The sequence below is a fragment of the Lissotriton vulgaris genome, chromosome 1_1 (genome assembly GCF_964263255.1).
Source record: "Lissotriton vulgaris chromosome 1_1, aLisVul1.2, whole genome shotgun sequence".
NCBI classification, from domain to species: Eukaryota; Metazoa; Chordata; class Amphibia; order Caudata; family Salamandridae; genus Lissotriton; species Lissotriton vulgaris.
The window spans coordinates 2,138,241,346-2,138,791,226 of NC_141685.1; the positions used below are offsets into that span (position 1 = coordinate 2,138,241,346).

At 46.0% G+C, this 549,881-nt stretch overlaps 1 protein-coding gene across 3 annotated transcripts; it reads right to left on the reverse strand.

The window, feature by feature from the left end:
- Nucleotides 1–74,095: 74,095 nt before the first annotated feature.
- TTLL1 (TTL family tubulin polyglutamylase complex subunit L1) lies at nucleotides 74,096–455,317 on the reverse strand. 3 transcript variants are annotated; one of them, XR_015295929.1, is made up of 11 exons: nucleotides 455,216–455,311; nucleotides 379,607–379,723; nucleotides 305,470–305,678; nucleotides 271,322–271,502; nucleotides 247,340–247,474; nucleotides 187,177–187,285; nucleotides 186,110–186,253; nucleotides 134,970–135,056; nucleotides 119,579–119,742; nucleotides 78,387–78,774; nucleotides 74,096–76,397 (listed from the first exon to the last, which is right to left on the reverse strand). XR_015295929.1 is itself a non-coding variant. In XM_086922194.1 (10 exons), the coding sequence occupies exons 2-10, from the start codon at nucleotides 379,717–379,719 to the stop codon at nucleotides 78,645–78,647; spliced, it is 1,272 nt and encodes a 423-aa protein (XP_086778320.1). In that variant the 5' UTR covers nucleotides 379,720–379,723; nucleotides 455,201–455,317; the 3' UTR covers nucleotides 74,096–78,644. The 3 variants fall into 3 exon arrangements, 2 of the variants coding, with proteins under 2 accessions (XP_086778320.1, XP_086778313.1); XM_086922194.1 differs by having other exon boundaries at nucleotides 74,096–78,774; nucleotides 455,201–455,317; XM_086922187.1 differs by having other exon boundaries at nucleotides 74,096–78,774.
- Nucleotides 455,318–549,881: the final 94,564 nt, after the last annotated feature.

The window sequence follows — 549,881 nt, forward strand, 5'->3', positions numbered from 1 at the left end:
CAGACTCCCACCCTTCCTATCTGAACCCACGGAGATTAACTACGAAGTACCCCAAGGATCGTCTCAAAGCCACACACTCTTCAACATCTACATGGCCCCCCTCAACAGCATGGACTCAGCATAGTATCCTACGCTGACGACACTCCGCTCATCCTCTCCCTCACAAAGGAACAGAACACCACCAGACTCAGCTTCCAGGAAGGAATGAAAGACGTTGCATCCTGGATGAGCAGCAGCGGTCTGAAGCTCAACTCGTAGAAGACAGAAGTTCTCGTCCTCAGACCCACGCCCTCAGCATGGGACAACAGCTGGTGGCCCACCGCCCTCGGCAACGCCCCCACTCCCATGGACCACGCCCGGAACCTCGGCATCATACTCTACTCCTCCCTCACCATGACCCGACAGATAAACGCCGTCTCCTCCACGTGCTTCAACACCCTCCGCATCCTTCGCAAGACATTCAAATGGATCCCCCCTAAATCCAGAAAGACCATCACCCACGCACTCATTAGAAGCAGACTGGACTATGGAAACCTAAGGGAGACCTCCACTCTGCCGACCTTGCCCTGTCCGAAGCCCCGCACATCTGCAGAGCCAGAGTAGGGGGAAGAGCCTACTCCTACATGGTGGAAAGACCGGGAACAAACTCCTGCTCAACATCAGACGTTCCCCCACTCTGCACACTTTCATGAAGAGCCTCAAGACCTGACTCTTCAACTGATGATTCAGAGCTGCACACCCACCCACCCCCAGCGCCTTGAGAACCTCACGGGTGAGTAGCGCCCTTCACAAATCCCTGATTGATGGATTGAGTGCTGTTCAAAGAACAGTAGAGATGCCGTTATGTTGTTGCTATGGAATGTAAATCTCTCAATGGCATATCCTTCTAGATCATTCTCTATGTGCCTTTTGTACAATCTCTAATAACTCTGTGTAGTATGCTTGTAGTTGAAATCAGAGAGGAGATCCGAGGTGTTGGTTAACCATAGGAGGTTTATTAGAAAGGAGTAAATCAACCCACGACCAGTAAAATTGAGTATCAGGCTTGCAATGGTCATGACACAATATCATAGCATTCTAAGAACATGGAATAAGAACTTAAGAACAACATTCCTTAAAGAGCAAGTATAACAATGTGCAATACATACTACACATCCTTCCCCTAATAAATAAAGAAGAATTGCAGATAAAAGAAAACACAGTAATATAAAAACACATACATGAAAAAAAAAACATTAATTCAAAACATAATCATGGAGTCTCACAGGAACAGATCTGATTCTGCGACTGAGATCCCTACCATCCCCCGCACCAATGGAATTGGAAAGAGGTTGTAAAGTGGGCAGAGGCGTAAAATTATTTGAATCACCATGTGCTAAAAGTGAAGAATCAAGGCCAGGACGATTGACAGGAACAGATGGAACAGATGGAGACATTGAGGATTCTCCAACCCCAAACCAATCAGAACTACGATCATCGGATAAACCCGAGGTTTGCTTGTTAGAAGAAATAATCTTTGCTTGTTGATCAGAAATCTTAATGAGAGCATTCTTGTTCCACCAACCCCTTTCAAATAAAAGAGCTGCAGAACGAGAGACTTTTAAGACTTTAACAGGAGCAGAAAATTTGGATTGCCCCTTAGTTATTTTAACAGGTTTCTTAATGATGACCCAATCACCAGAAATAAGAGGTTTTTCTGTGACATGCATGCGTTTGTCATAATTACCTTTGTAACTCTCCTGTTTGTTCTTAACATGTTCACGAATCTTAGTTAAATCCACATTGACAAGAGAACTCTTCATCAACCAAGAAGGGTTCAATCTAGAAGTAGGAATTCTACCCCGAAGTAAAACAAAAGGGGACACTCCTGTGGTACTGTGCGGGGTACAATTATAGTTCCAGATTTTCTCGCTAAGAAATTCAGCAATATCAAGTTTATTAGCACAAGCTGTTTGAACAGCTGCCTTCAATAAACGGTTTGCTCTCTCTACAAGACCATTAGAAGCAGGACTGTAAAGAGGAACTAAAATGTGCTTAATATCTAAATTATTTAAAAACATATCCATCTCTTGTGAAACAAAGTGCGAACCGTTATCGGAAACAATTTCATGTGGAGTACCATCGATAACAAACAAACTCTTTAAAAATGAAACAACAGCAACAGAATTAGGATTCTTAACTAAAGAAAAATAGATCCATTTAGAAAAGTAATCAATGGCCACAATTAAGAATTTGAAGTCATCATTAAAAACAGAAAATGGGCCAGAAAAATCTATGGCAATTTTTTGCCAAGGAGACTCAGGCCATTCTACTGGAACAAGTGGTGAATTGGATAACTTCCAATGTTTATCAGAGCATAGACACTGTGGACATTGGTTGACAAAGGATCTAACCTGATTATCAATACCAGGCCACCAATAAGTGGTTTTAATCTTGTTGGTGGTACCAGTGATCCCAGGATGAGTTTCATGCGCTACAGAAATAATGGATTGTCTGATGCCAACCGGTGGGACAAATTTGTCTTGCCTAAACAAAATGTCACCTGACACCGACAATTCAGATGCAACTTGTGCATAATGTTTCTCCTCCATTGAAATGCTTCTATCCCTGGGCCAACCTTTAATCAAAAATCTCTTAACAATGAGTAAGCAAGAATCGTTTTCCATGCCATTTAACCAATCTTGTTTAGTAATTTTTGTACCTTGAAGAGCATCATCAACGGCAAAAACACATTCTAAGTCAGAATTGACTAAGTTACATGTGGATAAAGGAATGCGTGATAAACAATCCGCACGAATGTTTTTGCCACCAGGTAAATATTTTATCTCAAAATTGAATTCTTGGAGACGTGCCAATAATCTAACTAAGCGAGAAGAAGCTCTATTGGAGGAACTCTCGCCAAGCATATAAATTAAAGGCTTGTGGTCTGTGTATAAAAGAAATCTGGTTCCCCAAATGTACATTTTACATTTTTCGACAGACCATGAACAAGCTAAAGCTTCTCGCTCTATAGTACTGTAATTTACTTCAGCTGAAGTCAAAGAACGAGAAGCAAATGCAATGGTGCATTCCTCACCCTTAATCATTTGACTAAGAACAGCTCCTAGACCGCGGGAGCTAGCATCAACAGTAATGATGCTTTGAACACCATGGGAAAAGGGCTTGATGGCAGGAGCAGAGAGAATCATATCTTTGACAGAGTCAAAAGCAGATTGAGATTCAGAGGACCACACAAATTTAGCATGTTTTTTTAACAGATCTCTAAGTGGTTGAACTACAAGTGCATAGCTCCTAACAAAACGAGCGTAATATTCACTCAACCCCAAGAATGCTCTCAGCGAGTCTTTATCTAAAGGAGAAGGAGCATTTTTGATAGCTTCCAACAAAGAAGATTTGGGTTTGATGCCATCTTTTGAGAGGTTGTGGCCTAAATAATCAACCTCATTAGCTAAAAATTTACATTTCTTCTTGTTGATGGTAAGACCATGACTTTGTAGAGATTTTAAAACATACTCCATCAATATGTAATGTTGATCCAGGGATTCAGAATGAACCAAAATGTCATCCTGGAATGCTTGAATTCCTGGACAATTATAAAAAATGGAGTCCATTAATCTTTGAAATATACTGGCTGCAGAAGCAAGCCCAAATGGTAACCTTTTATACATATACACACCAAAAGGTGTAACAAACGTTGTGAGAGGTTGAGATTCTAAAGATAATGGAATTTGGTGGTACGCTGAGCGCAAATCAATAGTGGAAAAATATTTGCTACTACCGATATTGGCCAGCATATCATGGATTTTAGGCAAGGGATGCACATCAATGACAATGTTGCGATTGAGCACACGCAGGTCTGCACATAAACGAATTTCCCCAGAAGGTTTTCGTGCTACGACGGCAGCAGAAACCCATTCTGAAGATTCAACTGGACAAATAATGTCTTGAGCAATAAGGGATTCAATGTGCTTTCTTAAGTCCTCTCTAACAGATAGAGGAACAGGACGTACCTTTTGGATAACAGGACAAGCGTTGTCTTTTAACTTAATACTATGCTCGAAATTCTTTACCAAACCAATCCTGTCTTCAAAAACAACCTTGTATTTTTCTAAAACATTGCAAAGAATGGGGTCATTACAATAATCAAAAACAGACAGTATAGGTAGATCACCCAAAGCAACAGGTTCAGGATGACCAGGCTTTAAAATAATGCCAAGTCTGGCCTGATCTTGCCAGCCTATAATATCCCGGCCATTCTGTGCAACGTAAATTTTAGTATAAATAACACGACCTTTAAAATCAATGTTATCAGGAAAATATCCACGCATGGTTATATCAAAACCCCCAAAAGCTTTAGGATTAACATCAGTAGTAAGTAATTCTTTGTTATTCCAAGAGCACTGAAAAGTAGTTTCATCCAAAATGGTAACAGGGGATCCTGAGTCAGCCATAACCTGTATGGTCTGAATGCCAATTGAAATGGTGCAAATAGGACCCTTAATACTGAAATCACATAAAGCATTAACCTGAATGAATGAAATGGAAGAAAGATTTAACGCATCGCAAATTTCTTCTTCAGAATAAACCATATTAACTTTAGACTTATCTTTAGGTAAACGACACGATGCAGCAAAATGACCTATACGTTTACAATTAGAACACCTTTTACCTTGTGCTGGACACTTAGGGTTATTTCCAACATGAAACTTTGAACCGCACCTGTAACAAAATACATTAGATTTTGGTTCATAAACTTTTTTGCCAGTATTGCGGTTAGAAACAACATTAACATTACAATTATCACCAGATGCCTGCGAAATATTGCAAACACTTGAAGAAGCGGCATGTTCAGCTAAAATTTTTGAGGAAACAACGGAACACTCAATGCTTTTCGCAATTACAATAACTTCATCTAATGTTGGATTTTTACATGTCAAAATCCGCTCCTGGATTTTCTTATTGAAGCAATTAAAGACTAACTGATCACGTAGAGCAGTTTCCAGATAGGTACCAAATTCGCATTTTGATGCAAGAACTCGTAGAGTTGCCACATAGTCTTCTATAGACTCTTCTTGTAACTGTTTCCTTTTGAAGAACATACCATGACCGATGGATCATCTTTAAATTGTTTGCCCAGACGTGTTAATGCCTCGGTATACACATTCCATGAGTCATCATCAGCAGGAGCTTGAACAACTGCTAAATTGTCAAATAATTGTTGGCCAGCATCTCCTAAATGATTGAAAAGGATAGCTCTTTTTCTGGATGCAGGGTAATCTAAAGCATCTATAGCTTCCAAATAGTTTGTAAACACACGTAGCCATTTGTGCCACGGTGTAGGAGGCTTGCCAGGAACAATTAAAAACGACGGAGGTGCTACAATCCCATTGTTGTTATTACCTGAAGTAGCCATATTAAATTAAAAAAAAAGAAAAATAATAATATTTTAATAATATTTTAATAAAATTCTTACTTGTCAGCCTTTAAGAGTGAATTGTCCGGTAAAACGATCTTTTAAACCAGACAGGAAGCGACTATAATCTTAATAATAGCGTCGCGTTGACAAGAAGTTCAGTTGAGCAATGCCTGTCAGCGTTTTGTAGAGTTGACGCTGAGCGCTGAAAGCGACGTTTTTGTCGAGTTGACGTTGAGCGCTGAAAACGTAAACAAAGCAGGAGCGCATTCAGATTACGGAATACGCTGGGCGCATTCCAGAGTGACGTCGTTGACGTGCTGCGCGTGTACCAGAAGCGCGTGAGGAAACAACTCTTCAACTTGCTTCACGAGCGTAGAACGCTTCTCGCATTTGAAAACAAACGGTATGATCCAGGCAGCGTTTCAAGATAGCTTTCAGGTAATTTTAGGAATAAAATAACTCACAGTTTTTGTAGAAGTGGTCTCAATGAATGAGAACGAAATTTCGAAGGCAAAAATCCGATTTTGCTTGAAACGGTGGAGCCAGTGACCTTAAAGTTCATGGGTCGAACTGCTCACGTCGGTGGGTTTGACTCTTACAAGCTTCAAATCGTCGCCAATAAATGTAGTATGCTTGTAGTTGAAATCAGAGAGGAGATCCGAGGTGTTGGTTAACCATAGGAGGTTTATTAGAAAGGAGTAAATCAACCCACGACCAGTAAAGTTGAGTATCAGGCTTGCAATGGTCATGACACAATATCATAGCATTCTAAGAACATGGAATAAGAACTTAAGAACAACATTCCTTAAAGAGCAAGTATAACAATGTGCAATACATACTACACTCTGGCATCTATTTATGCATAATTTTATTTTGATATGAGGCCTGTATTTCAGCTCAATATTGAAAGACATCTTTGGTTACTATGTGGGTTTCTAATAGCTTTAATACGGTAATGTGTGTCTGTTTTTATTCTAATGTGGAATATGGTAATTTTAGTTGACTGCTACTGAAAATCTGTTGCCCGAGTGACACGTTAGTATGACGTCTACTCTACTTATGATGATACAAGTCTCCACTTATGACTGTACTAGAAATGATGTCACAAACCAGCCCTAGAGAGAGAATGTATTTACTGCACAAACAACATATGGGGAACTTTAACATGGAGCTCAGGCCACCCAAACATACAGATACCAAGTGTTACAGTTCTAGCCAACATAGCCAGTGACAGACCATCGACTTAACGATGCAGCACAACATGACTCTTTCAAAATAGCACCAATGCTAGACAACGCTCTAGTTGATTGACCGCCAGGCTGCAACATGTAGTGATTGCGGTTGACTTTTATTATGAACTGACCACTATGGCGCCCAGTCGCACAGATTACAAAAATATTGTGCCACCCTGCTGGCTCCACACTACACAGACTGAAAACAGTACACCTTTCTGTTGTTAAATGAGTGTACATATTTACATGAGTTTGTTCCCCTCATCTGAGCACATGGCTTACTTTTCATTTAAAAAGACTTTCCTATTGTGACTTAAGCTTTTATTTGTGTGATAAATTCAACAGATGCCTGGTACCATTGCATGTGACACCCCATGTGTTCCACAGAATGTAAGGCTAAGAGCACACACTTAGTTTTAATATAGTCATAATATTGCCGAATTTCCAACTAACAGCTATTTGAGATGTTTGATTTTCTTAGAAGATAGATGCGAGTCTAGTGCCCAACAGCCCATGTACAGGTGAATGGAGTGATCTCTGATGAGTTTCCTATCCATCAGGGAACTAGACAGCTTTGCCCTCTTTTCACCCCTACTTTTTGGGTTAGCTATTAAACCCCTAGCTAGACTCTTATAATGTGATGCCCAGATTTGGGGTGGAAATGGGAAGTCCACATTGCACGCTACACCGATGATGTGGTGTTGTACCTCTTGCACCCGGCAGACAGTGGCCCTCTATTCCTTTGGTTCTTGCAATTGTTCGCAAGGCTTCCAGCTTGGTTGTTAACTCCGCCAAGTCAGTTTTGGTGCTGCTGGCGCCCACACAAGATTGCTTTGATTAGCCAACTAACATCCAAATACGCCACCTCCGTTATAGTTATCTGGGCATACAGGTGACACTCATTCCCAAATTGAATTGGTCTCTAAACATTACCCCTCTAACTCGCAAAATCACAGTTGATCTTAAGAAGTGGCTGGCATTGCCACTGAATGCCACGGGGAGGATCGCCATATATAAATGGATGGCTTCACCAAGATTCCTATATCTTCTACAAAAGTTTCTAAATGCATCCCTCGGCATTGGTTCAAAGTGATGGACTCGCTAGCCATCTCCTTTTTTTTGGGACAACACTAGGGCTCGCTCGGCCTTTTCCATTTGTAAGTGTGCTCCGTATGAAGGGGGGCTGGATATGGTTAATTTATATTTCAACTACATAGCCACACATCTTCTAGTCATTAACAATTGACTTACCGGGGCCTGGTAGGATCCAGCATACAGGCATGAGCTCAAAACACTGGGTCTCTCCTGCATTATGACGTTGCTCTATGGTACTACCATACCGAATACAATGCTGGAGGTGACCTGCCTGGTATTTGCTGGATTGAGGGCAGCCCAGAAACATGTAGGGTAGTGGAAGAAACTCACTCAACAAACACCGTTATGGCAGGGCACATGGTTGGGGGAGGTGGAAACACTTGAGGGATTTGCTCATTTTCCTTCAGAGTTTTATGTAGCGCGAACTTGACCCGAATCAGGTATCAGAGCGCTTTACATAGCACCAGTTGCATTACATGAGGACACATTCATTTTTGTTAGGCACGGGGAGATTAAGTGATTTGCTCAGAATCACAGGATGTTCAGCGTTCTCGAGACTCAAACCCAGTTCCCCAGATTCGAGGTCGACCGCCCTAGCCGAAAGACCAACTCCTATCCCCATTGGGACACCATTGGTATCACACTTCTAGGTTATGTGAGGGAAGGCTCACATAAGGTCTCCTTCCAAGATCTCCAACAAACCTATTGACTCTCCAATACACAATTTCATAAATTTCTACAGCTGCGCCACACACTACAAACTCACATCCCCTCGGACACGACCATCTCAGAGTTTAGCCCAGTAGAAGCAAAGATACTCAAGGGGGCCCTATTGGGGGACAGCGGGGGGTGTCCCAGTCTATTGCACCCTGATCCTTAATGGCCCTGGGTCATTGGACACCAAGACGACCAGTTGTGAGGCATGGATAGGGCCCTTAGAAGATGCTGGCTGGCGCGACGCGCTGATGGCCCCTAGACTACTCACAATTTCATCTAAAATTCATTTGGTTCAAACCTATTACCTGTCCTACACTGTGCCTACCCTACTCCAGTCAGGATGATTAATGCTGGCCTGGTGATGGACCCTAATTGCTCCCACTGTTCCCACAGGCCTGCAGACTTCTTTTGCATGGTGTGGTCCTGTCCTGTCATAACCCGTTACTGGGAAGCGATTATGGCTAAACTATTGGACGCCTTGGATCTGACGTTGGAACTCTCACCTTTGCTGATCCTCTTGGAGGTGGATGGCGGTGTGGGAGGCTCTAGGGTGGACAGGGCTTTGTTGGGAACTGCTCTCTTAGTGGCTAAGAGAGATAATGCTGCACATTGGAAGGGCACTATCGCTGACATTGTGGAGGCGTGTAGTAGATTGGTGCGCGCAACAGGAAAAGCCTGTGTATGAGGCCAGGGGATACTCAGCGAAATATTGAAGAATTCGATGTAAATGGCTTGGGGCTTCGGTAGTGGACGCTGGAGTAGAATGAAAATGCAACAACCTATATGTCTCTTTCTTCATGTGTGCGCTGGTTTGATCAAGCTGCTGGGCTTGCTACTAACTGTACTTAAATAAAAATAAAATGTGTTTATCAACAAAAAGTAGATGTGTGCCAAACAATACTTGATAAAAAAGGTCGTACGGTCAATTGATTACCTTGGAGAACTTCTCTTCACCAGTTTGCAAATGGAATCACTTCACACTATGGGCCCTAAGTATGTATTTTTTTGGGCAAAAATTGATTTAATGAATTAATTCCAAGGTCACAAAACTTTTGTTAATTGCTTCACCTCTTTAAAAAATCTCAGACCTATTAGCCATGTAGGCGAAACATGCGTGAGCAAAAAAAAAAAAAAAGACCTAACAACTAACAGATCTATGTAAACTGAGCTAACATTTTGTGTTGATTTGTGAAGATAGGAAGGCAACCAAAATTAGCAGCTGATCACCAAAAAGGCTAAAAAAACAAAGGGTAATAACTACTTGATCTATTCACATTGAACTAAAATGGGTTGTTGAATTATAAAACAAACCACCAAAATGACTGCAGGCCTGCTGTAGAAAATAATGTTTCCCATTCTGTGTCTACGGGACACAGCTTTAGTACATATGGGTGTAAGATATTTGGATAAAGTTTTCTTTTTCTCTTGGTGTTAGTTTCCTGAAGGTGACATTGTATTCTTTGAACTGAGGTGTAAACTGCTCAAACATAATTATCAGCGTTCTGTCTGAATAGAAGAGTCAACCCCAAGTTGGCAGTACATGATCAAAATCAGTCAATACCCTCTAGAGAAATGGTGCTGCAACAAATTCACATCTCCCCAGAGACCCTCGATACAGTTATTCTCTAAAAGATAGCGAAGGTAGCATAATGTTTCCTGACTATCAATACTATTATAAAGTAATTTGGCAACTAAAGACGAGGTACAGTAAGTGATATGGACGGGTGCAATGCGTATACATAGTTGGCAGTAGCTGCAATCATTCAGAGAACGATTCAGAGCTTTAAAGAATTTCAGACTACGTAAAAAATATCTTGGAGGGAGGATCTCATGAAGGAGCCTCGTTACGCTTTATAGTCTAATGTTAGGGTGGGATAGTTGGAAGTCTTGGTCAAGAAAGCATTACCTTCTTATTTATTTTATCTGCTCTTGAAGCAACTCAGAACTTGAATCTGCTTCCTTGAGGAAGCTTCAATGGTGATGAATCAGGGAGTAGGTCCGAGAGATAGATTAAGGTGACCTTTTTAGGAGATGGTTGATGTCACTCAAACTCACAATTATACACAGATTACCAGTTTGCAATTCGGGATGCCCATTGCAAAACAATGCCAAATAGTGTGGATGATGGATCCACCAGAAGACATCTTAAGTGAAGGCGTTTGACTCCGCTTCCCAAATGATAACTTCAGGGTGAGGTTTGTCCCCTACAAACTAGTAGCTTCAGGATCACAGTGTATTGTAAGATCTGGTTTACAATAGCCGTGGTCAGTATGCAGAGCGTACCCAGGGACAGGAGTGCCCAGGGACAGTGAATGGGCATGGCCACAGTACACTTTTGAATTTGATGTAAGATGAATGTTCTCCATACTTTTTTCAAATTAATGTGGATGCCTTTCTTAGTGGGAGTGCCTCTAAAGCTACAAATGCTCCCTGAACTGCATATTTGCGCATTCCACTTTGTTCTTCACGAATAACCAAATATGCCATAAAATTGTGTAATGAGGTATTACTATACATTTTAAAAATTGCAAATGTAGAAAGCATTTTGTTTGCATAACTTTTTGTGAGGCATTCATTAGGTAAAGCTTACAGAAACAAGCAAATATTGAGCAGTTGTGAAGAGCGGAACTAAAGTAGCTACAAACTTTATTCCTCTCCAGTTGCTGTGCCTTCACACATATCAAGAGTCCTTCCACTTGAGTGAAATGTTGTTTTTGTAGCATTCCTTTTAGCTAGATTCTCCTACATTAACCACCGCATTCCCAGCAATGCTCGACTTCAAATCTGCCTCTTAAAGGCAATTTTTGTTAAACAGATTATTTTGATACAGATTTTCCATTCATAAACGTTCAATTTTCCAGTCCTCGCTATGCAAAAAGTGTAGGTCTAGCCTGTTCTACCAGTCGCACGAGCCAAGTTAAAGAACATTTATTATTCCTTCATCCGTCTTTAATGACAGGATGTTTGTTCTATCTTACTACACTTTCATAAGCCTGGGAACCTCGTGCCAAATCCAGGTTAAAGATGTGCATTCGTTTCCAACCTTTATATGCAACACAATACATTTTCAACTGCAGAATGAACAATATTTATATACAATTGGATTTAATTTGTTTATTTAAAATATTTGATATAAAGGAGCTACTTACCTAAGTAAACATTTTTTTTAAATTTATTTGCTCATATTCTGTTGTAAGATCAGAGGCGAAGATATTGCTTGATTTTCCTTTACTCTAAGATAACAGCCAAAACATTAACCGAGATATGCATCTTTAATTCTACTTCAGCTGGAAAACATGAACTCTGCAGCACCCTTTGTGGGTTTGCTGGAAGTACCTTACAGTTGGGCATGGTCTCAACATTATTCTGGAGAGGGCTTGCGTGCCATTCCAAGGCCTTTGGTGGTCAATCATAGCAATCAGGTCCAAGGGAAGCAAAGAGTGTGTAACAAGTCTCTGTTTGCTCTGCTCTAGCACACTGTGGTGCAGCACCCATATTTAGTCAAAATGCGTCTTCTGAGGAAGACTCTCATAGAGTTGGAGCCCCCTATTCTCAGGCATCACTGAAGTTCTCTCATCCGCCATCTGTTGAGTGGCACTAACAGATGTATAAAGTTATTAGACTCAGGAGGCGTAAGAAATGCAGAAGTTGGAATTACATCAGAGTTATAAACGACAGCATCATTTTGAAAATATCCACAAGTCCTTTGATGGGAAGGAAAGGACTTCATGGAGGTCGTGTCCAGCACCACCGCATGACGACCAGGATCTGCACTGGAGCAAGATAAGATATCTAGACATTCATCGTAAAGGCCAAGTTGTGGAGGAAGGTCCAGTTCACTGAATATGTTCCTTGACTAGCACTGCAGACCCCGCTTTCCCAAGTCATTTGTCTATGTAGAGAAATGCATGGACTTCTGACCTAAGTAGTGACCCCGCAACAGCTGGGGATACAACGTCCTTATATAAAATATCATTAGCTTTAAACATTGGGAGAGACATGGGAAAGGGTATTGGATCCATTAGAGGGCATAGGTTGAGACTGGTCCAGCTCAAGGTATTGCTCAGAGCATACTAGATCAGGAGCATGTTATTTAAAGGTCAAGATCGAAACACCTACATGTATGAGATGCAACAGAGAGGGCACAGTCCTGTCTACTATTTGGACTCATTGTAGGATCCAAACGTACTGGAGTGAGATAATAACCAAATGATCCACTATCCAAGAGTCCAAAGTCACAAGGACGCCTTCATTTGTAATGCTAGTATCCCCAATGATACAGATATGCCTAGGGACAAACTCCTGTTCTGGCCACCGTATTTTATTGTATTAAAAAGGGATATAGTCAGGAAATGGAGCAACAACAACTACTGACAAGCTGGCAAAGATGGAAATGTACCAGGAAGTTTATAAAGTGGTATATGAGTGTAGACGTTGTCTGCAAAAGTTTAAGAAAGTGTGGGGCAGATGGAGAGCCCATTATGCAATGGAAAAAGAGCACCAAATGCAGAAGGGAGCGAGATTGAAGAACCTGCCCAGACTGATTAGACGAGGAGCATGTAGGACACTTATATTAGCTTAACTTATCTTAAATATTAAATATGTAAGGAAAGGGAACTAGCACATTTGAACCCTCCTGGAGCACTGCAAGAATGTAGTATACATTAATTGTATTGTTGTATTGATTACATTATTTACTGTTTTACCTAAAGATCTGTGTGAGAGGAGCTTTTGGGAATGAGTCTGCTCAATTCAAACATTTGATAAGGTTTACCTCTGGCTGTATTGGGTGCAATGGCCTTTTCACTTGTTTTTATCAGTTTCATCATGATAACCCTGTGGCCAATATTTTAAAAGATGGGACTGTTGTCATCTTCCCTGCAGATTTCTAGAAATACGTGCCAGGATGCCTGTGTTCACTCACTATTATTTGCCCGTTATTTAGAGCTGTACTTCCACTGGTTGATAACATATAGGAATATTATATTGGTTACCACTACTAGGTATTTAACTTAAGTGATCTCATATGTAGATGACATGGCAACTGTTACATTTTAAGTCAATTCTAACATAAAAGCTGTTGAGCATGAGATTTGATTTTCAATTTTGAAAGCTCTCAGGATATCATTTCAGTAAATGTAAAATACAGATTATATAGAATAAGTATTGTCATACGAAATAGTACCATCATAATTGTATTTACTGGTAACTATAATGTTAGATTTGAATAAATTAAGAGCGGTTATTTTAGAAAACTAAGACAAAACTCCTAATTTGACACTGTATACCAGTTGGTCTTATTGGGAGATATAATATAATAAAGATGTTCATATTGCCAACATATTTTATATCTTCGACAAGCAATTACTTTGGGTTGAATTTGGCCCTCTCTGAATGATCACCCCCCCAAACTTTTTGCCTTCTACTCTCATGTTTTGCTGAATTTGTTTTTTTTGGCCTTAGGACTCTGCGCCCTTAACCACTGCTAACCAGTGCTAAAGTGCTTGTGTTCACTCCCTAAAACAGGGTAACATTGGCATACACCTGATGAGCACATTTAATTTACTGATAGGACCCTAGTAAATTGGTATACCATATACTCAGCAATTATTGGACCACCCATTTAAGCTTAGGCCTGCCATTGCACCTTGTATACAGTTTTAAACTGCCAGTTCGACTTGTCAGAATAAAGCTTTCGCCAAGCCTAAAACTCAATTTCTAATACATATAAGTCACCTCTAGGGTAAGCCTCAAGAACTCATAGGCCAAGGTGCATTATATTTAAACCGATGGACATGTACTTTTAAGTTTTACATGTCCTGGTAGTGAGAAATTCACACAATCGTTTTTTAGTACTGGGAGGCCGGTCTTTCCCGTAGGATAACATTGGGTTACCTTATTACATTTAATAAGTGATAACTTTTGTTTGGGAGCAGGAATAAATATCAAATCTGGTGTCTAAGGAATTGCAATTTAAAACCCTCTTTAGTGGTAAAGTCGGATTTTAAGTCACAGTTCTGCTCCCCTCAACCCAGGCTTTCTGAGTGACTCCAATGGCTAGTTAGCTGGTCTCCTGAGCTACAGGGACACAACAAGCTCCAGAGGCCTTTCTGCAACTGCCCAGTTGACCTGCTGCACTGGACCTGACTGAGCCCTGCTGGAGTGAGTTCCTGTTCCCGAATGGTGCCTCCCAGGTCTGGGATACTTGGTGTTTCCAAATCAAGTTGTTTTGTGATAAATAATTTTGATGTCTCCACAGTACATTTTGGAGGTTTGGCTGTCACAGGTACTTGGCCCACCCACACAAGTGTTGTACCATTTTTATCGCGAGACCTGGGGAAACACTGGGTGTTAGGACAGTTGTGTCAACCCGGTGATCCACCACTTTCCCACACAGAAATTTGTTTTTTTTCACTAAATTTGAGGTTTGCAGGGGATTCTGAATTGGAAAACGTTGGGGGAATCTACGCGAGTCACACCTCCCTGTACTCCCCGAGTATCTAGTTTTCAGAAATGTCTGGGATTGGTAGGTTTCCCTAGATGGCCACCGAGCCCGGGTTCTAAAACACAGGTAACTTCCTCACAAATCAACTTCTTTTTGTTATCGATAATTTTGAAGTCTCCGCAGTTTCTTTTGGGCTCTTTCCTGTTGCGGGCACTAGGCCTACCCACACAAGTGAGGTACCATTTTTATCTGGAGACTTGAGGGAAAGCTGGGTAGGTGGAAGTTTATTTTATTTATTTTGAAAGTTTTATATAGCGCGGACAAGATCTTTGCAGATATCAGAGCGCTTTACATAGAAGGGGTACATGAGGGAGCATAGTCAGACAGATAAATCAATAGATCTAACAGTACAAATAGGTGGCTGCAAAGCCAATCATGTGAGTAATAAGACAACTAATACAAATAAGCAAAGGGGTCAAACATGTAGTACAGATCGGTGCAGAGTATTAACAGAGTTCGAGATAATAGTTCAAGTGTATTTAGCCATGAGGATAGCTTTTACTTCATTTGTGGCTAGCTGTTGATTCCAGAACTTTCTATCACAGAATTGAGAGAAAAATTTGTTTTTTTTTAACTACGTTAGAGGTTTGCAAGGGATTTTGGGTAACAGAACCTAGTGAAAGGCATACATGTCACCCCATCCTGGATTCCCCTGTGTTTCTAGTTTTCAAAAATGTACAGGTTGCTAGGTTTCCCGAGGTGCCGGGTGAGCTAGGGTCCCAAATCCACAACTAGGCACATTGCAAAAAAAGATCAGTTTTCTGTAGAAAAATGTAATGTGTGCACGTTGCGTTTTGGGCCGTTTGCTGTCATGGGCACTAGGCCGACACACACGTGAGGTACCATGTTTATCAGGAGACTTGGGGGAATGCTAGGTGGGCAGAAGTTTGTGACTCCACACAGATTACAAAACTTTGCATCAGAGAAATGTGAGTAAGAGTTGTTTGTTTTTACAAATAATGTATAGGTTTGCTAGGTTCCCTTAGGTGCCGCCCGAGCTAGGGTCTGAAATCCACAGCTAGGCACATTGCGAAAAAAGGATCAGTTTTCACTAGGAAAATGTGATGTTTCCACATTGTGTTTTGGGATGTTTCCAGTTGCAGGTACTAGGCTTACCCACACAAGTGAGGCACTATTTTTATTGGAAGACTTGGTGGAATGCTGGGTGGGTGGAAGTTTGTGGCTACCTGCAGATTACAGAAATTTCCATCACAGAAATCTGAGGAATTTTTTTTTTGACAAAGTTTGAGGTTTGTACGGGCTTCTGGGTAACAGAACCTGGTGAGAGGCACACGGGTCACCCTATCCTGAATCCCCACGGTTGTCTAGTTTTAAAAATGTATAGGTTTGCTAGATTTCCGACAGAGCTAGAGTCCAAAATCCACAGCTACCTTTTAGCAGGAAAAAAACCAGACGCTTTCTTCTGCAGCTCTTGTTTCCTATTTTTCTGAAAAAATAACAAAAATTAGCTGTATTTTGGCCAATTTCTCGGTTCAATTTCTCGGTTCCTTCCAGGGGAATCCAGAAACCCTGGGTATCCTTAGAATCCTCAAGATGTTGGAAGAAAAAGACGCAAATTTGGCATAGATACCTTTGTCGACAAAAAGTTAGAGGGGCTGAACCCGAACTACCCCAAATAGGCAAAAAAGGCTTAGCAGGTGGTAGGCCCAGCAGCAAAGAGGTTAATACCATCATCTAGTTAAGTCTTGGTGCCGATTGTACATGGAGTCTGTTGTGCTTCAATGAGGTAAATTAGTAAAGTCTATTTTAAAACAGTGGCAACGGCATTTAGTGTTTGGCAAGCATAGCAAATACATTTCAAAATCAAAGCTAAATAGATATACTGCCGTTTGGTGATCTCGCATTGCGCCTGATGATTTTCGAGATGATAATTGTTATTATAATCGCTAGAGAGCTGGGATCATTCCGCTTGGGCAACTCTGACAAGATCACTCAATGTTATCTTTCTTGAAACTAATGAGAACTTTCCAAATACCTGCAGTTTCAGGGTTACTTTGGGTATGTTGGCTGGCTAAATATTAACCTTGGGAAGTCAACTGCAGGTCACACGAGCAATTTAAAGATCCGCAGAGGGTGTAATATATTTAGTGAGGAGAGGCTAAACGATTTGGTAAGCCATGCTTTTTACTCGAATCAGAAAATCGAAATGAGAGTGACAGAGAACTTTATAAGAAATCTTTGGATTGGGTCAATTACTAATATTTGCGAACCTTTAAGTACAGCATGGTAATGTTATGTTATGTTATGGATTTTTTATATAGCGCATGACTCACCCGTGGGCATCTCAGCGCTTTACCAATGGGAATCCAGAGACGGGGAAACATTGAAAAGCTTTATTATGAAGAAGCAGGCTTAATAAGACTCGATTTCGTGTCTATTAGACGCCAGCTGGGCTATACAAACGAGGGCGCCACAGGGATTCCCAATGCCCTAAATGCCAAAGCAATGACGCAGATCAGTTACACAGGTCTGCTTTAACAGAGGTTAGTGGAAAAGTGCAAGAAATCTAAATGAACTCTGTCACACTCAAGGCCAGTTTAATTTTCCAGCCACGTTATAGTGCTAGGTTTGGACCAGTCCGTCTCTGCCAGATATGCTCAATTGTTTCTGTTCTGGGAATGATTGGAAGGTTATGCACTGACACTGAGTGGGCGAGCCCGCAGCCCCCGACCTATGGCTCTGGTGTGCTAAATCTGTGAAATGTTATCAGCTTAATGTCCCTTTGTACAAAGATGAAGGGGAGACACAAACGGAATAAGGTTTTTTTAAGATCTGGGGCCACTGTATGGTTAGATAGACTTTACTCTTGAAAAATAATAAATTCGATAGGTATATACATAATGGTATCTTATTGTTGACAGCAATCACAACAAATGCTGTTGCTTTAATGGCTAGCACATTTTATTAAGGACGCACTTTGGTGTCTCTTGTATGAAGGGATGTTGCTTTTTCACTTTCAAATAAAAAAACATTTAAAAAATCACCTCAAGAATCTGCTAGGCAGCTCAACTGAACCGAAATCTAAAAAGAAATATATGTCCTTGTTTATCACATACTGCAAATGTCATTGCATCAAGCTGCATTTGGGCACAGCATGACTGGATGAAGGTTTTTCTTCTTAAGCAAACGTATAAGGCATTACCTGAAACACTTCAAAGTCAGAGTGTGCAGACGGGTCAGTTGATGCATTACGCACTTTAGTCACGTATGTGCTAATGATTAAGCCAAGTGCCTTTCTGCCTGATGTATGTTATCTTCTATTTACATTATGAGGCCCCACTCCTCTTTCGTGGCTATGGCACTTCTTCCGGTCTTGCCCTAGTTCTGTGAAGCCTCCATTGTCCTTGTGGACATCAAATTCTTCCTGTCAAATAGAAATATTTTCTATAATGAACACAACAAAATGCTTTTGCATACGATTGAACTCTGCTTGACTAGCAACTTCTTTATTTTCAACAAGGAACTGTTTCAACAACTCAGGGGTGTAGCAATGGGGGCGTGTTTCTCTCCCAGCTATGCGTGCTTGCACGTTGGCTGGTGGGAGAAGCACGTCCTCATGCAAACCCACATGGTTGACTTTTCACAACACGTCATCAAATGGTGGCGATTTATAGATGATGTGTTTGTTATATGGAAGGGCACTAAAGAATCAGCTCTGGACTTTGTCAGCAAGATCAACAGAAATGCCCTGAACTTGGAATTTACAGCTCAAGTCAGTGATTCAAAGGTAGAATTTTTAGATGTTGAGGTCTTTATTGATGGTATGACTATTTGCACTAAACTACACCGCAAAGTAACTGCTGGAAATTCCATCCTTCATGCCAGTAGTGCTCACCCAAGGCACCTCATAAAAAGTATTCCTTACGGTGAGTTCTTACGTATAAAGAGAATTTGTAGTAGGAAAGAGGATTTAGACATATGCCTGAATGAGTCTAGGATTAGATTCTTAAATAGAGGATATAAAATCAAAGATCTACAATGGGCTCTTGATAAACTAAATAGGGTTGTTTCAGTAGAGGAAACAGAAGTAACTGACGTGAGTCCTGCTTCAACAAATGTTTCTCCATCCATAAGGATAATTACTACTTTCAGTAATCAGGAGCAGGCTGTCAGAAAAATTATCAGTAAGCATTGGTCTATCTTGCACACTGATATTACTCTATCTCCTGAACTTCAAAATCAACCTACCATCACTTTCAGACGTGCTCCATCTATGCGAGATGCATTATTTAAAACTAATCCTGAAGTGGTGGACAAAACAAATTGGTTGACTGACAAGAGGGTATTTTTTAAATGCTTCTCTTGTCGTGCATGTAAGTTCGGTATAAATAAACAATCTTTCACGGATCCTTTTTCAGGAGCTCTAAATAGGATTAATGGATACTATAATTGTAAAACTGACTGTGAGGTATATATTTTAGAATGTACTTGTCATCTTCAATACATTGGCAGTACCAAACTCCCTGAATGACAAGCTGCACCAGCCGGGTAAGTTTCAAAGGTTTTCTTTATTTGGGCACAAAGAAGACGCGTTTCGAGCACACAGGCTCTTGGTGTGTGTGTATATATATATATCTGATCTATAAAAAATACCATAATTAAATGTTTTCTCTAAATTTCCCAGCAGTAATCTGGTGTCCGACTATTACTCCACCTTCTCGATTATCTAAAATGTACTTGCTTGTCATAACTTAATTTACATCATAACAGCGTCACTTCATCCATAACATCAAGAAGATGACTTTTAAGTATAATCTAACACACTTATGAAAATATCACTGCTGTACTCTTTAATTATTTAAGTAATGTACTTTTGGTAACTTAGGGCTACGTGTGGTACTAAGGATCTGGCTGGAAATTAACGTATGTAAATAATTGGGTGCTTGGTTTAGTGTATAACGCTAGTATTTATTATTTTAATTACAATTTATTTATTTTAATTAAATGGCATTTAGAGGTATGGCGAAAATTGGTACCCACTGAAATGAAAATATTACATAAAAAATATGGTTCCACAGTCCGGAAAGGGGGTGGGGGGGCTAGGGGGCTATAAGAATTGTCAAATAAAAAAAAAGTCGTCCTCAAGTCTCCTTGCATGTGCTGCATCCTCCTTACTGGTGGCTCCTGCAATGGAATTGCAATTGGTAGAACGGTGGCCGTGGGGGCCCCTATTACCTGAACTTGAAGGTTCTGATTGTTCTTTTTAATGTTTATGGTCCCGACGCTCCTAATAGTCAGTTTTGGTCCTACATCACTTAGAAACTCCTACAACACCCTGACGATAACCTAGTTTTAGTGGGTGATTGTAATAACTTTGTTGATCCCTTTCTGGACAGGCATTCATCATCTCACTACATCCCAAACAAAGCATAAACAAATATTTGTACATGCTATTCAGCAATGTCATTTGACAGAGGCTTGCTGATTTTGCAACCCCACTCAAAGTGAGTATACATATTATTTTCCAGTACACCACACACAATCTCGGATAGACCATCTTTTCATTTCACATTCTCTCAATCTTTAAACACAGCAGATATTGCTTCCATTCTAATCTATGATCATGCTTCGGTCTCTGTTCATCTAGAGCTTCTCCCTAGACACGTCCCAAAAGGTGGAGGTTTAATAACTCCTTGTTGTTAGACACCGCTTTTACTTATTGCTTTCACAAATACTTTCATTTTAATCATACAGAGAATATCCTTTTTATATGGGATGCTTTCAAGGCATCTGCTTGTGATTTTATCATTAATTTTGTATCTAAGAAACAGACACTTTCTCAGGCCCAATCTAAACAAGTCTTTCGGGAGATCAAGGGCCTCGACATTTCATATTACACCTCTTGTACACAACACTCATTACAATAACTCATCAATGCTAAGCTACATTTCAACAAAGTCTCCAATGAAAAAGCAGGCATTAACCCTTTGGATGCGTGCAAAATTTTCCCGAAGTAGGTGAAAATTACGTGCGCTCACAATTCGGACGGCTTCCGGCCGTCCGACGCACACGCCACCCGTAGCGTCAGGCGGTCGGGATGTCCGACGCATCCTAAGGGTAAAAGAAAGCAATGATGTGTAGTTTGTAAATGACCATTTTTAATCACTTGATCAGACCTAGGTGTTTCTCTGTCCCTACTGTAGGATATTTTTCCCTAATAATACAATTAAGTAGAAGAGATGGAAATAAGGAAAAAGAACCATCAACTGTAGGTTATTAGAATACTGCTAATCAACAAGGAGGTGGCTGTCACCGGCACTCATTTTTTGGGGGGGACTGGGGCTTATTTTTCCATCATCAAAGTTAGAATCAGAGCAAGAGAAAGAAAGGCAGAAAGGAGAGAATGAAGGAAGAAAAAAGAAAGATGCAAAGATATGAAACAGTGACAAAGGGAGGAAGCAGAGATGAAAATGAACCTGCAAGAATGAGGTAGACACATGAAATGTATGGTGGTGGAAGAAAGAGGCATGAGTTGGAATCAAGAATAGCCAACCATGATATATGGTAGCCCAGGCATTCAGCAGCACTGGCAGTGGACTCTTAAGAAAAACTTTGGGCCCTTGCGATTATGTTTCGCCTCATTCGCACTGCGAGAAATATTACTCGCTGAGAGTGCATATATTGTGTCCGACCGTAATTCTGCTACTGTTTGGGAGTTACATACAGCATGTAGAAAACGCTGCTGGGTTATGAACATGGGGTCAGCGATTTATAAAGAGGTACGTACATGCGCGTGAGTCAGTTGACGATCAATTAAGAGGTAGATATGTCTGTGTATGTCAGAAAATTGTGATGATCAGCCACCACAATCATATATGATCTAGTGCAAATGTGCACTGCTTTCCCCAGTAAAGCCTGCCAATGCAAGAAGGAGTCATAAGAAAAAAAATAGGACCATATTTTTCATCCTCTTCCTGGGGGCTGGAGACATCTGTCCAGGAAGCATGGTGACACGAGACCTGCAAACAACCTCAGCAAGGTTATTTAACTGAAAATGATTAGTTGTCACCCGCACACCTATATCCTGGAAAAAAACTGACAATCAATTTTTATGTTGAACTGATGGCATGATGGGCTGCCCCAAACACCTGTAATGCATCTAACATACTTACCAGTGATACATTCCATGGGAGAAGTTCTTGCAGGTAGAATAATCTCTCACTGAACTCAGGGTACAGGCTCGGGTGAAGGAAATACAAGGCAGAGTTAGAGTTAGGAGGCCGGTGCTCGTTTCAAGAAGCACACATCATTTAAAACAGTATAATAAAACATGGAAATACCATTCTTGGGTTACCAGCTGTCTTGTCCAAACGCGCCTATTTCTTTTATTCGATTGGGTAAATGTGATTTAGGATACCATCATACTAGAAATAATCCCATTTAGCAGTTTAATGGCAAATCTGTGTTTTCATTAGTGTATGCAAATGGCATTCCCTGATGTAAAACAATATTAATATAGGTTAGCCATATTTTGTGACTTTGGTCAAACTTCTACCACTGTTACCTGCAACCATCATCATTGCGCCCATAAGAAGCTGCGTAACATTATGTAATTGATTATATGACTCTAGTAAATGTACTGTGATTACTCCTTTTAAACTTGCACCCTCTTCTAATGTACTGTTCTTCATAAAGGAGAACAGGCCTGGGGTGCTTACATGTGCGTCTGGAACGATGCTTTATTTGAGCCAGTGGTTGCAGGTGGGGCCAACTGGCACTCATTTTTTGGGACCAGCACTTATTTTTAATCAACAGGTTTTGATTCCTTGCAAGAGAGTGAAAAAGACGGTTATCACGGTGACAAAGAGAGAATTCACTGATGAAAAAGAACCTGCAAGAATAAAATAGACAGTGAGTAGTGGTAGATAAAAGAGGTTATGAGTTCAAATCAAGACTACGCAGCCTTGGTATTTAACACCCCATACCTTCCATGGCACCTGCCGCAGGGCTCTGAGCAAATCTTTGGGTCCCAGCACTTATTCTTTTAAAAGATAAGCCCTGATCTGGTGTGCTGCTGACAGACATGACCCTGCAGCTCCTACTGTAGACTGGTGTAGCTGCAGAAAGGACTCTGCTTAAAGAAGGTATGAAGCCCTACATATCCACTGCGTAGAAAATGAGTCAAAAAGGCTACATCTGGAGAGCTTGGGTCCCTCCTCTTCCAATCCAGGAATCTGCAACACTTTATTTTACTTGAAACTGGTTAAGTAGTCCACAGAAAGATAAGTTGTAAGCAAAACAGAGAATGGTCCTGAGCAATATTTCATTCTTCTGGGTGTTACACGAATCCTGGTGACTTGTGTAGCACTCCTTGTGAGGGGAGGCTGCCCATGCACGATTCAAATAGGGCACAATCAAAAGGCAGATTTGGTACAAAGTGGAGAGCATTTTTCCTAGTTGCTAGATGCAGTGGAGGTTAAAATAGATTTCAAGACCATTTCTCCGAAAGCCTAAATACTCCAAGCTGAAACTGTCCCTAGATGTAATGATCTCTGGTCCATTTTACCGGACTTAACACAACTGGCCATCAGTAGTGCAATATGAAGGTGTCATGATGGATCATTGTCCTGAGAGCAGCTATATATGAAGCCCACTAACTTGTGTGGATAAACCAACTGCTGCACTCAGTAAGTAGTGCTGTGTTCTGGATCCCACCACTTTTACATCGATCACCAGGTTTAAAAGTGTTTGATATACACTAATCGTTTTCTGAACAGACTGCTATTATTTTCATATGGTGTAGATCCGCGGTTTTTAACCTTTTGACTTCTGTGTAACCTCAATTAACCTTTATAGGAACCCGGGGTGCCCAAAATGCATCATTTTTGGAATCCTTATCAAGGCAGTCCTGGTCAAAGGGTCAACTTCCCTCTCAGTGCTGGTAAAAGTCCAGTGAGCACTGGGTTACCAGTCGCCTGGTATTGTGGTCACAGCCAAATCCTTCCCTGGATAATAACTCGACTTTTGGGCAACCAAGTTGTACTACGATGACTCTCCTGGGCTCAGCGAACTCGGAAGCAAATTTGACCACTGTGTTCTGTTCTCTGGTGCTGCACGGCAGGCGCTGACGGCGATCAGAAGATACTGGGCTACCAACTTGTCCGAGCCGGCTTCTCAGCTGTTGTAGCCCTGCGCTGTGAACAGGTGGTCAGCCAACTGCTCCTTGGTGTCTCTTTGCTTTGGCTGGATTCTGGAGATGACTTGTCCACGAGCAGGACATAGCAGGTACTATCGCTCTCCTTTGCTAGCCTCCAGGTTCAGCAGGTGAAGACTCTCTGTGCCAGTTTCAGGGTGCAACAGGGCAGTCCTTATTAGGTTCTTTTTCCAGTTCAGACGAGATCTAAGTGCTGGGTTTAAGGGGTGCTCTATTTATACTTAGAAAACGTCCTCAGAGTGGGATGCGGTTGGTAGCCAATGGGATACCATGTTTCCTCCCATCTGATGACCACTTCCTAGGAAGGCTGGCATCTGGCTATCCCAGGATGAACCATTCTGCCCACTCCCAACATGCCAACACCCCACTCTTGGCGCCCATGGCTCCCTAGCCCAACCCAGAAGAGTGGCTACCAAGGGGGCTAAACTTCCCTGGAATCCCTGTTTGACAACTGGATTCCTCTTCCCTGTCCCCAGTGCCAGCCTACCAGTCTAAACAATAGGGCAGCCTCCCTCTCAAGTGTTTCCCATTTGCCCTTAAAAGGTGGCTTCTCCTTTGAAGCTTGCCTTTTGGGTCAACACTTGTGTGTTTTCCTGCACACAAATGTTTCACCTATCTCCTGAACAGGACCCCATTGTCTCCTGTCCTAGGAGTTGTTAGCACGTCTCCCTAGGAGGGCAGAAAGCTGTCTGCAGGACAGACCCCGTATACAACATTAAACAGGCACTGGAAATCTTGGCCAACTTTAATTGGCAACTTCTAAAGTTGTGCTTTGTCCGCAAGTGACATTAATTTTGACTTAACTACTAAACAGATTTAATGCACTGATTCATTTCATACCGTCCAGTACTAACTTTAGTAGTCCCATTCAAAGGTTAGCAAGGCTGAGATGTCCGCCTGTAACTCGACTTGACAATGGGGCTTCTAGCCTTTCCACAGTAAAAATTACAATTTAGGGTTTCTACTGCTGGGACATGTAAAAGTACATTTTCCACTCTTTAATATACAGCACCTTGCCTTAGGGCTCTTTAGCCCTACCTTAGGGGGTGATTTCTATAAATTAAAAAGGGAGGTTTGGGCTTTGCCATTACCTTAAAGGGCAAAGTCGAGTTAGGAGTTTTGACTGCCCTTCCAGTCTGCACTGGCAGCATGGGATCCATGCTATACTTGTCGCACTCGTAGTGGCAAAACTAGTGCTGCAGTCCATGAGAGACACCTCAACTTACAGTCCCTAGGTAAAACTGGCATAATATACCAGGCACATACAAGTTGGGCTATGCCAATTGGGGACAAGCTAATTAGAAATGCACCATTTTAAGGGTCAGAGCACATGCACAGAGTCTGTTTTGCAGGGCTCAAGGCTTTTCAGAGCCATTACACCAGTACATAGTAGTCAAAATGGGAGCAAAAAGTTGGGGTGAACCTGCAAAAAGTCGGTTTCCTTATAGTCTACAAATATGATGTCTACCAATGGTACACAAATTTCGATAACTGGGATGTGCCTTACATTTGTCTACCTCCAAATATTTTGTGTCAGCCATTAGTGGAGGTAGGATATTGTGCCCTTACTTGCTCAGATTAAACCTTGTAGCTGTGTTGTCTTTTTAAACTTTTACTTTGTTCTTGTAAATCTAACCATAGGTCCAGAAAGATTTCTTCGCTAGAAAAATAGTTCTGAGTCCTAGATACTTTGTATTACAGTGCCTTCTACGAGGTCCACAGCCCCTTTATCTTCAGTTGTCCCATGAGTGCACTCAATCCTGCTTGGGGGGCATCTGTTATGATGCTTTGTGGGGCTGGTGTCTTGAAAAATCTTCCTTCTCCCTTTGTTTTTTTCTACCATTTTGTTTCCGTGAATCAAATGAATGCGTAATACCATCACCCCCAACAGTTTCATTACAGTACTCACTAAAATTTGGTGAAGGAGATTTGGTAAAGCAGAATCTGTTACTGCAGTGCTTACACCCTTATAAGTACTGGGTAGGCAACTGCTCTCTTTGGGCTCCATGCATCAAACCAAAAACCTGTCGCAAACGGGCAGATTTGCAGAATCTGCCCCTTTGCGACCTGTATTTTTGCATTTGGAATGTATCATCCCAAAAAATCGCAACTTAAGGAATCGCTAAACTTGCAATTACTTAAATTGCGATTGCATTTAAAGAATCGCAAATTGAGATTCCTTAAATGCAATGCATTAAGCAAAAAATTATTGCGATTTCGCAATTAGGAATCGCAAATTACCATCAAACTAAAGTTGATGGTAATTTGCGATTGCTTTGAAAAATGCACCAAAGTGCATTTTTCAAAGTCACCTTTTACACACATTTCAAAGCCACATTTTACACACACACACATGCCCTTAGGGCATGTGTGTACGCAACATGTGGAAAAAAGGGAATTTCAGGGGTGCAACAGGGTATCCTTTTTTAACCCTTGCAATCGGGTGCGCAATTTGGGAGTACTTCTGGAATACACACAAATTGTGCATGCAATTCCCATTGATTCCTATGGGCCTCTAGGCCCATGGGAATTAATTCCTTAATTGCGACTCGTAATTTGCGAGTTGCAATCAAGGAATTTTGAAGAATCACATTTTTTTGCGCATACTTAATGCTTTGCATTTTGCGATTTCTAAATAGCGAATCGGTAAAATTTGCTATTTAGAAATCACAAAATGTGGGCTTGTTGCATGTGCCCCTTTGTGTCTATTTTCCGACCCCTCAAGATTATTTTCTTTTTTGATGAAAGTCATCATGAAGAGGAGGTATTTCTAGGGTTCTGGGTTCATCAGGATACAAAAAAATAGGCATCTTTGAGATCTATTGTCACCAAGTAGCTGTTATCCTTCTATAAAGATACCACTTTATTTTGTATTTTTTTTTATAAATCTTTTCATTAACTTTACTCAAGTAAACATCAAGTACAATCAATATTTCCAACGGTATACAGTGAGGCATAAACAATACTAAGATAATATTACATGCACGTCAGGATGTAAGGCATATAGAACCCCCCGTGGAATTCAGCTTCCCATATTCATCCCTCTGTACTTTCGACCGGGGCGCCCATATTTTTTCCCATTTCTTAACATCCCCCCTACTTTTGTAGACCGTTTCCTCAGCACGCTGGCACCAATCAAGATCTCGTCTCCACTCCTCCAGCGTCGGAAGCAGAGGCGCCCCCCACACCCTGGCAATGTTCCGCTTCGCGATCCCTGCTGCATGGCCAACCATATTCCCTCATATCTGGGCCAGTCTGAGTCACCTTTAATCATTAGTAGCAACCACTTCGCATCCAGGGGAACTGTCACTGCCACCACCCTGGACATAGTATCAGTGACTTTTTGCCATTATCTAGCAATCTCTGGGCATTCCCATAGGATGCACAGGAAGGTTCCCTCCCCCCCGACATCCCCTGGCACACAACGCTGTAGGAATACTGCCCCAGGTATAGAGGTGAGTATGAGGGTAGTAGGCTAGGCTCGATGTGATATCTTGAGTTGTATCAACCTAAATCTGGAGCAAACTGTGATTTCTCCTGGGCTCTGGATCGCCTCCTGCCACTCCTCATCGTCTATGGTTCCCAATTCTTTAACCCATGATTCCCGGAGGGTCCTTAACCCCTTCGATGCTCATGACGAGCTCAGCTCGTCATGAGGCACGGTTGAGCTGTGCTCATGACGAGCTTAGCTCGTCATGAACAATGGGAATGAAGGGAATGCAGCACAGGAGGAAAATATCTCAAGCACCCAAGGTGTTAAGGAGTCCGGCACATTGTTTATCAACTTACGATAGATGGTGGAGGTCAGTTTCTCAAAAATTGGGTCTAGTAGCACCCTGTCTTCCAGTGGGAGTATTCTGGAATAGAAGTGTCACTATGACTGTGGGTGCGCAGCGCGTGCAGGCACCTCAGATGTTGGTATCTCTGAGTCTGATTTAAGGTGCATTCCTGCTGAAGTACCTTAAAGGTGAGGGGAGAGTCTCCTTTCCATACGACTCCCAGATACTCGATGCCTATCAATTTCCATCCTTTGAAGCCAGTTAGTGCCGCTACATGCCACAAAGGATCCCCCACCCACAACTGGTTTCTTCCAGTCAGTTTCTCTGTCCAGGCCAGTGATTTGTTAGCCTTCCTCCAGCATTGCATCACCACTTTGGTGTGCCCTGGCCACTCAGGTAGAGTCTTTCGGGAGTAGAGGAGGGGCTCACAGTTTCTTCCCGGCATGACAGCTCTATCTGCTCTATAGGCCAGTTCCTCCATATCCGCTTACACCAAGGCGTTGATAACCTGCAAATGCGATGCTCAGTAATAGAGCCTGATGTCGGGGATTGCCAGGCCCCCATCATAGACTTCCCTCTGTAGCTTGTGCAGTGCGATTCTTGGTGAACCCCCCTGCCACAAAAGCGTTCTAACTTCCTGCGCTACCTGTTTGAAAACTGTCAAAGGGGTGTTCTGGAGGACATAAAGTAGTGCAAAATTATCAAAAGAGAGAATGGACACTTGTAACTACGTGACCGTAGGTTAAATTAAATCACCCTCATAAACGCTATGTTAATTGTGCAGTGTATATCGTTTCTCCGCCCCACATACGCGTTACGGCATTGTCATTGGGTGTCCAAAAACGTGCTGTATGCCAGCCTCAACCTGAGGCAACCTCTGGCTTGAGTAGTAGTGTCCAGAGATAGTGGGAGACCCCCAAAGAAAGTGAAAAGGAATTGGGAGGTAGTGTTTAAAAAGCAAAGCTCCACCGTAAGTACATTTTAATGTAAAAGGGTAGAGTTTTGTTATTAAAAATGGTGGGTATAATTTGAAATCGTGTTACTGAATCTCATTATAACACGTGGTTCACAAGGTCAACATGTTTCTGCTCCATTCCGCCCAGCCGCGTCTACGGAGCATTCGTCAGGACAGACACAACAAACAACAAATGTGTTACTTACACAACTTGTGAAGTATTCCAATAGTGTTAGGCTCAACACTTAGTTTCTAACTTGTTTAGATTTCCTACAATAAAACCAAAAGAAACATAACATACAGATATGGGGGTGCAGGTTCAGCACTATGTGTAAAAACTTCAATTTGAGATTATTAGAAAAAACGTGCTAATATTAAACACTATATTCAGAAGGATAATCCCACTGAGGACCGCTAACGTCTGTGCCACACTCAAAGGCGAAATCTTTTCAATGCAAATATACACACGGATCTCAGGGTCTCACTGTGTGTTATATGGTTTTGATCTGTATGGAAATTACCCCTCTGTTAAGATCTATGCTTTCGTCAAGTTGGTATAGCAAACTGGGGTAAAGAAATTCACGATTATATTTAAATTAATGGCCAAGGGCTCTATATAGTGTGACCAGGTGTCTGATGGTTATGTCGCACTAGTTCTGAGGTTGCAGAAGGTATGCGATTTTAGCCCTCGAATGTATTCAGATAAATGGCCACGGGCTGTATATTGTGCAACCAAGAGCGTGATGGTTATATCGCGCTAGTACTGTGGTTGCAGAAAGTATATTGTTTACGCCCACTCATGCAGAGTAAGTAATTATGTAGTCTCATACAGAGGTATCTTAGTCTCATCATGAATTACTTTTAGCCCACAGTTATAGTGCGTCGTGGAGCGCTCACTGTAAAGGTGTATTTTAAACAGTGTGTGAAGCGTTCAGAGAAACGCGGTATTAGTTGCGTTATCTGGTGCGTAATGCATAAATCCCTGTTTAAATGGTGGAACGTTAATTGTGAGACGCATATTGTATTACCTTATTGTTGGAAACCTCTTGCTTCAGCAGGGAGCGTGGGATTCTCTGGTCCCGAGCTGGGGAGAAAACCGCAGTTGTAAGAGGCATAAATCTTACCCTTCGGTGAATTGCAGACGCCGTCGGCGCCATTCTCAACCGCATGGAGAACAGTTTTCCGTCTTTTGCTGACTCTGCCCCTGGTCAGTGGAGACCAGTTTTCTCTTCCTATTTGAAGCGTCTTCATAGAAAGGGGACTATGTTACTTACTTCCTTCTTGGAAATCGAAAACTTTATTGTACTTCGAAGCGGCTCTGTGTTTCACAATATAAAGCATTTAAACCCCACGTTTATGACAGATATTTTTCTTATGATGTATAACAGTAAAGGAAGGGAGGGAAAACCTCATTTAGTGCTCATTAGATTATAATTTTATTGCCGCGATATTAATATTAATATCGCTTTGTTAGGAGAGTCATGTACGGAGTTAGGGTTGCAATGTTACGCATTGAGGATCAGTATATAAAGAGGCAAAATAATCTTCTGGATGGTACACTAGAGTTTGTTTAACTGTGGTATCGATGTTTATAGTCGCTTAGATGTTAACAGGAAAAGCGTCTCTTAACGGTGTTGGTTCTATATTCCAGATGTTCTCCGAATTTTTTATGCAAATTTATGCAAATTGATGCCACAGTATATTATCATTTAGTCCTGTCAAATGTGTCTGTAGGCGGTTCACCCATCTCTGCTCTTTCTCAAACAGTAGCTTCTCTGCATTCATGGTCTTGTCCGTAAGCATTTCCAATACAGTCCACCTCAATTCTTCAGCATTATGCCCTGCTTCAATGAAGTGTGAACATAATTTTGTGGTGTTTTTCTTTAGCTTGATATTGCTCTTATGTTCTCTGTTCCTCGTTTTTATTTTCCTGCAGGTCATGCCTATGTACTTTTTGTCACATGCGCAACATATCCTATAAACTATATGAGTAGAATTACAATTTGTATGTTGCTGTTGTGTCCAGTTTAAGGACTCTGTTAGTTGTAATGATTTTGACGTTTTCGTAAGTTTACAAACTAGGCAGGTACCACACGGATAGTGGCCGGTGACCGGAATCATGTTAGCATTCCTTGTTTGTGTTGGTTTCTTTGTCTTGAGTGGTCGTGTATGGACCAGCCAGTCCTTGAGGTTTTTTTGTCTGTCTGTTTGCAAATCTGGGTTTGGGCCAGTTGTGTTTGCCTGTAGCGAGAATTCACCAATTCTTATTGACTAGTTTCTGTATGTCATATGTGGCTGGACAGAACGCAGTGACACATGTCACTAGATCAGGGATGGGCTCTTTTACATTTGATTGTAGGAGACACTCTCTCGGCTGGTTTTTTGCTCTTTTGTGACATTTGGATATTGTTGTTGGTGTATAGTCTCTTTCAGTTTTCGACTTAATTCTTGTGCTAGTACCTTGTAGTCACTTTCTTTACTACAATTTCTCTTAAGCCTCAAAAATTGGCTTTATTGCAAGTTGTCCCGTAGGGGTTTTGGATGATAGCTTTTATAGGACAAGAGGCTATTTTTCGCCGTTGGTTTGGTATATGTTTTTGTTTCCATTCTGCCTGCTTCTAGGAAGATTGTTAGGTCAAGGAAGTCCAGCTGTCTATTGTTTGATGTGAATGTGAACTTTAGCCATTGGTCTCTGCCATTGAGCCAATCCATAAATAAATTGAGGTCTTTTCCAATGTGCCAGATCATTAAGATGTCGTCTATGTACCGTTTCCAGTATAAAATACTGGAAACGAAAGGATTGGTGTTATTAAGTACAAAACGACTTTCAAACTGGCTCACGTAGAGGCCCGCTACTGAAGGGGCAAATGCACTGCCCATGGAGGTACCATGGCATTGCAAGAACAGGTCCCCATGGTATTCGAAGTAGTTTTCCATCAAGGCTAGACGGCAGCATTCTAGCACAAAATGTCTTGGTGTATGGTGAGTCCAGTCCTCCATAAATAATAGATCTTCTAACATTTGTAGAGTTTCCTCTTGTGGGAGACTAGTGTAGAGGGACTCTACTTCTAGACCCGCCAGTAACATGGTGTCAGGGTCAAACCTTTTTCCGGATATTTGAATTAAAAAGTCGTGGGTGTCCTTCAAATAAGTAGGGGTCTTCTGTACCAGTGGTTTAGATATTCATCAGCAAATTTGGACAACGGCTCCAATATCGAACCAATTCCCGAGACTATCGGGCGTCCCGGGGATGGGGATTTGTTCTTATGGGTCTTTGGGAGCGAATAAAAGAAAGGTATTCTAGGTTCTTTAGTTGTTAAATAATCCGCCTCTTTCTTGGAGATTCAAGTGTTCATCTCTGCTTCATTGACCATGATGGAAATGGTGTTTTTAAGCCTAGGCGTTGGGTCAATCAGGATCTTCCTGTAGAATTTGGTGTCAGACAGGAGAGCGAGGCACTGTTGGTCATATCCTTCCTTCTCCAGGATTACTATGCCTCCCCCCTTGTCCGCGGGCTAAATTATTATTCTGTCATTTTGTTGCAACTCCTCCAGAGCTAGGCGTTCCTTCTTACTTAGGTTTTGGAATGATCGTTTGTTCTTGTTGTCCAATGTGTCTACTCATTTTAGTAAGGCCTGCTCAAAGGTCTTTATTTCAATTGGGATTGCACTATTCGGAGGGTTAAAGGTAGAGTTTTGTCTTAAAGATGTATCGCCTTCGTTTTGTGTTGTTTCTACACCTGAAAAGTAGGCTTTCAGTTTCAAAGTTCTACAGAATTCTGATAGTTCACATTTCAATTTGAAGGTGTCAAGAGGGGGAGTTGGAACGAATCCCAAGCCTTTGTTTAGCACTCTAGTCTGGTCTTCAGACAGGGTCATGTCTGTCAAATTCACGATTAATGATGGTTCTTGCTCGTGCTCGGTTTGTCGGAGGACATGCTCCGTGTGAACATGTTGCACTGCTGATCTTGCCAGGTCAGGTTTTTTCTTCGTCCACGTGGTTGGGTTTGGCCTCTTACTAAAAAAGGCTGTTGTTGATGTGGGTTTTCTGAACCTGGTAAATGTTGGTTTACCATCTGTGGCATTTGATGCATACCTTGATTATAAGGGTTCATCCACCCGGCATACTGGGGTAGGTATGGTTGGAAAAATGGCATCTGATTCCCATGTAGGTATGGTCTCTGCCACCTATTGCCTCTCCGCGGCCGTTGGTAACGGTAATTATTGCGGCCTCTTGTGGGGGTTGAGTCTTCTGAGCTCCCTACTGAGATATCTGAAGAGTTCCACCCTGTAGAATCATTGTCTGAGCCTGGGTCTTGTGCTGTATACTCTTCTTTGGAGTACGGATTCATCTGTTCTTGGCTAAATCTTTTAAAATCTTTTCCCAGTTTCTGTAATTTATTCTGCATGATGTACTCTTCTGTATCATTCATTTCTTTTGTGATATCTTCTAGCTTCTTCTTATATACTGAGGGGTTTATACCTTTTTTAAGTTCGTTCTCACATGTTTGGATTTGGACTAACAGTGCTTCGGATAGTCTCTTGGCTGTTTTCACAATTAGGACTAAGTAGTCCAATGTGCACTTCCATGAGATTGAGGACCAATCTCGGCGAAATGCTAAGTCTTGCAAAAAAATTCTGGGAGCATTGTTGACCCATAATCCTCTGGGTTCTGATTTGGATCTTAGATATTCAGTCATAATAATGCCATGGATGGCTGTTCATATTTGTTCCAAAAGCCATCCATGGCATTATTATGACTGAATATCTGAGAACATGTGAGAACGAACTTAAAAAAGATATAAACCCCTCAGTATATAAGAAGAAGCTAGAAGAAATCACAAAAGAAATGAATGATACACAAGAGTACATCATGCAGAATAAATTACAGAAACTGGGAAAAGATTTAAAAAGATTTAGCCAAGAACGGATGCATCCGTACTCCAAAGAAGAGTATACAGCACCAGACCCAGGCTCAGACAATGATTCTACAGGGTGGAACTCTTCAGATATCTCAGTAGGGAGGGAGCTCAGAAGACTCGACCCCCAAAAGAGGCCGCAATAATTACCGTTACCAGCGGCCGCGGAGAGGCAATAGGTGGCAGAGACCATACTTACATGGGAATCAGATGCCATTTTTCCAACCATACCTACCCCAGTATGCCGGGTGGATGAACCATTATAATCAAGGTATGCACCAAATGCCACAGATGGTAAACCAACATTTACCAGGTTCAGATAACCCACATCAACAACAGCCTTTTTTAGTAAGAGGCCAAACCCAACCACTTGGACGAAGAAAAAACCTGACCTGGCAAGATCAGCAACGCAACATGTTGACACGGAGCATGTCCTCCGACAAACCGAGCACGAGCAAGAACAATCATTAATCGTGAATTTGACGGACATGACCCTGCTTGAAGACCAGCCTAGAGTGCTAAACAAAGGCTTGGGATTTGTTCCAACTCCCCCTCTTGACACCTTCAAATTGAAATGTGAACTATCAGAATTCTGTAGAACTTTGAAACTGAAAGCCTACTTTTCAGGTGTAGAAACAACACGAAACGAAGGAGATACATCTTTAAGAAAAAAATCTACCTTTAACCCTCCGAATAGTGCAATCCCAATTGAAATACAGACCTTTGAGCAGGCCTTACTAAAAGGAGTAGATACATTGGACAATAAGAACAAACAACCATTCCAAAACCTAAGTAAGAAGGAACGCCTAGCTCTGGAGGTGTTACAACAACATGACAGAATAATAATTAAGCCCGCGGACAAGGGGGGAGGCATAGTAATCCTGGAGAAGGAAGGATATGACCAACACTGCCTCGCTCTCCTGTCTGACACCAAATTCTACAGGAAGATCCTGATTGACCCAACACCAAGGCTGCAAAACACCATTTCCATCATGGTCCATGAAGCAGAGATGAACACGTGGATCTCCAAGAAAGAAGCAGATTATTTAACAACTAAAGAACCTAGAATACCTTTCTTTTATTCGCTCACAACGACCCATAAGAACAAATTCCCACCCCCGGGACGCCCGATAGTCTCGGGAATTGGTTCGATATTGGAGCCGTTGTCCAAATTTGCTGATGAATATCTAAAACTACTGGTACAGAAGACCCCTACTTATTTGAAGGACACCCGCGATATTTTAATTCAAATATCCGGAAAAAGTTTTGACCCCGACACCATGTTACTGGTGGGTCTAGATGTAGAGTCCCTCTACACTAATCTCCCACAAGAGGAAACTCTACAAATGTTAGAAGATCTATTATTTATGGACGACTGGACTCACCATACATCAAGACATTTTGTGCTAGAATGCTGCAGTCTAGCCCTGATAGAAAACGACTTCGAATACAATGGGGACCTGTTCTTGCAATGCCATGGTACCTCCATGGGCAGTGCATTTGCCCCTTCAGTAGCGGGCCTCTACGTGAGCCAGTTTGAAAGTCGTTTTGTACTTAATAACACCAATCCTTTTGTTTTCAGTATTTTATACTGGAAATGATACATAGACGACATCTTAATGATCTGGCACATTGGAAAAGACCTCAATTTATTTATGGATTGGCTCAATGGCAGAGACCAATGGCTAAAGTTCACATTCACATCAAACAATAGACAGCTGGACTAACTTAACCTAACAATCTTCATAGAAGCAAGCAAAATCGAAACAAAAACATATACCAAACCAACGGCGAAAAATAGCCTCTTGTCCTATAAAAGCTATCATCCAAAACCCCTTCGGGACAACTTGCCATACAGCCAATTTTTTGAGGCTTAAGAGAAATTGTAGTAAAGAAAGTGACTACAAGGTACAAGCACAAGAATTGAGTCGAAAACTGAAAGAAAGAGACTATACACCAACAACAATATCCAAATGTCACAAAAGAGCAAAAAACCAGCCGAGAGAGTGTCTCCTACAATCAAATGTAAAAGAGCCCATCCCTGATCTAGTGACATGTGTCACTGCGTTCTGTCCAGCCACATATGACATACAGAAACTAGTCAATAAGAATTGGTGAATTCTCGCTACACATCTTTGGATTTGGACTAACAGTGCTTCGGATAGTCTCTTCGCTGTTTTCACAATTAGGACTAAGTAGTCCAATGTGCACTTCCATGAGATTGAGGACCAATCTCGGCGAAATGCTAAGTCTGCAAAAAAAATTCTGGGAGCATTGTTGACCCATAATCCTCTGGGTTCTGATTTGGATCTTAGATATTCAGTCATAATAATGCCATGGATGGCTGTTCATATTTGTTCCAAAAGCCATTCATGGCATTATTATGACTGAATATCTGAGAACATGTGAGAACGAACTTAAAAAAGGTATAAACCCCTCAGTATATAAGAAGAAGCTAGAAGAAATCACAAACGAAATGAATGATACACAAGAGTACATCATGCAGAATAAATTACAGAAACTGGGAAAAGATTTAAAAAGATTTAGCCAAGAACGGATGCATCCGTACTCCAAAGAAGAGTATACAGCACCAGACCCAGGCTCAGACAATGATTATACAGGGTGGAACTCTTCAGATATCTCAGTAGGGAGGGAGCTCAGAAGACTCGACCCCCAAAAGAGGCCGCAATAATTACCGTTACCAGCGGCCGCGGAGAGGCAATAGGTGGCAGAGACCATACTTACATGGGAATCAGATGCCATTTTTCCAACCATACCTACCCCAGTATGCCGGGTGGATGAACCATTATAATCAAGGTATGCACCAAATGCCACAGATGGTAAACCAACATTTACCAGGTTCAGATAACCCACATCAACAACAGCCTTTTTTAGTAAGAGGCCAAACCCAACCACTTGAACGAAGAAAAAACCTGACCTGGCAAGATCAGCAACGCAACATGTTGACACTGAGCATGTCCTCTGACAAACCGAGCACGAGCAAGAACAATCATTAATCGTGAATTTGACGGACATGACCCTGCTTGAAGACCAGCCTAGAGTGCTAAACAAAGGCTTGGGATTTGTTTCAACTCCCCTCTTGACACCTTCAAATTGAAATGTGAACTATCAGAATTCTGTAGAACTTTAAAACTGAAAGCCTACTTTTCAGGTGTAGAAACAACACGAAACGAAGGCGATACATCTTTAAGACAAAAATCTACCTTTAACCCTCCGAATAGTGCAATCCCAATTGAAATACAGACCTTTGAGCAGGCCTTACTAAAAGGAGTAGATACATTGGACAATAAGAACAAACGACCATTCCAAAACCTAAGTAAGAAGGAACGCCTAGCTCTGGAGGTGTTACAACAACATGACAGAATAATAATTAAGCCCGCGGACAAGGGGGGAGGCATAGTAATCCTGGAGAAGGAAGGATATGACCAACAGTGCCTCGCTCTCCTGTCTGACACCAAATTCTACAGGAAGATCCTGATTGACCCAAAGCCAAGGCTGCAAAACACCATTTCCATCATGGTCCATGAAGCAGAGATGAACACTTGAATCTCCAAGAAAGAGGCGGATTATTTAACAACTAAAGAACCTAGAATACCTTTCTTTTATTCGCTCCCAAAGACCCATAAGAACAAATCCCCATCCCCGGGATGCCCGATAGTCTCGGGAATTGGTTCGATATTGGAGCCGTTGTCCAAATTTGCTGATGAATATCTAAAACCACTGGTACAGAAGACCCCTACTTATTTGAAGGACACCCGCGACTTTTTAATTCAAATATCCGGAAAAAGGTTTGACCCTGACACCATGTTACTGGCGGGTCTAGATGTAGAGTCCCTCTACACTAATCTCCCACAAGAGGAAACTCTACAAATGTTAGAAGATCTATTATTTATGGACGACTGGACTCACCATACATCAAGACATTTTGTGCTAGAATGCTGCCGTCTAGCCTTGATGGAAAACTACTTTGAATACAATGGGGACCTGTTCTTGCAATGCCATGGTACCTCCATAGGCAGTGCATTTGCCCCTTCAGTAGCGGGCCTCTACGTGAGCCAGTTTGAAAGTCGTTTTGTACTTAATAACACCAATCCTTTTGTTTTCAGTATTTTATACTGGAAACGGTACATAGACGACATCTTAATGATCTGGCACATTGGAAAAGACCTCAATTTATTTATGGATTGGCTCAATGGCAGAGACCAATGGCTAAAGTTCACATTCACATCAAACAATAGACAGCTGGACTTCCTTGACCTAACAATCTTCCTAGAAGCAGGCAGAATGGAAACAAAAACATATACCAAACCAACGGCGAAAAATAGCCTCTTGTCCTATAAAAGCTATCATCCAAAACTCCTACGGGACAACTTGCCATACAGCCAATTTTTTGAGGCTTAAGAGAAATTGTAGTAAAGAAAGTGACTACAAGGTACAAGCACAAGAATTGAGTCGAAAACTGAAAGAAAGAGACTATACACCAACAACAATATCCAAATGTCACAAAAGAGAAAAAAACCAGCAGAGAGAGTGTCTCCTACAATCAAATGTAAAAGAGCCCATCCCTGATCTAGTGACATGTGTCACTGCGTTCTGTCCAGCCACATATGACATACAGAAACTAGTCAATAAGAATTGGTGAATTCTCGCTACAGGCAAACACAACTGGCCCAAACCCAGATTTGCAAACAGACAGACAAAAAAACCTCAAGGACTTGCTGGTCCATACACGACCACTCAAGACAAAGAAACTAACACAAACAAGGAATGCTAACATGATTCCGGTCACCGGCCACTATCCGTGTGGTACCTGCCTAGTTTGTAAACTTACGAAAACGTCAAAATCATTACAACTAACAGAGTCCTCAAACTGGACACAACAGCAACATACAAATTGTAATTCTACTCATGTAGTTCATAGGATATGTTGCCCATGTGACAAAAAATACATAGGCATGACCTGCAGGAAAATAAAAACGAGGATCGGAGAACATAAGAGCAATATCAAGCTAAAGAAAACCACCACAAAATTATGTTCACACTTCATTGAAGCAGCCAATAATGCTGAAGAATTGAGATGGACTGTATTAGAAATGCTTACGGACAAGACCATGAATGCAGAGAAGCTACTGTTTGAGAAAGAGCAGAGATGGGTGAACCGCCTACAGACACATTTGACAGGACTAAATGATAATATACCGTGGCATCAATTTGCATAAAAAATTCTGAGAACATCTGGAATATAGAACCAACACTATTAAGAGACGCTTTTCCTATTAACATCTAAGGGAGAATAAACATCGATACCGCAGTTAAACAAACTCTAGTTTACCATCCAGGCGATTATTTTGCCTCTTTATATACTGATCCTCAATGCGTAACATTGCAACCCTAACTCCGTACATGACTCTCCTAACAAAGCGACATTAATTTTAATATCACGGCAATAAAATTATAATCTAATGAGCACTAAATGAGGTTTTCCCTCCCTTCCTTTACTGTTATACATCATGAGAAAAGATATCTCAGTCACAAACGTGGGGTTTAAATGCTTTATATTGTGAAACACACAGCCGCTTGGAAGTACAATAAAGTTTTCGATTTCCAAGAAGGAAGTAAGTAACATAGTCCCCTTTCTATGAAGACGCTTCAAATAGGAATAGGAAACTGGTCTCCACTGACCAGGGGCAGAGTCAGCACAAGACGGAATGCTGTTCTCCATGCGGGTGAGAATGGCGCCGACGGTGTCTGCAATTGACTGAAGGGTAAGATTTATGCCTCTTACAACTGCAGTTTTCTCCCCAGCTCGGGACCAGAGAATCCCACGCTCCCTGCTGAAGCGAGAGGTTTCCAACAATAAGGTAATACAATATGCGTCTCACAATTAACGTTCCACCATTTAAACAGGGATTGATGCATTACGCACCAGATAACGCAACTAATACCGCGTTTCTCTGAACACTTGACCCACTGTTTAAAATACACCTTTACAGTGAGCGCTCCATGACGCACTATAACTGTGGGCTAAAAGTAATTCATGATGAGACTAAGATACCTCTATATGAGACTACATAATTACTTACTCTGCATGAGTGGGCGTAAACAATATACTTTCTGCAACCACAGTACTAGCGCAATATAACCATCACGCACTTGGTCGCACAATATACAGCCCGTGGCCATTTATCGGAATACATTTGAGGGCTAAAATCGCATACCTTCTGCAACCTCAGAACTAGTGCGACATAACCGTCAGACACCTGGTCACACTATATAGAGCCCGTGGCCATTAATTTAAATATAATCGTGAATTTCTTTACCCCAGTTTGCTATACCAACTTGAAGAAAGCATAGATCTTAACAGAGGGGTAATTTCCATACAGATAAAAACCATATAACACACAGTGAGACCCTGAGATCCATGTGTACATTCGCATTGAAAAGATTTCGCCTTTGAGTGTGGCACAGACGTTAGCGGTCCTCAGTGGGACTATCCTTCTGAATATAGTGTTTAATATTAGCACGTTTTTTCTAAAAATCTCAAATTGAAGTTTTTACACATAGTGCTGAACCTGCAACCCCATATCTGTATGTTATGTTTCTTTTGTTTTAATTGTAGGAAATCTAAACAAGTTAGAAACTAAGTGTTGAGCCTAACACTACTGAAATACTTCACAAGTTGTGTAAGTAACACATTTGTTGTTTGTTGTGTCTGTCCTGACGAATGCTCCGTAGACCCAGCTGGGCGGAATGGAGCAGAAACATGTTGACCTTGTGAACCACGTGTTATAATGAGATTCAGTAACACGATTTCAAATTATACCCACCATTTTTAATAACAAAACTCTACCCTTTTACATTCAAATTTACTTACGGTGGAGCTTTGCTTTTTAAACACTACCTCCCAATTCTTTTTCACTTTCTTTGGGTGTCTCCCACTATCTCTGGACACTACTACTCAAGCCAGAGGTTGCCTCAGGTTGAGGCTGGCATACAGCACGTTTTTGGACACCCAATGACAATGCCGTAATGCGTATGTGGGGCGGAGAAATGATATACACCGCACAATTACCATAGCGTTTATGAGGGTGATTCAATTTAAACTACGGTCACTTAGTTACACATGTCCATTCTCTCTTTTGATAATTTTGCATATTGAGTCTGGGGAAATGAATGGACCAGAAATCCTCCTCTCTATCTGTTGATTACAAATGATATAAAGTAGTGTCATCATTTTGAATAAGGCCGCCCTGCCCATGAGTGAGAGCGGAAGGGTGCACCAATGTCTGACATCAGCGCTAAGGTATCTCATCTGGGGCCCAAGGTTCCTGTCTAGGAACGCTTTCTGATCCCGCCTAACATGGATACCCAAGTATTTGAAGCCCCCTGACACCACCAGGGCTGCACACGGGACCAGTACCCTAGGGGGGCGGGGAGGGGGGGGGGGGTTACCCGATAGAGGGAAGATCACAGACTTGGACCAGTTGATATTATAGCCCGAGCAGCTGCCAAATAGTTTGAAGATATGTAGTACTAGTACCATCGAGTGGTATGGTCGTGCAAGGTACAAGACAATATCATCATCATATAGCTAGATTTGCTCCCCCCCTCCCCCCCGAGACAATAGGCCCCCCTGTCTGGTGCCCCTTCGCAGTTGGAAGGATCTTGATACCGCTCCGTTCACCCACACCCTAGCCGTGGGTGCCTTTTACAGTAGTCTCACCCAACCACAAAAATTGGGACCGAAGCCCAGCCTGTGGAGGACCATAAATAAATAGAGGCATTCAATGCTATTTAACGCCATTGACGCGTCCAGCGCCATCAGTGCTGTCTGTTGGGCCTCAGGAATACTAGTCATGTGAGTATGCCATATTGTCTCCGCAGATTGTGCCGAGTGCTTCTACAGGGCATAAATCCGGATAGGTCCACATGGACCAAATCCGTTATGACAGTCACCAGACTGTCTGCCAGGGCTTTGGACAGAACCTTGGCCTCCACATTGATGAAGGAGATAGGACGGTAGAAACTACACTGGTCAGGCGGCTTTCCGGCTTTATAGATTACCACTATCGTGGCCGCCCACTGGTCCGACGTGAGTTGACCCAGTTCTCGCTCCTCAACCAGCATGTTTCGGAGTGGGGGTATTATTACCAAGGCCTGACCTTTGTAAATCTCAACGGGGAGCCCTTTAGGACCCGGTACTTTTCTGAATTTCAGGGAATCCATGGCGCTACCCAGTTCCTCGTCCATGAGGTCTGTCTCGAGCACTTCAGGTGCCTCTTCCGACAATGTAGGCAGGGCAAAGTCTCTTAGAAATTCTGCACAGTCGCTCTCCGACCTGGTGCACACTGGCGCATAGACCCTCTCAAAATGCTTGGCGAAAGCTTCTGCTAAGTCGTTGCTTGTAGTTTGTAGTGACCTAGTTGCAACGCATACCCCAGTCCCCCACGATCTCTCCCTATCCCGTCGCTCCATCCACGCCAGGAGTTTCAAAGCTTTATCCCCAACATCGTATAGACGGTTTTGTATCGCTAACGCGTATGCCTGTGCTTCGCCATCCGCCAGGGCCCGCAGGTGCCGCGGCCTCAGGGCCAGCTCATGTCTCAGGTCAACACCGGTAGGGGTTGCCTCGTCACCCTCCATCTGACTAATTTCGTGCTCAAGCCACCTCATCTGCAGGGATTCCTCTTTTTTTTGTGCCCCTATCAGTGCCTGAGCCTGTCCCCGCAGCACCGTCTTGTACGCCTCCTATAGGGTAGTGTGAGAGTCTACTGACCCCGTATTTTCTTTAAAATAGAGCTTTGAGCCCTCTCGGAGTTTGCTCCTAAGCGTTGGGTCCCGCAGGCGCCAAGGATCAATTCTTAAAAAGTAGCCTTATTTAGGGATGGGCCCTTAAGAGACACTAACCGGAGAGTGGTTTAAGATACCCCTCGCCATGTGTGTAGGATTAAGGAAGTCCCCTACTCTGTCACTGCTCCTGTAGAGGTTGTCTATTCTAGAGAAGGAGCTGTGGTGTGCTGAATAGTATGTGTAATGCATCGATAGAGGGTCGTGCGCCCGTCACAAGTCCATCAATCCCATGCCCATGGCAAAATCCGCTAGGCCGCGTTCCCCTTGCCGACCCACATGGGAGCCAGACCGGTCCAGTTCTGGGTTCATGACTGCATTCATGTCCCCACCTACCAGGAGCGTGCCCAGGGGAACGTCAGTCACAGCGTCAAAACCCGGAGGTACATAGCAAGTGCACAATATTATCAGGCGCACGTCCCATTTACTGGCCGCCGCAAGAAAGCAGCAGTCTTCGTCCATCCAGGTGCCTGTAATAACATGGGATAGCGCGTTTTGTGTCACAAAGTCTAAACACTTTTTGGAATCAGAAGGTGGCCTGAATATAATCCCGCGTCTATTTCTGTAGAGGGAATCTTTCTATAGCATTATTTTACAATAGCTCTTGGACTACTTGTTAAAGGATTTAAACTTGGTCTTTTTTTGTAGAACAAAGCAAGACGATGGGGGTCAAACCCTGTGCGCACTGGAGAGTTAGTCCTTTAAATTATTTTCCTCTTATTATTATTTCATGCTCTACTTCTCGTGGTCCACCGTCACAACCACGATTTTACACAATCATTAAAAATACTCTAGAAGGAGCGTTGGTATATATCATCCAACTTGAAATTAATTAATATTTTACACAGCCGCTGTGTAAAATATTAATTAATTTCAAGTTGGATGATATTGATGACATGATCTGATGCAAAATAAAGAACACATTATGAAGCAGACATCATAAGGATCTTCTTTGTTTTTTTGCACTTTTGATTCTATGATTTTGCTGTTTGATGGTTTTCGTACAAACTCTGAACAAGAACCCTATTTAATTAGATTTAGCACCCATATGCCTCTTATTGGGGACTCCTTGGCGTTGAGGTAGTCCACTGCTTTGCCCACTACCGGTGTTAGATGTTGATGGGGAGGGAGGAAGTCATTTTGCATGTGGCAGCTGCTCTAGAGGCCTGTCTTCTGGGATTGCCTCTTCCTCCAAAATTGTTTTATGCCTCTTAGGGTGGCTGCCAATGAGCTGATTGCGAGAACCCGCCACCAACCGATTGCCTTTGAAACTAGGGGTTTAAAAAGTTGGCTATCCTGGCATCCGTTCCTGAGAAGCCACTTCTAAAAGCTCCTCTCATATTCTGCAATGCCTCCATTGCTTTATCTCTTTCATTTGCTTTTGTCATGGCTACCTGTGAATGGTCAACTTCTGGACCAAATAAATGCCTGCCTTTGAAATGACTATTGATTACATTGAACTGCACTTAAGATTTGAAGCCTGAGATGCATAAGCATGCATTTCTATGCAATAAAGTTTCAGCAGTGTGCTCTCTAATAGTTATGTCTACAGAATTTAGTGCTGACATCATGCAAAGGGGTTGATATAATGCTCCCTTCATCTATTATGGATTTTGCTCTATTTTTAAGTTTTATTGTCCATGCCGTCCCATTGTTGCTGTACATATCCACTGAAAAACGCACTGGAGTTTACTATACGCCACAGCTCTCTTCATTTTATTTCTCTTCATTTTACTACCCACAAATTTCAATCTTTTGCTATCTATATCTCATGGTGGACCTTGAGAATCAGGCGGATTGTGCTCTTTTTCTTTTGCTATTGCTACTGTAAGTGAGCCAGGCTCTACTTGTGTTCTTATGTATTGTCAGTCCTGTGGTGAGTGAGTAAATAATTCCTAAAGCGCACGATCACCAAAGTATATTGGTGCTAGCGGTGCTCTGAAACTACAGTTACCCAGCGGAGACTAGATGGAGGAAGAGGAAATAAGGACGTCATGGTTCACCGTATCAAATGAAGCTGTGAGGACAAGGAGGATCAAGACTGCCCTCCCTCCCTCACCCACAAGCCTATGGTTCTCCTCTCAGGCCATCACCAAAGCCGATTCTGCACTATGATTTGGTCTGAACCCATATTGCGTTGGATTCAGTAGGTGGAGGTGTCGACATAGTTGGTAAGTTCCTCATTCAAGGCTTTCTCCAATACCTCAGCAGGCAAAGGTAGGCGTGATATTGGGAGGTCATTTTTGGTCAAAGTAGGGTCTAAAGATGATTTCTTTAGTATTGGAAGGACAGAGGTCTTCTGGATAGTGGCCTTCCCATATATTCATGTTTAGTAGCAGAGTCAGATGTGTTGCTACCACTTCGGGAGACAATTTTAGGACAAAAGGTGGGCAAGCGTCTAAGGAGAAAAGTGATATTATGATCTCCATAAGTCTTGTCACTTTCTCCACTGATAGAGGTGGAAAGCTATTAAAGTTTTTTGAGGGGCACTTCGCTTCCCTTAAAGCATGTGATACCAGCCATGAGACCATTGGAGGGATCTGTGCTACACTTGCACCAGTTGATGCTGCAAATTGTTTAAAGATGCAGTTGGCTTTCTCTTGAAAGAAGACTGCCAAGTCATTGCAAACATTTTGATCCGTGATAAAGACGTTACCATGATCACAGTTGTATAATTTAACCACTGTTTTAAACAGCTCTGGTGGGGAATTCTTTGCTGCCCTGATTTTATTAGAAACGTATTGAGTTTTTACGGACAATGTGAGTTCTTTATAATCTTTGCACAAGAGGATATATTTGTTTTTCTCCTTTAGGTTTTACTCTTTCCTCTAGGTTAGTTCAGCTGCTCTACATTTTTGTTTCAGTTTCCTCAACTCCGGGGTATACCATGGGCCTTAGGGATAGTTCCTAAAGCTCTTTACAGATTTAGCTTGTGCTCGTGGTTTTAGCACAGAATCAATCAAACCCATAAAGTTGGAGGTGGCTGAATCAACATCTGTCGTAAAATTTGGACTTGGGATGCCCAGGGGGCTTGAAAGCTGCATTGCCTCAACTTTGTGCCAAGACTGAATCATGATGCCTTAACTTTCCGCCCAGACCGAACCATGATGCCTTATATTTCTTATCTAAGCACGGTGTCACTGCCTTTGAGGTAGATGATTTAGAGAATATAACTCTACTATGCGGTAGAATGCTTGGTACCATAGGAAGCTATTGATGTTTTTCTATGCAAAGGGCTTACTGCTTCTGACCTGAAACCTGAGCTTTTTGATGAGAAAGGTCTTGTTCTACCTCCATGTGGACAGCCAATGCATCAGCTACTCTTTTAACTACCCCATGATATGTAGAAATTATACATCAGTGGGTCTAGGTTTTCCATTTGCTTTGTGTGTTCTAACTTCTCTTGGTCTTTTGATGCCTACACCTCTGGGGGTTTATATGCAACAACGGCCTTCTCCAAAGACCTTTTTAATGAGGTTGTCTGTCTTCGTGTTTAAAGCCCTCTTTTTCATCTAACGATAAGTGATATCGGAAGACTTTTTATGTGCTGCCCGTTTATCCTGCAGGGTTGAGGGCCTATCATTCCTGGTTTGTGCTTGATCATCCTCTGAAGTCGACCTGATACCTTTCAGCAACTCCCTCAAGGTGGTATTGTCTTTGGACCCAGTAGGAAGAGCTACATCAACAATTTCAGCGACTAATGCTTTCTTCATCACTGTTTGTCTTCATGTTCGCTTGAAGATCTTGGCAATTTTGTTACAGACTTGAATATTTTGCCTTTTGATGGTTCTTATAGCCTTATGTTGTGGGGCACTATAGACTTAAGGTCTAGTATCTTTTTGTGAGTTGATCCATGTGCCTTGACACTGTAAAACAAAACTTCTTTAAGGTCTATATCAGAGTGGGGCTCCCCATCAGTCCATCAGTGAGGTGCTATCTCCTTCTCCTCCTTTGAAAACAATTTCCTCCGAAAAAACCCTAAACTGTAGCTGGCACTGGGGATTTATGGGCAACGTCATAGTGAGTGATACTGACTGCACTTTGGTCAATGCCCACTAGGAATAAATCTGCAAATAAAAAACTCCAGGACCTAACTACTACATACCTAAGTAATGCACAGCATGTGACTCTAGGAGAGATTTACGCTGCAGACATTTTAAGACCCAATGGTAGCGGAGGTCCTTTAACAGGGTATGCACAATAAATATGTTAAAATCAGTACTTTAAGTATAGCATTTTTGTCAAGGGAACTCTTTAATCTCAGGAATTACTATTTGCACTCATATAAAAATCTCCAAATTAAGCAAACAGTAGAAATATACTTTTCCAACCAATGCTCAGAAAAACAGAGGCATTTACCCTTGTATATATTCACTGTAGAGTCTAATACAAAACTGTAAGTAGCTCAATGGCATAGGCCAATTGTTTACCCCAGCCTGAATAGGAAAGCACTAAAAGCCTGATTGGTTCCATTGAACCTCAGGGTGTTAACCACCTAAGACTTCTCACTCAAGTTCCTATTCCTAACTTCTAGAATACTTGAAGAGGCCATGTAAGGTATCCCGTGAAGTCTACAACACCTAAATATGTTGTAGACAAAAAGAAAATTCTATTAGGTGAGAGAAACCCAAAGACTGGACTGACTGACATGTTTTCTATAATGAGAACTAAATTGTTTTTCTCTCATCTTTTCACTTTCTCTGCTTGTAGTGCTTCATTGTTTTTTTCTTACCCACGCACTCGCTCCTTAAAACAATGGACAGCATTTAGGCTTACTCGCACTGGTTTATAGCCACTGAACCAGGAAACTTTCAAAACTGACATTAATTTCTGGTCCAGGCAATTATATACTTCCAGTACTGCACCACGTTGGCCACTGGAAGGATGTCTGATTATATTTGTCTATAAGACTATCATAATGCAATACTAGAGTAAGTATGCATTATTTTACCATTCGAAGTGTGTATTTCATACTGGAATTTGCAGACCCAAAAGAAGTATGTGCATGGCAGTTTTCTTTTTTGTAGCCTGTGTTCATATGCTATCATCAAAAATGGTTTATTACCGGGGTGTGGTCTAGCAGTGCATGGAGTAGGTCGTGCTCCGGAGGCTCTCCGTGCCGCAGCTGCCTTTCAAAGCTAATATCACGGGACAGAGGCATCAAGGAGCCCGCTCAGAAGGCATATTGGGCACCAGAAGGGCTAGCGAGTAGGTTGGTTGTGTGTCTTGCTTGCATGGACTAGTTTGCCTATAATAACACTCGGGGAGAGTGAAAGTTGCGGTGGAAGCCCCCATCTTGAGCTACACAGAGAAGCCCTGGGACGGAGAAATTTCGAGCGGTCCTCCCCTTGAAAACTGTGGGCTGCTCAGACGAGGGGAGCGCTGAGGACAGGCACGACTGCAGAGGAGTCGCTGAGGGCGATGTGGTGACCTGAAGTTGCCTCTCAGCTGCACAGACTACGCGGTGGCCTGCCTGGGGTGGACCCGGAGGCCACCATATCAAAATGCATGACAAAGTGGTCAGTAAGTGAGATGTTGCGTAGCCAAAACACGCAGAAACAGTGGATCACATGAGGCGGACCCTTAGCTATAAAGTGCCACATCGCAGCGGCCTGCATGGGGTAGGCGAGAGGAGGAGAGATACACGCCTGCAGTAAGTGAGGCTTGATCCCTGGCAGAGCAGTCATTGGAGGCCGCTATCTTGGCAGACGCAGATACGGGGCCGAAGGGATCGCATATAGAGACCTATTTGCCCTAATACAGCAGACAACCGCACTACGACAGAACCTCGGAAGAAAGATAGTGATTCAATGCAGCAAACGGAGGCGAGTAAGTAAATACCTGGCGTTTCGACAGTCTGCAGAGCGGGTTCCCTCGCACCCGCGGGGACCGGGTCATCAGCGAACACAGAGGCCGGAATACCTGTTTGTACAGGACAGCAGGGAAGGTGACACAGCCAGAAGAAGCTGTGCTGCCTTAGGAGGCAAGCTTTATGGAAATAGGGTGACTGTTGAGAGGGGAACTGAGAGGAACGACGCCTTTGACTAGGTGGAAAGACAGCGAGATAGCAGTCTGATATGTAGACCCTCTTTGGATGATGGAGAGTCCTGGGGGACTCCCCCCTTGCACTTACACAGGAGTGGGCAATGGTGTGACATGGGACCAATGGCTAAAGGGAGCCACATCTATTGAGACACCCAATAATACGTCCACGGAGGCCCTGCTGGGAGTCGGTAGATTCGCAAGGGAGTCACATTGTATGGGACGGCAGGGAGAGGTATGAGACTCAAGACTTGTAAGTTAATAGGCCTTGATTGGGCTCACAGCGCAAATATGCAGACTCGCCCACACTTCGCTAAGAAGGCATTGACAGAAGACTTGGGAGTGTATGTCCTCTCCTCCCTGTGGTGACTCCACATAGCACTCCAACTACACTCCCGGAGAACTCGCAGACCCTATATCGCTAATGACACCGGGCCTGACCAAGATGTCCACATAGGAACAGCACTTAAGTCGTGCAGAAAAGCATTGGAGGCCCCTTACCAGCAAAATTGAACGGGACAGCGGTTTCCCACATACTGAACTACTGCACAGCCCTCGATCACGGTTGCAACCCTGCCAGGAATAGACTATACTGCATGTGAAGGCAGTGACTGTTGCCTCACAAACTCTGTTGCCCACACTTCAGTTGACTCTGTACTACTTCACAGAACATCTATACCACCTTAAATCACCAACATTATCCAGCTAGACGTGCGACCCTGCTGACCTCTAAGGGAGATACCACTGGTATTGACTATGCCACGGTACAAGGCAGGTAAAGACACCACCACAAGCCTCAGTGAAGACAACCCTGTGGCAAAGGGCTGGCTCTCCAATCCTCACTCCCATGGTATCCTCCTTAGAAGGGGCAACAGAGCTGCTCGCCCATGCCTTCATTAACAATTTCCTCCATGAAATTAAAACAGAAATTGGCTCCCTGAAAACTGAATTCACATCATGCCTTAAAGAGCTGAAGAACGATATCACTTACATTTGTGAGAGAGTTGATGATCATGAAAGAACAATAGACAATCACATGGAGGACTAGGAAACTCTAAGGTAAACAAGCCTCTGCACTCTAGGAACAACACATTTAACTCCAGATAAAGCAGGAGGATTTGGAAAACAGAAGTCGAAGGAAAAATTTCAGAATTGGAGGCATTCCTAATGGGACAGATGTTTCAGCATCATGGCTTTCGTAGGAGAGTTGCTCCACGACATCAGAGGAGATGATGACGCATCCAAACTGGCTCTAGACCGATACCATCGAGTAGCTGCTCCCCTGAGCCACCCTGATCTGGTACCAGATATCCTCACCAGAATTCAGTTTTTTACATAAAAAGAAGCAATACGCCAGGCGTCACGAAATAAAACTGAACTGACATACAAGGGTCATACAATTCAACTTTTCCAAGATATTTCTCCAGTGACACTCCGAAGTCGGGGAAACTTCAAGCCAATAACAGATAAACTCTGTGAACTGGACACTAAATACCAATGGGAACATCTCTTCGACTTAATCTTCATCTGGGAGGGCAGTCGCCAGGTGTTGCTCTCTGGTCAGGAGGCTAAGCAACTTCTGCAACTCCCTAAGTCCCCCAGAGCAGCCAGCCCCTTCCTCTCTGGCCCCCAGCGTACAGGGAACCTGTGCGCCCTCAATGGGATAAAGTACTTCGAATACGACTGGGACCAGACACAAAGAATGATCCTTTGCTCAGGCTAAACAGGATATTATACAACATTTCCAAACCATGGAGGGTGAGAAGTCGCCCACGCCCTCCTCGGCAGCCTCAGAATAACACTATCATCTCGCTGGGCCTAACGTGCCAAACCAAACCTGAAGTAACTATCCAAAAGATGGTGAGACACATTATACAATGAAGATTCACTCCACCTGCCTGTACTAGGCCAGGTAGTGGGACAGGTGGACCCCCAACCAGAGATGTATCTGTGAAAAAGCCACTTCTAAGCTGTTTGTAGATGTTGAAGTCTTCTTTATTAGGATAGATTATTACAGCGTCCTATCCACAGAGAACTCAGCAACAACTGCCTCAAAGCTAGGCAACATGTCATCACATTCTAGATTACATAGCCAACAAGGTTCTCTTATGTACAGGCATTACTACAGGCATTACTACAGTATCCTTTTCTCTAGACCTGCGATCACCGATCCTATTCCTGAGAGAGGGACATCTCTGAAATGGACCATGCACTGGCACTGTGTTCATTCTTGGACTGGAATGGAACTTGTTGGCCCAGTTGGCCGCTCAATGTTATTGATACTTTTCATCTTTCTATCCTCTAACCCGCCCCTCAATCCAATGAAGGATGGGAGGGACCCTGTACCTTAGGGTGGCAGACACACGTCGCGACTACCAGGGATGTGGGACATATCGGTGTATTTCCCCCCGGGCATAGGCATTACACCGATCGATATAACTCTCGATAGAGCCTTCGAGGGGAATGGAAATGGATACCAATCCAGGATTACCACCCATATAACCCAGTGCAGTTTCACTAGAAAACACGCTCTCCATCCAACAATGACCACTGCTCCCCATTTAAAGATTATCTCCCTTAATGTAAAGGGCCTTAACTCCCCCAATAAACGACATCAGATTTGGCGCTATATCTTACATCAATCACAATGGGCTTCATGACTCAGCTGCAGCGTGAAGGACGTATTGCCTTTACGCCAAAGTGAAGAACACACAGGATTTGACACAATCTGCTTAAAGTAATATATGCAGCCATGAAGGAGATGCTTTGAGCGATACAATTCATATGCGCTGCAACTTCGTGTTGAGAATTAACTGGCGTGGTACAATAATACAAATTTCTGTATGCATCAATCGGATATATGGCATTCCTCCCATTTAAAAAAAAAAAAACATGAATCCTTTGGCCGTCTGGTATAATATAGTATACCCCCGGAACCTGTCAAATCATCTGGGACCTTGTACCCCTTCTAAATAGATTGTTTGGACGCTCAGTTTGAAAATTAATTAGTCCAGATGATGAACTTGTAATTAGAAAATCGTCGAAACGCCGTAGACGCACATGTGGCCATAACTAAGGAAAGACGCACCGTCTTGCTTGTTGTTGTTTCAGTTTTGTCCTGAACTCCCCCTGCTGTGTAATTCCTTCTGTTCGCTACTTGTCTGGTTCTGTATTGTATATTAATTTCTTTTGTTGTAATACTTTATTCGATACATGCATCATAAAAGTACAAACATAGAAAATACATTAAAAAATGTATTGAGGGGGGAGGAGCCTAGTCTGCGACCAAGATGGCCGCCTGATCCTTCGGCTCCGCCGACCCTCTCGCTTCCCTCTCGTCCCGTGGCTTATCCTGGCATCAATCCTGTTCCCGAGTTGCGTTTTCGGGTCTGGGAGGTGACCCCGACTTCAATGGTGTGTCTCCCCAAGCGCTCCCTGCGGTGGACACGGAGGGACGTCCTTACCTTCTCCCGGACGCTACCCGGCGCTGAAAGGTCTTTGTTCTTCGAGATCGGCTGACCTCACCCACAACAACAGCGGCCACAGTAGACGGAGCTGAACGCCGACGGAGCGCAAGGCTGAATTGTGTCTTCCCGCTGCTGCATCGTATTCTGCCTCGCTCTTCTCCTCTCTACGCGAAGGGCATGAAGGCTGAGATCGCAACATTGTATCACCGCCCAGGCTTGTGAGTGCTTTGTTTGCTTCTTGTCTCGCTCTTTGATGCGGCGGGAGCCATTTTAAACACCGCTCATCTGCTACTTGTTTCTCACAATCCCGGGCTGTGATTGGCGACACGGTCACTGCTGACGCTGCGTTTCTACCTGCACAGTGCACAATGGCTTGTGTTCCCCGTATGCCCCTGGCCCGTCGATGCTATGCGGTGCGCCGGCGAGGTGAACAGTCTTGCGATGGAGACGTGGATGACCAGTCTTGTGGGTTGCTACGAGCTTCAGAGCCCCGTGAACAGAGGTCCGCTGCATCCTTCCCTCCCGAGGCACCAGTGCGGATCGCGGACATCCTGAGAGCCCTGGATGCTTTTCGAACTGCTCTATGTGACACTGCCTGCGACCTAGGGCACCACCTGTATGCTGCTCTCCCAGTTGTGCCCTTGCCTGACCGAACGCATTCACAGTTGCAGGACACTGCGCCACATCTTGTGTCCGACTTCTGCGGACCACGTACCCAGGCGCACTCGGATGAGTTGGAGGTATGTGATCCCGATATCCCCGAGCTGCTGTCTGTGATGGAGATGCAGTGGTCGGATGCCTGTGTGCTTGCTCAGGAGGTGGGTTCTCGTCTTCAGACGCCATGTTTGGATACTCCTTGCTGGCCTGTTGGAGACGCTTCCTACGTTCTTCTGCAGCTGATGCTAATGCCCAGGCCGGGTGGACTGTTAAAGTATGATATCCCCCTCTATATCATTGGAGCACGCATGGCATTGATATGGACAGACTTTGTTGGACAGCGTCACGCTCTGCTGGGGTCGCTTTGTTTGTTCGTCCCGTTCAAGATGGCTACCGTGCAGCTGGACCACGTTGATACTCCTGATCGCAGGGGCCAGGGTTGACCTTGGGAGGCAGGGTTGAGGGTGCCCCCTCTCAAGTCAGGACTGTTCTCCTTGTACTGCTGATATGCTGACGGACTGCTGGGGATATTGCACATTGATATGGTATTGGTAGCGGGGGTCGGGGTAATGGCGGCCAGAGTAATACGTGCTGACAGTTTTGGGTATAATCGTATGGCCCTCCTCCGGTCTTATGTGAACTGTGCTCTTGCTTTTTCTTTCTTCTTCTCTTCTCTTGTTCTAAATTTCGGGTTCTTATGGGCGACAGGCACACTGCTAGGGGGGGGGTTGGCCATAGCCTCCGCATGCGTGCAGGGTGGGGGGTGGGAGGTGGGGATCTTGTTCCGTTTCAGTTTCTATGGGCCTTCTTTCTCTTCTTCTTTCTGTTATGCTTCATTTTTCTTCCTTTTGGGTCAGTAGGATTCTTGGGTGTAGAGCTGCCTCTTCTTTCCGCTGACGGTCTTGTGCCTTTGTGGCGTTAGATTTTACATTCGTGGGGAGAGCAATGGCCAGTATGTTCTGTTGGACTGTGCTATCATCCTGATTAGTGTTATTGTATGCTTCTTGCCAATTGTCATCCTTCGTTTTGTAGTTCAACTTACTGGGTCCATTGCCTGTGATGTACTTTCGGTGGATTGTATGCATCTGATCCTTCATATTTAAAAAACCTTAAAAATTAACCTAATTTCTCCTTTACCTGGCAGTCCCCCCTTCATATGTCGTGTTTTGGACACTTGTTGCCTTTTGTCTCTAGGACTGCTGGGCCGACCTATCCTTACTTTTTGTGCTTCCAATTGCTTTCGAGGCCGGCCTGCATGGTTGTAGGCCCGTATTTGTATGCTTCTGTTGCACAATAAAGGTTTCAAAAATTTAAGAAAAAAAAAAATGTATTGAGTATTACAATTCCTCCTAAAAACATGGCATCATTACAAACAATTAAGAGCTGAAGGGAAAATATCATGATTAAAATTCATACTAAGAGGTGATCTGTGCAAGGATGGGACAACAACTTTGACCGAATAATCCAGGCGCTAGCCAAAAACTTAGCAACCCCGCAGACAATAAACATACAAGTAGTGTTAGTTGAAATAATGCGGAGAGCTGATCTATGGTCCCTAACTCCTAGCGTTCTACAGACTGGCTTCAACCATTTAACTCTAGCCTGCTTGTATGCTTTACATGCAAAGAAAAAGTGGCCTAGAGATTCTTCCGGACATGGGCAACCTGGGCATTTTAAATCCTCTTCCCTCCTATCCTTCCACCCCTCCATAAACTTTTTGAGAGGAAGGATGCCATATCTTAATTTCAGAAACAAGGTTCTGTCTCGAGGAGTCTGTATAAAATTCAGAAATGGCTCTAACTTTACAAGGAGCTTGTGTTAAAAAAAATTGTTAGTTATGGGACCCCAGTTTGGGTTATGCAAAACATTGGCCTCTACCTAGTCCCAATATAATTTTTTTACTGTTTGTTTGGGTGGGGGGGATTGGGAGGACCAGGAGTCACTCAAGCCTATAGATACCACAAGCTTCTTTAAATTGTTTAGCCACTTTATTTTGTTTGAAACATTCAGACTAATTAGCTCGTCCAACACTAAGGCATATTTTGCTAGTTCCGGGGTCCTTCTAAGGCGCACCCAGAATAGCAATGGTCGGAGTTGAACTATTTCAGAGATCGATCTTTTGCCCATGTCAAAAAATAATGGTTTCAGAGGGGTCGAGAGAGGGAGCGAGACTATGTCTCTCAAACTTATTCTCTGTCCCTACCAGTGCTTTGGTGTTCTCACCGCCCCATAATTCGGATCCGTAGACTGCAGAGGCTAACGCTTTCCCCTCATAGGCTGCTAGGGCAGGGCCTATTGGTCTACTGATTGAAAGTCGCTGATTCTTTAGTATTGCACCAGAGACCCTTTTAAGATTTAAAACCATTTTACACAAATGGGATTCCCAGCTCATGTTGTTACTGAGCCTAACCCCAAGATAATCAAATTCATCCACTACCTCTAGAGGGGACCCATTCAAAGAGAGATAAGCCTTCCTATGATTTCTTTTGGCAGACATAACCATCAGCTTCGTTTTCGCAGTGTTCACCGTTGACCCACGGTCTTTGCAAAAGACATTAAAACGATCAAGCAGTTTTTGCAGGCCCTTGGGGGTTTTGGACATCAGGAGGGTGTCGTCAGCAAAGAGGAGTGTGGGTGTTTTCTGCCCGGCAAGGACAGGGGCATCCGCTGGGTCTTCCCTCAAGTAATTCACCACCCCGTTTATAAAGAGGGAGAACAAGGTCGGGGCCATCACACATCCCTGCCGCACCCCTCTACTGACTGGGACCCTCCTGGTCAATTGGCCCTGATTCCCCCATCGAATCCTTGCATAGTTTTCTTCATGGAGTTTAATAATAAACTGCAACAGATAACTAGGGAACCCCATATCCAAGAGGACCTCCCAGAGTTTAACACGTGGGATGACGTCGAAAGCGGTTTTCAAGTCTATGAAAGCCAGGTATAAACTACCCCTGGTAATAGACACTGACTTCCAATAGACTGCACATAACCGAAAAACCTGGTCCATGGCGCCTACATTACGCCTAAACCCCGCCTGGAAGTGGGTCAAGATGTCATCTTCCATTAGCCATATCTCTGTCTGGTTTATGATGACCCTGCCAACTACTTTTTGGATGGTATCAATTAGACTTATTGGTCTGTAGTTGGCAGGGTCCTCCCTATCACCTTTGGTAATACCTTTGGTAATGACCTCTGCACCTTTCCAGGATTCAGGTACAGGGTTCAGGTTCAGGTACAGGGTGACAGGACTGAATTAGATTCATTAGACTGCCTATGAGGTCAGCCCATAATTTGGGGTCATGCAATAGTAGGTCCCCCGGCAGGCCATCTGGGCCAGCCGCCTTTCCCGGGATTATTTTAAGGATGGCGTCCTGAACTTCTCGAGGTGAAAAAGACTCTTCATTAGTACCGAGCTCTATGCTGGGCTCGCTCTCGATAGCCGTGACTGGGGATTTTGGCTGGCCCTCAACACTAACCTCGCAATACAAATTTAAAAAGTGGGAGTACCATTGGTGCTCGGTTATGTGATTTAAAATCTGCTCTGCCCCTCTTCTATCAAGAGTGTTAATCAATTTCCAAAAAAGAATGGAATTTTTTCCACAGGCTGCAACCTTAAGTTCCTGCCAATGCTCCTCCTCCCAATCCTTCTTAGCTGCTGTTATGCTTTTATGATAGTCTTGTCTAGCTATTCTCACTGCTATGAGGCCCTTACTTTTTATGGCCAGCGTGATAGCTTTCCTCTTTATGTAGCAGTATATGTTCCTGAGCGCACTACTTCAGATTGTTTTAAACTATGTATTGAATAAAATGTATATATTTTTCAAACATTTTCTATAGCAGTTTCCTGTTTTTTCTTTTTTCCCCCTCCCCCTCCTCTTTTTCGTTCTTCTTTTTTCTGGTTCATTAATACATTGTTATTGAATATTTGTGAAAGTTGATACTGATCACTTGAACTGTTGTTAGGATTAATTATATCTTACATCAAGACCATGATATCATCTTCTTATAGGAGACACATCACCTACAATCCGACACTCACCGTATGGCCCATCCGAAATACCCAATTCAATACTGGGCAACCTCTGCAACAAAGACTGCTGGAGTTGCAATATTCTGTAAGTTAGGAATCGGCCGAAGTAAAACATAAGTAATAAGATGCAAGGAGGGCATTAAAATTGATATTCAACTGGCGGTGTGCTTCTTACTCTTCTCAATGTGTATGCACCTAATCACACACAGGAACTCTTTCATAGGGATCTATTGAGAGAACAGGTGACGTGTGAGAACCAACTCATCTTTGGGGGCGACCTAAACTTGATGTGGTAGCACTAATTCCTTTCAAGGAACTGGGGCCAAGTCTGCAACTCTACACACCTAGGGCTCATAGATGCCTGGCGCTACTACTCCCCAGATCTACAGGATTACTCTTACTACTCACATGTGCATCGCTCCTATTCCCGCATAGACTACTTGTTTCTCTCCTATGCACTAGTGCAGGATGTAATCTATGCCTCCATGTCGGATATTTCTGTCTCAGATCAAGCGCGCGTGGAACTACTGTTGCAAAAACACACTAACTCCCCACAACATATTTCTTGCTGGTACCTTCCCCTGCGACCCAGTAGATGTAGCAGAGATCAGGAAGGAAATTTCAGCATATTTCATATCCAATGACTTTCCTGAAACACCATATCCAGTAGTATGGGACGCTTTTAAAGCATCCATTAGAGGAGTAATCACCTCCAAAGCGATAGCCCGTAGCAGAGAAGCTCGACTGGTAGAGACCAAATTGGCCAGCGACATAAAAGCTTTGGAGAAGCTATACTATTTGACGCCCTCACAATCGAATAAACAACGCCTGGCAATACTCCGAGGCCAACCCAGAACACAGAACGGAAAGGGTGGAACGTGCATTGCTGGCGTTAAAACAAAAAAATTATGATGGGGAGATAAAGTGGGCTCAATCCAGGCACGTCAATTAAGACAAAGGGCAGCAAAGGCTTATATTGCTAAAATCAAAACTGCAGAGAATACGTGGGCCACATCTGAAAGGGATGAACTGGCAGCCTTCCGCACATACTACTCTGTTCTCTGTGCCCAAGATACTCCCCATTTGAACACAACACATGTAATACTCACTAATTGCACATGGACCCCTTTAGACAAACAACACACACAGCTTCTTGAGGTACCAATCACGCTAGATGAGCTTAGGATGGCACTGAAGGACTTGCCGGGCCCGGATGGTCTGCCGGTACACTTCTACCACATTTTCCTTCCACAAATCCAAGATCACTTACTACGCCTACTTAACTCATTCACAGACATTACAGGCCAGACAGACACTATGGCTATGGCAAAAATAGCACTTATCCCTAAACTGGGTAAGGAACACACTTTATGCTCCTCCTATAGCCTCATTGTACTTCTCAACACAGATCTCAATATCTACACAAAAATACTAGCCAATCGCTTAGACCCATACCTTCCGGGACATATTAACCAAGATCAAGTTGGGTTTATAAGGCACCGTCAGGGAGCAGACAATGTGCAGCAGATAGCTCACTTGGTAGAAAAGGCGCACAACTGGAACATCCCTGCCTGCTTGTTATAGTTAGACACAGAGAAAGCCTTTGGTCGGAGCATAAGAAAGCCGTCTTTGAGGACCTCCATACGTGGAAATCTTTACCAATTATCATGGCTAGAGTGCCTTAATGCAGTTAAAATGTCTGTTTTGCCAAATGTCTATTTCAAACACTACCCACACCAATACCACAGCCTCATATTCTACACCTACAACGAGACCTAACCACTTTCATATGGGGGAAAACAATCACGTTTCCCTAAAAAAACTCCTTATGCTACCTCGAGATAGAAGTGGATTTGCGTGCCCCAAAATCCTAGAATACTATTGGGCATCAAATTTACGCTACATTTGTGAATGGGTGGTTCGTGAGAGTGAAAAACATTGGATAAACATGGATAGGGTGGTAGCCTGCAAACCCCTATGGGACTTAGCGTGGCGTGATCTCGGCCACAACCACAAAAACGGTATTGAAATTTGGGACAAGATTGCAACTTTCAAGGGCCTAACTTCTTTTGCATCCTCTAGTACTCCACTGGCACGCAATCCACACTTTCCACCAGCACTGCAACCGCATTCCTTCCCAACATGAACAGAGAGGGAATGCCGAACAATCTGGGACCTTTTTGAGGGGGATCAATTTAAAACCTTTAACCAGTGTAAAAAGGGATTCCATCTGCTGGAGGAAGTAAGGTTACAATACTACCAGAACAGACATTGGCTATACACACCATCGAACATACAGGGGGCGACCCAGCCCCCCACCGCATACTAGACAATGGTTCGCTCATATGACGGGTACCGGGGTCTGATCTTGCGAACCTACCAAGTACTGCAGCACTCTACTACAATTCAACCCCACACATATCCGACGTACTGGCAATCGGTCAGCACGGAAAAAGCTTACTCCTAAGCAAGGGGAACAACTTTGGCGGGATATACCGAAAACATTCAGAAGCATACCACAGCGGGAGACCGCATATAAACTTATGACAACATGGTTTACACCCTCCAATGGCTGCACAAAATGTTTCCCAATACCCTGGCCATCTGCTGGCGCTGTCAGAACGCGATTTGAAACTTTCAGCACATATGGTGGCACTCCGTTACTGACCACTTATTGGAAAGAAGTCCTCAGTCATATTAAGGATTTAATTGGTTATCCCATTCCTTCAACATCAATAGGGAGTATTCTGGGAATTAGGACTTCAATCCTCCTTGCTATGACTCATGAAGAGTGAAGTATAATATTCCAAATGCTTGGAGCAGCTAAACAAATAATAGCGGTATACTGGCGAAAGACAGACACAGGGCCTATTCACACTATGGTTTACTCGCCTCTGGCATACTATGGCGATGTAACTTCTCACGACTCACTTATCCAACAACACAACTAGGTTTACAAACACATGGCAACCTCTGTTGGATTATTTTTCCAAATTAGAATACACCTGCTTTACTCCACCAAAACTTCGAGCCCTGCAACTGTTTGAAGACGACCTCAGCATACCAATATACTACAAGAAACAGGTTGGACGGCCTCCCCAAGGAGCCCATTACATAGTCCATAGCCTGCCAAACATAGGCAGTCCCTCCCTCCCAATTCTCTTCCTCCCATCTATGGGATTCCCCTCCTATCTGATGATAAGTTTCTGATTTATTAGTGTTAAACTCAGGACCATGATTATATATTGAATGCCAAATAGAACTAAGTATTATTGCACCAGATATAAGTAATTTGATTTTGAATGTAGAACCAGAAACAGGTTTGATGTACCTGTACACAACCAGTGCTCAAGACACTCAGTGGTCTTTGTTTAACTGTCTCTTTTGTTTTCCATTTACTAAACTAAAAAAGAATTTCCCCCCACAATATTTTAAAAAATGGTTTATTGCTTTCAGTGGCAGATAGTATTACACAGCAAACATGGTCAAATCCTATGAATGTAACACGCAAATAACTCCTCCCAAGAACACATCATTACCTTCTCTGCAAGCAAGGCAAAACATTTTCAAGAGAGGTGCAGGTGCCGCCAGGTTACTCATTTATTTATTTATTTTATTTGCAAAGTTTTATATAGCGCTGGCTAGACTAGGAGGTATCAGAGCGCTTTACATGAGGATCAGAGCGTTACAGGTTGCATAATTACATCAATTACAAACTTCAAGTAAAGACATAGGAGAAAACAGAAACATGAGATGCTGGGGATGGAAGGAAACACAACGGGGTGACGAGAAAAACAATGTCAGATGTTTGGCTGGGTAGGTGACGTCTGAGGGGGTGAACCAGAGCCAAACTCCTCTATAGCTGCATAGGACAGCTCCTAGGGGCATGGGTCAAGTTTGCTCGGGCTCCGCGGTAAGTACAAAACAGTTATGGTATCCGCCCAGGGAGCATCGTCAAAGTTCCATTTAAAGGCACCGGTCCTGGTGTTACCAGGAAGTGCTGTCCACTACGTTCTCCAGCTCGCAACCAGGACAAAAGTGGTGACAGGAGTGAAGCTGGAGAGTGAAGCTGGAGAGGAGTTGAGCATATAGACCTGTTCCTCATCAGCACACGATAGCCCCCACAGCGATTTTAAAGATTTGATTCTGGACACCACTTTAGAGTCAGGCAAACCGGGACCTGACCTTTCTTTGAATAAGCAGGACTCACTATGTACCCAGTATGGAGTGCTGATAATAGGGAGCACCTGGTAGTGTCCCAGCTGACCTGGTGAGGCGCGCCTCAATGCCTCGCTCACCTTCTAAGCTCGTATGGGCGTTGGGACGGTCCCACTCGGCGGCACTAGATACCATGACTGTTCTTATCTCCCCTTCCCTGGCCCTTGGTAAAGGCGCCAGGAGCTGGTGCAGTATCTCCACAGGCTGGGGTCCACCCGCTGCCTCTGATATCGCCACCACCAATGCTGCCGTCGCGGGGTTCAGTGGCGCTGGGATCGTGCTTGAGGTGCGGTTCTGCTGAGCTGTTTCCGGGGGCAGCATGCACAGCCAGTCAGCCTGTCGCGCTGGAGAAGCTCACGGGGAAAGCGTCTACGGCCTGCAGGGGAAATTGTTTTAATGTTTCTCCATGAATCCCAAGTTTACCCTGTAAGCATTTGTTTGTAGTGTGTACTGCTGTAGATTCACATGCTTTGCATACTCCTGCCAACTAGCGTTGGGCTCGGATTTTTGCAAGTTTTTTTTCTTTGAAGCAGTCTTTCGAGTCACGAGGTATAGGGTGACTCCTCACTTAGGGCTTGATTAATTTATTGATGGGAAGGGAACTTCATTACGGTGATGATGGAGTTCCGTCCCTGCCAACATTGCGGTCTGTCCGCCCCCCTGATTTAATGTTGGATGGACCTTAAATTTGCACATGGTGGAGCGTACTCTGTGAACATCATAGCCAAGCTTCTCTGATGGCCCCGGGAAGTAAGAGCAGTCGGAGAAATGGCTACATATCCACCCATCCAATTTAGATGAGTGGACATGTAGCTATTGTTTACTGTTCCTTACAGCCATGCACAACCTGGCTGTACCGGAGAGTAGAATTGATAACATGCTCCCCCTGCCATTGGAAAAAGATTCCATGGTGGGAGGAGCATTATATTTTCTCTTTTACACAAAGAAAATCACATTTTGTGATTTTCTTTTGTAAACAAATAACAAATACTCAGTGCTACATGGCTGCATTCTGCTGGTGCAGCCCTGAACACAGAGGTAAAGGGAACAGGAACAGCCATTTAGGAATTAGGTGGGCAGTCCCTCCATCATGGGGATGGAGTAATTTCTTCCATCCCCATAGAGGAAAGGCAGGCAGTCCGTCTAAATGTAAATCAGGCCCTTACTAGGCAATACTCTATGTCATATTGTTTTACACACAGTGGGTTAGAGCAGTATGTAGTGGTGAGTAAATGCAGCATGGGCACATGAGAATTGCAAAAAGAAATAGTTAATAAGGAAAGAGATCTGTGATAAGAGTGTCACTTCTGACATCTATGGTACATAGGGTTCTCTCTGCTACAGAGTCTGGTTGAGGGAAGATAACGGGTAGCTCTATGGTTTGGTTAAGATGAAAAGGAGAAACCACCTTAGGGAGGAACGTATGGTTAGTTTAGAGTACAACCCTATTTTTGTGAACTTGAATGAAGGATTCTAGGTGGGTGAGGGCCTGACTCTTAATAGGCTTAGGTGAGGTTATGGCCACAAGAAAGGCTATGTTCCAGGAAAGGTACTGGTGAAGACAAGAGTGTAGGGGCTCAAAGAGGGGTCTCATAAGTCTGATAAGGACTATGTTAAGATTCCATGCTGGAGGGATGACTGTTTTAAGGCCATCCATGAATGCTTTAACTGGTATGCAGAACAGGGAGGATTGTTCTCTATTTTTCATGTATGCAGCCATAGACACTAAATGTAGCTATACTGAAGTGTAGGCCAAGCCTAACTTTTGGATATGAAGCAAGTAGAATGCGATATACTGGACTGCAGATTTTGCAAGTGCCCAGTTGTTTTGAGATGCAGCAATTGACACATTTCTTCCATTTGGCTGAATAGAAGGCTTGTGTGGAATGCTTGCAAGACTCTAATAAGATGTACAAGCTGTCCTGTGGAAGACACAGCTAGCTAAACTTTAGGAACTCAGGCACCAAATTGCTGGATTGAGCTGCTTGGGGTCAGGATGCATGAACTGACCTTGGCTCCTGGTGTGAAGGTCCAGCCTACTGGGGAGCTTCTTGTGGTGACTTATTGACATTTCGAGGAGTCTGGAGTGCCAGGGCTGTCTTCCCAGAAAAGGCCTAAATGGAGGATAGCCGGAGAGGTTTGCCGCTTCTTCAGAGGAAAGAAGTGGAAGAGGCGGAAACAAATATCCCTGACCTGTTCATCCATAGTGCATTGCCCCTGGACTTTTGAGTGTGGGCATTTGTTTGGGGGGTGGAAGGACTCGCAGGTTTATAAAGTGCGCTACTCACCTGTGAGGGTCTCAAGGCACTAGGGGGGGGGAAGAGGCGGAGGGGGGAGGGGGAAGGAGGGTGGCCGTAGGCAGCTTCGGATCAGTCGAAGAGCAAGGTCTTGAGGTCCTTCCTGAAGATGTGCATGTTGGGGGATTGTCTGATGTTGACCAGGAGTTCGTTCCAGGTTTTGGCAGTGCTGTAGGAGAAGGCCCTTCCTCCTGTTCTGCTTCTGCGGATGCGGTGTGTCTCTGCTAGGGCGAGGTCTGCCGATCGGAGAATTCTTTTTGGTGCGTGGAAACTGGCTTTATCGTTGCGGTATTTGAGTCTGATGTTGTGGAGGGATTTGTAGGTGTGGGTGAGAAGCTTGCAGGTTATTCTCTTCTCGACCGTGAGCCAGTGAAGGTCTCGACTTTGTTGAGTCATGGGTTTGTGTCGTGGGTTCCCGAGACGAGCCTGCCGGGTGCATTTGGATGGTTTGGAGCTTGTGTATCAGGGTCCTGTTGATGTCAGCGTAGCGGGCGTTACCGCAGTCTGCTGGTTATGTGTGCGTGGGTGACGGTTTTTCTGTGTTCAGGGGGAGCCATTTGAAGGTCTTTCGGAGGATGCGGAGGCAGTTGAAGCTGGTGGATGTGACAGCGTTGATCTGGCATGTCATTGTGAGGGAGGAGTCAAGGATGATGCCAAGGTTCTGGGCATGGTCTGTTTGGGTGGAAGGATCCCCGAGGGTGGAGGGCCACCCCATGTCGTCCCAGGCGGAGGTCGAGGGTCCCAGGATGAGGACTTCAGTCTACTCCATGTTCTTCGGTCAGCTTTCCTTCATCCATGTCGCGCCGTCCTTCATTCCTTCCTGAAAGCTGAGCCTGGTATCTTTGGGATCCTTCATGAGGGAGAGGATGAGTTGGGTGTCATCGGCGTAAGATACTATGTTGAGCCCATGTTGTCTGATGATGGCGGCGAGGGGGGCTATGTAGATGTTGGAGAGCGTGGGGCTGAGCGATGATCCCTGTTGTACTCCGCAGTTGATCTCTGTGGGTTGGGAGATGAAAGGGGGGGGAGGGGTGAGTCTGATCTTCTGGGTTCAGTTGAGGGAGGTTCCTTGTATCCCGGCGTCATGCAGTCTGGCTGCAAGGGTGTGGCGTGAGAGGGTGTTGAAAGCAGTTGAGAGGTCTAGTAGGATGAGTGCTGCGGTGTGTCCCTGGTCGAGTAGCATGCGGATGTCGTCAGTGGCTGCGAGGAGGGCGATCTCGGTGCTGTGGTTGCTACGAAATCCGGACTGGGAGGCGTCAAGGATGGAGTGCTCTTCGATTCATGCGGTCAGCTGTGTATTTACGACTCTTTCAGTGACTTTGGCAGCAAACGGGAGCAGGAAGATTGGCCGGTAGTTCTCCAGGTCTGTGGGGTCGGCCGTGGGCTTCTTGAGGAGGGACTTGACTTCTGCCTTATTCCAATCATCAGGGACTGTGCCGGCTTGGAGGGATGCGTTGATGGTCCATCCTAGTTTGGGGGCGATGGAGGTGGGGGCCCTCTGGTAGATGTGAGGTAGGCAGGGGTCCGTGGGTGCTCCAGATCTGCTTTTCATCATGGTCGTGGTAATGAGATCCACCGTTGCGGGGGTCTAGGTGGTGATGGTAGGCTGGTGGTCATCGAGGGGAACGGGGTGGTGAATGGTGTCTGGTCGCTGAACTGGTCATAGAGGGTCTTGATCTTCTGATGGAAGTAGGAGCTGAGTTTTTTTCAAAGTTCCTGGGATGGTGCGACGTCAGTGACCTCGCTCGGCAGTTTGATGAATTTCTGTATCATGTTGAAGAGTTCTCTGGCGTTCGTTGGGTTGGTGTTGAGTTTGTTCTTGATGAAGGTCCGTTTGGTGTCCCTTTAGGGCACTCCTATGGTTGTTTCGTTCTTCTGTGGCTTTCCGGTTATGCCATATTTTCTCGAGGCGTCTGTGGGTGCGCCTGGCGACTTGGAGTTCAGGGGGCGATGTTTGGCAGGGTTGCAGAGGGGGGCGATCTTGTCGGCGCATCTGGCGATCCATCGATGGAGTTCTTTGGCTGCAGAATTAGCGTTGGTCGTGGTAGGGGGTGTCTAGGAGGAGGGTGGAGTTGAGGTGCTCCTCTGTGATTTTGCTCCAGTTCCTTCGTGGCGGGCGTGGTGCTGGTTTGGGTGCAGTGGTGGTGCTGAAGGTGAAGTGTACGTAGTGGTGGTCTGTCCAGGGGGGCTGGGTGGTGTGGCTGAAACCGACGTTCGACCCTCCTGCGAAGATGGGGTTGAGGGTGTGTCCTGCTCTGTGCGTGGAGGTGTTGACAAGTTGTTTCAGTCCGAGGTTGGATAGGTTGTCGAGGAGGGTGGTGGAGTCGGGTTCGTTGTGGTTGTCGAGGTGGTAAGTAAGGTCTCCGAGTAGGATGTAGCCTGTGGAGGTGATGGCGTGGCGTTCGATGAGGTCGGGGATGCCCATTGTGGCAGATATTTCACCATCAGGTGGATGTGGTGGTGAAGCAACCAATGCCAAGTGGTCTGTACCAGGAGGGAGGGAGGCAGGGAGTGAATGCAGCCCTGTTTCAGTAGGTAATGCATAGCAGTCATGTTGTATGTCCTGATGATGACTACCTTCCCCTGAATTAGAGGAAGGAAGGCTTTGAGGACGAGGAGTATGGCCAGGAGCTCAAAATAGTTGATGGGGTCCCTTTGGCGATGAGAGGCCCATATAACTTAGTTTTTGGCATGGCTAGGAACCCAGCGACTCCCCCCCTGCAGACTACTTAACCCTTTGTGTGCTTGTGACGGAACCGTTCCGACACGAACCTCGGGTGGGCTGTGCTGGTGACAGAACGGTTCTGTCACGGCCCGCTCGCCGCGCCTGCGTGGCGCGAATTCTGCACCTGCGCTGACGTTCTAAAGAGCGGGCGGGGCCATGGCGGAATCGTTCCGTCACAAGCACAGCCCACCCGAGGGCCATGACGGAGCAGTTCCGTCATTAGTACGTGAGCGCCGCGCGGCCCCGCCTCCCTCTTAGCGCTGCGGCGGAATAGCCGCCGCAGCTAAGGGGTTAAGGGGAGTACATGGTAGAAGGTTGAGATGATCCCTGCTGAGAGTATGTTTGTGGGGTGGGATGTTAGGAGGGGGTGTCAGAAGTTCTAGACAGCAGCACTGGCAAAGACCCACTTGCTTGATGGGATTTAATGCCAAAGAGAACGGAAATCTAGATATTCTGCCCACAAAAGATGTTGTGTGATCGGGGGGAAATGGTGAGTCTGTTTTTGATGGTGGAGTCCCCTTTGCCAAATCTTCCCTTGCCCCTGTCCATGTTATTGCCCCTGTAAGCACCCCTGGTCTAACCGGTCTGTGTCTGCTGATGGCAGGACCATTGCTGCCTCTGGTAGGAGGGGGAGCATCTAGGCAGGGGGTCTTGGAACCGGACCTATACTGGTGTCTCCGAAACGAACTACTTGCTGGTTAGTTTAGGGGAGGGCTTAAAATGTCTCCCCTAAGAAGTCATCCCCTTCATTGAAGAGATGCATGTCCACCTTGTGGGAGATCTCAGCCTTTGAATCACCTCATAATAAGCTGTTGGGTCAGTTAGGGGTCATGCCCTTATTGGATAGTGATCCAGATCAGGATCTCCTGGGAGACTGATATCATAGTCATCCCACGGGTCATCGGTGGACAACGGATTGAATGGTGTATCACAAGGGTCTGTGGGCTGGAAGGGGCTACCTTCACTGTGAGAAGAGTTTGGAGAGCCCTCTGGGGAATATGGAGGTGGTGATAAAGGAGGTGGAGCTGGAGGCGGAAGAGGTGGTGGTGATGGTAGAGAAGAAGAATGAGGAGGAAGAGGGGCAGGAGGTACATGTGGTAAAGATTGGTATACTCTTATGCTTGGGAGCTGGGGGAGGCTCCAAAGCAAGCTCTTCCTTGAAGGTCAGCTTTCTCCTCCAGGATAAAGTCTCTGAGGGCTTGGGATTAAGTTTTGTGCACATCTTCCCTGTCAGGGGATGGATGAAGAGACATTTCTGCCTCACATCTAGCTCCATCGGAAGCCACTGGAGGATCGGTTGCTCTGAGTCATCGGAGGATACCATTAAATTGTGCCTTGATGCCGACGAGGTCTTCAACACGGATGGAGTCTCTGGACTCAAAGAGGTTTCTGACACCAATGGTGTTTTCGGCACTGAAGGTGGCTTTGAAGCTGGGTATGGTCTTTGACCTTGAAGGGCTGTGAAGTATTTCTGGACTCGACTGCAGAGAAGAAGTCAGTGCTGGTGTATGGGAGCACAGTAGTCTCCGAGGTCTCTCCTTCTTAGAGAGGTTAGGCAGAGCACTGAATGCCAGCAGGGTGATGGTTTGGGCGATGTGGAACAGCTTCACAACTTTCAAGAAGGATGCTTGTGTCTACAGAACCAGCTTGTCAGAAAGAAGATGGTATAAGGCAGGTTAACCCACACATAGCTTGAAGCTCACTCACTCACCGAAGCGTTGGTAACGAGGAACACCATCTGTAGGGTGAGGAGCCATAAAGCACAGATGTGAAGTAGCTCAAATGAGTGCACATCAAATATGTGAGGACCAAGTTAAGGTTCCATTGTGGCATGAGAAAAGAGGAGGGAAAGAAGTGTTACAGGCTTTTCAAACAAGGCATCACAACAAGGCATTTAAACAAAGACAGCTGGTCTAGCAGGCGTAAAAAGGCTGAAAGAGGCGAACGGTAGCCTTTAAAACTGTGGCCAAAGCAAAGCCTTACCAAAATGGAGACAAAACAAACAGAACTTTTGATAATCTAGCCTGAAAAGGGTGAATCTAGCGTGCACCGAATCAAACCACAAATCTGTCCCAATGACAAGCGTATACAGTTTTTGTCGAGAGACATCTGGCTGCCGGGATATCAACCACCCCGGGAGGAAGGTCAAAGCTGTTCAGCTGTTGGCGCTCAATATATAGGCATGAAGGTGGAGATTGTGGAAACCTGGGAACAGAAACCTGCCTTGTTGCTGGAACAGCAGGTCCTTCGGGAGGAGAATCCTGATCGGAGGACATATGCTCAAGCCCAGGAGCTCTGGATACCATACTCTCTGTACCCAATCTGGGGCCACTAGGATGACTTGGACCCAGCCGGCCCTGATCTTCTTCATCACTTTGGGCAGAAGAGGTATTGGCCGGAAGGCATACAGGAGTCCCAAGTACCACTCTGAGTGGAATGCGTCTTCAAGCAGAACACCTTGGAAACTCCAATGTGCAGAACTGCTGACATTGTGTATTCTTGGTGGTGGCGAATAGATTGAGCCAAGGTTATCCCCATTAGCAGAAGAAACCTTACACCACCTCTGGGTGTAACTGCCACTCGTAATCTTTTAGGAGTCGATGGCTGAGTTTGTCCGCTCCGGCATTCAACGATCCTGCCAGGTGATTCACTACCAGAAAATCCCCATGGCAGTGGTGTTAATCGTGAGCACCTGTACTAGCCTCCCCTTGATAAATGAAAGGAAGGCTTTCAATGTCAAGAAGATGGCCCGGAGCTTCAGAAGGTTGTTAAGGAGCCAGGCCTCTGCCTGAGATCAGAAACCACTGATCTATATCTCTCTCAAGTGTCCGCCCCAAACCAGAAGTGATGCATTGGTCATCCTATCAGGTCTAGGTGGTGTAGGGAAAGGGGTCTACCGCTGACCAAACAGCAGTCCAATAACCACCAATTTAGATCTTTTGAAGTCTCCTTGCAATATGGACATGGTCAGAGCTGTCCCTTTGATGATGGGCCCACTAAGATTTCAGATCCCATTGTAGTGTCCCCATATGCCACCTGGCATGCTTGACTAGCAGGATACAGGAGGCCATCAGTCTGAACAGCCTCAGAATTGACCTCCCTGAGACTCCGGACAGAGGCTGAAATGATCCTCTCCTGAATGTCCTAGACTCTTCTTTTTGGCGTAAAGGCATGAAACTGAACCGAGTCCAAAATGGATCTGATGAAGCAGGCCATCCCGGAAGGAGTCAGGTGTGACTTTGGCACGTTGATAGTGAACCCTGAAGATGACAGGATGGTCGCCGCAGTCTGGAGGTGATGTAAAGCTTTATGGTTAGACTCCATTTTTGATTAGGCCCAGAGTCCATCTTAGGTACCGTAAGTCGCCATCTTTCCTGAATTATTCAGGATCAAGGTCATGTCTGCCAGTGATGCAGAAGTCGTCTGACCTTCTCTTTCTAGGAACCTTGGAAGTGTCAAGGCATTTGACTAATGACTTGGATATAACACCTGATGTGACATCAGTCTGGAACAAGTGTATACGTATCACTGTGTCAAGTTCAAATAAGGACAAATACAGACATATAGCCAAGATAGTGTAGCGTGAATTGATGTCCTTTCATCTCATATGCTCATAAGGAAACATCTGGGACGCACACCTTGATGTACATAATCTATGTCAGACATTCCTAAACATGTCAGAAATTCCAATCCCTTGTCAGGAGAAGCCCTTTGCCTAGAGTCATTATCACCCACTGCCAGCGCACTTTGAAGGTAAAAACAGAGTCCCAGAGGAAGGCCACTACAGTAGCGTGCTTGCCCTTTGCAGGGAACACTGCCATCACACCTCTGCTGATAACATCTATTGCTGTCAAGAAGGTATGCAGTGTCTATCTTCTCCCTAAAAAACTATAGACAGCAATTTGCTCTACTCTCTATGCTCTCTTCATGTAGTGCATAGAAATAGGTTTTAGGGTGATAGGTTCCAAATGACATTTTAATCAAGTTAGAAATGTCCATTTAATTCTTGTTCAAAACGTGCCTAATTGCTTTTTTCATGATATCCTGTGCAGCTACTTTAGATGTGCTGAGAAATAGATGCGCCCTGTTGTAATAAATGCTTTTAGTCAAACGGGTCTATTCTTCTTAGTGCAGTGTGTGTGTGATATGGTGAGTAACAAAATAGGTTTGTTTCTAAAACTACTGCGCCCCTGTTCCAGTGATTGTAAGTAACCTAAAAGCAACAACTCTACTTCAACATTGTATTGGGTGGGGGTCTGCGGGTCTGCAATAACCTGTCTTTCACAGTCAGCGCTGGTGCATTAAACTGAGTTTATCTGTGTCACCCTTGGGTGGAAAAGTAAACCACCAAAGTCGCAGTTTGCGCAACACAGGTTGTTGATGTCTGCCCGGGGCAAGCTTGCCTTCAACTTACAGTCACTGAGGTAGGGGGAAGACTGGGACTCCTGGCTTCTGAAGGAGTAATGCAACCCCTACCATCAGATTTATATGCACCCGAAATGTGCTGGTAAGACCAAAGTACTATACAGCAAACTAAAAATGATTTTGTCACACCACAAGCCACATTTTCGAGCCAATGAGCCTGCAGGATATGTATATGGACAAGACCTGGGCCAGTGTGAGCATCTTGAATTTATGAGAGGGCACAGTTTAAAACAGGACAAATGCTACTGTTCTTCTTTGGCACCGTACAATAGCAGGAAAAACAACAACAACCTACTCTGGCACAGGCATCGTCTCAATAGTGCCTTTGGCCAAAAGGGATTCCACTTTCGGCCATAAAATGGACAGATGGTCTTTTGTGAGTTGTTCTCACAGTGGTGGGTGCACCGCATTGACAATGAAGAGTGAGGTGTACCCCTTTCGGACTACTGGAAGGACCCACCTGTCCAGTGTTATTGTCAATCGATCCAGGAAGAATCACTGGATCCTTCTTCCTACCAGGCGGCTGTGCTCCACTAATGGCATGCTTAAGAGGTTTTGAATGTGGGGCTGTTGGGGGCAGAGGTGTCAGTGGACTGAATGGCTCTACAAGGGTGGTTGCCGTCGCAGCTGTGAAACTGCTGGGCAACTTGCTGAGACTGAATTGGGTATGGGCTACCTCTGCCGAAGCCACGAAAGGAACGATAAGGCTGATGGGCTGGTGTAGCTGGGCAGATACGCCCAGGGAGCATGCTGTGGTCCTGCTCTCTTTGAACTGATCCAGAGTGGAATCTGCCTTGCTCCCAAATAGAAGAGTCCCATCACAGGACATGTCCATGAGGGACGATTGGTCATCACCTGAAAAAACCCACTGACAGCAGCCAGGCATGGCAGTGAATGGTGATATTGGTGCCAACAGTTCACCCGATGGAATAGGTGGTGTCCAAGCCACAGCGGACTGTAAACCTGGCCATATCAGCACTGTCCTGTATGGCTTTTGTTAGGACATCCCTGAGTCACAGAATCCCAAAGAGCGTGAGAATAGCGACCCAGCAGGCAACTGACATTCACGGACCTGAAGGCCAAACTCGTGGAAGAAAATACCCTCTTTTCAAAGGTGTCGTCTTTTTTGGACTCCTGGTTGGAGGGTGGGTGAGGGAAGGGGGGGAGGGGGGAGTAGTTCAAAAGATATCCGTGTTAGTCTGACTGGTCTTGCACCACGAAGCTTTCATGGGTAGGGCACACAGACAAAATTGCAGGTCCACTGGGGCAGTGCCGTGGCGTCTCACCATTTGGCGATTGACTGGGTGGCCAGAGCAAGGTTTGGTCCGGACCACTCAGAGAGTATCTTTAAGTCCCTCATTCAAGGGAAAGAGGGGCTCAGTGGATGTTTGCCCCAAGCTGCAGCACATCCATCAAGACATTAGTTTAAATCTCTAAAGTGGGTTGCTGCCTTATGCATGACCACTGTGTGAGATGCACAATCCACTCTCCTCTGTGGCTGGCCTGGGGGTGAGAGAAGACCCAACTCGGGGTAAGTGTCAAGGCCCCTAGCTTCTTGAAGGTCATCATACCAATTTTCTTTGAGGTATGGTGGCCCTATCTCATCACCCACATCATAATCATTGTCCAATTCCGTACCAAATAGGGAATGCAAAGTATGTGTTTACCCATGTCGAGGTAATAAATCAAGTGATGGAGGTTGATCTTTGACAGAACTCAAGTGCGGCCTCAGTCAGAGTCGTACCGGTGCCGATACGGAGTCAGAGAGCCCAATGGGTACCATGTCCTCTGGCATTGATAAGAGTTGGCATTGGTGTTGAACGTGGCTCCAACGGCGCCGTCGTGCAGGTTCCAAGAAGGACAAGGCCCAGTGGAGGATTCAGAGGATCCAACTGGTGCCGAGAGCAAAGCCACTGGTGGTATCCCAGATGAAGGATCTCTTCGTTCCTTGGTGCCCGTAGGAGTGCCAGAGGGAGTTGTTAAGGTTCAGAAGCATGATCTTATGGAACTCTTTGATGCATCGGTGTCGCAGAGGCCCCAGAAACTTGGATTGTACCAGGACAAGTTGTGGAATGGGCTAAGAGGTCAACCAGCTTTGGAAGCCATATCAAGCGGCAAGGTGAGGCCCTTGTGCCTTCTCATTGTAATGTGAGTGGTGGGAAAGGGCTGAGTCCTGCTTGGATTTTTCATGTTTTTTTTTCTTCGATTTACTCAAAGACTTGGAACGCGACAAAGACCTCGGGAATGACTCCTGCAATTTCTGGACCAGGACTGATCCTTCAACTTCAACTGGTCTCGCTAGGAAATATTATGATGCTAGGCGATATAGAATTTCGCCTAGTGGTTGTGTATGATTATCAGGTTCATTCACGCACAATCACTGCAATGCCTTGGAGTCATGGCTTGAACCTGGGCATCACAGGCAAACCTGATGCGGATCTGTTACAGACATTTGTTTGCAACAGTCCTTAACGGACTTGAAACCTGCTGTTTTCAGAGGTGACATTTCCCTTGCACACAGAAACATTTTGAAGTAAAGTATCTCAAAGAGACGAGAGGTTGCTATAGATCTAGGTCTGATGGCATGGAAAGAGCAGAATTGATATCAATGTGTGAGTGGGGCCTAAGTAGGCTGCACATGTCAACGGGTCCGGAGCAGAATGACATCACTGCAACAGCTACACAGCACCACCTACTGGCATGCAGAGGTACTGCTGAAAAAGTTTCCATATCCAATCTGATGCCTGGGAAATTTTCAAACGTTGAGGACTCTGTGGGTAGAAGTCTCTATCAGAAGGCTTTGCTTTAGTTGATGGGCTCGATGCCCGACAACTTAAAGGGCGGTGTTGGTGTCCCAGGCCTTTTTTGAAGGCCTGGTTTGCGTTTTAATTCCTACCATACCCACAGTCCTGCTTGCGAGTGAGGCACCCATGCCCAAAGAGGGCCTGAGAGCCTGATGGTCAGTCTCCAGGAAAAAGATGCGGAGGAAAGCAGACAAGAAAGGCTGTTTCCCCTCTAGTATCTGAGTTGAACTGACTGATTGGGCCAGCACAAGAGTGTGAGGAACGTAGCGAACCTCGAGCGCCAGTAATACGCATCAGAACCTGATAGCGGGAAAAACATCTAACATGTATTTGGATGTCCATGCCCATTGCCAACTAAGGGAGGATTCACCATATATCTCATGACTCGAAAGACTTCATATGCAAAACAACTTGTAAATGTGCAATCTCAACACTAAAGTCAGGAGTATGCAGAGCATGTGTACACATGACACAAACATAACTATCTTCCATTCTTCAGAGTATAGCTTACTCTGACTTGCTTTTGTGTCTGTTTTGTGACTAATATCTAATATTTAACTGAGACAAAATGTTGACAAGCTACTGTGTAGGTGTGGCCACGCTGAAATAGAGCTATTTGTTTAGTTGTTGCTGATGAGAGAGGTTGGTGGAGTAGGACTGAATTGTCAAGGATAGATCTAACTTCTAAGACCAAGCTCCTCCATAGCAACTCTCATTTGAAAATCGGCAGTAATGTCTTCTATGTCTTCTACAATAAAATACAAATCATAATTGTGGTATCACTTTTATTGAAATAAATAGAACCTGTACAGTACATGCACAATGTCATAGATACCATAGATGTGCAGTGCTGCTGTTGTAGCAGCAGCCTGACCACAAACATTACTGATGATGTTAAGGATTGCAGACATTTTTCTCACCACAATAAGGAGTCCACAGCCACAATTTGGAACTGCTGTTTGGGGTGTTCTAGGATCGTATTATCACATTTAATCATTTAGAAGTATACACAGGACGGTTCATTTGTACTCAGATAATCTTTTTAAGAATTCAGTGCAAACAAGCCTGATGCAGAAAATATATGCTGGGAACAAAAGAATGGCAAGATTCAACATCAAGTGACTCCATGTAGGAAACGCATCACTTCAATCTAGAAAGACGCTTACAGGGATGTTTCGAAGGCAAAATATAGGATGGGCAAAATCCCCTTTGACATGCACCATTGCATGGAGTGATATAAAGCCAGCATTAGTGGCAACCAATAAATACAGTAATTTATCTGCTAAGCAGAAATAGGAGTTCACCATTACAACCAGTTTCTACTGCATCCACTTGTGGCACATGGGTATTTTTTTTATATTTGACAATTATAGGCCAGAATCCCAATAAATAATGCATGTTTACACTACTTTATTCCATTTCAACATTCACAAAAACATCTAGTAGTATTCCTCTCTAACTACAAAAATTGTAGATTTCCAAGGTACATTTGTTGGAAGATAATCTGTGGTTGCATTCTTTCTGCAGGTCGACAATGTACATGGTTATATACATAAAGAAACAATGGTGGCTATGCCATCCAACCCCGCACATAGATAGTAGCACATTAATAGCACTGCAATGTTGTTGAGGAGTACAAAAAAAAAAATCTTTTCATGGTGCTTTTCCAATAATGGATCTAATCACCTGGAGTGGTTTGGCTAGAACACAGAAATCCTGGTTGGCAATACTCAATAAGAAAACCGAAGCACACACATGCAGTCCATGGTTGAAGTATCCATTTGATTTATTAATCTTCCGGTTTCAGAATTTGTAGTATTAAAGATGCTTTCTTCTCTGCACAGACATGTGGTGGTTCAGTAGCACAGACATGTGGTGGTTCAGTAGAAGCACATTCTTCATTACAGATAGGCAGCTGACATGTTTTTCGGGCAAAGACTTCCTCAAGGCTCCAGGTACAGACTTCAGGATGCTGCGTTCTGACTACCAGACTTATCAAGGTCTTGCGCTGCACACAACCTTCCTGCATGATGCTGATTTGGATATTACTATTTAACCTAACGACTGAGTGAAACCCTTCTTGATTTTGCTGAAATTTACGCTTTACTGGCCTAATATTATCTCCACTATACAGCCTTGAGGAAGTCTTCGGAAGAAACACGTCGGCTGCCTATCTGTAATGAAGAATGTACTTCTACTGAACCACCACATGTCTGTACAGAGAAGAAAGCATATTTGGCACTACAAATTCGGAAACAAGAAGATTATTATATTGAATTTATACTTCAACCATGGACTGTATGTGTGCGCTTCGGTTTTATTATTGAGTGCACATGATTATGGTTATTGAAAGTATGCATTTTAACTTTATTTCGCGTCATTGTTTTGCAACATATCTTCTGCACACACCGCACACTCCACACCCCATATGCCCACTTATTCGAACCCGTTTGCTAATTATTTTCATTGCCAGAAATGCCTATATTATAACTCCTGTTATACACTTAAGGCTGCAGAATATAAGGTCATCTGGTGGATTTTCAACAGTTGTAATTTCCATCAATAGTCAAAGCGGTCTGCAAATCTTGAATGCAAGAATGAGACTCGCCATTTTTGCCTCAAAAGAAATTGTATGCACCTAGATGAAATGTAGTTAAGCAAAACGTTCTGTGGATATAGGCTCTAGATACTGAGCAGACAATTGCAAGGGAAACACTACTGCATTATTAAAAAGCAGCAGTTTATTAGATATGCAAGAACCCACATATTCACAAGTGAACCAAGCAAAAACAATTCCTATCTGGTATTTGCACTGAATCTAATGGAGAGAATATTACTTAATATTCCATCATTTTGCTTAACTATTAGAACCCATCACAATCAACAGCAATTCATACTACACAAACATTACCACATGTTAACACCAAAAATACAGAGCCTACAATGAATCGAAAATTAGAAACCCCATGAACTCAGGTTCAGAAACCAAAATGCACTAAAACGCATTTTTCCCAAAGAAAGAATAGTGTACCTTAATCATTCCAGCCTCTTTCGTAATCAACAACAGGAAAACTGGAAGAGAAGAGCAGAGATGACTGAGAAGATGTAACGATGGGGATGTATCTCATGAGAAAGGAAAACCATGAGAAAAAGAGGGTGTTGGAAATGAAGGAGGCATCGAAACAGTGTAAAGACAAGTTCAAATGCAAATATTCAAAAACATGTATCATTAATGATTCCATTCCCAAAATGGTTCTAGTGACCCAATGAAGGTTTCAAGTGGAACACCCCACAAGTCACATGTTTGATATCAGGTCCTTCATTTTGCACTCACATGTTTTGAGGCACTATTGACATCCTTAAAAAATGACTGGGGAACTTCCACTTATGTAAAAAGAAGGCTTTACTCTCCTTAATGGTCCTGAGTCGGTGCAGGATACCAATTGAAGCCGATATGCCTAAGACCTTCAACTCCGGCCTCCCCACTTGAAACTCTCTAGTTTTAATTTGTGGGAAAATATCTGGGAAATTCAGAATCTGTTTGACCTCGAGCTGCAAATCCGGTTTTAAAAATGTCTGCATTTCTTAAAATGGGATATCGCAAGTCAGGGTCCTGAAGCAAGATTATCACCATGACAGCCACCAAGCATTATTGAGAAAGCACCTTTCTATAAGGATGTTGGAAAGTCCTGAGCAAGCATTTCTATGAGATCCTTATGCGGATAAGTTACCATAGTTTCTCCAGAGTCTCCGCTCTGATGTCAAGGGATAAGACTGCTTTGGACTGGATTGGATGTCCCTTCCATGTGGCTCACTTAACCAAACCACAGCATCGAGCCCTGTTACCGTTTAGCCTACCTCCGTCATTCAGGCTTCCACCAGGGCAGACGCCTTCTCCACTGTATCTGGGTTTTCAGTACTGAATCAAATGCTAATCATGATTTTCTGTCCTCCTGCCTAGTCATCAATTGATTACTTTGTGCCTTCTTCTCCATCAGCGTTTGCTTCCGCTGCTGTTAGAGCTGGAACAAAGTCATGGTTATCTCTCCCTGAGTACTTTAGTGCCAATATGTAAGTTCAGGAATGCCACTCTGTCAATTTACATCTGGATCTCACTTGGATAGGCTTTGTCTGGCAGCTCCTCAAAAGGTGTGCCTCCTGACATACTCCCACCCCAGATGTTGATCAGCCACGATCACTACACTTCAGCTCAGGTTCAGCAGGCATCTCCTGCTTAAAAGCATCCACCCTGCTGATCGCTTCGAAAGGGCACTCTACCAAGGCAAACAGTGGTACGCATGGGCTGCTGGCAACTTGCTACTCAGTCTCTGTCACTTGCAGTATCAAGGGGAGATGCACCCAGCACCACATTTATCATTACCAAAGGGCATTCTAAGCCCAGTTCACTGCTTGAGGCCTGGAGTGGGGTAAGAAGCTGGCAAAAAAGTGCTCATTGCCGCTGATTGCCAAGCTCCACTCCCAAGGTTATTATTTAATAGGTCTGATGCAACTACTAACCACCCTCCCTAGCTGTTAATTATTGAGGCATTCGGAGTCAATACTTTCTTTTACTCATCTCGCCATACCTGAAGGCACAAACAGGTTTTTGTAAACACCATGTAAACAGAAGTTCTTTGTGTTGCACCATTATTTTGTCAGGGATAAAAACTACATTTCACAAATGAAAGATTCTATGTGAAGCTGGCTTGATACCGAGTATACTACATGTTCCTCTAGGCCTGACACTTCACTGTCTTCCATCAAATCCTTTAAATACCTATCAACAGTATACTTAATCTCCATGCAGCATTAAATGGATTACACAAAGGTTATTCACTACGCACTCCTATGAATACTCTGATCAATTGTGCATATGAACGAAACATTTTTAAATAGTTTATGCATATATAATTAGAAGCGACAGTTGGATAAAAAAGTATGACCTTTCAGGGGGGTGTGTTAAGCACTGCATACTATCATGCAAAGGGATAAAAAAAAGACAGTTGCTTATGTTATGAACAGATGTACAATTTCTTAAACAAAAATGTACCTATTACATACCTAATTTTATATTCCTGAATTCACATGGCAAAAGAGGTAGCAAAGTTTACAGAAGGGTCCAAGGTGCCATTTCAAAATAACTTGCAAGTAGTCCTGATTCATTTCTGGGAAAGTAAATGGGTTAATTTCATAACCACCTATATACCCCAGTCACTGGTGCTGGAAGTCACGGACCTGAGCCACTGGAGCACTGTACAGGGCTCAGCTTCAAAAGTCTTTCAGGAAATGTCCTTCTTGAATGTGGCTTCATCTCGGAGGCTATTTCCAGGTTGTTATTCCTGACCTTCCAGAATCTCTTGCTCTGCTTCCTTTTAGTCCAATTGACTGTCCCGAACGACTTCTTATATCACGTTCTGATGCTTCACTCTGGGCCAACTCTTCATCATACCTAAAATCAGTAATTATTTTATAGTGTTATAGCCATTGGGCATCACAAAAATTATAAATATAAATTGAGAAGAAATAATGAAAACATAGTTTATGTGGACAGCATTAATTTTACAAATTATTGTACTCTGATTTTAAAGCAACGAATACACAAACTTATTAACTAAAAAGCGCATATAGAGCCCCAGAATTTCTTAACACACAGTTTTAGAGGTGGCCTCAAACCATCAGTTTCAGGGCACAAGGAGAGAAGAAAGGTGGGGGGGACACAGGTAACACAATAGCGTGTTAACATGCAGGTGGAGCATAACAACATAGCAAAGGATCAGTCCTGTATAGGAAGACTCAGGAGCTGGGAATGCCCGGACGATGATGACAGTCTTATGCATCTGGATGGCTGTAGATGTAGATGTTTGGTACTGAATCAGGTAGCATACTTTGATCTTTTATTGAAAGCAAGCAAAACAAGGATCATAGACTATAAAAGTTGAATGTTAAATGTTTCAAGGAGTGTTTATTTAAATCTAGGAAGATACCTGTTAACATTTGACCTTATTGGTAGAATAATTTAATAACAAGAGGAACGGTGCAGTAATCCGAAATCCCCTGCCAATATAACAGACATGTAGGAGACATAAGTAGAAGTCGAGGGTTTGGACAAGGTTGGAACCTTTATAATCTTGATCTTTAGACTAAGAAAAGTGTGACCTTTTTATCAGTCTAGTTGCTTGCTTACTATGAACAGCATGCATAAATGGAGAGTGCTTCTGAAAAGGTGTCACCTTAGGAACTCCAAAAGACATACAAATGATGGACGGAATTCGCATCAAATCAAACATTCACCCCCAGTCAAGAGATCTGGGTTAAATTCATTGTTCTTTTGCTCACCATGCCACCCCAGTTTAGACCCAGCCATATGCAAATCAGTCTTGACCCTGCACCTCATGGAAACAGTCCAGCCCGAACCACCAAGCCAGGTCCTCCCTGGACCAGAAACAATTATCCTGGGACCTATTTCAGGGTATCACCCCCTCATCAGCCAGGCTCACTTGAATCCAGTGGCACAGTGAGCTCGGTACCCACCTTTGGGCAGACCTGGCGCACATTCACCCCCAGCCAAGAGGTCTGGGATGGTATGATGATTGGATTTTCAAAATTATTTATTTCGAAAAGACAAATAGAAATGCTAGAATCTACTCTATTGCTCTGTCTTTTTGCTCCTAATGCATACTTAGACTATATTGTCTTAGGTTTAAACCTAGAATAACCGATAACACCCCACTGAAAGGGAAATAGCCCTCACCAGTGTAAACCTATAAACACTGGAAAAAACACCTGCAACCACAAACTAAATGCCATTAAAAGAAAGGAAAAGGAGAGTGAAAAAGTCATTTTTATTTCTGCCTAAAGGGGTTAATACAATGTAACTTTGTTATATAAGGTAGCAGCAAGAAAGTCTGGATTAACATTATTCTGCTTGAGTTTTGCACTTTAGGAGTCATTAAAATATGGTTTCCTCTTCCTTTTGCTTTTTTTGCGGGCTTTGTTCTAAGATGCAGGGGTTAGAAGCATTTTGTAGGTCTTATTTGATTATTTTATAAACTGTAGAGAATCAGGAAATATAAAACTCATATTTGATATTTTAGCTATGTTTGATACTTTCACTGAGAGGTAAAATAGCTGGTTTCATAAGAATCTTTCCCAATATGTACCATCACAATTATCCACAGACAGAGAATGGATTAAACCCTCTGATACATCAACCCAATTTTCTATCTAGACAGTACTGATAGTAGGTGAATTGTCAAACCAACCAGGCTTTAAACATTCAATGCAAGGTGTAGTGACAGGTATGTGTGAAAAAGTATTGTCACAAAGTATTTGGGATAGAGGTAAAAAAATTATACCAGACATTTAGAAAACATGTAACACAGTGTCACTTGGAATGCTGCTGCAAAAAGTTATTACCAAGTTCAACAAAGATTGAAGTTTGTATTTTCAGTGATCCAGCTACGTATATGAAACATTTGTGTGATGACCTGTCAAAATCGACACCTGAACCGAAGTGCTTTGCCACTTGCTAGATGGTATACTGAAAACATCTTAACAATCTTCAGAGTTAATGAAGAATGCTATTGACTTTGTAGTCCATTCCGGAGCAAATATTTCTCATTTTGTGCTTTGTGTGGCATCAAAGAAAGAGTTATCCCAACTGTGTCATTTAGCCGGTGGTTCTCAGTCTTAGAGGCCGTGAATGCTATATTATCCACGTGGCGACAGTTTACAGAATTTTTGCTTAGTGATAAAATGAGAAATGTGAGGATCTTCGGTCGCTTATTGATAGTGATGTGAAAAAAAGTACACTATTGCATTCTTAGATTTTCATAGAAAATTATGACTGTAGTGGACATACCAAAAAACTAGAGCCTCAAAACACCCTTTTCTACCAAGTGTTCAGTGTAATGGGTATAGATATGAAACATCTCCTTGAGAGTAGGCTGGGAGACACTTTAAGTGAATTTGAGACTGCAATATGAACCATGTTAGAATGCTTGTCATCAACTCTGAGGGAATATGCGCCCATTTCAAAGCATATGTTACAGAACCTGTCTCAGACAATCGCAATCTTCAGGTGCACCAGTATTGGCATGGAAAGCTATGCCAGTGGCCAGAGTTATCAAATTGTGTACTGAATGTTTTGACATTGCAGGTCTCAAGTGCCAATGTTGAGAGGGCTTTTATACTGATAACGTTTTACGTGGGAAGGAAAGAGTGAGCGCGCATGACCAAAGACTCCCTGAAGAAGTATTGTATGGGGTACTACAATAACTTTGATTTGTAAGAATGCATTTGTACCTCATATACAATGTACATACACTGTCTATATACCATGCACTATCAGTGCAGGAAGCATGCAATAATAAAATCAAAACTTTCCATAAACACCGGAAAACACGGTCTCTGTTGTTTTTATGGCGAGAAAAATTGTAACCACTAATAACCACAGTTTTTTAAGGTATTGAAATCACTGGAAAACAATGAAAAAATCCCACCAGAATTCACCAAAATTAAAAACCTGATAACAGGAAAGCCTATGCATACTCTTTTTATCAGCCCATTGCAGTGCCTCATTTGAAGCCACTAATCATGGATACCAGATACTGTTTACTGTACTCGCACTGCTCGTACAAATGAAGATGACACCAACTTAATTGTTAGTCTCAAATTTCAAATTCCTTTACATTTACCATTTACAGAGCCTTTTCAAATGTTTCCATACATGTTATATATATATAAAATGTATTATTGCTGAGTTGTTTAAAATAATTACAATTATTCTAATACACAATTTGAAGACTAATAGTGTATAATAAATAATTGTATAGAGTAAAATACCAACCAATGAGTGTGTGTACTGATTTCAGGGTGTGGGGTGGGGGTATGTTGATACCACTTGCAGATGAGATTCTCTGACAGGTTTGTTGGACTCCAAACACTCCTGCCTACCCAAAACCCCTCAATTGGAGAAGAGTGAGAGATACCTTTGAGTTGTTCTCTTCTTCAAAAAGGTCCGTTTCCTTTTGGGGATTAGGAAGTCCATCAGGTGTGACTCTATTAATTTGGTGGTAAGGTACCAAGAAAAGTCTGGCAACTGGTCCCGGGGTGAATTCAATAGTAGATTCTTTTTATATTATACATGCAGATGTCAACAGTCACCTGACACAGAACAATAAGAATGGCAAAACTTGCAACTTACTGAAATTAGAAGAATAGCCTGTTTTTCATTTAATAAATAATATAATGTAATATGGTATGCTATGGTATGCCATTATGCTATGTTATAGGAACTTATAAAGGCATCCTGGCGCTATGAATACAACGCACAGAGGGACCAAGGCAAGAAAAAGATAAAGTAAATATCCACGTCTTTAGCTCCTAATTAAATTGCAAAATATTGAATTCCTTATGGAGAACCAGAGGCAACTCATTCCATTTCTTCGAAACAAGAGAAGAGAAAGCTCGACCTCCTCATCTACTCTGATGTATACAAGGAATGAAAAGAAGACAAGCAGAGGCCTGGCTGGGTGTTGGAATTGAACTCTGTCAGAAAAACATTTAGGACCATTCCCATAAAGGTAGACACATGGGCCGAACTGGGAAAGGTAAAAAAAAAAATTGGAGTTGAACAAGCACTTTAGATGGGATTCCATGGTACAGAGAATGGTCATAGTGCAGCTTAAATAACACAAGTGCATGCGTTATACTTTTTCTCACCTTCAGAGGAAGAACTATAAAAAATAATTCTGAGCATTTTTATCGTTTGAAAGCAGGAGGTGTCTCACCTGCAAAGCCATCAACAGATGTCTGTCTAACACAGACCCAAAATTTGTAATCGATGTGGCCACTATAGGGAGAGAGCCAAAGTTGGAGGCCCCCCAGGTATTCGTCCATGGATGATGAAATCAGTTTTGTCAGAGTTAAGCCTCAAACAGCTGGAAAACAACCAGCTGGAGACTGCTCAGAAGCATTCTTGGATTTTAATTTTGGTGGTCAAACAATTTACTGAATGGAAACAACAATTTGTGTGCTATCAGAGCAAGTGAGGACATTGAAGCCAAACTAGTTAAATAAATTAACATACGGTATAATGTAGGACTTAGAGAGGATCCCTGAGGCACTCCATTGTCCAAGATTGCCCATGGCAGCGACAGGAATGGTTTCCATACTGTGGTTTGCACAGAACCCGAACTGCAAGTCCTTTTTTCCATGACTTTGGCCGACAATGGTAGGGGGGATATTGGGTGATAATTAGCAGAGATTAAGGGATCTGAGTAGAGCTTTTTAAATAAAGAAATGACATGCTCATATTAACAACTAGCTGGGACAATGGCAGTTTTAATAGAAACATTACATAATGCAGTGAGGGGGGCCGGAGTACAGAAGCTACCTGGACAGGGTGGGAGAAACTTTTAAAGATTAGAAACAATTATCTGGATGAATTATTTGTTGACGGAATTATGTGGGTAAAAAAAGACAGGGAGCCGTACTCGCTTACAATACTACCTGATGGCAAATTTATATCGAACTTTCCTTTCAGTTCAATAATAGACATGCAACTTCCGCTTCAATTCTTTGCAATGAGAGTTCAGAGCACACAGCTCATGAGTGAACTAAGGTGCGGAGGATAACAAAGATTGTTGCAGTAGCAGCCAATGATGGATTTAATCCAGTTATCATAATTAGATGCCACGGTATTACCATTTTCAGTGATGTCAGTAGGAGAGGCGACTAGAGCATACCTAAAAGTGGATCACTCAAGCGACATTTCAGCCTGGGTAGAAGACAACAGCTGGGAATTGTTATGGTTATCCTGAAAGGTAGTGCATAGTGATGCATCCAGATAATGGGAGAAGTATGTCGGTCTGTAAATTCGCAATACTGTTGAAAAGTGGGTCAGGTAGGTGACCCTCAACTTGTGTGGAAAGAGTAAGGCCCGATAAAGCTAAATCTTGAATAAGAGGAAACATGTGAAGATAGTGTGCCTCATTAAGATGGTGGTTAAGATTGCCCAAGAGTATGAAATTAGAATCCTTTACAATCTAGAGTGCTATATGGTCTGTCATAGAGGCACTGAAACTAGACTTAATGGTGAGCAGTTTGTAAATTAGAGAACTGGTCAGTGTAAATAAAGACTTGGTTTGTAATTCAAATAATACAGTCAGCATCATCCAGAAAGGCTACATATCATGCCTAAATCCCCTACACGTTTTGTGGAGTGGCTAGGTTGGATCATAGAGAAACTGGGTGCTGGGGTATGGCCAGTGTGATATTAGGGTTGGTAGTGGGTTGAGGTCACTTCTCAGAGAGAAACAGAGCATTTAATTTAAAGATTTTGTACGAAATCCCAGATGTAAAGATGATGTTTAGGTAGGAATCTTACATGTGTAGAAAAACTTTTAAGTTAGGAGTGGAAAGCAGGGATATGAAATGAAGAATTGAATGGCAAATTATTAAACTTAGTAAGGGAAGAATTAAAAAAGGTTAATTTATATGGATAGCAAGTAAAGAAACCTAAAGGTACAGTTCTTACCAGTAGGATTGAGTGCCAAAAGGTATAGTGCACAGTACTTGAGATGTTAAGGTGGTTACTTTGAGAAAGAATAAAGGTTCTGTGGTACAAGGCACAGACAGGCTTGCTCTTGGAGTTGGAGCCTGTTAAATAAGGCGCTATGCTAAAGTAGCAGGAAATACCAGGTGAGGAAACTAAAATAGTTAACAGGAGACTGGCTGCCCTGCAGGCGCTAGTACTAGAAAACAACCAAACTAAAATAACAGTGGGAAATATGAGCATAAACATTAACATTGTAAAACAGCAGTCAATATCCAGCAATCAAGGGTGAAGCCAGGCACCTCCAAACTACAAGGTAATGGAAGGACTACAAATCTCAGCAGTCAGTGACAAAGAGGAGCCAATACACATAACCTCTAGTGGCTCTGCACGTTCCAGTCTCCAATACTCAAGAGTAAATACGAAATACTATCCGATCAAAGGCAAGTAAAGCCCTGTGTCTATTAAAAGCTATGGGTTAAAAGCTTGCTTGTGCCCTAATGGGACCAGAAGCCAGCAGCATTCCAACATCATCTTGCAGGACCTCAGAAGTTTGCTAGGGCATCCTTGTTACATGTCCATTGGTTGTCTACGTACGGTGCCAAATGTGGGCCGAAAAGTTGAACAGGATGAGTGCCTCTGTGCCTCCTCTGTCCATCATCAGGCAGATGTCATCAATGGCAGTGATGAGCGAGGTCTCCGTGCTATAATTCTGCCTTAATCCGGATTGAATGGGGTTCAGGAATTGGTTGTAATTGAGGTACTTTTCCAGTCGTTTGTTGATGAGTTTTTTCCAGGACTTTGAAAGGATAAGGAAAAAAAGAGATCGGTCTGTTGACCCGATTCTTCGGGTCTGCTGAGGATTTCTTTAGAAGGGGTAGTATGTTGTGTTTCCAGGTGTCCAGGAAGGTGGCTGCGGTGAAGGAGTTGTTGAGTATCAGGGTGAGTGCAAAGGAGATGGGGTAGAGTCCTTTGGTGAAGATGAAGTGTGGGCATGGGTCCGATGGTGCTCCCAAGTGAATTGAGCGCATGGAGGTGGCAGTTTCCAATGAGGAAATGGGGGGTCAGGTCATTGTGGTTTTGAGAGTGTTAGTCTTCTTAAGTTGGAGGGTGGTGAGTGTGGATAGGTCTGGTTGAAGAGTAAAGTTGTTGTATATGGTTCTGATTTTAATCGCTAAAGCAGTGGAATAGCTAGAAGAAGAGATTCTGTGATGGGGTGACATTTGTGGAGCTGGTGGCGGGGAAGTTAAGTCCTTCACTATAGCGAAAATGTATTTGGTGACACTGGAGATGTTCTCAATTTGTTTAGTCAGCGCTGCTAAGTTACTCATGGTAGAACCATAGGACTGCTTTGAAGGTGCTACCGTCATTTTTGTCATGGGTGTGTTTCCACTGGTGGTGTAGTTGCTTGCAATGTTGTTTGGATAGACCTAGTTCTTCCGGGTACCAGCTAGCTTGATGCCTGGTCCTAGGGTGGTGATGGTCTTCAGCAGAGCCATGAATTCTGTGCAGGAGGTGATCTAGTCTTTAAATTGGTGTTGAATCGGGAGAGGCCCTCTAGGTGTAGCGGGTAGTATGTTTGGAACTCTGTGGCCTGGGTTTCCTTGGGATCGTGTTTCAGTTGTGTCTGGTGGCTTTTGAGAGTTCGGTTCTGCGTAGGTGGGAGAGGAGCAAGTTCAAGCGGATTAGGGAGTATTTGGTCCAGGTGACAGTGTGGGCTTGTCCACTATAAGGACGGACAAGTTGCTAAAAAGAGGGTTGAGGAAATATCCAGCAGTGTGGATGGGTCAGAGTGTGTGCAGGGTATTCCAGTGGAATGTTGGTGTTCAGGTTGTTGTGGTCTTCCAGGTGGAAATTGATTTTACCTAGGAGGATGAAGGAGCTTGAGTTAAGAGCCAGTGGGGTGACGGAGTCAGACCAGGAGTTTCCAAATTTGGATCTTGGTCCAGGAGGTCAGTACAGTAGGGCCCCTCTCAGGGTGGTGTTGCTAGTGATGTGGAGCCTAAAGTCTAGTTATTCCAGGTGGTAATAGTTGTTCACAATGTGATGGGGCAGTGGATATTTTCTTTCTAAATGATGGCTAGTCTTCGTTCGTGTTTTTAGCTTTTGTCTTGCCTTATGATCTCAAAGCTGTGGCATGGCCACGGTAATGTCAGAGGCCGAACCTGGAGTGAGACAGGTATCAGGCAGGAAGCAAAGGTTTGGGAAGAGGTCATGCAGGAGGCCTCAAAATTGTTGGCATGTCTGATGAGAGAGTGAGTGTTGAGGAGGAGGCAAGCCAGGGTGGGGGGTGGCATGCAAGGTAAAGTTATGTGCATGCAGTGAGGAGGAGGGGTGGGGGATGCAGGCAGGGAGACTGGCAGGAGAAGTGGAAAACAGCTTAGGAGAATGTACCTCCAGTGCTGGTGGGGAGGCTTGGATGCAGTGCCTGGAGGATCAGGTGGTGGTCAGGACACAGATGTCTGTGGCTGCGATTGGTGGATGTAAGGTATGAGGTTCTACTGCTGGGGACAGGTGCGCTTATCTTTGCTGTGCCTTCAGCACACCCGCTGCATGTTTGTGCTGCGGCTGCCATTAACGTGATCCGGGAAAGGGGAGGCGATACAGGGGGTGAAGGATGGGGCTGGACAGGACCAAATGGGAAAGCACAAGAGCAGGAAAAGCAGCAGGTAGGTTGGGAAGGCCACAGCGGAGGCCAAGGGCCAGAAAGGGGGTGAGACAACCATGATGGAGACGGATACAGAGTGCAGAGAAGAACAGGTAAAAGGAATGTTGAAATGCTGAAACATAGTCAAGAGGTGCAGAAGTGAAGATGAAAATAGAGGCAAAAAATGCAAAGGAGAAGATGGAGATGAAATAGCAGCAAAAGAAATGGTGAAAGAGAGGCTGGAAGGAGCACAAGAGGTGGTGCAAAAAAAGCAGAAAGAGGCAAAAGAGAAAGAAAAAAGTGGCAAATAAATGCAAAAGAGATAGGGGAAAAGAGACAAAAAGAGGCAGGAAGAATCAGATGCCATAAGGGGCAAGAAGATACAGGAGAGGTGGTGGTAAAAATAGGCAGAGGTGAGACAGGAAAGGCAGGCAGGTAGGTAGGAGTGTGCAGTGGTGAGGCAAAGTAGGTAAGGCAGGCCAGGAGGCACCTTCCTAATTTTAAGGTGATGTTGCACACAACATGTTAACTGTTCTATCCATTTACAGACTCCTTGTAAAGTGTACACACTCCACAGGTTGAATTGACAGAGCGGTGTTTAAAGAGAAACGTACAGAAAGATATCCAAGAACTGTTGATAAACTTCATATAACACCTCCCCTTCACAACATTTTAATGGTGTGGTCCATGGAAGGAGTGGGTTTGTTAAGTAGCTAACCAATTACATTACACCTTTGAGGTGCTCTTGGGAAAGTGGATCAGATGGAATGCAAAATGTACCAGTTGAGCCTCATCAAGCTCTTTTAGCTGGGTAGGTTCACCATTAAACGGAAGAGTACCTACAGGAACAGTTAGAACATCAAAGAAGACTCTTGTGGTTATGGTTTGTCATTAAAAATATCAGTTTCTTAAGCTCTGGCTAAGTTCAGTTACATTTACGATAAAACATATGCACACATACTCAAGCTACACCAGCTCACTAAACACCAACTTTTTGTTAAGTGATGGATTTACCAAATTAATAACAAAACCAGCGGCGGCCGCTGTGCAACAAAAATGGTGAGGTAGCGTAGGAGGAAGCGGGGCCCGGCACAGGGGGGAGAAAAATAAAAGTAAAAAAACTCTTACCTGCCAGCAGCCGCCTCAAAGCTTTTCTGAATCTTTCCGATTGACTCCAGGTAGTCCATGCAAGGCTCCCTGCCCCCTACGCCAATCCAGACGCTGCTCTCATGCTGGTAATACAAGTATGAGAGCAGCGCTATGATTATCCTGAGTGGGCTGGTTTGACGCTCAGTTAGGGCCTGGGAGCCTGGGAGCCTGTGCTTGGCCTCCACCAGGCTGTGCAGCACAGCTTGGGTGAAGAGATCTAAGTGTGATTGTCGATTTGGCTGTCCTATGATAGCTGGCCAAGCCAACACAAGCACTTGAAGCAGTGCCCACCACTCTTCCCTCTGCTGCTGTCCATCAGGAATGCCCGGCCACGCCGTTAAATCGACTCAGCAAGGAAAAATAAAATGATAATAACTTGTGTTATTATTAATTTATTTTTCACGTTTTCACTGCTGAGAGAGCAACGGGGCAATGGTCCTCTGCATAACGGCGCCTAAAACACTGTGCCTCGCAACAAGCCTAGAAATGAAAGGAAGGGAGAAGGATGCGAGACATAACATCAGAAAAAAATGGGTAGGTTTTTTTTAAGGTTGCAACTTTTTTCCAAAATTGCGAGAGCAGTATTTTGTTGCTGGGTGGTATTTATGAAGGATACAGTACATAAAAGAAGTTATCATAGTAACATATTAATATTTGCTTTGAATAGCCACTCCTTTACAATCTTTGTTACACCAAGAACTGGTTACTCCTTTACAGCCACTTAGCTAGTTCACCATGAGCAGGAAGTATAGCTTGAAAGAGTCACGGACAGGCTATCATGTTCTCAGAAGGGAATCCCCAGGACTGAGAGTGTAAAGTATCCAAGGATCACAGTAAAGCGTTAACCTAGACACAAATTCTGGGCTGGACCAAAGTGTGGTAGCACTGGCTAAAGCCTGAGAACGAATTAATAAAGAGCTAATAGTAAAAACAGCAAAATACTGGAACAAAAAGTGCTGAAAAAAACAAAAAACTAGGAAGCAAACTCTACAACTACAACTCTATGAAGCATGCAGCAAAACTGTCACAATGAGGCACCTCTTTTGGTGCCTTACCTCAAATAAAGGTCTGAGGACGTCCAGCTAACTACACAGGTTACAAGATGGAAACTAGTGCAAAGGGCATGCAAAAGGACCTGCACACACCAAATGCCTTGAAGCATGGCAGTGTGTAATAAAAACAATCAAAGTCATCATTCCCAACTTTATAATTTTTCAACTCACCCAAATGGCGATTTTGGTACTCCGGTGCCAGACCGCAAATTGACAGTACTCACGCCTCGCCAAACCTGCAATTCCCTGCCTTATTTACAGGTTGTGAAACTAGTAAATATCCTATGGCAAAGACTCAGCTGGGTTGTGTCAGAAACCTACGACCAACACACCATCGCCACAGGGCTAAAACTATACTAAAACATAGCAATGAACAATGTTGAATAATGTTGCTTCCCAGTAAACCCAGGCACACAAAAGGATCCATAGCCCTCAAGTGCAAAGAACGCCATGAGGGCCATTTCTTATTTTTAGAAACGAACTCCGACATTGCATGCTTATTTCTGAAATACAAAAAATAAAGTAGTGACCAGCTGTAATGAAATGACATTACAGTTTTGATGAAAGTCTAGCCTAGTCAGCAAGAGTACTTTCGTCAATATGATCCCTGTCAAAATGAGGGGCAATCTTTAAATGCAGGTGGTTCTCTGCCCGAAAGGAAGAGTTAGGGCACTTGCTGCACTGCTGAGCCACAGATTGGGGTCTAAATTATTATTATTATTATTAATGACATTTGTTAAGCGCATGGTTGCACAAGGAACAGTGCGTCCCCGCGCTGAAAATCCCACTAATCATCGTATCAGCTTAGCTCAGGGAGGAGGAGCAATAGGGCCGGGAGGGAAACTAAACTAATTATGCCTTGGGGAAGAGATGGGTTTTCAACCTCTGTCTGAACCTTGCTTCAGACGGTTCCATCCTCCATTCGATGGGCAGGTCATTCCAATCTTTGCTGGCCAGGAGTCTAAAGGACCGTCCTCCCATCCTTGCTCTGTGGATCCGGGGAACCACTAATAGCATGCTGCCCATCGACCTGAGAAGGCGCGAAGGACGATAGATTGGAAGCAAAACCTGGAGATATGAAGATGCCTTTTTGTGAGCTATGCGATGGGTAATGCACATAGTTTTAAATTTAATGCGTTCCTTAATTGGAAGCCAATGCAGGGAACGCAATGCATTATTCCCAGAGGCCCTCCTAGGGAGGTTCAGGACAAGCCTGGCAGCTGCGTTCTGGACGCGTTGCAACTGCATTAGGCCTTTTTTACTGAGTCCACATAGGAGGGAGTTCCCATAATCCAAATGGGAGGTGACCAAGGCATGTACCATTGTTTTTCTGGTGCTGGGAGGCAGTAGGTCAAGGATTTTCCTCAGGACCTTCAAAATGCCATAGCATTTGCCGGCAACATTACCAACATGATTAGTGTAGGCAAGGTTAGAATCCAGAAGTATGCCAAGGTTTTTGACTGTGTCCACCGGGGCAGGGACAGAGCCCAGTTCTACGGGCCACCAAGCGGATGTCCAGATGGAAGGACAGGGACCAACGATAAGAACTTCCGTCTTAATACCATTGAGGCGGAGATAGTTCTGCTTCATCCACCCACCAAGCAGGCCGAGAATTTCTCAGCATCCACAACTGGATCACGAGACAGATTGATCACCAGTTGTGTATCGTCTGCATAAGAGACTATGGCAACACCATATGACTCCACCAGTTTGACAAGGGGTTCCATGTACAGATTGAATAACGTGGGGCTCAGAATCGAGCCCTGTGGAACCCCTTGTCTAAGACATCTTATACTGGATTTGCATGGTGGGCAGTGCACTTGAAATCTCCTGTTCTTGAGGAAGGAGACCAACCACTCATGAGCAGGACCGGTTATTCCCTTCTCACTCAGACGGTCCAGTAATACGGAGTGCGATACGGTGTCGAACGCCGCACTTAAGTCCAATAGGACTCAGTTAGTCCTTATTTCTGATTTGTGGAATACTTCAAGACTCATCTCCGAGCCCGGCTCTATTTGAACTGAGCCTCACACCTCTTGCAGACCTGATTTGTCTTTTGGGTTCTTTCTCCATGATGTCTTAGGTGGATGACATTCAAATCATCATTCCTTTCAGAGATAATCTGGGTCTCCTTGAGGAAACGTTCTGGTCCTGTATGTCAGCTATCGCTTCATGGATGAAGGAGCACTCTCTAAAGTTAAACAGTCACAAAATGCGGGTACAGGTGCTTCATTGTTATGGTCTTCAAATTTAATTCCAATCTGAATTTGGAGCATTCCCCACTCCTGTTCAATCTGCCAAAACCTTGTGTTTCATATTTGATAGGAAATTTGTATTTTATAGGTCAAATAACAGAATTTCACCTTCCTGTTTTTACAATATCTGGATGCAGTGAAATGTCATCCATTGTTTGCTTCTGAACTTGCAAAAGACTGTGGTGCAAGCGTCTATATTCTTGCCCGCATCGATGCTTGAATCTTCCTGCATTTAGGAAGGCCTAAGTATCTGAAGGCAAAATTACAAATTATTCAAAATATGGTTCCTAGGTTAATATTGATGTTGGCTTCCTGATCTTCCATCTCACTTCGTTTGCAGACACTGCACCTTTTGCTGTGATCAAAAGATTTGTTTTTAAGGCACTTTATAAGTGGTATGCACCTTGCACAATAAAGAAACTCTTTTTCTACAGAGGCGCATTGTGCTCTATGTTCCTGAACACATGCTCTATTGTTACATGGTTTAGCTTGCTCAAGTGCTCATGAAGAAAGCAGGTTATGGAGTGACTCCCTTGTCACCATTCCAACAGAAGCATATTGCTTTTCCTTTCAGAACAGCTGAAGACCTAGCTTATTTTCCTTTCATGTTTTTTTTCTTACATCTCACAGTGTGATTCTCAGCACCAGAGCATTCTGGTAGGATGAAAGGGTGCAGTCCCTATCTAGGGGTTGTCCCCCAGTGCACAGCGTTAGAAAACAAATGAATGTTTAAATCCAAATTCCAAGTAAGTCAAAAGTTTAACGCAAAAGGTCCGATTTCAAACAGTTTTTAATGACCACTTCAATTCAATGATCAATTGTCTTGTGAATACTGAGCTTTTCACAAAGTTATATTTCAAATGTCTCTCAATTAAATCTCCAGGTTACATCCGGAATCCGAATGCATTTCGGGCCTTATCGTTGCCCTTCATCAGGGTATAAAATCTACAAACAGAAAAGATAATTGTAGGGTCTTAGTGGGAAGCATCTCGGTCTACCTGCTAGGTGCGTTAGAGTGACTTGTCAAGCTCTATGGTGACTGTGGTGAAGTTAAAACACGCGACGGTGATCAGCTTTATTAGTGCGAGTGATGAAAAATAACTGCAAGAACAAGGGGGAACTGGTGGTGCTGTGAATAGTGACAGTCTTCCGGCATGGGTGGAGGATGGTTATCGGGTGTAAAATACGTGCGAGAAACGGAATAGTGTAGAAGAGCATTAAAACATACGTGCCAAGTCAAATTCGCTGATAGTAAACATATAGGGCGGGCTGTTGATAGCTCAAACGGTGAATATAGTGCCAAGAACAGGTACCACGAACGCTGAAAAGGTGCGCGTGTCATGCACAAGGTGAAAAAAGTACACTGTGGTGTGGCTGATGGGAAAATAACAAAAAGATTCTCACGTGGCGGCGGGTCACACGGAAAGGAAAATCCGCACTCGAATATTGGAACATAAGAGCAACATCCGCACCAAAAATTTGAGATCGACTGTTGCCACCCATTTTGTTGAAAAGAGACATAACATCGCTCAACTGAAGTTCCTCATCTTTGAGATCATTAAACCAAGCGAGGGCACACACAACAAAAACAAACTATTACAAAGAGAGAACTACTGGATCCGTTATTTATGCACGATGCAGCCTCACGGGCTGAATGATTTGTAATTTGTAATTTGTAATTTATATTTATATAGCGCGTTATCACCAACGGTCTCTAAGCGCTTTGATAGAGGGGCCTGCTTAGGGTAGGGGGGAGGAGAGAAGGTACTTTAGTGCGCGCCCCAGGCTTCTTTAAACAGGAGGGTTTTGAGATGTTTCCTGAAAGGTAAAAGGAAGTGTTCCTTACGGAGGTTGTCAGGCAGTCTATTCCAGATCTGTGGAATGATAGACGAGAAGGCTCTGCCTCCCATGGAGGACAGGCGAGTACGGGGGCAGACTAGCATCCTGGCTTCCGAGGATCGAAGTGCTCTAGTTGGGGCGTAATTCGTAAGGCTATTCTTTATGTAAGTTGGTGCATTGCCGTAGATGGCTTTGTGTGCAATGCACATGCCCTTGAACTTGATCCTCTGTCTGAATGGGAGCCAGTGCATTGTGCGCTCAATTCCGATTTTGCTAACGTGCACCTCGGCATTTTAACATCGATTGTCAGCCAGCGCTCAGACTCACTTTTCTAACTCTACGTAGCACCGGTGCCACTGCCCTCAGCGTCTCTCCTATCATCCACCCCAACCTCGCCCAGGCTGTATTTCGATCCCCCCACCATTTTGATTGTTGTGCCTAACCAGCACCTAGAGCCCACCTCCCGCCTCCCAGCTGCCCCTCCCCCGCACGGACTCAGAAGGCTTGCCCTGCCTGCTGGTCCTCTGTGACCTCTCCTACCTCGTAGGAAGCGGCCGCTCCCCGTGCATCCTGCCTGACTGCCACAGCGCTTCACAGAGACTGGTATTGTAGCGCTATACACCTGCCTGCCATAGTTTTGCCTGCCACTGCTGCCGCCTTGTATACCTGCACTTTATGTTTAAAAATTGCATCCACCCCAACCTCGCCCAGGCTGTATTTCGATCCCCCCACCATTTTGATTGTTGTGCCTAACCAGCACCTAGAGCCCACCTCCCGCCTCCCAGCTACCCCTCCCCCGCTCCGCCCCCTCCACTATCCATTAATGTCAGATGTCCCACGCGCAGCGTCCACACGCTACGGCCGCGCCGAAGGTGCGCCAAAGGTAAGCCTGTCTACGCCCGTCCGCGCCTGGACCGCGCCCAGCGCCAGTCCCCCTGGCCCCCGTCCCACCCACCCCACCCACATTACTTACGCCGCCTCCACCCTCCTAGCCCTTAACCCCGGCCGACTCTTCAACTGCGCCCAAGCCGCCCCTGGCCACACCCATGGACCCTTCTCTTGCAATTCCTGCAAGTTCGACGGCACCAACTCCTCATCCACGAACACCAAACAGCGCTCCGACGCTAACCACCTTAAATGCATCCTGCTCAACACCCGATCGGTCCACAGGCACGCCATCGACCTCTGGAATCTACTAGACACCATCTCTCCGGACGTAGCCTTCCTAACAGAAACATGGATGAACGCCTCCTCAGCCCCAGACATCCCCATTGCCATCCCGGAAGGATACAAGATCATCCGTAAGGACCGCACCGACCAAACAGGAGGAGGCATCGCTATCGTCCACAAGAATTCCATCCGCATCTCAACAAGCTCAGACGTCAACCTTGCCAGCGCCGAACACCTTCACTTCCAGATCCACACTGACCCCAAGACAACACTCAGAGGCACTCTCCTCTACCGGCCTCCAAGGCCCCGTGCACAATTCAGTGACGACATCACTGACTTTATCACCCCACACGCCATCCCCTCCGAGGAATACATTCTATTGGGTGATTTCAACTTTCACCTGGAAAAGAGCAACGACAGTAACACTACCACCCTCCTGGACAACCTCGCCAACCTCGGACTCAAACAACTTGTCACCACCCCCACCCACATTGCAGGTCACACACTCGACCCTATCTTCACTTCCAGCAAACATGTCTCCTTCAGTCACACCACAGCTCTCCATTGGACGGACCACAGCTGCGTTCACTTTATCTACAATAAGACCACAACCATCCTCATCCTACCCTGCGAAGAAACTGGAACAAAATCACCATCGACCAGATCTCCTCTGTGCTTCTTCAAAACCCCCCTGCACACCCCTCAAACCCCGACCAAGCAGCCATTAACCTCACCCAATGGCTATCCAACAGCGCCGACATCCTAGCACCGCTGAAAAGACGTCAAACCAAACTAGGCAGCAAAAACGCCTCCTGGTTCAACGATGATCTTAAGAAATCGAAGAAACTGTGTCGCTCCCTCGAGAAGGCCTGGAAAAAAGACCCAAACACCAGCACCAGGGACGCCTTCAAAAACGCCACCCGCATACACCACCAACTAATCCGGTCTGCCAAGAAAGCCGCATTCAAAGACCGACTAGATAACAACGCCCACAACAGCAAGGAATTATTCAACATCGTCAAAGAATTCACCAACCCATCAGAACTCCAACACCATCACCCCCTCCCAAGCCCTATGCGACTCACTAGCTTCCTTCTTCCACAAAAAAATCGCAGACATCCACAACAGCTTCGACAACCGACCCGGAGACCAACCCACCCAACCTTCTGCCGTACCTTCACCCCCCTTGAACATCCTTAATGACTGGAACCCAATCTCCACTGAGGACACCATCCGCCTGATGAACTCCATCCACTCAGGATCCCCAACAGACCCATGCCCTCACCACATCTTCAACAAAGCAGACTCCTTCATAGCTCCACACCTCCGTGACGTCATCAACTGCTCCCTCAACTTCGCCACCTTCCCGGAAAGCTGGAAACACGCCGAACTCAGCGCCCTTCTGAAAAAACCCACAGCTGACCCCACCGAACTCAAAAACTACCGCCCCATCTCGCTCCTTCCTTTCCCGGCCAAGGTCCTCGAGAAAGCTGTCAACAACCAGCTCGCCGCCTTCCTCGAAACCAACAAATCCCTCGACTCCTCACAGTCCGGCTTCCGAGCCAAACACAGCACTGAGACCGCCCTCATCGCAGCAACAGACGACATTCGAACTCTACTGGACAATGGAGACACAGTCGCCCTCATCCTCCTCGACCTCTCCGCAGCCTTCGACACAGTCTGCCATAGCACCCTTCTACAGCGCCTCAGAAACATCGGAATCCAAGGAAAAGCACTGGAATGGATCACCTCGTTCCTCACCGGAAGAACCCAGAGAGTCCGCATTCCACCATTCAAGTCTGAGGCCACTGAAGTCATCTGCGGTGTACCACAAGGATCTTCTCTCAGCCCCACCCTCTTCAACGTATACATGAGCCCCCTCGCGGCCATTGCACGCCAACACAACCTCAACATCATCTCCTACGCTGACGACACTCAACTGATCCTCTCACTCACCAAAGACCCTAACACCGCCAAAACCAACCTACATGTAGGAATGAAAGAAGTAGCCGAGTGGATGAAGCACAGCCGTCTGAAACTGAATTCAGACAAAACAGAAGTCCTTATCTTAGGTACCTCCCCCTCCACCTGGGATGACTCTTGGTGGCCAGAGGCCCTTGGAAAAGCACCCATCCCGACGGACCACGCACGGAACCTGGGCGTCATCCTGGACTCCTCGCTCTCCATGAACAGACAAGTCAACGCCGTTTCTTCATCCTGCTTCAACATTCTTCGCATGCTCAAAAAAACATTTCGCTGGATCCCCACCGAAACTAGAAAAACAGTCACCCACGCACTGGTCACGAGCCGCCTGGACTACGGAAACACCCTATATGCCGGTACCACCGCAAAAATCCAGAAAAAACTCCAACGCATCCAGAACGCTTCAGCCAGACTCATACTAGACATCCAGCGTAAAGACCACATCTCTGGTCACCTGAAAAACCTCCACTGGCTCCCCGTCAATAAGAGGATCACTTTCCGCCTCCTAACCCACGCACACAAAGCACTTTACGAGGGGGGGCGTGGCCAACAGCCGAACATGGAGGACGTGAGTTAGACGAGCTCCGTCCTAGCTTCCCCTGTAATCCTGGCAATTATCCTCTGATAGTGGGGTCTGGCCCCTAACCCCCTCGCCTGATCCTTGCAGAGCCTGATATACGCTGCCGAAGCCTGGCTGACGGGACTGGGAACCCTGGTGGAGAGCTACTGCCTGAGGACGCTGCGCGCAGGAAGAGGGGCCTAATTCTGCCCAGGAGACCGCGGCCCACAGTGTGCTGACGAGCGGACCGGAAGTGCGCCGCGCACGGCTGTGTGAGATCGCCGGATACGGCGGAGCGGACCCGGGGGCACTGGACACACCGGAGCAATCCCGCCGATCCCACTGCGGCGGAGACACCTGCGGATTACCCGGAGGAGGTCGGGGCGTGCTGGGAGGCCGCCGGCGCCAAGGGGAGCCTGCAATTCTGCCCGGAGCACGGAGGGGCGTGCGGCGCTCGGGCTGTGGCCGGTGCCTGACCCACGGTGCCGTACACTGCTGAGGGCCACAATCAGAAGATAGCCGGTAGTTGGCCCGAGGGAGGTGAGCAGGGATCCTGCTGGTCGGATCGGGCAGGGCTGCGGACCACGACGCAGACGAGGCCTGGCACCCTGAGGAGTACTGCGAGACCCCCCACACGAAGGGAGACGATCAGAGCCACTAGCGGGGGTCAGGCGCCTGCTGCTGAGGCGGGTAAATCCTTGCTTGCCGGGCCTGCATGATAGCCTTTGAGGTGCGCAGTCTGCCACCCACCTGAGGGACAGGCTTCTTGCACGACCGGATCCGGTGATAGCGCCGTGTGGACTACAGCGGCGGTGGCCTCTCCCTGAGGGCACCGGGAGTCCCATTCAGTCGTCAATAAAGGCGGAAAAGTCACGCTACTTCCCGGGGCTGAAGGGGGCTGATCACCGATCAGTTACTGGAGCTATACAATTGATATGTGGACTGGCCCGGACCTACAGCGATCTGATCACCCCTGACTCAGAGGGCTTGTCACCTTGCGCTCTGTGCCACTGGTGCACTGCACAGGACGCACACCACGGATCCACCCATTGGCTGGGGTGCTCAGGTTCCGACACTGCAACTGGCTTGGCTGAGAGGAGAGGCCGAGACACTGGACCTGACCACGGGCGCGCCTAGCACCATTGGCCGCACGGTAAGCTGGGCATCGGACTATCCCCTGCGGTACGCAATCACACGGCGCTCCCCACACCTGGTCCGGCCCGGCGGTGCGAGACCGGAAATAGCAAGGGAAAGAAGACAGGGCGACGACATACCGCCCGCGGTGAACGTAGTGGAGGTGCAAGATGGGGCGTCACAGAATCCCTCGTGGTGGCGCGCAGGCATCTGGCTCAGAGGATCCGCTGGCCTCTTCGAATGAAGACGCGATCCCACCCACGGGTGCTACCTCCCAAAATGCTAAGCTGGACCTTATACTGTCAGAGATCCGGGCATCCAGGGAGGCACTTGAAACTTGAATGGATACGATGTCAACCGGCCTGTCGCTACTTAAGGATGACCACAAGAAGCTGGCGGAGAAAGTGTCGGAGCAGAAACTGGCGCTTGCCGATTTGATACCCCAGCAAACGGAACACTCCACGCGATTGGAAAATCTCGAGAAGCAAATGCAGCACCTGAGGGAAAGAGTTGACGATGCGGAAGGGAGCTCGAGACGCAACAATGTACGCATTTTGGGCGTGCCGGAACGGAGTGAGGGGACAAACCCGACCCGTTTTGTGGAGGAATGGCTAAAGACTGTAGCAGAACCGGCGGACCTCACCCAGATGTACAGCGTGGAAAGGGCACACAGAGTCCCTCCCAGACCACCGAAGCCGGGGGCTTCCCCTCGCCCCTTGATAGCACGCCTGCTCCATTTTAAGGACAGAGACGTCATCCTGAAGGCCGCAAGGGAGAAAGGCCCCATAAAATTTGAGAACCACTCAGTATCTATCTACCCAGACTTCACGCAGGCAGTGCAAAGGGCCAGAGCTTCTTTCTGGGGAGTGAAGAAATCATTGAGGGAGCGAAATATAAAATACGCCTTGTTCTACCCGGCACGCCTCAGGGTCATTCACGATCACAGAACCTATTTCTTCGACAATCCGGAAGAGGCTTCAGAGTGGCTGGAGGTTACACTCACTCCGATGCACCCCTTGCATGAAGACCAGGAGGTGCCGGAAACACAGAGGACGGACAGCCGGACGGAGTCTCAAGGTCGCCCTAATCACCCGGGCACGGAGGGGGCCAACATGGAACGTCAAGGCCGGGAGGAAGAAGACGACGGCTCGGCAGCGGTGGCGCGACTAACCACCAACGCACTGGCGGAACATGACGCACACACCGGATCTCCATCAGAAAGTCGGACGAGTTCCCACACAGCGGCCTCGGACACGGAAGGAAGCATTCAGTTGTTTCCCGAAATCACAGCACAGTTGGCGGCAGACATGTGATCGTAGAGCCTGCAGCGACGGACTGGTAATGTAGCAGATGTTCTCATCTACCAGAGGGGGTGGGGGGGGGGGGGGGGGGAACCAGGACCCTGGGACAACTTTGAACGTAGGGGACAATGGTTACGGGACTTTTAGACGTACTTTGTTGTAAGAGTTTGTCTGGGCTCACACCTCCAAGCCTAGGCACGGTTCCAAGATTTCTATACCCATGTTGGGTGTTACAGTTTGGTCCTCTGAGGTTGTAGAGGGGGACCTACGAGTTGGGGTAATGTTTGCAAACGTGGCACTGAAAATTTCCATTTTGTGGTCAATGATGGTATGGACAATGGTTTTGGAACATTTTGAGGACATCCGGGGTAATGACGTCCCCTAATGATTATGTGGTCTGCACTTGGAATGTACGGGGATTGGGCTCAGTACACAAAAGACATAGAGTTCTGGCACAACTGCGTAGGCGGCGGGTGCACATAGCATGCCTGCAAGAGACACACCTGAATGAATCAGAGGGGGCCAAAATGTTGGGGAAATGGAAGGGCCAGCTCCTCGCCACTAAGTACTCGGCATTTTCCCGGGGGGCAGCCATTTGGATTAACAACTCGGTCCCGTTTAAACTCATTGAGTCCAAGATGTCCAGGGAAGGCCGCTACGTGCTAGCTAAGGGATTGCTGAATGGTGTGTGTGTAGTGCTCGGCTGCCTGTATGCCCCGAATGTGGAGCAATCGCAGTTCCTTGCGGAATTCGGTAGAGCGCTATCGGATTGGGTGGAGTATGATTGGATTATAGGTGGAGACTGCAATGCGGTACTAGATCTCACACTCGACAGATCTCATCCCCCTCTGCACGCAGCTGAGAGTAGAAGGCAGGCGGAGGCATTGGCACGCTGGGCCGAGGGGTGGGACCTGGTGGACACATGGCGGGCACTTCATACATCGCACAGGGAGAACACGTTTTACTCCCCACCACATAACCTCCACACCAGGATAGATCGCATCTTTTGCTCCAAGACACTTACGCCATCCATTGTGCAAGTAGGGCATATGGGGAAGACACTCTCGGACCACAACCCGGTGGAATTGTCCCTGACATGGGGAAGAATACCTACCCCCATACCGACATGGCGATTGTCCTCTAGCCTCCTCGAAGACTCGATTTTTAAGTCCACCCTGTCGGATGCTACCGCACACTACTTCTCAGAAAACACGGGTACAGCAAGCTCCAGGAAGGTCGAGTGGGACGCTTTCAAGGCGACCATTCGCGGGGTGGCCATGGGCACCAAAGTAGGCATCAAACACCAGGTACTGAGGAGACTGCGAGAGATAGAGAGCAGTCTAGCGGCACTGGAAATTGAGGCCGCAGGCACGGGCGGCGCCCTCACACAACTACAGGATGCTAATATACAGTATGCGGAACTTCTAGAAGAGTTGAGGGTCCTCGACTATAGGGAATACACCACACGACATCACGCACAGGCGGACAGGGCGGGTGCGCTGTTGGCGCGCCTGACCAGGGACGCACCGGCAGCTACCCCTATCATGGAGATCCAGGATCCCGCAGGGGAATTGGTGCAAGGGCAGCGGGATATCAACACGACGTTCCGGCGTTACTACGCTGAACTATACGGCCCGCACCCTCCACTCTCAGAACCGGCTTTGGAGGATTTCTTCTCCGATGTATGCGTTCCTCAACTGAGCGCGGCGCATAGCAAGGAGCTGGCCAAACCCATTACGGTAGCGGAAATTAGAATGGCAATCAGGGCTCTGCCTAGAAACAAGGCACCCGGGACAGATGGACTCCCGGCGGAGCTTATTTAACGTACATAGACCTGCTGGCCCCCCGCCTTCATGAGGTATATAACGAGGCACTGAAGAGCGGTGGTCTGCCCGACACGACACTGCAAGCCCTAATCGTCTCCCTTCAGAAACCGGGGAGGGATGCTTTGCGGCTTGACAACTACAGACCACTGTCGCTTTTGAACACGGACTCCAAAATACTCAGTAAAGTATTGGCGATGCGCCTGTCTCAACACATCCCAGACATGATCCACCCCGATCAATGCGGGTTTGTCCCGAACAGGAGCACGGCGCTAAATCTGCGGAGGCTTCACCAACTCATGTCTCCGACCGCAGGGGGAAGTGCCACTGAGGGTTGTATCTCGCTAGACCTACGGCAGGCCTTTGATACACTCAGATGGGACTACATGTTCGCGGCCATGTCCAAATTTGGGTTACCCGCCGGATTTATAGCCTGGGTATCTCTGTTGTACCGGAAACCTACGGCACGGGTTCGGACCAACAACTGTATCTCTGATCGGATAGACATTGCGAGAGGCACGAGGCAGGGGTGCCCTCTCTCGCCATTGCTGTTTGTAATCGCCCTGGAGCCCCTACTGCTGAAGGTCCGGACTATGGCGGCTGTGGTGGGGATTACTAGGCTCAACACTCATCATGTCATATCGGCGTATGCCGACGACATATTACTTTTCCTTAGAGACATAAATGACCCGGAGACACCACTGCCACAGATATTTGAGGTTTTCCGCGAGTTATCGGGCCTCGCCATCAGCGAGACAAAGTCATATGGATTTGGCTTTCGGGGCCCGGTGGCGGGGACACAAGTCCAGTTTCCGCCGCACTGTTTTCAGGTGGCGCCTGTAACATTTAAGTACTTAGGTCTCCAGATATACCGCCAACCACAGGACCTGCTGGACGGGAACCTGGGGCGAGCACTGACTAACCTAACCGCTCGGGTACAATTCTGGACTACTTTACCGTTATCGGTGGCAGGGAGGGTGGCTATATCAAAAATGGTGGTGCTGCCGCGTCTCCTGTACTTCTTTACGAATCTACCAGTCTCTATCCCTATGCCATATTTTAGGAAACTCAACACTTTACTACTTGACCTAATTTGGGGAAAGGGCAGGAGACGCATAAGCATGACCCGACTGCAACTACCCACGGATAGGGGCGGCTTGGGAGTGCCTGATCTGTTCGCTTACAGCTGTGCGTGCCAACTGCAATGGCTAGCTTACTGGTTGGCTGGCCGCAATTTACACGAACTGAACATGATAGAGGACGACAGACTCCGGGGGGGTCATACATCGGCTGTTACTGCCAGGGGCCAAGGCACCGGCGACGACTCCACCCCTACTCAAACTGGCCCTCATGTACTGGAAGAGGGCGGTCAGGTATGCAAATGGACGGTCAAATTATGCGCCCTCGATACCACTGTTGGGCGTCCCGCTGGGGACAGGTCCGATGACGGAAAGAAGACTACGGGTGTGGCAGGAGGCGGGGATAACACAAATAGGGGATTTCTTCTCGGATAACAGGCTACTGCCGTTTGAGGAGTTCGCCAGGCTTCACCAGGCGCCAAGGACGCTCTTTCTGCAGCATGCACAACTGAAACACTACATAGGCACCCATTGGGCGGGAGATGGGATGGAGCCCGCCACCAACTCACTGGTCACTATGCAGTACCTCATGGGGGCGGGCGGACACTTGACAAAATGGCTGACTGCTGGGATACGGGAGGGCAGGGCTGACCCCCTACCACCCCTGAAATTGAGATGGGAGGAGGATCTAGGGGCGGCGTTGAGCGTCAAAGAATGGGACCTGGTATTGAAATTGCCGAAGAAAGTGTCTCGGAACCCCAGGTTTAAATTTATACAATTGATGATTATACACAGGGCATACTTGACTCCCCGCAGACTTCACATGATGTTCCCGGCTACGCCCGATACTTGCCCCAGATGCCGGCGGGAAGATGCAGGCATGTTACACATGTTCTGGGAATGCCCTACGCTGGGACACTACTGGGGTACGATACATCACATACTGAATGATATAATACCGGATAGACCCTACACATCCACCTCTTACTGCATGCTGGGGATAGGACACAAAGAGAAGAAGAGGAGTGTGGAATCCAGATTTGTGGATCTGGCATTGCTGATAGCGAAGAGGTCAGTGGCGATGAGATGGAAATCAGCAAGGCCGCCAGACATAGGGACCTGGAGCGGGGAGGTGATCAGGTGGGGCAAGGCAGAGGGACAGGAACTAGGCAGGGAGGAGAGTAGAGGCCTTAGGAAACATCCCATCTCAATGGAATGGAATGCCCTGCTTATAGCATTCGAGCAAGGCATGCTAGACCAAGAGGACTAGCCTGTACCTGTCATGTCTCACAGGGGAATACTACGCCCGTGACCGGAGTACACGGGAACTGAGCTGCAGACACACTGGGAATGATCTGATATGCATATATGATGTAACCGGGGACCGGTACCCCTGCTGGATACAGATTGTACTGTACATATTGATGCAAAACCAACGTATTGCTGTTAAATGGAATGATAAGTGCCGGGGGGGGGGGGGGGGGGGGGGAGGGTACAGGGAGGGAATGGGGGAGTTGGGACGTTCTTGAAAGCAGAAAACGGAAAATGTAAATGATTGAAATGTATACTGAAATATATGTCACGATGTGGAGAACTACTGTGTACATGTCTATGTTATATGCAGTGACCTAACTTGCAAATAAAGAAATTTTCAACAAAAAAAAAGCACTTTACGAACTGGGACCTGAATGCCTCAACGCACGACTCTCCTTCTACACCCCCTCTCGCCAGCTACGATCCTCCAATCAAGCCCTTGCTACTGTACCTCACATCAACAAAACAACCATGGGAGGTAGATCCTTCTCCTACCTAGCAGCTAAGACCTGGAACTCCCTCCCTACCCACCTTCGCCTCACTCAGAACCACCTAGCATTCAGAAAGCAACTTAAAACATGGATATTTGACAAGTAATTCCCCACCCTTCTTCAAGCGCCTTGAGACCCTCTGGGTATGTAGCGTGCTATATAAATCTTTTGACTTGACTTAGAAGGGGGGAGGCATGAGTGCGGCGTGGGACTTTAAACACAAGCCGAGCCGCGTCGTTCATGGTGGTCTGGAGTCTGGTCAGTTGGTAGTCTGGGAGTCCTAGGTAAAGTGAGTTACCGTAGTCCAGACGGGATAGGATGAGTGCTACTACCACACGTTTGAGGGTCTCAAAGGTGAGTAGCTGGGCCAGTTTTCTCAGCTGCCTGATTATGTAGTGTAGTTCCTAGTTTCCCACTAGGCCCTGCGCATTGGAATAACATAAACAGTAGTATCGACGTGGAACTGCGGATATTCCAGGCCTCCACTGACTATGCTAAACTTAATTGGGTTGTGTTACCAACTAGCTCAGAGGTCACTGGAAACTTTCTTCTCTGCATAGGAAGTGATCAGCTTCCTTGGCACAGACAAGAAGGGATTCAGCTTTCCAACAACCGTGCAACATGACAACTTTGCTCCTCAGATCAAGAGTCAATCTCTAGGGTCGTGTGAAACAATAGACATGTATTTCACTCAGTCAGTCTAGTGCAGTTTACTTTCACGAGATGTAGAGAATAGAGAGACGGGCGTTTGTCAATAAAGGGTTAACATTTATTGAACAGTCTTTCTTCTCGTACAAGAGAAATGTATTGCCACAATTGCAAGACTTGTTATTATAAAAAGTACGTACAGTAAGATAAGGATTGCGAAATAAAACTGTAAAAGCATTGATATGGTTTCTTAGCCATACAATGGTTTAAAAGTAATTAAACATATATACAGTCATATATACATTAGGCTAAAATACTCAACTGGTGCTTCTAACTAAGCCTACCCCAGTGTGCCTGACCTAAGCCTAACACGTGGAAGGGGAGTAAGTAAGTAGCTTTAAGTTAAGTTGGTTTTGCCAAGGTTTGTTTCAAGAATTCTCGTCTAAGGGTTTAGTCAACACCATACCTCTGAATAGAATGATGGAGGATTGGTATCTCCTTCAGGGGTCACTCTCGATATCCCAGTCACCCGCGAGGGCAGACCGGAAACGCCGGAGCTGGATTTCTCTGCACGAGAAAGGCAGCGGCTCTTCTTCAGCGCGTCGAGGAAGGAGGGGGGACAGCGTCCGCGGGCAGCTGGATTCTGCTGGATGTCTTCGCAGAGGGACGGCTGTTCAGCTCCTAAGCGTACTGCACCATCGTTCGCGCTTTAGCAGCGATAATGGTATCAGCAGCTTCACCACCAAGGGACAGCAGGCTGCAGCGACAGAGTGCTAGAGTCACCAACACGGGGTCTTGCAGACAGCTAACAACAGGCAACGAGCAACGAGCTATTGCTTAAGGCAACGTTGGTAATATTTATACCTGACAGGTGCCGGGTTTGACGCAAGTTTGCTGGACATAAGACGTCAATTAAAGATGTCACTAGGAAGTGATAGTTATCAGTTGCTCATTAGAGTTCCATTACTAATCAAAACACAGCAAGCGGGGATTTCCAGGTTTGCTGAGTTTTTATCTTGTTGAAGAACTCGGAGTGTTAATCTAGGAATATCAGATAGTGGCTCCTGCCCTGTCATTGCACTAATTGGTCGCAAAGGAAGTGGCAGAGAGCTATGCTGGAATGTGGCTCTGTTCGTGTGAGGCCAGAGATGACTTTTCTGAAAATCGCACTTGAACGGTTATGCCAATATAGGGAATAAATGGATTTATAGCCGAATAGGGGCATAAGGTCACAGTATCTATCAGGAACCTAGATAAACACATAACAATTATGTTGGAGCAGACCCCGACTGTGGTGGATACCTGTGGAGCTAAGATAAGTTTGCTGTCAATTTTTATTCCCAGGCTTTTGACTGCTGTGGCTGGCTCAGGGTGGCCAAAAGAGACAGTTCCAGGGGTTGGCGTCATTCGTGACTGCCAACACCTCCGTCTTGTCTGGGTTGATCTTAAGATGATTGGCCGACATCCAGTTTATTGTAAATTTTAGGATGTTCTGAACTTTCTGGTGCGCTGGTAAGGAGTTGTCTATCCGAATGATAATTTGAGTGTCATCTGCGTAGTTGTATATCTGGCACTCCAACTGATTGAGCGCAGCTATCAGGGGCTGAAGGTAGGCATTAAATAAGAGGGGAGACAGTGCGGATCCCTGAGGGACTTCGCATGGAAGAGTACCTGACCTGGATACGGCTTCCCCCAACTGTACTCTCTGGGAGCGATCTTTTAGGAAGGATGTGAGCCATGTCATTGCAATGCCCTGCACCCCGAAATCGGGCATCCGCGACAGAAGTAACTCGTGGTTCACGGTATCAAAGGCCGCGGATAGGTCTAACAAAATCAGGGCGCAGGGGTCCTTCGAATCAGCTCTCAGTCTCAGATCATCTAGGACTGCCAGCATCACTAATTCGGTACTGTGATGGGGTCGGAAGCCCGCCTGGTTGAATTGCAGGAGGTCGTTGGCCTCTAGATGGTGCGCGAGGGAGGAGAGCACGTGTTGCTCAAGGACTTTGGCGAGGAAAGGAAGCTGGGATATGGGCCGGTAATTTTTCAAGATTTTAGTGTCCGCCCCAGGTTTTTTCTGAAGAGGGATCACGCGCGCCTCCTTAAAATCGCTCGGGACCACTCCTGTTTCCAAAGACATGTTCAGGAGTGAGAGAGTCTCGCTTTCGATTTCGGGGAGGGCCATCTTGTAGATCCTGGGTGGGCAGGGGTCAGCTGGGGAACCTGATTTCACACATCCGAAGAGTGGCCCCAAGGCCTCGTGTGTGAGCAGAGGGAAGGACGTGAGGGAGAGTTCTAGGGAGTGGCTAATGGGGGCTGGGTTGAGCGGGCATGTCAGCTTAGGGGTATTCTCGATGGTAATCAAGAGGTCTGCCACTTTGGAGGTGAAGAAGGTTTGGAACTTCTCACAATCCTCTTTGTTAAAGGCAGGTTGCTGTTCTTTGATCAGTCGGAGTTCTTTTAGAACTTTAAACGTTTCTTTCTGAGTGTTGGGGGCAGACACAATCTTGTTTTCATAATAGGCCGCCTTCTCAGTCAGTATTGCTTGTTTATATGCTGAGAAGGTTTCAAGATAGTGTGAGAGGGTGAGAGGGTGAGAGGGTCGTAAGCTTTCCGCCAGGCTCTTTCCCCTTGGCGAAGCTGTTGTTTCAGAGTGCGTAGTTTGTCGTTAAACCACGGGGCTCCTTTCCCCTTGTCTTTAATCCTTTCCCTACGAGCGGGTGCGAGGCTATTAATGGCCTTGGTAATTATTTTTGCCAGTGCATAGTTTTTTGCATTGATATCTCCAGAGGGATGGTCTGGCGGGCCGGACAGTCTGAGGGCGGGGGCGAGGTTGACTGCACTAATTTTGTTCCAGCTTCTGATTACCCTCCATCTAGGAGGAGGTTGGGGTCCTAGTTTGGGGGGTTGAATGGTGCCGTAGATGATTGAGTGATCAGACCAGGCACAGGGATGGATGACAGGAGGGCCGGTGAGAGGCAGTGAGGTCCAGACTAGGTCCAAAGTGTGACCTTTAGCATGAATGGGGCCAGTGACAGATTGGCTCAGTCCAAGAGCGGTCAGAGTTTCATATAGGAGGGTGGCTTGGTTCTCCTTGGGGAATGCTTCCCAATGGAGGTTAAAATCGCCCAATATAATTAGGCATTGGTAACGGGAGCATAGATCGTGTGCCAGTTCCACCAACCACTTAACAAACTTGGGTGGTGTTTTAGGGGGACGGTACATGGCTATGACGATGATACACTGTGAGGGAGAGTGGAGTTTGACCCCAAATACTTCCGCCCCTTCGATGCTTTCCGCGAGCAGAGTCTCGGCTTTCAAGGTATTTTTATATAGCATGGCCACCCCACCGCCGCGTGTGCTGCCTGGCCTGTTATGATAGACGGCCGTGTAGTGAGGCGGGATGGCGGCTGCCAGGTCGGGGGTGGATGCGTCTTCCAGCCAGGTCTCAGAGAGACCCAGGAGGTCGATTGTTTCATCTTGTAGCAGGGTGAAAACCTCTAGATGATGTTTTTGGAGTGAGCGGGTGTTTAGGGAGGCAAAGGTGAGGGTCGGGGGGGGATTTTGGGGGTTGGCGGCCCTCCACGATCGATTAGAGGCCTTCTCAGGGGGTGGCCTTAGTAGACCCTCAGCTTTGAGGAGGATGGCGGCATTGTTATCAAGAGGTGCCGGAGGACTTTTGAGTTGGTGCAGGTCAGAAAAACTGTACCGTATGCCATGGGCAGGGGGTATGGCCCCTGGGCCCGGAAGGGCGCGAACGGGCGCAGACGGGCTTGCCTTTGGCGCGCAGACGGGCTTGCCTTTGGCGCGCCGCCGGCTCGCGCGCTGCGCGCTTGATCCAGTGTGAAAGATATAGGCTGAGCCAGCCCCCACCCACCAATCAGCCCTGCTGTGCAGCAGCTGTCAATCCCCAGCACTAGACCGGTAACCGACCGGAAGTGCACCTATTGGGGTGCGTCGTGAGGTGGGGAGATTCTACCAAAGTTCAACAATGTAAGGGAATACTTTACTTTTAATGACTATTCAATCAGTTTAAAAGCAGTAAAACACATTGTGCAAAAGTGGCAGTAGCAGCGATTTCTTTTAAAAACTATTAACTCAGTTTTAAAAGCAATTAACACACTGTGCAAAGTAACAATAGCAGCGATTTGTGAAATCGGTAATTCTTTCTTTGTTAAAAAAGAGGCAGCGAGCGTAGCAGCAAGACAGTCAGCCCACCTGCGCCTATGCAGGGCTCTATCGTCAGTGCGCCAGGTCCCACTGTGAATAATATAAGCTGAGTCAGCCCCCACCCACCAATCAGCCCTGCTGTGCAGCGGCTGTCAATGATAGGATGGAATATCTGCGTTATCTCTAATGTTTACTTTATTGAGCCTACCTACATACCATATTCGCATCTCTATGCACCTTTGTTGTTTTTTAACCTGTTTGCACCAATTGTTACCCTTCTCCTGGGTACCATATCATTGGTTTATCATCTGTTGATTTTCTTTCCTTTATCCTTTGCTTATCACTATTTTGAAATGTATTATCTTCACGATTTATTGATTGATTGCCCAGCATTCATAATATTATTTTACACCTCGAGCACCTATCATGCCAGTATTTGCCCGAAGCTTCACTCCCTACCCATTCCAAGATGGCGTCTACGCTTTTACGAGCGGACTAAGTCCATCTTCTATTCTCCCATACTGTTTACTAATCCCACCTCGCCACGCGAGCGCCACTCGTTCACTATCCTCAACGCTCAGCACACAGCCATACTACAATGCGGAGCACCGGCCGAATTTGACACACCTTGTCCTTCAATTTTGCCTCGGCGGACTTTAACTTTCGCGTACCCCTATACGCTACGAATAACTCCAATAACCACTTGTTCTGTATCTGATTCGTTTCACAGTTCGTTGTATCTCTGTTGACCCGCCGATCACGTGAGAATCTTTTTGTTATTTTCCCATCAACCACACCACAGTGTACGTTTTTCACCTTGTGCATGACAGGCGCACCTTTTCAGCGTTCGTGGTACATATTCGTGGCACTATATTCACCGTTTGAGCTATCAACAGCCCACCCTATATATTTACTATCAGCCAATTTGACTTGGCACGTATGTTTTAATGCTCTTTTACACTATTCCGTTTCGCGCACGTATTTTACACCCGATAACCATCCTTCACCCACGCCAGAAGACTATCACTATTCACAGCACCACCAGTTCCCCCTGTTCTTGCAGTTATTTTTCATCACTCGCACTAATAAAGCCGATCACGTCGAGTGTTTTAACTTCACCATAGAGCTTGACCAGTCACTCTAACACACCTAGCAGGTAGACCGACATGCTTCCCACTAAGACCCTACAATTATCTTTTCTGTTTGTAGATTACGATAAGGCCCGAATGCATTGGGATTAAGGATGTAACCTGGAGATTTAATTGAGAGACATTTGAAATATAACTTTGTGAAAAGCTCAGTATTCACAAGACAATTGATCATTCAATTGAAGTGGTCATTAAAAACTGTTTGAAATCGGACCTTTTGCTTTAAACTTTTGACTTACTTGGAATTTGGATTTAAACATTCATTTGTTTTCTAACGCTGTGCACCGGGGGACAACCCCTACATAGGGGCTGCATCCGTTAGTTCTTGTTCATAAAACTGTTCGGCCCAGACAGTGAAGCCCTGATTGCACGCGACACCGAATCAACCTATCAATTCTCCACGAACACAGGCAGTGCGTGTCCACCTTCTTATGTTACATTCTGGTAGGATAGCAGAATGCTTTAGAAGTATGTGTCATACAGTCAGATGTCAGAGTCTTGCATCACAGTAAAGTTACAATTGAATAGTACAGTTCGATACCAGACATCCACCTAATACTGCCAGGGTTTGTGTCTCCTTCCTGGTTCCTCTTCTTGCAAGGTGAATGCAGTGAAAAGCATTTTCACTGTTGGTTTATGCAGGCAGAAGCACTGCATTGTGTCGGACTAGATTGGCTGCTCTCCCTTCTGCTGGAGTTGATTGGCTTCAGGGTGTGGCAGACACCATTCTTCAGTAGCCTTGAACGCTCAAAACTCTCGGGACTACAACTCCATCAACCCTATGCTGGTGGCCAACCTGGATTGAAGGGTACAAATAAGGGCCAGACCTAGCTCTGCCCCATCAGTATCCAGATGATCATCCTGTGCTGGGTCCACTGACTGGTGGCCTGAGGGCTTGGGCACTTCCCCATCCATGTTACATACGCATGGAACCCCAACAACATCTTTGACAACAAACTGGCATTTGACTCTCATATTGACAAACTCACTTCTACTCGTGCGTTCTTTTTTTTTTTTCTCACAACAATTTTATTGATAAAGATGAGCACATGAAATAGAGTGGCACCCCACATTCAGGATGGTACCACCAAACATTTTGATACAATCACAACATAGGACTGAGTGTCCGATCGAGGAACCAATGAGACTCAAGGATACAAGGAAACATTTACCCCACCTTCATTCTTGTCAGTTATCCACCCACCCAACTCCCAGAACCCTCCCTGGAACCCGCCCTAACCCCATGCATGTGTGTACAAACTATGTCGATGTAAGTTCTTGACGTGGCAATCGTATGTGCGGGAAATGGGTTTCGCCGGACCATATGGGGCTAAAGGTCCTCCTCCTGTTCCGCCGGGGGATCGAGTGTTAAGCCCCTGTAGTCCGCCCACCTCTTCCATACCTTAAAGTGCTTGCGGGGGCATCCCCGTGCTTCAAAGATCGGTCTCTCCAGACCCATACAGAGGTCCATGCCAGCCTTCCATGCACTCAGGGGGGGGGTCTCACGTCCTTCCACGCTCGGGCTAGGTCTCTTTTGGCTACCACTAGCCCCAGGAGGAGCAGGTGTCGCTTATAGATATTGCCACCAACCCCCTCCAGGATGTGCAACAGACCCAGACGGTGAGTACGGGGAGGGTCCAGCCCAGCACCTCCGACAGGCATCCCCATACACCCCTCCAGAAGCCAACCAGTCTGGAGCACGACCATACTGTGTGGAGCAATGTACCCACCTCCACTCCACATCGCAGACACTCCGGGGACCCAATCAGGCCCGCCTTCCACAGACGCTCACGGGTATAGTAGGCTCTATGAAGAATCTTGAATTGTATGAGTCGAAACCGTATTGCGATAGCCGCCCCCCTCGGGGATTCTAAGGCCTCCCGCCAATCATCTTCATCTAACGGACCTATATCCGCCTCCCAGGTTGTCTTCAGTGGGAGAAGGGTGGAGGAGCAGTGGGTGACCATTGTCTGGTAAATGCGTGAAACTTTTTTATCCCCAAGGTCACCCATGAAGACCTTCGCTTCAATCGGGCTAAATTCAGGGAGTGAGTCAAGGTTGGTAATACTGGGCGTCAGTGCATGCCGGAATTGTAGGTATCGAAAAAATTGAGATTGGGGCATATCGAATTCGGTACTAAGGGCCTGGATGGACTTGAGCGTCGTCCCGGACATCACATGGCCGAGCTGCGAGATACCTATTGCGTCCCAGCCATCGAAGTCTGATAGCTTAGACAGTTCGGGTAGTATGCCGTTAAGCCACAGTGGCGTTTCCGCGGTCAGTCTGCCCCACCAGCCCATGCGACGCAAGGCCTGTCGCCATACAGCGAAGACAAGTTTAGTAACCCTCGGCAACGAACGACGCAGTCGGGGTGAGTAGAGGATGGTGTGGAGCAAGTTATCGCCCATCAATGTACGTTCCAGGGCATATGCTGGATCCCCACCGTCACCATACCACCATTCATTCAGAATGAGAAGATGAGCGGCTTGGTAATACGACTGCAGATCCGAGGTGGCCAAGCCCCCACAGTAGGTGGACAAAAAACACGTACGCAGTGCCACCCTGGCGGCACCCCCAGCCCAAAGAAAGCGGCCCAGCACTGAGTTGACCTGCCTAAACCATTGGGGTGGGATAGGATACGGATGATTCTGTAGTTGGTAGAGTAGGCGCGGGAGCGCAACCATCTTGAAAATAGCAGATCGGCCAAAGATTGACAGGGGCATCCGAGACCAAGTTTTGACATCCGTCTGGACCCGCTCCCAGACGGGCAGCAGGTTACGTTCCCAGGCAGTGTCCGCCGAGTCCGAAAGAAACACCCCAAGGTACTTCAGACCCGCCGTAGCCACTCGCAACCCCGAAGCCCAGGGATCTGTCACCGTGCCTCCGTCTAGCACCCATAGAGTGGATTTATGTAGGTTTAGATATAAGCCTGAAGCCTCCCCCAACAGTTGCATAACCTCTAGGACACGCGGGCCTGAGCGCTGCAAGTCGGTAAGAAAGAAGAGGACATTGTCCGCGTATAACGCAATCTTATCTGAGAGGGTGACATTCCACACAAAGCCCCTTATCAGCGCATCGCGGCGCACTCTGGCAGCCAGGGGCTCCATGGCCAGTGCAAATAAATAGGGGGAAAGAGGGCAACCCTGTCTGGTCCCTCGGCAAATGTGAAATGTCTCCGACACCGCCCCGGCGACCCGCACCGAGGCTGTGATATCTGTATACAGGAGCTTGACATATGACAGGAAAACGGGGCCCAGGTTGAGACAAGGCAGTAATGTAAACAGGTACGACCAGCTGACAGAGTCGAAGGCCTTGTTGATATCGGCCAGCAACAACGCCGCCTGGTCTCCCGTGCACGTGCCTCCTCAAGCACCCGGCGATAGTGTGGCCCCAGCTGTATATGAAATTTTTAAAAAAATTCACACGGGTAGCCATTCGGGCCAGTGGCCTTGCCAGCATTGAGTTGCCCCAGTGCGTCTCCCAGCTCTTCAGCCGTGAGGGGTGCATCCAGGGCCTTTTTGGTCTCGTCCGACACCGGTACAGGCGGCAACTCTGCGAGAAATCGGGCTAATTCGTCCTCAGACAATTGGTCGCGTGGGGCGTACTGGGCTGTAAAGTACGTGGCGAAGCTCGCCGCCAACTCGTTCGGGTCGGTCAGGACCTCCCCCTTGCCGTTCGTGAGACCTGGCAGCATGAGGGGTTGGAAGTTGTGTTGGCACAGTCTATGGAGCATCGAACATGACTTGTCCCCCATTGGTACACCCTACTTCTTGTGGCCAGCCACGCCTGTTTGGCTTCATCCATCAAGAGGGACGCGTACGACTGCTGCGCCTGCAGAAGCAGCCGTAGCCCGACTTCATCGCCTCCCTCGTGGTTTTCCTGCTCCAGGGTCGCCACTCGCGCAGCCGCCTCTGTAGTCTGTTCTCGACGCTTCCGACGGGCCGCTGAGCACCATGCGATATCTATCCCCCGTATGGTAGGCTTCATAGCCTCCCACACCACTCCCACATCAACACCCTCTACCAGGTTTTCTCACCAATAATGGTCTATGGTTTCTCGCAAGTGTTTAGTATATGCCGGTTGCAGGAGATGCCACGAGGACATCCTCCATCTAAACGGCTGCCGTTTCCGGAGGAGGTCTACTCCAACTGAGACTGGGGAGTGGTCGGATAGGCCCCTCGGCAAGATGTCAGCGCCCTTCACCCTATACAAGCATTCTCTAGGCACAAACACACAATCTAACCTCGAGAATGAGCCATGTACAGCCGAAACATAGGTATACTCACGGGCCGCAGGGTGCATATGTCGCCAAGCATCCACCCAGCCCAGCCCCTCACTCATTGCATGCAATCTGGTGGGTGGAAGGGAAGGGTGGGGGGGGGGGTCACGGTCACCTCCTGACGCCTCCGGCGATCCACACATATGTCCATCACGCCATTCCAATCTCCCCCAATCACTGCCAGTGATCCGGAGACATCTTCCCACACTGCAAACAGCCTCTCGGCCAGGGCCCACTGCAGGGGGGGGGCGTAAACACTTCCAAATACCACAGGTTCCGTGCCCACCATGCCCTTAACAAAGAGGTAGCGACCCTGAGGATCCACCCACTGCTTCTCATGGACGCATGCCACCCTGCGGTGTATCAATACGGCCACTCCCCTAGATCCCCTGGAGAATCCTGCATGGAAAACCTGCTGATAACCAAACCTCTGCAGGCCCAGTGTCTTTGTGCCCATCATGTGAGTTTCTTGAAGCAATAGTACATCTGCAGCTTCCTTTTTCCCCCAGCGTAACACTGCCCCACGTTTAATTTTGTCCAGTAAACCCCTGACATTCCACGTAATCACTCGCATAGTGTCTTCAGGGAGTCTATGAGTCGTTTCAGCCATAGTCCATTGAAATCCACCATACGAGCCCTCTACTCCAGCGCCTCCCACCGCACACCCCATGAAACAGCATTTCGACACACACATGCATTCTACTGTCTACCCCAAAAAAAACCCTAACCCCTCAATCTCACAGTCCCCAACAGTTCCCATCCCCAACTCAGCAGCCACATCCCCGACCGCCCACACTCCGCCTCCCCCCACCCTATACCTCAATGAACTATGAAGTACCTGTCGCGGCATGGGTAGTCCCGAGACCAAAACAGAGGGCCCGGGCCCACCCATACCAATGGATCCCAACATCCCAAAAAAAGAACAGTAAACTCACCCCCCCCCTCCCTCAGTGTCCCTCTCTCTAATGGGAGAGTGGTAACCCCTATCATGTAGTCCCCGAACCCCCCACCCCACAACTCTATCTACGATCAGGATACAGACGCAGTACTGTCCCAAGGCTGCTACACAGCTAGTGATGCAATGAATCCCAGGCGACCAGGTGCACTCAGCCAGGATTTACAGCCTTTAACAGCAGAAAAGGGAGCCGAGGCCCCGGAGTCTTCAGTGATCCGTGCCAGACTGTTCTGAATCCTCGGTTCTACCATTGTCCTGCGTGCCATCGACCGAGGCCGCGCGTTTGCGCGATTTGGAGCGTTTGCTTCGTCCGTTCTTTGTCGTCCGGTCTCTCTGCGCCTTTGGTGACCCCTCAGGAGAGCCCGAATTAAGCCCTGGTTGAGAATTCGGTCTGAGCCGCACCGTTTCATCTGTCCATCTGAAAAGGTCCTCCTGTGTATCAAAGAACAGTGTCTGTGATTGGAAGATCACCCTCAGGCGCGCCGGGTACAACAGGGAATACTGGAGCTTAAGGCCTCTCAACTTTGCCTTGGCGGCCAAGAAAGAATGACGCTGCTGCTGTACGAGTTTGGTATAGTCAGGGAAAACCATGATCTTTCGGTTTTCATAGAGGAGGGTTTCCTTGGTTCTAGCTTCCCTCAGTATGGCGTCCCTGTCATGATAATTCAACAGCCTAGCGATTACTGCCCTAGGCCGCTCGCCCTCAGGTGGCCTCTGCGTCAAGGCGCGGTGTGCTCGTTCAATAATGAAGCAGGCAGATAGCGTCCCTGGGGGCATCCATGACTCCAGCCACTGTGTGAGGAATTGTTCCATGCTGCCCTTTTCACAGCGTTCCGGAAAGCCAAGGAAGCGGAGGTTGTTGCGGCGTGCCCGCCCTTCGGCATCTTCTACGCGGAGCGCTGTGGTCCGCTGCGCAGTTTCCATCGCCGCCATTTTCTTTTTAAGGGTATTCACGTCCTCTTCCACCACCGACACCCTGGACTCGGCTTCCGTGATTCGCGCCGCGGCATTCCTCAGGTCCTGGCGCAACAGGGTCACATCTGCGCCAACTGCCCCTATTTTGGCGTCTAGCATGTCTCTTGACTGGGTGATGGCCGCCATAAGGGCTGCATTGTCCGGCCCCCCTCCAGGCGGTCCACCCCCGATGGTCCAGGGCCCCCACCGGGCCCCGTAAATTTATCAATCGTTACTTGCTTGGTGGGGCCGCCACCTCCTCTGGTCATGACTGTCGAGGTTATAAGGGCCACAAAGATGAAAATGTACGTGTGGGGCCCCAACTGCCCTCGTCGAGGTCTATCTAAAAAGACCAATGCTCTGTCCCTGGCCCCCGGGTGGGTCCTGGAGGGGCGCTCTGGTACGGCCCAATGTCAGGTTCAGAGCGGGGCAGCCCTCGATGACCGCCAACGGGCAGGGCCTCCCACGACCAGTAACCCTCCCCCTGAAGGCGTATAGACTGAGTGTATCTTGCGCCACCGCGCCGGTGTCCCCTCCGGTCTGGGGGGGGTTGGGGGGAGGGCCACTACTCACTGTTGCCACCAGTCGCCCCGCAGGTCAGCCGTGCCCCGGGCCGTCCACCGCCGGGCGGGACCACCAAGACGCCTGTCCCCCTCCGAGGCCGCAGGCCCCTGGTAGACGCGGGGCCGCGAAAATCTAGGTCCCGGCTGCGCCTGGGCCACCAGGCCGTCGCAACTGTTCCCGGTTGTCTGCTGCACCCGTGCCTCCTCACGATCTAGCTAGGCCCCGGGATAGGGATCGCCCGCAGTCCCTCAGTGTTCTCCTGCGTCCAGGATCGCTGAGCGTCGCGGCCGTCACCAGGCCAGACGACGCACTTCACGGTTCCCCGGCCGGGGAGCACCAAAATCGAGGCCCCGGCTGCTCCTCAGCCCTCCAGGCCGCACCTCTCGCCTCTCAACCCAGCCCGGTTCCGGAGCGCGGGACCACCGCTGAGCACACCGGAGGGTCCCTGGCACTTCTGGCAGCAGTCGCCCCGCTTCGGTTGTGGGTTTTCGGGGTCGGGGACCAGGATAATTAGCCGGATTAATGGCGGGCTGGCGGGAGCTCTAGCTAGCTGCGACCGCCATCTCCGCTTGCGTAGCCACGCCCCTCCTACTTGTGCGTTCTTAACTAGGGTTATTAAGATGACTATTCAATTAATAACAAAATACTGTAGAAAACAAGTGGTCCACACGCTCTTTCAATGCTAGATTATGTTAATGTAGGCCTGCCCAACTATACTTTGGCCAGAGGACAATGTATGTGCCACTCCAAGGTTGTAGAAGGCACGGACTGTTACTGCAGGGAAAGCCTTGAACACACTTCTCCGTTTATGCTCTAAAAGCTGCGCCACCAAATTTTGGAAACCTTCTCAAAATACCTCTCTTCTCATGTTAAAACCTTCTTCTAGAGCTTCATCGAGTTGTGCCAGACCACCATGTTTCCTGGCGATTTGCACGCTTTAGAAATATCACAATCACTCTTCTTCACTAATGCAGACTTGGAGCTCCTGTGCCTTTCACAGCAGTGCCAGTGTGATCTTTGGAAGTCAGAGTACATGTGACACTTCATTCTTCTAGTGGTACAGTCCTGCAGAGTATATTGCAGAACCACCTCAGGAGCAATGCAGAAATTTGCACCCCTCTGACCGTTTTGTTGCTCACAAACACAAATGTTATTTCCTTTCCATCTTTCTCTTATTCTACTTTTTGTTAGCTCCTCTTTAACTATTGTTTATGTCTTTTGACAATCTCCTGCTAAACACTGAAAAGTTTTTTTTACTTTAATCAGTCATTCTGTGAACAAGAGGTCCTTGGAATGCAAACCTCGCTACGCAAACATACCATAACTGTGGTCTTCACTTCTATCGAAGGGTACCCAGAAATCGAGGCGATTTAGTGGCTGGTGATCTAAGGAGTCAAAGTGCAGGCGTGAGGCAACAACATGGATAAGCTAGCTCCCTAGATGGCTGAAGAATCAGGAAGCCACAATACAACTACGGGACAATCACTCTCTTGCTTCCCAACTTTCCAGGTAAGGAGGAATGATTTGAAAAATATGGACTGCCCCATTATTCCTCCTTGGTCTAACGAGAAATGTTTTATTTTTTAATGATCTCCTAACTTCCTGTGTCCAGGAAGTGCATAACCATGTTGCTAGGCCTCCCACCCTTCAGTAGCACTTGGCAGCTCAATGGCTTTGCTAGGGCTGGAGAGCAATGGGCAAGTATTGCCTATTGCAGCCTCCTGATTGAATGGGGAAGTAAGGGACTTTCCTGTCAGATTCTGCGGCTCGGGCAGCCTTCAGCTGCCCCTGCCATCTTCCATCTGCAGAAATATTATGTGGTGGGGGATCGAAACAGCCACCGGGTCATGGTTCATGATGCAAGGTGCAGACTGCCACACATTCACAAATCAAAACATTAGATTTTATAGGCACACACAAAGCGTGCCTAAAGTGAAGTACCTTTTGTCACAAGTGGTTTACATTGCCAGCGTTCCTGTAATTCCTTGTTGACACTTCATCAGTTGGTAAATTAAACACATTTCGTTTCTATACATGGAAACGTGTGATTTAAAAATGTCCTGCCGAAGCCCCTGGACGAAACGGTAATGGCTGATTATGTTCTACACAATTACAGTAAACATGTGTAGATGAAGGAGATACACAGATGCTTCAATAGCATCAAAAATGTGTGTGCAAAACTTACAAAATCTCATAATTTCCAAGAGCTTCCTTGGGTGGTGCTTTATTCCATTTGCAGTCTGGAATTTCCCCATTGGGTACTGCAATATTAAGTGTATCATTGATGAGGTTATACTTCAGTATCCGATCATTGGCTGTGCTAGATGTAAGAGATGGAGAGGCATTCACCTGAAATAAAAATAAGGTGTTTGAGACAGCATTTCATTTTACAGTTTCTAAGACGATAGTTGACATAGCGACAAAACAAACCGCTTGCTATCTCAAGTTCAGTTTGAAATGTTTTTAGATACCAGAAAGAGTGAAAATGTGTGAAAACAAAGAGAGAACTATTCTCCACCTGAGCTGAATTTAGACACCCCCACTGTCCTGCATTAAAAACTGAAATGTAATTAGCGCAGAAACCCGTCTCTACTGAAATTGCTAAACGTATTACTGCAATTTACAAAAAATTTAAGTTATCTTAGCTTCACTGAGGTTGTGGGTGGGTAGATGGGAGATTTTTGTTTTTTTAAGCAGCAATTCGGCATTTCACCAGCAAAAACACATTCACATGTACACAACTAGCATCTGCTCCAACCTTTATCACAATTTAATGTAACAATTTCCAAAGAGCCCTAGTCTTCGAGATGAGATCTTCTTGCTTTGTTTAGAAAGACATCAAACTCAACGATCACTAACAGGGACAGACAAGTCGATAGCAGTACTGCACTGGACACTCCTCCAGAGGAGAGTGCAGTGCAACATCGTAGGAGTGTAGTAGTATGAGAAGCAGAACAATATGGCTAGGAGAAGCATTAAACGTTTGTCATGTTATGCTGATTTGTAGAGCACACTATCACCCCGGACGATTCACTAGTGCTGAGCATGTGTGAGTCTAGCCTAAGCGAGGGTCTAGTGGGGCTACTCCGAATATCTTCATCATCTTGCGAAATTCAAGAAGTGAGGAGGAGGCTCCCATGTGTAGCTGCAGTTTGTTCCAAGCTTTAGGAGTGAACTAGGAAAAGGCTGGACTGGTCGATCTGGTTTTCCGTACTTGCGGGATGTGTGCAAATAGTAGTCCGGACAAGCAGAGATGTCTGGAAGGTTTGTGAAAGCAGAGGAGATTGTGGAGGTATGCCAGGCCAGTTTTCTGTAGTGCCTTGAAAGTATGAAGGAGGAGTTTGAAATGTGTATGTTTGTATATGGTGAGCCAGTGCAGCTTCTATAGGTGTGGTGTGATGTGAGTACATGTGGGAGGTTGAGAGTGAGTCTGGCCGCTGAGCTCTGAATGATCTGCAGCCTTCCGAATCATTTTTTGATTCTCCTGTAGACCAGCTTGCTTGCGACAACGGTGTGCTTGACGGTTTTCAGAGTGCTGATTGAGAGCCATTTTAAAATCTTCCTCAGCATCTTTAGGGTATGGAAACATGAGGTGTTGATGGCTGGTCATGTTGAGTTTGCTGCAAAAGACAATCCCAAGGTTCTCAGCATAGGTTGTGTGTGTGTGTGTGGGGGGGTGTCAGTCCTAGCTATGCTGGACACGAGATGGAGTCCCATGGAGAAGTGCTCTCCCCAAAGATCTTGATTTCGGTTTTGTCCATGTTCGGCTTCAGATAATTGGCCTTCATCCAGTGGGTGATTTCAGTCACACAGGCACTGAACTTGACCCAGGTACTGGGCCTTTTTTCTGTGAGAGACAGAATGAGCTGAGTGTTGTCAGCGTAGGAGAGGACGTTAATGCTGTGAGAGCGAATAATGCTGCTAGAGGGATCATGTATGTGTTGAAGAGGGCTCAGGAAGTATCCTTGCAGAACTCTGCAGAGGAGGTCGCGGGCGTCCGATGTCTACGGTGCCAGGCTGATCGACTGGATCCTTCCAGTCAGGAAGGAGCAGATCTAACTGTACTTGGATTACAATGTTAAGTAGGTGTTGGATTGGGTGGGAGACCTTGTCATACAAGCAGAGAAGTCTAGAACGAGGAGGGCTGCCATGGCTCCTAAGGATGATGTCATCAGTGGTGGCGATGAAGGAACTTTGCGTGCTGAGGTTGGGTCTGAAATTAGTCTGAGTGGTATTGAAGTGTTGGTAGTCATCGCGGTATTCGGTGAGGCATCCGTTGTTGATTTTCTCTAAAACCTTGGCCGGTAATGGTAGCAAGGTAATTGGCCTGTAGTTAGTGAGCGTTGAAGGATCTGATGCGGGTTTCATCGGCAATGGGAGGACATTTCCATGTTTCCAAGCATCTGGGCATATTGCAGAAGAGGTGGAGAAATTCAGATAGGGTGTGAGCTTCGCGTGGATGAGTCTAGTCCTCTGGAATAGGCATGGAATGGGCAAATGTCCGATGGGGCGCATGCCATGAGTGGATGGACTTTATGGTGGCGACGGTTTCTTATTGCCCGATGACGGGCCATGGTGTTAGCACTGATTTTCTGGATAAGATCGGGAGGCGTGTGGCATGGTCTATGGGGGGTCCGGTTGTGTGGTGAAGTTGCTGTAAATAGCAGTGGTTTTGTTGATGAATAATTGAGAGGGATTGTTGCAGAGGTCCTGCAAGGGGGTGACCGAGTTCTGGTGAGGTGAAATCCTGCACAACAGTGAAAATTTCTCTGCTTCTGTTGGTTTTGGCATCAACGTGGTCCACAAGAGTGGCTATTTTGTAGTCCAGATCATTTACTGGTAGATATAGGGTGGATTTAAACATTCTCATTCTCAATTTGTGCTCCAGTTGTTTGCAGTGGTGTTTCATCTGTCTGAGTTCCTCCATTTATCAACTGGCCTGTGGTCTTTATCTTGTTGTATTGCAGTTATGAGGGGCCCAGGGAGTCGGTGCAAGAGGTGATCCAATTGTTGACCTTTTTCATGGCTTTTTGGGGAGGCTGTTGCTGTGTTCGGGTCTTTTGGATGTTGAGAGCTGTGATTGAGTCCTATTTCAGTGATGCAGTTCCAGTTCAGCTGGCTTTTCAGAGGAGCGGTGAGTGTGTGTTGGACTGGGACACGGATGCTGAATTTAAAGAGGGCATGCTCAGTCCAGGGTTCCAGGAGGTGTCCAGCTATGTGGGTAGGTCCCTTAACTCATTGGATGAGGCCTAGGCTTCCAAGGTCAATAAGTGCTTGTGAGGTTGGGTCGGTGTGAACTTCCATGTGGAAGTTCATGCCTGTTATGTTATGTTATATTAATTTATTATGCGCACAGATACTCCAGCCAAGGAGCGTCCCGGCGCAGAGACAAGGTAGAACATAACACAACAGGAGAATGAAAACATAAAAGCAGCTAAAACAGGAATGTTTTTATAGCCCTCCGGAAAGTCAAGAGGTCCTCCATCAGACGGATGGAGGACCTCAGAGTAGGATGTCATTTTAGCATCAAGGACGAGTGGTGCAACAAAGTCTATGATGGTGTTGGTGCCGGGGCCATTGCTCTGTAGACGAAAGTGCCAATTAGGGTGAAGGTGGAGCTATACTGACAGGTGTTCTATGGTAGAGGATGATGTATGCGTGGAAGTTCTGCAGCTGATGTTCTTGTAGATGTTGGTGATTCTGTCTGCAGGCTTGTGAAGTGTGTCTTGCATGGTGACCTTGTATCCAGGGGATTTTTGTGGCAATGTCAGGTGCTGATACAGGGTCCCAAATCTCTGTGGAGTGTCTGGTGAGAGAGCGGTGTTGAGAAGCATGCATGCAAGTGTTGTGTGGGTGGTTGCAGGACTGTGAGTGTGAGAGGGTGGGGTGTTGCACTTTCCTGAGGAGTTTTACGTTTTGACGAGGCAGCAGTGCGTGGAGCGCGGCAGCAGGAGGTGAAGGCTTACAGGGTCGCAACGGGCTAGCGGTGGCAGGAGAACCAGCATCCCGTACCCTGGGAGCGCTCCTGGTGTGGAGTGGCGCAGACGGGCTTTTGTTTTGGCAAAGGAGCAGCACATCCATGCTGCGTCTGGCATTAAAGAGAAAAGGTCCTCAAAGTAATCAATTAATTAGTCTGGCATAAGGAGCCCAGAGCATGAACATCAATAACACTGGCTAACAAACTGCAAAAATGCATCCAAGTCTCCAACCGCTTCTACTATGCCTTTGTAAATGACAGCGAAGAGGTGTCTAAGCAAATGGCTGATGTTTCATGAGAATTAGGGAGAGAATTAGGGTCAGGATGCCCGTGGGGGTACAGTGCGCTCTACAAATGTTTATAATAATAATAAAAAGATGAAATAACTACATATGGCTCTACGTATGGTAATACAGTGAACAGTGGTGCAAGTATTATTGCTTAACCCACTCTTTAATTTTGTTACTGTATTTTGACCAGTACTTTGATGCCACAAATGTGTTACTGTTAGACAATCAGAGAGAAAAGGTTTATCCTACAATCTAGATATTAGGATCTAAGGTCTGGCAGGGCTGTGTGCCAGAAACCCCTATAGTTGTTCCTAAAGGTAAAATGCATTGTGTTTTCTAACCTCCTAACCTAACTCATCCTGCCTCATAACTATAACATAAACCTAACACGATTTCGAATACAAATCCCACAGCAACCTCATTGTCATCAACACAAGATCATAGCTATAGCCATGCCTCAGACATAGTGATTCTCATCATACACAGCACCCTTAACATTCTCTCCATCAAATATGTAACTCTACACCCTCTCTTCGAAGACACCACTGATGGCTATACTTCCACAAACCAACCCGCTTTAAGAACCAGGAGGAGGCCAAGTCGTTCTCCATATTTCCACACTCCTAGTCTTTCATCCATGCCGCCTCCTTGTGTCTCCTTTAAATGTCCCTTCAGTCAACTATCACTTTAACACTGCCTACTACCTTCCTTCTAAGCTATCTAGGAGGCAACCAGGGCCAGACTGGCTGTACTGGGCACCTGGCGGGCACCCTTAACATTCTCTCCATCAAATATGTAACTCTACACCCTCTCTTCGAAGACACCACTGAGGACTATACTTCCACAAACCAACCCTCTTTAAGAATCAGGAGGAGGCTAAGTCGTTCTCCATATTTCCACACTCCTAGTCTTTCATCCATGCCGCCTCCTTGTGTCTCCTTTAAATGTCCCTTCAGTCAACTATCACTTCAACACTGCCCACTACCTTACTTCTAAGCTATCTAGGAGGCAACCAGGGCCAGACTGGCCGTACTGGGCACCTGGCGGGCCGTTTTTGTTACCAGGGGGCAGTTTTGCAGTATAGCTGCAATTTCGGCCCCCAGTAACAAAAGCGGCAGTGGTGAGACTGGAGTGGTGCTTCCAACTAGCACCAGGCCCCCCCCCCGCCTCCCACAGGGGGCCAGCCGAGCTGTTTGCCAGGGCCGGTTTTCGGTTCCCAGTCCAGCCCTGGAGGCAACCAAATCATAATTCCAGATTTCAGTAAAATCATGCCCACAGTTCCCATCAAAAATGTAAATATCAACTACATCTAGACATCAACACTTCTTGAAAACTCCCAAACAACACTATGCATACCTATGCATGAAAATCGTTGATTCTGCTCAGCTCACATCAACATCACCAGCCGTACTCACATTAAAGTCAACACATAAGCCCCTGATTATTGGTGAGCCAGAAGGGGTTGAGGTATTTACTGCAACTAACAACTGCAGATGCTATGAGGTGAAGTATTTACCAGGTATAGTAAATAGCTCAATTTCTGAGTTTTCCTAAAAGAAATGAGAAATTACATGCTACATTTACTGTTTTCTGCATTGCATTTCGCATGTATAGCAATTCACAGTGCATTTCTTCCCAATATGTATCAGCAGGCTGGACCTGCTGAAATTCACATAAAAAAAATTGCAGGGAATGCAGACATTCTTGAACAAATCACAATTTTAAACCCTGTGCAAACAGGAGTTTGCAGAGGGATCATATATTAAAGACCCACTTGGAATTAAGGCCTGGGCCAAGTCACAGCAGCTCTCCCTGCAATGTATAGTTCTCTTCTTGTTGAATGCTGAGACTATCACATTTAATTTTCTTTCTCAGCATAAAAGCCGACTCCCAAAGGACAACATAAAACAAAATGGTTACTTATCTGTAGAAGACTTCTGCAGCTTAATACATTTTCTGGAATTAACATGCTGTGCATTATCCTGCCATGTACTGGATTGTCCAGAACAGACTGTTGTAGTAGTTCTCCCATTATGTTTTTTTCTTCTTGTGTGGCACCAACCATTTGGTGTCCTGCCATTCCCTTGTGATATCGGACACCTGCCCCCAAAGCCCTACTGCATGGTTGCCATCTTCAGAGTCTTTTTAGGTCGAGACCTGCGTAGGCTGCACTTGCGTAGTCGCAGGGAGAGATCTTATGTTACATATGTGGGGGCTTGAACCCGCCCCTCTTCTCCATTGGCTGGCTTCCTAAACGGAGGCCAGCCATTGGAGGAGAGGGGCGTCACTCAGTTCAAGACGTGATTCGAGGGTGTGTTTTTGGTGTTCTTTCTCTCCCTGACGTCATCGGCAGAGAGCAGCCCTTCATCACGCTGCCTGCACGCTCAAGACAGCTCTCTGATTGGTGTTCCTTATTAACCAATCAGAGGGCCGGCTGGCGCGTGCAGGCAGCTTGCCCAGTTAGCTGTGTAACGCGTTTGGCGGCCGTTTGCACACAGAAAAAGATGGCTCTCAGTTTTCTATTCTTATCCCTCATTCCTGTTATGTTTATTTCCGCTTCGATTTTTTACTCTTCCTAATGTCCACTCTCCTCACTCTCCTTCACTCAATCCTCTACTTTCAAACAAGCTCTCCCGCACTTTTTCACCTGCCCTAGTCGCCCCAATTCTGATAGATCTGGTTGATAACATCATGGAAACCCCCCGCTTATTTAGAAAATATTACCTTCTTCTCTCCTTCACAAAAATACAAGGGCTCCGGCACAGGCCACACTCAGATTAAGAATATGCACAGCAAACCTCCCATACAAAGTTCCTAAATGCTGTGAAGCTTAAGTTCACAGGATTTATGGACCCTACGCCCAGTGTGTCTCCTCGTGAACCCATCCATGGCACGAGCTGGATGGGGATTCTTCTGAAGGACCAGCTAGAGCTCTGGCCATGCAAGACCACACACTCTACTTCCCACACTGGTATCATATTGTGTCGCAGTGAACACAGATTTGGATATCTGTGGTCGGAGTTATGGAGCCAGAGAGCAGGGCTCGGAGATGAGACGGGGGAGGAGTCGCAGGGCTGTCCTTACTCCAGCACCACAGTCAGGACGTTTAGCGCTCGGTACCACAGGCGCGACCTTCGGTGGAGAAAAGCGGGTGATAACTTCGGGGTCAGGCTAAGGTACCAGTGATATTTTTGTTGTTTCCCTTTTGGTGAGGGTTATGTTGTTGTTTATAGTCCCACTTGCTTTGCATTAAATGTAGTGTCCGGGCAAACTGCAAATATGCATATTTGTTGAGGAAAAGGTTAACTGTGCTTAACACCCCACACCACCCTTTCTCGCTGTAGTGTTCTCTAACTTTCAAGGGGAGTTTGAGAACTGTAAAATGTACGATGAAGAGAAGTCTGTTGCCTTGATGGACTAATGTCGGGGCACTGCTTACTTAACTAAGGTTGCCCTTCTCAGCCAGAAAGCGAAGGGGATGCGGAGGGGATCTTTGGAAATTCCCGCGTTTGGCGCGTGAAGGGCAAGGAGTGTGTTCTCCCTGTAGGAGGCAGGCTTGAGGTGCTTGGATGATAGTAAGGTGGGGGTAGTGTCGGTACATACATAGCAGAATCCTGGCATGAGGGCTGGAAGTAGTACAGTGCCAAGATGGGTGGGTGTGATGGAACACGACCTGCATTCGCTACAGTCTGCCTTTGCATCAATATTTTCTTAAGGTCGGTCCTGGCAGTGCGTGTTTTGAGTACTTGGGGAGAGGGGGCGTTATCTCCTTGCGCATGTGACCCCGCCCTGGTTAATTTGTGAACCAAAGTGTATGGAGAGAAGATGGCCACGTGTGTCTCTTGGGCTGCTGCGTTCAGTTGGCAGAGAGGGTGGGGGAGATCCCCTGCCTTCAACTCACGTTAATGCCTCCTCAACACAACGAAGTTTGTCTAAATAGGCGACAAATGTGTGCATGCGGGTTAGATGCCCAGTATTACATGCGGCGCCGCCAGCTAACCCAGGCTTTTTAGCCAGCAGCATTTTCGCTTTTAAACATTGACATTGTGCGATGTTAAAAGCGAAACTACAAGTCCCAACATGCAAAGGTCTGTGGACTAATATATCAGGACTGACGAAAGGTATCACACATGGCCACTTTTTGACCGTGTATTTCCTTTTGTCTTCCGTTGGGTCATTATATTCCCTCTTTCCTCTGAAACTCATACATTTAAGGAATAAAAGCTCAAAGAGGGTGGAGAAGTCTGAATCGTTGAAACCTGGGTTTAGACACATGAAAGCAAACTGCCCGAGAGGCAAGAAAAGAAAAAAAATAAGACAGGAAAGCTCTTACGGAAATGCTAAAATAAACATATTTCGTAAATACTTTCCCAACACTTTTATACATACGCAGTTAATGTACTTTCTCTGTTTGCTTAAAGACAACCGTACACTGAGACATTTCTTCTTAACTCTGTAAAATAAGTTTAACTATTGGTGATTGAAATAAATAATATTTTGTCTAATAAAATGATCCTTTTCCAAGTTCTGCCGCAGCCCTATTTTGGAGGAAAGATCTGTATTAAAAAAATATGCAGTGGGGGCAATGGTGCTTTCTAATATGTTAATAATTGCATTTAATGTACTGATATAATATCGTGTTTGTATCTGTATCGTGCATTCATTCTCTTTCACAATCAGAGTTTATATTTTCATTTAAGAAGGGAGACTGATTGCTGGGACATCTCGTGTAGACTGCCTAGCCCTGTTTTTATTTCATGTAGTATGCTGCGCCCTCCATTGTCGTGAGTGACGCTCCACACAAGCCCTGCCACAGAATCTAACCAGAACTTTGTTTCTGGAAAGAAAAGTTAAACGTGGCGAGATCACTGTTTGAGAGAGCCCTTCCACCAGAAAATTAGAGTGCAACAGTCACCATCAAAGAAAGGTGGTGTCTTGGTGTTGTGTGTGTGTGTGTCTGGCTCTGTGTGTGTGTGTCTCTGTGTGTGGCTCTGTGTGTGTGTGTGTGGCTCTGTGTGTGGGTGTGTGGCTGTGTGTGTGTGGCTGTGTGTGTCTCTCTGTGTGTGTGTGTTTTTGAAACATAAATAAAACGTGTTATTTGAAATGTCAATAGCTCAAACTCGCGTAAATACGTGACCTATTGCATTGTAAATGCAATAGGTCTTGCAATCGCGAGAGATTAAGCTATTGGCATTGTAAATGACAATGCCATTTATTTACCTGTTTTCAAAACCAACACACAAATAAAAATGTTGTCATTTACAATGCCAATAGCTCTAACTTTTGCAAAGGCGAGCCCGTTGCATTGTAAATGCTTTTTTTCTCTTTTGCAACTCTTGTGCTTGTCGTGGCATCCTCTTTTCTATACACATCGTGTAGTGAAAACATATTCTTATTTCCATGGAGGTGGGAGGGTCACGTGGGAACCCAGAAAATTCTTCAAGCTGGATAACCACTTCTGCAAGTACGTAATCATTTAATTTTGGAGTGCAAATCTTTTCTGGATTCACATGTGCATTAATTATGTAGTAGTATTCTCCACTATTGGGAAACAGGGTTGAAAGCAGTATACAATTGTGAACATATGTTTTCATAGTCTGTCACAACAGTGCCTCCTCGTTAGCTTGGAAATCCACACAACAATGTCCTGTGACGGTGCGTACCAAAGACCATGAGACTGCCATGCTAATGTTATTTAAGAGAAAATTCGCTATAAAGGGCAGCATTGCTCCTTTCTTTCTAGTCCAGTGCACTCTTGGTTTTTATCACAGTGCCACTCCCACTCTCTTGTAACATATCTGGATTGTTTGGACTATCTGTCTTTCAACAGTCCGCTTGGTAACTGGTGAGGCCTTGGTTACAGGTACAAAGGAGATGGAAAACGATTTTGCTTGTGTGCTGAGAGTTATACATGACTACCCTTATGACATTTACTGTATAAAGGCCTTTTCTGCTTTTCTTGTCTTTTGGAAACAAGCTGGTAGCTCTATAACTTTGTTGACATGAAAATGTGAAATGACAATTGGCAGAAATTGTAGGATTGCACTCATTACCACTCTGTATTTATATATCTGCAAGTAATGTTCTTGTGTTGTGTGGGATGTCAATTAGAAACGCAGTCTTAGGTTTTAAACACTTGAGTCAAGCCTTATGTATAGGCTTAAAAGGCGGCTTCATCAGCTGTGTGAGCACTAGGTTTAAGTATCACAGAGGTGTGTGTACCGCACTTTTTGCCCCAAATGTAAATTTTGTGATCACTGGTGTGTTGAAGAACCTTCTTCCTATCATGCCCCTTGAATAAGCCACTATGGCAGACATGCACTTAAGTGAGGCGTATGAAAGGCCCTCTTCTAGGATCTGGGTGAAGTACTTAACAAGAGTAGCGTCTTGTGTCGCACTAGTGTACGAACCGGTTCATTTTGGGGTGCTGCCTTTTTGCATGGTAGGCCTTTTGGCTTCTCTTAGGACTACCACAGGCCTCTGTGGAAGCCTCATATATCCAAACTCTAGGTCCTCAGGAGTAATGCTGCTATGATGAGGGTTGTTGGTTCCAGATGAAATATCTACGCCCTCTTGTATTTTTAACAAGTCTCATCACTTTGTCTTGTGCCATGTTTACCAGATCTGAGAACTATGTCTGTCTGGCTCATTTGGGAGCGATCACAATAAGTGCCATAGTTACTAGTATTCCCCTGTCCAGTGGTACCATTGGAATGGAGGGAAAAGTGTATGCAAATTTCCCTGAGCAGTCAATCTACATAGCATTTCCCAGTAACTAATGGTGCGAGCACCGGGATTCAAAGTTTGTTATTTTGCACTCTTCTGAGCTCAAAATTAGCTCTATATGTGGGTTGCCCCATTTCTGAAAATTTCTCTCCACTATTTGTTGTTTTAGTTTCCACTAATATGAGGCACTTGCTTGTCTGCTTAGCCTTTCCACCTCTCTGATTTAAATCCCTGTTAGGTGTACAGCTGCTAGAGTTAATCTTCCCAGAATAGCCCATTCCATATGCCTAGAGCTAGCTGGGACTTTGTTCTACTTTTGGGCAAAACATTGTAGTTGTGTTGTCTGTATTTGATATGTTCTTCTGCGAATCAGTGTCAAGAATGTCCATAGGGCTCTGATGTTCAGTTTTCTCAGGTGCATCCCCCACCCTGTGCGGGATGTGTCTGTTGCCGAGGGAGCTGGTTGTCTCAAAGGTCTGCCCACTGTGATGCGCTTTGTGTTCAACCACTGTATCTTCCTTTATACTTTCTCTCTGGCAAACAGTGGATCCTCCGAACTCCCAGTGGCTAGTGCCCACTGACGTTGTAACCACTCCTGGATTGGCCTAATGAATAATCTTGAATATTAGGGGTATGCCAGATGCCATCATGCCAATTAGTTACTACACCGTCCACTCTATCAGAGGTTGTCTCTTCTGGTAAAGTTGAGTTTGCTGTGTCAGAGCCAGGATTAGCTTGGTATCTGGGAATGTCTTTGCATTCAAAAACGTTTTCTTTCTCTCTGGTACCGGGGAAGATTTCTCCAGGTTCAGGAAAAACCCATGACTTTATTTGTGTTCACCTGACACTCCTTGAAGGATTTTGCCTTTTCCAGCCAGTTGTCCAAATAAGGGTAAAAAGAGGATCACCTGTCTTCTCAAGTGTGTCACAAGTACAGCGATGCACTTTATGAAGATGTTGTCCCTTTTACCTTGTCCTTGACCAATCTCATGAATTGTTTGTGCCTGGAACTCAGCATTACATGGAGGTAGGGAATCCTTGAAGTCTAATCATTGCCAGGGTAGTCTCCTTTCTGCAGATGCTGGATGGCCACCTGGAGTGTGCCTATTTGGAGCTGTTGCATCTTTATGAACTTTTTCAAAGCACATAGAGCAAGAATCGGTTTGCATTTCATGGCTGGCTTTGGCATTAGAAAATAGTCCCATTAGACTCCTTGAATTATTTCTTCCTTGGGTTCCTCTTGTGTGTTGCTTGGAATGTCCTTGACTTATTGCCGTAGATGCAGACATCTCTTCCTTGCAGCAAGTTCTGGCGTTAGGCCTTATGTTTGGAGGTTTTGGTAATAATTCTATACAATGACCATATTGAATTATATTTAGAATCGGTTTGTTGATGATGACTTTCCTCCATTTCTGAAGGACTCATCAGATTTTGCCCCCTACTGGTTTTGCGGCAGGGGCGGTTCTGCTAGCAAGTCACTTGCTTGAGTGTCCTGACTCTCACGGGTTAGTACAATTTCCTCTAGCTTTTCCTAGAAGTGGATGCTTTGGCATAGCGAGGTATTGCCACTGAGATGATGCACTTTGGGAGCTGGTATGTGATGTGAAGCTGGCGTATGGGGTCACAAGCTGTGATCTTCCACTTGTGGGCAACCTTCTTGGTGCCCTCTCACCTCAAAACAGCCACTTGAACAGCTGTTACTATTTTACTTTTTAATCCTCTGTACTGAATCGTCCAAAGAGGTTCTCGTTTGAGAAGGGCATGTTCACTATTGTTGTCTGCAATGCATGCTTGACACCTTCAGCCATGCAAGCCTTCTTAGTATGATGGCTGCACACATGCATCTGCTGACTGTTTTTGTCACAGTCAGTGCAGATTTCATGCAAGTATTGGCTATGGTTTTGCCATCCTAGCAAGCCAGCCTTTGCCCTCTTTTGTACTGCTCTGGGAGATGCTGCACTAAGTCCTCCATCTCTTCCCATTGTTGGTGCCAGTAGCTGCTGAGCAGTACATTTGAGCTCCCAATATGTCACTGTGTGGCAGTCGACTTCTCAATTCTATGCCCCATCTTTGCCATCTTGTTGGTTTCCCAGTCTGTGGCAGTGGGTTCATTGGCTCTTTTGCACGCTATGGTGATGATGATGGAATCTGCCCCCACGTTGTCCTTGATGCAATCAAGGTCCTTGGAAGAATGTCTATACTTATTATCCACCCTGGCTGGTATGCCTTGGTTGAGACTGGCTCCCTAAAGGCCTCTTGAAACACGTACCAGGACGCTCGGGATCATTAGAAAGAAATTATTTTTCCTTTGGGATGGCAGCAGTGTTTCTAGGAGAAAACTTGATTTTGCCTGTCCCTCCTCCAACTGCAGGTGTTAATCAGGGCGTTGTACACTGTGAGGTCATTTGGCAGTGAATGTCTGAAAGGCTACGTGTCCACACCTTCTTTAAGGGAGTCAGTTTCTAAGTTCTGACACCCTTCGTCTGTTGATTCCTGTACATGAAAGAGCCTTGACCAAGCTGAACTTCCTCAGCATCTTCTTCTCTGTTGGGCTCTGGCGCTGTTGGAGACTCCCAGCTCTGTGTGTTCTTCGTCCTTGTCCTTCTCCCTCTGAGGTTTCAGTGGAATGTGAAATCCCTTTGTGGGGAGGGGGTGTCCGAAGTCCTTTCTCATCAAGAGATCCATCAAGCCTACTTTTTTCCTCTTGATGTTGAGAGCTCTTTGTTCGCCCATCAAGGCCTTCCTCTTCGGTGTCCCTTCTCTCTTGGATCGTTGTCCCTAATGCACTTTGCTTCCGCTTTCAAAGTTGAGGATAGTTCAGAGACTTTGCCGCTGATCCCACTGATTTATTTCTGCTGGTGCTTGCCCTTGAACACCTGTGGTTTCAGTGTTAGCACAGCCTTGGATGACTTAGAGTTTGAATGCTTTGGCTCAGCCACACTGGGCCAATGTGATGTGACTTGGTGCTTCTGTTCCATCTTACCCTTCACCAATTCTCCTCAAAATGGGAGCCCTAACCTTGTGTCACCTCAGTTTCCTCAAAGTTTTCCTCGTTGCTCGACAGCCCATGGTCTCGCTGTTATGTTTTTTGCTGTGATTGTTGTATGGTGTAGAGAGTCGATCTATATTGCCCCAGGTCTTCAGAGTCTTAAGGTGGAGCGCTGCACATGCAGCACAGCCCCCGAGGTGTGGTCCATTGGCAGGCAAAGGTTGCAAACCTCATGGCTATTCTTCTGGGCCGCTTTTTGGGCGGAATCTAAAGAGAGTTATGTCCCTTCTCTGATGTTCATTCTCAGACCCCTGTGGTTGATGTTCGTCCGACAGAAAGCTTCAGAGAAATATTCAAAACCTTTGGTGTTAACTGGATTCTGTCGAGGTTAGTCTTCAAAGCTTCAGTTCCTTTCAGGTTTTTTCTGCTTTAGTTTGTGAAACCCCATTAATACTTCTACTTTCCTCAAATGATCTCCGGCCTCTGCATTTCCAGACTTAATGGTGAAAAAAGAAATCTGCAGATGGCGACCATGCAGAGGGACATCCCCAGTGGGTATCTAACGTCATATGGGGATGGACAGAACACCAAATAGTCGACCCTGCCATTAATAAAAAGAGGACTACAAGAGACCTTTTCAGACTAAACTACCACATGGCGGGATGATCCAGAGCATGTCAATCCAGAAAATACCCTCTTTGCAAAACTGCTGAAATTACTTCAGAAATATACCTCTCAGTATGCTCCAACAAAGACTGATTAGCACAAACTCGGATATTAGACCATGATAAACATACGGTTTCAACGCGCCACCAGGATGTGACACATATGTATTTGCCATTGGAGCTAAAAATACCTCAAACTAAAACCATTTGCACCATGGTACACACATCTTAACACAAACAAGAATGCACGCCCTGGCTCAAATGTGAACACCCTACTGCCGTCACAGATGCATGCTTAACCCAAAAATGAAACCTCACCTACGCGATCTCAGAATACCATATACCAATGAGGCAGAGTTCAACTAGAAAAGTCAACTCTCTTCAAGATGTCAAGCACAGCAACAATCCACTACATTTCACCATTATTCCACCTTGAAACTCTTTCCAGCCCCCAAACAGATAAATCTTCACCTTCATGGCGATTTCCCTAAAAGCCAAAACCCAAGATGAATCTTCGGGGTGTGAAAAATAATGTCTTTTTCCATGAAATTTCAAGTAATTCCATAAACATTTTTTCGAAATGGCACTTATAGAATGAAATGAAATCATCTAGCATGATTTTTTCACACATGCACCTCACATAAAAAGGTCTTCTATGATACTGGTTTGAGAGCCAAATGGCTCTTGGTGAGATACAATTGTGCAGTTTTAAGAAATATGGATAATTTTGCATAAAGTGGAATTTGGAGATTACTCAAATTCCATTGAACATAACCTAATAAAAACAAAAATACATTAAATGATTATTGCATTCTTGAATCCCCCCCTTCACATGCAAACTGGTAGTACAATATGTATGATTCAAACTAGAAACTGAATTGCTCAGAAATAGCCGAAGGAGTCAAATTGTACCCTTTTAATACACGTACCTCAATTAGCCATGGTTTAAGCTTATCATCAATGATAATATCATATCCATAGCATTCAAAGCAGTGCTTGTCATTATTCATCACAGGCTGAAACAAAAGGAGAAACAACTGTGTTAGTTGAGAACAGTTCAGAAAACCTAGCATGTGGGAATCACAAAGTAGATGCCCATTAGTGGTAAATGCATTAATATTAACCAACACCTTCCATTATGGGAAACAGTAGCATGCCTTTTACGGTTCATTTTACTGCTGAAGCACATACTGTATTAAGTATTCTCATAAAGCATCGAACAGATCTCTGCCAGGGTAGTAAAAAGAACTTAAAAATACTGGGCAAAAATACAGTACGTGCCGGTAAAAATGGGAACCTAGAGGGCTTAATCAGCATGCAAGGGGGAGAAGGGGGCAGAATATACTCGACCTGCACCTAATTTTTCAAATTATGCTCATTGCACTGTTTGGTAACGTTACCCACACAAGACATTTTGATTGTAACAAGCAGCCAATCAGAGTGCATTGATGCACGATCCATTAATCTGTAATGGATGATGGCAGAACAAATTCCAACATCCAATGGCATGCCTTTCTTTTTTCAATAGATTTAAGGATCATCTTCAGTGGAGCTGTGCATTACCTATCAGAATATTAATAATAATAATAATAATAATAACAATAATCCACATTTGTAAAGCGCAAACAATTAGCCGTAAGGGTCTCCAGGCGCTGGGGGCTGTCGGGAAGATTAAGCAAGCTATTGCCCAGAGTCACATGGTGCTGGGCAAATCTGCTGCCGGCGCCGGGGATCGAACCGTGATCCCCAGATTCCAGCGTCAGTCACCCTGGCCGCGGTGCCACACCTATATATTAGCCTGACACCTTGTGAATTAGTAATTTCTCAATCAATCCAAAAAAAATAGCTTTATTCGATTTTAACATGAAAATCATAAAAGCACGATTTTAATACAGCATGATAAAAATGAGTTCAAAACTCAAACATAACAAAGTAATGAAAGATAAAAAGAGTCTTTGAGTTATACAAAGAATAGCTGTCGGGATTCAGAAAGCAGTCAGTTCATGGTTGCTCTGCACCTTACTACAAATTTCAAAAAGCTAGCAGCTACAGTAATTGTGCGTTCATCTTCAAGCATGTATAGCTTGAGTAAGGCTGGTCTGCACTGTCTTAAACCCCACTGTTTCAAAAGTGGGAGGAGATATTTCTTTCTTCCCCAGTCATAAAATAAAAGAACATGAATGTTGGATTGCTTAGAAACATTGTCGCAAGGACAGACCACCAGGTTAGTAGACCAGTCATTTATGGTGGGAAATGTTAATAGACGGAAGAAACACTCCGTCCTCATCCTTGTTAGCAGCATTCTCGTGTAAATTGAGGTATACGGGGAACGATAGGAAGGAATGCCGGCATCGTGAAGTAAAAGATTGTGGTGGGCAATCGATGATTTGTTTCCTTCGATATAGGAGCGCCTGTCTTCAAGTAGGCCTAGACAACGGGCCTTAAGGTCTTTTTTAGAGATGGTTAGGCACAGGGTCGGGTTGGCATATAAATCAGCTAAGTCCAATGATGTTAGGAATTTCTTCACGTAGGCAAGCCAGGATATTTTTCTTGAATCATTTAAGGCCATACGGTCCTTAATCACATCTTGGATCAGCACTGTTTTTTCCGAGGACCATATTTTGTGCCATAACAGAATTGGGGCGGTTTTAATTGTGTCCGAGATATGTACCCGGGCGAGCTCATTATGACAGACTGTGGTAGAAATAGATCGAGGAACAGCCAGCAGGTATCTCAAAAATGCATTCTCGCTGGTTTGTATCTCTCCACAGTCCGCCAGACCCCAGATTCCAGCGCCATATGTTGCAGTGGAAACACATTAAGCTGCAAATATGTCCAACAAGATCCCCACCGGTTTCCCACCTAATTTTGTGGCAAATTTCTTTAAGGCTCCAATTTGCCTAGTAAAAGCCAGGTTTCGGGTATGAATAGCATTATTCCAAGACCCTTTGCTATTAAAAAGTATGCCCAGGTATGTGAAAGTTTTCGTGAGGCTGATCTTGGATGCGTTAATAAACGTATTGCAGGAAATGTTCTTCTTTTTACTACAGCACATGGTAAAAGTTTTGCTTACGTTGATTTTAAGGCCTCTCACGCCCATGAATGTTGAAAAAGCTGCCAGGGCTTTTTGTAGCCCTAGTTGGGTCCTTGACATAATAACAGCGTCGTCCGCATATAAAAGAATTGGGACTGCCAGGCCATTTATTTTAGGGTAATCAACGTCCAATTTCGCCAGGCAGTCGGCAACACTGTTAATATATAGATTAAAAAGAAAGGGGGCAAGGATGCAGCCCTGCCTGACCCCCTTTTTAATGGGAAATTTGCTCGTGCAGGTTCCATCCTTTCTGTAGCGAACCTTGGCCCCAGCTCCACGATACAGTTCTTTTATAAAGGCGAGTATGTTGGGATCGACTCCCATGGTAGTAAGGGTAGACCAAAGTATACTATGGTTAAGGCAATCAAAAGCAGAGCTTAAGTCCACGAAGGTCATATATAAGTTGCTCCTTTTTGCCGTCACATATTTATCAGTGATCAAAGCTAAGTTGAGACATTGTTCCACTGTCCCAAGGCCAGAAACAAACCCATATTGGAACTTAGACAGGATGTTGTTTTCCAGAGCCCATGCCTGCAGTTGGTTCAGCAGGACTCTCCCAGCCACCTTCATCATGGAGTCCAGTAAAGAAATAGGTCTGTAGCACTTAGGGTCCATTCTTTCACCTTTTTTAAAAATGGGTATTATAATAGCTTCTTGCCAGGTTGCGGGGAATCCTTTGTGAGCGTAAGAATTAAGGACGTTTGTGACAATTGGTGCCCACAGTTGGATGTTATCTTTAAATAAGTCTATTGGGATTCCGTCCGGGCCAGGGGCTTTGGCATTAGAGCTTTCAAGAATGGCCAGTTCCACATCTGAATGGTTGAAGTAAATGGTTAGTGGAAACGACTCTGTGCAGTTTCTTTGTGTCTCATTTCTCACCGTTTGTTGGAATTCATGGTCGAGTGGTTCGATCTGGTCATCTAGTTTATACAGTTTTGTAAAGTGATTTATCCAGACTTCCTCTGTGATGGCAATTTCTATAAGGTCAGTTGACCTATCAATGAAAAAAGGGGCATTAACCTCCCTCCAAAAGGCCGTGTTGTCTCTTAGAGTGCATGCTTTTAACAAGGCTTCCCAGGCAGCAGTTTTCAGTTCCTTTTTCCTGTTCTTAATTGCCTGTTTATAAGCAGCACGGGCAGATCTTATTTCCAACCGGTTTTTGGGGGATTTATTGAGAGTAGACTTTAAGATGTTATGAGTGTTTGAGCACTCGCGATCAAACCATCCGTGGCTTTTAGTCACATTACTTTTGTTGTGTTTTCTCGACAAATTTTTCCTAATTTGTGAAGCGATTTGATCGAATGCACGGATGATTTCTTGTGCATTGGGAGGGTATTCTAGGCAAGTCCGAAATAAATCAGGGTCAAAATTGATCAGATTTTTAAGAAACTTGGATGTGTCAATTTTTGCCCACTTTAAGGTAGTAATTTCTCAAAAACTATAGAATGAATTTACATCAAATCAAAAGCACACTTAACTGAAATTCTAGTTTCATGCCAATATTCATGCAATTGTGTGGAGAGGTCGTCTTTGCTGTAGTAGAGAGCAAAATATTCAACGGGAATTAAACTCCCCCTATAAACATGTTCTACCCTTTCGCCCTGCTACCTCGATCCTTCGCCCCCCAAATGATCAGGTTTTGGTCCTGAGTCTGGCCCTGCCCGCAGTCATCTCCCGCCTCCATTTCTCAGTCAATGTGCCCAAGTCATGTAGGACCTTATCATGTCTGTGGCGTGAATGTGGGTTTCCTCAGCTAGCGCCCACTCCACTGTGTCGTGCCTCCAGAGATGCAGCGATGGCCCTTTGTCTGCCGACCACCCCATAGCTCACCGCCTCTTAGCCAACACCAGAGCACGTTGTATGAATTTCCATCAAATTATTTCTCCCGCTTGGGTCTCTTGATTATGCCCAGTATCCAGTGCTGTTCCAGATGACTTCCCCAGTTGAGTAATCACCAAAGCAGGAGGCATAGTTCAAAACAAGTTCAAAACAACGCACAGTTCACATTTTGAATAGAAACTCAGACCTAATGCTAATTACAGTCACTATCACTAACTCTGTAACACATAAAAGGCATTTTTGGGCCTGGCCTAGAGACTTTAGCTATCTCACCAGCCTCATGTTCTCAGAAAAAATAAATGTACAAACAAATTACACATAAATAGAGGGTCTTTGGGTAGGCCCTCTTTACCTACTAGTGTCACTCACATATTGCATAGGATTATCGGCCAGCCCATATCAGCCGCTGGCTTTCTTGCACTCTAAGTGACGGCATTTTGCCTGATCACAAATGCCCGCCAATCTAAAAAGAAGCCCACTTCAATACCACAGCTGGTGCCAAATCAGGTCTTCCCTCAACCCAGATCTGTGACTGGGGGTGAGTATCTGAAAAGATTCAGGGCTCTGTCCATCATAGCCTTGTGTTTGCTTTGTTTGCCCTAAGCTGGCAGGGTGTGTCAAGACGTGGGTCCCTTGCTCATTTTGCCACTAAATTCAAGCTAGCCTGTCTGATGAGGGGTGTTACCCCGAAACCGGTCCCAGGTGCTTGTTTCTGGTTCAGGAAAGACGTGGCTTGGCAGTTTGGGCTGGACTGTTCCCATGAGGCACAGGGTCTGATTTGCACATAGCTGGGTCTGAACTGAGGTGGTGAAGTGAGCTAAAGAACAATGATGGATTTAACCCAGATCTGTGACTGGGAGTGAGTGTCTGAAAAGTTTCAGCGCTCCGTCCATCGTCTCCTTGTGTTTGCTACATTTAATTCTGCTGCCAAGCCCATTGACATTCCATGTCAAAACACTTAAGGTTGGTTGTGTTGGTGTCCCTATCTGTGTGTGAGGCATATATGTGCATGTTTGCGCTCCCTATGGGAGCCCAGCGAGTGTCTCTTGTTCCTCTGCATCTTGCCCTCTTGCCTGTACCCATCTAGTGTCACTGCATTTGAGCAACAGTGTAAAGTGAACACAATTAAGAAAAAAATAAAATTGTTGTTCCCAACAAGCAAATTCCTCCCCCTAATGTGGGCCCACCACCCCAACATGCAGACTGCCTGTCACCCCAAAGGTATTGTCTACAACAGTGGGTAGGCTAGCATTGCATCCCCAGTGGTTCTATATGATATCCATAACTCAGTATGACAAGCCCCCTCTGATAGCCCCCTTCCCAACCCCAGTTCCATTAAGCCCTCCCTCCCCCCAGTGGTAGTAATGGACCCATAGTTGCCGCCAGAGGCAGTCACAATTTTCTCTGTAAAGCCCATCTGACAGGTTTCAGCATGCCGCCCATTGGACACAAGGTAGTTCACTAGCGATCTCCATCAAGCTCCTACTGCTTTCTTAACCTTCTTAAAGCTGCAGCTCTGCAATTCCACCTGCACTGTGAAGCCCAGGAAAAAGCATATAGTGTAATTTTCGTACTTTAAGTCACCATATGAGCGGGCCGCTGGCAGGATTGTGTACTGGTCTCAATAGTGGAACAGCTTGGCATGGATTGTCTGCGGTAAGGCACAGGGCCTTGGTGGGGGTATTGGCGCCCTGAGTGTTCTTCCAATTGAAAAGAAGTTGAAGAGACGCTTAGGACGTAGGGTGTTCACTATGAGATCTTCGAAGAAGAGATCGCCGCTGGGCCCCTCTGTTCCATTAGGCACCCTGACCACGCTAATGTTATTTAGCCATGCTCTCCCCTACTGATCTTCTAGCTTGGCTGCAATGGTGGCATTTTATTTAGTTAGGCAATGTACTTCTCCTTCAAGTCTTTTGGTTGGTGACTGCATCAAATTTATTTGCAATTTGACTACAGTGACCTTTTCTGTATTCTTCTTTAAATCTGCTCTAAGAAGGGTGACATCTACTGTTACCGTGTCCAGCTTGGGCTCGATTGTGCCCTTGGGGTAGGACTGTCATAATTTTGCACAGCGAGGGGTGAGATCCCACTCTCATATCACCCACTGCATCTTTCCCCGCCCCCCCAGGGGCTGGCGTAATTACAGCAAATTGGTCTAATTTGTTATCGTGCTTGGGTTTCTGCCCTTGATTCTTCACCATGCTATTCGCATCACACCTCTGTGACACCTGGCTGCACCATTTGCCAGGCCTCCATCACTGTAATCCTCTTGCAAGGGTAGCTTATTCAAATAGGTACTGCAGAGCAGCTACTGAAGACCCAAAAGCCACTCCTAGGGTACCAAGAATCACTTTACGTGCCTCCGCCCAATGGTGTCTTCCTGGGTACCGCGTATTGACCCTGCTGCATTCCAATGACACTGTCTCCACCCCTATGGAGTCTAGATTAGTGTGAGCATGCCCGCTTGTCTGTATGATCTCTAGGGTGGGTTCCACCAGCCTTACTGCCTACTTTCCGCTGTGTCAGGGACTTTAGGCACTCCCAACGCACTTCCAGGCAATAGGGTCACTCGCTGGCCTGTAGCAGGGCACCTTGCAGAAAGGTCATGTTAGGGTACCCCCTCACAGTACTTCAGACGGTGGCAACCAGAGTCAGGGCAGGTTGCAGCTATGAAGGCGCCCTGCAGCAGCAATACACTGGGGCTCCCCCTTTAGGGGAATCACATCTCCAGCCACCAGGGTTGGGTGGTTGCACCCTCGACATTCGTGGACCGCTGGACTAGATCAACAGTTGATAACACATCTCCAGTGCACCTTGTAGGGGGCCCGCAGTTTTCTTCCTCTTGGTCTTACTGGCTGCCGTCTCCTGGGTGCAACATCAGATAGCACAGAGCAGAGCCATTATTTAGGCTTTGAGGCTCCCATTGCAATCGCAAGCTTTTTTACACTCTGGGCCCGCACCAAGGGCCCTGCATGTTTCAATTCACTGTAGGATAGATCTTCAGGGGGGAAGGGAGCAGCAGCATCAGGCAGTTGTAGGCCCACAACCAGCACCTCAGCCGCTTCTCACCACTCATGGGCACTGCAGGTTCCAGCTATACCACTTCGCCGCCTCCCGTTCCTCAGGCCCGCTCCGCGTTGCTCCGGTGCCGTTCCCATTCACCTCCCAGTACGTGTCGCAGTCTTGGGCCATGCTCCTCTCAGCTACCACCGGACCAGGCGCCCCCTCCAGAGGAGTCCACCCATCTCCAGCTAATCAGTCCGCCCTCAGGCTCGCTCTATGCTCTCCACCATGCTCACCGCACTCCGGTGCGCTGGGGGTGGGGGAGAAGAAGAAAGAGGCGCAGCCATGGTTTTCGTCACCACTTCGCTGGGCCTCCCCACTCCAGCCCGCTGCAATCTGGGCCCCATGCTTCATGGACTACGCACAATTGCTGGGATCACCAGCTGGGCTGCAGCGCCTTGACTGGGTAGTCGGGGACTTCTACCCTCACTTCTGTCCGGAAGGATCAGCTATTTGGACGGATGGCAGGGATTTTAATTTTACGTTGTGGAGCCCTCTTAGTGTACGGCCATCTTGGCTGGCGCTTAGCCAATACCCCCCCCCCCCCCCCCCAACTAAACTCGGCCGTTATGGTATACAATACACAACATACCTCATGCAGCCTTCTGTGCTCAGTACATCATTTTGCCAATGGCATGTAAAAAAGAACTGACAATCAATATATGTGTGTGTATGTATATATATATATATATATATATATATATATATATATATATATATATATATATATATATATATATATATATATATATAATGAAGTACCGCGTCTTTGTACAGGCAACAAGCAGCTCCCGCCCTGCCGCCAAAGACTTCTCGGACACGGACCAGTTCAGTGCGTAGTAATTTTATTGAAGCAGAGTATGCCGCATGACGTTTCGGCTCCCTAGAGCCTTGCTCACATGACAACGTCCCTCATACAAATGCTCATTTTTAAAGTGCCAGTGTCAAATTGCATCAACACCATGTGATACTTGCACATAGTAGACATGGAAGAAAGGCTCATTTGACCATATATACATGTAAGTCCATTAAAATCAGAGCGTGCCAATGCCAATCATCTCGCATCATATTCCAATAGTCATGATTATTTACAATGCCGGTAAAATACCTAAACAGTTTGGTATCAGTCATATATTTATGACGGATTCCTATATGGTTAACTTATGGAATCCTAAACTACTGCTCACAATTGGGCTACATGTCCTATGGATAAAATATTTATATTGTCACACTCTAAAACAAATACATATATCCAAATGGCAATAACACATTTTCATTGATATGTTTTTGAAAGATACACAGCCCAGTCTGTCCGTTGGAGTGCAAAATACCGCCAGTTGTGCAAATATGCAATGTAAACAACTTGATACATGGTACTACTGATATAGTTGTACTAATAAAGTGCAAGTGCATATCAAATTGTGCAAAGTCGCAAAGTAAACAGTATCTTTATATGTGCAAATTATGCTAATAGTAAACATATACTCATCATCTTCTTACGAACAGACCTGAGACCACTATAGGAATGCAATATTTTGGACTTATGAATACAGTACAAATAACCGTTGCCTAATGGCCACATACCAAACACGTTTTAATGGATGATCGACTGCTGGTCTTACCCCTACTCTTCCAGTCTCTCTAACAAACTGGTTTGAACATGATGTGTTGAATACATAAATCTCATCCGGAAACCTCCCATAAAGACTACCTGTGACAAACCCGTACAGTGGAAAATTTGTTATAATTTTTTTTGGTGTATTTTTACTTCCAAAATTATGATATTAAAACCTGTGTGTTGATCTTTTACCTCTAGTTTCTACTAGTCATAGCTACAGCAGTGCCTCAAATTGCATAAATTGCAAACTAGTTATATCATAGACACATATATACAGTAAAATTCAATGTTTAAGCAAAAATGGTAAACAGTCAAAAATCGTCCCTAATATTCAGCTTGAGTAATCCCCAGCCGTGGATACCTTTGATCTGCATCAGAAAACAACAGAACTATGCTCATATATAGTGTATGATGACCAATATACTAAGACCTCATGATTCTATGGCGTCGCCAGCCGGCTGCTACATTAGATCCGAGGCTGGGTATAAGTCCCTCTCAATGAATTAGACCAAGGTGTCCTGGAGCTAGGGTAGACATGTGTACATGTCCTCAGTTATATTGAGGCCTCCCGGTATCTTAGTATCTAGCTGCAATATGTATCGGGTCTCAAGTTTCCGAAGTTTGGCCTCCCTATCACCCCCGCGTCCACTGGCCTTGACTGCGTCAATGACATAGTATTTCAGGCTGGTGTTATCGCCTTGATGGTAATCACGGAAATGCCGCACCACCGGATATGTGTTGTCCTGGTTAGCTATTGCTCTTAAATGCTGAAATATGCGCTTGTGTACAGCTGATTTTGTACTCCCAACATACTTCATCAAGCATGGGCACTGTAATACATAAATAGCAAATTCCGTTTTGCATGTCAAGACCTGTGTGATAGGGTGTTCTTGTTTACTGAATCCGTCCATATATGAATTTTTATTAATCCCGTGTGTTCAGGATTTACAGGTTTTACACCTGAAAAAGCCACTGTTGTTCTCTTTAAGATCTCCGGACAGGTGTCTACCAACTGGTCTTTAAGGGAGGGTGCTCTGCTGAATGTTAATGAGGCCCTTTTTGGTAGTGTAGACCCAATTACAGGATCATTTACAACAATGGGCCAGTTTCTATTGATAATATTGTAAATGGCCTTGTGTTGCTTACTATATCCTGTGATTATTCTGAAGATCTTACTTTTACTGACATCTTGTTCCACCTCATTTACCAAAGCCACATCCTTTTGGTTGACATCCTTTCTGTAATTCGCAAGAAGATCCTGTCTTTTGTATCCCATAGATTTGATCCGGGCAATCTCAATTAACTGTTCAGAATACCCTCTCTCCAGGAATCTCCCTTTGCTGGCTAGTTGGGCCACCTCTAAATCCGTTGGATTGCTGCACACCCTCCTCATGCGCAGCATATCCCCATAGGGTATGCTGGCAATGAGATGAGCTGGGCGGGCGCTACCCGCATGCAGGATACTGTTCCATGCTGTATTTTAGCGGAAGAGTTTGGTCTCTAACTTGCCGTTCTGGACATATACCCCAGTATCTAAAAAGGTACCAGCTTCTTGACTCAGTGTTGCTGTGAACGCAAGATTGAGGTCATTGGTATTGATATCACTGATAAATCTGTTTGTCTGCTGTTCACTGCCCCTCCAAATTACAAACAAATCATCGATAAATCGATACCACCCAATTATATTGGCATCAAAGACCTCCTGATGTGTGGTTTTGAGGACCAGCTCCTCCCAAGCTCTCATGTGAAAACATGCAAAGCTTGGGGAGAAGCTGGCCCCCATTGCCACCCCCTGTAATTGCCGGTAAAGGAGATTATTGTACATAAATACATTGTTAGATAAGCAGAATTCCAACATTTGCTAAAGCATATCATTATGATCCCTGAACAGTTGGGAACGCCGGGATAGATAGTGTTTGACAGCTGGCAGTCCATCCGTATGTACTATGCTGGTGTAGAGGGCGGGGACATCAAGTGCCATTAGCCAGTCGCCCTCTACCCACTTGATATGTTGGATTTCTGCAAAGAATCTCCTGTGTCCTGTACATATGATTCAAGTGAACACACATGACCCTGAAGAAAATAATCGATGTAAATAGATGTGCGTTCCAACAGCCCCCCCTGGCTGAGATGATAGGCCTGCCAGGGGGGTTATTAACATTCTTAAGTACCTTAGGAATAAAGTAGATAAGGGGAGTCACAGGGTTCTCAATTTTCAAATATTTAAATTCAGCATTAGATATCACTCTGCTAGTTTTCCATCTTAGCAATTTACGATAAAATTCAGCTTTAATAGTGTTTAGGGTCAAAATCTTGATCTGTTCATAACACTGACGATCTTTGAGTTGGAGGTACGCCTCCTTGTCATAATTGCCCCTAGTCATAAGGACAATATTGCCCCCTTTATCACTTCCACGGATGACAATGTTCTTTTCTTTGGCGAGGCGGGAGACAAGGGTTTTATATTGCTGTGTCTGTTTATCATATTTTTTCTTTTGCAGGCAGGTATTCTTTTGCAGGTCTTTAAGCTGTTTTACCGTGTTTTCATGAAAGATGTCTATTGCATCATGTGGCAGAACCGGATTAAAAACTGATGGAGGTTTGAACGGGGTAAGGGCAGATATTCGGTTTCCAGACTCGTCTACCTCTCCGGTGCAACTAGGTCTAGTCTGATGTTCGTCATACCCCACCCCTTCAGTGTTCCATAGTGCAACAATGTCCTCTGGGATAGGGGTTCCTGAAATATCAGCCGTGGTTGTCATATTGGACTGCTGAGTCAAACCTTCGGTCTTTGGTTTAAGGGCATAGAATTTGCGTAATGTTAGCTTTCTCACTGCCTTATAGAGGTCACATCTGGTGGCAGGATAGTTGAAATTGCAAGGAGGCACATAGGATAGTCCCAGATTGAGAATATTTTCCTCATTGGTAGTAAGGATGAGGGGCGTCAAATTGATTACTGTCCGATTCCGTTGGCCACTTGTCATTGATGGTTCGTTGTGCCCTGACCCCTGCCCCTCTTTGGCTTTTGATAATTCCCGCCTCTTCCTCGCCCTGTACCTCTGCTGCCGCTTGTAGCTGGCCCTTTGTCTCTGTAATTTTGTTGAGTATGAGGCCTTAGTGTCTGCAACCTTTCTTGGCATAAAAAACGTATTTCCTGCCCTGGTGACGATTTGGCCTGGGCGCCCAAGGTAGCATTGCTGCGGTGTTCTGACTCTGAATCGGTGTCCACTTCCGAACTCAATACTGAGGCTGAAAAATCTGTTTGCTCCTTCTGCCTTCTATTCTGTTTGAATTTCGGTGGAGGTTTAGGGACAGATCCCCGCATTGCATCATACTTTCTGAAAAAAGTAAAAATCTGACCCAGTTCGGAATCATTACCATCCCGTTGAAATTTGTACGTTTTGCGCTCCATAATTTTTGCCTCTTCTTTTTTTCAAATGTGCATTCATTTCATTAGTTAATTTTGTTTTTTCCTCATGTTCACCCATAGTCTCCAGCTGCTCATATAGTGCTGCTATTTCAATGAGCAATGCTGCCCTGTCGATATCAGCATATTTAATGAGAATGTAGCACTTGACGGCGTGAGGCTTCTAAATTACTTTCCGCCCACTCCCTCATTAAATCAGGGTTTGGGTCTTCATAGGTGGGTGCAGTTAAAATTCGTAAGCCACAGGGTATGCGATGGACGTCGATATATCGCTGTAGGGATTTAGACTCCCACCATTTTGCTTGTTCACTTCTGGATTTTTTCTCCAGTATTTTGAATATATCTTTCAGCGTGCTGCTGCTGGCCCCATCATTAACCCTCCCCCAAATGTTATTGGGGATGGGTGAGCTGTCGGAAAACATAGTGAGTGCTGCTGCCTCCCGATCTTTGACGTTGTCAGCCGACATCTCTGCAATTTTCAAAGTTAACGGGCGTCTAATCTAAGCACAATGTGAAAATTGTAGTTTAGAGCGCCGGTTGCACAATACTCTTCCTCAAAATGATTCCGCTTACTTGTGTGCCGACCGATTTCCAGGGCGTTCTCGCGGTTCTTTGTTTCCTCCGATCCGCCGTCATCCCATGGGCTCAGTAAGGCGCAGGAAGGCTTCCGTCTATAACGCGGTTTCAGGGGGTCAAACGCCACTCTCCTTCCGGAGCAATTAGAATCCAGGCCACGCCCGGATGTAGTTCCGATTCAGGCGTTGTCCGTTGCGTAAAGAGGGTCCCGTGTAATGGCCGTTTCGGAACTCACCGGCCACACATATCATTAAGTACCGCGTCTTAGTACAGGCAACAAGCAGCTCCCGCCCTGCGGCCAAAGACTTCTCGGACACGGACCAGTTCAGTGCGTAGTAATTTAATTGAAGCAGAGTATGCCGCATGACATTTCGGCTCCGTAGAGCCTTGCTCACATGACAACGTCCTCATACAAATGCTCATTTTTAAAGTGGCAGTGTCAAATTGCATCAACACCAAGTGATACTTGCACATAATAGACATGAAAGAAAATCTCATTTGATCATATATACATGTAAATCCATTAAAATCAGAGCGTGCCAATGCCAATCATCTCGCATCATATTCCAATAGCCATGATTATTTACAATATAGGCCCAGAAAGATTGCAAGATCAGATTCCTGGCAAGGGGCTACCAGGAATCAGTAACCAACAGTGCCATAGAAAGAGCCAACAAACATGATAGGCAAACACTACTGTGTAACCTGGATGTGAAAAATAGGGCCCCAAAAGTCAGCGTAGAAAGTGACACCCGTCTCATAGTCACCTATAATAACCAACACAAGTCCATACGCAAAATTGTGAAGAACAATTGGTTCCTAATCAAAAGCGATCCTATTGTAGGCAATCTAATGTCACTGTCACCCAATATCCCCTTCAAAAGAGCAAAAAGTATGCAAAACAGCCTAGTCTCCAGCAGCCTTGAGCTAGCCACGGGCTCGTGGTTAGGGGGTAGCAAAGGATTTTTGAAATGTGCAACGTGTAAGACTTGTAAAAATGGGATAAGCAAAACAGAATTTAAGACACCACTATCCCCAGTCCCAATCAGGATCAGGGAAAAACTAAACTGCAAATCGGAATTTGCTGTTTATGTTTTAGAATGCCCGTGTGGGCTCAAATATGTTGGCAGCACACGTCCTCAAGTACATAAGAGAATGCTGCAGCACTTGAGAGCAATTAATAACGCTGATCCAACTTACCCTGTCGCCAGACACTTTGAAATCAAACACGATAAAAATCCTATAGGCTTAATATACTACGTCATTGACTGTGTTCCCCCCGCAGAGGAGAGGGGGAGACAGAGAGATGATGTTACGGAGACAAGAAACAAGGTACATTATCATGTTGGATACCAAAACACCAAACAGTTTAAATAACAGTGAGGATTGCCTCACACATCTTTGAATTGGCACTTTTGTAGAATGCATATTGAGGATCTTAACAATATTGATGCAATTTTAACATGCATTATGCACATATGGTTATTTAATATCTTAACAGCTCCATAGAACGTTCCCTTTGACCTCCACACGATGATTTAACATATATTGAATATTTTTTTTTATATATTATTTTATTAGATCCACTTTATATTTATACACTGGTAGCACTTTATACTACACTGCATCGCGCAATTTGCCCATCTAACCAATTTGGATTTATTGCACTAGCTTAATTTGCACAATCATTAGGACCTGAGCCCACTTGGGCAATACCAATTGACAATTTAGGTCCCTCTCTGAGAGGTTTAAATGTGTACTATGTTTACATATCTTATTGTTGCTTTTTAAGTATACGGTTGATATTTCAAGCATGAACTGATTTTACTAGGTTTTAGATTCAGTTGACAACATCACTAGGTTTTATAAGTATTTTAGCTATTTATGAGCTGTGGTTTTACTCGTAATATGCTATGCACGTTTTTAACCTCTCATGTACTGTATGGTTTTATCACATAACCTATGGATTTTATGATTGTTGCGAAGCCATTGTATTTATACGGAGATTATGAGATGGCAATTGCCCCTATTCTTTTAAGTTGTAGTGCAAGCTTACAATTTACAGGCATTTATGCAGTAATATGTTGGAAAAGTATTTCTTTTATGTCTATTTGCACATCATGCACCTTTCACTTTAAATGGGTGGCCAGCCCCCATGACTGCGTCATGTGATCAAGGGTTTGGCCGAAACGTGTCGTGGCAAACTGGTGTTTGGGTTCACAATAAATATTTAAACACCAAGAATTGGGTCTCGCGTCATCCTTCGGCAGCACATGCTGAGCTGAGTCAAGCTGAGGACGACACATACCGTATATATATATATATATACATATATATATATATATATATATATATATACATATATCAAGAACAAAGATTCTCCCACTCAGAAGAACGGCACAGGCTACCTCTGGATGCTTCAAAGTGTATTTATTAGAGGCACGAAATCAGCAGCTCCCTACCGACGCGTTTCGCCACTAGGGCTTGGTCACGGCTTAGTGGCGAAACGCGCCGGTAGGGAGCTGCTGATTTCTTGCCTCTAATAAATACACTTTGAAGCATCCAGAGGTAGCCTGTGCCGTTCTTCTGAGTGGGAGAATCTTTGTTCTTGAAATTAAGGGTGTCCGGCACCCACACAGGCTCGCCGTGACCTGAGACGAGGAACAGCCGGGAGAGGTTGTTGGAGTGTATATATATATATATTACCTACTGGCGGTCGCCAGTAGGTAGTTATAGTTAGGATTTTTTTCAATGCAAAATCTCAAAATTCTATTGTAAATAACTTTGGCGTCGGTTGACGAATCTGCCTGAAAATTTCCTCAAATTTGCCTCGCGGAGCTCCGGTCCTTCCCTGAAAGTTTCGGGGGGATTCGTTAAGCGGGGGCCGAGATAAAAGGGAGGTCCCAAAACGTGTTTTCCCCATGTTAATTTCCATAGGGCGGTCGACCTCACTTTTAGCCCGAACGGCTGAATGGATTTCCACCAAACTTGGCAAAATTGTAGGGACTGGAAGCCCGATGTGCCTTTGCTATGTCTCAAGATATGTGCTCCAGTGGTTTTTACGAAAATTTACTTTGAAAAAATATATATTGGGCTACATTGGGCTATATATATGTTAGAGCCCAAATGTAGCCCAATGTAGCCCAATGTAGTCCAATGATGGCCACCAGAGACAAAAAAACAAATGTAGGCCAAATATCAGCCAGATGTAGCCCAACTATAGCATGTCCCAGAGTGTTCTAAAGAACAACTAGAGCGCTAACAGTCTTACTTATGACAAAAGTATGGCACACCTGAAGTCATCTTGATTGGAATAAAGTGTTAACACTTAAAACATTTAATTTGCAAAGGAACAAAATGAGGGGGTTCATTTTGCCATAGAAATTATGATTAGTGCTGAAGAAAGAAAAATTAGGGCACATTTTGAGTGACTTCTCAAAACCTCTTATATTTCATTAAAAAAATTCTGATATGCAGTCTCCCAAGATGGCCACCAGAGACAAGAGCCAAATGTAGCCCAAATATCAGCCAGATGTAGCCCAACTATAGCCCAAAGACAGAATGTCCCAGAGTGTTCTAAAGAACAACTAGAGCGCTAACAGTCTTACTTATGACAAAAGTATGGCACACCTGAAGTCATCTTGATTGGAATAAAGTGGTAACACTTAATACATTTAATTTGAAAAGGAACAAAATGAGGGGTTTCATTTTGCCATAGAAATTTTATAATATATATATTATATATTCACTGAAAAAACCATAGGTTATAGACCATATATAGTTAGGAATTAGCATTTACAAAACCTTATTTTACTCACACAAAACCATTGAAATTCGCATATATAGTTAGTTGCACTAACTATATATCGCGCACCCGCAATCCACTGCTGATCATGTCACATATTACATCATTCATGACATGGTCAGTGACATCACTGATGACATCACTGATGACATCTCAAATGACATCACTGATGACATCTCAAATGACATCACTGATGACATCACTGATGACATCTCATTTGACATTAAGTGATCACATCACTGATGACATCATTCATGTGATAATATGATGAACCTCTTCAGACTCTAATATAACCTTAGATACACTCAGTGTAAACAGACACTCACAGACTGTCACTCATCCATGGAGTTATTCACACACCTAGTCAGTCATGCAAAGAATCAATCACACCTCCATTTCCTCAACTATACAGGTACACACACCTTACTTATTCAAACATATACTAACACATATTTACTCTCTTATACAATCCCTGATACAAGTTCACAATGATCCATACAGCCACTCACACATTCACTGGCTCTTATGCATAGTTATTTATATATGTCAACTCTCACATGTACTGTGTTTTACATATGTACTTACTTTGACATGTAGCACTGAGATATCCATCCACTCACCAATACACTCATGCACACAGTCAACCGCCCATACAGCTGTTTCCACATGCACTTTTGAACCCATACATCTAGTGAATCAACTGCTCACACATCTATGCACAGAGTCATACACCTCCCAGCTACCCACACACACACTCAGTCTCCCATACAAATACTTGGGCAACCAATCAATAACCCATATAGTTACTCATATAGCTACTGATCAACACATGCAGCAGTTTACAGAACAACAGACATAATGATGCACAAATTAAGACAGTTTAGTCACTAACCCATGCACTCAGTGAGACACATTTAATCACTCACACATACAGTCAGTCATGCACCTACTAAATCCTTCATCCAGACACTTATACATCCACTCATTCTTCAATATGTAAGACATATTTTAACTTTACAGAATCATACAGTCACTGGATGTTGTCATCAGTGATGTCATCAGTGATGTCATCAGTGATGTCATTTGAGATGTCATCAGTGATATCATCAGTGATGTCATCAGTGATGTCACTGACCATGTCATGAATGATGTAATATGTGACATGATCAGCAGTGGATTGCGGGTGCGCGATATATAGTTAGTGCAACTAACTATACATGCGAATTTCAATGGTTTTGTGTGAGTAAAATAAGGTTTTGTAAATGCTAATTCCTAACTATATATGGTCTATAACCTATGGTTTTTTCAGTGAATTTTGAAGGTTTTGTAAATGCTAATTCCTAACTATATATGGTCTATAACCTATGGTTTTTTCAGTGAATTTCAATGTTTTTTTATTAGCCAATATCAAAAGCTGTAAAATGTATACTTCTTTTAAAGGAAAAATATATTTTATATGTATTTAATATAATTTTTTTATGTATATAAATTTTTTGAGGGAACGAATTTATCAACTATCATGCTGAAGAAGAGTGTGGGGAAAAAAACCAAAGAGGAGGACTAAGAGGAAAGAACAATCAGTTCAAAAATACAATTGCTTTAAAGCATGAAGTGCTTTTCCACACATTTACATTTAAATAACCCATATTAGAACATACAAAATATCTACAGAGGAGACGGTGGACATTGAATTTTAGACTCTTCATTGGTACCTACATGTTGGTACTTACATCACCCACACAACACAACAGCTCTATTCAGAGCTACCCTACCTCAAAGCACTCTAAAATATTATTTTACTATTTCCCTTGGTTTTCCCCTTGTTACGCTTTCCGGAACGCTACCCGGTGCGCGGACCGGGCGCTAACCGTGCGAAAATTTGAAAACAAAAGGTTTTGTTTTTTTACATATATGGGCCTCCTCAGCCACCCTCAGAAAACCTAGGGGGTCAGGATATGTCTCCCGTGCCCCCTTATACCCATTCCCAACATTATTTATCCTCCATCTTGTGACTAAATTCGTCCGAAACACAAGATGGCGGACTCCCGTTACGCTATCGGTGAGCTACCCGGTTCGCGTACCGGGTAGCGCTTCCACCGCGAAAAATCGAAAAAAAATGTATTTTATTTTTTTGCCCCGCGGGGCCCTTTAATAGCCCCCACATCAATCCTAGGGGGTCAGGAGGGGTCTACCTTGCCCCTTTCATTCATTTCCCCCTTCGTTTATTTCCACCTCTTGTCTCTCGATCCTACCGAGAGACAAGATGGCGGCCGCTCCGGACTGTTTAGAATGTTGAAAGTCACCGGAGAGCCAATCCGCTTCTCCTCGCGAAGTTCCGTTACGCGTCTGGTACGCGAACCGGGGCGCTAACCGGGACGCTGTCACAGATATACATTTTTTTTTTAAAGTTAATTTCTCAAAATCCACTGGAGCACATATCTTGAGACCTAGCAAAGGCACATCGGGCAAACAGTCTCTACAATTTTGCCAAGTTTCATAGAAATCCATTCAGCCGTTCGAGCTAAAAGTGAGTCCAACCGCCCTATGGAAAACTCAATGTTAAAAACACGTTTTGGGACCCCCCTTTTTTCTCGGCCCCCGCTTGACGAAACCCCCCCAAACTTTCAGGGGACGCTCAGAAACAAAATGTGCCATTTTCCTGAATATTTCAGCCAATTCCGTCCATCAACGCCAAAGTTATTCAACATAGAATTTTCAGAAATCCCTATTCAAAAAAATCCTAACTATATATACCTACTGGCGACCGCCAGTCGGTAATATATATTATATATATATATATATATATATATATATATATATATATATATATATATATATATACACACACATACACTGAAAAAACCATAGGTTTCACACCAGTTATAGTTAGGAATTAGCATTAAAAAAAAAAAATATATATATATATATATATATATATATATATATATATATAACATTTCTATGGCAAAATGAAACCCCTCATTTTGTTCCTTTGCAAATTAAATGTTTTAAGTGTTAACACTTTATTCCAATCAAGATGACTTCAGGTGTGCCATACTTTTGTCATAAGTAAGACTGTTAGCGCTCTAGTTGTTCTTTAGAACACTCTGGGACATTCTGTCACTGGGCTATAGTTGGGCTACATCTGGCTGATATTTGGGCTACATTTGTTTTGTCTCTGGTGGCCATCTTTGGGCTACATTGGGCTACATTTGGGCTCTAACATATATATAGCCCAATGTAGCCCAATATATATTTTTCAAAGTAAATTTTTGTAAAAACCACTGGAGCATATATCTTGAGACATAGCAAAGGCACATCGGGCTACCAGTCACTACAATTTTGCCAAGTTTTGTGGAAATCCATTCAGCCGTTCGAGCTAAAAGTGAGTCCAACCGCCTTATGGAAAACTCAATGTTAAAAACACGTTTTGGGACCCCCCTTTTTTCTCGGTCCCCGCTTGACAAAATCCCCCCAAACTTTCAGGGGACGCTCAGAAACAAAATGTGCCATTTCCCTGAAAATTTCAGCCAATTCCGTCCATCAACGCCAAAGTTATTCAACATAGAATTTTCAGAAATCCCTATTCAAAAAAATCCTAACTATATATACCTACTGGCGACCGCCAGTAGGTAATATATTATATATATATATATATATATATATATATATATATATCGAACAAGTGCAATCTCCCAAGCTCCGACCACAGCGACCCAGGAAATCACACGGATCCAGTAATTATAAAGCACAGATTTTTATTCAAAAGCTGAACCAAGCAATCTGACGCGTTTCGGGCATCCGCCCTTGCTCACAGACAATCAGAGTTGGAAATGCTTGCGTTTTAAATAGTAACTGCTGAACAGTGAAAAAAGTGCATTTTTTTCTTTTTTTCATCATACACCTCGTGGTAATAGACAGCGAGGACAAACTACTAGTAGTGAATAGCCTAGTCTGTTTTCCAAACATTTTGAAATGGCAACAGTTCGAAAAATTCATTAACTGGTTTAAATCCATATATTGAATTGACAAAAAACAAAAACCCATGTTATAAAAGTTAAAAAGGTAAGAAAAACTTTTCTAACAGCTTAAAATGCAAATACCAAAAGGTTGTATATAGCCAATATATATACACACATAAAGCCCCCGCCTACATTTAATATTGATAGTGCAAAATAGCAGAATAAAGTGCAAAGTGCATCATTTAAAAATAGTTGTTGTTATTATATCAGATGCATTAAAAGAACCAGCAGTAATACTATTGGTTATGTGCAAAATACGCTTGAATGTAAACAGTATAATGTTGCATCTATATCTATCAAAGTGCAAATCAGCGTAATAAGTAAACATACGACTGTAGCAGCATAGTTATAAGGCATGGGCTATTTGGCATAATAATCAAGGGGATGTCATTGTCGTAAGACAAACTGTTACAAAAACATATTACTCAGGAACTACAGAAAAAAACTGTTGTCTATGTCCTCAAATGAGTGTACCCAAAAATAAATGCAAATACATAAATAATGAACCACTGTGAATTAATATATACAAATGATACGTGCAACAACCCAACAAGGAGACAAAATATTAACCACGTGGGGGAGGGCGGCAGCCAAATGAACCCTACCACCCAAAGCAATGCAAAACGAAGTGGACAAAGCAAGGCTTGATTTACAGAAACACATGTAGGTCCTCCGTGTTATTAAGACCATTGGGAGATCTACTGTCTAATTCAAGAATGAAGTGAGACTCCATTCTTCTCAGCATCTTGACCCTATCTCCGCCTCTTCTGGGTTTATCTATTGCAGAGATAACAAAATAGGATAGGCACTCCAGATTGTTGTTATGTATTGCCTTGAAGTGCCTAGCTACAGGATAGGCTGGGTCGTTATTGACGATGGCGCGTAGATGCTGGAGGATCCTAACGTGTACCGGTTGTAGTGTACTGCCGACATACCTAAGTGCACATGTGCAAGTTAAGACGTAAATGGCAAATTCAGTTTTGCAGTTATATTGACCCTTGATTTGAATTGGGTCTGGACAGAATGGCGTGCTGTATTGCCTAGTGCTTTTGCCAAATTTACAAGCCCTGCAAGAAGTGCAGCGTATAAAACCTGATCTTGTTTTCATCCATTCCTGCTTTTTTCTAAGTTCAGGAAATTCATGGCAGATGTGAGACCTAAGTGAGGGACCTTTCCTAAAGGTGACAATAGGGGCTTCCGCTAATTGAGGTTTTAGTACAGGGTCTGTGGCAAGAACTGGCCATCTTTTGGACAAAATAGATTTTATTTGTCTGGCCTGTCTGCTGTATGGTGTGAGGAACCTGGGGTTCGTGGTGTCTTCATCTGAAGTGCAAGATGTATTAGCACTGCTGTTAATCTCAAGCAGAGAAGCACGAGATCTAGTCTTGGCTTTTTCCATTGCTGTTTTAAGCACTGATTCACGATAACCCCTAGCACGAAACCTAGTCAGAGCTTCATTAGTGCAAGATTCCAAGTCAGAGTCTGTACTGCAGATTCTCTTAATTCTTAAGAGTTCACCTAGGGGAATGTTGTCTACCACATGGCGCGGATGTGCACTGCTAGCGTGCAAAATACTGTTGCCCGCAGTACTCTTCCGATGTAGCTTAGTAGTAAGCTGGCCATTGCGGATAAGGATTTTAACATCCAAAAATTCTGCCTCACAATCACTGATGGAACTAGTGAATTTAAGGTTTTCATTGTTAACATTGATAGAGTCAATGAACAGTTGAGCACTGTTCCTGTCACCCTGCCATAACAAAAAAACGTCATCAATATAACGAAGCCAAAGCAAAACATGATCAGAAAAGACTTGGGCGTGTTGCCGCCTGAGGACCTGCTCCTCCCACCAGCCCACGTGCAAGCACGCGTAGCTGGGAGAGAAACAGGCCCCCATCGCGACCCCACGCTTCTGCAGATATAAATCACTCCCAAAAAGAAAGAAATTGTTGTTGAGACACCATGATGTAAGCTCAATCAGTACTTTGTTGTGCTGGTAACAATTAATGGGCCTTTTTCCAAGGAAAAAATCAAGGGCTTTAATACCACATATATGCTCTATGCTCGTATAGAGCGATTCTATGTCCAAAGTAATCATGAGCATTCCATCGTTCCACTGGGTGTTTTGGATTTTAGCTAGAAAATCGCCTGTGTCTCTTACATACGTAGGTAGTTCTTGGACCAGACTTTGCAGGAAGTAATCGATGTATTCAGTGACATGTTCAGCCACTCCTGCAATTGCCGAAATGATAGGTCGGCCTGGTACTGGTCTCGATAGTTTGTGTATCTTAGGGAGTAAATAAAGTTTGGGCAAAACAGGAAACTCGACATGGAGGAATTCAAATTCTTGTGAGGAAATCATACCTTCCCTTTTATATTTGAAAAGTAGTTTTTTAAGTGATTCCTTGGAAGATTCAAAGTGTCTCATGTTGGTAATAGAATAACAAGTACCATCACTGAGCTGCCGCTTTGCTTCCTTGATGTATTCCTCCTGGGGCCAGATGACCACATTGCCCCCCTTGTCGGCCGTGGTTACTATGATATTGTGGTCATTACTTAATTTCTTAACCAAAGCATGATATTCGGTTTCTTGTTTGCTTCTATATCGCTTTTTATGCTTGATCTGATGATGTAGCCGCTTTAGGTCTTCGACTACCACGTCCTGAAAAACATCAATGGAGTCTCTGGGCATGGTAGGATTAAATTTGGACGTTTGTTTAAAAGGACTGGTATTGGCTCCAATTTGGGGAATGTCTGCTGCCCTCAATTCATCCTGTGTGGATGCAAAGTCGTTGGTGAGTGCGTCATTGCCCAAAAGATTCAATACTGTAAGTGCTGTTCGAGTGTCACTGGCCGGAAGCATGGGCACATTTGAAAGAACATTGATGGTGGCTCCAATTCCTTGTGGTGTTTTATTGTTCAGACCTTCCTTAATTTCAAAGAATTTTTTGAGCTTCCATTTTCTTATGTACATGTGGACATCTATGCGGGTCTTAGCATAGTTGAAGTCAGTAGCTGGACAATATGAAAGACCAAGGCTTAGGAGTTGTTGTTCAGCCTTGGTGAGGTCAACGGAAGATAGATTTACTACAGTATTATCACTCACTTGTTTTTGCGCCAATACTGCCGCTTTTGTTTTTTGAGCGCTTTTGTGCTTTTTCCGGCGCTGGCCCCGTCTTCTGTTGTTCCTGCCACGCTTTGCTGCTGCTGCTGCCCCTTTGTCTGCTGTTTGTTCCGGGGCCTTAGTGACTGCAGTCTTTCGTTGGATAAAAAATCCACTTCCTCCCCCAAATCCAGGATGACCGAGCTTGCTTCCCAAGTGCCACTGGCATCATCATCCGAGGTAGGGGCACTGGTCAGTGACTCATTGTCGCTATGTACTTGGCTTGTTCTGGCTGTTGTGGGGCCCAGAGCTTGCCCAGAGGTAGATGTTTGTCCATCAGGTTTGCCCTGTTTCGCCTGCTGTGTTTGTTGCGCAAATTTGGAGCGCTTCACATTATCGAATTTGCGCGCGAAAGTAAATATTCTTCCCTGTGCGTAGTCTTCCTTATCGCGCGCAAATTTGAAAATCTTGCGGGCTTTGATTTTTTCTTCCTGCTTAGCTATGCGCTCATCAATTTCTTTTCTGGATTTGGTTATTAGATCATGAGGTTCGAATTTGAGCAGCTCCTCGTTAATTTCTGAGATCTCTTGCATGAGCTGTTCACGATCTATTACTGCGTATTTAACCAAAATTTGCAACAACTTGGCAGATGATTCCAGATTGGCTTGGCCCCACTCCTTGAGCATGCTAGGGTTAGGCCTGTCGTAGCTCGGTGCCAGTAAAATACGTAAGCCTCTGGGAACTCTATTTTCTTCCAGATACATAGTCAAAGATTTGTGCTCCCACCATTTGGACATTTCAAAATACATGCATTTTTCAAGTCTTTTTAACGCAGCACGTATTTGAGTTTCTATCGTATTGGAGCTACCAGTTTGATCGGTTTTATTGCTGCCTCCTCCCACACCCGTTGTTACCTTGGGTAAGTTGGAGTACAGAGCGGCCGCCGCCGCTTCCCTGCCACGGAGGGTCTCCTCTGACATGGCGCCTGGTTCAAATTGCTTCAAGATGTTGTGTGCACTAAATTACCCGAGCTCGACAATCCTGCTCCCAGGGTAACGTGCAAGTGCTTAGTATTCCTCTCCACCGTGCCGCCGAAATGTTTGAGCGTTTTCCGTTCCGTTTTTGGCGCCAACGCGTCTTTTCAGATTTTCAAAAAACGCCGCCGATATTTTCCAACATACAACTGATACCTCCGCAGGCACAGGGGCTGTCGTTGACGAATTTTCCTGACAGGAAAGGCTTTTGTGATGATTGAACACGACAGCCGACTTCAGGAGAGTGGATCCACCTCGGAAGCAATCACCTTCCGAATTTAACATCGAACAAGTGCAATCTCCAAAGCTCCGACCACAGCGACCCAGGAAATCACGCGGATCCAGTAATTATAAAGCACAGATTTTTATTCAAAAGCTGAACCAAGCAATCTGACGCGTTTCGGGCATCCGCCCTTGCTCACAGACAATCAGAGTTGGAAATGCTTGCGTTATAAATAGTTACTGCTGAACAGTGAAAAAAGTGCATTTTTTTCTTTTTTTCATCATACACCTCGTGGTAATAGACAGCGAGGACAAACTACTAGTAGTGAATAGCCTAGTCTGTTTTCCAAACATTTTGAAATGGCAACAGTTCGAAAATATATATATATATACACATACACTGAAAAAACCATAGGTTTCACACCAGTTATAGTTAGGAATTAGCATTTAAAAAACCTATTACATTCACTGAAAAAACCATAGGTTTCACACCAGTTATAGTTAGGTGGAAATTTTACTCGCATAAAACCATTGAAATTCCCACGTTATAGTTAGTTGGACTCACTATAACTTGCGCGTGCAATGCACTGCTGATGACGTCACATATAACATCACTCATGACATGGTCAGTGACATCACTCATGACATCACTGATGACATCTCAAATTACATCACTGATGACATCATCCAGTGAATGTGCATCTTTCTGAAAAATAAATATTTTTTATATATGTATATCTAAAGGTTGATGGAAGAATAAATGGGTAAATAAATGTCTAAATGGATTTTTTTGTGTAAAATTGATTGGTTAACTGACTTATTAAATGTATCTTAGTGAATACATATATTAGCGAGTAATGTTTAAATATTTAAATATCTGTATCTGTGTCTCACTTTGTGTAGAAGTGGCTGCATGGGTTGGTGAGTAGCTACATGAGTGTGTATATGGGTTATTAGTTGTTTTTTTTAATATCAGTATCAGTGTCTGTATGGTTCGGTGGGGGATATTACTTAGAGCACAGATGCATGAATGAGTCACTCACTATTTGTATGCATTTTGAAGACAGCATGTGTGCAAGACTGTATGGGTGGATGATTGTGTGGATGGGTGGGTTAGCGAGTATGTGTTTTTATAATTGATTGTTTAAGAGAGTAAATATGTTTGTGTTTCTGTAGAAGTATGTGTGGTGGTGTGTATATAGCAGTATAATGAAGTAAATGGTTTTTTGATAGTTTATTTGCATGTGTGAATTTGTGTGTGAGTAACTATATGGATGAGTATTAGTGTGTAACAGGATGTATAGGTGTATGAGTACAAATGATGAGTAAGTACATGCATGAGTGACTATATAGAACTGTTGGTGAATGAGTGGATGTGTATGTAGATGTAGGAATTACCTAATAAGTTGTTGTAATTGGTATTGGTTTCTCCTTTTTTAAGAAAATGTTAGTTTCTATTTTTGAATGTGTGTGTCAAAGGTTATTTGATGCTGATAGGAGGTCTGCTACTGTCACAAGGATGTTGTCATCAGTGATGTCATTTGAGATGTCATCAGTGATGTCATGAGTGATGTCACTGACCATGTCATGAGTGATGTAATATGTGACGTCATCAGCAGTGTATTGCATGCGCAAGTTATAGTGAGTCCAACTAACTATAACGTGGGAATTTCAATGGTTTTATGCGAGTAAAATTTCCACCTAACTATAACGGGTGTGAAACCTATGGTTTTTTCAGTGAATATATTATATATATATATATATATATATATATATATATATATATATATATATATATATATATATATATATTTATTTATTTATTTATTTACGTAATTTTTATAGCGCAACAAATACCCTGGGGTGTCTCGGCGCTGTGGAACTACTGGAGTCAGCCATCCTCTTACTGGTTAAACAACCATGTTTTTAAGAGCCTGCGGAAGCTCATCAGGTTCGGGGCAATTTTGATGGCCAGTGGCAAAAGATTCCAAAGTTTTGGATTGGCCACAAGGATGCGCCTGTATCCCCAGGTGGCCGTTCTTGTGCGTGGCACAGGGAGGAGACTGGTGTTGGCCGATCTTAATTGCCTTCTGGGAGTATACAGCTGAAAAGCTTCGGTCAGGAACCTGGGTCCTATGCCATGTACTGCCTTATATGCAATGCAGAGGGCCTTAAATGTAATGCGGCTCTCAACTCTCAGCCAGTGGAGCTGACGAATGCCAAGAGTGGTGGATTTGCGGCGAGGAATGTTTAGAAGGATCCTGGCAGCCGCATTCTGGATGGATTGCAGCTTAGTTATGACACGCTTCTGGGTATGAAGAAAGAGAGCGTTCCCATAATCTATTTTAGAGAAGACTAAGGTGGAGACCAGAGTATATATATATATATATATATATATATATATAAATTCAATCTGGTCCAAGTTAGGAGGCTCCCGGGTGCTCTGAGGCGGTGCACGCGAGGCACAGCAGGACCCGCTGCGATTAATTGAATTCAGATTTTCTCCTTACGGAGAAGTTAGTTCCTCGTGCACTCCCGTGTGACCAATAAAGTTCCAACCACACTGGCTTTAAGTCGATTGTAAGTTATTTATTCAGCAACCAGCAACACCTTACGCGTTTTGGTCTCTACGGAGACCTTGCTCCGTAAGGAGAAAATCTGAATTCATATATATATATATTCAAACAAATAGTCCTGAACTTCCAGCTTCTGGCGAACAAAGACCGAACAAATCGCAAAGATGAGGCAAAGAAATTTATTGAGCTAAGTTCAACAGCGCAGCGGACTGACGCGTTTCGGGCGGACGCCCTTGATCACAGATACATATATATAGCAACAAAGTTGCTGCGATGAACAGAGACACAGACCATTCAGGGAGGGTCGATGCTGCGGGACCGGAGCCACCCGCATCAACATCCAGAACTCCACCTCCCTTTTTGAAGAAAGGCAAACCGATGCCGGATGAAAGGGGTGAAACGTGCTTTTAATCCATGCAAGAAGCAACACAGGTTAAACACCCAAAGTGTTTCTCCTCCATTCCAAGGCTTGATCACGGAAGGAAGCTTCTGCATCCGACTAATGTCGTGACTTTACACTGCCTTTACGTCTTCATGCAGAGTCCAATTACAAACAGGTGAGTTTGTTCCTTTCTTCGACAAAGACAGCAGCATGGCGAAACTTTATTGTTCTCACTTTTGCCCACTGGCTGCAATGTGGTCTTTAACTGAAGACAGTTTGTAAATGAACTGTTCATTAAAACCTGCTGTGTCTTATGTAATTCTTCTTGCAAAGCATTTTCAACTGGCTATCCATCAGCAAATGGAAACATCCATCTCAGAGCCCTTGCCTGCTCACCTTCTGATTTTCATCTAGAGTCTCTCTGTTTTTGATTGTGACGGTGGCTAGGCGGTCTGGGCTCACTGTAATCATGCATCAACAAAGTTGCTCCGATGAACTGAGCCACAGACCCTTCAGGACGGGTCGGTGATGCGGGACCGGAGTCACCCGCATCAACAATCAAAACTCCACCTCCCTTTTTTTTTTAGAAAGGCACACCGACGCCGGATGAAAGTGGTGAAAAGTGCTTTTAATCCATGCAAGAAGCGACACCGGTTAAACACCCAACGCATTTCTCCTTTATTTCTAGACATGATCACGGGTAGAAGCTTCTGCGTTCGACTAACTGCGTGACTTTACACTGCCTTTATGTCCTCTTGCAGAGTCCAATTACAAACAGGTGAGTTTGTTCTTTTCTTCGACAAAGACAGCAGCATGGCAAAACTTTATTGTTCTCACTTTCGCCCATTGGCTGCAATGAGGTCTTTAACTGAAGATAGTTTGTAAATGAATAAAGCTTTGCCATGCTTTGTCGAAGAAAAGAACAATCTTCAGTTAAAGACTGTATGCATCGGGGAGTGGCTGCTCACGGGCTTGGCCATGCACGGTAGGGGATTGGGATAGTTAGGTATGGTAATAAAATATTACTTTATGTTAAAAAAAGCCTAGAAATTCACTGGGAAAAAAAACAAAGTATAGAGTGACATTATAGTTAGGTATGGCAATAATATTTTACTTTGCATTAAACAAATCCTCAGAAATTCACTAAATAAAACCAAAGGTTAAAGTGACGCTACAGGTAGGTGAAAATGTCAGTTTAACCTGGTTACCGCAGAGGTTTCTACGGAGTGGGGGAAGCTGCGTCGGCCAACGGTTGTGCACAGCACCAGAAGGTAGTGCTCGTGTCGGCCACTGGCCAATGCGAGCACGGAACGGGTTAAACATAATATTTTATATTGAAAAAACACTTGAAATTCACTATTTATAGTTATTTCAAGTAAATTGCGCCACTGTTTATACCCTCACATATTACATCACCCCCGACATGTTCTAGGACACCATTGATAACATCACTGATGACATCTGAAATGTCATCATTGATGACAACACAGTGCATGGAAAGGGCATGAGTTATTTAAAAAAATAACTATAACTTGTGCATTTCAGTGTATTTTCATTTTAAAATGTTGTGTTTAAACTGACATTTCCAACCTAACTATAACATCACTTTATTCATTGTTTTTTTAAAGTGAACACACACACTCACAGACACACCCACACACACACTATGGCAAAGAAAATCAGTGTAGCCCATCAATGTGTTATTTTGCACAATTTTCAGAGTATTACCACCATACAGAGAGAATTAAAAAAAAGCCCTGTTTTACTACCACATACACTGCATGAGATAATGACTTTGAACAAGGAAATATCTCTGGTAAAGCAGTTGGTGATAAGTTGGGTGTCATCAGTGTAAGGGATGACGGTGATGTCCTGTGCTCAGATGATGCTGGCTAGCGGTATCATGCATATGTTGAAAAAGGGGGGTGGAGGGAGGAGCGGAGGGACAATTTCTATTGGACTCCAAATATCAGTTTCTTGGTCTCTGATATAAAGGGGGTCAGCCTGACCCTTTGAGGTCCCCTTGTGAGGAAGGAACAGATCCATTTGAGAGCAGATCTTGTATGCCAATCTTGTGGAGTCTGCTGATGAGGTTGTTGTGGGAGACAGTGTCCAAGGCCGCAGAGAGGTCAAGCAGGAGGAGGGCCGCTGTTTCTCCTCGGTCCTGGATGATTTCCATGTCATCGGTGACCATGATGAGTGCTGTTTCAGATCTGTGGTTCTTTCTGAATCCTGACTGTTGTCTAGAAGATGGTAAAGTTTGAGGTGGGTTGTGAGTTGGCTATTGATGGCCTTCTCAATCACTTTAGCTGGATAAGGGAGCAAGTAGAATGGTCAGAAGTTGCACATTTGATCCAGGTCGGCTGTGGACTTCTTGAGGAGGGCGTTGATTTATGCAAGTTTCCATTCATCTGGGAAATTAAAGGACATGATGGACGTGTTGAAGATGTGGGTGAGGGTGGTGTTGATTGGTGATGCTCCCAGGTTGTAGATGTGGTGGGAGCATGGGTCTGTGAGGGCACCCGACTGGATGGTCCGCATGACTGCTGCTGTTTTGTTTCTGGTGGATGCACTTACCACTGTGGCGTTTCTCTAAAAAGATCTCAGCCAAACAGCCCTCTTGCTGGGCCCGTGGGACACTGCAACGCCACCCCCATGAGGACGAAAACACCCAAGATGAAACATGACACCTTAACGGGTGTGTGAAGGCAACTCTCCAATTAGGAGATATTCCCCTTTCTCCAACCTTCAACCACATAGGAAGATAGGCGTCTTTTCACCTATACTTCATGCTGCCGAATGGGTTAGCAATCACTCATAGGAACAGTTACCCTCCAGTGAATGACGCGTCTTACCTTGGGAGCACGGGTACTGGACCTCCTTTTCTTTGCCTCCCTATCCCTCTTTGTGTACCAGTCTAACTCTCATGCCACGATGTAATCAACTTTATATTCAAATCATCAATGACAGAGGACCCTATAGTTTTTCTTAACTGTAAAACTTTAAAATGTATTACAAGCATATATGGTATTAACCAAGGGGAGCCAAAGCAAGCACTGGAATAACTCTTAAAGGATGAGATGATTCTTACCTCAGTGTCCTTACTAGAACTGAACCTTTTCTTCATGTTAACTAGGAAATGTTATATTCTATACTAAGACTGGAGGTGAGGATTAAGCATATTGAAACTTTGTTCACCACCAAAAACTCCACTCTCACAATTGGAAGCTGAAAAGGCCAAAAGATGGCGGCCGTGTAGAACGGCTGTGTGCGATGAGGTGGTGGAGATGAGCGTCTAAGCCCTGGCCGTAACCGTAAATGCCGAACACCGAAGGGAACCACAACACCGAACGGAACGGAATACATGACTGAGAAAAAAATCGACACTTTGGTGAACTTGTCTACAAAGCTCCGTGAATTAATTACAGAAAAAACTGTGCAATACGGCGAGATCAGTAAACGACTAATGATCCTGCCTCATACTTGCCGCGGGTCCATCGGACGTCTGCTCCGAGAGCTAACGCTAGCGGTGAGAGCAGTGAGAGGCAAGCTCTACGCAGAGGGGAGGTACTTGGAGCCTCAAAGTCCGCGGAGTTCGTGGAGCCAGTTACGCAGGCAAGAGATCCCTGCATCTGCAAAAAGTGAAGTCTACCCGGAGGCACGAAATCCTGCACCAAGAGAAGGCTTCCAAAAGCGGAGAGGAGATATGGCGCCGAAACTGAATACCACTTCAAAAGCTGCAGCGAAAAGGAAAGCAGCTGCTGAAGCCGCAGCTGAGAAACAGGAAGAGGACATACTTCAGGCGAAACAGACTCCCCCGGTAAGGAGACATCAACATGGGGGTAAAATTAAACAGGCAACCACCCCAATTATCGACATGTTAGCTAAAATGGGCAAAGAGAAAGACTTTAAAGATGGTGCAGCGGATGTGGAAAAGGGGCAGGAAAAGGCGGCTGCGGAATCCATAACAGGAGCGATTGCGGAGGGGAGGGGGGGAGCAGTCATACCCCCCAATTGTCCAGAATCAAGTGTGGAACCTCTCATTAGCACAGCAGAGACCAGTGGCCCTGTCTCAAATAAGAAAACATTTGAGGTTCAGGAAGAGGAAGGTGAAAACACAGAGGCTGGAATTTTGAGCTCAAATAAAACAATGGTAATGAAATCCGCAGTTACTTAAGATGGTTTGGCGGATAATATTGATAACATGGTGAACCATCCTGGTCACGAACAGCTAATTGATAAGGATAAGGACAAGGAGAAGCCCCCTAGCGAATGTTTCTTTTCTGTCTCAGAGGGTGGTGAGTGGTCAGAGGAGGATAGTTCAATACAGGAAGGAAGCTTTTTGGATTCAGAAAGTGAGCCTGAACACGATCCTGACCCTCATATTTCCACAGCTAGACCACCTGCGGGGATTAAAATCCAGGAGCTTAGTTGGGACCACTCGTCAGACTCTCCTTTACTCAGGAGCACACACGGGGAAGCTGCGCAGATGTCCCTATTAGAGGTGATACACAAGGAGATCCTTGTTCATAGAGAAGAAACTCGCCAGGACAGCCGCAAGGCTCAGGCAGCTGTTAGGAAAATGCAAGGCGCTGTAAGGAAATTGCCTAAGGTGTGCGGCAACCCAGGCGATCGAATTTCAAACTTAGCAGAAAGAGTGGTCTCAACGGAGGCTGAGTCAGCTGCAGCCACTACCAAGGTGGACGCCCAAAGTGCCCAGCTAACGGATATACAATGAAAGCTGGAGGATTTGGAAAACCGGCAAAGGCGGAATAACCTTCGAGTCCTAGGAGTACAGGAGGGGGCTGAAGGGTCTGATGTGAGAGCTTTTGTTATCAGGCTTTTCGAGCAAGCTTTTGTCGATCTACCAGGTTGGAACTGGGCTGAGGAAATTCAACGAGCACATCGCACCCCGTTTAAACCAAAAAAACATGCAAAGGAAACGCATAAGCCTAGAGCTATATTGATATTCTTGGGCAATTTTTTATTGAGACAAGCAATATCGGAAAAAGCGAGACCAGATGCAAGAAAAATAGTTGGTGAGATATAGTTTTTTGTCAGACCAGATTTCTGCCATATAACAGTTGAGAGACGTTGGAGATTGAGACAGTTGATTGTACCTTTTCAAGCTAAAAAGATGCAGGCTTTTCTGATCAATCCTGCGCAATTAAAAATAATTAACGCTGACAGAACCTTGTATTTCACGTCGGAGGAGAAAGCTAAAGAGTATGTGGACTCTCAAGGGACATGAGAATGGTAAGTTAATGTGGTCGGATATATTGATAAGTCTCGTTAAGTTGGTTAACAGGCTAATATACTATTTCCCCTGTATGATACTATTGTTATTTGAAGTGTGGTATGGTGTGTGGTTATCTTAAGGTATTCGGCTATCAAGCTACAAAGCATTGGTAGTATATTATTCAGGGTATGGATCTTTTGAATGACTATGAGAAAAATTCATCTCCATCACTTCAATCGACTTTCCATCACGTGCACAGACCAGGTCTGAGCGCCCTAATTGAGTGGGTGTGTGGGTGGTGGGCGGTGTTGGAGGTTGGTGGGGGGGCGAGTGGGGGTTAGGTGGCAGATTGCTGGGAAGGGAGGAGGAGGGCGGGGAGGGAGCAAAAAGAAAAATTAAAAATTGAGAAGTTTCGGTATGTAAAGGTTTTTGGCTTCAGTCAGAGAGTAATAATAATCTTAGTCAATAAATCAAGGTTGTGTTTTCTATATTATCAGGAAAAGAAAACACTAGATTATGTCACACATTAAAATCTGTTCTATGAATGTCGCTGGGCTAAATGATTGGAGGAAGCGTCAGAGAGTGGGTCACTTCGCGAGATATAACAACTTTGACATCCTATGTCTGCAAGAGACACTTACCCTGGGCTAGTAAAAATCAATTAAATATTAGGGGTTATGAGATACTGGCCTACTCTTCACAAACCTCAATGGTTAGGGGGGTGGCTATTCTCGCCAAAAAAAATCTAGGAGGGGCAAAGAGAGTGAAGGCAGATAGCTCAGGAAGATGGGCTATAGTGGAATTGACCCTAGGCTATATACTGTGTACAGTGTACGGCTCACATTTTGACGACCCGGAAGTCTTCGATATCCTAGAGGAAGAGCTGGTAGATTGGCCAACACTGATAATGTGTGGGGATATGAATGTCTCTGTCGATTGGAATAGGACAGGTAGTTACACGGGATCTAAGCCAAAAGTGTTCAGGGCGCTTACCTCACTTATGAGATCACATGGGCTTGAAGATGTGTGGAATGTGAAACATCCAGCAGAACCGTGTTTTACTTACTTCTCTTTTCCGCATATGAAATACTCTAAACTAGACTATTTCCTTCTCTCCTCAGATAAGCTCTGTAAAGCTAATATAACGAAACTACCCAAATATATCTCTGACCATAACCCTCTGATTTTAACCTGTTTAGTAGATCATGTTAAAAGGCGGCAAACGAATTGGTCATTCGAAAGAAAGCTTCTCGCTGATGATAGGTTTGTGAGACATATAAAGCAATAGACAAAGGAATTTTATGAGATGAATCGGTACAGTGCCTCTCGCAACACAGTCTGGGATACATTCAAGGCGTCTGAGGGGTGAGACAATTAGTCGCTCAGCCAGATTGAAGAAGGAAGATAGGTTGAAGGTTGAAACTCTGATCAGGGAGTTGGGCATAGTGGAAACACAACATATTAAAGAGATCGGGTAAGGGGGCTGATGGTCAGGCAAGTTTAAATAGAATGATTATCATCAAAGCGGACCTTTAGGGGATAGCGACACAGAAGGAGTCTAGGGAACACCAGTCCTCAAGGGCGAATCGATATGAGACGGGGGGCAGGCAGGAAAAGTGTTGGCACTCCGGATTAGGCAGGAGAGATCTAACAATCTGATCTCCAACATACATGAAAATGGGATCGAATATACCGAACCGGAGGAGATTTTGAAAGTCTTTCAGACCTTCTATCAAAAATTATATGATGAAGAGGGTGAGGGGCCTGTACAGAGCCCAACACTTAAAGATTATGGCCCAAAAGTGGATGAAAGAAGTAGGGAAATATTGGAATGTGATCTGACTCTAACGGAGGTAAAGATAGCGCTTCAGGAACTAGCTGCTGGTAAAGCAGCGGGACCTGACAGGATTCCCCTTGAGGTCTATAAGTGTCTAGAAGAGGAAATTAACCCAAATCTGCTGGATTTATTCAATGGTGTAGTATGTTCAGGGTTAATCACTGAAACGTGGAAGAAGACAAACATCGTCATATTTCATAAAAAGGGTAAACCCAAGGATAATCCAGGATCATACCGTCCGATTTCCCTCATCAACTCAGACACAAAACTATATTCTAAGGTTTGGGCAAAAAGATTGGGAGGGATCATCGGCCGGTTGGTTTCCCCGTGGCAACATGGGTTTGTACCAGGCCGTGGCACCACATACCATATAAGACGTGCTATAGCCCTCTTTGATGCCCATGCTGCCAGGGGTGAAGATATGGCCATGATCCTTCTTGATGCTGAGAAAGCATTCAACCGTGTGACATGGGAATGCTTGTGGGGGATCATGGCCGGAAGAGGGCTTGAAAAGAAGAGTTTGAAGGCAATCCAGGGGCGAAACTTCTATGTCACCATTTCATAAGAACTGATGCACTGGACGAAACAAAATGTAGGGTCACACAGGACAGCAGAATAGAAGAGTGATCAAGTACTAAATGTGGCCCTTCTTGTAATCAGAAACGTTCCCCATCCGAGGTAAAAGAAATAATGCCAGAGTTCAAGAACCCAGAAATCTGAGACCCTGCAACAGGACAACAAAAACAAACTTTGTATAGGGATATACATTATCTAGCTATGAGATAAAAGCATACAACTTTGGGTCAACATTACAAAGCTTTAGGTACATGGGCTCTGGTGGAAAGCACAATCCAAAAACCCCAAACCTTTTGGCATGCCACTTGGTAATCACCCACTGTCATGTCGACAACCAAAAAGTAAGTCCTGCAGAAATCGCCAGTGTGAATGTCTTAACCATAATAAAGGAAAACCAGCCCTATCTTCTCTGATAAGAGTTTAGGGTATGGAGGTCTGCCCCTAGAGGATCAAAATCCCATGCTACATTCCAATGTGAGCATTGTTGTCAAGCAGATACAAGGAATACAGCAGCAGGGTTCAAAATGACTGGAACCTTCCAGTGTCCCCTATAATCCTCCAGGCAATGAGATGAAATGAGCCATTCCGAATTAGTTGGCATGGGTGACCAAGAATGTCCATCCAGATAATCAGATATCGAGAAAGAGGGATTGAAAAATTCAAAGAAGGTTTCAGTAAACTTCGAAACCAAAATTTGGGTCTCTAAACCCACTACACCAAGAGTACATATGGCGATTGCCTCCAGACACCAGACGGTTCAACCCCTTTGACCAGTCCTGATGGAAGGCATCCACTGTCTGCGCTCCCAGATCAGGTCTTAACCTGCAATAATGTGGAAGCTGGTGGGTCAGTCATGATGCAAACAAATCCTTGCACGGACCCCACCTGTCAGAGTTTGAAACACTTTCTGGTCATATTTCAGCTAACTGGCATTCTGAATGTGGCTGAAAATTCAATTGGCTAACACATTTTGGAACCCAGTAGGTATTCTGCTATTACTGAGGTGTATTTGTCTAAGTAGAACTGTACTAAATTGATGACCAGTTCTTCCAGAGTCTTTGAAAATGTACGTCCCAGGTGGCTGATGTAAATAACCACGTGATATTGTCCATCTGGATGGTAATGCCTTAGGACACCCTGTTCTTGTACAGGCACTTGGCCGCAAAGGAGGCCAATGGAAATTCCAGGTAGCTGGTGCAGAGTTTTTTTTTCAGAACAAATCTGGTGCAGAGTTTTAATTCTTCTTCAGACTACCTTCCTCCAGAGATCAATCATTCACATTGTGCTCTACACAGCACAACTGATGAGTATCAATTACCAGATCCTGGGTGGCACCAAAAATAGCGTTCCGATTCCAGACACGTTTTGTTCAGCCACCCTTGAATATCTGACTGGCATCTTCTGATAGGATCACCAATTTCAAATATGTCAAGGCCTGCTACAGGAGGATGCTTTCAACCACTGTAGGATTCTCTATTGCAGACGACCGAGAAAGAAATCCTAGATAGAGGATGAAAGAAGACCCATCTGGCCAATTATCTCACCAAAAGATGGTTCCTTAAGAGAGGAAATGTTCAATTCCTACTTGATTTTCCCCACCTACTTGGCCAGAAGTCAGAGGATGAATGAGGGGAAATCTATCAAAAAGACAAGAAATGTTTGTGATAGAGTGCAGTATACCTCAGATGTTTCCTTGTTAATCACAAACTGAAACTTCATAAGAATATCTTTTATTGTGTTCAAGAGAGACTACAACCTCGGTCAGTAATGAGCCATTAACAGAATATTATCCAAACAGATGAACAGCAGTCCTGCCCTGAACCCAAGAGATTTCAATACTGGCCTCAAAAGCATGTGAATCACCAAAGTGACAAAGAGAGGCAGAAAGGCGTGCTGCAGTTTGAAGACTTGACCCCTCCAAGAAAACTTGAAGAGCCTGCATTGAAGTGTTTTTCAAATCTAATGGAGCATTCAGTTCCTAATAAGGGTGACTGCATGGTTATCAAGAAGGTGGGTGCCCTCCATTTTTAAATGACAGAGAGGCCATTCATTAAACAGTTTTGATAATCTGGCTAGTGGCCTCTGTCCCCAGAAGGCATTCTTGTTTTTCAGAGAAATGCAAGGAAGGAAGCCCCCCTCCTGCTTCAGTAGCCTGTACAACTCTATGTAGAATCCCACCATTGTCTGGAGCAACAAAGGGGGCCCAGTAATGCACTCTCAGTTCCTGATGTAGGAAACTAAGGTCCCTTCCAGTTTTCACAAAAATAAAAAATATTCCTTATCCCTCTAACCTCCTAGAGCATTTGTGGCACCTCTAAAACCTCCATGACATCTGTGACCCTGGCCTGGAGTCCTAAACAGGAAGAAGCCACAAGTTTATTTATTATCCTGCCAGTTTACTTTCCTGTTGTCCTGTTTGTTTAGGTAGACTTTATTAGTCAGGTGGCTGACCAAGAAGCTCCAACCACAATCAATCCTAGTCATAATCTTGGATAAAAAACCTTCTTCATACAGGCACATCCTTCATCAAAGAACGTAAAATTAGGATCAAATGTTCCAAACTACTTCAAGAACGGGTCGTCAAAGAGACAATCCTGAATGACTGGGCCAGTCCCCAGAGATGACAGGTCCCCTAACCTGAATCAAGAGTGACCTACATCCTATAGTGGATTATGCAACATTTGGGTTTCCAGGAGGACAGAAGGCGAGTTGCACTCAACTTGACAAAACATAAGGAGCAATAATGTTTCCAGTTGCCCTGGCCTCCTCTATCATGCCCAGTAAAACAAGTCTTCGGTAAAGCTCTTTTTGGTGGATACCCTTATCCGACTGCAGATTCCTCCTTTAGAATAACCCCCATGTGCCAAAAGGGATTCTGATAATATTTCATCAATGCTCCAATGCACAAGTAGGTGGCAACGTGCAGCTCTGTGCTTTAAAAGAGGAGCTGTAGTTAAGCACCACCCCTTTAACACTGATGTCACTTTCTTGTGCTTTTATTTTCTGTGCTCTCAGACGTGGAGTGTAAAACAAAGGCTGGTGACAGAGTGCTGATCATTGTCCTTTTTTAAGATATTAAATTGAGGCCACTCTACAGAACTAGGAGGTGCAAGGGCCACAAGTAATTTGTGGGTAGATAAGAGTACCCACCAGAAAGATCACTACTAATGGTAAATAACTTGCTCTTCTGATAGATACTTCTAACCACAAATTCCTCACTTTTAGAATATATACCAGAGCAGTACTTCCTAAACGTGGAGGGTCAGTGGAGTGGACTCAAACCAAAAACTCCTGTAAGACTGAGCAGGCGAAGTGTCCTCAACAGACTGGGCTGTCAAGGTATTAGTGCTTTGTGGATGTATTCATTGACACCCATGTTACAGCCTGGCAGATATCAATGCCGTCGTAATGCCTCATAAGCCCTCAGGGAGCTGATTGTTGCAAACGAGCAGCAGATATTGATACAGAGGACTATCCACCATAACAGGGTTCTTTTATGCATAGCCTTCCCTTTCTTTGATCAATTGCTGCGGCTCAATCTCTATGCATGAAGGTGAAGTTGGTGAGCATGGTTAGGTCTGCGGAGGGTTTCCTGAGCAGGAAGGGGGGACCGTGGTGTGTTTTCAGGCAGCTGAGAAGATGGCTGAGCTTAAGGAACGTTTAGGATGGGTGTTAGCAATTTACTGATGGGTCGGAGTCCCTTGGTGAAAGAGTGGTGGGGTCAGAGATTCGATGGAGCTCCAGAGTTGATGGTCTTCTTGGAAGTGGCAGTTTCCTACATGGAGATGGCAAGTCACAAGGCTAGGATCCGATTTTTGGGTGTGGTCGAAAGTTGAGATAGGTCTAGTTGCAAGTCACAGATCAGTATATGGAGGCCACTGAAGTATTCCAAGAGTTTGTTGCAGAGGTCTTATGAGAGGGTAATGTTTCAGGAGGTGGTATCAGGCAAGGTGAAATATTTGATCATGGCGAATATTTCCCTGCTGTTGTTGGTACCAGCGTCAATGTGATCTACCAGTGTTGTGCACTTGGTGCACCTGATCTGTTGGTGATAGCATCTCCGGGCAGAGATGTAGGTGTCTCTGTACTTCACCTGCCCTCCAGTCGCTTGCAGTGGTGTATTGTAAGCCTGAGTTCCTCTGTGCACCAGCGGGTTTGTGATCGGGCTCTTACCATTGTGTTGCAATTAAGTGCCAGGATGTGAGTGCATGAGGTGATCCAGCTGTTAAAGGTCTTCATGGATTCCAGCACGCTGCTGGTGTGCTTGGGCTTGTGCTCCGAGAAGTTTTTCTCGCTGCAGCAGGAAGTTCCGTGGTGGAGCCATTAATATGCATCTAATGCAAAAGCATCTGGGCACCCATGTGGTCAGACACCTAAAAAGTAAAACAACTCTGTAAGCTGCAACAACATAATTGAGTTTCATTGCTGGTAAAAGTATATATGCATGTCAAACCTATAGTGGACTAGTTGAGTACTGCAGCTGCAACATCGCCTCGGTACAGATTATAAAACAATTGCTTTAGAGGAGTACCATTAGCTGGTTTTAGATAGAAGTATTCTGGTAAATATTTTCATCAATCATAGCTGTGTTCTTCTGAGAAAAAAGGAATGCCTCTTATCTGTACGAATAGCTCCTAAAACATGGCACAATGTTATAGACTAGAAGACTATACTTGCATAAATACACACACATAAAACACAGAAAAAAACAGAATTTCTTATCTACCCAGAGACAAGAGAAGAAGAGTTAAGGTCCTGACAATTTTTAGGTGCCTCATTGAAATCATATTCTTGCAGGGGTGAAGAAAATGTTTTCTCTGTGCTGTAAGAAAGTATCTTAATCAGACAGTAGTTGTTTTTAAGGCAGAAGGTGAACTCACTAAAGACTTACATCTACCAGAATGTATCCATGAGGATATAGATGAAATTGAGAATCAAGAAACATTCATAAAGCTTCTCCTTCAATTTCACATCCATTTCTCTATCACAACAAACAAAGGAGAGGAAAACTTAGATCCCCAACATGGTAGTCTGTGGATACGAAAGAGGTGAGACGTGGAACACTGCTGTCGTTTAAGTTCAGATGAACTATTGGTCCTGAATGACCTCCTTCACAAAGTTAGATTTTATGACGGTATTAAATGCGGTAAACAAACCATAATTGTTAGCCAACTGAGGAGACAGCAATTGAGTAAATGCCATTACTCATCGAAAGCTATCGAAGGATGAGCTAGTGAGCAGGAGCTGCATGGATGGGTGTTGTGCATAAGATGTGGTGTGAAACTAATGGAAGGTTAATGTTTCTTACCCTGCAAGCATCTTTTCTTAGAGTGTAGTGCTGTAGAGTTACAGGCCGGGCATAATCCTACCATCTAGTGTTGGGCTCACAATGTTTGCAAGTTCTTTTTCTTCAAAGACTTTAAAATCACAAGGTATAGAGTGACTCCCTTGGCTGGCAATGTCCATGGGTACCAACTCCATGTTAAATAGTTCTTCACACAGTGGGTAAGTGTAGTTTGGACTGGTAAGTGGACAGATTAAAGTGCACATGTGCATTGCGAAAGGAGCTTAGTTAAGAAAAAGAAGAGATCTGTGATCAGAGCCACGCGCTTCCGGGTAGGAGGGTGGGTGCATGTAAATCTACTGCACTACATGCTATGAACAGATGCTTACAGGGTAAGTAACGTTTTGCTTTCACAGCATGCGTTACTGTAGATACACATACTCTACATAAACTGTAAAGCAGTACCCATCCAGAAGTGGTAGCTCGCATGTGGATGATGCAGATGTCTGAAATAAAGTCCTTAACAACATCTGGCCAAGCAAAGCCTGTTGTCTGGTTATGTGGCTATGCTATCTACACAATAGTGTTTAGTGAATGTGTGTGGGATTGACCATGTAGCTGCTTAACATTAGTCAGCCAGGGGAATGTTTCCTAGGTAGGCCATAGCTGCATCCTTTTTTTTTCGGGTAGTGTGCACCCTGGATATAACAGGGATGGCTCCGTTAGCCTTGCACTAGCAAGTTTGAATGGACCGAACTATCCATCTGGCCATACCTGCTTTGGATAAGGCTAGCCATTCTGGGTTTTTGAAAAATGTAGGAGAGTCAGAAAAGCATAAACAAAGATCACTGCTAGCTCATCCATAGTTTGTTGCCCATGGACTGTGTATGTACCTGGATGTGCAGCTTGGGCATTTTGCTTTGTTAGGGGTGGAGGGAACGGGGGGGTTGGCAAAGAGCTCTTTTTCCGGTGTGCACCAACACTGGAAGTAGCTAGGGTGGACTTGTGGGTGGAGTTCCCTCTCATAGAATTATTGATCAATACTGCTGAGCACGTCCACAAGGTCATTGTTCACCCCCATAAGACACTTCGTCACCAGGTGGATGCGGTGATGGTGTGCTCAATGTCAAGAGCTTATGGCAAAGAAGAAGAGTGATGGAGAATGCGTGCCATCCTGCTTTTGTAGGTCATACAAGGCATCATGTTGTCTATCCAGACTAGGGCCACCTTCCCCAGATGAGTGGAAGGAAGGTTTTGAGGGGAAGATGGATTGTTATGAGCTCAAGGTAGTTGGGATTTGGTGCCCTGCTGATGTGGGGCCAGCCCACAATCCCCGACTGTGGTCAGATTGAGATGTGCCCCCCAACTGACTTGAGAAGCATCTGTGGACTAGAGCGATGGGGTCTAGAAAAGGGCTGCCCTGCAACAGGTTGTTTCTGTTGCACCACTGCAGAGAGCGATGACCTTTAGCAACACTAGATCTGCCATCAGACCCTCAGCTTGTGACCACTGTTAATAGAGGCATTGTTGTAGCGGACGCAAGCATAGCTGGGCTTGGGGCACTATGGCAATGAATGACTCGATCATGCAGAGAAGGTGCATAAGAGTTCTGACGATTTGGCTGAAAAACAGGTACGAGCTGCTGAAATGATAAGACCCTTGGAGGGCAGGGTTAGGCCTTGCCTGTGACTAAATTTAGTGTTGCCCCAAGGAACGGTTGCATTTGCAGGGGTTTAGAACACTGATGGGGAACCTGAGGCTGTGGAGGAGAGAGATGGTAGCCTGAGTGTACACTAGGCACCTGCGCTTGCTTGTGCTCTTGATCAACAAATCGTCAAGGCAGTGGAAAACATGAATGTCTCCTCTCCTTAAGTGAGTGGCGACGACTGCCAGACATTTGGGAAGTGGTAAAAAATAGCAGTACTATGAACTGATACTTACCACATAGCGCAGGTAGCGTCAGTGGGCGGGATGAATGGAGATGTGGAAGTAGGCATCTTTGAGGTCTAACATAGTCATGTAGTAACTTTGTTGAAGCAGAGGGATGGCATCCTGTAACATTAGCATGTGGAAGTGTTCAGAAAGGATGTACCAGTCGAGTGGCCTAAGGGTTAGGATGTGCCTGAGGGAGTAGTCCTTCTTAGGGATAAGGAAGTAAAGAGACATAACGTCTTTGCCCTAATGTTGGAGGGGTAATAGTTCTCAGGCCCCTTTTTGAAGGAAAAGCTTGGATCTCTTCCTCCAGAAGGCTGAGATGTTCTCTGCTAAGGCAGTGGTTGTGGGTGGGATGTTGGTAGGGGGTGTGAGAATTTCTAGGAAGCTGCCCTGTTGAACCACTGCTAAGATCCACTGGTTGAATCTGAATTTGCGCACTGAGTAAGGAAATCCTGTAGCTTTTCACAATAGGGTCTGTGAGCTCTGGCGGCAGGTGGAGGGAGTCAATGTTTGGAGGCGGATGCTCCCTTGCCGGAATCATCTTTGCCTCTGATCCCGTTATTATTGCCTATGTAAGCACCCCTTGTGTAGCCTTATAGTGTGTACTGCTGGTAGTCTAAGGCTGTTGCCTCTGATAGGATGGAGCCTTTAACTGATGAAAGGAATATCATAGCACAATCTAACTGGGGGAGCATGAAAAGTTTAGAGAGCCGCACAACAAAGAGGGCTAAAGGAAGGAGAGTACGATCCCCCGAGGTGGAAAAATTCTACTCTGTGACTGAGGGTTCAGATTCCTCTTTATTGGGTTCAGAGGAGGAGGGCACCACCACAGATCTCTCATTAGGGACGGAGTCAGAAGGGTCCCACTCTAGCGAGCATAGAAGCAAAGAAACACAGAGGAAAAAAAGAAGAACTATGATAAGGCGAGACAGAGATATAGACAGAGCAGCATCAAGCACAAATAGGAAATTGCTCTGGGACTATGGTAGTACCTCTAAAATGTATCAAGAACAAGATTTAGGCGATGCACCTGAGAATTACCCTTTAAATGCCTCTCAAGATACAACTGATATGCCACCTCAAGCGACTCTGGACGGAATGTTCTCCATATTGAAACAAATACACTTAGAGGCTCGCTTAGAAAGCAGGAGAGCTAGACAAGACACTAAAAAGATACAAGCAAGTATTAGAAAAATGAATAAAAAATATGAAGAGGTGGAAGGTAGGGTGGAACAGGTCGAAGAGAGAACTGGGAGACTGGAGGATGAAGTCACAGACTGGCAGACTTCTAGAATGGAGCAAGGAAAGGTGATCGAGGACCTACAGTGGAAGCTGGAGGATTTCGAGAATCGCCAACGGCGGAACAACCTGCGATTTTTGGGCCTAGAGGAAGGAGTGGAAGGGAAGGACCAAAGGGGCTTTATGATTAAATTACTGAAAGGCGCATACCCAGAGGCGCAGTGGCAGAGGGAACATGAAATTCAGAGAGCGCACAGATTCCTACTGACGCAGAAGAAAACAAGAGGCGCTAATCAGAATGTCTTACCTAGGGCGATGTTAGTTTTCTTTGGAAATTTCTTGGCTAGACAGGAAGTTATGGAGACTGCTAGACCAGATAAGAAAAAGTCATTTGAAGGGAGTACATTCTTTACTAGGCCAGATTTTTGCCACACGACTGTGGAAAGGAGATGGAAACTCAGGCAGCTAATTACTCCATTCCAACACCAGGGCTCTGAAGCATACTTGATGTATCCATCAAAGTTGAAAGTTGTTACAGGGGGACGCATCAGAATGTTTTTTTCGGAAATAAAGGCAGGTGAATATCTCGCAGAAATTACAGAGATTCAAAAAGGCAAGAAGAGTAGGGATTCTGAACCAGCATAAGTTCCATATTGCAATACTAAGGAAGTATTGAGTATGGTAATATACGGGTAGGATGGGTGGGAGAAGGAGGCAACACTACAGCAGTGAGCAGCCACACATAGGTCAAGATTGACCTATTTGCCTGCAACAGGGGGGGGGGGGGATCAGCAAGGGGAGGGGGGACAAGGGGGGGTTGGGGGAGGGGGGGGTGGGAAGGTGGCGGTGAAGAATTAAGGGTATGTACAGCACAAGTTAAGAAGATGTGTAGGTATAAACAGGTGACAGTAAATATCTTGAGGAAAATGATTGCGGGCTTGATTTCAAAGATCAGATGGCGATAAGACTTGCTACCATTAATATTTGTGGTCTGAATGATGGCTGGAAAAGGCAGAAAGTTGCAGCTATGTGTAGATTATTAAAACTGGATGTTATATGTTTTCAGGAGACACATGTGAGGGGAAAAGATAAATACCTTATGGATCAGTTAGGGTATGAAGTCTTAGCACATACGCAGCAAGATGTAAAAACAAAAGGAGTGGCCATATTTGCAAAAAAAGGATTTATGACAGTAAAGAGAAAGAAGGAAGACGATGAAGGGAGATGGGTGGTGGTAGAAGGGGAAACAGCTGGAGGTCAATACACAATTGTTTCTGTATACGGCTCTAATGAAGATGAACCTGATCTATTTGATTTTTTAGATGTTGAGTTGGCACTATGGTCAGAACCAGTAATTTTTTTGTGGGGACTTCAATATCAATGGGCTATCAGGGTTGGGTATGTCGGGAGGGGGGATGAAGGGAGACCGCAAGAAGAAAACACGAAGGGCTATTGCTAATTTAATGGATAACAACGCGCTGGTAGATGTTTGGTCAGCACATAATCCCACGGGAACAGGCAGTACCTTTTATTCTGCTCCCCACAAAGTTATAGCCAGACTGGATTACTTCTTAGTCTCTAGCCCCTTAGTACCAGATTTGAAAATAGAAAAGTTACCTCGGGTTTTCTCAGACCACAATCCACTGGTATGGACTATTCCTCAGAATTGTAATTCTATTTACAAAGAATATAATTGGACATTTGAAAGAGGGTTACTTAAAGAAGATGATTATGTCAATAGAATGAAGGTGTGGATCAGACAATTCTGGGAGGTAAATAGAGGCACGGCATCTACAGGAGTGGTCTGGGATACATTCAAAGCAGGGATAAGGGGGGAAACACTGGCTTATACTTTACACAGGAGCAAGAAAGAAAAGCTGGAATTAACTAATAGGCTACAGGATCTAATGAAGCTAGAACAACAGCTTATCCAGTCGGTCATAAACCAAGAACCTCTTGAGGAGATCCTATTAGAAATAGAGCTGAAAAGGGCAGAGACCAGTGAAAGATTTGCAAATAAAGCAGCAAGCAACTATTTAGCAAAAAAGGAAAAATGTTATGAATTTAATGAGCGGGTTGGGCATATGCTAGCAGTCCGCATTAGACAAGACTTGGCAGCAGGAGAAATTAAAGAAATCAAGAATAAAGGGGGGGAATGTTGTGACTAAGGTAGAAGACGTAAGGGAGGTGTTTAGGGAGTTCTACTCAGAGCTATATGATCAAGACTTGAGAGTTGGGGAAGATGAGATAGAGGATTACTTAGCAGGCATTCCTCATAAGGAACTGAATGAGGAAGACAAAGAGACATTGGAATTACCACTAACACTGGGAGAAATACATAATGCAGTAACGAAACTCCCTTCGGGGAAGTCCGCGGGACCTGACCAAATTCCGGCGGAATTCTATAGGACCTTCTGGGACACTTTGGGGATTTATATGCTGGAAATCCTAAGTCACGCACAGAGGGGGGAAAATATACCACAATCATGGGCCGGAGCAAGTATAATTGTTATCTTGAAAAAAAACAAATCGCATTTGGATCCCGGCTCATATAGGCCAATTACGCTCATGAACGCGGATGCAAAAATATACTCCAAAGCTCTCTCACAAAGACTAAGTAGGGTTATTGAGGGGCTGGTATACACAACACAGCACGGATTTATACCTGGTAAAGGGACCACTCAGCACACAAGGAGGATGGTTACCATATTGGATGCTGCAGGTGCCGCAGGAGACCCTGCCTCGGCCATCTTCTTGGATGCAGAGAAGGCCTTTGACAGGGTCTCCTGGGGCTACCTGTGGAAGGTCTTGGAGTGGTTTGGGATAGGAACAGGCTATATAAAGGCTATAAGTCGTTATATCTAGAACCCACAGCTAAGGTGAGGATAAACAGAGGGTATACTGAGGGTATACGCATAAAGCGCGGTACAAGACAGGGCTGCCCGGCTTCACCACTGTTATTTGCCTTATACCTCGACCCCCTTTTGCGAAGATTAGAAGGGAATCCAAACATTCTCCCGATTAGATTGCATGCACATGAGTATAAGACACTTGCATACGCGGATGACGTGGCGGTGGTCACCCCAGAACCAGGGTCGGCTATTTCAGAAATTGAACAAGAAGCTGTACTCTTTGGTACAATTGCAGGCTACTCACTAAATAAAGGAAAAACACAAATAATACAAAACAATTGGGTGAACTTTCAAGATATAAGAGTAGCACCTGAAGTTACATATTTAGGTGTGAAGATCACAGCTGACTTAGATAGGTTAGTTGAAATTAATATGAGCCCGCTACTTGCAAAAATTAAAACAAATACAGAAAGAATGAATAATTTACACCTGACCTTAATGGGTCGAATTAATGTAATTAAAATGGTAACATTCCCAAAAGTTTTGTATTTATTTAGATCTATCCCTTTATTTTTTGACAACATATGGTTTAACAAGTTGGAAGCGATCTTGAACAAATTTATTTGGGTCAAAGGGAAGACAAGGAGAGCCTATAGACACCTAACAGTAGATAGAGAAAAAGGTGGCTGGGGGGCACCGGATTTCAGGCTCTATTATTGGGCTGCTGTACTGCAATATAGTAGGGGGTTAATAGGTGGGGGAGGTACAGAATATATAACGGAAACCGAGGTAGGATTAACTAATGTCTATACTACACTATTGGGTGAGGAGGCTGAGAATGGGTTTTTAAACACAACTGACTTCACCTATTTTAAACATACAAGATTTAAGACCTTGAAGGCAGCATATAGGGTGTGGAAAGGAGTGGCAAAAAAATTTGGTTTGGGTAGATTTAATAATTATACGAGGCTGTACACAAACTGTTCACTACCGAGGGAGATCTTTAAGGATGCCACTATGAGAGACTGGTATAATAAGGGTATAGTGAAAATAGGGAATTTGCTGGATAGTCAGGGCAACATGTTACAGTTTGGGTCGTTAAAAATGAAATTCGGGCTAGAGCACAATAGTTTTTATAAATATCTTCAAACCAGGAGTTTCCTAACACAAAAACAAGGCGGCCCGGCAGGGATGGGACAATGCAAAATTATGGAATATATAGAAATAACCAATAAGTGTACGATAAGACAACTATATGCGGAACTGAAAGACAATAAAACAGATGAAAGGGCGAAATATTCACAAAAATGGCTAGAAAAATTGGGGTCAGGGTTAGAAACCTTTCAGCTATCCTTGGATTTGGGCAGAACATTGTTATGCTCTGCAACCCTCCAATCACAGCATTTTAAGACAGTGTTTTCACTTTATCATACCCCGGCCAGAGGGGCGGCACGCCGGGAATAACATGCCCCCGCTGCAACTCAAACGAGGCAGATATTGTACATATGTTTTCACAGTGCCCACAATTGTTTACTCTGAAAATGGCCATTGAAGAGTTTTTTGATAAATCACTTAGGATCAAGATTAAACTTATAGATGAATTAATTATTTTGGGGGTGGTAGACACGGCAGAAGCTATGCCAGTAGAGTTCATTTTTGTTTCACTCGCAGTGTACCGCATTTGCATAGCAAGAAACTGGTTGAACAAGGCTCCTCCCCTATTTCAAGAATGGATTGCAAGCCTTCTCTCTATATACAATCTAGAAAAAGCAATATATGAGAGGAAAGGTAGGAGGGCTAAGGTACTAGGTAATAGAATATGGCAACCTATTATGAGGTGGAAAAATAGTAGGATAAACCCAGAATAGCGGAAGAAAGATCATTGCAAAATTATTGCAGCTGCCTGTTTCTTTTTAGTTTTCTTGGTTGTTGTTTGGAATGGGTAGTATGTATCATACATATGTCTGTTTGATGAATCTTTGACGTCATAATGTACTGTAATGTATATAAGCACCTGTGAAACTGGAATGTGTTGTAAACATATGCTGGAATATGTGGAAAAATCTCTTGGAAAAATTTAATAAACATATTTAAAAAAAAAAAAAAAAAAAAAAAGGATAGCAGCCTTTAAGAGTTGAGGTCTGGTGGGGACCCATCGCTTTGGTGGTGTTGATATCTTTCTTTATTTCCTTCAGCATCTGGTCAACCTAAGGAGCAAATAGATGTTCACCATCGAAGGGCAAGTTAAGCAGATGTTGATGGACTTAGGGTTTAAAACCCAAAATGTGGAGCCATGCCTGGCTCCTGATCAGGGTGCTGATGTCGACACCCCAAGCAGCTGAGTCTGCAGCGTCTAGGGCACACCAGTAAGTAGCATTGTAAACAGACTTTCTGCATGCCACTAACTTCTTCCCCCTCTGTTTAAACTCATCAGGTAGGTGTTTGGCTCCCTCCGCATTTCATTCCACCATGCCCAGTCATATCTGGAAAGCAAGCCAACTGAGTTTGCAATTCTCCAGTAGGTGGTGTTAACTACCGCTAGCATCTTTCCTGTAGAGTCTCGTTTTTTGCCTCCTTTCCGGTTGAGGGAGTGACATCAATGCCCTGAGAGTTTCTGTGCTTATGCACAGTGTGGACTACTAGGGAATGTGGAGTAACCTGACCCTGGAAGTAGGCTGGGTCATTGGGGGAGGACCACCCTACGTACTAAAACCCTGGTCTTGACTGGCTCTTTAAAAAAAAGTGCCTGTGGCCAACTTCAGCATTCCTTTGAGCAAAGGCAGGAATTGAAATGTCCTCTCTGATTTAAACACTATCTTCACAAGGAATTCGTCTTGGACGACATGCACATCCATTTTGTGGAAAGTCGCAGCCCTCCACATTTCCTCATGATATGCGAATGTGTCATCTGGAGGTGACGGCTTAGCTAGATAATGATGCAGGCTGGGATCCTCTGGGGATCAGCATTGTTGTCATCCCACGAGTCATCAGCAGGTACTGGAATTAATAATGTGTCATGGGGGTCAACAGGGTGAAGCAGGCTGACCTTGAGTGAGGGGAACCCTCTGCCGAATATGGAGGTGGTGAAGTGTTAGCTGGCAGTGGAATGGGGAAGGAGTAGGAGGAGGATTGGGCGAGTGTCTGTATTCTTGCGCTTGGGTACCAAGGGGGCTCGGAAGCAAGTTCTCCTCATTGGTGGGCTCTTTTTTCAAGGTACAAGTCTTTGTAGGCTTGGGAGGCGTTCTTGTAGAGATCTTACTGGATTAGGGAGGGATAAACAGATGTTTTTGCCTCACATAGAGCTTCTTCTTAAGTTGTTCAAGGATCAGTTGGTCCGAAACGGTTCATACCTCCAGGGAAGGCGTTGTCCATGCCAATGGTTTGGGTGAGTCTTCACATCTGATGTTGTTATCGTGGTCAGGGGACAGGCAAAGATTACACAGCTGGTGGTGATCGGTCTAAGGAAACATTGCGTAAAATTGAGGGCTGATTTGAAAGGGCATCTGTTCAGACCCCATGTGTACATTCTCCATCGGAAAGTCATTGAAAAGGAGTTGCAGGAGACCCCGAAACTTGCCAAAACCCTGGCAGTTCAGGAGTCGATGGTGGATTATTGTCCAAGAGATTTTTTTCTGAAGGAAAGGTAGCAAAAGATATTTCCAAAATAGACTGGTTGGGCCCAAATGGAAGCATAAAGAACACATCGAACTCTGAGCACGGGCCATGCATGTCCAAACCTAATGGTGGGAAAAAAAATCTAACAGAGTTACGGCCCATGCGCATTGCAAGCCAACGGAATAGTTACTCTATGCAATGTGAATCTAAAGACTTATTTGAAGAAAAACATCTTGCAAATATCGGACCCCAATACTAGATGGCAGGAGTATACAGAGCACATGTATATACAGCAACACATATTACGAACACATAAATAACCCATAATCAAAAGCATACTGAATCACATCCGTGCAGATAATTCAGGCAGGGTGACTGTAGACTTTCTTCTACAGATTGATGTCTAGGTTTTCTGAGTAAAAGAAAGGGCACACAATTGTATATCCATACCAGAGTGATAAGGTTTCTATTCTGTCAGTGTTGGAGACAAGTATAACTCGTTCTTAGCAGTACACATTCCTCAGGGATTTTTACCTGCAGACATCTTAAAAAAGCATGCAACAATGCCCCTTCACATTTTAAAGTTCTGTAAACCCTACTAATATGGATGTACATTAATAGGTCATAAAAACGTGACGAAATTAGGCGTTTTGCTATGCTAACATTTCTTTATTAGATCTTCACATGTGTGCATTTTAATTTTGTTGTTATTTCTTTTTATCATTAAAACTCACCGCTACAGCCTTCAGTGACTGCACAGCTATCCAATGAATATCATCAAATAGTTTGTTAGTGACCTCCTTGCCACAAGTGCTCTCCAAATATAGGCGTAAATTACTCACTGTCCATTTTCCTCCATGGATGTGATTGTAATCATCCTGTGTGACATAAAATACATTTAATTGAAGGAACAGCTTAACCAAAGGTCAGGTACGCACAATGTACTGAAATCTTCAGATGTCATTTACCGTATGATAAAGAAAAGGAGCTGCATCGAGTGAGTGGGGGCAGAAGTAGAGCAAACATTTTTCTGGTAGGGCACTCATCTTTTAAATAATCATTTTACTTCAGTTCAGGTGCAATTAGTCAAAAAATCCTCAGATTCACACTGTGATTGGAAACGCATTTCATGTGTACATGCAAACCTATTCTACAAGCATATGCAGCAAAAAAAGGCCTTGCAAATATACAAGAGCCACTTCTACTTGAATTAGAAATGAAAGAACACAGCCCACTATTCCAACAGCAATTATGTTGGATTCAACAGAAAGCAGTTACCAGGATTCCTGAGCTAAAAGCAGCTCTTGCCTGCTACCACTTTGGTAGATCAGTAGGGATCAGTGCCAAATAAACTTGCTACAGCTCAGGGTACAGATCGATTACTTGTGGGGTGCAGAAATCTGGGCCGCTGCTGTTGTCCGCTAATCATCTCTCAAGTTGCTGACTTGAGGAAAATGCTCTTTGTCCCATAGCTACACATTAGTTAGCAATTAGCTATGCATCTATTCACTCGCTGCTGGAATGTAGTAAGGTCACTAGACAATTGTTGAAAGTACAATGGGTAGAGCAAGGTACAAAGTGGCCTAAACTGAGCATTAACAGAGCTCTGTGGATCCCCAGTCTGTTCTGTACCAGAGCAGCTTTAGATTCTTTACACTCTAAGTAAGGCTACTGATTATAAGCCTGCAGAAGGACTCTGCTTCCACATACTATGGATTTACCGGAGGAGGCTAGGTGATACAACTTTGTCATATGAACTGAAAAAGCCATTAACTGAGACCTGTGAAACAGCAGTACTCACCCCATGCTTCTGAATAGCAACATTAGTCAGGTGCACAAACATGTTATCCAGCTCACTTGTGCTTGGAGTGTATTTCACTGTGCAAAAGCGGCAAAAGCCTAGTTTGTACCTTGAAAACAAAAAGAAAATCCAAAAAATATTACAGATACAGCTATCTTACCAAATTTAAGTGTGATTTAGCTTGTTATGCACATTGCAAGTATAAATCAGCATATATAATAAATTAAATATCATATAATAAATTGCATGTATATCAAATACAACTCACATCATAATATTATAAATCATAATATCAATTATAATACAATATTTCATTAGGTTTTATTCGAGAGATCCTTCCTTTATGAACAATTAATACTAAGAAATGTACTTGCCCCAGGTTAAGCACGGCTGACTTTTTTTAACTTACATAATCATTTTAGCATTTAGGAACTCTCAAATTACTGCTGCTTCTCCTTGTCTGCATTTTATTCCCGCGCGTAATCCCTTGATCACTTCCATCAAGGCTTCTTTCATTGTTACTTGCACTTCCCTCAAGAATCTCGTTTAAACACTACCACTTTGTTTAGATTTCAGATGCCTGGGTTCAATTTTAACAGCATTAATAAACAACTTCTTTACTTTGATGGGTTTCGTAAACTTCGAACACTGACCTTTCACATCAAATCATTCCTTTCTTTCCTTCACTTTTATCAATAATGTTTTCCTCCAACCCAACTGTTCTTCATCCTCTCTCAACCCCTTCTCACTCCCTCATGAAGGAGAGACATGGGGTTTGGGTTTCCTCCCTATGAACAGCTCAAAGGGTATCTTCTGGGTGGTGGAGTGAGTCGATATACTTCCACTCTTCTCTTCACTTCATCTGCCAAACATTGTTCTTTGCTATCGGTGTGTTTCTCTCAATACTCTGTTAAAGTGTTATCATACCACGGGCTCCTGGAGGATATAAAGAGCATTTCTTATGTCTCATGCCATGTCTTCTTTTTTCTCGAGACACTAATTGTTCACTATTTTCTGTTAACAGGACACCTGGTGTGTCCTGTTTTTCAATGACATTCTTTAAGAATCACAGCTCTTATTACAAGTCCGCTCAACTAACTGTTTTGAATGACTGGTGATTTCAGGGATTTACAGACCCGGCCTATGCAGCAGAGGGTTGGGCAATGGGGACGCAGACGCTCCTTTACCTTTTGCATTTGGAGTGGCACTTGGCACGTGGATGGAGGCCAAGGAGGCCACAGGCTGGAAGGACCGAATCACCCATGTGAGACCCCTCTTTGGACGGGCAGGTGCTATGCCAGGCGGCTAGTTTGCAGGGGTATCGAAACTGGGACCTTATCAGTATCTCCCAATTGGGGGATGTGCTCAAGGGGAACTCACAGACGACCTTTGTTGATCTACAATAGGTGTTTAAGCTCCATAAGTCTCAGTTTCACAGGCATACTCAGCTCCGCCATGCTCTTACACTGTACTTGGCCCACATAGAGGCGATTCCAGAGTTTTCTCCTCTAGAGGGCAAAATACTCCTGACACACATTGCATATTAAAAGATCTTAGCTACATACCGATCTTTAATCAATAATACCCCTGACTCCATTGGTCACTTCGGGAGACATGGACCCAGGACTTGGGCTCCTTGGAAGATGAAGACTGGAGAGAGGTTCTGGCCTCCTCTATGGAAACGGCCATTGCTTCCCAGTACCGCCTCTTTCGGCTACGTTACCTGCATAGAGTGTACTATACAGGGGAGAGGCTCTAGCAGAGAGGGCTGATAGCGTCCACAACATACCTGGGATGCCAGATGGACTGTGGAGATTTTTTACATAGTCTGGAGTTGCCCTATTCTGGCACCCTTTTGAGGGTTTTTTTTCACTGTTTGGAGGGGGTGCTGGAGCAGAAGCTGTTGCAAATCCTCTGATAAGTCCTGCTCCATCTTCCTGATGACATTGACAGAAACAGATTTGTGCGAGCCCTGCTGTGGCTGGGCCTGGTTGTAGCCAAGCGGATATTGCACTGCCGTGGAAGGATTTTACTGCTCCCTCGTTGGAGTGATGGGTGGAGTTTAGACCACTGCTTAGGACGGGAACATCCTATTTATATTGTAAGAGGTTGCCCTCTGACATATTATAAAATATGGGAGGGATGTATGGCCTATTGAAGGATCCACCTGGAACCATGCCTAAGTTGCAGATGTCGCTCGTGGAAGAGATACACGCTCACACTGCACAAATGCATTTCGGGAGAGGGGGCATCAATGGAACACTATTTAAGATGTTTCACCCTTGATGTGATATTCTCAGTGGGTATTCTTTTAGAGTTTTTGGTTCAACCACGCGATATTCTGAAGTAAATGTGGTCATTGCTGACGACAAGGTATTAACTGCTGATTTACATGGTCCACATGTATTTCTACATATTTGTAACTTCTGTCATTGGTGGTCATATACTGTTGTACGACTTTGTTTCAAAATCCCAATAAAAAGACTGCACAAGAACAAAAAAGAATTCCAGAACATGTTTTGTTTCAATTCTGCTTGTGATTAACCCTTCCGGTCATTAGGACTAACACCGACAACACTCCACCATCACTTTTTACAGGACCTAAAATATCAAACGCAAGCCCTTCCCATGGATGCCTGGGCAACTTCCTGATTAATATAGGCTGGACACATGATTTCCTGCACTCTTCACTGGAATTTTCTTTACTTCTCCACCTGACCTTCAGAAGGTTAATAACCTTTTTTAATACAGCGTGTGGTTCAAATCCTTTATTTTATTTTACTTCCGTTTGAGCCCTCTCTCCATTCCACAAACCTTTGTTTTTTTCTTCCTCCAAGTTACCATCCATCAGATCATCTGACTCGTTGAGTACAAGTCGCCACATGATTTCTCACACCAGGAACATACTCCAATTCAAAATTAAATCCTTGTAAAGCCACCACCCATTTAGTTATCATACTATACACAGCATCAATGCCTTTCTTCCTAAATATTTCTCTGGGAGGTTTGTGATCCTTTTAAATCCTAAAACACAACCCCTCAAAAATGTCCTTAGCTTCTTTACAGCCCAATAAATTGTAAAAGCCTCTCTCTCTATGATGGAATAAGGGATCTCTGGTCCTTTAAAACTCTGTAATGCAAACATTACAGTTCTATCTTACACTCATTTCCCTTGTACTGACACTCCCCCCTTGTATTATTGCATTGAAACCTCTGAGGTTGGCATCCAGGATAAGTGTAGATTTTCCCAAAGAATCAAAACTTCTCAAATTAGGAGTTCTAGCAAGTCGTTACTTGACCTAGTTACATTTCTTTTGACATCCTTCATCTCAAATAAATTCTGCACCTTTCTTCAACAGGTTCCTCATTCTCTTACTCTTCTATGTAAATCCATGCACAAACTTGTTATAGTGTTCAGCTTTGAAGTCAATGTTACTGTAGGGAATAATGAGTCTGGAGGCAAAAAAACAATAAGTAAATCAGGCTTATTCTAAAAAGAGAAACTCTAGCCACACAGCACAAATCCTCCAGTTCTCTCTGCAACTGCCTTCACTCTTTCCCCCAGTTCAATACATAACATTTCAATTGGAAAATATCCTTGTGGATTCACTGTGTAATGACTGCAGTAAGAAAACATCAACTGTATACAAATGAGGGAGATACAACAAAGAGGACTATCCCACATCAACAATTCATAGGAAATGCAACAATTCATCTTTGGTCGTAGGAGAAGACAACGTTTGAAATCGTGTTTACCAAATCATCTTTCAGTCCAATGCCATCTGCTGATATTTCATACCTCAAATATTCAATCAAGGGCTTGTCGAATTCTCATTTCTCCCCTCTTCTTGTCAAATTAACATTACCAATCTTCTTGAGTACTTCTCTTACCTTTCCAGCATAGTAATTAATATCACCACCAAAAATCAGCATGTTGTCTTGATGGACTCTATCTATTTTCTTCAACACACTTTGCATGGCCTTCTGAAACACTGAGGCTGTTGAGATTAAGCGAAATGGCATTCTCACAGACCTGAACGCTTCAGAAGGCATGATGAATGCTGACAAATCCTTGAACTGGTCATCAAGTTTGATTTAATGATACCAGAGGGAAGGTCTATTGAAGAAAACACTCTAGCTCCAGACAACATAACTGCAATAATGGGAATGGGATATCCATCTACAATCACGATTTTGTTCAATTCTTTTAAATCAACACATAATCTAAGGTCCCCGTTTACCTTTTTGACGTCCACCACAAGAGTCAACCATCTGTTCCTACGCTTTCTCAATGACTTCTTTGCTTTTCAATCTTTCTAATTCAGTTTGCACCTTTTGTCGAACCACTACAGGGAATCGCTACATCTTGCTACACTTAAGTTGAGCTCCTTCCACTAATCATATCCTATGGACATAACCCTACAAACATCAAACCCCCTTTTTGAATACTGTGGGAAATTCATCACGAATCACCTGGTTGAATTAGTCACCAGGAAACTAACTCGTAATTGCTTTTAAACTTTCATTACCTTCTTAAAACATAAAACATAGACTAAAACAACCTTTATCATAAAACTGTGCATATTATGCAGATTCTGAAATAGTACTTGTTATCCTGACAATGCAAGGCAACACTATATATATATTAGAACCTCGGGGCATGAAAAGTACCAGTTTGGTTACAGTATGCAAACACATGGATCACTGTATCACCAGAATATCATCATAAATACATGGGTCACACAATATCAACCTAAACATATCACTAGTAGTAAGGGATTGTGGATCCTGGGACACCTGCACTCCCACTAAACTATATGTGGTTATTAGCATCCCTGTGCTCTGCACAGAAACATCTGTGCGCCTACTACCGGTAATATAGTAATTTTGCAAGTTATGCAGGTTCCCTTATGTGGCCGTAAGCCACCATGATGCAACCCATACTGTGGGAATTAGGCAGTAGCCCACATAGCATACAAAGAACTTTAAGTTTGAGTAATCCAAAAGTACCTCTACTGCAGAAGCAGGAAAAAGCCAGACAGGGCCGGCCGTGAAGGAGAATGGTCCAGTGCCACGGGATCCTGGTTTGCAATGACAAAAAGAAAAATCACATATGGAGATCTAAAGACCTACAATATGAAAGGTTAGCCTGTGATCCCAGGGAGTTGGCAAGACCGTGACAAGAGGAAACTCTCTCAGTGCGCTTGACACTACATAGGAGTAGGAGACCTTGGTTGTGGGAGCAGATGGGGCCACTATTCGGAGGAATGCGGTTGCTCTGAGGCTTGAGAGGAACTCAACAGTTCCAAAGTATCTGCAAAGTCTGTGACGGACAAACAGCCGGACCCTTGTGACTGGTAAGCCCCAAAGCCTCTGGGGTACTTGTGGAACAGCCTTCCCCCGGCCTTGCAGCTGTCATCAAGGCACCACTCTCCCCAAACAAGAAGGTTGGGTGTGGCTTCCTTTGCCAGGACGAGCTTGGCTGATCCTTGTCCAACTGGGGTTGCGGCTCCCACAGCCGTGTGGGCATCAGTGAGGATGAGGCTCTGGAAAAGAAGGGACCGTGCGGTTCTTCTCGCCGGAATTAGCCCAGGCAGCCTCTCCTCGGGTAGGCTCTGTGGCTGATAATTGCCAACTGACACTGAACGCTCCAGCAGTGCGCTGTGGAGACGGTTGTGTTGGGGGGAGGAGTACTGCTGTACACGATGCCCAAAAACAGCTGAGCATAGGCTAGATTTGACAGAAATGCAGCGCTTGGCATACGCCTGCCTTAAGAGACAAAGAACAATCCAAAGCGCTCCTCACACTCTTAGTTGAAGGTTACAGGGCAAGCCCCAGAGCAGAGACAAGTTGCAGCCTTCAGGACCCTAGGCTTTTAAACAAACAGGGGACGGGGGAAGCAGTCAACTATCCCCTGGAAAACGTCGGAGAACACTCAGGGAGCAGTAGGCAGGCCAGCACACACAGTCACTTTGCAGAGTGGCAGTCCCTCCAGCAACCCAACAGGCAGCAGTTGCGCACAACAAAGCAAGTAGTCCAAATGGTGGTTCCCCCTGGCAGCACAGCAAGCCTCTGGTGCAGTATGTAGAGCCTTAACGTCTGGTTAAAAGTCCCACGCAGTGTCTAAAACATGGGGTCAGAGCCCCTGTATTTATACTCCAAAATTTCTTTGTTCAAGAGGGGACTTAAAAAACAAACCTTAGAAGTGCACAACTCTCCCTTTCAACTCAGCCCTGGCACCAGACATCAGTAGCGGGTAAATCAGTCCTTTGTGTGAGGGCAGGATGCAGCCTATACAAATGCAGGTGTGTCTGCCTCCCTCTCCCAGCCCAGGAAGACTATCAATACGCAGATGTAACCCGGTCATACCCAACCTTGCCCATACAATGGCTGTCTGCAAAGTATGCACAAAGTGTAGTTGTCAACCAGTCCCAGTCGTGGATCGGAGACAGGCTGCAAAGCACAAAGAGGCATACGCACAGAGCCATGCCCACTTTCTATAAGTGTTTTTTCTAAACAAAAGTAATGTAAAATCCACCTACACCAGTAAGCAGAATTTATCTCTACCATTCTAAACATACCAAACATGGCAACGCTACTCCTTTCAGATCAGGAATAACCCCTTAAACACATATAAGGAATTCTCAATGCTAGCCTATGTGAGGAGTAGGCCTCACAGCAGTAAGAAACAAAATAGGCTATATGTTACTACCAGGATATGCCACATAATAAAGGCACATGTCCTACCTTTAACTTACAAAGCACCCTGCACATACGGTACCTAGGGCCTACCTTAGGGGTTACTTATATGTAGTGAAAGGGGAGTTTAAGGTTTGACAAGTAGTTTTAAATGCCAGGTCAATGTGGCAGCGAATGCAGGCCCTTCCGTGGCAGGCCTGAGACAGGTTTGAAGTGATACTTCCATGGGCGGCACAAGCAGTGCTGCAGGCCCACTAGTAGTATTTCATTTATAGGCCCTGGGTACACGGGATACCACTGTACCTGGGACTTAAAAGCAAATTAAATATGCCAAACAGGTGTAAACCAATCATACCATGTTTAAAAGAGAGAGCACATGCACTGTAGCACTGATCAGCAGTGGTAAAATGTCCATAGCCCTAAAGCGAACAAAAAGAGGGTCAGAAAAATAAGAGCAGGAAGGCAAAAGATTTGGGGATAACCCTGCAAAAAGGGCCAGGTCCAAAAACAGGTATTAGCAAACGTCTTCTTATATTACCCATGAATTTGCAAAATACAATTATATGGGATAGAGACAATGGAGCATATTCACAAAAGGGGCAAATACAACTATCTGTCCTAAACTGTTTCACCAACTTCCACTTATTAAAGGCCGGTACCTGCCCCAGCTGGACCTTCAGGGACCAATTCCTAATGTCACCAATTTTTATATCACGGAAATACGGCTGAATACAACCACCATAGTCTGACTCCAATAGGTGTGGCAGGTTGTCTGTATTCTACAAATAATGTAGGTCATCCTTCCTGGAACTCTCTTTTATCAATTCTTTTACTATTTGTTTCTGCTGGCATACAGACATATTTTGTAGGTCTGACCCTGATGGCATATCCAGAAAAACCCTGATAGCTTGGAGGCTGGTAACCCACTGGCCTGAATACTTCTCCTGCAGAGATGTTTTAAATATTTGCCTCAGGGAACCATCTACAGGCCTCAAAAGACAAGGCCAATAATTAAGTGTCCTCTGCTTGCATTTGAGTGTTAAGTTAGTGAGGCCCAGCTCAACCCTCAAGGCAATATTCCGAGAGGCTCTAGGCAAGGCAAGCCATCTTTTCCTTATATATTAATTTCTGTGGTCTGCAGCCGATTTAAGTTATTTGCTGAAATAACCTCACAAACACACAGTAATAAATTTGCAATGTTCGCATTATAAGTCTCTCTTAAAACTTTGACAGACTTGAGATCCAACCTATGCAATGCACCTGTAATAGTCTTGGAGCGAGCTTCCTGAGAATCTATATGGTCTTTAAGTTTCAGGTTATAGATAAATGGAAGGCCTAAGCATATATATTCTTTTACCACCTCCATCTGATCATCACTTAGCCACCACAAGTGCCTAATAATTGACACGCTTCCTTTCAAGATTACCATTACCTTAATTTTGGACAGATTTATTTATAGATCATTGGCCTTACAATATTCCGAAAAAGCATCCAGGTACCTCTGAAGGCTCACCAGCGTAATGTCCAATTTCAATTTAACATTATCGTCAGCAGAGAACATTGCTGAAATTACCTCTACTACTAATTTTGGCAGGAAAGAATGAACCTGGTTTAATACTGTAATTCTGTAGCAATATAAATTTAGAACAGGAGCCGAGCCAAAATGCAAGGCTCCACTGCCCCCTAGTTCAACTCCATGAGCCTCATGTAATTGAAATATCAGCTTTAATTGGTCAGATGGGATATTCCATTTACACATTTTTTCCCAAAGTAATGCTCGATTTATTGTGTGAAACGCCATTGACAAATCTATATATGACACATCAAGGGGCAGTTTCCTTATGAATGCATATTCTTCAGCCAAAAGATTTCCGATGAAACAGCCATCAGTTGTAGAGTGCCCTTATGGAAACCCATTTGAACCTTTGGGAGAACTCTGCCACCAATTACCCAGTCTTCCAGTAAGGCCAGCAGATGTTTCAAATACATTTTTACTAGGAATGTCTAACACAGTGATTACACAATAGCTCTAGGTCAAATGCCACCCCCTTTATAATGAAAGGAACCCCAATGCTTCCTTTCCAGGCTTCTGGTAAGTTATGGCCACTTATTATCGTTCCAAACACTGGAGTCAGAACCTGGGCCCACAATACAGCTTTAAGTTTGATTATATCTGACGAAAGGCCATCAAGGCCTTGAGCATTGGAGCATTTTTTTTTTTTGTGAAAACCTTTATTTGAACATTCTCAACCAGATACAAACACGGGCCTACAACCCCCAGGGCTGGCCGCTAAGCAATTGTAACACAGTACTACAATGAAACTTCAGACCCAGCCTCCCGGGGGCATAATCGTTACTTCCACAGTACTGACTGGTTGGAAAACCTACCAAATTGGAATCAGGATACAAAGGGTTTCATTTTATAATATAAGATAGAAGGATCAGGTGCCATACAATATCTCAAGCTACAAAGTGGGGGCGAGCGAAATAGCAATGTGTCCATAGGTAATCCATTTTCATGCAAAGCAGTGGCGTTTAAACAAACGACACCCAGGATAAGCAAGCATACTATTACGATTCACGCCAGCAGTTATGCCCACCCCTTGGCCCTGAAACATCGTGAGAGTTGAGGCACAGATGTGAAACAGAGGTGGACCTAACAAGGAACCCACTACACTGACCCGGAAAAGGAGAAAAGAAAAGGCCTAGGAAAGATAAGAAAAGAAAAAAGGCCATAGAACAAAGAAAAACAAAACTCCCATCCCCCACCCCCCACCCTGCACCCCTGCATATGACTACGGCCTACCCCCCTAGCAGCGTGCCTGTCGCCCAAAAACCGAAACCCGAAATATAGAAGAAACAGAGAAAAAAAGGAGAAGAAAATAAACCCCACCCGAAGAGGGAAAATGGAGGAGGGCTTTATACAACGCACTCCCGGTCTCCCGCCCCCGACCCAACCAACCTCGCCCCGGACTCCGTTAAGTCAAAACAGTCCCGTTAGCCATGATACCACAGTAAACCACCCAAAAACAGTCTCAGCCTTGGCCCCTTCGATGAAAGTTGTAAAGTCCGTAAGGGGAAGAAAGCCCCGTCCTCAAAATGTCGAATAGTACACAGAAATTAATAGAACAGGGGTCCACAGATGAACAAAGGACTGCAGGTACCAAGGTAGTCGGCTGATACCAACGATGCCCCTCCCAGTCTCCGAAGCCAGTCTTCATCCCATCCGCCATCTTGAGAGACCGACTGGGGAGGGGGGTCAACACAGTCCAAAACAATGCACAGTCCCAATAAAAAGGAACCGAAGTGGGGGCAGCAGTCAAGTGTTCCGACAGTTGCAAAATCGGGGGTCCCAACGGATTATGTGAAGCACAAAGCACAGTATTTTCGAGTAGTTCCACTGCGATGGGGGCAAACACAGTGTCCAGCGCCGGGGCTAAGTACGCCACCGGGGCGTCAATCGAAAAGCGAGCTGGCCGCCGGGTCTCGGGCGTCAGGTCAGGATCCGGTCTCAATCCTGTGATCCCATCCGCCGCCAACAACAGGCTGCAGGTCTGAGCTTTAACCGTCTCCTGAAGTGTCACAAGGGCCTCTAGCACCGTCCGCAATGACGGGCCACTCCGAGCCCGCTCCGTCAGCCCCCATTTTCCTTCGGGCATGGTGGTCCCCACGGAGAGGCGCCTTCTCCGGGGCACGATTCAGGCGGAGCGGGTATTAGCCATGAGGGATAAACTGGTAGCGTGCAGTAGCGCGTAGCGAGATTTCAACCCAAGAGGCGCCGGCGGTATGAATGCCGGACCCCCGGACCGGGACCCCCGCAACCCAGCACCGTGTGTCCCCGTCACCTCACCTCCTATAGAGCATCAGGCAGCAGACGGTAGACGGTAGCAAAGCAATTCCGAAATGTCGAATGTTCCAGAGACCGGACCCCACTGCTTCCAGCAGTCCGTTGTTGTTCGACTCGGACCCGGCAAGGCCAGCACTCGAGACCCCGGCTTCTTGGCTAGGTTAGGCCTCAAATCAATACTCGATGTTACTTCGCTGCACGATGTCGGAGAAACTCCGTGAGCGCCTCATTAAAGTGCAAAAAGGGTCACACACACGGATCCGGGGTAGGAAATCAGGATAGATGACAGGATATTAGTGCGTAGGACGGAGGTCAGCGGAGCCGGGAGACTATGCGGCCATCTTGATTGGTGTCGTAGCTCCTCCCCCGCATTGGAGCTTTTTAAACTTTTTATCACAACCTCAATATTACCTACTGAGGGGAGCAGATAACTCACTTCCAGCCCATTCTCGGGAGAACCAAAATGCGTACTCCCCATTTCGTCTCCGTTTTATCCTTTTACCCAATATAGCTCAGATATATACCCGACTCGTGCTTCTTCAGGAACCAGCACAGCTTCTAGTTTGTTGGACAGCCCAAGACACTGATGGCTGTGTTCCAAAACCCTTTATTCTTCCTGTTCGAAGGTAAACATTTGCCATTGTCGATACTCTATCTTTTTTCTTCCACATTATTTGTCTTATTTCGTTCCTAAATTTCTTCCTGTGTTGTTTAATTAGGCACTCCATAATAACCCCACCTACTTTATAAGCCTCCCATAGTTCTTATTTAATGCAGACTTTGCCCTCGCCTTGGAATAACTATATAAGCACCTTTTCTTACTCTGCCATAGTTGGAACCTGCCATTGCCCCATCCCGAATAGAGATAATTAGATTATCATAGTCCCTCAAGATAGAATGAGACGATTGATTAATCTAAGATTTTAAAAGCTCAACAATACAATTTATAGTTTAATATTTAATTTAGCTCACCACACTAACTTACACTCAACCCTACAATAAATTGGCAGACTATTCTGCCAATGCTCTCTTAAATATGTGCCACTACAGAGTAAAAGCAAGAGTGGTTTGTGGTTACTGCCTGCTAAATCACCTGTTATGTACACCAATGAACCCCAATCTAGGCCTAGGTAGCTACAAAACCTTCTACCTACATTTATCCTACCTTGGTCTGCATACCGGTTCTAGCACTGACCTTTTACCCAGTTATGTGCTGAATGTATTTCAATCCGTTTCCTTGAAACTAGCCTCATTTATAATGCATGAGGATTGCACAAAAGTCCCTGCACATGAAGTACATGACAGAATTAACATACTCTGTACAAAAGTCATGGTCATCTTCATCCTAGGGCGAAAGAACTACTTTGCATAATTGCTAGTATTGATGTAGGCTCCTTTACATAATCGTACTCCTAACATATCGATTGTTACAGGAACCCTGAGGCTATCTTTGTGGTATAAAAGAACCATACCAAGACTAGATAGGCAGAGGAGAAGCTTCAACGCTGACACTAGATGCTGAGGTACTGGCCTGCAGAAGCTCCAGCACGCAGTGGTCTGAGGTCCTTTGCGGAGTGTCCAACTCGAGACCAAGACAGGGTCCTTTGTTCTCTCCCGCCAAGGTTGGCTTTTTCCTAGGGGATTCTTTTTTTTTAAAAAACCTTTATTGACAGTTATGAATATACAGTAGCAAGTATACAACCGCCAGGGCCGGCTGTCACCAATATTGACAAGTGCATAGGATAATTCAGTTACACAGCGCTTCAGCCGGCAACCCGGGGGTCCGGCGGCGATTAGGCTAACATGTCACATCTATGCATATTTAGACACGGGAGAAATAAGGTTTTTTCTTTTTTGTTTTATAAAAGGAAACAAACAAAATAAATAAGAAAAGAAAAATGTAAATAACTGACGAGGCATAACAGGAATTATACACATGAGTGATCCCTCTGGGAGGGGGAGAACCGCATCTAAAAGATTCTTATGTATCAGCAGATAAAGCTTATAGGCTATTAATAAGGGGGGGAAAGGGGGAAGAGGGCAAGCAATCAGTGTATCAACTAAAATCAGGACCACAGAAGGAATATCAGGCTAAGGGGATTGCAGCACCTCAGGTGGATTTACAAAGGGGGGAGTACAGATCTCTCTGCGATACTGATTCCACTGGTCCCATATCCTCCCCCACTTCTTGAGTCTACCCCGTGCGACATACGCTGTTTTTTCTCGAAACATGCACCAGTCCATGTTCCTTGACCAGGCGGACAGACTGGGCACCCTCGAGGACCCCCACAGTTGTGCAATGTCTCGTTTGGCGACCATATTTCCTAAAGTGGCCCATTGTGTCTGAGCCACGTTATAGTCATTGGGTTCCCACACATTCAGCAGACACCTACGGGCCTCAGGCAAAATCGAAACTCCCGTTACCTCTTTCATGACGTCATGTACACGGCTCCAAAAGGATACTACCTCGGGCATTCCCACAGAATATGGAGGAAGGTACCCATCATTCCACACCCGCGCTTACACAGTTCATCCACAGAGTATCCCATACGTAACAATCGAGGGCCAGTCACATACACGCGGTGTAAAATTTTAAGTTGCACCAGTCGAAGACGGGCCGGGATAGCCACCTCCTTAGGAGAGGATATCTCTGCCTGCCAATCCTCATCATCTAGCTCCAGTCCATCGCTGGTCCAGGCCTCCCGCAGCTGTAGAAGAAGGTCTGTCCGGTCGTTTATCAGTTTCTTATATATGAGAGAGATGGTACTGTCCGGGACGTGACCGCCGAGCACTCTGTCTTCCAGGGGTGAGGATTCCGGAATGAGGGTGCCGGTCAGGAGCGTGTCGAACCTGCAGGTACCAGAAGTATTCCCTATCGCTAAGTGCATATTCAATTTTTAACTCATCGAAGGTCTTCACCCTATCCTTAATCCAAAGGTCCCCCACCTTGCTAATACCGATGAGGTCCCATTTCTCGAAGCCTTTGGTGGTCCATAAATTGCCTAGTTTCTCAGAGACATATAGTGGAGCCGCTCGAGTGACAATGTCCGACCAGCCCATAGCTGCGTTTGCACTATACCAGATCCGCACCGCCACCTTGGTGGGTCCCGTTAACGTCCTATCCGACCGCCTGGAATATAATGCCCTGTAGTAGTTCCCGCCCGGGAGCTGCCATTTGTCCATGGCGAAGGCTGGGTTGGACACCGAGCCATACAGTGCGTGATTGACCGCGCTTAGTTAGGAGGCCCAATAGTAACGCCTGATCGTCAGGCATCGCAATACCTACATCATACTAAGGCAGTGTGAGCCTAGCCAGGGCAATACGGGGTCTTCCGATCCACAGTAACTTTCGTTGAAGGCTTTCGATCTCATGAAATAGCTGATGGGCACAAGGTCAAGAGTGTTTTGGAGTGCATACAAAAATCTAGGCAGGGACATCATTTTGAATAGAGCTGCCCTGCCCACAAGAGACAGCGGCAGCCTACACCAAGCTTTCACATCGGCTTTCAACCGGAGAAGCGGGGGGAGCAAATTGCGCTGGTACCGAATGACGGGGTCGAGCGAGATATATATTCCCAAATACTTAAAGCCGGAGTGTGAAATTTGTATCGGGCAATTACGCGGCACGAGAGGTGTATCAGCAGTGAGCGAGTAGACACAGGACTTACTCCAGTTGATCACCAGACCAGAATTCTTACCAAAGGAGCTGAGGACATCAAACAGTACCCCCAGCGATTTCCGAGGGGAAGTGAGATAAAGGAGAACGTCGTCCACATATAATGATATGCGATCTTCAAAGTCAGGGGCCCACCTGATACCCTTAAGCGATGGTTCCCACCGCAACAATGCGGCCAGGGGTTCCAAAGCCAAAGCAAAAAGCGGCGGGGACAGGGGGCAACCTTGTCGCGTACCTCTCCCAAGAACAAAGGAATCCGAGACCCTACCATTAACAACAACCTGAGCCAGAGGCTCCTCATAGAGAAGCTTGACCCAGCTAATGAACACCGTCCCGAAGACAAAATTCGTAAGGGCCGCCCACAGGTATGGCCATTCCACTGTATCAAAAGCCATAGTGGCGTCTAGAGAAACCAAAATGGCCGGCTCATGCAACGTCTCCGCCCTCGCAAGAACGCCGTGAAGACGGTGTAGGTTCAACGCAGTGTTGCGGGTTGGAATAAAGCCAGACTAATCTGGATGTATCAGGTCCCCAATCACTTTAATCAATCGATTAGCTAACAATTGAGCCAGGATCTTAGGTTCGGCATTAAGAAGTGAAATGGGTCTGTAAGAGGTACACAACTCACGGGGCTTCCCCTCTTTATGAATTACGGTGATAGACGCTAATCTCTGGTCTCGGGGAAGCGAGCCCCTCTCCTTGGACTCCAAGAACATCGAACGAAGATACGGCGCCATTTTGTTCGGACACAACTTGTACAACTCGATGGGTATACCATTTGGGCCTGTAGCTTTTCCCGAGCGAATGGAGCGAATAGCGACCACTACTTCATCAGTGGAGAAGTCTGCCTCCATAAGCTCTCTATCAGAGTCAGATAAGCTAGGCAAAGCGATATCTCTGAGTAAAAGATGGGAGTCCTCCTCCGGCCTATCGGAGACTGGCGCATACACCGTTCGGAAATGACATGCAAACTCTTCCATGATCTCCAGTGGATCTACCACACGCACACCATCCGCACGTTCAACAACCGGCACCACTCGACTCAGTCTTTCTCTCTTGTCCAACCATGCAATCAATTTCCCTGCTTTGTCACCCACATCATACAAACGACCCTGTTGCTCGCGACTCATGGCTTTAGCAGCATTCGTCACCAAGGCTTTATAGTCAGACTGTTTTAAATTCAAAACATGCACCTTATCTTGCGTGACCCCGGACTCAAGATCGGCCTCCAGAGCAGTGATTTCAGATTCTAGTTTCACAACCTCCTCATTATGGCGTTTCTTAGCACAGGCAATCAGCGACAGTGTGTGGCCCCGAATAACAGTTTTGAAAGCCTCCCACAAGGACATAGACGAGGACACCGATCCCACATTTTCGGCAAAGTAATTGTCGATAGCCTTAACCACACCAGCCCGGGTTTCCGGAACATGGAGATGCCAAGGATTGATCGGGGCAATCCGACCCCCGGCTCCCAGATGGAGATATATAATTAGCCATAGCGGAGAGTGATCGGAGATGCCTCTGGGCAAATGTCGGACCGCTCTACCGATACGGCCTGCACAGCAGGCATGAGGATGTAATCGAGCCTGGCAAGGCTCCCGTGTGCCCCAGAGTGGAAGGTGTATTGAGCTTGCCCAGGGTGGAACATCAGCCAACAATCGACCAGCCCAAATGTATCCAAGAAGCCACCAAGACAGGACTGCGACCGCGTGAGATCTCTGGGAGGGCTACGATCTTCCATGCCACTAACAACTGAGGTAAAATCTCCTCCCACAACCAAGATCCCCTCGGGGAGCTCCAGCACCAGTTTCCCCAGGTCGGCAAACGTGGTCGTCTGTAAACCCGGGGGAACGTATACTGAGAGGATGGAGATCACCTTCCCCTCCCACCTACCAATAATGGCCGCATACCGTCCCCTATCATCCAGGACAGTATCATCAACCTCCAAGGGGAGGGAATTTCTAACCAGAACACCAGTCCCTCTGGATCCAGAGGTGAACCCTGAAGGTGCAACCAACCGATAGCCCCTCCGATTCATAGCGTGAAACGTGTTCCCCACCAAGGGTGTCTCTTGCAATAATACAATATCAGGGGAGTGGCGATTCAAATATTGAAGTACTATCCCCCGCTTTATCCTGTCCCCCAAGCCATTAACATTCCAACTTAAAACTTTCAACCCCCTATCCCCCATCCCATAAATACTGGCGAGGTCCCCCAAACCCCGAGAAGGAAACAGAGATCAAAATGTTTAACAATGCGTAGCCTCTAAAACAATTCAAACTAAGGAAAGGAACCCTCCTCCCCCAAAAAGCCCCACACACACATCCCCCCTCCCTGCACCCCTGCGATAATACAAAAAACCACCCCAACTTGCAGTGTGCCTGTCGCCCTACCCTAAAAAACTAATCTACAAGAAGAAAAAGGAACACCCCAAGAGGAGGAAAAGTCCCAATCCCCCGCCGCTTCAAGGTTTACATCGTAAGAGTGTCATTGACCCAAGAATAGACGAACCACCGCAACACGGTATGGGAGTTGCACACGCCGGTCTCCTCACTCCTCCTGGTCAGTCTGGCCTCCCTCCACACCTCTGGATTGCTCCGTACTGTCCCGTTGCGTTGACAAAGTGTCCAACCAGTCACTAACCACCTCCGGCATATCAAAAAACAGCACACGTTCATTATGTTCAATCCGCAGTCGGGCAGGGAAGAGCATGGCATACTTCAGGCCCAGGTCCCTCAGTCTACGTTTCACCCCGGTAAATCCTAGTCTCTGTTTCTGCACCGATTGGGTAAAGTCGGGGTAGAAACTGATGGATGCGTTCTCAAATTTAGTGGGGCCGTTGGTCCTCGAGGCTTGCAAGATGGCGTCCCTGTCCCTGAAGTTGAAGATCTTAGCAATTATGGGTCTTGGTGTGGCACCCGGTTTGCGTCGTCCGCCCGGAACCCTATGGGCACGCTCCACAGCAAAAAAGTTGCTGAGGCTCTTAGGAGCGAGATGGTTTAAAATCAGATCTTCCACAAGGAGATCAGTCGATTGTTCAGCTGAAGTCTCCGGAACTCCGACGATGCAAACATTGTTGCGCCTCGTGCGGCTTTCAAAATCCTCGAGCCGGCGGGCAAACTGTTCACTCGAGGTTCGTAAGTTCCGGACCTCGGTCTGAAGGTTGGATACGTCGGTGGTGAGACTGGCAGTTTTGATATCCAGCGACTTGACTCTCTCATTGGTTTTGGCCAAGTCCGTCCTGATCAAACTGACATCAACAGCCACTGTGTCGATGGCGGCCAAGGTTTCATACTGCTGGCCCATAGATGACTTCATGCTTGCGATGGCGCCCATTACATCTCGCAGAGTCAACTCTTCCGTTTCTGGGGGGCCACCTCCGAGGTCCTCCGGAGTTTTGCCAGTCCCACTAGGGGAACCCTTGGGGTGCGTATATCGGTCCATAATGTTGGATTGAGTGATACCACCCCGAGACATGTTCTTGGTCGTCCGTTTATCGCTTTCAGGTTTGCCCGCCATATTGAGCTGTGCGCCCCAAATACCGAATACCTTTGAAAAAGCAATTTTTTGCTTTTTTCTCAAAGACATGTGGCTGACATGCATGCCCTTAGGGCATGTATGTGCGCCACATGTGCACACATGCACGATTCAGGGTGCAACAGGGTGTCAATGTGACACCCTGCCTCCTTTGAATATGTTCCCCCTATTACCGATTCAGTATTTATCGAATCGGTAATCGTGAATGGCTTCCCAGGCATTCCTATGGGCCTTTAGGCCCATAGGAATGAATGGGAATTACCAAATCGGTAAATACCGATTCGGTTTACCGGATCGGTAAAATTTACCGAATTTTTACCTACATACTATTTCATAATTCTCAAATACCGAATCGGTCAAATTTGGTATTTAAGAATCGGTAAATAGAGATTACCTACATATGGCCCATAGTTCCCCACATGGTGCAAAATCTTATCTCCTTTTTTTAATACTTCTTCCCATAATGTCTAACCATGGGGACGCTGGTACGAGTGGTGCTAGTACAGAGGAAGCTGAGCAGGAAGGTGCTCTTAACACTTCAGAAAATTGCAGACATGCAATCACTATGAAATTAATAGATTATGGGCTGCCAGCAATGGATGGACATGTTACTTTCGTGATTGAGGCACGCAAGTCATTCAGGACAGAGGTATTCTATTCATGGATCAAATTTCCACCTGCCGATGCACACAAAAAGGCGTTCCACATTTACATTCCAGATGAAACTTTTGAAGAATGCTCTCCATACGAGGACACAGAAGTCCTGTTAACTTACCAAGAACATATTAATTGGTGTAAAGGCGCCCTACCCCACACCACAGGAAATGTGAGACTCGGTCCGCAAAGCAGGGAAAGAGTGAACAGGCTGGTCGTAGCTGCTTACTCACCGCATCCAGAAATTAACATACGATCAGCAGCAGACTTACGTACACTTTACAAAGAGAAGGTAAAACTGTTCTCAAGCTGGCCAACCGCAAGGGATCTTAACACAAATAGCCCACAAACGCTGAACGTGGTCATGGGATGGATGCACACTAGGAATCATCTGATGCCGTTCTGGATAACACAGAAAATAGCACAGCTTGAGGCAGTGTTTCCCCACACAGGCCCACTGGAAAAACACAGAATACTAACTATTTGTTTTCCAATGGGAATAGCTCCTGTGACAAAGGATTGTACCACTTGGGGTACAGTTTCCGCTGCCAATTATACCAGAACTCATAGTACCCCCTCAATAGCAGTGATACCAGAAGTATTGAAACAAAACCAGAGTGGAAGCGGAAGAATATGCCATGGACTTGGGGATGAAATTGATAGGCAATTTTGCCCAGGTATCAACAATTATGTTAGGTAACATAAAATGGGAGGTAGCAGCGGCGGCTTATGCCAACACCTGAGGTGAGTCACTCCTGAACAACAGGAGCAAGAACTACCTAAGATTATAGAAGAAACCTATGCTTCGCTGGGTAGAGATAACTTGGGAGCTAGACCTGGGAAACCACAATTAGCAAGCTATTCCGAAAAGGATAACTCTAAGTACGCACCCGATTCTTCTAAAAGGAAATAGAATAATAAACAAACAAAAAATAATAAGCAGAATGCATCACGATCACGGTGTGGGTCTCTCAACAGGAGCCCTCTGACAGAAAATACAACCTAAGAAACTGTGACAGTATTTAAAAAAAACCTGACCAGTATCAGGATACTGAGACACATTCCTCTCATTCCTTTCAGGGTTCATCAAAAAACTCGGAGAAGGAAGGACAGTCAGAACACAGATCAGACAAGCGAGCCAAGCCAAGAGACACACATCGCACTTCATTATCCAACAAGAAGATAAACCCAAAAGCAATCCTCAAATTTAAAAAGAAGAAGGTAGCTGGCCTTGAAATAAGAAATGCCCAGGCTACTGAGGACTCTACTACTGAATGGGAAATGGGCTCTGACATTGCTAGACAGAGCAACAGAAGTAACAATAGCTCACCAGAACCTGATGGAATTTCTGGCCGACAGCAGCGTTGAATGAACATATCACGGTGGAGATACCGGATACTAGGGTAAGTGTCCCACATAGTTTACACAAAATAACACTCCAAATGGAGTGGGGACATACCCAGGAAACTGAAATGTCTCTTTTGGGACACCTGCTATATGGATACGATATCCTTTTGGCTGAAAAAGATTGGCTGCATGAGTTTGTTATGTAGTGCCCAAAGGGGGATATATAATTTTACCAGATTTCTACGACCTAGTTCCAGAGTCACTAAAACATTTATACTTGCAGGAGTGGGTGTTAGCACTAGTTCCCGCACTTTACTCCAATCATGTAAAGTGGGATGCTAGTCAACACACCGTGAAATCCCATTAAAAACTACTCCTACACCACAGAGGCAGTACCCAATAAAACATGACACAAAGAAACAAGTCAGGGAGTTCTTAGATCAACTTGAATACCAAGGTGTGATTGAAAATTGCACCCCTTCCATGAATAATCCTTTATTTCCCGTAATGAAACTCAATTTATACCATCTAGTTTTAGACAACAGGCATTTGAACACATGCACAAATACATTTGCAGTACAAAATGCACACAGTGGCACATTAATGAATAACATTGTGCGGAATGAATACAAAACAACATTAGATATCTCAAATGGGTTCTTCTGCCAAAATATAGCACATGGAAGCAGACATTTGACAGCATTCTTGGCCATAGGCTATCAAAGACAATTTTGTAGACTGTCCCAAGGTTATAAGAATAGCCCGGGGTGTTCTCAGCAAGAGTAATAGAGATAACTTCAAAACTGTGATGAGGAGGCATTGTCCTATGTAGATTATAGTTATCTGACGGACGATTAATTATTGGATAACGTGCACAGGGTGAACAACATGATATTGGGGTTCGCCAATGTTGGCTACAAATTTAACTTTAAAAAAATCAAAATTGCCCACCTCAATGTCCTATTTTGGGATATGAGTTATCCTGTGAAGGAAAACGCCTGGCAGCTAATATGCCCTACTCCAACCTCTAAAAACTCTGAAAGGTTTAAAATCCATTTTAGGATTCCCAAATTTTGGATACATTTTGGACTACGCAGAAAAAAATCTAACTTTTTACAAACTAATCAGACCTGATTTTTCAGTTCAACATTGGACACAGGAACACACAGAAATTCTCCGTTCCGTACAAGGTGACACAATACTTTCCAAACATCACCACATGTTTAAATACCACAAATTTGGAGATCGGTGCAGTCGCGGGTCAATAAGGGTACACTAAGATCACCCTCAATGAAGGCGAAATGGTACCCATTGCATACAAATCACATTTGTACCCAAATGCTGAAATGCATTTGCATCAAAAGAAAAGATACTGACAGCAGTACAGACTGCTGCAGTGACAGAAAGAGCACTAGTTCAGGGGAAACGTATAATTGTTGTGAATCCGGTACCAACCTTAGAGGCTGTTACCAAAGCAAGCATTCCAAACGCAAAAGCATTGCATCCAAGATGGATACAATGAGCTGATTCTCTCACTGCAACAGACCTGCCCAGCCTGCTGTAAGAAGTAAACAGCAATACAGCGTAGCATGTGCGATTTGAAGGGACGTATGCGGGATGGCAAGTTCCGTCCTAGCGATACACAGACGCAGTCTCTAGAGATTGCACGGCACAGCAGGCAGAACTAAAAGCCCTGATAATGGCACTAAAATACAGATTGGGAATTCCCCACACTCATTGTGTACGATTTATTTTATTGTGTCCAGTCATATAATGGATTTCTTCACTATTGGGGCCAGGATAGCTTTGAGATTCCAAAGGTTGCACAATAAAGCCCAAATTGCTCTGGGAACAGGTGGCAGAGCAGAAAAAATGCTTGCCACTGGCGTATGTGTTTCACACATTGACAGTACGAACTGCTGCCATTGCTGCAATCACTTGTTCTAGCACGAGGATAGACGGACAGATAATGATAAATGTGAACGCTACGCGCAACAGCTCAGCCTTGCCAAAAGATTTTCCACTCAATTACACCTACAAGTTGAATGCGCAATACATTCCGTATGCTCAAATTCCAGGAGTGGGGGCTCGGGTAATACCAAACATAGATCACAGATTAGGATTCATTCTAGCTGCACACAAGGGTCTGGGTTCATCACACGCATCTATCGCTGCAACTGCTTAATTACTAAAGCAGTGTTATGGGTGGCCAGGTCCTACCAAACAGACCAAGGGGTATGTCCTTAAGTGCGATATCTGTCATCAGATGAAGGGTTCCACCAGCACGTCCACCACAAACACCATTGCTAATATCAGACAGACCACTCGCATGTGTCTATTTGGACCACTGCGGCCCCTTACAATCTGACAGGGCGTACAGGTACATACTGGTGGATTCATGCTCTAGATTCCTGTGGGTTTGGCCTCAGCGCTTGGCTGACGCCCTAACTGTTATAAAGGTTTTGAGAGTCTTCATAGGGACATAACGCAATTGGCACATTACATTCTAACCGTGGTCCTGCTTTTAGCTCACAGGCTTACAAAGACACCATGGCAAGTTTGGGTGTAGCATTGCGGTACTCCTTTCCGTATCATCCCAAGGGAAATTCAACTGTGGAGAGGAAGAACAGGGTCTTACAGCAATCCTTAACAGCTAGGGTATAAGGTTCTGAGGTTCCGTGACGATCTGAACCCGTGTTTTCAAGATTGTCGAAAATACATAATATTAGTATCAGTGAACCGCAAATGATCCATTTAGCATATCCTGGTGTTTTCGCTACGCTACGAGCAAGAGTACTCCTGATATGAACACATTTCCGATCTACCCATGGCATCCATCTTAGATCATGGCAGCCATTTTGTGTTTCTTGCCCTCACATATGCAATAACCTCTGATCACTTCATTTCGATTAAGGACACGTAGCCTTAGCCGGAGATTCACCTCTTTAGTGACACGTGCACCTTAAACCAGATCACGCTGAAGCTACATGACTCGACAAAGGCTGCCTCCTCTGCCCGAGGCCAGCCCACCTGAACTGGTTTTCGTGTCCATTGTCCCGATCATGATTAGGCGGCCGAAGCCGGTAGCCTTGCCCATTTACAACCCACAAACATCTCTTATCCCGCTTTTCTATCTTCTGCACCTGGCTCTGCTCTTTTCCTTCTGGGCCTTTATGAGGGGGAGGTAACGAACTTTACGATGAGGCGGTCCGACTCTTGAATGCAATATTGACAAGGGATTGTGATGGACTAGTGGGAACCCCTCTTCGTGATGTTTGGCATCAGATATTATCGACAGTTCCTGTGTAACGCCAAATATTTATTGTTTAAGACACAAAGGTTTGGGAATGTACTGACATGTGAAATATTTGCCTGAAGCACAATTTTTGGTATATAAGGAGCAAACCCTCAATGTACAGATCGAACAGGCTCCTAGTCTCTGCCCGTGTGTAGATTCTGTGACTTCTGTGTCCCTGCAGTAATAAACCTTTGGTCTTTGACGCCACCATCGAGAAGCCCGTGTTTCTGTTCATTTGCGCACCAAGGCAGGTGGAACTCCGGGGTCTTTGGGTGTTGTTCCCTGACACCTCTGGACGGAACCAAAAAGTCCAGAACTCCAATTGGCGCCCAACGTGGGGCGACGTCATTCGGTACCGGTCCAAAAGCCTGAAGAGTTCGAGGAGCTTCGTGTGAAGATTTCCGAGGGAGGCGCCCCACTTCATCGATCCCGGCATATCGCAAAAGTGGCCCTGACGTTCTCTTCCACGAGGGTTCCCGTTCAGGACGGCTGCAGTGGGCCGTTGCCTTGACCGTCGCCCTGTCTTGGACCCGAGGTGCAGCCTTAGTACAGCGAAACGTGACGGGTTTCTCCTTGGTGACGTCTTCAGTGCCTCAGTTAAGTATTTAGTGATAGCTAGCTGGTTACTTTGTGAGGATTGCTAAAAATCCTTGATCGGTTCTTGGTTTGGTTTTGTTTCGTAAAATTATCATTAGTTGTTCTGGTTACGATAATCTATTTGGTTCAGTTTGGGTATCGATACATTAGTTTGGTTTTGGTGGGCCTAAGTTCTTGGTTCGAGTGCACATATTTGTTCCGTGTTTTTGTTTGTTTTGTGTTCCAGACTGAAAATGGTAAGTCGGAAAATGTTGTCTTGTTTTGGTTGCAACCATGACTCACGATTGGAGGATTCCTGTCTGGTTCCTCCGATTGGGACTCCCCTTTATGACTTATATTGCAAATTTGGTGTGGGTCCTATATCCTATAACGAGGTATGGGTCCGCTACACTGCGAAGGATGGTGTCCTTAGTTGGCCGCTACATGGTAGTTTTGAACCCGAGATTCTTGACAATTTAGAAGCGAAACTGTTTAAGAAGAAAGCCCGGCCGGCAATGTTTGATTCTTTCCGTTATTGGCGAAAAGAATCCAAACAGAGAGAAATGAAGAGGTTGAAGAGAGAACAGAAAGAACAAGAAGAGTTAACTCTAGAGCAAGCAACTAAACAGTTGCAAGATAATGGGTGCGAGAAGGCTATTGAGGTGGCCATTAGAGAGCGTAATTTAGCGATTGACAAGTGCTATCCTGCCTTGCCATCGAAAACAGCTAAGATACTAGAGGATCCCGAAAACGATCCACTGTTGTCTTATCTGTTACGGTCACCTCCACCGTATGCACAAGGTGCTACGGCTCCGCCTGTGCCAAATGTTCAATTGCCGGTTGCTGGACAACCTGGCATTCCTGCTCCTGCCCCTCAGAATCAAGTTCCTGTACCTTCTGTGGTTAATGTGAATGTTCCTACGGCTCCTCCTCTTCCTGGGTTGCCGTCCTCTATACCTGTACCTGTCTCGCTTACACCTACTACTTCACAAACTATTTTCATCGATACTCCTACTGCTTCGCAATCTGTCCCTACCTCTACTGCTTTCTCTACATCTGCGAGTGTGTTAACTCCACTTTCTGTTCGTCGAAAAATCACTGACTCTGTTGCTAGTATACTGTCTCCTTTATATAAATCTTTGATTAAGACTCCTACTCCTGATTCAGTTCAGAGACGTAGTCAGCTACCAAGTACTGAAGAACGGGGAATTTTAGATTCCACGGCTCTCAGATGGATTACGAAAGTTAGACGATATAGTACGAGAGATGTACTAGATACGTTTATGCAGTGGAAGGAACCAACGCAACGGTACGTCTTCGATGAGATGTGCTCGTTGTTACGTGAGGAAATAGAGGAAGATGATGTCGAATCAGACTTGGAAGATTTAATTAAGGTGCAAAAAGAGTTTGCTGCAGGAATGATAGTGGGTGACAATATTGAAGAAGCGATGGAACTTATTTTAAGTTTTAGGAATGATCCATCTCTTCGTTCGCCGAGAGATTTAGAGAAAGGTAAAATGAAGCTAAGTCGCCAATATCCTATGAGGGAGGTTCCTCCAATCTGGCGCGAAGCAATACAACGTGATGATAATGCGGGTATCGCAGCTGCTCCAGCACAGTTCCAACGAGTGTGGATACACATTCCATGGAAGCGAGCTGAAGTGCTAGCGGTGAAACAGGCCTTGCCAGATCCGCGTAAGAATCCTGCTGGATATTACAAAGAATTGACACAGACAGTTGAGGCTTGTATAATGAACTTAGCAGACATCGACATGTTATTTGGCAATGTAGTTCCACAACCAGTGTGGGCTAAAATTCGTAGGGAGGATCATCAAGCAGCCTTAGGTGGTGATTGGGCAGCTATCACTGCAGCGGATGGTCAGCAAACGGGTGGTGCAAAACCCGAACCCCTAATTGCTAATCTTCCAGGTAGAATAATTGACTTAATGAAGACTCTGATGCCTGCGTTGCGTGTTAATTGGGATAAATTATCCGCATGCAAGCAGAAGAAAGACGAAAGTGTTTCCGACTTCTTCACGAGGTTCGAAGAGACTTTTGTAGATCATAGTGGTCAGGATATGAGCACAGAAGGAGGGCAAAGACTGTTTGTCGATAAATTTGTGCATAATTTGTTACCAGAGTTATGTAATAAGTTGAAGGATTCAGAGAGTGCGTGGGCTGTTTCCACAACTGCGCAAATACTTGCGACTGCACAGTACTACGAAAATAGGGATAAAGAGGAAAAGGAAAAATCAGAGAAGAAAACGAAAGATTTAAAGACTAAAGTTCTTTTACAGCAGGCGTATCCGCCTCGCACGAATCAGACTAATATGCAACAGAATTCGTATCAGAAGACAGATTATAGTTCAACCAGGCCTCAATACCAGTGGAATCAATGTGCGTACTGTAAGAAAGAGGGACACTACAAGAATGAATGTCCGATCTTAGCGCAAAATAATGCTGCAGCAGCTCAGAGAGGTCGTGGTGGTTTTGTGCAGAATTCTAGAGGTCGAGGGCGAGGTGCTATGCCTCCGCAAACGAATGATCGTCCCTCCAATCACTTTGATCAACGAAATGGACAGTCAGCTCAACAGAATAGATCTCAGCAATATCTTGTTGAAGACTATTGTGAAGCAGATGGGGAATTTCAACAAAATGGGTACTAGGACAGCCATAGACAGAGAGAGGGAGTAGTATCAGTTCCAGTGGATCAGAGTGGGCCTTATGTCGCAGTAGCAACATCAGGTGTAGTCGAACCGTTTCTGTTGGATACTGGTGCCGCAAAAAGTTCTATCATTCATGCGAAACTCCCTGGCGCACCTTTGTCTGGCTCAACAAATGTTTCCGTAGGTTTTTCAGGCGCCCCTGTTTACAACCCGATATCTGGTCCTTTGTCTATTTCTGTTGGACCGTGTCAACTGAAAGCACCCTTGATTTTGACGACAGGTTGTAATGAAAATCTGCTTGGTTTAGATTTGTTAAAACGACTACTGTACTGTTCTCCGGAAGGGGTACAGCTTACATTGGGTAAAAGAATCACTTCTCCGATGTACTTGTCAATGGATGCACTCCCACCAGAGCTACGTTCACTCCCTGATTCTCTTTGGGCGACTGGTCCTAATGATGTAGGCCTTTTAGAAATACCACCATATGTAGTCACTTTGAAAGCAAATGTGAAATTTCCAAGAATTCCTCAATATAAAATATCCAGTGAAGGAGAACGTGCACTTTTATTGATTGTGCAAGATTTGATTAAAAAGGGTGTGGTTGAAGAAACTCGAGGAAATGTTTGTAATAGTCCTGTATTGCCGATTTTGAAAAGAACTGACCCTACGAAGCCTCCAGTATATAGGTTTGTCATAGACCTTAGAGAAGTCAATAAGATTGTGGTTCCGCAGTTTCCTGTGGTTCCAGACATTACTGCATTGTTAACATTGATTCCTGCTACAGCCACTTGGTTTTCAGTCATCGACTTGAAAAATGCCTTTTTCAGCATTCCGATAGCCGAAGAAAGCAGAGATATTTTTGGCTTCTGTCTAGGAGGTCGAAGTTTCAGATTTAAACGCGCTCCACAAGGCTACTGTGAGAGTCCATCTATTTATAGTCAAGCATTAAAAAGCCAGTTAGATTCTTTTGTCCTTCCTCCAAGTTCTGCCCTAGTACAGTACGTAGATGATCTTTTAGTGGCTGCCGATGACAAAGAAACTTGCAAAGCAGCTACGGTATCGTTATTGCATCATTTGTCTGATCTGAATCACAAGGTGTCACCTTCCAAAATGCAATACTGCTGCCAAGAAGTGACCTACCTAGGTCATCTCTTGTCAAAGGAGGGAAGGAAGTTGACCCCAGAAAGAATAAAAGCAATTACGCAAATGAGTGTTCCACGCACACAGAGGGAAGTACGTGCCTTTCTAGGTATTACCTCTTACTGTAGGCAGTGGATCCCAAATTTTTCTCTTTTAGCGAAGCCATTGGTAGCTTTGACTGGGAAAAATGTTCCGAGTCCGGTGCCTTGGTCTGATGAATGTCAAGAGAGTTTTACTGAATTACGAAAAGCATTGTGTTCAGCTCCTGTATTGGGTACTCCCGATTACAGTAAGCCATTCACGCTCTACGTTCACGAGAGAGAAGGTTGCGCGTTGAGTGTCCTGACACAGAAGTTTGGTGATAAACAACGCCCTTGTGCGTATTTCTCATCAACATTGGATCCGGTAGCTAGAGCGTTACCTAGTTGTTTGAGAGCTACAGCGGCAGCTGCGGCTTCCATTCGACAATCTGCTGGTTTGGTGATGAACAACATGCTAGTGGTCATGGTTCCTCATGCAGTGGACACACTCATGAATCGAACGAAGACGCAACACCTTACTAGTGCGAGATTATCTGGTTACGAGTTGACATTACTAGCGAGTCATATTCAGATCAAAAGATGTAATGTATTGAATCCAGCAACACTGTTGCCGACTGATCAAGAGTCGAGTGATTCCGAACCACATGACTGCTGTTTTAAAACGGAGGAAGAGACAAAAGGACGCATCGATTTGAAAGATACTCCGTTACCCGATCCGGATGGTACGCTGTATGTGGACGGGTCATGTTTTAAATTGGAGAATGGTGATGTGATTGCTGCTTATGCAGTAACGACTTTGAAGACGATTGTGGAGACTGCAAGAGTGAGTCAGAATTCTGCCCAGGCTGCAGAATTAATAGCCCTAACCAGAGCATGTGTTCTAGCTGAGGGAAAGAGAGTAAATGTTTTTACAGATAGTCAGTACGCATTTGGCGTGGCCCATAGTTTTGGCCGCTTGTGGAGAGAAAGAGGTTTCATTACGTCCCATGGGACTAAGATTCAACATGGTCAGCTAGTTAACGACTTGTTGGAATCTCTAACCTTGCCGACTGAAGTTGCGATTGTGAAGTGCAGTGCTCATAAAGCAATCACAGATGATGTTGGGCGTGGGAATGCTTTTGCTGATGAAATTGCTAAACAGACAGCTAGAGACACGATGAGCAGAATGTATGTTGCTACGTCTGCAAGATGGATCGCTGAGTCTGGGATGTGTGAGGATACAATGGAAAGTGTGAAAGAGATTCAGAGAGAAGCAACTGAGGAAGAGAAACGTGTATGGAGAGAAAGTACGGGCAAGTTGGATTCAAATGGATGTTGGATTGATTTGACAGAGCAGCAGCGTTGGATGTTGCCCGATGCGTATGTGCTTGCAGTGGTGACAATGGCGCATGGAGTAGCGCATATAAGTTCTAAAGGAATATGTAAGATGTTGGCTCCGGTCTGGAAGAATGATGGAATCAGTAAGTGTGCAGAGAGAGTGGTGAGAAACTGTATGGTGTGCTTGATGCATAATCCTGGCAAGGGAACTCCAACTCCAGCTGGTCATTTCGCTCCTCCTTCCTGCCCCTTTGAAGTGATTCAGTTAGACTTCATTCACATGGATCGCTGTAATAATTTGAAGTATGTCCTGGTGGTAGTTTGTGCTTTTTCCAGGTGGATAGAAGCATACCCACTGAAGGACAATACTGCCTTATCAACTGCCAAAATCCTTCTCAAAGAATATTTCCCCAGGTACGGCATGCCACGGATTGTATGGTCAGATAACGGAAGTGAGTTTATAGGGAAAGTTATGCAGAGTGTATGTGCAGGCCTAGGTTTGAAACAAAAATTTCACAGTGCAAACCACCCCCAGTCTGCTGGTTTAGTGGAGGGCTATAATGGCACCCTTAAGCTGAAGATAGCTAAAATACAGGCATCCACAGGTTTGGCTTGGCCAGACGCACTTCCTTTGGCTCTGTTATCCACAAGAGCAACTGTACATTCTCGAGTGGGGCTTAGCCCTTACGAGATTGTATTTGGTCGTCCTGCCAATATTTGGGGGGTGCCAAGGCCAAGGGAGTTCAGACAGCTGGAATATCCTATGTTGATAGACTACCTTTACGACTTGACTGCTAAATTGAGTCTTATTCATCAACAGGTTTTCGATGCACTGCCAAAGCCTCCGGAGAGTCCAGGGCATCAACTGAAACCCGGCGACCAAGTGGTGGTCAGAAATTTTGCGAGGACAAAGAATCTTCAGCCCCGCTACGTCGGCCCCTTCCAGATCTTACTGACAACGAGGACAGCCGTTCGTGTAGCTGGCCGCAAACACTGGGTACACGCGTCACATGTAAAGCGTGTACCCTTGCCGCTACCTTACGACAACTGGGTGAAAAAGGGAATTGGTGCCACCGAAACTGACAGCACACCGAAGCTCATCCCTTTCAGCGATGCCGAATTGATTACTGATACTCCAAAATCTGACTCTCCTCCTGAGAAGACTCTTTTGAACACTGAACATTTGCCTCCAGCATCAGAAGAAACTTTGCTATCTGCGAACTTAAACACTACAACAGCTGCTAGTGATACACTATTTTCCGATCAGACAGTTCCAGCAAAACAAAGATACAATTTGAGAAAACGAAAAATGGACAAATAAAGCAGGCAACTGCATATTGTGATTTTGATATACTTAACTTTTGCTTTCAGCCAGGAAGTTTGCTATTGTTTATTGTTTTTAATTGCCTTGCCGTCTGGGTAGCCGTAGGGTCGTGGCTGTGTGCCTAGTTTGAATCTGCAGGGGTCTGACACAAGGTCGATCTTTCTGTTAGTTCTGGGAACTCCCAGGGCTGATAGAGGCATTTTCATCTACGTACACATCATCAGTGGTCGCGAGCGGATTGTAGAAGATGGAGCTTCCTGCGCTGCAACGAGAAAATGTGATTTATGTTCGCAGAAACAGACTTTATAGAATTCTTCGTAGCAAATGCTTTTTGATGCAATGTGCCGTTACATTTTTGATTATTTTAGCAACATTGGTGGGTGGAATCGTCTTTAGTATAAATTTGATTTTTGTGCCAATTACTACAGTACCTCCCCTTGATCCTGCTACTTCTACTGTTTCTTCTATACACTCTTTTCATTCGTTTCCTGAACATGAGCAAGCCCGACGCACAGAGTTCATTAACAACACTTTTGTACAGCTCTTGCACCAACACCAACTGGTAGTTAACACTACAGACTGCTGGGTGTGTGGCTTGATACCCCACACTATGGATAAAGGTATTCCCTATCTGGTTTTGCCTTTCAGCTACAATGGATCATTTCAGGCCCTTCAAACCATCTTTGCTTATGCCCTTGAGACCTATCCTCCACGTCCACCACGTTCCACTAGATATAACTCTGCCAACAAAGCTTTAGTCCAGGGAATTATTGACATGATCAAGGATGTCAATAATACTCCATCTTACCCGAGAGACGAATTGCGAGTGTATTTAAGTTGGAATACTTCAGAGTATCGCCTTAGTTTAGGAGAAAACAAGCGTAAAAGCTCAACTCCAATCTGGGTCGTACCTCACCGAGGTCAGGTCTGTTTGCAAGGTAATGGGAGAAATCCGAGAGCTCAGCTAGGGAGGAGTGAGTGCGTAGAGACTTACGTATTTCCGTCTAACTCTTCCCCTGCCTTTCTTACTGCTAGGGGTACCTACTTCATCTGTCGAGACAGAGCATATACATGGTTGCCTGTCGACTTTGCAGGTTCATGCTATATTGCTCGATTGTTGCCTCCAACATACACTGCTTCATCTGATTACCACAGAACAAGAGTAGCGAGAGGTGTCTTCAACAAGGAAGATACTGCTGGTCAGGAAGCTGGAGACTTCTTCAAAGGCTTCCTTCCGTTCTGGGGGCCTATGGCCAATAGTAGAAACATACGTCAGCTAACACGGGTAGTTGAATCTACTATTACCGAAACTGCTGGTGCCCTTAGCAATCTGACAGCTGAGCTTCAGGCGGATAGACTCATGACGTTGCAAAACCGGATGGTTTTAGACGTTATCCTTGCAGACCGAGGTGGGGTATGCAGAATGATCCAATCGAGCTGCTGTGTCTTTATTCCTAATAATGCTCCAACAGTCTATGAGGCGATCTCTAAGCTACATAAGATTTCCGACTCTATACACGTAGACGAGGGAAACTGGTCCTTTATGGAGTGGTTTTGGACTCTGATCTCAGCGTGGGGATGGAAGGTTCTTATGGTCATTGGTGTCATCCTAGTATTCCTATTCTCATGTTGCCTGATTATCCAGTGTGGTCCAGCTCTGTGTAGTATTTGTGCTGCAACTTGTTTCAGGAAACCACCTGCGTTTGGAGAAAAGGCACGAGAAAAGATGATGATACAACAGCATGTCACTGACCTAATGAGCATAGAATTAGATTCTGACATAGACTAATTAATTGCCTATGTAAGGGCAAAAGGAGGGTCTGAGGTTCCGTGACGATCTGAACCCGTGTTTTCAAGATTGTCGAAAATACATAATATTAGTATCAGTGAACCGCAAATGATCCATTTAGCATATCCTGGTGTTTTCGCTACGCTACGAGCAAGAGTACTCCTGATATGAACACATTTCCGATCTACCCATGGCATCCATCTTAGATCATGGCAGCCATTTTGTGTTTCTTGCCCTCACATATGCAATAACCTCTGATCACTTCATTTCGATTAAGGACACGTAGCCTTAGCCGGAGATTCACCTCTTTAGTGACACGTGCACCTTAAACCAGATCACGCTGAAGCTACATGACTCGACAAAGGCTGCCTCCTCTGCCCGAGGCCAGCCCACCTGAACTGGTTTTCGTGTCCATTGTCCCGATCATGATTAGGCGGCCGAAGCCGGTAGCCTTGCCCATTTACAACCCACAAACATCTCTTATCCCGCTTTTCTATCTTCTGCACCTGGCTCTGCTCTTTTCCTTCTGGGCCTTTATTAGGGGGAGGTAACGAACTTTACGATGAGGCGGTCCGACTCTTGAATGCAATATTGACAAGGGATTGTGATGGACTAGTGGGAACCCCTCTTCGTGATGTTTGGCATCAGATATTATCGACAGTTCCTGTGTAACGCCAAATATTTATTGTTTAAGACACAAAGGTTTGGGAATGTACTGACATGTGAAATATTTGCCTGAAGCACAATTTTTGGTATATAAGGAGCAAACCCTCAATGTACAGATCGAACAGGCTCCTAGTCTCTGCCCGTGTGTAGATTCTGTGACTTCTGTGTCCCTGCAGTAATAAACCTTTGGTCTTTGACGCCACCATCGAGAAGCCCGTGTTTCTGTTCATTTGCGCACCAAGGCAGGTGGAACTCCGGGGTCTTTGGGTGTTGTTCCCTGACACCTCTGGACGGAACCAAAAAGTCCAGAACTCCAGTTCAGGGGTGGAAGGTGTTTTAATCACCTATATGGGGTCCAGTGGGGCACTTAACATGCCAAGACATTCCCAAGGGGGTCGTACTCCATACAAAAGTCCTGTTCAGGATTAGAATGTGGGGACCTGACCTCAACTGTGGTAGCACAGTGGCAGATGAAAAACCATTTGACATCAATGATCGTTTGGCTGTTTTACAGGAACTCAATGAATTCCAGGTATTACAAAGCAACGTCCAAGAAAACCACACCACCACTGGCGAACTGAAAGCTGTTCCGGAAAGACCTTCCAGGGTCCCGAATATTGCTTTGGATAACTTATTGGAAGCTAGGCACGACGGCCAACCCCTAATAGTTGGTGGTGACTTTAATGTTATATTCGAGCCACTCAACTTTGTTGAGTCCTATGATGTGAGTGAGGAGCATAAAGTGTGCATGGTACAGCCTTTGGCGCTTACCCCCATTAAAAAATGGTCATGAGCAGCACTGCAGCTGAATGTTATATCTTTGAACATAGACTAAGGGACACCAATGGGAGAACCAGTTCTGACAATGGAGGGAGGATGACCTTTGGTGGTCTGAACCAGTCGAGCAGGATTGACTACCTACCTGTGGTTCTTAACCTATGGCCTCTATTACAGGATATGGTCATTGTCCGGTTCTGTGACAGTGACCATAATTCCCCTTAGCCTGACTGTCGAACATCAATGGGGCGAAAAGGGGAGGGACCCTCCCGGGAGGGACCCTCCGATCCCATTGAGCACTAAGAAGGTAATCCCTACAAATGATAAACGCCGGCTCAAATGGCCCGCTATTATGGCAGATGATCCCAAAATCAAATTATTCAAAAGTGATTTAGAAAAGCATCTGGGAAAATTATGAAGCTCGGAGGGGGCGTGGCTAGCTGCCGGCGAAGATGGCTGCTTGCTGAGGAAGCTCCCGATAAATCCGACCACTTACCCTGCTAATCAACGGTAGGCTGGAGCACGCGTACATGTCCATGACCTAGCGGCGTTGAATGCCACGGTCCCGGTGATAATCAGTCACAGATAACCAGGGACGACCGAGACCGAAGAATAGCGGCCTACTTTCGCGACGAAAGCCGGGGCCTCGAGTGATTCGACTGCCCAGAAGGACTCGAAGGAAAGTGCGGTGGCGGTGGCCTCGGCGGAGCGGCAGGGGGTCCATGTCTGCAGAGCGGCGGGCTTGATCCCAATACTCCTAAGGAGCAGTAAAGACGCCGAGGTAGGAGCGCAGCCAGAGGGCCTAAAGCGTGGGACAGGGAGACCTGGCAAAGTAAAAGAACTGCAATCTTTATAAACATCGGAAGGCTAGGCTCCGAAGCCCGTCCATGACCAGACACGGCTGAGTGGTGGGTTCACAGTACGACGGCTTAGACGATCACCAGGGACACCAGCAGCATTGGACTGGCGGCCTGACTTGGTGGCGGTAGCCGGGGCCTCAAGTGATTTGCCTGCCCAGACGGGCTCCATGAATTATAGAGCAACAGAGGCCCATTTCTGAGTGGGGGCGAGTGGGCATACAACGCTCCAGGAACTCCGCAAAAACACCGCGGTGAGGGTGCGGCTGAGGGGCCCGTTACGAGGGACGGAGAGGCCCAGCACTACAAAAGGCCAGGACCGGGCCTGGGGTAATGACGCAAGCCGAGAAACTTTCACTAAGAGACACACAGACAAACTAGGATGTAGCAGAGGTGTCTCTGCCCAGAAGGGTCGCTCGAACCACGGAGACTAAGCACATGAACATTGACCTACCGGTTGGGCTGTGATAGACGAGTTGAGACGAAACACCATGGTGTACAGAAAGACCCCCCGCCTGATGTAGGTGCCCCACTACGCCCCACGTGCAGCCCCGCAGAGAGGAATCTTTGCCTCGGTCGAAGAACACCAATCCCCTGGGAAGAAAGCCTACATTCACACTGGTAATCATACTAGAGACACGGAGGAACACGGGCACACATTCTCGTACCCCCACCCCCCATAGGTGGAGATTATACTGAAAAACCTGGAGTAAAGCAGAGGGAAGCAGGGGGAAAAAATAAACCGAAGCGATTTTGGGATCCACTGATCAACCATACTAGTAGTAAAACAGTCCCTGCTGCCGACTCGGAGTACCATCATGTCGGGCAGAGGCCCCAGAAATCTTACGACACAAGCCAAATTGGATAAGTATGCGTATAATAAGGACTTTCGCCCATTGCAGGAGGGGAGAACCTCATCGAGTGGAGCACAAGGAGAGGGCACTGCCAAAAAAGTAACTTTGGAGGACACAATGCCGGCATTGGCTAACGTGCAGACTACTGTGGGCTCCATTTCCGCAGACGTATCGTTACTACCGTGCAGACTTCCAGAAAATCACCACGTAACGGAGGTTGAGCATACCACAAAGTCACTAGCATGCAACACAGCAGTGTTGAAGAAAACGGTTTCGCGGCTCGAATCAGAAAACAAAATACTGGCCGAGAAGCTGGATGATCAGGAAGGGCGCTCTCGAAGGAATAATGTTCGAATTTTAGGCATTCCGGAGAGTGAAGGCACCCAGGCTATGGACCGATTTGTAGAAGACTTGATAAAAACTAGACTGCAGCCTAAGGGACTCTCCACATTCTTTTCGGTGGAACGAGCGCATAGGGTTCCAGGTGGAAAAGCCAAGCCGGGAGCGCCCCCAAGACCGGTGCTCGCGCACCTTTTCAACTTCAGAGACAGAGATGTTATTCTTCAAACGGCGTGAGTTTCCCCGCAAATCCCCCTGCAGAACGCCTCGATATCTTTCTTCCCGACTACACGGCAGCGGTTTCAAAACGACGTCGCAGCTTTCTGGAGGTCAAAAAAGCTTTATGAGCACGTGAAGTACCCTACTCTATGCTGTTCCCAGCAAGGCTAAGAGTAGTGGCAGAAGGGAAGACATGGTTCTCCGAGACTCCTGAGGAGGCGTATGATTGGCTTGAAGGTTGGAGGAAAAAAGACGGAACCCGTCATGGAGGTAGAGACCAGCGTCGACGAACCGGAGATGGGCAGCCCGGAACTCTTTACACCTGATGAAAACAACTCACAAAAAACGGAAGCCGAAAACCCTAGTTTGAAATGAATCGGACCGATTTGGAAAGAACTGTAATTAGTTCACCTCAGTTGCACCATGACATTTCTTGGACATAGGGCAGAAACGGGCCCAGCCGGAAAGGAGGGGTCACGCTCTCACCGGACTTCGTAACCCCTACACGCAAGTACTCTGTTGTGGGCTGGGATGGAGCACTCTGCTAAGTTGGGGTGGCAGGCAGGGAGGCAGGGAGGGGGGTGGTATTGTGGGGTGGGGGAGTTCGGAGTTCTGGTTTTTTAGTTATGATTCATAATGGAAAAGACCTCAAAGCATGGTATTTACTGCATATTGCCTCCTTACAGGGCATGACAAGGTGACACTACCGTTTCCCACTCCACTCAGACATGGTGACCGACACAACCTGCGCTAGTGCTCGGGCGGAGAACCAGATATCCCCCGTGGCCCCACTCACAATGGTCACATGGAACGTCCACGGGTTAGGAGATAAAATTAAAAGAGGGTTAGTGCTACGAGCCCTGAAACGCCAGGCCCTTACACTGGTACTCCTACAGGAGACTCACCTCACGGGAACGGTATGTAAAGCAATGGATAGGTGGGGATTCAAAATGGTGGTACATGCAGAATTCTCCGTGGGGTCTAGAGGGACAGGAATTTTAAAGAGAAAGAACTCGCCCTTTATAGTCAAACAGACAAAACATGATGATCAGGGTAGATTTGCAGCTATACATGGCCAGTGGGATGGCAGACTTATTAACGTGGTATCAGTATATATCCCCCCGGCATTGCAGACGGTGGCTCTTCCGGCACTCAGTGATTTCCTGCTATCTCTACCCAGCGGGGACCTCCTCATCTGTGGGGATTTTAATGCCACAATGGACCTTACCATAGACAGACACCCGGAGCGAGCGATAGCGCCAGGAGTCTCCCGCCTGCGGAGCTTCGTAGAGGCACTCGGACTAACCGATGTATGGAGACATAAGCATCCGATAGATAGGCAATACACCTTCCACTCGGCAGTGCACAACAGTCTATCCAGACTAGATATTTTCCTGACCCTTGAATCCACCCTTTCCTGTGTAGAGAATATCACTATTGGGCCGAGAGGTATCTCGGACCATTCCCCGGTGACTTTGAGGCTGTCCTCCCGCCATACCTCTCACAAGCGACTCTACCCAATCTATCCAGGCTATCTGCATGTCTCGCAAATACGGAAGGAACTCCGTAAAACCACTAAACATTTCTTTGCCGAAAACGAGGACTTGGTCAGCGCTCCAACCGTACTGTGGGAGGCCTATAAGACAGTCCTCAGAGGTCAGGCTATTTCTTCCATTACAGAACACAAACGCACAAAACACCAAGACCTCATGACACTCGAACAGGAGCTGCAAACAGCTGACATTACCCACTCGGCCAACCCAACACCAGACTCAGCTCACATTCTTTTGCTAAAGCAACAACAACATAAGGAACATCTTAGACAAGAAATGATGGCTGCCATCACAGCAACCAGGCATAAAATTTACGATGTAGGTGATAAGGCTGGGAAGTTATTGGCATGGCTGGACAGGAGGGAACGGGGGAACCGTACTATAGCCCAGCTGCATACGGCAGAGGGACGTCTCACCTCAGAACCAGGGGAAATTGTGAAGGCACTTGCTGAGCATTTCAGTATGGTGTACGCTTCTTCCTCGGTAGCCACAGAGGAGGAGGCTGCAACCTTTTTGCGCGAGGTGGAGCTGCCTGGACTTGACCCGGAGGCCTCCAAGGAGCTTGAGGCAGATCTCACTGTTGAGGAAGTTGGAGCTGCAATTAAATCCCTACAATCCGGCAAAGAGTTGGGCCCCAATGGAATCCCACTGGAGCTTTATAAACTAATGACACACACCCTCTGCCCACACTTACTCGCAATGTACAATGACAGCCTAGAACAGGGAACACTACCTTTGGACCAGAGATTAGCCACCATTGTAGCTATTCTAAAACCGGGGAAGCCCCCGACGGAATGTCTCTCATACCGCCCAATATCACTGATCAACGCAGAGTCCAAAATTCTGGCCAAATTAATTGCAAATAGATTGCAAACGCACCTTCTCAACCTAATTCACCTGGATCAGTCGGGCTTTATGCCAAACAGGAACACTGCACTTAATCTCAGACGTTTGCACAGTGTGCTGGCGCGGTAAAATGATCTGTCGGAGACATCAACGGTCCTTTCTCTAGACGCAAAAATGGCCTTTGATATGGTGGAATGGTCGTACCTTTTTGCAGTTCTTCCACGCTTGGGCTTCGGCCCTAAATTTTGCGCATGGATCCCACTCCTATACGCAGATCCAGTGGCACGCGTGGCAGTAAACGGGCGAATATCAGACACTATAACAGTGACTAGAGGGACACGACAGGGATGCCCACTGTCACCACTTCTTTTTGCAATGGTGTTGTTACCCCTAGCGGCGGAAATTCGTAAAACCCTTCTTCTACGCGGTATTAAATGGGCGGAGGGCTGGGAAGACCGTATTTCCCTCTACGCAGACGACATTCTGGTGTACCTGACAGACCCGGAAAATACTCTGCCGGTTTTATTCGAGCTAGGCGACACGTTTGGGAAAATTTCGTGTTACACCATATATTGGACTAAGTCAGTCTTATACCCATTAAAGGGTCCGACACCACGACTTCCCCCTCACTGCCCACTGGCAATATCCCAAGACACGTTTAAATATCTAGGTATATACATAACGAGAGACCCAGTAACTTTCTTCACTAAGAATTTGGCACCCCCACTGGAGCGACTGCGCAGAGACGTGACACATTGGGAGTCGCTGTCCCTAACACTGTTGGGAAAAGCTGCTCTATTTAAAATGATGGCCCTACCCCGATTTCTGTATGCGCTGGAAAATACGCCATATCAGGTACCCATGAGGTATTTTAGACAAATAACAACACAAGTATCCACACTCCTCTGGGGCAACAAACCAGCACGCACTGCTCAAGTCAAACTACATTGCAGTTGGTATGATGGCGGCATAGCACTCCCTAACATACGCCTTTACTATTGGGCTACACACCTCAAAGTAATAAATCAATGGCTACACGCCCCTCGGACGGATCCAGCATACATGGCAGATAGGGCACAGCTGGGAATGGACAATATGCTGGCGGCCCTGTATAATAGAAGGCGAGCGCTGAAGCTGGTGGGCCCGACGAAGCATACTGTCACACTATGGTATACAGCTCAGGCACAATTGGGATGGAAGGAGGTCATAACCAAACTCACGCCCCTGTGGGACGCGAAGAAGCTAGGGACCCTCAGAAACAGCAAGGTATTTGAACACTGGGATAGCATCGGTATCACCACAGTGGGTGACCTATGGGATAAAGGGAAGGTCATCTCGTTTGACCAGCTAAGACAACAATACGAGCTTGCGCCAACCTAGTCATTCCGTTACATGCAAATCAGACACGCACTCCAAACAGCTCTACCCCAGACCAAGAATATACCTGAGGCCTCCCCACTAGGAGATAGGCTCCTCACAGACTTTATGCCTAGGCGGGCCACCTCCTTCACATACCGCAAACTAATAAACAATACGTCAGACCCCACAGCAACACTGAAAGAGAGATGGACAGCAGATATTGATGCCATGGATGAGGCAGAATGGCAGATGGCGCTCGCTTCCCCTAGAGAGGTGGGAATCTCGGCTTGTGCAGTTTAAAATCTTACATAGAGCCTATCTCACTAGAACTACACTTCATAGAATCGGTAAGACTCAGCATCCATATTGCCTTAGCGGTTGTGGGAACGAGGGTTCCTTTTTCCACACAATCTGAGATTGTCCACCACTAATGGATTATTGGCGCAAGATATTACGTTCAATATCCCAAACACTGCATGTTTCCCTGTTGCCTGAGCCAAGAAGATGCCTTCTCAATATTTGGGAGCCAAATGACATCTCGGCATGGGCAAATCTGGGCGATATTAGGCCTCATGGTGGCCAAGAGGAATGTGGCACAGAAGTGGGGAACAGCTTAATTAGCCTCTTTAGGGGCTTGGTGCAGAGACATGGACATTACAATGATTACGGAGAGAGCTGTTTATGTAAATAGGAAATGCCCTCGCAAATGGACCAAAATCTGGAACAACTGGAATACATACAGGGGTGACATCTGTGACCCTGTGCCTGAGTCAGACGATGAAAGCTCAGATGATGACTCTGAGGAGGGTTGATGAAGCGGGGGGGAGGAGGTTCTACATGGTCGGTACAATGGCGCCAAGAGGTGGAGCGAGGAAAGAAATGAGTCAATTTTGCAAGTACTACCTTATGATTGTAACCTTGAAATTTACACATGCCTACTGTCTTTCTGTTTTATGTATTAAAACCAATAAAAACATGTTTTAAAAAAAAGAAAAGCATCTGGAGGCTCTGTCATTAGCAACAGATGAACCGACCACACGGAGCAGTTGTAGCATCCTCCAGAGGAATTTATTTGACCATCTGGCCAGATCTTTTTATGTTCATGTTCATAAGACTAAGCAAAATCAGAGGATATCATTGGGAACAAATCTGTGGTTCAATAAGGAATGTAGGGTGTTGAGAGGGAGACTGTCTGCAGCCATCAGAAACAGGGATGCACCCAGGATACGTGAAGCCAGGAAGGAATATAAACAGGCACAAAGCCAAGAGAGAATGGGACGAAAGTAGATGGGAAGATCTTGGGGAAGCCATCTTGCATCAAGATAGCAGGATGTTTTGGTACCTTTTGACCAAAGGCAATTTTGAAAGATCACCCCCTTTGGCCAACAACATCCCTGCTGTAGAGTGGCATAACCATTTTAGTGATTTGTACTCTATTATCATCATCACTCATGACAGACCCCAGATGCCCCATGACATAGTTCACCCAGTATGTAACCTCTCATTTACTAAGGAGGAAATTCGCTCTTTTTTGAATGCAATCATATCTGCGAAAACCCCAGGCCTGGATGGCATCCCTGGTGAACTCCTGTGCGCAGACAGGGACAACTGGGCAACATATTTAACTATATTGGCCAATGACATAGCTGGCGGGGGGAAGATTCTAGACTCATGGAAAGGGGCAGAAGTAATACCCATTTTTAAGAAAGGGGATAGGTCGAAGCACTCCAACTACCGCCTGATCGGCCTGATCGATTGTGCACAAAAGGTCTTCTGCCGTTCTCTCCAAGCTAAGATTCAGGATTGAATGGATGAGAATGACATCCTCTCTCCACTCCAAGCGGGTTTTCGGCGGAAGACCGCCACTATCGATAAAGTATTTTGTCTTGCTATGCTGTACTGGAAGGTAGTTGTGTTGGACAAGGGTAGTTTATACCTTGCCTTTATGGACTTAAAAACAGCCTTCGACCTTGTGCCCAGAGATTTACTTTGGCGGGTGCTCAGTGGTAAGGAACACAGGCAATCCTGGAACCTTTAATCAGGTTACACGAAAAAACCTTTGCCCGTGTGAGATGGGGAAACCAGGGAGAAACCACCGAGCCTTTTTTGATCCAGCGGGGGGTTCGTTGGGGATGTTTTTTACCTGTATGTTAATCAAGCAGCTGATCTCTTCTGCTGGATTCCAGCTGATGCCCAGTCTTGGCGAACCATAAAATCTCCACATTACTATTCGCAGATGACACCCTCCTGGTTTCTAAAACCCCCATGGGCCTCCAAAAATTATTGAATCAATTCAAGGCTTTTTGTGACGAGAGGGGCTTGGTCATCAACACCAATAAAACCAAGCTAATGATGCTGAATCCTTACAAATCTTTTAAGGGAAATCTGTTTCTGGACAATGTTCCGCTCAAGAGGGTCAGCTGATTTGATTATATCAAGCTATCTGAGGTAATGGCTTGGAAGAACCATCTAGAGAAGGCATCCTTGAAATTCTCCCAGCTAACTGGGGCTTTGAGGTAGGAGCATCACCAGTAGCACCTGCTCTTAAATTGTACAGCAGTAAGGCTGTGAACATTGCTCTTTATGGAGCTGAGTTGTGGGGCACAGAAAATGCAAACAATCTCTCAGCCGTGGAAAACAAGTTCCTTAGGACCATGGTGGGATGGGTATGCTCAGACGTGAGTCCCATGCTCTCCACACCACTGGAGTCAAGCAATCCTGGCTGAAGACAGCTGATAGCCAGAAACCGGTCCTAGGATGCTTGATTCCGGTCCAGGGAAGACATGGCCTGGCAGTTCGGGCTGGACTGTTCCCATGAGACACAGGGTCAGACTGATTTGCATATGGCCATGTCTGAACTGGGGAGGCTGTGTGAGCTAAAGAATGGTGATGGATTAAACCCAGATCAGTTGACTGGGGGTGAGTGTTTGATTTGCTCAAATGCTCCGTCCATCATCCCCTTTTGTATCGCTTTGTTCGCCCTAAGTTGGCAGGGTATGCTCAGACGTGAGTCCCTTGCTCACTTGGCCACTGGATTCAAGATAGCCTGGCTGATGAGGATTATGAATCTGAAACCGGTCCCAGGATGCTTGTTTCTGGTCCAGGGAAGACATGGCTTGGCAGTTCGGGCTGGACTGTTCCCATGAGGCACAGGGTCAGACTGATTTGCATATGGCCATGTCTGAACTGGGGTGGCTGAGTGAGCTAAAGAATGGTAATGGATTAAACCCAGATCGGTTGACTGGGGGTGAATGTTTGATTTGCTCAAACGCTCCGTCCATCATCCCCTTTTGTATCGCTTTGTTCTCCCTAAGTTGGCAGAATATGCTCAGACGTGAGTCCCTTGCTCACTTGGCCACTGGATTCAAGATAGCCTGGCTGATGAGGATTATGAATCCGAAACCGGTCCCAGGATGCTTGTTTCAGGTCCAGGGAAGACATGGCTTGGCAGTTCGGGCTGGACTGTTCCCATGAGGCTCAGGGTCAGACTGATTTGCATATGGCCATGTCTGAACTGGGTTGGCTGAGTGAGCTAAAGAATGCTGATGGATTAAACCCAGATCAGTTGACTGGGGGTGAGTGTTTGATTTGTTCAAACGCTCCGTCCATCATCCCCTTTTGTATCACTTTGAGAAGAAAGGGGGCACAGACACATCAAATGTCCTATCATCCAAAAAAGATGTCGCCAACACAGTGCCAAGCTGCTAATCCCGACCTCCTCCAGACGTCTCAGCAGAATTGCGTGGGACACCCTGTCGAAGGCAGCACTCAAATCCAACAGGGCGAGTGCTGCCATGTGACTCGCATCCAGAGAAGCCCATAGATGCTCGGTCACTGCCAACAACGCTGATTCTGTACTGTGACCCGGCCGAAAGCCGTTCTGAGAGGAGTCCAGAATGTTATTGGTGGTCAGGAAGTTGGAAAGAGTGGTATTGACATGGGCCTCCGATATTTTCGATGCCCAGGGTAAACGAGAGATAGGCCTGAAGTTCTCAACTCGCTTAGGATCCAGATTGGATTTCTTAAGAAGAGGCAGCACCTTTGCGTGTTTCCATGCAGTTGGAACCTTACCTGTAGCAAGAGAAGAGTTTAAAATTGAGCCTAAAGGATACAGGATAATGGGGAGCACTTTCTGAAATAATTCTGGTTTTAATGGATCTAATGGAGAGCCAGTTTTAATTTTAGTACACAACGCCTCTAACTCAGAGTTTGAAATCGGCGGAATCAGAGACAGAGTGACCATAGATAACTTAACCTGAACCTATTTGTATGATTTTCTTTTCTATACCAAAAAAAAAAATCAATCATTGGCACTCGATTCTTTGCCAGAGTATCCACGCAGAAACAAAGAGTTAATCAATAATTATGTTTTTTACATTTTTATTTCAGTGTTACTGCACCCGACCCCGCTTTTCCCACTGCGGAATGCAGTTAAGAAGATGGCGATATATAGTCTGATAAGCTGCCTCCATGTAAAATACAAAGAGCTTCACAAGAGTTCACTTCGTTAACACAAATCAATGCTTGGATTCTGTTGCTTTCTCCTTTTTCCCAAAGTTCGTTAAAACAAATTAATACTTGGATTCAGTTATTTTCGCCTTTCCTTGGTTAAGCTGAAGTTACACATTTACATCTAAATGCAGTCTTTATAAATTGCTAATCTCCATGAAAACACACACGCGGACTCATTCGGCTGGCCAAATCACATGCTGACATCACTGAAACGCACAGCACGTCCTTCAGCATAAGCACTATGCCCAGAGGAGTAGCTTGGTCAGTATGAAGAGAGGAGGGTGGGTGGGGGGCGGAAGTCGATGCTTCATATTTAACAACAATTATACTGGCATATTTTGTTTACATATGTTATCTGAGCAGGAGGATATATTAGGGGAACCAAGGGGCAGTGGGTGGGAGGGGTGAACTGTGAGGATTGTAAGTGGTACATAAAACAAAATATTTTGTACACAATATTTAAATTGACTGTTAGTATTGGATGTCAGAAGACAGCGCGTTGCAAATGCTGTATATAGTTAACCATTATACAATGCAGGCCTTCTTAACTGAGGTTAGAAAAAGTAGATACATTGTGTGCATATCTATTTTTATATTTAAATAGCGTTTTTAAATGGATTTATAAAGAGCTTAGCATACATGTGTGGGAGTCTTAGGCACTGGAGAAAAAAGAAAGGGGATTGGCTGAGAATTGGCAACAATGGCTCAAACGTTTAGCGAGGAAAATAGTCAGTCTTTAGTTGTTTTTGCAAATTCAAACAATTGTCCTCTAGCCTGAGACTGTCGGGGAGGGAGATCCTGGATTTGGTTCCCTCCGATCGGAAGGACCTGCCACCAAAGCTGTTAAAATGAAACTCGGGTATTCTCAGAGGAAAGTGTAAGCCACGGTAAAGGAGTGTGAAATACCAGATCGTAGTCCAAGGGTCAAATTTACATATGACCTTTTGTATGCTGTATAGCACATTTGACAAAACTCACTTTTGAACTTTTGGAAGCATGGGTAAGAACTGCAAAAAGAAGTATCCAAACGTCTTGAAACTGAATAGGATGTGGACTGCAAAGTTCTGGAAATATTGAAGACAGTTTTCCATCGATGCACCCAGGATCTAGAACATCCCAGTATCCAACAGGACTGCACAAACGCTACTCCGATTTAGGAAAGAGTTCAAGACTGACCCATTTAAAGACCACTACATCACAATGGATTAACAGTCCTCAACCCAGCTATCTCTCCTGGCACTCGTTGACTTGATTTTTGTCCTTGACCCTGTACAGTGCTCGTTTGCCTTTTGGCTAGGATTGTGCTATAGAAATAACATATACATGCATACATATGATGAAAAAAGGGAGAGGTACAATATTGAAGAGCAAGCTAAAAGAATGGAGCTAGTTTAGTGAATAATAGCATTGGTGGAGTTAAAGAGAATACCCAAATTCCTCACTGCTGACGAAGACGCGATTCAGACACTCATGCTTGGGTTTCCACAGTGGGCAGGAGTTAGCTCAAACAAAAAGGTTACTTACCTTTGGTGATGATCTTTCACGTGGATACTCTCTCTCCCTGGAGATTTCTCACCTTCTGAATATCCCAGGCTTCAGACAAGACCCATAAACTCATCAGTAGCTCTCTGCACCAGCAGTGAGCGCTGGCTCCATCTCGCACTGGAATCAACAACACTGTGAAGACACTTATGCCATAAAGCACCCCAATGGCGTTCTGACATCAGTTTCCCATTCATTTTCTCCATGCCTTAGAGGCGAACAGGTCAAGAACAAGGTTTTATCAGGAGGAAGCAGAGCAAAATATAAGATTGGAATCTTATAAAAATCACTATAATAGGTAACCAATCTTCAAGAAGGGGAGGTGGGAGGGGTCAGTGAGGAACCTGCAGGTAGATAGTGTATCCACCAAAAGCATTATGTTACTTACCCTGTAAACATCAACTCGTGGCGTGTAGTGCAGTCTATTCACATGCTTTGCATACTCCTAGTGCCATCTAGTGTCGGGTCCCGATATGTGCAAGTTGTTTTTCTTCAAAGAAGTCTTTCGAGTCACAAGGTAGAGTAACTACTCCTCTTGGTGAGTATGCACATGGGCATCAACTCCATTGTTAGATTGTTTATTTTCCGCAGTTAGGTTTGGACATGAGTGCCTGCGATCTGAGTCAAGACCGTTACGGTGCTCTGTTCGGTTCGTGCTCACGCTCACCCTCATCGGTATTGCTTTCAATCGCTTATTCAGTCTGGTGCATCGTGAAAATAGTAAACTTTATTGCTCATCGAATTGACGCTCTTCACCCATGGCCCTCAAGAGCCTCGTCGTTTGGGGCCTCCATTTTTTAATCACCAGAGGATGCCCTGCTGGTGATGGAAATGGACGACTTTCCGTTTCTGCCCAAAATGCCACGCAAAGTACCCCCGAACTAATCTTCATCTGGTCTGAATGAAGTGTAATGTAAGTGTAAGTAAGGAGAGGTTCATGCATATGAAACAAGTAAAGGAACTGCAATGGCCAAAGGATTCCGGGGAGAAGAAAGGGCATATGTGAATCTACAGCTCTATATGCCAAGAACAGATGTTTACAGAGTAAGTAACATTATCCATTCGAAGCATTTGACTGTAGATGCACATGCTGAGCATAGACTGTATAGCAGTGCCCACTAAAGCAGTGGCTGACCTGAGTGTTGCAGTTGTTTGAAAGAGTCTACGTAGCCCTGCCTGACCTACATTAGATTGTTGGTATGCTAGAAGATCCACACAATCATGTTTAGTGAAAGTGTGTGGTGAAGGCCATGTAGCTGCTTTGCGTATATCAGCTAGTGGGATGTTGCCTAGTAAAGCCATAGAAGCACCAATTATGCGAGTAGAGTGTGGCATAGGGGGTGTAGGTAAAGTTCTTTTGGCTTAAGCGTAACATGTCTGAATACATTTAATTATCCTCAAAATATTGGCAACCAGGCCAGAGGTCAGGCGCACTGCGAATGGTAAGAAGCTGAATCAGAAAGATTTGTATATATGGTGAACTCTAAGGGAGAAAGGGACAGGTTACCATGCAGTCCCCCGAGAACTCTGGTTGAATTCCAGAGTTGTTAAACTTTAAGCAAAAAAATCTCCCTGAGCTCCACAATTGTATAAAACACAGCAATAATTTGCCAAAACAAGTAGAAGGAACAGTTTTAATCAAGTGCAGGAGTAATGTCTTTCTTGCAACAAAGTATATCCGTTGTAGGAAGTAATCCACAAATCCAATTTTCACGGTATTCCAATCTCTTTAATGGTATTTTCTTCAAGCAGGTCTTTTAATTACCACACAGCCACAGACATTACTCCTGCATTTGATTGAAACTGTTCCTTCTACTTGTTTTGGCAAATTATTGCTGTGTTTTATACAATTGTGGAGCTCAGGGAGATATTTTTGTTTACATTTAATTATCCACCTGGCAATGCCTGATTTGGATATGGGTTTTCCTATATGAGGGGGCTTAAAAGCAACAACACGTTGTTTGGTTTTTCTAAAGTCTTTAGTCCTGTCAATGTTGTACATAAGGGCTCTTTTAACATCTAATGTATGTAGAGCTCTCTTAGCAAAAGAATCTGGTTGCAGAAAGAAGACCGGTAACTCAACTGATTGATTAAGGTGGAAATGAGAGACCACCTTTTGAAGGAATTTTGGATTGGTGCGAAGGACTACCCTATCCTTGCAGAGCTGTAAGAAAGGCTCTTCAAAGGTTAGTGCTAGGAGTTCACCAGCATGTCTGAGTAAAATAATGGCAATTAAGGAAGCAACTTTCCAGGACAAAAATGAAAGGAAGCAGATATACAGTGGTTCAAATGGTAGACCCATCAATGTTGTAAGAACAATGTTAAGATTTCAGGGCGCTGGAAGTGGAACCCGGGGTGGAATCACTCTTTTAAGACCTTCCATAAAGGCCTTGATGACTGGTACTTTGAACAAAGAAAGGTTTTGCCTATTTGCAAAATAGGCAGCCACTGCAGATAGATGTAAGCATATGGAGTGAATGCAAGGTCAGAAAGCTGTAGGTGCAAAAAGTAATAATCTTGTGTTGTAGCATTCAATAGATTTATACTTTTATAATGACAGTAACAAATCATTTTCATTTAGCTGCATAGCATGCTCTAGTAGTAGGCCGGCGAGCTTCTTTGAGAATGATCATAGGTTCAGATGGGAGATTGAGATAACCGAATTCTGTGACCTCAGGAGCCAAATTGCTAGCTTGAGTTCCTAGGGATTTTGCTGCCAGATTTCTCCATGGCTCTGACTGATAAGCTTCGGGTTGAGGGGTTGCTTCTTGTGGCAGAAATACTGATAGTTCTAGTAGTGTTGTGACCCAGGGCTGTTGGGCTCATGTGGGAGTTACAAGTGTTAGTGTGAGAGCTGTTTGCCTGAGATCCGAACTAGAACTGGAAGAAGAGGAAGAGATGGAAAAGCATATGCAAATATTCCGTAGAAGTTCATCCATAAAGCATTGCTTCTGGATAGTAGGTGTGGGAACCTGGACACACACGAAGTTTGGGCATTTTCCATTATCTACAGTTGAGAACAGGTCCATATGTGGGAATCCCCACTTGTGGAAGTAAGGAAGGAGGACTCGGGTGGAGTTCCCACTCCTGGACTTGTAGCCACATCCTGCTGAGGAGGTCTCCAAAATCGTTGCAAGTTCCCGGGAGATGTTCCACTAACCGATGTGTAGGTGGCCTGCAGAAAGGAGGAAAATGGGGAAATGAGAAGAGGGGCCAGTTGGAAGGGTAGAGCATACTTTCTTTCCACAATCTGCAAGAGCCAGTGATTAGGAGTTAATGCCTTTCAGAGTTGTGGATAGGAGCATGGCACCATGTGCTCTGATAAAATAAAACTAGGACTTCTCTCCTACCAGTGACGGTGAGGATGTAGGAGGCAGTGAAACTCAGCCTCTACACTTGCTGCGATTATAATATTGTTTGAACAAGGGGTTTTGTTGTGATTATTGTTGTGCTGGTCCATCTGCTACAAAAGGAGAAGCATCTTGTGAACTCACAAGACCCTATAGAATTCCCTGTAATTCCCACTGCTGGGGTTGGAGATCTAGGGGTGTAACAGTGATCCTGCAGTTCATAAACCACTCAAGAGCTTAATTAGACTTGCCCCTGAACAGTCGCAAGCCATCGAAGGGAGGTCTATTTGGGTCATCTGGACATTGCTGCGGAACCCCGAGATTCGCAACCATCTGAAAGCCACAAAAGTTCCCAAAGCAGGTGCTGCAGAGTCCACCATGTTTAGGCCTGATTGGGGGATCGGTCTGACAGCGGCCTGACCATTCTGACACCACTTCTTTAGAGTGCCCTTGTAGAAGGTCTGGGAGGTTTGGGATCACCGATCGAACCATGTCCCATAGAGCATGGGAATAACAGCCTACTAGGCATGTGTCATTGAGAGACATTAGGGTAATACTCCCTGCAGGGCACAACTATTTGACTAGGTGCTCTATTTTCTCCAAGTCTCTATCCAAAGAAGTAGTAGGAAACATACCAGGAAATAACTTAGAAGAACAAGACCTTTGCACCACTAGGCTCCCCACGGAGGGAAAAGTCTATAGTAAAGCCGGGTCGCTTGGGTCTGGCCTATATCATCTGGCCACTAAATAACTAACAGCAGGGGCGGACTCTGGTTTTCCCAAGCCGACATGAATAGCTCTACGATGGCATCATTAAAAGGTAACAAGGGTTTTCTTACCTGAGACGCAGGGTGAAGGACGTGTGTCAGAATGTTAGTGACCTCCATGGTTGGCAAGGGGAAATACATAACTTTTGTTGTCTTCACTATCATGAGGAGGAAGGATGAGACTTCTGTAACTCCCACTCGAGGGAGGCCTCTTAACCACTGCCATCTTTCATGGCTGAGAAATCGAGGTCCATGGAGATAGATTGGCCATCTCCATTATCGGTGTCCTTCGTCAGGTACTCGAGGATCAGAATCCCCACAAACGAAGAATCTGGTCTCTTCTGCACCATCCAAGATTTGTTTACATGGCCTCGGAGCTCTATTAGAGAGAATGGGGCTGGTATCTCCATCAAAACTGGCACCAGTGGTGTCGGGATGGCACAGTGAAGGCTGGTTTGGAGTCAGTGGAGAAGTGGAAGACCTCATCAGGACAACTATTGGATATGGTGCCGGCCACTGCTGTAAGTGGAGAAGTCGACAGAGGCAGAGAAATAGGCGGCAAGGGCAGGAAGGGATCAAACAGGGCTGGGGAAAATCTTTTCAGCAGCATCCAGCAGCATCACTAAGGACCAGCCCATAGGACCTGCGGAGTCAGAAGGCGTTCCACAGGAAATCATTCCCGTATCAAAGATGTAAAACGTTAAAGAAAAACAGGGGGTCTGTCCCGGGAGAAATAAACTCAAGGTAAGGCTGAGAAGGCTAGGCTTCAGAGCCGCAAGCATTGAGAGCCTGGGCGCTGGTGCTTTGTTTTGGAGGAACCGCAAACACCAACTCCTCTTGGAGTACCAGAACCAGTTCTGGCGCTGACAAGGAGTCCTGAGGCTTAGGGTAGTGCCTAGATGACTTACTTTTAATCGTAGTGGACCTCAATAGCAGGCAACATATGTTTTTTAAAAAAAAAATTTTTTAACAATGTTTATTGCAATAGATCATCAAATACACAGCCATTATGCGCCTACAACCCTGGGGCCGGCGGCGTCAGACAATCATAGACTCAAATAATATACACAGCTTTGATACCGACATCTCAGGTGCTCGGCAGCGATTACAGCTAATTGAAAGCAACAATTTTATAAGTCACTGTCGGGACTAAAAGAAGATAGACAATGTAAATAGTGTTAAAGTTTCTCGCTGCTTTTTCGGTTCCCGGAAAATTACCCCTTACATGCCCCCCACCCCTTCCCCTAACTACACACACCAGCTTGAATTATCTGTAACTATGCAATGCAACTCCAATCCTTGCATCCTCAGTGCACATATCCCGTACCGGTACTCATGTCAGGGAGATAATTGTGCAGACCAATAATGGCATCCCAATTGTCAGGCCACTCTCCCCCCACCCCCACTCCCCACACCACTCCGCCAGACAACACATAATTTACTCATTTACTTCCGATCCATGACCCACGCTCCCCGCTGCCAACCAGGTCACATAGGGCACCAATATATCTACCGGCCTGGAGCGACTTGGTTGCAATTCCCAGTATCTGGTCAGCTGATCTTTGCAATAAGTTACAATACTCAGCCAACCGGCAACTGTTGGCGGCCTCTCCCTTTTCCAATGTATTGCCACTTGTCGCTTGGCTAAGAGCAACAGCATCGCTACCAGTTTACGGGAATCTCTAGGGATCTCGTCCACAAATCCTATCAAAGCCATAAGTGGGGTGGGTGGAAGCTGAGTAGCGACTATATCTCCTATGTGCCTGAACACTTCCAGCCAAAAGTTGGCTATCAGCCTGCAGGACCATGCCAAATGTACGAACGTTGCGTCTTGTTGTAAACAACGCCAGCAATTCGCGTCAGCGTGGAGGCCCATGCGATGTAGTTGTAGAGGTGTGCAGTATATCCTATGCAGAAAGTTGAAGTGTATTAATCGAAGTCGGTAGTTCGGTGATAGGTGTTCTAGCTGCAGACAGCAGTATGGCCACTGACGCTTCGTGATCGGTGTCGCGATTTCCCCTTCTCAGCCCTCTTTCGATGTAAAGGATGCTATGGGGGATGTCTTTTGTGTGGCGCTGTATATGAGTGTAACCAATTTCTTGGGAGAGGAGTTGGATAGGATATTTTTCAACGCCGGGAGGGTTTGAGGCTCAAGGGGATAGTCAGTGTAACAGGCCTTACAGGCCGCCCTGAGCGGGTAATAGAGTAATGTGTCCGAAAGTGTTGGCGTTTGTTCCTTGCACATGTGTTGCAGTGTCAGGAATGTAGCATCAGGGTAAAGGTCACCGCCCTTTTCTAGTCTGTGTGCTTGAGCTCGCAAGGCAGTCGCATTATCCGTCAAAGGGGTTAGCAACGGATTACCGCCCAGAGGCATAGATGGGGCATATAGCTCCTTCACTCCCCCACGTTTCGCTATGCCTTTCCATGCCCATCTGGTTGCCTCAACCGTGTCTATTTCACCATGAGTTCTTTTGTATCGCTGATACACTCCCGCGTGCAATGGAATCAGCGCAGATCTATCTAGTTCTACCGCTACATGTGGTTGGAACGGGGTCGGGTGCTGCCAAAAATGAAGGAATTGCGCCTGTGCGCTGTAGGCATATAGTTCAAAGTCAGGGGCTCCCAGCCCGCCCTGTTCAAAAGGAAGTGTCAACAAGTTCCAGGAAACACGAGGTGGCCTGCCTGCCCATACTAGTTAGAGAACGGCTGTTTTGAGTTGCCTAAAGAATTGTCTCGTGAGTGGCATTGGTATATTCACGAAGAGGTAGAGCAATTTAGGAAGCAGGACCATTTTTGCAATTGCTATGCGCCCTAGTAGCGAAAGGGGAAGGTTTTTCCATCTCTGTACTTTGGTGCAGATCCAATCCATAACCCTTCCGTAGTTAGCCAACCACAGTTCCTGCGTGGATCTGCTGATAATAATACCCAAGTAGTGTACCTCCGACATCACCCACTGGATGGGAAAGTCTGTGTCACATGGGTCGGTCCCATCAGTTAGTGCCAGGATCGTGGATTTAGACCAGTTTAACTGGATCCCAGTTAGGCCCCCATATCTGATCACTTCTCTCATGAGTGCATTGAAATTGTCTTGTAGGGTCGCCCATATAGATAGTCATGTCGTCTGCATACATGGAGATCAGTAGGCCCCTTGAGGTAAACCCAATACTCCTGTGGGTGTGGTGTTGTCGCAATCTTGCCGCTAGAGGTTCGGTGGCAATAGCAAATAGTAGCGATGATAGCGGGCACCCCTGCCTCGTACCTCACGTTATGGCAAAAGAATCTGATACTTGTCCATTCACCCTCACTCTCGCCCTCGGATTGACATATAAGATTTTAATTTGTTGTATGAAGAGGGGGCTGAGGCCCATTCGGGCCAATAGTACAAAAAGGAATTTCCATTCCAGTGAGTCGAATGCCTTGGTGGCATCTAAAATTGCCGCCATTGCCTGCACATGTGGTGCTAGATAATGCAGGACACCGAACAGCGTACGCAAATTGTGCGCCGTCGCCCTCCCAGGTATAAATCCGGACTGGTCCGGTAGGGCTATTTGCTGAAGCATGGGTTGCAGCCTGTTCGCCAAAAGCTTCGCGTATATTTTCGCGTCTAGATTAATGAGCGACAAGGGTCAATATGACTCAGGGGAAGTCGAATCTTTATCCGGTTTCAACAATGCTATGATCATAGCCTCTCTATGGGATGGGGGGGAGCGTACCCGTTTCCATTGCTTCTAGATACCCTTGCAGCAAACGGGGGGCCAACAAGTCGACATACTCTTTATAAAATGCAGCTGTCAAGCCATCCGTCCCAGGGGCCTTGCCCGACGGCATACTACAAATTACTTGCCGTATGTCTTCTTCCGTAATTGGTAGAATCATATACTCCCTTGCCCCGTCATTAAACCATGCAAGCGCCACTGTGTCTAGATAGTCCGCTATATCACCTTCTGTTGGGCATGTGGTAGTCGAATATAGGTTCTGATAATATCTGGACATTTCAGATAAGATATCCTGTGGTGACCTGGCTACTCCACCGTCCACCATCTGTAGCTCTATAATGTATTCAGCACATTTCGGTACGCGCAACAGGCCAGCCAATGTCTTCCCTGCCCTGTCTGCTTCTCCGTATCTTCTTGCCTGTGCGTACTTATGTAGATAGGCAGTTTCCCTTTCCGCCTCCTCCTGAAATGCTGTCAGTTTTGTCCTAAATAATGCTGCAGTTTGAGGGGATGGATGTGCCTGGAAGTCCCTCTCTAACGAACCAATCTCTCTTTCCAGCTTGCCCAATGTATTACGTATATCCTTCAGCTCTCCTGATTTTAAAGCCATACAGTTGCCCTGTATGACTACCTTAAAAATGCCTCCCAGAGAACCCCAGGTGAATCAACTGAGCCCTCATTGAGTGTAAAATAATCTTTCACTTTTTCTCTCACACCTTCGCGAAAGACCTGATCCAGCAGGGCACTCGACGGGAATCTCCAAGTGAATGGGGTGACATATGGCTCAGGTACGTGCAATCTAACCACAACGGGGGTGTGATCTGAGAAAGTGCGCGAGTAATGGTCTGTGTCGACAGTCCGTGTATGCAAACCTTTTGATAACAACCAGTTGTCCAGTCTCGACCAGGAGCTTCTGTGGTGTGTAATGCATGTTCCTTCCCTAACCGAGGGATGCAATGTCCTCCAAGTATCTAACAAATGGAGGTCGTGTATGATGTCTAATAGAGTCTGTGCAGCTTTAAGGTGATGCTCACGGGCCACTCCCTCCCTGTCTAGTGTTGGAGATAGTACTACATTAAAATGTCCTCCCCAGAGGATTTCCGCTGACCCCTGTGCTTGTATTTTCTGACCGATATTATGAAAAAACTCAGGGCTGTCCGTGTTTGGACCATACACATTCACGATCAGCGTGGGGGTACCATAAAGCATGCCATGGAGTAAAATAAATCTCCCCTCCCGATCCACTATCGTCTGGTGAGTTTTCTAATGGAGCCCCCTGCGGATCAGGACAGCTACACCCCTGGAATAGGACGAATATCCCGCTGTCACTATCTCACCCCATCTGGCAGTCATAAGGGCTACTGCTGCCGTGTCTTGTAAATTTGTTTCTTGGAGTAAGCATATATCTACCTCTTTCCTCAAGAGATAGGATTGGACTAGCCTGACCTTTCTCCGATCATTTAACCCCCTTATATTCCAGAACAAACATGTATGTGGAGGAGCATGAGCAGCGTGTCCAGGCCCAACGGCTACATCAGGCATCTGTACCGTACATATGGCACCAGCGCATGAACATGGCTGAGTTGCTTGTGTGTATCAAACGCATATCTGTCGAAGCAGTGTGTAGTAGATTAGAACAGAAAGATTGACTCCCCCCCCTCCCCCACCAACACCAACCACCCAATGAGGTTGTGTCGACTCCCACCCCCTCCAACTACCCAAAACATAACTGCCCACTGCAGTGAGCTTGTGGGAATCATCCCTAAGGTGTATACGCAGGTCTGCCGGCTATACGCCCCTGCTCTCTTGGCAGGGTGGCCGACTATTTGACATGCGACCCAGATCCGGCCCCGCGAGCGCGCCCAACCCAGCCCAACCAATTATAACAGACAGGGAGTCTGACCATGCATGCATACCTGAAATTTAAGGCACTACCACAATCGGATCCAGACACCACCTATGCCACCCACAATCACAGCAATATGGATCTTGTGTACACTTATCTGGTTTTCCAGCGCTTAGGACCATGTACTTCATTCAATGTCACTGAGTGTCTTTTCAGCCTGTGGGTCCGGCGACGTTGCCTGCTGCTTGTGGTCTTTCGCCATCTGCTCTGCGAACGTGAGAGCAGCCTTAGCGTCCGTGAAGAACATGGGTTTTCCGTGTCCTTGGTCTCTCAACTTGGCAGGGTATATCAGGGCGTACCGAGTCCCAATTTGTTGAAAGATTTTCTTTGCCGGGAGGAACTCTCTGCGGGCGTTTTGCACCTGTAATGTGAAGTCTGGGTAGAAGGCTATGTTGTTGCCCTTATGTTGGATATCACCTTTCTCCCTGGCAAGTCTGAGTATCGTGTCTCTGTCTCTGTAATTTAGCACTCTCGCCAGTATCGGTGGCGGTGGAGCTCCCGGTATCGGACGTGGGCCCAACGAGCGATGTGCACGTTCTATCAGAAACATCTGTGATAGATCTTGCCCAAATAGGTCCCGCATCAACTCCTCAATGTATTTCTCCATATTTTGTATGTCCGTGGACTCCGCAATCCCCGTGATACGAACGTTATTCCTTCTCAACCTTGCTTACAAATCTTCATTCTTTTGCTTTATGAGTTGGAGCAAGCCGTCCATCCCCCTTAGCTTCTTGTCCATTTCTGTTTGGCCTTCCTCAGTTTCCGTGACCCTTGTCTCTAGCACGCTCACTCTACCTTCCTGCTTCTCCATTCGTTGAGTGATTCTATCCATTCTTTCAGCCAGGGAGTCCATCTTTTTATCAATACCCTGTAGGCTTGTTTTAAGTTAGAGGAACATTGCCCTTATGTCGTCTGAAGGCGGCGTCTGCACCGTCGAGCCAGTGGGCTGCTCCTACTGTCCTCCATCAGCGTCCCCAACTTTGTTGGACTTTTTGTCAAAAGTTATCTTTGGCTGGTGTGTTTCCGGTTTGCCCATATTTGCACTCTTGTGATGCCCAGCAGTACTATCAGCAACCGTATCTACGGGCTCCGTGACTCCCTATATATGTATCTGCTATTCTGCAGGAGGTAGGCGGCGCCCGGGCGACACCAATCATTAGTCAACAGCCACCAATCACCCCTGCCACCAGTCTAGTATCTTTATGCACCAGGACTATGCCCCGCACTGCCAAGGAGGGTGCCCCGTATGGATCGCCCCGCCGATCCCCCTCTGACTTTGCGACACTCTGGGCTCCCTGCACTAAGGGGAGCCAGAATGTGCTTGTGTATCTCACCAGCGCCTGGGGGAGCACTCAATTCTGTCTGGAGGTGGGGTGCGCCCCAGTGGATCCAGCCGTCTCCTGCCTCAATAGACGTTCCCGCAAAGTCTTGTGACAAAAGTCGTGGTCACCACACCATTGATCAAATCCGGCGCCCAACCTCAGCCCGCAGATGCCGCGAAGTGCACCCCCACACTTGATGTCCTTATGTGTAGCACCCACTTAGCGCTGCATCCCGGTCCGAGAAAAGCACTGCCAATCTGTCTTATCTGCGGGGCACCTCTGCAGCTCTACTCCTGGGCCAGTGTTATTTTGAATTCGCGCCTCGCAGGACCCCCGCGGTCAGCCTTCATCGCGCTGTAGATCACCTCGGGAAGAGGAGAAGCACCTGGGGGGGAGGGGATGGGAAAGGAATCCCCTCCCCCTGTTGTCTAATTACAAAAATAGCCCGTATGCTGGGCCCCACGGCTCTCACCACCTCAGCCACCAGCCGCAAAAAGAAGGGACCGATTGTCTTCCGTGTTTGAGCCACAAAATGGCGGCCGCACCAGTTAGACGCTGGTCTTCCACCTCCAGCGAAGCAGATCGCGTTCAGTCAACACTTGAGGGGTCGGAGGCCGAAACACCCGCCCCCGATCTCCGGAGCGGTCCGCCGCCTCGAGCCCCGCATCTCCTCCAGCCAATTATGTTCTTCTGCCTTCACACGCCGCCGCAGCCCCCCGGGGCCGTTTCACTCGCCTCCCTCCGCCAGGCTCCTGACAGGGCGGCTCTCAGGCTCCAGCGCTCTTCGCGCCCCACAGCTGCGATGTCCCGCAGGGCGTCTGCAGCCGTACTGCTACGCCACTCACGCTCCCACAGTTCCTGCACTGCCACAGACAGCCACGAGCCCTCTGGAGGTCCGTCAAACTCCAGGCCCCGGCTTCTTTAGGGCACTCTAGGCCTCAAGACTCCGGGACTCGCCAGCGCGTCACACTTCATATCAGGCAGCCGCACCGACAAGTTTTTCACTCGGGCTATTCCGGGCTGGTCTCCACGGCGCCCCCACCGCGCCAGACCCCCGACCACACGTCTTTTGCAGGATTTATGATCGGATTTACGTTGTCGGCCGGCGGAGCTGCTCTTTCAAGCAGCCATCCCGCAGCTCTGCAAAGCCACGTCCCGAAGGCAACATATGTTAATGGTACATTTTTACAATAATATTCCCGCTGGAAATTTGGGTGTGGTAGTAACAAAACTGACCCTGGATGTGAGGACTATATATAGTGAAAGTATAAAAGACACAATGGTTATTCTGGGAGGGGATTTTAATTGTTCTTTATGCCCCTATGAGGATGGAAAGCAGTGTGGTCTAACATATGAAGAGAGCACTAGTAATACTAATTTTTGCCACTCCATGTTGGGGGAATTGTATAATGAAATGATATTCACCTTAGATTTAGGTTTTGCAAATGAAATTTGTGACCGACCAGCCCCTATGGGTTATACCTTCAATGGAAGAGGCCTCTGTAGTACTATTGACTCTGTATTTCTGACAAATAACCACACCTTTAAATTTTGTTCTTTCTCGGTCAGAGATATTTCACTTAGTGACCATTTTCCACTATGCTATTGCATATCACTGCCATTAAATAAGACGGTGAGGCATGATAACACTGACCAGGCGATATCTGATATTACATTGGGCAAGACAAACGGGTACACCTTGGCTGGTCACTAGTGGACCCTCATTTGGCAACAAAAAGACTGATACAGAAGTGTAAAACAGCTGTAGAGACATGTCTATCTGATATAGCTGTTCAAACCAACATTTTGACCTCTTTTCAGCTGATCTCAGCAGCAGTGAGGGAGGTATTACATGTGGAGAGCTCAAATAGAAGGAAAACCCAGGGTTGGTTTGATACAAATTGCACTCAATCTTAAAAGCACTACACAAGACTCCAAGAAACCCTAACCCTGTCAGGCAGGCAAGAGTCGATTATAGATTAGCCCTCAAGATGCAAAAAACTGAATTACTTGATGGAGCCTGGGAAGCTCTGATCAAAGCTTCGTCAATGGGGGACAGCTCGGCTTTCTGGAAAGCTGTCAAAGCACCTTTTTGCACCCAAGAGATGGCCCGTCCTTGGAAATTGCTATTATGGAGGACCATTGGGTTGATCATTTTACTAGGGTTTATGATTCTGGTGATAACTCTGAACCCAGTAAGGAGAACATTTATTGGATTTTAACATGCATTATTGCAACCTTGAGTTTTCCCTAGATGAAGTAAACCGAGCAAATCTTGGGGGTAAAGCACCAGGCCCGATGGCGTGCCGGTTGACTTGTTCAAGGCTAATTTGTCTTTATGGGGCGCTATTGCTACTCAGGTAGTTAATGCCTATTGTTCCGCTCACTTTTTGGATACCTGGACTGAAGCAGTGATTGTTCCCATTTAAAAAAAAGGTAATCGTCAGATGTTATAGGCCCATTTCACTTTTGGACTCTTTGGTAAAAGTTGTGGGCTGAATTATCTCATAACGATTACAGGCCTGGGCAGAGGAAAACAAAGTCCTCTATGATATCCAATATGGTTTTCGGGAGGGCTTGGGAACAACTGAGCAGAGGCTAAAATTAGCCATCATTATAGGGAAATACACACGGGCGAAAGGGAGCAGGTTGTTTTTAGCTGACTTGACTTGACTTACTCTTGGAAACTGGGTGCCACTCTGAGTTGTGTTGCCATTTTATTAGCTAGCAATTTCAACTATGGTGACAGCCGATTTCCTCCTGGCCCTTCGATCATTTCTGGCTTGGGCCATAAACAGTTTTGCATCCCTTTCCATGGCTTTGGGGTGCCTGCTCCTGCATGAGTCACACTGTGTGCTGTGGTCAGACTCCAAGCTACAAAGACAGATGTTGTGCAGGTCAGTGATGGACATTTATCCACCACAGTCCCTGCAGGTTTTAAAGCCTGACTCCTTGGGACTGAAGCGGGGCAACATCCTTGCACTGAATTTTTTTAAAGAAAACTGGACAAAAATCATCAATCTTGTTGCGGACTGAAATGAGAGAGCAGGATCCAGAGCATTGTTGATGGCTCAGAAAATATAGAAACTGATGTCACAGCCTCAGTGGGGAATCTTTATGGCTTTATGGTGCCGTTCTAAAGCAGTGATGGGGTCAGCGCTCCTTACTGGACCAGAGAGCTACATTTTCCAGACACAACCGGACGTCTGGATAGTCACAATGTGAGGAAACTGCAGGTCAAAATATCCATCAGAAAAATAGATTCTCCTTTATTTGAAAAAGTTGCGGACATCTGATAATTTTCAGAACTGAGATTGTTTGCTGACACCTTCCAAACAATATTCTTCAAAATAAAAATTATATAGTCGAACTAGTTCTAAATAAAAAATAAACTGATCTATGTTGCAATCCTGCAATGCAGAATTATTCGCAAAAACATACAAGACTTACAACTAAAATACAAATGTGAAAGAGATTACATTAGCACATTATGTAGAGAAAATAGTACATTCAAAATTAGGCACATTTGTAAGGCAGCATTGTATTTCCATAGTACTAGGTAGTATACGTGTTTTACAAGAACAAAATCAATCAACAGGAGATGCATGATTGTATATAAGGGAATGGATTGAAAAGGATATAAAAAGGTTACTAAAAATGGTCTTACATGTAACATCTGAGTGGACGATAGGTAGAGACAAGCACATACAAGCGCAGGTCAAATTTCTTCCCACCAATCAGTAATGGATTATCAATATAAAGAGAAATCACATATGCTTCTTTTGATGACTGTGAAACAAATCTAGAATGAAGAAATAAATCATTTCAAAAGTTACGGCCCCTTGCAACGTCATTTACTTCACCATTTGAATCAACATTTCCTAAAATACAATGAAATTAAATGAAATGAATTTGTACTTGTAAAGCGCACTTATACCCCAATCGGGGTTTCCTGGCGCTGTACGCATACCGCTGTGAAACCCTTCCTGGCTTTTCCCGGTGAAATGTCCACTCCTGGGCACCCCCAAGGTGAAACCAGGCATCCCAGCGCTGTTGGGGCCGTTGTGGAGATTAAGCAAGCTATTGCCCAGAGTTGCAGATTGGGACCCATGATTAGAATAGGCACTGAGGCGAGAATTATCAGGTCCGAGGAAATTGAGCCCAAGACCCGCCGAAGTGGGAATTGAATCCTGGTCCCGGGCCAGACCTCTGCATCAGGGTCTGCCGCTCTAACCATTGAGCCACACTTCTCCACATTGAACACATTGAAAGCGATCAAAAACAATCAGCAACACATCAAAGCACCATTCTTTTAAAACAACAATTAGCTCATTATAAGTTGGATAAGGTACTTTGTTACAACAATACATTTTACCAAGGTAATACCGCCATTTTATATCTTGTAATACATGTTTACACAACTCCCCTCCCCTCTAATCACCTACTGAATCCTTGTTCTCTTGCCCTTTCTAATAAAACATGCATTGGCAAAGGCAATAAGTCTCGCCTATGAGAGCTATAGACTTGGGCAATGTTTTGCTGTACAGCAGCTCCACTGCTCTGTAACATGGCTAAAGTGATAGATAAAAGCTCCATGACACGGACAGCACTAATGATTAAAAAAAAATTAAAGTGTATTAGTACTGCCATCTCAGAGTTTTTTAGTTTTTTTTAGCCGTCTACACCCGAGGCAACATAGAGGGCGGAAGGGTCGGCGGAAAAGATGCTGGTGGGGAGAGGACAGGTTGAAGAGAATGGGGAAGCATATGGTTCATTGAGGGTAGGTTGGAGTGGGTGAGAGGGGCTGGGGCAAGCAGAGGGACAACAAAGGGTGGTTAGAAGGGAATGGGGCAACAACCCAGACGATGGGGGTGGTCAGGAGGGGCTGAGGGCAAGCACATAGATCAGAAAGAGTGGGAGGAAAGGACCGGGGCAAGCAGACTGGTAATGGGGGCGGGTAGAAGAGGCTGTTGACAAGCATTGTGATAATTATGGGTGGGAGGATCTGGGGGCAAGCAGAGGGAAAATGCATGTTGGATGGGTGGTACTGGAGGCAAGCAGCCGGACAACATAGGTGGTCGAGGGCTGGGGGCAAGCACATGGACAACAGATTAAGACGGAGAGGATCCAGATGGGGAGAAGTACACGATGGAGACAGATGAAACATGAAGTACACAAGGGGGAAAACTGAAACACACACACACTCGCTCACAGAATTCTTAAACAAAAAGAAAATAGTAGCACCTGAAATATCGAGTAGCGGAAGGACACAGGAATGCATCCATGCTCCAGGGGATGGAGAAACACAGGAAAAGGAAGGAAGCCTACGAAAGCTGATGAATGAGAAGCAAGCAAACAAACGTGAGGATGAAACCAACCAATAATAAGGAATTGGCAGGCTCTAAGGGCCAGATGTACAATCGTTTTGCTACTTGCTAAACGGTCGCAAATCGATTTGCGCATGCAAAATGGGTTGTACGCGATGTACGACAGGCACTCGCAAATCAGAAATTTGCAATGCAAGCGTTTACCGAAAAATAGCGAGTCGCTAACCTTCATGTACAAACAAGTCGCAATTTGTGAGTACGCGCAAAATGGCCCATTTACACATGCAATGTACCATGAATCCAAAACTGCAACAGGGCCCAAACTACAAAAGCAGGCCCAGGATGCATCACAAATCTTAACACAAGGACAGCCTGTACATATCGAGGAGGATGCAGATTTTTGCTGCTCAGCAGAGGAGGTGGAGACAGGAGAGGATTTTCAGAGTCAGGCTAACCAGGTTTGACAATTCAGAGGAAGAGATATACCAGCAGTACAGGCTGAGTAGCAATGCTATTCTAGAGCTAATAGCCATCTTGTAGCCACAACTAGAAAGCAGAACCCAGCACAGCAATGCTATCCACACCCATGTCCAGGTGTTGTGCTCCCTCCGACTATTGGCCACTGGTAGTTAACGAGATGTCATTGCAATGGCTGGAGGGGTGAAGCAGAGTGCGCTTTCGCATTTCTTTCACAAGATCCTTGATGCCATGATCCACCACATACATGAACACATCTACTTGCCCAGGGATGTTATAGAAATTCAGAATACAATAACCCAATTTTACAGGATATTAAGATTTCCACAGGTAATTGGCTGCATAGACGGGACCATGCGTCCATATGTCCCCTATCCCACCTGGAATATATATTCTGGAACCGTGCAAAAAGCACACATTTACTAAACATTTAGGTAGTCTGCAATGCACAACACAATCATGGACATTGTAGCAACATTTCCAGTGAGCATCCAGGACCCCGACATCTTTCTCCACAGAGGCATTCACCAGGGACTAGAAAGGGGGGACTTTTACGAAGGATGCCAACTAGATAATGCAATGTGGTGTACAAAGTGAAATGTATCAGTGCAAACATGACTCTCTGTATGTTGTCTCACCCTTATATTTATCTCACCAGTTGACAGTGCGAATACCAACAACCCACACGAGAGACGGTAGAACACTGGACAAAGACGCCTCAGGAGTGTGATAGAATGCACCTTCGGCATCCTGAAATCGCGCTTCTGATTCCTACATAAAAGCTGAGGGGCCTTGCAGTATGAGCCTGTAACATCGTGCAAAATTGTTGTGACATGTGAAATTCTTCACAACATTGCTTGCAGGAGGGGCCTATCCATGAAGTTGTATGATTCCGACTTCTAGGACGATGACCTAGGCCCACCTGCCAGACATCCACCCAAGCAAATTAGAGCAGCAGAGGGGTGACGACGCAGGGACCACATAGCCAGACAATTCTTTTCAAGCTATGATGCATCCATTTACATAACAACCTCAACAATTGACAAGACTAGTAGCAGTATTCACAAACTGGGAAACCCTTTATTACCAGGGTATTCAGAAATGAACTGCAGGACAACATTTCCTTCATGGGCAACATAACCTAAATGTGTTTCACAAAGGGCGGTTACTCCACCGCCAACAATGGCCCATGGGGGCAATCGCATGGCACACAAAATATGCAGTGCAATCGCTTCCTGCCTCTTTGGGTTGCTTGGTGGGTTTTGGGATGCCTGTTGCTGCTCCTACACATGTGTGTCTCCGCAGTAATGCTACGGCTGGACACTTCGCTGTCAGGAGCATCTCTTATTACCCCTGTGACAAGACTGGAGGTCTGTATGCTGCAGACCTCTGGCCAAATCCCCACTATAGTGGCGCATTTCCACCTTCTGGGCCAGTGTGCGTGTTGAGTGGATGTTGGTTGCCTGTGCCTGGCTGCCAATCGCCCGGGTCAATTCCCCCATCCTGCTTGCCCTGCTCCTTTCATTGTGACTCTGCTGGCTTCTCTCCTCTGCCAACTCGGTGCAGAGTTGTCCAATCACCCTAGTCAGTGCATCTAACTTGGCGTCTGCCAATTGGAGGGATAGGTTTGTGAATCCCTGGGCCAGCTGACTGTTAATCACACTCAACTGTCTCTGTTGCAATCACTGAATCTGCAGCATTTCCTGCTCGATACCGCTGGCCTCAGCCTGGTCGCCTGTGCCTGCCTGGATGTGGGCATAAAGCCTTGCCCATTGTCACCTCTGCAAGATCTGTGTTGAATGCAGCTGCGGGAACCCTGGTGACAGGAGTTGTTGCTGGTGCAGTTGCCTGCGGGGAAGTGTTGCCCTGGATGTCAGATGTACCTAGCTGCGACTCAGCCTGGACATCCAGCTCTGCCTCCATCAGGTCAAGGCCCTGCTCTTACCCTGCTTCCTCTGTGTGTCCTGGTCTCCCACAGATGTGTCTATGTGGTACATGTAAAACAAAAATGCCAGTGTGAGACCCTATCTCAGTGGTTGAACCATGTTATTCAGCTCATGTCAGAGAGTTACTCCACTGTTTGTGTACCAGAGTACAAATCCCATGATGCAACAGCTTTGACTTTTGGTGCATGAAATGGAGTGTCTAGGGGTATCTGTGTTGCATGCTTGTGGACTGCAGGGTTCTGGCAGGTATGTTGGAATAATAAGTATTTTGTAATTTCGAGTCGCTATTTCTCATGGTCCTACATCTGGCCCTAAGTCCCCTGTAAGTAACAATATATGAATAAATGAGTCATTTATATAGCCAGCAGCTGCTAAAAAGATGTCCTAGACAAAATAACTAAAAAGGGGAAGTTATTAAAGTCTGCATTATACTGAAAAACAACTAAGCCATTAGATGTTTTTTGAAAGTCTGGCATGAATATTATTCAGGAGGGTATTCCACAGTTTAGGGGGCAGAAAGAAAAAGGAGCGTACAGCTAAACAGGCACCATGCACTCTGTAAACTTGCAACAATAGTTGATTAGAAGATCTCAAGGATCTGGGGGAAGATATGCACAAACTCTATCTCTCAAATAGATAGGGCCTCTGTTTTGATGTGCCCTGAAAGTTAACAAGAAAGATTTAAACAGAATGTGTTGACTCCCTAGGAGCCAATGAAGATTCCTCAAATGTGGAGAGATAGATTATTGTCTGGGAAGACTGAGTTGCAGCCTAGCGGCGTTATTCTACCATTTGAAGGTGACAAAGTTAGTAATCAGGAAGGCCCAGATATAAAACATTTGAATAATCCAGATAAGTGATAAGAGATTGTATAACGATTATTGTGGTATGGCCCTGAATTATACTGAGAATCTAAGATTTTCAGGAGAGCAAAACATGATCCTGTAGCTGCCCTCACTTGAGAGAGAAATGAAAGATCTGTATCGAATTTAACACCAAGGTTTCTTATCTATTCTACCAGAGTAGGAGGGGACCTAAACTCAGAAGGCCACCAAGTACTAGCCCACATGGGAGGTAAACACTTGAAAAGAAGTATTTTGTTTTTATCCAAATTAAGTTTTAGACAATTGGTCTTCATCCATTCAGCTCACAGTTTGTCTCACGAAAGGAGAGCATAAGCAGGGTGACATCAGCATAGGGCACCACCTTTAAACTAAATTGGAGAATGTAAACATTGAACAGGGAAGGATTTAGGGCAGATCCTTGCAGGACAACCTGTCTCAGAGACTTGGTATAAAATGTATAAGATGGAAGGTATGGATTGGTGATAGTTCGGTACAAAAGACTTAAGCCAAAGTAAGGCAGAACCACAAATGCCACTCTCTGCCAGGTGCTATAACAGACACGAGTGGGACACAGTGTCAAAAGGTCTTAAAAGAGATAGTGGACGCGCAGTCTTAGGCAAGACCTAAAAAGTGGCAGGTAATGAATAAAAGTGCAACCTGTGAAATAAAACACATCATGAAGCAGCTTGTAGTTTCTTGGCAATTCATACACGTAAGCAGTTTAATGTTAGCCAGAATCAAAACTACTTTTGTCTTTTGCAATGCGTGGGTAACCTACAGATAGATTACTAGTTCATTTAACTTTAGTACTTAAACAATTTACCATAAACAGCAAATGAGTGATTTAGGATCGAAAGTTAGAAATTAAGAATTCTGCTCAGGTAACTACAATTAACAAAGAATGCTGGCTCTGACAATGAGCATTGTGTTGTTACAATTTAACTGTAATGACTTATTACAGTAGAGCTACTTTGTAATTTTCTTATTTTAGCTAACTTGTGATAAAACCAGAGTGCGAATATGAGAGATGATTAAGTTTAGAGCATGCAGACTTTGATGTTTTCTATGTTATCTACTGTATAATAAAAGTATCCGAGGAATTTCACATCTATACAAAGGAGCAAGGAGTCAGCAAGAGCAAGGAGCTCTGAGGTTCCTTGCAATATTCTTTTGAAAGACATCAGAGGGTATTGTATTCCTTTTAATAAATACATGGACACATCCTCATCCTTTTACAAAAAGCTTACAAGCTAAGTTCCTCGCTCTTCCATAAGAAAGATCATATTAGTTGCTGATATGTTGAATAGCAAATATACAGCATGAAAATAAACACTCCAGTATCAAGTCAATTGTTGTATAAACATACTATAAGCAGTTTAACATATCACTTAAAAAAAGCTCTAATCCCTTCCCCTCCTTGCCGGTCCTCTCTCTTTCTCCCTCTTCTACTAGCTCATACTCCTATCTTTCTTCTCCTATGACCCACTCAGATTGCCGGGTTTCACTTCTGTTGAACCAGGCCTCACAGTACACTATGGAAGTACTTGTTTCTGCACTCTGTATGCAGATCCTGATGTATGTCTTTGTCATACTTGTTTAATGACTGTTAACCAATACAGTTGCCTCTTCCAGATGTATTGCAACAGGAGTGTATGGTATACCATTGTTACTTACCTTGCCTTTAAAAAAAAAAAAATTGATTGAACAAAACAAATAGCTCGTCTTGAATGTAAGGGTATGGTAACATGTAGACAGGTTCACTACTAAGGACTGTTCATGTTTAGGGGAAAATGGTTCAGAAGAGTTGACAAGCTAGTTCTTATTTGACTGTTTAAATAGCAGTTGTATTTTGCTATGTGGTTGTTCTTTTACTGCCTAATGCTTCTGGTAGAGAGCATATTAATGTTACAAATGAACTATAATAAGTTACCACAGTAGAGAAGAAATTGTTTTCTTACTAACAGGTAACTAGTAATATCACATCTAAACTGCTAAAACATAGTCATCATTTTAATAGTATACTGTGGACTTCAAAGTATTATATACAGAATCATAGATGGGTAATAATAAGTTATGTATGTGTTGTCACTGAAAGGTTCTGAGTGACAATAAAAAGACAAGAGCAAAGCTCAAGTTAACGAAGATGTCACCCAGAACCCCGAGGTTATAAACATCGCCATAATTCACTTTTATACCCATCTATATTTTTACTTTATGTATGGCACACACTATCATCTGCCCCTGCTTTCAACTTCTACACAGGGGCTGATAAATGATGGGGTGCCATACATAACACAGCTTCTCCTTCTGGACCCAAATGTAGAAAGGAAATACCTTACCTGCCATCCTATTCCCTGCGTTCCTTCCCCCTCCTGCATCTGTGCTTTCTGCTTTCAGTTAAAGAAGACTAGCAGTACTGTGCTGACAGGCTCTCAGAAAGGCATGTTAGCCTGACCTGGAAGGCTTTTTTGAGACTATGGGGCCGATCACGATGTGGCCCATTACTGCTGCAACTGAAGGTTGGAGCCTTTAGGGCTGGATCGTAATCAGACACGCGTTTTTCTTTCTGAATACCTAATTATGATCTAGGCGGTCGGAAAGTAAACCGGCTGGTCATTCCGGCTGGCTTTCAGAGGGCTCTAGGAGGCAGTCGGAAGCCGGCCAGTAATCTCAAGGGCAGGCCTTTCTGCTCTTGATCTTACGATTCACGATTTCCAGCATGGTTTCCATGCCGGCCTGTCAGACATGAAAACCATGTCGGAAAGCGTGCTTGGGGGCCCGCAGCAGGGCCCCCTTGTGCTTGCAGCCTCCGTTTTGGGACAGAGAGTGCCCCATTGTTGATCTCTGCACCCCCCTTTTCTCAATGGGAACTTGTGTTATGGCCGGAGTAAACGATAGAGGCTTCGTATGAAAGACATTCATACATATACAGAACTATAGATGCCTAACAGCGAAACTCAAGCTGTTTATGTTAGTCAGAAACTCAAGGTTAAAAACTTGCACACTATTCAGTTACTCACCTACAATTGTTTTTGCATGTATGGCCCGCCCAAATCCTGTTTACGTGCTCAGAGCAGCAGCATAGGAGTAGAGAAGTTTGCACAACATGGTCTAAGCCCACTCACCTTATGCGATACAAAAGGGGATGATGGACGGAGAGTTTGAGCAAATCAAACTCACCCCCAGTCAACTGATCTGGGTTTAATCCATCACCATTCTTTAGCTCACTCCGCCACCCCAGTTCAGACATGGCCATATGCAAATGAGTATGACCCTGTGCCTCATGGGAACAGTCCAGCCCGAACTGCCAAAGCCATGTCTTCCCTGGACCGGAAACAAGCATCCTGGGACCGGTTTCTGGCATTACAGCCGTCATTAGCCAGGCTAGCTTGAATCCAGTGGCAAAGTGACAAGGGATTCACATCTGAGCATACCCTGCCAACTTAGGGCGAACAAAGTGATACAAAAGGGGATGATGGATGGGGCATTTGAGCAAATCAAACACTCACCCCCAGTCAACTGACCTCGGTTTAATCCATCACAATTCTTTAGCTCACTCCGCCACCCCAGTTCAGACATGGCCATATGCAAATCAGTCTGATCCTGTGCCTCATGGGAACAGTCCAGTCCGAACTGCCAAAGCCATGTCTTCCCTGGACCAGAAACAAGCATCCTGGGACCGGTTTCTGGCATTACAGCCAGCACCAGCCAGGCTAGCTTGAATCCAGTGTACAAATGAGCAAGGGACTCACGTCTGAGCATACCCTGCCAACTTAGGGCGAATAAAGCGATACAAAAGGGGATGATGGATGGAGCGTTTGAGCAAATCAAAGACTCACCCCCAGTCAACTGATTTGGGTTTAATCCATCACCATTCTTTAGCTCACTCCGCCACCCCAGTTCAGACATGGCCATATGCAAATCAGTCTGATCCTGTGCCTCATGGGAACTGTCCCGTGCTCCCCACACCACTGGAGTCAAATTATCAAGACTGATGACGGCTGATAGCCAGAAACCGGTCCTAGGATGCTTGATTCTGGTCCAGGGAAGACATGGCTTAGCAGTTCGGGCTGGACTGTTCCCATGAGGCACAGGGTCAAGACTGATTTGCATATGGCCATGTCTGAACTGGGTTGGTGTGGTGAGCAAAACAACAATGGATTTAGGCCCAGAACGCTGTACTGGGGTGAATGTATGACATTGTTCTGCATTCTATCCATCAACTGTTGTTTTTGCATTTGTCACCCTGAGTGGGACGGGTATGCTCTGCTGTGCTGCTGAAGGAGGTAAATATGGCGTCGAGAAGGTGTCCAACTGCATAAGCTGTTCCTTCCTCCCTCTGAGTAAGGCAAATGTTTTCCAGATATAGTCTTCCAGGTGGAAGTTAAGGTCTTTGAGGACGATGAAGGTGCTTCAGTCGAGGATGAGGGGTGCGATGACATCCGCGATGTTACTGGCAAAGATGTTGTGTGGTCCCGGTGGTCTGTAAATAAGGGTGCCATTCAGGATGAAGTTGACAGTGGTGTAGAGCTTTAAGGTCAGGTACTCTATGTTGCTGGGGGTAGAGTATGAGTCGGTGGTGCAGCTGATTGAGACTTCGAAGACAAAGGCAATTCCTCCTTTGAGCTTGAATTGTCTTTCGTGTCTAGTGATCTTGTAGCGTGGAGGAATAGTTTTGAAATGACAGCAGCAGACAACAGGGTTAGCCAGGCTTCCATGAGGTAGAGAAAGTGAGGTGAGGGGTCATGAATTAGGTCCCAGATTTAGGTTGTGCGTTTAGTGAGAGATCAGGTGTTGAGGAGTGTGCAGAATAGTGTGAAGCACGGTGCAGTGGGTGTCTGGCATGTGTGGTTGCAAATAAGTAAGGTGCTGGATGCTGTTGGTGCGGCCATGGGGAGCAGTGGGTGTGGGAGAGTTCAAGAGATTGAGTGCATGGAAGATCACAGCAGGTAGCAGAATGGGCAGGGGAGGATTAAGGTTCCTGAAGTTGGGCGCATCCAGAATTGCCTTTGGTATGCCTTTCACATGTCTGTGCTGTGACCAGTGTTAAATATGACCAGGAGCGGAACGAAGAAGAGGGGTAGGGCTGTGAGGTGGTGCCGGAGGTAGGACGAGGGAGAGTGTGTAAGGCAGAGGCGACAAAGGTTCTTGGCAGCTTCTGGTAAAGGCTCTGAACAGTTAAGAGCCTTGTGACAAAGGCTCTGAACAGTTGGGAGCCTTCTGGCAAATGCTCTGAACAGTTGAGAGTGGTGCATCTGTTGAGGGACTTCCATGATGCTTTGTTCTCTGGCTCTACCTACCTCTGGAGAAGTCAGAATCGGGAAAGTCACATTGCCACTCAATGGAAATGACTTCTGTAGGTAGCCAGTAGTGGGTTGTTGTAATCTGTTCAACGCTACACCAGACTCACCTGTCCATTCACTGGCCAGATTGTACTTTACAAGAGACTCAGTGTAAACAAGAAAGGTTGCTAAATAGCCATATGTCTGGAAAAAGTCTACATGCTTATAAGTCCAAAAGCTGCAAGTATTTTTTATGGTGAACAGAAGACTTTAATTTAGGTTTTGCTGCATCTCTTCCCAAAGTTGAGACAGTAAAATGATACATGGCCATTGAAGGTTAATTTTATGCCTAAACATCCAGTTACAGAAACTCACAGTTTGAAAAAGGCAGGTAACAGACTAATGTCAATACTAAAGTGTAGCTTTTTAAGTCTCCTACTACCTCTTTTAGCACTTGCCCATGTTATGCACACAGACCATGCATAAATATTTGGTTACCCCAGGGAATGCTGCATTTTTATGAACTCCTCAAAATGAGCACTTGTGGGAATATCTAAGGTGTGTTTAGAAAATTTCTAAAGCTTATTCTAATTTCACTGGCTCTGCCTCCGATACACATATCTGAAGCCATTCACAAAATATATCAGACATTTCCAGTTGCAAGCACTGGAAGTTCTGTTAAACAATTACCACATGTAGTGCTGGTGACAGCAATTCAATGCGTGACAATATCAAGATACATTCATGCAAACCAAAACCCGTGTTTTAGTACCAGGTCCTACCCAACACTGAATCTGGTGTAGAAGCACAAAGCCTCAACACATTGTTTTATATCTAAAGTCTCATTTACCTCCCATTCCAGCTCAGGCTCTAACCTTACCTGCTCAGAAGGATAAAGTAAATACTGCAACAAAATATGAAGAGTCGGACTTGATCTTTATATTTTCTCACTATATACCCCTATTGCATTTCATATATTCAATTATATGAGTGCACATTTAATTATTAACCGTGTGCTCCATTTAGTATTGTTTGCACCCGCAGAACATATAATGTTTACTTTAATGTAGTTTGATAGTGCAACAATTATATACATAAGTTGAATTAAGAAGCTCCTAGATTATGAATAATGATACGAGATTCAGTATTTATACAGTTATAGGCTTTTTCCTTTAAAATTTACCCATTTGTGCTTAAGTTAGAAATCAAATCCTGATTTTATTATGTATTTAACTGTGATAAAATGACAATTCATTATAATGCAAATAATCAATGTATATCGTGCCACATGTATTTCTTTTATTTTTATGGTCATGTGACCTAAACTACGTGGTGGTAGTAGGTGTGCACTAAGCAAACATTTAAAAAGGTACATTTCCCCTGTAACCGATGTGTGATCAAGGGCTGCCTAGCCCGAAACACGTCACTGCTGGAAAACTTGGTTCATAAATAAGAACTTGCCTCATTTGGAGTGGTCCGTTCTTCTTCTTCGCCGGCGAGTGTGCTGGAAGTGGTTTGGAGTGTTGCTTCGGATATGGAGATATATATATATATATATATATATATATATATATATATATATATATATATATATATATATATATATATCCGAACACTCCAATATATGCATGTCCTGAAAGTACAACATCATGACGCTTGGACTGATATATAGATATATATAGCCTGTATGCTGTGTTAAGTTAGCATGAGCTTTTTAGGAGTTTAAACGCCATTTTACCTTTCTGCTGCTTTTGCACACGACACATAGTTGTTGCTTTAGCTTTGAGACTAGTAGAATGTTTTCGATTCATACGAGAATAATATGTTGTTACACTGATATCAGCCTTGCTTGGCGAGCTGTGTCTGTGCAGTGAGTGCTGAAACCTTCAAGGATATCTCAAAACAGTAGTTGTTGTGAACACTGATCTTCGCACGTTCCTAGACATAACATACATGCAGCTGCAGCCAAGTTCTGGCTTTAGGCGAATTTTATATTGCTTTGCACGAGAGCATACAAACACACTTGATGGTGCTTCGCATGCAGAAGAGCTGGTTGCTGATGATTTGATCCTTCACCACTAGGATCTTGAGGTATGGGGCCGCTCTGCTAAAACCCACAAGAGACCTTCTTAGATATAATAGAATATACTAGCTAGGGAGGGTGAGAATTAGGTTTTGTTAAACCCTATTCATTTTAGCATAATACTATGCTTTCACCGTTTGTGTTCTATGGACTCGTGTCTATGCTGATTACTTTGTTTCTTACAATATGTTTGCTTGTATTAGCTAAGATACTGCGTTTGATAACACTGCATTAGTGAATAAACATTTCAAATATGCACGTGTCCTCTTTTACTCGTTGTTCTGGATTGAAATGATTGTATAACGAAAGAGTGTTCATGTGTTCCACGTTACCTGAGGTGTACTAAGTCCATGTTCTGGTTTGTCTAAGCATTGGGAGTTTATGATGACCAATGAGACACTGATTGCTAGTCTGGTAGGGGATTTTTGGGTACTAAGGTGAGTTTTGGCACACCCTAATTCACTGAGGTTCCAAGCCTCTATGCACAGTTCTGTCTGAGCACGGAATCCCTGCGACAGGACGAACCATGTAGTTCAATGGTGGAGGTATATAGATGATGTTTCTATAATTTGGAAAGGATCCAAAATCCAGGCTGAAAGTTTTGTACATAACATCAATTGCAATCAGATGAATTTAACATTTACGGCACACAGATCCGTGCACCACACATTTTCTGGATATCACTGTGTACATAAAAGAAGGCATGAGATATATATATATATATATCTATCCGCAAGAGTCACCTCCAAATGAAGACACTTGCCACAGTGGGTTTTTTCAACCTTTTATTCGAGGAATGCCAAGGGATCCGCTTCCTTGCTGATGGCCAAATGCGTTTCGGGCACCCCACTGCCCTTGTTCACTGGCAACCTGCACGTAAAGAATAGCAGCAACAACATTATGGAGTTGTTTTTCCGATCTTATGTACTTGCTGCCTCAAGGGGTGTCGGCACACTTGATCCTGATAGTTCTGCCCCAGTGGGCCTGTGCACCATTGCACTCTGGTATTTGTAGTCCATAACATAATAATTAATCCCAAGTGGGTGCCACTGCGCCTCATATTAGTGCCTATTTTTACCCTTGTGGGTTGCTGGCAGTAGGCATAGCAGTAACTTTGCCCATATCAAAGTCCTCAAACCGGGCTTGTAAAACAAAGGTTACAAGGACGATGAAGTTAGGCTCATATTTCACTCGTACAAAACCACTGAAATTCAGCAGTTATAGATATATATACCTCACTACAAGGACCAGAATGCTCTACACCGCAGCCCATTGCGGCGCTCACCAGAGGGCAATCACTGGGATACAAATTGAGCAATGATCTGGTTCCAGTGTGTTTGTGCAGCCCCTAGATGCTTGTAGCTCCTCCTCTGAAGAAGGCCAAAGGTTGGCTGAAATGCATAAGGGACACCAACATCTACTTGGGGTTACATTTTCTTGGAATTTTAACTTTACGGCTAATGTGTATAATGTGATGATTCATGCTTATATTATGGCAAGTGCTTTGGGGGAACTAGATATCAAGGGACAGCGAGCTTACAAATGGAGGAAATAAAACCTTGAATTTTACCGCGATGTGTGCGGCTCATTTTTTCCCCCTAGGAGAGGTTTGTGTAATATAATGCGGCTTGGTCTTGCCGCAGAGCAACGCACCACCATCTAAAGCGCGCTAAAACTGACCGAAATGGACCCTTCTGTGACTGTGGCGAAAGCAACAAGGGCAGCAGTAGCCACCAGGGACTGACCCCTGGTTTTAGATCCCAGCACGTTCGAAAATGGCCTGCAAGGGGATCACGGAAAAAACTCTTTTGCGGATCTAAGCAGGCATCGCCTACTGGAGGGTAAGAATTGTGAGGCTGACAACTCACAACAAGGACCAGAATGCTTTACACCGCAGCCCATTGAGGCGCTCACCGGAGGGCAATCACCGGGATTCAAATTGAGCAACGATCTGGTTCCAGTGTGTTTGTGAAGCCCCTAGATGCTTGTAGTTCCTCCTCTGAAGAAGGCCAAAGGTTGGCTGAAATGCATAAGGGACACCAACATCTACTTGGGGTTAAATTTTCTTGGAATTTGAACTTTAAGGCTAATGTGAATAATGTGATGATTCATGCTTATATTATGGCAAGTGCTTTGGGGGAACTGGATATCAAGTTAGATTCTTCATGATGGAATTCCTTTATAATTTTTTATTTTCTCATAATCCCATTTCCAGTATGATTTCTTAATTTCCGGTGCAATTCTCAGCCAACCCAGGCTAAAAACGCAAAACAGGGTATTCATATTCAAACCTCCTACACTATACTGCAGAACATTAGCGCCACGGCACAGGACCTTCTTGAACTTTTCAGAAATAAAGCAATCAATCTCATGACTTAGTGCTTCAGGGATTATTCTGAGTACTAAACCACAGCGAGTATTTATTTTGGAAGACTTTGATTAGGAGTATTGTCAATAAAAGTGAAGTACAGTCAACAAAAAAATACTTGTAACAGTGACTGTACAGTGAGGTGATCAAGACATGGTCTATCCAGGATCTTACCATCAATGTAAAGAGTGACGGGGCGTGGCTAAGCACGCAATGGCGGAGGTCGCAATCGGGTAGAGCTCCGAGCTGAGCTCCCCTTCCCTGGGCAGATTCTCCGCTACACTTCCTTGCAGCCGCCTGAAATTGCAGGCGGACCATCGCGGAGCTGTTCTCGGCATTCCAGCCGATTTTCGCATAGGAGACCCCGCACTGCCCGCACCTGCCTTTCCTGCGGACCTCCTGCGGGACTTGCTGCTTCCCGGCTGGCGAGAGAGATAGCGAGAGATCGCAGCTTGGGCCTGGCACCTGGGCCTCAACATGCGGCCTACGACCGGACGTGCGCGGTCTCCCCGCCCACCTGAGCCAACTCCTGGGAGCCCTCCCGCCGCACCGGCCCTGGTTCCTTGTTGATCCTGGGAACTTGTGGGGAACTGAATTGGAGAAGGGTGAGGACCCGACCTGCTTATTACAGCCAGCATGCCGATGATGACCGCCTGATACTGCCCCCAGCGCCGGCGCGACTCCCGTGGTGGGGCCGGCGGAGCACGGGTGCAGCGAGAGAGCCAGTTGAACGGACCCACCCTCCAGACCCTGCTAAACAACCAGGACAATCCGGCGAGATCCCTCCTCATATGTGAGCGTTACCGCAGTGGACAGCGGACACTGCTGGGGGCCTGAGACGGACGCCGAGACTCACGCAGGGAAGGCGCCGGGGACCAACTAGAGCCACACGCCCACCATGGGGCGCGCACTCCGCTGGTGAGGACACTGCCGGACTCCACGTGCTGCGGACTCCCCCCGGGCTCCCTCTTATCGGCTGACTTGTGGGGCACCGGCGGAAGCCGTCCGGCTGCGAATCTGTCGGGGGAAAGACGCCGCTGTCATTGAGACGCTGAGCGAGGGCTCTGGACCCAGAGGGGGGGAAGGAACACGCATGGTCGGAAGGGCCTTGAGCCCTGGACCTCCGCGACCGGAGAGAGCCTGGCTGCGATACACGAAGGAACGACGGAGCCACTACCACGCGTCTCCGGGTCCTCCAACATACGCACAAGGACAACATACCTACCACACCGACGCCGGAGGATTTGTGGCTCTCGCTGGCATAGAATAATCTGCTACCACACGCCGGCTGTCTGCGGTGTGTGCGTGCCCTCTCAGAACTATTAACTGGTATCTGCCCCGCGACGCTGCTGCACCGGCCAGCTCTGCGGACCGACGCAGAAGGTGTGTGGGACACCGGCTGGCCATTTACACAGGAACTGCCGCAGACAACGGCGTACCGCTGGTCTCAGGTGCCGCCGAAGTCGCAGGATAGAGGGCGCCGCATCCTCCTGGGTATCGCACTATACTGTTGGCCGGACAACCCTGCACATGTCCGGAGTAGTGAGGACTCGCACTGGGACTGGAGGTGCCCCGCCAAAAGGGAAGACTGATAAATTGCTGAACAAGATGGCTGCTGATCAGGTAACCGCGAGGCTAGACAGCGTGCTAGCCGGTATGGAATGCATGGAACAGTCGCTCCAATTGACCAGAACGTCCTTGGAATCCAAAATAGACAGCATCGCCATAGATCTCACCCACCTGAGAGATGACCACAGGAAATTGACTGATCGGACCAAGACTCTGGAAGGATCTGTGAAGGAACTCGAACCCAGAGTCACCCAAACGGATAAGCAGGTGCAGGTCCTCCTGAACAGAGTAGAGTTCCTGGAGGACCGTGCTGAGGACGCGGAAGGACGGGCGAGACGCAACAACATCAGGCTCGTGGGGGTCCCGGAAAAATGGGAGGGCAACCATCCTGCCCAACGTGTGGAAGACTGGCTGAGAGACATGCTATCCGAGGGCGCACTCTCGCCCTACTTCGTGGTGGAACGAGCACACCGTGTACCCACGAGGCCACACACCACTGGCTCAAACCCGAGGCCGCTACTCTTCAAGGTACTGAATTATCGAGACAGGGACACGATCCTAAGGGAAACTAGACGGCTCGGAGACATTCGTATCGATAATACCACCGTGATGTTCTTCCCGGATTACACTGTCCAGGTGCAACGTCAAAGACACAATTTCCTGGAGGTGAAGCGACGATTACGCACGGCAGGCCTCAAATATTCCCTACTCTTTCATGCGAAGCTGAGAGTGGTGGCACATGACAAGACCTACTTCTTTAACACCCCTGAAGAGGTCAGTGACTGGCTCGACAGTGGCACGGACACGACACCCAGGCAGGCACAGAGCTATGAGGCGAGACCACGTGCACGAGGACCGCGGCGTCGCCGAAGAAACAGGGATCATCAGATCCGCCGCCCGGAAGAAACGACGCGCCACTCCCCACCAGCGGACCAAATGATCCAGGAGCAACGGGATGCGCTCCGGAGAGTCTCCCAGCTGAGCAACTCACCAACTTCGGAAGTAATTCAAGATACCACCACATTGATAGAGCCGAGCGATGATGACGCGATATACGGAATACCAGACTCCCAGTTGTCCGTGGACCTGCCGGATATCACACCGTAGACGGCTGACTTGCCCCACTGAAATCACACGAGTGATCCTGGCAGACCCTGCCGGGGCGGCGGGGGACGGACCTGGGGACCCAACAAACACTGGAGCGTTGTGGATGCGGGCCGTCGCCCGGGACGTCTCCTGTCGCCCCGGTGGTGGATGGTGTGACCTTGACGCAGTGAGTATACCCTCAGCCACATAGACTCTGAAAAGGTAAGATGGTGATGGGACCGTACCACATCTTCTCCTCCTCTCTCCTCCCTGCCTGTTGTCCCTAACACCTGAAAACCTTCCTGCCACAGAACATTGGGGAACAAGGTCTGCTTTTCTCTTTACCTCACCTAGATAGCCATGTAGGAGCCCTGCAACAAGGGGTGGCACTGTCTCCCCAGGTAATGACTATGGCTGCATGGAGCACACAATATATGGCCCAGGGGAGGTCCAACGATCCCCTTCCCTTACTTGAATATGTAGACCGCTGAAACTGCGACTAACACACGTTACCCCCTAGACTTGAGTACTGTTTCCTTGCCACCTTGGTGTGTTTGGACGGCATCATGTTACGAAGCCGACCTTTTGGTATTTGTCATTGTTTTGTTATATTTGAACATTATGACTCTTGTCCCACCCTAACCATTGGAGATTTGCCTGGACTATTCCTTCATGTACTGGCGCCTGTGACTGGTCTGAGTGGGGGGAGGGGACCGAGGGACCAATGGATATTCTCGCCTGGGAGACGAGTGGGGAGTGGGGCGGGTACTTCTTGTCGAAACACTACATATGGCTCAGATCAAGATATGCACGTGGAATGTCAGGGGCAAGCACACACCATCGAGACGCTACCAAATCTACTCTTACCTGAAACGCCACAATTTTCATGTTGCATTGTTACAGGAAACGCACCTAAACAAGGCGGAGGTACACGCACTGCGCCGCAGATGGCGCGGACAGCTTTATGCCACAGAGTACTCCTCCTTTGCTCGCGGGACACTCATGTGGATCCGGCCGGGCACCCCGTGGGCAGTCACAGACACACAGATTGACACAGAGGGTAGATATGTGATAGCCCGAGGCAGACTTGACGGACACCCTGTGGTACTTGCCTCTTTGTACTCCCCGAACACTGCCCAGGGTAAATTCTTCGATGGCCTATTCACGACACTGGCGTCCTGGCATGGAATCCCATGGATTCTTGGGGGCGACTACAACTGCGTCCTGGACGTGGACCGGGACAGATCTTCCGCATCCCGGTCAATGCACAGGCACACACCACCACGAAAAGTCTCCTCAATTGGGCCTTGCAGTGGGATCTGCAGGACCCATGGAGGACACGCAACCCACGACACGAACATATTCATACTGGTCAGGTGCACATGCACTACATGTGCGCTTGGATCGATACATGATCACCACTGATCTTCTCCCACTGGTCAGGGACTTCGAACTCAATGCTGGCACGGCGTCTTCCCCGCAGACCGAATGGGACGCGTTCAAAGTGTTGACCCGGGGAACATGTCTGGGTGCACAGGGGCCCATACGGCGGCAGCTTGAAACCGATCTGACGCGGCTGGAAACTGAGCTGCTAGAACTTGAACGCGCCGCGGAGGGGGATGCAGGCACTCGACTGTCCGAGGCCAGGGTGGAACATGGTCGCCTCTTGGAACGCTTACGTAACGTTAACTTCGCGGCGCACTCTGCCCGCATGCATCGGCAGGGTGATAGGCCTGGCAAACTGTTGACTTGGCTGATTGCACGGGAGGATCGTACGACCCCCATCTCAGTAATACAAAAAAAGGGAGGTGGTTCACTTTACACCCAGCGCCAAATACACAAGGCATTTACTGGTCACTACTCGGGGCTGTATCGTTCCCCGATGAGTGTCCCACTGTCTGACATAGCCGAATATCTCTCGACCTTGCAGCTGCCCACCCTCACGGCTGCGCAGCAAGATGACCTTGGAGCACCTGCGGACCCCGAGGAACTCCGCGACACCATTTTCAATCTCTCGAATGGCAAATCTCCGGGACCGGATGGCTTGCCAGCCAAATTCTACAAGGCCGCCTCGGACATCGTTATCCCCCACCTGATGAAAATGTACGCTGCGGCCACGGACGACTTCACCCTGCCCCCGACACTTGATGAAGCTACTCTTGTATCTCTGCTCAAACCCAACAGAGATGTCGAGCGCAACGGGTTCCTACCGTCCTTTAGCCCTCCTCAACACGGACTATAAAATTCTCGCTTCCACGCTTGCCAGACGTCTAGCCCCCATGGTACCCACACTGGTACACCACGTCCAGAACGGGTTTGTACCGACGCGCCACACGTCCCATAACATCCGCTGTCTCTTCCGCATACAAGAGTACGCCACAAGTCGGTGGCCGCGAGCCGGGTGCCTGATACTAGACCTGGAGAAGGCGTTTGACTTGGTGGAATGGCCTTACCTACGAGCAGTCATGGACAAATTTGAACTGGGGGACGATTATGAGCCCATGGTTAGCCTCCTATACCGCAGACCCACGGTCCGTGTCCGCACTGGCACACTGCTCTCTGACCCAATACGTGTACAGAGGGGCACCAGGCAGGGTTGCCCACTATCGCCCTTACTGTTCGCTTTAGCTGTGGAGCCCCTGGCTGCGATGCTCAAGTCCCGAGAGGCGGAGTGGGGTATACCGATGGCGGATGGCCTGCATGCGGTGTCATTATATGAGGACGATCTCCTCCTCTATATCAAGGACCTGAGTGATGTTCCGGCAACAGTAACTGACATTTTTTGCACCTTTGAGGAAATGTCGGGCTTGAAAGTAAATTGGACCAAATCAGGGGCTTACTCCTTTGACCCGAATGCTCCCGAGAGCGAGATACGCATCGTGGCGAGAGACTACAATGGTATCCCACGACATTCAGATATCTTGGGATCCACATTTACCGCGACCCTGCAGATATATTGGAGGGAAACCTGGGACGAGCGATCGCATCCATCCGATCACAAATAGGGTTTGGAATTACCGCTGAACGCTCCCAGCCGCGTAGCTCTAACAAAAATGATAATCCTGCCGCGGCTACTGTATTACTTTGCCAATATTCCATCCTACGTCCCTAACCGGGTGTTTCGCGACCTTGAAGTCCTACTGCGCGACCTGATCTGGAATAAGGGTCGGCCGCGCATTGCGCTGGCGAAACTATATATGCCTACCGAGACGGGGGACTGGCTGTTCCCAACTTGGAGCTATATTATCTAGCGGCACAAATGCAATGGGTGTCGGGATGGCTGGGTGGTAAGAACCTGGGGGACACCGCCTCGGACACCACTGTCTGGTCCCAGTTACAGATCCAAGTCCTGTTTCACCCGCTGACCCAAACTCCCCGCCCCTCACAACTGTATCTTGCGGTGGCGCTCAGATGTTTCCTCCGCTGCCTGCGCCTAACCCGGGAGACAATACCGTATGCCCCGATACTCCCGCTACTGGGTACCCCGACTACAGCGGGGACTCTGACAACCGTGGGGCTTGACAGCTGGACCGCTGCGGGAGTGGAAACACTAGGGGACCTATACTCTGATGGCGCCCTCCTACCCTTCGCCAATCTCGTAGAAGACACATCTCTCCCAGCTGGGCAGTTCCTATTACACGTGTCCCTCACCCACACACTGACTGCCGCCTGGGGCGACATATCTGACGAGCTGCCCACACACCATCTTATACAATACCTCCATGTTATGGGCAATGGCACGCACATTATCCACTGGCTGGCACAAGCTCTCCTTCTCCATACTCATCCCACCACTGCGCAGCTGAGAGAGAAATGGGCGACGGACAGTGGAAGGGATTGGACGGATAGGGAATGGGCGATGGTCCTGGCTGGCCCAGTTAACATCCCACGTAACCCTCGCTTCAAAATCATACAGCTCTACATACTAGACCGTGCATACCTCACCCGGACAAAATAAATAGATACTTTTTGGTTACGGATACTGCCTGCAGCCGCTGCTCCTTGGTGGGAGCGGACCTCCTCCACATGCTCTGGCTCTGTCCTGCCCTTCAACATTACTGGGATGGGGTTACCACACTACTTACACACTGCACCAAAGAACAAGTGCCGAGGACTTGGGAGGCCTGCATATTGGGATTATACAAACGCACACGGCTGAACAGGGTCCCAGCCCGGTACTGGGATCTTGGACTGATCACGGCCAAGCGACTGCTTACCAAGCGGTGGAAGGCTGCCACACTCCCACACATCCAACACTGGTACCTATCGCTCACAAACTGGGCGCGAGCGGAGAGCACTGTCCTGCGGCGGGAAGAGACAGCGGGCCTTAGGAAATTTCCGATCGCACAATACTGGGATGACATCCTCCAGTCCTTTCAACAGAAATGTGTGGAACAGGGTATCACGTAAAGAGATATATACTGCCCCCCCTTCCCCTCCCTACAGCGGGCACCATGAGGAACGTCCACACCCAATGGATTCCCCTACTCATACGATCTTCCCTCTTCCCCCTCCCCCAACACCTACGCATAATTGAAGCTTCACATATACCACACTGCTCGCTACCTACATGACCGCCATGCCTTGATCGCCACACGCTACGAATCTGACTGTCCCGCATTGGCGAGTGTGTTGCACCTCCCGCACCCACGTCCCCACAAGCCCGACCATCGCAGGGGGTTCTGCCACCGATTTCCCCACGAACAATACTGCACTACCACACCTAACGTGCCCCTATGACGGTGCTCCCCCCCTGAATAGTTGGCATACAGGCGAGACACCCACCATGGTCTCTTGCCCACCCGCCCACTGGACCGCTACCGATGCGCTGGCGCCACACTTCCCTCCTTAAACCCATGGCAATCTCTACCTCCATTCCCCCCCCCCCCCCCCCCTTTTAGCATATCTTTTCCATTTTACTGTTCTAAAGTTTATTGATATACTGGTCCCGTTCCCCTCTGGACCAGGATTTTCCAAGTTGGATATTGTACACGCTACACCATGGGACCTTTGAGAGTAGCAGTCATGGCCAAAGTGATCCTATCTGAATACCAGTACAAACACCAGACACTCTCATCAGAATGGATAAGCTTTATAGTTATTGGCTCACCGACACACCTAGGATACTGAATAGCCTCATCCCTCACTATTAATATCCTATGTCCTCTTGGAAGGGGAGCTTCACTGACATTCCTCCTCATAACCCACGTTGTCACACCGGACCACAATCCATTTGAAGGCATTGATGAGCGCTAACATAGCCCTATACCCATGGGTTCACACATATTACAAAAAACAGAAAACTCTACAGACCCACACCTCCACGTAACCAAATATTTGTATGATTGTATAACGTTGAAATAGATCGTTTACGCCGCCGAACCTCAGGGTTGTCGGCCCGAGGCTGTGTTCGTTCAATACCTGTGAAACACCTCAATACACATGCGGCTGGCCCAGATGGGTTGTAAGCGGAACGCTGTGTAACACTCCTGTTGATTAATAAAGGTCTTAAAATATATTTTTTAAAAAATAAATCAATGTAAAGAGTGACAGTGGAAACTGAGGGACTACTTCACAAGACATTTGGAGCAAGTAATTTAAATGCAAATGAGCCGTTCTGATTGATTGTATTACAACAAATGAATATTGGTGCCGATCTACCAAGTGGCCTTATTTTCTGCAGTTGTATGTTGAGGTAAGGGGGAACAAACACAGAGAAGCTGCTTGTGTGGTCATTATGAATTTTTAGAACACCTACCAAGTTAGAACTCTGTGAGATTTAGGGAAAGGATTTCTAAAGATGTTAAATCCCATTTGGGACAAAAAAATGGGGAATGTTTCAAATTTCTGCCAAATGCTATATCTGTGTATTTCCTCGAGGAGACAATTTGCCTCCTAGAGACAATTTGCAGGAATGAGAACATGGAAATATACAATTTCTGTAGATATCCGAAACTATTAGTCAGGATTTTATGAATCTCAATAATACAAAATTCTATACAATTGTTGGTGTAAATCTACAATGCAGATTTGTTTATAAGATAATGTACTCTGAGCATTGTTATCTCACTCCTTACCTGAGATTTTACTCTATTTTTCGATCCTTTAGAAATATCACTGACTAATCCAAATGAAGGGAAACACTGCTTTAATCATTATTCACTTTTTACAACTTTGATGTTCAACAAATGGTTTACACTATAGGAACACTCCCATGATCTTTCTTCACTGTCTCTATAGATCATCTGAAGGCAGACGTTGTTCTTTAAGGGTTAAAACCTTTTGTTTTAAAATGCGACAGCTACAGAGAACACATTTCTAGAAAACGTCCTATGGATAAACAGTGATCCCTCTTTATGGGGCTAATGTCTTACCTAAAATATTAATTTATACTTTAAATGCATGCACTCACTCTGGTTCGAAATAAGTAGTTCAACTAGAGAACATAAGTACACATAAGTAATTTACTCAAAAGGTTTAATTACATTTATAGCAACGGAAATTATATGATACCTGCTAAAATATTGTAGGTTTATAGTAACTTGCATATACAAACATTGCAGGTTTGTGCTACCTTGCATATACAATTTTTTTGACATGGTTTAGTTGGTGTTGGCCAAGTAACATGGTCAAACTATTGATTCAGTAAAGGAAAAAACTACTTACGAGGATGTCTTGCTATCTCTAGACCACTTCTTAATTTGGGAGAGTTTATTTATGAGAAAAATTCCTTTCCCTTGAGCTTTGCCACAAGGCTTCATAATCCAGGTGCTAGATGGGTTTTTTCTGAATTCTTCAACAAACAAGTTGTAGTCGGCTGGTAGCATAAAAGTGACTGGCACAAAATCTACATTAAAAAAATAAACATGAAATGTATTTTGATGGAAATGCAATTACCTGAAAACGAAATGTTGATTTAATACAGAGCAATGAAGAAAAAACGAGGATTTTCACATTGTGATTACAAAGAATTAATTCACTTTTAACAAACATCAAATATTTTTCCTTGGGAAAAGTAACTAATACATATAAAACTGGTTAAAAGCCAAAATAATATAACAGGATAAAAAACTAATGGAATAAAACTGCAAGCAACTGAATACACACAAAAATATGTATAAGCATACGTGTCTGCATGTTTGGCTAAATATTGAATGAATACACTTTACTGAAGAGGGTTTATGGTTCTTTATTCATGATAAAGAACCTAAAATGAAGGGAAACTGAAATTCTTCCCATTTTGTGAGCAACACGACCATAACTATTTTCAGTGTGCACCTCATGACCTCACACTGTGATAGACTGCCGAGACCAGACCTTACGTGGATGATAACAATGGTGCTATGAATTGTTCATCATGTTTACAGCATATCAAATGATCCACGAATCGGCATTTTTGATATATTTTATTCAACTACCTTGATTTTCCCAATGTTACAGTTACATTAACTTACTAGATTACATTTAGGGATCCACATAGAATATTAGTGTTTTCCATGTCTCTCTTAACATCTTATGATGTAAAGATCCGAGAAAATATGTTTTTCCGCATATATGACTTGTTTCGTTCTAATCTTGAGGAATTTTTCTATGCAATCCTTAGTAATGCCAGTGGTAAAGTCCCTTTAATTTATTCCTGAAAAGCCTTCAGTGGGCAGATGCATGTCAACAGAAAGTCTCACCTCTGCCTTCTGTTTGTTTTATTTGGATTGCTTCATTTGGCCTACATCCATGGCATTGGGTACTTAGATTTTTCAGTGGCTAGTGCCAGAATATTATTCAGCTCTTCCACTCCTTCTTGCAAGTAAAAGGTACCTTGCTATGGCTTTGTGCAAGTGGACAGACTCGCTATGTGATCTGAAGACAGACTTGAACATTTAACATTTTTCTTAGCCTGGAAATGTCCCAAGAAAATATTTGCTCACAGATTTATTGGCATGTAGAATGTAATTCATGAATATGATTCTCATTAGTTCTGGTGTGGCAGTAGTGTGCAGGGAGGGTGCTTTCCTTTAAGCAAATATAGGGTTATTTTCTCTATCTTTTTATGGTAATTCAGTGCTCTTAAACAACTTATAAACTGGTGTGACTGTTGTCCATGTGTATTCTTGTATATTTGTGTACTCAGGCACAGTACCCCACTGTTAGGGGGGTATTCAATTTTTCAATCTGGTCTACAGAATTGTAGGCAAAGCCAACCAGGTCTAACTTTTGGCAACCACAGTGAGTGAGAAGGGGCCAAATGATGAAGAATGTTTCTTCAGTAAGTGGGGCTACTGTCCTTTTTAGGGAACACCCCATATAGGGATCAATGAGTGCATGTTAATGCACTCTATATGAATGTAGGAGGACCCAGTATCTTTCTTAGATTATTAATTCCCTTTTTTTCTTGTCACTTATCATGCTGTTGAGAATGCACCAGTAACACTATAACTTATCTCTCATTTTCCCTTGTCGTGAGGGTATGCCTCGTAGATGAGGCAGCATGAGTTTCATTTCAATTACTAAACCATCTACATAAGTTATCTTTAAAGCAAAGAAACGAGCAGTCTCAAGCTGCAAACACATTTTATTAAAATATTTTCATTTTTCGCAATATGACTACTGCAGTACAATAGACATGTTGGGCGGCACAATCAGTATAATTACTATTGTGAGCTCTGCTGTATTAATAGGAAAGAAGGCCGACAAAGCCAGTACCTGCTTTTGCTCACCCTATATATAGTCTGCTCAATCACAAATAATTTCCACTTAAACATTTTAGAAATATGCATAGACTCCGCTCCGGATGTATGTCCGTATTCCAGCACGCCCTTGTCTGGTAAATAATCAAAAATCCCCAACTTATCCCCCCTCCCTCAAGTCCTTCTAACTTCATATGATAGCGTCTGAGGGCACCTTGTTGCCTCAGGCTTGTCATACTGCATCATTTATTAACAACAACATAGTTACTTCTTGGGTTAGATTGACAACAACACTTGTTCATCAGTATGCATTCTTATTTATTTATTTATTTATTTTTTGCACTTATAATGCGCACAGATACCCACAAAGGGTTTCCCGGCGCAAAGGATGTGAGAGCTGAGAAAAACACCGACAGCGCAGAAAACAACCTATTAGAAGCCTGCAAATTATTTATCAAAGAGCCAAGTTTTTACACCTTTCTTAAAACTGGCGAGATTTACCTCCTTACGCAGGGCCAAAGGCAGAGAGTTCCAAAGAACTGGTCCCAGATGGGAGAAAGACTTTCCCCCCATACGGGCCAGTTTAAATCTAGGAACCACAAAGTTGGCTCCATTTGAGGAGCGGAGGTTTCGTTCAGGAACATAGGGCCTAACCAGATTCTGCAGGTACTTTGGGGCGGTCCCTGCCTTGATCCTAAACATGTAGGTCAATGCTTTGAACCGGACCCGGTTCTCAACCCTAAGCCAGTGAAGGTCCTTAAGGTGCTTTGATATTCTGGCAGTCCTAGGGATCTTACAAAGCAGCCTGGCGGCGGAATTTTGGACCAGTTGGAGCCGCCTAATCACAGCTAGATTGGAGCCCAGGTATAAGATGTTACCGTAGTCAAGCCTAGATGTAATCAGTGCATTGACTACGGTCTTCTGGGTATCCATAGGTAGCATCCAGATGATCTTCCGTAGCCACTTCAAGATGGTGAAGCACATACCAGCTACTTTGTTTGCCTGCTGTTTCATTGATAACGAGTCATCAATGCATACCCCTAGGTTTCTAACTTGAGTGGCCGGGCAGGGGAAAGCACCCAGGGAGGATGGCCAATGGGTATCCTGCCATAGATCTCTTTTTTTCCCTAGGATAAGAATCTCCGTCTTCTCCCCGTTAAGCTTCAGCTGATTAGTGGACATCCAGCTGAAGACTTCCTGAAGACCTGATTTCAACGCAGAGGGGGAAGAAGGCTTTGCGTTGGTGAGGGAAAAAATAATCTGCGAGTCATCCGCATAAGACATAAGTTCTAGACCGACTCGCTCAGCTAGATCGGCGAGTGGGCGGAGATACAGATTAAAAAACAGCGGGCTCAGGATTGAGCCTTGAGGCACGCCATGTGGAGACTGAAAGGTGTCTGACTGAGCTTGCGAGGACGAGATCTGAAACGTCCGATTGCTCAGGTAGGACGCGATCCAGTCAAGCGCTTTCCCTCCGACACCATCATCACTCAGCCTAGCAAGTAGTCTGTTATGTGAGATGGTGTCGAAGGCCGCACTAAGATCAAGTAGGACAAGAGCAACTGTTTGCCCCTCATCCAAAAGTCCCCTAATCTTTTCGGTGACTCCCAAGAGGGCGGACTCGGTGGAGTGGCCGGCCCTGAAACCTGACTGAGTAAAATGGAGAAGATTATTGTTCTCCGTGTACATTGAGAGTACACCGTGAATGTGCTTCTCTAAAATCTTAGAGAACGCAGGAAGCAGGGAAATTGGGCGGTAGTTGGCCAGCACCTCAGGATCAGCCGCCGGCTTTTTCAATAGAGGGCTGACCATGGCATGCTTCCAGGCCGCTGGAACAGTTGCCAGATGGATGGAGGCATTTAATGTATCAACAATAATCCCTCGAGCTGGGTCGTCCAGCTGCCTCAGGATGTTGATGGGGAGAGGATCACAGGGAGAGCCTGATTTTATGGACGCAGCTAAAGATTTCAAAATGTCCAAAGAAATGAGTGGCCAAGAGTCAAGTCGTGGTCCTATTTGATTTGCCAAAAGTGGGGACGGAACTTCCCCGTCGTCCCTCATCAGAGGATTAATATTGGCAATTATCTTCTCTATCTTTTCCACAAAATACGTGGCAAGATTTTGACATTTTTGAGGGGTCAGGGTAGGTGGGGCAGCCATAGAATTTGCTCCGGCCAGTTCCTTAACAGTGTAAAAAAGAGTCCGTGCTTTGTTTGCGGCTGTGCTAATCGTCTCAGTTATGTAACAAGCCTTGGCTCTAGTGCAGGCTCTATGATAGAGATTTCTGGCACTACGATAGATTTCCTTTTTTAAAGGATCGTAATGTTTGCGCCACTTCCGCTCTAATGCCTTACACTTGGTTTTTTCTAATTGTAATTCATCATTGTACCAAGGGGCTGGCGGACGATGGACATTGCCTCTGCACTTAGTAGCGGGCAAACAGATATCGACTGCTCTCTCCAGCCAGGTATGGGCTTCATGCGCAATCGTTTCCATATCGGTGCCCAAAACGGGGGGGTGAATCTTTAGTGCACTCTGCAGCTCGGATAGGTCTAACCTTTTCCAATTTCTCATAAGAATTGGGGGCCGAGCAGAGAGTGATGGCTTAGGATCAGTAAGGGTAATGCTAAAAAGGGTTAAAAAGTGGTCCGACCAACAGATGGGGTCGGTTTTCAACCATTTTAGTTCCTGTAAGTTGGATATTATGGGGTCCAGCAAATGGCCAGCTTGGTGAGTGGGACCCTCATTCCGCAGTGTCATGCTAAGAGTATTCAAATCTTCCAGAAGGTTGACAACCATGCTATTTGATGTTTCCTCCAAGTGGAGATTTAAATCACCCAGTATGGTCAGATTTTGGGCATTCAGAAAGTAAGGTGAAATGACGTTGGCCAAATTCGTAGCCCAAACGTTACTGCTTCCAGGAGGACGATAAATTAAAAAACCAGAGCAGGTAAAATTAGGGTTCAGTGCAATTTTAAAAAATGCTGCTTCGCATCCTGGGATATTAACCGTTTGGAAATCACAATTAAATTCCCTATTAAAAATCACAGCAATCCCCCCTCCAACCTGTCTTTCCCTATCAACTCTGGCGATAGCATAATTAGAGGGTAGTGCGGCCGCTACATCGGGCCAGCACCATCATGCAACCAGGTCTCTGTAAGGAAAATCGCGCATGGTTTTTCCTCTATTAAGAGATGGTAAATGTCTGCTTTGTGTTGTGGCAGTGATCTGCAATTAACAGAGTAGAAAGTAAAGGAACAAGTGTTTTGAGCCACGGTTGGAGTGGGTATTTTACGTTTGTGTGTAACGTCTGGGTAGGGCTGAACATTTGATAAAGCTAAAGCACAATGATGACAGCTTTGGGAGCCCGCTAATACAGGATTTAAAGTGGAGCATTTACTATTTGTGCTAGGGCGCAGAGCCTTTAATTGGCCCGCCGAGAGTGAACCTCTAACAGCGTTTCCTGCCCCGAGCCCCGACCTGGCCCGGACGGGCACAGACGGGCTGGTCTTTGGCTCGTCTTCGGCGCAGTCGATGGCGCCTACCCTGCGCGCCATCGCTGCGCGCTGGAGCCGACGAGTAGCTAAATACCCTCAAGAAGCGGAGGTCTAGAGCGCTAACCGCTCCCCACTCCGTGAGGTGCCGCCCCTGTCCCGCCCTCGACAACCGCGATTGGCTAGAATGCCGGTTGCCTAAGAACAAGGCGGAAAACAGTTCACAGGACACAATTAGGGTCACAGGTGAGTGCGAGTGAGTGCTCGTTTTTAGCAGAGTGCTATTAAAAACATCCTACAGATTCTATCAACAATTCTAGTAATATTAAAAATTGTAGCTTCTGGTCAAGTATGCTACGCGAAGTGCGTTAAAATAATTCCCAGCCTCTGAACACGGGCTGTATTCAAATGAAGTCGGTGCTCAGCGCCCAGCGGGGAGTAGCTGCCACCAATTCTTGCCACTGTAATTATCCCTATGAGGTGGGTTTGCTATTTTACACTTTTTATTGTGAGCCAGTTCTAGCACCTGCAGCATCTAAGTCTTGCGCTTTAAGAGTTTCCAACCTAACATCCTACTCCAGTGCTATCGGGGTTTTACGTAAGTCCCTGACCTCCTCCCGTCTGATGGCCGCGCTTTCTGCACTACCCCATCGAACCAGTTCGCTATGCCATGTGTGTACGGAAGGTGATTTCTTGGATTTCCACCGCATGGTGATGGCCCGTATTGCTAAGATGAGAAACAGGTTCACAAACCTATAATGCACTTTGTGTTTAGTGGAGGACTTGTGGAGGCCCAGGATACATTCTTCCAGGATGTTGGTTATGTCCCTTTGTGTGGCTGTGTGTGTATAGCGTCTGACCGAATCCCAAAACTCCCGTAGGTGTGGGCATGCCCAAACCATATGAACTATATCAGCTCCCACAGAGTGACATCTAGGGCAGCAGTGTTGCGTTTGCGGGAACATTCTGTCCTGTCTATAAGGGGTGAGATATGCCCGGTGTAATATCGTGGTTTGAATATATTTGAATTTTGCGTTCCTTGTTATTTTCCTAGGATGTTCCAGAATTCTCTCCCATTCTTTATCTTCTAGGGCTCGTCCTATGTCATCCGACCATGTGGTTCGTAGATTAGTAAGGGCTATCCCGTATGGGCACGAATCCCTGCCTACAACCATGTAATTAAGTGTCTACCCCTTCCCATATAATAAAGTGCTTTAACCAGTTCATGCGTAGAAGGTTCTTGCCGACGTGGGGCCCAGTGTACCTTTACATATTGTAGTAGCGCTGCATGTAATGTATACAAATGATCTAGCACCCATGTCTCTCTAACAAAGTTACCATAGTCCAGCAGCTGTCCGTCATGGAACAAGTCCGACACCGTGCTAACCTCTGCCTCGAGCCAGGGAGCTATAGTGCGCTTCGTTATTCGTCCAGTCGCTAGTGGTATTCCTATTTATTTATTTATTTAAGGTTTTATAGAGCGCGAACATGACCCGTGAGGGTATCAGAGCGCTTTACAGATACATAGAGTAATACCGTGTCACGGCAGGTCATAGCACAACAAAAAAACAGGTAAAAACAATAAGAATTAGTACATAGGAGAGCTTACAGAAAATCAGGGGGATGAAGGTGGGACAGGGTAGCAAACAGGTACTGTACCTTGGGGATAGGATAGGCTATACAGCAGGAGAAATAAAATACAATGAACAAGAAAGGTAATGTACAAGGATGCAGGATAAGGCACTAGTCTCTCAGGTGGCTGAGGGAACGAGATTAGCCAAGGAATTTATCCATGAGAAAGGCCTTGGCCTCTTTTTTGAAGCGAGCAAAGGAAGGGATTATTCTGATGTCAGGAGGGAGGGCGTTCCATATTCGTGGTGCAGTTCCGGTGAAAGCCCGATTGTAGGTTTTTATTTTCCTAAAGCACACAGGCCGGAGTAGGAGGGCCTTGGTCGATCTTGAGTTTCTGTTTCCTCCAGATAACACAAGCTTCTGTGCAAGATACGCAGGGGAGTTAGAGTGAAGGGCCTTGTGCGTGATGCATGCCAGCTTGAGGTGAATCCTCGCCTCGAAGGCGAGCCAGTTTAGCGCTTTCAAGTGAGGATTGATGTGATCGAATTTTTTTGAGCCTGTAAGTAGCCTGGCGGCTGCGTTGAGGCAGGCTTTTAAGGGTGCCAGCGAGATCTTAGGTAAGCCAGAGAGGGTGGAGCAACCGTATTCCAGTCGAGAGATGACTAATGATTGGACAGCGAGTTTTAGGTCCGGGGCGTCTAGAAAGGGTTTCAATTTCCATTGGTAGTTCAGGTGGAATCTGGCCGATTTCGCCATTGTGTTGATGTGGTCTCGCATATTTAGGTTATAATCAAAGGTCATTCCCAGAGATTTGGCTGAATTCACAATGGTCGGGGAACAATTTAAGGCTGTGATGGCTTTAATCCATGTCTGGATGTCGGGGTTGTTCTTGGGTGGGGAGATTAGAAGGAACTCAGTTTTCTTGGCATTTAGTTTTAGTTGATTGGAGGAGAGCCATCTGACGGTCAGCTTTAGGGCATCATTCAGGGTAAGGATTTCTGCAAGAGATGAGATTTTTATGTAGATCTGAGTGTCATCAGCGTACATATGGAAGGAGATCTTTGCATTGCCCAGGACTTCGGCAAGGGGTTCCAGATAAAGATTGAAGAGGGTTGGGGACAATGTTGATCCCTGAGGGACTCCCACCGTGACCACGGAGGGAGCGGACAGTTCGCCATTGACTAGAAATCTCTGAGATCGGTTATGGAGGTAGGATCTGAACCAGTCGAGGACTGTGCCTTCTAATCCCATCCTGAGTTTAAGGCGTTCGAGTAGCATCACATGGTTGACCGTGTTGAACGCCGATGATAGATCAAGGAGGATCAGGAGACAGGTTTTGTCTTGGTCAAGGGCTTGAAGAGCGTCATCAACGATGTGGAGCATGGTGGTTTCGGTGCTGTGCCCCGGTCGGAAGCCTGATTGACAGTCATCGAGTAGATGGTAGTTGTTGATGTGGTGACTTACCTGTAATTGTACACACTTTTCCAGCACTTTCACCAGGAGTGGAATGTTGGAAATTGGTCTAAAGTTGTCTGGGGAGGCTGGGTCCAGCGACGTTTTTTTCAGAATGGGTAGGACTTGGCCTGTTTTCAGCGAGGTCGGTATTGATCCCTGTCGTAGGGAGGCATTGATGATTGCAGTCCAGCTAGGAATGATGGATTTGGTAACGGTCGCGAGACAGTTTGAAGGGAGTGGGTCCGTGAAGTGGTTGTTGGGGTTCAGGGAGGCAATGATTTTCGCGACAGTGTCTTCGTCATAGGATGCAAATTCGGACCAGTAATGGGATGTTGCCTGCATAGGCAGGGTGTGGGCATGTATAGTGGAGTCACGCTTTCCAACACTGTAGTGCCATGTGTAGCAGGGGAGGAAGATGCCGGGGGAGTTTGCAGCGTGGCAATAACAGTGTAAGTAAGGCTCCTCTTGCGATATCATGCTCAGTGTAACCTATTTCCTGCAAATTACGCTCAGCCGTCCGGAAGGACAGCCACTTTAGTTGGCAAGCATGGTAGTATGCTCTGAGGTCCGGTACTCCCAGCCCTCCTTTTTCCGTACCAAGCTGTAGCTTTTTGAAGCTTATCCTCTGTCTGCCGGGCCCCCATGTAAGGTCGACAAGCATGGTGATTAGGAGTTTAAAAGTGGTCTGTGGGAGCAGCACCGGTAAGTTGGTAAAATAGTAAAGCAATCGTGGGAGGACCACTCTTCCCATCACCGATATTGGTAATGTGGTCCAAAAGGCAATACTAGAGTATAGAGCTCTAATTGTTCTATGAAGGTTACCGTCCAACATGTCAGTGGGCGTCCGATATACATGAATACCAAGATATTTAAACGTTTGTGGTGCCACCTGTAATTCTGTGGGCCCGAATAGGATACTCGTGGGCATGGCCTGCTCCTGAAAGTAAAAGGCATGTGATTTCGATGGATTAATGGCCAGGACTGATATGCGTTCGAATATGGCAAATATCCCGGACAGAGGGGCTAAATCCGACTTGAGATCCCTAATGTAAAGAATAATGTCGTCTGCATAAGCAGAGAAGAGATGTACGTTGGGCCCGATCGGAATGCCCATCTCTTGTGCATCTGTACGCAACTTTAGTGCCAAGGGTTCCAATGCCAATATAAACAGGAGTGGCGAGAGTGGGCACCCTTGTCTCATCCTCTAAATATAGGGTATTCAGATGATATATGGCCTCCAGTACGGATCCTATCAGTGATGGCATCATATCGGAGCCATCTAAGATAATCATCCGGCAGTCCAAATTTCGCTAGTGCCTTGAACATTTACTACCAATTTGGCGTAAGTCTAGCGATATGCAGCCTGCATGAGCGTAACGCGTGGGGCGGCCGACATTAAATAGGGCAATCTCCTGGTATTCAAGGACGTGCTCCGGGCTGGCAAGAAACCCGTTTAGTCTATCTGTATCAGCTTATTCAGGATGGGCAGGAGCCTATGTGCCAGTACCTTACTAAGTATTTTATATTCTGTGGCTAGTAACTTGCCATGTCAGTAAGATCCTTCCCCGGTTTCGGAAGAGAGACTACCAGTGCTTGTGCCGTGGTGTTCCCTTCGCCAGCGCCGTGTTGTACAGGATCTCTAATTGAGGTAGGAGAGAGTCCATGAAGATGGAGAAGTGTGGCTCAGGGGTTAGAGGCGGCAGACCCGGAATCTGAGATCGGTTCTGGACCAGGGTTCAATTCCCCGCCTCGGCGGGTCTTGGGCTAAAAATTCCACGGACTCGATAATTCTCACTCCGGTGCCTTCTCGACTCACGGGTTCACACTCTGCGACTCTGGGCAATAGCTTGCTTAATCTCCACAACGGCCCCTCGCGGCGGGATGCCTGACTTTCACCTTGTGGATACCCGCTGGGGCTATCACACAGGGGAATATCAGGACGGGTTCCCTAAGCAAGCGCCGGGACACCCACTGCGGGTAGCTGTGCGCTATATAAGCTCAACTACTACATGTCATAAAATTCTGCAGGTAACCCGTCCAGCCCAGGGGTCTTATTACGAGGGAGCCCCTTAATTGCCATCCTGATTTCTGCTTTTGTAATGGGGCCTGATAGGTCTTTCAAGGCTGCTGCAGTCGGTTGTGTGTATGGCAATGCGTGGAGGAAGTCGTCTATTCCTGTGTCCCCACCAGCTGTAGGTTTGCTGTACAATGTAGCATAATATTGGCAGAAGGCCGCATTAATGTCGTTCTGGGTATGTGCCTTGTTACCTGTCATGGTAGTAATATGGTTAATCACAATGGCTGGGGGATCTTAACATAATAATTTAGCTAACAGTGCCCCCAATTTGTCCGCCTCGGAATGGCAACTCTGTGTGTAGCCTTGGTGGTCTATGACCGTAGTGATTCTAACAATGCCGCGTGTTTGAAGAGGGCTTCCTGGAGTGGTGCCCGTTTCTCCCAGTCATGTGCGGCCTCCTGTTCTAACCTATCCATCTTTCGTTCTGTTTCTGTAAGGGACTTATGCACCTCCTGACTAGCTTCCACTGTCGCACTTATGGCCCTCCCGCCTAGGACCGCCTTAAAAGCGTCCCACTCAATTAAACCATCAGAAGCTGTATTACTATTTTCCGCAAAATAATGTGCAATAGTGTTGGCCATGGCAGTACGGAACACTGTGTCCTCTAGCAGCTGTGGCCATAGTCTTCACGTGGGGACCGGAGTAGGTATCCTACCCCATGTGACAGTTATCTACAGTGGGTTATGGTCCAAAAAGGTTTTTGCTAGATACGTAGCATATGTGACCTGCATCGCAATCGTGTTTGAGCAGTAAATTCTATCTATTCTAGTATGAAGCATATGGACCGGGGAGTAAAACGAGTATTACCTATGTGTTGGGTGTCGCATTCTCCACACATCGCACAATGCCCAGTCCTCCACCCAGTGTGCCATTCAAAGGGGGAAGGGTCCTGTCTAAAGCAACATCCATGATTGTGTTACAATCCCCGCCTATAATCCAGGGATGCATCTCCCATCCAGTCAATGCTAAGTTCAAGGTAAATAAAAAAACCCTCTCGCTCAGTATTCAGCACATATGTGCTGCCCAACACGACTTGTTGACCATCCAGGGACCCCGCAGAAATCTATATCGTCCCTGTTTGTCTACTCTTTGTTCTAGTGCTGTAAAGGGCACACCATGCCTGATCCATATAGTGACACCACATGCAAGTTCAAGTTTAAATACTTTATTCGACAACATTGTCATAAAAGCTTTCATCCCTATCTAAACATTATAAATACTAATCTAATAATAAAAAACATATTAAATAACATGCATTAATGCATTGTTGGCGAATAAAAATCTATAAAATTTACACATTTTTTAAAAAAGAAAAAAGTTTCATCACAAGCCAAAGGAAGTTCATGTAGTTCATGGGGGTTTTAAAGTGCGCGTGCGTATTATCCAAGCCCATCCCAGGAATTTGGCCACTGGAATTGCAAGTTGAGGGGCACAATTTGATTTCAAGACCCTGAAAGCCTCGACACATCTCCTTGTGCCCAGATTTCTACATGCCGGCTTCAGCCACCTATTCCTTGGGGCAGCATATAATGGACATACGAATAAAAAGTGCAAAATGTCTTCTATATGAGATTTACAATGGGAGCATGTGTTAACATTACCAGGGGACCATTTGACAGTAAAAGCATTTAGGGGCAGGGTGCCAACTCTGAACTGAAAAAACAGTTTCCTATCTAGAGGCTTGGAGATTATATCCCAGTACTGTTCAAACATGGGGAGAGTTTTTATCTCTAAAAATTTGAATGTCAAGGCAGGAGGTTGGCTAGAGACCAATGCGGCATTATTTATCATTTCCCAGTATAACTTTTTTAAAGTGTTCTTTGAAGGAAAGTCATCTGGGTCAGTTACTGTCCACAAGTGTTCAAGGTGCAATGTTTGAAGTAGTTTCCTCACTTCTTTTAACCAAACTACTTTATGGAAGATATCAGAGTTGTCAACATCCAATAAGGCAGCAGCATAGTGACTCAGTTCCGGGGTAGATTTTATACGCCTCCAATATAAAAGGGGGCGAAGTCTGATCACGTCCTCAATCCTTTTCCTCCCCAGATCATAATGGAGAGGGATGGAGGGGGTACTCTGTGGGACTCCGATTAAGCCCCGCAGGAATTTATTTTCTGCCACTGATAGAACATTCAAGTTGGTAAAACCCCAAAGTTCTGACCCATAAAGGCATGCACCCAGCACTTTCATGCCGTAGATCTCCAATGTTGGCTGTAGTGGTTTTGTAAATGAAGTTTTATACTTCTTGGCTATTGCCCCTGCCAACTGATTATATTTTAACATTACAAAGTCCATGTGGGATCTCCAATTCATACTGGCGTTCAGAGAGATGCCTAAATAGGTAAAGGCATCCACTTCTTCCAAAAAAGCCCCGTTATAAACCATTTTCCCCTTGAATTTCTTGGTGGGATTCAGGTTCATGAATTTTGTCTTTGATGTATTTATTTCTAAGCCACGGCTCCGACAGAATTCACCAAAAGCGTTTATTGTCTTTTGCAGACCGCTTGGGGTCCGCGAGACCAGCAGAGTGTCATCCGCGAACATAAGAACTGGTACTCGCTTCCCATCTAGTAGTGGGGCATCCGTTGGAACTTGCTGCAGAAAATCCACAATGCCATTTATGTAGAGGGAGAATAGCGTGGGGGCCAGGACACAGCCCTGTCTTACTCCTCTCTCCACAGGGAAAGTTTCCGTGACCTCCCCCTGGGCTCCCCACCTAATCCGGGCATAGTTGTTCTCGTGGAGTCTTACAAGCAAAGTTAATAGTTCCGGGCTTATTCCTAAATCCCTTAAAACATCCCAAAGTTTTTGGCGGGGAACTAAATCAAACGCGGCCTTTAGATCTACAAAGACAGCGAACAGGGGACCATTTAGCAGGGTGACGTTTTTCCAATATAAAGTTAAAAAGTGAAACACCTGGTCAACAGAGCTGGTTAAAGGGCGAAATCCTGCTTGATAAGGTGAAAGAATGTCCTTGTCAACTATCCAGGCTTGAAGTTTGTTTTGGACCAGCCTACCCATCAGTTTTTGGGCACAGTCGATGAGGCTGATTGGCCTGTAGTTGCTTGCTAAAGCCTTATCTCCTTTTTTGTAAACAGGAATGATTTCTGCTCCTTTCCACGTTGGGGGAATCTTTGCCCCCTGTGCGATAGCATTCCCAAGCCATACGAAATATTTACACCAGTTATCTCTGTCTAATAAAAAAACGTCAGCCGGTATACCATCAATGCCTGGTGCCCTGCCTCTGGTCACTCCATCCATTGCCTCATGTACATCTTTTAATGTGAATGGTCCATTTGCAAAAAATATCCTATCTGGAGGAGGGACTGCCTGGGGGCCTGTATTGTCAGCATATTGGGGTTTAAAGAAGTCAACCCAGGCCTCCTTCGGGACATGATTTTTTGGGCATTCCGCTACACCCCCTGAGCCCCATTTTAATATGGCCCAAAACTCTTTCTGGTGTTTGTCAGCACATGCCTTCTTCAGATCTAACCAAAGATTCTCATCCCATTGCTTTTTTGCCTTTGCCTGGGTTTTCCTATATTCGTCCCTGGCTTTCAAAACTCCCGTTTTGGATCTTAGAGCATTACTAAGGTTATGCCTTGCTGCTCTACATAATTGATCGTACCAACCCTTTTTTTTGGGTTGTCCAGTACCCTTCTTCTTCTTGCCCACTTTCAAGAATAACTTCTGAATGCTAGCAAAAAACATTGACTGTGACTCTTCAATTAACATTTTAAAATTTTCATCATTCATAGAAACCTGCAGTCTGGCAACTTCATCAATAACTAGCCCCTCAAGGACCTGCCTATCCTCTGCATTGGCTACTAAAGTTGTCCATCTAACATGACGAGCGTTGTTCGATGAAACAATATCTGAAGTCATAAGGTTACTAGCTAAATTTTCTGTCATTATTTTTTGTTCTAGGTTGAATATTAAAGACAAGGGATTGTGATCACTCTCCAACCTAGATATGACCTGCATATCGATCACTTTGTTCCAGACTCTAACATCTATCAGAATATAATCAATTCTACTACTTGATCTTAGGTTATCAAAGGTATGCCTACCCTGAGCATCAGAGGGAGTGCGGCCATTTACTGCCCTCAATCCTCTGGCTAGGCATAAGCTTTTCACCTGAATAGCTACTTGTGTCCATTTTTTAACCACTGGAATGTCTAACTGAGGAATTCCCCATTTGGTGTCTTCTTCATATGTCAGATCATTATCCTCACAACCTAGAGGTTCAAATGTTGTATTTAGGTCTCCTCCTACTAAGATGTTATACTGGGTGGATAACTTCTCTAGGTCAGCCTCTAGATCCACTACTATGTCTGAGGGTATACCCCCCTGGGGTCCCCCTAGCATAGATGTTGTATATTGCCAACTTGCAACCATCGTTACAAGTAAGCAATATAGAAAGTAGGTCGCTGTTAGAAATGAGGTTCTGCTTAATGGTGCATTGCAGAGCTTGCCGTATCCATATAATTAAACCCCCTGAAGGGCGTCCCTTTGGATTCTTTTTCGCGGGCTCATAAAAGTTTAAAAATCCCAGGCGAAACACTGGTGACACTGACCATGTCTCTTGTAACAGTACAATGTCATAAGAATCTATAAAGTCACACCATTCCGGGGTCTCAATTTTATGTTGGATACCTGCAATATTCCATGAAATAATCCTGATGGAACCTTCTCCTTCCATACTCCTCTTGTTTAAGGGAGTAGTCAGGTTAGGGGAAGGCTCACCAGGAGGGAACCTTATTTCATCCAATTTAATACCAGGTTGGGCAGCAAATGAGCTGTTCTTCCCTGGTTTAGTGGTATAGTCTACAGGGTCAAGTATCCTACGATCTATAGTTTCTATCATAGTGGAACTAGGATTCCCATGCTGAACCTCTATAAACTTTGGTTGCCCTACACCCATCTGGTTACCCAGTCAATCACATTGGCTCATTCCTGATATGGCAGAAAACCTGTTTTCTAGCGTAATTCCCCAGTTATTTTTGTTTGGCGGGTATTTGGCTTTTCTTAATACAGGGTTCCATTTAGTTTTTAACAACGTTGGATTTATAGTATTTCCCTTTTTTGTGTAAAAGAAATCCAGCGTTAATGGCACTATTTCTGTAGATCTTCGCTGAGGGGGGTATATATTTGCTAGTATGTTTGGTAGTACTTCAGGATCTGAGAGGTGCAACACCACGCAATCCCCCCTGAACTTTTTAATGCCACCCCCAATCCATTCGACCCTTCTAGCTTTTACTACTTCCTGTGCCAGCTGTTCCCTGCCTCCTGGTTTAAAAGCCATGTTCTTTGATAACCAATGAAGTGATTTGTTTATCAAAGAAGGGATATTCTCCTCTTGACCTGATTCTAGTTGAGGAACATTTGCTAGAACCAGTATTAATGGGGAAGCTTCCACTACTAATTCTACAGGACCCTTGTCTATATTCTCTAACTCATTGGTATTTCTGATAACTGGCCCAGTTGGATCCTCAACCCTGGGAAGTGGATTTAGAGTTCCCATCCCTTCTCCCCCTTGTCCAGATTGATGCATGGTGTTTTGGGAAGTGCTAGCAGCACTATCTGGGCAAGTTATGGTTTTAGTATTTTTAGGGACTGCCATTGCCAAGTTTGTTGGAACAGACCTAGGTGTTTCTGTTATTGTTTTTTGCAGAAGCGATCCCAATCTAGTGACCTCTGCTGTGAGCAGGTCAATTTTACTTAAGAGTGGTGTAGTAATCGTTTTAATTTTGTTATCTATGGCTTTCAGTAGCTTTTTGAATTGATCTTCGTCTAGATGGATTCCACCTCCCCCATTATTCCCAATGTCGTCCCCATTTTTACCCTCGGAGGAGGCCTCAGGACACTTTTTACCTGATCTAAGTCTGCCCCTTTTTGGTATATTTTTACCCTTATTTTTCGTTACTCTAGGGGCTGGCACCGGTGTGGGGGCTTCCTCCTCTATGGTGTTAGTTTCAGCATCAATAGTACACTCGGGAACAGGTTCATTAATTTCAACTAATAATTGGGTCAGTGAATTAGTATCAGGGATTTGAAAAACCTCATTACTAATGTCCAGAACTGAAACTAGTGGAGGTGTATTGTCGATAAGCAAGTCCGGCGAATAGCTAAGACCCAAAGATGACCTCCTATCCTGGTTAATTTTGGCAACTTTTTGTACCATGTAATTTTCCATTGTATTTAGTGGAGCAGAAGATGCTTTGGCTTTAGACATGTTGATATCAGCAAAGGTAGTCCTTTGGATGACAAACAATGTGAAGGTCCAGACAAATACAGGAGAGGAGGGGTAACAGCACTTACTTAATTAAAATGGACAGCGTTCTCGGCCCTGCTCCTGCCTCTTCGTGCCGATGAGGGCCGTAGAGGGCCCGCCCTTTGCCCGGGCTTCGCCCCGGGCGTCCCGCTCGCGTCCCGCGCAGCGGGTATCGGAGTCGCTTTTGTGCGCCTCCTGGCGCCCTCGCGTCGTTGGTGAGCGCGCCGCCGCGTTGCCTGCCGGGAATTGAAGTCCCGGAGCGGCGGCGCGTGTAGTCCTGGTGTTTGCTGACTCTCGGCGGTGGCGGCTCTATTCCTGGTGTCTGTTTGCCCCACAAATGACTCCTGGCGGTGGCGGCGTGGCAGCGTCGAGCAGGTGAGTGTTTCTCTTGTTCCCCCGCTCCGCCGGTATCGGAGTCGCTTTTGTGCGCCTCCTGGCGCCCTCGCGTCGTTGGTGAGCGCGCCGCCGCGTTGCCTGCCGGGAATTGAAGTCCCGGAGCGGCGGCGCGTGTAGTCCTGGTGTTTGCTGACTCTCGGCGGTGGCGGCTCTATTCCTGGTGTCTGTTTGCCCCACAAATGACTCCTGGCGGTGGCGGCGTGGCAGCGTCGAGCAGGTGAGTGTTTCTCTTGTTCCCCCGCTCCGCCGGTATCGGAGTCGCTTTTGTGCGCCTCCTGGCGCCCTCGCGTCGTTGGTGAGCGCGCCGCCGCGTTGCCTGCCGGGAATTGAAGTCCCGGAGCGGCGGCGCGTGTAGTCCTGGTGTTTGCTGACTCTCGGCGGTGGCGGCTCTATTCCTGGTGTCTGTTTGCCCCACAAATGACTCCTGGCGGTGGCGGCGTGGCAGCGTCGAGCAGGTGAGTGTTTCTCTTGTTCCCCCGCTCCGCCGGTATCAGAGTCGCTTTTGTGCGCCTCCTGGCGCCCTCGCGTCGTTGGTGAGCGCGCCGCCGCGTTGCCTGCCGGGAATTGAAGTCCCGGAGCGGCGGCGCGTGTAGTCCTGGTGTTTGCTGACTCTCGGCGGTGGCGGCTCTATTCCTGGTGTCTGTTTGCCCCACAAATTACTCCTGGCGGTGGCGGCGTGGCAGCGTCGAGCAGGTGAGTGTTTCTCTTGTTCCCCCGCTCCGCCGGTATCGGAGTCGCTTTTGTGCGCCTCCTGGCGCCCTCGCGTCGTTGGTGAGCGCGCCGCCGCGTTGCCTGCCGGGAATTGAAGTCCCGGAGCGGCGGCGCGTGTAGTCCTGGTGTTTGCTGACTCTCGGCGGTGGCGGCTCTATTCCTGGTGTCTGTTTGCCCCACAAATGACTCCTGGCGGTGGCGGCGTGGCAGCGTCGAGCAGGTGAGTGTTTCTCTTGTTCTATAACTTTTACATTAAAGCACGCTAATGATAAAAGTGAGTTCCGTAAATGCCAATTAATGATGCTTATAATGCTTGGGCAACTCGTGTTCGATCTGATATGACCCTATTCGGAAGCTAAAAATATGAGAGTTAGCATTTCATTGGCGAAAATGCTATTAGTTGGCCTTTGTGATGCCCACCACATGCATATCCAGAGTAATTAGTAGAGGAAACCTGCCCCCTCTATTTCTTGCGGAGCTTTGCTGCCTCCTGTTCTAACATATGAAACTCTTGCAAATACACTATGTGTGCTTTACGCCTTTGCAATTGAGCGTGTAATCTATGGCGTTTCTGCATCGAACCCAAACCGCTTACTTTCCATGTGAATATGTTATATTGGCTAAGTGTATGCATTGCCTTAGTAGAGTGGTCCTGAGGACAGGTCGTGTCATATGTGTGAGTGGTAAGCCGCCTCATATTAAACAAGTGAGCAGACAGACCAAGAAGAACAAAACCTACCCTTTCCCCTCAGGAAGCGACCACACGCGCCTCTTCATATGACCACCCCGCAAACCCCTACCCTAAGGCCGCACTCCGCTCTCAGAAAATGATCCCACTTACCTGAGCACAGGTCCCCCCGCTGAACTCCTCACCCAAATCCACGATTCAAGTAATTACAAGAGTTGGTAGGGATCATCCCCCTCTAGAGTCCCTAGACCCCCAGCGCACCTAACCTCCTTACCTAGAGACCAACCCAGCAAATCGGAGACCGAAGAAGAACCCCACATTAAATGCATGCTCATCAACAGCAGATCTGCTTCCAAACATGCAACAGAATTAGCAGAAGCTATCCTCTCCCATGACCTAGATGTAGCTTTCATCACTGAAACTTGGCTCAACACCCTGACCTACCCCAACATGGACTTGCTTGTGCCGCCCGGTTTTACAATAAGCCGAAAAGAAAGACATGAGCAGGGACTCGGAGGCACAGCAATCATTCATAAAAGTGACTTCTCCATCACGGAAAGCTCCTCGTGCCTCTATAGCTCCTTCGAATGCCTTTCAGTCAACATCAAATCATGCACGAACAGATCGCTACTTTGCCATCTCCTGTACCACCTTCCAGGCAACCCCAACGAATTCGGAGCGCAGCTCTCTGACCTGATCACCCAATGCGCACTCAGCAACGCCAACAGCATCATTCTGGGCGACCTCAACATAAGATGGAATGAAACAAAAAACCCGCTCATTCAATCTCTCAACAGCCTCCTGCTAGATAACGGTTTGACCCAACACTGCTCAGAAGAAACACACCACAGAGGAGCGATCCTTGACGCAATCATTTTGGATAGAAACACAATCACTATTGACTATATCATTCCCGTGGACTGGTCATACCACCACATTATTCTTTTCCATATCAACCATCCGGCCCTAACTCAACCCCCTAAACAGGCCCCTCCCAAATGGGTCAGGAACACAGCTCAAGTCCCTCGGGCCAAACTAGAAGAAGGGCTAAGAACGCTCCTCCCTAGCAAAACGGAGCACCTTTCAACCACCGAACTCACCTCTCTCTACCACTCCAACATGACGCTCACCTTGGACCTCCTGGCGCCCCTGAAACTAAAAAAACACAGAAGACCCCCTCCAGGTCCTGGTTCACCACTGACATCAACGATGAAAGAAGACAGATTAGAACCTTAGAATGAATCTGGAGGAACAATCCCTCCTAACTCCACCGTGATCAACTCAAGGCACGCAGAAACTACAATAGGCACATCAAGAACAAAAAGACAACTTTCTTCTGCTCCGCTTTAGACAACGCAGAAAAAATGCCCCAAAGAACTCTTTAATACCATTAGGAGCCAAACATCCAAACCGATGACATCCGACATAGTGGCAACCAAAGAACAATGCAACAACTTTGCCAGCTTTTTCAACGGACAAAATCGCCATGATAGATCTCTCTCTCAGCACAAATACCTCCCCTCACACGAAGATCAAGACACCAGCAATCAAGGCCAGCGCCCCAGTGAATAGACCTAATCACTGGTCCTCCTTCACCCCCATCCAGGAAGCAGAGATAGTCAATCGGATCGCCTCCGCCAAACCTTCATCCCACTCCCTAGACCAGCTTCCCACAAGCCTGGTTAAAGACCTGAAGCTTATCTTAGGCCCAATGTGGTGCAAGTTCATCAATAGCTCACTGAGCTCAAGAATCATTCCAGACTGCCTCAAAGTAGGTCAAGTCACGCCGCTACTAAAAAAAACGGGGCTAAACACTGTGGATATGAACAACTTTAGACCCGTATCGAACCTACCTCTTTTATCCAAAATTCTGGAAAGATGTGTTCTTCCACAGCTAACCCAACACTTGGAGAACATCAAGCTCCTAGACCCACACCAATCGGTATTGAGAAAGGGATGCAGCACCGAAACCGCAATCCTAAATGTCATAGAAGATCTACACAAGTCACTTGACTCAGACCAATGCAGCCTTCTCATTCTCCTAGACTTATCGCCGCTTTCGATACAGTTGATCACATCCTGCTCCTCAAAGTCCTCCACGAAAGAGCAGGCATTGAAATGACAGCTCTAAACTGGTTCTCCTCTTTTCTTCACAACCGCTCGCAAAGAAAAACATTTTAAAACTTTGAATCTGACCCCTTTCCCGTCAACAGAGGAGTTCCACAAGGGTCAGTACTCTCTCCCCAACTTTTCAACATCTTCATGGAACCCCTCACCACACTACTCAGGAACTCCAACATCCCCTTCCACCTCTATGCGGATGACACACAGCTTTATCTGGAAACCACCTCTATTGACGACATACACAGACTAAATGTCACGCTCAAAGAGGTCCAACATTGGCTAATATTGAACCACCTTAAACTCAATCAAGAGAAAAAACAGAAGTTCTCCTCATCTCCAACAGAGACGAAAACCCCCAAATCGAGGAATGGCTCAAACCTATGGACGCCCTCAATGGCACCCTGACGCCAACGGACTCAGTGAAATCTCTAGGTATCACCCTAGACCCCAAACTGCACATGAAAAAACACATCTCAAGATCCGCCAAAAGTGTTTCTCAATCTGAAACTTCTATACAAAATAAAACCCTTCCTTCCCCCGAAAGACCTTCAACAGGCCACCCAGGCACTGGTGCTCACTAGAATTGATTATGGAATCGCAGCCCTGACCGGGACAGCAAACTCTCACCTAGGTCCCCTGATAACTACCTTCAATGCCGCAGCAAGAATGGTCACAGGAACTAAGACATTCAACCACATCTCTCCCGCTCTCAAGGAACTTAAGTGGCTCCCCATTGAACAACGAACCAGCTTCCGAACAGCCTGTCTCACGCACAAAGCCCTGCAAACCAGAATACCTGGCTGCCAAACTCAAAAGGGCCGGCCAGTCCAATAACCTCAGAAGTTCAAACACGCTTCTACTCATCCCACTGAAATCTCGGAAACACAAAACCATCAACCAAATCTTTTGAGGGAAATGCACCCAAGATCTGGAACTCCACCCCCCCACATCAGAGCGACCACCTCCTTCCCGAAATTCAAGATACTACTCAAAGCCCTCTTCCTAGAGCGCTCTCGTGCGTAAAGTGAAGACCACAAGATACTCTGGAAAGTGTTCGACACCGCACCATAACCTCGATGTGGACTAAAACAGTCATCTTAGAACTAAAATCGACGGGATTTCCCGCAGGACAGCGTCTTGTTTGATAGACACCCCACTCGCTATCAGCAAACTAACTCCTCTTCATTAAACCCCTCAGCCTCGCCCTCTTGTTCGACCATAAGATCTGTATTGTAATTATGTCTATAATGCTCTTAAGTTTGTAAGTTGTGGATTCTGTCTTTGCCAATAATGCACATAATTGTACTTGTTGGGAAGCGCTCTGATGCCCTCGGGTCCAGCTAGCGCTATACAAAACTTCTAAATAAATAAATAGGACTGTATCCCTTCCCAGAACTCCCAATACTCGGTCCGGTCAAGAAACCATACCGGACCATGCAACCAAACATGGCAAACAAAACTATGCCCTGTACAACAACAGGGGACATCGCTAACGCCATCCATGGGGTGCATTTCGCACTCCGGTACTCAGTAGAGCTCAGTCTGAGCGCAAACCTGGGCTCGGGGAAAAATGTATGCACACATCGCCGCAACATGGTTTAACATAAACATATTGCGTCATAGTCAGATGTAAGCCTGTGGGCATTAGTGTCCATACGGCAGTCAGCCAAACAATCCATCCGCCGTCTGTGGGGTCACGGTGGGAAACAGGGCCACACTTCCCTCAGAGTCCGACCTGTGCAGTTCATCCTCGGAGGAGGCTGAGTCCTCAATTAGTGTGGTCTCTTGAAACGTAGCAGCTGCTAGAAGTGCCTGCTTCTTGCCCTGCTGTTGCTGATGTGATGTCAGGTTGTTCCATCGAGAGTTCCCTCAAATCCGTCTACTCCGACGGGTACCAGTTAGTTCCATTAGGCCGGTGCTATCTTGTGTGCTTTGGAAGGCGTTATCTCCAGTCACTGTAGGTTCCGTCACCTCCAACCATTCCTCGGCGTCTTCTGGGCTCTCGAAAAAATGCGTTTGCGTTCATAAATAATTTTCAGGCGGGCCGGGAAGAGACGTGCATATTTTAGGTTTAGGTCTCAGGTTTAGGTCTCTCAATTTCCTTTTTACTGCCATGAAGGAGGAGCGCTGTCTCTGCACTATAAGCATGTAGTCTGGATAGAGCGATATTCTGCTATTTTTGACATTTATCTGAGTCAGTTCTTGAGCTTTTTGCAATAGCATATCACGGTCCCTATAGTTTAACAGGCGGACGATAAGGGGCCGTGGGCTATCACAAACGATCCTTATGTCTACTAAACTTCAAACTCAATTCTATAAAATATGTTTTTTTATGTATTATACTCCGGACAAAATATCCAAATGGGGTAGTGGGAGAGGCACATGCTGTTTTCGATGCAATTTACAAAATGCGGACTGTATACATATCTTTTCTGCCTGTCCCGTCTTAACTCCTCTTAAAACAAATATTGCACGCTTTCTGACTCTGGTCCTCGGAATAACGATTAATTTATTAGATGAAACCATAGTTCTAGGTGTTACAAACCCTGCTAACCACAAAGCTGGTTGCGAATTGATTTTTATTTCGATGGCCGTAATGAGAATATGTATAGCCTCGGCTTGGCTAGATCCTATAGCCCCATCATATCAACAATGGTTTGCAAGATTGTTAGCAATTTTTAACTTAGAGATGGCGATATACAAAAACAAAGGCAGGAAGAGTCAGATTAAGGGAGAAAAAATTTGGTCTCCCTTAATAGAATGGTCTAAAATAGTTTAGTTTAGTTTAGTTTATGGCATTTATTAAGCGCTTGGTTGCACAAAGAACAGTGCGTCCCCGCGCTGACAATGATATATAGAGCCATAACCAGTATGTTTTGCTTTAGCCGCAACTCAACTTTGCAATCGCACGAAATTGAATGTTATTGTATTAATTTAAATTTTCCTTTTCAGTATTGTTTTGTATAGCTACTAATGATTGTCGAATTGCCAATTTCTTGCTTTCTGATCTGCTCGACCGGGGAGGGAGGGGTGGGTTTGTGTTATTTGTTGTATTGTCTTATTGTTGTAAAATCAAATAAAAATATTTTTTTTAAAAAAGGATATTGACTTGTTTCTAGAGCTGCTGTATATGAGTCGTGTTCTGGACCTGTTGTGAAGACAGTTCTGTCAGTGCCATGGTGTTATCCTTCACCTTATCGGGTAGTTTTACATGATCCGCTTTGAGCAGCTTGAAACCGGTCGTCAGGGCACCAATTTGCTGCTCGATGGCTTTCCTGGAGTCCCTTTCCTCCTGAAGTATAAGATCCAGTTTGTCCAGGGGCATCACATCAACTGTAGGTGGTACACAACTGGGTAACTGTGACGCTTCACCAAAGTCCACTCGTTCCATCCCGAGGTCCCCACCGGGCCCGGTATCCTGCTGCTTTCCTTTATTGCAGCCAGTCACCGCCATCCCGGCCTTGCCAGTCAAGCAAAGGGCTTCTTCTGTACATACAGGTCAAGCGGTTGGCATTCGGATCGGTTCAAACTATGGCCCTGAAATGAAATGAAAAAGGATTTTATTAAGCGCTACAGCTGCCCTGAGGCGTCCAGGCGCTAAGACTAAAATAGTGCCTTCAAGAGAAACAGTCCAAGAAGATATGATTAGTTAAAAAAAAGGCCTTGAGCTGTTTACGAAAGCTCAACAAGTTAGAATTGGTTCTCAGATTAAGAGGAAGTGTGTTCTATAATTTAGAGGCTTTATAGGCAAAAGATCGACCTCCTGCTCTAGCTCTCCTGTTGGGCTAGTAAGGGGAGATCAGGGAGTGACCGATTTCTGGTCCAGATTTCCAGTATGCTTGGTGAGTAGTACACATGGATTTAAACTTAACTCTATCCCCAATGGGAAGCCAGTGCAAAGCTCTTAAACCAGGTGTAGAAATCAATGAAGTCTAGTAGACAGTCTTGTAGTTGTAGTATATTCTTCAAGTTACATCTTGGTAAATTCCAATGTAAGTCTTAACATAAGCCCCACAAGGAGCAGCCTCCTGGCTGCTCAGCCCATCTTCTCCAACAGCTCGACCTTCAAGTACAAACATCCATAACATTCCAAATGACATCATATAGCTAGAGCATCAGGCAGAGAACCAGGGCCAGGGAAATGCATTACATAAGAAGCAGATTACTACACAAGGCTTTATTGAGGTTCTGCGTGAAATTCCGAGCAGTGTGCGAGCTGCACAATTTTGAGTCCGTTGGAGTTTTTGCAGACTATACTCTGGCGCCCCAAGATACAAGGTTGTAAAGGGGCAGGCTCGGGGAACGCAGGGGAAGACGAGTCAGAAGCAAGGGGTGTAGGCTCCAATGAGACAGAGTCAGGAAATAGTGCTCTTAGGGAAGGTTTTATTTTTAAATAGGCGTTACGCCGTTTAGAAGTCACTCTCAGTCTTGCAAAGTCAGAGGTCTCCGTTCTGACACCTCTTGTGAATCCTGAGCTATCCAGAATGAAGCAGGGCTGTATACTGGTCGAGTCGCTCTCTTCGGTAGTGAGGGGAGGAGATGTGGTCACTCTGTATCACTGGCTCGTGACCCCGTCCGGATGTGTCCCGGAAAAGAAAGAAAAGAAAAAAAAGAATATTCACTGGGGCGTCCGTGCTGGACTTGCAAGGGCCCGGGGAGTGAGGGAAACCAAGTGCTCAATTATTTACACCGTCCGAAGTGCTCGTGAGGGGAGGGGTACTTGACTGTACAAAATTTACACTGGGTCTCGAGATTTAGTCGGGTCACTCCGCCCCACCCAGCCCGCAACTGCACCCCGTACCTTGTCCAGCCACGCTCCTCCCGTGGGACCGTGGCAGGGCGAAGCGCCAAATCGGTGGCCTCCTGGCTTGACGTTCTCAGCTGGGCTCCCTCCGCACTCTTCTCCACTTCCGACACTCGATTCCACTGCTCTCCGTCTCCACTCCAAAACACCTTCCGCCTCCAGGGAAACGCCGTCCGCTGTCTCATTCTCTCTTCCGGCATTTGACTCCTCCACGCTTGCAGGGGGCGGAGCCTCGCCGGCGTGTAGTCCAAAGTTAAAGGGGCCGTGTTCCTTCACCGGAACATAGCTCCACACACTGTCGACCTCCGTCGTACCCCAGTCTCCTAGTCCAGTGGCACCAGTCTGTGCAGGGACGGCATGAGGGGGGGTTCGCGGCATAGCCGACCACCAATCCGTAGGCACAGCAGCGGAGGCATCAGTCTGTGTAGGGATGACAGAAAGGGGGGTCAACGGCAGAGCAGACCACCCGTCCGCGGGCACAACAACATTGTCATCCCCTGAATCCGCCTCCCCGTCACACACCTCCCCCCCTGGACTCTCCCGATCGGGGAGAGGGAGGACCCTGGACAGGTAGTCCGCATTCCCATTGTCGGAACCCTTTTTGTGCACTACAGTGAAGGAGTACGGCTGGAGGGACAAAAACCATCTGAGCACCCTAGGATTGAGCGATCTGTTGCGGTACATCCATCGCAGGGGGGCATGGTCGGTCTGTAGAATGAAGGGGCGGCCCTCCAGGTAATATTGAAGTTTTTCAATCGCCCACTTGATGGCGAGGCATTCACGCTCCACCGTGGAGTACTTCTGTTCTCTAGGGAATAGTTTCCTGCTGGTGAACAGGATAGGGTGTTCAACACCCTCATTGTCCTTCTGTGATAGAACAGCCCCAATACCGGTCTCAGAAGCATCAGTGGCGAGTATGAAGTCTTTATTGAAATCCGGGGATATCAAAACGGGGGCTGAGGTGATGGCATGTTTCAATAGGGTGAATGCCTCCAAGGCATCCCTTGGTGTTTTCTGAATCTCCTTAGTCCGCACGTCTTTGCGTAGGAGGTCCGTCAAGGGGGTGGCCACTTCCGCAAACCGGGGAATGAACCTCCGGTAATAGCCGATTAATCCAAGAAAAGCGCGAAGCTCCCTTTTAGTTGAGAGGAAACCCGTGTCTCTGATGGCTCTGACTTTCTCGTCTTGTGGGGCGATGGTGCCCTCGCCCAGCACATAACCCAGATACTTGACTCTTGTAAACGCCGCCCGGGACTTCTTTGCGTTGATATGTAGGCCCGCTTCCTGCAGGGCCCTGAGGATGACCTGTAGGTGTTGTAGGTGCTCTTCCCATGTTTTACTGTGGACGACGATATCGTCCAGGTAGGCTGAACAGAAGGTGGGAAAGGGTTTTAGTATGTGGTTCATGAGCCGCTGAAAGGTGGCGGGGGCGCCATGAAGCCCAAAGGGGAGAACCGTAAACTCGTAAAGGCCTTCGTCGGTGATGAAGGCGGTTTTTTTATGGTCCTCCTCCCTAAGGGGTACCTGCCAGTACCCCTTGGTCAGGTCTATGGTTGTTATGTACACTGCTTCCCCCAGGTTCTCTATCAATTCATCAACGCGGGGGATGGGATAAGCGTCGAAAGAAGAAATCATATTCAATGCACGGAAGTCCATACAAAAGCGTTTCGTGCCATCAGGTTTGGGCACCATCACTATCGGGGAGGCCCAGTTGCTGGAGGATGGTTGTATCACCCCTAACTCTAACATGTCCCTTACTTCTTGTCGCACTGCCTCTCTCCTAGCGGCAGGGATTCTATAGGGCCGTTGTCTCACTATTCTCCCAGGAATCGTCTCAATGCGGTGCTCCACGAGGGTTGTTTTCCCTGGCAGATCAGAGAACACAGACAAGAAGGGTGTCAAGGTTTCTTTTAGGTCTTGTTGTTGTCTATCCGATAGCTCTGGGTTTATAACGAGGTGACGTAGGGTATGTTCCTCTGTTTTTTTGTTCGGGATAGCCAAGTGAACCCTCCGGGGAGGAGGACCGATCCATTTCTTGAGTATGTTTATGTGGTATGTCTGTGATTTCGAGGGAGAGAGACGTAGCCTGTAGGTGGTCTCTCCTATGGTGTCTACCACTTCGTAAGGGCCTTCCCACTCGTTTTTCTTTGTGATAGAGGGCAATAGCACCAGTGCCCAATCACCTACACCCATTCTTCGTAGTCGGGTCCCTCTGTCGTACGTCTTCTTCTGTTTCCTCTGTTGTTGTTCGAGGTTCGTATAGGCCAGACTACGTAGCTTCCCCAACTTGGACCTCAGTTGTGCGGTGTATTCCAGGGGGGTGTTTTTTTCCTGGTCTTCTTGTGATTCCCAGGCGTCTTTGGTTATCTCTAGTAAGGTTCTAGGTATCCTCCCATATAGCAGCTCGAATGCTGAATGACCGAGACTACTCTGTTTTTGGGCCCTGAGTACATACAGAGATAACGGGAGTAACCGGTCCCAGGCCGGGCCTTCGGAGGTCAGCATTTTCTTCAAGGTGTTTTTGAGACTCTGGTTATACCTCTCTACGAGGCCATCGGTCTGGGGGTGGTAGACGGATGTCTTCAGATGATGTATATCCAGGGATTTGCAGATTTCCTTCATGAGGCGTGAAGTGAACGGTGTTCCCTGGTCCGTTACCACCTCTTTAGGGAATCCCACCCTGGAGAATAATTCCACAAACTTTTCAGCTACATTGGCTGTAGTAGGGGATTTTAGGGGAAAGGCCTCTATGTATCTGGTGGCGTAGTCCACTATCACAAGTGCATATAGATGACCTCGGGGGGTCTTCGGGAGGGGCCCTATAAGGTCCATCCCCACACGCTCGAAGGGCACCCCAATGATCGGCATTGGTTGTAAGGGAGCTGCCGGGGGTCTGTGGGTGTTCCTTCTCTGGCAGATCTCGCATTTTCTACAGTACTCCTGTACATCCCTGTTGATCCCAGGCCAGTAGAAATGCCGGATAACACTCTCTGTAGTCTTCTCTTTACACGCATGACCTGCCGTTAAATGAGCGTGTGCGAAGAACAACACTTGTTCGCGGAACGACGTCGGGACCAAGAGCTGCAACTCCTGTCCTGTAGCTGCTTCTCTGTATAGGAGGTCCCTTTTTATTATAAATCTGGGATAAGAGTGGAGGGTATCGTCCTGGGACGCCTGCGCCGCTTCCCATGCGTTAAAGAGTGTTCGGTCCTCTGCCTGGGCAAAACGGAAACTGCGGTCAAGGACCCATGGTTCAGAAGTGATTAATGCCGAATGGGTTTTATGCTTGGTCAGGGGCTGTTCGTATACTGTTCTTCGAAACAGTTCCAGGAAGTCCGGGTTATCCACTCCCAGGATCATCTCCTCTGGTAGGGTCGTCAATACTCCTACCCTTACTGTACACTCCGGGTGGTTGCTAGAGGCAACGGGCACCTGGGCCACGGGATACGGTTTAATGTCTCCGTGTACGCAACGGATGTGTACTATGGCATCCTGGTCATATTGGTCTGGCAGGACAAACTTCTCTTGCACCACGGACTGCCTACACCCGGAGTCCAGGAGGGCTCTAATACTAAACCCGTTTACCTTCATACTTACATGGAAAGACGTTCCCAGCTCGGCGGAGTAGAGGACAGCCTTGGGTAGATACCCCACCTCCATGGGCTCCTCGGGAGGTCTTCTCCTGGGGCACAGGCGGGCGATGTGCCCCCACTCGCCGCACTCGAAGCATTGAGGACCTCTAGGTAGGGGAGGCTCCATCCTAAGAGGGCGAGGCCGGAAGGGCTCCGGGACCGGTTTTGTTTTTTTATCGCCTTTTCCCAGGGACAGTTGTTTTGATGTCTTTTTTGGTTCCCACCCTGTGCCCCGTGGCTGCGCTCGTGCATAGTTGGCGGCCATCTCAATGGCCTGTTCTACTGTGAGTCCGGAGTGCTGTCTTAGCCACCTCTGTGAGCCGTAGGGGAGCGCCTCCATGAATTGCTCCAGGTATATTTGTGCCAGGATCGCTTCTTTAGTGCTGGAGCCAGATTTCAGCCATTTATCTGCCATCATCTTCAAGTGGAAGAAAAGGGTTTTTGGGTTCTCTCCCGGGATCCCTTTTTCCTTGCGGAACCTGATGCGGTACGCTTCGGAGTCTAGCCCCAAGTGATCCAGAATCACGTTCTTTATTAGAGCATAAGAAGCGTTCCCAGCCGGATTCGCTACTTGTAGGCAAACTGTGCTTCCCCAGTTAACAGCGGGGCCAGGAAGAATGGCCACTTCTCCTCTGGCCACCCCAGCGCTCTTGCTGCACGCTCAAAATTCATCAAAAACGCGTCCGGATCTTCACCGTGCATGTATTTCTGTAACGATATACCGGACGGGCTGGGGACATGGGCTCTGCTCTCTACAGTTACCTGACCGGTGGGATGGGACATTGTTTTCTGCATACTGTCCATCTGGGCTGCTATAGTGTTCTTGAACAGGTCCCGGTCGGCTTGGGCCGATGTCATCTGACGCTCGACTGCCCATTCTAGTTTCTCCTGTCCCTTTATCAGATGCTGCAACAGGGCGTCCATCTCAGAATCACAGATGGACTGGGATGGAAATCCCACTTCTGACACCAGTTGTAAAGGGGCAGGCTCGGGGAACGCAGGGGAAGACAAGTCAGAAGCAAGGGGTGTAGGCTCCAATGAGACAGAGTCAGGAAATAGTGCTCTTAGGGAAGGTTTTATTTTTAAATAGGCTTTACGCCGTTTAGAAGTCACTCTCAGTCTTGCAAAGTCAGAGGTCTCCGTTCTGACACCTCTTGTGAATCCTGAGCTATCCAGAATGAAGCAGGGCTGTATACTGGTCGAGTCGCTCTCTTCGGTAGTGAGGGGAGGAGATGTCGTCACTCTGTATCACTGGCTCGTGACCCCGTCCGGATGTGTCCCGGAAAAGAAAGAAAAGAAAAAAAAGAATATTCACTGGGGCGTCCGTGCTGGACTTGCAAGGGCCCGGGGAGTGAGGGAAACCAAGTGCTCAATTATTTACAGCCGTCCGAAGTGCTCGTGAGGGGAGGGGTACTTGACTGTACAAAATTTACACTGGGTCTCGAGATTTAGTCGGGTCACTCCGCCCCACCCAGCCCGTAACTGCACCCCGTACCTTGTCCAGCCACGCTCCTCCCGTGGGACCGTGGCAGGGCGAAGCGCCAAATCGGTGGCCTCCTGGCTTGACGTTCTCAGCTGGGCTCCCTCCGCACTCTTCTCCTCTTCCGACACTCGATTCCACTGCTCTCCGTCTCCACTCCAAAACACCTTCCGCCTCCAGGGAAACGCCGTCCGCTATCTCCTTCTCTCTTCCGGCATTTGACTCCTCCACGCTTGCAGGGGGCGGAGCCTCGCCGGCGTGTAGTCCAAAGTTAAAGGGGCCGTCTTCCTTCACCGGAACATAGCTCCACACACTGTCGACCTCCGTCGTACCCCAGTCTCCTAGTCCAGTGGCACCAGTCTGTGCAGGGACGGCATGAGGGGGGGTTCGCGGCATAGCCGACCACCAATCCGTAGGCACAGCAGCGGAGGCATCAGTCTGTGTAGGGATGACAGAAAGGGGGGTCAACGGCAGAGCAGACCACCCGTCCGCGGGCACAACAACATTGTCATCCCCTGAATCCGCCTCCCCGTCACAAAGGCATTACTAAAATCAAGACGAGATTGAATTAAGGCTTGTATCACTATCTGCTTGGCCTCAAAAGGAAGAAGTGGAAGGATCCTAAGGAGGCCAAAGCAGGTCGCTGACACCTTGGTAGCCTGTGCATTGAAGGTCAATGATTTGTCCAACCACACCCCCAGACTTTTGATGTTATCTCTGGAAGTGGGAGCTCTGCCATAACAGCTCCATGGTGGAAGGGTCTGATGGGCCCAGGAGCATAAGCTCCGTTTTGTCATCATTGAGCTTCAAACTGGACTTTGTCATCCAGCGCTTGACCTGTTCCAGGCATGATGTTAAATTGGACTGTGATTGAATGCCATTCTTTTGCACAAGGGAGACCACTAGCTGGGTGTCGTCCGCATAGGTAATAATGTTAATACCATGCAGACTAACAATACCAGCCAGCGGTCTCATTTATGAATTAAAGAGCGTAGGGCTCAATGAAGAGCCCTGCGGCACTCCACAGCCCAGAGGCTTGCTTGACGAGACAGATGTGCCATCAAAGACCTGGAAGGTTCGATCACTTAAGCCCTCTGTGAATATGGGCGCTGTGGGACCGGTTGTCTGCCAAGGTATTCTGCTCAGGGGCGGGACACGCCCTGGCCTGCCACAGGTCGTCTGGGTCCACCGGAGCCACCCCCCCACAGCACAGGCACGGCTTTAGCGGGACCAGCCAGGCATGCAGTGGGACCCCGCACCCTAGTGCATGCACCTAGGGTGAGTCCTGCACTCTTTCCTCACGATCATAGTAGGGGCACCCTGCTCGCCTCACAACCAGGCCGCCGTCCTTTCGCTGAGCAGGCCCGTCGCCGGGGGCTGTGACGCAGTAAGTAAGCTGACCTCTCCAGTCAGTATTTCTGTCCCTGGTCTTCGCTCGCCACCAGCTGCTCCTCATGCCCCTCTTGCATCGCTGTGTTCAATCGTGGGAGCGGGCCCGCCTGCACTCCAAGACTGTTCCCGGGGCATCAGCCATAGGCTGCACTGCATCCTGGGGCATCAGCCATAGGCTACACTGCATCCCCGGGCCTCGCGTGATTGCATCCCCGGGGCCCGCCTCCAGGGTGCGGACACATTCATCGCCTCGACTCGGTCCGCTCCACAGGGTTCGCAGCCATCAGGTCTGTCTTCCACGATCCACAGATAGTCCCCTCCGGTTTTCCTCCTCAGTAAGTCCGCATGCAGCACCCGTCGTAGAGCAGCACAGCAAGTACGCAACTCCGGGCTCCTCGTCCCCTCCCCGCAGGCGTACAGGCTCCGGACTGCGTAAGTCTCTCTATGTGGGCGGTAGAGGGCCGGGATACAGGTCCGCTCCTTGGTGCTGACCAGCTTCACCGGGACACGTTACAAGGAACCCCTCAGTGCGACGTGTCAGTGAAATTTCAGGATTTCAGAGCCCGGATTCGGAACCCAGCTAAATGGCGGTTGCCATGTTTGGCAGTCGGCCACACCCCCTCAACCCTGCTTCGTTTTACTGTTTTCTGTGTTTTGCATTTCGGGACACTGTCATTTGCAGCTAATTTAAGATGACAGCAAGAACTCTCCTTGATAGCTGTTGGCCCCGTCTGGAGTACTCCTACAAAATAGTCACCCACCTTTCATGAGATTAGCTATGGTATCACGCTCACCACTCACTCACAAAGTGTGAAAACTGCAAGATGGCTACCTCAATTATAAAAGGGTATCTGTTATATTTTACATGCTAGTTTGTTTTCTTATGATCTATGTGGAACATGTAGAATCTTGTGGTTGCTGGGTTACCGGGGGCTGGAGGGTTGGAAAGGCAGTTCCAAGCCTGTGTGGGAAGGTGAAGCTGTGTCCCAGAGGTCCCTGCAGCTATACATTAAATCTACTTCTACAACCACTGTGTCGTTGGGTGATTCTTCAAAAGTATCCTCATGAATTTGCGTAGTGCTGAAAATAAGTCACTACAGACAACGCCCCTCAATACAACCACTGCCATTTCATCCATGCATGTGATCAAATGCCTATCCCTTGCTTCTGGAGCCGAACCATGGCACTTCATCAACAAGCCTCCAGATGCTTGCTCTTCAAACAGTGCACGACCAGGAAGCAAGGATGGTGAATGCAGGAAAAAGCCTTCATCGCCTAGCCTCTATTTCCTCCTAACTGTAGCAATCATGGGGAGGGGGATTTTAGGATGCCCTTCCAGACGCCATCATTGTAGTGTCCTGCTCTAAATAATGACAGACACTTCTTTATATTTCACAGGAGCTTTATTCTCTGCTTCTTATCTCGTCCCTGTCCTTACTCTATCTAACCTCGAGGTCTTTTCCTTGCTCCTCCCGTTCCTATTCCTCCCCTTAGCTCCACCCCAACCACTAGACTGCATCACGGTATTACAATCATCTTAAGTCTTTATCCGAACCTTCATCAAAAACTTGGGGGGGGGGGAGCAGCATAAATCTGCATCTAAGAGGACCATTACGCCTTGCATGCACAGATGTTCCCTGCAGCAAGAACACTCTCTTGAATGCTGAGGCAGAGTGAAAGGCATACGGTATGTTAGTCCCATGTTTTGCTATTGTAATACTGACGCACCAAATATCCCCTAATGATGCAGCAAAACCAAAAAGCGATGTTAGTGCATCATAATAATAGGTTAGGTATAGAATTTATCAAAGGCAGGCCAAGCGCTTTTTTGCCTATAAATAGTTTTTCTCATGTTAGATTTTGTTAATTACACTACCTCACAACTCATTCATTGCCATATAGGTTACAAAAGAATCCACAAAAGTAGAAACTGGGAAAAGTAAACCCTAGAACATCACTTCAAATATATCAATGTTTGACAAATAATAATGAATACAAGCAGAGAACATCGTGTAAATAAAATAGGTGTACCCAAGTAAAGGTATTTTCCATTTTCATCTTTTTCTGCTAATGGACCACCTTCTTTTTCAAGTTCTTTCCTGTATCGCTTGATGTTCTTTACCATCAAGTCCTTTCTAGTCAGTTCATAGTGGTTTGGGAAATGGTTAACAATCTGGTCATCTGAGAGCCGGTATCCAGTTTCCACACTGAAGACATTGCGAATGGTTTGCACACTCATCCTGAAACGAAAACACAACAAACAAAATCAATAACTTTATTGTGACTGTTAGAAACCATATAAATATGGACTAATGGCAGCAGAGTTAAATCTACCACTATTGTTTAAAACTCATGGCAACCTATCACACAAAACAACACATATTGTGCCTTCCAAAATACAACACTCACACACTTGTGATTACAAACAGAAAAACATAGTCATTAAGCACCATATAAAAATGTGTAATTTTGCACACCGAACCCGAGCCAGCTATGGCAAGATAAAAACTAACGTTAACTTCCTGTGAATATTAAAGATACACTTTCATTGTACGAATATCTGAGATTTCACTGCCAACAATAGGCTGATTGCTCTAACAGACGTGGAGGCAAAAATTCTCTCAGGCTGTCTGCTCAACTATCTTAAAGAATGGGCCGCCAAAGAAGAAATAATTTCAATATTTCAAACTTGTTTACGAAGGGGCAAATCAACGATTATGAACTTGACCTTATTGATTTTATTAACTGAAAAAGCAAAGTATAAAAAGCAAAAAGTTATATATTTGTTTCGTTGACCTTAACTTCCGCAGTTTCCTTCGGGAGAAGCTATGTGCATGGGGCATTCCGAACCAACTGTTATATATGATTATATTGCTATATTGCAACACGTGGGTCCAGGTTAAGGTGGGGGATGGTAGCTGTACAACTCACAGATTTAAAACATTTAGTGGTCTTAAACAAGGTTGTGTCTTAGCACCTTGTCGTTTTCATCTTTTGATGGCTGATTTACATTCACATGTTAAAAATGTTAATGCTCATTCACCTAACCTAGCTGACATAACACAAAATATCTACAGTATGCAGATGATACTATATTGTTAAGCCATACTCCCATATGTTTACGAAGATTAATAGATTCCTTGAATAACTATATATTAGCCAATGGCTTACAGATAAACACCAAAAAAACTAAAATAATGACGATTGGCTCGACTAAGGCAGATATGAGAGTTTGGAACATCAATAGTTTAAAGATGGAAACTGTAAAATTTTACAAATATTTAGGTATTACATTTGACTACAAATTGTCTTTTAAGCAGCATTTTCTTAATTTAAAAGTGAAAGCTACGGCGCTGTCTTTTGCTTTTAGAAAGCTGAGAGACATGTTGGAATGGCCGAACCATGAGCACTTACACTTGAAAGTAATGGCAGCTAAATTGATTCCCTCTTTGGACTTTGGGTTAGTAATATTTCACGGGAAAGACTAAAAAATTCTGGATAAATTACAGATAATAGTTTTTAAATCAGTATTTAGAGTTCCAAAGAACATCGGGCATGTCAACGTTGGATTGGAATTTGGCTTAAAAAGACAGTCTTTAATAAGACAATCTGCATTTTTTAAATCTCTATACTCCCTTTGTTCTGACCCAGGTAGACTGGCAAATTCTTGCTGGCAGGAAATAATGGGGTATGAGCATGCTGAGGGTTGGAGATCTTATCTAACCGAGAGCCTAAACAATTTTAAGTCTCCGCCCTTCGAAGATGTAGCTAGAAATAAAGTCATGTTCAGACAGACACTAAACCAATCAGCAAACCAATCAGCAAATTTTCTAACAATTGTATTGGATAATGACGAGTTTAACAAAAAAAGTCATTCATGGTCAGTTATCAATTCATTTACTAAATTGGAGAACAACATCTTATCTTATTTCCCACTTAAAACCATTAATACTGTAGAAGCGAAATATATGATGTAATGACTGTCTTGAGGTTTATTGAATTGCTTAAGTATTAAATATCTAAAGTATCTGATGTCTAGCGAAGTATTTGATTGCCTAAATTATGCTGATCAAACCTATCCGTCTATGTGATTAATGTAATGTCTGCAACTGTATTTCTTCAATAAAAACAATATATAAAGAAAAAACATTTATAAGAGACAAATATTTGCTGTTACAACTTGGGAGATATCTCACAAATGAATGGACCCCCCCATGGGTACAAAAATGGCCCTCAAACAGCTGTAGGTTATGCAATTTTCATAATGAATCACTATTGAATATTTTATCTATTTGTACTCAACTATTAGAAGAGAGGAAAGCCCTCTTAAAATCCATTTTTAAAGAAAATGGGGTGAGGACATGTCGTCAAGCAAATATAACTTGCCTCTCTGGGAAATTGGCTCATCTGATCACACAGTTTATTAACTGTTGAGTGTGCTGCCAGAGATTAAGGCAGTGGTTCCCCAACTTTTTCAACCCATGGCTCCCTTGGCTTATTGGCTGGGGCTCCCTATTATGTGACAATGTTTTGCGAGTGGACGGATGTAAGCCCGGACTCTGGAGTACTTAACACTTTTCTCCATTAAAATAATTGGGATAAAGTTGTGTCATGCACCCCATGACATGCCGAACAGTCATGGGGTACTCATGTAGTGTAGCATGGGATGGAACACCTAGTTCAGATGGGACATTTTTCACACAAAAAAAATGTCAACTATTTTTTCAGAAGAAAAATAACTTAATTTATCTTAGGAAGATGTACTTTATAACTTCGGGTAGCCAAATATTGCAATCTGTTTCCTCGGAGTAAATGTTTATAGTGACTTTGTAGCTAAAACTGTCCTGTGGGCAGTCTGACCATCTATGACAGGAATACAGCTTTAATGGTAAGTTTAATCTTTGTAGTCAAAGCGCAAAATCAGAGCACAGTTTTGCAAGGCTATATCTAACTTGGTTTTGCAGATGGAATACACTATTCTAGCTGGGAAGCATTGGTGGAACTGCGCTGCTCGAGCACCATCCATGCTGGGGGTCGGTTGTGCTTTCTTCCTATCTCAATTTCGTTTTAGCTCACGGTGTGTGCTTCTGAATCTCAGATGTGTTCTACAGTGCTGCAGAGTCAGTAGAAGCAACGGACACTGGCACTGTCAGAACTGCCAATGTAGAGGTCGAAAGTGCTACGCTGGTATGAGGGAAAACGGAGGTTTACTGCTGCTCATCATTGAACAAAGGTGCACAGGTGGGTATGAATCGCTCTCTGGCCCCTCTTCATAGGAAAACCTTTAGAGTGAGTGAGGAGTGACGAGGTACGCACATTTTCTCCATGCTGGAGTAGGTAGTGTTTCTTCTTTCTTTTTTAATTTCAAAGCAGCACTGTGTTCCTCAGTTCTCGAGTAAGTCCTCTTCCAAATGTATTTCGGGACTGCATAAGCCTGAAAAATGCTGCTTATATCCGGTACAATGATAGTTGGGCTCCAGCTACACAAACTAAAAATGGGTCCTAAATGTAGTAGGGTAGCTTCATTACAAATCGCTTTTCCTAGGCTGTGTTCTATAGCGTCCTGTTACCATAACCACTGTTATTCAGGGTGTGGATTGGCAACCGGGTGACCTCTTGCTATGAAGATGCTCTTGTTCGTTGCTGGCTCCTTAAGCAGAAAATATGAGTAACCCACCTCCACTAGTAAAATTCAGTTATGCGCTCTTAATAAAGAGGGCTATACTGCCATCTGGTGGAAAAAGAGGTTTTATGCTTTTACTAAATAACTCACATTTCTGTGATGTTGCAGGCAATTTATGACTTGAAATCAAAAATCTCAAACCTTTGGAGCATAGTGCCCCTGGCTAGTTTGGAGGGCGCAACAGGGTGCAGCTGCGCACAGATTGGGAACCACTGGGTTAGGGGCTTGTGACCAATAATTTTAGTTTAACGATGCTGGCCCAAGGACACTGTTGTCAACTATACCTTAATCTGACAGATTGTTACTGGCGTGAGCAAGGATTCTTTGAAAGGATTTGCACAGTGGCACTTTAACTATGGTATTTATTTATGGCCTTTCCTTTTCTGATATTAAGAAGGGGGCTGTGTATGTAATTCTTAGAAAACTTTGTGAAAGGCTCCTTTTAAAAAGGAATTGTACAATGACATAACTATGGCATTTTAACTAGGACTTTTATCTGTATATTCTACAATATGGGGGAGTGGAGGTATCTCGGACAATACTTTTTAGATATTTTTATTATTAGTTTATATATAATGTAGCGGTTATTTGTGATTCGTGTGAAAAATCTGATTTCTAATATTACAAATAGAACGTCAACCCGAGAAGGTTGACACTTTCTTAATGTTTACATACATGAGCACTTTAGTAATGGCACTTTAAATTAGGAACTGGAGGGAAAATACTCATAATGCTACTAAAATATGGTCTGATCAATGCACTGAAACGTGGTGTATCTTCGATAATATTTTCCAAGTTACAATGTGTTTGTAATGATTTGAATTAATCAACAATAAAGGCTATCAATCACTGCCAACAAGTGAGCTTCCGACTGCGGTAAAGCACGCTGCAGAGAAATAAAAAAAGGACACAAAAATTAGTAAACACTGAATTTCGGTACATCTATAGGTGCTAATGGTATCTGTCTAGTTCACAGACGACTCTTATTAAGGTCTTCTAGTGATGTTGAATTTCTGGGATGCGTTTGGAACTGTGCGAAGCTCTCACAGCACAACGTTTGCATACTCTCGATTGACATGTTAAGGTGTTGTGGTCCGTGGATACTAATGAACGGTGTGACCTGCCTGGCATAACGTTGATCGATGCAATGGTATGTAAATGGCAAGCAGAATCAAATTTAAAGCTTTGACCCTGGCTTTCAGGGCACTACGGGGCACTTGCCCCAAATATCTAAAACTCAGACTCCCCCGCTACCATCAGGTGAGGCTCCTGCGCTCAAATTCCCTGCTTCAGCTACATGCCCCACGAGTCAGAAAGGCTCGACTTGGAGGCAGGTCCTTTTCTGCTGGCACGGTGAAATTGTGGAACGCCTTACCACCCTCCATCCAGTCTGCAACAACAGAATCTGGATTTAAGAAGCAATTAAAGACTTGGCTCTTTACGCAGAAAATCTAAGCCTCCTTTTTTTGCTACTTGTTCTGCTAAAGCTGCTCACACAGCGCCGGGACACCTCACGGTGAGGTAGCTGTTCGCGCTCTATAAGTATCAGTATTATTATTATTAAATCATCATCTACTGCTGGATAGTTTGCAGGTGACTTGAAATTATCAGGTTAGGTTTGATGCTGGTGTCACAGAAAAAGGTCTGAATGCCTCAACTACTAGGGCAGTCATATTCTTATTACCTGGCGACTATAATAATGAGGTTTGTTGTGGGCTCGCCACCCAAGAGGAACTACGAGCAGAACATATCAATACTGAGTTGCCCTCAACATCTGCAGTTACAAATTATTTTTAAAAAAAATCATAGTCACCGCTTCTGCCCGATGCAGGAGGCAGTGCCTCAATGATCCAGTGCCTAGGAGTGAAACGCAGCAGCCACAGTGACGAGAACATATCTGGTGAGCAACCACAGATGTAAAGTTCAAGTGTGTCAAGGAGGTGGGAGCGCTCTGACCTATCAGAGCTGCTCACTAACAGTGCAATAATATCAAATAGCAGGGGAGACTCATAAATGTTAGCGATTTGGACATTTACAGTCTACTGATAGCTAAAAGCTAGACTATTTACCTCACAGAAACTTAAGTTAAATGAGCGTTCCATCCCAGACATAGCATTGGCGATTTCTCAGAGCTATACAGGTGGACAGGAAGTTGGGGGAAGGGGGAAAGTGTCGTTTTTCACAATACCTTTCAGTGCTCTGTGTTTCATATTGATAAGTTAGAAGAGGAAGAAAACCTGGGTTTCTGTTGGCAGCATTCTCAGCAGGACACCTTCTCTGGCATTTTAATCGATCATCCCATGGGTCCTAGCTTTCAATTTCTTGACTCGCTAGTACAGGCCGTAAATCCTCATTGGCTGCAGTATTCCAACTTCACCATTCTGAGTGACCTTAACTGTCATGTAGTCGATGCTAGGAATGGGGCTGTTGGGACACTTGTTGACCACCTACAAGCTCTCATTCTTACTGAGTTTGTTACTAGCACTTCGCATCAAGCAGGCCATATTCTGTACCTAGTCTTTACAGACCAAAAGTCTCTTATGGCTGGCTCCCCCAGAAACCAAGATATGGTCAGATCATAAGTTTATTCCTCTAACACTTGTGTCGGAAACTCTTAGAACCAGCAGTAGGTCCCTGGGTAGGACTGGTATTAAGTGTCAGTGATGGGACAAACTCCAGGACTGTGTTTATTCAGCGACTTTTTAGTTCTCTTCCTTTGATATTAGGTGAAGTAAACAATGACTTGGGTTTAATCATTCGCACACAGAGGCCATAGATGAGCTATTACCTCTGATTATCGATACCCGGAAGAACAGAGCTTGACCTACCCCAGAAGTTTATCCCTCATTGGCCCAAAAACGTCTTAGCTGTAGGAAATTAGAGTGGACCTGGAGGGCCGCGTACACTCAAGCAGATAGAGCTCTCTATAAATTAGACTTAAAAAACGAATACCATAAAGCTATCCAAGAAGCAAAGCAAAGAGGCTGTTTTTTGTTGCAAAGACTGAAGCGGCAAAGAATGATTCCGGAGTAATCTTTAAAATCTCAAAAGATTTTCTGCAGTCTCTAAGGCTGATCCCATGATCTCAAGTAATTGCAGGAACTCTGTAATAGGCTGGCTGAGTTACTGAGGATAAGATCATGACCACCTGTTCTGTTTTTACCCCTTATGTTAAAACAAATAGCAATAACTAGCACCATTCTATCGAACTGTCCTTTAGCAGTGTCTATCACAGAGTTTAGTACCACCACCTTGGAGCTGTCTAAACAGGGTTGAAGCATCTAAAGGTGCTCAAATATAAATCTGGAGTGCCTTTAGACCCCTGCTCCTTATAGGTGCTAAAGAAGGGTGCTGAGATTCTCAATTCGATTCTGAATGCCTTACTTAATCAATCAGTCATCTCGGCTCTTGTGCTGGATATTTGGAAGTTAGCCATAGTTAAGCCTTTGCTTAAAAAAACAATGCTGACCCAAAAGTCTTGGTAACTACCAGCCCATTCATTATTTCCGGGGAAAGTAAAAATACTATGAAAACTGGTTAATGCTCAACTGGTCAGTTTCTGAGAATCACCTAACCTTCTTCACTGTTTTCAAGCTGGTTTCAGACATAGGCACTCCACTGAGTATGCATGCCTCGAAGTAACATAAGGCCAAATGTATCAAGCGTTTTTCCCGTTCGCAAACGGGATAAAGCCTTTTGGAATGTATCATCTCAAAAGGCATTCACAAAATAAGAAATCACAGAAATTGTGATTACCTCTATTGCGAATGCATTTAAGGAATCGCAATTTGCGATTCCTTAAATGAAATGCAGGCAGCCAAAAGAATTTGCGACCTGCCTTTAAGGAATCGCAAATTACCACCAACTTCAAGTTGGTGGTAATAAGCGAATTCCATGAAAAATTTACTTTTTTGCATTTATCAAGGTGCCATGTGGCGTACATACATGCCCTTAGAGCATGTATGTGCGCCAAATGTGCATGCTTACCCTATCACCCTTGAAATTGCATTCGCAATTTGTACGTACCTATTTGGTACTCGCAAATTGCAAATGTCTTCCCATTCATTCCTATGGGCCTCTAGGCCAGTAGGAATGAATGGGAAGGTATTCCTTAATAGCGAATCGCAATTTGCAATTAAGGAATATGTAGGAATCACAATCATAATTGCGAACCCTACGTATATTGCATTTTGCAATTCCATAATAGCGAATCAGTAAAATTTGCTATTATTGAATCGCAAAATCCAATGTTGATACATCTGGCCCCAAATCCCTTAAGCTGATGTTAGTGGAAATAATGCTGTGCTGATTCTTTTAGATAAGTCAGGAGCCTATGACGCGATTTGTAATGATATTCTCCTTCAACGTCTGGTAGAGATAGGGATACGTGGCCATGCTTTGCAGGGGCGGTTTCTCAGTTAGGGCTCAGGGGCTGGGCCCCTCTGAAAATTCCTACATTTTTACATAAAAAAATATTAAATAGATCAATTTATTTAGAGATACGATCGTATCTATTAATAAATTGATGAATTTAAGTCTGGGTTGTCTGCTTCAGGTTGCCTGCCCCGGCTCGATCTGAAGCAGGAGATGGAAGACAAGCAGTATATCAACCTTCCCAACGGTGTTCCACGACGCAGGGCTTCAGTTTTAAAGCCCTTCATTGCCATTGTGGTTTAGGGTTGTATGCACTCTGTAGGGCAGTGATGCAATAAGTGTCACAGTTTAGGGCGTCCGAGACTTCATCCCTGCATGATTTCAGACATCGGTTATTCAAAGGCGTAGTCCCCACCCTTTTGTCAAACATGAGAGTGGATGCAAGCACGTCTGATCCTGTGCCTTGTGCTCAGTAATAGTAGGAGTTTGCAAGCTAATGCTGTGTACTTCATATTGTGCTGAGACTCCTTGTCACGCTAACCTCTACCACTGTGACACCCCACGCCCCCGCTGCACATCGCTTGCTCCTTTAGAAGTGGAGCTGTAGCATTTGTTCCCTTGCAAAATGGATCCAAATAAGGAGCAGGGTTTGCTCTTGTTCCCTTGCAAAGCTGATCCAAATATCCGAGTCAAGCCCTATGCAAGAGATATGTCCTTACTGAGTTACTATGGAATATGTGTTTTCAGTGGCCAGTTCTCGGATGTATGGCATTAAAACGTGCCCGTGTACATGCCCCTAAGTTAACATTGGTGCCAAAAGCATGGATTAACTCGCAAACAATGATTGTTAAAAACGTCAAGGGAATGCATTTCAGCAATTGAGTTCCTCTCTTATTTCACATGCTTTACTTAATCTTGCATTCCCCAAGAGTTAGCTATTTTATAATGATGATGTTTATCTGTATTTCTTTCTGTGCTTCCCTTGAAGCTTGACCCATATCAGGTGTTATGAGGGGCTTTGATTGGCTTCAGCCTAGGGGCCTGAGCGCTCAGACAAAGTGCCTGTCAGTGGGTTGGCCTCTCTGCAGGGCACACATAACAATGGCTGTGTATTCCATTTGCAACTGAAATTCTGTGGATATGTGTGTGAAGGGGGTACACAGATCTCAAAATATTTGCAAGGCAAAAACAAGGGAAATAAATGTGCTTACATTTGAGGGTGTGCAGTGCATGTTGGGGCGGTGTAGTGACAGAGGTGCGACGAAGTGCATTCAAGGAAGAGTGAAAGGAGGATGCTGAAGAGGAAAGAGAGGGGGTTGAAGGTGTGCAGATGGACAAGATATGCTGAGAAAAAGAGGATACATATCTAACATAAAGTGCACATAATTGAAAGCCAAAGCTCATTCCACAGGTCTCAATGCTATTTAATTCACAGACTCACTATTTCAGAATTTAAACATTCCCAATGTTAATTATTTATAAGAAATCATTGTGGTTACTCATTTATCTTAAACAGCTAACACTGAGTGACAAAGCCAATCACACTGACAGGCTTTAGGTGTATGTCAGTTGTTGTGCCATCCATCTGGATAAAATTACATCTCAGAGAGAAACCAAAATACCGGTCAGATAGCACACTATGGGAATCACAGAAATGTATTTGACAAAATCCTTTATAGAGAGCACCCACTTTTTTCATCTCACTTAAAGACCTGTCTGCACATATTTCCATAGGACTGGTTACAGATAGCATCTGTGGGTGCCTATCGAAGTCTGGTTAGAGCATATTTTTCCAAAGTTAATGCTGCATGCAGGGCAAGACACTGGGCAAGCATTCATTTTTAAGGGCTAAAGGGGTGAGCATACATTTTAAAGGGCTAAAGTTGTCATGCTGAACAATTTACACATTACAGTCACACTTGAACAAATGAATGCAAAAAGATATGAGGCAGTTTTTAATGTGTTTAATATTTCAAGGCTATACGTTTCCACTGTTTAATAAGCGTTGCTTAATCGCTACATTCATTTGCTTTCAAATGCACCATTTGCCAATCTTTTTTTCATTTCTTTCTCGGGAGAGGAGACTACCCCTGGATCCCAGGTGTGTCCATTGAACTTGTTCAAATTGCTTGCTATATAAAAATCATGGGAAACGTTTACAGCTGACCACTTTCAAATGTCACAAGCCGCCACTGGTCCTCTGGCCTAGCTTCAGTCTTTTTTTTTAATGAAAGCAAGTTACCATGTTGGGGCCTTTTACTTTAAATGAGAAATTGCTTAAATATGGTGTCCCAAGGGCTCGTCACTTAGCTCACTTTATTCAATGTGTATGTGTCCCGGCTTATTACTCTCGTCAAATCACGTGGTAGCTCCACCATGTCTTACGTGGATGATACGCAACTGATTCTTAACCTTGACAAAAATTCCACCAGCTCTGAACTAATTTAATATACTTCCTTTCTGAAGCTATTACATAGATGAAATAAAATTCCTTAAGTGCAAAGCCAATAAAACTTAAATTTTACCTTTTGGGAAGAACAACCAGTCTTTTATCTAGGATTGATGGCCAGAAAATCATGATATCCCCCCTACCTTCCTACTAAGGTGGTAAAGAACTTGGGAGTCAAGTTCAATAATGATTTGTCTTTTTACTCCCAAGTAAATACTCTGGCATGGGTATGTTTTTCTGAGATTAAATCTCTAAAAAGTTTGTTGATGTTTTACCTTTTTCAGCAAGGAAGTCGGAGGTTCGTGCTCTGATCACCTTAAGACTTAACTATTGCATCCTCCTCAGTCTGCCTAATTATATGATTCAGAAGCTACAGGTAGTAAAAAATACTGCAGCGAGACTCAAACTTCAATTTCCTTGGCAAAGCTCCATCACAGAGGTTTGCAGGAACTACACTGGCTCCAAGTTGGTAAACAGATTATTTTAAAGTTTAACTATTGTGTACATGACTCATTATCAAACTGGTCCCAAATTACTCTCTGATCGTTTTGATCCCTATCAGCCAACAAGAACGTTGAGATCGGCCCATAAAAATCTTTTAGCTTATCCCGAAGTTCAATTTACAGTAAGAGGAAGAAAACGAGTTACTTACCTGTAACTTCAGTTATCCAGTATTGGTATCTTTCATAGATTCACATGCTTAGAATCATCCCCGCCGACGAGGTGGGAGTCTCGCAGTACAATAAAACATACACATTATAGTCATAATAACATCACACCATAGGCTAAAGTAGATAGCAAAGTCACTACACTAGCCTATCTTAGGCCTTTTGCAAAAAGAACAAAACTTGGAAACCAGCCAATCAGGCAGCAGCCCCCTCTAGAACCTTCCCCACAGAGAGGCAAACCCTCAGATTTTCATAGCACAAGTGACAATAAGTATGCCAGTGGAGAAGTGTGGCTCAATGGTTAGAGGAGGCATACCCGGAAGCTGAGGTCAGACCCGGGACCAGGGTTCAATTCCCGACGCGGCAGGGTCTGAGCCCAAGTGTCCACGGACTCGATAATTCTCACTTCGGTGCCTACTCGAATCACGGGTTCACACTCTGCAACTCTGGGCAATAGCTTGCTTAATCTCCACTACGGCCCCCCGCGGCGGGATGCCTGGCTTTCACCTTGGGGATGCCCAGTACGGGTTATCTCACAGGGAAAATCCAGGACGGGTTCCCAATGCAAGCGCCGGGACACCCCGTTGGGGTAGCCGTGCGCTATATAAGATACACTAAACATTTTTTTTTTTTTTAAATGATAAGGTAAGCCTCTCCGGGGAGGAGGGAGGGTCGCATGTGAATCAGTGAAAGATACCAATACTGAATAACTGAAGTTACAGGTAAGTAACTCTTTTTTAGGTCTCGCCTGTCGATGCGCATGCGCATCGAGCAAGCGAGACTATGGGGGCTTATCCACTCTTTATCCACACTGCAAGGAATCGTGGCGATTCCTTGCAGTGCCCGTGACTTTTAAGCTCAATGCGCATGCGCATTGAGCTTAAAAGCGCGTGCACGTCCGTCTTGTTTTACCCGCTCCGCCCCCTCCCCTTCCCGCCGTGTCGCATTTCTCCTCCCCCCTCCCCTCTCTTCCCTCCGTCTTGTTACTCAGGAGAGCGAGTCTCCGCTTTTTCACAGTCTTCCAAGCGACTCAGGCGCAACCACATTTCCTTTACTTAATCGCATCTCAGAATAGACGGCCAAACTTGTGTTGTTTAGTAATGTCGTTCTCGACTGCTTTAAGCTGACTCCAGCGGCACAGGCATTTCCGCTCCGAGCTTTTTTTACTATGTTACCGACCCGGGTTGTTTTTGACAGCCTTTGAATTTAGTCTCACCAAGCTCCCAGGTCCGCAGTTGTACATAAATCCAGGCCTGCGGAGCCTGACCTGATTAACACCTGGGCTCTATTTGTTACTTGCCCTAACGTTTACAGTGACTCCTCTGGGCATGATATTACCCATAACTTTCACCAATGCCGTCATTGCCGGCATCCCGGAAAAATTACCGGATTGCATAGCATGACACGAGCACTCACCTGTGTAACCGCCCAGACCTCTCACATCTTGGCCCTCCAGTCACAAGCATGGTGACCATGGTATTGCTAGGCGGACGGTTCTTAGTTCCACTGTTCCATGTTTTACCCGCTCCGCCCCCTCCCCTTCCCGCCGTGTCGCATTTCTCCTCCCCCCTCCCCTCTCTTCCCTCCGTCTTGTTTGTTTATTTTACCCGCTCCGCCCCCTCCCCTTCCCGCCGTGTCGCATTTCTCCTCCCCCCTCCCCTCTCTTCCCTCCGTCTTGTTACTCAGGAGAGCGAGTCTCCGCTTTTTCACAGCCTTCCAAGCGACTCAGGCGCAACCACATTTCCTTTACTTAATCGCATCTCAGAATAGACGGCCAAACTTGTGTTGTTTAGTAATGTCGTTCTCGACTGCTTTAAGCTGACTCCAGCGGCACAGGCATTTCCGCTCCGAGCTTTTTTTACTATGTTACCGACCCGGGTTGTTTTTGACAGCCTTTGAATTTAGTCTCACCAAGCTCCCAGGTCCGCAGTTGTACATAAATCCAGGCCTGCGGAGCCTGACCTGATTAACACCTGGGCTCTATTTGTTACTTGCCCTAACGTTTACAGTGACTCCTCTGGGCATGATATTACCCATAACTTTCACCAATGCCGTCATTGCCGGCATCCCGGAAAAATTACCGGGTTGCATAGCATGACACGAGCACTCACCTGTGTAACCGCCCAGACCTCTCACATCTTGGCCCTCCAGTCACAAGCATGGTGACCATGGTATTGCTAGGTGGACGGTTCTTAGTTCCACTGTTCCATGTTTATGGTTTAATTAATCCAAAGTTTCCATTCTGGATGTCTTAATGACAGGCACCTCCCCCCCTTCTTTCATTACAGAACCGTTGGAATTATCTTCCCACAATTTGCAAGCAAACTGTGCTGCAATTGTTACTCTTCCATGTAAGTAAGTACCAATGGGCCCGCTATTGAGTAACCCTGTCTATGCTGGCAAGGACATACCAGCAGACGTGTGACTGTTACCTCTCTCCCCACAGGAGCCTCCACAGGCCCACCATTTGGATTGACCTGCGGAGGTTACCCGTCGTTTTCATACATAGTAGGTAGTGTTCACCTTTTCACACTAGTAGCACATAATTTACAACTCCACATTTTTACACCCACTTTCAGAATTATTCCCCAGGTGCTCCTTTCAGTCCTGAAGAAGACCCAGACGCCAGGTGCTCAGACAGTATTAGTTTCATAGTGTAACAGTAGGCAATGCCATTAGAAGGATTTTTGTTTAGATAGGTATTGCAAAGGGTCACTATAGGTATAATGAATACAACTTTCAAAGACATATTGTCCAGAGCTGCCAGGTTTCCCAGGTCCAGGTCCTCACCCTCACTCACCCTCAACTCCTCACCCTCACTCACCCTCACCCTCACCCTCACTCTCACTCACCCTCACCCACACTCACCCTCCCTCAACACCTCACCCTCACTCACCCTCAACCCCTCACCCTCACCCTCAAACCTTCACCCTCAACCCCTCACTCACCCTCACTCTCACTCACCCTCACCCAGCCTCAACTACTCTCACTCACCCTCAACCCCTCACCCTAACTCACCCTCACCCTCACTCACCCTCAACACCTCACTCACCCTCACTCACCCTCAACACCTCACCCTCAACCTCAACCCCTCACCCTCACCCTCCCTCACCCTCACTCACCCTCACCCTCACCCTCACCCTCACTCTCACTCACCCTCAACCCCTCAACCCCTCACCCTCACTCACCCTCACTCACCCTCAACCCCTCACCCTCACTCACCCTCACCCACCCTCACCCTCACTCACCCTCAACCCCTCACCCTCACACAGTGCAATAGGTCTCAGACCATTTCAGTTAGAGCTTTAAGAAATGTTTATGGATTTTTTTATTTGTAATTCTTTAGCATTGGCTACAGGTAACAAAAATGCTAAACATTTACAAAAAAAAACCATAAACAATTCTAAAAGCACTAACTCTAATGGTGCGAGACCTATTGCATTTCCAATGCTTGTCTTATCCAGTATTCGGGTATCTTTCATAGATTCACATGCTCAGAATTAGAGTAGCTAGCAGTAAACAATATTTAGATGCATAGTGGATGGTGGGCATCATAAGAAGAATCCAAAATACACCCTACCAAAGCAGTGCAAAGCATATATATATATATATATACACATATATATATATATATATATATATATATATATATATATATATATATATATATATATATATATACACATACATACATACATACATATATATACATATATATATATATATATATATATAACCTACTGGCGGTCGCCAGTAGGTATATATAGTTAGGACGGTTTCCCATAGGAAATCCCCAACATTCTATTGGGAATAACTTTGGCCCTGGTTGATGAATCTTCGCAAATTTCTCAAAGAAGATGGCTCGCTCCGCTCCTTCCCTGAAAATTTGGGGGGGATTCGTCAAGTGGGGGCTGAGAAAAAAGGGGGGTCCCAAAACGTGTTTTCCCCATGTTAATTTCCATAGGACCTTTAGACTCGGCTACAGCTTGAAACACTAAGGGAATTACACCAAACTTGTCAAAATAGTAGTGCCTGGTATGCAGATCACGCTTTTGGTAAAATCGTGTAAATTCCTCCAGTGGTTCCTGAGAAAATTAAAAGAGAATCAAATTATATATCTGGGCGGAGCCTAACGACATATATCTGATCGTGCGATCTGATTGGCTGTCAGCATCTCATCGTGAGATCTGATTGGCTGTCAGCAGTTCATCCATGAAGTGTTGGCACCCCGCGATTTTGCGCTGTATTTTGCCACTAGCGCTTTGGGAGCGCTTTATGCTTTATGATTCTTTCAGGCCGGTGCCCACCCGGCATTTCCCGCTGAAATTGTCCCGCTGTTGCCGCCCGGCCGCGACCAGGAAGTCAGGCAGGCCGGGGGCGGAACTGTGACCTTATTCCCCGGGCCGCGCTCTGATTGGCTGCCGGCCCGGGACAGGACAGAGGAAGCCGGAAGCTGCCGGGAGCCGACCCCGGGACCCGGTGAGTGCACCGGCGTAGCTAGGGTCGGGCGGTCCCACCACGCACAGTCATAACTGGACCAGGAGCCGGTGCTTGGCAGAGGGAGAGCAGAGACGGTCACCAGAGGCTGCAGGCGCTGCTTTTGCTGACAGCGTGGATTCTTGCCTCTCAGGCCGCCTGGGAGCACAGGGCAGCCCCAGGGCCCGAGGGCGGGTCACTGGCACGGCCAGAGCTGCACCGCGTGCCCAGAGGCACCAGGGCGCACCCCGGAGGAGCCCGATGCCCCTCCGCACCTTTCTTCCCCACGGCCAGCCTGCGTACATGCTCTAAATGCCGACCCTACAGGCGACTCCGGCCACTTGCAATGTGATGCCTGTGCCCCGAGGGAGAGCTGCCGCTCTAAGATGGGTAACAAGCAAACGATATTTACTGACGAACAGCTAGACGCCTACCAGGTGAGGACCGAGGAGCCGCGTGGCGGGGGTGTGATGGGAGTGGGCGCTGTGCTGCACCTGGCGTGAGAAGGCGCAGTGTTGCAGCTGTCTGGGGGGTGGGCGCCGTGCTGTACATGGCTGTGGTTTGAGCTGTGCTGCACCTGGTAGGGGGTGGGAGCCGTGCTACACCTGGTAGAGGGTGGGAGCCGTGCTGCACCTGGTAGAGGGTGGGCGCCGTGCTGCACCTGGTAGAGGGTGGGCGCCGTGCTGCACCTGGTAGAGGGTGGGAGCCGTGCTGCACCTGGTAGAGGGTGGGAGCCGTGCTGCACCTGGTAGAGGGTGGGAGCCCTGCTGCACCTCGTAGAGGGTGGGAGCCCTGCTGCACCTCGTAGAGGGTGGGAGTCGTGCTGCACCTGGTAGAGGGTGGGAGCCGTGCTGCACCTGGTAGAGGGTGGGAGCCGTGCTACATCTGGTAGAGGGTGGGAGCCGTGCTGCACCTGGTAGAGGGTGGGAGCCGTGCTGCACCTGGTAGAGGGTGGGAGCCGTGCTGCACCTGGTAGAGGGTAGAAGGTGTGCTGCACCCGACGGGGTGGGAGCCGTGCTGCACCTGGTAGAGGGTGGGAGCCGTGCTGCACCTGGTAGAGGGTGGGAGCCGTGCTGCACCTGGTAGAGGGTGGGCGCCGTGCTGCACCTGGTAGAGGGTGGGCGCCGTGCTGCACCTGGTAGAGGGTGGGCGCCGTGCTGCACCTGGTAGAGGGTGGGAGCCGTGCTGCACCTCGTAGAGGGTGGGAGCCGTGCTGCACCTGGTAGAGGGTGGGAGCCCTGCTGCACCTCGTAGAGGGTGGAGTTTCTGGTGCTTTGCTTTCCAGCAGTTTTAACATCTTCTTAGTATGTCTTGTTGCTCAAATGGGTTTAACTGCTCATATTTATATGTTTTCCTGTTTTTCATTGCTTGATTTTGGTTGCGACAAAGTGACCCTCATATTTGTTGAAATGTCACTCATAATTACGGTGAATTTATGAAAATGCCACACACAGCAATCTGAAACCTTGCCAGCTATGGTTTTCAGCCACTACTGTGCTTAAATAACCATCATGCATTCACCAGCCATCCATCCATGTTCCAGCCAACAATCATGCATCCATCCAACACCCACCCACCCTCCCACCCACCATTCATGCACCACATCCATCCACCCACCCATCCATCCATCCTGCATCCATCCATCATTCATGCATCCATTCACCCATCTATCATGCATGCATCCATCCATGCATCCACCCAACAATCATTCATCCATCATGCATCCAACCATCGTTCATGCATCAAAAATCGGATCCGTAGGGCTGCTCAGGTGGTCCCACAAGGATAGTAACATATTTAAACGTTATCCGCTAATAGAATTAGCATTTTCAAAACCTTGCAAATTCACTGAAAAAACCATAGGTTTCTGCCCTTACATATCTATATATTAGCATTTAAAAAACCAATGAAATTCACTGAAAAAACCATAGGTTATACACTATATATAGTTAGGAATTAGCCTTTAAAAAACCAATGAAATTCACTAAAAAAACCATAGGTTTTAGGCCTTATATAGTTAGGAATTAACATATAAAAAACCATTGAAATTCCTCCTATATAGTTAGCTGGACATTTTATTGCCATAAAACCCAATGAAATTCCATATATAGTTAGTTGCAATAACTATATATCGCGCACCCGCAATCCACTGCTGATGATGTCACATATTACATCATTCATGACATGGTCAGTGACATCACGTGACGAGCACGTGAACACGACCACAGGTGGACTCGCCAACGTGGGCGGGCGGTACACCATGGCGGCGGGTTCAGCCGCACACAGCGGTACAGACATTGCTATCCAGGCTTCGACACTAGATGGGCCTAGAGTCGTAGATTCCGGGATCAAAGTGGGAGACACGGCTCGCTTAGGGGGACCAGACAGATCAGAGTCCTTATGTGATCGGGCAGTTACGGTGTCATCCACGATCGACTTATGTGAAAGAGCAACCATGTAGGAACACAGACCCTTAATGGCGGCCATCACGGTTCGCAATGATGGCTCTTCTTCACCCCGCACCGCCGCGAACTGGTCGACTCCAGACATCAATGCGCCCTTCGGGTCACCCGATTCCCCCAGGGACCGAAGTGCGATGAGAGCAGGCGGGGGCAGGAGGCACACAGTCCAGCAACGATAGGGCCTCTCGGAAGGGGGCCCCACCCCGGCGGGAAGGGAACGCCGAGAAGGGGGCCCCCGACCTCTCAGCCACTCACAGGATCATTACACCTCCACAATGCGGGTAGAACCGCAGGCTCTCCACCAATCCAGGGGCAGGTTGCTCTCCACTACTATCGACCGGACCGTGTCTGGATCCCCCGGCCGCCGTTGTTGCACTGCAACCCGGCAGGGTCAGTACTCGAGGTCCCGGCTCTCGGTCAGCGTTAGGCCAAGAACTTCCACTCGATGTAACTCTGGCAATCCGGAGCGTAAGTTTCCCAGGACCACACCGCCAGTATCAGCAATGGGTCACCCACACGGGGTGAGGCGAAAAAGCAGGATTTGTAGCAGGATATTCAAGCAGCAGGAGGAGGTCGACGGAGCCGAGAGCTTATGCGGCCATCTTCGTTCGTCGCTAGACTCCTCCCGTCTCTACATTCTTGAGGTAAGTTTATATCCTTGAAATCCGTGAATCCAGAAACCAAGCATGGAGTTGCAGTTGATCTGGGCAAGGATGAAGAATCTGGCCTTCGCTCATTGACAACAGATCCAGCAGTATTGGAAAGCGAAATGGGTTGCACTCTGAGAGAAGGAGAAGTTCTGTGAACCAGTGCTGACATGGCCATTTCGGTGCAATCAGAACTATGCGACATGGTTCCTTCCTTATCTTGTGTAGAAGTCTCGGATCAGAGGAAAAGGAGGGAACGCGTAAGCAAAAATTCCCGTCTATCTCATCATGAAAGCGTTCCCCCAGGAGCCCTTCTCTGGTTTCCAACTCGCAAAGAAAGGGCACTTCCGATTGCTCTTGGTGGCAAAGAGATCCAGATTTGGTTTGCCCCACTTCCGAAAGACATTGTGCAGAATCATTTGATTCAGTTCCCACTCGTGGAAAGATTTTTCTGTTCTGCTGAGAGTGTTTGCCAAGGTATTCTGGACTCCTGGAAGATGTTCTACCTTGATTGCAATATTGTGCAAGAGAAGCCACTTCCAGATATTTTGAGCTTCCTGGGACAGAATGTGAGATCTGGTGCCCCCTTGTTTGTTTAAATAATGCATGCAAGTGGTGTTGTCGGTTCTGATGAGAACTGTAGACCCTTGGAGTCAAGGTAGAAAAGACTGCAGGGCCAGGGAAATTGCTCGAAGCTCCAAAAAATTGATGTGCATTTTTGCCATTGCTGAAGACCATTTTCCTCTTATGCTGAGGTCTTGGAGATGGGCACCCCAACCTTCCAGGGAAGCATCCGTAGGGAGGATAAAATCCGGAATTGGAGGTTGAAAACTGAGCCCTACGGAGACATTCTTGGAAAACCTCCACCAAGAAAGCGTTTCTTTCATAACTGGAGTCACTCGAACTATGTCGTCGAACAAAACTGAGATTTGGAGCCACTGATTGTCCAGCTCCTCTTGAATTGGCCTCATTTTTAGCCGTGTCTGAGGCACTAGTAGAATTGCTGATTACAAAATCCCAGAAAAGATTTGATCATTCTCACTGAAGCAAACTTTCTTTTTAGTAGATGCCAGAGAGATGAGGCAAGATATTCTGTCTGTGGAGAAGAATGCTTTGTCTTGAATAAGATCTAGTTTTGCTCCCAGGAATTGAATTACTTGGGAAGGATAGAGGCTTGACTTTTGGGCGTTTAGTGAGAGGCCCAGAGAGTGAAACATTTGCAGGCATTTTGTCGTTGCGAGAGAATCCCGACGAAAGGATGGAGCCTTTATCAGCCAGTTGTCCAGATATGGGAATAGTTGGATTCCTTGCAGCCTGAGATGAGCTGCTACCGGAGCTAGAAATTTGCTGAAGACTATTGGAGCAGAGCGCAGGCCAAATGGAAGGAATTTGAATTGGAAATGTGCACCTGCCACAGTGAAGCTCAGGAACTTTCGATGCTTGGGATGAATTGGGATGTGGAAATATGCATCTTGGAGATCTAAAGTTGTCATAAAATCTGCATGGTCTAGAAGCTGGAGAATTTCCTGGAGTGTCACCATGCGAAAGGATTTCTTCTGAAGTTACTTGTTTAGCATTCTCAAGTCCAAGATTGGTCTCCAATCCCCAGACTTTTTCTTTATCAGAAAAAAGCGAGAATAAATTCCCTTTCCTGTTTGAGAGCGAGGAATCTTTTCGATCACCCCTTTTGACAACATAGCTTTCACATCTTTTCTGAGTAGAGGAAAATGTGGTGGGTTTTTCTTTAAAGGTGTAATTTTATTATATCCAATACCCACTTGTCCTTGGTTATTTTCGTCCAATTTTTGAGATGTTGGAAAATCCTTGGAATTTTGAATGCTTGAGGCATATCTGGTGCAGGTGCAATAGGAGTGTCACTGTTTTCTGGCAGAGTCTCTGCCCTGAGGCTGACGTTTCCTGCCTTGTTGTCTCTAAGCAGCCGCTGGAGGATTCCTATAGGTTTGCTGTTGTTGTTGGTAATTCTATCCGTATCGACCCTGGCTCCCTTGTTGTTGGTACTTCTGGTAACCTCCACGAAAGGAGTAAGAACCTCTACACCTTGCTCCTCGAAAAGGTGTCTTCCTATACTGCAAGGTACCTAAAGAGCTGGCAGTATCTGTGTCTTCTTTATTTCTTGCAGTGCGTCATCGATATTTTTACCAAACAAGAGGTCGCCATCAAAAGGCATGTCCAGGATTTTTGTTTGGACTTCAGGGCGAAAAGCAGTGGATATTAGCCAGCCCTGACGCCTAAGGGTAGCTGCTCCGGCAAGTTGACGAAATCCCAGAGAAGCTATATCCATAGGGATATCTATGATTTCAGAAGCAGCTCTTTCACCTTCCATAAGAATTTTCGTTGCTTCCATTTTCTTGTCATCAGGCAGATATCCTATATAAGGCAAAATGTCCGACCACAATTGTCGATCGTATCTGCCCAAAATAGCTAAACAATTCATAGCCCGAACTGTAGCTCCTGTCATGGTGGTAAAGCGTTTGCCTATGTTGTCAAGGCGCCTACCATATTTGTCAGGTGGAGCTGTTATTGGAGTGGAAGGATTCCAAGATTTTCTCTGCACTGCTGGAGAGATAACAGAGTCTGGTTTAGAGTGACCAGAAAGGCAGGCAGGCGCATCATCTGGCACTTTGTATTTTTTGTCAATCCTAGGGAGGATCGCAGGAATGGAAAATTGAGTTTACGATCTTTACTCCCTCCTCCCATACCTGTTCAATTTTAGGGATTGAACGGGTGGATTTCCTATTCAGATCTTTAAAATCAAACAGAAAACACTCTGTTTTCTGTTATGGCATGGAAAGGTGAAATCTAGAGGTTGCCCTTTCCATAATTGCATGGAAACCTCCTATGTCCTCAGGAGGGGAGTCCACAGCTAGAGGAACCAGTGAAGCTGGTGTTGGGATCAGATATGTGTCCCATTCATCTACGGTAGTGGGCGAGTTAGGAATTTCTCCATCTTCTGCCACTGTGTCTCCGTCATCATCTTGCAGCAATTGTGAAGGCAACATCACTTGGGGCTCAGAAACTGGTGTCGCAGGGATCACAGGATGCATCTCTGTAGGGGCAGGAGCTCTTTGTGGAGGTGCAACTGGAGGAAAACGGCTGTTATAGTCTTTTAACATTGCTGTAAGGTCTTGAAGCAAAGTTGGAGGCATCTGAACCATATGTTCTTGATGGAGCGATTCTTGGGGTCCTCTTAAAGACTCACATGGTTCATAGAACTCCTCTTCATCGTCTTCCTCTTGATATTTTATTCTGAGTTGAGAAGGATCATGCGCCTGTCGAAAGGGATCATCATCATCAAGATTCCTCCAAATAATGGCTAGGAGGTAAAGGCGAAATGTGAGACACATCATGGTAAAATTGCCTAGTAGATGATAATTTAGAGCTCAAAACTGGCGTTTGTAAAGGCCCGGGTATTTTACACTTCAATGTAGCTGAAATGTAAGTGGATGGCGATTCATATTCTGCCGAGATGGCTGTAACAGACGGCATCGTCGACGTTGTAATTATGGATGTCGTAGACGGAAAAGACATTGTCGACGATGTGGTTGTTGACGTCATGGTTGAAGTTGTCGTTGACGGTGTACTCGTCGTCGAGACTAAAATCATCGTCGCCGGTGGGCTCGTCGACGGCGGGCCCGTCGACGGAACTTGTAGCATCGTCGACGGGATACTCGTAGACGAAGGATGAATCATCGTCGACGGCAGAGGCATCGTCGATGGGATCGTCGACGACGAAGCAGGAGTCGACCTCAGAAGAGAAAGAAGATTTCTCGTTTTTTGAGGAAGAGTGACCAATCTCAGAATGAGATTTCTTCATGGTATTACTCAGCTTTTCAAGAGGATCCCCAGATCTACCCCTACTCTTGGATAGGGGGTGGAGGCTTGAGGACTTATACTGCCTTCACCTTCAGATACCACCTCAGATGATGCCTTCAACAAAACCAGCAGACGTCCTTCTCGATCCTTCAAGGTCTTGGCAGGAAAGGTTCTACAGATCCTGCAGTCCTTCACCTTGTGAGCTGGGTAGAGGCAATAGATACATTCTTTATGTGAATCCTCAAAGTGTAATCTCTTCTTCCCACATGAAGAACAGGCCAAAAACAAACTTTTCTTGGGATCAGACATTCTTTTTCTCAAGAAGAAAGGTTTAAGGAAAAAACTGAGCAGAGCTAAGGGAGACTCCCTAACACACGAGGTGCAGTAGAAAATCTGATGGTTTGCCTCTCTGTGGGGAAGGTTCTAGAGGGGGCTGCTGCCTGATTGGCTGGTTTCCAAGTTTGGTTCTTTTTGCAAAATGACTAAGATAGGCTAGTGTAGTGACTTTGCTTCCTACTTTAGCCTATGGTGTAATGTTATTATGACTATAATGTGTATGTTTTATTGTACCCCGAGACTCCCACCTCGTCGGCGGGGATGATTCTAAGCATGTGAATTTATGAAAGATACCCCAATAATGGATAAATATCTATATCTGTTGTTGGGACAAAGGCATTGAACAATCTTCTACTCACTCTAAAGCAAGCTGACATCCTTGCTACTTTCAGAGAGCTTCTGAAAACATGGCTGTTCACTCAATCTTACGTGTTTATTCTCTTGAGGGACAGTTTTTTTTGTTTTGTTTAAGTGTGTTTAGCACCAGGATGCCTCTTGAGGTGGTTGTTGTGCTTTACAAATGCTAACTTCATTCATTCAGGATCAAGTGTGTATCTATGTTGGGAGAGTGGAAGAGATTGAGTGTGAATATGTGTGGGAACATGTGTGCGAATGTTCATGTCTGAATGAGTACATGTATTTATCTAGGTACAAACATATCAGTGTGTGTGTATGGGTGTCTGTGACTAGTGTGGTGTCACTCTTCCACTGATAGTACTGGGTGATCACTTTCTGATATGCAGGACTTCAGTGCCAGATTTTCTCATGAGAAAGATTGAGAGGACCATGAAAAGATTTACATTCCTCAGATGAAATTTAATCAAATTGTGGAGCCTCGATTACAAGTACCAATACAACACCTACACTGAATAAGTGAGTCAGGCAAGTGCAGAGCAGGGCTAAGTAGAATGAGGGTCTACAAAATGGCTGAGACTAAACAATATATTCATAAATTGCAATAGAAATTGACATAAATATTTGAGAAAGGCAAAACAAGTTTATGCTAGCATGATTGGAACTGCCTCTAGAACAATGGGGTCAATTCATGCCCAATAATAGGCTTGATGGGGCTCATCGTGGCAGTTATTGAATGACTTTAGACAAACCAGTCATGATGGCCCCCACCGACGACATAATGTGGGCCCTAGCACAAACACATGCATTTTTGCCAGTATATAGCATCTCAGGCACTCTGGCATCATAAAGGCCTCAGAATAATTCTATGACAAACTGTGAACATCTCTGGCATCATGAGGTTCACCACAGGCATAATGTGAATCTGGCATTGATGTTTGGTAGACTGCCTGCGTTTTTCGACTCTGCCAATGTTTACTTAGTGAGGTTGATCATCTAAGAACCCCAAGAAAGATCAGGCTTGCTTGGTACACCATGAAAGTATTGGTACATTTCCTTAGTGATCTTTCAACCCGTCTACCTTTATGGCTTTTTAGCCACTTACTGTTAAAATTCTGTTAATGATTGCTCTCTTTTTTTTTTTTATGTTTCAGGGGTGAACGAATGGCTAACTCCTACCAGAACTCGACTTGAGGAAGTCAGGCTTTGGCCAGTTGGTCGGTGCAATTCTAAGAGGCATTTATGCCTCAATACTTTTAAAGCTCTTGAGGTAGATGGAGGTTACTGTTAATAGTTACAACACTGAACCTATACAATTAGAACAGTTGAAACAAATTGGTAAACAAAATAGAAAAATCTAAAATAAACGTTTTTTGAATCATGTACTATTTACAAAACAATGTGGCTCAGACATTATATGTTTTCAGTACGTTTTCCCATGCTTGGTTGGTCTAGTAAGGTACAGCTCACAGGATCCCACTCATGAATCACTTTCATGCAGTTCTTTAGCCTTTTCTCTCCCTTAATCACCTTCTTACTCTCCATCTCTGTCTACCTGTGTCTACTCTTCCATCACACCATCTAGTTTGAAGCTGGTCAAATGGTGCAGCAAGTTACTGCTTGCTGTAATCATTTGAAGTGAAATGGAGGCTACAAACTAGAATGGCAGCATTCTTCTATAGCAAATAAATGGAATATCAAATATCAGGTAATAGTAATTTTTTTATTTACAGTACTTAGAAATTGCAGAAGTGTTGTATGAAGTATTATACAAAAGCAAGTTATTAATAATATTCTACTAGGAAGAAGTGGCCGTAGCAGTAGTAACAGCAGTAGCAGTCCTAATAACCTGAAACTAACTAGGACATGGAGCACATTCCTTTGGCTAACACATCTTATGTAATGATTTTACACAAATAAGCTGTGGAGAACAATTCTCAGATATTAAGTTAGCTGCACAGACATGATTAGTCATTGATCTCAAATCATTCTTAATAGTAATAATAATAATAATAATGTATTGGCATACCTTACTAATATTACGTCTTTACCCGACCAGTTAAGGGTAGTGAGGACACAGCAATGATCCAAGAGGATGGCCCAACACATTTGTAAGGTTGTAATGTATCAGAATGGGGCAGTGAATGGTGGCAGAGTTGGGTGATGCTCATGCCCATTGGAGGGTCATCCGCAACTCTGGCCATGCAATTCTGGGACTACAGTGGGATCAGGAGGTGGGAACTGGGGCAGTTGATCCCTGCAAGTAATTTTTCTCCACCATTGGTATGAGACACATTAGTTGGATTTGCAGATTAAGATAAGCTCCTGTGAGCAAGGACCACTATGACCTGCCTCCCCTAGACATCTAACATTATCCTCCTTTTACCCCGGGTGATGTTTTCGTTGCAATGCAAAGAGGTCTTGCAGCTTTTTGTCAAGGTTCTCCAGGATCTGGATCTCTCTCTTCCTCAACCTCTGTTCTGTTGGTACGTGGCAATGTTTTCAAGGTTAGTGGAGGTGGTGTGCATGCCACTCCAACCCTTCGCCCATTCCTCCAATTTCAAACTCAAATAGAATTGTGTTGTGCGAAGGACTCATTCTCTCGTAAAGACACTCTTGCTCATGTGAAGCCCTGTTGCATGTGTGGCTGTCTGACACAGCCACCTTGTTGTTCTCCATGTTGAGGGGTGATGCCTAGGAGGAGGAAGTGTGTTTGTCTCTAACAGGGAATGCATGAATAGGCGAGCAGAATTCTTACTGAAAGAATCTCTTAAAGTACACCTTTTTTTAAAATAAAATATTTTTATCGCGTTTTTACAGATACAAATTATCAAATTGGTAAAACAACGTTCGGCTGCGACATTTTGATGAAGGAGCAAATGAGGATAAACATTACAGGCCCTGAAGCCCAAAATGTTCCCATCAAGGACCCCATATCTTATGATGTTTGTGTGTGCATCCCTGTGCTGCGTACACTGGTTCCACCATTTCTTAACACTAGTCCACTGCTCGCTGCCAAGCCAACAAGTCTAGGGCAGCATTTGAATTCCAGTTCCTAGCAATTTTTTTTTTCTAAGTATCTTTTAAAAGGTGGACAGAACACACTTAAACGCTGAGCACAGAACCTTGTGTGCCCACAACAAAGGTCCCACTGTGGCTTGGATAGACCGGCACCAGGCCCCAGGGATGGCATAGGGGATGTTCTGCAGTACATAAAGGAAGGGAGGCAACACCATCATTTTAAATAATGCAATCCTGTGAATAATACTGAGGGGAAGGGAGGACCACTGCTCCAAATCATCACGCATACATGTTACCAGGGACTTCAGGAACCAGACCAGATCTGGAAGGAGTGAAATGTATATACCAAGGTAAAGGAAGCTTAGGCGCCTCAGAGGGCAGGAGGCCTGCCAGCCGTAGTCATGCAAAGGGCCCATTAGCAGGAACCTAGGGCCAGATGTATCAATATTGGATTTTGCAATTCCATAATAGCGAATTTTACAGATTCGCTATTATAGAATTGCAAAATGCAATGTATGTTCCTTATTTGTGACTCACAAATTGCGAGTCGCAAATAATGAATGGCTTCCCACTCATTCCTGCATGAATGGGAATTGCATGCACAATTTGCGAGTACCCAATAGGTACTCGCAAATTGCGCATGCAATTTCAAGGGTGCCAAACGGACACCCTGTTGCACCCCTGAAATATGCATGTGTGCACATGTGGCACACATACATGTCCTAAGGACATGTATGTATATCACATTACACCTAGAAAAATGCAAAAAAGTGAATTTTTCATGGAATTTGCAAATTAACGTTGCGATTCCTTAAAGCCAGGTCGCAATTCTTTTCTTTTTCCTGCATTGCATTTAAGGAATCGCAAATTGTGATTCTTTATATGCATTCGCAAAATAGGTCATCGCAAAAATTGTGATTACCCATATTGCAAATTCAACATGTTTAATACATTTGAAAACACATTTATGCGTTTGCAAACGGGCTGATTCTGTGAATTGCAAACGCAAAAATCGTTGATACATCTGGCCCTTAGAGTGGTTAGCCAGAGGCTTGTTCATAAAGCGTGAGCATGTGTTGATTTTTGGGGCACATTGTCTCCAGGTCAGTCAAGAAAGCAAGACATCATCTGCATAAAGTGCGATATGGTCTTCTTCAACTCCTGTCTTCCATTGGAACCCCACAAAGCTGTGCATACCAGTGGAACCAGGTTTCCAGGGGCTCGATTGCTAAGGCAAAGAGGGCGAGGGCGGGGGGCAACGGACAATCCTGTGTAAACACCCTTTGGATCAGAAACACCCTCAAAATGGAGCCGTTCACACAGATTTGCGCTCTGAGCCCAGCATATAAAGCCTGAACATATGAAATAAAACTGGGCCCAAATCATATCCGGGCCAAGACATTGCAGAGAAAGTCCAAATCGAGGGAGTCAAAAGCATTCTCAAAGTCTATGAGAAGGAGAGCATTTGAGCTGGGAAGTAGAGGACAGTATCCCCCTGCTGCCTACACTCTACTGATACAGTGATAGATACAGCAACAGGGCATAAATTCACATTGATCAGGATGGATCAAAGCAGAGGGAGTCTGAAGCAGGTGATAGGAAAGCACTTGAGCGTAGATTTTGAGTTCTGAGTTTATGAGGGAAATCGACCAGTAGGAAGCGCAGTCTATGGGGGAATTTACGGGGTTTGTGCAGGACCACAATAGCAGCCTCATTAAGTTCAGATAGGAAACAGCTGATGGTTATCTCATCGTTGTATAGGGCCAACAGGTGAGGTATACGGGATGCGAGGTATGTCTTGTAATATTCTACAGGGAATCTGTCTGGTCCTGAAATCTTGCCAGAGTTCAGACCTCTTTAAGGGTCAAGAGTTCATCATGCTGTGCAGCAGCCGACCTATCAAGAAAACACAATGGTAAATCCACTATCAATGGTGAGGCGTACTCATGTGAAGGCAATGTGCTGTGCACGTATAATACACAATAGTAATCCGCGAACACAGTTGGGATGTCTTGGGTCTTGGATACTAACCCTCAGTCAGGGTCACAGATGCTGGGCACCACCTTTTCTGCCATACTCCTAGAAGTGAACCTGTACAGGAGGTTACCCGACCTGTCTCCCCATTCGTCAGTCCAGCTCTGGGAGGCCATTCAGCACTGTCTGGCCTAGTCCAGACAAAGCGGTCATAATTAGAGCCTATCCAGAGTGAGGTGACGTGACTCAGTGGCCTTCGCATCTGACTGGGTGTCTGCTAGTGTTTTGCTTTTCTCCAGATATATAATCTAGGAAACGTTTCGTCGATCTTGACTGAGGCAATGCATACGGGCGACCCCCTCATATACGCCTTGCCGGCTACCCGAAGTATTCCAGGTAAAGCCACCAAGCCCACATTTTGCTCCAGGAAGTCATCCAATTCCTGGGACAGGAATTCTGCTGCAGAGTTATCCATAATGTGTCATGCATTAAGGCGCTAAATCGAGTGTTCCCCATGCAGCTTATTGCTCAGGTACCCATTAATGGTGCATGATCAAAGATAGCCAGAGATAGAATTCCATGCCCTTGGCAAGGAGTAAGTCGTGGTTGGCAAAAAAATGAAATCAATATGGGAGTAGGTCTTAGGTGCTGCAGAAGTGTGAGTAAAGGCTTGTATATGGGGGTGCCAGGTGCGCCAAATGTCACAAAGGCCGAGGCTGGCTGCCAAGTCCTCGAGACGGGGGGTGAGGATTGGGGCTTGGGCAGGACCCTTGAGGAATCAACTGTGGAGGACAACAGCATATTAAAGGCTCCATCCACAATGGGAACCACTTAGGTCAGGGCCCCTTGCGACTACGGGAGTGGGGTGGGGCACCAAGTCCACCGGGGATGGGTTCTTCTGCGTTGGTCATCCACACCATTCTTGTGAGGCTGGGCGTATCTGTGGTGGAGGAGGCTGGGGATCTTTCAGCCCGGGCAACATGCTTGCGGGAGCCTCATTGTTTGCTGCCGCATCAGTTGGTGCCCTCCACAGATCCATCTTGAGTCAGGCGCCCTTGAAGGAGGCAAATTCCTGCACAGTGTTCGGGTCTCTGTCGACCATTGCCAGACTGCCTCTGGAATATCAAAGAAAAAGGATTTGCCATCATGAATCACCCGGAGGCATGCCACGAAAAGGAACATTCATCTCAAGTCCAGAGCTCGCAGTTTCTGCTTGATGGCCTTAAAGGATTTGTGTTGACGCGAAACCAGGCAGGTATAATCAGGAAACAGCAAGATCCGAGCCGATTGAAAGTGTGTAGGGGCCAGGTCGTGTGAAGAGCAAAGAACCACGTCTGTCATTGTAGTTTAGTATCGTCGCAATGGCTGGACGAGGGGGAGTCCCTGAAGGGGGAACAGCCGCCAACTAACTGTGGGCCTGCTCTACCACAAACGACGAGGAGAAGTGCCCCTCCAAGATCCACGACAGGATCTATTTCTCAAAAAAGTCCTCAGGTCAGTTCCCTCAACCCCCGCAGGGAAGCCCACAAATCAGAGGTTGTTCCATTGGGCCCGGTTCTCCGCATCTTCAGCCCAGATATCCAGGCCCTGGGACACTGTGTTCAGGTGGGCTGCTCCGCCTTCGAGGTTGACATAGAGTCCTCAATACCCGATATCCTACGGGGCCAGCGACACGCTCCACAATACTGTGGAAATCTTGGTGAAGAAGTGCAACATCCACTCCCACCTCCCCAACCCTGGAGTCCAGCACAGAGCGAGAGGCCTGAATGGTGAGAATAGTATTGCCAGTGTAGGGCTGACTTGTCTGAGGAAGGGGAGGCGGAGCGGCAGAGCCTTGTTTGGCTGCGGGGGCCTGTGGAGCCATGAATTTATCTATCTTGGTCTTGCGTCTTGGGGCTCCCCCTCACCCCATACTGGAATCAGGGCTAGTCGGGGTAAGGGCTCAGCTCAAAGTCCACAGCCATCTCATGGGAGTCACAGCACAGGAGGAAGGATCAGCCGAAGCATAGCTCCTGGTCCCCTACACGCCGCGGGGGTTGGGTATGATAGGGCCACACCAGTGGAGGATGGAAAAAAACAGGTCCCGATTCACTTGCACAGGGGAAGGTCCCAACCCTAGCAGCACGAGCAGGCCCCCCCCCTTCCGGCACATAATGCAATCAGGTGGCAGTCCACTCAAACCAGCACCCCAGCAGAGGGAGGTCAACCAGTATTGCCCATCGGGCCTACAGCGGATCGATAAAGTCAGGAATTGGGCCTCTGGGGGGAAAACAAATCACTGTGAGCCCAACCTGGCCCAGTCCAGATACTGCTGTTAGAAATAGGTCTCAACATGGCCCATCGTATCCCCAGGGCTGGCCCGGTGTCACTTGATGCTGTGAAGGGCTTCCTGGTCCCACTTTGAGTCTCTGCTCTCCGTGGGTTCCGACGGTTGTACCGTGCCATCGCTGGGTGATTGGGGCCTGAATCTCCGGGCGGGCCCTCGTATGCATTGCAGCCACATCTAATCTGTGTGCCCAAGGAATCTTCAGTCAGAGGGTCTGTCTCGGCCCACCCCCAGGGCCCAAGGATCGAGGCCCTGGGGTCCTTATCTTGGCGCCTCATAAAGACTGCGAGCCTCCTGCTTCTCGCAGCTGGGGAGGTGGGGCTCAAGGGTTGTGGCCTAAGTTCACACTCTGCATTGCCTACACCTCTCAGGCTGTGACCCCTCTCGCGTCAATAATTGAGAAACACGGAGTGAAGGTCGTCTCATATGCGGGCGACACACAACTTGTGTTCTCCTTTAAGGATCATAGTGATATGGCCTTTGCTCATTTTAAGAAGTATCTCCTAAACGTCTCATCTTGGATGACAGAGAACCGCTTGAAATTAAATACAGAAAAAACAGAGGGCCTTTTCTTTAATCAATCCATCATTCCACTGCCAGAGCTTTGGTGGCTGGTTGATCGAAATCTGCCTCCGTGCCCAGTTACCTCTGCCAGGAATTTGGGTTTTAAGTTTGATACACAATTATCTGGCAAAGTGCAAATAACCCATGTTTCAGGGCAGTGCTTCTGCAAGCTAAAAGCTCTTCTGAGCTTTCTTCACTATCTTCCTACGGACCGTAGGAAGACTGTGCAAAAGAACAACAACAGAACCCTGCCGACACTAAATCAAAATAGGTCCCATAAAGGAATCCTTTAGTTTTAAGAGGGCAACACTATATAGTTTCAAAGCCAAGACACCACTTTATAGTATAAAGATTTAATGTTTATTCATCATTTTATTCATGTTTTTTTCGATTTCATGATTTTTTAAATTTTATGAAAAGCATTACATATATTAAAATCTATACATGATTTAGATAAACACAACTAATAGAGTCCCACACATTTCACATACATCACTCACTCAAAATCACAATCATATCAGTTGGGCTGCCTATCACACAATCTTTCATATCCTCATACAAAATACAGGTACATCAATGCCTTTACGTGAAGTTTAAGATGGTCAACAATTTATAAACAAAAAGGGGTGTTGGGTAGATGATAGATAGAACACAGGATCAAAAGGTGTACAATAAATCCTGCCACCAACAAGAACCACGCCAACGCGCGTTTCGGTGTACTGGCCCACACAGGCCACACCTTCGTCAGGGCGATGAGGTACCGAGGAAATGGGGGGACACAAATAGGCTGAAAATACAAGAAAAATATATATACATAAAAAAACAGTAGCGTTTATGTCTTTTCATTAGGAGATACATAATCATTTACATTGTGTACAACCAAGACGGATCGCACACCACTAGCCTCTCCTCCGGGTCGCCCCTTGGCACTCTGGTACATGTAGTGCATGTAGATGGACGAGTAAAAAGTAGTTCACCACAGTTGGTGCGAGTAGTTACTCATTATTCCCAAGTTCTCTGGACCCGAGACATGGCCCGGGTTTCGGGACAGTTTCCCTCGTCAGCACAGCAGTGTTTGGGGTGGATGAGAAGGCCGCCAAGTAACCGTCACAGGCCCTGATGCCTCTCCGGCGCGTCTCCAAGAGCTCGTCAGCTCACGGCTCACGGGAGCCGTTTAAGTACAACCAAGATGGATCGCACACCACTAGCCTCTCCTCCGGGTCGCCCCTTGGCACTCTGGTACATGTACATTTACATTGTGTTTTGGCTTTGAAATCAAGGGTTGCTCCAAAGAATGCAAAGATCTTTTAAGAAAAACAAAATAGAAACCAATTCGGGATAGGGAAACAAAACCATAAGAGCATATGATCGAACATATTATACATCAATAGACTCATTTATTCCTCCATATACACACACTCTGTAGAAAAAAGTAAAGTGGATCACAGACAATTTCAATTGAGGCACTCACTAAAGAACATGCATTATGAGTCGGGGGGACCAGAAAGCATAGGGCCAAATGGTATCATCCCAGTGAGTTAAATTGGCCCAAGCACTCATGGGTGAAAACGAAAAATGGGGCTAAGAACTCGATTTAGTTTCTGCTTTATGGACCCACACTCAAGTGCAGGGATGGGGTAGACCTAGAAGCAAGGCTCCTTTCAAGGACCCTCAAGAAGGATTGTATAGCATATGCGCGATTTTCTGTAAATTTCACGGGAGAAGGGAGGGGTCGCCACCTATGAATGGATTAAAGGGAAAAAAAGGGGCAATACCAGTTTAGGGGATATAGCACAGACAGGGGGTTCATTAGATAGAGTATCGGTGGGTAGGATGCAGTAAATCCTAACACCATCGAGTATATCGCCAAAACCTGTCTAGACCTACCTTGATATGGTCGCCAAAGTGGAATACAGTGACACGACTTGGAGATGGCTGAAATGCGACAATCACCAGCTAGGCGCTATATAAGGTTTTATTCTAATTCTGAGACCTTTATGGGGTTTAACACCAAAAGGAACTGAGTTAGATCTAGGCTAAGCAACTCCTTGGGACAAGCAAAGTTCAAGGGGCTTAAAGGGCCATACCTAAGTTACAAAGAAAACCATTCAGTGGGCCTCCCTTGGAATAAGGTGAACAACGGGGCCGAACATGGTTACCTTATGTGTAGTCACATAGGAGGCCAAGATTCGCCATCGACATTCAACGCCGCTCGTTATGCATTGTTCCCTGCTCCATTTAAATCTGAAGTCATGTAGGGCCGCCCATCAATTGGCGGCTATGTAGACAAAGGTAGAAATTAAAGAAGGGCCGGATCCCACACTGGGTTGCTCCAATATATCGGCCATCTTAGAACGGAGCAGGGAAAGATCCTGCTACATCAGAAGAGAGGCCACAATTAGGGTCTAGGGGATACATTAGCATATAGAACAGTGTGAATTCTGTTACTATAGTTTCGGCAAGGCTCAAGCTGGGGGTGGGGGAGACTTAATGAAGGACGCCCAGCAAAAAAATGTTCACCTATTTCGGTTAACCTGGAATAGTCTGGATCGTATCTCCGTGTCATTAGATGGAGAGGGGGGTATCAAAGAGTTAGGTGGCCAACCATTCCAGTTATAAGGGGGTACATCCCACCACCTATCTGGAAAGACCTCCTACTGTCTATTACAACAGACCAGGAAGCTTTTTTTTAGCAGAACAGAAAACCGTCTTCAGGCACCGGATTTATTAAGTCCATAGGCCCATAGGAGAGGGGTCTAAGAATACAGGAGAGAGTATAGAGAGTTATTAGTCCAATTCAAATACTCGTAGTCCGTAAATGGAAGAGCTCAAGGATGCTTAAAACGGAAGGGGAAGGAGCCAAAAAGTGATCCAGGACACCAGGTCCTGGGCAGGAATATCATACACAGACGAACAAAAGAGCAGAGATCCTAATGGAAATTGGACACATTATATAAAAGCGTTGCTCCAGGGGCATTCCTCGTTAGGACCTTTTTTGACAGAATTCAGAAGAAAAAAAACAAGAACACCTCTCGTTTTTTGCGGAGGATAGTTGGATCCACTCCTGGTTTGGGTTGAATTTTCTAAAGTATGAACCATCTTAGTTCCTTTTCAGAGTGCTTATTTTCTAGCCAGTGTGACACAATCGGGGCAGACACTTTCCCATTCCGAATGTTAGACTTATGCTCTACAATCCTCAGGCGACATTCTCGTCCTTTTTCCCCCCACATATGGAAAATCACATGGGCATAAGATCACATAAATTACATTGCCAGTGTGGCAATTAGTCAGTCTTTTGTTGCGTGCCACAGAGATGGTACGTTCAGTGGTGGTAATAGTATCGCCAATCACAGCCTGTGGGCAAGCCTGGCACGTGCCACATCTATGGTTTCCAAAGATAGGGTTCAGATTGACAATAGCAGTTTGTTGACTAGTGGGGTAATCCTGAACTCTACCTTTCACAAGGTGGATTTTTAAATTCTTGTTTCTTTTGAATGCGAAGATGGGCCGGCGTAGGGGCGTTCTGTTTTCTTCCAGATTGAGGAGGTGCCAACTGGAGTTAATGATTTGTCTCACCTAGTGATCCAGATTAGAATGTCGGGTAATGTACACCAATTGATCAGAGGGTTCCTTACTACTCGGTTGGAACATGCATTCCTGATTGAAATATCTCGCTCGTTTGAACGAGTCTTTGATCAACTTTGTGGGATACCCTCGAAATTTAAGTTTTTCTTTTAGGATGTCCGATTGGGCTAAAAAATCTCTGGTGTCCGTGCAGTTTCTCCGAATACGGAGAAACTGACTGAAGGGTATGCTGTCCCTTTGGCAGACTGGGTAAAAGCTGCCGTATTGTAGCAGAGTGTTTCTAGCTGCGGGTTTCGTATATAGCGATACCGTAAGTTCTTGGTCCTGATGTAGCACCCAGATGTCTAAATATTAAATTTTGACATTGCTAACATGGGATGTAAACTTGAGATTAACATCAGCTGCGTTGAGCCACAGAAGGAACTCATTCAATAAATCAATGTCCCCCTTCCATATAAAGAAAAGGTCAACGATGAATCGTGACCATATTTTGACGTTCTCATGGAAGGGGGCATTTCATTATAAATGTGAACTTTCTCAAACTCTCCTACATATAAGCAGGCGATACTGGGGGCACAACTGTCCCCCATGCTGACTCCTCGGACCGGTTTGAATAGAGAGTTATTGAACTCAAAATAGTTGTCGTATAATACCACTTCAAGGCATTGAAGGATGAAGTCGGCATTAGTAATATCAGGTCTGGATGCCAGAATTCTTTTGATGGTTTCATATGCGCCACTCGGAGGGATGTTAGAATATAAGGATTCCACATCCAGTGTGACTAACAGTTCTCGATCCTCAAGATATCCTGTGCCTTCAACCTTGCAGATAAAATGACCTGTATCCTTGACATAGGATTCCAGGTCACAGACCAGGGGTTTAAGGAACCGATCTATGTATTTGGATAAAGGCTCGGTGGCCGCCCCAATGGTTGAAACAATCGGCCTCAGGGGGGGATCAAGGCTGTTTTTGTGGGTTTTAGGAACTCCGTATATTATGGGCATTCTGGTGAAGGTAGGAATTAGAAATTCTGACTCTTGTTCACAAATGTGACCCATTTCGCAAGCTCTTTTCACCAAAGACAAAATGCGTCGTTTGAGCGCATTTTCAGGATTTAGAGTGATCTTTTGGTAATGTTCAAAGGAAGATAGTAGGGTGTTCATCTAGTCTGTGGAGGTGTCAAAAATAACTATACCTACTCCCTTGTCGCAGGGTTTTATCGTAAGGCTCTTGTCTTCTCCTGCGTTTTTAAGGATGTCTCCTTCTAATCTAGGTAAGTTGGAGGGCAGAATAAGAACATATTTGATCAATTTGTCAATTTTTCTTATGACTGCTTTTTCAAAGATGTTCACTTCAGGGCCCACCATATCTATAGTGGGAGTGAACACAGAGGGAGGTTTTAATCCGGATCTGTTGTCTTGATCCTGCAGAGGTGAACTCTGTAAGAAAAATTTCTTTCAGCGGGTCTTCCTGAAAAACAGGTGTAAATCCTTGGTAAATTCATACTTGTCAAAGTGGGCAGAGGGGACAAACGATAAGCCTCTAGCAAGAAGATTGTAGGAACTGGGGTCAATCTCTTGTTGAGACAGATTAAAAACCGGTATCACTTTTATCTTCTCCAATATTGATGATGGCGCGTTTGTACATACATCTGGCCTATTGACCCGGATGGAAACTCCTCTGTTGGGGGGTCCACGTTCTCGAGTGAGGGTTGCCTCGGCGATTCTCTAAAAAACGATTTTGAGGAGTATTCGTTTCAAAGGACCCGTGTCTATTGTGGGGGTTAGAATTATATCCTTGATCAAAGTTGGAATCGTATTCCTCATGCCAATCCCCCTCCGAGTCAGTGGTGTCGGAGAAGGTGGTTACCCTCTTGTTACCCGATCTGGGAGCCTGATTACGTGAGTTAATCTCAGTGTTGGTGTGAAACCCAGATGTTAAGTAGGGGTATGCCCGTTCTTGAGAGAATAAGCGGATATCTTTACGGAATTTTTCTGTTTTCCTCTTTAGGAGGTATTCAGAAAAATAGTCCAATTCCAGATGTATTTCCTCTAGCTTTTTCTTGAAAAGATCGACAGCGTTCCCATCTTTGAGTTTGTCCTCCAGCTCTTGGATCTCCTTATTGAGGATGGCAATGACTTCCCGGGCGGTCTCTATGATGATCATCATCCAGTCCCTGGAGCAGCGGTTAGAAATAAGAGCCCACTGCTCCAGGAACTGTCTGATCTCAACAAAGAGACCCAGAATGTTGCGGACCCTAAGCCCTATAGGGATAGTCCCTGCTCTAATTTAGTCCAGCATAAACTGGGCATGGAGTTCAGCCCGTTTGAATTTCTTTCTAAAATTCAATAATGTGGTCCATTCCCCCTCCAACCCTTTGGCTAGGGTGAATTGGAAGTTGCCACTAGCTGAATTCCCAATCATTTTGGCAAAATCTTCGTCCCTAAACCCGAACGTTTTGATGCTTTCCATGATTCTGTTAGAAAGCGTCACAAAAAGAAAGGTAGTGAATAAATGGATATCAAAGTGAAAAAACAACAAGATGAAGGCTCAGACAGTAATGGAGGGAAACATTTGTTTTTATGTATATATATTTTTCTTGTATTTTCAGCCTATGTGTGTCCCCCCCATTTCCTCGGTACCTCATCGCCCTGACGAAGGTGTGGCCTGTGTGGGCCAGTACACCGAAACGCGCGTCGGCGTGGTTCTTGTTGGTGGCTGGATTTATTGTCCATCTTTTGATCCTGTGTTCCATCTATCATCTACCCAACACCCCTTTTTGTTTATGAATTGTTGACCATCTTAAACTTCACGTAAAGGCATTGATGTACCTGAATGTTGTATGAGGATATGAAAGATTGTGTGAATGATAGGCAGCCCAACTGATATGATTGTGATTTTGAGTGAGTGATGTATGTGGAATGTGTGGGACTCTATTAGTTGTATTTATCTAAATCATGTATAGATTTTAATATATGTAATGCCTTTCATAAAATTTAAAGAATCATGAAAGCGAAAAAAAACATGAACAAAATGATGAATAAACATTAAATCTTTATATTATAAAGTTGTGTCTTGGCAAAAACTAAAGGATTCCTTTATGGGAACTATTTTGATTTAGTGTCGGCAGGGTTCTGTTGTTGTTCTTTTGCTCTGTTTGCTCCCCTTACCTCCCGCTATTCCTAGCCCTACGGGGAACCTACTTCTATTTTGTCGTAGGAAGACTGTGGTTCACGCATTGGTCACTTCCAAACTTGAATGTGCGAATAGCCTTTATTTAGGACTTCCGGAGTATCTACTCAGAAGGCTGCAGATTATTCAGAACACAGCAGCCAGGCTGGTGCGGAATGTGCCAATGCGCCACCATATAACCTGATCAGCCTTTACTGGCTACCAGTAAAAAGAAGAGTAGAAATCAAAGCTCTCACTTTGGCACACAGAGCAATGAACAATATTGGTCCGCATTATCTGAGGCAAAGGCTTCGGAAGTACACCAATAAAAGGGGACTAGGATCAAATGACAAGAAACTTCTGATCACCCCACGTTTTACAAAGGTCAGGACTGGAGGCCGTTCTTTTACGGTCGAAACTACCACTTTGTAGAACACCATGCCGGAATACTTAATAAAGATCAATTCTGAACAAATGTTCAGGAAGGCACTAAAGACTTGGCTCTTTCCTCTAACCTAACAGTTCTTTCTGGTTCCCCACTGCCCAGGTCAACCTGCGCTACTAGTGCCGGGACACCTCCGTTGGAGGTAGCCGTGTGCTTTACAAGCGGTTTATTATATTATTCTTATTAATGCCTCCATGGCACCACGCGATTTGGAGCGGGTCCCCCGGTGTCTGCAGAGTCTAGTCAGTCGGCCCTGAGGAGGTCACTCAATCCGTGCCAGTAGCAGGATGGTCGAGGAGTCTCCTTTGAAGAGTCAATAGCTCACTGAGAGACGTTCGCCATCTTGCCCCACCAGGCCACACACCCTTTTATGTACTCTTTTTAACATTGGTTTTAAACCTGCTATTGGGTCGTCTACTCAAATGTGTTAACTGCTTGTTTTTTCATTATGTTTTGTCAGTGGTCTAGGTTTTTTGGCACTCAAGGAGCATGTGCAGGGGAGATACCAGCTATATTAATCGTGTTGAAGTGCAACTACCCAGCAGGCGCCCCAAAGACAATCCCGTCCTCACACTCTAAGCACCAGCCACACTGCTCACACTTCTACAGTTCAAAACCAGAACAAAGAAGCTTGCGTGTATGCATATTCAATTAAACATTTCAAGAATGACCAAAGCCAATAAATTGATTGATCGTATGGGGAAAGTGAAGTGAATGCTGTTGCCAGTTCTTGCTGATGCCTGGACTCTAAAGAGGGGACGCACTGTCCCAGGAGTCCAAAGAGGGGAGGAGGTGCAGTCTCCCGTGCCGCGCGCTGAAGAGCAGGCCCGTTTGTGCCAGTCATAGACCGGAGGAGGCTGGACCTACCCTCTTGGCCCCTCCTTTTTCACCACTTGCTTAACTGCCCAGGATCGCAGCGGTTGACAGCACAACTGGAGGATTGCAGTGGATGCAGGGGTCTTGTACACAGCTCAGCACGGCGCTTGAGGTGCAGGTAGGCGGTATACCTTTGCGTAACATCTTAAATATCTACCCCTCAGTTGCTCTGTGACCTGGTTCCCTTTGATTTGACTGTATTGGTAGCACGGTGTGTTGGTCTTGTCCACCTAATTCCAACGTGAGTCATTGTGACAGCAGTTGCTGTTTTGGGCTTTAGTAGGATGTTATGGGGAAGCGCAAGGTGGCGATGTTACCTGTGAAGGCCGCAACTAGCACAATAGTTACCATGGACTCCGTTTTACCAAGGGTGGCTGGAGTCCTTGACAAGGAGATAGAGCTGGTAACACGGCGCCTCTCCAGCTTTCCTATTAATCATCTTCTTATAAGCCTGCTAGGATACTGGCGATTCCTGAATCTGCTTCAGGACTATCCAATTTTTCTATTACGCAAGAACTAGATGGCATGGATAGCTGTGTGGCCAGTCAACCTATACCCCTTTCACCCATTATACTGGTCTCCAACGCATTGGGGGTTAATTTGTCCCCCCCCCCACCCGCCCAGGTGCAAGTTAGTAATTAGCTGCAAATATGTAAGCCCTGCAAAGGAGGACGAGAGGAGGACAGCGGTTGGGCCAGGCTCAGGCATGAAAAGCTCTGGAATAAACTTCCTTTGGAAATCAGACAGTCCCATCACCTTTTGGAGTTTAGGATAAAGGTCAAAACATGCTTGTTCCCTAGAACTTGACATCCCTGAGGACTTTCCATGTTATCCCAAACCTGATGCCATCTCTGACTGATGATTCATGTACTATAGCGCCAAGATACCCGTCGGGTGATAGCTGCGCTTTATAAATACTGCATACAAATACAAATACAATTCTAATACACCACTGTTGGGCCCAGCGCGGTTTAGGCGCTGTGCTGGGTTTTGTTCCAGTTATGGGGAAAAGGAGCTCCAAGTCAGATCTGCTCAGCTGTTTAACACTGATGGGAAAAACACGTTACACAAGGGAATATGACAGGGAATGTTTAACATAATAGGGTCATACAACTTACTCACATGGAACGTGCGGGGACTGGGAGCAATTCAAAAACGCCAGGAATTCATGCATTTCTTCTTAGACGCAAAGCACAGATTGGGTTTCTCCAGGAATCCCACCTCACTGATTCCGAAACACAAAAGATGCGGAAAAAATGGAGGGGACATATTTATTCTACTAATTATTCGGCCTTGGCTAGGGGGCGCCTATCTGGGTGCGCCATGGTGTCCCATTTGTTGAACTAGAAGGCCAGGTGGATGACCAGGTGCGATATATACTTGTGAAGGGCACTCTTGGCGGCTCCCTGGTGGTCCTCGGGAGCGTTTATGCTCCCAACTTTGACCAAGATCGCTTTCTGAATAGGTTGGGTGCGGTTTTGGGGGGCTGGGACGGGATCCCCTGGGTGCTCGGAGGGGATTGGAACGCAGTACTGGACACTGGGCTAGATAGATCACACCCTTCCCTTCATGCTACAGTTGCTAACAAACTGGCGGAACAATTCACTACATGGTCAAGTGGGTGGACACTTTCCGATGAGTGGCGATGCCTTTACCTGAATCACAAGAAATACTCCTTTTATTCTCCGGTGCACAGCCTTCATACTAGACTAGACAGGTTCCTTTGCTCAAGATCCATTATCACGAAGGTTCACAAATCTATGTACCTGGCCAAGACCTTTTCCGATCATAGGCCCCTAGAACTTACACTTCGCTGGGGTATGGTACCTACCCCGGTAACCACCTGGAGATTGGACCCACACCTGCTCGAGGACTCTCCCTTCCGCACAAATTTGTCCAATACTATTTCCAATTACTTGGCTGAAAACTGGAAGACATCCTCCTCTAATCTGATTGAATGGGATGTCTGAAAGTAGTGGTTAGGGGGCGACAATCGGACAGTTAGTAGGGGCCAGGCAGGAGATACACCAGAGATTAAAGGACATTGAGGGCAGGTTACAAACACTGGAGAGGTAGGCAGCCCTGGACCCGGATAAACTGGAGGCATTGCAATCTGCCCACATAGACCATGCGGAAACACTGGAGACATTGCGGACCATAGACTACAGGGCGTACTTTCAACGAAAACACACTGAGGGAAATAGATCAGGTACACTACTGGCCCGCATAGTCAGGGATCGACCTGATCGGCCAATCATAACCAGCATTCGTACCCTGGCGGGACATTTAGTCACTACACAGGCAGAAATAAACACTGATTTTCACGACCACCTTAGAGCACTCTATGCACCCTCTGCCCCAGTAGAAAGCTCCTTGATTGCTGAGTTTTTACGGGATCTCTCTTTCCCGGTGCTATCGGAGGATATACAGAAAGTTATTGACGGTCCCATTACTCAACAAGAGATATGCACCGCAATTAAAGGTCTGAATCGTAATAAGACACCGGGGATGGACGGGCTTCCCATAGAATTTTATCTTACCAACTCAGAGTCTATAGTGCCCACACTGGCGGCGGTCTTCGCGGAGGCATTTGAGACTGGCCGTCTGCTTGACTCCACCATGCAGGCACTGGTTAAGTCCATACCCAAACCGGGGAGGGATGAGTTAGAGATGTCCAATTATAGACCCCTCTCTTTGTAATCTACTGAATATAAGATTCAAAGTAAGGCCCTCGCTAACAGTATACAGTCACATCTTCCCACACTAATACACAGGGTCAGTCGGATTTCCTCCCAAACCGCAGCACCTCTCTAAATACCCGGTGATTACACTCTGTAATGACGGCCACCCCACGAGACTACCACCATGCAGGATGTATAGCACTAGATCTTAGACAAGCATTCGATTCCTTAGCATGGGTTTTCATGTTTGCAACACAAATTGAATTCCCAGATAACTTCCTTAACTGGGTCCGCTTGTTATACACGTCCCCAACGTCCAGGGCCCGCACCGGCCGTTACATCTCCGAACAATACACTGTTCACAGAGGCACGAGACAGGGATACCCCCTGTCCCCCTTGTTGTTTGTACTCGCACTACAACCCTTGGCCCTGACCCTTCGGGTATCAGCGGACCGCCTGGGCATCTATATCGACGGAGTACATCATCTAATATCTATCTACGCAGATGATATCCTCCTATATTTACGAGACCTGACTGCTGACAATGCTCCCCTCCCTGCTATACTCAGCACTTTCAAACGGTTGTCGTGCCTGGCAATAAACCCTGCAAAATCGACCAGTTATTTCTTCCGAGAGATGCCTCACCCAACTCACCTGCGGTTCGGCATTTACTCTATACCAGTAGCCCCCACTACCTTCAAATATCTAGGTACACACGTGTACAGAACACAGGAGGATCAAATAGAGGGCAAAATTTTACGGTCAATAGCAAGGCTCCGTGCTAGTGTCGGGTTCTGGTCTTCCCTACCCTTATTAGTGATGGTACGGATCGCCATCTCAAAAATGGTGATGCTCCCTCGCCTGTTATACTACTTTGTGAATCTACCGGTGGTCCTCCCGCAGTTCATTTTTAATAAATTGAATACCATTCTGATTAGTCTCATCTGGGGAGCTGGTCGTAGACGGATCAGCCATTGGAAACTCCAATTAGGGACATCAACTGGCAGTTTGGGGGTCCCCGACTTCCGAGGGTACTATTAAGCTAGTCAGGTTCAGTGGCTCTCATACTGGACCACAGGCAGGAATCTGCAGGAAATTGGATTTACGCCGCAGAGGCTGGACCGGGCCGAGCTTCATTCTTTGCTGCTGCCGAGGGCTCAGATCCCACCGGACTGCCCCCTCCCTGTTAAAGACTGCCCTGCTATGCTGGAAGAAGGCCCTATCCTACAAATCTGCAGCGACACCATATGCAGCTAATATCCCCATATTGTGCATCCCTACACTACAAGGGAGACTTACACGGGCCAGAATACAGGATTGGTTGGACAGTGGGGTGGAGGAGGTGGGAGCGTTCTTTGGGGATGGTAGTCTGCTAGACCATGACTCCTTCTTGCAGGCCACGGGGGCACCGCCATGCCTTATACTAGAACCACATGGGCCCCACAGAGGAACGTACCCACACAACATGAATCAGTACACCTTTTATATTATATGGGACCTGGGGGTCTCTTGGTATGCCGGCTGTATCCTGGGAATGGAGCACTTGCAGCGATTCTACTCACATCCCTTAGGGCACACTGGGCAGACGACTCTGGGGCCGAGATCACGGACAGGGCATGGAAGAGTATGCTGGAACACCCCAAAAGAGCATCGCGTAAAGCAAGACTTAAATTTATCCAGACAATGGTACTCCATAGATCATATCTTACCCCCAAAAAAATACATTGTATGTTCCCGGAGTGATCACGGAGTGCAGGGTGAATGGTGTTAGTGCATGGGGGTCAGTGTGAGGGCATTGTGATTGCTGTGAGTGCAGGGTGAGCATGAAAGTGAAGGGCGAGAACGAGGAGCAAGTTGTCTGAATGCAGGGTGCATTTCCTTCCCTCCCCCTCCAACCTTTCGTCTTTACCACCGAACAAGCCTCCACCTGCCCCTGAAACTGCACAGCACCAAATGGTCCAGCAATGTTAGAAAAGCTCTCTTACCTACAGCTAGACGGGACGAATGACGCATGTAACCTACAAGGCCGATGCAGGGGTTGCTGGTGCTGAGGTTCCAGGCTGGTGTTTTACCTGTGACTGCCACAGGCCCCCTCCCTGGTGACATGAGATCTGATGACGATTCACTATCTTTTTTTGTTTGCCTAAGTTGAATTTAGGTTCACGAAAAAATAAATGTATTTAGTCAAATTCTAACCGTGCGTCACAGATTCAGGATTTCAGTAGAAAAGTAATGTTATTAAGACATTAATTTGTAAATGCTCTTCCATCATGTCCCAGTGGACTCTCCAGCTTCAACTTTAAATTTTCTTTAACATCTTGTGCGAGTCACCTGCTTGGTGGTTATTTCTCCGGCAAGAACCATCTCGTAGAATAGTTAAACTGAATACTCACCAGCGTGACGCAGTATCGATTACATGTATTTCGTTTATGTTTAATTGTAGCCGCACAAAAGTCTCATTATCTGAATGCCACATCTAAATTGTTTTAGTAAAATCATTTCGGCAGTGACGTTCTCTGTGATCAGTGGCAATGCATCTGGGGGCTTGATGGGTGCATCATGGCATACGCTGAATATATAAGGAAACAGTCGGACATTCCACTGATTTTTGAAAGGTTAAATATGAAGCCTCTGTTCAAGACACATCTTAGACTACCAATTGTCGGGGTGAATTAAAAAGTAAATATTGTGTAACTCTTTGGTTATGCTTGTGTGCGAGGTAACGGGAGCAATATATATATATATATATATATATATATATATATATATATATATATATATATATATATATATATATATCCAACGCCCATTGGACTTCAAGGGCTTCAGTCCCTCAAACCCACCAACCCCTACCCCTCCCTGTGTGTGTCAGCCCTGGAGAGACAGCTCCCGGGCACACACAGCCGCACCCGAGCAATTCACAGGTCTTTAAAATACCTTTTTTCTTTTTAATGAGGCTTTGGTGTTTTCATCCATTCTTAGGCCGCCTGCAGCTCGCCTCTGCCGTTTGTTTCAAGAATCAGCCCCTCCCCCCGAAATTTGACCCTTGGTTCGACTCTGCCTGCATGTAAAGTAGAATTGCGCCGATGTGGGACAGTAGAGGACAAAGGTGAGATTTTAGGGTGGAGTGCGCGCCCCCCCTGAGATGAGAAAGCAGAGTTCTTCAATCTGTGGGCCCCTAGGGGGGCGCGCCCCACAGATTGAAGAACTCTGCTTTAGAAGGATGATTATGTATGGGACTCCTGCAGTCATTGCGGAAGCTGAGGCAAGACAGACGAGGAGAGGGGCGGGGTGGGTTAGGGTGGGGGGGGGGTTGAAGGGGGTTTGAATAATTTCCTGTTAGTTGAATGTAACTATGCACAACCTTGTAATGACGCTAAGGATGTAATGTGTCCATTGCTTGATTGGTAACGTTGTTCTTAATTGGGAGGATCCTGACTGTCCTTTGATAACATACGCACTGACGAGAACAGAATTGTTTTGTGGTTTGAGTAAGGGGATTGTTCTAATTTAAAAAAGACTGTACCTAATGAATCACTCTACTACTGCACTTGTCATACTGCGGTCATCAATAAAGTGCGTTAAAAAAATATACAAATACAAAAGAAAGGGTCCTTTTATTGGAGGGAAGGCAAAAAGACCGAGGGCTGAGGAGACGCATCAAAAAGCACCCATTGAGCAAGTACTCACCAAGGGAGACATGGTGGCCGCATTGGAGTCACTTCAGGGATTTGTACGGGCTATATTGGGCTCAAAACGTAATCCACTTTTCCGATGCCTCACCTCTATAGAGAGGGGACTTTCTGACCTTAAACAATTTATTTCACTCAGGGGGGAGGTAATCAACATGGGACCGAGGCCATTGATGGGTCACATTGCAACTGAGGGGCCAAATTTGGATGATGTACATATAAAACATAGGGAGAAGCTACTGCCACTCCTAAAGCCTCCAAAGGGGATCACTTCTCCTTGCCCTCAGTACCCTCGGCCCTTGCCCCCTGCATGGAACCAGATCAACTTCAATAAACTACATGTCGCAGAAAAGATCCTAGCTTCATCTTCATTTCACATTGATACCGCCCTCAGCCCTCTGTTGACCATCATGGCCATTCCCCTTGGATTCTTTTACAAACCAGAGTTTTCCCAGGTTGGAACAATATGATCCATAACAGAGAGGTCCCGCTTGGAAGGCAGATGCCTATCCTCCCTCCATCGATGCGCTCTGATATCACATTGCCATGGATCAACTTGAACCATGCCTATCTGGCCCCACATGGAGGGCAAAAGATTGCACCGCCGCCCCGGAACTATCCAAAAGCTTCGCACCTTTGGGTACCTTGGACGCCTCTGACTGACTGAGTGGGGTAGTTTCAATGGAAACAGAGACATCAAACTTCCAGCAGGACAGTTCCCGGAAAGGTTGCAGCATCATGGGTGGAAGGGATTGTAATTTCATCTCATGGAACATTGCTGTGCTGCTTCAGCTAACGCTAGACAAGGTGCACAGAAACAGAACAAGTCAAAGGCTAACAATCAAATTAACTATCAACAATTGCTGTTTAAGTCCTATCAGCCCACCCAACTGGCGGAGCCTCATCATGTAGGACACTCAAACCATGGTCAGTCTGCAAACGCCCAGATGTATTTTGGCAATGCATCACTTGGTCATGGTCCGAACACCGCAAATGTTAATACAAGAGGTGAAGCTGATGTGTGCAGTGCAAGAATTATATTTCAAGTGAAGTGGATAAAATGGCTGCCAAGGCAAACAAAGACCTTTAATAGTGATTGCCTGGACGTCAGATTAAAAATAGTGTAGTGACAGTGTGAAATAATCACTGTCTGGCATTGCTTGGTGGAAAACAAAAATCAGGCCAACATGTTTCTGCCATGTTGTGTTAGTTCACTGGCATTCATCAGGGCCAAGCTCTCATATGCTACTGCAATTGCACTATCAAATGTGTCAGTTAAAGTAAGAAAAATTAATCAATAAACCATATTACAAGTGGAATAAGAGTGGTCGTTCACGACCATCCTACCGCATCTTCTTAATTTAGTGTCAGGCCTCTTGTGTTGTAGAAGTGCCTCCCGGTTATTATTGAAAGCTCTCTTGTTAGCTCGGCGTACAAGATGGTTTGGATAGTGCCGATCTCTCAGGTTGGATGACAGTTCTTCAGCATGGTGATTGTATAAACTGTTAGAGGAACAATTCCTTCTGACCCTGAGAAATTGGCCTACAGGCAAATTCTCACGCAATGATTGCGGATGGAAACTCTGGAATGATAATAGCGAGTTCCGTGCCATGGGCTTCTGGAAAAGTTCACTTTGTAGGCCTCCCTCTGCTGGAAAAATCTGGAGGTCAAGGTACGCCAGTTTATCTTTGCTGCTCTCCATGGTAAACTTGAGAAACTGATTCCTTGAGTTCAGCCATGTGTGGAAAGCCGACACCTCGATGGACGACCCTCTCCAAATCACAAGGATATCGTCAATATATCTTTTCCACAGTACCACCTGATGGAAAAAGGGGTTACTGTGGTTCAATACATGATCTTGCTCGAATTGGTGCATGTACAGATTGGCCAGGCTGGGTGCACAGATTGATGGGTAAGTGTTACACTTAAGTTCCTGAAATATTATACAGAATAACTGTCGGTGACGCTATATCACGCACTCCTTGTATGACCATTATAAATTAGTGATTGACTTGTCTGAGTCCTGCTTAAACTATAGCTGGTTTTGCACAGTAATAATACGTGTCACTAAGTTTATACTTAAGGTGTAAAATGTTGTTTATGTCTTAAAAAGTATCACGTGTCTACACCTTCTACACGGTTTTTCCCTCCTTTTGACTTTTATCATAGGGAAGACCAACTGCATCCACTGAGCAAATTAAGAAGATGCGGTAGGATGGTCGTGAACGACCACTCTTATTCCACTTGTAATATGGTTTATTGATTAATTTTTCTTACTTTATTTGACACATTTGATAGTGAAATTGCAGTAGCATATGAGAGCTTGGCCCTGATGAATGCCAGTGAACTTACACAACATGGCAGAAACATGTTGGCCTGATTTTTGTTTTCCACCAAGCAATGCCAGACAGTGATTATTTCACACTGTCACTACACTATTTTTAATCTGACGTCCAGGCAATCACTATTAAAGGTCTTTGTTTGCCTTGGCAGCCATTTTATCCACTTCACTTGAAATATAATTTTTGCACTGCACACATCAGCTTCACCTCTTGTATTAACATTTGCGGTGTTCGGACCATGACCAAGTGATGCATTGCCAAAATACATCTGGGCGTTTGCAGACTGACCATGGTTTGAGTGTCCTACATGATGAGGCTCCGCCAGTTGGGTGGGCTGATAGGACTTAAACAGCAATTGTTGATAGTTAATTTGATTGTTAGCCTTTGACTTGTTCTGTTTCTGTGCACCTTGTCTAGCGTTAGCTGAAGCAACTCAGCGTCACTCGACTGACAGGTACTCTTGTTTTTTACGTTGTTACCCTGGGGGTATTTACCTGTCAGGTCGCTAAACTTTTCCCTCGGACCCTCCCCTACGAATTGTTGATATAACATTGCTGTGCTGGCCTGGCCAACAAGGTTCTTGACCCCTCATGGATTCTTTTTATAAAAAAGTTTAATTTGATCTGCCTACAGGAAACGTGGACTATCACAAATAGTTTCCACTTGGAGGGTTTATAAGTCTTTTTTCATTCCGGCTACTACCTCGAGTTCAGGAAGATCATAGGGTGGTCTTTAAATCTATGTTTCCCGAGCATTAGAGTGTCAAGTATCAGTGCTGCCTTTGTCCAACCCCTGTCTACAATCATTGTTGTTGTGTAAAAGGACCGGTAAATTGGGACTTTTGAACTTTCATAATGCAACCTCTTGTACCCTGGCTGCCTGTAACATATCCTTGTTGAGCTCCTTTTTAAGGAATCAGCTCAAGGCAGACTACAAAAACGTTATGGTTGCTGGGGATTTTAATTTCCACCTATGCGGGGATCCAAGGAAAACTAGCCTCATTGATCTGGGCTGCCCACGTGTGATGGGTATTCATTTTGAGCATACTGCACAAGGTGATTCCCTTAATGACTTATTATATGAATTTGATCTATCCTCATCTGTGTGAACAATAGAACCATGCAGTAAGGTTCCTAACCCATCCTTTGTAGGGAGCGGAAGTTGCTCAGTTATTGATTTTATTCTTGTATCAGCGCCTCTCCTTGAATTGATCTCAGGTTTCTCTATCGAGGCCAGCATACATAGCGACCATAATCCCTTATGTAAAAAAGAAACAACTGATGGCAGTAGTTCACAACAGCCAGGACCTCTGTATTTGTTTGCCACAAAGTTATAAAATGAACAGGATATTCTCCAGCGTGCTCAATGTCTAATACTGTGCCATCTACAATGCTAATCTATATAAAGGAAACCCTCCATATATACAAAACAATATATTGGTTGACAGAGCACAACACAACAAAATTATACAACTGACTCTGACAGGTCAGAAATTCGGTTTAGCAACAATAGCACAACTCCAATGATATGAATAACAAGAAGTGTATTCTGATCCCAGATCTTCACCACTGTTGACACGTAGAAACAACAAAAGAACAGCCGACACGTGTTTCGTCTTGAGACTACTTTTTCAAGGCTGTTAATAAGATAATACAACTTCATTTTAATTTATTAATTTTCTTTTTAGACAATTAGAAAAAGAGGGGGAACAATTTCTTTATTTTAACAAAATTTAGATTACTAAAAGTGTAACCTGGTGTGAAAGAAAGAAAATCACCAAAGCGTGTTTCAGGAACAATATATAAAACATGTCAATTTAAGGAAAGCCCCAATCACCGAAGACAAACCACTTTCTGGTGCACTCGCAAAAAGATTTTTTGTTTGTGAGATCCGTTACCAGGACAAGAAAGGTTGACAACTAATGAATATAGATACCTCAAAAAACTATGTTGTGTAACAATTGCGATTTGGTAAAGCTTCTTTAGCTTCTCAGGATAGCGCAGAGGGCATAGATATAGTTGCCCAAACTCCTGTCTTTCTAGTAGATGAGCAAACTGGACACTAGAAAAGACACCCACAATTAATCACATGGACCCTCATATTAATCGGTGTCTATATAAAAACACATTTCTTCAGGCTTTCTCCCAAAGTAAAAAAAAATAGTAATACGAAAATCCCATAGAATTCCCCATGGAATAAAAACTGATGGCCGACCCAGTGGGCAGACTCAAGACAGGCAACAATATTGTGCTCTCTAAGCACAACGTCCTGTTCATTATATTACCTGGCTTTGTCCTGCACTCCAAATATTATCGTTATTTCCATAATCATTGTATTTGCATTAAAACACTCATACGTGCTGCACTGTATAAGACATAATCCATTTCCCAAATATTGGGGGGAAATATATCTGTATTTCGTAGCTAGTACCCCATTTTCGATAACTGTTACATGTTAGAGAACCAAACTCATTTATCTAGCGACTTACTCAACTCAAGAGAGTTAGTAGGCCCACAGTGTGGGGAAAGCGTCCCAAGGTCAGTGCCTCTCTTGTCAATGTATTGCGGGGTGAGTAGGAAAAAAGCAGCTATAAAAAGGTAAATATTAAAAACGTGTATTTTATCAAAAACATGTCAAACAGTATGTGGCGCATATCTGTGTCATGAAGTAAAATTCAGTATGGCGACATAATCTCTAGTAACTTACTCGAAAGATAAGAGTTAGTAAGCTCACAACGTCGAAGAAAAATCACCAAGTATAGGCCTCACATGATAATGGTTCACAGATTGTTCCCGAAAATGGCAACTAAAAAATATAAGTATTGAAAAGCATATATGTTACCAAAACGCACCAGGCGGTAAAACACGCGTATATCTAGCTTAACATAGTGCCCATACGTAAGCCAGGAGCACCTAGCTTAACGACTCACCCTACTCGAAATGCCTTCAGTTCACTCTGCCGACAGCAACTGCTTAACTCCGCGCCAAAACCGCCATTAAAAATATTCCCACAGCGACGTCATGTGTGCTGGATGTACGTATGCATGTATTCTCATTAAGGGAAAGCATTTCCGGTGGCCATATTCGAAGTACAAAAGTTTGTTTTTGAATTAACTTTACGTGTACATAATATTTCGCACTACATTACTGTGTATGCAAAAACATATTTCACCAATCCATTTAATGTTTGTCACACTACTCTAGTTTGGCCACATCCATTCTTTTGAACCGAAAACGTACTATTGTGATTACTAGCCATTTGCGAAAAAATAAAATGTTCTCAACAATAATTACATGGTTGGAGGCATACATCATATAGAAGCCTCCACACGAGAAACAAATCCAAGGGTTTTAGCGTTACTCCATAACAAAAGTTTTTTCAAAAACTAACAAAAACCGTAAAGAGGAAAAAGAAGAGAAAAGATGCAAGCAAAGTGGTAACAGAGATGGGAAAAAGGACAGAACCAGGAAAGAGTACCAACATTTGGTCACAAGCTTAGTGTTAGTAATAACATTAGATCAAACATATAGAACTAAGGTTGAAATACAAATAAGTGTGTATAAGTAGCCCCGTATACAGTGGTGGCTGGTGACATTTGAAAGTGGCAGGGCGTAAAAGTTGCGTATGAGTCTTACATCGCGAGTGTGCGAAGTGCGCAAGGGTGACCAACAGAAAGGGTGTTTGGGGTTTCTTCCCCAGAGAAAATTTTGAGGAATACAGTGGCAAATTGTGCATTTCAAAGCAAATTTGAAAAAGGAAGGAGGTTTATAAAGCAATTGTGAACGTGTGGTCTTGAACTATTTAAACACATTAAAAACTGTCCCAAATTAAACTGCATTTAATATGTTCAACAGTTACTGTAGTGTGCAAATTGTAGAGTAACCTGAAACTATGGAAATGTCGCACCAGAGCAATCTGAAAACCCACAGAAGGCAAATTCAATTGCTTCAAATGTGAATGTCACTGTCAACAATTCTGACCAGCTTTCACTACTTCAAATCAAATTACAAAAAAAGCTCGAAAATGTTGATTTATATACGGAAGGTTCCATAGGCAAAATGCAAATTTGCCTTTGAAATCTTTGCATCGTTATTGGAATGTGTAACACAATTCACTCCCCTGGCGAGGGCCTCTCCACAAAATATGGCGAGGAGATGAGGGGGCCCTAATACTCCTACAGCAAGCAGCTTTCCAAGAACCCACAGTGTGCCGCAGGTGTGTTTATGTACTTTAAGCTGTACCAAGAATCAGGATGATACTAGATCTGTTATCTTGTATTATACAACAGAGAGATACTATTTTCCTGTAGCTACACTGCAACTAAATCAACACATGCACAGCACCAGTCCAGATAACACTGAATCTTTCTGCACAGCACACATACAGAACAATGCTTATTTTATTATGTATAATGCTGCACATGCACATACATACTAGCTCACGTACCCTCCATTACCCTGTCTTTTAACAAGGCGCTGCCACTTAAATATCAAACCAGACATTGACACTGAGAAAGGAGAAAGTGTTTTGTTTTGCAGCTAAAAAAGGGTAACGCTGCAGGAAGCACACAACTGAACACAGCTGCAAAGTCCTAGTGCAGCAAACAGCCCTAAACCTATTACTAACCTCCGTACTTTTACAACGCGAGGCACAGCCATGCCGCGCAAGTAGGCTGGCCGCACTGGGTAGAAATAGGCTGACAGACACTCATAAAGGCTGCTGAGAACCCCTTACCTTCAACCCGCCCATTTATATATTGCCATATAAGTGTTGGTGGAGATTCTGCCACAGAGCACGGGGTGGCAGCTACCCAGAAAGGGGTGTTGAGGGGTAAGGAAACTCTCCTCACCTGGTCCCTGGTCACCTCTGCCCGCTGTTTGATCCTCTTGCAATGATTGGTGCCGGATGCTGCAAGAGAGGTGCAGCTCTCAGACACCCTCGTTCTTCCCTCTCTGGCCCGTCTTCGCCTCTGCCCTCCTCGTGGTTGTAGCAGAGCACTCACTCTCCTGGGCGCACCTCCCCGCCGGCCCCACACTCCCTGTTCGCCTGTTACCTGAGGGCCTTATTACAAACAATTATACATTTCGAAACGGGTTCTGTGTTTCGTACTAATCCTGTAGATGGCACCGATTTATTCGCCGCTCAAGTTGCACAGCACGATAGGAAGTTAGGGCCACGGTTTCACAAGATGAACCCTACCCTGAAAGATCCTGCCCCATCCTAAACACACTGCATTTGTTAGATAAATTGAACCCCTCCTGAAGCGCGCGAACCCTGCCCCAGTGTGCGCACATCTGATAAGGCGTGCTCGTCAAGTCACATTAACTCTGTACTGTAGAAAGACGGCTACAAGGGCTATCCTTTGTCTGCGTTTCTTGTCCCGACGCCTTAGGCTTAGCCCTCACCGCGCGAGCTAAGCAAAACACATGTTTGGCAAATGGCAAATAAATATAAAAAACTTACCTTGGCTTCCCGTGCTGACTCCCGACTCGAGTCCCGTCCCGAGACTGCAGACTCCCGCCGTCCTGGATTTAGAATGCCGCCGCTGCGTCTGACGTGGTCGTGTGGGCTCCCGTCGTCACTGAAGGCTGCAGGCAGCCTCCCTCCCCTCCATGGCAGCCGGCGCTGATTGGTTCGGCCGGCTGCCCTAACCGCGTCATTTTTCCTAGTCTGCATCCTGCAGAACGGAGAGTGGGAGGTGGCTTGGGGGGAGCGGCTTGCCCACTGTTGCTAATACTGTCTGTTTGGACAGCCTCTCAGGCTGTCTAAACAGTCAGTATTAACAACATTGGTCAAGCCACTACCCCAAGCCACTCCCCCCTGCCCTGAGGCTCGAGTAACAAGGAAGTTCTGTTCTGCTGACTGCTTTCTCGCCGTGCGAGAAGGGCAGGCAGAAACAAATGGTAGTTATAAATAAATCACTACCATTTGTTTCTGCCTTCTTCTCGCACGGCGAGAAAGCAGGGGGGGCGGCGCCCAAACGCCCCCATGGTAGAACCGCCGCTGCCCGTATATATGTGACTATGCACACACTGGTAGACTATCTCTTCATTTTATAACTACAGACATGGAGTGCATATCACTTCACATAACATTTCCCATTTCCTAGTTACTTAATATCACATTGTTTTTATACATATCAAACAATTCAATACAGAACACAGACCATGCCTATTCTAAACAAGTAGAAGAGACCAGTAAATAATAAATTGCAGATCAACATACATATTACTCAACATTGGGGGATAACACGCTTTGGTGATTTTCTTTCTTTCACACCAGGTTACACTGTTAGTAATCTGAATTTTGTTAAAATAAATACATTTTCCCCCCTTTTTTTCCAATTGTCTAAAAAGAAAATTAATAAATTAAAATGAAGTTGTATTATCTTACTAACAGCCTTGAAAAAGTCGTCTCAAAATGAAACACGTGTCGGCTGTTCTTTTGTTCTTTCTACGTGTCAACAGTGGTGAAGATCTGCGATAAGAATAAACTTCTTGTTATTCATATTATTGGAGTTGTGCTATTGTTGCTAAAATAAATTCTGACATGTTAGAGTCAGTTGTGTAATTTTGTTGTGGTGTTCTCTGTCAACCAATATATAATCCCTTATGTGTTAATATTAGCTTGCCACGATTGGTGCCCACTCAGGGAGTAGGGAAGAGAGGGCTACTGAAAGCAACGGATGGAAGAAGGTTAAAATGGGCCCAGATAACCCGGGAGTCATTCCATGATTCTTAATATGCCCGCTGCAACATCAAGTTAGCACTGTGTATAGCCCCGTTAACAGACCCGGGCGACATTATAGAAGCCTTTGGAGTTATTTCCTCAACAATAACAGATCTTCCCAGTGCCCCTGTGCGGCGTTCCACTGTTTTGGTTCTCATATGGTTTGACTCTGATTGTTCCTGTGCTGCCAGGAATTTGAGGGAAGCATTAGGTAAGAGCCCAAGGGATATCGCTTTAGTTAAAACTCGTAGAAGGAAGTATAAAGCTGAATTAGCTGTATTAGCCAGATGCAAGGCAGCGTTGAAGGAGGAAATATGAAGGGAGCTAAAAGAGGCAAGCACCTTGAAGAGTAGTGTCAAGTCTTGGAGCATTATTAACATCCCTTTTTTAAATGAGAATGCAGGAAATGCGGTTGTGACCCACATAACGGAGGAGGAATGGGTGCATCATTTTGAAGTTATGATTCAGTGTCCGTCCGACATGCATATACCTCCTGGAGTAGTTGGGGGGAAATCTGCCTTGGTTGTCTTGGTAAAAGAGGTTAGGAAAGGTATTGTGGGGCTGTCTAACAACAAAGCACTTCAGTATATATGGCTGGTGATCTTTTTGCACAGCTAGGGTTCCTGTGCTAACTTCCTTCCCTTTTAAAGAGTCAGTATATATTCACATTTTAACATATTGTTTTTAGGTTTCGCTATTATCATTCGCTTGCGAATGTAATAGGCGAGAATTCAAGTGCTCCATCGACTCGTCAAACCACTGCGGTTTTTTCACATTGCATGTGAGTCACGTGACCACAATTGTGAGTCACGTGACCACAATAGCGGGTCACGTGACCACACAAGCACGCGCATCTCCCTAATCCGCCTGCCACACTTCTTCTCCCCTCGCTCGCATTCCCGCCCCCCCACCAGGCTCTCCCGCCCCCATCCGGCTTCCCTCCGCGCATCTCCCTAATCCGCCTGCCACACTTCTCCTCCCCTCGCTCGCATTCCCGCCCCCCCCCACCAGGCTCTCCCGCCCCCATCCGGCTTCCCTCCGGCATGCTACCCGTTCACAACTGATACAGAGGCGCTTCGAAGCCAATGCGATTCACTTTAACCATGTTTGTCTGCTACTGCGTCACTCTTCTTTGCAGCCACCTTCATTGATAAGAGCAGCTGAAACGTCACTTCCGATGCAGCAGGGACCAAGCACTGATTTATTCAACTTAATCCGGGACCGTCCGCTGCTACCCACGTGATTGAGATACTATTTGTTCTTCCCTCCTCCCATTCCCTCCCCCGCCTGCTGCTTCAGCCATAGCGCTTGCATGTGTTTGAAATTGCTCTCCCCACTGCATTTTTTTCTTGTTTCGTCCTCCAGTCACTCTGCTCCCACTGGTTCTTGGTATCTCCTGCGCCCCCATGGCTGCAAGCCCCATCTCTCCCACCGACGTTTTAATGCTTAGAATCCAGCACCCCAATCACCCTCTTCCCGCTGTTGCTTGTCCCCTCCCGCGCCCCTGTGGTTGCTTTCCCGTGCCTCTTCAACCGTCATGGGATGTTACTGGCTCCTTCCCTACCCCCTGCCCCCCACTCCCCCTGCCCCTTCCCGCTGCCGGTCACCTTGCTTGTCCTCTCCTCCATTCCTTTTTCTTTTTTCTTTTACCCCACTGCGATTACAAAGATCCAAATGAAACAAGCACTGGCGTTGCCAATAGGTTTCGCATTTGGAAAGTTGGAGTTATTGGTTTTGTAAATGACATTTTATATTAATATATCGTTATTGGCATTGTCAATAACAATATATAAATATAAAATGTCATTTACAAAACCAATAGTTCCAACTTTCCAAATGCGAAACCTATTGGCAACGCCAGTGCTTGTTATGTATTGTATATATGACCTTTAACCCCTTCCATGCTGGTGACGAACCCCAGCCGTCATGCACTACGGTGTTCGTGTGCTGATGACGGCTGGGGTTCGTCACGGCCCGCGTTCGTCCGGCGGCCGCACACGGGGAAAATCGCGGCCGCACGGAAGAGGTTAAGTAAGAGCTGCTAATCATTTTATCTTTTTGTATAATGTATTGTTTTAGATTACTTTCATGGTTTTATGCAAAAACTGAATAAAGTGAATATGATTGATTGATCATTCATTCACTACATTCAACAGTTACTTCACTTTGCATATATTTCTCTAAAAACCAGATACAAAATACAGCACATACAAAGTGTTCCATTTACCGTAAGGCATAACTGAACGTGGCTAAAGTACGTGTCAAAAACCCCTGCCTGACATATTGAAGAGGGGGGGAGGGACAAAAGCCTACAACTATTGCTGGGAAAAGGTCTCGATCCAGGCAAAGGACTGGGAAGGGTTCATGATGAAGAATCTCTGGGAATTAGTATGTATTAGAAACATAATTTACGAACACCTGATGCTCCTTATGCTGGAGCAAAGCAACATATTAATGATGGCCAGAAGATCAAACCATCCAAAGATCTATCTTTATGCATCACTGTTAGTATGTCAGATACCAGGTTAACTAAAATAATTCTCTACTAACGCCATACTTAAAAACTAATAACCTTGGAGGAGCTACGTCAGCAAACAAGATGGCTGCTTAGGCTCCCGGCTCCGCCAACCTCCGTAACCCGCTGCGATATCCTGTATATTATCCTGACTTTGCGCCTGGTCTCTGTGTGCATGAACTGTTCCGCACTCCGATGGTGAAATCCGGAAACTTTTATCGGCTTTTTGGATGAAATTCTGTTGTGTTGAAGTTTGCGGCCTGCTCCAGCGAGTACTTTCACAGCCGGGCTGTAGTGCAACAACATCGGCCAGAAGCACCAGGCTGGGTCCGGTCAACCGCAGTGGAGGCTTTGTTTACGCCCGGATTTGGCGGTGATCGTCTCTACTGCTCGTTATCGATGGAGGAGTGATTCTGCTTATTGCTGGCTGTGAGTGGGGGTTCCCGTCCCGCGGGCCCGGTATCGGGGCGACCGGGTTCGTGGTTCGGGGCCTCTGGCCTACGGCCTTAACTGTGTGGACAGTGGCTGCGAGCAAAGACCGGTCACCCGCCGCATCTGCACGTTCGCGATCCTGTTTGTCCCCCCCGAGGATGCCGGATTCACCCGGGGAGGTGATTGGGATTGATATCGGGCATGAGACCGTGGATCGAACGATGCATGAGCCATCGCTGAGGTCAGTACTGGCGAAAATTTGGGCGTTTCGGTCACAGGTGGATATCTTATTGAGCAAATTGGACTCGCGCCTATCTGAGATGCTCCTGGTGGACCCGGACCCGGCCTTACGGTTGAAACAGGAATCTGCAGCCATTCAAACCGTGGCCATTTTGACTCCGTGCGAGAGCCCCGTGAGGAAACAAGCATTGGAACCATCGGATGGTGCCCTGGGAGACGGTGTTCCCAAGGATGGCATGATATCACCGAACCTTCCGTTACTATCGGCTCTGGAGAGATCAAAGGGCATTCCCCTCCCGGAGACGTCTGTTTGTGACTTTCCTTTCACTTTGTGGTCGTCTTCTCCTTCCTTGGTGACTCTACGACTCCTGTGCAGGATACATTGGGACTGTCCATCCAGGAGGGAGAGTTCTTCAGCGTCTAAAGTTCCCGTGGACCCACTGCCTGCGAGTCGCCATGGATTGATTTTTGATGACTCTTTTCCCCTTTATTACCTCTTTGTGTGCCTTTGGGTCTCGATGGGAGGGGTCCGTGTTCTTGTTCGGAAGGGCCAAGGTTAAGATTGACTAGGTCGGGAAGGGTTGGAGTGGTTTTCACGAGTGTTCGACCTGTAACTGCTTGCTCTAAGAGGCTGGGCGGTGTTTTCCGGTACCCTCTACTTTCTTCTATAGTGTTGTCATAAGTGTTCTTTTATTGATAGGGGGTGGCTGTATCTGGCGGGGGGTCAAAAGGGGCTGGGACCCCAAATGTCTATTTCCTCCTCCATTCTTCTTCCTTCCTTTAGGGTTTTAGTTATTAGGGGCGACGGGCACGCTGCTAGTGGGGTTAGGCTGTAGCCATCTGCAGGGGTGCAGGGTGGGGGGCTGGACAAGGGTTTTTTTATTTTGCCTTTTTTATTTTCTATGGCCTTTCTTTTCCTTCTCTTTATTTCTTAAGGATCAGTATAGCTAAGAATCATTCAGACTTTTATTGCATGTTTGTATCTAGTGCTCATGCTTTTATGATATCAGATTTCCGGGTGGGCAGGCTCTGAGAATTGGCGCAACATGGAATGTATATTGTGTGTTCATTTGCATCGATCTGTATACTTTGGCACCGATTCTCCATCACAGTGGTTATTATGTGTCTATCCTGTTTCTTACCTTGTCCCCCGCATTATCTGGTTTGATTGTATGGCACCTGATCCTCTCTCATATAATATAAAACAAAACCTCTGATTCATTCTGAAACTTAGTTGTGGATTCTTATACCAGTTTTGTCCTGAATCGCTGCCGAACCTCTGGGTTGTCGGCTGATGAGCTGTGTAGTACTGTAATATTGGTGGTTTTAATCTATCTAGCGGCCAGCCCCCGCGGTTGTAGGCCCATGCTTGTATTTTCTTGAATGCTACAATAAAGGTTTTAAAAAATATATATATAACCTTCACATATCTTGGAGTCATTTTCCCATCTAAAGTTACTGGAAGGCAGCAAATCCACTGGTTACAAAACTACTGTAATAAAAAATATATAGTAACTCATTCTGGCTATTTCTGTTTTTATAAAACAGCTTGTACAAATTATTACAGGTTCTTTGACAGCATAACAACTGTATAACTGACAAGTACAAATAGAAACAAAATCTGCCAGCTTCAGTCCTTCATAATCAGACAGCTGGAGTATTCAGTGAATACAACTCTCAACGTTAACACCTACTGTGTACTGCAGGTCACAAGTCTGAATCCAGGTATGGCCAACTCAAACTTGCATAAACAGGAGGTAAACTAAGCGTCACTTAATAGTAACATCTGTCATATAGAGTACTTAGAAACAGCAGAACTGCTGTATGAAGCACCAGATGAACAAGAAGTTATTACAGCCCCCCTTACAGTGATTACCGTACTATGAAGTGGTTACAAACTGGAATTAGCAACCTAGAAACGATCAACAATATAACCCCTAAAACTAAATTTACAACTTAAAAAAGGTCAGATTTCACAAAAACTATTGTCCTGTAGCCCATGAAAGTATGCTTATATCCGTTTGGAGACAAACTAAAAACCAAAATGCACAAGACAGCCTATACAGGAGATTTTGATTATCTAGGTGAAAAGTCGTAAAACAATATTGTGCCTACGGAGTAATGTCTTTAGGTACCGTATCTGGCTGTGAGCTTTAGTGCAGGCAACAGGAAACAAGCATTGGCATTGCCAATAGGGCCCACCTTTGGGACCTTATACGTTTTTAGCCATGCAGCATATTATCTGGAAGCTGTGCCCCCAAGGACTGAAGAGCTATACAATTACTACAGAGTGGGTCCTGCAGTGCGATTCAGGAAAACAGGCTTGCCGCAGGAAACATTTACACGGTTGTTATTGCTGTGCAAATATATGATCCCAAAAGTGAAGTGATGGAGCTAGTTGCATTAAGTATATTATACAAAATTGGTGATTAACACTGTGACTACCTGGACGAACCTTTCACCACTGAGGAGATTGGCCAGGTTATAGCAGGCTTCCCAAGCGACACAGCACTGGGCTTAGACAGTCTGACTCGGTTTATAAAGAATTTGCACCCTTGCTCATCCCACATCTTGAGGAGATGTATAACGAATCAGTCAGACTTGGCTACGTGAAGCATTGATAACTCTCCTTAAACCCAACAAATCACCCAATAGCTGCGACTGTTATTGTCCACCTCTGTCTGATAAATACAGATAAGATATATGCTAAATTACTCGCCAACCGGATCCATCCTCTCATGCCTCTGATTGGGCGGCCTGATCAGTCTGGGTTCATTCCTGGCTGAGCCACTTCTCATAACCTCTTCACCATTTTTTTGGTAATGCACCAGATTAACCCGGCTTTGCCTGTAGTGGCAGCTCTCCTGGTCGCCACTAAGGAATTCGATACATTGGAATGGCCTTTTCTTCAATCTACTTAACCGCTTGGGGTTAGCCAAGGCTTTATCCAGAAGATCAACCTCCTCTACAAACTTCCCTCCGCGCGCCTCAGGGTCAACGGGCAGGTCCCTGAACCTAACATCATTACCAAGGGCACCAGACAGGGTTGCTCTCTCTCCCTGATGCTCTTCGCCATCGCCATGGGGCCTCTTGCGGCATGTCTACGCCAACACCATACATATAGGGGCATCAGATTCTCTACCCGCAGCCTGGTGACATCTATGTATGCAGATAATGTAACATTATTTATACGTGAACCGCAGGAGAATATAGCTCCCATGACTAGGGAGGTGATTCTTTATAACGCGGCTACTCTGGGGTACAAATCAATTGAGGTAAATCGGTCCTTTTCCCTCTTACCGACGTGACTACACAGTTTTCCACTGATTATACATTCTTTTGGGTATCTGGTCCCCCTAAGTACCTTGGCATTTGGCTGTGCCAAAGATTTGGACTAACTTTGGAAGGCCAATTTTGGAAGAGCACTAGAATGGCTTGAAACTAAATTGCTTGTGTGGAATAAGCTCCCACTTTCCCTGGCCGGTCGAGTCTTGACTGCTAAAATGTTGGTAATTCCAAAATTCGGGACGGGATCCGCAAATACACCCGGAGTGGGGACCTATTTGCACCAGCGATGCATCTAGCGAATAACTCAGCTTTCCCACCGCTACAGTTGTCTTGCATGGCTCGCCGTGCGGCGAACCTGGGCATACAAACTAATGCCGACCTTTACAACAATAGTAGCTTTCTTCCTCTCCCTACCAGCGCGTCTCCGCTCGACAAGCTTCTCTACTACCAAATCAGAGCGACCTGCAAAGATACTAACCCCACATTCCCAGATGTGCCAAAGCCAAATGCTGCTCTGGAATATGCACACTCAACTTCATCCCCACGAAAACTTGTCACTAGGCTATATGCGCTCACCCTGGCGGCTTCTCCTATTGATACTGAACGTGCCCGCTGCGCTTGAGCCCCTGATTTGGTGGACAGCCCTTCACAAACTCAAAGGCAGCACTGCTGCAACCAAACAAAACGCCTCTCCCCCAATTACTGGCTGCGACTCATTCATTTTAACATTCTGCAACAGCTCTACCGCACCCCCCCTCTACACTACACAAAATGGGTTTGTCCGACAACACGAGATGCGTGTGTTGCTCGATGCCTGATGCGACCTTCACTCACTTGGCCTGTGCATGCCCAAAAGCTGCGGGATATTGGCAGGAGGTATGCACAACCATTAGCGAGATCACTGCTGAACACATCACTCCTGACCTACTCACCTGTCTGCTTGGCCATGTTAAAGGCAGCTCTGATGCCAATCGCAGACTTAACGCAATGCTACTGGCCCTGGCTAAACGCTGAGTGGCTTTTCACTAGGGTCGCAGGCCTGCATCTCAACTAAAACACTGGCTAGCAGATATGGCATACTGCCAGACACATCTTAGTGAGTACTGGAACTTGATGCCAGAGGTTAACAGAACGTACAACATCTGGGGCCCCTTGGTCTCCCATCTCCACCGGACGGTCAGCTCTGGAAATTCTCTGACCCAGCCTTCCACCCCTAAGGCTCTGTCAGCTAGCGATGCCCTTAGTCAGGAACAACCACATACTTCATGACCTACCTAAGCTATAGATGACATTTAAGTTAGCTTACCCTCCATTTATATGCATTCTGTCTGCTTTGCTCTATGAGCCATCCACTTGCCGATACAATGTCATTGAATGCATAACTTGTATGGTGATTTATTGCTAATAAAGATTTATAATTTTTCTTTAAAAGTGTATTATACAAATAGTGCAACATTTATAGTCCATGTGTCGGGATGCATTGGTCACATAATGCAGATAGTGTGCGTTCTTCTAAAGTGCCTTCTACCTAAACTTTATGTTCATACTACATCTACACCTATTCCATGGCAACACATCCCACTCAACTAATGATAAGAAGCCTGGCACACTTTTTAAAACTTTGTGTCTACATAACTACATTTTGTTTTGTCAAACACCATCCTGTAAAACACTCTGGAGTTATAAACTATACAAAACTATCTAAAAACATTTTAAGAAAAAATAATCTCTATGCAAACCTTGGTGAAATCAGACCATTTTTATTATAGTTCTTAAATGAATCGTGAGGTTCCCTGCCATGAGTTCTTGGTATTATCCTGAAGATAACTTCATGGTTGAGTGCGCATTCAACCGTGTTAGAAAAATTGTTGTGACATAAGAGCCACAATCTTATTATAGCAAAACACACAAGATGATGGACGGAGTGTTGCACATTGGCAAAACATTCACCCCCAGTCACAGATCTGGTTTTAATCCATCATTATTTTGTTCACCACGCCACCCCAGTTCAGACATGGCCATATGCAAATCAGCCTTGACCCTGTGCCTCATGGGAACAGTCCAGCCCGAACTGCCAAGCCATGTCTTACCTGGACAGGAATCAAGCATCCTAGGACCGGTTTCTGGCTATCAGCCATCATCAGCCAGCTTGGCAGTTCGGGTTGGACTGTTCCCATGAGGTACAGCGTCAAGACTGATTTGCATATGGCCATGTCTGGCAAAAGACTGCCTTCTGTGCAAAGCAAACAGGCGTGCTTCAGAAAAGGAAACAGTTGTTTACAGTTCAGTGTTGCTCCCTTGATTGAAAATAGGGCTCCATGGTATGGTTATTTACTGCAATAAGTTGAAGAAAGGTCAGCATAAAAATCTAAGCCTACACATACACCTTTGGTCTGATTTCACCAAGGTTTGCATAGAGATAATTTTTTCTTAAAATGTTTTTAGACAGTTTTGCATAGTTTATAACTCCAGAGCGTTTTACAGGATGGTGTTTGACAAAACAAAGTGTAGCTATGCAAACACAAAGTTTTAAAAAGTGTGCCAGGCTTCTTATCATTAGTTGAGTGGGATGTGTTGGCATGGAACAGGTGTAGATGTACTATGAAAATAAAGTTTAGGTAAAAGGCACTTTCAAGAGCGCGCACTATCTGCATTATGTGACCAATGCATCCCGACACATAGACTATAAATATTGCACTATTTGTATAATATACTTTAAAAAAAATTGTTTTAATCTTTATTAGCAATACATCACGATACAAGTTATGCATTCAATGGTGATGTTCAGCAGTACAGTAGAGCAAAATATGACATTGTGGAGGCTGGACAGGTTCGGGTGAAGAACCTCCCCCTGCGACACAAGTTCCTCCTGAAGGGGCACTCTGATTGGAGGATCGATGGCCATGCTCAGAAGCTCGGCGTACCACACTCTTCGTGCCCAGTCTGGAGCCACAAGGTTAACTTGGGCCCGGTCACGCTTGATCTTCTTCAGCACTCTGGGCAGAAGTAGTACATGCGGAAAGGCGTACAGGAGGTCTGAGAGCCACTTGCGGTGAAAAGCGTCGCCAAGCAAGTGCCGCCTTGGAAACTCTAACGAACAATACTGCTGACATTGCACGTTCTCTTCAGTGGTGAACAGATCTAACCAAGGCTTGCCGCAAAGCTGAAAGAGACCTTGCACCACCTCCGGATGGAGACGCCATTTGTGATCGACCAGGCACCGACAGCTGAGTTAGTCCGCTTTGGCCTTCAGAGACCCCACCAGGTGTTGAACCACCAGGCTTATGTCCTGGTGTTCCAGCCATGTCCAGAGGCGAAGAGCCTCTTGACAAAGGGTCCACGACCACACTCTGCCCTTTTTTTGCAGCACCACATGGCGGTGGTGTTGTCTGTCAACACTTTCGCTTTGAGAGAGGGAAGGAATGCCTTCAGTGCCAATCGGATCACCCGGAGCTCCAGCAGGTTGATATGGAGCCGGATTCTGCCGGCAACCAGACGCCTCTGATCTCTGCCTCTCCCAGTTGGCCGCCCCATCCTAGAAGCGACACTTCTGACACTACTGTCCGCTCTGGTTGGTGAAGGGAGAGGGATCTGCCTCTGACCTAATCTTGGTTTGTTAACCACCACTGCAGCTGTGTCGTAGTCCCCTCCAAGATCTGGACATAGTTTGAAAGGTTCCCCTGATGCTGCGCCCAATGGAACTTCAGGTCCCACTGTAAAGCCCGCATATGCCACCTGGCATGATCTATCAGCAGGATCTAGAAGCCCATGAGCCCCAGGGGCCTCAATCTGACCGGAATCCGGGATAGAGGCTGAAACATCAATATCATAGCCCGAATATCCCAGACTTGCTGTTTGGGAGGATAGGACTGAAACTGCACTGTGTCCAGAACAGGTCAGATAAAAGGAAGCATCTGAGAGGGAGTCAGGTGTGACTTCGGCACATTTACAGCGAACCCCAGCGAATGCAGGAGGTCCGCCGTAGTCTGGAGGGGGGGGGGGGGGGGGGGGGGGGGGGGAGACGACAGCCTGGGGCGAGCCTGCCTTCAGCAGCCAGTCATCGACACAGGTGGGGAAGACTGGAACCCCTGATCTGCGCAGATGAGCTGCTAACACTGCCATCACTTTTGTGAACACCCGAGGGGCACTGGTAAGGCCAAAGGGGAGCACGGCGAACTAAAAGTGCTTGAGGCGCACCGTGAACAGTTGATAGTGTCTGTGGGCTGGACCGACAGGAATTTTGGAAATAAGCATTCTGCCGGTCCAAAGCCACCATTCAGTCTCTAGGGTCTACGGCAGACAGGACCTGAGCCAACGTGAGCATTTTGAACTTCTCCTTCCGGAGGAAGCAGTTGAGGGCCCGTAGGTCTAGAATACGAATCAGGCCTTTATCCTTCTTGGGCACCAGAAAGCAGCGGGAATAACAACCGCAACATACTTCTGGTGCAGGGACCCTCTCTTTTGCTTCCTTGGCCAAAAGAGCTGAGACTTCCTAACGGAGAATGATTCTTCGACATGCGATCGTAAGACGGTGGCATGGAGGAAGGAGTAGTCTTGAAGGGGAGGGAGTAGCCCTTCGGACGATTTGCAGTACCCACCTGTTCAATGTGAGGGATTGCCCGTGGAGGAGGTGATGGTGAATCCAAGCTCCAACTGGCTGAAGAAGGGTCTGAAACAACGAACGAGGAGGGTTTGGAGGAAGTGGCAGCGGGGTTGGTGGACTGGCCCGCCCACTGGCTCCCACGAGGATACTGGGTCCCACGTGCGCAACCAAGCAGAGGCTGGACAGCTTGCGTGTACCGGTGGCTAGGCTGGGCTGGACATAGTTGGGCGCCCCTTCCATAGCCATGACAGGGACAAAAAGCAGACAGAGTTGGACGAGATGACGCAATGAGGCCCACAGAACTGGGGGTAGCTCTAGAACAGGGGTACTCATAGTACGGCCCGCGGGCCGGTGGCAGCCCGGCAAGCCTTCCTTGGCGGCCCGCGGACTTTACAGACATGTGCCAGTTTAAAAAAAAATATTAATTCTCGAGTGTCAGTAAACACCACCGGTTGCAGTAGCCTGGACTAGGAGAGGCTCTGCTCTCTGGGGGCTGAGAGATTACAGCCATAGAGTGGAGCTGCAGGGGCTTCAGAAGAGGTGAAACAGAACAAAGACTCATTAAAAAGTTAATGGTCTTTAAAGACGTGTGAAATGCCCCGGCGCGGGTGTGCGCGCGCCAGGCAAGCTGTCTCATCCCGGGCTGACAAGGGGGTGGCAGGGTGCTAAGAACTTCAGTGTATGTCGTCTTTAACCAGCAAATGTTAAACGTTGTGCCAAGTACATCTGCACTTGAAAGAATTACTTAAATAACTTGCTTCGCAACAGGAGCCAAACTGCCAACTACAACTCTGAACACTCTTTTTCTTATCACGGTGCCGGACACAGGCACAGGGAAAGTGGGTGGCCGGAGTGTGCGTGTGCTGCTGACCAGCCTTTACATTGCTGTCAGAGCGCGACTTGCAGAGTTGCTAAAATGCATATTTTTAATTTTACCAGCCTTGCTGCCCTTTGCCCCCAAGAATGAAGAACAGTGAAGGTTTTGGATCCTACGTCTGCCCAGCCCGGATCACAGCAATAGGGAGAAACAGAACAGGGTGGCTGGACAGGATTATTATCAACAACACCTTTTAGCCACGTAGTCAAAGAAATACCACGCGACCTCTGGGAAAGAATCCCAAAACAAATTTATTTTCTACTGAGACTCAAATTTTTAAGGAATCTAGGACATGAACGCAAACAAAACAACTGTTATGACAGTGAATAAGTGATGGCAATATCTACAAATTTACAGAATTTACAAGTATACAATACATACAAGAGTGAATGAGGCCACATTGGTGAACGAGACACACAAAAAACAATGCAAAATTCAGTGAACAAAATTGATTGCGATTATATACAGAGCAAAACTTTGGAGTGTAACGTAAATGTGAACCAGTCCTACAGACTGTGAAACCATGGGACAGGCGGGGAGGTGGAATGGAATGCCTGCCTGTCAGCCAGGCCTGTGGTGAGTTTATTTAAAGCGGGTTGCACAACTAGGGTCCAACGGAATCGATGTAATTGTATCCTAGTGGCACCCTCACGCCATTGAGCAGACTCATTACCCCAGTCCCTGTCCTGAAGAGAACCTGAAACAACCCCGGTTCGAAACGCGTCGACACCTCCACCCTGTGGTAAACCTCCAAGGGTGCCACTAGGATACAATTACATCGATTCCGTTGGACCCTGGTTCACATTTACGTTACACTCCAAAGTTTTGCACTTATTCACTGTCATAACAGTTGTTTTGTTTGCGTTCATGTCCTAGATTCCTTAAAAATTTGAGTCTCAGTAGAAAATAAATTTGTTTTGGGATTCTTTCCCAGAGGTCGCGTGGTATTTCTTTGACTACGTGGCTAAAAGGTGTTGTTGATAATAATCCTGTCCAGCCACCCTGTTCTGTTTCCCCCTTTGCCCCCAAGAAGGCATTGCTGGGGCTTGGCGGGCTCCCGGGAGGGACAGTCAGGGGAGGGAGAGAGAGGGAGGGGGAGAGAGAGGGATAGTCAGGGGAGGGCGATGGAGGGAGAGAGGGAGAGTCAGGGGAGGGCGATGGAGGGAGAGAGAGGGAGAGTCAGGGGAGGGCGATGGAGGGAGAGAGAGGGAGAGTCAGGGGAGGGCGATGCGATGGAGGGAGAGAAGGAGAGTCAGGGGAGGGCGATGGAGGGAGAGAGGGAGAGTCAGGGGAGGGCGATGGAGGAAGAGAGAGGGAGAGTCAGGGGAGGGCGATGGAGGGAGAGAGAGGGAGAGTCAGGGGAGGGCGATGGAGGGAGAGAGAGGGAGAGTCAGGGGAGGCTGAGAGAGGGAGGGGGAGAGAGAGGGATAGTCAGGGGAGGGTGATGGAGGGAGAGAGGGAGAGTCAGGGGAGGGCGATGGAGGGAGAGAGAGGGATAGTCAGGGGAGGGCGATGGAGGGAGAGAGAGGGAGAGTCAGGGGAGGGCGATGGAGGGAGAGAGGGAGAGTCAGGGGAGGGCGATGGAGGGGGAGAGAGGGAGAATCAGGGGAGGGCGAGGTAGGAAGAGAGTCAGGGGAGGGTGAGGGAGGGGGAGAGAGGGAGAATCAGGGGAGGGCGAGGTAGGAAGAGAGTCAGGTGAGGGTGAGGGAGGGGGAGAGAGGGAGAATCAGGGGAGGGCGAGGTAGGAAGAGAGTCAGGGGAGGGTGAGGGAGGGGGGAGAGGGAGAATCAGGGGAGGGCGAGGTAGGAAGAGAGTCAGGGGAGGGCGAGGGAGAGACAGGGAGGGAGAGTCAGGGGAGGGCGAGGGAGAGACAGAGGGAGGGAGGGCGAGGCTGGAGGGAGAGTGAGGGAGAGCCGAGGCGAGGGAGGGAGAGCCAGGGCGAGGGAGGGATGGAGAGTGAGGGAAGGGTGAGAGAGGGAGAGAGACAGGGGAGGGCAAAGGAGGGAGAGGAAGGGAGAGAGTCAGGGAAGGGAGAGAGTCAGGGGAGTGAGAGAGGGAGAGTCAGGGGAGAGTGAGGGAGGGAGGGGGAGGGCGAGTCAGGGGAGGGAGAGAGGGAGAGAAGGGGGAGGGAGGAAGGCAGAAGTAGGGATGGAGAGAGAGGTAGGGAGACAGCGGGAGGGAGAGAGGGAGGGAGACCGAAAGAGATGGAGGGAGACAGAAAGAGAGAGGGAGGGAGACAGCGAGAGAGAGGGAGGGAGACAGCGAGAGAGAGGGAGACCGAGAGAGAGGGAGGGAGGGAGGGAAGGAAAAGGAGGAAGGGAGGGAGACAGAGAGGGAGGAAGACAGAGAGCAGGAGGGAGGGAGACAGAGGGAGGGAGGGAGACAGAGAGAGAGAGACGGAGGGATGCAGAGGGATGGAGACAGAGAGAGAAAGACAGAGAGAGGGGGAGGGGGAGGGAGACAGAGGGAGGAAGAGGGAGGGATGGAGACAGGGATGAAGACAGAGGGAGGGATGGAGACAGAGGGTGAGAAGGAGGGAGACAGAGGGTGAGAAGGAGCAAGACCGAGGGTGTGAAGGAGGGAGACAGAGGGTGTGAAGGAGGGAGACAAAGGAAGAGGGAGGGCGACAGAGGGAGGGACGGAGACCAAGGGAGGGAGGGAGACCAAGGGAGGGAGGGAGGGAGAAAGAGAGAGGGAGGGAGACACAGAAAGGGAGGGAGACAAAAAGGGAGGGAGACGGGGAGGGAGACAGGGAGGGAGGGAGGTATAGAGGGAGGGAGACAGGGAGGGAGGGAGGTATGGAGGGAGGGAGACAGGGAGGGAGGTATGGAGGGAGGGAGACGGGGGAGGGAGAGAGGGAGGGAGGGAGACTGTGAGAGGGAGGGAGTCATAGAGGGAGGGAGGGAGGGAGACAGGGAGACATAGAGGGAGGGAGACAGGGAGGGAGACAGAAAGGGAAGGAGGAGACAGAGAGGGAAGGAGACAGAGGAAGGGAGACAGAGAGGGAGGTATGGAGGGAGGGAGACAGGGAGGGAGGGAGACAGGGAGGGAGGGAGACAGAGAGGGAGGGAGACAGAGAGGGAGGGAGACAGAGAGGGAGGGGGACAGAGAAAGGGAGGGAGACAGAGAAAGGGAGGGAGACAGAGAGAGGGAGGGAGACAGAGAGAGGGAGGGAGACCTAGAGGGAGGGAGACAGGGAGACAGGGAGACATGAAGGGAGGGAGACAGGGAGGGAGACAGAAAGGGAAGGAGGAAGACAGAGAGGGAAGGAGACAGAGAGGAAGGGAGACAGAGAGGGAGGTATAGAGGGAGGGAGACGGGGAGGGAGGGAGACAGGGAGGGAGACAGGGAGTGGACAGAGAGGGAGGGAGACAGAGAGGGAAGGAGACAAAGAGAGGGAGGGAGACAGAGAGAGGGAGGGAGACAGAGAGGGGGAGGGAGTTAGAGAGGGAGGGAGACAGAGAAGGAGGGAGACAGAGAGTGGGAGGGAGACAGAGAGTGGGAGGGAGACAGAGAGTGGGAGGGAGACAGAGAGTGGGAGGGAGACTGCGAGAGGGAGGGAGAGAGGGAGGGAGACAGAGAGGGAGGGAGAGAGAGAGGGAGGGAGAGAGAGAGGGAGGGAGACAGAGGGAGGGAGACAGAGAGAGAGAGGGAGACAGAGAGGGAGGGAGACAGGGAGGGAGACAGGCAGGGAGGGAGACAGGCAGGGAGGGAGACAGGCAGGGAGGGAGACAGGGATGGAGGGAGACAGGGAAGAAGGGAGAGAGAGGGAGGGAGGGAGACAGAGAGAGGGAGGGAGACAGGGAGACAGGGAGGGAGGGAGACAGGGAGGGCTGGAGGGAGGGAGACAGAGAGGGAGGGAGACAGAGGGAGGGAGAGGGAGAGAGGGAAGAGGGAGAGAAAGATAGGGAGGGAGGGAGAGGAAGAGAGAGAGGGAGCGAGAGAGAGAGAGATATGTGTGTATGCTGGATCTGGTGAGTCAGTGGACGAAGACGTCTGCTGCAGGGGCCTGTGTTCAACCTCATGGTCACAGTTTTTTTTTACTCTAGCCCCGCCCCCTCTCTCACTGACCCCGCCCCCACCGGTGCGGCCCTCGGCCGCAAACCACACTGTAAATTTGGCCCCTGTGAGAAAGTTTGTGAGTACCCATGCTCTAGAATCTTTGAAGCGCTCAAGCGCAGTCTTCTTTGTCGCCAAAAAGACAAAAGCATGTCTATCAATGGTGTATGGACATTCCCCGAAAAGCCAGATGTCCTCAACCAGGCATATCATCTCAGGGCTACCGGCGTGGCAATCGTTCTACCTAGTAAGTCAGTGGTATCCAGTCCACACCTAATAGCAAATTTGGCTGTGTCTCTCCCATCCGCAAAAGCCTGGGAGAGAACGGCCCAGGCCTCTTCTGGGCACTGTGGCAGCACCTGCACGACCGTATCCAAAATGGAGTGGGAATTACAACCCAAAAGGAATGCATTATTCACTGACCGCAGTGCTAACCTGGAGGTAGAGATCATATGCTTCCCAAGTTAATCGGGAGGTGCGGAGTCATCTCAGAAGAAGGCTCCAGAAACAGATCCTTGGAACGACGACGCTCCAAGTCCCCCGTTGCGTCGAGGGTGAAGAGCACCAGTGCTTCTTCTCCTTCTTCTTGTGTTTGGACTTACCTGATGACCTCGACTACTTAGAGTGCGACAAGAAGTTGGGGCTCCATGAACGGCCTCGGGACCTTCCTCTCGAACAAGACCAGGAACGACACGGAGCCGACTGCCGGGCCTCCAGCATCTTTCGGGACCACTCCAGCAAAGTTTTCGGCACCATGGCCCGACAGTCGAAGGACGACTTTGGGTCGTGATCGCGCTCCAGACACCACAAGCACACGAGGTGCTGTTCCGTCACAGACATCATCTTGTGACAGGCGCAGCAAAGCTTGAAGCCGGTTTGACGAAGGAACATCCCTCGCGCACCAGGAGTCAAAGGGCTTGAAAAAGATGTCGTCAAAAAGTCGAAAAAACTAGCCAAAAATAGGCTAAGGGGTAGCTCTCTCCGGATCTGTACTAGACTGGCGCTGAAAAGGAAAGAACTGACATCAGCGCGCAGGGGCAGTGTCTAAGTAGGTACTGCGACGTCATCTCGGCGACCAGGACGCAGACGACTGACACAGAGTCAACTGACGCCACATGCCGACGCGCAGAAGTACTGCTAAAAAAAAATCTCTGGATCCAGTCTGACGCCTGGGGGAAGTTCTAAGGTAAGGAATCTATAACTAACTATCTCTTTCAGATCTAGAGCATTGCAATGTGTCCCTTGCCAGACCATGGTCCCTTCTTGTGTGACTTTCCCCCATTAGATCATGAGAGTTCTCTTGACATCTTGGCAAGTCTTAAATCCGGATCTCCACAGGATCCTTACCCTGCCAAGAGTCTAGCAAATATGGCACCTGTTCTAAATGACCTGGTTAATCCCATCCTGAATCTGTCGCTCTCTTCCGGGGTAGTTCCTAAGGCTTGGAAGAGCGCCATGATCCTGCCACTCATTAAAAAACCAGCACTCGACCCTTCAGTCCATGCCAATTACAGACCCATTTCCCTACTCCCTGCTCTGGCGAAAGTGACTGAGAGGTTTGTTCACAGATCTATTTCTAATTTCATCGAGGAAAATGGACTGTTGCATAGTACTCAATCTGGACTCAATCTGGTTTCCGTGCAAATTTCAGCACGGAGACTGCGCTCCTTGAAGTCACAGACGCCATCAGGGAGGAGTTGGATGTTGGAAGAAAAGTTGTACTGATTATGCTTGACCTGTCGGCGGCTTTCGACACCGTTCCCCACGCACTTCTCCTTTCCAGACTCTGGGACTTTGGTCTGCGGGGAACGGTGTGGAATTGGCTTAAATCCTTCTTAGCCGACCGCCGACAGACAATCTGGGCGCCTCCCTACTCCGCCGAGATGTCACCGCTAGAAGTGGGGGTTCCCCAAGGTTCCATCTTGAGCCCCCTCCTTTTTAACATCTTTATGGCCCCCCTGGCGGTGAAGGCGGAGTCTTTCGGCGCCCGGATTGTCACCTATGCTGACGACACCCAGCTCCTCTTTGTAAGCAACAGGGATGGTCTGTTTGACGATGCCCAGGTTAGGGGCTGTTTGAGCGCGGTTTTTGAGTGGTTTGGACGTCATGGACTGAAGTGCAACTCCGACAAGTCGGAGTTGCTCTTCTTTGGTTGCACTTCTGAGCCCGATTGGAAACCCTGGTGGCCGCAGGATATGCTCCCTCCCACTAGCTCATCCTTGAAGGCCAAAAATTTGGGAGTTATTATTGACAGTGATTTATCTTTCGGACCGCATATTTCATCTCTTACTGGGAAATGTTTCGGCATCCTTCGGATGCTTCGTAAATTTCTCCCTTTAGTGTCCATCCAGCACAGGAAAATCATTGTCCAGGCACTGGTCGGCTCTAGGCTGGATTACGCGAATGTTTTGTTTCTGGGACTTCCCAAGTATCTGGTTAGGCGTCTACAAATCGCCCAGAATTCTGCGGCCCGAGCCATCTTTGGTCTTCCAAGAAAAGCCAGAGCCACTGATCTTCTCTCAACCCTACACTGGCTACCTATTGCTAAAAGGATTCTGTTTAAAACTTTGACCACGACTTTTAAGGCCCTACATGGTATAGGCCCTAAATATATTTCCAAACGATTGTCCTGGTATCACCCCTCCAGATCTCTTAGATCTTCGTCCCTATCTAAAATGAATGTTCCCATTATCAAGCGCGCTAGAGCAGAAGGACGGTCCTTTCGCTACTTAGCTCCTCATGCTTGGAATGACCTCCCAATTTCTTTACGACAGGCCTCTAGCCTTCTGTCCTTCCGAAAGACCCTTAAGACATGGCTTTTCCCTTAAATTGGTGTTGCTTCTTGTATCTGCGTGTCCTCTCAGTGTTATGTTCTCCCTTCTTCGGTTGGGTTTCCTTCGATAAAGCGCCGGGATACTCCGTGGAGTGGCCGTGCGCTATAGAAGTATAATAATAACATAACATAACAATGACGATGATGACCATGAAAAAGCAGATGAGAACAGCCTGCTTAAAACTCTATGCTTCTGTGCTCTATTTCTGTATGAGGAAAGAGACCTGCTCCATTACAATACAATTGTTTGCTTGACTTTAGGTGCCACATTACATACAGTAGATTCATAGAATTAGGGAAAAGGGGGTTTGTGCACTGACCAAATAAAGGTTAAATCATACAACTTCACTGTACCAGTGTTCGCTCTAGACACACACGTATTAACCCACGATGAAAAACTATGCAAATTATGCTCAGCTAACAAGAAAACATTAAAAAAGGTGGGTAAAGACGTTTGAAAGGCAGTCCAGGGATAAAGTAAGTGGCTTTGGAAGTCCTCGGATTAGCACAAGGTTCATGTGACATGGAATATAGGACGCAAAGAGGCCAGCAATTTGGCTCCTGTCTAGTAGTAAATAAAAAAGACCACTTTCACTGGGCATTTCAAGTAAACTAAAGCATTGCAAGCTTACCAATAGAAGTTCCAGTCGTCGCTTTCTGAAACTTGAGTCCACCCACGCTTCTCAAAGTTATTTATGAGCACTGACTTCTCGATGTCCGTTACCCACTTCAGCTTTCCTGCCATCGTCCTGGGGAAACAACATATTTGTTCAGTCACGGACTTGGAATTAGAATGTATGACCGGCATCACTCACATCACTTGCATCAGCAAAAGCATGTTTAGGAATTTAACACCTGCCCACCGAGTGGCTTACAAAAATCAACAAGTGATGTGCTCGCATTTCGGGATCTCTGGAGCCTTTCCAGTGCGATTTAGGCACTTTTTTCTACGTACATTGAATGTACTCGCAATGTTACCGGTAAAAGATCGAAAGGTCTTACTCTTTGCTCGCAAAAAAAACATTACTTTGGTGTAAAGCTTTCCCTACTTTTGATGACATATTTTATTCAGTTTTCGATACACTGTAGTCTCAAACTTCACAATGGCAGTAGTGTTAAAGACAATTGCTACCAGCAGCCAGGCGCAGCTAATTCAAGATTTTCTGGTGAACATGGTGGCTCTAGGCCCAGTGGTAACTTGCATGTTCTGATGTGATCTGCACAGGGACCTACTACCTACGGTATTCCCTGCTAAAGGGAAAAATATTTTTTAGGAACATAACTGTCAGTTTTCAGACCCTAAATTTCCATAGACCAGCAGGTACAAAATATGTCTGGCGGTGGAAATATACATCAAATCTCTGAGCAAACCGCAGTTTCTCTACACAATGGAACCCAAAATCATTAACAACTTAGTTGCGAGCCTGGCACAATTTCTATCCCCCTCTGTTGACATAAGAAAGGCACGGTGGAGGGGCTCGACATTAAACGATGGGTTCAAGGTACATTCTTTGCAAAGACTCAATGGGAAAGATGTGAACTTTGACCTTAGGCTCCTTCACCTTTGAATTAAGCTCGGGGGCTTATTGTATTATTTTTTTTTTAATGCCGCCTTGAAAGGTGCATACTTTTATATTAACAGAATTAAGTTTCAATACTATATGCAGTGTAATAGTGCACACATAATTTTGTGAGGGCCTTTATATTTTTTTTAGAATAAGTTTACCAAGAATATTTTTATGCTATACCGAAGTGGTAGGCAGAGTGGAGAAAACGTGGAGAGACAGCACATAGAAATCTCTTTTGTGGAAAGGCAGACGTAGGCAAAAAGTAGAGCAGATGTTTTGGCTGCCTATGCACATTGACTGTTTTGTCTAACAAGATGACGAAGTTGACGCTCATTTAGATTCTGCACATATATTTATGAGAATATAAAACAGCTTGGCAGATTGGTATTAATATAGCACCTTAAGCTAAGGGAATGTGAACACAGACTGGAAGCTATGTAAGGAGTTTTCTGTCTAATAATATTTTCTGTATTCGTTTGCTAGTAAGGACAAACATTTATGTCACTTCATAAATAGACCTTTTCAGAGTAATAAACAAGTATAAATCATAAATCAAAGTTGAAGGAAAACTGCTTTTTCTGAGTGGTGACCTCGTATTTTTTGCTGAACTCTATATTTTTGCTGGTTTTAGAATTCTCTGCACTTTACACCTGCTAACAGTAGTAAAGTGTTTGTGCTCCCCCTTTAAACATGGTCAGATTGGCATATTTGTAATAAGCATATCTAACTTTCCCAAAAGTTAGAGTATATGGTTAAAATTTTACCCAGGACCTAGAAGTTAAATGCAACTAGGTGACTGCAGCACCTATTGTGCCGTACACTGCAGTGGCAATGACAACATGGCTTCAGGTCTACCAGTGTAGCCTGACTGTAGCAGAGTAAAACCTGCAATGTGTCCTGTTAAAATAAACCCTTTCTGGCAGGTCAAAACCTCCCTGGTAAATATTAATAAGTCACCCCTATAAAGGTCTTATTGCCCACAAGGCAGAGTGTATGGTATTTAAAAGTAGGACTTGTAGAAATTTAATGAAATGTGTCATCCAGTGACTACCAACCGAAAGCTTTTTTAACTGTGGAGGCATAGCTGTCCTATGTGAAGACCAGAGTACAGAGTAAAAATCCTAATCCTGTATCTCAGAAATGGGACTACCTAGATTTTTAAAAAAATATGTTAAGAATTAGTAAACATTCAATTCAATGGTGAAGTCAAATTTCTAAAAAATATTAAGGAAAACACACTTTTAGAAAGTTAGCTTTCCACTGCCTGAAGATCCTGGGGGATACATTTGTATTTGCCCCACTTCTGCCAGCCAGTAATTAACACTTGAATAGGTGTGAATACTACTCCCAGAGCAGAGAACAAAAGCATGGGTGTGGGGAGGTTGTTTTGTTCGTTTGACACGATGGCCAGTGGGGTTAGGCCCAGGAACTGGGTTAACTTCAAAGAGTAAGTGTTGTAGTGTAGTTCCTATTTTCCCAGTAGGCTCTGCGCATTGGAATAACATAAACGATAGCTTAGACGTAGGACTGAGGTCGACTAGGTCTCTATTGAATATGTTAGACTTAATTTAGGTTTGCCAGCTAGATCAGAGGTCACTAAAAACTTTCTCAAATGAAAAGGGAGGAGTGAACTTCCCTGATTAGACAAGAAGGGATTCAGCTTCTGACCGCATAAACATGACAACTTTGCTCCCCCAGAATAAGGAGTATATCTCCAGAGTTGTGTGAAAACAATAGATACCTAGTTGTGCATACTTAGTTTCACCAGAGTGCAGAGAAATAGTGAGCCTGATGTTTTCAATAAAAAAGGTGTTATTTATTGAACAGTCTTCTTTCTCATGCAAGAGAAATTAATTGCTATGATTGCAATACTTGTTATAAAGTAAAGTCCGTACAGTAAACGGAGTATTACGAAATAATACTATAAAAGCATTGATATGGTTTCTGAGCCATATGATACTTAAAAGGTATAAAATATATACAGTTACATACAAAGATAAAAGCTTGACTAAACGTACTCAACTGGTGCTTCTAAATACGCCTACCCCGGTGTACCTAACCTAAGCCTAGTATGTGGGAAGGAGTAGATGGGCTGCAGTTTAAGTTAAGTTAGTTTTTGCCAAGTATCGGACCCAAGAATTCTCTAAGAATCTAATCAGCTCCATACCTTAGTTTTAAGAATGGAGGAGGTCTTGTATCTCGCTCTCAGGACTCGATCTCCCAGTAACCCGCGAGGGTGACTGGAAACACCGGAGCTGGATTTTCTCGGCAGGAGAAAAAGACAGCGTCTTTCTCAGTGCGTCAAATGGGAGGGACGGCTTCCTTCGGCACTCGCATCAGCTGGGCTTCGGATAAGTAGATAGCCGCTCTGCTCCACACCACCGTGTGTTGCTTAAGGCAAACGCTGGTATATTTATACCTGGAAGGTGCCGTGTTTGACGTTAGGTTGGACATAAGACGTCAATTAAAGATGTCACTAAGAACTGATTGTTCTTTCAGTGCTTGCAGGAGTTCTAAGACAAATCAAAACAAAAGCACGGGGAATTCCCAGGTTGCTGGAGGTTTGGTATGTTGTAAGAACTCGTTGTGCTTTCAAGGAGTCTAAGGAAGTAGCCTTGCCGCATTTGGTTTACATTGGTTAATACTAAATATGAAGTATTTAATTAGGGTCCTAGATAAAACACAACACCCACTCCACGTATAATGTCCATCATTACTAAATACTAAGCAATATATAAACATATAGGTATGCATGTGTTTTTGCATCCCACCCCAAAATACGTTAAATGCATTTGAAACGGTATAGATATACGAAAATGAGTATTATACTGTACGCATTCAAGCAGTGGTATCATTCAGATGATTCAAACATAAATATCAGCTGAATGAATTGCGAAAATTACATTTATGAAATGGCTCTTAATACAGAAGAGAAGGCTGAGACCATTTCATCACATATTCATACAAGATTGAAAGTGTGCTCGAGGCGGATTCAAAATATTGTCTCTAGAGTCTCTAGAAATAGAAGCTCTGTTCTCTAAGAATAGTTCTACTTTAAGCAGAGTACCTTGTGCCAAAAAAAGTAAATATTATCGAATTTGGGAAAAATTATTTTTCTTTCAAGGGAGAGAGAGAAAAAAAAATAGTTCCAAGTGTTTTCAGCAGTGTTGTTTTTAAAAGTTGAAGGCCAAATTCTGAGTTCAGGGAACGCTGTGTGCTCGCTACTTCAATTGTTATTGTCGTTGTTAGGGGAGAACATTACCTCAGCTAGACCAGCAAAAAATTTGTCTACAACAGTAGGTGAAAGTTGTGCCAACGCTGAAAAATCAGAAATCGTGCATATATGCGATGCATTGCCATCATCGGTGTTTAGATCAGCAATGTTCACAGAAGGTTGTACCTGTGTGCTGCCGCTTTCATCTCGTACTTCACCGCCACCTACTCGTAATGGTGAAGTCTAAACGAATGCCGTCATCAGAATCGGTAGCCGCTGGGGACAATACGTTGCATGAGTCGTTACTGGACAAAGCAAAGCGTCGATATCCATTGGTACTATTGATGGTAGTGTCAGACAAACGGCCAACACGCATTCTTCTCCGCATAGCAGACATCGAAGCACAGGTAAGATGCAATTTCGCCAGATCGGTCTGAATGAAAGAAACCAGGTTGTATTCAGATCTCTTAGCCGGGCCAATCCAAGGACCTTAGTGATACGGTCTCGGTATCGTATTGCTAGGATCGTTTCTTCCATCGAAGCATGAGTTTTGTTTGTGACTTGGCTTGCCATATCGGAGCAGAAGGAGCAAAAATAAAACTCCTGCTACGAGTCCCAAAATAAGTGGCAGGCCACCAAAAAGAGAGTGCACAAAATTCGGGAAGATGCCCAGGACTGTCTCAAAGGGTGTTAATAGTCCCGAAAAAATTGTCTTAAATACATGTGTGATGCCACTGGTATCTGACATGTTTAAAATTTGGCTTAACATTTCTACGAAATGCACGGGGCAGTTTGTTGATAAAAGGGTATGTATCTCTGTCGCTGTCCTTGCAGCTTGCAGGTCATACGTCTCTTTGGACGAGGTTAAAGGCACAGTTGTCTGTAAAAGAATAGACTTCATTCTGCTTAAAGTATCAATTCGAATAGAAGAGATATTCAGAGAAGGCCAAATTTCCACCTCCATGTCTGGATTGCTTTTTGGATACAATACTTGCATACAACAAATGACCCTGGAAGTGACGCTCACGAGATAGGGTTTTCCTGGCACCATGCCACAACAGCTGCGGTCACTTAATATAACGTAGCTACCGTTGGAAAGATGTCTGAAAAATGCCTCTATCTGTGTAGCCGGGGTTCCGTGCAGGTGACATGAAAGGTTATTTGATTAACCCTTGAAAAGGTCCATGCAGGTTTATACCTTCGCATAGGAGTGTACCGCTCAGTGATGTTTTGCAGTTACTGCCACTAAGAAATACCTCTTTCTTTCGCCACTCTAACACCTGTGTGTAAATGGTAAATTCCAGGTTGATTTGATGTATCCTTTACCCAACCTTTCATACAGGCCTGCTGGTGTATATACTCTTGGCAGTATTGAAACTGAAAAGTCCTTATCAGGATTGTAATGGTGCCATGTATTATCCATTCAATGACAGGTCTTTCTGACATTGTCAATGGTAATCTCTCAAGTTTTTCAATGCTTAGCACCGTATAGTCTGCTTCTTTCTGTGCCAAAGAGATTTGTCTATCAGTAAGGTTAAAGATAGAAAATAATGACGTTATGTTGATTAGACGCCATGGCACGTGACCTGAACGCAAATTTTGTAACGTCCAGCCTAGCTGTACAATAGAACGCAATTGGGACTGACCATGTTGTAACATTATCATATCCTGTTCTATTATATCAATAGCAGATGATACAATGCTATCCAGTGAATAGATTCTGGAGGACAGAGTCGTTAACCCATTGTCCACTACAGAAAACGCTTTTTCCAAATTAATATGATCAATTTCTTGTATTTTTTCAGCAGTTTCAATTTGATTTAATTTCCAAGCTTCATTGTATGCTGCATATATACCGGCGTATATGAAACGTTTTTGACGCTGTTTGCGAGGTCCCATTATGAAATCTCGCAAGTCAGCACCTTCTTTAAGTAAAGTTAAGTGTTGCCTAATTTCTGGAAGTGTGTATTTCTGTAGCCATTCGAGGCATAGCTTTCCCACACTGTATGTTGTAATTATCCCTGGATGTTGTCTTTGGGAATATCTTGGGTCTGGCCTGTTTTGTTTGAACCCCTGTATTTTGTTCAGGAATCTATCATGACAGTTATTAGTGTTTGTGGGCCAGATTAACCATTTTTTCCAATCAGGAAGTGCTCTGTTTTGTTTTAAAATATAGGCCACGTCTAACCCTTCATCTGTAGTGGTGTTTCTGGCTTTGGTATAGGCAGGTTGTTTAAATCTTTTATCTTGGCTAAATGAAGACAGGTTGTTAGTTGAATTGTGGGGAGAACAACAGTGATCAGAGGACCAGAGGACTCCTACCTACCTGCCACAGACCGACTCCTGGGGCCCAAACGCTGTAGTCTCTCCGCGCCGCACAGCTCCATCTCGCAGCCCGCGGCTGGAGACTACAGCTCCCAGGGAGCCTAGCGGCGACTTCCTGTTTGCCCACGCAGGGCGCCCGGAGGCGCTACATTAGCAGGACGCTCCCTCCGCGTCGCGGGACGCGCGCGGGCGACGCCGCGCTGAGCCCGGGCAGAGGGCAGGCCGTCTGCGGCCGTCAGCGGACGACTGAGGACAGGACAGGCCACCCCTCTGAGATCTACCATTATGGGTAAGCACAAACAAACATGTCATGGGAGCCTAAATAGTAAAAAACCTAAGATGCCACGAAAGGCTGATTCAATACTTTCGTACTTAACCTCTGCTGTGGGGGCTATTAATAAAGAAATCGCTAATGCGGAAAAAGAACTGGCCATCTCTAATACACTAGACATCATATCTGGCCCAGCCCGCGAGGGGGACAAATCTTCGATCAACCCAGCTGACATTGACTCTTTGCCTGACGCACTTGTGGATTTAGGTCCAAACTCAGATCTTGGTGTTCCTACCATCACACCCATAAAAGGGAAAGGACAGGCCATAACTCTATCCCAAGATACAAAACAAGTATCAACAGAGAATCCAGGCAAAGGGGGGGAAGACAACAACCTAAAAAATGCACTAAGAAGACTAAGCATACCGATACATTGAGCGAACTCTGGGAAGATGATTTGATTAATAGACTCAGCAATAAAATCGAAGGGCTTGTAAATTTACATCTAGAACCCATTCTAACCAGTATAGCAAAGGACATAATCGATGTTTTGAACACTTGTGTGGCCGGTCTGTTAAAAAAATGCAATATGATAGAGACCTTTTTACAAGAACAGCATGAGCATTTAAAAAGAGATCCCACACAAACGACCCTGCCAGAAGAGGCACATATGGTAGACGGTAAAAGCGGTTCTTTGGCAGACAGCAATATACCCATTGTTACACCAGGGACTAGTAGTTCGGTACCGGAGGGATTTATGAGGCAGCCTTGTGCAGGGAAAAGTGTACTTGACACCAAAAGGAGTTCTGATACCCTAAGCATGCCAAACACCGTTAAAGATACAAAAGGTACTACCATGTAAATCTAGGCTACATCTTCCCCCACAAGCAGCCCCCCTAGTAGTTGTGCTAACAGGGGTTCCTCCCTTGAAAACTAAAGTATATGAGAGCTCTAAATATTTAATGGAGAAGACCAAAAATTGGTGCCAGGATTATTGCAGCGGCAATATGGACATAGCCTCCCACATAAATATGGTGAGAAGGGTGGGCTGGGTAGGCCCCAAAACAAAGACAATTGAAGGGGATTGTGTGGTGATAAATTTTAAAACCCAGAATGTGGCAGAGCGTTTACTCTGGGATGGTTCAAACATCACAAACCTCAGCATTAGACCTCTACCCCTGGGTTTTTTTTACCCTCCCCCTCAGGTTAAAGCAGGGTTGCTCCCAGTCCCGACTGTCCTAGCTGGGAATAGAACATCAGTTCCCGTCCAACATGTTCACATGACCACTCAATTCAATAATCTTTATTTCGTTGCACTGCAACATAAAAGATGTACAATAAAAGAAATACATATATACAATACAAAAAACCATAATCAATACTACAAGTCATCATTTAGGAGAATCTATGGTGGTTTGGAATTATCACGTAATTGAATAAATAGTTTAAAATACATTGTGCAAAGTTAAAAAATCATTAAATCAAGTTTATAACAACCAAGGCATAGAATAAAAAAATTATCGAAGCAATTAAAACCAAGAAAAACATATTCCGTGGTACTAAACAGGTGCAGCTTTTTTTTTTTTTTTAAAGAAAGACTTTTTTAGTCTAACGAAATTTACAGCCAAAAGAAATCTACTGATTCCAAACACAATTACTTGGCTGGTATCCGTTTTTAAAATTCTGCCAGCTTCCTTATGGGATCTAGAGCCAATGATATGACATAATGGGACTATCCATTTTTTCCTTGCTTTGCCATAGCTAGGACAAAAAAACAGTATGTGCAAAACGTCTTCCATGACGTTGTTAGGACATAAAGTGCAGTAATCGCTATTTGTCTTCCCCCAGCATTTCTCAGTCGTCTTAGTTCTCAGTGTTCCATATCTAAATTTTAAGTACAGGGTTTTAGCCAACGGTGGCTGGACCTCGTCGAGAAATGATTCGAAACAGGGCACATTTTTAACCATTAAAAATGATTCGGTTAGGGGGCCGTGTGTTCTAACATACACAGAATCATAGCTCACATAAGACCAAAAAGACAATTTGAAAATTTTCTTGGAAGCCATAGTTAGGGACTCCGGCTCACTCCAAAAATGGGTTAGGCCTAATTTGGATAACCACGTTCTCACATGCTTAAACCAGTAAATTTGGTTACCACTGTCTAGGTCCAAAACTTCTTTTAACCCATTTTTATAGTCAATCAATTCAGGGGTTATCCATAGTCTAACCCATAATAATAAGGGTCTTAATATTGCGTGATGATCAGTGTGCTTGATGTTTAAGTCTAAAAATAATGGAACCAATGGGGTATTGGTGGGAACTTTTAATAATCCCCTAATAAACTTATTCTCCAGTGTTTCAAAAGTCTTTCTACATACTGGTCCGCATATTTCGGCCCCGTACGGAACAGCTGATTGGACCTTATACCTAAAGATCTCTATTGCAGGGGTTACTGCCCTGTTCATGCATTTATTATGTCTTTTTAATATTGGGAGACAGTTTTGTTTATACACTATTGTTGATTTTTCCAGCTGTGGTCTCCATCCCATCGATGAATCTAATAATACCCCTAAGTATGTAAAGCTCTGTTCGTAGTCTAGCTTATGACCATTTAACATCAGATTTTTAAAAAAACTTTTATGCGGATTTAGTGTCATATATTTTGTTTTTTTAATATTAATTTCTAACCCTTTTAAGGTACAGTATTGCTGGAACCTATCTAATAAAATCTGAAGGCTCCTAGGGGTTTGAGAGATGAGGATCGTATCATCAGCGAAAAGGAGGGACGGTACCCGTTCTCCTCCTAGTCGGGGCGAATCGTTATCACAATTCTCCATAAAAGCCGCAATGTCATTAACAAAAAGGGAAAAGAGTGTGGGAGCCAATACGCATCACTGGCGTACTCCCCTTTTTATGGGAATTGGGTCTGTGAGTTCTCCATTTGGGCCCCACCTAACCTTAGCGTAGTTCTCCCGATGCAGGCCCTTCACCAGTTTTAATAGTTCCTCAGGAAGTCCCTGTCTTTCCAGGGACTTCCAAAGCAGATCACGAGGTATTAGGTCAAATGCTGCTCGTAGATCTACAAAGGTCACATACAAGTGGCCCTTGCGGATAATGACATATTTCCAGTACAAGCAGCACAACCTTAATACCTGGTCTATGGTCCCAGTTTTTTCCCTAAACCCCGCCTGATATTTTGATAAAACTAGTTTTTCATCTAACCACGTGTTTATACGGTTTAATATATGCCTGGCATATATCTTTTGAGTTATGTCTAAAAGACTAATGGGGCGATAATTGGCTGGATCGCCTCTATCCCCCTTTTTAAAAATAGTGATAATTTCTGCACCATCCCAAGTGTCTGGGATTTGGTCACCAGCCGCAATCGTATTGAATAAAAGATTTAAATATGGTACCCAAACGTCGGTATTATGCAAAAAAAGGTCACCAGGTGCCTTCCCTTGTTTGACTGAAGCAATTGCCAACTCAGTTTCATGTAAGTCAAAGACTACCGGTAGGTGTGAATTCGCAGACTGAGTGGGAGTTGATTCTTCCAGAGAGATTGCCTCGCAGGTTTTAGCTGCATACAATGTTGTAAAATGTTTTACCCACGTGGCCTCGTCTAAAAAGACCTCTCTAGAGCCTTTCTCTCGTTTGTTCCCCTTAGCCACTAATTCCCAGAAGTGCCTCTGGTCCTTGGTTTTAGCTGCTAATAGCATGCTGGACCATACTTCATCATCCCAAGAGGATTTAGCTTTTACCAATAGTGAGTTATATAATTTTCTTTTGTCTTTAATTTCTGCAGGGCTTTTTCTTTTAATGGCCTCAATCAAAACGGTTTTGGCAGCGCAGCATTCCTTGTTATACCAGGGTTTTCCAACTGGTTTTGCATTAGCTATCCCAGATGCTTTTTTTGGTCTTTTTGTTAAGAGATCAAGCAGTTGTTTAAAAAATATTTTGTGCAATTTAATAAATTCGCCAGATTCACATCTGAATGAACAAAACGAATCAAATGTATTTACTAAAGTACTGTAAATGTTAGATAGAAGGTCCTCTCTTTCCAAAATGTATGCCCATTTAACAGCCCTTTGGTTATTACTAACAATGATGTTATCTTGTGTTGGTAACTGTACTTGTCTGTCGCCTCCCTCTGTGTTTTCCTGCCCCTTTAGTAAGTTATTGAGAAAGCTACTTTCAAGGGGATAATGGTCGCTATCATATCTTTCCTTAACTTTTAGATCAATTGTATATGGCCACAGGTCAAAAGAAATAATAACGTAATCTAAATTACTTTTATAATCTCGCCTCTTAAAGGTCGGTGCTTTCGGGCTATCGGATGGCATACGGCCATTACAAGCCCTCAGACCATGGCTCACAAGCAGCCTCGTAATCTGAAGGGCTATTGTGGTCCCAGCGACAGTCCCATTACCAGACAAGAGAGGTATCCCGTTAGCCACATCCTTATCTTCATACAGATTGACCATACCCGTGATTGGTTCAAAGTTACAGTTCATGTCCCCACATAAAATTACACTTGCATCAGGCTTTAGGGTATCCATAAAACTCTCCAGTTTTTCAATACATGGTGACACCTTATGGGATGGATGAGGACAGTTATACACATTTAAAGGTTAATCACCCTTTTGTCCTCTGTAGTTATTTCCAGACCTAGTATATCTAGAGAGTCGGTATTTAGAATCTTTATACTGATGTTAATAGATACACTGATCCATATTAGTAGGCCTCCTGCGGCACGTCCTCTTGATGAAGGCACAGCCTCTATTTGGAATGATTTATAACCCGCTCTATGGATCTGGTCCGTGGCCCATGTCTCTTGTAACATACAAATATCAAAGGTGTTCATGTAGTTGTTCCAATCGGGGTCACATATTTTTGCACGCACCCCGCCACATTCCATGAGACTAATGTAAACGGGGAGGGACCCTCATTTAACCCACAGATACCAGCTGTTGTGGGTGGTGACAGGCTACCATTAGCCCCGTTGCCAGTTACAGTAACAATATTTTCTGTCCTCAAAGATCTACTTCCTTCATCCTCATTAGGTCCATCAGTAGTATGATTATTTACGCCACAACTATCTACCTCACGGTTCCTTAAACTTCAATCACATTCATCCAGTCCACTGAATACATCAAACCTGTTAGATATTTCCAATGGCGTGAATGGTATTAAATGAGCCATTCTTCTGTATTCATTTGTGTCGTGCCTGGGGGGGTATAGTGTTCCACCCGGAGAAAGCAGGGACTGGTGCTGGTTGATACATGTGAACAGGGTTTCTAGCGAGCCCCAAATTATAAAAATGATTGTCAAAGAGGGCGTTGCTAGATACTGGTTGTTGTGGAAATACTATGGATTTTGGGTAAAAGTAAGTCAATGGGCGCGGTATAATACAATTGTTCGCATTACCATGTGGCCAAGATAATATATATTGGACTGCGTTTTTGTCTCTAAAATTCACCACAACCACATCTCCCCCTATGTCCTTTGGTCTTCCGCCTAACCAAGGCAACCGTCGAACATGAACTATGTCTCCATTGATATTACTGGCTATAGGTCTGTATGAAGATAGCCAGTGCATTATTTTGTTCTTTAGTTGATAGAAGCCTTCCCGCTTGTTTCCCGACAGTTCTGGTACCCCGGTGAGTACCACCACATAAGGTGCAGCTTCTGGCGGGAGTTCAGTGGGGGGTCTCCTGCCTTCGACCCCTTTTGTGTATCTAGTATCTTCCACCTCCAATCTTGGCAGACCATCTGATAAATTGCCCACTTCCCCTGCTAGGTTATTATTAACAGGGATATCAGGAATGCGGTGCGAGGTTGTGGGTAATCTTGATGTTGGTGTTTTTGTCTGGTTTGATTTGGGATTAGGACGGTGTTTGGGTACAGATAGTGTACTTGTAGGCTGGTTTTTAGTTGCAACTGATGTAGCTATTTTTGAATTGATAGAAGGAGTAGTGGTAGAGGGTGTTGCCACAGCGACGCCCGATGGAAAAATATGCGCCGGTGTGGTTGCTTGGCTGGAGATTAAAGCTGTTGTTGGGCCTTTATTTCCTATGGTCCTGGTAGAATTCTCATGTATGGCCAAGTCTGCCTCTATTTTCCCCAGTCTTAACTCCACTCGTTTTAATCTTTCAACTATAGCTAACGTATAGCTCCTCACAATAAGTTCTATGCTATCTAGTAATTTACTAGTAGAGTTTGGAGGAGGTCCTTCAGTATTTGGAGTAATTTCAGTAGTGCACTCAGCAACCAAGTGCGGTGTCGATAATAGGAGTGCTGGAGTGTCTAATACTATTTGTGCAGCTTCTTTAGCAACTGTGGTTACCGTTGCTCCAGTGCTAGAAGAGTTTGACTTCTTCCCAAACTCAGAGTAGCTCAACTTGGGCTTCGTTGGATCCATCCTAGTGCATCTCTTTTTAGGTGGTGGAGGTCCGTGGATTTTGTGTGGCAGGGGCCTCGTGGTTTTGCCTCTTACAACTTTCCCTGGCCTGGGTGTTGGTGAAATCATGACTTTCGGAGCACCCGAAATGCTAGAGGAATCAAGAGAAATAGTGGCTGAATCAACTTGGGTTGAGTCGATAGCAGGTGCTAAACAGTCCCTTAGCAATAATGGCACACTGTCCCCAATTAGTGTAGCGTCCATAATATCGGCGCAAGGGTCATTGTTTATTGTGACAACGGGAGTGGGCTCAGAAAGTGACCTGTTCTTGAATTGTTCAATAGAACGACGGCGGTCAGCCCGACGTTCTGCCAAAAACAAGTTTTTAGTTCCTTCAAAAGCAGCTTTCGTAAAGTAGTTGTCTTCGGTACCATTCAATGAACCCCCTACTTTATCGGGGACAGTAGCAGGGGGAGGGCTGAGTGCAATAGTAGCCATAGCAACAGTGGCAACACTAGAACGAAAGTCGAAATAATTACACACTTACTTATATGAAGTCCCACGACAAGGGGGACTGGCCCAGTCCAGTCTCCTCAGGCCTCTGAGGGCCTAAGAGGGCCCGCCCTTTGCTCGGGCTTAGCCCGGCGCACGCCCGCGCGCGTCCCGCGTCGTGGAGGGGGTGTAGGTGTCTTATGCGCCTCCGGGCGCCTGTTGAGCGTCACAGGGACCGCCCCCGCAAAGGCTCCTGGGGATTGAAGTCCCCCCACTCGGCGGCCGCTCTGGTGGTGAGAGGCGGCGGCGGGGGGGGGACTCTGCTCCTGCTGCTCCCGCTGCTAATCTCGTCCTGGTCTCCTTGCCCGGTCCTCGTAGCATGGACACAATGGTGAGGAGTGTGGCAAGTTTTGAAAATATGGCGTTCGGCCTCCCACAGCGCTCCGGGAGCGCTGCTGTCTTATGCGCCTCCGGGCGCCTGTTGCGCGTCACAGGGAGCGCCCCCGCAAAGGCTCCTGGGGATTGAAGTCCCCCCACTCGGCGGCCGCTCTGGTGGTGAGAGGCGGCGGCGGGGGGGGACTCTGCTCCTGCTGCTCCCGCTGCTAATCTCGTCCTGGTCTCCTTGCCCGGTCCTCGTAGCACGGACACAATGGTGAGGAGTGTGGCAAGTTTTGAAAATATGGCGTTCGGCCTCCCACAGCGCTCCGGGAGCGCTGCTGTCTTATGCGCCTCCGGGCGCCTGTTGCGCGTCACAGGGAGTGCCCCCGCAAAGGCTCCTGGGGATTGAAGTCCCCCCACTCGGCGGCCGCTCTGGTGGTGAGAGGCGGCGGCGGGGGGGACTCTGCTCCTGCTGCTCCCGCTGCTAATCTCGTCCTGGTCTCCTTGCCCGGTCCTCGTAGCACGGACACAATGGTGAGGAGTGTGGCAAGTTTTGAAAATATGGCGTTCGGCCTCCCACAGCGCTCCGGGAGCGCTGCTGTCTTATGCGCCTCCGGGCGCCTGTTGCGCGTCACAGGGAGCGCCCCCGCAAAGGCTCCTGGGGATTAAAGTCCCCCCACTCGGCGGCCGCTCTGGTGGTGAGAGGCGGCGGCGGGGGGGACTCTGCTCCTGCTGCTCCCGCTGCTAATCTTGTCCTGGTCTCCTTGCCCGGTCCTCGTAGCACGGACACAATGGTGAGGAGTGTGGCAAGTTTTGAAAATATGGCGTTCGGCCTCCCACAGCGCTCCGGGAGCGCTGCTGTCTTATGCGCCTCCGGGCGCCTGTTGCGCGTCACAGGGAGTGCCCCCGCAAAGGCTCCTGGGGATTGAAGTCCCCCCACTCGGCGGCCGCTCTGGTGGTGAGAGGCGGCGGCGGGGGGGGGGGGGGACTCTGCTCCTGCTGCTCCCGCTGCTAATCTCGTCCTGGTCTCCTTGCCCGGTCCTCGTAGCACGGACACAATGGTGAGGAGTGTGGCAAGTTTTGAAAATATGGCGTTCGGCCTCCCACAGCGCTCCGGGAGCGCTGCTGTCTTATGCGCCTCCGGGCGCCTGTTGCGCGTCACAGGGAGCGCCCCCGCAAAGGCTCCTGGGGATTGAAGTCCCCCCACTCGGCGGCCGCTCTGGTGGTGAGAGGCGGCGGCGGGGGGGACTCTGCTCCTGCTGCTCCCGCTGCTAATCTCGTCCTGGTCTCCTTGCCCGGTCCTCGTAGCACGGACACAATGGTGAGGAGTGTGGCAAGTTTTGAAAATATGGCGTTCGGCCTCCCACAGCGCTCCGGGAGCGCTGCTGTCTTATGCGCCTCCGGGCGCCTGTTGCGCGTCACAGGGAGTGCCCCCGCAAAGGCTCCTGGGGATTGAAGTCCCCCCACTCGGCGGCCGCTCTGGTGGTGAGAGGCGGCGGCGGGGGGGACTCTGCTCCTGCTGCTCCCGCTGCTAATCTCGTCCTGGTCTCCTTGCCCGGTCCTCGTAGCACGGACACAATGGTGAGGAGTGTGGCAAGTTTTGAAAATATGGCGTTCGGCCTCCCACAGCGCTCCGGGAGCGCTGCTGTCTTATGCGCCTCCGGGCGCCTGTTGCGCGTCACAGGGAGCGCCCCCGCAAAGGCTCCTGGGGATTGAAGTCCCCCCACTCGGCGGCCGCTCTGGAGGTGAGAGGCGGCGGCGGGGGGGGGGGGGGGGGGGTACTCTACTCCTGCTGCTCCCGCTGCTAATCTCGTCCTGGTCTCCTTGCCCGGTCCTCGTAGCACGGACACAATGGTGAGGAGTGTGGCAAGTTTTGAAAATATGGCGTTCGGCCTCCCACAGCGCTCCGGGAGCGCTGCTGTCTTATGCGCCTCCGAGCGCCTGTTGCGCGTCACAGGGAGCGCCCCCGCAAAGGCTCCTGGGGATTGAAGTCCCCCCACTCGGCGGCCGCTCTGGCGGTGAGAGGCGGCGGCGGGGGGGGACTCTGCTCCTGCTGCTCCCGCTGCTAATCTCGTCCTGGTCTCCTTGCCCGGTCCTCGTAGCACGGACACAATGGTGAGGAGTGTGGCAAGTTTTGAAAATATGGCGTTCGGCCTCCCCACTCAACATGTAACAGATGGAAACACCCCGCCTTGCATCACAAGCTACAATACCAGACTAACACACCCATTTCCCTGCACACTTGCAAATCGCTTTTCTCCACTTTCTAACCTAGGAGAAAACGATTGACTAAAAAATAAAGAGGCATCTGTCAATGTTGCAGGTAAAACAAATCAACTATGCAGAATAGTGAGTTGGAACACGGCAGGCGTAAAAGCGAAAATGGCAAATGACATCTGGATTAGCTACCTAAAAATATTTCACATAATAGCTTTACAAGAAACTTGGGACCATCAAAATAGTTTTTCCCTGGACGGGTACTCTCATTTTTATGTCCCAGCTAGGAAAAATGGGACAGGAAGAGCCAGTGGGGGATTGATCACCCTGTTCTCTTTAGAAATAAAGGGATCGGTCACACAGCTAGACATAGGAGGCCAAAATTGTCTGGCTGTAGAACTCTTAGTACCAGACTCAGACAATACATTATTTTTAAATTTTTACAACTCTCAAGACACAGACAAAAACTTTGATATGTTAGAGGAGTTATTATCATTATACAGTAGTAGGTCAACCACCTTTGAAGTAATCCTAATGGGGGACATAAACATACATCCGTGCGATAACAAGTGTGGGAGTAAGATGTACGAAGGACCACAGTTTTCAGCACATTCTCACTTCGAGCACACCAAACAAGGGGAGGATCTGGAAAATTTTCTAGTTAACCGGAACCTCTATGAATCAGGGTGTGGTGAGGAGGAACGTAGGATCCCCACATTTAAAGGGAGGGATAGAGACACGGGCATAGTCATTGATTATATTTATTTAACTTCTTTTATGTTAGGATTAGCCTTTAGGTATTTCACAGAGGTCTCAACCTTTAGCGATCACAACCCCGTGATAATTGAATTATCAGCAGTGGGAGCACTGTCTCTAAGATCTGACCCCCAAAAGAAGGCAAGAGAGGTTATACCAACGGACCAAGGAAGAAAATTAAAATGGAGAAAAGTGGTCCCTGAGATTTTTACATCAGAAATCCTATTGAATGCAGGGGCTGAGATAAATACTTGCCTAGATGAAACGGGACAAGGTCCAAACATAATACATGCATTCAACATTATTTGTGCACATATAAATCAAAAGCTGACAGTCAAGGATAAACGCAAACCCCAAATGGAGAATAGATGGTTTGATAAAAAGTGCTCATTTGCTCATGCAGCACTTCTTGAATCCCTAAAGACCACCCCACGGGATAGGGGGTTGGTAGCCCAAAATAGAGCAGCCTACAAACAAGCTGTATTCGCTAGAAAAAGGGAATTACGAGATGAGGCATGGACTGACTTGTTGTCACCGGAAGTTTTGAAAAACAGTTCCAGATTTTGGGAAGTAATAAATCAGCCACTGTTTGTAAATAATGTCAATATTGTGTTAGATTGTAACATCACTGATGAGGCCTGGATCGCCCACTTTGAGCAAATATATAGTCTTCCTCAAAGTGGAGATAATATCATGAACCAAGCATCAGACCATGCCGCACATCCTTTAAGGTTCGAGACTGCAGAAATTGAAAGGTCAATAGGGGAAATGACCAAAAACAAGGCCCCCGGCCCGGATGGGGTCCCTGCGGACCTGTTCAGAGCCGCACCTAAGCTGTGGGCAAAAGTCCTAACAAATGTTTTTAATTCAATAGGGCAGGATAGTATCCCCTCCACATTGGTCACATCAATTATCGTGCCAATTTTTAAGAAGGGTTCTAGACAGGACCCCACTTGCTACAGAGCCATTTCACTGATCGATTCTTCTGTAAAAATCTTGGGTCGGGTTCTGTTGCATAGACTGAACGATAGCTTAGTTGATAGAGGTGTCCTGTCTAAAGCTCAGTATGGTTTTAAATCAAAACATAGTACTATAGATCAATGTTTGAATTTACACCTTTTAATTAATAAGTACACTGCGGCCAGGGAGGGGTCCATGTATATGGGGTTCATGGACCTCTCCTCTGCATTTGACTTTGTAAATAGATCCAGACTCTGGAACATCTTGCTTGAAATGGGGGTAGATGCCCCATTAGTGCACTTCATTGCAGATCTGCACTCAAACCTTACGGCTAAAATCAGAGTGAACACAGATGGAAGATGTACCAAGCAGTTTAGGTCAGACAGGGGCGTTAGGCAGGGGTGCATCTTGGCACCCTTGCTGTTCACACTTTATATAAACGCCCTAGAACAAACCCTGGGGGAGGTTCCCGCAGACATTCCGCGTGTGGGGGAAACGGTCTTACCAGTTTTTCTATAAGTGGATGACGCGGTTCTCTTATCGCAAACCGGGGTAGGCTTACAAAGACTGCTGAACGCTTTTGGCTCCTTCATGCAGAACCTGGACCTGAAAGTAAATGCCAAGAAATCCCAGGTTCTCATCACAGGAAGAAGTAACTCAAAGAACAAAGCAAAAACCTTCTTCTGTAATGGTGAAATGGTTTGTAGGGTCCCCACATTTCCTTATTTGGGGGTGGTCTTCGATCAGAAGGGCACTTGGCGGGCACAAAATCATAGTCGCTCGGTGACATTCATGAGGACAGTCTCAGGGCTCATGGGGTTTAGTAAAAAACTGGGAGCTAAACCAATTAAGGCAATCTTAAAAGTATACAAATCTAAGGGTTTGTCGGTTGCAACCTACGGGTGTGAAATATGGGGTTACACCAGCGAAGAGAAACTACAACTAGTAGAGAACAAGTTCTTAAGAAGTGTACTCTCAGTTCCTCAATCAACCCCTACTTTCTCAACTCACACAGAACTGGGACCTGGGTATATATCCGATCGGATTAAAATTGCACCTTTGATTTATTGGTTAAAAATATGGCTGAATGATGAGATCCCGCTAAACCATTCAATAATTAGGGATTGCCAGAGACTGGACAAAGTACATAAAATTTCATGGTTGGCATACATAAGAGCTGGGTTCCAGAGAATAGGGCGTATTGGTTTATTTACCTCTCCGGAAACAATAACCAATAAAGACATTGTCTTAACAAAAAAAGCCCTCTTGGATCTTTTCTACCTAGAGCGGGAGGAAATAGAGATGGGAAAACCCAGGGTAAGGGAAAACTATGCATTGGTCACCTGCATAGGACCGGAACCATACTTGGTCACAGTAAACAATCCCTATCATCGGTTTCTCTTGACCAGATTTCGGTTAAATTTAATTCACTTTACTCTGGGTGTTTATCATAAATGGTGTACCCCAGAACAGGCAGACCCTTGCTCATGTGACGATTTCTCCGCTCAAAACACCTTACATTTTTTTTATGTTTTGTGACTATTTTAATGAGTGCAGGAGGAAATATTTATTGCCAATTCTCAGAGAGGCAGGATTTGTACAAGTCAGGCCGGCACTAGTGTATCTAAAACAACTTGCAACACCTAAAATAATGTTTCACGGTGCTAGTTTTTTAATTGCGGCCAACCGAATTAGGAGAAGGAACGTCACATTTCCACCGCTCTTAAACATTTGTGACCAGTAGACCCCATGTTTAGAAAAAAATCATTAAGGGCAGGCCGACACCATGGTGCTCATATATAAATATGGTTTTTAGGAATATTTTTGTGAAATAAATTTAAAATGTATATTTTTTATACCATACGGAATGAATTTTAAGAAAAATGTTCTATTTTTAGAATTTTTTTATCTAATTCACATTTATTGTAATTAGTTGTATACTTTTTATGAGTGTTTTTTGTCTTTATATGATATTAATTTATCGAAAATAAAGAAATTGACTGACAAAAAGAATTGTGTCATTCAGTAACATTATTTGTTCTGGGATTATGCAGGCTCTGAACAATGCTTCTACACCTTGTACCTGCCATTCTTTTGTTCCCCAAATGGTTTTTGTCTCAATGTTATTTTTCCAATATTCAAAACCAAATTTAGACATTTTTTCATAAAATTTTTATGAATAAATCAGTTTAGTATTCGTCAACATATTTTTCACCCCTGTCTTATTTAACATTTTAAAATAGAATGTTTCAGGATCAGAGACATTAAACCCCGAGAAGTATGGGAATTTCTCATAAAATGTTTTTGAGCTGCCTTTTGGCGGGGTTGGACAATGTTCCCATTGATTATAAACGAAAGTATTTCTACGATTTGCGGACTTCTGCAGATAATGATGCCCGTAATGGTTAAAACAGTACATTTCTTCATAATTCGACGAACCCTGTAAATAATTATGTGCAGTAAATTTTGCTGACATTTCTAAATCTGACATCATATTAATAATATTTTCAAAGTCCCAATCATCAGAGAAACTACTAGGTGATACAAAGTCACTTAGTGAAATTTTAAATTGGTGTGGCAATTTTAAGAGCTCAACAGGGCCATAAATTTCATTGTCATTTTTGTCCCATGCTATACCACCAGGTATAGGGATGGCTGTGATGTTCACTGATGACAGTTCTCTTTTTTTGATGTGTGATGATCTGTGTGGTTTCAGGACCAAGTTGATGTTCTGACTTGCTGTGTCCATTGTACTATATTTTCCATCAATAAATCTACCCAAACTTAAAACCAAGATGAGCCACAGAAAGAGGAAAAGTACGCCTAACACAATCCACAATTTAATCCATTGAGGAGTTAGATATATTTCTTTGAGTTGATGAAAGAGTTCTTTTACTTTTTCTTTGATTGTTTTCGTTGCTGGCTTGTCTCCATGTTCACTTGGATCATCAGAAAAATCATCAAAGTTGATAAAATAGCCAGATGCAGTTCTGTCAATTGGTGGGATCACTTCCGGATTCCCATTGATCTTTGCATTTTCTTTTGTTACATTTGTGTAGTCTGAAGCTACATCGTTGTAGACTGGTGTTTCTTGTTGAACTGTAGCAATTTGGGTCTCAAGAGGCACAAGTTCCACGGCTTTGTTACATAGTCCTTTCTTAACCACCATAGGTTTATCAAATGTGATTAGTCTCTCAGTTTGAACCTCTTGGATTGTAGCAAGATTTGGTCTTCTGCTATTTCTTGGGAGTCCACTGGGCCTACTACTTATTATTGGCCACATGGTTGTGGTTTCACCAGGTCGATTGATACAACTCGGTTCTCCTTTTTACCAGCAAAAGGCGGTAGCACTACTGATCTTGTTCCGCTGACAGCTAAGACAGGTACTGCTTTTCTGTAAGAATGCCCAAATTCCTTCTTCACCGCGATCTGACCAGATCCCCAATCTTTGGAATCCAGACAGGTCTTGCTGGGACAGGTGGTTTTTCTTCAGTGGTAGTTGGCTTTAATTTTTCGTTACTCAGACTTTTTCTTGTTTCATTTAAGTCCTGTAAAACAGCCAAACGATCTTTGATATCAAAAGCTTTTTGTTGCACCACTGAAGTTTGACGATCTAAGTCCTGAATAAGCATTCTAGTACCAAATAAAAGTTCATACGGGCTGACACCTCCTAGAGAATTTCTTGGCATATTATTAAGACTACGTTGGACACTTGTTAGATGTTTGACCCACCCATCACCCGAACCTAAAACCCTCGCTGTTATAGATTGCTTTATGTCCCGGTTTTTTCTTTCCCCAACCGCATTTCCCTCAGGATGGAAGGGAGAAGAGTACCGCAATGCAATGCCCATGCTGGCCATGGCCTCCTTGTAAGCCCGAGAGCTAAACGCAGGACCCTGGTCAGAATGTAGCATGCCAATTGCGTATGTGCCGATAAAGACTCGCAAATCTTTTATAACAGTTCTGGCGTCAGCCGAGCGCTGGGGCCACATCCAAATAAATCTCGTACAGGAATCTACTGCGACCATGATATATTTATAGTTACCGTCCCTTTGTAAGGGTTCAGGTAAACACATGCTAATGGTTTGTCTGAGATTAGAAGGGGCGCCTGCGCTGGTCATTTCACAGTTGACACTTTCATTTTCTGACATATTTCACATTCTAGAACATAGTTCCTAGTCTGTTTTCTCATTCGTGGCCACCAATATCTCTGTTTTAATAATGATACTGTGGCAGAAACACCTTAGTGTGCAGAGGCGAGACATTCGTGTGCCGCTAAAATTAGTCCTAACCTGTGCTCTGTGTTTGGAATTGCTCTATCCCCCACTCCAGGGATTTGAGCAAACGGAACGTTGTTCGCATCAGTTTTGTATGAGTACTTTACTGGAAAACCTTTCGGGAGTGTCTTACCGCTGTTTTTTACTGAAGCACTGACAGCTTGCATTATCTCGCTGTCTATTTTTGTTTTTGACCGAGTGATGGCAGCTACGGAAGCAGTTTGTACAGCTGCTTTCGCTGCCTCGTCAGCCAATGAATTCCCTGCAACGTGAACGCCATCACGTTGATGACTCAGTGCATGAATCACGTGAGTCTTTTGTAGTTCTTTTTGTAAAAGAACTGCCTGTTCCCAAAGCATTTTATGCTTGATTGTGCCACCTTTTGCATCTTTGTAATTGTTTTGAACCCAGTTCTGTAAGTATTCATTGTAAGACTGGACACAGTAATAGGAATCACACACTATTAGTGTGGGGAATTCTCGTTCGCTATTTTCAAGTGCCATCTTTAAAAAGCCTGTAGTTCAGCTCGCTGAGCTGTACAGTCTCCGAGTACTTGAGTTTTAATCATCAAAGGTTTAAATTTCCCTTCGTGCCACCGACCTTTAACAATCGCGCACGCAGCACTATAGGCTTGTGTACCCCCAACCGCGGGTTGTGCTGACCCGTCTGTATATATTATACAATTGTAATGTTCCAGAGGCAGAATCTCTATTGGCAGAGGACATTCATATTCCTATTGCAGAAATTCTTGTGTTTTTAAATTAGGATCAAATTCATATACTACGTCAGGTGCAGCAAGAGAATTAACCCATTGTATCCATCTTGGATGTAAAGCTTTAGCATTGGGGATGCTTGCTCTTGTTACTGCTTCTAGGGCAGGTATTGGTGTAACGATAATTATTCGTTTACCTTGGGCTAGGGCTCTTTCTTTTGCTACAGCCGTCTGAACCGTAGTTAGAATTTTTTCTGTCAAACTGAATTTCATTTCAGCTTGTGTGTACAAATGTGATTTGTAAGCTATTGGTACCGTTTCTCCCTCATTAGAGGTCAGGTATGTGAATCCGCATCTTCCTGGGATGATTCAGATTACAAGGTTGCGTTCATTCGAGCGTGTTTGCAGTTTTGTTTTAGTTAACATATCTGTCTGCAGTGATCTTAAAATTTCTGTGTGTTTTTGAGTCCAATTAATTGGTTTAAAATCTGGTTTTATCAGTTCGTAGAGAGGTTTAGCCCTCTCTGCATAATTTAAAATGTATGTTCTTCCGAAATTCAGGAAACCTAGTATTGATTGCAGGTTTTTCAGCGTTTTTGGAACTTGGAGTACAGCACACTTCTCCAAGGAGTTGTCTGCCAGGATTTTGCCTTCACTTGATAATTCATATCCTAAAAATAGGACAGTTAAATGGGCAATTCTAGATTTTTTTTAATTAAATTTGTACCCTTCAGAAGCGAACCCAAGTATTATGGTGTTCACTCTTTTCAAGTGAGTCTCCAGGTCGTAATCTGTAAGATAGATGTCGTCGACATAAGATAATGCCTCATCATCATAAATTTGTAGTAACTCTGTTACCCTTGCTGAAAATAATCCTGGGCTGTTCTTGAATCGCTGTGGGAGACGACAAAATTGTTTTTGCGACCCCATTATTGAGAAAGCGGTCAAATACCTGCTTTCAGGTGCAATGTTTTGACAGAAGAATCCATTAGAGATATCTAATGTTGTTTTATATTTTTTGCGCACAATGTTATTCATTAGTCCTGCACTGTGTGAGTTTTGGACTGCAAAAGTTTTACAGCAGGAGTTTAGATGTCTGTAGTCCAAAACTAGACAATATGAATCGTCTGGCTTGGAGACAGGAAACAAAGGATTGTTCATTTGTGAGGTGCATGTTTCATGTCCTCCTAGGTGATTTCAATATACATGCAGACAACCCGGAACTCACGGAAACAAAGTCTCTGCTCGCAGATATGTCTACAATAGGGCTTAAACTCCATAATTCCGGTCCCACTCACGAAGGGGGTCACCTCCTAGACCTACTTTTCTCGAACTGCCCTTCTTTGCCTTGTAAAACCACCTCTCAGTTGGACTGGACAGATCATTACCTGCTAGAATTTGACCTTCCCATAACAAATAAACGGCCATCCAACAAAACTCTTCCTCCAATATGGCGGCGCAGTGGCATAAAGTCACTTCAGAAGGATTGCAGAAGATCTGGAAAAAGCCCAAATTTCTTGAAACAGATAAGGTAGAAGATACACTAATCAAATTCAATGACTCTCTTATGGAGGCAATAGATAAGCTAGCTCCGATGAAACTTCACAAACAATTCCCCACTCATAAACAGGAGAAATGGTACACGGATATATTAAGAACTGAAAAGCAAGGGTGTAGAAGACTGGAAAAAAAATGAAGGAGGTCACACCTAGTTGAGGATAGGAAAGCCTATTTAGAAGCCCAATCGAAATACTACAAAAACATCAGAAAGGCTCGTAAGAACAGTCTGGCCCTACAACTATCAGAGGCAGGCAATTCCTCGAAGGAATTATATAAGATACTTGAATCCTTTGTAAAGCCCTCAGCGTGTGTTAGCGCGGATGACTTCACTGCCTCTCTGCAATGAGATATCCTTGTTTTTCGAGAGCAAAATTAATACCATATATGATAAAATCTTACAAACCACTAGCACCAACTGTGGCAACCATGTCCAGACTACAACGCAAAAGAAAACAGTATCTTTACTTTCCTTTTCCCCCAGTCTCCAACACCGATCTTCCCCTCCTAACTAGCCATATAAAATCTGGCTCTCCTAATGACCTCATACCAGCAAAAATGATGGCTTCTCTAAACTCCTTCCTAGGCCCACTCATTCAAACCATCATAAATCAATCCCTTAGTGAAGGACAGGTACCATCTGAGTGGAAACAAGCAGTAGTCAATCCCATTCGGAAAAATACCACACTACCCTGGTCTGACCTTTCAAACCTTAGACCCATTTCCCTCCTACCCTACCTCAGTAAACTCACCGAGAAGCATGTTAACACCCACCTGTCGAATTACATCGAGGCAGCGGAGGGCCTGGACCTATCCCAATCTGGTTTCAGGCCCAATCACAGCACTGAATCAGCCCTCCTCTCCGTGACCGACAACATCAGGATGTCACTGGACAGGGGGGAATCAGTGATTTTAGTGCTGTTAGATTTGTCCGCTGCCTTCGACACGGTATCACATGAACTTCTTCTCGAAAGACTGAGTGATGTGGGGGTGGGAGGAACGGCTCTATCATGGCTGCAAAGCTTTCTGTCTGGCCGGACTCAAGGTGTCAGATTGGGCTCTCATTCTTCACCATCAAGAGTGCTAACTAAGGGAGTGCCACAGGGCTCATGCCTTAGCCCCACGCTTTTTAACATTTATGTGGCCCCCCTAGCAAATCTGATAAGATCCTATGGATTCACTCCGGTGTCATACGCTGATGACACCCAGCTTTTGTTTCCCTTTCAGACTCTCACACCAGCAATTCAGTCATCATTTGCGGACGGGATGAGAGCAGTAGCGCATTGGATGGCTCAAAATTTCCTCCAATGCAATGTGTCCAAAACGGAGGTCATGCTGTTTGGGGGGGCGACTCTTCTATGGTCCCCAGATTGGTGGCCCTTGGAGATAGGCCCTGTTCCCAACCCCAAACCAATAGCAAAAAACCTCGGCGTCAAACTAGATCAGGCGCTCCTGCTCAAGGAGCACACCACTCAAGTGGCAAGTGCCTGCCTCCATGTGGTGGGGCTATTGCGACGCGTCTTCCCGTTTCTGCCAGACCATCATAGAAAAACTCATCCAAACCCTTATAATAAGCAGAATGGACTACTGCAATGGACTATATCGGCAAATGAGGAACAGCTTGATAAACTCCAGGTTGTCCAAAATACGGCAGCTAGACTGGCTCTCAATGCCCCTCCCAGAACGCCTTCCCGCCCTCTACTTCACTGGCTGCCAGTAAAGCAGCGCATCAAATTTAAAATCTGTAGCATGATACATAGATGCCTGTTTGGTACAAGCCCCAAATATCTAAAAGAAAAATGTGTACCGTACACCCCTGGACGTACACTACGATCAAGTAACCATTTACTTCTACAGGTCCCAAAGATGATAAGAGCTAGACAGGGAGGCCGAGCCCTGTCCTACAAAAGACCTATCCTTTGGAACTCCCTACCCTCTGAACTGAAACAGATCAAGAATCTTGAACCATTCAGGAAAAAACTTAAAACTTATCTCTTTATCCTGCCATAAAATTAATTAAAACTCCCTCATACAGCCTCAAGTCACACAGTAAACTGTCCAAAGTAAGCAACAGCGCAGAGATATCCCTTCGGGAATTGACTCAGGCGCTCAATAAGCAAATAAATAAATAAATAAATCACCCCCTGATATTCAAGTTGATCTAAAATTTCTTTTACTTCTTTTTTAGCTTCTTGCTTAACCGGATACTGCCTCTGTGCAGTAGGTTGATTTTTTAACTGGATTTTATGATGAGGAGAGTCCTCATCCCATCCTACATGATTTTTATATAATGCTGGGGCTTTGGCCACTGCCCATTTTCTAGCAAGTGTGTATTTTTTATGTATTGGAATGTGATTTGAGAAGGCAGGCATAATCATTTCTTCGCCATGTGGGCACTCCCTGACAAACTCTGGTGGCCAGTCTTTTTCTGCTAGAAGGATGTCATAGCCTTTCGATAGATTCTCCCAAAAGAGACTTTTTATTTTCCTAGTTTTATCTCCCTCTATACGCAATGTTATTTCGTACAGTTTATGGGGCACGCTCACTCGGGTGTCTGCAGTTTCCACTTGAATGTATTCATTCGTGTCCACTGTCTCCAGAAGATTCATCAGGATCTTGCGAGCTATGCTCACTTCTGCTGCGCTGTCTAGCATTGTCTGGGCCCACTCTCCGTTTTTCAGTTGGGTCCTCAGGATTCTCGGCATGTTTTATTTTAATAGTTGCTACCTTCTTTCTGGGAAATTGCGATTTTCTATTTTGATGAGCAGGTTCTTTGTCTTTGGACTTGACGTGCTCTTCCTTGTGTTCTGACCGTCCTCTTCTTTCCGATTTCTTTGAGGAAGTCTGAAAAGATCGAGAGGAACGTGTATCAATATCTTGATATCTGTCAGGTTTTCTCAAATTGTCCCTATTTTTAAGGTTATATCTTTTCTCAGAGGGCTCCCTTTGGGGAGACTTGCCCCCCCTCTCTGGAGATCTGTTTCTCCGTTGGGGAGACCGTCCCCTGGACTGAAATTGTTTTTCTCTGGGAGTGGTTTGTTTGTTACCCTCCCAGTTCTTCTTTTGTGAACTGAGATTATTTTTAATAAAGGTTTTTTCAGGATTTTCAATTAGTTGGGGTTTTACCGGTTTACCACCCAAACTATCTCTGCCTAATTCTTCATAGGATTTTTCAATTATTTTTGCGAGCTCAAAAGGTTGGTCTGTTATATCTGTCTCCTTCAATTTTTGGCGGATCGCCACACATGCTGCTTCCCCTTTAATGTTGGCTAATAATATAGCCGAGACCTGCTTAAAGTCTTTTAGTAATTTCATACCCAGAGTTAAAGCAGGTTCTGGACCGTATTCATTTTGAATCTGTCTTAGCACATCTGGTATAACCGCCATAGACGGAACACCATGTGTTTTTGTGTAGATAGAAGCAAAGACTGTGCCCCAAGTGTCACAGTCCTCCACATGTAGTGTGATCCCCATTGGGAGGCAGATAGTCAGAATTCTGTGTTTTTCGTGATGGGTAGTATCAGGAAATACCGCCTCTATCTGAGTGATTTTTTTGAGCTAACTAGAATGGAATTTGTTCCCGTTTTACGGGTGTTTTACCAAGACATGATTGTATATTTTGTGGTGTAATTTTGTTTGTGCTCCCCTGTTGAGGGGTGTTTTGTGGAAGTTTAATTGCAGGTTGGACTGTTGAAGTCCGCATGACATATTGGACCAATTGTCTATGTATTTTAATTAGTTGTTGTAACTGAACTAAAAGTTCTCTGTCTGACATTGTTTCAATGTCGGGGTGTGGTGTGTAGCTGGCTAGAACAGGCCATGTGGCTCCTGGTCTACCTAGTGGGCCGAGCCTGGTAATGTGATTTTGATGATTTAGGGCGCCATTAAACAAGAGCAGGTGCTCTTGGTACATTAGTGGAATTTCAACTTCCTCAAAAGGAGAGTATTCCTCTACTTTGTAGAAGTGGAACTCATGTGTTACAGCATTTGATGCTTGAAAAGTTATCCAGGAATAGAATACCTCGGTCTGCCGAAACTCATGTGCCTCTACCACAAATACGACCGTACCACCTCTTGATGTTACTCCATTTTCTATAAGTTTTATAGTTATGGTTTTTCTTATGTTGACCGGGATGATTACTGCATCATGGTCGTCTTCATTCAACCCTGTAAGGTCTGCACCCGGTTGATTCGCATTTAGTGCGGCTCCACCGGTTTCGTTGTTGTCGCCGTTAAGCGACATTATTTAATGAGCAGAGCAAGTTTTTTGAGGAAACAAAAGATTAGGTGCACAATATTTTGGAACACTGTATCCTTCAACCTTGATTATACTGTAAACTAATACATAGGATTCTCATCCTACTAAGTTCCGGCGGATAGTAACCTTTCACCCACTCCGGACGTCTATTGGAGTTTTTACGGGAAAAAGCACGACTGAGTTACTCTAGTATCTTGCGTTAGATTATCGCCTTACCAAACGTTGGGCGCCATGTAGTGTAGTTCCTATTTTACTAATAGGCTCTGCGCATTGGAATAACATGAACAATAGCTTAGACGTAGGACTGAGGTCAACTAGGTCTCTATTGAATATGTTAGACTTAATTTAGGTTTGCCAGCTAGCTCAGAGGTCACTAGAAACTTTCTCGAATGAAAAGGGAGGAGTGAACTTCCCTGATTAGACAAGAAGGGATTCAGCTTCTGACAACCGCATAAACATGACAACTTGGCTCCCCCAGAATAAGGAGTATATCTCCAGAGTCATGTGAAAACAATAGATACCTATTTCACTCAGTCAGTTGTGCATACTTAGTTTCACCAGAGTGCAGAGAAATAGAGAGATGGGCGTTTTCAATTAAAAGGTGTTATTTATTGAACAGTCTTCTTTCTCATGCAAGAGAAATGAATTGCTATGATTGCAATACTTGTTATAAAGTAAAGTGCGTACAGTAAAAGGAGTATTACGAAATAATACTGTAAAAGCATTGATCTGGTTTCTGAGCCATATGATACTTAAAAGGTATAAAATATATACAGTTACATACAAAGATAAAAGCTTGACTAAACGTACTCAACTGGTGCTTCTAAATACGCCTACCCCGGTGTACCTAACCTAAGCCTAGTACGTGGGAAGGAGTAGATGGGCTGCAGTTTAAGTTAAGTTAGTTTTTGCCAAGTATCGGACCCAAGAATTCTCTAAGGATCCAATCAGCTCCGTACCTTGGTTTTTAGAATGGAGGAGGTCTTGTATCTCGCTCTCAGGACTCGATCTCCCAGTAACCCGCGAGGGTGACTGGAAACATCGGAGCTGGATTTTCTCGGCAGGAGAAAAAGACAGCGTCTTTCTCAGTGCGTCAAATGGGAGGGACGGCTTCCTTCGGCACTCGCATCAGCTGGGCTTCGGATAAGTAGATAGCCGCTCTGCTCCACACCACCGTGTGTTGCTTAAGGCAAACGCTGGTATATTTATACTTGGAAGGTGCCGTGTTTGACGTAAGGTTGGATATAAGACGTCAATTAAAGATGTCACTAAGAACTGACCGTTCTTTCAGTGCTTGCAGGAGTTGTAAGACAAATCAAAACAAAAGCACGGGGAATTCCCAGGTTGCTGGAGGTTTGGTATGTTGTAAGAACTCGTTGTGCTTTCTAGGAGTCTAAGGTAGTAGCCTTGCCCCATGTGGTTTGCATTGGCTAATACTAAATATGAAGTATTTAATTAGGGTCCTAGATAAAACACAACAGTGTCACAGTGTCTCCGGTGTCACAGGAAATATTGCTGGCTTACACCTGGGCAGGGCACTTCTTTAGTTTCCCCAGGCTCCAATCTCAGTGGGCCCCTTTTTGAAAATATAGTCTCAAATCCTGCTTGACAGGTCTGATGGGGTTTACATACAACACTGGGGGCGCATATGAAAGGAAGGGAAACATGATTCCAAAACAATTCTGGTGTATCCACTCTCTAGTTGCTGGAAAACCCTGTTTTGTCCTACCAGATGTCTGTCTCTTGGTTTATTGGGGTTGCAGTGACTATTCCAAACTGGATTTTAGTTTATATGCGAGAAAAACACTAGGATTACAATATTGCACTCCCCACGCTCTCCTTAGAGCCCTAGTTTAGTGTGGCCAAAGATGTTCACCATCCTAAAAATGCCCAAAGTGGGTAAGATTGATCCCAGAAACTTTGTTATAGCACAGGTTCAGAAAAAAGGGTTTAGTGGAAAGGAGTCATATGTGCAGTGCAATGATTATAATGTTGCTCGTTGGACATAACTGCTGTCCAACTCATTGAGCCCACTGTTGACAGAATCAAAGAAAGTCATCCATTTAGATTCACGGACGTCCAGCACTGATCCAATGTTGCCGCCCCTTGGGCCAAGGATTACTTTTTCAATCACAATCCATTTAAAACTCTCTGGCACATGGCCAGCTTGTTTGAAATGCTCTACCAGCGGTGCACCCACTACTTCACATCGGATGCGACTGGAATGTTGCAGAATCCTCATTTTGATCTTTTGCTGGGTCTGTCCCACGTACATCAAATCACAGGGGAAAACAATACAATATATGACATCAGACGTATTGCAATTAGAGTAAGCTTTTAGCAGGATCCTGTGGTGTTTGTGCTGGAATTCCTTGGTTTGGATGGTGTTAGCGCAAGCTTTACAGTGTCCACATCTGTGGTGTCCAAGCACAGGAGGTAGATTCCAGAGGGACAGTATCGTTGTCGCTGCAGGTGGGCCCAGGAATGAACGGACAACATTGTCCCTGAAGTTCTTCGCCTTTTTGAAAGAGTGCATAGGAGATGCTTCCTGCGCAAGATCATCAGATATGAGATTCCAGTGCTTGTTAATGGCTTTTTTTATTGCGTTGCTTTTAGTTGAAAATGTAGTAACACAAATCAACCTCTGCTCCTCTGTGTTAATCAGGTCCCTGGGTTGCAGCAGTGATTCTCTGGGACTAAACCAAGCCCGTTTTCTTGCCTTCTTGACAAGCCTTCTAGGGTACCCACGCTCAATGAGGTGATCCATCAGGTCTTCAGATTCACTCATATAGTGTTCCTTAAGGGAGCAGTTCCTCCTGATGTGCAAGAACTGCCCGTAGGGCAAATTATCCCTCAGTCCTCTGGGGTGGTGACTGGTCTATTGAAGGAGTGAATTACGTTTCGCCGGTTTTCTGTACAAAGTAGTACGTAGGACGTCACAGTCTGCATAGACGTATAGATCCAAGAAATTGATCTTATTGGCATCAGATTGCAGCGTGAATTGAATATCAGGATCTCATGTTAAGCCATGTATGGAAGGATGTCAGCTGTGATTGGTCACCTGTCCATATCAGGAGGATGTCATCAATATAGCATATCCATAACCCTACGTTGGGACGGAAAGGGTTAAGATCATTGAAAATGAACCTGCTTTCGAAAGCTGCCATGAAGATAATAGCCAGGTCAGGGGCAAAAGTGGCCCCCATCGCTACTCCTTAAGTTTGTAAATAGAAGCAGTTCTGGAAAATAAAGAAGTTCCTCATTATGGCGATCTTCAAAAGGGAAATGATGAAATTAGTGGGCACGGGGACTGGTGCCTCACGTTGATCCAATGCAGCAGAGATGACGTCTAAAGCGGTCTCCTGAGGAATGCTTGTATACAGTGAAACAATGTCACAGGTGACTAACAATTGATTATTAGGATCGAAGGACCGCCCATCAATGATGTTAATGGTCTGAATGGTATTGCGTAGGTAGGTCTGAGTCCCCAATGTGATCGGTTTCAAGAAGAAATCAATATACCTACATAAAGGCTCAAGCATAGAGCCACATCCAGACACTATGGGGCGTCCGGGTGGGTGGGTCATGTCCTTGTGTATCTTTGGCAAGGAGTAGATTGTCGGTCATCGGGGATTCTTCTGATTAAGGTATTGGAATTGGAGTTCAGAGAGGAAGCCCTGATTAAGGCCATCTTGAGTAAGTTGACGTATTTCTGATGCAAGATCTTTGGAGGGATCACATGGTAGTTTCTTGTAACTGACCCTATCATTCAGTTGTTTAAAAATCTCCTCTTTGTATTCAGAGATGTCCTGCATCACAATGGCGCCCCTTTGTCTGCCGGCTTGATGATCACCTCTTTGTTGTCTTTCAAAGCCATCAGTGCTGTCTTCTCAGTCTTGCTGATGTTGAATTTGGTGTATTTCTGTTCACCTAGAATCTTATGGACATCACCTAGCACCACATTCTCGTAGGCTAAGATCTTGCTTGTCATGGCGTGAGCAGGCGGAACAAGCGTCATAGGAGTTCTCAGACCAGTGTAGGATTTTCACATTTGGGATGTTGAGTTCCTGAAAAAATACCGAAGTCTGATCTTTCTAAAAAATCTGTGGAGTTCGGTTCTGATGGTAAATTGGTTGGGCAGAGCTGTAGGGACATATGAAAGTCCTCTGCTTAGTACCCTGATCTCATCCTCATTGAGATTGTATCCAGAGATATTGAACACTGGGGTAGGTGGAGTTCTTACCATCTGTAAACCTTCCGGCAAGTCGATCTCTCTCCATGTTCCTCCGGTGTAAAACGGACCGGTTTCTGTGCTCTGCCTCTCCCTCCATCCCATTCCATGTTGTTCGGTTGTTGTCCCCTGGACCAGTTGTTGCCTCGCCCCCTCAGTGGTCTCCATGTTCCTTGCCCTAAAAAAGTGATCTGTGGTGGATAGTTGTATTCTTGGTAGCTGTAAGCCGAACTGGGACCCGCTTGTTCAGTGTCACCCTCGGAGCTGTAGGAAGAGTCGGAGAAGGTCATGTAATTCCATCTGCCCCTGAAAACTCCAAGTCCTCGATTAGTGAAGCGGCCTTGGTTGTCCTGACGGTAATAGTCTTCCTAGAGGTAGGGATAGGTTTTCTTTTTGTCTTAGAAACGGACCTCACAGGCCAGTTTCTCGAGTTTTTTGGTCTGTGTTGTGATTTCGAAATCTTTTGAAGTGGCATCCAACCGTGCTAAAACCTCCTTAACGTTGACTAGAGTAGAGTCCCCTGCAATCTCAGCCTTTAGAGCCGCAATCTCCCTTGTGAGAATCTGGACCTGTTTGGCAGCAGTCTCTACTCCCAGCACCATCCTGTGCCGGGAGCAGTTTTTGGCGACAAAGCTGAACCCTTCCCTAAATTTGGGGACGTCCACAAAAATTGTAGGTTCTATTTTGATTTGGAGTCCCACAGGGATGATGTTGGAGTGAAGATATTTAGTGAGCAGGTGCCCATGTAGTTTGGTTCTAATCAGCTTTTTCTCCAAACGTTACAAGCGTGCCCCCTTATTGTTAAGTGTGAAATCTATTGCTGGGGTGTTGGGGTAAAGGAAGTTATTGGCTGGATCTAGTAAGAGTTGGTTTATGTAATCCTCTGTGTAAGAGAGAAGTTCACTTTACACCATGTTGGTGTTTAGGAATTAATCAAACAAAGGGAAACCTCGCAAGCCAGCGACTGCTCGAAGTATGTTACAAAAAGAAGGGTAAACCCATAAGGAAGTCACTGGGACCTGGGTATGTAGCACTACAGAAAGAGGGGTCCCAGAACAAGCACAATAGGAATGACTAATTATCAAAAATAACGGAAAGAAGTATTCAACTTAAGAGTATATTGTTATTTAATCATAAAGTACTAACATACATATTCAAGTACAATGCATTAGTTCATAAGTTCACAAATAGTAGTCCCAACGGGTAGTGGGGGGGAGGAGTGAAAGTGGTAGGGGGTAGTGCAAGATAAGGAACGCAAGACACGTCAAGCGTACTTATTAAAAAACAAAAAAACTCTTCAGAAATGGCTTCAAGCGAGAGCCAAACATAGGTACATCAAATGATCATGTAGTTCTGACAACCAAACTTCTAGAATCCGCAGTAAAATTTGTGCTAGGGATAGAAGTTGGCAAGAGAGATGGTTGTCTACATTTCGACCCAGATGTGCGTAGGGTAAGTTGGTCTTTACAGGTGGGTCTTCATCAGGACGGGGAAGGATGGCAGGAAAGCTTCCTGGAGCAGAGACATAAAAAACACACACAGTCATGGCGGTCCCTAGGGGATCAATAAGGAACTAAAACAGGTGGAAAGCGGAGAATTGAAGTACTAGATAATAAATTAAATAAATACCATGCGGGCGTGGTCACACGTTCCTTACCTTGCACTACCTACTACCACTTTCACTCCCCCCACCCCCACACTACCCGTTGGGCACTACTATTTGTGAACTTATGTACTAATTCATTGTACTTGAATATGTGTATTAGTACTTTGTGATTAAATAACAATGTACTCCTAAGTTGAATACTTCTGTCCGTTATTTTTAATAATTAGTCATTCCTATTGTGCTTTCCCTTTGTTCTGGGACCTATATCCTGTTGGGTACAGCAGCATTTCTTTCTCCGTTTTAGGTCTCGCCTGAGCCAACACATGTGCTGCACTGCAAGACATTTAGTAAGTGGGTTTTCAAAGTGCTACCGCAAGCTTTTGCTGGCCTCAAGCTTGCGGTTACACGTGTGTGGACGCGCGCAGCCGCTATCTGGCTTTTTGTCATGGCTCATTTAGCCTTACAGCGTGCGAATCACTTTTGTTTTAATGCTCTCTGCTCTCACTAGCCCCTCCCTTCTCCCCCTCCCTCCCTCTCACTACCCCCTTCCTTCTCCCCCTCCCTCCCTCTCACTACCCCCTTCCCTACTTGTTAGTTACTTTCACTTTCACGCACACTTCTAAGTATCTCAGGACTCCGCCCCTTTCTAAAGACCTCTTCCGCCCTACACATCCTTCAGCTCTGACTCCCTCTCCTAAAATAGTATATGGCTGGTGAAGCTTTTTAATTGTAGGTGCTGGAGACGGCAGATGCTGGCATGCATCTTGTGGTAATATACAGTAATTAAATTTTCAGTTCGTGCCTGCGAGGTGCCCTTAATAGTGGAGCACAGCAGGCTGCCTGAGTCCGCCCCCCTCCACCCGCGTGTGTCCGTGTTTGGGAGGTGCTGTTTCCCACAGCCCTGATCTCATTCAAATGAAACTCAATCTTCGTGTGACCAACCCCGCGCCAGCGCTCTCCCACCCGCCGACAGCCCGCTCTCTCAGGCTGTGGGCGTGTTACACATTTACATTGTCAATCTGGCAGGCTCCCCTCAAACAACCCTTGTGTCTAGGTTTACAATGTCAACCGGCCAGGATGCTGAGACGGTCTGCAGCAATAACACGCTCATGACCCGGGTCCCTGTCGTTCATGCCTCCCTGTGCTGCCCGTCCCCGCCCCGCACTTTTACTTCAACAGGCTGTGTCCTGTGCCCTCGGAGCGCCGACACCAGTGATCAGTCATTTGGTTAGAAACCATCTCCCTGCGTGAATGTCACAAAAGTTTCACACATTGCGGTACCTTTATGCACAGTAATACAGTAGATAGCTCCCTCTCTCCAAAATATAGTGACCGATTCAGCACACAAATGCCTTATTCTGCTTAAACATTTTAAATACGGGCCTCAAGGATTTTCCTGACAGTCCATACGTTCTCTGTCCAGGTTCTAACAGAGTCACCTCAAATACATTTTGTAGTCTTGCTGTCCCCATCCAAGAACTCTGCTGCTTAGTCAAAACAAGCATTGGCATAGCCAATAGGTCTCGCCTTTGGGATCTTATAAATGTTTAGTTAGGCGAGACCTATTGGCTATGCCAATGCTTGTGTTCTGTTCCTGTTCCTTAATTTTCAGAGTCTGCTTTTGTCTGCAGGTTTTGGGGTCTGGTCTCTAAATTGTCTTTTTCTTTCTTTGGTAGTACAGCCATGACATATCACCATAGGAAGGCGCGTTTCTGGAATGCCTGCCTATTGGTAGGCACATAACCAGAATCCTATGCTTTGCCTGTCTTGTCGTATCGGGTATACTGAACCCACTTGGCGAATTTTGCATGCTAACCAAAACTGAATCGCTTCTAGTTTTTTACTTGCTCAAGACTGCATTTACTTTTTGAGGGTAGATGGGGCAAGGAGTTGGATTTATGGCTGCTTCTGTCTCTATATTGCTGCTAATCCTTCCAGTATGGCCTTATTAGTATGCTGTTTACAGGATGAACACCCGATCAACAGTGAAATTATGGTAAACAGGAACTAGGTCTGTCCTTCTTATGTGAGAAGACCAACTATAGTTTGTGGAGGTACAAGAGGTAAACCACCTGCAAATTATCTAGTGTTCTTGGTCAGTTGGAGCGGTTTCTCATTACCAAGATGTGGTACATACTGAAGAGTATTATTTGGTATATATTGTAGTAATAGACCTATTTGTCTACTAGTCGCAACAATGGGCAACCATGAACAGAAGATTTCTTTGGGGTGCTCAGAATTGTAATCAACTGCATGATATGACCACTCACTGCCTTCTCCCGATGCGCCATACGGCGGGCAGTTACTGCTGGCTGCATGTTCAAGGGATTCCGGGGTACGACAACCATGAAGGAACTTGTTTAAACTTGGGCTTCTTTTTTAATCAGTTAAGCTTAACCACCTTTTGCAGACTCTGGGACACCTATTGTAAAGAATGTTATTTTTTATGTGACTGGTGGCGGTCTCCATTTTTCATAGTGCACGTCAGGGGGCTCTTACCCTTGAAACCACAAATCACTGCAACTACTACATTGAACAAGTACTCAACCGAGCTGATATATGCTCTATCGAAGGGTATCACCAGATCCACAACAGCATTCCCTAACAAAGTACACCAAACACTAGCCGTCAATATCGCACATTAAACTAAAACTCTAAACATACACTGAGTAGAGTCCAATTATATATTTAACTGGCTTGCAAAGTTCACAACATCACTTCCTCTACCAGTCCTCTTCCACACACTTATATCTAACAGTTAACAGGTATGTGGACTGACCACCCTGCCCTGCTATCACATAGGCAGGGTTCGAGACCTCTCCCTGCTGGGTCCTGATGTTTAAATAGGTAGCGGTAACGGGCAGTGTTAGCGCGCAGCGCTGGCGTATTACAGGTGCAGAGGGAGCAATTTACAGTGAGAGGATCGATTTACTCACAGAGCTTCCTTGGGCATTAAAGGTTGAGGCGCTGGCCTCCTGAACCAGGGGGTTTACAGGTGCGGGTCCTTTTGTTTGGATAAGGAAACAAAATGTTTTTTTCGGGGACTACAAAGTCATCTCTTTGTTTTGAAATTAGGAAGTTTACCCAGCCGATTAAAAAACTCCGTTTTTTGTGAATTTTAGATTGAACACGTGATACACAGCCCAAGTGGCTTGATGGACAAGGAATTGGCCTCCTAACCTAGGAGTTGTGGGTTTGAGTCCCAGCTGGGCTGGGGGGGGGGGGGCATATACCTGGAACCCTAAAGAAGGTTTTCATTGTAAAGAAAACATACTTTCACAACAAATAAGGTGACTGTGATAATTAGAGATCGTGTTTTGAGGGACTGTGTGTGACCTTGTGCCAGCGGACCCTACAGGCAGCGGGGGTTAGTAAAAACGAGTACCATTGACTAAAGATAATGTTCAGAGGGTTTACTTTTAATGTTGTTGGTTGAAAGCACCGGGCTACAATAAACATCTGTTATTCAGGGCATTAAAAACTGGTGAGGGCCTAAATCTGTGCTTACAGGTTATTGGTGTTTGAAAGGTTGGATGTTTTACCTATTTAATTTTCTTTACAGAAAGACTGCAAGGGCTACGCATTCATGTCGGGTCGGGCAAAGGCGAAACAAGGAACATCTCAGGATGGGGACACAGGGGGGCCTGCATTTCATTGTTTCTGGTGGACCGGCAGGCTAGAGTTTACTCGCCCAACGCCAAGGCTAGCTGGTGTGGCGCTGACGGCCCGTTTGTGTACCCCCAACGTACGCAGGTAAAGGGCCTGGATAGGTCCTTGAGGTAGCAAAATAGCATTGTGCCTGTAGTGTTATTTGAGGTCAGGGTGTAAGTTACCTGGCAGTTGTCAGCCTAGTAGGGATGGCCAGTAAACGTGGTGTAAAGCGTTCCCGCATGGAACATATGCTAGAAGGAATGATGCGTAGTATGGTGACAATAAATAGGAGATGGGGAAAGGTGGAACAAATGGGGAGGAGCGTTGCTGAGCTCAGGCAGCAGTTAGATGAACAGACGGGGCCAGCAGGCAGGCCCAAGCGAACAATAGTGCCCCCGCAGCCCAGGGGGCACTATAGAACCAAGAAAGGGAAGGCTAAAGATCCTAAGCAGCCTTTGGGGGAAGGTCCTGCAGGGAGCCCAGTGCCACCACTGATCCCTATTCCTATTCCTCTGACTCCGGCAACTATACCTGTGATCCCGGCGCCTGCCACACCGGTGCCTACGCCGAGTTCAGTGCCTCCAACCACAACCCCGGTGGTCCCAGGTGTAATCCCAGGGGTGCCCACACCTAGCCCCACGCCACTCCCGGGAATTCCTGTCCCGAGAGCAGCGGCCCCCAACCCCGTCCCGGCACCATCAGTGGGTAGTCAGCCGCCAGAGCTAGTGGCTCAGATAGCGGCAGTTCTTCCTTGGCTAGGTAAGGGGGGGATGCTACCAGTTTCAGTGGGCGCGAAAGAAGTAGCGGAGGATCCTTTGGCGGAAGCACATAGGATGGTGGCTAAGATTATGGCTGTCCCAAGCGGAGATGGGCCAAGTACTCTGAGTCCACCCCAAGCAGCGCAACCAGGGAGCAACATCGGAACAGACAAGATGGTAGAGCCAGCGAGTGCTGGGGAAACGGGTAAGGAGGTGGCATTACCATTGCTAGGCGCGGGTACACTGCCCTCTAGGAGGGACAATTTGGCAAGGCAAGTAACACGAGAAGAGAAGGAAGTAATTTGGGCTGGTGCATATGTCAATATGTTTTCTTTGCTTGTGGATAACAGGGAAATGGAGTATGCTAGGAAGCAGAAAGATTGGATGTTGCCTAGTAAATGGCGGGTGGAAATGGCGAGATTCAGAGTTCTTAGCTGAGCGTTCACCTAACTTGCAAGCAGAAATGGCGTGTTGCCAGAGCAGGGTCACAATGTTGCATGATAATTACGGGGTTGTAGCATGGAAGGACTATGACATGAATTTCAGGAAAGCAAAAGAATCTGACTCATCACTTACCAGGTTGACTCGATATCATGGTTTAATCACTTTACTGCAAGCCAACAGAGTAATCCAGGCCAAAGCTGGAACAGAGGTTACACCCCCAAATCATCTCAGCCCTTTCGGCCGGCGCAGGTCGGGGGCTCGGCTCCCGGTGCAGGGAGCAGTGGGGGGCGTAAAGGAGTCTGCTGGTATTTTAATCAACGATCCTGCACCAGGGCACAAGGCACGTGTAAATTTAGACACGCTTGCTCTATATGTAATCAACCATCCCACCCTGAAACAACATGCCACAAAAGAGGTAACCCATCCTCTGGAAATAGGGGGAGAAAGAAACGGGAATAAAGAAAATGTACGGCTGGTGTCACATTCACCCATTGATGTTCTGGCTATGACTCCTTGGCTGAACAAGTACCCAGACCTTGCCTCAGCTACGATGTTACAAGAAGGTTTTTTGTATGGTTTTAGGATCCCAGCGCTGGATTACACAGGGACCCCAGAGTGTAGAAATCAGCTGACTGTTAGGACTAATACGGGTGTGGCAGCGGCAAAAATTACAAAAGAGCTGCACTTGGGCAGAATAGCGGGTCCTTTTGATCACATCCCTGTCCACAATTTTGTTTGCTCTCCCCTGGGCGTGGTTCCAAAGAAAGAGGAGGGCGAGTTCAGGCTGATTCATAATCTGTCAGTGCCTAGGGGCGTATCGCTGAATGACGCCATCAATGAAGAAATCTGTAGCGTGAAATATGCCTCCTTTGACCAGGCAGTGGATATGCTAAGGGTTTTGGGACCAGGAGCTTTGTTGGTAAAGTCAGATATTGAATCCACCTTCCGGCTTCTGCCGGTTCATACTCTAGATCACCATCTGCTAGGTTTTTCATTTCAAGGCAAATTCTTTATAGATATGTGTATGCCCATGGGTTGTTCTGTTTCCTGCACCTACTTTGAGAAGATCAGTTCTTTTTTGGAGTGGGTCTTTAGACAGACGACTGGGCACCAACACGTCATGCATTATCTGGATGACTTTCTCTTTCTCGGGTCGGCGGGCTCTCAGGAGTGTGCGTGGGCATTGCAGGAATTGTGCGTGCCCCTTTCGGGGTCCCGCTGGCACTAGGAAAGACGGTGGGTCCAGCAACAACAAAAGAATTCTTGGGCATTGAATTGGACTCTGTAGAGGGTTGTTTTAGGTTACCTAAAGACAAAATCATGAAATCTAGAGCAGCACTCCAGCAATGTATGGCCAAAGACAAAGTGACACTTCATCAGCTACAGCAGACGGTTGGCCAGCTGAACTTCGCATTGAGGGTGATAACCATGGCACTACCATTCTCCCGCTCAATCTCACAGTCCATGACAGGTCTGCGGGAGAAGCACCATCACACGAGACTGCCGGCCGAGGTCCGCCAGGACATGCGGATTTGGACCGCATTTCTGGAGGGCTTCAACGGCAGGGTAGTGTGACTCGGTCCCCCCACTACGTCTGAGGAGCTAGGTTTATAGACTGACGCTGCAGGCAGTGTGGGATTTGGTGCCATACTTGGAAACAAGTGGGTGGCACACCAGTGGCCGGCTTGGTGGGAGGAGAGTGGTCTGACAACTAATATAGGTTTTCTGGAACTATTTCCAATCTGGGTTGCACTGACAGTTTGGCCTCAGCAGTTGTGTAATCAATGTGTATTTTTCTGGTCTGATAACATGACGGTAGTTGAATGTATCAACCAGAAGGCAGCCCGGAGTAAAATGATACTCCTCCTACTGAAGGAGATAGTGCTGGTGTGCAACGAAACTGAACATACAGTTTAGGGCCAAACATGTTCCATGGGTGCTAAATAATGCAGCTGACGCACTCTTTTGCTTCAAGATGCAGGTTTTCAGGGAACATCTACCATCTACAGAGGCAACGCCAACACACTTCCCGGAAACACTCTGGCAGATTGGTGCCCCCAGCTACAGAACCTCGTGGCAGCTAGCCTAGCACCCAGGACCAGAACTGCTTATGAAGGGGCATTCTTGTCTTACTGTGCTTTTTTGGGGCAGGGTTGGGCGTAGAGATGGGATAATTCAGGGAACTTCACCCTGCAATATGGTGCACCCTAGAACATGAAAAACGCAAAAAACGCACCCCTGTGATCACGCAAATATACATTTGCGGGTATACACATTTATGACAGTGGCAGTTAAGATTAGCATTGATCTGGGGCAAAAAAAGAATTAATTTGTTTTATTGGTTATTATTATTCTAAATGGATTGAATGTTTTATGAGCCTCGTTGTTAAAGTTTATAGAGAAATAAACAATTCTGACTGACTGCAAATGAATAGCATTAATGGATTGGTATGGTTATTTGGCTTTGTATAGTGCTTCACATGTGCAGTCAGTGGATTGAATGGTGACGTGTCACTACTGAATGTGTCAGCATTAACGAATTGACTTTGATGGATGACGACAGAGACCTGAACAGATGATGACATGTAGCCATGTAACCTACTTGGTACAAGTCAGACTGCCAGACTTTTATTGGGGAGTGCCCTTTCAACTAAGAGAGGCTTCATTCAATGGTGCAAAACAGAAGGTTATGCCACAGGCTCCCTCCACCCATAAGCTCCATAAAAAAGGAGCTTGCCAAGCAGCTCCATATTCTCGGACGTAATCGCATGAGGCTGGTTTAAGGCAAACGACTGCAGGCCTGCGAAAGGCCTATAAAAAGGAATTATGGGCCTTTAGACAAAACTACCATTATAAGTTCCGAGTGTCCCTTCTTTATTCCAGCAAAGCAAAAAATGTAAAACAATTCTGGGAGACTATAAATAAAAGGTGACCTGGAAACAATGCAAATATATCTGTGCATCAATGGGAAGATTAAGGCAACGCGACCCAATATGCCAATGCAACCAAGACCCAAAGTAGAGATCAAAGTGAAAGCAGGAATCTCAGCGATGGAATCAATGCTTGTTACGGAAAATCCTATTCAACATATCATAGACTTACCTGCTCACCCAAGTATGGAGTTTGCTGGTTTTACCAGCAAAGAGGTTCTTGAAATAATAAATAAGTGAAGAAGAGACAGGGCTCCGGGCTCAAAGGGCATGCCACAACAACTCTTTAAAGTCAATCCTGAATATTGGGCAAACCTCTTAACTCCATTATTCAATCAATGCTCCCTCAACAAACAGAATCCGGATTCCTGGAGAGGCTTAATAATTCACCTGATCTATAAAAGGTGGAAAAACCACAGACTATGGACACTTTCTCTAATCGATAACAAGGCCACATTTTATGAAAGCCTCCTCCTTGGATAACTCAAGGCCTGGGCAAATGAAGGTCATATTGCCTCTTTTCACTAAACTGGGTTTAAAGAGGGACTAGGACCACTGCAAGCCTGCTGCGTTTGGCCATGGTGGCTGATAAAGTAATTAAAACTAAATCCATGGTATACTTATGCTTTGTATATTTGAAAGCAGATTTCGATTCAGTACAACGCAGACTTCTTTGGCAGAAACTAGCAGCAAGAAATATCTAGCTTCTCTTGCTAAAAAATAATACAATAATTATATTCAAACACTTAGCTACAAGTAAAATTAAGAGATGGCAGTCCCCTCAGCAGAAAAATACTCGCCTGGACAGGTTTAAAACAAGGTCATGTATTAGCTCCCATGCTTTTTAACATCTTTCTGACTGATCTGTTGACCGACCTAGGTGATGTGAACTCACACGCCCCAAAGCTTGGAGGGAAATCTAACAGCTGCCTCGTCTATGCTGCCAACGCCCTTCTATCATCCAAACCCAGAATGGCACTCAAGGTGATTCTAGATATCTTGCATGTTTACACGAAACGTAATGGTCTTTCAATTCCCCTTGAGAAAACAAGAATAATGATTGTGGGAAGAAAGAAGAAGCCAGATCACTGGCACCTGATCTGCTTTGACATTAAAACAACCACGGATTACAAGTACATGGCAGTCATTGGGGACAACTGCAGAACCTTCCTTCCCCATAAGGAGTGCATAAAATCAAATGCAGCTTCGTTATTACATGCAGTCTTAAAGTTTTTGAAAACTTTTATGCCCCTCTCTCGAACCTCTAATGAAAGTGATTCGTGTCAAACTGTTGCCCACCATAGCATGTTTGGAAGAGGTTCTAATTTGACAAACTTCAAGTCAGCATTTAAAGAAGGGTCTTCTTTCATACTAAATACACCTCCTCCTCCTCCGCACAAATCCACCTTGAATTCAGTCTGCCCAACAAAATCTTGTATAGACAAGAAGCCTACCTGAAAACCTACTTCAAGTTACGTGCTACAAAGGCTGCCTCATTGGGAAGTCAACTGTGGATAGAAATAACAATCACAGGCAAAAGTCAATAACCCAGACACATTTGGATCAATCGATTCTGAATTTAAAGGCGAGCACGCAGTGGGCAGCCCCCGTCCCCTTCATAACCTTTACAAAGGTAATTCGCAAAGTAGTGCGCATGAAGTCGAAACAGTCAGATAAACGAAAGTTAGCCATCTGTTGGCAATCCTGAAAGATTTTACACTACTATAATAAACTGGGTCCAATACGAATTTTAAGTATTTGTATGTCAAGAAGCGTTAAACAGCTCACCCAATACAGGCTGGGTAGTGTGCCGACATTGGACTGTATTCCTACACGGGTAAGGAAAAGCGACAACGCACTGTGTGGGCTGTGTTAATTTTATATTGAAACAATTGTTCACATGGTCTGTGTGTGCCCTGTGATGTTGCCAGCTTGGCGTGCATTATTAAAACCTCAATCCGGCTCCTGGGAAAACGTTCTTGCAGGCAAGCGGTAAAGGCCGGCCTCAAAGCACAGCACTCTATACTGGCAGCGAGATTTGTGAAAAACATGCAGTCAGTTGAGAAACTTCTGGGCACTGTAGCTCCTTGTGAATGGGAGCTAACTCCAGAGAGGGGGTCCAAACTGACTCACGAACTAATTGACCAGCACGAGTGACGTATGGGAACGGAACGCTCAATCTGATGTTGAGAATGTGATTACTGTTTTTGAGGCATTTTCTGAATAATCAATAATTGTCACTAAAGATTTTCATACCTTTTAATGAAGAATCAATAAATTATTTTCAGCCCGTGCTGTAGTTCTGAGATAACTGTTATACTCCCTTTATACCCGGTTTACCAAATCCTGATTTGTATATGCTGAATTCTTGATTTTGGTTGCATGTGGGCTTAATTACCAAAGATGTGAATTATTGTGATCTGCCTTGATTTGTCCGGAGAGACCAATGAACTGGCCTCTACCCTGAATGGGGAGGCAATTATTGCTCTTTCTCCCGTTCTCCAACAAACCTTGGCACATTGGCATTTTAAATATACTTGCACATGTTTTTACCGAAGATGTGAATTAATGTGATCTGCCTTGATTTGTCCGGAGAGACCAATGAACTGGCCTCTACCCTGAATGGGGAGGCAATTATTGCTCTTTCTCCCGTTCTCCAACAAACCTTGGCACATTGGCATTTTAAATATACTTGCACATGTTTTTAACAGTGCTGGCACTTCGGCACTTTAAGTACAATCTTGTATTTTAAGTTAATTCTGTCATTTTTATGAAATGTTGACCGCACTGATTCTAGATTTTAAATTTGTATTATGTAATGTATTAACTAAGCTTGCGTGTTTGGAAAGGTTTTAATTAACAATGCAATTAAAATATTGACTGATTGATTGGTAGTCCGAGGACTACGTCCTGAAGAAACGCCAACAGCCTCACGGGTGTGAAACGTCAACGAACACTCTCTCTTGGTTATGTGTAATTTAACTTCAAGGGATTCCACACCGACATATGGAAAACCTGTTATGACGTTTTTCAATCAATTATTAATATTATCATTAATATTAGCAACTTATAGTGCGCACACCTACCCCAAGGTTTTTCCCGGTGCCAGGCAGTCACAGATTTGCCGTCCCACAAGCAGATTCAGAGTAGCCAAGTTTTCAACATCTTACAGAAAATGAGGAATTATTTACAGTTCTTTAAGTCGTCTGGTAAAGAGTTTCAGAGCTTAGGAACCAGATAGGCAAGGAATGGTGTTATGTTATGAATTATTCCTATGTGTAGCTTTAAGGGTCGTGTTGGAGCGTGCCTCTAGAATGTTTACTCTCACTTCAACTGTGTTCTCTTATGTGGGTCAGTTACTATCTGGCTGCCTTGCTGTAAGATGTGTTCCTGGTTCCGCCTGTGCTTTTATGCTAATACTGGAATAAACAACCTTTAAGGAATTGCTGCTTCGTCTACCTTTTTAACAACTGGCGACGACGAGGGATCTGGATCATCATTTTCATATTTTTTTTATTTATAAAAAAAAAAAAAAGGGAGATATTGGATACTTCAATCAATCGGATGATTCGTTACTTTTCTGCACTACTTATGGACCGCTATTCCGCCATTCCTACCACAACTACGGAGGAACTTCGTTAAACTTTTTAAGGTAGGCGTAGGCAAAAATCGTTACTACTTACGATTTTTGGACGGCGCCCGCCTGCATCTTTTGATTGCATGGTAAAGTTCCAGTCGCGTTCCTTGCTGCGCGACCACCTCCTGCCTACGCGACTCTTCGGCATCATCACTTTGAACATTACGGAATGACGGAGGCGCGTAAGGTCAAGCTGCGTGACCCTGCGTAGCTGCCATTTTGTGATAACTTCGGCTGTCGGCTGTTTGTCAATTTCACACGCTGTTTCACGCCGCTTCATCACAGAGACGACACGAAGCAAAGTTTGATTATTTACAAGCGAAATTTTTAATCGATCGACTTTTCACGAGGAGCACAGGTGAGACTGTCGGGACACTTGCATTATTTTACGTTTTGGGTATTATTGAGTATTAGTTGTCAATTTTTTTTGTGTTTGATTCCTTTTATGGATACTGGGTATCAACCTCAAGATACTGTGCTGGCCCAACAAAGCTTTGTAATTAGCCCCCCACAACCTTTTTGGGCTACAGGTTCTCAACCTGACATGAAGTGGGTGGAATGGAAAGAATATTTTAATAACTATATTTGCGCCATTGATGAAAATGGAAAGATGAAACCTGAACAAAAGAAAAGGATACTATTACATTCCTTAGGGCCTTAAGGTTTAAAAACTTTCTCACGAATGCAAAAAGTAGTGGATGCTGACCTAAACGAATTTGATAACGCAATTGCAGATATGGATAGGTACTTTGCACCTAAGGTGTGCATAGGTGTAGTGAGGCACACATTTTTTCAAAGGAAACAGAAGAAAGAAGAATTGGTTGATGAATGGTTTGATGACTTAAAAAAACTCGCTACTGACTGTAAGTTTGGGAACTTACATGATGACCTCATTCGAGACCAATTGGTTATGCACAATGACAACTCACCAATTCAAGATCGCCTTTGGGTCAATGGTGACGCACCTCTAGATGCTGTACTTGCTATAATGAGGAATTCGGAAATGTCAGGGAGATGTGCTACTATTGTCAAAGACACAGTAAAAGAATCGGATAAAATGTCATCTGCCGTTTTCAAAATTCAAGGAACAACGAAGAATCAGACCAAACAATTTCAGAGCAAGAACTTTAATCAACCTTTCAAGAATCAAGCAAGAGACAACAAGTTGGAGGATAGAAGATGTTACCGTTGCGGTAGCAAAGAACATATGGCTTATTTTAAGTCGTGCCCTGCTTTAAGGAAAAAGTGTAGTGTTTGTGGTCTAATAGGCCATTTTAGCAAAATGTGTCGCAAGCGCAGCGATGTCAAATGTATTTGGAATGAAGATGTGAGTGCTAGTGAGAGTGGTGAAGATGAAGATGGTTGTGTTAAAAATGTAAGGGGTAATTACATGTTAAACATCACTGATGAAGCAATGGAAGGTAAACCAATTTGCGAAGTGTCTTTAGGTGGCATTAAGGTAAATGTGTATGCGGATTCTGGATCCCCATACACAATTGTTAACGAGGAAGTATGGAGGAAGAAATTTACACATAAAATAGGGGACAAGTTGAATCCCTCAGATGTTAATCCTGTGAGTTACACAGGAGAAAGAATAGGGCTGTTAGGTTTCAGATGGCTCACTTTCCTCTTCAAAGGTAGACTTACTAGAGATAAATTATACATAGCCAAAACGGGACCATCTGTCCTCGGTTGGTTTGACCAGAAAAATCTCCACATCATCTTAGACCCAAACAGCAAGGAGAAAGTGTTGGTTTTAGATGAGTGTAGTAAAATAGAAGACGCCTTAAAAAGTAAATTCACAAATGTTGTGAGTGGTCACTTAGGTGAGTTAAAAGGTTTTGAGCATAGAATCATGCTCAAGAGTGATGCACAACCCAAAGTGCACAAGGTCAGACCTATTCCCCTGTTGATAAGGGACGAAGTTAAGAAAGAAATTCAAGGTCTTTTAGCAAAAGGTGTTATTGAAGAGGTAGATTCCTCAGAGTGGATTAGTCCAGTAGTTGTAGCGAGGAAATCCAATGGGAAAATTCGTTTGTGCATCGATTTACGCCACCTTAACAAGAATATTGTAATTGAACGGTTTCCATTACCCAAAATTAACGAGATGGTTTCTTCCTTAAGAGGGGCAACTTGGTTCTCTACGGTAGACCTTTCAGCTGCTTACAACCAAGTAGTTTTGGATCCTGAATCAAGACATTTAACGGCCTTCATCACGCCGTTTGGTTGTTTCCAATTTATAAGAATGCCATTCGGCCTTGCATCGGCCGCAGCTGTCTTTCAGCGTTTAATGCACAAATTGTTTGGTGATATGGATGGGATTTGTTTTTTCCAGGATGATGTTTTAATTGCAGGTACTGACAAAGAGGATCATGATGCTAAACTCTGGAAGGTTTTTGACACACTTAATTCTGCAGGTTTAACTGTTGAATTATCCAAATGCAAATTTGGTGAGAGAAGCGTCTCTTATCTTGGCCATATCATCAGCGAGGAGGGTGTCAGGCCGAAGGCGTCACTTATTGAAAGCAGTGTTGCTTCGCCTGCACCTGAATCTAAGGAAGAAATCAAATCTTTTTTGGGAATGGCAGAATACTGCGCTAAGTTCATTAAAAACTTCGCTTCTAAGGTGTATAATATCAGGTCCTTGTTAAAGAAAAATGTAAAGTTTGAATGGACTAAGGAATGTGAAAGAGAGTTTGCTGAGATTAAGTGGGAACTACAGAAAGTAAATGCCTTATCTAAGATTGTCTTTTGACAACCGATGCAAGCGATAAAGGTTTAGGCGCTGTTTTATCACAAATTGGAGATAATGGAAAAGAGAGGATTATTTTGTTTGCATCCAGAGCCTTATCACCAGCAGAAAGCAGATACCCTATCATAGAAAGGGAGGCTTTAGAGCATTTTCGTGCTTTTGTGTGGGGTAAGATGGAAAACATCAGGACAGATCATAGACCGTTAGTCCACATCTTATCCACTGAGGGCACTGCAACTGCTTCAGCTAGGTTAGCTAGGATTTCCATGCGTATGAAAGAATACATATACAGCATCACTTATGTACCGGGGAAAGACAATGTGATAGAAGACTGTTTATCGAGATTACCTTCCCCTCTAGAGGAATGTGTTGATGATCCATGGGGGAATTTCACTGTGGCGTTTGTACATGATTCGGGGGTTCCAGCCATCAGCAGGGAGGATTGGTTAAAGGAGCATGGTTTGGACAAGGATTTGGTGCAAGTTTCAAAGTTTATCTGTCAAGGATGGCCTAAAGAAAAATTTATGTCAGGCAGTTTGAAATCATATTGGGAAATTCGATCGGAGTTATCATTGGAAAGAGAAGTTTTGATGAGGGGTGATAGGATCGTCCCACCTGTTGGGTTAAGGAAAAGGATTTTGCAGATGTGCCATGAGGGACATTTCGGCATCGTAAGAACAAAATTAGCTGTCAAAAATTTGTTTTGGTGGCCGAAAGTTGACAAAGAGGTAGAAATGGGGGTTGTTCAGTTTGTAGTTCAGCTGATAAGTCTTTGAGGACTTTGAGACCAACCATGAGTGAGGGACTCATTCCTAGTCTTCCTTGGGAGACTATTGCAGTGGACATTTTTGGTCCGATTGGGGATGCGAAGGAATATGGACTGGTGGCTATTGATCTTTTTATCAAATGGCCTATAGTTAAGTTCGTAGGAAAAGTGGACACCCAAGCTGTTTTAAAGTTTTTGGAAAAAAAATTCGTAGTGGAAGGACTACCAGTGAATATCCTAACGGATAATGGAGTACAATTTTTATCAAAAGATGCCAAAGAGTATTTTGTAAAATGTGGCATTACACATAAAACCACCTCCTTGTACAATCCTAGTGGGAATGGAACAGTAGAGCGCTTTAATAGGGTTATTAAAGGTATTTTGCAAGCAGCTAACAACAAGAAGTTAGATTGGAAATTGGAGGTACAGAAGGCTGTTTGGTCCTACAAAGTCACTTTGAATAATTGTACTGGTGTCTCCCCTTTTGTAATGATGAGAGGTAGATTACCCAGATGCAAGTTTAATCCAGGTTGGGTTTTTAAAGACAGTGTTCAGGAATGGTCCCCTGAGGAGGTAAAAAAAAATCTTGTTTTGGCTCATGACAAAGGCAAGGTATACTATGATAAACGTCATGGTGCTAAAGACCCTGTTGTAAAAGCTGGTGATTGGGTAAGAGTTAGAAAACCTTATAGAGTTGTGAAAGGTGAGAATAAATTTGATTCGCCTAAAATGGTTGTTGATGTTCTCAGGAACTCTGTTAGACTGAGTGATGGTAAAGTTTGGAATTTAAAGGATGTGGCTTTTGACAGTTGCCATGATCATGATGTGGAGGATGTGGAGCCAGGGAAGAAATGTTGTGGTGATTTTGATTGGATTGAAGATTATTTCGAGAATACTGAGCTACAGTCTCAGTTAGCGCCGGATTTGTCACTTCCTCAATTAAGGGAGGGGGAAGTGGTGGTTGGTGATTCTACCTGTCAGGCTCAAGGTGAGCTTCTCCCTAGCCAAGGCGTTGTTGACTTTAAGGACACTAATGTGATTTCTTGGCCTGCCCTTACTGATGCTAATTCTATTCCGGCTTTACCAGTCACAGGTAGTTCAAAGAGGTTAAGAGTTTCGCCTGCTTGGCTTAAAGATTATGTTAGGTAGGCCTTCTTTTGTTTTGTTCCTTATTGTTCCTTTTTTTTCCCGCCTTCCTTTCCTTTCCACCACCATTTCCATTTTTGTTCGTTGTAAGGGGGGGGGGGGTGTTATGTTATGAATTATTCCTATGTGTAGCTTTAAGGCTCGTGTTGGAGTGAGCCTCTAGAATGTTTACTCTCACTTCAACTGTGTTCTCTTATGTGGGTCAGTTTCTATCTGGCTGCCTTGCTGTAAGATGTGTTCCTGGCTCCGCCTGTGCTTCTATGCTAATACTGGAATAAACAACCTTTAAGGAATTGCTCCTTCGTCTACCTTTTTAACAAATGGCCCTTCAAACGGGTTAAGGAAAACCTGGGGACACCAGACAGGGCCTGGGTCGAGGATCTTAACAGCAGAGTAAGCGGATAGAGAGATAGGGAGATACTAGTTCCTGAATATAGGGTGGTCCCAGGCTAAATGTGTCCTTGCACATATAGCACAGATCTTTGAATTCAATGGAATTAGCCACCGTAGGCCAATGAAGTTCTTTAAGCAAATAAGAAACAGAAACATAAGTAAGTGATAAAGCAGTCTGGCAGCAGCGTTCTGAACAATTTGCAGGCACTGTATAGGCACCTTATCTGCACCTAAATAAAAGTACATTGTCGTAGTCGAGGCCGGAAATAACCAGTGCCTGAATAACAGTCCTCTGGGCCGTTAAAGGAATAAGTCACAAAGGGCCAGTTGTAGGTGGCCAAATAGAGAGCGATAATGCTGAAATTCGCAATGTAGGCAAGTTTAAACCTAGTAGCAAAATAAGGAAAAGCTAAATTGCGATTCCTTATTTTGCTCTTGAATTTAAGAAATCGCAAATTGCGATTCCTTAAATGCAATGTAAGTAACACAAAAGAAAGTGCAGTTTAGCCTTAAGGAATCGCTAATTACGACCAACTTCAAGTTGGTGGTGATTAGCGATTTCCTTTAAAAAAGCACTGTTTTGCTTTTTTTAAAGTGCCTTGTGGCACACATTCATGCCCTTAGGGCATGTATGTGCGCCACATGTGCACACATGCACATTTCAGGGGTGCAACAGGGTGTCCTTTTGACACCCTGGCACCCTTGAAATAGCGCCCGCTATTTGCGATTCACTAATAGCGAATCGCAAATGGAGAATACCTTCCCAATCATTCCTATGGGCCTCCTAGCCCATAGGAATGAAAGGGTAGGTATTCCTTATTAGCGAATCTTAATTTGCGTTTCGCTATTAAGGATTCGCTAATAATTTAGCGATTCCTACCTACATTCAATTTTGTGAGTCCTTAATAGCAATTCGGTAAAATTTACTATTAAGGATTCGCAAATTTAATTTTACCTACATATGGCCCAAAAACATTTTCAACCATTTAAGGACTGCAAAACAAGTGGCAGCTACCCTAGCTATCTGCAGCTTTATAGAGAGCTCATTATCACTAAGAAAACCCAGGTTGTTTACATTAGATATCGGAGTGGGAGGGGTCCCTAGCAATTCTGGCCAGTGTTTGGCACGGCAAAGGGAGCAGTTGTTGCCTAGAACTAGGACCTTGGTCTTGTCACTTATGTTTAACTGAGTTTTGATTCAACAAAGCTGTAATTTTCATCTTCAGTAAAGACAGGTCAGGTCTCTGTGACAAGGTGAAGAGGATCTGGGTATCATCGGCATATGAAAAAAGAGCGAGTCCACAACTCTCTATTAGGTTTTTCAAAGGGCCTACATATATGTTGAACAGTAAGATTCTTAGAATGGATCCCTGTGCGACACCAAAAGTCAAGGCTTGTGTTTGGGACCTCACGTTGGATGTCAAAAAATTGAAAAATGCGGTTCTTTAAGAAGGAGATAAACCACCCAAGGGCTGAATCTGGCATGCCTATTGATTCCAGCCAATGAACCAGGATAGAGTGGGACACTGTGTCAAAAGCATCACTCAAGTCCAGTAAGAGGAGCACGGCAGTGCCTTCCTCATCGAGGTATTGTCTGAGAAGTTCCATCATGCCCAAAAGAGTGGGGGTCAGTGCTGTACCCAGCCCTGAAACCCGATTGGGAAGGGTGGAAAGGATAGCGAGCGTCAACAAACTATAAGAGTTGGACGTTTAAATGCTTTTCCAGAACTTTAGAGAAAACAGATAGCAAGGAAATGGGGTGGAATTTAGAGAGACAGTCAGGATTCAAATTGGCTTTTTTTTTTTTTAAAAGAGGGAGGACAAGAGCATGCATGCCTCTCCAAGGAACCAGCCCCTCTTTCAGAAATGTATTCAAAACCTCCATAATTGTTAGTAGGACAGGCGGGTCCAACAGGCAAAGCTCATCTGGGGGAAGAGAGTCCAGTGGAGAGCCAGATTTAATTGAACGCAAGGTACCAATAAAGGATGAGAGGTCTGGAGGAGACCGTTCAATGCCTACAACCATTGGGAGTTGTACAGTGTCTTTTATCTATGTTCTTTGTATATATATTCAACATTGGTGCACTGAGTCATCTGCACTATGATCACTTTATTTGCCGATTGCTACACTTGATTGAGTCAAAACATTGCAAGAAGTAATTCTGTGCTCTTTTTTTTGGTTTTCTTTGTAATTAATTTTGGTCAGATGAATAAGTCTGAGTAACTCCCAGTTCCTTCTAAAACAAGTAAGAAGGTACCACTTTTGAATGAGTCCCCTGGCACAATTGTTACATACCTAACCTGGTCCACGTGAGCAGACAGCATTGTCCTCGTAATAGTGGTCATTTCAAAAGTATTGACAGGAACCACTGTTGTTGCGGTTCCCGGCAATGCTTTTTTAAGTTTGACGCACAGTTCCATCAACATGACAGAGCCATCCATCAAAGTTTTTTCCTTCCTTCAAAAAGAAAATCTCAAAGCAGAATATTCTTTATGAAAATAAAAATCAATACAATCCTATATTTTGGCTAGAGCTCTATGCTTTAGTAAAACGTCTCTTGGGTTTAATAATGTACTTGCGCTTTGGCTTTGACTTATCTTACTTTTGAAGTTGTAGTCTTCATCTTTTTTTTTTTTTTTTTTTTTTTTACAGGTGTGGACTTGGTATGACGTTGTTGGGAATGAGACAAATGCGGAAAACGTTCTGGACTAGTTGTGCCAAGACAGAAAAGAAGGCTGGAATGATCTCTGTTTAAGCTGACATGCACACACTAGTTTCTATTTCACCTAGAACACAGCGCCTCCTCCATGCAAGCAATTTGTTACTGCAACCATTAGTGGCATAACTCCACTTGCCCTGGTTGTAAAACACGTGGCAGAGCTTCCTGGATGCAGATGTTCATGACACTATGAGAAGCTGGAGAGAAAAAGCAAATTAGCCTCTTGGAAGTTCAGGCAGGTAAAATGAAACTTTCTAAATATTACTTTTCTTTAATATTTATAAAAAATCTGACTTCAGCACTCAATTGGATTTTTAAACACTATTTAAAATAGTTGCTTAATTATTTTTCTTGCTAGGCCCATTCTTGATATAGAATTTTTGTATTTAAGATTGTTTCCCTCGGTTATTTTATGGCCCAGCAAGCTTTTCTACAGTGAAAATGGGAAACGTCCTTTTAGACAAAACCGCAATCACGCTGTGTCTTCACAGCGCTGGCAATAGAATGTACACATCTTTAGCACGCATTCATTCAACACGCAAGTCATTACAACAACTTGCTTTAGGCAGGCGCCTTGGTGGAATGGTGTTGGACTTAAAGTCCAACACCATCCCTACTGTTGAGCAGACTGGAGTTGGAATAGTAAATAAAACTATTACAAAATCTAGTGCCCCTAATGAAAGTCATTATAACGACTTGCGTGCTAAACGATTGCGTACTAAAACATGTTTGGTCTAATGACGGCGTTCAGAAGGCATGCGTGATAAACGCATGCGGTACACCATCATACATTCCAGTTAAAATAGCTTTTGGGTGCTAGGTACTCTATGCACATTTTAACATTCAATTTCTATACGTCCTCATTTTAAAGACAATGCACTTTGTCTTTTGGGCTTCAAGGCCTACATCGGACTGGCTTATATTCACATTTAAAAGGAAGGTATTGGCCTGTCCAAAGGGGTTACTTTGGCAAGAAGAATTTCAGTTTTTACACTGCCACAGCTCTATGCTCTTCACACAGGTGCAGGCAGGTTCTCCAAGCCAATCATCCTCCTGCTGTCCGATCTCTGTGGCAGCAGGAGGCATCATTCACAGCCTTATCAAACCTCTAGGGCATCACAGAGTTCCACAGCACGAAACATGTTCACCAAACAAACATAGCTCACTATGTTAGTAAAGAAAGTCATATTGTGGGCCTCGTCTATGTAAAAATTAAGACACAATAATAATTTATCCACATAATTGGTCAGCTGTATATTGTTTTCATTGACAGATAATTCTTGTATTTTGAAACCTGCAGAACAGATATAGCACTCGTAGGCATGTCCCACCTTCTTTGCTACTATTGAAAACAATGACACATTCTTGACTGGATAGAAATGTCACTACTTTTCTTTTAAAACTGGCCACTGGTAGTCTGATACTCTGGTTCTTATACCTGCCAGTGAGTAACTAGGATTGACTGCACTGGCCGAATGTGCACTATCCCTTTTTTAGGTCTCGCACCTGCGAACCGATCGCGAAGCGATCGTCGCTGCAGACTCTATTGCAATCGTTTTTGCTTTCAAGGAGGTACAGGGAACGACAAGAGATGTGCATGCGCCGCCTGCCGTAATACGATCAGGTCGCGCCTGCATTCAACATCTCCTGTCTCTCTCAGCACGGGCGTTATCGTGCCCTCCCTCCTAAAGAGCCTCACCGCCTCCGTCGCACCTCTTCGATTAGTTAGTGGTCCCCCGGGAGACGCTGGGAGCGCCTGTTTCTCTCCCCCCCGCCTTTAAACACTCACCGCCTGAAAGGGGGGGCTCCTCTGACGGCGGCAGGACGTCTGTGGCTCTCGGGGTGGGGGCAGGCACCGACAATGTGCCTCGCGCCCCCTCCGCTGTCCAACAATGCTTGCTGGTTCTTCTGCCGGGGCTCCCTCCAGTACATGGGAGCCCCGCAAAGCTGTGTCTCCTTTCGGCTGGCAGCTCCGGGCTCTCCAAACTCCACGGGAGCCCCGGGCCGCGGGAGGACGTCGCTTCTTTCGGGTGGGCGCTGGCCAATCACAGCGCGGCGTCGGCTGTCACTTCACGTAAGCCTCGCTGCCGTGCTCCCTCCCCCCGCTCCTCTGTGGTGCACGCGCACCACTAGTTTTGTTTTGTTATATCTTGATAGGCTGGTGTAGGTCTTTAACAAGCACACGTGGATGAAAAAAAGTGATTGAGTTTTTAATTCTGCTCAGGTGCGTGGCACGTGGTCACACTTTAATCTAAGCTTCTCCCGTTTCATTTTACGCGGCCTCCAAGAAACTGCAGAATGGTTTGTTTATCTCCAGAGAGTTGTTTCTCCGAGATCATTTAGTTATTTTCTTGTTTAATAATCGGCCTTTCACCTGAGTCGAGTCAGATTTTTGTTGCTGATATTTTGTGCTGGGCCACAGCGCCGCAGGGACTTGAGGCGCTGGTTGGTCGGTAAGGGTTTGTGCTTCACTAAAGGAGGCTTGTCCTATGAGGTATATTTGCAGGGGCCTCATGACGCATTGTTTGTGGCAAGGACTGCGCCCCCAGCCTTTTTAACATTTCGCATTTTCTTAGGCCGGTTCACTTATGTTCATATTTTAGCACCCTCATGTTTATTAAACTATTTTAAAAACTTTGGATATTCGGGTGGTGTTTCAACTCACTTAGCTCTTCTACTAACTTGATGGCACTTTTTTGTTTAATCTGTACTTGCAAACTAAGATTTATTAGCCAGCCACTTGTGTAGACCACTGCGACTTTATAGGATTTTTACCCACCAGTAATGAGTGTTCTGGTACTTGTAGTTTCTCATTCAAGGTTCTAATCATGAGTTAACAATGGCATTTTTTTAAATTTATGTGCCTTTAGTCAAACCTGGCTTAAGCTTTCGTACGTGCTATGGGGCTCTTTATCAGGTAAACCTGCACAGCCTGGATAGCTACCAAGTCAGATCTCGGCGAAGGTGTTCTAAATGAGACAGGGCCATTGGGTTGCTGTTGGAATTTATAGTCCCTGTTAGGGCATGAAACCTGCCCTGGAGAATACCATTAGCAGCCCCGTGTTCCACTGACAGCTATATGCAATGGGTGGGTTTGACTATAGCCAGGTACTGAATGTCAAGGTGAATTCTCCTTTCCATCCTTTTTAAGTCTCGTGGCGTTAACCGCGCGAAAGCGCGCTCTCGCCAGAGACCTATTGTGAGCGACTCAGCTTTCCAGGAGACAAGAGATGGCCACGCGCATCTTCCAAAAGGAGATCGGAGTGGGCCGCGCGCGCGAGAACGCGCACGCTGTGGCCATCTCCTGTCTCCTTGGAAGCTCCAACACACACACAGCCACACATCCCCCTGCTTTCACACACGCATGCGCACACACAGAGACACACACACACAAGCGCACATACACGCACGCACACATACAGAGACACCCCCCTGCCGCCGCACACATACACACACGCGCGCACACACACACACGAGCGCACCGAGACCTCCCCCCCGCCGCCCCCCTTACAACTAAGGCCCACTTACCGCCACTCCGGACTTCTGCAGCCTCCAAGTGGTGATGACGTTGCGCCTGACTGAAATATGTTCCTTGGGCTCCCTACGCGCATATGAGCATGCGCAAATTATTAGTTCAGCCGCTCTGCTGCTCTGGCTTTCTGGGTGTCTGTGTTGACGTCATTCCCGTGGGCCACGCCCCCGGTCCCCGCGCTCCCGGCTCTGCCCCCGGTGCCTGCGCAAGGGTGCTGGCTGTTCCCCGTTGTTCGAGCCGCCACCATAGCATCAATAACATATGTATCCGTAGACAGGTTAGTGTTGAGGTGAGTCCCAGTCATTCCTACTAGATGTGAACATGTGAAGACACTGCCTTCACCCCACTCACTTCCGTGCATACACCTTGCACACATCAGCAGAGAATATAGAGGCTCACGTGCGTGAGGTGCATAATTCAGAGCTGTGTGAATAATAACAGCTGTGAGCCCTTGCCTGAGGTGCATCATCAGAGCTGTGTGAATAATAACTGCGCCAGCCCCGTGCGTGAGGTGCATAATCAGAGCTGTGTGAATAATAACAGCTGTGATCCAGTGCGTGAGGTGCATCATCAGAGCTGTGTGAATAACAACAGCTGTGAGCCCGTGCCTGAGGTGCATCATCAGAGCTGTGTGAATAATAACTGCGTCAGCCCAGTGCGTGAGGTGCATCAGAGCTGTGTGAATAATAACAGCTGTGAGCCCGTGCGTGAGGTGCATCATCAGAGCTGTGTGAATAATAACTGTGTCAGCCGTGCCTGAGGTACATCATCAGAGCTGTGTGAATAATAACAGCTGTGAGCCCCGTGCTGAGGTACATCATCAGAGCTGTGTGAATAATAACTGCGTCAGCCCCGTGCCTGAGGTGCATCATCAGAGCTGTGTGAATAATAACTGCCGGCAGCCCCATGCTGAGGTGCATCATCAGAATAATAACAGCTGTGAGCAACAGCATACTCTTGCACACACTCTCACTGCTCACCAATTCAAAGTTTGCTAAAAATTTTATGCAACGCATTGTCATACACAATGCCAATAACTCAAACTTTAATGCTGCGAGACCTATTGCATTGTAAATGCTTGTTATTATTAGAGTATAAAATTGTACATTTATGAATATTTTTAGCAACACCGATTGTGGGACCTCTTCTGTACAGATGGTGACAGTTGGGCTCAAACAATAGGTCGAAATGTCAATTTTGCCTCAGCAGACTTAACTTTATGACTTTTCCCTTTTTAGGACAAGCCTACCAGACAGCCAAGCTGTCTGGCTGCAAGAAACCTATTGTTGCCTAGGACTTACAGTGGGCTTGAAGCCCGGCCACAACTTACCATTGGTGGATTTTTCGTCACTCTTGTTTGCCTGCATCTTATTCAATGACATCCCTTGTCCATCTTGTGTTTGTTAGTTCCCTGAAGCATAGCTTTTTAGTTCTGTTCTTTAATCTACTCACTTATGGGAAAAAAAAAATTTTCTTTTTGCTTACACACTCCACAACAACGCATGCATTTTCCAGCTATAATACTTGTTTGCTTCTCTCATCCCCACTCCCACTCCACATTGCTCTCTCACAATCGCTTTTCTGCTTGCACTATTCTCACTTATCCTTGTGCATCTCTACTCCTACCCCATGCTCTGTGTTGCTAGCTCTCTCCTGTGTCCTTCTGAATTCTCTCCCGCTTATGCTCCCCCGCCCTCCACATGCTGTTTTTTCCTTCTCTCCTTTTGTCTCTCCACCCAATACGTGGGTTATCTTTTTTTTTTTAGTTGGCACTTTCGCACTAAAAAAATATTTATATATGTCAATCCAATTGGTGACAGCCACATTGAAAGGGTAAATACTGGTGCCTGCGACAATCCCCTGCAGATCTCCATGCTTTTTGATGTATATACGCATCACTGGAATGACACAACAACAATCGCACCTTTTTGGGGGGTAGGGGGAGCAATAGTGCACCGCGTTGAAAAGCTGTATAGCACTGCCAAGTACAATTGGCAAAGCCAATAGGTCCCAAAGATGAGACCTATTGGCTTTGCCAATGCTTGCTCTTCATTCAACAAACTTTGTCCAGAACAATGGTATATATATTAACAGATCAGCCTGAGATGCTTTTATGGTCTCGTGTGTATTCCAATATAGATGTGATTGTGCGAAATGTGGTACGCTACTACATCTATACTGGATGCACTTCCTTTTCTTCACCTTTATCAAAGTTAATACTATTCCATACCCAATGGATTATTTGTCCAGAAACATTCAAACAATCTCTTTAACTGTATTTTGTGATTCGCATATACCAACATTTCTTTTGAGATTTAAATACCAATTTGTTTCCAAACTTTTTATTTCCCCAACCTTATCCATGCTGCCCAGTATTTCACCCAGAACACAAGGTGTTATCTGCCCTTGGAGTTTAAAACAAAAAAGAGTTTGTAGCACTTCTCACCGGGCCCTGCCTCAGGCCAATACTACGTGCACCATTTTGCTTTGCAACTAGTTAAGCTCTAAGAGGGGATAGGGTCCTGAATTGCTTCAAAGAGTTAAAGGAGCCCGAGTAAAATGCCAACTTTGATGCAGCCTAACCACAAGATGTGAAGGTGTTACAATAAACAGCCCCTCTAAAGTACGAATGACATTTTAGCCTGAACAGTTGATGGATTTCCTCAGCCATCGGAGAGGTAGGATTGTCTAGAGAAAGGGCACATGGCCAGGAGGTCGAGACCTTTAATATTATTGATTGGCGTTTTTTGATTTTTAAGTCAGAGACCTTTCCCAATGAAGCTACTTCTCCTAGTATTGACAGACAGACAGCTAATTCTCCTGAGGCGGAAGCCGGGAGTAGGTTTGCACGATCTTTTTAATAATTTGAGTGTCACCAATTACCTGTTTTTAATCCTTCCTGCACTCCTCTCCTGTACCCTGTTCAGGGCTCACACGCTCTGGAACAAAACCGCACAGCGGATTTAAGAGCTGTTTGCAGTACAAACCGCAAAACCCAGTGCCGCCATTCCTGCCGCGGACACAGGCCACGCCCCTTTTTCGAGAGGCCACGCCCCCCGCCGGCCGTCACTACTAAAGGACGCTGACTACAAGTGCCAGACAGACAGCTAATTCTCCTGAGGCGGAAGCTGGGAGTAGAACCCGGGACATGTATCGGGTCTAGAGATTCATCAGTCCTACAAGTACCGACTTGCACCCACCTGGGTGATCCACTGAAGAACTGCAAGTACCAGAGTCCCGAGGGGCGATCCGGAGGAGGGGCTAGCGGCGTGCGCTCCATTTATGACGAAACAGAAGCCGGGAGTAGGTTTGCGCGATCTTTTTAATAATTTGAGTGTCACTAATTACCTGTTTTTAATCCTTCCTGCACTCATCTCCTGTACCCTGTTCAGGGCTCACACACTCTGGAACAAAACCGCACAGCGGATTTAAGAGCTGTTTGCAGTACAAACCGCAAAACCCAGTGCCGCCATTCCTGCCGCGGACACAGGCCACGCCCCTTTTTCGAGAGGCCACGCCCCCCGCCGGCCGTCACTACTAAAGGACGCTGACTACAAGTGCCAGACAGACAGCTAATTCTCCTGAGGCGGAAGCTGGGAGTAGAACCCGGGACATGTATCGGGTCTAGAGATTCATCAGTCCTACAAGTACCGACTTGCACCCACCTGGGTGATCCACTGAAGAACTGCAAGTACCAGAGTCCCGAGGGGCGATCCGGAGGAGGGGCTAGCGGTGTGCACTCCATTTATGACGAAACAGAAGCCGGGAGTAGGTTTGCGCGATCTTTTTAATAATTTGAGTGTCACTAATTACCTGTTTTTAATCCTTCCTGCACTCATCTCCTGTACCCTGTTCAGGGCTCACACACTCTGGAACAAAACCGACTTGCACCCACCTGGGTGATCCACTGAAGAACTGCAAGTACCAGAGTCCCGATTTGCTGGGCCCAGATGAAAAGATATTGCAATTCTCCGATTTGATGGCAAAATTCAATATTGTTAGACAGAGCTTCTTTAAGTATTTGCAGATCAGGAGCTTCCTCAATAGGAAAAAAGGAGGCGAGGCAGGATTTGTAAAGAATAATATTATGGAAGCCATAGAACAAGGAGGGATGTGTTCTATTCGTCATTTTTATGCTAATTTGGTAGAATTGAAGCAGGACGATATTGAAAAATATGGAAATAAATGGGCTGGGAAATTAGGGTTTCAGAGCCAATTTTTCTTGGACTCATTGGAACTAGGTTGCTCTGTTTTCTGTTCTGCCTCGCTCCAATCCCAACACTACAAAACTTTATATCAACTCTACCATACACCGGATCGTATTGCACAGTGGGGTGGTATTACAGGGACTACTTGTCCTCGCTGCAATACTCCGGCAGCGGATAGTATTCACATTTTTGCGTTATGTCCTCAATTAAGAGCACTGTTGAAAGGTATCGAAGAATTTATGGATCGTACGCTTGGATTGAATGTGATTTTAACACCAACTGTAATTATGTTAGGGGTTAGGGGGTTTGATGGTGAATATTGTGAATTTTTATTTGTAGCCATGGCGGTGTATAGATTGTTGATTGCCAGAGCCTGGCTGGATATACTACCTCCAGTAACACAACAATGGATTGCTTTGTTATTGGGGACGTTCAATCTTGAAAAGGGCATTTATGCTAGGAAAGGTAAAAGGGCAAGGAGGCTGGGAAGGCAAATATGGGAACCAGTTCATCGATGGAAAGAAAGGTTAAATGAAAGCCATAATTGATTTAATGCTACATAGAATTTTTTGTTTCTAGTATCTGTTTAATATATGTATTAATATATGTATTTATATTTTGTGTATTCTGTGCTATATGTGTGCCCAAAAAATTCTTAATAAAAATATTTTTAAAAAAACAAAAAAAACCAGTGCCGCCATTCCTGCCGCGGACACAGGTCACGCCCCTTTTTCGAGAGGCCACGCCCCCGCCGGCCTTCACTACTAAAGGACGCTGACTACAAGCGCCATACAGACAGCTAATTCTCCTGAGGCGGAAGCCAGGAGTAGGTTTGCACGATCTTTTTAATAATTTGAGTGTCACTAATTACCTGTTTTTAATCCTTCCTGCACTCACCTCCTGTACCCTGTTCAGGGCTCACACGCTCTGGAACAAAATCGCACAGCGGATTTAAGCGCGGTTTGCAGTACAAACCGCAAAACCCAGTGCCGCCATTCCCAGCCGCTGACACAGGCCACGCCCCTTTTTCGAGAGGCCACGCCCCCCGCTGGGATCTCCCTCCCCGTATAAAAATGTGTATCTTCCGGTCGTGCAGCGGGCGAGCGCAGCGGGCGCGCTGTTTGCGCGCCTAAGGCAAGCCCGTCTGCGCCCGTCCGCGCCCAACCGGGCCCCGGGGCGAGGCATGCTGCCCAGCTCTGCCTTTGCTCTCGCTCTACCCTTCTATCCTACAACAACGGACATGGTCACATATCGAGAGTCACCCATACTAAAGCTAACAATTTAGGGATCCTGGTGGACTGCACATGCCCTGGTGAATTGCTTTCCACACCGTACAATGCCCGTCTCTTCCGGCCCAAGCCTACACCCCAACCTCACTCCCTGACATTCTTCTACTTAAATACCCGCTCTCTTGTCAAACATCAACAGGATATCATAAACACACTAAACAATACGATTCCTCTCCCACACCCTGACATTAACTCTGCCGAGTCCAACCTAGCGGGCTGGCTCCAAAATGCTAGCGACATTCACGCACCCTTCAAAGATATTAAACTGGCCCGGCGAGCTGACGCTCCGCGTTGGTTCTCCCAAGACATAAAAGCAAAAAAACTAGCTCTGCGCCAACTTGAGCGAAAGTGGCGCCGCTGCTATTCCCCTGACCTAAAATCTGAGTTCATCACGGCCAGGAAAGTATATATGAAGGCCATTTTGGTTGCTAAATCTGCCTATTTTTCCTCCCGTATCCTAAACTCTACCGACAAACCCAAGGACACCTTCTCAATCTTAAATGAGCTGACTGATTTAGACAGCGTACGCCCTAAGGTGGCTCCAACCCAGACCTTCTGCGATGCCCTCAATACTTACTTCATTGATAAAATTGTGGACATCAAAGCGAGCATCCCCAGTCCCTCTAGCGTTACCCCCTCTGCTCACCATTTCCCCACCATCGAGGTTACACTAAACAGGTTTCCTTCCATGACCTCTGAGCAATTCTTAGCGTTATTGACAAGAGTCAAGTCCGGGGCACCCTCTGATAAATGCCCCCCCTACATTCTCAAAGACTGTCTGTCCTCTGTCCCTACGCCGGCCCTTACCTTACTGAACACTTCTCTCACTTCCGGCCTAGTACCCTGTGCTTTTAAGGAGGCAACAGTCATCCCACTTTTGAAGAAACCTGGGGCGGACCCCTCCTGCATGGCAAACTACCGGCCAATTTCCTTGCTCCCTTTTTTGGCTAAAGTCTTAGAAGCCCATGTCGCGAAACATCTGTCCAACTTTTTGGAGAGCTCAAACTGTCTAGATTCCCACCAGGCAGGTTTTTGCCCTGCCCACTCAACTGAGGTAGTGGTAGTCACGGTCCTTGACTCGCTCCGTGACTGCGCTGACAGACACTCCCCTCAGGCCCTCGAGCTCCTAGATCTGTCGGCCGCTTTTGACACGGTCGACCATGACATACTGATCGACCGTGTCAACCAGGCTGACATCAGGGGCCTAGCGGCAGACTGGCTTAAGTCCTTTTTCGAGAATCGTTCCCAGTCGGTCTGTCTTGGTACCCTGGTTGCCCCTAAACGATCCATCACCTGTGGAGTTCCTCAGGGCTCATCACTATCACCCCACCTGTTTAACATCTACATTCTCCCGTTAATCCAGGCCTTAAGAGACATGCAGGTGTCTGTATTTAATTACGCAGATGACCTGCAACTGCTCTTTACGATCGACAACTCCACATTCTCTATTTCTCATTTCCAGTCTACCATGCGGTTCATCCAAACCTGGATGAACCAAAATCACTTAAAATTTTAAACCCTGGAAAAACCGAGCTGGTGCTTACAGGGGACAGTGTCAAATTCTGGGGCCCTCACTACTGGCCATCCGATATGGGCAAAGCCCCTACCCCTACCCCTGCCGCAAAGACACTTGGAGTGACCCTGAACAGCGACCTCTCCTTAAAAACTCAAGTTGGTCAAGTGGTCTCCAAGTGTTTCTTCCAGCTCAGGAAAATCCGGAAGGTGCGACGTTTCTTCACTCCTGCAGCCATGTACAGGTGGTGATTACCACGGTTTTGTCCCACCTGGATTATGCAAATTCCATATACCTAGGCCTTCCCTTTTATCTCATAAAGCGCCTCCAGATGGTCCAGCATTACGCAGCCAGGTTAATCACTGCGCAACCCAGATGGCACTCAGCCTCTCCTCTGCTTAGGGACCTCCACTGGCTCCCCCTGGCCCAACGCTGCTCTTTTAAAACTGGTTGCATGATCTTTAAATCTCTCCATTGCAAAAGCCCTAAATTCATAGACAATCTCCTCACCAGGTACACCCCCTCCCGCAATCTGCGCTCTGCGCACCAAGCCTTCCTCCAGACACCTGCCTTCAAACGCAAACGCACTGGTGGCTGCAGATTTGCGGTTCTTGCATCTCGCCTTTGGAACACCTTCCCCTATGAGATCAGATCATGCCAAGACCTTTTGTCTTTTAGGAAAGCCTTAAAAACATGGCTTTTTAAACAAGCGTATCACTGATCGCCTTCCCCTCCCGCCTTCAGGATTCGTTCTCTGTCTACTCGAGCGCCAGGAAACCAACCGGTGGCAGTGCGCTCAATAAATACTTTTTAACATTAACATTGTCCTTAAGGACATCTTAAAATTCACCGGAAGAGCAGGATAAATCAACATGTTTTTATTTTTCCTTCCCAAAGAACATTCCCCTCATTTATGGACATTCCAAAATTCGGACTAAGAGCTTTACCTCAAGAGCAAAAAAGCAGTGGAGAGAAAGTACAACCTTGCATCATGCCTCTTTTGAACATGAATGTTGTTGATACTAATCACATTTACTCGGATCTGTGCTCTGGGTGATTTATATTTCGCCATGACTGGCCCCCTCATTCTCTGACCCATGCCCACCATCCCCAATACCACTCTCAGAATATCGTCCTATTTAAATGGAAAGGGCATCACATTTTCCAATCTGTTCATGTATTTTGGCCTGTATTTAGGAGCAATTTCATGGGTAGTCCCTGGCTTGGGGATCAGTAAGATATCAGCTTCAAGCATAGAAAGAATGGTCCTGGTCTCTTTCACACAATGTATTTGTAAGGCTAGGTGAACATCTCCCGCTTGACCCTTTCCCTGCTCAACAACATACTATCTGATCTCTTATTGCATTATGTATGCTCTCAACAGACTTGCTAAATGTGTACCGACTTGTCCTGTTTTTCATAGAAGTCTTTCCTCAGTGTCAAAAGAAACAACTCAGCATCGTTCTTTCAGAGAATGTTCAGCTGCCTCCTTACTGTCACAAGGCAGCAGCGAACCAAGAAGGTGCTGCCTGTCAGCTCGCTCTAACTCCTTAAATTCTTTAATTCACTTATGTTTTGAGAACCTCATCTTCTGCGTTTGCCTAGTCATCACTTCTAAAGCCAATCCATGCAAGAGTTAAAAGAATTCTAATGTATCACTGATGAGGCATGAGAGTCTAAATTGACAGTACTGCTGTTGTCATTTCTATTCTATGCATGGCTGATGCAATCCCCAGGGAAGTCTGGGTGCTGCATCTCTACCCTTGCTGCACAATATCAAGATATGAGTGCGATCTGAGATGGAGATGTCAGTTTTGTTTATCTTGCCGAGTAGTGCTCTTGTCATGAATATGTAGTCTAGGAAGGAGTAGGTGCAATTTAGCTCAAAAGCTCACGTCACTCCCAAAATCTCCTTCCTGTACTTCATGCCACGCCAGGTTCATCACCATCTGAAGATCTTAAATAATAAAAACAAAAAACCTGGGCAAGCAAGTCCCAAGCGGTATCTTTGGCTGAGGGGAGCTCAACATCCTTCAACAAAGACTAGTGAAGCCTGTCTTCAAGCGATATTGACATGGATATTATTTGTTAAGCAAGTGAATCCCTGAAGGCGTCTTGGTGCTAGCATCTGCTAGGTGTGAAACTGTGACAAATGTGTAACAGAATAACCTCAGCACCCTATCACCTTAGTGGAGGACTAGAAACATGAACCAAAGAGTGGTGACTGTGCGACTTACTGCTTATATTCCCCTCACCTCATTGGAGTGGCTTTGTCCTCTTGATCTACTACCCAAGCTTTAAGTTCTGTAATACTAAGCAATAACAATATGAGAGGGTTTTTATAAACTTGTCTCAAGGTTGCTACACCAAATGACCATATTGTCCTAGAAGGTTCAGCAGTGTTTGTGACCCTGGGCCCTCTCTTCTTGGACACCCTGTCCTGCTGGCTTTCCAGCGGTGTTAATCTCAGTCGTCCTTCCATATGTTTGTCATGTTCTGCAGGTGGAACCTAAGGGCTGCTCGCATTATCACAGCTTTTTCGGGGGTAAAGTATGTGCATGCCTTTTTTTAAAGTCAGGGTTGTTTTTTCTCGGCATCTCCAGTGAATTGAAGCTGTGTTGAGATTATTCAGCGGTATCATGATTGTTTCACGATTTATTCATTAGCCAGCAGGCGGTGCTCCCTTTTTTGCTACAGAGTAGGCACCGAAAGCTCTTGAAAGAGAAGACAGCATTACGGTCTGTAATCTAACATTTTTGCATTTTGCACACTGAATATTGCAATATTGCACTGGAGAAGCGCACAGTCTCACAGACTGTTTTTTAAATGATAGTATAATTTAATTCATACAAAATATGACTGTTTCATCAATCTTTGTGGCTAAATGGGGGATAGTTGAGCATCTGGACCGCCACTCTTCCTGATTATTGAAATACGGTAAACTACTAAAAGGAGATGGTGATGAGACCAGAAGTCAACCAGAATACCAGTGCCGATTCTCATGACACCAAACAGCAGGGAACTTTATGTGCAGCACCAGCCAGAGGGTGGACAAACAAAATATAAACAACAAGAAATTGTTTAGACGATGCCATAGATTGACTGCAATCTGAAAAGGGGAATAAGGCAGGTGAAAAACAGGAAAGGTGATGGAACGCACAGTCAGGTGGACGAGCTAAGCTTGAGTAGAGAGCCAAAATAACTAAAAATAATTGCCAGGCAAGAAGCCATGAGTGTAGTGAGGGAAATATGCTCTAATACAACTGACCTGGAAGTTGAATCCTAAGCTAGGAAATTCCCACTTCCATGGAGATTGATGGTTAGAGGTCTAGTGGTTCTCGGATGCCACTACCCAGAGTTTCCAGTGCCTTGCTTGTATAAACCATCTGATCTGTTGCTCGGATTCTGAGATACTGAGGTTTATTACCATTCCAAAGAGATCTTACATTGTGCGAATGACTCGCTGAGCCTTTCTAACTTGCTTCTGGACTGAAACCGTGACAAAAGTTCTGACACAACCCAGAGTGATGAAACATTAATTCTAAACATTCCCAAAGACACTAATGTGTATTTCAGTTTTCATATACATTGAAATTGGCCAAATTCATTACTCTGGTTAGCAAGGGTGATCATGGCATTTGGTTTTCTGGAATGTGGACTGGCCATAAAAAAGTAAAGGCTTTTGTGTGATCATCTGCTGGTTTAGGACTGCTTTCTTCGGGGTTCAGGGCTGTTCCCCAGAGGTAGTGAATTGGCATACCTAACAGTAAACTTATTGCTAAAGTGTAATTGTGAAGTACAGGTGTGCCACTGCAGAAAAACAACTAAAATTGGTCAATGTTTGCAAATGTTCAGTCGTCAGCTCCCAGCATGCTAGGGACATTACCTTATCATGAACATTTGTCACTGTAAGGAAACAGGCCTTTAGCAGGTTTCCACCCATTTATTGTCAACATTTGGACTACTAGCTACTGGTTTTTCGAGTGTGCACGGATGCCTGCTAACCAGACCCCAGGGCAAGTATTCTGACCCAGTACAAAAGATATGTCTAATTGTATGTCCTCAATTGGCAAGCACTGCCTAACTTGTAAGTCACTAGTATATGGTACCCAGAGTATCAAGGGCATGTAAGGCAGAGTGTCCACCCTGGACTGTAGCACTGTTTGTTCCACCCAGAGTGTGACAAAAGATAAAATGGCTATCAGCCTGCCACTGCCAACTGGAAGGGCAGTGTTTATGCTGCTAGTTCGACTTTTCCATTACCATAATGATTAAGCCAGCACTTCCTTTGATAATATATGTAAGTCTCCCCTAAGGAAGGCCTATCGAACCCTATGGCAAGGAGCTGTTTATTGTTAAGCAAGAAATATAGGTTTATAACTATTCTAGCTGCAAAACCTTTAACGTGGTCATCTTGCTGAGAAAAAGTTAGTAGCCTTATTGGCTAACACAGGGTAACCGGCTGGCATCCCAGCCTGCCTAACTTCTGAATGGACATCTAGTATAATGGGGTGACCCAGTGCCCTTCAGAATATGGGTGTACAAGATGTGGAAATTGTTGGTTCTGTTGGGTACAGAATTGATTCTAGGTTTACTGAATAACAATACTCAAACTTTCAGTAATAATTAATAAAAAGCGACAAGAAGAAAAGTCAAATAGGATGAATCAAAGAAACAAAAACAAAAACACCAAAATTAAATCAATCAAGGTCTGTATTTAAGGAATGACATGAACAGGCAGCCAAAGTTCATGAACATACAATTTGTTCCAACGGCGCAAGTGATGAGGTGAAAAAAGGCGCGAAAAAACTGCTGAATGTGAACAAGATATATACAGTGCTGTATGAAATGCTGAAACTGGTCATTCAAAAGACATCCATCCCTTGGTACATAAAGCTCTGCGCCGCTTGGGGTTTTAAATTTCCGTTTCATGTGGGGCTGAGAAAGTAGGGTCAAGATTATCACGAGCACGTCGATGTTTCGACCCAATGGGGTGAGTGATTTACTGATAGGCACGACGGGTCTTCCTCAAGACAAGGTGATACAAGGGACAGCCAAAATGTATGAAACAAAGGTCTTCAAGGAGTGGTCCGCCATGGGTTGAATTCACAATGACTGTGGTAAGGTCCTGGATGGTGATGAATCATATCAATCGGTTATTTCTCGAGCCATGCTGGAGAGTTACAGAATGGCGCTGCCCCATTGATGCAATTCAACACCATCTAGGACCTTACCTCAGTCATGCCCTGGTGGATCAACCAATTGTCTGGTAAAAATATGTATACAGACCAGACTTTCTCTTGTTTACATGATTTATTATTCATAGTGTACCACTGTTTTTTTACAATACGAGTCGAAATTAATGTCACTATTAAAGTTAAGCAACTTTTTGAAAGTTCCCACTCTGTGCCCCAGCTGGTCCATTGGCTTTGCACAGGCCATGGCCAACAGAAAGCTTTCTGTCCGCCTCAGGAGACGTGTGAATGACTCCTGGGGTTAGGAATAAAGGCAGCCACAGCAGAGTGAGGTGTGACCTCCTCTCCCAGGAAGGCAGCTTCAGGTGTTAGCCCAAAGGCAAGCTTTAAAGGGGAATCTGCCTTTGAAAAGCCGCCAGTGTCAACCCTCCCGGGCAGGGTGCCTTTTGCTCATGTAGACAAGTTGGAGACATGGCCATAGAGGGAAAATCCGTCCCTAAAATTGGTTTTCCCATGGGTGTGTATCTTAGGTAGCCACACCTCTGGGTGGGCTACCAAGCTCCTCACATTTGAGGGAAGCTCCAGACATTTTGGGAGTGGCATGAATACTGCACTCTGGGATTGCCAGACATCACTGGAACTTTGTCACAACAGAGATGGGAACCTACTAGCCCACTGGCTAGTGACAGCGTTGTCCCCTCAGGGCACTTCCCGGGATAGAATGGTTACCATTGCACCCTGAAGCAAAAGTTTGGAAAGTTTTTGATGACGAATGCTTGTTTGTGGTTGGATTTAAAGGTATTTAATATTTTTTAAATCCATAGCTCCGGAACCCTCCGATGCATTTTGATGATCAAGGACTCTTAAAATTCATAAAATGATGCTCTAATTTTAGAAATTGGTGTTGGGGGGGGGGGGTTTCTTGTTGCGTAACTTCCTTATTCCGTTGTTTGGTGCTGTTGAATGGTTTACACTAAGTTCCTTTGTTAAGCCTTGCTGTTTCAAGTAACAGCTACCCAGGATTGAGCTTAAGGTTTGCAGACAAGCCTTACTGAACCCAAGACAGTTTTTGCAAGTGTACGCCATGATAAGGCCCCACATCCATATCATACAATACACCCAAATCCTCCCAGTCGCCATTTCTATTGCAGCCTTCCATTGAGTTGACTCCCCAGATGTTTCAAGCCATCCTCAGTTGTAGCAGTAGCAGATTCACCACTACGTTTAAAACAGAGAACTTTTGACCCTGAAGGTGCCAATGCCAAAACTACAGTTTATCTCTGACAGTAGCAAGTCGATGATTCAGTGGGGCATGAAATAGGCCAGTCGTACTGCTGAAGGCACCAACATGAATCTGATATTTGTGGTAAATTCTCTAATACTGCCAGCCTCACAATCAGGTAGTAGATTTCTGTGCCTACAATGATTGAGACTATTTGGCTTGTACTTGCGTTACAGATAATACTCTGTTAAATAGTGACAGTAATACTATTTCACAACTATATAAAAGTAAAAATTGTTAACATGAAGAAGTTTCTGAATTCCCAAACTAATGCATAGAAGAGGGAGATGTAAGAGATAGGCATGATTGCATGCACACACACACACACACACACACGCTTGACACGAAATGCATGTATTACACAGCATGCGGGTAAGCAGAGCACAATCCCTGAGGAGCTCTACTGGTGCTATTTCATCTCAATCAGCTTTTGACAAAGTAGGCCAGGCAATCATATGAACTTAACTAGAAACTTGGGGCCAGATGCATCAAGCATTTTTCTCCTGGCAAACGGGTCGATTCGCAGTATCGGCCAGTTTATGATCGCAAAATATGCTTTTGCGATGCATCAAACCCAATTTGGAGTTTTGGTAACCTGTCACCAAATCGCAAACTTATTTTGCGATTTGCTATTTGGGAGGGGCGTGTTTAGGGCGTCCCTTCCAAATAGCGAATCCTAACGGTATGCATGAATGTTGTGTGACCGTGAATGCGGTCGCAAAACATTGCGTTTAACCACCTACTTCAAGTAGGTGGTAACCCATTCGCAAATGGGAAAGGGTCCGAAGGGACCCCTTCCCCTTTGTGAATGTTGGTAAGGCATTTTAAGAGTTGTCAGTGGTTCCATGGAGCACTGTCTGGTCTTGAAAAGTGAAAAGAAAACTTTTAACTTTTCTTTTTCTAAAGCATCTCGTTTTGCTTTAAGGAAAAGGGGCTGCTTTACAAAAATAAAAGATTGCTTTATTTAAAAGCAATCAGAGACATGGTGGTCTGCTGATCTCAGCAGGCCACCATCCCTGTAATTTTTGCGATTCCTAGGGTGGGGTCGCAAATTGCGACCTACCTCATTAATATTCATGAGGTAGGTCATTGAAACCCCTTAGGAATCACAGAAAGCGTACTACACGCTTTCATGCATGCTGTTTTGAGATTGCCTAACTGCGAATCGCAAAGATTCTCAATTAGGGAATCGCAGAATATTTTTTGATACATCTGGACCTTGATGTGTTAGAAGTGTGGGGCACTGAGTGAGGGTTATTAAAAAGTGTGGGGCACTGAGTGAGGGTTATTAAAATGTCCAGTCAGCGTACCTTCTCAGGCCCGAAAGATACAACATTGATGTCTAGGCTTCTGATTGCTAATTCACAACATAACAATATCGGGGTGTATTTTAGCCCCACTTATTATTTCAACTCTAATAAGCTGAGCCCCTACAAGCCTGCTCAAATAACAGTCATTCGCTCTAGAATTGCGAATCACTGACAGAATATCGAGGAGCTAAATATCGACCTACAAAAATATCGGTGACAAAATATCGAATTCCTATCTACAAACAGGCAAGTACAAAAATATCTAATCTTAAATATCATTGTAAATAATATAGTTTGCTAAAATATCGACTTTTTTAAATGTCTTAAAGTAACGTAAAATTAAGAAATAAATATAATTAAGTAAAACATAGTTTAATAACCTTAAAATTACTAAATAATAAATGTAACTTTAAAAAATAAACATGTATTTTTATTACATATATTAACTTAATATTAAAAAACAATACATTTTTTAACAATTAAATGTTAAAAACTGAATTTTAAATATAATTACATATATATAAACCTATAATATAAATATAAAAATAAAGTATATATATAATATAGAATTATAAATAATATGTTACACTACATTAAATATAACAATACTGAAAAGATTGCATAATGTAAGAGATAAAATTACTAATTCCACACCAACAAGTGGTACAGTAAGGAACGTGTTGGATAGCGGGAGAGTAAAAATTACTATTCCCACTCCAGTGAGTGCAACAGTAGGGAAGTGTTGGATAACGGGTAGTTAAAAAATACTATTCCCACTCCAGTGAGTGCAACAGTAGGGAAAGTGTTGGATAGCGGGAGGGTAAAAATTACTAATCCCACTCCAGTGAGTGCAACAGTAATGAAAGTGTCGGATAGCATAGGGGAATAATTAATTATACACACTCCTGCAATTTAATTAACATTAATAAACAATGCATAATTAAAAAAAAAATTTACATCCCACCATTTAACCCTACAAACATTACCTATCATGTAACATATTATTAAATTAACTTAAATAATTAACTAATTACAAATATAATTAACAATCAAATCTCAATTAATTCACACAATTAACACTATAAACTAACTTAAAAAAATTATAATTTAACAAATAATAAAAATTACATTGAATATAAATTACTTCCTACTCTACTCCCCTATCAACCCTCAACCTACCGATAACAAAGTACACAATTAACATATTTACAAATTAGTTATTATTAATATCTAATTAATTACTAATTAATAAAAACAATTAACATAATTTGCAATTAATTGTTACTTGTTAATAATCAGTTTATAATTAATTAGTAAGAAGTTAATTAACTTAATTAATATAAATGATTAAATATTAAATTAGTAAGTAATAAAATAATAAATTAATACATTTTAAATAAATTACTTCCCACCCTATTCCCCTATAAACCCACAACCCGCTACAACTTAAATTACGTAAAAAATATTTAACATATAATTAATTAATTCTAAATAAATGCTAAAAATATATATTATAATTAAATTACTTCCTACCCTATTCCCCTACAAACCCACAACCCGCTACGGAGTTACACAAAAATTAATTAACAAAAAAATTCATTACTTTTACAAAATTCAAACATACATTTCAAAAATAATACAAACTTTTAACACATATACTAACCCTTAAACATAAAAAAAAAAAAAATTCAATCGATATTACTAACTTCGATATTGTGGAAATCGATATTTCTTACCTGCATTTCGATATTCTGCAGCACTATATTTTTGCAATACGATATTCTGTCCATTCTATATATAATTTTTTTTATTTTTTTTTTAAATCGATATTCTGTCTAGTCAATATTTTTTTCGATATTATGACTAATTACCTAGAATTACAAGGCATAATTACCTTATTTGCTTTAGATGGGCGATTTCACATTGAAGGATTATACGCACAACAACCTACTACAACCAGGGCACAAGTCCTATAAAAAGAAGTGTGGGGACTGACCAAGTAAGCCAATATACAAATGACCTCATGACGTCACGACGTATACGACTATCTGGGTCAAAGATGGCCCCATCCTGTTTTATTCAGTCTTTAGAAGTGTTCTTTCAAAAGACCTGGATGCGTCCTCTCTGTAGGCAAGTTGTGGATGAATAAAACTCATCTCCCTTTCACTAAAATGCTGCATGCACTACTGACGTCTGTGGGCCCCAACTTCTTGGCAGGGGGGACGGCGTCCATCCTGTGAAAAGAGTGGGGGGACGCCGTGTACCTGTGTGTACCGCCGACTCGGCCCCCGACTACAACTCTGCGACAAGCAAGTGGAATAAGAATTCTCAAAACAACATTGCAATTAACATTCTGGTTGCAAATAGTGCATACTATCTTTTCGCAATGTGACATATGGGTCGGATCACAAGATGCCCTATCTCAGAAGGTCATAAACTATCTGCGTAATGAATATTAATTAGGTAGGTCAGCATTTGCGAACCCCTGGGACGAGCTACCAACGGAAGGATGGTGGCATACAGGGAACTGCAAGTCTCTATCCATGTCGCATTCTAAGGCAGGAAATGTCTGCCTCCTGGCCCACCCCGCAAAAGCCGCCCTATGCGACCCCCAAAGTGGAAGCTGTTACTCTTTCATGCATTCTGTGATTCAGATTAAACACAACATCCCCTCATGTGTTTCAACAGCGGTTTAGTACATGGTCAACATTGTCTGTGGTCGCAAACCCTGCTACTCTGCGAATTTAAAGATTAGTAACCAGAAATGGTTTCGTACATCTGGCCCCAAGGTAAACAAACTGCATATTAACAGAGCTCTCAAGTATCCCAGCTCCATGCATGAGCTAGTTTTTGTAATTCTGGTACCTGTAGTCCTGTTTTAAACATGGATTAAAATGGGCTAAAAATGAAAAGCCAGGACTGTATATAAATGCATGGGATTGGCTAACCTGAGAGCTCTGTATTAGTATGCTAGATAAACGTTTATTGATTTTAGGATCGAGACAATGCATAAGAAGAGCGAACGTGTTTTGCTAATTATAGAGGTGTAGCTATTACTGTCACAATCAAGGCTGATAAACTGAATTTTGACTTGTCACTACATCCCACTGATTTTTCTTGTCAACTTTGAGCCTGTTAAAACCTTTACATTTTAATTAAAGCACAGCCCAATATGGTTTGAAGTTAATTTGGTAGTTAACAAAGGCAAAATTGAGAAAGGGAAAAGCAAAAGAGTAAATGTACATGCATAAAAGAACGCAATTTGCCTTACATCCGTCAGGATGTATCACCAGCGCTATGCAGCAAGACATTGGATCGGAGAATTTGTTATGGCACAGGCTAAAGGAATCAGGTTAAAATAAATGGTTTGATTAATCCATCGCTTTTCTGTTTAAAAAAATGTGAGATAACGTTTAGATGTATATTTTAGATTACCTACTTTACAGAAATATTAGAATAAGTATTTTAAGATAACTACCTGTCCGCTACTTACACGGACCATCCGTAAATTCAGCCCAACGTCTGCTTTCAATATGTGATCTTTTTTTACGGACCATTTGCCGGTGATGTCTTTCAGCACTTCCGGGTCTTCAGTACTTCCGCATGACAACCAATCCTCTGGCTGAATATATTCTGTCAATGGGAGGATCTTGAAATGAGTAAATTGGTTTAGGATTGGAGATTCGTCAGCACCTCAGCCAATACGAGTACGCTGCACCAAATTCCGAAGTATTAATTTGCTCTCTGGACTCTGCACGTGTCTCTGTGGAATGTAAACACTACCCCAGTTGTACAGCGTATTTTTTAGGGACTTTTGTTTCGGATGACCTAAACGAGGACTCCGCACGGCTCTCTGTGGAATCTAAACACTACCCCAGTTGTCCCACGTTTTTTGACGGGATTTTGGTTTCGTACGACCTAAAACGAGTTTGTCAGGGATTTGTCGATTTAATTTGAGCCCTGCGGTGATAGCCGGGCTTGGCCCAGCCTTTGGAAGGTGCAGAATAGCTATGTAGGGCGGAAAACAGCAACAACAACCTCCAGTTTGAAACAGGGTTGGATGTTATGTTGGTAGGTTATGTGTGTATTTTTTTTATATATATTGGAAGAGGATATGGCCTTCCCTCCAGAGCTGCCAACTTTGGAAATGGGGAAGCTGGTTCAATTTTCGGCGTTGGCTCAACATTCCGTGATTTTGGACAAGTCACATACTTTACCCATGCCAAAAACAAACAAGCATTTGCAATGCAATAGGTCTCGCATTAGGAAAGTTTGAGCTATTGGTATTGTAAATCACAAATTTTGTATTTATGTGTTGGTTTTGAAAATAGCTAAATTAATAGCTTTGTCATTTACAATTCCAATAGTTTTAACTTTCGCAAATGTGACACCTATAGCATTTGAAATGCAATATGTGTTTGTAGAGTCGCCGCTCTAGTTGTTTCACGTCGCGTGATAACGTGACGTGAGGCGGCGGCCATTTTGGATAGCACGCGTTTTGGAGCGCGATCAGTCGGGTGCCGCAGCTGTGTGAAGCAACACGCTCGGCGCTCTGTGTGTTAATTAATAAATAAATACTTTCTGCACCTACCTGCAAAGAGCCTCTGTCCTCTTGTATAAACCACATCGTTACAATGGCGACGAGGAGTGCTTGAATCCACAAGGACCCACGAGGTGAAGCAGGCAGAAAAAAAAAGAGGTAGAAAGAAAAACGGACGGCGACCATCCCTCCTGGCACTCTCATACAGCTCAGCGGCTGACCTGTGAGCAGCACCACTGGAGAGCAGGAGGCACGCAGGGGAGCACACAGAGCGCGGCAGAAGCAGTGGAACCCAGCAAACAGCCATCAGACCGCGATCTGAGGTACAGAGGCCACTACCACCCCCTGCCAAGGATAAAGGCAGCAGAGGAGCCAAGTCTCACAGGAGCACCCAGCCGAACAGTAGCGCTGGCGAATCCAGGTGCCTTTGAGAGTGGTGAAGTGGGAGACGATCGAACCCTGACATGTGAGGGTGAGGAGGACAGTGCAACAGGCAGCCCGAAGATCCAGAACGCCGAACCAAACAGGCGAGCAACCATGTGCGCCCAATCATCCTCGGCGACGGCACCGGTCCCATTCCTACCAAAGCCAGGTGAGCCCCTGATGAAGTGGGAAGACTGGAAGGAATACATAACGAACTACATAGAAGTCCTGGAGGACGAGAATGAAGAGACTTTCACCAGCATCAGGAAAAGGAGAATTTTGCTACACAATTTGGGCCCGGAGGGTATCAGAGTATTCAAAAACCTGGTACCCAAGGAGAGACAAGCAGGGGAAGACGATGTATACGCGCACGCCTTGGAAGAACTTGATGAACATTACCGACCTGCAGTGTGTGTCGATAGATCGTTATAATTTCCAACAGCGGAAGCAGGAGCAGGGGGAGTCTATCGACGAGTATGTGGCGGCATTGAAAAAGCTGGCGTCCACGTGCCAGTTTGGTGGGCTCCGCGATGACTTCATCAGAGACCAAATAGTAATGCATACGACGATGAAGTCGGTTCAGGACAAGCTATGGTCAGGTGGCGCCACCACGTTGAATGAAGCGATCGCAATGGTGAAAAAGGCAGAGTTGGCACGACGATGCGCGGACGCGGTGAAAAGAGAAATGGCGGCGAAGCCCATGGTCAACAGAATAGAGGATGAAGAGCCTAAGGGCGGGAACAGGAACACAGGCCCGATTTACAAGGGACCCAACAAGTGGCAAGGAAAACCAGGACCGCCAGGGAGGCAGATGAAAGGCAGTAAGACATCGTGCTACCGATGTGGTAGTTGGGCCCACGAGGCGAATGATAAAAGGTGTCCAGCATTCCGGGCCAAATGCATGTTTTGCGGAGTGATGGGACATTACGAAAAAGTGTGTCGAAGCAGATGGCCCGCAACACAGTGAAATTTGTCTACATAGACCAGGAGGAAGGGGAAGGAAGATGCCACGTGGAAGAGGATGAAGTGTTGTGCATCGAGGAACAGGTACTGAGTGTAGGCCCCAGGAGATCGAATAAACCAGGGCTGGACATGTTGATAGGGGGTGTAACGATAAGCATCATGGCGGACTCAGGCTCACCATACACGTTGGTTCAGAGAACAGTATGGACAGAGAAGTTCATGCCCCAGCTAGGTCCACACCTGGAACCACCGGACATCAGACCGGTCACGTACCTGGAAGATCGCATCCCCATCGAAGGCTATCGATTACTAACATTTGAGTTCAGAGGGCGCAGTGCAGAGTGCAAACTATATGTGACGGAGAAAGGCCATCGGTATTGGGTTGGATGGACCAAGGAGACTTGGGCATCAAGCTGGACCCTGGTGGAGCAGAGCAGGTGCTATTGACGGAACCTGAACCGTGGCCAGACATGGCGAAATGGAGAAGAGACTTTCCCAAAGTATTCGGTGGAAGAGTCGGGAGACTAGAGAGGTTTGCGCATAAGATCATCCTCAAAGCGGATGCCAAACCAGTGGCACATAAAGCAAGGAATGTACCGATAGCCGTGAGGGAGGCGGTACAGAAGGAGCTGCGCGACTTGGAAGGAAACGGAATTATTGAACCAGTCACATGTGCAGAGTGGCTGGCCCCCCTGGTGGTGGTGATGAAACCGAACGGCAAGGTCCGGCTGTGCGTGGACCTGCGCGAACTTAACATGAACATAGTGGTGGAGAAGTTCCCGCTGCCCCGAATAGAGGAAATGCTGGCAAAGACCAAAGGGAAGAAATGGTATTCCACCATAGACATGACGTCGGCGTACCACCAGGTAGCGTTGCACCCAGAGAGCAGGAGGCTGACATTATTCATCACCCCCTTCGGATGCTACCAATTCTGTAGGATGCCCTTCGGGTTGGCATCGGCAGCGGCGGTCTTCCAAAAGCTGATGCACCGTCTCTTTAAGGACATGGAAGGGGTCCAGTACTTCCAAGCTGACATCTTGGTCATGGGGAGTGACCAACGGGACCACAACGCGAAGTTGGCCAAAGTACTGAGGGTGCTGGAGAACAAGGGGCTGACTGCTGAGTGGGAGAAATGCCACCTAGGCATGGCATCCGTCACCTACCTGGGGCACGAAATCAGTGAACTAGGAATCACGCACAAGAAGGAGAATGTAAGAGCGATATGCGATGCACCACCACCCGCTAGCCAGGAGGAAGTCAGGTCCTTCTTAGGAATGGCAGAGTACTATATCAAATCCATACAGCACTTTGCTTCCAAAACCCACCACATGCGGTTGTTGACCAGAGAGAAGACGACGTTTGATTGGACAGAAGAAACGCAGAGGGAATTTGAAGACGTCAAGAGAGAGGTAACACAAGCCATACCCCTCCAAAGATATGACCCACAAGGGACTACGGTAGTGACAACTGATGCCAGTGACAAAGGACTTGGCGCAGTCCTCATGCAAGACAGGGGTGGAGGAACAATGGAGACCCTTAGTTTTGCGTCCAGGACCCTGACAGACACTGAAAAAAAGTTCAGTGTTATCGAAAAGGAGATGCTGGCAGTGGTTTGGGCCTTGGGGAGATTTCGCCAGTTCCTATGGGGTACAAGATTCCAACTAAGAACAGACCACAAGCCAATAGTACGGGTCCTTACATCCAGTGGGCATGCTAATGCCACCCCGAGGATAGCAAAAATGACTCTCAAGCTACTGGAGTATCGGTATGATGTAATGTACATCCCGGGTAGCAGAAATAAAGTTGCTGACTATCTCAGCAGGGCAGCAGCCATGGAGTCAGCAAGAGAAGAGAAGGAAGAAGAGGATGAAATGGTGGCACTGATGGAAGATCCGGAGAAGGTGATAAGTAACCTAGAATGAAAGGACGCATATCAGACAGACAAGAACATCCAGGAGGTGAAGGGGTACATCACAGGAGGATGGCCAGAAAAGAAACACCTGAGTGGAGACATGAGGAAATATTTCGAGGTGAGAGAAGAGCTCTCACTCGGGGACAAGGGAGTCTTCATGTAACTCGGGGACAAAGTAGTACCACCAGAAGGACTCATCCTTAGACTACTAACTATACTACATGAAGGCCATTTAGGAATTGGGAAGACCAAATTAAGAGCCAAACAAGGTTATTGGTGGCCAGGCATGGATACGCAAACAGAGAGACATGTAAGGGAGTGTAACCAATGTCTGCAGGCGGATAAGACCATGACACCATTGAGGTCGTCCATAGGAAAGTTCAACACACCGAGGAACCCATGGGAAGAACTTTCCATCGACATATTGGGTCCCATCTTGGACGAGCAAGGAACCCCTAAGTATTTATGCGCCCTGGTGGACAAATATTCCAAGTGGCCAGAAATACTTATCAATGAAGAAATGGACATGGACACTATATTAAAATTTCTCACAGCCACCTTCCTCAGGGAAGGTATTCCCAAATCCATATTAAGTGACAATGGACCACAATTTACTTCTGACAAATGGTTGAAATACATGGGGAGAAAAGGAATCTGTTCCAAACACACTTCCATATACCATCCCGCAGGGAATGGATAAGTTGAACGCTTCAATAGTGTCTTAATGGGCTCCATCCAAGCAGCCATCATGATGGGGAAGGACTGGGAGAAGGAACTGTTGCACATGATCTGGGCGTATCGCATCACCCCCACGGGGACGGGGTACAGCCCTTTCCAGATTCTAAGAGGCAGAGACCCATTCATCAAGGACAATAAGGCGTGGAAAGAGAAGACGGTGACCAGCAAGTGGTCTCCAGCGGTTGTACAAGCTAATCTGGAAAGGGCCCAGAGGATATATTCGGAACACTACAATAAGAGAAGGAATGTTAAAGACTTGCAGTTGGAAGAAGGAGAATGGGTAAGAGTCAAACTGGCCACAGTTCAACAGAAAGGGGAAAGTAAATACAGCAGACCTTTACAGGTCAAAGAGGTTCTTGGCTGAGCAGCCAGGCTGAGTGACGGCAAGGTATGGTCCCAGGAGCGCATGGCTCAATGTAACAAAATTGTACAATGGGCTCCAGAGGCACGGGAACCCGACGAGATGGACCAATGTACATTGGGAACCAATACAGACACTCAAGAAGGAGAAATCTGCATTTGTCCGCTTTGAAGTGAGTAAAACAACTACTGGGTTATTGTTATACTCGGCGAAATGGTAAATAGTCGCGCTCTGCTTAAATTGCTTTGCATGTTCATGGGACCTTAGCTTTCCTTAATTAACGCATTTCCCTTTGGCATACAATCACCTTAAGCAATGCGGGTGTCCCGTGACCTTTTTAATCGCTTTTTTAATCACTGTTGCCACTACAAGACGGGCGCGAATTTGTAAAGACACGCGATCCGCCATTAGCCTTGAGTACCCTATGCGACCCTGCAAGGCTTATTGCTTCCCTCAACCGAAATATCGCTTCGGCACACACTCGCCACTAACAACGTGGGTGTCTCGAGAGTCCCTAAAACGTTGACATAACAAGACGGGAATGTACATCGAAATAGACACGTACCATTACCTGATCCCTAACAGATTTTAGACAATTAGCTATAAAAAATAAAAAAAGAAGCCACACACAACTTTATTGGCTTCTTGTTTATTATGTTTTTAAACGATTAGCGTAAATTTGACACACTTTACCTTAGGCAAGTCTCTTTGCAGTAATCACATACTTCATAAAACGGGTCATCTCGTCCTTGGAGATCTCTCCATGTACGTGAAATTTAAAGGATATTTTTTCATTTTCACAGCTATTCAATGTCATTTCTATTTCTTTTTTAACATGCTTAAACCACATGCACTCTCTGATGTGCTCGATAAGTACAAACGCTGATCTCTACCAATGGGGAATGAGGACATGTGGGGTAACCCCATCAACAGACGATTGCTAGGGCACTTAGGCCCAAATATATAAATAAACATATAACAAAATATAAGCCCTAACACATGAATACCTGTTCAACCTGCACCCTATATATCCCTTAACCATATGCATGATCCTCAAAGATGCTCAATGTGATGAACTGCATGCACTGTTTGAACTGTTATGTTATAACATCAGGCCACAAACAATTTGTATATATATTTTTTATCAGAATTTACAGAAGAACTTTGCTCCTTGAGTATTGAAACTCTTGTCTTTTGGTTTCTGTCAATTTGGAATCAGTAATAATATATGCTTGATATGTGGAAATAGGTATGACCGTAACATATTGTCTATTATGCTCTTAATTTTTGTCTTGTTTCACTCTATTACCTTGGTTTGGGATTCCTGCACACTCTATGTGCCACTAGAGAATATCAAATGCTCGGTCGATCTGAGGCACTGGTGAGAGCGCACTTTTTTGGACTGTTCTTAAAATTGCTTCTTTTTAGATCCCATTTAAATTTCTTGCACTTTTTTTCGTTTTGGACCTTCTATAAGTATAAGTGAATCTGTGACCACGCCTCTTGTGGTATGATACACCTTTGTTTCACGATCCATACAATGCATAACGTACAAGAGAGCTCTGATGCCGAGACATCATAAAATACGTCAATCACTTTTCACTCTAGGTGATTTCTTTCTTTCTTTCCTTGGGGTCAACTGCTATCTCGCTTCATCCTAAAAATAACTCATCTATCTTTCCTTACAGCCTTGAGAAAGCCCCGGCGCAACTCGCCAATAGGGGGTGAAACACGTGTTGGCTGTCCATTTTATTTTTTGTAAGGCGTTTATTAGTATTCAATAGAGCAGTACATATAGCGAAACCGACAACCCTGCGGGCCGGCTGCAACATTGCGATGTATCGGGAGAGTAAGGGAGCATAGAGGAAGGTGTACCGTTCCTTCGAGTGTAACCTCAGTGAGTGAGTCTTTAATTACATCTTTCGTATCACGTGTGCTCATTATTCAGTTATACCTGCAAATGACGTCTTGTTTTATCTTTTCTTTATAAGTAAACATTTTAACTCTGCAAACAAAACAGATCTCATCGGTGTGTCCCAATCTTTGGCTGTGCCATCGCGTATCTTTCCGGCATTCACAACACTGAAACCCATAGATCGGAACGTCAGACCTTGGTGGCGCGTCAATGGGGTAGGGGTTAGCAGTGCATGTGTTCAGTCTGTCTTTGTCGTGGTGTACGACAGCCGTTCAGAGCGGTAGGGCCCCACGGGCTGTCGATGGAGTGTGTGATGTGCCTTACGGATAAATGGTATAGCCATGCTGTGTATTCGGGAGACGCCACCTGCGTCCGGTCCCATGGCCGGACATGTGTCCAGGTACACCTTTCGGGTGTGGCGTGTAAGGAAGACATGGCTATATTTGGGAGACAAGAGTCCGAAACAATGAACATAGGGATGTGTGTGGGATGGGGAGCAGGAGGGGAGAGTGTACTTGCGGGAGCGATGCCACGGAAAGGGACCAGGAGGATATTTCAATCTGTCGTGGGTTAGTGATCCTTCGTGTGGGTGGCCGTCCGGGTCCACAGCCAGCGTGTCGGACGTGTGGTGCAGCCGCTGCTCAGGGCGTCCGGGGGGGAGGCAGGCTTCCTACAGGCCGCAAGCGCCACGTCTCCAGCGCTCCCTGCGGGCGAGTGTCGTGAGGGGGGATACAACCTGCGTCCTTGTCTGCGCCACAGTTACCCCAGCAGTGCTATCCCATTTGTGGCGGTCTCTATGTGAGCCCTCTGGCCGTGCCCTCCCCCTGGAGGGATCTCAGGATGTCGTCCCAGAGTTGTGCTATCGGGAACTGCCTTAAGCCCGCTATCTCCTCCCGGTGTAGTGCCGTGCTTTCTGCTCTAGCCCAGTTGGTAAAGGATGCATACCAGTATTTGGGGATTGGCGGTTCTCTCCGTTTCCAGTGTTTGGTAAGCAGCCGTTTGGCTGTGATAAGGCCTAGATCCCAGAACCTGGCTTGCGTCTTATTGAGTTTGGTTCTTTTGTATAGCCCAAGAATACAAGCCTCCCATGTGTGTGGCAGCCCTGGGCCCGTGCTACGCGTCAGGAGAGATGTCACCTCCCCCCAGTATGTGGTTAGAGAGGGGCAGTTCCAGAGCATGTGTAAGATGTCCGCGCCTAGCAGGTCGCATCTGGGACAGGTGGCAGTGTTGATCATGAAGTATCTGTTGATTCTGTCTGGTGATAAATATGCCTGGTGCAGTATGTATAACTGAATGGTCCGGAAGCGGGAGTTGCGCGGGATATTCACGGGGCTGGCCAGAACCAGGTTCCATTCCTTATCCGTCCAATCCCTCCCTCGGTGGGCCGCCCATTTGTCCCGAATCGATTGTGTGGGTCTTTGCGTGTGCATGAGGAGGGCCTGCGCCAGCCAGCGAATGATGTGGGAGCCGTTGCCCATGACGTGTAGGTATTGCATTAGGTGGTGTATCGGCGGCTCTTCCTGAATATCTCCCCAGGACTCCGTGTATGCCCGCAGCATAGACCCGTGGAGCAGGAATTGCCCCGCCGGCAGACCCGTGCCCTCCGACAGTTCCGCAAATGGGAGCATGGCTCCATCCCCATAGAGGTCGCCCATGGTCTCCACCCCAGCCGCAGTCCAGCTCTCCAGAATGCGTGGTGTCACCGTTCCACCCCTCCGGGGGGTGCCCATCAGGGGGAGTGCAGGGGCATATGGCCTGACTTCCCGGGTCAGTTTCAGGCTACGGATGAAACATTTACGGGCCACAGCCACGTGCAGGGGTAGAGGGCGGGGTCCCTTAGTCAGGGGATGAAACAAGGCGCATACTTGCGTGTGGGTCCATTGGTAGCTATCGGTAGCCGTGTCGTCGAGGTGCGAGCCGCTAAGCCAGTGTGTCACCCATTGCAGCTGCGCCGCCAGGTAATACAGCTCCATATTAGGGACTGCCAGCCCTCCCTCAGCAGTCGGGGAGTACAGTTTCGCCAGGGCCACGCGGGGGCGACCGGTGTTCCAAATCAGGCTACGGAGCATTGATTCCAGGTCACGGAATATCTTTGTGGGGACATACAGTGGGATGTTTGCAAAATGATATAGTAGCCTGGGCAGAGCTATCATTTTGGATAGTGCAATCCTGCTGGGCACATTCAGTGGCAGAGTCTTCCAGAAGGCCATCTGGGCTCGCAACGAGGAGATAGCGCGCACCAGGTTGCCCTCCAGTATGTTTTGCGTGTCTCTGTATATATACATTCCGAGGTACTTAAAGGTGGTAGGATACCATGTGAGTCGGGCGCCTCCGAGGTACACATCACATTCCTGCAGGTCCGGACTGAACGAATACATTCCGGACTTTGTCCAGTTGACCTTAAGACCCGATACTTCTTCGAATGTCTGGAAAATGTCTGACAGTGCACCCGGTACTGCGGTAGGGTCCCGTACATACAGCAGCAGGTCATCTGCGTAAAGCGAAACTATATGTACCCCGTCAGCTAGCGGGATCCCCCATCCTGCTCCCCTGTCCCACAACAGCGCTACCAGGGGCTCAATGGCCAGAGAGAAGAGAAGGGGTGGCAGGGGACAGCCCTGTCGGGTGCCTCTACGCACCCGCACCGCCTCCGAGAGCAGCCTGCCCGTCCGCACTCGCACACTGGGCCGCTGGTAAAGTAGTCCGACCATGTCCGCGAAGGCATCGCCCACGCCAAATCTGGACAGCACCACCCCCAGATAGGGCCACTCTACGGAGTCAAAAGCCTTCTCAAGGTCTAAGACTAGACACCCCGATCTCGGCCAATGCAACTTGGCGGCTTCCTGAACTCGGAAGAGGCGGCGTATGTTACGGGAAGTGCTCCTTGCTGGCATAAAACCATTCTGGTCATCATGGACTAGGTTTGAGACCTCCGAGGCTAAGCGTCGGGCCAACAAGGAGGTGAAAATTTTATAGTCAGTGTTCAACATGGCTAATGGCCTGTAGGACCCCATGCATGTTTCTTCCCTGCCGGGTTTCAAAAGCGAAACCAGATTGGCTTCATTAAGCGTGTCCGGGAGCGCCGAGTCCTCGATTGCGGCGTTAGAAACCTTGAGCAACTCCGAGATCAGTGTGTCTGAACACGGTTTAAAAAATTCGGCAGGTAAGCCATCCGGGCCAGGGGATTTGCCATTGGATAGGGCGAAAATGGCCTCGCGCATTTCCTCCTGGGTGAATGGTGCCCCTAGGTCCCCCTGCTGCGCGTCCGTAAGGGAAGGCAGTTGTATATCTGCAAGGTAATCTGTTATGGACGCCGAGGAGACCCTCAGCTGGGACCTGTATAGGGCCTGGTAGTGACGCACAAAGGCTTGGTGTATCTTACTCTGTGTGTACACTACCTCACCCTCAGCTGTTCGGATGGCGGACACCGGCTCTGTGCGGTTCTCTTGCCTGACTAGCCGGGCCAGCAGCCCCCCGGGCTTGTCGCTGTGTTGGTGTACGTGCGCCGAGTGAGCCGCATAATTAATGTGTCTCAGTCGTTCCAGTAATGTCATGTGTTCCGCTCGGGCCTCGTTTAATTGGTCGCCCGTCCCTGCCACCGCTTCCTGCTCCCAGTGGAGCAAGTCTGCCTCCACCCTGCGCAGATCAGCTTCTAGTGCTTTCTGCATGTTCCCCTGCGTGCCCAGACAGTGTCCCTGTATCACCACCTTGAAGGCGTCCCATTCGACCTGTGGGGAGGACGCTGTGCCGGAATTGTCTGTGAAGTATTGTGCTACGCAAGCCTGCAGGGAGTCTCGAAAGGGGGCATCCAGCAGTAGGGCAGGTTGTAAACGCCATGTGGGGATGGGCGGATGTGGGCGTTCCCAAGCCATTTGCAGCGTGTGTGGATTATGATCCGAGTGTGTTCTGCCGAGGTATTGAGAATCTGTGATGTGTGGCAGCAGTTCTCATGACACCATGTACCTGTCGAGGCGGACATGTAACGCGTGCGCCCCTGAGTAATAAGAGTATATTTTGGTGTTAGGGTTGTGTGCGCGCCATGCATCTTTTAAATCCCACTGTGCCGCCCACTGTGTGAGTGCTCTCGTGGCTCCTAGAGATGTTGCATCTGGCCTGGGTGGGGCCGAGCGGTCCAGCATGGGAACCAGCACTGTATTGTAATCCCCCCCCAGTATCCAGGGGACACCATGCCAGGGCGCCAGCTTCTCCGAAATGCGCGCCAGAAAGCCCCCCAGGTCCGTGTTCGGAGAGTAAACGGACGCCAGAACTACTGGTTGCCCATCCATGCGGCCTTTTACCAACACGTACCTCACCTCCGGGTCCGTGAGGACATCTGTCATTGTGAAGGGGTGCCCGGCTTCACCCACAGTAGCGCCCCACGGGCAAACGAGGAGTACTCCGTGGCATACAGTTGCCCCCTCCATCTACGACGCAGCGCGGCCACCTTCGCCCCGCTTAAGTGTGTTTCCTGCAGGAGAGCAATGTGCACCCGTTGCCTTTTCAAGTAGGAATATATTTGATAACGGCGCGCTGGTGTGTGCATGCCTCTAATACTAAAGGTGCATATCGTTATCGCAGACATTCTAGCAGTGTGAACTCCCCCCCACCATATCCACGAACAGCAGCCCAACGAAGGTCCATTGCATCCCCTTTTCCAGCTCTCCCACAACCACCTCCCTCAGTACACTCTGCAATGTTCAGGAAGACATTAAGGAGGGGAAAAACAAAGAACAACAATAACCAGCTGTGGGTGAACCCCACTAAAATACCAAAAGGGCAGTGGCGAAACGGGCCACCGTCCATACTCTCGATCGAGAGGGACAACCTTTCAAGTCTAGGGGGTAACGTGCGCTAAGCACAGTCTTGGCAGTTCAGATGATCAGTCAATGAAGGAGATCAAGATCCTTCCCTGAGCCATATGGGATAGGCAACTGGCAGCCAATATCAGTGTTCCGGAACGTGGCGCTATTCGGCCCATGGGAGGCCACGCTCCAGCCGGCCCTGGCAGGGGAAGGGTATAAGGAGGGGTGGTGCGTTTCCCGGGCCCCTGGCAAGAGTGGCTCCCCATCGACCGTGGCCTGCGGTCAGAGGTGGTATAGGAGGAGTACGGGCCAAAAGACAACCCCACCGCCACCACACCCTGTTTTCATCGGCACCATTGGGGCAGTACTCACTGTTCCAGCTGTCCACTGTCCATTTGGCAGGCAGGGGGGGAGAAGATTTCCCCGGCAGCATCGGCCATCAGCCGCGCCTCAGCGTCCAGTCGGCTCCTGCCACCATCCCCCCCGCCATGGCAGATACCTCACAGATGACTCATACGGAGTCAATGAAACAGGTCAGCAGTTTGCGGTGTGATGTCCGGTAGGTCCACCGAGATCTGAGAGTTCGGAATCCCATATACAGCTTCATCATCATCGCTAGGGACTGTCTGTTGGCCGTCATCCAGGGCCGCTTCCTGGGAAGGCGAATTACTCAACTGGGAGACTCTCCGGAGTGCATCCTGTTGTTCCTGAAGCATTTGGTCCATCGGAGGAGAGTGTCGTGACCCCTCCTCCGGGCGCTGGGGCTGCTGTGCTCTGTTTCTGCGGCGGCGCCGTGGCCCGCGTGATCGCGGCCTCGCCTCACCGCCCCGTGCCTGTCTGGGTGCCGTGTCTGTGCCCTCGTCCAGCCACTCACTGACCTCCTCGGGGGTGTTGAAGAAGTAGGTCTTGTCTCCTGCCACCACTCTCAGTTTTGCTGGGAAGAGCAGGGAATATTTAAGGCCTGCGGTGCAGAGTCGCCGCTTCACCTCCATGAAGTTGTGTCTTTGACGTTGCACTTGGACAGTGTAGTCCGGGAAGAACATTATTGTTGCGTTGTCTATTCGGATTTCGCCGAGGCGCCTGGTTTCCCGCAGCACCGTGTCCCGGTCCCTATAATTCAGTATCTTGAAGAGCAGCGGCCTCGGATTAGCGCCGGTGGTGTGGGGCCTCGTAGGCACTCGGTGTGCCCGCTCCACTACAAAGTAGGGCGATAGCGTGCCTTCGGGTAACAGGTTCCTGAGCCAGTCTTCAACATGCTGGGCAGGGTGGTTCCCTTCCCATTTTTCCGGGACCCCCACGAGCCTGATGTTGTTGCGTCTCGCCCTCCCTTCCGCGTCCTCGGCCCGGTCCTCCAGGAACTCCACCCTGTTCAGGAGATCTTGCACTTGCCTGTCCGTCTGGGTGACCTTGGGTTCGATCTCCTTCACCGCACCCTCCAGAGTCTTGGTCCGATCGGACAGTTTCCTGTGATCATCCCTTAGGTGGGTCAGGTCCACGGCGACACTGTCTATTTTGGACTCCAAGGAAGTTCTGGTCAGTTGGAGCGACTGTTCCATGCGCTCCATAGCTGCTAGCACGCTGTCCAGCCTCGCAGTCACTTGGTCGGCGGCCATTTTGTTTAGCAACTTGTCCGTTTTACACTTCGGCGGGGCACCTCCAGTCCCGGTGCGGGTCCGCACCCCTCCGGACATGGGCAAGATCGCCCGGCCAGCAGCTCCACCTGGGTCACTCCAGCAGCACCTCCGGGATCACTCCACCTCCAGGCGGGGGGTCCGTCGGCCAGCAGCCGCTTCTCCGGACGGGGCTGTCGCTATTATGGCGGGGGGAGGTCCGTCAGGCGGGTCCTCGCCTTCTCCCAACGTGTTTTCACCACACTGTCCCAGGTGCAGCGGGGGCCCAGGGGGGCCAGGGCGGCGCGTGGGTCCACAGGGTCCGAGTTCTGTGGGCAGGAGGGCAAGACAGATCTGGCCGCCAGGTCCAGGCCCAGGTCGCGGCCCCTCGTGTGCCCCCCCTGCCCCTCAGGCAGCCGCTATCCCCGCGGGGGGCCCGCAGGCGAGTCCGTTGTGGAGCGTGCTGTTGTGGGCCTCACAGGAAGGCGGCCAGGCTGTTGCAGATTGTGGTGTGGCGGTCAAGAGGAGGGGCCGGGCAGCTTCTCCACAAGCAGCGGGTGCGCAACGCAAGCCCCAGGTGGCTTCTCTGCGCGGTTCCCGCTATGCAGGCAGGCGCGGGAGGGACTCACCGGATGGCTCCGGTTTCATCGCAGCATCCTGGAGAGGAGCCCCGTCAGCCGGGTCCGCCATCTCACCAGCGTCCCGCCAGTGGTGTCCTCTGTGTCGTGCCCGCTCCGGGCGCACCGTCAGGAAGCCAAGCGAGTTAGCGCCACACACGGGGTACCGGGTGTGCGGGGGCCGCGATGTGAGGGCCGGGTGTCCGCTCCTCTCTCAGCCCGGGCCCCCCGCAGGTGTCCAGCAACAAGGTGAGGCAAATTCGGGGCCGCCGGAGGGTGTTCTCAGCTTGGCGGCAGTCGGCCAGGGGGCTGCAGTCGGTGGGGCGGGGATCGCCGGCCGGGGCCTGTGTGCTGGGCCCGAGCCGCGCCCTTTCTTGATTTCCCCGCCAGCCGGGAAGCAGCAGGTCCCTCAGGAGGGCCGTAGGATAGGCCGGTGCCGACCTCATTGGAGCTCCGAGTTTACCTTCTCACAACCCCTTCGAGCACTGTAATCTTAACATTTGTGTTTCTCTCTGTCTTATGATGTCTGCCCTGCCACCATTTACTTCGGACACTCACACACCCTCACCCCCACACCTCCTCACCCTCACACACCCTCACACCCTCTCACCCTCACACACCCTCACACACCCTCACACACCCTCACACACCCTCACACCCTCTCACACCCTCTCACCCTTATACCCTCACCTTCAACCACCCTCAAACACCCTCACGCCCCCTCACCCTCACCCCCCTCACCCTCACACATCCTCACTAACCCTCACCCCCTCACCCTCACAACTCTCTCACCCACCCTCACCCTCACACACCCTCACACCCCCCACCCTCACACACCCTCACCCTCACATCCCCTCACCTTCCCTCACACCCTCACACACCCTCACCATCACACCGCCTCACCCTCACACCTCACACCCCTCACCCTCACACACACCCTCACCCTCACTCACCCTCTCACCCATCCTCACCCACCCTCACACCCCTCACACACCCTCACACACACCCTCACACCCCCTCACCCCCTCACCCTCACACACCCTCACACCCCCTCACCCTCACACACCCTGACACCCCCTCACCTTCACACACCCTCACACACCCTCACCCCCTCACCCTCACCCTCACACACCCTCACTCACCCTCACACCCCCTCACCCTCACACCCCCTCACACCCCCTCACACTCCCTCACCCAGCCTCACCCTCACACACCCGCACTCACACTCACACACCCTCACCAGCATAGCATAACAAAACATACCATAGCATAACAAAACACGGCATAGCATAGCACAACAAAAAAAGCATAGGATAGCAAAACATAGCATAACAAAACAAAGCATAGGATAGCAAAACAAAACATAGCATAACAAAACAAAACATAGCATAGCAAAACACAGCAAAGCATAGCATAGCATAAAAACACAACAAACATAGCATAGCATAACAAAACAAAGCATACCATAACATAACAAAGCATAGCAAAACAAAACATAGCATAGTATAACAAAACATAGCATAACAAAACACAACAAAACAAAACATAGTATAACATAACAAAACATAGCATAACAAAACAGCAAAACACAACAAAACATAGCACAGCATAACAAAACACAACAAAACATAGCATACATAACATAGCATAGCAAAACATAGCATTGCATAACAAAACACAACAAAACATAGCATAGCATAACAAAACACAACATAGCATAGCATAACAAAACAAAGCTTAGCATAGCATAACAAAACATAGCATAACAAAGCGTAGCATAGCATAACAAAACATAGCATAACAAAACATAGCATAGCAAAACAAAGCATAGCATAATAAAACACAACAAAACATAGCATAGCATAACAAAACATAGCATAGCATAACAAAGCATAGCATAGCAAAACACAACAAAACATAGCATAGCATAACAAAACACAACAAAACATAGCATAGCATAACAAAACAAAGCACAGGATAGCAAAACTAAACATAGCATAGCATAACAAAACAAAGCCTAGGATAGCAAAACAAAACATAGCATAGAATAACAAAACATAGCATAACATAACAAAACATAGCATAACAAAAGACAACAACACATAGCATAACAAAACATAGCAAAACACAACAAAACATAGCATAGCTTAACAAAACACAGCAAAACATAGCATAGCAAAACAAAACATATAATAGCATAGCAAAACATAGCATAGCATACCAAATGCAACAAAACATAGCATAACAAAACATAGCATAGCAAAATAAAGCATAGCATAATAAAACACAACAAAACATAGCATATCATAACAAAACATAGCATAGCATAACAAAGCATAGCATAGCAAAACACAGCATAACAAAACATAGCATAGCATAACAAAACACAGCATAGCATAGCATAACAAATCAAAGCATAGGATAACAAATCATAGCATAGCATAACAAAACAAAACATAAGATAGCAAAACAAAACATAGCATAGCATACAGCATCACTCAGCACCACCACGGCATCACTCAGGGGCTCCACAACATCACTATGCACTACCACAGCATCACTGAACGCCACAGCATCACTCGTTCGCCATCACAACATCACTCAGCGCCACCACAACATCAATCTGTGCAACCATTCAACAACAACTGGTTCAAATATGTTCTTTCAATGTTTCAAGCTTTATTACAAATGTAACAAAAAGATGTTAATATTTCACTTCTGTTCTTGGATTTTCGACACAATAAAATACACTGAACATAATCTTCACAAAAGTTATTTACAAAAGTTTAAGCTATTGCCATTATAAATTACAATAACTTATTTAAGTATTAATTATTAAAAAGAATTAAAAGCCATTGTTATTTGTAATATCAATACATGCAAGTCACGTAAATACAACACATATTGCATTACAAATGCTATAGGTCTCACATTTGCGAAGGTTATAACTATTGGCATTGTAAATGACAAAACTATTAATTTAGCTATTTTCAGAAACAAAACATGAATAAAAAAATTGTCATTTACAATACCAATAGCTCAAACTTTCCTAATGCGAGACCTATTGCAGTGCCCTCACTCTATCTATCGCCCTCTATCTATCTATCGCCCTCAGTCTATTTATCTATCGCCCTCACTCTCTATCTATCTATCTATCTATCTATCTATCTATCTATCTATCTATCTATCTATCTATCTATCTATCTATCTATCTATCTATCTATCTATCGCCCTCACTCTATCTATCTATCGCCCTCACTCTATCTATCTATCGCCCTCACTCTATCGCCCTCACTCTATCTATCGCCCTCACTCTATCAATCTATCACCCTCACTCTATCTATCTATCGCCCTCACTCTATCTATCTATCGCCCTCACTCTATCTATCTATCTATTGCCCTCATTCTATCTATCGCCCTCACTCTATCTATCTGTCGCCCTCACTCTATCTATCTATCTATTGCCCTCCCTCTATCTATCTATCGCCCTCACTCTATCTATCTATCTATTGCCCTCACTCTATCTATCTATTGCCCTCACTCTATCTATCTATTGCCCTCACTCTATCTATCTATTGCCCTCACTCTATCTATCTATCGCCCTCACTCTATCTATCTATCTATGTATCTATCTGCCTCACTCTATCTATCTATCTATCTATCTATCGCTCTCACTCTATCTATCTATTGCCCTCACTCTATCTATCTATCTACATCTTTCTATCGCCCTCACTATATCTATCTTTCTATCGCCCTCACTATATCTATCTTTCTATCGCCCTCACTATATCTATCTTTCTATCGCCCTCACTATATCTATCTTTCTATTGCCCTCACCATATCTATCTTTCTATCGCCCTCACTATATCTATCTTTCTATCGCCCTCACTATATCTATCTTTCTATCGCCCTCACTATATCTATCTTTCTATCGCCCTCACTCTATCTATCTATCTATCGCCCTCACTCTATCTATCTATCTATCTATCTATCTTTCTATCGCCCTCACTCTATCTATCTATCTATCTATCTATCTATCTATCTATCTATCTATCTATCTATCTATCCATCCATCCATCCATCCATCCATCCATCCATCCATCCATCCATCCATCCATCCATCCATCCATCCATCCATCCATCCATCCATCCATCTATCTATCTATCTATCTATCTATCTATCTATCTATCTATGTCAAGTCAAGTCAAGTCATAACATTTATATAGCGCACTACATACCCAGAGGGTTTCAAGGCGCTTAGGAAGGGGAGGTGGATTATTTGTCAAATATCCACGTTTTAAGCTGCTTTCTGAACGCTAGGTGATTCTGGGTGAGGCGAAGGTAAGCGGGGAGTGAGTTCCATGTTTTGGCAGCCAGGTATGAGAAGGATCTGCCCCCCATAGTGGTCTTGTTGATGCGAGGAACAGTGGCGAAGGCTTGGCTGGAAGAGCGAAGTTGGCGGGAGGGGGTGTAGAAGGATAGTCGGGAGTTGAGGCAATCTGGTCCGATGTCGTAGAGTGATTTGTGTGCGTGGGTAAGCAGTCGGAAAGTGATCCTCTTATTGACTGGTAGCCAGTGGAGGTCTCTAAGGTAACCAGAGATGTGTTCGTTGCGTGGGATGTCTAATATGAGCCTGGCTGAGGCGTTTTGGATTCGTTGTAGTTTCTTCTGGAGTTTAGCGGTGGTACCTGCGTAGAGGGTGTTTCCGTAGTCCAGTCGGCTCGTGACTAGAGCGTGGGTGACTGTTTTCCTTGTTTCGGTGGGGATCCAGCGAAATGTTTTTCTGAGCATGCGAAGAATGTTGAAGCAGGAAGAGGATACGGCGCTGACTTGTCTGTTCATTGAGAGTGAAGAATCCATGATGACGCCAAGGTTCCGTGCGTGGTCTGTCGGGATGGGTGCTTTTCCGAGGGCTTTCGGCCACCAGGAGTCGTCCCATGCGGAGGGGGATTTACCTAAGATGAGGACTTCTGTTTTGTCTGAGTTCAGTTTCAGACGGCTTTGTTTCATCCATTCGGCGACTTCTTTCATTCCTTCGTGTAGGTTGGTTTTAGCTGTGCTGGGGTCCTTGTTGAGAGATAGGATAAGTTGAGTGTCATCCGCGTAAGAGATGATGTTGAGGTTGTGCTGGCGGGCGATGGCCGCGAGGGGGCTCATGTATACGTTGAAGAGGGTGGGACTGAGTGAGGATCCCTGTGGTACGCCGCAGATGATTTCAGAGGCCTCGGATTTGAATGGTGGGAGGCGGACTCTCTGGGTTCTTCCGGTGAGGAACGAGGTGATCCATTCCAGTGCCTTTCCTTGGATTCCGATGTTTTTGAGGCGTTGTAGAAGGGTGCTGTGGCAGACTGTGTCGAATGCTGCAGAGAGGTCGAGGAGGATGAGGGCGACGGTGTCTCCATTGTCCAGTAGAGTTCGAATGTCGTCTGTTGCTGCGATGAGGGCGGTCTCAGTGCTGTGTTTGGCTCGGAAACCAGATTGTGATGGGTCAAGTGATTTGTTGGCTTCGAGGAAGGCGGCGAGCTATCTATCTATCTATCTATCTATCTATCTATCTATCTATCTATCTATCTATCTATCTAGCTATCTATCTATCTATATATCTATCTATCGCCCACACTCTGTCTATCTATCTATCTATCTATCTATCTATCTATCTATCTATCTATCTATCTATCTATCTATCTATCTATATCTATCGCCCTCACTCTATCTATCTATCGCCCTCTATCTAACGCCCTCTATCTATCGCTTTCACTCTTACTATCGCCCTCACTCTATCTATCTATCTATCGCCCTCACTCTATCTATCAATCTATCAATCTATCTATCTATCTATCTATCTATCTATCTATCTATCTATCTATCTATCTATCTATCTATCTATCAATCTATCTATCGTACTCACCCTCATCCTCTCGCAGCTCCCCTTCTTCCACACTAATGTCATCCCCAACTACATGTACATCACTATCCACATAACCCCTTCCGGCCGGCGGCGCCAACTGTACTCTGCCAGACACATTAAAAACAACGTGTGTGTCGCTCCTCTTCCGCCGTTGCTCCCCAAGCCGTAATGGCCCTGTGGGTGTAGGGGTCGGTGAGCCCGCCTCGGCCTTCGTCTGCCGGCCTCAACGGGATCCCCCGCCGGTGCCGGGCACGCCGTGGGAGGCTCTGCCCTCCCTTCACCTTGGAGCTGATGGGCCGTCCCTAGCCCTGCCAAGTCTGGAGCCCTGCGCCGCATCTCCTCCTGCAAAAGAAATGGCCGGACTGGTGTGCCGGGTCTCTCTCCCAGTACAACGCCCGCTCCTCCTTGCCGCCACTCTGACCAACATGCGTCTGACCCCCCACGCCCTCCCAACCGCACCACTATCCTCCTCCCACCCCTCCTCCTCTTCATCGTTGCTCCACGCTAGCCCCCTGACCTCTGCCCCACTGTCATCCGACGTAGCCCCCCCTCACCCCAGCCACCCCTGCCCAGCTCACCCCCCCTTGCTTCCCCCAACCCCTCCCCTCCCCCCTCTCTGGGGACCCCAACACACCGCTCCCCCGCTGCGCCCCACCCGGCCCATCTCCCGAGCCTCCCTGATCCCCTCCGCCCACGAGTCAAAAACGTCCAGGCCATCCCAGTCCCTGACACTACGTCCAACAGGAGCAGAGGGACCAGACCCCCTAAACCTCCTGCCCCCCCTCTCCTGTGACCCGCCTGCCCCTGCTCCTACCATCCCACTTGCCTGCATCCCCTCATCTGCCCACCCAAGGACCACCCCCTCCATAGCCCTTCCCATCCACCTATGGCCCTGGGCACCTTCCCCTGACTCACACCCTCCCACCACATGCCTGATCTGCCCCCCTGCGCCTTGTGAGCACCCCCTAACCGACAGAGAGCTCACTGGGGAGGGGCTCCTATCCTTCCCCTTATTTCCTGCCTCCCTTGCCGTCTTCCCCTCCCCCCGAGACCCACCGCAGCCCCCTCCTTCCCAATTACGGGCCCCCCCCGCCTTCCAGACTCCGTCCGAGAGCTCCCCCACAATACACTTCCCTCACGCGCTCGGGGAGGAGAGACGCTCCCCACACCTCCCCGACGCCAATTACCACTTGTTGGCCCCTGCGGCGTTCCGGCGCTCACAAGCGTCGCAGAACCACCCGGCACTCGGGGAGGCGAGCCGCTCCTCCCACCTTCCCGGCGCTCCAGAGAAGACATCGGCCCGAACCGCCCCCGCTCCCCAGAGCCTCACCCGCCGCCTCCGCCTCGAACCCAAACCCGACACCTGGTACCACCGCGACCGCCCCCGATGCAGCGGGCGGTCAGCGCGATCTTGCGACGGTTCCGGGGAGACGCCCACGGCGCTCCACCACTGCGATTTCCTCCTGAGGGCCCCTACACCCCATACAACAACAATTAATACCTGGGGGTCTGAGAACAAGTAAGTGAGTCAGACAAATAGGATCACTATACCAAGACTATACAAAACAACACCAGTGAGAGAAAGTTGGTTGACCACTATAAAGTGCGGTTATTATTTAAAACCCGCACCCACACCTGCCTTTTAATCTTAGGGATTGGGGGATATTAATAAAATTCTTTTTCTACCCAGTTCACCTAATTTTACTATTACCCCTCACTTTTCACTTTTACCACCGTACACTGCTTTTTCATTAGCCACTAACATTCTTTTCTGTACTTCCCGCATACCACATTCCGGTCACGGTAACAACTTACTGGCGGTTACGTCTCCTGGGTAAGGAGAACCCAAATGATGACAATGAGGGCGGTACAGTGTGGCTTCTGATGGGAACTATTTTTCTCCATATACTCTTGAGCCTCGACTAGGCCTGTAGTTACCAACTTTCTCTCACTGGTGTTGTTTTGTATAGTCTTGGTATAGTGATCCGATTTGTCTGACTCACTTACTTGTTCTCAGACCCCCAGGTATTAATTGTTGTTGTATATTGTGTTCGGGGTACATATCTGGTCGGTCGGTAAACTTGCCCTTAGACCCTTCTCAATTGTTTGTTGGATGTGCCCCTACACCCCATGCCAACCGATCCCGCTTCCAGGGCCGCGCCCCTGGCATCCGCGCGTCCCTGCCCCCTCACCTGCACACGGGCACTCTTGCGGGGCGAAGAGCAGGCCAAAACGGCCACCGCCACACCCGCTGATGCGCTCCTCACAGGGCGTGATAAGTCCATCAGCCTGCCTCACTGAGCAGGCGGATGGCTTCTAGCACGTGGAAGCCTCAGAAGACATCAACAATCACTGCAAAAGCACCACCACAAAAAGTCCCAGGCCTGACAAAACATGCCTAACCTACAGCGCTCCCAGCCACCAGGTCACCAGAACCTAAAATGGTGGCTGGGCCAGCGCTGGGCTCCCTCATATAGCCTTGGGCTACTTTCTGAAGTTGGGCTGCCTTTGGGCTACATCCCAAATCAGCCCAAAGCCACAAAATGGCTGCTACCGTCTCGCTCCCCTCCCCCTCCCAATCTGCCCGGGGGGCAGACCTTGCGGTGCTCGGCTGCCCCCAAACCCCGCTTGTCAGCATTTAGGCACAAGACTAATTCCACTATTCCGGAATCCTGAATGGATATTCATAGTGCTATTTGAATATGCTACATGAGCTGTAACTGACAGTGGAAGTGCAGAGGTAACAGCAGAGCGTTAGGTGTATCAAAGCCAAACTGAAGCAACCAGCCATAATGGTCACCCAAACTAAAGTGGCCTGTGGGAAAGCTTGTTACCAGTTAACACGAGCCACTGGTCATTCTGTCGTACGCATCACACCCCAGGGCTGGGCTCAGCCTAATCGGCAGATTAAAAGAGAGTTTGGGCAGCCAGAGTGCCATGGGCCCTAATGTGAGCAAAGAAAATGGCACCTCATCCCCTCGTTGGTAGTTTTAAAAAAACGGCTATAATAGGGTGTGCCGGAGGCCCCGGTGACACTGCACATGCTTTACCATTTACAGCTCAAGCGTCAGTCCAGCACAGTGTGCAAGAGTCCTCTTTATTGTGAAGGTTGCGTATACCGAGTCATGCAGCCTGGACACGAGGGACTCCTGCGAGGCCTCCACCCAATAGAACTAAGGCCAGCCTCAATTTAAACAAGCATTTATAATGCAATGGTCTCGGCATTATTAAAGGTAGAGCTATTGGCATTGCTCATGACATTTTTTTTAAAATCATAAATAAATGGCATTGTCATTTAAATTGTCAATAGCTTAATCGTTAAATAAATGGCATTGTCATTTACAATGCCAATAGCTTAATCGCTCGCAAATGCATGGTGTATTGAATTTACACCCACACAGAGCCACACACACAAAGCCACCCACACACACATACACACACAGAGCCACACACACACACACAGAGCCACACACACACAGAGACACACACAGAGCCACACACACACAGACAGACACACACACCCAGACAGAGCCACACACACACACACACACAGCCACACACACACACAGACAGAGCCACGCACACACACACACACACACACACACACAGACAGAGCCACGCACACACACACACAGACAGAGCCACGCACACACACACAGACAGAGCCACACACACACACACAGACAGAGCCACACACACACACAGACAGAGCCATGCACACACACACAGACAGAGCCAGGCACACACACAGACAGAGCCACGCACACACACACAGACAGGGCCACGAAAAACTGAGCCAGTCTAGCTTTTCCCATTCAATTCAGTCAGTTGTAGGACTCCTTTAGCTCTGTAAAAACAATCAGAAGGGGAAGAGCTGCCTGCACCTTAGCGTGGGGCACCTGCAAGGCCAGACTAGCGCGCTTTAGACTGCAAACAACAATAGACACTCTGGGCTCGAGTTTTTTTTACAGAGTTGTTTATGTGTTTACTATTGCATGGATGGATGGATGGATATGCAACATTACATTTGAGCAATTCGTATATGTTATTTATAAATATGTTTTAATTGACTAGACTATACTAGAATGGACATGATGGGGTTAATAAAAGAAGGAAAACGATTAAATTGTGTAAAAAACCGTAACAAGTAACAACCTAGGAGTTTTTGCAAGCGACTCACTAAGTCCAGCCATCTGTCTACAGAGGTGTTTGCCAATATTATGACGTGCGGGACACTGACATGGGGCAGCCAGTTGCATTCATCGATAGTTTGTGGATGTTGTGCCGGGCAAGCTTGTCACATTCTTTGCAAACCCCCTGAATTCCATATAGAATACGCTGGCCACTCGCCAGTGGCAACACAACGACGGTACAGCTCCTCCAGTTGGAAATAAGGAGGGAGGCGGATAGAGAGGGAAGTGCCTACTAGCAAAACACGGGGAGAAGGGTTAGCTGATTCTTTCCAGTCTCTCCTCCATAAAACAGATATCCTTGGGGTGTGTTTCCATGTAAGACAGTAAATCGGGAACTTCGCTGCAGATGGACCAAGGCACAGGCATGAGAAAACTGAATCCTGCCTTTCACTGCGCCTTTGCGTCTTAGTCCAAAGAAAGCAGTTCCTGTACCGTGCAGTGAACACAGAGGCTCTGAGTGCTGTGGATGTTGCGAAAGGCTGACTTTTAATCAGCAGCTCATGATTCCAATTACAGCCTATCTTGGATACTCTTTAAGGCAGGTTCACGCTGTCCTTATCCCTCCGTCTGCGCTCTAAACAACGGGGAAAGCGTTACATGCTGTAATTAAGAATATTACAGTGATAATGATCGGCTGTGTGAAGTGGTTTACCGTGTGCACTGCAGATTAAAGCCCACCAGGAACTGTGCCAGCAGCAGGCGCCCTATGACCTGCCGCCCGTCCGTCCCGGCTCCCAGAGCGGACTCCGGCTGTCATAAACACGCAGCAACATTCAGAGGCGCTAAGCGCCGTGACGCAAGTGAATCAGGACTGACAGCAAGCCAGGGACTGCAACGTGACTGGATGAATATCACTCCCACCCATCGCAAAACCGCCCTCCCTCAAACCCCCACACCGAAAGACAACCCCAGAGACAACTGGTATGGCGGGCCAGGCTAGACTTGGAGAGCGCAAGCCAAGTCTAAGCTCAGAGCGAAGTTCCAGCTAGATCACACTTGGCTGTGCCAACCAAGTCCCTCTCCCGTTAAAGGGATAACCCGGGTACCACGCGTTTCTGTGAGGAAAACAACCGAAACACAACGAGAAATGAGAGTGGGTGGAAGCAGTGAGAGTGTGCGGCTGACGCAGAAGTTAATAAAAGTGCCAACTACTCGTAGCACGCTTGGAGGTATAGTATTCTCAAATGCATAGTATCCATCCATGAGGTCCGCGCCCTGCTGCACGTACCACATCTGACGTATTAGAGCAAAAACAAACAGCAATCGCACCGAAAAAAAGTGTTTCCATTTAGAAGACTCCAACAACTGATCACATGCCCACTGACAGCCCGTGACTCTGAGGGCAACCCCATCCATCGCAGGCATGGTCTCTCCTCCCTCGCAATTTTGCACGAATTCCACACCAGGAGTGGTTGAATCCCAAAGAGGACTAGGTGCTGAGGCGGGGCCCCAGTACCTTACCTCCTTCAGCTCCTTGGCCACGTCCTTCAAGTCGCCCAGCACCAGCTCCAGGTCTTCCACAATGGTTTTGATCTGCTCCTTCACCTTGGTCTTGGAGGCTTGCTCCTCTGCTGGTGAAGAAGGGGTACCCTTGGACGTGGCTGACATCCTCGGGATCCAGGTCATCAGCGAAGCCTCGGACACGGGTGGCGCTCTGCCCCGCTGCTCTGCGCCCGGCTGGCGCTGCCCCTGGCCTGCATGGTGCCGGGCTCTGCCCGCTGCGCGCTGCCATGCACAGCTCCGCTCGCAGGCTGCGCTGGTGCCCGGGCTGCAGGCGGGCGGACACTGCGCCTGCGTCACTTGAAGCTGCTGGAGCGGGGTGCAGATAAGAGCGGGAAGCAGGGGACGGCGGAGGTAGAAGGGCAGAACGTCTCGCAGCATCGGGCAGTCACACTAATCCCCCGGCAGAAAACAACCGGTTGCAAAAGTCAACAGGCGGCGAGCACTCCTCATCCATGCTGCACAGTCAAGACAAGAAAAAAACGAGCAGCAAAATGGTGTCCGCAAAGCCCCGTCTCATTCGGATTCGGGAGCGTATTTTTGGCGTTCTGAGTGACGGATGACATCACAGTCGAAAGAACGCAAAAAAACACGCCCCCGAATCCGAAAGAGACGAGGCTTTAAAGGAGTGAAGACCCTCTCCTCCAATGGCTGGCCTCCGTTGAGGAAGCCAGCCAATGGAGGAGAGAGGCGGGTTCAAACCCCTATACTCCAAAACATTAAATCTCCTCCCGGAGACTGCGCAAGCGCAGCCTTCGGTCCTCAACCTAAAAACTGCACCCGCCTTCGAACCAGGAAATTGCACCTATGACAGACAGGGAGTAGGAAGAGGAGTGTTCCAGTAAATCTGGGCAACAAAGGTGCACAATACAAGGTGTTTTTTCTTCTACTTTATGTTACCTATACAAAAATACAGCCTTTTAATTGCGCCACTTCTGCTGTAATAGTGTCAACTTTTTTTTAACCTTAGCAATTCCAAGCAAAACGTCTGATGATTTGAAGGCACTCAATCAGCCAACGAGAGAGCTCTCGCAGCAATGATCAACAATCACAGCCACAAATCGAAGAGAAACGGTGATGTGGATCTGGTCTTCGTGTAGTCGGTGTAATGTAAGATCTTGCCCTCACAGCATTAATAGAAAATGCAGCCCAATTCGCTGTAGCGAGTTATATAAAATGGGGTGACCCATGGAACCATTGGACCCGGGTATGAATATGGTACATAAAGAAAGAGCGCAAACAGGAGATTTACCTGTGCACACCCTCCTAAATACTAAGTACACGGTATATACAACTGCTTAAATTAGCATGCGTGCTGTTTGGTGGAAAGGCAGCCAGCCTAATTGAAAGAACAACATCTAGTGGGGAAACCACGAGTATACCAAACGTACAGCTGAATGTAAAGTATGTCAATATAATCACAAGAAACTATCACTTGTTTGAACCACTGTTAAACAATAAACAATTCACTTTTAAAGCCTGCATTGATTCAATTTATGTATTCATTTTCATTTTCAGCAAATACATAAAACATTTGATAAGCTACAAGACTTATTCTTGTACTATAGAGAAATCATCATGGTACTGTTGTTGCGAAAAAACTAAATAAACATTGCTTCAAATCAATCATAGATGCATTATGTTAATTACACAACCAAAAATGAATAAGATGAAAAAAGCCCAATGCATTTCGGGTAGATCCCTTCTTCAGGGGCGCTGTAGGAAAGAATGGAAATGAAACAAAAATTCAACAATAAACAATGTAGCCAGAATTCATATATGCATACTCTTACTGCAAGCATGATATTTACAAGGTGCATGCTCTTTCAGCGTCCAGAAAGCGTGGTACAGTGTTAAGAATAAATGCCTTATGTGTTTATCTCAAGGTCAACCAGATAAGTAAAAGTGAAAAAACAGAAAAGGGGTGCTTCCAGAAAAAGCCACCACCAAGTATGTCCAAATGAAAAGGTGACGAGGTACTCATAACCTGTGCTTATATATTTCATGCAAGTGCCTCGACCGTAGATCTAAAGTCACTAAACTACCACCAACAACTTCCTTGCTGAGGTAGACTTACTGCAGAATTCAGTTGTGTATGAGCTAATGTTCCTAAGAAGCCTCGGAGAAAGTATGTGCCACTTGACTCTATATGTACAAAAAATGAAGATAATCAATTGTTAAAGCCACTAAACTCACAAGACTTTAGACACCAGTCAATGTTTACTACTGGATAACCGTCAAAAAAACTTATGGAGAAGGCGACTGTGATGGCGGATGCGGCTTAGTAGAGCTCCGTCCCGCCGCTTCACTTCTCCGCCAATTATCCTGTCTTCCCCCCCCCCGCCTGTGCCCATCCCGCGGCAGTGAGGGGCGGCGGAAGGTGTCCGACCGGCGTGGCGTGAATCTTGGCCACGTCGGAGCCCTAGATCGGGCGCGGTCGGCCCCGGAGGTGGAGCGGCCTATACCAGCGGTTAAAGCCGGGACCTCAATTTTGACGACGCCCGAGGAGTGGGCGAGCTGCCAGCAGACAGCGAGAAGGGACAGCGGGCGGCCCGGCCCCTTCCCGAGACACAGACATCAGCGAGGGGCTGCAGGCGGAGAGTGTTGTCGGGCCCGGCACTGCGCCTGGGGGACCGGGCGGCCGCCGAAGGGCTGCGGCCGGCGCGGCGCTGACCGACTGGCTGCTGGAGGCGGCGGATACCCTTGGAAAGGCCTGAGCCCGGAGACGCCACCCCGGTGGTGAGTGTGCACTGGGGGCGCGCAGCGGCAGGTGTGCGGAGCGGAGGGGAGCACGTGGTGGATCCGGCGGTCAGGTCGGACCGCGGCTGACTGGGTCCCTGAGGCGCGAGTACGCCGTCCTTGACCCGAGGTGCATTGGTTGGCGCCCAATTAGCCACGGCAGTGGCCTACGACTCGGCGGTTGTATCGAGTTGCGGCGTGACCCCCCCTAGGGTGCCCCCTCCCAACAGAGCAGAGATCCAGGGCATTGGGTGCGCGGGGCGGTACGCCACCCATGACGTTGACCATTATTGACTGCGTGGCGCTGCCCAGGGCGGCGCGGGGCCTGGCGATTGCACTGCTGTACCCTGATCGTGGGCTGGTGGAACTGCATGGAGGCTTGGGGTGACTCGTGGAAATCTCCGGGGCCGCATAGCACAGCAGAGGATTGCTGCTTGGGCCGGCGCGCCGTGCTGTGGATTACCTGGCCGTCTATGCCCGGTACATCACCGAGGGATTAACCAGTGGGCCTACCGGCGGGTGGCTGACGGAGGGCCCCTTTGGCCGCGACGGAGAAACCTAGCGGGTAGCAAGTGGAACTTTTCTACCAGGCGGATCCTACTGGCTGTGGACCATGACCAGAGGTGCGGAGGCAGCGGATCCTCGAAACAAGGCAACCTCGACAAGTTTACGGGTGCGGGTGGAGCGGCCGGATCCTCCGGGGGCCCTCCGCCCCAGGGGCCAGATAATGCTGTGCTTTTGGCGGCAATCACCCAAGCTAGAGACACCCTGGATGCCAAGATAGGGTCAGTTGGAGCCGATGTCACGCTGTTGCGCCAGGACTTGCGAAACGCGGTGGCATGTATCACCGAGGCTGAAACGAGGATCACCGGAGTGGAAGACGACGTGGCAATATTGAAAAAGAAAGTAACCGCCATGGAAGGGATCCAGAAAGGCCTGGCGCTCCGGGCGGAGGATGCCGAAGGACAGGCCCGGCGCAACAACCTACGGTTCGTTGGCTTTCCAGAGGATTGTGAAAAGGGGAATATGGAGGCCTTTCTTACTCAGTGGCTGGAGGGGTGGTTGCCGCCGGAGTCCCTTTCTCGCTGCTTTGTCATAGAGCGGGCGCACAGGGCGCTCGCTCCGAAGCCGCCAGTTGGAGAGCGCCCGCGGCCAGTGATAGCCAAACTGCTTAACTATCATGATAGGGACACTATCCTAAAGCAAGCTCGGCTGAAGGAACCCCTTATGTATGACAACCATCGGATTATGATATTCCCGGACTACACCAAGCTAGTACAGCGACCACGGCAATCCTTCACAGAGGCCAAGGCTCGCCTGAGGGGACTCAAAATCCAGTACGCCCTCCTTTACCCAGCCCGCCTGCGAGTGATCTTTCAATCCGGGACCATGTTCTTCAACTCTCCGGAAGAAGTATTTACATGGACTGATGAGACGGTCCGGATTCGGCCACACACTCCACCAGCTCGAGACTCTGATTCATCCTCCTCGACGGCGCCGCGGCAGACCCACCGGCGCTCTCGTAGTCGGAGTAACTGGCAGTCCCGCTCCACTAAAAGGTCCCCCACCAAGAAGGGCGCTGCGGAGGAAACAGCTCCTCCGGACTCTCAGGAAGCAGATTCTTGAACAGAGAAGGGACATGTGTTGGGTCGCGGAGCGGACTCTGCAGGTGACTGAGAATGGCCCAGCCTGAGGTGTCGGACGATGGCCGAGACGCCGCTGACCAGTACTACGGACTTGATTAGCAGTTATGAGATGCGGGATGGGAGAGGGTGGGGGGGGGGATGGCAAGGCGGACTACTGCCCCAGGGTAGCAGCAGTCCAGTCGCCCGCAGACGTTCATTCCCCCCTAGCGGGGTTGGTTGGGGGTTGAGAGTGTGGTTGTTGGGGATCCATTGGAGTGGGTGGCCGCTGACCTCCCGTCGGGGGTTGGGGCAGTCCTGCACCGTGACAGATACTTCAATGTTATTGAGGTATAGGGGAGGAGGGAGGCCAGTTTTCCAGGTGTTGGGTTGGGGCTGGATTCAGGGGCGGGGGGTGGGGGGGATGCACAAAGTTTGGGTCCACAGGGGTAGCTCGTTCACACACGATGGTCCACCAGGTTCGATTAATGTTCTTTGGACAATTGCACTCACCTACTCCCAGGCGATTGCTGACTTTCCCTGTTGATGGCGGATAGATGTTCAGATTCGGAGCTCCCCAGGGCTACTCTGCGAATTGTGAGCTGGAATGTGAGGGGCATGCTAGATAAAATTAAAATAGGCGCTGTACTGCGACAAGGGAAAAAGGAGAGGGCTGATGTCCTGCTGTTGCAGGAGACTCATCTCCTAGGTACCAAGACTAAGTTTACAGCGCTATGGTTCTCATCAGGTGTTCCATGCTGGTTTTGTCCGGGGATCACGGGGTGTGGCGGTTATGATACACCGCAGAATGTCGTATGTACATTCTACCCATTGGATAGACGCCCAGGGCAGATATGTCTTTGTTGAAGGAATGATTGATGGGGAACCAGTGGTTTTTGGCAGTGTGTATGCCCCCCCCGTTGCAATGGTCTTTGGTGGAGAGGCTGTTCACTGTTTGGGCTGAGATTCCGGATGTGCTGGCTGTGATTGGGGGTGATTGGAATGACGTTATGGATGGGACTGTAGATCGCTACAGGCCGAATGGCGGACAGATGGTAGCTGCCCCCACGAGATTGAATGACATGGTGAGAGGCATGGGTTGGACGGATGCATGGCGCTATCAACACACAGTCGGGAATATACATATGTTTCGGCGGTCCATCAATCCTTCTCACGGTTAGACTACTTGTTCGTCCCCCGCGCCAAGATGGGAAGAGTGGCTTCGACGGCTATACTGCCGCGTGGGCTCTCTGACCACTCCCCCATTGCGATAGATATCCTCCTTGACAGGAGGCGGCAGCCTTTTCGATGGCACCTACAACAGGACGACTACCAATCCCATATGCGAGGGGCCATAGCTCACTACTGGGATGAAAATGAGAGGTCGGGATTGGATGTGGTGACCCTCTGGGAGGCCATGAAGCCTACACTCAGGGGAGTAGATATTGCCTGGTGTGCGAAGGACCGTAGGGCGCGGGGAGAGGATCTAGAGAGGGCGGCGGATCGTGTCCGTACCCTGGAGACACGTTCCACCGAAACCGGAGCGGAGGAGGATGTACGACGGCTGCTGCAGGCGCAGAGGGATGCTGCTTCCCTACAACTTGAGGAGTCCCGCCACGCATGGCTTGCAACGCAGAGTAGAATTTACCAGTGGGGGGACAAATCCAGCTCAATGTTATATAGACTGTGCCAAAGCACGTTCCAGGCTCAGATGTTGCCGGCGCTAAGGGATGAGGCCGGGAATTCTTTATCTGATCCAAGGGTCATTGCCGACAGCTTTGCGCATTATTACAAATCACAATATGCCCCTAGAGAGTCTCTCCCTGTGGAGGATGTGGACAAATTCTTAGCGGATCTCCCGCCACGGGGGATCTCCGATGAGGAGCAGGACCGTCTCGAGATTCCATTGTCCGCGGAGGAATTGGGTACGGCACTTGGTGAACTGAACGCTGGGAAGGTCCCAGGGCCGAACGGTTTCCGGTGCGAGTTCTTCAGGAAATATCATCTCCAGTTTGGGCCACATTTCAAGAAGGCACTAGATGCTGCTAGAGAGCTAGGTCATCTGCCGCCTGATTGGAGGCACGCCGAGATCGTGGTAATCTGCACACCGGGAAGGCCACCGGATCGCCATGAATCGTATCGCCCTATTTCACTTCTGAATATCGAGGCGAAGATACTGGTGACTGCGCTCGCCAACCACTTCCTCCCATTGATCACTACTCTGGTCCACCCGGACCAGGCTGGCTTTATGCCACACCGGGCCACCAGACATAACATTAGGCGGGCCCAGGAGGCCTTGGAAATGATGCGAGCCACTGGCTCCCAGGCGGCGCTTTTGTTGGCCGATATTGATAGAGCCTTTGATTCACTGAGTTGGGCTTACCTGCAGGCGCTTCTATCTCGTCTAAATCTCGGCCCTCATTTTCTCTCATATATACGGCTGCTATATACTGATTTGACAGCGTCTGTGCGAGTGGCCGGTGCGATTTCGGGCGCCTTCCCCATCGGGTGGGGTACCCGACAGGGATGCCCACTCTCGCCGTACTTATTCGCTCTTGCGATGGAACCTCTCGCAGCATGGGTGCGTATAGACGCGCAGATGAAGGGGTTTGAGTGGGAAGCTGGGCCGTCAGACAGAATTGCGCTTCACGTGGACGACGTGCTCTTCTTTCTTACAGATCTCAATAGGTCGAGCCCGAGAGTTCTTGACATCATGAGGGTGTTTGGAGAGGTTTCGGGGCTTAACCTCAATGCAAAGAAATCCACCTTGTGGACCCTGGGCAGCGGTGTGGCTCTTGGTAATTGGGCTTCCGCCCTGCAGGAGGCATTAAATATCTTGGGGTATTCATAACGGACATCCCTAGTGTCTCATGGGAGCGTAATATAGTTCCGGTCAGGGACAGGGTCCGATCGGATATGAAAACTTGGTCCCGTATGCCCTTGAACTTGTATGGAGCCTACACTCAGGGAAGTAGATATTGCCTGGTGTGCGAAGGCCCGTATGGCGCGGGGAGAGGATCTAGAGAGGGCGGTGGATCGTGTCCGCACCCTGGAGACACGCTCCACCGAAACCGGAGCGGAGGAGGATGTACGACGGCTGCTGCAGGCGCAGAGGGATGCTGCTTCCCTACAACTTGAGGAGTCCCGCCACGTATGGCTTGCAAAGCAGAGTAGAATTTACCAGTGGGGGGACAAATCCAGCTCAATGTTATATAGACTGTGCCAAAGCACGTTCCAGGCTCAGATGTTGCCGGCGCTAAGGGATGAGGCCGGGAATTCTTTATCCGATCCAAGGGTCATTGCCGACAGCTTTGCGCATTATTACAAATCACAATATGCCCCTAGAGATTCTCTCCCTGCGGAGGATGTGGACAAATTCTTAGCGGATCTTCCGCCACGGGGGATCTCCGATGAGGAGCAGGACCGTATCGAGATTCCATTGTCCGCGGAGGAATTGGGTACGGCACCTGGTGAACTGAACGCTGGGAAGGCCCCAGGGCCGAACGGTTTCCGGTGCGAGTTCTTCAGGAAATATCATCTCCAGTTAGGGACACATTTCAAGAAGGCACTAGATGCTGCTAGAGAGCTAGGTCATCTGCCGCCTGATTGGAGGCACGCCGAAATCGTGGTGTTCTGAAAACCGGGAAGGCCACCGGATCGCCATGAATCGTATCGCCCTATTTCACTTCTGAATATCGAGGCGAAGATACTGGCGAAGGCGCTCGCCAACCGCCTCCTCCCATTGATCACCACTCTGGTCCACCTGGACCAGGCTGGCTTTATGCCACACCGGGCCACCAGACATAACATTAGGCGGGCCCAGGAGGCCTTGGAAATGATGCGAGCCACTGGCTCCCAGGCGGCGCTTTTGTTGGCCGATATTGATAGAGCCTTTGATTCACTGAGTTGGGCTTACCTGCAGGCGCTTCTATCTCGTCTAAATCTCAGCCCTCATTTTCTCTCATATATACGGCTGCTATATACTGATTTGACAGCGTCTGTGCGAGTGGCCGGTGCGATTTCGGGCGCCTTCCCCATCGGGCGGGGTACCCGAAAGGGATGCCCACTCTCGCCGTACTTATTCGCTCTTGCGATGGAACCTCTCGCGGCATGGGTGCGTATAGACGCGCAGATGAAGGGGTTTGAGTGGGAAGCTGGGCCGTCAGACAGAATTGCGCTTCACGCGGACGACGTGCTCTTCTTTCTTACAGATCTCAATAGGTCGGGCCCGAGAGTTATTTACATCATGAGGGTGTTTGGAGAGGTTTCGGGGCTTAACCTCAATGTAAAGAAATCCACCTTGTGGACCCTGGGTAGCGGTGTGGCTCTTGGTAATTGGGCTTCCACCCTGCAGGAGGCATTAAATATCTTGGGGTATTCATAACGGACATCCCTAGTGTCTCATGGGAGCGTAATATAGTTCCAGTCTGGGACAGGGTCCGATCGGATATGAAAACTTGGTCCTGTATGCCCTTGAACTTGTATGGCCGGTCGGCCATCTTTAAGATGGTGGCTCTCCCTCGTCTGCTCTACCAAATGCAGAACCACCCCTATCCTATCTCACCGCAATGGTTCTGCCAAGTTAACTCGGCGCTGGGCCGCTTTCTCTGGGCAGGAGTTGCTGTTCGCGTGGCCCTTCGCACCTGTTTCCTTTCTGCGTACTGCGGTGGCCTAGCATCATCGGACATCCTCTCCTACTATCAAGCGTCCTATCTATTGATACTTAACGAATGGTGGTATGGGGATCGGGGCGATCCGGCGTTCGCTCTGGAGCGATATTTAATGGAACCAGATACTTTGCACACGTTACTGTACTCGGCGGGAAAGAGGAAGAAGCTAGCGGTGGTTACGCAGGTTGTCTTCCAGGTTTGGCGTCGAGCCCTTAGTCGTATGGGATGGTGGAATAGGCTGACTGAGGAGACCCCGCTGTGGCAGAATGGCCGCCTGCCGGCCTTGTCGACTTTGCAAGGATTTCGCGGCTGGGATGCGATAGGGATCTCGGTGCTGGGGCATGTCATGAGGGGCACAATCCTTAAATCCTTTCAGGAGCTGAGGGATGAGTACGATATGCCGTGTACCCAGTTCTTCAAATACCTGCAGTTCCGACATGCTATCTCCCCTGCCTTGGAGGGGCTGGACTCCCTGCCGGAATTTAGTTCGCTAGAAGCCAAATTATTTATGGGAGAATTGACAGAAAAGAAAATATCCCGCATCTATCAATCACTGGTTATTCATTGTTCCTCCTCCCTGGACGGCTTGCGATCTACTTGGGAGCGGGATGTCGGAGAAATTGACGAGGAGGGATGGAGGAAGGCCCTTGCAGCCCCAAGGGAGGCGGCCATAGCCGTACGACTGCGCTTTATTCAATTTAAATACCTGCACAGGGCTTACTACACAAGAGAGAGGCTGTGGCGAGCCGGACTGATTGCCTCCCCCGATTGTCTGAGGTGTGGCAGGGAAGTGGGCACGTTCCTTCATACTGTGTGGTCCTGTGGTGCACTGGAGAGGTATTGGGGGCGTGTATGGGACTGTCTGGATGAGGTACTGGGTTGGCAGCTCCCACGTACATCGCAGCTGGGCCTCCTGCATGTCCTGGAGCAGGTGGGTGGCAACATATACAAAAGACACTTGTTACTCCTGGGTCTTACAGTGGCCAAGAGGGATGTGGCCCGCGCCTGGAAAGACCCTAGGGCTCCCCCGATAGAGGTATGGAAACGGGGCTTGGACTACTATATGGGGCTGGAACGTCCAGTATTTGAGGCCCGTGGCTGCCCTAGAAAGCACTATAAAATTTGGAAAAGGTGGGCGGAATACAGGGGGCTGTGGCTGGAACCGCCGCCGCGGCAGGATGTAACTGGAGACCAATTGTCCTGAGAACCAGGGTGGGGGTGAGAGTGTACTACCACTGTTGCATAGACTGATTAGCTTGGATCCAGGTGACCGTCATGAACAGGGCTAGGGTGGGACCCGGGAGGGGGTGGCGTTATGGGGTGGGGGGGGATGGTAGTTTATTGTTAATGTCTGATCCTGCTTACTGTATTGATTTCTATATTTTGCTTCTTGATTATATGCTCACAGCCCCTCCGGTGTTCGGAGTACTGTGGATATCTTGCAATCATATTTGAATTGTCAATAAAATTGGTTCTGAAAAAAATAATAAACTTACGGAAGTAAGTGCTGCTGTAAAGAACTTCTTGCTGTGGTCGAGACTGGATCTGCTATTAGCCCAGATACTGCGATAATGTCATCTCAAAAACAAGCCTGAAATATCAATAAACCTGCTTACTTTAATGTCTCGCACTTAGAGACCAAACCTAGTATCTATTGTGCACCACATTATTCAAATAAGCAAACACTCACCATGTGAATGAGCATCATGCTCATAAAACAGAATATGTCGATCCTGCCAGATAGAACACGATGACCTCTTTGTATTTGCGGTCTGCAACAAAAACGATGGACGCCATCAGCGTGTGTGAATGAACGCTACATAAAAACTAATGATCTTGTGCCTTATTGCTTAAAAACTGTCCCTAATAGTTGTAAGACTCACCGGGTTGTAGGTGATCGTGTACTCGAAAAAAACGTGCAGCTTCTCAGAATCGCGGTCCGAACACTGCGCAACGCCTGTGTTTAATAACTAAGCGTTATCTTCAGAGACATGGAAATCGGACTGGTGAGATCCGCCATGTTGTAATGGTAAAGATAGCAAAACCGTGTTGAAATAGTGGGAATGAACGGACTTGTGATTGCTAGCATTAACGTCTGTGTATCTCATATGCCCACTTAGTTATTAGTCGCCCAAATGAATACACGTAACAGAGCAATTATATACCGCATGGTTATCGTAATGCTGATACTTTGACGATGTCACAAGTTAATAAAACTTCAATGATCTGAGACAGCAGCTGCCTCCAAGAGGCTTCTGCTTAGTGAATGGCCAATCGAGGACTATTCAAAATCCTTATGATAAATATCGGGATGCACATGATGCATGACAAATCCTACTGGTAACCACAGTCGAAGGGAAAAAATAATGAACGTCACAAGAGACCAGAACTCAAGAAATGTATGCTGTGTCAAAAGGATGGACTAGGAATATACAAGGACACAAACGAAGGCAAAACGCACCAGTAAAAATAGTGATATAGATATAAACCCCAGGGATAACAGAATCTTACATATGTGGTAAAATAATATGAACTGGAACCAAAAAGTTGACAAATGCATGCATATATAATAAGTATGTTGGCCTAAGGATAACCACATGTACAACACTATGTACAGTATAAAAAGGTATCACAAAAAGCATTGAAGTTCAATTCTATGATTGAGCCCGCCTGGTACCAGAGTTTGCAAGTATTTGATCCACCAACCTTCTCTTTGTGCAAGTAGTGTGATTTGATTATAATCAAATCTCACAGTCAGGGATTCCAAAATGGTAAATCGCAATTGCGCATTAGTGTGCTGGTGTTCTAGCCAATGTGAAGAAAAGTACAATTTTGTGGACTTTGTACGAAATGTGCTTTTGTGTTCAGTAATTCGTACTTTTATTTTTCTTGAAGTTTTGCCTACGTATAATAATCCGCATGGGCATTTTATCACGTAAATTACATTGGAGCTATTACAATCCCCGTTGTATCTTAATGAGATTGCTTTTCCTGAATGTGGATGATGTATCGTATTTCCAGTTATCACGTTATTACAATGCACACAATTAAAACATTTGCGCATTCCATGAAATTGTTGTTCGGTTTCAATTTTGGTTGCTAGGATTTCCTTGATGTTTTTACTGCGAGTATACGCAAACAGTGGTTCCTCATCGAACAAACCTTTGAAGTCAGGTTCCTGTTTTAGTAGTTCCCATCTTGATTTAATGATGCCTTTGATCGCATTTGATCTAGTAGAATACTTGGGGACAAAGACGTGTCGATTAGATTGAACTTTTGTCTTGGAGATGAGAAGAGTCTCCCGTTCTTTTGCTTGCGTTTTGCTGAATGCTTCAGCCAAAGTTTTAGAGGGATAACCCCGCTCGCTGAATTTTGCTTGCTGTTTTTCTAACGCCTCTACTAGTGTAGTGTTGTTGGAAGTTATTCATTTAACTCTGAACATCTGAGAGTAGGGTAGATTCTTGATTAGTTAACCTTAGCAATTCCATGCAAAGCGTCTGATGATTTGAAGGCACTCAATCAGCCAACGAGAGAGCTCTTGCAGCAATGATCAACAATCACAGCCACAAATCGAAGAGAAACGGTGATGTGGATCTGGTCTTTGTGTAGTCGGTGTAATGTAATATCTTGCCCTCACAGCATTAATAGAAAATGAATTTTGATGAATTCTAAACTATAGCAAAAACAGTCCCAGGTAACTTACAAAATCAAAATGCAGCCCAATTCGCTGTAGCGGTTATATAAAATGGGGTGACCCATGGAACCATTGGACCCGGGTATGAATATGGTACATAAAGAAAGAGGTCATAGTGGAGTTAATTTTAGAATCCAAATTTAAATAAACAAATTCAAACGTGCATTCAAAATGATGCAAACATCACCATGAAGAGTCAATGAGTACTGTGTTATTTAATTCATATCACATCATATACATTCGAACATTATAGAACCAATCCAGCCTTTAATTTGGCAAAAACATACAAAGAAAAACATAACATAATAGGTACAGATATGCATGACTTTGTCACCTATGTTTGATGCATAATACAATGTGTTGACGTTTCGACCCCTATAATCATAAAGGAGATTTCATCCTTATTGGGGGGTACTCATCAGGACCTTGAGAGACCAGTGAAGGTGGGGGGACAGGAGCACCTGTAATTAAGTAGCCAAGAATTAGGTGACGTAAATAAAAGGCAGTAATAGTTACTGGTATAATTAATATGGGTAATTACCAATAGAATGCAGTACGAAAAAATCCAGCTGTATCTTTAAGTTTATAGGCTCAGATGCTCCTAGAGGTTCAGAGACAAAAAAAGGGTAAAAACTGGAGAACCAGAAAGACCAAAAGCAGTAATTATGAATGTTATATTTACTCACTGTAAATAAAAGGTGACCACTGTCCGAGGTTGGAAAGTGGTAGGTGCCCGAAGTACACCTAGGTAGCCAGGAAGGATGGTATCAACCACAGGCAGGTTCGTCTTTTTTGGGTGACCACCAAGGGTGCAAAATTACAATTGGAACAGGGACCAAGAACTTTTCCCTCCCCAGCAAGGCCAGAATTGGGACGGAGGGAGACAGCGAGGCCAGAACCAGAAACAGGTGAGGTTCCCTCCAGAGAACCATGGAGAAATTCAGACGTGGCGCCAGGTGCAGAGGTGGTAGTACAAAAGAACCCTATTATTAACCTGCTCACAAACTATCAGAGAATGAAGCCAAGATTTTGAGCAAAGGCCTCTCATATGTACCCACCACCCACCCCAAGAAATTTAACATTAAAGCAGAACTTCACAGATTTCATAGGATGATCAGATTGAGATACCATTTCAGGCATTCAGCATCGTTGCCATCAGCATCCTATACTGACTCAGGGTCCCATCGACATTTCTACCACCACGCCACATGATGTCTTATAGGATATTGACATATGAAAGCATGGTGCTCAAGGAGGCTTTGAAGGCTTGTTCGACCAGACGATATGTCCGACACAATGTCACTGCCGGTGAACGTGAGGCACTCACCTCTCTCATGATAAACAAATCAAGCCAGCTGACAAAGGGGGTGCCATTTTCATGCAGGACACAGAGGATTACAAGATGGAAATCTACTCCAAACTAAGGGATGGGGTCAGTTATACACACCTGAATGCTGATCCAACCAAGGAAATCAGTAAATTGGTATCCTGGATCACGAAATCTGGGATTGAAGATGGGTTCCTTTCGGATTTGGAATTTAAATACCTTAACCAACGACAACCACGTCTCCCACCATCTATACCTTACTCAAGTTACACAAAAATCTGGAGAAACCACCTGGGAGACCTATTGTGTTGGGTTGTGGCTCGGTACTAGAACCTCTGTGTAAATTTGTTGACTTTTTCCTGAAACCTCTGGCTGAAAACACCAGGTCGTACCTCCTTGATACCATGGAGGTAACCAATTTGGTCGATGGGATGCCTGTTGACTCAGCAACACATTTCTTGGTCACCATGGACATTGTGTCCTTGTGCACGAGTATTCCACAGCGTCCTGCCTTAGAGATAATACGGAAGGCATTGGACAGGAGACAACAGCCTTCTATTATTCTGACAGAATTTATTCTTTAACTGTTGGAAATTGCCATGATGAGGAATTTCTTCATTTTTCAAGGAGCATACCATCTACAAACAAAGGAAGTCGCCATGGGTGCCAGCTTTGCCCTGGATCTGGCTATTCCATTCATGGACAATTTTGAGGAGTTCATCTACAAGGACCAGAACCCATTTACCACCAAGGTGACCCATTGAAAAAGATACATCGATGATGTACTACTGATATGGACTGGCACTGAGACAGAGCATCAAGAATTCCATAATTGAATCAACTGCAGATCTGATTATATTATTCACCATTCATTGGGACAAACTGTCTTCATTCAGGAAACCGGCCGAGAGAAACACTCTTTTGCAATATGGACGCCACCATCCAAGGGGACAACGTGACAATCTCCCCTTTGGGCAGTTCCTGAGGATCAGAAGGAACTGTTCTCACAAGGAAGACTATTTCAATGAATCAGAGGACCTGATAGAACGTGGCTATCCCAAGAGACTGGTGAAGCTTGCTAGGAAAAGGGCACGGTTCAACCAGAGGGATACATTACTGACGCCCATAGACCGCACCAAGGACAAGATGGACAGGATGATCTGCCTCACAATTTATAACACATGCAGCAACACCATTAAACAAAATTTGAAGAAGCATTGGGAGATGGTTGCAGACAACTTGGATACACCTAATCTGCCAATGCACTCTTTCAAAAAGGGCAAGAACATCAGAGACTACGTGGTCAGATCCCTACTTGAAACACCACCCTAAACCTACCATCCAAACTCTGTGGCAACTACCGGCAGTTATAAGCCATTACAAATGTGGCAAATGTAGAGCCTGTAAATTGACTCTTGAAACTAAACAGTTCTGCTATCACCATCATAAGATTGATCTGAAGGCACACACAAACTGTAATACTTTAGACGTAATCTATGCCATTTTATGTTCCTGTGAAAAAAACTATGTTAGTCAAACCAGACAGAAAGTTAAAGCATGGATATTACAACATTGTAGCAGGATCAGGTGCAACACCACTGGGGCTCCACTGGTGGTACATTTTCAAGCCAACAATCACCAGCCAGATTCAATAAGGTGGGTTGTTCTTGAAAAGATCTCGATGGGACCGAGGGGTGGCAGTTTGGACTCCGTTTTGAATACACGTGAGAGCAAGTGGATGGAATTTTTTGATTCTGTCCATAATGGGCTCAACAAGATGGATGCTACTTACGCGCAACTATCTTGTTTAAACATGGAATAGAACATACATATCTCTCACATAAGTAGGAATATGGTACATTTTCCACTCTAGGTATGTTAGTCTACCTTCATGGGGCTCACTCATCAATTGCTATGTTAGCCTCTGTTCCATTCTTTAACATATGGGTTGATTATGCCCACACCAGCATGGTGGATAAAGAATTTTTCATAACCACTAATTGTTTGTGAACACTGTGTACTTCAACCAGTGTTTTGCCATTGCTCCGTTTTATTCAATAAACACACGGGCAAGGTAGGCATTTGTCCACACAATGGCCTACTTATAAATATTTGTTGTAACTTTTGTAATACATCTACTGTCAATGTCAACTACAATGAGGTCGTGATGATTCACACGAACAATTGTGTTGTGCCCTTATGTCTAGATGTTTTTTCACCACCTCATTTATGTTTAATTATGTATGCACTTTCCATCATTTTTCGTTTGGAATACATCATCATGTTGATAATATGAATACGTTTTTGACTCCTGCATGCCCACCGCAATGTTTAAGTTATGAACGCCATTTTCATCATTTTGTAATGTCTTATAACATCATGTAAACTTTATTAGTAACGTTTTAACTCTGTCATGCTTTCCTATGACCACCGCATTTCAATTAATGATTTTATAGAATGTGCGCCGTAAGGATGGACAGTACCTCCAATATAGAGATTATACAACATAATGCCAAAGGGGGGGACACGCCCTCTCGGTAAACCGTCTTGTCAACAGTCAGCATTTAGTCTTCTCCGCCGCGGCACCGACGTGCACACGCTCCCTTTTGCATAAATGGGCACCGTGACCGCAGCCGGCTGCTTCCTGGATGCAGACCGGATTCTATTACAGGACCGGAGGCATCTGATTATGCTTCTCAAACTTTACTGCATCAAAACAGCAGCCAATGAAAATGTATTATTTTCACAACAAACAATAAATTACTACATTTCCCATGAGTACCATGGTTATAGGCACAACCCCACAGTTCATAAGAACCCCTTGCGTGCATTTCACTTGCTCTTTCTTTGCTGCTCAAGTCAGAGTTAAGTGCACCTCCCCTTGGTCCCCTCACTCTGCTTGTGTTTGGGGTTTTCCATTGGGGGTTAATGCTGATTGATATATTGTGTATTGGCAGATTGTATTATTGAGCGGATCGCTCCGCGATTGGAAGTAGCTTTTATTGCTTAATGTTCACTTTATATGTTATTTGTGGCGCGTTCGCTTTGAGTGCTATTGCACTTTTCTCTGTCCGTTAACAAACCACTTCAGAGCCGTAGATACTTGGGGCGGGCGCCCACAGGATCACGCGCTTAGCGAGCGCCGACAGCAACGGTCTTTGACCGGCAGGGGGGCCGCCGCGCACCGCACAGGAGCCCGTTACCGGCAGCCGCAAAGCGCGCAGAGGCTTCCCTTGTACGCCCTGACGCTAAGACCGGGTGGCTCTCGGCCGACGCGCGCGCCCAAAACGCTTACCAATTGGGCTAGTTTTTGGTAGATTTTGTAGCGTTTGGGCGGCGCGCCTCGGTCTGATTCCTCGTCTTTCCGCGAACGCGATATTTGCGCGTTCCACACACCGGCAGGACCCCCTGTGTGATCGCCAGTGCTTTTGAGCTTGTTGGTTGGAAAACAATTGTGGCCCAGAGTGTGCACACGCTCAGGGAATCGAAGGGCCCAGGTCACTGACCTTTGACTACAGCTTTGCTGAGGGGGTTTGGGAAACGTTACCTACGGTTAATCATATCAGTGTGCTTGGGCTGACCCCCCCCATTACCCCCTCAAGGTGTGTTCTGCAGACCTGCAGTGTGTACCTTCAGTGCGATATCCAGATGAGGAGTATAATGATGGGGAGGAGATTGTGGACGGACAGCAGGAGGCTGTTCTGGAAGACAATATAGTGGAAGCTTTGGATGCCTCGGTCCAGGCTTCAGTGGCTAAAGCTATGGAGACGAAAGTCCCGCAGACAGTGCAGCAGGCACTTGCAGTGGCTCTGCGTCCTATTCGTAAACAGATGGAGGGTTTTGCCAAACGCCATGGTTATGAAGGGAAGAAGAAACAGAAGCAGGCAGCCACTTCTTCCGCAGCAGGCTCGGCCGAGCAACAGCAATGGCCGCATGCGCATTCTTTGGCTTCCCTGCCAGCGAGAGGATCATCTGACCACCCTTACGTGGGTGGAAAAGCCAAAGCTAAACGCCCGATTCCAGTAGATACTGACACCGCTACGACAAACACGGACACGGGTACTGATACAGATACCTCTGAGGAGCATCCTCCTCCCCCTAAGAAGGCCAGAGTCGATCCAAAGACGACGGAGGACAAAATCAGAACTTTCAGCTTTGACCCTTCAGATATAGTCCATCCCCGGTCCTCGGACTGGATCCCGCCCCCAGCGGTCTCCGAATACCTACATGAGAACCTCAGAAAGAGTTTCAGTAGAGAGGTTCGTAATCGCTTAAGGTCAGAGTGTCTGCGCCCTGAGATTCCGGATGGCATAGCAGACACTCCGGAGATTGATGCGAGCATGCTCACGTTCTTGAGAAAGTTTTCAAAAGATCCCAAGAGGGGGTTGGACAGGGCTTGGCGGGGCTGCCAAGACAAGATGCTGGACGTCGTGGGGCCCCTAGTGAAAATATTGGAAATGGCACTGAAGGCCAAGGAAGGAACGGAGGCAGTAGATCCGGATATCTTGGCGGGCTGGGCTCAGCGCGCCATTTGCCTAGTGGGCAACGCCAATTGCGCTATCTCTTCGGAGAGGCGCAAGTCCCTACTACTCAGAATGGACAGCAACCTAACTGAGCTTGCGGAGGCGGAACCAGGACCCCTGGCCGGGGGTTTTCTATTTGGCGATAGATTCGTTAAAGATGTCACGAAGTATGTTGGAACTTTCACCGCCCTAGATAAGGCTCAGAGCGGAATAAAGCGAGCCCTTACTCAAGGGGTTTTCACCAGGGCCGGACGAGGCGGGGTCGCTCGTCAGGCCGAGGATATCAGCTAGGCTCCCAACGTGGAGATTTTGGTCGCGGACGTGGAGTGTGGGACTCCACCCGCGGTGGCACCTTCTACCCGTCTAAGCGGAGATTTTCCAGAGGACGTTTCCAGTCGGGAAACAATAGAGCATCTTTCAAATCGCATCAGAATTCCGGTGAGTGTCACAAATATTTCCCTTCTTCCATTGGGGGGACGCACGCAGCATTGCATGGCGCAGTGGCGAGCTTTGACGCAGGATGCGTGGGTGCTACAGACCATCCAAGGGTTTCAGCTGGAGTTCTACTCCCGCCCAGCGCAGGCGTTTTCCCCTCCACCTCTCCATTTTTCCCTACAAGATCACAATTTCATAAGCGAAGAGGTGGAAGACTTACTGAAGAAAGGGGCGATCGCTCGATGCCCCTTGCCAGAGAGGTCCTCGAGCTTTCTTCAGCAACGTCTTCCTTGTCCAGAAGAAAGGGGGTGGCAACAGGTTGGTTCTCAACCTCAGGGATTTCAACCAATACCTAACTTACAACCATTTAAAAATGGAAGGTATTCATCTACTAGCAGACTTGCTGCAAGAAGGGGATTGGTTTGTCCGCCTGGACCTCAAGGATGCATATCTGTCTATACCGATTTTTCCTCCTCATCGCAGGTTTCTACAATTCATGTGGGACAACCAATGTTACGAATACTTGGCTCTTCCCTTCGGTCTCTCCTCGGCTCCATGGTGCTTCACAAAAGTGATGAAGCCAGTGGTGGCTTTCCTCAGGGAACGAGGGGTACGACTGATCATCTATCTAGACGATATCCTGCTCATGGCGCAAGATCAACTCAGTCTTCTGCGACATCTGACCATGACTACGTCCTTACTCCAAAGCTTAGGATTTGTAATCAATTTAAAGAAATCGGTGATGGTTCCGACACAGGCAATAGATTTCCTGGGGTTCATGATCAACTCCCAGACCGCGCAACTGTGTCTTCCTCAGGCCAAGTTGCGGGACTTGAAATTAGAGATAAGGAAATTGCTATACAGACAAGTAGTCACTCTCAGGACGCTGGCCAGAGTTGTGAGTATACTGGCATCGTCCATTCAGGCTATATTCCCTGGGCCGCTGCATTACAGGGCCCTCCAACGCCTCAAGATCCAGCACCTGCAAAGGGGCCTCTCGTACACCGACTCAGTTCCTCTATCAGAGGAAGTACGTACGGAGCTGCAGTGGTGGTTAAGCCACGTGGATGCCTGGAATGGCAGGGCGATCTTCGGATCCCAGCCAGAGGTAGTGATCGAGTCTGACACCAGCAGGTGGGGCTGGGGCGCGCGCTGTGGAGAAGTTTCTACAGGCGGCAGATGGTCGGCACAAGAGCTCGAGTTGCACATAAATTGTTTGGAGCTGCTGGCGGGGTCGTTTGCGATTCGCACGTTATCCCCGAGGCAGACATCTTGTTGCATCCTCCTCCGTTTGGACAACGTGTCAGCGGTGAGGTATATCAACAAGTTGGGCGGCACGAGGTCGTCGATGCTTGTCCAGATAGCCAAGGATTTTTGGCACTACTGTCTCCAACATCAAATCTCGGTTGTGGCGGAATACATTCCGGGACAGACCAATCAGGTGGCGGATTGGAATTCCAGACACTTGAGGGATTACAGCGATTGGAAGCTGCTCCCTCATGTTTTTCAGTGGCTTCAGGCGACATGGGGTCCGTTTCAGACGGACCTGTTTGCCTCCAGACTAACATTTCAAATTCACCGGTTCTTCAGCTGGAGACCGGATCCGATGGCGACGGCGACGGATGCCTTTAACCAGGACTGGTCGCAGGGGACTCAGTATGCCTTTCCCCCCTTCCTCTTGATTCCCAGGGTAATGACACAGGTGATCAGGCAGAAGGCGGAAATAGTCATGGTGACTCCGTGGTGGACGTCACAAGCTTGGTTACCCAAGCTTTTGCAGTGGAGCTGCGATCGTCCGCGGATGCTACCGGACTCGAGGTGGTTGTTGCAGGGCCCTCAACAGGAACAACACCCGTTGCTAATGGAGGGCAGACTATCGCTGATGGCATGGAGGCTTTCCGGGAACAGTGGCAGTTGCCGGGAATTTCGAGCAGGACTGCCGAGTTCATCAAACAGGCATGGGCGCCTTCCACCAGGAAACGTTATTCCTCAGCCTGGAAGAACTGGGTGGATTGGTGCGTGGGACGACACCTGGATCCCGTGGGGGCAGAGTTGTCCCAAGTTTTGAATTTTCTGACTGAAAAGGCCGGAGACGGCCTAGCATACCGGTCGGTCAATAATTTTCGTTCGGCGATTTCAGCAGGGCATACTCAGATAGACGGGAAACCGGTGGGCATGCACCCTATGGTGTGCAAGCTGTTAAAGGGCATCAGGGTAGCCAACCCTCCCAAACCCAAGTATACCGGGTTGTGGGATGTGTCTTTAGTATTATCATTGCTCAACAGTTGGCCGGTCAATGCTCTTCTGTCTAGAAAGCAGTTGTCGGCGAAATTGGCTATGTTGCTGTGTTTATCGTCTTGCAGAAGGTCTTCGGATGTGAGAGCGCTCGACGTAACAGGTAGAGTGTTCACCCCGGAAGGGGTTTCTTTTCATATTACAGGTCACACTAAAACTTTGTCTCGACACATTTCATACAATGCTTTTCCTGCAAATGAAAAATTGTGTGTGGTTCAATGCTTGAAAGCATACGAGGAATGTACCAAGGCCTTGTGGCCGCAGGGTTGTAATCAGTTATTAATTGCCATTCAGAAACCCTTTAAGCCTGTGGTTGCAGCCACGATAGCCAGATGGCTTCGCTATGTGATGAATGAAGCTGGTGTAGATACACAGATTTTTGGTGCTCACTCAGTGAGAGGCGCTATGGCGTCAAAATCATATGGTTTGGGGTCAAGTATCCAGGATATCATGCGTTGTGCAGATTGGTCGTCTGAATCGACATTTAAAACGTTTTATTATAAGCCGGTGGGTGATATTACTTCAGTTGTATTTACTCAGCGTTAAACTAGCATAATCAGAAGCCTCCGGTCCTGTAATAGAATCAAAAATTTGTTAGCATTCGCGACAAGAATTTTCAATTCTATTAAGGACACGGAGGCGAGGATTATCCCACCGGCTTAATGTACTGTATGTCATACGCTTGCCCACCCGTTTTCAGTGATTACGGTGGTGTTATTTCCTTTATTTCAGGAGCTGAGAAAAAGTCGGACTGAAAGACGATGGACGTCAAGATGTTAATCTGAAGTTGTTCTTCCATGTTGGAGGATTCGTTTTTGTTCAAGTTCTGGACTTATCGCCTCAAAGAAAGAGGAAGTGAAATGCACGCAAGGGGTTCTTATGGACTGTGGGGGCGTGCCTATAACCATGGTACTCATGGGAAATGTAGTAATTTATTGTTTGTTGTGAAAATAATACATTTTCATTGGCTGCTGTTTTGATGCAGTAAAGTTTGAGAAGCATAATCCTCGCCTCCGTGTCCTTAATAGAATTGAAAATTCTTGTCGCGAATGCTAGCAAATTTTTGACCCGCCGCCGGGTATGTGTTTAGTTCAGCTCCTCTACCTCCCGTGTCTGAGATTTGGTGATATTAAGGATTGCACACCCATATGATACATGAGATTCGATCGCTTATCTATGCATTTTACTTTGTGTTATTTTGAGTTGGCACACTGGTAAGCTCAGGTTTTGTTACCATGCTCCGTCTAACAACAGGAACACTGTGGATTATATTAGGTCATCTAGGAAACCTGTTGGCATGTGGGGTCCTCCTCCATAAGAGTTTTGAATCCTTAGCTGCATATAGAGGTCGCTATCATTTTAGCTTTACGTTTTGTGTTATTGTAATTGCTTGTTACTGTTGGTTTCTGCTACCACAAACATTGCCTGTGGGAAGCACAAATGCCGTCTCCCACACCCTGCAAAGCACATATACAGAAGTCTTTTCAAGTTCAACAGGTAATGAATTGCACATTTGGGCCACTTTTTAAGCTATCTGATTCGCTAATGGAGTGCCACTTATACATTGGTGCCCAGGCCTTATTTCCTGTCCCAGACATATCTCACATGATGACGGACGCCTTCCTTCCCGTGTTGCAGAGCTGCCTGGGCCCGTGTGACGCCCCTGGAGGGAGGGGACAGGCGTGTCTATACAACCAAGGTGACAGCAGGCCTGTTTGTGCGGTGGGAGGGAGCTGCAGACAGGGTGTGCCTCTGTACAGTAGGATGGTTGGTCCCGTTGGGTCTGTACAGCAGGTGGGCAGGTACGGGTGTGTCCGAACTGTGTCCCGCCCCCATGAAGTAATACAGTAAACTCGAAACTGCAGCGAAACCACAACAAATAAACAAGACACTGCACGAGTGACGCTGCGGTGAGTACTCAGCTGCCTGGCTGAAATAAACAAATGTCTCTAAACGAATATCATGCCTGAATTCTAATGCCTTTGAAATGTAATTCTAATGCCTTTAAATTCTCTTTAACAGGGCAGCTGTCACGGCAGGGAACGGGTAAAAGGTAATGATTCACCTGCGTCAATGTACTTTATTCTGAGTTTGCTGTCACATGTATTATTATGTAGCTCTTGAAGTTTGTTTACGTGGTCACGGTGCTGGTAGTCGTCCATGCACCTTGAAAAAAGGTGGTGCGTTTTATTAATCCAATATTGTTATTATCGCTCGACTTAAGAAACGCTGGTGAAACTTCCACCTGAGCCGCGACCCAAAAATGATATTTCTTCCACGATAACAAAAGAACTACAGTGATAGTTTCTAGTCTTGCTTTGAGTTTACTTTGGCTACTGGGCCCCCAGGGGCACTTGGCAAAGCCAATGTCCCCCTGGGGGGTTTCGCGCGAGGGACGACCTCACGCGACCTGATTGGGTGGTGGGAGGGGTTTAGGGTCAAGTGAAGGGTGGGGAGGGAGGGCGACGTCACTCTGAGCGAGTGAGGTGAACGGTGGAGTCGCTTTTTGAGGCGCCCTGTTTACTTCTTGTCAGAGCTGTCAGTTGCTGTTGCGAGTGAAATTTTTGACAGAATTTCAGTCAGTTTCTGAAGCATGTCGGCGGAGGCGATTGCCATTGAGGCAGTGAGAGCTTTGGTGGCTGTAGGGAGGAGCGACTTGCTGAGGCCCGGCGCTTTCGATGACACAGCTGTGGTGAAGCGTCCACGTCGCTTGGCAGCGGAAGGTGTGTCTCGAGCGGTGGCGGCTTGTCAGTCAGTGCGCAGTGACCGTCAGGAAGAGGACAGCGTCGTGAGGACGCCAGCGGCGAGGGCCAGGAGAGCGCGCTCGACGAGCCGAGGAGGCCGGGGTAAGAAGCAGCCGCCCCCGCGTTCGTCGTCAGCCCCAAGTGAGTTCAGGGGGGGCCGCAGTGTCAGTGTGGCACCCCTTCGACGTAGAGCTGGCAGGCGAGGAGGCAGCGCTGGTGGTAGTTTTGACACGCGCGTGTCTCAGGTCCAGCTGTGTGAAGGAGAGGCTGACAGGGAGTTTGAAGCGCAGAGAGCGGCGACGTCCCAGGAGCTTTGCGAGGCTGCGCCACGTTCTAGCATGAGGGCCACCTCAGGTCTACCTGTGAGGGCAGCTGGGCAGCAGGCGAGTGGAAAGAAAATTGAAATTGCGCCAGATTTAGAGGCTGCCAGGCGGAGTCCAATGTTAGTGGACTATTCCAGCGATAGCGAGGCTGAGGAGTATGAGCTTTCTGGAGTTGAGGAAGGCGAGGAGGTCGAGGGAGGCGCATCTGACGTCGATGAGGAACACCAGCTGGTGGAGTTCGAGGACTGCCAGAACATTCTTGTTCCCCGGCCTAGGGGCCCCCCGAGACAAGTGGTGGAGGAGGATTTTAATGTTGATTTAACGCATGATATTCAGTTTTTGCAGGATGAACAGGGGTTGGGTGGTGTGCGATGGAAACAACCAGCAAGGCAGTTCAAGGGTGGGAGGTGTGGGGGCAGGGGTGACAAAGGGGTGGGCAGACAGGTGCATGAAGACACTTCAATGTTTCCAAATGCCAGGCCCCCGCCTGGGTGTCCTGAGGTGATCCATAGCATGGGGTCTGCGATTTCACAAGGCCAATGGGTGTGGGTGGAACATACAGAGCTGCCTGGGTCAGGCAGGGCGGGTACTTCAGCTTCTCAGGTGTCAGGTAAGTATGGTGTGGGTCCTCGCTCGAGCGGCGAGTACCTTTCTGGAGCTGCTGGTATGGTACCAGATGAGCATTTCTGCTATCCACAGGCGGCGCCGCAGAGCGCGGTGTTTCAGGGGGGGGTGATTTTTGGAGGCGGATCTGGTGCGGATTTAACTCCGGCGACTGGGCGCTTTGCACGGAGGCCCGAGTCTGAGTTTCAAGGTGCTGTTACTAACTTAGCGTCTGGCAATAGGCCAGGTAGGAGTTTGGTAAGGTCGGAAGGTGAACAACACCTCGAAAATGAGTTTGGTGATTATGATAAAGAGAATGTTTATGGGACAAGAGGTGGTCTGTCTCATGGTGGTAGAGCTGGGGTTGGGAGGGGGGAGAGGAGATTAACTTCTGCCAGTGTGTTACAGAGTTCTGGAGCGGATCTCTCACCGGCACACGGGAGGCAAGGCGGACGTCATCGGCGTGACGGTCTGGAGGACTTTCGGCAACGGGCTGCGCAGTTACCAGCAGGTAAGACAGACTGGTGGGCTGCTTGGACACGGCCGTTGGCGGGTGTCTCAGGTGGGGCGCCTGCAGAGGGTGGTCCAGTGAGGGTGGAGGTTGGGGACGGCGTGGGTTCACAGCAATGTAAACATGTACAGGCAGTGTCGGGGGATGGGGGGAGGCCGGGACATGAAAGCCCGGGTTCATCGGTTACTAGTTCAGAACAGAGTGAATTGCCGAAAGTGAGTGGTACGAGATTACCTTACATGGGAGTATCAATGCCATTGGGCATACATTTGTCGTCCAGAACTAGGCAGCGTATTTGGGATCATGAATATATAGATGTGTTTCGGCTCCTTCATAGGGAATTGCAAGCAAAGGAAGGTTCTAAGGAGGAGGAGGCTGAATTGTCCCGCCGTCCCAAAGTCCCTAAAACAATAGAAAACTGGACAGCGGCCTTTTTGATTTATGCCAGCGTATATAGTGAACGGTACCCTGAGAGGGCGGTTTCGCTTTTCAAATATTTAGATGTTATACGAAAAGCACATTTGCAGGCAGGGGGTTACGCTTGGCTGAACTATGATGAGGAGTTTCGGGCGCGAATGAGTTTATTCCACGATAAGCCATGGGGGGAGGTTGATCAGGAGTTGTGGTTGCAGTGGATGACAGGTCATTCTTCTGCCAACACGATCCACACAGCCAGTGGTTTGCCGATTCCTTACCGGCCCTTTTCTCAGCGTCCCGCCACACAAGGGGCAAGTGGCGTCGGACGTGGACAGTTGCCCACAACTGGATCATGTTGGAGCTTCAATAGAGGTTCCTGCGTGCGCCAGTATTGTAAATTTAAACATGAATGCTCCCAATGCGGGGGCAGACATGCTGTCTACCAGTGCTTCCCCAACCAACACCCGGGAGATCACGGTAGGGGCCAGAGGGGGGGGAGAGGATCTGTGCCGCCTCTTATGCCAAAAGGCGCCTACTCCAATTAGGTTACAGGCCATGTTGAGCGCATTGGAAAAGTACCCGGATTTGGAAGGAGCGGCCAAGTTGTTTTGGGGGTTTAGACTCGGCTTTAGGATTGGTTATCAAGGCCCCAGAGTTTCACGTTGGGCTGATAACTTGAAGTCAGCTAAGGAGATGCCGTCGGTGGTGGAGGTGAAGTTACGGAAAGAAGTGGAATTAGGCAGAGTAGTTGGCCCTTTCAAATTCTGTCCCTTGCCAAACCTAATTGTGTCACCACTTGGTGTTATTCCGAAGAAGGCAAAGGGTGAGTTCCGCCTGATACATCATCTGTCTTGGCCGGAGGGGCTTTCAGTTAACGACTTCATTTCCACTTCCGATTCAGCAGTGGCTTATGCGTCAGTGGATGACGCTTTGGAGTTGGTGCGCAAGGCAGGGGTAGGAGCTGACCTCGCAAAATGTGACATACAGGCCGCTTTTCGCCTTTTGCCCATTCATCCAGCTGATTTTAGTTTGCTGGGTATGTACTTTGCAGGAGAATATTACGTGGACCGGGTGTTACCCATGGGCTGTGCTATCTCTTGCTCCTTGTTTGAAACATTTAGTACATTTTTGGAATGGTGTGTAGTCCAGCGCTCAGATCACGCAGCTGTATGCCATTACCTGGATGATTTTTTGTTTGTGGGCAAAGCGGAGACGGAGCAATGTTCTAAAGTCTTGGCTTGTTTCCAGGACTTGGCTAAAGAGTTTGGTGTGCCTTTGGCGGAGGACAAAACGGAAGGCCCAACGCCTAGGTTGACCTTCCTGGGCATAGAAATAGACACAATGGAGAGGGTGGCCCGTTTGCCCAAAACAAAAGTACAAGAGATCAGGTCTTTTTTGCATGAAATCCTGGGAGCTAAAAAAGTGCAGCTGAGGCAAGTCCAGAGGCTTCTGGGCTATTTGAATTTTGCTTGTCGAGTTGTCAGGGCAGGCAGGACATTTTGCAGGCGGCTGGGCTTTGCGATGGCTGGGGCGTACTTGCCGCACCACCACATACGTTTGACAGCAAAAATCAAGGAGGATTTGAGCATTTGGCTACGATTTTTGGACGATTTCAATGGCGTGTCCATCAATTTTGTGTCTGAGGACACGGTCTGGCCAGTGCAGATATTCTCGGACGCGGCTGGGGCCTTAGGTTTCGGCGTGTTCTGGGACGGAAGGTGGTGTGCAGAGCAGTGGCCGGCACAGTGGTTGCAGCAGGGCCGCAGCATTGCTTTTTTAGAATTCTTTCCCTTGTTGGTGGCGCTGCAGATTTGGGGCGAAGAGTTCAGAGACCGCTGCGTGTTGTTTCACATCGACAACATAGCGGTGGTTTTTCTGGTGAACGGGCAGCGGGCAAAGGATCTAAAGGTGTTGCAATTGTTACGGGCCTTCATGTTGCGTGTTCTGCAGCTGAATATTGTGTTTAAAGCCCAACACATCCCTGGTGTCAACAATTCAATTGCCGACGCTTTGTCTCGTTGCCAGTGGCAGAGGTTTCGGGAGTTGGCGCCTGGAGCGGACCAATGCAGAACACCGATTCCGCCGAACATGTGGGACCTGGGGAATTGAGGATGGCAGAGTTTGCGGAGCAGTCCTTATCAGAATCCACGCGTCGCAGCTATCAGCTAGCATGGTCTGGTTTTTTGATTTACACCGCACAGCACGGCAGGGATGGCTCGGCGGTGCGGGATGAAAAGTTTATGTGGTGTTTTGTTTTGAGTTTAATAGACAAAGGTTTGTCGCCTTCCACCATTTCGGGCAAGTTGGCGGGCATTTCATTTTATAGTCAGCTAGAATTGGGGTGTGAGGTGCAGAAAGGTTTTCGTTTACAGAAAATGCTGAAGGGTTTTGGGAGGTCCTTTGGGCAGGCAAAGAAGTTGAGGGACCCCATTACTTTCAACTTGTTACAAAAATTGTTGGGGGTGTTGCCCTCTTGTTGTTATGATGAGTGGGAATGGTTTCGGTTTAAGTTATGCATGGTATGGTTGTTTTTCGGTGCATTTCGGATATCAGAATTATTGGGGTTACGTACTCAAGAAGGGATACGGTCATCTGATATTGCTCTTCTGGGCAGTGGTGTGTTGCAAATCACATTGAGAAGGTCAAAGACAGACCAGGCAGGAAAAGGGATGTTGGTGCGCCTGGGCAGGAGTGGGGTGAATGGTTGCTGCCCTGTTGGGGAGTGGGAGGCATTTATGGCTTCAGGGGTGTTTCGAGAAGGTGGGATATTTTGCCATAAAAACAAAACACAGTTAACTTGTTATCAATTTCTAGCAGTTTTACGGAAAGCATTGACTTTCGTGGGTGAAAATTCGCACTGTTTTGGGACGCATTCGTTCCGAATAGGTGCGGCTACAGAAGCGGCAAGGTTGGGTTGGGGGGCAGAAGAGTTGCAGCGAATTGGTAGATGGAAATCGAATTGTTGTTTTAAATATGTTCGGTTGTAAAAAAAAAAAAAAAAAAGTTACTCATTGTAGAAGTCAGGTAGTTAATGTTATTTTTTCCATCACAGGTCGAGTGGCGGATTTTCCTCGAAAAAAGAGGACATGGATTGTCGGCCATTCTATAGTTAAGTGGGCTGCGAACTTTGCCGAACAGCAGCTGTGTGGGAGAGGGCTGGGACTATATGGCAATGACCATGAGGTGATCTGGAAGGGCTTAGGGGGGATGAAATGGGGAGAGTTGTTTTCGGTACTGAACAAAATGGCTGAAGTGTGGGGCATTCCGGATCTGTTGATCCTACATTTGGGGGAAAATGATTTGGTGGAGTGTTCAGGTCTTGCTTTAATCAAACAGATGAAGCTGGATTTGGCTGTGATTAAGGACAGATGGCAAGGGGCCAGGCTTGTGTGGACAGAATTTCTGTACAGGAGCCAGTGGAGGGGTGCCAGGGTGCATGCCGCGGTTGAGAGGGCCCGCAAGAAAGTTAACAAAGCATTGAAGACATACTGCGTGGCAATGGGAATTACGGTCATTGCCCATGAGCATTTTAATGGTGAAATGATGCACTTGTTAAGGGAAGACGGGGTTCATCTATCACAAATGGGGCAGTCATACTACTTGATGGAGCTCAGAGATACTTTGGCCAACCTCTGGTGTGTCGATTTGTGGTGCTCCAAACCAAAGTAAGGAAAGGAAGAAGTTGGGGAAATAAAGTTTTCCTTCTCCGTCATTAGGTATTGTCTTGAGCGGACTGTTTTTTCTGCATTAGGGGAGGGTTTTTTCTGAGGGTGGGGCAGGAAAACTCAAGGGTTTTCCTGGGTGGCGGGTGTGATGGGGATTGGATAATCTAGAGCGGATTCATCCTTTCTCTAAGGGGGAGGGCTTGGGAGGGTAGGTGGGGGAAGAGATGGAAAAAGAAGAAGGAAAACTCAAGGATGGTATCAAAACAAGTTATGTTATCGGAAAAAGAAAGAATTGGAAAAAGGAAATGGTTATATGAAAGGTTTGGAGAAATAAATAAAGATAAGTTTGTTGGAAAAGTTATGTTGCGGGTCTGTCTTTGGCTGTCCTGGTAATAAAGGTGACCTTTTATACTATATTCAGAGTTGTGTGAGAGTCCTTATTTGCGCGATGGGCCCCCAGGGGCACTTGGCAAAGCCAATGTCCCCCTGGGGGGTTTCGCGCGAGGGACGACCTCACGCGACCTGATTGGGTGGTGGGAGGGGTTTAGGGTCAAGTGAAGGGTGGGGAGGGAGGGCGACGTCACTCTGAGCGAGTGAGGTGAACGGTGGAGTCGCTTTTTGACCCACCCACCCACCCTGATTTCAACGAATCAAGGGTTGGTGTGTTTTTGTTGTGTCTGTGGTGTCGTTACGTTGTCAAAAAAAAAAAAAAAAAAAAAAAGGGCTGCAAAGAAAAGTTTTCGCAGTTTGATCATAAAGTCGGGCAGGCATGCCTACTTCTTGGTTCAAGTCAAAGTGTCAGGATGTCACCTCAGGACAACTCAGGCAGACTCTTTTGTTGTCTCGTCGGCGGGTGTGATGGGGATTGGATAATCTAGAGCGGATTCATCCTTTCTCTAAGGGGGAGGGCTTGGGAGGGTAGGTGGGGGAAGAGATGGAAAAAGAAGAAGGAAAACTCAAGGATGGTATCAAAACAAGTTATGTTATCGGAAAAAGAAAGAATTGGAAAAAGGAAATGGTTATATGAAAGGTTTGGAGAAATAAATAAAGATAAGTTTGTTGGAAAAGTTATGTTGCGGGTCTGTCTTTGGCTGTCCTGGTAATAAAGGTGACCTTTTATACTATATTCAGAGTTGTGTGAGAGTCCTTATTTGCGCGAAGGCAGTTTGAAATCTTAAACCCACAACAAAAACACCCCGAATGCTTGAACTGTAGTAAAATGGCGCCTTTCCGGGACGGGGGACCGCCGAGGGTGGGAAGTGGGGGCTGTATTGGTGGCGGCGGTGAGCTCAGATCCAGCGCGTGCAGCGCTTCCTGGGGCCGGGTCACGAGCTCACGAGCAGGGACCGGCGTCCGCCGGTGGCGCAGTATGTTCTACGGCGGTAAACACAGCGCTGCCTTCTGCAGAGGAAGCTCTCTGCAGGCGCGCCCTGGCCTCACAGACAGTCAGACACCCTGTCACGCGTCTAACCGCAGTGTCAACACTGGCCGCGGGCCTTTTCTGCTGCTTCTGCTTAAATGAGAGTGAATTTAGAAATTCTCTCTTTTCCTAACAACACAAAAGAACAATGTCGTTGCTAGCGAGGACGTGGTTGAATTCTCATTGCTGTTGAAAGTGTTTAATTTAATACATACGACATTGTACATCTTTGAAGACGTTCCTGATTACCAGTGCTTGAAGGCAATGAAGGAGGAAGACGAATTTGTCGATGTAGATACAATCCGACACCTCTGGGTCCGGAATTTAAATTCTGCCTATTAGAAGTATTGCTTATAAAAACGTGGCCTAACATTAGGTACATGCTCAAGTATTTATTGGGCATTTTTTCCATTAGTAGTCTTGCCAAAATGTATCGAGAGATGCAGACTTTATCGCACTTGGTAATTACCAGGTGTGATGTATAATGCACGCCTGCAGTGTGCAGGGCATACAGGAGTTTGCACAGCAGTTAGAACTTATCGGGTCACTTGTAATTCGGTCCACAGTGGTATCTCGTTTGAACTTTGGGTGAGCTATCCTCACTGTAATAGTGTCAACTTTTTTTTAACCTTAGCAATTCCAAGCAAAACGTCTGATGATTTGAAGGCACTCAATCAGCCAACGAGAGAGCTCTCGCAGCAATGATCAACAATCACAGCCACAAATCGAAGAGAAACGGTGATGTGGATCTGGTCTTCGTGTAGTCGGTGTAATGTAAGATCTTGCCCTCACAGCATTAATAGAAAATGCAGCCCAATTCGCTGTAGCGAGTTATATAAAATGGGGTGACCCATGGAACCATTGGACCCGGGTATGAATATGGTACATAAAGAAAGAGCGCAAACAGGAGATTTACCTGTGCACACCCTCCTAAATACTAAGTACACGGTATATACAACTGCTTAAATTAGCATGCGTGCTGTTTGGTGGAAAGGCATCCAGCCTAATTGAAAGAACAACATCTAGTGGGGAAACCACGAGTATACCAAACGTACAGCTGAATGTAAAGTATGTCAATATAATCACAAGAAACTATCACTTGTTTGAACCACTGTTAAACAATAAACAATTCACTTTTAAAGCCTGCATTGATTCAATTTATGTATTCATTTTCATTTTCAGCAAATACATAAAACATTTGATAAGCTACAAGACTTATTCTTGTACTATAGAGAAATCATCATGGTACTGTTGTTGCGAAAAAACTAAATAAACATTGCTTCAAATCAATCATAGATGCATTATGTTAATTACACAACCAAAAATGAATAAGATGAAAAAAGCCCAATGCATTTCGGGTAGATCCCTTCTTCAGGGGCGCTGTAGGAAAGAATGGAAATGAAACAAAAATTCAACAATAAACAATGTAGCCAGAATTCATATATGCATACTCTTACTGCAAGCATGATATTTACAAGGTGCATGCTCTTTCAGCGTCCAGAAAGCGTGGTACAGTGTTAAGAATAAATGCCTTATGTGTTTATCTCAAGGTCAACCAGATAAGTAAAAGTGAAAAAACAGAAAAGGGGTGCTTCCAGAAAAAGCCACCACCAAGTATGTCCAAATGAAAAGGTGACGAGGTACTCATAACCTGTGCTTATATATTTCATGCAAGTGCCTCGACCGTAGATCTAAAGTCACTAAACTACCACCAACAACTTCCTTGCTGAGGTAGACTTACTGCAGAATTCAGTTGTGTATGAGCTAATGTTCCTAAGAAGCCTCGGAGAAAGTATGTGCCACTTGACTCTATATGTACAAAAAATGAAGATAATCAATTGTTAAAGCCACTAAACTCACAAGACTTTAGACACCAGTCAATGTTTACTACTGGATAACCGTCAAAAAAACTTATGGAGAAGGCGACTGTGATGGCGGATGCGGCTTAGTAGAGCTCCGTCCCGCCGCTTCACTTCTCCGCCAATTATCCTGTCTTCCCCCCCCCCGCCTGTGCCCATCCCGCGGCAGTGAGGGGCGGCGGAAGGTGTCCGACTGGCGTGGCGTGAATCTTGGCCACGTCGGAGCCCTAGATCGGGCGCGGTCGGCCCCGGAGGTGGAGCGGCCTATACCAGCGGTTAAAGCCGGGACCTCAATTTTGACGACGCCCGAGGAGTGGGCGAGCTGCCAGCAGACAGCGAGAAGGGACAGCGGGCGGCCCGGCCCCTTCCCGAGACACAGACATCAGCGAGGGGCTGCAGGCGGAGAGTGTTGTCGGGCCCGGCACTGCGCCTGGGGGACCGGGCGGCCGCCGAAGGGCTGCGGCCGGCGCGGCGCTGACCGACTGGCTGCTGGAGGCGGCGGATACCCTTGGAAAGGCCTGAGCCCGGAGACGCCACCCCGGTGGTGAGTGTGCACTGGGGGCGCGCAGCGGCAGGTGTGCGGAGCGGAGGGGAGCACGTGGTGGATCCGGCGGTCAGGTCGGACCGCGGCTGACTGGGTCCCTGAGGCGCGAGTACGCCGTCCTTGACCCGAGGTGCATTGGTTGGCGCCCAATTAGCCACGGCAGTGGCCTACGACTCGGCGGTTGTATCGAGTTGCGGCGTGACCCCCCCTAGGGTGCCCCCTCCCAACAGAGCAGAGATCCAGGGCATTGGGTGCGCGGGGCGGTACGCCACCCATGACGTTGACCATTATTGACTGCGTGGCGCTGCCCAGGGCGGCGCGGGGCCTGGCGATTGCACTGCTGTACCCTGATCGTGGGCTGGTGGAACTGCATGGAGGCTTGGGGTGACTCGTGGAAATCTCCGGGGCCGCATAGCACAGCAGAGGATTGCTGCTTGGGCCGGCGCGCCGTGCTGTGGATTACCTGGCCGTCTATGCCCGGTACATCACCGAGGGATTAACCAGTGGGCCTACCGGCGGGTGGCTGACGGAGGGCCCCTTTGGCCGCGACGGAGAAACCTAGCGGGTAGCAAGTGGAACTTTTCTACCAGGCGGATCCTACTGGCTGTGGACCATGACCAGAGGTGCGGAGGCAGCGGATCCTCGAAACAAGGCAACCTCGACAAGTTTACGGGTGCGGGTGGAGCGGCCGGATCCTCCGGGGGCCCTCCGCCCCAGGGGCCGGATAATGCTGTGCTTTTGGCGGCAATCACCCAAGCTAGAGACACCCTGGATGCCAAGATAGGGTCAGTTGGAGCCGATGTCACGCTGTTGCGCCAGGACTTGCGAAACGCGGTGGCATGTATCACCGAGGCTGAAACGAGGATCACCGGAGTGGAAGACGACGTGGCAATATTGAAAAAGAAAGTAACCGCCATGGAAGGGATCCAGAAAGGCCTGGCGCTCCGGGCGGAGGATGCCGAAGGACAGGCCCGGCGCAACAACCTACGGTTCGTTGGCTTTCCAGAGGATTGTGAAAAGGGGAATATGGAGGCCTTTCTTACTCAGTGGCTGGAGGGGTGGTTGCCGCCGGAGTCCCTTTCTCGCTGCTTTGTCATAGAGCGGGCGCACAGGGCGCTCGCTCCGAAGCCGCCAGTTGGAGAGCGCCCGCGGCCAGTGATAGCCAAACTGCTTAACTATCATGATAGGGACACTATCCTAAAGCAAGCTCGGCTGAAGGAACCCCTTATGTATGACAACCATCGGATTATGATATTCCCGGACTACACCAAGCTAGTACAGCGACCACGGCAATCCTTCACAGAGGCCAAGGCTCGCCTGAGGGGACTCAAAATCCAGTACGCCCTCCTTTACCCAGCCCGCCTGCGAGTGATCTTTCAATCCGGGACCATGTTCTTCAACTCTCCGGAAGAAGTATTTACATGGACTGATGAGACGGTCCGGATTCGGCCACACACTCCACCAGCTCGAGACTCTGATTCATCCTCCTCGACGGCGCCGCGGCAGACCCACCGGCGCTCTCGTAGTCGGAGTAACTGGCAGTCCCGCTCCACTAAAAGGTCCCCCACCAAGAAGGGCGCTGCGGAGGAAACAGCTCCTCCGGACTCTCAGGAAGCAGATTCTTGAACAGAGAAGGGACATGTGTTGGGTCGCGGAGCGGACTCTGCAGGTGACTGAGAATGGCCCAGCCTGAGGTGTCGGACGATGGCCGAGACGCCGCTGACCAGTACTACGGACTTGATTAGCAGTTATGAGATGCGGGATGGGAGAGGGGGGGGGGGGGATGGCAAGGCGGACTACTGCCCCAGGGTAGCAGCAGTCCAGTCGCCCGCAGACGTTCATTCCCCCCTAGCGGGGTTGGTTGGGGGTTGAGAGTGTGGTTGTTGGGGATCCATTGGAGTGGGTGGCCGCTGACCTCCCGTCGGGGGTTGGGGCAGTCCTGCACCGTGACAGATACTTCAATGTTATTGAGGTATAGGGGAGGAGGGAGGCCAGTTTTCCAGGTGTTGGGTTGGGGCTGGATTCAGGGGCGGGGGGTGGGGGGGATGCACAAAGTTTGGGTCCACAGGGGTAGCTCGTTCACACACGATGGTCCACCAGGTTCGATTAATGTTCTTTGGACAGTTGCACTCACCTACTCCCAGGCGATTGCTGACTTTCCCTGTTGATGGCGGATAGATGTTCAGATTCGGAGCTCCCCAGGGCTACTCTGCGAATTGTGAGCTGGAATGTGAGGGGCATGCTAGATAAAATTAAAATAGGCGCTGTACTGCGACAAGGGAAAAAGGAGAGGGCTGATGTCCTGCTGTTGCAGGAGACTCATCTCCTAGGTACCAAGACTAAGTTTACAGCGCTATGGTTCTCATCAGGTGTTCCATGCTGGTTTTGTCCGGGGATCACGGGGTGTGGCGGTTATGATACACCGCAGAATGTCGTATGTACATTCTACCCATTGGATAGACGCCCAGGGCAGATATGTCTTTGTTGAAGGAATGATTGATGGGGAACCAGTGGTTTTTGGCAGTGTGTATGCCCCCCCCGTTGCAATGGTCTTTGGTGGAGAGGCTGTTCACTGTTTGGGCTGAGATTCCGGATGTGCTGGCTGTGATTGGGGGTGATTGGAATGACGTTATGGATGGGACTGTAGATCGCTACAGGCCGAATGGCGGACAGATGGTAGCTGCCCCCACGAGATTGAATGACATGGTGAGAGGCATGGGTTGGACGGATGCATGGCGCTATCAACACACAGTCGGGAATATACATATGTTTCGGCGGTCCATCAATCCTTCTCACGGTTAGACTACTTGTTCGTCCCCCGCGCCAAGATGGGAAGAGTGGCTTCGACGGCTATACTGCCGCGTGGGCTCTCTGACCACTCCCCCATTGCGATAGATATCCTCCTTGACAGGAGGCGGCAGCCTTTTCGATGGCACCTACAACAGGACGACTACCAATCCCATATGCGAGGGGCCATAGCTCACTACTGGGATGAAAATGAGAGGTCGGGATTGGATGTGGTGACCCTCTGGGAGGCCATGAAGCCTACACTCAGGGGAGTAGATATTGCCTGGTGTGCGAAGGACCGTAGGGCGCGGGGAGAGGATCTAGAGAGGGCGGCGGATCGTGTCCGTACCCTGGAGACACGTTCCACCGAAACCGGAGCGGAGGAGGATGTACGACGGCTGCTGCAGGCGCAGAGGGATGCTGCTTCCCTACAACTTGAGGAGTCCCGCCACGCATGGCTTGCAACGCAGAGTAGAATTTACCAGTGGGGGGACAAATCCAGCTCAATGTTATATAGACTGTGCCAAAGCACGTTCCAGGCTCAGATGTTGCCGGCGCTAAGGGATGAGGCCGGGAATTCTTTATCTGATCCAAGGGTCATTGCCGACAGCTTTGCGCATTATTACAAATCACAATATGCCCCTAGAGAGTCTCTCCCTGTGGAGGATGTGGACAAATTCTTAGCGGATCTCCCGCCACGGGGGATCTCCGATGAGGAGCAGGACCGTCTCGAGATTCCATTGTCCGCGGAGGAATTGGGTACGGCACTTGGTGAACTGAACGCTGGGAAGGTCCCAGGGCCGAACGGTTTCCGGTGCGAGTTCTTCAGGAAATATCATCTCCAGTTTGGGCCACATTTCAAGAAGGCACTAGATGCTGCTAGAGAGCTAGGTCATCTGCCGCCTGATTGGAGGCACGCCGAGATCGTGGTAATCTGCACACCGGGAAGGCCACCGGATCGCCATGAATCGTATCGCCCTATTTCACTTCTGAATATCGAGGCGAAGATACTGGCGACTGCGCTCGCCAACCACTTCCTCCCATTGATCACTACTCTGGTCCACCCGGACCAGGCTGGCTTTATGCCACACCGGGCCACCAGACATAACATTAGGCGGGCCCAGGAGGCCTTGGAAATGATGCGAGCCACTGGCTCCCAGGCGGCGCTTTTGTTGGCCGATATTGATAGAGCCTTTGATTCACTGAGTTGGGCTTACCTGCAGGCGCTTCTATCTCGTCTAAATCTCGGCCCTCATTTTCTCTCATATATACGGCTGCTATATACTGATTTGACAGCGTCTGTGCGAGTGGCCGGTGCGATTTCGGGCGCCTTCCCCATCGGGTGGGGTACCCGACAGGGATGCCCACTCTCGCCGTACTTATTCGCTCTTGCGATGGAACCTCTCGCAGCATGGGTGCGTATAGACGCGCAGATGAAGGGGTTTGAGTGGGAAGCTGGGCCGTCAGACAGAATTGCGCTTCACGTGGACGACGTGCTCTTCTTTCTTACAGATCTCAATAGGTCGGGCCCGAGAGTTCTTGACATCATGAGGGTGTTTGGAGAGGTTTCGGGGCTTAACCTCAATGCAAAGAAATCCACCTTGTGGACCCTGGGCAGCGGTGTGGCTCTTGGTAATTGGGCTTCCGCCCTGCAGGAGGCATTAAATATCTTGGGGTATTCATAACGGACATCCCTAGTGTCTCATGGGAGCGTAATATAGTTCCGGTCAGGGACAGGGTCCGATCGGATATGAAAACTTGGTCCCGTATGCCCTTGAACTTGTATGGAGCCTACACTCAGGGAAGTAGATATTGCCTGGTGTGCGAAGGCCCGTATGGCACGGGGAGAGGATCTAGAGAGGGCGGTGGATCGTGTCCGCACCCTGGAGACACGCTCCACCGAAACCGGAGCGGAGGAGGATGTACGACGGCTGCTGCAGGCGCAGAGGGATGCTGCTTCCCTACAACTTGAGGAGTCCCGCCACGTATGGCTTGCAAAGCAGAGTAGAATTTACCAGTGGGGGGACAAATCCAGCTCAATGTTATATAGACTGTGCCAAAGCACGTTCCAGGCTCAGATGTTGCCGGCGCTAAGGGATGAGGCCGGGAATTCTTTATCCGATCCAAGGGTCATTGCCGACAGCTTTGCGCATTATTACAAATCACAATATGCCCCTAGAGATTCTCTCCCTGCGGAGGATGTGGACAAATTCTTAGCGGATCTTCCGCCACGGGGGATCTCCGATGAGGAGCAGGACCGTATCGAGATTCCATTGTCCGCGGAGGAATTGGGTACGGCACCTGGTGAACTGAACGCTGGGAAGGCCCCAGGGCCGAACGGTTTCCGGTGCGAGTTCTTCAGGAAATATCATCTCCAGTTAGGGACACATTTCAAGAAGGCACTAGATGCTGCTAGAGAGCTAGGTCATCTGCCGCCTGATTGGAGGCACGCCGAAATCGTGGTGTTCTGAAAACCGGGAAGGCCACCGGATCGCCATGAATCGTATCGCCCTATTTCACTTCTGAATATCGAGGCGAAGATACTGGCGAAGGCGCTCGCCAACCGCCTCCTCCCATTGATCACCACTCTGGTCCACCTGGACCAGGCTGGCTTTATGCCACACCGGGCCACCAGACATAACATTAGGCGGGCCCAGGAGGCCTTGGAAATGATGCGAGCCACTGGCTCCCAGGCGGCGCTTTTGTTGGCCGATATTGATAGAGCCTTTGATTCACTGAGTTGGGCTTACCTGCAGGCGCTTCTATCTCGTCTAAATCTCAGCCCTCATTTTCTCTCATATATACGGCTGCTATATACTGATTTGACAGCGTCTGTGCGAGTGGCCGGTGCGATTTCGGGCGCCTTCCCCATCGGGCGGGGTACCCGAAAGGGATGCCCACTCTCGCCGTACTTATTCGCTCTTGCGATGGAACCTCTCGCGGCATGGGTGCGTATAGACGCGCAGATGAAGGGGTTTGAGTGGGAAGCTGGGCCGTCAGACAGAATTGCGCTTCACGCGGACGATGTGCTCTTCTTTCTTACAGATCTCAATAGGTCGGGCCCGAGAGTTATTTACATCATGAGGGTGTTTGGAGAGGTTTCGGGGCTTAACCTCAATGTAAAGAAATCCACCTTGTGGACCCTGGGTAGCGGTGTGGCTCTTGGTAATTGGGCTTCCACCCTGCAGGAGGCATTAAATATCTTGGGGTATTCATAACGGACATCCCTAGTGTCTCATGGGAGCGTAATATAGTTCCAGTCTGGGACAGGGTCCGATCGGATATGAAAACTTGGTCCCGTATGCCCTTGAACTTGTATGGCCGGTCGGCCATCTTTAAGATGGTGGCTCTCCCTCGTCTGCTCTACCAAATGCAGAACCACCCCTATCCTATCTCACCGCAATGGTTCTGCCAAGTTAACTCGGCGCTGGGCCGCTTTCTCTGGGCAGGAGTTGCTGTTCGCGTGGCCCTTCGCACCTGTTTCCTTTCTGCGTACTGCGGTGGCCTAGCATCATCGGACATCCTCTCCTACTATCAAGCGTCCTATCTATTGATACTTAACGAATGGTGGTATGGGGATCGGGGCGATCCGGCGTTCGCTCTGGAGCGATATTTAATGGAACCAGATACTTTGCACACGTTACTGTACTCGGCGGGAAAGAGGAAGAAGCTAGCGGTGGTTACGCAGGTTGTCTTCCAGGTTTGGCGTCGAGCCCTTAGTCGTATGGGATGGTGGAATAGGCTGACTGAGGAGACCCCGCTGTGGCAGAATGGCCGCCTGCCGGCCTTGTCGACTTTGCAAGGATTTCGCGGCTGGGATGCGATAGGGATCTCGGTGCTGGGGCATGTCATGAGGGGCACAATCCTTAAATCCTTTCAGGAGCTGAGGGATGAGTACGATATGCCGTGTACCCAGTTCTTCAAATACCTGCAGTTCCGACATGCTATCTCCCCTGCCTTGGAGGGGCTGGACTCCCTGCCGGAATTTAGTTTGCTAGAAGCCAAATTATTTATGGGAGAATTGACAGAAAAGAAAATATCCCGCATCTATCAATCACTGGTTATTCATTGTTCCTCCTCCCTGGACGGCTTGCGATCTACTTGGGAGCGGGATGTCGGAGAAATTGACGAGGAGGGATGGAGGAAGGCCCTTGCAGCCCCAAGGGAGGCGGCCATAGCCGTACGACTGCGCTTTATTCAATTTAAATACCTGCACAGGGCTTACTACACAAGAGAGAGGCTGTGGCGAGCCGGACTGATTGCCTCCCCCGATTGTCTGAGGTGTGGCAGGGAAGTGGGCACGTTCCTTCATACTGTGTGGTCCTGTGGTGCACTGGAGAGGTATTGGGGGCGTGTATGGGACTGTCTGGATGAGGTACTGGGTTGGCAGCTCCCACGTACATCGCAGCTGGGCCTCCTGCATGTCCTGGAGCAGGTGGGTGGCAACATATACAAAAGACACTTGTTACTCCTGGGTCTTACAGTGGCCAAGAGGGATGTGGCCCGCGCCTGGAAAGACCCTAGGGCTCCCCCGATAGAGGTATGGAAACGGGGCTTGGACTACTATATGGGGCTGGAACGTCCAGTATTTGAGGCCCGTGGCTGCCCTAGAAAGCACTATAAAATTTGGAAAAGGTGGGCGGAATACAGGGGGCTGTGGCTGGAACCGCCGCCGCGGCAGGATGTAACTGGAGACCAATTGTCCTGAGAACCAGGGTGGGGGTGAGAGTGTACTACCACTGTTGCATAGACTGATTAGCTTGGATCCAGGTGACCGTCATGAACAGGGCTAGGGTGGGACCCGGGAGGGGGTGGCGTTATGGGGTGGGGGGGATGGTAGTTTATTGTTAATGTCTGATCCTGCTTACTGTATTGATTTCTATATTTTGCTTCTTGATTATATGCTCACAGCCCCTCCGGTGTTCGGAGTACTGTGGATATCTTGCAATCATATTTGAATTGTCAATAAAATTGGTTCTGAAAAAAATAATAAACTTACGGAAGTAAGTGCTGCTGTAAAGAACTTCTTGCTGTGGTCGAGACTGGATCTGCTATTAGCCCAGATACTGCGATAATGTCATCTCAAAAACAAGCCTGAAATATCAATAAACCTGCTTACTTTAATGTCTCGCACTTAGAGACCAAACCTAGTATCTATTGTGCACCACATTATTCAAATAAGCAAACACTCACCATGTGAATGAGCATCATGCTCATAAAACAGAATATGTCGATCCTGCCAGATAGAACACGATGACCTCTTTGTATTTGCGGTCTGCAACAAAAACGATGGACGCCATCAGCGTGTGTGAATGAACGCTACATAAAAACTAATGATCTTGTGCCTTATTGCTTAAAAACTGTCCCTAATAGTTGTAAGACTCACCGGGTTGTAGGTGATCGTGTACTCGAAAAAAACGTGCAGCTTCTCAGAATCGCGGTCCGAACACTGCGCAACGCCTGTGTTTAATAACTAAGCGTTACCTTCAGAGACATGGAAATCGGACTGGTGAGATCCGCCATGTTGTAATGGTAAAGATAGCAAAACCGTGTTGAAATAGTGGGAATGAACGGACTTGTGATTGCTAGCATTAACGTCTGTGTATCTCATATGCCCACTTAGTTATTAGTCGCCCAAATGAATACACGTAACAGAGCAATTATATACCGCATGGTTATCGTAATGCTGATACTTTGACGATGTCACAAGTTAATAAAACTTCAATGATCTGAGACAGCAGCTGCCTCCAAGAGGCTTCTGCTTAGTGAATGGCCAATCGAGGACTATTCAAAATCCTTATGATAAATATCGGGATGCACATGATGCATGACAAATCCTACTGGTAACCACAGTCGAAGGGAAAAAATAATGAACGTCACAAGAGACCAGAACTCAAGAAATGTATGCTGTGTCAAAAGGATGGACTAGGAATATACAAGGACACAAACGAAGGCAAAACGCACCAGTAAAAATAGTGATATAGATATAAACCCCAGGGATAACAGAATCTTACATATGTGGTAAAATAATATGAACTGGAACCAAAAAGTTGACAAATGCATGCATATATAATAAGTATGTTGGCCTAAGGATAACCACATGTACAACACTATGTACAGTATAAAAAGGTATCACAAAAAGCATTGAAGTTCAATTCTATGATTGAGCCCGCCTGGTACCAGAGTTTGCAAGTATTTGATCCACCAACCTTCTCTTTGTGCAAGTAGTGTGATTTGATTATAATCAAATCTCACAGTCAGGGATTCCAAAATGGTAAATCGCAATTGCGCATTAGTGTGCTGGTGTTCTAGCCAATGTGAAGAAAAGTACAATTTTGTGGACTTTGTACGAAATGTGCTTTTGTGTTCAGTAATTCGTACTTTTATTTTTCTTGAAGTTTTGCCTACGTATAATAATCCGCATGGGCATTTTATCACGTAAATTACATTGGAGCTATTACAATCCCCGTTGTATCTTAATGAGATTGCTTTTCCTGAATGTGGATGATGTATCGTATTTCCAGTTATCACGTTATTACAATGCACACAATTAAAACATTTGCGCATTCCATGAAATTGTTGTTCGGTTTCAATTTTGGTTGCTAGGATTTCCTTGATGTTTTTACGGCGAGTATACGCAAACAGTGGTTCCTCATCGAACAAACCTTTTAAGTCAGGTTCCTGTTTTAGTAGTTCCCATCTTGATTTAATGATGCCTTTGATCGCATTTGATCTAGTAGAATACTTGGGGACAAAGACGTGTCGATTAGATTGAACTTTTGTCTTGGAGATGAGAAGAGTCTCCCGTTCTTTTGCTTGCGTTTTGCTGAATGCTTCAGCCAAAGTTTTAGAGGGATAACCCCGCTCGCTGAATTTTGCTTGCTGTTTTTCTAACGCCTCTACTAGTGTAGTGTTGTTGGAAGTTATTCATTTAACTCTGAACATCTGAGAGTAGGGTAGATTCTTGATTAGTTAACCTTAGCAATTCCATGCAAAGCGTCTGATGATTTGAAGGCACTCAATCAGCCAACGAGAGAGCTCTTGCAGCAATGATCAACAATCACAGCCACAAATCGAAGAGAAACGGTGATGTGGATCTGGTCTTTGTGTAGTCGGTGTAATGTAATATCTTGCCCTCACAGCATTAATAGAAAATGAATTTTGATGAATTCTAAACTATAGCAAAAACAGTCCCAGGTAACTTACAAAATCAAAATGCAGCCCAATTCGCTGTAGCGGTTATATAAAATGGGGTGACCCATGGAACCATTGGACCCGGGTATGAATATGGTACATAAAGAAAGAGGTCATAGTGGAGTTAATTTTAGAATCCAAATTTAAATAAACAAATTCAAACGTGCATTCAAAATGATGCAAACATCACCATGAAGAGTCAATGAGTACTGTGTTATTTAATTCATATCACATCATATACATTCGAACATTATAGAACCAATCCAGCCTTTAATTTGGCAAAAACATACAAAGAAAAACATAACATAATAGGTACAGATATGCATGACTTTGTCACCTATGTTTGATGCATAATACAATGTGTTGACGTTTCGACCCCTATAATCATAAAGGAGATTTCATCCTTATTGGGGGGTACTCATTAGGACCTTGAGAGACCAGTGAAGGTGGGGGGACAGGAGCACCTGTAATTAAGTAGCCAAGAATTAGGTGACGTAAATAAAAGGCAGTAATAGTTACTGGTATAATTAATATGGGTAATTACCAATAGAATGCAGTACGAAAAAATCCAGCTGTATCTTTAAGTTTATAGGCTCAGATGCTCCTAGAGGTTCAGAGACAAAAAAAGGGTAAAAACTGGAGAACCAGAAAGACCAAAAGCAGTAATTATGAATGTTATATTTACTCACTGTAAATAAAAGGTGACCACTGTCCGAGGTTGGAAAGTGGTAGGTGCCCGAAGTACACCTAGGTAGCCAGGAAGGATGGTATCAACCACAGGCAGGTTCGTCTTTTTTGGGTGACCACCAAGGGTGCAAAATTACAATTGGAACAGGGACCAAGAACTTTTCCCTCCCCAGCAAGGCCAGAATTGGGACGGAGGGAGACAGCGAGGCCAGAACCCGAAACAGGTGAGGTTCCCTCCAGAGAACCATGGAGAAATTCAGACGTGGCGCCAGGTGCAGAGGTGGTAGTACAAAAGAACCCTATTATTAACCTGCTCACAAACTATCAGAGAATGAAGCCAAGATTTTGAGCAAAGGCCTCTCATATGTACCCACCACCCACCCCAAGAAATTTAACATTAAAGCAGAACTTCACAGATTTCATAGGATGATCAGATTGAGATACCATTTCAGGCATTCAGCATCGTTGCCATCAGCATCCTATACTGACTCAGGGTCCCATCGACATTTCTACCACCACGCCACATGATGTCTTATAGGATATTGACATATGAAAGCATGGTGCTCAAGGAGGCTTTGAAGGCTTGTTCGACCAGACGATATGTCCGACACAATGTCACTGCCGGTGAACGTGAGGCACTCACCTCTCTCATGATAAACAAATCAAGCCAGCTGACAAAGGGGGTGCCATTTTCATGCAGGACACAGAGGATTACAAGATGGAAATCTACTCCAAACTAAGGGATGGGGTCAGTTATACACACCTGAATGCTGATCCAACCAAGGAAATCAGTAAATTGGTATCCTGGATCACGAAATCTGGGATTGAAGATGGGTTCCTTTCGGATTTGGAATTTAAATACCTTAACCAACGACAACCACGTCTCCCACCATCTATACCTTACTCAAGTTACACAAAAATCTGGAGAAACCACCTGGGAGACCTATTGTGTTGGGTTGTGGCTCGGTACTAGAACCTCTGTGTAAATTTGTTGACTTTTTCCTGAAACCTCTGGCTGAAAACACCAGGTCGTACCTCCTTGATACCATGGAGGTAACCAATTTGGTCGATGGGATGCCTGTTGACTCAGCAACACATTTCTTGGTCACCATGGACATTGTGTCCTTGTGCACGAGTATTCCACAGCGTCCTGCCTTAGAGATAATACGGAAGGCATTGGACAGGAGACAACAGCCTTCTATTATTCTGACAGAATTTATTCTTTAACTGTTGGAAATTGCCATGATGAGGAATTTCTTCATTTTTCAAGGAGCATACCATCTACAAACAAAGGAAGTCGCCATGGGTGCCAGCTTTGCCCTGGATCTGGCTATTCCATTCATGGACAATTTTGAGGAGTTCATCTACAAGGACCAGAACCCATTTACCACCAAGGTGACCCATTGAAAAAGATACATCGATGATGTACTACTGATATGGACTGGCACTGAGACAGAGCATCAAGAATTCCATAATTGAATCAACTGCAGATCTGATTATATTATTCACCATTCATTGGGACAAACTGTCTTCATTCAGGAAACCGGCCGAGAGAAACACTCTTTTGCAATATGGACGCCACCATCCAAGGGGACAACGTGACAATCTCCCCTTTGGGCAGTTCCTGAGGATCAGAAGGAACTGTTCTCACAAGGAAGACTATTTCAATGAATCAGAGGACCTGATAGAACGTGGCTATCCCAAGAGACTGGTGAAGCTTGCTAGGAAAAGGGCACGGTTCAACCAGAGGGATACATTACTGACGCCCATAGACCGCACCAAGGACAAGATGGACAGGATGATCTGCCTCACAATTTATAACACATGCAGCAACACCATTAAACAAAATTTGAAGAAGCATTGGGAGATGGTTGCAGACAACTTGGATACACCTAATCTGCCAATGCACTCTTTCAAAAAGGGCAAGAACATCAGAGACTACGTGGTCAGATCCCTACTTGAAACACCACCCTAAACCTACCATCCAAACTCTGTGGCAACTACCGGCAGTTATAAGCCATTACAAATGTGGCAAATGTAGAGCCTGTAAATTGACTCTTGAAACTAAACAGTTCTGCTATCACCATCATAAGATTGATCTGAAGGCACACACAAACTGTAATACTTTAGACGTAATCTATGCCATTTTATGTTCCTGTGAAAAAAACTATGTTAGTCAAACCAGACAGAAAGTTAAAGCATGGATATTACAACATTGTAGCAGGATCAGGTGCAACACCACTGGGGCTCCACTGGTGGTACATTTTCAAGCCAACAATCACCAGCCAGATTCAATAAGGTGGGTTGTTCTTGAAAAGATCTCGATGGGACCGAGGGGTGGCAGTTTGGACTCCGTTTTGAATACACGTGAGAGCAAGTGGATGGAATTTTTTGATTCTGTCCATAATGGGCTCAACAAGATGGATGCTACTTACGCGCAACTATCTTGTTTAAACATGGAATAGAACATACATATCTCTCACATAAGTAGGAATATGGTACATTTTCCACTCTAGGTATGTTAGTCTACCTTCATGGGGCTCACTCATCAATTGCTATGTTAGCCTCTGTTCCATTCTTTAACATATGGGTTGATTATGCCCACACCAGCATGGTGGATAAAGAATTTTTCATAACCACTAATTGTTTGTGAACACTGTGTACTTCAACCAGTGTTTTGCCATTGCTCCGTTTTATTCAATAAACACACGGGCAAGGTAGGCATTTGTCCACACAATGGCCTACTTATAAATATTTGTTGTAACTTTTGTAATACATCTACTGTCAATGTCAACTACAATGAGGTCGTGATGATTCACACGAACAATTGTGTTGTGCCCTTATGTCTAGATGTTTTTTCACCACCTCATTTATGTTTAATTATGTATGCACTTTCCATCATTTTTCGTTTGGAATACATCATCATGTTGATAATATGAATACGTTTTTGACTCCTGCATGCCCACCGCAATGTTTAAGTTATGAACGCCATTTTCATCATTTTGTAATGTCTTATAACATCATGTAAACTTTATTAGTAACGTTTTAACTCTGTCATGCTTTCCTATGACCACCGCATTTCAATTAATGATTTTATAGAATGTGCGCCGTAAGGATGGACAGTACCTCCAATATAGAGATTATACAACATAATGCCAAAGGGGGGGACACGCCCTCTCGGTAAACCGTCTTGTCAACAGTCAGCATTTAGTCTTCTCCGCCGCGGCACCGACGTGCACACGCTCCCTTTTGCATAAATGGGCACCGTGACCGCAGCCGGCTGCTTCCTGGATGCAGACCGGATTCTATTACAGGACCGGAGGCATCTGATTATGCTTCTCAAACTTTACTGCATCAAAACAGCAGCCAATGAAAATGTATTATTTTCACAACAAACAATAAATTACTACATTTCCCATGAGTACCATGGTTATAGGCACAACCCCACAGTTCATAAGAACCCCTTGCGTGCATTTCACTTGCTCTTTCTTTGCTGCTCAAGTCAGAGTTAAGTGCACCTCCCCTTGGTCCCCTCACTCTGCTTGTGTTTGGGGTTTTCCATTGGGGGTTAATGCTGATTGATATATTGTGTATTGGCAGATTGTATTATTGAGCGGATCGCTCCGCGATTGGAAGTAGCTTTTATTGCTTAATGTTCACTTTATATGTTATTTGTGGCGCGTTCGCTTTGAGTGCTATTGCACTTTTCTCTGTCCGTTAACAAACCACTTCAGAGCCGTAGATACTTGGGGCGGGCGCCCACAGGATCACGCGCTTAGCGAGCGCCGACAGCAACGGTCTTTGACCGGCAGGGGGGCCGCCGCGCACCGCACAGGAGCCCGTTACCGGCAGCCGCAAAGCGCGCAGAGGCTTCCCTTGTACGCCCTGACGCTAAGACCGGGTGGCTCTCGGCCGACGTGCGCGCCCAAAACGCTTACCAATTGGGCTAGTTTTTGGTAGATTTTGTAGCGTTTGGGCGGCGCGCCTCGGTCTGATTCCTCGTCTTTCCGCGAACGCGATATTTGCGCGTTCCACACACCGGCAGGACCCCCTGTGTGATCGCCAGTGCTTTTGAGCTTGTTGGTTGGAAAACAATTGTGTCCAATATATCACAAAGGAGGGGGCCCCCTGAGTAGGATATGAGGCAGATCAGCAGGGGAAATAATCAGAATAGGCGAAGAAAAAGATAGATCTGCCCCGTTTTCAATCAATAATAGGCTCTTCAAGAGTCCAGTTTTTTTTCCCAATAGTCACCCATTTAGCGCTCACCAATGTATCAGTGCCACATTAGATTCAGACAAGAACACATTCAAATTTATAAAAAAATATATCATTTTTATTTTTATTTACTTCATGTTTTAGAGTGCATATAGACATATTCATTTATTCAAACATTTCAATATAACAAGATAAAAAACACCCCATCAACAACCAGCCTTCCTGCATTCAAACTCAAACACATTCATCAATCACTAACAAACATTCTCATACATAATTCATTCGTTCAACTCAGACAGGAATTAAGGAATAATGCTCTGAGAACATCCTGAACATGTCCTCTCAGCCATAGGCCGGAGATCGGTGATTAAAGGTTCAGGGCAAGTTGTTTCAACGCCGACGCGCGTTTCGGTGCCAGGCCCGTAGACTGGCCGCACCTTCGTCAGGGCAAAAGAAAGGGAAGGAGAGGGGGTGGTAGGTAACAGTATCACAAATGCTTCTGATATCCAGGCACTCTGTAGAAAAAACACATATTTTAATATTGTGTTTCGCCCCCATTCCATAAACAATTTAAAAAGATAATCATTTACTATCCTCATGTTTTTTCTCTCAAATGATTTTCCTGTAGACCTATATGCATATGTACTGATCACATAGTAATTTATCACAGTGATTTAATCACTAGTTGGGGGTCTTGGTGAGCTCAAAAAATGGGTGACACAATAAGCAAAAATTAAAAAACAAGTCATTAGCGTCAAAGGTACATTCACGACCCCTGCAGTGGACCCTCACATACATCCTGGCTCTTTTGTTTCTGTATTTGTGTGCACTAAGCATTTATCCATTTTTTACATCTGCATTTCACTATTTATTTCATATCATACGCCAAGGTGGCCTTGTCCCAAAAATCTGTTTGGTTAAATAGAATCGCTATTGTAATTATAATTGGTTAACCCCTCGTTTTCGAGGACCCAAACATTCAGGTTCCTAATGCAGTTTTAAAAAAACATTCAGGTTCCTAGTCCAGTTTTAAGTGACAGTCATTTAAAATTGCTCAATAGCCCCATCAAGATCGTGTTTTGAAAGGGTATTACCTTGTATTCAGGCCCGAATTCACTTAAGCAGTCCACCCAAGGGGAAATGATGGCAGGTCACCACCTTTAAACAACAAACAGGGTTTCGGAACCTTCCTGGAACCCTGAACAATAAATAACAGTAGCGTTTCAGTAATCTAACTAAGATTTAATTTCACACTTCTTTCACAGATTCACCAGTGTCACGTCTTACCTAGGCACAGAAGAGTCCTAATATGCGAATAAAGCAGCGTGGTAGTAGGTTCGGGGCCGGAGACTGAATCGGCCTGGAAAAAGGGAAAACAGGGTTTTAAAACACCTCTTTCCGCCACAGTAATTTAAGGCACAGGCAGTTCACAGCATAGGATACCTACTTAATCGCGTTACAAATTAGCGCGTAGCAGCTTTGTTTCACAGAGTTTAGGGTTCAGGCGAGTATCAGCTCTCAGCACGCCCCCGCAGTCAAAATAAAGGGTCTCGTCTTGCGGTGCTTTCAGCAATAAGTACCGTCGGGATCTGCCAGATAGAAGGTGCAAACAAACCCGGCATTAGCTCTATCGTTTAAAGATTTCACAATAGGCAGCGCGATAAACGTGTGTTCCAGCAGTGAGGTTTTAAACTTTACAGCAGTAAGTTTTTAAACAAAATGTACAGCGCGGAATCTGCTCATGTTGCCAGACGGCTTCATGCACTGTTTAAGTCTTCCGTGCTCAAAGAAATATAAAGACCCGGCGTGGGCTCTGTGGCTGGTGCTTTTCTTTAAAATATAAAGATGCAACCAGCACCCTAGGCACGAAATGCAAGTAAGCTTCTAAAGCTTAGATGGTGCACATTTTCCAGCAAAGTACTCACACGGACGATCCTTGTGGAGATTCCCCTTGACTCCGCATCCGGCAGCCGGTGGGCGACAGCTCAACACGCCGCTTCACTCTTTTTAAAGTACTGCAAACACCTGATGCATTTCAGGTGTGCTCAGCAGCTACTGGCTCAAGGAAAAGGAAAGACCCGGACTGGGTTCCTGGTTTTTACCAAAACACGAGATGGAGTAATCAACTTCGTATTTTCCTTTAATTTACATGGTACCATCATCTCAGAGTACAGAAAGTATTCAATAAATAGCATTTTCCCATGGGCATGCCTCGTTTAGGCCAGTATTAGCCGCATCTAATAAAAAAATCCAGAAAACCTCCCTCTTTTTCCTGATGGAGGTAGTATTTTTGCCTGGAATTTCACGAATCTTTTCTAGGATGGACCATTTTACATCATGTTCAGTATGTTTCATATTCAGCCAGTGTGCAACGAGGGGAGCTCCCCGCCTTTCATTCCGAATATTTCCCTTGTGCTCGCCAACTCTGATTCTGCATTCACGGCCGGTTTCGCCCACATACGGCAATCCACAGGGGCAAATGATAACATATATAATATTGGATGATCGGCAGTTACTCATGGTGTTTAATTTTATCTGGCGATTTCCAATGGTAAGAGATTCGCCAACAATGGCATTGGGACATGTGTGACAGTTGCCACACCGGTGGTTGCCTCTTACCGGTGGAAGGCCCGAGAGGCCCGTTTGTTTAGGTCCAACTGGGCTCCGAACTGCCCCTCGTACAAGATGGTTTCTCAGGTTCTTGTTTCGCCGAAAAGCAAAGATGGGTTTGGTTAAAGTTTCTTCTCCTTCATTGCCATTCAGGATGTGCCACTGCGAATTTATGGCTTGACGGATTTTGTCATTCACCGTAGAGTGATTGGTGATGCAAACCAGTCTGTTTAATTCATCCTTTGTTTGGGTTTGGAACATGCTTTCACGGTTAAAATACCGGGCCCTCTTAAAGGACTCCTTGATTAAACGGTGGGGGTACCCACGTTTCATGAGTTTGACTTTCAGTAGGTCAGATTGTTCTAGGAAGTCGCTCATCCGAGAGCAGTTCCTTCTCACTCTCAAGAACTGGCTAAAGGGGATGGAATCACGTTGGCAGCGAGGGTGGTAACTTCCATAGTCCAGGAGTGTGTTTTTTGCGGTGGGTTTAGTATATAATGACACATATAGGCACTCCCCATTGTGTCTTACCCATACATCCAGGAACTCCACTTGCACATTACTCGCCTTGGCAGTGAATTTGATGTGGTCGTCCGCTAGATTTATCCATTTGATAAATTCATCCAGAGAGCCCTGGTCGCCACTCCAGATGAAAAAAATGTCATCTATGAAGCGCGACCAGGCTCTCACATTCTCAGAAAATGGGGCCATTTCGTTGTAGATGTTTTTGTCTTCAAAATGGCCCATGTATAGACAAGCTATACTCGGTGCGCATGAGGCCCCCATGCTTACCCCCTTTACTTGGTGGTAGAACTGTTGGTTGAATTCGAAATAGTTTTCATTCATCACAATTTTCGAAAATTCAATGAGGAGCTGGGCATTGGGTAAGGCATCTTCTTTAAGTAACAGTTCTTCTAGGACCATAATAGCTCCTTCTTGTGGAATATTAGAATATAACGATTCCACATCCATGGTAACCATAAGTTCTTTGTCTGGATCGAATAAACAGTTTTCCATTTTTCCAATAAAGTCACCCGTGTCCCTGATGTAAGATTTCAATTTGCATACTAGGGGTTTCAAGAACTTGTCAATATATTTGGACAGCGGTTCTGTAGCAGATCCAATGGTAGACACAATTGGACGCATTGGAGGGTTCGTTTGACTTTTGTGCACTTTGGGAAGGCCGTAGATGATTGGCATTCTTGTGTGTGTAGGGGTAAGGTACTCTGCTTCTTTTGTGCAGATTATACCTTCATCTGCCGCTTCTGTCACAATCGTTAAGATTTGTCTCTTCAAAATCTCCTCAGGGCATCTCAAGATCCGCTTATAGTGGGCATCAGAAGATAGTAAACTGTCCATCTTTTCAATGTAATCGCTGGTTTTAAATACCGCGATTCCTCCGCCTTTGTCACACGGCTTGATCGTTAGATCTTGGTTATTCCTTAATGACTTCAGGCCCATATTCTCCCTGATGGTTAGATTATGTTTGGGAGATGGAGTAAATTTAAGTGCTTTCAAAAGTTTATGAATGACCGCCTTCTCAAAAACACCTACTTCAGGTCCCACAGTCTCGAGACTGGGAGTGAAATTAGAGGGTGGCTTAAAACCCGACACATTGTCTGTGTTCTCACAATCAGGTCTTGTTAGAAAGAATTTTTTTAGGCGTATCTTTCTAAAAAACGCATGTAAGTCTCTGAATATCCCGAATCGATCCACCTGAGTGGAAGGGACATATGATAGGCCATGAGTTAGTAATGATAATGATTCTTTAGAGATGTCATAGTCCGATAGATTGAACACCGGGATCTCTTTTACCTCCTCCAATACTGTGTTTGTCGAGTTTGAATGTATCTCTGCGGAGGTCCCTGGCCTCGCAGGAATTGGGGTACTGGAGGGGTCCGATTTCTCGGACGATGGTTGCCTCGGCGATTGGCTAAAAAATGATCCTGTCCATTGGATCTGTCAAACTGTTCAGGATATTGTTGAAACCCATAGTTGTAGTTTGGGTCATTGTTCATTTCATTATCGCCATCAGAGTCGGTTGAATTAGAGAACGTTTGTATTCGTCTCTTAGTGTCTCTCTGGTTGCCATATTGATTGGTCCCTCCATTATTGGTATAGAATTGGGGGTTCAAATACGGGTATGCTTTTTCTTGCGAAAAAAGTCTAACATCTTTTCTGAACTTTTCAACTTTTCTTTTTAAAAGATAGTCAGAAAAGGAGTCCAGTTCGATGTTTATTTCCTCAAGGGTCTTTTTCCCAAGGTCAGATGGATTTTCCTTTTTTAATTTTTCTTCTAGTTCTTGGATTTCTTTAGCTAACATGGCCAAAACCTCACGTGCGGTCTCAACAATGAGCATCATATAATCTCTGCTACATCTGTTGGAGATTAATGCCCATTTTTCCAAAAAATGGCGGAGTTCCACAAACAGTCCAGGAATATTCCTGATCCTTAGGCCTATGGGTATGGTACCTGCCTTTAAGTAATCCAACATGTATTTAGCGTGGGCTTCTGTTCGTATAGATTTCTTTTTTAGATTGAGGAGTTTGTCCCATTCACCATCAATTCTTTTAGATGGAGCAAAAGTACTAGATGTTCCCTCTGCACCAATCATTTTTGCAAACTCTTCGTCAGAAAAACCGAAGGACTTTATACTGTCCATTTTTTAGATGATATATGGAGGACGCCCTACAGATAAAGTTAGGTTTTTTAGATCCCCGCTTTTTACTTTTGGGGAATAGACAAGAGAGGTGTCGTATTGGTCTTCACTTTTAATTATACTCACATTCGCACAGCTAGTGCACACTCATACACCACTACACATGCACCAAGCACGAAGTGCTTCAAACAAATGAATGAGGGTCCCTGCACGCACAGTCACACTAAACCCCACAGCACAGGGCTGGGAAAAAGTATCCAATATATCACAAAGGAGGGGGCCCCCTGAGTAGGATATGAGGCAGATCAGCAGGGGAAATAATCAGAATAGGCGAAGAAAAAGATAGATCTGCCCCGTTTTCAATCAATAATAGGCTCTTCAAGAGTCCAGTTTTTTTTCCCAATAGTCACCCATTTAGCGCTCACCAATGTATCAGTGCCACATTAGATTCAGACAAGAACACATTCAAATTTATAAAAAAATATATCATTTTTATTTTTATTTACTTCATGTTTTAGAGTGCATATAGACATATTCATTTATTCAAACATTTCAATATAACAAGATAAAAAACACCCCATCAACAACCAGCCTTCCTGCATTCAAACTCAAACACATTCATCAATCACTAACAAACATTCTCATACATAATTCATTCGTTCAACTCAGACAGGAATTAAGGAATAATGCTCTGAGAACATCCTGAACATGTCCTCTCAGCCATAGGCCGGAGATCGGTGATTAAAGGTTCAGGGCAAGTTGTTTCAACGCCGACGCGCGTTTCGGTGCCAGGCCCGTAGACTGGCCGCACCTTCGTCAGGGCAAAAGAAAGGGAAGGAGAGGGGGTGGTAGGTAACAGTATCACAAATGCTTCTGATATCCAGGCACTCTGTAGAAAAAACACATATTTTAATATTGTGTTTCGCCCCCATTCCATAAACAATTTAAAAAGATAATCATTTACTATCCTCATGTTTTTTCTCTCAAATGATTTTCCTGTAGACCTATATGCATATGTACTGATCACATAGTAATTTATCACAGTGATTTAATCACTAGTTGGGGGTCTTGGTGAGCTCAAAAAATGGGTGACACAATAAGCAAAAATTAAAAAACAAGTCATTAGCGTCAAAGGTACATTCACGACCCCTGCAGTGGACCCTCACATACATCCTGGCTCTTTTGTTTCTGTATTTGTGTGCACTAAGCATTTATCCATTTTTTACATCTGCATTTCACTATTTATTTCATATCATACGCCAAGGTGGCCTTGTCCCAAAAATCTGTTTGGTTAAATAGAATCGCTATTGTAATTATAATTGGTTAACCCCTCGTTTTCGAGGACCCAAACATTCAGGTTCCTAATGCAGTTTTAAAAAAACATTCAGGTTCCTAGTCCAGTTTTAAGTGACAGTCATTTAAAATTGCTCAATAGCCCCATCAAGATCGTGTTTTGAAAGGGTATTACCTTGTATTCAGGCCCGAATTCACTTAAGCAGTCCACCCAAGGGGAAATGATGGCAGGTCACCACCTTTAAACAACAAACAGGGTTTCGGAACCTTCCTGGAACCCTGAACAATAAATAACAGTAGCGTTTCAGTAATCTAACTAAGATTTAATTTCACACTTCTTTCACAGATTCACCAGTGTCACGTCTTACCTAGGCACAGAAGAGTCCTAATATGCGAATAAAGCAGCGTGGTAGTAGGTTCGGGGCCGGAGACTGAATCGGCCTGGAAAAAGGGAAAACAGGGTTTTAAAACACCTCTTTCCGCCACAGTAATTTAAGGCACAGGCAGTTCACAGCATAGGATACCTACTTAATCGCGTTACAAATTAGCGCGTAGCAGCTTTGTTTCACAGAGTTTAGGGTTCAGGCGAGTATCAGCTCTCAGCACGCCCCCGCAGTCAAAATAAAGGGTCTCGTCTTGCGGTGCTTTCAGCAATAAGTACCGTCGGGATCTGCCAGATAGAAGGTGCAAACAAACCCGGCATTAGCTCTATCGTTTAAAGATTTCACAATAGGCAGCGCGATAAACGTGTGTTCCAGCAGTGAGGTTTTAAACTTTACAGCAGTAAGTTTTTAAACAAAATGTACAGCGCGGAATCTGCTCATGTTGCCAGACGGCTTCATGCACTGTTTAAGTCTTCCGTGCTCAAAGAAATATAAAGACCCGGCGTGGGCTCTGTGGCTGGTGCTTTTCTTTAAAATATAAAGATGCAACCAGCACCCTAGGCACGAAATGCAAGTAAGCTTCTAAAGCTTAGATGGTGCACATTTTCCAGCAAAGTACTCACACGGACGATCCTTGTGGAGATTCCCCTTGACTCCGCATCCGGCAGCCGGTGGGCGACAGCTCAACACGCCGCTTCACTCTTTTTAAAGTACTGCAAACACCTGATGCATTTCAGGTGTGCTCAGCAGCTACTGGCTCAAGGAAAAGGAAAGACCCGGACTGGGTTCCTGGTTTTTACCAAAACACGAGATGGAGTAATCAACTTCGTATTTTCCTTTAATTTACATGGTACCATCATCTCAGAGTACAGAAAGTATTCAATAAATAGCATTTTCCCATGGGCATGCCTCGTTTAGGCCAGTATTAGCCGCATCTAATAAAAAAATCCAGAAAACCTCCCTCTTTTTCCTGATGGAGGTAGTATTTTTGCCTGGAATTTCACGAATCTTTTCTAGGATGGACCATTTTACATCATGTTCAGTATGTTTCATATTCAGCCAGTGTGCAACGAGGGGAGCTCCCCGCCTTTCATTCCGAATATTTCCCTTGTGCTCGCCAACTCTGATTCTGCATTCACGGCCGGTTTCGCCCACATACGGCAATCCACAGGGGCAAATGATAACATATATAATATTGGATGATCGGCAGTTACTCATGGTGTTTAATTTTATCTGGCGATTTCCAATGGTAAGAGATTCGCCAACAATGGCATTGGGACATGTGTGACAGTTGCCACACCGGTGGTTGCCTCTTACCGGTGGAAGGCCCGAGAGGCCCGTTTGTTTAGGTCCAACTGGGCTCCGAACTGCCCCTCGTACAAGATGGTTTCTCAGGTTCTTGTTTCGCCGAAAAGCAAAGATGGGTTTGGTTAAAGTTTCTTCTCCTTCATTGCCATTCAGGATGTGCCACTGCGAATTTATGGCTTGACGGATTTTGTCATTCACCGTAGAGTGATTGGTGATGCAAACCAGTCTGTTTAATTCATCCTTTGTTTGGGTTTGGAACATGCTTTCACGGTTAAAATACCGGGCCCTCTTAAAGGACTCCTTGATTAAACGGTGGGGGTACCCACGTTTCATGAGTTTGACTTTCAGTAGGTCAGATTGTTCTAGGAAGTCGCTCATCCGAGAGCAGTTCCTTCTCACTCTCAAGAACTGGCTAAAGGGGATGGAATCACGTTGGCAGCGAGGGTGGTAACTTCCATAGTCCAGGAGTGTGTTTTTTGCGGTGGGTTTAGTATATAATGACACATATAGGCACTCCCCATTGTGTCTTACCCATACATCCAGGAACTCCACTTGCACATTACTCGCCTTGGCAGTGAATTTGATGTGGTCGTCCGCTAGATTTATCCATTTGATAAATTCATCCAGAGAGCCCTGGTCGCCACTCCAGATGAAAAAAATGTCATCTATGAAGCGCGACCAGGCTCTCACATTCTCAGAAAATGGGGCCATTTCGTTGTAGATGTTTTTGTCTTCAAAATGGCCCATGTATAGACAAGCTATACTCGGTGCGCATGAGGCCCCCATGCTTACCCCCTTTACTTGGTGGTAGAACTGTTGGTTGAATTCGAAATAGTTTTCATTCATCACAATTTTCGAAAATTCAATGAGGAGCTGGGCATTGGGTAAGGCATCTTCTTTAAGTAACAGTTCTTCTAGGACCATAATAGCTCCTTCTTGTGGAATATTAGAATATAACGATTCCACATCCATGGTAACCATAAGTTCTTTGTCTGGATCGAATAAACAGTTTTCCATTTTTCCAATAAAGTCACCCGTGTCCCTGATGTAAGATTTCAATTTGCATACTAGGGGTTTCAAGAACTTGTCAATATATTTGGACAGCGGTTCTGTAGCAGATCCAATGGTAGACACAATTGGACGCATTGGAGGGTTCGTTTGACTTTTGTGCACTTTGGGAAGGCCGTAGATGATTGGCATTCTTGTGTGTGTAGGGGTAAGGTACTCTGCTTCTTTTGTGCAGATTATACCTTCATCTGCCGCTTCTGTCACAATCGTTAAGATTTGTCTCTTCAAAATCTCCTCAGGGCATCTCAAGATCCGCTTATAGTGGGCATCAGAAGATAGTAAACTGTCCATCTTTTCAATGTAATCGCTGGTTTTAAATACCGCGATTCCTCCGCCTTTGTCACACGGCTTGATCGTTAGATCTTGGTTATTCCTTAATGACTTCAGGCCCATATTCTCCCTGATGGTTAGATTATGTTTGGGAGATGGAGTAAATTTAAGTGCTTTCAAAAGTTTATGAATGACCGCCTTCTCAAAAACACCTACTTCAGGTCCCACAGTCTCGAGACTGGGAGTGAAATTAGAGGGTGGCTTAAAACCCGACACATTGTCTGTGTTCTCACAATCAGGTCTTGTTAGAAAGAATTTTTTTAGGCGTATCTTTCTAAAAAACGCATGTAAGTCTCTGAATATCCCGAATCGATCCACCTGAGTGGAAGGGACATATGATAGGCCATGAGTTAGTAATGATAATGATTCTTTAGAGATGTCATAGTCCGATAGATTGAACACCGGGATCTCTTTTACCTCCTCCAATACTGTGTTTGTCGAGTTTGAATGTATCTCTGCGGAGGTCCCTGGCCTCGCAGGAATTGGGGTACTGGAGGGGTCCGATTTCTCGGACTAGAAGAAAAATTAAAAAAGGAAAATCCATCTGACCTTGGGAAAAAGACCCTTGAGGAAATAAACATCGAACTGGACTCCTTTTCTGACTATCTTTTAAAAAGAAAAGTTGAAAAGTTCAGAAAAGATGTTAGACTTTTTTCGCAAGAAAAAGCATACCCGTATTTGAACCCCCAATTCTATACCAATAATGGAGGGACCAATCAATATGGCAACCAGAGAGACACTAAGAGACGAATACAAACGTTCTCTAATTCAACCGACTCTGATGGCGATAATGAAATGAACAATGACCCAAACTACAACTATGGGTTTCAACAATATCCTGAACAGTTTGACAGATCCAATGGACAGGATCATTTTTTAGCCAATCGCCGAGGCAACCATCGTCCGAGAAATCGGACCCCTCCAGTACCCCAATTCCTGCGAGGCCAGGGACCTCCGCAGAGATACATTCAAACTCGACAAACACAGTATTGGAGGAGGTAAAAGAGATCCCGGTGTTCAATCTATCGGACTATGACATCTCTAAAGAATCATTATCATTACTAACTCATGGCCTATCATATGTCCCTTCCACTCAGGTGGATCGATTCGGGATATTCAGAGACTTACATGCGTTTTTTAGAAAGATACGCCTAAAAAAATTCTTTCTAACAAGACCTGATTGTGAGAACACAGACAATGTGTCGGGTTTTAAGCCACCCTCTAATTTCACTCCCAGTCTCGAGACTGTGGGACCTGAAGTAGGTGTTTTTGAGAAGGCGGTCATTCATAAACTTTTGAAAGCACTTAAATTTACTCCATCTCCCAAACATAATCTAACCATCAGGGAGAATATGGGCCTGAAGTCATTAAGGAATAACCAAGATCTAACGATCAAGCCGTGTGACAAAGGCGGAGGAATCGCGGTATTTAAAACCAGCGATTACATTGAAAAGATGGACAGTTTACTATCTTCTGATGCCCACTATAAGCGGATCTTGAGATGCCCTGAGGAGATTTTGAAGAGACAAATCTTAACGATTGTGACAGAAGCGGCAGATGAAGGTATAATCTGCACAAAAGAAGCAGAGTACCTTACCCCTACACACACAAGAATGCCAATCATCTACGGCCTTCCCAAAGTGCACAAAAGTCAAACGAACCCTCCAATGCGTCCAATTGTGTCTACCATTGGATCTGCTACAGAACCGCTGTCCAAATATATTGACAAGTTCTTGAAACCCCTAGTATGCAAATTGAAATCTTACATCAGGGACACGGGTGACTTTATTGGAAAAATGGAAAACTGTTTATTCGATCCAGACAAAGAACTTATGGTTACCATGGATGTGGAATCGTTATATTCTAATATTCCACAAGAAGGAGCTATTATGGTCCTAGAAGAACTGTTACTTAAAGAAGATGCCTTACCCAATGCCCAGCTCCTCATTGAATTTTCGAAAATTGTGATGAATGAAAACTATTTCGAATTCAACCAACAGTTCTACCACCAAGTAAAGGGGGTAAGCATGGGGGCCTCATGCGCACCGAGTATAGCTTGTCTATACATGGGCCATTTTGAAGACAAAAACATCTACAACGAAATGGCCCCATTTTCTGAGAATGTGAGAGCCTGGTCGCGCTTCATAGATGACATTTTTTTCATCTGGAGTGGCGACCAGGGCTCTCTGGATGAATTTATCAAATGGATAAATCTAGCGGACGACCACATCAAATTCACTGCCAAGGCGAGTAATGTGCAAGTGGAGTTCCTGGATGTATGGGTAAGACACAATGGGGAGTGCCTATATGTGTCATTATATACTAAACCCACCGCAAAAAACACACTCCTGGACTATGGAAGTTACCACCCTCGCTGCCAACGTGATTCCATCCCCTTTAGCCAGTTCTTGAGAGTGAGAAGGAACTGCTCTCGGATGAGCGACTTCCTAGAACAATCTGACCTACTGAAAGTCAAACTCATGAAACGTGGGTACCCCCACCGTTTAATCAAGGAGTCCTTTAAGAGGGCCCGGTATTTTAACCGTGAAAGCATGTTCCAAACCCAAACAAAGGATGAATTAAACAGACTGGTTTGCATCACCAATCACTCTACGGTGAATGACAAAATCCGTCAAGCCATAAATTCGCAGTGGCACATCCTGAATGGCAATGAAGGAGAAGAAACTTTAACCAAACCCATCTTTGCTTTTCGGCGAAACAAGAACCTGAGAAACCATCTTGTACGAGGGGCAGTTCGGAGCCCAGTTGGACCTAAACAAACGGGCCTCTCGGGCCTTCCACCGGTAAGAGGCAACCACCGGTGTGGCAACTGTCACACATGTCCCAATGCCATTGTTGGCGAATCTCTTACCATTGGAAATCGCCAGATAAAATTAAACACCATGAGTAACTGCCGATCATCCAATATTATATATGTTATCATTTGCCCCTGTGGATTGCCGTATGTGGGCGAAACCGGCCGTGAATGCAGAATCAGAGTTGGCGAGCACAAGGGAAATATTCGGAATGAAAGGCGGGGAGCTCCCCTCGTTGCACACTGGCTGAATATGAAACATACTGAACATGATGTAAAATGGTCCATCCTAGAAAAGATTCGTGAAATTCCAGGCAAAAATACTACCTCCATCAGGAAAAAGAGGGAGGTTTTCTGGATTTTTTTATTAGATGCGGCTAATACTGGCCTAAACGAGGCATGCCCATGGGAAAATGCTATTTATTGAATACTTTCTGTACTCTGAGATGATGGTACCATGTAAATTAAAGGAAAATACGAAGTTGATTACTCCATCTCGTGTTTTGGTAAAAACCAGGAACCCAGTCCGGGTCTTTCCTTTTCCTTGAGCCAGTAGCTGCTGAGCACACCTGAAATGCATCAGGTGTTTGCAGTACTTTAAAAAGAGTGAAGCGGCGTGTTGAGCTGTCGCCCACCGGCTGCCGGATGCGGAGTCAAGGGGAATCTCCACAAGGATCGTCCGTGTGAGTACTTTGCTGGAAAATGTGCACCATCTAAGCTTTAGAAGCTTACTTGCATTTCGTGCCTAGGGTGCTGGTTGCATCTTTATATTTTAAAGAAAAGCACCAGCCACAGAGCCCACGCCGGGTCTTTATATTTCTTTGAGCACGGAAGACTTAAACAGTGCATGAAGCCGTCTGGCAACATGAGCAGATTCCGCGCTGTACATTTTGTTTAAAAACTTACTGCTGTAAAGTTTAAAACCTCACTGCTGGAACACACGTTTATCGCGCTGCCTATTGTGAAATCTTTAAACGATAGAGCTAATGCCGGGTTTGTTTGCACCTTCTATCTGGCAGATCCCGACGGTACTTATTGCTGAAAGCACCGCAAGACGAGACCCTTTATTTTGACTGCGGGGGCGTGCTGAGAGCTGATACTCGCCTGAACCCTAAACTCTGTGAAACAAAGCTGCTACGCGCTAATTTGTAACGCGATTAAGTAGGTATCCTATGCTGTGAACTGCCTGTGCCTTAAATTACTGTGGCGGAAAGAGGTGTTTTAAAACCCTGTTTTCCCTTTTTCCAGGCCGATTCAGTCTCCGGCCCCGAACCTACTACCACGCTGCTTTATTCGCATATTAGGACTCTTCTGTGCCTAGGTAAGACGTGACACTGGTGAATCTGTGAAAGAAGTGTGAAATTAAATCTTAGTTAGATTACTGAAACGCTACTGTTATTTATTGTTCAGGGTTCCAGGAAGGTTCCGAAACCCTGTTTGTTGTTTAAAGGTGGTGACCTGCCATCATTTCCCCTTGGGTGGACTGCTTAAGTGAATTCGGGCCTGAATACAAGGTAATACCCTTTCAAAACACGATCTTGATGGGGCTATTGAGCAATTTTAAATGACTGTCACTTAAAACTGGACTAGGAACCTGAATGTTTTTTTAAAACTGCATTAGGAACCTGAATGTTTGGGTCCTCGAAAACGAGGGGTTAACCAATTATAATTACAATAGCGATTCTATTTAACCAAACAGATTTTTGGGACAAGGCCACCTTGGCGTATGATATGAAATAAATAGTGAAATGCAGATGTAAAAAATGGATAAATGCTTAGTGCACACAAATACAGAAACAAAAGAGCCAGGATGTATGTGAGGGTCCACTGCAGGGGTCGTGAATGTACCTTTGACGCTAATGACTTGTTTTTTAATTTTTGCTTATTGTGTCACCCATTTTTTGAGCTCACCAAGACCCCCAACTAGTGATTAAATCACTGTGATAAATTACTATGTGATCAGTACATATGCATATAGGTCTACAGGAAAATCATTTGAGAGAAAAAACATGAGGATAGTAAATGATTATCTTTTTAAATTGTTTATGGAATGGGGGCGAAACACAATATTAAAATATGTGTTTTTTCTACAGAGTGCCTGGATATCAGAAGCATTTGTGATACTGTTACCTACCACCCCCTCTCCTTCCCTTTCTTTTGCCCTGACGAAGGTGCGGCCAGTCTACGGGCCTGGCACCGAAACGCGCGTCGGCGTTGAAACAACTTGCCCTGAACCTTTAATCACCGATCTCCGGCCTATGGCTGAGAGGACATGTTCAGGATGTTCTCAGAGCATTATTCCTTAATTCCTGTCTGAGTTGAACGAATGAATTATGTATGAGAATGTTTGTTAGTGATTGATGAATGTGTTTGAGTTTGAATGCAGGAAGGCTGGTTGTTGATGGGGTGTTTTTTATCTTGTTATATTGAAATGTTTGAATAAATGAATATGTCTATATGCACTCTAAAACATGAAGTAAATAAAAATAAAAATGATATATTTTTTTATAAATTTGAATGTGTTCTTGTCTGAATCTAATGTGGCACTGATACATTGGTGAGCGCTAAATGGGTGACTATTGGGAAAAAAAACTGGACTCTTGAAGAGCCTATTATTGATTGAAAACGGGGCAGATCTATCTTTTTCTTCGCCTATTCTGGAAAACAATTGTGGCCCAGAGTGTGCACACGCTCAGGGAATCGAAGGGCCCAGGTCACTGACCTTTGACTACAGCTTTGCTGAGGGGGTTTGGGAAACGTTACCTACGGTTAATCATATCAGTGTGCTTGGGCTGACCCCCCCCATTACCCCCTCAAGGTGTGTTCTGCAGACCTGCAGTGTGTACCTTCAGTGCGATATCCAGATGAGGAGTATAATGATGGGGAGGAGATTGTGGACGGACAGCAGGAGGCTGTTCTGGAAGACAATATAGTGGAAGCTTTGGATGCCTCGGTCCAGGCTTCAGTGGCTAAAGCTATGGAGACGAAAGTCCCGCAGACAGTGCAGCAGGCACTTGCAGTGGCTCTGCGTCCTATTCGTAAACAGATGGAGGGTTTTGCCAAACGCCATGGTTATGAAGGGAAGAAGAAACAGAAGCAGGCAGCCACTTCTTCCGCAGCAGGCTCGGCCGAGCAACAGCAATGGCCGCATGCGCATTCTTTGGCTTCCCTGCCAGCGAGAGGATCATCTGACCACCCTTACGTGGGTGGAAAAGCCAAAGCTAAACGCCCGATTCCAGTAGATACTGACACCGCTACGACAAACACGGACACGGGTACTGATACAGATACCTCTGAGGAGCATCCTCCTCCCCCTAAGAAGGCCAGAGTCGATCCAAAGACGACGGAGGACAAAATCAGAACTTTCAGCTTTGACCCTTCAGATATAGTCCATCCCCGGTCCTCGGACTGGATCCCGCCCCCAGCGGTCTCCGAATACCTACATGAGAACCTCAGAAAGAGTTTCAGTAGAGAGGTTCGTAATCGCTTAAGGTCAGAGTGTCTGCGCCCTGAGATTCCGGATGGCATAGCAGACACTCCGGAGATTGATGCGAGCATGCTCACGTTCTTGAGAAAGTTTTCAAAAGATCCCAAGAGGGGGTTGGACAGGGCTTGGCGGGGCTGCCAAGACAAGATGCTGGACGTCGTGGGGCCCCTAGTGAAAATATTGGAAATGGCACTGAAGGCCAAGGAAGGAACGGAGGCAGTAGATCCGGATATCTTGGCGGGCTGGGCTCAGCGCGCCATTTGCCTAGTGGGCAACGCCAATTGCGCTATCTCTTCGGAGAGGCGCAAGTCCCTACTACTCAGAATGGACAGCAACCTAACTGAGCTTGCGGAGGCGGAACCAGGACCCCTGGCCGGGGGTTTTCTATTTGGCGATAGATTCGTTAAAGATGTCACGAAGTATGTTGGAACTTTCACCGCCCTAGATAAGGCTCAGAGCGGAATAAAGCGAGCCCTTACTCAAGGGGTTTTCACCAGGGCCGGACGAGGCGGGGTCGCTCGTCAGGCCGAGGATATCAGCTAGGCTCCCAACGTGGAGATTTTGGTCGCGGACGTGGAGTGTGGGACTCCACCCGCGGTGGCACCTTCTACCCGTCTAAGCGGAGATTTTCCAGAGGACGTTTCCAGTCGGGAAACAATAGAGCATCTTTCAAATCGCATCAGAATTCCGGTGAGTGTCACAAATATTTCCCTTCTTCCATTGGGGGGACGCACGCAGCATTGCATGGCGCAGTGGCGAGCTTTGACGCAGGATGCGTGGGTGCTACAGACCATCCAAGGGTTTCAGCTGGAGTTCTACTCCCGCCCAGCGCAGGCGTTTTCCCCTCCACCTCTCCATTTTTCCCTACAAGATCACAATTTCATAAGCGAAGAGGTGGAAGACTTACTGAAGAAAGGGGCGATCGCTCGATGCCCCTTGCCAGAGAGGTCCTCGAGCTTTCTTCAGCAACGTCTTCCTTGTCCAGAAGAAAGGGGGTGGCAACAGGTTGGTTCTCAACCTCAGGGATTTCAACCAATACCTAACTTACAACCATTTAAAAATGGAAGGTATTCATCTACTAGCAGACTTGCTGCAAGAAGGGGATTGGTTTGTCCGCCTGGACCTCAAGGATGCATATCTGTCTATACCGATTTTTCCTCCTCATCGCAGGTTTCTACAATTCATGTGGGACAACCAATGTTACGAATACTTGGCTCTTCCCTTCGGTCTCTCCTCGGCTCCATGGTGCTTCACAAAAGTGATGAAGCCAGTGGTGGCTTTCCTCAGGGAACGAGGGGTACGACTGATCATCTATCTAGACGATATCCTGCTCATGGCGCAAGATCAACTCAGTCTTCTGCGACATCTGACCATGACTACGTCCTTACTCCAAAGCTTAGGATTTGTAATCAATTTAAAGAAATCGGTGATGGTTCCGACACAGGCAATAGATTTCCTGGGGTTCATGATCAACTCCCAGACCGCGCAACTGTGTCTTCCTCAGGCCAAGTTGCGGGACTTGAAATTAGAGATAAGGAAATTGCTATACAGACAAGTAGTCACTCTCAGGACGCTGGCCAGAGTTGTGAGTATACTGGCATCGTCCATTCAGGCTATATTCCCTGGGCCGCTGCATTACAGGGCCCTCCAACGCCTCAAGATCCAGCACCTGCAAAGGGGCCTCTCGTACACCGACTCAGTTCCTCTATCAGAGGAAGTACGTACGGAGCTGCAGTGGTGGTTAAGCCACGTGGATGCCTGGAATGGCAGGGCGATCTTCGGATCCCAGCCAGAGGTAGTGATCGAGTCTGACACCAGCAGGTGGGGCTGGGGCGCGCGCTGTGGAGAAGTTTCTACAGGCGGCAGATGGTCGGCACAAGAGCTCGAGTTGCACATAAATTGTTTGGAGCTGCTGGCGGGGTCGTTTGCGATTCGCACGTTATCCCCGAGGCAGACATCTTGTTGCATCCTCCTCCGTTTGGACAACGTGTCAGCGGTGAGGTATATCAACAAGTTGGGCGGCACGAGGTCGTCGATGCTTGTCCAGATAGCCAAGGATTTTTGGCACTACTGTCTCCAACATCAAATCTCGGTTGTGGCGGAATACATTCCGGGACAGACCAATCAGGTGGCGGATTGGAATTCCAGACACTTGAGGGATTACAGCGATTGGAAGCTGCTCCCTCATGTTTTTCAGTGGCTTCAGGCGACATGGGGTCCGTTTCAGACGGACCTGTTTGCCTCCAGACTAACATTTCAAATTCACCGGTTCTTCAGCTGGAGACCGGATCCGATGGCGACGGCGACGGATGCCTTTAACCAGGACTGGTCGCAGGGGACTCAGTATGCCTTTCCCCCCTTCCTCTTGATTCCCAGGGTAATGACACAGGTGATCAGGCAGAAGGCGGAAATAGTCATGGTGACTCCGTGGTGGACGTCACAAGCTTGGTTACCCAAGCTTTTGCAGTGGAGCTGCGATCGTCCGCGGATGCTACCGGACTCGAGGTGGTTGTTGCAGGGCCCTCAACAGGAACAACACCCGTTGCTAATGGAGGGCAGACTATCGCTGATGGCATGGAGGCTTTCCGGGAACAGTGGCAGTTGCCGGGAATTTCGAGCAGGACTGCCGAGTTCATCAAACAGGCATGGGCGCCTTCCACCAGGAAACGTTATTCCTCAGCCTGGAAGAACTGGGTGGATTGGTGCGTGGGACGACACCTGGATCCCGTGGGGGCAGAGTTGTCCCAAGTTTTGAATTTTCTGACTGAAAAGGCCGGAGACGGCCTAGCATACCGGTCGGTCAATAATTTTCGTTCGGCGATTTCAGCAGGGCATACTCAGATAGACGGGAAACCGGTGGGCATGCACCCTATGGTGTGCAAGCTGTTAAAGGGCATCAGGGTAGCCAACCCTCCCAAACCCAAGTATACCGGGTTGTGGGATGTGTCTTTAGTATTATCATTGCTCAACAGTTGGCCGGTCAATGCTCTTCTGTCTAGAAAGCAGTTGTCGGCGAAATTGGCTATGTTGCTGTGTTTATCGTCTTGCAGAAGGTCTTCGGATGTGAGAGCGCTCGACGTAACAGGTAGAGTGTTCACCCCGGAAGGGGTTTCTTTTCATATTACAGGTCACACTAAAACTTTGTCTCGACACATTTCATACAATGCTTTTCCTGCAAATGAAAAATTGTGTGTGGTTCAATGCTTGAAAGCATACGAGGAATGTACCAAGGCCTTGTGGCCGCAGGGTTGTAATCAGTTATTAATTGCCATTCAGAAACCCTTTAAGCCTGTGGTTGCAGCCACGATAGCCAGATGGCTTCGCTATGTGATGAATGAAGCTGGTGTAGATACACAGATTTTTGGTGCTCACTCAGTGAGAGGCGCTATGGCGTCAAAATCATATGGTTTGGGGTCAAGTATCCAGGATATCATGCGTTGTGCAGATTGGTCGTCTGAATCGACATTTAAAACGTTTTATTATAAGCCGGTGGGTGATATTACTTCAGTTGTATTTACTCAGCGTTAAACTAGCATAATCAGAAGCCTCCGGTCCTGTAATAGAATCAAAAATTTGTTAGCATTCGCGACAAGAATTTTCAATTCTATTAAGGACACGGAGGCGAGGATTATCCCACCGGCTTAATGTACTGTATGTCATACGCTTGCCCACCCGTTTTCAGTGATTACGGTGGTGTTATTTCCTTTATTTCAGGAGCTGAGAAAAAGTCGGACTGAAAGACGATGGACGTCAAGATGTTAATCTGAAGTTGTTCTTCCATGTTGGAGGATTCGTTTTTGTTCAAGTTCTGGACTTATCGCCTCAAAGAAAGAGGAAGTGAAATGCACGCAAGGGGTTCTTATGGACTGTGGGGGCGTGCCTATAACCATGGTACTCATGGGAAATGTAGTAATTTATTGTTTGTTGTGAAAATAATACATTTTCATTGGCTGCTGTTTTGATGCAGTAAAGTTTGAGAAGCATAATCCTCGCCTCCGTGTCCTTAATAGAATTGAAAATTCTTGTCGCGAATGCTAGCAAATTTTTGACCCGCCGCCGGGTATGTGTTTAGTTCAGCTCCTCTACCTCCCGTGTCTGAGATTTGGTGATATTAAGGATTGCACACCCATATGATACATGAGATTCGATCGCTTATCTATGCATTTTACTTTGTGTTATTTTGAGTTGGCACACTGGTAAGCTCAGGTTTTGTTACCATGCTCCGTCTAACAACAGGAACACTGTGGATTATATTAGGTCATCTAGGAAACCTGTTGGCATGTGGGGTCCTCCTCCATAAGAGTTTTGAATCCTTAGCTGCATATAGAGGTCGCTATCATTTTAGCTTTACGTTTTGTGTTATTGTAATTGCTTGTTACTGTTGGTTTCTGCTACCACAAACATTGCCTGTGGGAAGCACAAATGCCGTCTCCCACACCCTGCAA

Coding starts and splice junctions, on each gene's coding strand:
- TTLL1 (XM_086922194.1), bottom strand. CDS start 379,719: ATGGCAGGAAAGCTGAAGTGGGTAACGGACATCGAGAAGTCAGTGCTC. Junction 305,679..379,606: donor GACGACTGGAACTTCTATTG/GTAAGCTTGCAA, acceptor TTTTCGTTTCAG/GATGAGTGTGCAAACCATTC. Junction 135,057..186,109: donor AGTCACTGAAGGCTGTAGCG/GTGAGTTTTAAT, acceptor CTTTTGTTTCAG/CCTGTGATGAATAATGACAA.